The sequence below is a fragment of the Mauremys reevesii genome, linkage group 4 (assembly GCF_016161935.1).
Source record: "Mauremys reevesii isolate NIE-2019 linkage group 4, ASM1616193v1, whole genome shotgun sequence".
In the NCBI taxonomy this organism is placed as follows: Eukaryota; Metazoa; Chordata; order Testudines; family Geoemydidae; genus Mauremys; species Mauremys reevesii.
The window spans coordinates 93,426,171-93,994,912 of record NC_052626.1 but is presented as its reverse complement, the minus strand read 5'-3'; the positions used below and the strand labels follow the sequence as shown (position 1 = coordinate 93,994,912).

Here is a 568,742-nt window from a genome sequence, read left to right as displayed (position 1 = left end):
TATAGATCTACTAGACTATACTGCAACTGTTCAAATTCTGCATTAGCAAACAGGAATTATGTACAACAACTTACAAAGTATCCCAGAACTTACCCAAGTAGAAAGGAGCCAACAATTGTGAGGCATCAAAAACCTGAGAACAGTATCTAGCTTTTATGGCCAAATCTAGGGGTAAGAAGGCCCAACTCAGGTAAATAGCCTGAGCACTCAGAAGTAATGGGAATGAGGGGCAGCATATGATGTGAAGTTTGGGTCCATGGTAGCTAGTGTGTTCCATAGGCAGAGCTGTTGCTATATGGTGCTGAGAGAATAGCAGATGCAGCATGTTATGTTTCCCGCTTCCCTCCTGCAGTGCAGAGGTATGAATCAATGGAGCTGTGCTGTTCATTCACTCATTAGTCACACATGCTAACGCTCTCCTGGCCTTCTCACAATCCCCCGACTGGGGCTCAGAGTTTGGCTGTGTGCTGCACAGATGGGCTGAAACTCACTCCTGTACAGAGGGGCCAGCACAGGGCCTATGTACCACTTAGTTACTGCTAGTTGAAACTTTCTCTTCCTCCCCTCCCCGCTCCCCCATTTCAAAAGCTTTACCTGGAAACAGTGTTTATTAAAAATGGAAAAGAAAATTTTAGCCAAGCTTTTGTTCCCACTTTCTTGCTAACTCTATGCTTCAGTGCTAGTATGATGATGTGAGTGGTGCCTAGATCATGTGCAGGAGGTGAATTTCACCCAGGCAGCCATGGCTGTCCTCTAACTGATCACCCCACACACCATGCAGACATGTCCACTGCATTTTAGCCCTTAAGTTTCCCTATGTATAGGAGGGCAGATGGCATGTAGGTACCTCTTGGGAGATTTTCCCTTCTGTTCACAAGATCTATAGTTATTTCAGTCTCTTTTTTTTGCTTTTAACATCTATTTTTGCTGGTCCACTCTTTGCCACTTATATTTTTGTCTCCTGACCCTTTCCATTTACCGTAAGCTCTATTGAATATGGGTTTTTTTTCCTAATTAGAACTAAGGCAGTGCAACCCTGTTGGTTTTAGAAACCATGTTACTGTCGTGTTTTTCCCACCTGCTGTACTTCCTTGCTTTGTGTCAACACTTTAAGGGTGTTTTTCAGTAAGCCCACTATGTGAGATGTGGCTGCCATGGATACGAGGAACAGAAGCTGGGAAGAAAATTGAATAATTCTGGATTTAAGCAACAGAAATAATAGGTGAATGTCCTATTTAGCTGGAGCATGAACTGTAATGGTGAAGCTTATGTAGACCAGGCAGACATCAGCAATTAATTTTCAAGGTCCTCCAGCTGTAGTTTTAAGTATATGCCATTGAATAACCTGGTTTGTTATTCATGGGAAGTAGAAATGTTTCAAGTAATGATTCTCTTTGACACTAATTTGCTTCAGAAACTACCGAACTGGTAAGTCATTGAGAATAAAGACTTTGACTCAACAGTGGCGCCGGTTAGTTTATGAATAATGTACTTAATTGATGAACTGTGGAACATATAATATTAAGTTTCTAGGAAAGGAACAAATAAACAGGCAAATGCATTTTTAAGTGGAATAAAAAACTCAGTATTTTGGGCAACATTTTTAAAAGTACAAGTTGTACAATATAGCAGGGCTGTGCTAGGTGATGAAGGAGTCAACACAATTAATTGCTGAGTCCATGGCTGAAAACAACAGCAACAGGATTACTGTGGCAATATGCCACATGCCCACAGCAGCATGCCTGATTTCCTTTGCAAACACACATCAATAAGAGAGTAACTAGACTATATCCTAAGGTGATGGGAGGGAAAAGGACAATCTGTCAGGATAGTACATTCTGTAAGATAAATCAGAGTGAGATAAAAATAATCTGATTTACCTCAATCCATTCTCATAATAGAAGTAATATTCCAAGATCCAAAGTCTGCCAACTTTTCTCACTTGGAGTAGTCCCTTGCTCCGAATTGTCCATTGGTTTCAGTGTTGTTCTAAGGTATTACTCAGAATGCATAAAGGTTCTGGCTTTAAATGCTTCCCATGTTCTGCTATTTTTTTAAATAATGGTAGTTTCTGTAGTAAAATAGTCTTGACCTTCTCAGGCAATAGGTTTGTTAGCACTTGGGCATTTTGTTTTGTATTTGTTCCCTTTAGACGTGCTCTCATTACTATTTATTTTTAATGGTTATGGCTTGCCTGACAAATTTGTACTGAATGGGTCTGCAGCACTCTGCCAAGCATATCAGTATGACAGTGTGAAACTACTCATTTTGGCTTTGCAATTATTTGTAAGCCAAAACCCCCTGAAGTTTCAGTGGAGAATTCACATGAATTTGAACATTTGATCCAAGGAGAAATATAATTATTTCTGCCAGCACACAGAGCTCTTGAAAATTGCAAATTTTCCCAAGAGAAAAATTAAACTATTTTTTATAAAGAAATTTTGACATTTCACAGCAAAACAGGGTCTTTGCTTGGCAGGCTGAAGCTTTTCTTTTGTCAAAACTGTCTCTTACTTTTTCAGAAACCAAGGAAAATTCCAGGCAAGACCATAAATGTTCTGTGATTTTTCTCAGTGATGAAAGATTATTTTTTGACATAGCTCTTATATCTGGGACCAGCTAAAAAATCCTGTCCCATCTTCAATGAATTTCAAATAAACTGTCATATTGGTAATCTTCAGCAGCAGTGGTTCTGCTTCATGAAAATTTGGTTGTACTAAATCAGAGAGTCTTCTGCACTGAGGCCCTGATTCAGGAAAGCATCTCTATCCAGGACACTTAAAGTGAAGTATGTGTTTTTAAGTGTTTTCCTGAATTGAGGCCTCTTTGAGGCAGGGGTCCAGTGTGGGAAAAGTATGTGATCATAGAACCATAGGGTTAGATGGGACATCAAAGGTTATCTAGTATAACCCCCAATTCCCTCATAATGTGTATGTACAAGAGGGCAGAATTAAAGTCAGAGGCCATCAAATCCATCAATTCCTAATTTTTGAGTGCTTGACTTTAAGGTTGAAAAGTTCTTTTTATGTTTGTTGATTATTTATGGAATCTCCATATCTCACACCAATATACTGTGTTCTCATAATGCCATGAGAGATGGATATTCACAGGAAAACCTCACTGATAAACAGTAGCATGCTGTTACCCATACAATGCAAGCTAAATGTCAGAAAAAAATACTGAGTTCTATTAGACTGTGGAATACCCTGCCAAGGGGTGTAATGGAAGTCTCCTCATTTCTCATTTTATAAACAAATTAGCCAAAGTACTAAATTTTGCTGTAGGTAACATTGCAGAACTGACAGTGAGCTGGACAAGATGGATCTAACACTGCCTCTTTCATTTTTGGCTTCTGCCAGAGGCTTTGCTACTTTTTGAATAATGTTTTCTTGATATATGAAGAAAATATTTAGTTTAAATATCTGAAGGAATTCAAACATTTCAGTATTCAGATAAAATCTGTTGTGTGATGTAGTTGGTATAAATGGTAATGCCTTTTTTGGCACTAGTTGGCAATCTAGGTCCACAGAGATTAATGGGCATGTTTTTAATCTTCCTTGCCTTTGCTTATATTTGAATTCAGAATCACTTGTAAAGCAAGATTCCCAGCAGCATGAGCAGGGGGAGTTTGGAGGTTCAGATTCTGTGGTCTGCCCAAGAAATTCTGAGGGGAGAGGTCTGCGTTCCCTTGATCCTGGGTTCAGTCCTTTAGGCAACCAGATGCAATTTAGCTGCATATGCCCCCCCCTCCCCAGGGCCATTTTGTCAGCTGGAGATTGCATGGCATAGAGATGCCCTAATCACCCTCCCTTTCACCCAAGAATGCCCCTTATACTGTGAAGAATGCCCCTATGTGAGGGTGGGAATTCTGAGGATGCTGTTTAAGCTAGCTTTACAGTCCCTCTGTATTATTAGTTTTACAGAGCTATGTGGACCTAGCAGAGCCAAGAATCTGACTCCATAATGGCTTTGGTTCGTTATCCCTTGAAAATAATTTCCTTTTTACTTGTGCCAACACTGAAAACCTGGATTCCTTAAATTAGGCATCTAAATCTAAATTCAGATACCTAAATAAATAGATTTCCCATTAATCACCTATTTAAGTGCCCAAATGTGGATTTAGATGCCTAACATAAGACGCTCAAGTAGATGATCCTAAAGATCAGGATTTATTTAAATTGTTCCTGGATGCATAAGTTTTGTCCTTGTAAAGTCAAAAAGGGGTGTAACCCCCACTGCCTCAATGTGAAGCCATGGCTTTTGCATAATGTTTCTTATGCAAGACCATTTCTACAGTTCGTATAACTCCCCCTGAATTGTGAGATGAATCTTGACCACTCCAGCACTGAACCGAGACTCAGCAAACCTGAGTTCTACTCCTGTCTTTTCCACTGACCTGATATTATGATCTGGGGCAAGTCCATTTCAGAGCTCCATGCCTCAGTTTCCCGTCCTACCTTTCATCTGTGTTGTCAATTTATACTATAAACTCTCTGGGTCAGAGGCTGCCTCTTATGTGTTCATACAATATTTAGCACAACTGGAGCATGATCTCAATACCAGGATTGAAATGGCCTGAAAGATGAACCACCTTCTCACTCTGTTGTGTCCTTTCAAGTCTGAACTGAAGTGAACTGTGGAAAAGCTTGCTCTGCTGCCTGTGCTATTCAGGATGATATGACCACAATCTCTACGTTTTCAGAGCGATTGATGGAGTTTCAGCATGTGACTCCCCTTAAAGGGCTCCATTGTAATGTTACAGTCTGTCCCAAGTAAAGAGCAGCATGTAGTTGTACTACCCTGGGAGGACACTAGAGACTATATTGTGACTCAGAGCCTCAGTTCAGTCCCTTGTTTCCCTTTGCTCCAGAGGGCAAGTAATCTGTGCCAGCACTTTTTCAAGGTACAGATTATTTTCAACTGCTGTAACTGCTAAACTGTGCTTGCTAGTGCACTCCTGGGTGAGGGGAATTGGCACAGTAGAATCAAAACTACCCATTCCCCACCACTCACTTCCCATCCATTTGCACAGAAAGTCACTACTCTACTACTAGTATGACAAGTGAGCCTGTACAGGAGAGTAAGGGGGCATCTGACAAATGACAAAATCTTGCCATGTGTGAATAGAAACAGTATGGTTACCATCCAATCTGCCACTTTGAGAAATAGGGGAAATGTTTTCCGGGTAGATCAAAGTAAATATATCAAAGCCATAATCTGTTTTCTTAAACATTGTACTCAACAGCTTTAATGTTACTGGGTAAAACCCACAATAGCCTGTATATTGTGTAACTTGGTCCTTTACATGGCAGCCTCAGCATTTAGAGCAACGCAAATAGCAATAAACAAGTTATTTTATTGCATGTGTCCTTAGTCTGTGTAAAACGTATTGACCATATTATTTTAATACTATTTCCATACTTCTAAGTTTTATGTAGAGTAAAAGAGTTCCCAAGAATACACATGAATTTTTAATGGAAAAGAAGCATACAGGGAAGCTGCTGCAGAAATGGATCAGTATAATTTACTGGCCTATATAGATATGATTTTGACCATAGTAGTTTGCTTTTCATTTTCGGGCTCACTTTCCTATTTGCAAGAACTGTGCCATCTAAACATCTGTGCTTTAAAATACAAAGCCAGTACTTTGCTAATATGACACTGATAACAAGTGGTCTTTGCCATTGAAATGAAAGCCTCCTGTCAACTAGGATCTTTGGAAATTTAGTATGAAGAGAATTCATTTAATAAACTTGAAACATACTAGCTCACTGTGCTGTAGCCATGATATTAAACAGTCTGTAATGAACATTTTCATTTCCATACAGTTGAACATACTTCCCAGTTGCTTGTATTCTCTCTCTCTCCTCCATTGCTTACAGTTCCTCCAGTAGATCTGAAAGATGAATACTGAGAAGTGGCTCACAATTTACTGGTAAAACAAGATGCACAATAATCTGCTAGAGCAGGGGTCGGCAACCTTTCAGAAGTGGTGTGCCAAGTCTTCATTTCTTCACTCTAATTTAAGGTTTCGTGTGCCAGTAATACATTTTAATGTTTTTAGAAGGTCTGTTTCTATAAGTCTACAATATATAGCTAAACTGTTGTTGTTGTAAAATAAATAAGGTTTTTAAAATGTTTAAGAAGCTTCAATTAAAATTAAACTAAAATGGAGAGCCGCCAGGACCCGGGCAGTGTGAGTGCCACTGAAAATCAGCTTGCATGCTGCCTTCGGTTGCCTACTCCTGTGCTAGAGAACTGAAGAGGGCCAGAACCACTAACTGTGAGAAACTCTTGCTGTTCTGAACGGTGGCTGCAAGAGAACGGCCAAAAAATACTTAGTATCATGTAACAGTCAAGCTCATTATGCATTTCCATGTGTATTGTTAAATGGACAGGTAGAGAAGCTGCAGCTGGGTTTTGTGCAAGAACCTTGGGTGTGTGTGTGTGTGGTAAGTATGACACAATGAAATTGCTAAGAAGATGGAGCAGCGAATAATTTATTTTAAACAAATAGGGCTTGATTTTCACCTGGTGTGAGATTCAATGAAGCTATGCCAGTTTATACTAGTTGAGGGCTGAAACTGTTATGTAAAACTCTTTGATATGCAGACTAAATCAGCTGATGCACTGGTGGGCAAATTTGCCCAGAAGTGTGTTTTCCACAATTAACACATTTTCTTGGTTTGCATATAAATACTTTGTGTTCTATCAAGTGTGACATTGAAATAACTCTGAATTTTCTTATATGCAAAAACCATGTTGCATAAAGCTGAAATTAGAGAAGGAATGAATGTGTGATGGGTTGGACCCCTTGGGAAGCCACCTGATGTGCTGAGATATCACTGAGTCTGCCTGTTCTGCCAGCATGGGCCCCCTTTAACCTCTCTTGCTGAGCCAGGCTCTGAAAAACACACACACACACACACACACACACACACACACACACACACACACACACACACACACACACACACACACCTTCAGATCAACTCTGGGAAGACTCAGTTTAAGAGATTTGCTTTAGCAATCAGATATCCACCTCCCTTGCAGTGCAGACCCAAAGATATATTATGAAATTTGCCCCCTCCCTCAATGTGGAGAGAGGTGTGCACACTTTTTGCCCTACCCCCCAGTTAGAAATTACAGAAACTGGGTTTAATAATAAATAAAACAGATTTTATTAACTATTAAAAGGCAGATTTTTAAGTAGTAAAAGGGGTAACAAACAGACCAAAGCAGATTACTAAGCAAATGAAATCAAACATGCAAACTAAGCTAGTTTCACTAAAGAAATTGGTTACAAATAGTATTTCTCCCCCTAGATATTGTTGCAGGCAGTTTGCAAAGCTTCTGTGGTGCAGAGTTTCAGTTATATTCCTTTTCAGACTGGACCCCTGTCTCAATCTGGACTCCCCCCTTGTCTTCCCTTTTTCAGTCTTTCCTCTTGGGCAGACAGGCCATGGAGAGGAGTAGTCCTGTGTGCCTTCCTCTTCCTCCACACCCTTAAATAGGATTTACATAAGGCAGGAATCCTGTGTTTCCCAAACTCAACCCCCTGCTTCCATTACAGTGAAAAGTTACAAGAAGTCCCAGGTAATGTTTTAGTATTATGTGACAAGACCACCTGACTCTGTAGGATCCCAGCATCCATGAGTCAATGGCAGTATGGAGCATCCACAGGAAGACCAAGCTCTTCACAGTCTATTGTCCTCACTGATGGGCCATCACCTGTCTGGCTTTTCCATTGTTGTACCTGAAGTGTTAGCAGTCACCCAAAGTAGCACAGTTGAAATACAGATACAGAGTCAATATTCCTAACTTCAAATACAGAAATGATACAGGCATACAAATTGGATAATCGCATTCAGTAAATCATAACCTTTGCAATGATATCTTACATGTACCATCTTGCATAAAGTATGTCTGTCATGTCATATTCAAATAAGCATATTTTCATAAAGAATATGGAATGTCACAGAATGAAGCATAGGAGGGAAGTCGTGTGTCAGTGGGCATTATTGTGGTCAGACCCCACGGTGATGAGCTTAGCACAAGAACCTATATAGCATAAAACAAGTAACTATACAGTAGGCAATAGAAAAGTGTGGAACAGATCCTTAGCTGCTGTAAATCAGCATCGCTTGCTTGACTTGACTTCATTGGAGTTATGCTGATTTGTGCTAATGGAGGATCTGGCCCTAGGAACATAACTTATTTTCTTGCTTGTTTTGGCAGGCAAAGGTCAGCAAAGACACAGTGGGGGTCAGCGAGCTTAGAGCTGCAATTTGTTGTCGTGTTTCCCATTACCACCTGTGCTTAGGTCACAATGACAGATGGCTTATATTTACTTTGCTGAACATGCACTCTGCTTCTTAATGTACAAGAAGGGATCAGATAAACTCATCTGCTCATCCCTGCCTCCTCCCAGCTCAGATTCCCCTGATTCTGATGATCCTTTGTGTTTTGTGCAGCGTCCTAATAATCTCTTGAGCAATCAGCTGTGGTGTTTTGGATGCCGAGGACTGTAACCTAAAGTGAGCCGTTGGAGGCGAGGGCTTCACAGGAATGATACTTCGCACTTGAAGAGCCCCTGTCATCACAGGTTGGTTAAGCAGTTGTACCAGTGGGGAAACTGAGGCACAGAGAAGTTAGATTTGCACAGTTGCGTGGCAGCAAATAGAATCTGTCTCCTGAAACCCAGTTTGCTGCACTAAATGCTAGACTATACTGACTCCTAAATGCAACAAGGGGCCTGTCTTCCATTTCATGCAAATGCCTTTAATAGTTGTTTAAAGTAAGAAATAAAGTATACATTATCAAATTATGAATTAGGCTAGTGTTTTAAGGCTTTTGTGGGTCTTTGATGGGATGTCTGTACTGCAATTAAATATCTGCGGCTGGCTTGTGTCAACTGACATGGGCTCCGGGGCTGTTTAATTGTGTTGTAGACATTCGTACCTGGGCTCTGGGACCCCACCAGTGGGAAGGTTCCCAGAGCCCGAACGTCTACACTGCCCTTAAAGAGCCTCCTAGCCTGAGCCCTGCGAGCATGTGACAGCTGACATGGGCTAGCTGCAGGTTTTTAATTGAAGTTTAGACATACCCTGTATTAAATGAATATATTCCAGATAAATATCCCACTGTAACTGCAGTGAGAGAAGACCCTATTCCACATACTAAACATCAAAACAGAGAAAGTACTACAGAAGTCTCTTCGCAAAGAAAGGAGAACTCTGGATATAGTAGAGTGGCCACAAGCATAGAACAGCTTCAGTAAAACCTTTTAATACAATACAGTTAATTGCTGATGTTTATTCCGATGAGGAAACATTTTATGTACTGATGACAGGCTAGGTTAGTAACTTTGGATTCATTACAAATGTCTAAGCTCCATTGTCATCATGCAGCAATATATTTTTTTCTACAGAAAGATTTTGCTTCTAGAAAACCTAAAGCAAATTGTGCACCTTATGAGTGTGAGTTGCACAGAGGTAGGACAATGAGGCAGAAGCAGTTGAGCAGATGGTCCCTAATCCATTTTTACTATGTAGGCCATGATGCCTCAAGAGCTCATGATGCCCATTACTCTGCCTCATACTGCTGCTCCAGTAAGAATGTCACGTGTTTCCCAATATGGCTGCTGCTCAAGCACAAGGGCCTGGGAGCTTGGCCATTCTCAACCCCACTGACCAGTCTAATCAGCAACCACAGGCCTATCCACAGGGGCATGTTAACTAGTCATGTAACTGTCCCTGCCTTCCACTGGAAGGAGTACTCAGTTCATGTCCTGTCCTGCTCTTGGTATGGGGAAGGGGCAGGAAGAGGCTAACTCCATACTCTCTTCTCCCCCCGCCAACCTGTGTAAGGTAGGCCAAGATTTTACCGCCAACATGTATATCAAGATTTGAAATGTGAAAATAACTAAAAGAGAAAGCTGCTATAGTTGCCTTTAAAACTGTCATTCACTATGAAATCCTAGAGAGAAGTATGGTTCCATCACTTTGGGTGATGCAGATAGGAAATTACCTTTCCGGGTAACTTCTGTTGCTGTTCTCTGTCCTGAGACCATGGCTTCAGGAAGTGCTGCATAAACAGAATGCCGCCCTGTGGGGCTGCTTCTTTGTGCTGTGTGAGCCCTGGTGCAAAACTTGTGCTCTTCTGTTCACTCCTACACACTTTTTTAGGGGTTGTCACAAGCAGGTGAGGGCTGTTTCAACCAGGGGGAAGCTTCATTTCCATTCTTTATTCACACTCTATTTCCAAAAATAGGAAGCACCTCAAATGCAAGTAAATATCTGTCTAAATCATGTTTGATTGAGCCTAAAACTGTTCACAATTTAAATGAAACCCATAAGTTTGTTTCCTTCATAACAAAATCAGACAGATAACATTCAAGGAAGACTGTTATGCATCTTCCTGAAATATATATTTGTGATTTTTTTTATTAGAACTAATAGGAAAGTGAGTGGTAGTGATTTTTCTTTTTGATGCTTTACAATACTTGTCTAGTTTTTTGGGGAAAATATAGTACTGCTCTTACAGTTGCCATTCAGAAATAAATCCAGCTAAGACACTGAAACATTTTTTCTACTGGGGAAAACGATGGCTTTTTTGACTAAACAGAAACATTTTTGTTGGCAGTGGTGGGGTTTTCAGTTTTTCAACAACCCCCACACACCCAATTTTTTATTAGTTTTTTATTTGTCAATGAATAAAAAACTCAGGAATTTTTTTTTCTGATGAGCTCTACTATCTTAGAGTTGGCTAGGAAGTATTATATAATTCTGCAGATAACAAACTGCGTACCCAGACAAAAGGTTTCAATTTTCCATATGAGATTGCTTTGTGAATGCATCAGTCCTCTCACAGCCTAGCTAGGAGCTGAGCCCAGGGCAGGATACATTTGAAGGGGTGCCAAAAACTGATTGACAAAAGGCAGAACTAACCAACTCAGGAGTTTAAAAGATAAAGAAAAATAAAAATTCAATTAGATTATTTTCCAACCTAAAATGTGTATGACTTATTTCCATTCTGAGTGTATGTTCCTGCATGTATCATAGCTCTGGGGTAAGTAGCACCGTGGTCTAAAAAGAGCAGAAAACCTGGTGGAAATGCAAAGCCCTGTCAAAAGTAAACCCATTTGATTCATTGGTGAATAAATAGTTGTGTGAAATGATAGATTCCAAGGCCAGAAGGGACAATTATGATCACCTGTGTAACACAGGCCATAGATCTTCCCTAAAATAATTCCTAGAGCAGATCTTTTAGAAAAACATCCACTCTTGATTTTAAAACTGTCAGGGATTGGAGAATCCACCACAACGCTTGGTAAATTGTTCCAATGGCTAATTACTCTAACTGTTAAAAATGTATGCCTTATTTCCTGTCTGAATTTGTCTAGCTTCAACTTCTAGCCATTGGACTGTGTTATACTGTTGCATCGCAAGAGCAGGAACGAAGTCCAAGCAGAGAGCGAGAGTGTGTGTGTATGCATCTCCCTTTATTCATTCCCAGCATGCTCTTATATATAACATGATAAGCAATCACAATTGCTAATTACTTAATTAAACCCACACAGCCGCAGCTGTAACTCATAGGGTAATTATCATTCTACACACCTGTCTACCTATTCACAATTAGCTGGCCAATGAGAACAAGCCCAAGGCCAGCCCTTCACACACAATTCCCAATCCAGAAGCCTTCAGCATCTCACATTCAATCCCACATCTCCCCCCTTTATTTACAATCAAAAGAAAAGGGAAAAGGAAAACAAGATAAAAACATTCACCAAACATTTTCAATTTATAACAGCATAACACCACAATCTATCTTAATCAAATATTATGTTATTCATAAAACATTTGCAACTCATAACAGCATAACATTATAACCTATCATAAACAAAAAATTAAAACTTTATAAGATCAACCTATATGACCATTCAATCCTTAACATATAATTTCAAAAACATCAAACGAACAAAACAAAACACAATAAACAAATGATGTAACCTCTGCAGGACCCCCCCCCCTTTTTAATTTTTTTTTTTTTGAAACATCCCTCAGCTGTCAGGTGATCAAACTGACACTGAGGGTGGGGGAGGGTCTTAAGGAAAAAACATCAAACCACATGACAACACAACAACAATTCTGGCCAGAAAACAGACAACACAAAACATAACAAGGAACATAAAACATAAATCTTAATTCTAAATAATAATTGCATGGTACCACACAGATTTTCTTTCAAACACAAAAAATCATCTCAAGTGAGTAATTCATTCACGGAGGATCAGACAGAAAAAGTCCTGGCAGAGCTAACAAACAGCTCTCCTCCGGGGGCTCTGGTTCCGCGACATCTGAGTGCGTCTCGTGAAGCTCCTCCGCATCTGCCTGCCGTCACTCCGGAGGACGCAACCAAGGCCGGACCCACCTCGCTGGCATCCACCTGGGACCCGCATCAGTGGCAACACACACATAACCCCTGCCCCACGTTAGCAAGTCAACTGGTCCTTTCCATATTTGCTGCTGATAATCAAACCATTTGACCGAGGGTCGGGGGGCCGCACCCTGCTCTTCCCCAGTCATCCCGCTGACATGTTTAATCGCGGGGGGCACCTGGCTGTTTTTACCAAGATGTAACCAATTAAGCACGTAAAGAGCTTTCAGCAACCGAGCGGCAGGCGTCTTATCCAAGGCGTCTGCCCGCTCACTGCAAATCCCCCCTTTTTGTCTTAAAAGGAGCGCCTTAAAAGAGGCATGAGCACGTTCAATAATAGCTTGTAGTTTGTCTGCTTCAGCCTGAAGGGTTTGGACAAGCAGTTCTTTGGCTTGTAGCTCCTTCTTAATTTCACTCAGCTCAAGAACAGCAGCTCTATAATGACGATGGTTATGTGCTGCATCTACTTTGGCTGCCGCAACCTGCTTTTTAAGGTTATTAACTTTTGACTTTTCTCTTTCTAAGGCAGTCTGTAAAGCTTGAATATTTAGGACTGCTTGAACCCGGAGATTCAGCTGCACCAGGTCTGCCTCTCTCTCTGCTAGTACTGTTTCGGGGATGTTGCTGTGCTCTCGCAAAGCAATGTTTGACTGACCAAGACCAGTGAGCTTCCCCCGTTCATGTTCCAGTTCGAGGGCCAACTTCTTGTTTATTTCTTCCAAACGTTTTATCTTTCTCCTGAAACCTCTAGATTCTTGAAGCTCCTGGCTGGTGAGTGAAATTACTTCTTGCAGCTCTTTCTCCGACATCATCTTACTGTGGCTAACAGCCTGCAGCCCTATCTCCAAAGCTTGAATCCGTTCATGGGAAGCTTGGTTATTTCCTCCATCAGCGATTTGTGCATCCCGTTCTTTTTGCACTGACTGGAGGTGGCTTTCTAACTCCACTATCTGCTGGTGAACCTGGGATACTTCCTTCTGAAGTCTTGAGCATTCAACATCAATGGACTGCTTTTCACTTCGAAGTTTCAGTAACTCCCGTTTTAATTCTTTCACTTCCAAATCCAGCCGCTTCTTTATAGATTTTAATGCACTAATCAGCTGGTCCTGTGAACTTGCATCTCTTTGATAAGCTTCCACCATTACCTTTTGCTGTAAGAACTGCTCCTTTACTTTTGGGTCTGTTTCTTCAGGCTGGCACTTTCCTGTTGCAGATTTTCCACCTGGCTCAATTGTGCCAAGATTTCTGATACTGCCTCAGTACTTTCACCTAAGAAGTTTGCTCCTTCATCAAGTTCTTCTTTGCTTGCTTTTGCTGCCTGCAGAGCTACCTCTAGGACAATCTTCTCATTCTGCAAATATTGGATCGTGTCATCCTTAGAAATAACATCACCCTGGAATTCCTCTAACCTGGCCACCAGCTCATCATATTGAGTCTGTAGGTCATTTAGGGACTGCTCTTTGGTGTGCAATGATTCTTGGGTTAAGGTGAGCTGCTTCATGAGCACTAGATGCTCTTGCTGTAAAGATTCAAACTGTAGATCTCGCTGATGCAGAATCAATTTAACCTGTTCCAGTTCTCGCTCCAGTGTTACTGCAAAATCAGCCATTTTCTGCAGTTGTCTTCTCTCATCCTCAAACTCCTCCAATTGTCTCTGCGCGGTGAGCCATACTGGACTCAGGGAGAAAACCTCCTTATCGCCCTGAGCCACCGATTTCCAGAGCTCACAGCCCAACCGCTCCCAAACAGTTTTATTACTTGATTGAACGGAAAGTCCCCCTCTTCGTCCCCACCGCAACAGGCGGGATAATGCATCAGAGGGGAACTTTTCTCCCCACCGCTCCGTGATGCGTATCAAATCTGCTGACGCAGCAGTTCCCATATTAGCTGCTCACTTCTTGGTTCGAGTGTGCCTCCCTTGTCATATGCCCTGCGGCTCCCAGCCGCTCGCTCGAACACCCTGCGGCTCCCAGCCACTTGTCAGGTACGCCTCCTTTCTTCGGACGCCCCGCGGCTTCCCAGCCGCTCACTCGGACGCCCTGCAGCTTCCCAGCCGCTCACTCGGACACCCTGCGGCTCCCAGCCATTTGTCAGGTACGTCTCCCTGATTCGAACGTCCCGCAGCTTCCCAGCCGCTCGTTCGGATTCCCTGCGGCTCCCAGCTTTGATGCGTTCCCACTTGGCGCGGCGGTTCTGGAACCAGATCTTGACCTGTACCTCGCTGAGCTTGAGGGCGTGAGCGATCTGCGAGCGCTCCGTCAGGTTCAGGTACTTCTTGCAGTGGAATTCCTTCTCCAGCTCCAGCAGCTGCTCGCTCGTGAAAGCCGTGCACCTTTTTTTTTTTTTTTTTTCGGCCGCTCGACGCTGGGACTTCAGGCGCGTCCCTCTTTTTCTTTTTATCAATTCAGGCCACCGACACTATCTTCATTCATCACATCGGGGTCACCATTTGTTGCATCGCAAGAGCAGGAACGAAGTCCAAGCAGAGAGCGAGAGTGTGTGTGTATGCATCTCCCTTTATTCATTCCCAGCATGCTCTTATATATAACATGATAAGCAATCACAATTGCTAACTAGTTAATTAAACCCACACAGCCGCAGCTGTAACTCATAGGGTAATTATCATTCTACACACCTGTCTACCTATTCACAATTATCTGGCCAATGAGAACAAGCCCAAGGCCAGCCCTTCACACACAATTCCCAATCCAGAAGCCTTCAGCATCTCACATTCAATCCCACATTATACCTTTCTCTGCTGGATTAAGAGCCCATTAAGTATTTGTTCCCCTGGTAGATAATTATAAAATGTAATCAAGTCACCCCTTAACCTTCTCTTTGTTAAGCTTAATCAAAATGTCATTTGGTATCAAGTCAAAGTATATTATGTCAATACTATTACCTTTATCAACCAAATTTATAATCTTAAAAAACAAAAAAGATATCAAGTTAGTTTGACATATCTATTTTCCGTAAACCCCGTTTTTATTTGCATTAGTTACATTACACTTATTTAATTCTTTATTAATCGAGTCCTGTAACAGCTGCTCCATCATATTGCTTGGGCTTGATGTAAGTCTGAAAGGCCTATATTATGATCCAGGGCATCCTGTTTAACCTTTTAAAAACTGACACAGCATTAGTGCTTTCTTCCAGTCTTCTGAAACTTCCCCAGTGCTCCCAGATATATTGAAAAACAGCATTAATAGTTCAGTGACTCCTCGGTCAGCTCTTTTAAAACTCTTGGATGCAAGTTGTCTGGACCTGCTTAATTAAAAAATGTCTAACTTTTTAGTAACTTCTGTTTAACATCCTCCAAAGATTGTAACAAGTTGCTGATCATATCTTCACTATGGAGCCCATGTGTTCCTCTGCTATGTGGCACAGAAGTGAACAAAAGCATGCTTTTCCCTTGAAAATAGGCCCAGGATGCAGAGAGGAGATGAAAGGTTGGTAAACACCATGTTTGCCTCTCCATGTGTACAATCCACATCTGAGTCTATGTGGGGAAACACATCGGTCTTGGCTGGTGTGTTGGGCAGTAGTCATGATCCCTAGAGTCAGGGGTGAAAGTAATTTAAATTTCTTACTGGTACGGTCCAATTGCAAGCAACCTACCTCTCCTACATACTTTGTGGATCCCTCCCATTGCATACTTAGATATAGAAAATAAAGCTGCTGCTACTACTACCAATCTTGTCTGTAATAAAACTTTAATATTGGAATAAGCCTGAAAAAGTGAAAAGTCACGGTCACATTTTTTTCCTTGTCCTCCCTTCTCCTCCAACCAGGCTGCGGACACAGCTAGGCTCTGCGCTCCCCCCCCCCCCACACACACACATACACGCAGCAGGGGCTGCAGTGGCTCCAGGGCTGCCCAGAGGATTCCGGGGGCCTGGGGTTTTTGGCAGCGGGACCCGCCGCCGAAGTGCAGCCCGGTCTTCGGCGGTAATTTGGCGGTGGGGGCCCCCCCGCTGCAGGTCTTTGGGGCACTTTGGCGGTGGGTCCCGGAATGGAAGGGCCCCCCGCCGCCGAATTACCGCCGAAGACCGAGCTGAACTTCGGCGGCGGGTCCCGCTTCGGCGGTAATTCGCCAGTGGGGAGTCCTTCCGCCGGCAAAGACTGGGAGCGGAAGAAGCTCCTGGGCCCGGCCCCGCAAGAGTTTTCCGGGCCCCCCGGAGCGAGTGAAGGACCCCACTCCGGGGGCCCCGAAAAACTCTCGTGGGGGCCCCTGTGGGGCCCGGGACCTGGGGCGAATTGTCCCTCTTGCCCCCCACTCTGGGCGGCCCTGAGCAGCTCCCCTATAGCTTGCAGCAGGGAGCAGGGGGACTGGCTGAGGGAGAAGCCTGCCCAGGACGCCTGCCGCCTGCATAAGAACAGTTTAAACTCAACTGTTCCATCCGCGGTTCAGACCGCAGGATTAGGAGCCATTTCTGGCATCCTTGTTAATTTCACTCACAGTTGTTGGGTGTGTGTGTGTGTGAGACCAAGGCAGGGGCAGTTCTTTTCTGTCCCCTGGATGAGGAGATCCACAATAGTATAATACACAAAAAAATACAATCAAAATCGGGAACCATTTCCAAGTTCAAAACTATCCCATTCCGTCCCCAGCAGAGGATCATGGTTGTGATATCCAAACTGCTTGCGGATCCTCTTTGAATTTCTTTTTTTAAACATTGAAAACATGGTGGGAAGATGTGTCATGATGATTGGAGGGGGCGTTATTTTGGGCAAAGCAATTTTGCTAAAGCAACTAAAGATTTACAGGGAAAGCAAATAGCCTGCTAGACAAAACCACAAAGGGATTGGAGGAGGAAACTGGATATTCAGGGAAATTATTGTGCCCCCTTTGAAAGAAATAGTAGTTTTCATTCCATCGTCTTTATATATTGAATTAAACACCTGAAATGTCCTTAGGACAGGGCACAATCTCAGATCTCTTTTTGTTTTGTTGGTGTCCTGCAGAGTGGGGAGGCTGAAATTGACAAAACTTTCTCTAAGTATCTTGTATCAGAGGGGTAGCCATGTTAGTCTGGATCTGTGAAAAGCAACAGGAGTCCTGTGGCACCTTATAGACTAACAGATGTATTGGAGCATAAGCTTTCGTGGGGGAATACCCACTTTGTCAGAGACTATTCTAGTTGTCCTTCATTCACCCCTGCCTTCCCCTACTACTAACCACCCATTGGTGTGCCCCCTGCACTCTTTTATGTGCCTGGAAGGGAGATTAAACAATCCTCGATATCTGACTTACTAGGAAATAGGGAGGGTTCTAGGGAAAGAGGGGCATGGCACAGCTTTTATTAGCTCTGAGTTTAAGCTGTTTGTTATGCAGCTAAAAGAGGTAAAAGCAAGCCTGTGCTGAATGCTCCGCTTTCTTGCGGGTACGCTGCTGCACCTTTTTTTACTGGTACACCGTACTGGCCCTGTAGTGGGGTGGATTGCCCCACTCCCTGTGAGAGGGGGCTGCGGCAGGCCAGGGTGCCTGCGCAAACAGTGAGCCAATCAGAGAGGGGCTTACTGTGAGCCAATCAGGGCCCAGTTTGGAGACAGCCAATCAGGGCTAGGCTCAGGCATATATAAAGGCTGCCCAGGGCAGGAGCAGTCAGTCTGTCCCAAGCCTTCGACAGGGGAAGGTAGGTCTCTAGGAGAGGAGACTAGCACCGTGGACAGGGCAGTGCTGGCCAGGCTCGGGGAGGCTAGGGAGCTAGAACCCGTAGCCTGCCAGGCTGCAGGCCCTGAAGGGAAGGGCCTAGCGGGTGCAAGGGGCCGTAGGGGAAGCGGCCCAGGGAAACAGACAGTGGAAGGGGAGAGAAGGACAGCGAGGCAGACGCCAGAGGGTCCCAGAGTAGAGGGCGGGCCTGGGTCCCCCCCCTTCACCCCTTGCAGTGCACCCAGCCATTGGCCGTAGGGAGCGGCCATATTGCTATGCCAGATCCCTGACAAGAGGGATTAGACTCAGAGGGCGGTGGAATATAGTGACTGAGGTGTGGGACTGCTGAGCACTGACCCCCGGAAGGGGGTGCAGATGGACTAAAGGGCACTGCCAGAGGGCAGTGGCCTCGAAGAGGACGCCGCCGAGCACACAGCAACGCGGGTCCAGAGATAACAGAGGACAGAATGACGGACGGGACACCACCAGGAGGAGGCACTCCACTGGAATGAGCTAATTCCCAGAGGAACCAGTAGGAGGCGCTGCTGGGGTTAGTCCCAACCCGTTACACGGGGTGGAGAATGCAGGCACGAGCGGTCCGTCCCTGATACAAGGGACAGGAGCGAGGACTAGGCAGTTTGTGCCACATTGAGAGACTAAGGAGACTGAGAAATAGAAATGGTGGAGAAACGAGACTTGTACTGGAGGGCCTGGGTGGCTCGACTTGCCGAGCAGCAGAGTGAGGTGCTCTGGCTGCTGCGGGGGTGGGCACCCAGACCATATCAGAGACCATACAAGAGACCAGGCACCCAGGGCGAGAGGCCGGGGCCTGGGACTAAGAACTGTTACGCCTGTGGGTGAAAGGGCCACTTCAGGAGGGAGTGTCCCTACTGGGAGAAGGCAGAGAGGCCTCACCCAGACAAGGCTCCTCCTGTGAGAGGAACAGGGGGGGCCCCCAGCTTGTTGGGTCTGTGGGGAGTCAGGACACCTGAAAAGGGAGTGCCCCTGCAGGGCTCCCAAGGCCCGGGCCAGCCCAGAAGAAGGGGCTAAGGCCCAAACAAGCACGAGCAGGGCCGTGGCAGGGGGAAGGCGCTGAGGGTGCTTCCACTGCCACAAAAAGGGCCACATAAAGAGGCATTGCCCCCTGAGGCAAAGAGGGGGAGTGTCCGAAACTAAGGTTCGGTCTGGGACTAGCTGCCAGGAAGGGGTAGGCCAGACTGAAGCCTCCAGAGAGAAGGAGGCTGGGGTAGAGAGGCCCCACCTTAACCAGGGAACCCACTTAAGGGCCAAGAGGGCCGAGGTGGGGACCCAAACCGATGTGGGAACCCACGTAGGACCAGAGAGGTCTACGGTGGGGACCCAAACAATAGAAGAAGGAAGCAGGTGGCTCCAGTTAGTGGAGGACCTGCGCTTTGAAAGAGATTCCCTGAGGGCCCAGTTGCGAGGAGCACAGGGGCGATAGGGGATTTCTCCCCCCCCCCCGAGGGTTCTTAAGGGGGAGGGTGTGTAGTGGGGTGGATTGCCCCACTCCCTGTGAGAGGGGGCTGCGGCAGGCCAGGGCGCCTGCGCAAACAGTGAGCCAATCAGAGAGGGGCTTATTGTGAGCCAATCAGGGCCCAGTTTGGAGACAGCCAATCAGGGCCAGGCTCAGGCATATATAAAGGCTTCCCAGGACAGGAGCAGTCAGTCTGTCCCAGGCCTTCGACGGGGGAAGGTCAGTCTCTAGGAGAGGAGACTAGCACCGCGGACAGCGCAGTGCTGGCCAGGCTCGGGGAGGCTAGGGAGCTTGAACCCGTAGCCTGCCAGGCTGCAGGCCCTGAAGGGAAGGGCCTAGCGGGTGCAAGGGGCCGTAGGGGAAGCGGCCCAGGGAAACAGACAGTGGAAGGGGAGAGAAGGACAGCGAGGCAGACGCCAGAGGGTCCCTGGGCCGGGACCCAGAGTAGAGGGCAGGCCTGGGTCCCCCCCTTCACCCCTTGCAGTGCACCCAGCCATTGGCTGTAGGGAGCGGCCATATTGCTACGCCAGATCCCTGACGAGGGATTAGACTCAGAGGGCGGTGGAATATAGTGACTGAGGTGTGGGACTGCTGAGCACCGACCCCCGGAAGGGGGTGCAGATGGACTAAGGGGCACTGCCAGAGGGCAGTGGCCTCGAAGAGGACGCCGCCGAGCATGCAGCAATGCGGGTCCAGAGATAACAGAGGACAGAATGACGGACGGGACACCACCAGGAGGAGGCGCTCCACTGGAATGAGCTAATTCCCAGAGGAACCAGTAGGAGGCGCCGCTGGGGTGAGTCCCAACCCGTTACAGGCCCGTACCGGCTTACTTTCACCTCTGCCTAGAGTACCATTTAGAGAACACACTTTACTGTTACATTGGGCCAGACTCTCACAGGTATGAAACTGGGCACTTTTGAAAAGGGGCACAAAGGAAAGGAAGGGTGAAGGAGTGACACTTTACACTCAGTCTCAGGGCTTGTAAACTCTGGCTGAGGCTTTGATGCTTCTCTAGCAAATCCACATAGTTTTCAGTAGATTTCACCTATGATCGACCGTTGTTCTTTACAGCACTAATTTCCAGTCTGCTGCCTCTTGAGAGAAGGTAAAGGATGAATGTGTAGCCTATATCAGTGATTAATTGTGCAGTGTTGGTAGTCAGATTTCGTAGCTGAATAGCCATGGCCCAACTTTTTTCTGTACTGCCTCAAATCCTTCCTTCAGGAGAGAATAATGTCAGTTTCTCCATTAGCTGAAATTTATGCTGCTTTGCTATTAGTTTTTCTCCGTCCTTGCATTTGCTGCTGAAGGGGATGATAGGGCCCTATATTACTGAATCTCTCTATTATTTATGAAATCAACCACATCCTGGCCTAAAGTGAGGCTCACTGAGCCAAAGCCTAGCAGAAATATCCTGTGGGCAGGGTGAGGGCTACAAAGACTTTACATCATTGTATTACAGGAGTTACAGTGTACGCTAACATTTACACACACATTGATTCAAACCCATAAGCAGGCTAAATGCTATGCATTCAATGGCTAGGAAAGTTCCTCATTTGAAAATTGTCAGGAACTGTGAGATGTACAGCATGTGGCCACTGATCTAAGCACATGCCATTTAGATGGCCCTGCACTGAATAGCCATAGGTCAATGAAGAGGTGTCATAACATTAAGAGCCTGATGAACCCCTACAAAAGCTATTGTTAAGGCTGGAATTCCAGACAGGCCATTTATATTTTAAATCTCAGTAGTCTGGCTTCTTGGTACTCTGGATGGTTGCTAAATAAATATCAAACACTATTAATCCACATTATTGACTAATTACCTGAAGTATCTTTCTTTTAAAATTTGCTAGAGGAAAATACTAAAAATCCAAGCCGGTTGAACATGGTTTTTATAGTTCTGTGGTTCAGAAATTGCCCGACAGATAAATTTTAAACCTCTGTACATGAGCAGTTTGTAGTAGAAACATTGGGCAGAACTTTAACTATAGCAGTACCAGTAGGCACTGTATATGATTCATTTCTGCTATCTGATTATATAGAAATTACCTAGACTTCATGCTAAAATATTGATTGTATTTCTTTTGTGTCATTTTCATTAAGAGCTCAGAGTCGTGGCCTTTTCCCATACAGGAACTATGAAATAGTGTCATGAACATTTCCAGTTAGTTTTAAAAAGCTTTATAAAGATTTCAGGGCTGGCTCCGGACACCAGCGAAGGAAGTGGGTGCTTGGGGCGGCCAATGGAAAAGGGCGGCATGTCCGGGTCTTCGGCAGCAATTCGGCAGCGGGTCCCTCAGCCCCGCTCGGAGTGAAGGACCTGCCACTGAATTGCCACCGAAGAATGAAGTGGCATGGTAGAGACGCAGCTGAAGTGCCATCGATTGCGGCTTTATCTTTTTTTTCCTGCTTCGATGCTAGGGGCAGCAAAAAAGCTGGAGCTGGCCCTGAAAGATTCTCTTTGTGAGAAATATGGAGGCAATCAGAAATGGTAAAGTACTTCACTGCAGAACTATTCTATATAAAGCTCAATATCCATCTTGCCAAGTCAAGTAGGAAGTACAAATATATCCTTTACTTCAGTCAGAATTATGTCATTCATCCTTGCCAGGAAATGGAAGAAATGTCTTGTTTAATACAAAGGGAAATATTAATTTCTCTCAGCTAGTGCTGCTGATGTCCCTGCAAGAATCTTACCTATCTGAGAGCTTTCAGGTGTAAAATGTACAGCTGCGGAGGGACAAGGGGAAATCTAATTTCTGCACTGTTTGCTTCCTTGTGATGTATAAAGGTTCTTAAAGATGTCCCTGCCTCCCTTTTTCCCACAAAAAAAGTTTTTTCCCCCCCTCTCTCTTTTAATGTAAGAAATATCAGGCATGTCATATCTAATTGTCCTTGTTTTTGGTGGGGAACTTTTTGGATGACTAAGATATGAACCAGGAGTGTTCTCAGCTCTTGACTGAAGAGGCAGTGTGTGGTGAATTTTTAATAAACAGCACTTTTTCCTTTACCACTTTCTTAAGTGATCATGTTTCACGTGTATGGTTTCTCTGATGTCCTAAACCTACTTAATCTCCATTTTCTGTGATGTTTTCTAGGAAAAACAAAGCTTTCTAATGAATTTCTAATGTAAAAAGTGAAGGAAAAAATGTTTCAGGCCTTAGTTATACATAGAAAATGAACCGAAAGGGCATAACTTCTCATTTCCCCTTTAATTATGGATACGCAGTTGCATCTCCATAACGTCTCCAGGTAATTTGTTAATATTTCAATATGTAGCTGAGCTTAAATAAGCCTTTTCTCCACAAACCCAATAGACTCCAAACAAGGGATTAGATATAACAGATGCTGTATATTGGGGTTTGTAATACCATCCAGTCCAGGCAGAGAGACCGTGAAAACTATTAGTAGCATTATCAATACACTGACACACAGAGTACTCAGTACCCGAAGAATTAAAAGAATGCTTTTTTATGCAGCGTATGCGAATGATCTCTAACCGCTCCAGCACTGCGGTGCAATTAGTGTGCGATAGATCTGGTGCTATAATGCAATGTATTTTGGTAAACCCATGAGGTTTATCCAATACCAACCAATTAAACAAGCTGCAAAAGTTAGCAGGGAAAACATACCAGGACTTTCCAGGTCGAGGTAAACCTTGTACAAGAGTACAATCAGGTCCCTGTCTTTCACCAAAATGGGTTCCATTAAACTAGGCTTTACAATTGCTAACTCCTACAGGCACATTTCCTGAGCCCAGGAAGCACCACTCACCAGGTCGTGTCCACACCGTAAGGTATCTATTAATCTGCCCAGGTTAGGTTCTGCAAGCCTGAGGAGTCCTTCCATGAAGGAGTCCATGTCATATCCATAGGGCTAAGAGGTATGGGGATCATGGGAAGACCTCGGTGACTATCTACTGGCATCAAGGAGCATACCCAACACGAAATGTTATTCAGTGCTGGGATACGGGCTTTCATTTCATGAGCAAAGCGAATAAAGGCATTATTTTCATATCCCCTAGTTAATCCAACCACCAATGAAGAAAAATAACAAACAAGTCCACCGACTCCCCAAGCGACTATTCGTGGCCATCCCTTAGGGAATGGGCACAAATCTACTTCTTCTTGAGTTTTAGCCTCAGGTCGCCCAAAGGGGTAGCAGTCCATGTGTCCTGGGCATGGCAGTCGTCTGCTTCTGGCTCACCCGGTTCACGGTGGGGTGAACGTGCGTGGCTCCCTCGAAGTGCGAAGCCATCTGCTTCTGGGGAACCCTTTACCAGGTCGGGCTCCCTAGCGAGGCTCCATTTGACTCTGGTATGATGAATCTAAGTGGGAAGTTCCTTAACCCGAACAGCAGTAGGGCTCACTAGGATAGTCTCAAACGGTCCTAACCACTGGGGTTGAAGTGGAGTCTTTCGGTAAGCTTTGATCCGAAAATAGAGGTGACTCTATTTCACTGAGTCACCTGGTGAAATAGAATGAACAGCTTCCCACAATGGTAAAGATTGAGACTGTGCTGAGTACTGTTGTAATGTAGTTAAATGCTGCTGCAATGCTTTTACATAAGCTTCTGTTTCACAAGTCAGATCAGTGTCACTAGGTATTGAAACCAGAGAAGTAAAAAAAGGTGGTACATGTCCAAAAAGTATCTCAAAGGGTGCTAGCTTAGTCCTAGAATTCGGGGTAGTCCGGACAATATACAAAGCCAAAGGAAGAACTTTAGTCCATTTCATCTTGAGTTCCTTACACAGCTTAGTTAGGGTGGTCTTTAGAGTTCCATTCATACGTTCCACCTGGCCTGAGCTCTGAGGGTGCCAGGGAGCATGAAAAACCCATTTTGTCCCAACCGCCTCAGTCAGTTCCTTGCAAATTTTTGCTGTAAAATGCATTCCCTGATCAGAATCAATATTTTCAGGAGGGCCAAATCTTGGCATGATCTCATTAAGAAGCACCTTGCAAACTGCTTTGGCAGTGGGAAAGGCCTCTACCCATCCTGAAAGTTGATCTACAATTATCAACAAATACTTCTTTCCTTCTGAGGGGGGTAATTCAGTAAAATCTATTTGAATGTGTTGCATGGGCCTATGAGCCCATCTGCGCCCACCAGGTGGTGCCTGTTGGCGTGTTCCCTTAGGATTACATTGCTGACAAAGAATACAACTTTCCACTACTCTTCTAGCCATTTCACTTAATCCAGGGGATATAAACTGCCTAAGAACTATTTGAGCCATTTTATTCGCTCTTAGGGTATGGCTACACTTGAGAGTTGCAGCGCTGGTGGAGGCTTTCCAGCGCTGCAATTAGTAACTGTCCACACTTGCAGGGCACATCCAGCGCTGCAACTCCCTGGCTGCAGCGCTGGCTGTACACCTGGGTCTGCTTGGGGAATAAGCATTGCAGCGCTGGTTCTGCAGCGCTGGTCGTAAGTGTGGCCACACACCAGCGCTGTTATTGGCCTCCAGGGTATTAGCAGATATCCCAGAATGCTTTTAACTAAATTATTCCCTTTGTTTTGTTATGCAGCCTCTCTTTGTTTTGTTGTGAACGCGGCTCCGGGAGCTGCTTATCTAAAAAAATAAACACAGCTCTTGTTTGCTGTGATCAATCTGTGAACAATCAAATGAGATATCCCCCTCCCTGCGTGATTCACAGGGGTTGAGTGTTTGCTTTTTGCTTGACCAGCAGCGAGAAAGGGAGTTGGCAGCTGCTTATCTGGTCTGCAGGCTTTTGCAGTTAGAGTAAGGGGTTGGAAAAAGTTTCTGATTTTGCAAGTCAGGGAGCCAATACACAGTGTTGGCTCCAAAAATCCCCTCTCTCTCTCCCCCGCTCCCTGTCACACTCCACTCCACCCCACCCCCCTCTTTTGAAAAGCACGTTGCTGCCACTTGAACGCTGGGATAGCTGCCCATAATGCATCACTCCCAACAGCGCTGCAAATGCTGCAAATGTGGCCACACTGCAGCGCTGGTAGCTGTGAGTGTGGCCACACACCAGCACTGTCCCTGCACAGCTGGATGACCAGCGCTGCAACTCCCAGCGCTGCAACTCTCAAGTGTAGCCATACCCCTAGGTGGGTGTTACTGTGAACCTTTTGTAGTACCTTACGCTGATAGCTTCTGGGTAGGATAGGACGACCATCACATTGCCAAATTCCCACTGAATTAAGTTGTGAACCCCACTTTTCCCATGTTGCCTTTTCAGTATCTGAAGCTTGTAAGTGCCATTGAGCTAAGGGAGAGATCAGGTCCAATTGGGCCCCTTGTAGGGCTGCTGCCTTGGCCGCCCTGTCTGCCAAGCGATTTCCCATTGCGACTGGATCAGTCTGCCTGGTATGAGCTTTGCAGTGTATCACCGCAGTCTCCCTAGGAGCCTGAATGGCTTGAAGCAGTTCAGCAATTTCTTTTCCATGGGCACTCTGAGCTCCAGACGAGGTAATGAAACCTTGTTCCTTCCAAATTGCATCCGTGGCATGACACACCCCAAAAGCATATTTTGAGTCCGTATAAATATTAACCCTCTTTCCTTTAGCATGAAGGCAGGCTGCGGTTAGGGCTTTTAACTCCGCGGCTTGGGCACTCACCCCGGGAGAAAGAGCTTTCCCTATTAATACAGTCTTGCTATCGGTAACTGCGTGTCTGATTCCCTCTCGGACAAAGGCAGATCCATCCACAAACAACTCCATTTCGGGGTCTTGGAGGGGAACATCAGTAAGGTCAGGGCAAGGGGTAGAAATTAAGTCCAAAACCTGCAGACAATCATGCACATATCCACTACTTCCCTCCTGGGGCAACAAGGAAGCCGGATTTAACGTGGCACATCATTTGAGGGTTACCCCATGAGTCATTAAGAGAGCAATTTCATATTTTGACAATTGTTGATTAGTTAGATGCTTCTGCTGCTGCGAATTTAACAAGCTGGCCACAGCATGAGGCATATGCAACATGAGGGGGTGTCCTATAACTATTTTTTGAGCCTTTTCCACAATTAAAGCAGCTGCTGCAACATTTCTTAGGCAGCCTGGATGGCCTCGAGCTACAGGATCTAATTGTCCTGACAAATAAGCAACAGGTCGAGGAGAGCCTCCAAATGATTGTGTTAACACTCCAGATGCCCCTCCTTTAGATTCACATACATACAAGTCAAAGAGTTTGTTATAATTAGGGAGCCCTAGTGCGGGAGCCCGAACAAGAGACTCCTTGAGTGTTCTGAAGGCTCTTAACTGCTCAGCATTTGGATGTAAAGGCTCCTCTGCCCCTTCTTTAGTTAACTCATGTAACAGCTTCAATAATTCACCTGCAGCCACTATCCGTGAAGGACAAAATCCAGTCATTCCAATAAAGCCTCTCATTTCTCCTTTTGTTGTGGGAAAAGGAATATCTAAAATTGCTTTTACCTGCTGGGGATCTATGCAACGAATTCCAGGTCCTAAAGTACACCCCAAATACGTCACCTCTTGTCTTGCCCACTGCAGTTTTGTGGGGCTGACCTTGTGTCCCTTTGTTGCCAACTGATTAAGTAGATGGAATCAATTTCATTATCTTCCTGTGTTTTTGATGCCACTAAAATTTCATCAACATAAATTACCAAGGTAGAGCCTCGGGGTAACTGGACATCTTTTAAATCTTCTGCTAAAATTCTAGCAAACACCCCTGGTGCTTCCACATACCCTTGGGGCATTCTAGTCCATGTAAGTTGCCCTGGGGGTGGAATTTTCTGTTCCTCCCCCCCTTTGCCCGGCTGCACCTGGTATTCCCCAGGTGAATGCAAAAAGGTACTGTTTATCTGGGGCAACCGGTACAGAAAAGAAGGCATTTGCCAAATCCAGGCAAGTAAACCATTCTGCGTCTGGCGGCACCATTGCCATTATAGTGCTAGGGTTTGGCACTACAGGGTGTTCTGGGATCACATATTGATTAATTAGTCTCAGGTCCTGAACCATTCGATACACCGGTTTTCCATCTGGCCCAGGCTGAGGCTTCTTAATAGCCAGAATAGGGGTATTGCAAGGAGAGCCGCATGGCACCAGGATTCCCTTTTCCTTCAAATTCTGTATGAGAGGTCCTAGCCCCTGAACGGCTTCAGGTTTCGGAGGGTATTGTCTCTGGGCGGGCGGAGGCTGATCACTCTTTACTGTCGGAGTTAAAAAGGGAGCTGATTTTACTAGTCTCACTGCATGTTTTCCTCCCCACACTATAGGGTTAACTTCATTTTGCACTTGCGCAGGGAGATCTTTACTGAACTCTTGAACCTCCAGCCCAGCCAACAAATATGCCTTTTCTAATGGGAACCTTAGAATGATGCCATCAGGATTACAAAACAATTGAGCATGCAATTTATACAGCAAATCTTGTCCAAGCAAGTTTAATGGCCCATTCATAAGCAAAAAGGAATGCTGAATATTTAAAGGGCCCAAAGTGGCTATGCAATCGCTGGTCATAAAACATCGTTCTGTCTCTCCAGTAACTCGTATCACACATTTTTCAATATTTCCTTTTGGGGCCGCTCCTTTGGGTATGGCTGAATGAGTAGCACCGGTATCCACTAACAGTTCAAAAGTCTCGTTCCCCATTTTAAGGGGAATCACAGGGAACCGGGCATCATATTTAAACTGCACAAGTCCAGCCTCATAAATCTCAGGACTCCAGGGGAGCGGCGCCTCCTTCAGTCGCTGTCCTCTGCGAACTGCCTGGCTGCCTCTGGCTTATACTCCTTCTTAGGGCACACTGGGCACTCTCTCTTCCAGTGTCCTTCTGCACCACAATAATGACAACCACCACTTCTAATTCCTTCTCCACGTCCTCTGCCTCTCGCTACTTCTCCTCTTCCCCTTCCATTTCATCCACCTCGATTCCATCCACGACCTCTGCCTCTTTCTCCGGTCATTGCTGCTGCCAACAGTGACACTTGCTCCTTTATGTCCTTCTGCCTTTCCTTCCTTTTCTCTTTTTCTTTCTTCTCCTCTCTCCCATTAAACACTCTAGTAGCAATGCTAACTACCTCAGGCAAACTTTTCCCTTGCATACCGTCTGGATGGTCTCTAAATCTCTTAGCAATATCCTCCGCACATTGTGACATGAAAACCATTTTAACCATCTCCTTTCCATGATCAGTTTCAGGATTCAAATTCCCATGCTTTCTAACTTCACAAATCAGTCGGGCACAAAAGTCAGAGGGGTGTCCGTCTGGACGCTGAACACAAGCAGTCACCTTGCTCCAATTTGGAGTAGCCTCTCCTGCGTCTCTAATGCCACTCAAAACAGCTTTCAAAAATCAATCCAGCTGTACCTTGCCAGCCGGAGTGTTAGGATCCCAATTAGGGTCAGTAATTGGCCAAGGAACATCCAGATGACCTGCAGATTTTTATTTTATCTTTGTCTTTCATCTTCTGTCATGAGAGTATCTAATAACTGATTAACATCTGCCCAGTTGGGCACATGAGTGGAAAAGATTGTGCGGAACATTCTTCCCATTGCCTCAGGATTGTCCCGTAGGCGAGGCATAGTTCGCTGCCAATTAAGCAAATCTGAAGATGCAAATGGGGTATGGGTAAAAACCATCTGATGTCCCCCAGCAACCAGTGAATCGGATAAGTTCTTAACGGGGCTTGTATTGTCAGGTCTGTCTCAGAGGCATTCTCCCCCATGGATTCAGATTCCTTCTGAATTTGATGAAGACTGGCTGAAGACTGGGCAGGGAGGGTGAGACTGACTGATCTCTCTGAAGATGAGGGAACATTACTCTGAGCTCCCCCTTTATTCTCCTCTGTCCCTGAACTGTCCCTAGCCTACTCTTGAATCCTTGCACTCCGCCGGACAGGGGGAAGAACAGGAACAAAATCATCCTCCTCCCGGTGCGGTTCTGGGGCATATGAAGGGGGATTTTTACAGGAGTTCTCCATACAAACAGCTTCAATAGCCACTCGTCCCTCCGTGGGTTTATAATTATACCACACAAATAATCCATTTGTCCTGGTCTAAGATCGACCAAAATATCCCTTAAGGAGTTCATCCTATCTGTGGAAAAGGTTCCACACTCCGGCCAGTCTCTAGTGGGGGACAAATGAAAGGTAAATGACGGCCATTGGATCCGACACAAATCTCTCATCTTAGCCTTGGACAATCCGGCCGTCCCGGATATATCCTTCCAATCTCTCAGAATGAGAGATAACGAGGCATCCCCCGGGCATTTACTGCCACCTTGTCCCATTTTCCTGTACCGAGCGCTCACTTACCTAGTACCCGTGACTCCTCCTCAAAGTAAAGGTGGACATTGCTAGATTTAAGCGGGCACAGCCTGGTTCATGAGTCGACGCCTTATCGCCAGTGTGAGACCCAACTCCTAGGCAAGGCTCCTCTCAATTGAAGGATGCGCACTGCATTGCGTTTGGAGACGGACCCCCTTGCCGGAGAGTCAGACGGGTCCCAGTGGAGTCGCTAAATCTGTCGGGATTATCTTTATCTCAGACTTTTCAGGTTCGTTGTCTGACCGCAAGAGAGACAGGCAACCCAGCAAAGTCCGAAACCAAGTTCTTTATTGATGCACGCACACAAGCAACAAAGAACAAGCCCGTTCTCCACAGAGAACCAGAACCAGCCCCCCCCCCTTCTTCAATACAGCACAAATTTATATAAGCAAGTTTACATCACAGTTAAAGCATTTAATTGCCTGCGGTTAATTAACGGCACCTGGTGAAGCATTTGATTACAAAATTCATGGCCTTGAGCAGTTCCTGGTGCACAAGCATCTTCCTTATCAGTACTGAGAACTTTTTTATCGGCACTTCCCAAGCTTGAGTGCAAGGGGGGGTTTATCCACCCAGCTCCTGCTTGCTGACTTCATTAACCCACCTTCTGAGCCCCCCTTCTTCATGCATCAAGCGTGTGATCACCTGCTCAGCCTTTGGGCCCACTTTAAAGCATCCTATCTATCATTTATTAAACAAATGATTTTATCAAAAGATATTGTTATATGGTTTGGAGCACAAGAAAGTCTCAGGATGATGTGTCTGTATCTCTAATTGGAATTGAGGTCTCATTATCTGTACTTCTGTGTAGGATTATTTTCCTATAAGGAGGACAGTATGTATTGTTTTTGTTATGACTCTAAACTGGTAGATAGTAAATTATGTAAGCTGGCTGAGACCAGCCTGCTTCTGATCTCTGCCCTGCCTTCTGATGCTGTATCTTACTCATTAAAATAAAAATCTGTAAATGCATTTATATTTATAGCCTTTAGTTTAAATGGTGCCGAAGGAGGACAATTTCCTGCAGAAACAAGATTTGTAATGTAATGAAAAACCGGCTGCTTAAATTTCCCAAGCAAAACGCAGACAGGGTCTCATACTTTACCATTCCTCTCCTTTCTGGAAGAATGTTTGTAGCTCCCTTCTGATCTTGGCAAGCCCAGCTTCCAGCCAAGTCAAGATTTAGAACAACCCTGACCACTGAGATGGCTCATAAATGAGCCTGATTAGGTAGTTTCTACCAGCTCAGACCTGAAATGGACAACAAAGATTGCTGGACCCTTCACTGTGGCTGTGTCCTTGAAAGCCACAACTATATGGGAGGAAGGTTTGAAGTTGAACTAGACCAGTGATTGCAGGTACTAGCCAGGATCATTTAGAGAGACATACTTAAAAGCAGGTATTACACTTCAAAAATCAAAGTGAATCATGGTCTTCAGCCTCTATTTCCCAGCTAGTGAACAGGGGATTGGGGAGTTGGGCACTTTGATCCAGCCATGCCTTGTTGGGGTATAGAATGCATCTGGCCATGCTTGCTGTCTGCCCTTTCCTGGGGATTTTTCCACTAGCCCTCTTTGGTGAAGTTGAATTTTCTTTCCTTCAGTCTGCCTGATTTGTTACGTGTGGTAACGTACTCCAGTTTTGGAAGTGGTTAGCAAATAAACCAAAATAGCCTCTGTGCATCAGCTGTTTCCTTCCACTCTTCTTGCCAGACTGCCTGACAAGGAATTTAAATAAAGCAATCTGGCAGCTTGCATGATTTGTGAAACTTCAAACTCCATGTCATTTTTACTAATTATTTGAAATAAAAGATTAAAATGAATTTAGTGGAAGAAAGGGTCTGATCTCTGCGCACACTTGTACTGTGTGCAACTAATGTTGTACTGATGCTATATGTGCAGCTTTATGTGTGGACACTGTTCTGTTGGTATAACCCTGGTTTACCTTGCTCTTGTTCATTTACTAAACTCTGTGTGTAGGTAGGTGCTGAGACTCTTACACATCTGGCTCTCGAAACTAATCAGCTTGACGTTTTATCACAAGCACTGAGGTGTTGTCTCTAGTTGCTTTAAGAATATGACTGAGTCTTTGAGTCTTTTAACTATGAGCAGGGATAGTGGAATTAGGCCATTGGGGCAGAGGTTCTGGAAAAAGGGAATAAGCTTCCTCTATTCTCTCTGTCTCCTTGCCCTTGGTGTGAGCAGCATTTCAGGTAAAGGGAGATTGATTGTGACTCTCCCCTATTTCTGAGAGTGCCAGGATCTGTTCGAGGAGAGGTAGGCCACAGGGGTGGCCCAGAACATTTTGGCACCTGAGACGGGGAGTTCAAATGATACCCCCATGTCCCCTCACTTAGGCCAAAACTTCAAAATGTCTCAATTCTGCCTTCTTCCTGTTCTACTCCTCTCATGGTACTGCTCAGATACCTACCCCAATAAAGGAGAACTAACAACTTAAAATGCCTTGTTCAAAAGTTTTAAGTAACACTTAAGTTTCAGACGCCTGAACAGCAAATGTAACTTTTCTTGTCTGCATAATAAACACTGGCATTTTTATCTGTTTGAATAATCAAAGTGGTGCTTTCCGTGCCGCCTTGGTTGCAAAGATTTGAACTGCTCCCTGAAGGTTCACAGTCTGGGCCAGCTCATGCTCTATTGAGATGGTTTCAAGGCCAACCAGCCTCTCCTGTGTCATTGTGGAGCGTAGATGTGTTTTTATTAACTTCAGCTTGGAGAAGCTGCGTTCTCCACTGGCAACTGTTACAGGAAGTGTTAGAAGTATGCGCAGAGCAACAAAAGCATTTGGAAAGAGGGTGGTTATCTTATTTGTGCACATATATTCCAGAACAGCCTTTGGAGTTGATCCTGCTGAAATGTATCTTGAAAGGGCTTTCAGTTCATCACCTAAATCACTCACATCAATATTGTGCAGGTCATCATGTGTCAACACTGTCTCTAGTGCCCTGCATTGCTGGTGTAGGTCTTCTTCAGGTATAGTGAGGAGTTTTGGAATATCATACAACATCCCAAATATACTGCTGTGTTCCTTGAGCTGCATGAAATGTTCTTCAACTGACTGTATTGCACAATCTAGCACCTGGTTAAAGAATTCAACTTTGAATTGTTGTTTGGGGTCTCTTGCCTTGTAATCAAAATGTCGTCTTTGGTGACTCTTGTATTCTTGAATGGGTAGGAAAATAGCTTCAGTGTGAAGTTCCTCTAACAACTTCTATGCACACTTCAGAACATTTTGAAATCCCTCATCTGACCGGTAAGACTGTAGGTATGACTTTGCTTTGTCCAGTTGTTCCATTGCTCCAGATATATTGAGGCCAACACCTTGGAGTCTCTTGCTTACAACATTTATTTCAAACAGTATGTCATGCCACAACACTAAGCCACACAGAAATTTAAGTTATGTATGTTTCTTGTGATTCCATTTCCCTCTGCCACTGTTCTCCCATGAACAGTTCCTGTCATAGCATTATCCTCCATAATGGCAACTATGGCATCATCTGTCTTCCCAGTTTGGTGTTTGATAGGCTTTATTGCCTCCACTCGACTTTCCCATCATGTGGCACTCAGTGGTTTCAGTGTCAGAGAGGATGTTCCCAGATGTCGCTTCAAAATTTGCCATCAATGAGTTGATGCAGAGAAAAATACATAAATGCTTTGAATTACATTAAAAAAATCAGCAGCCTCACTAGAAGCTGATGCTGCATCACTGACCACCAAGTTCAATGAATGAGAACTGCATGGGACAAAAAAAGCTCGAGGGTTTAACTCTCGTATCCATGTCTGCACTCCTCTGTTCTTTCCTCTCATGTTGGCATCATTATCATAACCCTGACCTTTCATGTCAGCTATCGCAATTCCCGTATCTTCCAGCTTTTTAAGAAGCACATTTGTCATATCAGCTCCTGTAGTATCATCAATGTCAATAAATTCTAGAAAATGCTCTCTGACAGTCACCATTGCAGGGACATTTTCACTAGGTTCTGTTGTTGTTACAAAACGCACCATTAAAGTAATTTGTTCTGTACGGCTGATGTCAGGTGTGCAGTCCAGAATAATATCTTGATGACTTCAGATCTGCCACAATCTTCTGATTGACTTTTGTTGCTATTAACTATATGATCTCATTTTGAATTGTTTTTCCAAGGTATTGGTGTGTGTACATTTCTTGGGTGGTGACTCTTCGTAGATGCTCCTGGAGTACAGCATCAAACACAGCCATCAGCTCCACAATTTTAAGGAAGTTTTCACTGTTTGGCACATACAGCTGATCTGAAGTGCCACACAGTGCTAGGTTTTGGGTAGCAAGCATTCTCACAATGGCAATGAGCCTTTTCAGAACAGTAAAGGGACTCTGATGCAATCTTCTCTTGATGTTGATCATCTATGGTGGCCTTTAACCTTAGTATCATCTCAAGCTCTTTCCACCTATGGAATGCTTTCTGGTGATTTGCTGCCTTCTCATGGCATGCCAGATTTCTAGACAGATTTTTCTAGTCCTTTGTTCCTGTAGAACCCAATGTGACTGGAACATTAGACTGGAAGAGTTTGCAACAAAAACAATATGCAGCATTCTGGATTTTTGAGTACATAAGCCATCGCCTCTCCACTTTGTCGCCATTGGGGATTTCACACCAGTAATGTGTTGGATGGAAACTTCTATTTTCATTGTCTTTGGGGAACATGAAGTTTTTCACTTGCTGTGACCCACGCAGTACAAGGAAGTCCCTCAGGCTACTGCTCAAGTGGGTCTACAGCCCTGGATCATCTAGACTTAAGGAACTAAACTCAGCAGCAGCTGTTTCTTGTGCCTCCACCACACTCTTCTCTGATCTACACTTCAAGAATGTGCATGGTTACATCCATTTGCAATGGAGATATGGATGATGCAGTAGTTGCCAGGTCACCTGCACTCTGACTAACTGGAAGATCAGGCATCTCCTCACCACTCACATCCTCACTGGGGCCCAAAGGCTCACCGTGAACATTTGTGTCTATGTATCTCAGAAAAGCTTCCTTTGCTTGCTTTCTTTTTTCTGAATGCTGCCCCAGAGGGGCATTTTCTTCTTTCACTCATGACTGCTGTTCTGTGCCAGCTATAGTGGCTCTCAACACTCAATTGAAAGGGACAAATAAGCAGGTTGGTAGCAGGGCCTGAATGTCTTGAGGGCCTAACTGGCTCCTAATACTTCAGTTGACTGCCTGTTCTCCTCAAGTGGGTTCCGGGAAGCAGCAGGAAACAGGAAGCTCCCTGAGAAGCTGGTGTTAATCAGTCCAGGCTCCTGGGGGTGCTAGAGAGGTACATAAGAGGCTCCTCCTCCTCTCTCTCCCTGCAGCTCCTGCTGCTTTCTGTTATTCCCTCTCACCTTTTCTCCTGCCTGCCTGTTATGTCTCTTGTGCCCTCCTTTCTCCAGCACAGCACTCCACCATCTCTGTGCATCTAGAGCAGAGAGAATACATATGCACCAGCAGCAGACACAATTTTCTACACTCTGGATCCTAGTGGTGCCCCCCCCCCCCCAAAAAAAAACAGTCTGGCACCTGAGGTGGCCGCCTCAGTTTGCCTCATGGGAAGGCCAGTGGTGAGCCATGCATTCTCACTGCCTGGGAATCCACAAATCTATGCCATAGATGCAACCTGAAGCGGATATATATATATCAACTTCAGGTTGCATCTATGGCATAGATTTGTGGATTCCCAGGCAGTGAGAATGCATGGCTCACCACTGGCCTTCCCATGAGGCAAACTGAGGCGGCCACCTCAGGTGCCAGACTGTTTTGGGCCGGGGGGGGAGGGGGAGCACCACTAGGACCCAGAGTGTAGAAAATTGTGTCTATACACACTACCTCCAGGCCCATATACACTACCTCCAGGCCCATATATATATATATGGGCCTGGAGGTAGTGTAGCTCCATGGACCATTATGAATGTGTGGTTAGAATGATCATCATTTTTACCTATTCGTTCAGAGCTTCAGCATACAGAGATGTCTACCCAGACAAACACCTGATTCCCTACTGGCTGAGTGCTAATGTTCCTGACCCACTTAGTGCTTGTGAGTGTGCCCATGTTTCCTGCAGTGATTTATAATCTCTCCACTTCTTCCTGCTCCTATATAATGATCCAGACAAACAAACAAATGTTTGTATTCTGAAGCCATTATTTTTTATTTAACTATCCACTTGCACTTCACTTATTCCAATACAGTTGAGCAAATAGATTGTTAGCAGACAGGGCCCTAATCATACATATCAGATCTGGTTCAGGACTTAATTATTGTTTGTGTTTTAACGTAGATCAGATTCTGCACCATCTTAACTGGTAGAATGGTATCTTGAATATTAATCAGGGGAAAACAAGTTAGGTTCTGATATTTTATTCCTTACATATGCAAAACTTGTATTTTTCCTGAAGAGTGGCTACAGGATTAAATATATCTCAAAATATAATTGCAGACTTGCATATGGCCTTCTGCTCCTTAAAGTCTAGTGTAGTTTTAAGATCCAACATATTCTGGTTTTGTAGTCAATTTTCTCTGACAAGTAGATGTCTGCTGCACTAACAAAAGTATCATGAAACTCCACACAAAGTTAGAAACATCAGAGTGAACTACAATCTCCCTTTTCAACTACACTACTGTGAATTGCACCATCTTCACTACAGTTCATGGTGTGATGTGACATGTACAGCAGAGCACATAGGAGCCAGTATCTCTATATTCTTATTTCCTTCATATTTCCCCTTTTAAATAAGTACTTCATAAAACACTTTTTTAGGATGTAAAATAGATTTTAATTTTTAAATAGCATCCTTTTTCAGATCAGTTTTAGCCACATGGCTGAGAGCCTCCAAGCTTGGATTTACCCCGGTTCATCCAACCTCAGCTGTTCTAGTTGAATTATAATTATTTTGTAAAGGATGTCTCTTTTTGCTGTATGTCTGGAAGCAGGTTCATCACTATCTGGGATGTCTTGCATCAACTCTGGGATGTCTTGTTGGGTGGATAATGGTTTTGTGTCTGAGTACCTTCCATATAAATTAGACTGGCAGTAGCCAAGTCTTTAGCGAGCTTCATGGAATCTCCAGCTCTCCTCCCGTTTGAGGATCTAGAAACTCTGCTTGGGAGAGGGTGGTTTTGTTTGTTTTCAAGGTTATTTATTTACTTATTTTAAGAAAATAGGGCTGTTGTGTAGGAGCTGTTGGTTCTGTGAATGCCATTCGTGTTACAATGGGAAGGCCTTAACCGCTGAAGGCCTTGAGCTTTTATATCCATAAATATTTTCTGTGCCATGTGCCCAGAGACCTTTAGAGATCAATAAACACTGGACAAGGTTAATGCTAAAGGTGTCCTTTCCTCCTTGAGGCATAGTGCCGTGGTATAATGAAGGTCCTCATATCTTCATATACATTACAATATTTTGGCTGTTCTCTTCCCTCTGTGCATTTGTGGTATGCTCATAATTCAGCACTAATTAAACTTCCCCTTGGAGACCTAAACAGTTACCTCCACAATCCTCCTTGTTTTTTGTTTCTGTCTGTAGTTAAATCTTTGCATTGATCTCTAAATCTCTAAAGGAGAATAACTGCAGGATCCCTTCCAGGCAACCAGCTTTTATAATAATTGAGTCTTAATTTATATTTTTTAATATAAACATGTTAAATAGACTTTCAGCGGTCAGTCTGTTTGCAGTACGATTTCCGACTTATATTAAGGCTCCTGTTGCTAAACAGTCACTTGGTAAGGACAAACCTGTGTAGAGCACTAGGATAACATTCTTCTGCCTGCAGAAATAATCTGTCTTTATATCTACCAAAGTGGTGCTTGAAGAAGACTGAGAAACCTTACTTAAATATGTGTCAGACTTGCATCTCAAGAAATATAACTTCAACCACAAAGCATTGCATAAAGTATGCATGGGCATGAGATTTAAGCTTGCAAAAGGGAGTAGAACTCTGATTTAAAACTGAAAATCTGAGCTAAGGTCATGTTCTTAAATCCCCTGTTTCCTTCAGAGTTTGCAATCGACAGGGTAAAATAAGGGGACAATTTCAGCCCAGATTGCCAGTCTTACCTGTGAATTTCCTTGCCATGGTGAGTTTATCAGATCCTTAATTTATATTAAAAGACAGCTGATTATTTTTATTGAATTTATTGTTGTGTTTACAGTAGAATATAAATGTAAACAATATGCATCACTAGAGCAATTCTTAAATGCCTTTAGTTAAGTTCAGTCAGCTACTTACTTGGCTGGGTCCTGCATGTTTACCAGGCTTTTAAAACGGCAGTACCACAGTTGGCTGAGAAGGGCCAAACTTTGTTAATCTTTTTGTTTGAAGAAATTGTTGACATTGGCATGCAAGTTACAAGAGTTGTGCTATTTAATGTTCTCTTCACTTTACTATGAGAAGACCATACTTTTCTATTTCCTTTAGGGGTTAGTTTTCTCTTCACTCTGGCTTCCAGGAAAACTTATGTAACTGTCATTTTTCTCTCCTGAAAAATGCTGGATGTTCCAAGCTAAAGATTTAAAATTTGTAGAGTAATTCATTAAAAATGCTGAATTAATAAATATTTTCAGACAAATTGAAACTTTTCTCAAGCTGTGACTGAGAAACACTTCATCAACTCATGTTGACACCTCCCCCTCCTTAAAAAAAGCAGCTATTACTTTGAGGAAGACTGTGGTTTGCTTGTATTTGCTACTGAGAAACTGGAAGAAACTAAAATATATCTTGGCTGACTTTAGGGTTCCTGCACTATGTTTGCTAAGTAGCAATTAATCTTCCTTTTGCCTTTGCTAGAAAACTTTCCTTTATCTTTTCTTGTGCTACACAGTAGAGATCAGACTTTGTTTGAGGATGCTGTTTTAACAGTCTATCCCTTGGCCTAGTTCACTCTCCTCACCTCCAGTCTTCATGAATATATTCCTATTGGGCCAGATCCTCCACTGGTGTGAAGTTGCATAGTTCTGCTGAGGCCCATATATGTAGCTGAGGATCTGGCCCATTGTTTGAACAGAAGGTGGCCTTGCAGAGTCTTTGTGCTATAGGTCATGCTCTTTTGTATAAATGTTTTGAACAAAATTAACACCTTCTGTGGTGGGTTGAGAGACATTCGCGGCAGCATTGTTCCTGAGAGATCATTGCTGCTGGGGAATTGAACCCTTAGAACAGTGTAGAAGGACTGCACCTCTAAGCTAATGCTATGATATCTCTCTGATGGGGTTTGTCACAGGAGGATGAAAGATCTCCTTTAGTTCAACTGATTATCATCTGTTGTTTGGGAACCACTGGGCCAGTTTTCTAGACTTGGCTCCATAGTGATCTGTGTGATTCATCTAGCATGGCTGTCTCTGTTGCACATTGGTAACATGAGGATCCAAAGGTCTGGGAACGGTATTCTCCCTGAGTGCCCTGTTCCTTCTGTGTCCTCCCCTGACAATGCTGCTTCGTAGGAGATCATTATGAAGTGAACCTAGCAGAAATTACTGGGCCTGGTTTTTCCTTCCCATGCAAGAGAATGATGTAGCTCTGTACTGTTGTGAGTTATTGCTAGAAATCATAGCAATTCCAGCAAAAGAGTTAAGTATGTGCCTTCATTCTTAAAATCAAGTTGACTGCTCCTAATCAAGCTACATGTCGAATCCATTAATTTTCCAATTATCTTATCAGAGAAAGTGTCTAATAGGCCTTTATTAAAATAATGAAATTCTACCATACATCAGAGATGCAGCCTTAACATCAATGGTTCTCTTTAAACGTGTGCTGAAAGGACCATAATCCCCCATTTAGTGATGGAATAGATCTCCCAACTTCGAAAATTCAACTCACTAACTAATTCCATGCAATCACATTTTTTTGTTCCTGAGTGAGTAAAATAGCATTCTTTTTTCATTATCTTCAAGAGGGAGAAGGGAGAGTAGATTTTGTTCTCAGGCTAGTAAGTTTCATGACAGTTTTCCAAGGCTGAGATAACTCACTCTGAACCACACTAGGGAGACTCCTTCTACTTCACTTGGGAACCATGGCAAGATATCTTGAACCAATGCCAGTGGACACTCTTTGATTCCTCCTAAATAATGAACAGTCTCTCTCTTTGAAACTGAAATCCAAGTGAGTCTCCCACACTCAGACGTCCCTCTTCAGTTCCACACCAGTCCCTGTTCTCACCACAATTCTGCCCCTTGGTTCTCTTTATCCATCTATTCTCCTCTCTCTTTTTCTCTATTTCCCACCATTCCTTTTCAAAAAGTCCTGAGTCGTCATCTATATTTCAGATCATGAAAGAGAGAACCCAGTACAATGAAGGTTAAGTGTACATAACTGGTTTTTATTGTAAATGCCATTACTAGTACAATGCAGTAAGTCTGCCTGTATATAATCCATTGTCAATATTGCTGACTGTATCTGAAACCAACAAGTGAATCCCTCCTCCTTGTGCTTGAAAGTCATTGCAACTTTTTCCTTGTGGTAGTGATAAAAATGCAGCTACTGCGCCATTCTACAGCTACTATCATCCAAGGATCCTGAAGCACAATACAGATGTTAATGGCTGAAGTCTGCCCTCACATATGCAGGCAACTCACACTGAAGTTTAGGGGAGCTGCATGCGTCCATCAGAGAATAGAATTTGGTCTTCACTGAAACACTCCAGTGAAGTATTGTTATCTCCATTTTTGCAGATGGACTAGTTGAGGAACAGACCTGCACAAGTCTGAGTAGCAAAACCAAGAAGAGAATCCACATCTCCTCCCTTTCTCTGCCATCCACTTTAACCGCTAGCCCTTTATCGTTCTCCTTGTTGATAAAAAGAGAAGTTTTTTAAAAAAGGAAAAAATCTCAAGCTATTTTCTCCATATGCTAATATTTCCCCACTGATGTTTTAGTAGAATTTCTAAATCTCACTCCTGACCTGAAGTCAAATTGACTGGCCTAAAATATCAATGCTCATTATGTCCCTAGATTTAAATAGTGAAATTATGCAAACATTTCTCAGTACTTAAGGCACTACTTTAAATTAGTAAACATTGTGAAAATGCCAGCTAGTAAGTCCAGTTCTTGACCTGTTTTACTGATATAACCTTTGCCAAAACCTTATGGAGAATTGCAGGAGTCTTCTTGCTTCAGTTTACTCAGTGGTAGTCTAGGGTACCTCTGTTTATTCCAGTATGAGGAAACGACTGTTTACCAGTCTGAAGTTTCTGACTGGTAAAAGCTTCTTCCTTTTCTGAGTGCACATGTCAGAGTGCTAATCCACTCAATTTACATGCATTTATGCTGGTTTTATGCATGTACAAAAGTAATTCCTTTGGAAAAGTGGCCCTTATTTTACATCAAAGTTTCTAGAAAACTTGCTCAGGAACACCTCTGCTTTTTATACCGTATGTGCATAGTTTGATTACAAAGAACTTGAGGTCTAATCCTGGTTTCTTTGTGGCTTTGAGCAAGTCACTAGCCATCTCTGCCTCAAACTCCCCGTCTGTAAAATGGGGTTCATATTTACATACCTCACAAGAGTGTTGCAAACATTTGTTAAATCATATTCCCAATTACTTTTGTATGTGAAAAGTGCTATGTAAGGTTTGAAATGAGGTATTCTTCAAAATGGAAAATCAATAGCCGCTCCTATTTAAGTTTACAGCTTTAGTCTAATACTATTCAGTCAGAGTGTCTTGCTTCTTCACAACCCTAGACTTAGACTCAGACACATTGCATAATCTGTATTGTCCTAGGAGCTATCCCTGGAAAGTGATCCCTAAATATTAACATAGAAATAACTGGGATTATAGCCTTTATTTAACTACAATAATAAACGTACTTAATTTTGTTACACACATTTGTATGCTAAATCTAAGGCTTTAATCATCATCATAATGTAATTCACAGCTAGTTTTTTAACAAGGACAATTGTTGTCTGATCTGATGATGTCTCAGCTGGAAAATATTTTTTTATCACTTTAAATTTCCAGTAGGAAGCTCTTATTTCTCATTAAGCCCTCTCCTGTTGTTGCCTGGTAATGATGAAGCAGAATGACATGTTGCATTTAACTAATGATTTGCTGGCCTCACTGCCAAAAATTTAATGCTGTGTCCAAGTGAGAAAGTTTCTTATGGTTCATGTGACTACTTCTCTGCCTGAAATGATGATGAGGAGACAGTTCAAATGGAATGTCCCTGGCAGGTAAGTGCTCTCCCTCTCTCTCTCTTTACGAATCATACATGCAGTCTCTGCACATTCAGTTCCCTGTTTAATCCTCTGCCCGCCCCCACTCCCCAACATCCATTATCTGTAAAGGAAAATTAAAATCTATTGGTTTTAGATTTCTTGCCACATGTCTGTTGTTCTGGAGGCAACCATGTCAAAAACCACTGCCCTGGGTCAATAAACAAGGGGTTGAAATTAGTAGTACTAGAAGTATATTTTCTACAACTTCAGCACCCCCTCAAAGCTGCAGTTTATGGCAGGGGAAAAAGGGGATCTGTAATGAGGAAAAAAATCACAATTCTCTTTGAAACCCATAGATTGAGATGTTTTGGGTACTTTCAACGAGTTAGTTATCCTTTCAGATCTTATCCATCTAGGGTTTGCTATCACATTCATCTCTCTGAGCATCCGCATATCTCTACTGCCTTTAACTTGCACTTCAGACTATTCTAATACTCAGGGATTTTAAACATGCAACTTTTAACTTTCCATAATGAAGCTAAGAATACATTAACTAAATAAATTCTCCTATGATGAAAGGGGATGGTTGGAGTGATCCAACAGAGTTCCCTTCTAGTCCAAATGACTCTATGATGCTAATTCTGTAAATACTTTCCCAATATAGCTTTTTTAAAATTACAATTAATTTGCATAGCTGTGGAAAAGAACAAAACATTCTTCCATATTAAATGAAGGATGTGTACAGAATTCCTAGGCACAGAAGCTCTAGAAGCTACCTCAGCCTATAAAAAGCACAAGTTCTGAGCTGGAACTCCAGGCTTTGTGTTAGGAAGAAGAAACCCACCTCCCAGTAGCCACGAAGTAGTCTGCAGAAAGCACCTTTGCTTGGGCTTTATAAAGGGGAGAGGGTTTATGCCAAAATGTGAATGAGTAGATGCCGTTGTGATGGTAGCATTGAGTGTTGGTATCGTGGTGGTTTTGGGGCTGTGGATCTCCCTCTTTCGTGTGTTGTGGTTTAATATTTATATTTCAGTAGTGCCTAAAGGTTCCTGTCACCAGGGGCGGCTCTAGGGATTTTGCCACCCCAAGCACAGCAGGCAGGCTGCCTCTGGCGGTTTGCCTGCGGAGGGTCTGCTGGTCCCGCGGCTTCGGTGGACCTCCCGCAGGTGTGCCTGTGGAGGGTCCGCTGGTCCCGCGGCTTCAGTGGACCTCCCGCAGAGGCGTGCTGGGGCCTGGCCGTCAGGGATGTGGCTCCATTACACTTGGCACTCTATGCACACACAATCAAAAGACCATTTCTACTCCAAAAATGTTTCATTGTTTCATGTCTGATCCTTCAAAAACACCTGCACATGCTTCACTTTAACCACTTGGAATAATCTCTCTGAAGCCAATGGAATGACTCCTAGTGCTTAAAGTTAAATGCATGTACATATTTTTTTGGTAGGACTGGAGTCCATGTAGATGAGCATGCATGTGTCCTTTATAAGTGTCTTCTCTTCTGGATGGATAAGCTTGCCAGAGATAGCTTTAATGACAAAGATAGTGTAGTTCTAGTTTAACTTGGAAGCATGGTTTCCATGACGATAATTTTTTGTGGTAACTTTTTTCTTTTTAAAGTAATATATATTATTGCTGTTTCATACTCTAATATCCCCCCCTTTTTCTCTTATAGATGGTAGTAATATCAGTGTTGAAACAATGATACAGTGAATATAGATATAAAGGGGGAAAAGGCCATAAGAATTTGGCTCTACTGACATACTAAGCCTGTAGAAAAGTTTAACATTTACAAAATAATTAAACCAAGAGTACAAAAATCATATTCTGTCTCTCTAGTGCTAGGTTATCTGCCACCCCATTAGTATAGTTGTATGGTGATGGTGCTTATTACACCACAGTCATCTAATCGCTGAATTTTAGTGACATGGCTATGACTCACCATTAAGAAGTCAGATTGCTGAATTTATAATCTCATTTTATAAAATTACTATAATGAATGTTTGCTGTTTACTTGAAGTATAAGAGAACATAATCTGGGTTCAACTTTTGTCTTCTCTCAATCGTGATTAAAATGTACTCTGAAGTTAGCTGAAGTTAGTGTATCTTAGGTCGATTTATCTGGCCATGAGGATGGCGGCAAGTCGACCACTGCCACTTCCTTTCCACTCCACTTCCGCCTCTCGCCACAGTGGAGTTCTGGAGTCGACGGCAGAGCGATCGGGGATCGATTTTTATCACATCTACACTAGACACGATAAATTGATCCCTGATAGATCGATCACTACCCACTGATCCAGCCGGTAGTGTAGACATACCCTTTATGTATTGAATTGTCCCATTTAAAGTCAGTAGAACTACTCACAATACACATCTAAGGCCGTTATTTTTCTGATCTTCAAATTCCCCATCTGTAAAATGCGTCTAATAGAACTACTTATCTACCTCATGTGAGATGTGAAGTTTGATTAGCTAATGTTAATAAAGCACTTTGCACAAAGCAGTGTCCATCTGAGGATCTCAAAGTATTTCTGTTCATTATATATCATTTCATTTTTTGTTATCCTAAGCCCTGATTCAACAATGAGCTTTAATTTTGGCTAATGTTAACTATGCAAGTGATTTTTGTGAAGCTGATGGGACTACTCGGGTGCTTGAAGTTAACCAGATGCATTTGTGCTTTGCTGAATCAGGGCCATAAAGAAAAAAATCTGATTGGAATACTATTACATTCTATTTTTAAAATACATCAAATAACTTTAATTAAATCAAAAATTCTTCCCTACTTGGATGTTCTTCCATGAAATATTTTATGCCAGTCCATTAATGCTCACATTTTTCCTACTAAAAAATGCTAATGTTTTCAAAATTGTACTAAAACTGTGGAAGTGTATTAATCACAAACCTTTGTATTAAAAGCTTAAAAATCTGTATAAATTATTTTGTGCCTTACATTTGCATTAACCGATACATTTTGCTTTTTCCTTCTGACAAATACAAGCAAAATATCTTGATACAAATATTTGTTGTTAATATACTTCTGCAGCTTTAAAAAAATCTTCAAAATATTTTGACTTTTCAATGGAAGAATTTTAAATCTGAATGGACTAACCCAAATACTTCATGGAGGAATATCTAGACTGGAAAGAACCAATCTTTTAAAAATGGAATTTAATAAAATTCTAGTAGGATTCTTTTTCCTTTGTCAGTAAAACTAAATATATAATCTAAATAAAAATAATACTTGTCGGCTTGCATCCGAAGAAGTGGGTATTCACCCACGAAAGCTCATGCTGCAAAACGTCTGTTAGTCTATAAGGTGCCACAGGATTCTTTGTTACTTGTCACAGTGCATCTGAGGCGCTCAAAGCACTTTATGAACATTCAGCTACGTAAGCTCCAGTGCTAAGGGGGTGGAACAGGAGCTGAGACTTGGCTCTCTGTTCATAAATCAATGGCTAAACCATGCGGAAACATCTTCATGCTGCCCTGCCAATGTACATTGTAAGCATGAGCTGGAGCAAACGTGAGCTGTATCTTGAGCGTCTTACATACAAAGAGTATGGGTCCTTAGCAAGAAGGAAGCCTGTGTTTTTTAGCACCAAAAGAATTAGCTTAGAATCATAGAATATCAGGTTTGGAAGGAACCTCAGGAGGTTATCTAGTCCAACCCCCTGCTCAAAGCAGGACCAATCCCCAACTAAATAATCCCAGCCAGGGCTTTGTCAAGCCTGACCTTAAAAACCTCTAAGGAAGGAGATTCCACCACCTCCTTAGGTGACCCATTCCAGTGCTTCAACATGCTCCTAGTGAAAAAGTTTTTCCTAATATCCAACCTAAACCACCACCACTGCAACTTGAGACCATTACTCCTTGTTCTGTCATCTGCCACCACTGAGAACAGTCTAGATCCATCTTCTTTGGAACCCCCTTTCAGGTATCAAGCAGCTATCAAATCCCCCCTCATTCTTCTCTTCTGCAGACTAAATAATCCCAGTTCCCTCAGCCTCTCCTCATAAGTCACATGTTCCAGACCCCTAATAATTTTTGTTGCCCTCCACTGGACTCTTTCCAATTTTTCTGCATCTTTCTTGTAGTGTGAGGCCCAAAACTGGACACAGTACTCCAGATGAGACCTCACCAATGCCGAATATAGGGGAATGATCACATCCCTCGATCTGCTGGCAATGCTCCTACTTATACAGCCCAAAATGCCATTAACCTTCTTGGCAACAAGGGCGCACTGTTGACTCATATCCAGTTACCTAGCCACTCGGTCCCTAGTCTGTAGCAGTGCATGGGATTCTTCCATCCTAAGTGCAGGACTCTGCACTTGTCCTTGTTGAACCTCATCAGATTTCTTTTGGCCCGATCCTCTAATGTGTCTAGGTCCCTCTATATCCTGTCCCTACCCTCCAGCATATCTACCACTCCTCCCAATTTAGTGTCATCTGCAAACTTGCTGAGGGTGCAATCCACGCCATCCTCCAGATCATTAATGAAGATATTGAACAAAACCTGCCCCAGGACCAACCTTTGGGGCACTCTGCTTGATACCGGCTGCCAACTAGACATGGGGCTTTCGATCACTACCCATTGAACCTAATGATCTAGCCAGCTTTCTATCCACCTTATAGACCATTCATCCAGCCCATACTTCTTTAACTTGCTGGCAAGAATATTGTGGGAGACCATATCAAAACCTTTGCTAAAGTCAAGGAATAACACATCCACTGCTTTCCCCTCATCCACAGAGCCAGATATCTCATCATAGAAGGCAATTAGGTTAGTCAGGCATGACTTGCCCTTGGTGAATCCATGCTGACTGTTCCTCATCACTTTCCTCTCCTCTAAGTGCTTCAAAATTGATTATTTGAGGACCTGCTCCATGATTTTTCCAGGGACTGAGGTGAGGCTGACTGGCCTGTAGTTTCCCAGATCCTCCTCCTTCCGTTTTTTTAAAGATGGGCACTACATTAATCTTGTTCCAGTCATCCGGGACCTCCCCCAATCGCCATGAGTTTTCAAAGATAATGGCTAATGGCTCTGCAATCACATCCGCCAACTCCTTTAGCACCCTCGGATGCAGCGCATCCGGCCCTGTGGACTAGTGCTCATCCAGCTTTTCTAAATAGTCCTGAACCACTTCTTTCTCCACAGAGGGCTGGTCACCTCCTCCCCATACTGTGCTGCTCAGTGCAGTAGTCTGGGAGCTGACCTTGTTCGTGAAGACAGAGGCAAAAAAAGCATTGAGTACATTAGCTTTTTCCACATCCTTTGTCACTAGTTTGCCTCCCCCATTCAGTAAGGGGTCTACACTTTCACTGACCTTCTTCTTGTTGCTAATATACCTGTAGAAACCTTTCTTGTTACTTTTAACATCTCTTGCTAGCTGCAACTCCAAGTGTGATTTGGCCTTCCTGATTTCACTCCTGCATGCCAGAGCAATATTTTTATACTCCTCCATGGTCATTTGTCCAAGCTTCCACTTCTTGTCAGCTTCTTTTTCATGTTTAAGATCAGCAAGAATTTCACTGTTAATCCAAGCTGGTCACCTGCATATTTACTATTCTTTCTACACATCGGGATGGTTTGTTCCTGCAACCTCAATAAGGATTCTTTAAAATACAGCCAGCTCTCCTGCCATTTATATATAATAATCTTCTCTCATTTAGTTATAAAGGAGTGACTTGCTGTCAGTAACAGGCTCTTTTACTTGCTGGGGACAGACGTTAGAGAGAGTTCCAGGTTTACAATGTTACCAGTGGTGTCATGGGGCTGAGCCCATGATCAGAAGGGGCCCCGGCCTGCTCTGCTTGCACTGCACCCTGAGACCCTGCCAGCATGCTGGCTTTCCCCCTGCTCACCACTTGCTCCTTTCAGCCAGCTGCCAGCCGGCCGAGGGCTCGTCTCCAACCCCTGGGCCCACCCGCTGGCTTCTCTCTGCCTCCTGGCCGGACCCCAGTGCACCTCTGGCTCCGGGCAGTCTCTGCTTCTCACCACCTGTAGGGCCCTGCCTGTCTCCCCAGAGCTGAGCTGCCTGGGACTGGTGCAGAAGTCTGGCCAGTCTCGGCCAGTTGGGAGGGAACAGTGGGGTGGGTTTGGCTGGGCCCCTCCATGCAAGTGGGCTGATTGTGCCCCTCCCAAAAGGCCGGAGTGATTCCCCACCTGGGGAGCAGCCCTGGCTGCACTGCTGGCTCAGCCCAGCAAACACAGTCGCCTCCCAGCAGGGCCAGTGAATGTGGCCAGGAGGCAGGGCTTGGGGGAGTGGGTGTCTTGAGGGTCCGGGGGGGTGCTGGGCTGTGAGGGGGTGGGGAAGATCTCTGTGTGTTGGGGCACTAGGGAGTGGGGGATGCTGGGCAGTTGTGGTGGGGTTGTGGGTAGGGGGGCGCAGGGCAGGGGTGGTGTTGTGCAGGGCGCTGTGCATTGGTGGCAGGGTCTGGAAGGGCACTGGGCTTAGTGGGATTGGGGGCCCTCTGGCCAGACAGAATCAGGAGGGGGGTGTTCCAGTGTTGGGCGGAGGGCATGTGATGCAGCATAGACCACTGTGCATCTGGCAACTGCTGGTTTGTAAATAGTGCCCTTGCACTGGGCTGGGTGGACCATGTCATGCCCCTGGCCAGCCCCTCGCTTTGGGGGCTTGCCCCTCCAGGGACGGACCAGCCCCGCTGCACCATGCTTCATTGCCCCCATGGGGGCTCACAAATATGTTTGGCGCTGGGTCCACGAAAGGTTAATCCATATTTACTTTTTGATCCTCCTCAGTGGCACTGCACACAAATGGAACTGCTGATTTTTAAGATGTAATTCACCAATATAATCTCCTGTAAATTATTGAAAAGAATTTGCAGTTGGGTGCATAATTATTAGATGCATTTCCCCAAAGCAATCTGCACATTGACTCCAGAAGGCTTTCTACCAGCTTGGAAACATGCAATTTTGTTATAGACTCAAAGGTAAATATTGGTATTTGAAGAGTGCTCAGAGGGCATAATTAAGTGCAGTGTTTTAATGCCTCTGTGCTTCATTTATGCAAGTTCAACAATTGCTGTTGAATCCTGATTATGAATATGAAAGCAGACTTTTTTCATTGAGAACTAGTTTATCATTTGAAAGAGTCTGAAATGTCATGATCATATTACGTTATTCTTGATAAAGATTGATATCACAGGTTTCCATTTATATTGACATTCTACAAAAGAAATATTGAATCACAATGAAGCTTTAATTGGGCTAATTTCATCTCTCTCGAATATCTGTCAAGACATGGCAGGTAATATTAGATAGGCACTTGGTAATATATCTCCCAAAGCAAATTATTCACAGATAATATAATTTCCCTTCTTCCAACAAGTAATAGTGTATTAATGTGTTGCATAAAAGGTCTTAGGCCTGTGTAACATGTAATATAGGAGCAAAGGAGAGGAAAAGAGTGATGGGGGTAGGATTGCCAAACCTCCAGGATTGTCCTGGAGTCTTCAGGAATTAAAGTTTAATCTTTAATTAAAGATTATATCATGTGATGAAACCTCCAGGAATACATCCAACCAAAATTGGCAAGCTGAGATGTGGGGAACATTAATATGGGGGGGAGAGACTTTGTTGTTTTTGTTATTATTAATTATTGCATACTACAGTTATTGCATGATCTGGAATAGGAAGATGCGTGAGGCATCTTACAAAACAAATGGAAAGCCACGGGTGACTGCCCTGAAGAGTTTACAATCTAAGGCTCAATCTGTTCTGGCAGGCACTTATGCCTGTGCAGAATCCAGTTAAAGTCAGAATTGCCCAATGGAACAAGATGAAGAAGAGACCCATGGGAAGAGCAAATGGACTATAAGGTGAGAGAAGGGGAAGGGACAACAGGGAGCTGGGTGGAGAGGGGCAGGGAGGGAACTGAAGAGAGGCAAACAGAACAAGGAACTGAGGGAATGTTTATACTTCAAAAAAAACCCTGCATGACCAAGTCTTGAAGCCTGGGTCAATTGACTTGGGCTTGTGGGACTTCGATTGTAGGGCTAAAAATCGCAGTGTAGATGTTTGGGCTTTGGGCTGGATCCTGGACTCTGAGACTCACCCCACAAGAGCTGAATGATTGGGGATTGGTCTCAGAGCCTGGGCTCTAGCCCAAGCCTGGACATCTACACTGCAATTTAAGCCCCACAAAGTCAGCTGACCCAAGCCAGGCACAGCCATGCCATGGATCTCTTGTTGCAGTGTAGACATACTCTTAGTCACTCTATCACCTTGGATAGGTCACTTCTCCTCCCATTTTGTGCTTTATCCATCTGTAGAATGGGGATAATACCACTTCAGTTAAGTAATGTACTGTTAGTCTAAGGGCTAGTCTACACTGGCAACGCTACAGAGCTGCTGCGGCAGTGCTTAAAGGTGGCTTGTGTGGTTGCGGCAGAGCGCTGGGAGAGAGGCGTACCTCCCAGCGCTGATGCACTCTCTACACTAGTGCTTTACAGTACTGAAACTTGCTGCACTGGGGGGGGGGGGGTTCACACCCATGAGCAAGAACATTGCAGTGCTATAAAGTGCCAGTGTAGAGAAGCCCTTAGTGTTTTGTAAAGTGCTTTGAAGGTTAAAGGTGCTTTGGAAGTATTAAGTGATAGTAATAGTAGTTGCTTCCTACACAGGGCTGTTTCAGAGTACATGAGCCCTGAAGATAGTAGCCAGGAGAGCAGAGACTTCGAGGCCTGCTGAGACCGTGTCCTATGCTTGGCAGTATATCAGCAAAGGAGGGGTGTCTAAAGATGGAAAAAGCCCATTTAGCTTTGTGATAAGATACTGTCCCAGATGGAGGATCTGGTCCTTCCATCATGCACCTCCAGTGTCTTAGCTCAACCTCTGTGTTCTCAGATACTGTCTCTCTTTTTTTTGTGAGCTCTGTACTAATTTTGTTACTTTCTTTTTGCTTCCCTTCCCTTTATAAACCCCCTAACGTTCTACCTGCCTCTGAGAAAATTTCTGCTCACAAAAAATAGTATTAGAAAAATGTCTGATACATTACTACTAAATGCTGTGTAAAAAACCAACCATTGTTTCCCTTTAATGTGCAAGAGGTGTAGCTCTTGGGGCTGGAGCCTCGAAAGCCGAGGTATCTCAGGTAGTTCTCACCCTAGCTAGTTGGCTTCGTGATCAGCTAGGAGGTATGGTATATGTTGCCCTTTTTGACCCAAGCAGCTAGTCAAAGTTTGGGGCCTGTGGGTGTTCCAGTTATGAGTAGACGTTGGCAGTAGGTGTTCCTTAGCACTTGTTTTTTATTCACAAAGAATGTACAAAATCCTGTGTCGCTCAATACAGAGGGAATCGAACAGCAGGAAACAACCTCTTTTGGGCTCGGCACCATGAGCAGTCTTTTCAGCCTGGACCTCTGACCCCAAAACCCCATCTCCGCAGGCTTCTTCCAGGGTCAGCAGCTCCTTCAGCCTCTCTTTCGCTGTCTCTAACTGTCTGTTCTCAGCTTCTGTGTCTTCTCTCCCATACACCTCATCACAATATCCAGTCAAACCCTCCAACCACGTGGTGCTAGTTTCTGGGCAGGCTCTCTGAGACTTTGTTTGAGGTGTGTCCTTTAACTGTTTCTTACAGTTGACTTAAATGGGGACTCATTCACACATCGGTTTTAAAGAGATGCTAACTCAGCCCATAACAACGTTTCACCCAGCTCACAAGTACATTTTCCAAGCATATTCTTCTGACTCCATTTAAAGGCTCCATTAAAATCAGGATCGTGTGCAAGTGAATAGCATTTTCCTCACTGTTCTTGGTGAACTTCTTTCCTCAAATCCAGTGGTTTGACATCTTCTTCTATCTCTCTGCAGATGAGTAGCTCTTCTGGAACATTCTTATCTTGTCCTATTGTTGCAGGATAAAACAGATTTTTTTCGGCAGCTCCTTTCACCCACTTTGAGATGTCACAAGCCACCATTGCTAAGCTTTGTCAAACACATATTTTCATGTAGTCCTGTCAGAGGCACCTCAGTTGTCATTATTACTCTTTTGTACTTCCAGTGAGTTGACATTCAATGTAAATTTTTCTCCTAATGATGTCTAGAAATGGTTTAGCTTCATTGGAGAGCACATAAGGTCATGCATGCCTTACGTGAGACCAGCTGATCAATAGTGGAGTATGGCAAATACTGCAAAAAAAGTATGCATGAGCATTCATTGATCTAAAACCACACACTTGCTCTGCTGCTGCTGCTACTCAAAACTCTTGACAAAAATTCACTTGCTAAAAATTTGCAAGTTCCCAGAAAAGACATTGTGAATCCTCCTGTGAATATATTTTTATGCTAATACTCGAATTGATATAGTTTTGCATAAGTGTTCTCAATGGAAGCGTTCACATCTGAGGGCAGAAAAAATACTATTTGGTTTGCTTTAGGTGACAAATCACTCTGAAGCAATGATCTCAGTGCTGGATTCTCACAGCCCTTCTTCAGCCATGCAGGAATATAAGGAGGAATAATGTTTCCTTTACTCCCCTGATTGGTCCCACTCAGATTGTAACTCCATCCATGCAATAGGGAGTGTGGGAGGCTGCTTGCACAATAATCCTCACTGCAAACAAGTGGCAGGAGGTGAAAGGAGCCCTGCTGCTTCACTCCCTGCTTTGCCAGCCAGACTAGCTTACTGGTGTGCATTGGGGGAATAAGCTGCTCCACCAATAGATGAAGTTACTTACTTCACTCCCACAGCAAGGGGGCAGCAGAGGAGGAGCTCTAAGGGTCACCTAGCTATGTTGCTCCAAGCTATGGGAAATTTTCGTGCCTGTGTAATGTAGTTAGCTTGACCTAAGCCCCTCCATAGACACTGCTAAATTAGCCTGAAGCACTGCAGCGCTGTAATGCAATAATCTAGTCCTTGGTGAACAACCTATAGGCTGGAGTATATTTACATAACCCATTCATCAATACAGGGTAGGGAGGACTTCTGGCAAATATTTTGTCCAGCTCCAATCAGCACATGCTATTTTCTGTTGTTTCATGTGTTAAATGATGCAATATGTCAACCACGTTATGTGTTGTTTCTAACAAATAAACCCAGTATAACGTTATTTTAAATGCTGGGAAGCAGAATGATTTATTTCATTCAGTGCTCCCACAGCACTTCAGAAACACCAATATTTAGCCCTTTTTTCTCTTCAAAACTATCAACTCACTAATTTATTTATTTTTATTTGCATTATCATGGCACCTAGGAGTCCCAGTTATGCACCTGGAACTCATTTTGAAAGGTGATGCACAGACACAAAGTAGTGGACAGTTCCTGCCCCAAAGAGCTTACAATCTAATTTAGCCTTCTATTAGTACAAAGGATGACCTGCCCGTTCTTTGCAGAAAATATCGTGCTACCTACAAAATTTACCCCAATAAGTTTGCAAAGTCAAGCCCTCAAAAATTAGGAACATCCAGAATTAAGAGTGTCTGTGCCAAAAGCATAGGGAATGTTCCCGCTCCTCCTCCTTTTTTAGGGAGGAGGGATAGCTCAGTGGTTAGAGCATTGGCTTGCTAAACTCAGGGTTGTGAGTTCAATCCTTGAGGGGGCTACTTATGGATCTTGGGCAAAATTAGTACTTGGTCTTGCGAGTGGAGGCAGGGAGCTGGACTCCATGACCTTTTCAAGGTCCCTTCCAGTTCTAGGATATAGGTATAGCTCTATTTATTTATTTATTTATTTATTTTTATCTTCTCTCTGCCTGAGGAAGCTGCTTGCTTCTCCTTGGCTGAAAGCTCCATCTGTTTTCAAGCTACTTGAACTACTATGCAGAGTTTTTTCTCAGAGCAAAGCATGTGCTCCAGTATCTGGAATTCAGCTGTGCAAACCATATGGGCCCGATTCTTAAATATCACTTTGCAAATATAACTTTTCTTTTAACCTGGTGGCTCCTTTGTCTTTTGCTGAGGACCAATATGGCAACCAGCAACCCCAGAGACTGGGAAATGCAATGGCATCATAAAGTCAGCTACTGTTGTCTCCTGCCTGTGTTGTGCCCTGCTGCCCCATGCACAGCTAATTCAGACCGTTGGGAGATTTTTAACATGTGGATTATCATGTGTGTTAAACACTGATTTACATCATCTCAGAATTACTAAAAACAGCCAGGCCCTGTGATTGCCAACATTAAAGAATCTTGTTTGAAAATGAACCTCATTTTCTTCAGGGACATAGGTCCTAGAGTTTAATGTAACTGGTTAGCGCTAGAGATATACCTTTAAATAAAATGAGTAACTCTAACTAATGCTGTACTTCTGAAATAGAAGAGAACAAATATATTCAAAGGCAACATATTTAATCCCATCGTTTCTACGTATTAAAGGCTTTCATGATTTAGTAAGGGAATTTGTTTGAACTGGAAATGTATGCAATAACAGATGGGTTTTCAGCCAAGTGTGCTATTTAGTTCATAGAGGGCATCATTATATATGATCCTGACCAGCATGATTGATGCATGCAAGAATTAAGCTGTAACTATTAGAACATGAAGCGTGTTCACTTTTAAAACAAACAATCAAACAAAAATACCACAGTGGAGACATCTGAAATAAATATTATTGTATGCATCAAAATATGAAAGCTAATCTTATTATCAGCTTGCTATTCTAGGACATTAAAAAGGCCACAATTTTCTGTTAGGAAAGAAAATACCTGGAATGTGTTATCCTTAATGATATGTACTCAAAGATTATATAGATTTGATAGAGCCCTAGAAGCTGATGATTGAGAGAGCCTGAAAACAGAGAAACAGGAGTGGAAGCTAAGAATGATCAAGCCTGAGAATCAGAGAGTGGGTAAAGTCCTGGAAGCACATAAAAACATTTCTCAAAGCAGATAAAGACCCAGGAAAATGAAGCAAAAGTCTAAATGAAATTCCAGGAATCCAATCCAGGGAGATCTTTTAATGTCAGCCAATGTAAACAACAGCACCATCTCCTATTATGTAATAGTTCTTTCTGGAGACAAAAAATGGAACATAGCTATGGAAGTTTCCTATGCATTCTTAATGGAGAACATGCAGGTTCCCACTTGCACTTAGCAGGCTACCTGCTACATTTCTACTCTGGGTGAAAGAAATGTTTTTATAACCTCAAAGTAATCCCACTGAAAATATGTTCTCTGAAAGCATAGGCAGTAAAGCCTTATAGCTCACATTTAGAATCCATACCTAGGTTCATTAGGCTTTAAATGATTTCTTCTTGTACTATTTGTTTCCATGTTTCTTTTCATGAGCAACAATTCAGGCTCCGAGCCAGTTGCAAAAAATTACCCTTATAATTTCTTTGGAAAACACGAAGGAGACGATTCATCTCTGGTATGTTTTCCACTCAAGCTGGTCATATCAGGCATGAATTAAGTCCAATAAGAGCTTGTTGGGGTATTGAGAGTCTAGGGGCAGTGAAACACAAAGAAAGAAAGATAAAACAATGGAAAGAGAAGAGATTTTTAAAACACCAAACAAAAGCAATCTGCAAGCTTTACAACTCTCATATCCTGCAGATGGATGATACCCCATTTTCTCATATTACTATCTTTCCCTTGTGTTATCTTTTAATACAATAGACGACCCTTCTCCTCCAATTGGATACATGTTGATGGACCTTCAGACTTGCACAGCATCCCATTGAAGTCAGTGTGACTCCACATGGATACAGGGGCTCCTTCATGCAGAGTTTATTGCAGAAACAGGGCCATAGATTGTAAACTTCTTGGAATAAGGATTTTGTTTTATTTTGTGCCTGTAAACCATCATGCATGTTTATGGTGCCATGTAGTAGATAATAATATTACACCCAGTGCAGATTCCTTATTTAAAGCGCTGTTACAATTTGTATTGAATTTTATAGCATCTAAACGTCAGCACCATACTCAATTTCCACTCAGTCCTTGCTGTCTGTATTTTCCCAGACATAGAGCAATTGTGCTTTCAGTTAGAATGACTTCTATTATGAATGAAGGGAAACAAAAAAACATGAAGGAACAAAAGGAATTTCTCCATGACAGAGCAGTGTGGGGTGTGTGTGTGTGTGTGTGAGAGAGATGTCTACATGCACATATAGACCCATATTTTCAAAGTATGCTCTCAAAGTGTGTATGCATATTTACCTCTAATTTCTATGCAGGCAGCTTCCATCACACATGCACAATTTGGGGTTTCATGCATGCATTTGTGAAAGCATGCAGTTCAACGTGCATACATGTATTGGACACTGAACATGTACAAAGAGCCCATAACTAGAGCTGGTCAGAAATTTTCTGATGGAAATGCCGTCGGAAAATGCCGATTTGTCAAAAGCGAAATGTTTAGAGGAATATGTTGATTTTTAACAAAATTTTGTTCAGAAAGGTGGTTGTGGTTTTTTTTGTTTTTTGGGGGGGGGTTGGGTTTTTGTTTTTTTTTTTAAGCATTTTGAAAAGGTGAAAACACTGGCTGTGACCTTTCTGGAATGGAATGTTTCGATTTTCTGTTTCAAAATTATTTTTTGTTTCAGTGTTTTAAAACTGCATTTTATACAATGTAAAATTAAAAAAAAGATTTGATTTTATTGGAACAAAATGTTTTGATCAACCTGAAATTACTTTCCCCCCCAGAATTTCCTTTTGTGGGAAACTTAGAATTTTTGGAATGGAAAAAATTTCAAAATCACAGAATTTCCCATGAAATTAAAACAGTCCAGTTCCTGCCCATCTGTAGCCATAATATCAGCTAGTATGTGTCTGCGCTCTTTGTACTATCTAAAGGAGAAGTGTTGACTGGCTTTTGCAGGAGTTGTTTGCAGATCTTGGCCAAGGTGAAGGTTCTATTGCCAGGCCTGGCCTTTCATAGGGAGGGATAACAGAGAATCCCATCAGTCACTTCTGGAATGGAGGGAGTCAGGGGGACTTGAAAAGGGGATAGTAGAATATGGAGGAGAAATGTTCACAGAATAGGAATGAGACAGAAGAGAAACACAAAATCCTAAGCAAGAGAGAAAAAAAAAGAGGTAAAAGAAATAAAAAAGCGGAGATAGCACCTACATTTTTGATAAAAGATCACATAAGATTCTCTGACAGATACTGAATTAATTAAATTAATTGAATTATTATCCAAAAGTCACTTGAAAATAAAAACATCTTAATACAAACCTCTCTTCTTTCCTATTTCCTTTTTCCTCCTCTTCCTCTCCAGATTTTAGAGAGGAAGTTTAATTCCAGAAGAATTTTCTCTCCTGTACAAAGGAAAGTGAGGGGCTTAATAATAATGACTGAACAATGCTTTCTTGTCTGACATGATACCACCAACACCAGAGTATATTCTGAGTACGAACTGAGATGGTCAACTGAGGTTAAGAAAAGGAATTTTCAGAAATGCCTGCCACTGGAGGATTCCAAATTCCTAGCAGAGTAAATGGTCTATATTCATGCTTGTCATCCTGGATGTATTCTTCTGCCAAGATGGATAGCATTGAACTCTGTTCCGCAGTGCTGGCCTTTTCAGACTCTGATAGAAGCCCTGGCTGTCTTGGTGCTCCATCAGATTCTAGGTAAGGAAATTGGTACTGGGTATTGGTGCTGTTTTGTATTCCATATCCTCCAAAGTTTGTAGTCTTCCTATAGAAGCCTCTATGAAGAAGAATACAGGGGATGGAAAAGAACAACATATTGTAACAGAGTTGTAAATCGTCCTCTATTTGAGCAGATGGTGAGCTCTCATCCCTTGAAATATGAATCAGGCAGGGTTGGAAGCCTGTCTTTTCACAGCTGAACATTCTTTGATACAGAAATATGGAAAAAGCTTACAAGAGAGACAGACAACTTGCCTTTTCCTCCACACGCATGTACAGTGAAAACACTAAACAAGGGCAACGTTTAACCCATAGTGGTAACTAGAAGTGTGGAGGAGTTTGGGACTAGGAAATCTCACACAGTACAGGCAATGACATACTGAGGCAAATGCTAATTTGTTGATATTTATAGTGGAAACCACCGTGCATATGTGCGGTGTATTGTATATGTATCCAGAGAGAGGGAGGATATACAATAATATGTTTAGCATAAAGGTTTTATCAGTATGTGTTTAGGATGGCTGCATTAGTCATAAGTGAGTTATGTACGTGATCTAGAACAAGTATATGTCATCCACAACACGGGCAAATAGGTTGCAGTGCATTAGAAAGGTTCTATGTTCTAGCTGTGTATGTTAGATAAGCAGATGCATACCTGGCTGACCTACATGGAATATAAAAGCCTCCTTCTCCCTCCAACTAAAAAAGCTCAAATGGTGGATATCCATGCTTTTAACGGTGACAGTTCTGTGTTCTGTCCCAGCTGGTGCTCGCTCGAGGGAAGTCAGGGATTACACAGACACATTTTTTTCAAATGTGTTTGTATAGTGCTTAGCAACGGGGTCCCGGTTATGTTTAGGGCATTTGGACTCTAAAAGTATGAAATAATAATAGTGATTAAACTGCTTCACTATTTGAAGTGCAGCATGTGTATACTTATTAGACACTGTCCTCCCATGCCGGATGGCACCCGTATCAAAAATAGGAGGAGAAAAAGCCCTCGGCGGTTAGAGCTCTCGGTAAGATAGTCTGTTCCTTGGCACGTCAGTTCAAGATGTTACATGCCATGTTTTCTTGTTTTGAACTGAAAGCTGCATGTAAATAAACTGCCTTTGGTTTAGTCAACATAGAGTTGCAAAAATACTATGTTCAGAAATAATGATAAATGTGTTACCTTTGTATACCACCTTTCATTCCAAAGGACCCCAAAGCACACTATCAAGCATACTAAAGGAGCAAAGAGTCCTGTGGCACCTTATAGCCTAACAGATGTATTGGCGCATGAGCTTTCGTGGATGAATACCCACTTCCTCGGATGCAGCATACTAAAGGAATCACTCTATTAACCCTCCATTAAAATATAGCCTCTTCTGAGGTGGGAGGGCAGATAAGCCTGGAACTGCATGGTGTAGATTTCTGACAAAGGACACTTAATCTTATGTAAAATGCCATTGAGTCTTTAATGTTCATCCAGAGTAGATTGCATAATTCTTAAGGGCTTAATTCTGCAAACACTGACTACAGGGTATAGTGCTTACTACTATGAGTAGGTCCATTAACTTAAATGAGACTACTTGCAATAACGGGGCAGTGCGCCTAGTAGTTAGTGTTTGCAGGATAATGTTGTTAGTTTTTGAGACCTTGCTCAGAGTAAACCACATAATATGGGAGGGTTTCAATGTATGAACAAGATGGATAATATCTCCCACAGAAGGAAGATGGCTGAGCTAACCCTGCTCTAGCATTTGAACCTGAGATTCTAGGCATTTCATAGCTGAAGCTTAAACCACTTAGCCATCACTTCTTGAAGGAATTGCCAAGTGCCTTTCATGCTACTTAACAGCATCCAAAACCAGGAAGAAGTATCTGTTTAATAACTAGATTTTTTTTCTTTAGATCTGTGAATACTGCAGGTCATTTGGTTCAAGGTGGTTATATTTATATCCCCACCAGTAATGAAGACTTAAATGTACTTTATCATAAACCCAGAGCAGGGTGCTTAAAAGAAAAAAATGATTCAGCAACCTTGAATGGTAGCTTAGTTTATGAATACCTCTCCTTTTCAGTTTGCTACGTGCCAGTCCACTACAATGAGCAGCTTGAGGGAAGTTCCTTTGTTTTCTTTGCTGTTTTACGGCCTCCATAGGGTCAGCAAGTAGTGGTGAATTTGCTCTTCTCTTTGTGAGTTGTGAATGATCAGAATAAAACCATCGTTTTGTGTGTCAGCGCACAACCTTCTAAAAATACCAAGAAACAATGTATCTGTAGAAAAAAGAATCATCTATAATTTATGAATAGTAGCTTTGTCTTTTTTAAAAAAAAGAAAATCTTTTCTTTGTATGTCAAGCCACTGGCACATGGGCATACCAGGAACCCCATTTATTACGCATTTGTTTTTATATTCTTCAACTGCTTACATTTTAAATTATGTTTTTGTCATGTGTTTGGCTTCAGCTTTTAGTCACGGACATGAATACCTGGCATGTTAAGGTGAAGTAGGCAGTCACATACCATGTTGCTGAATGCATATGTGGTAAGGGCCAAGCATCTCATTCAAAGATGATGAGCTATACAGAGATTTCTGTGCAAGACCGTTCTGCTTTAGTGTTTTACCATGTGCCATTAGGATAGAGATATCATGATCCTTGAATGGAAACTCTTAGAATTAGGACTGGATTTGCTACCCAGAGTTTTCTTTCTTTTGTGAATTATCCACCATAATAGCTGACTTTCCTTCCTCTTGGTATTGTGAAGAGGGATATATGGTGTTTTTCCCCCCTGCACTCTTGCTTAATTTCTCACATTTGTAGATGCACTAACTCAAGTCACTTCTAAAATATGTTCCCTGCAAAAGCATTTTTTTAATGCATGTGAAAAATTGTGAATTTCCTTAGAAACTAAATGTTGTCATTTTTTGGTGCAAAATGGTAACGTTTGTTCTCTTAAAACTTCTTCTTTTTCCTGGTAGGTAACTGAAATGTCCTTTTGACTTTTTTGCAGCCATGAGTCAGCCCACTCAATTCTATTTCCCCAACCCAACCCTCCCTACCTGGCCCTCTCCGCCCTCCATGCCTGGCCGGGCCCCCCGGACAAACTCTTTTCCCCTGGTACCTGCTGCCACGTCTTCCCGAGGCAACACGTGGTAACGGGGCATGCAGGGTCACATGCCCTCCTCCCCAGATTTCTGCCAGAGTTCACACCAGCAACAGCCTTTCGGCACTGTGCAGGAGGGAAGGGATGGGAGCTGCTTCCAGCTGAGGGGGGAAGAGATGACCTGGCCAGTGTCTTTGCAGAGCTCATCTCTTCCCTCACTCTCCCCTGTGGCTTGAAGCAGCTTGTCCCTTCCTGCCCACACAGTGTCAACAGGCAGCTAACATCTCCAGGCTGCTGCTGGCCACCGACATAACCCAATCATCTACTATCCCCCAGTTACAGCACAGGCAGAAAGGGGTTAAGCCCCGAGGATGCATTGTGCACCAGGGCCCAGGGAACCTGACTGCCTGGCCAGAGAGGTGGCTCAGCAGAGGAGGGTACCGAGGGGACGGAGTAGCCTTGTGCTCCCTGGGGGCAGGGCCCAGGGTGAGGGTGGGGGGTGAAGAGGGTGTTATGCCCCTGCCCAGGGGGCTGCTGTGGAGAATGCAGGGTCAGGGTGCGAACAGGCTGGAAATTGCTTCCCCTCCCAACACACACACTCCAGAGTTTAGCTGAGGGGCGGAGAGGCTTCCCCATGCCAGCACTGTGCGGGGCTTTGGCGCAACCAGTGCCAGCCAGAAACAGGATGGGGGCAGGCCCTGCTTGGCGAGAGCTGGCACACACCGGGGGCTGCGCTGACTGACCAGCAGGGAGAGCGGCTGGCCTCGCACACTTAGCTTTGCCCCACCACCAGCCTTGCACACCCACCCCCATTGTTGGCCACTGGACCCCCACCCGCAACTCAGTGCTGGTGGGTGGGCAGCTGGGGAGCAGGGATCCAGCCAGCAGCAGGATTTCCCCGTACTGATGTGCGGGGGAGACAGAAACTACGGGACAACTTGTCCATTTTAAAGAAAAAGTTGGGACACCAGCAGGAGGGCTTAAATATGGTACTGTCCCTTTAAAAAGGGTGTCTGGTCACCCTAGAGTTGAGGAACCTCCAAAAGTGCAAAGATTTTTTTTTTCCTTTGAGGTGGATTGGTTGTAATTTTCGCCCCGTTGACATCAGTAGACATTTTGTCATGGATTTACAAATGAGTCCGCATTTCACCCATCATACTCACAATACTCGTGTATTACTACTTTTGGGTAGGGTAGGGAATTATGAGTGTAAAACCAGGTTTTGCCTAAGAGAACTGCTTTTATCCATTATGAAAAATTGCCTTAAAAGCACCAACTATTTCTTTGTAATACTGGTGGAAACAAACATATTTCTGTCAGTTTCTTAGCAGTACAGGTTTTGGTTTTCCCTGCCTAGCTGAGCTAATGGCAGGTTTTTAAAAGCCAATACATAGCACCATTCATTTGTCAGGAAGTGTTTGGAGCCATAATCATGAGAGCAATTAACAACAGCTACTGTTCTCAGGCAAGACGTAAAGCATAACACATCCTTCCTGTTGTGGCTGTGTATATCCAGAGTGGCTCAGGATTTAAAAAAGCAAATTGAATGCTTCTGAATAGCCACTGTTCAGAACATTACAGGAAGTTGTTATATAGATTCTAGAGTTACTATGTGCCATGTGGATGTATGTGTGTATATGAACATATCGGTTGTATGAGATGTATATTCACATAACTTCTCTTCTGTATGTTAAGTATTCTCCATCCTCCAATCAGAAGGAGATAACTGTATTTCTCTGTGATGAAATTCACCCTGCACAGGGCCATGCTCCATTTTCAATCCTATTTTGAGGGCTGAAGTGGGACAGAGTGGTACATAGGGCTTGTGCCAGCCCTTTGCACAGGATCAAATTTCACTCACTGATTGTAGCAGGGGACTGAAAAAAGTGTTATATGGAACAGTGACCAATTCAGTCAAGAATCTACTGAAAAAAATACTTGGTGCCAAATCCCGGGGTCAGTTTAAACATATGGGGTTGGACCAGTGAGAGTAAATCTGATCCGTTGACCACAAGGTCTACAGAAAATTTATCATGCAATAGTTCAAGAACTCCAACCTGGCTCAATCTGACTCAGGTCTAAGGAACTCTGTGCTTCTGGTGGGATGGACTCTTATTCTAAATGGGGAAAATCTACTGTAATGTGAAGTAATACACTTGGAAATACTATCTATGGACAAATCCCATTAAACCTTGAGCACTTCCCCCCCCTTGGTGACATTTAATGCTTGTGCACTTCCACTGCCGAAATCAACATGAAGGGATAGTCAAATGCAGCTTGGCAGGGGACAAATGGTCCATTAATCCAACAGCTGGAGCCCTGAGTTTGGAGTCCAAGCGCATCGTCTGCCCATCAGATTGGCACAGATTGCTTGATAATGATATTAAGACTGATCATACAGTACTGATCTTCTAGCTGACATGATCTGATCTTCTTTTAGAGAGGGTTAATTTGTAATTTAGCAGTGCCATATAGAGATGTTGATTTGCATCATACAGTCTAATAGTGGGATCCACAACATGCGTGTTTTACTTAAGAGGTGTCTTAGAACTTGTCCACACAGTGCATTAGTCTGTACTAGTAGGGTGTAAATTTTACTGTGCACTAATTGTCTGAGTGAATCCTGCTAGCATTCACTAAAAGTTCCCTAGTGCATGTTAATGTAGCCCTGTTTCAAACAGTTCTACCCCATCACAGCCAGTTCATAGCACAGGTACAAAAATGTTCCTAATTAGTTGTCTCAGACAGAGGGCTTGTACTGCTAGGCATCAGGTGATAACTTAATGGACAACTAGGCCTTGATAAAGGGCAGAGAGCTCAGTCTAGATGGTACCACAGGGAGCAGAACAATTCCTGTGAATGGGCCCGAGTTAGAGTCTGCAAAAAAAACCCAGAGACCTCAGAGAGACTCAGTCCAAGGGGCTAGTGCTCAGTGCTGGAGCTGGGGAGAAGACTCTGGAGTAGCTGAAGAAGGACTCAGACTCATAGACTTTGAGGCCAGAAGGGACCACTATGATCATCTGGTCTGGCCTCCTGCACATTGCAGGTCACGGAACCTTGCCCACCCACTCCTGTAATAGATCCTTAACCTCTGGCTGAGTCACTGAAGTCCTCAAATAATGATTTAAAGACTTAAAAGGAGATGGGAGGCAGAGCCCAGGAAAGGGTAGATTTGTTGACAGACTCTGATTACTAGTTTGAACATTTTGTTGCCCTGAAAAAGGTTGGACTGAGATGCTTCCTCAGATGGAGGGCGGAACTGTGCACAGAGACAGATGGCTTGTGTGTGGTGCTAGATTTGCAGGTTCCTGCAACATTGCGCCTGGATACAAGAAGGTGTTTTAATGGTGAGAGTTTATCAGAGCACCACAACAAGCAAATGATGGGAGAAAGGAAGTATTGTCTCCATTTTACAAATGAGGAACTGAGGCACAGAGAGATTAAATGACATGTCCAAGATCACACAGGACGTCTGTGGCAGAGCTGTGGAACAACTCCTCAATGCTTTGACCGCAAGACCCTCATTCCTTCTTAACAAAATACTTGGATTACCTATGATTCTGCAAATAAGTATGCAAGTAACTTTACACACAAGTGAGTAATCTCATTGGATGTATACTTGCAGGACAAGGTTTCTCTGTCATTTAATGCCTTTATAGATACTTGAGTACTCACCTAAGCATCTAAATCAAGTTTTAAATGCTCTGTTGTAGTAATGTCTTGCTCTTGTATAGTAATGCTCTTTTCATCAGACGAATGGATGTTTGAAAACTGATCTTGCCATCTCGTTATTAAGCTGATTTGATGAGTATATAGCTGCATACTCTGGATTAATCTGAATGTTTCTGACAGGGCACCATATTAAGTTTTATTTGAGTGTGCTCGACTTATGTGAATTTTATCTACATTATACGTAAGCGCTTTTAAAAAGCCTTGACATTTTACAAAATTAGTATTTCCGTTATCCTGTTACAGAATAGTCACAATATAGTAGGAGTTCAGTGTTATCAAGTACTTGTATTTAAGAGGTGAAATCTGTGGTTTATTTCTAACCTGACTGGTTCAGGTTTAATGGGATCTATGTCTTTTTGTCCGTACTCCCGAGGTTTTACTTATTAACTGCATTTGATGCTTTTTCCGAACATAAAACATGAATTGGATATCTAAACTGGGCAGGTGGTATTTGGACCACAATTTCCTTTGGGAGAAAGGATGGTGTTTTGGGTAAGATGCTGGTCTGAGACTCAGGAGTCCTGGGATCAATTCATGGCTCTGTCACACATTTCCTGTGTGACCTTGGGCAAGGCCCTTCATCTTCCCTTGTCTCCGTTTCCCATCTGTAAAATGGGAATAATTTCCAAATCCAGCTGTAGGCCAATAATTTCTAAATCCAGGTGTACCATCTGCCCAGTTTAGCAGGAGAAGGGGCAGGGGGATGGATGCCCCTCCTTTCCCTCCCCCACATACTTCTCCCACAGGAATAGACAAGGAATCTACTCAAGTGGTGATGCAATCTCAAGCCTTTTGCAAGCAGCATGCCTACAGTTTGAAATCCCCCACCACGGGGACTCTGAGGAGGGTGACCAGACGTCCTGTTTTTAAAGGGAAAGTCACGTATTTAAGCTCTCCTGCAGATGTCTCAACTTTTTCTTAAAAACAGGCAAATTTTCCCGTATTTTCTGTCTCTCCCTCTGTACTGGAGGGTCCTGTTGCTGGCCAGATTCCTGCTCGCCAGCCGCCCTCCCACCAGTGATGAATCGGGGGGGATCCAGTGGCCAACGATGCGGGTGGGTTTGCAAAGCTGGTGGCAGGGTGACGATGCAGCGCTTGGGGCCAACTGCTTCTCTGCTGGTCCATCAGCACAGCCCTTGCTGAGTGCTGGCCGGCGCTGGCTGCACACTGTGAGCTGCGGTGACTGGTGAGTGTGGGCAGGCACCAGACAGTGGCCAGTTCCGTGTTGCCTCTGCTGCCCCGCCCCATCCGCCCTTTACATGCTCCCCTTCTTGCTGTCTTCTTCCTGCTTTGCCCCTTTCCCCTCCCAGCCCCGCTGCTCCTCCATATCCCTGCCAGCGGGGTGCATCCTGCTCCCAGCGCTGTGCAGAGAGCCAGCCCCTGGTCAAAATGCTCAGCTCACCAGCAGCCTGGCCGGCAGGTGCCTTCCTTCCCCCACTGCCTCTGGCTGGGCCGGTGCCCCAGGAGAGCCCAAGACCCTCTGGCCTGGGGCGCTGGCCAGGAGGAGCCGAGCCCTGCGTGTCCCAAAGCCCCGCACAGCGCTGGCACGGGGCAGCCTCTCTGCGCCTCAGCTGAGCTTTGTAGTGGCGGAGGGAGGAGGGGAGAAGTGGGTTCCAGCCTGTCCACACCCTGACCCTGCATGCTCTACAGCAGCCCCCTGGGCAGGGGTTTACCACAATCTTCACCCCCCCAGCCACCCCTCCGCCCTGGGTCCTGCCCCCAGGGAGCGCAGGGCTGCTCCGTCCCTAGGCACCCTCCTCTACTGAGCCACCTCTCTGGCTGAAGCCCTTGCAGTCAGGTTCCCTGGGCCCTGGTGCACAATGCATTCTTAGGGCTTAACCCTTTCCTGCCTGTGCTGTAGCTGGGGGACAGGAGGTGGCTGGGTTATGTCAGTGGCCAGAAGCAGCCTAGAGGTGTTAGCTGCCTTTTGACACTGTGCAAATGGGTGGGCAGGAAGGGACAAGCTGCTTCCAGCCACCATGCGGGGGAGGGATGGGGACAGAAGAGATGAACTCTGCAAAGACACAGACCAGATCATCCCTTCTCCCCCCTGACCTCCCCTGTGGCTGAAAGCAGCCCCTGACCCTTTCCTTCTGCACAGTGCCGAAAGACTGCTGCTGGCCACATTCTGGTGTGAACCCTGGCAGAAATCTGGGGAGTGGGGGCATGTGACCCTGCATGCTCCCTGCCCCCAACGTGTTACCTTGGGTAGACGTGGTACCAGGTACCTGGGGCCCAGCCAGGCATGGAAGGCGTAGAGTGCTGGGCAGGGAGGGGAGGGCCAGTTGGTCGCCTCCCCTCCCTGTATGAGAGAGGTATACCGGGGGGGCAGGTGTTGCCTCTCCCCGTGTATGTCTGTGGGGGCAGGTCCGGTGCAACCATTTAGGTGACCTAGGCGGTCGCCTAGGGTGCTGGGATTTGGGGGGTGCCATTTTCTTCGGCAGCGACTGCGGCGGACGGATCTTTGGCTGCCCCGGTCGCTGCTGGCATTTAGGCGGAGGGAGTTGGGGCAGGGGAGCACGTGGAGGGCCGCCTGCAGCAAGTAAAGGGGGGGCGGCACGCAGGGGAACTCCTCGCCCCAGCTCACTCCTGCCCCGCCTCCTCCCCGAGCACGCCATGGCTGCTTCACTTCTCCCACCTCCCAGGCTTGCGGCGCCAATCAGCTTAGGCATCTCAAGCCTGGGAGGCGGCAGACGTGAAGCAGCAACGGCGTGCTCAGGGTGCTCGTGCGTGGAGCAGGGGTGAGCTGGGGCGGGGGGGGTGCCTCAGAGTGGAGGGTGGGGAGCTGCCGCAAGGGGGAAGCCTCAGGGCAGAGGGGGGGAGCTGCTGTGGGGGGGACGCGTCAGGGCGGAGGGGGAGCTGCCACGGGGATGCCTCAGGGCGGGGGTGCGGGGGGGGGGTGCAATGTGGAAGTTTTGCCTAGGGCCTGAAACATCCTTGCACCGGCCCTGTGTGGGGGTAAGGTATATGTGTGTGTGTCACCCCCTCCCTGTGTGAACCCTGAATCCTTAAAGATAAGAAGGTAAATAAAAATAATCCAACTGCGCATTATTTCTTTTTAACAGGGGCTCTGTCAACCTGATGTTAATTTGACCATTTGTACTTCATAGTTCTGATTGATTGCCATTGAACTCGCTTGAATATGAGTAATTTTACCTTTTGTCCTGTATTCAGCATAGGGAAATATGGTCACCCTAACTCTGAGGCATTTGTTAGTAGAAGCAGCAAAACTTCCTCAAAGACAAATTCAAATAGTGGGGAAGAACTGGAGGGGGCTCCAGCAGATCCCCTACGATCCACGGGTTCTGAAGGCTGAATTCCTTTCCCATGCAGGTGCAGGGAGGCAAACCTGACCCTCCTCCACCCCAGTGGCATGATCTGTTGTCTCTGGCCCCTTCTTGTAATTCTTATATGCAATGTTGTTGTAGCTGTGTCAGTCCCAAGATATCAGAGAGCAGATGATTGAGGTCATATCTTTTAATGGACCATCTTCTGTTGGTGAGAGAGACAAGTTTTCGAGCTGAGTTTGTCTCTCTCCCCAACAGAAGAAGGTCCAATGAAAGATATGACCTCACCCAGCTTCTGTCTCTCATGTAAGTCTTACACTCAGAAGCCCTAGGGCTGGGATGTTGTATGTATCAGGTGGTCAGCATAGGATCCCTGTTTGTGGAATCTGGTGTTTGTTTCGAAAAGGCTCTCTCAAAATATGTTTGAAAGAAGGCTGTCAGGAAGACTCTGTGGACATTGAGAGATTGCTTTCTGAAATCATTAGGAGACTGAGGTAACTTTCTTTAATATTAGAGTTTAATGAAACTGGATAAAGCAACACCCAGAAAGGAAACTTGAGTTTGCTGGTGTTGAGTTTCACTTTATTTTAAACTGTTTGCTTTCATACAAATCTGCTTTGCTGTCCTCTTTTCAACAGCGAAGCGGTAGCCTTGATTAGGACAATAGTTACTGAAGGCTTTTGTTGTTCTCCCCTTGTAATTTCCTTGATAATTTTAGGAACTTTACAAGCAGAGGATCCAAATAGCCATCTGATTTATACAAACTTAGTGAGAAATACATCAAACAAACTTACTGTACAGGATGGTTTTAGTTCTGCTTTCATATGACTGCTTCGTAACAACAGACACAGGCAAGTAACCCAGAAATAAAAACTAGAACTCAGTTGTATAGTGCACAACTGCCCCCAAGAGGACCCAGCATATATCTCTACCTCTCAGGCATAAGCCAGTCTGGAGCCCTATTCTCCAACACTAGATATAAGTAGCTTTTCTTGATGAATTTTTCTTTGTCATTTTCTCTGGAAAACGAACACTGCACCGCAACAACATTTAATGACATTAAAAGTGCTAGGGTTGCAAAGTGAAGCCTCTCATGTTTATGCATTATAGTTGTTTTTAACTACATGATCCTATGCAACTTTTTCCATTCAGTGAATGTATAGTTATTCAATACTGCTTTTTCTCCACCTGTGGCCCTGGGTTTTATTTATAGCACACCATCCGCACCCGGCATTGAATACAAAATCATTAATTTCCTCTTGGATGTTTCTATGGTGCTCTCACCACAGTACCTGGCATTAATTGATTTATTTTCACAATGCCTTGTGAGATGAGATTATTATCCCTATTTTACAACTGGAGAACTGAAACAGAAATTAAGGTCAAAAGTGTCGACTAATTTTGGATGCCCAACTTGAGATGACTAGGACCTGATTTTTTTTTCCAGTGTAAGTAGTAGCAGACAGCACTTTATATGTTCAAAGCAAAGCTCCAGTTGACTTCAGCTGCAGCTGTAAGTGCTCAGCACTTATGCAAATCAGGCCCCAAGTGTGTCCTGTTGAGCACCCAGTAAATGAGGACCACTCAGTTAGTAGCCACCTATGAGAAGTTTGATTTGTGACTTGCCCAGCAGCAGCACACAGGAAGTCTGTGGCAGAGGCAGGGATATAATCCAATTCTTCTGAACTATGAAATCATCCTTTCTTTCTGCAAATCCCTGCCTCATTCACCACACACCTTCCAACTGCTGCAACAAAGAAAGCAGGCATAATACAGACAACCACCTCCTTCACAAGCATGATTCCTTCCAGAGCGCCATCCATCCTGTGGGGGGAAAAAATATAGTCTTCAGTTATATGACCTCATGCTATCATCATGCAGTCAAGGGAGCCCGATTAAGGTTACAAAGGCAACCTTGACTCTGGCATTTCCTAATGCTGAGTGCTTAACTGTGCAACTTCAGTGTTTTTAATATAGTTTTAAAATGTGATATCTAGAGCTGTGCAAATAATGGACACTTTTCAGTTCACTGGCTGAATCAAAAAATAAATATTAATAAAAAATCATTTGGGTCAAACAAAACAGTTTGACCTGAAATGGAATGTTTTGTTTCTGCTCTTTTATGCTTTTTTAATTGTAATGAAATTGAAGTAAATTTTGAAACAAAAAGGAATTTCAAATAAAAAAAGTTTTTGTTTTGTTTTGAAAGTGGAACAATAAAACTTTTCAATTCTTTCAGAATTTCCCCCCCTGGCTGAAAGAATTTGGCAAACTTGATATGAACTAAGAAAATGTTTTGGTTGGCCTGAATCAGCATTTCTCAGTGGAAAAATTCCCTTTTTTGGGGATAGGGAGAAGGGGAGAGTGCCCAGCTCTAGTAATTTCCTAATAATAAAAAATCTTGTATTTTCAGTTTGCTTTTTAGCATGTGGACTGTTATTGAACCTTCATTTAAATCATCTGCAGTGTTCAGACCTTTCCATCCGCAGCACAGGCCTCTGCCCCTGACCTAACAGAGTAACTGCACTGGTAGCAATGGCAGGCTGTTATCTGCTATGTGAATGAGCCACTAGAAAGGGAGGAGAGAGACACTTTGCTAGTGCGTTTCACAGCTTCTGCCTCTGTCACCCCAACCTCTGCACCTATTGACCACTTCCCTGACCTCCAGCTGTTTCCTCATCCCTTCCCCATCAAGCCATCTTCCCCTGATCCTTGTTCCTGCTCTCTCGACTCTGATATGCTCCTCCTCCCATCCCAGCTCCTAATCACCCCATACTCCACAGCACCTATCCCTCTTCCTTTGGCTCCTGTCTTTCAGCCCTCCCATCCCCAGCTCCTGCCTCCCTTCCCTTCTGCTCCTATCCAACCTCTCCTGTCCCTCCCACTGTATTCCGCTCCCCCCTCTGTCCTTATAATCCTGTTGCTCCTCCCTGCCAGTTCTTCACCCATCTGCTTTTAGTCAAGGTGACTTCGCCTCCTTCTCCAGGCTGCCCAGGCCCAGTGTGGGACAAATCCTAAGCTGGTTAAATGGATGTAGCTCTCTTAAAGACAATAGAGCAATGCTTATTGACATGAGCTGAGGATCTGGTTCTCTCTGCTCTTGCCTAATGCTTCTGGCCACTGCTTTCTGGACAGTGCATCTCTTCCCACACTGTACCTCTTTTCGCACTGTGATGCAGCTCTGCCTCCGCGATGCTGAACTTGACTTTTACTGTTGAAGAAAAAGCTCAGTGGCTAGAAAACCAATAGATTTAGAACTAATCTTATACTGCCACCTGCAGGCACAAAGGGAGAATCTTAAAATTGCACTAAAACTCTTCTGCTTTCAGGATCCTTATGCTATGGAAGAATTTCTTCAAGGCTTCTTACTAAGCAGGCTCTGCATCAGTCTCTATTTCTCTGAGTCTCATTTCCTTATCTATAGAATGGGGATGAAAAATAAGTCTGGACCATGCAGGATTCATTGATTAATGTGTGTAAAACACTTTGGGTGAAATTAACCTGTTGGCTGGGGGCCCGCCGCACTGCAGAATTACTGTAGTACTCCAACCCATGTGTGGGGGCAAACAGAGGTGGAGTGGCTATTACCCTCTACTGCTTGTAGGACTCTACTTCCCCTGCATACTTACAGAAGAACAGCTATACTGAGTCAGATCAATGGTCTATCTAGCCCAGTAAGCTTTCTCTGACAGTGGCCAGTGCCAAACACGTCAGAGGGTATGAACAGAACAGGGCAACTTCGAGTGGTCCAGTTCTAGATTCTGGCAGTCAAAGTTTAGGGCCATCCAGAGCATGGGATTGAGTCTTGACTAATAGCCATTTCTGGACCTATCCTCCAGGAACTTATCTAATTCTTTGTAAAACTCAATTATACTTTTGGACTTCACTACATCTCCTGGCAACAAGTTCCACAGGTGGTGTGTGTGTGTGTGTGTGTGTGAAGTATTTCCTTTGGTTTGTTGTTAAACCTGCTGCCTATTAATTTCATCAGGTGACCCCAAGTTCTTGTGTTATGTGAGGGGGGTAAATGACACGTCCCTATTCACTTTATAAAATCATGAATGGTGTGGTAACACCTCTAGCATATCTCCAACCCCCCCTTAGTCATGTCCTTTCTAAATTAAACAGCCCCAGTCTTTTTAATGTCTCCTCCTATGTAAGCTGTACTTTACCCTAATCATTTTTGTTGCCTTTCTCTGTACCTTTTCCAATTCTTTATATATAAGATGACCAGTCCTCGTCCTTATATCCCGCCCCCCAGCCTGAGTGGGAGAAGGGATTTGAAGAGATATGTGTCCCCTCTTAGGTGAGTGCTTTAACCCCTCGGCTATAGGACAGTCTGATGTGGGGTGCTCTGATCTCTCCTGTTGAAGATCTTCCACTGAGGATATAGGATGGCAAGGTGTCTGTTTTTCGACCGGAAAGTCCAGTTGAAAAGGGGACCTGACGGTGTCCAGTCGGATCTACTGACCGGGCACCCAAAGTCCGGTTACTGCGGGCCAGGGGGGGCACCAAGTCATCACCAGCGCCAGCCCCTACTCAGTCAGGGCCACCTTCTGTCTGCATCGGGCAGCTGCAGCTCCCAGCCCCAGCTCGGCAGGTGAGTCCCTCCCAACCCAAACAGGGATGGGGGAGAGTGGAAAGAGGAGTGGCTGGAGGGCAGGGTCTCGGGGGAAAGGGCAGGGCAGAAGCAGGGTCTTGGGGAAGAGGCAGGGCAGGGGTGAGGCCTGGGAGAAGGGGCAGGGAAGGGGAGGTTCCGGCATGCCTGCTGGAGTGTCTGGTTTTTAAATATTACAAAGTTGGCAGCCCTATGAGGATAACTAATTTGAAGTTATTGGGGCAGAAAGAAAGAGAGCACAAGCATGAGTGACTCTTTAGCCTGGTGGTTAGAGCACTCACCTGGGAGACTCAGGATCCAGCATTCCCCGTGATAAAAACCAGTCAGCTAAAACTAGTACCTGAATTTGACCTGAATTCGAGAATTGTTTTGGATGATCTGAAACTTTATTTTTCAGCAAATAAACTATTGGATAAATTTCACCCTGCTCTAAGTAGGACACTGGTTACCATAGAAGTAGGGAATTCCAAAAGTGCATGTGAAAGCAAACTGAATCGCAAGGAAGGTAAACCATCAAATATTTACTTACTTGCTTAAGATTTATGAAATGGACAAAAAGAAGGCAGTCATTCCAAGCCCCAGGCACCCTTGACTATAATTTATAGGACACCTAAGCCTGGCGACACAACCAACTATTTACTGCAGTTAAACCTTACAGCAAAAGAAAAAAATGCAGTTGATATCCCACCTCCACACTATATATTGCCCCCCGAGCAACATTTCCTTCCTTCTCTGTGAAAAGATGTGGCTTTCAGGGTGCCCCAAAGATCAGCACATAGGGGATATTTCAGACCCAGTACCCAAGAGGATCTCATGGAGCTTGCTCTGCCATCTTCTCCTGCTCTAAAGGTAAAACTTTCAATGATCTTCAGCTACTCCATGGCAGTATAGTAAAGGGAGAGATATGATCTCTCAGGTCCTAAGTCACTGAGGTGCTGATTGAAAGCCCATTGAAGTTAATCGACTTTCGTTGCTTTCCATGCAATTTGAATTAGGCCCTTAGAGCTCGATAGGACAAATCAACCTCTTAACTTCAATTGGAAACCTATCAGTGGCTAGTGCAGATCACAGAGCACCGATGTAAAATTGTTCATGGCTTGATCCTCTGTTCAACAAGAGGGCTGTCACTGTCCATATCAAGGTTGGTTTCCAAATGGGTTTAATGTGCGTTACCCTTCAGGCTCCATTGCAGCAATCTAGTGTGAGATGACAAAGGCATCAATCACGTGGAGTGGTCCATAAGCAAGGAAAAATTGCAACATCCTAGCCAGACAGAAGTGAAAGCAGCTATCTTATCTACCCCAACAGATGATCATGCACCAATAAGTGGGAATCTAACCAGGCTCCAAGCTACAAATGTGTAACATACAGCAGAAAAGCACCTTAAATCACGGAGGAAATATAATCTTTGTGATGTAATCCAGGCGTTTTCTCCAAACTACCACTATCACTGCAGCTGATCAAAACTCCAGAATTTCCATTCCACAGGAAATTCGTAGGGAGGAAAAATAGTTCTAAATTGAAATAAAAAGTAAAAATTTTTATACTTCCCACAAAACTTCTGAAAAAAAGTTCTGGGTCAATCAAAAACATTTTGTTTCAATAAATCAAATTTATTTTATTTTGATTTTTTTAAATTAGGGCTAATTGTTTTTAAAGTATAATATAAAATTGGTGATTGGTATTCTAATAGTAATTACTTGGGATTCATTTTTAATTTGTAATTGTAGCTGGAAATGAATAGGAAGCCAATATGTTTTCTTGAGGATTGGTAACGTTATCTGAGACTGACACTCCCTAATAGGTGAACAGCTGCTTTCTGCATTAGCTATCACCTTTGAGGGGTCTTTGAACATATGTCCATATAAATGTAAGTCCCATGGTTAGAAAGGGCCTAGCACAGGGGTCTCAAATACACAGCCTGTGGGCCGCATGCGGCCCGTGAACTTATTTCCTGCAGTCTGCCATAGGTGCCAACTCTGTGGGTGCTCCGGGGCTGGAACACCCATGGGGAAAAATTAGAGGGTGCTCTCCACCCACCAGCAGCCAAGCTCCCCTCCCCCCTTCCCTTCCCCCGAGCATGCTGCATCCCTGCTTCTCCGCCTACCTCCCAGAACTTCCCGCTGCCAAACAGCTGTTTGGTGGTGCTTAGGACTTTCCAGGAGGAAGAGGGGAGGAACGGGGATGCGGCGTGCTCAGGGGAGGAGGTGGAGAAGAGGCAGGGCCGGGGTGGGAATTTGGGGAAGGGATTGGAATAGGGGTAGAGAGGGGGCAGAGTTGGGGCGGGGACTTTGGGGAAGGGATTGGAATGGGGGGCGGGTCAGGGGTGGGGCATCATGGAAGGGGTAGAGTGGGGGTGAGGCCAGGGGCAAAGGGAGGGGACATTATAACAGGAGAAGGCACTTGTTGGACAGCAGAGGTGGATGAACTATTCAGTCATTATAGTCTTCTTCCTGTTTGTGAATTGTTTGCAAACATACTAAGATTTTTACTAATTGAAGTTAAATGTATGCATTGGCTCAAATTCAGCGTCTTAAATAAGATACGTTCAAATTCAGGTACTCTATTGTACATACTTAAATAGAAATCCTATAGGCTATAAAGGTTTTCCAGTTGTTGTTTTATGATTTTTTTTTTAAATATTAACTATATATCAAATCCTGAGATTCGGAATTTTACTCAGGAAAAAATTCACTTGTGCAACATCCTGCAATCAGGACCGACTCTAGGCACCAGCAAACCAAGCACGTGCTTGGGATGGCACATATTCAGGGGCAGCATACCGGCCATCTTTTTTTTTTTTTGCTTGGGGCGGCAAAAGCCTAGAGCCGGCCCTGGCAGCAGCAGCACGTTGTGCGTAGGGGGCACCCTGGGGCTGCTGTGGTTCGTGTCGGGGAGCAGTGCCCGCACCTTGTGACTGGGCCGGGCGGGCTCCGAGTGGGGGACACTCAGGCTGGGGGCCGCTCCGCGGGGTGCACGGAGCCACCTGCAGGTGCCACAGGGCAGCTCTCTCCAGCTCCGCAGGCAGGGCTGGGTGAAGCGGCCCAAGCCACCCAGGGGCTGCGGCAGGACGGCCAGGAGCAACAGCAGCAGCGGGGACATAGAGGGGACCGGTGCCCGGGGTGCTGCCATGCGGGGCCCACGACCTGCTCTCCGGGGTTCTGCGCCCTCTGGGGCTGCCCTACCCCGGCTCCTCAGCCCCCTGCTGGGGCGGTTCCCCCAGCTCTGCCTTCCCGGGTCCTGGCTGGTCTTGGAGGCGGGAGCCCCGGCTGGAGCCTGGACGGACCCTGGGCTGAGGTGCGGCCCAGAAGCCCCTCTGCTTACTCCGACCCTGCCAGCGCCGGACCGGGTGGAGTCAGCACTGGTGGGGAGGAGCCCAGGGCTGGGGCGGCAGGGGGTGTGGGTGGGGGAGAGCACTGGTCGGGGGGCTGAGAGCTCAGGGCTGGGGCAGCAGAGGGGTGCGAGAGAGAGCCCAGGGCTGGGGTTGGGGGTGGGGGGGCAGCAAAATTTTTTTTTTTTGCTCGGGGCAGCAAAAAAATCCTAGAACCAGCCCTGCCTGCAATATACCAAGTACCAGCTGAACATCCTAAATTCCAGTTGGGCATGCTCAGCAACTCAAAGGATCCGTCTCAACAGGAGTTTGCCAGATTTGTCCCTAATTATTTAGAGTGAAATCCTGGCTCCACTGAAGTCAATTCTGGACAGCAAATATGGGGAATTTCTGTATCACACTGAAGTTAGATGTCTGAGTCGTGGAAATGTTTTGAAGCATTTTTTTTTGCACTTAGGGAGGAGATTGCTTCTTTCATGACAATGAAAAACAAGGAGGTTCCATAGCTTGCTGATTCCACTGTTATCTGCAACCTTGCTTTTCTAACACATGTAACTGATCACCTGAATGCACTGCACTTGAAGCTTCAGGGCTAGAAAACAGGTGATAACACAGATGTATGACAATGTTAAATAATTCAAAATCAAGCTTACTTTGTGGGGGAAAAAGACGGTTACTCACCGTAGTAACTGTTGTTCTTCGAGATGTGTTGCTCCTATCCATTCCAGTTAGGTGTGTGCGCCGCGCGTGCACGGCTCTTCGGAAGACTTTTACCCTAGCAACACTCGGTGGGTCGGCTGGGCGCCCCCTGGAGTGGCGCCGCTATAGCGCAGGATATATACCCCAGCCGACCCATCCGCTCCTCAGTTCCTTCTTGCCGGCTACTCCGACAGTGGGGAAGGAGGGCGGGTCTGGAATGGATAGGAGCAACACATCTTGAAGAACAACAGTTACTACGGTGAGTAACCGTCTTTTCTTCTTCGAGTGATTGCTCCTATGCATTCCAGTTAGGTGATTCCCAAGCCTTATGTAGGCGGTGGGGTCGGAGCTAGATGCTGCAGAATGCAAACTTCTGTGCCAAAGGCTGCATCATCTCTGGACACTTGGGCCAATGAGGCAAAGGTGTGTACTAGCTGCACGACACATCCCCTGAAAGGGTATGTGGGCCAAGAAGGCAGCAGGGAAGCCTGAGCCCTGGTGGAATGTGCAGTAAGGTGGCTCCATGGAACATGGGCTAAACACAGGAGGCGCAGATGCACCAGTCATCGAAGATGAAATCCTCTAGGAGGAGACAGGTATGTCCCTCGTCCGGTATGCCAGTACGATGAAGATTCGGGGGCGTTACGCAAGGGCTTTGTCCGCTCGATATAGATTGCGGACGCCCTACGGACGTCTAGGGAGGGCAATTGTTGCTCTCCTTGCGATGAGTGTGGCTTCGGAAAGAAGACCGGAAGGAAGCTATCCTGGATCATATGAGAGGCTGACACCACCTTTAGGGAGGAAGGCCGGACACGGTCACAACTGCACTTGTCCTTGAGAGACACAGTATACCGTGGGTCCATCGCGAGCGCCTGAAGCTCGGAGACTCGTCTGGCCGATGGAAAGGCTACAAAGAAGACTGTCTTCCAGGACAGGTATGCCAGCGAGCACGTCATCAGTGTCCCGAATGGGCAATCATAAAACTGGTGAGAACCAGGTTGAAGACCCAGGTTGTGGCGGGGGCCAACCGGGGGGGGGTATAACACTCCAAGTCCTTGAGGAATCTAGAAACCACAAGGCGTAAGAATACGGAGCGGCCACTCCCCGCTGGGTGGAAGGGAGAGATGGCTGCCAAGAGTGCCCTTAATGAGGGCCGCGCCATGTGCTGCTGTTTGAGACCAGAGGTAGTCCAAGACGGACTGGATCGGGACCTCGGCAGGAGAAACATTGTGCGTTTCGTAGCAGCAGGAGAAACGCTTCCACTCTGCCAGATACGTTAACCGAGTGGAGGATCTCCTATCACCCAGGAGAAACCTGCAGAGCCGAGGCAGAACAATGTAATTCGGATCGGTTTAGCCACACAGCAGCCCTGCTGTGAGGTGCAGGGATTACCAGTCTGGGTGGTGAAGCTTGCTGCGATCCCGCGAAATGGGGTCTGGGCCAAGAGGTAGGGAAATAGGGTTGGCTACCGACAGGGGTAGCGACCTGGTGTACCAGTGCTGCCTGGGATACGCTGGAGCGATCATGATCAGGTGCGCTCTGCCCCTGCGGAGTTTTAGCAGGGCCCTGCAAGCCAGCAGGAACAGTGGAAATTGGACAGCCGATGGCTCATCCACGGCATCAGAAACCTCTCCAAGACTGAGCCCGGGGAGAGGTCTTGGAATGAGGAGGACTTCTCTCTGTTTTCGCTCTCGAGGGAGCGAAGAGGGCTATGCGGGGAAAGACCCACTTCCGAAAAACGGAATGGATACCGTCCGGAGGGAACGACCATTTGTGAGACTGGAAGGATCTGCTGAGGCGATCCGCCAGCTGAAAAGCCTGGCATACAAGGCAGACTGCTCCCAGCTCTCGGACACTGATGCGCAAGGCCAGCCCTTGGGCCAACCAAAGGCCGTGAGTGCGAAGCTGACCCAGGTGAGCACGCAGCCGAGAGATGGGGTGTCCGTCATGAGGGACCCCGAGGGGTGAATGGAACAGCATCCCTGGATACACCAGGGAGGGCACTGACTCTCGGTCGAGGGAGCCTAGGATGCTCAGGGGGAACGAGACGACCACGGTGGTATCTCTGCCCGGGTGGTACACCAAGGTGAGCCACGATTGGAGTGGACAGAGGCGAAGCCTGGCATGTTTGGAAACAAACGCGCAGACAGCCATGTGACTCAGGAAACCTAGGCCTGGGCGAGCCAAAGTTGTCGGGAAGGTCCGTAGACCTTGTACAATTGTTACCACCGCATGAAACCAAGGCTGAGGTAAGCAGGCTCTGGTGAGATTGGAGTCCAGGGTGGCTCCAATGAATTCTATTCCCTGTGTGGGAACCAGAGTGGAATTTACCATTGATGATCAGGCCTAGACACCGGAATAGGTCCGTGTCGATGCCCACAGGACTGGTACTTGGGCTCGGAGGTCCCTCGAACAAGCCAATGTGGAAGAGAAATGGGGACATGAAAATATGCGCCTGTCATATCGAGGGCGGCATACAGTTTCCGGGATCCAAGGGTGGGACGACGGTCCCCCTGGGAACCATGCGGAACTTATCCGCAGCGTGAACTTGTTGAGGACCCGCAGGTCTAGGATATGTCTGAGACCTCCCTTCACCTAGGGGATTAGGTTTTGTCCCTAGGCACCTCCTGTATAGCTCCAATGAAGAGGAGCGTCCGCACCTGTTGCAAGAGGAATCGCTCATGAGAGGGGTCCCTAAGAGGGACGAGGATGGTTAAAAGGACCTTAACCTTGAGGGCCTGATTGACGCCCATGACCGCATAAGTGACGCCTGCTGGCAAAGTCTTGTCTTTGTCTAGGCGCAGGGTAAGAGCGGTGAGGCTGGGGACGAAAAGGTCGGCGCTAAGCACCGGCGTGTGCATGCTAATAGAGAGCGGAAAGTGACCCTGCTGTCCTTCAGGCTTTGCAGCCTAGGGCCAGCTTTCTCAGAGAACAGGCCTTTGCCAGTGCAGGGCAAGTCCTGTATAGTGGACAGCAGCTGCGAGGGAAGGCTCGATAACCGGAGCCAGAAAATGCGCCTCGTGGCCACACCCGAGGCCAGGGTCGTGGCAGCGAAGTCAGCTGCATCCGACTAGGCCTGGAGGGAAGCTCTATCCAGCTTCTTCCTTCGATCCAGGAGGGCATCGAACTCTTGACGTGAGTTCTGAAGAACCGACTCTGTAAAGTTGCCCACCGCCACCCGTAGTAGCGGCTAAGCAGGGCTTGCTAGTTTGCTACACAAAGTGGCAGGGCCCCCGCCAAGTACCTCGTACGGCCCCGTAAGACCAGTCGCCTAGCCCCCTAGGATTTAGGAGCTGGTGCCTGCTGGCCATGGTGGTCCATCCCATTGAGGGACTGGACGACAAGGGAGCGGGGAGGGGTTAGATGTACCTAGGTACTCGTACCCCCTGGATGATGCTATGCACTTGCATTCCGATCAGACGAGGGCCCGAGGAGTATGTTCCTGCCCCCGCCTCAGCTGGGGAGGAGGAAGAAAGGCCAGGGACAAGCGGGTCCTGTGTGGGCTCGCACTCCTGGATGACCTCCTGATCCGGTGGGATCTGGGAGCCCGGTGGCTGAACCGGGGCTTGCTCCGTACTGGTCGCAGGGGGACGGCTAATTGCCGCCTCTGGCACCCAGAGCTCCGACGGAACGGAGCGAGATGGGAGCACCGGTATGCCTCTGGCGTGGCAGTACGGCCATGGTGACTAGAAGGTCCTCTGATAGGTCTCCTGGAAGACTCTGGAGGGCACATCGGAAAAGAGAGTACTGTGCATATGAAGTGTCCGCACGTGGCAACACTGATGCGTGACTGGGAGGCCCTGAAGGAGCTGAAGAGCCTTTGGTAGAGTCTCCTTCTCTAACTGACGTCGCTCGACTCGGCACCGGGGATCAGCACCGGGAGACATACCGGTACCGAGAACGAGACCTGCCACCGGAGCTGTGCTGGGCGGTCGACCGAGAGCGCGAGGCTCGACGTTCAGGAGTGGGTACGGGAGTCTCGGTGCCTGGGGCGGTGCCGGGAGCGGGATCGGTGCCGAATGTACCGGGCCAGCGAACGTGACGCTGGCCGGTGCCGCGAGTACTAAAGGTACCGCAATGGAGAACGGTGCCAAGACCACGAGTGGCGTCGGGACCTCGATCGGCGACGGGACCGAGAACGTCTGCGGGACCGCGATCGGGGATGGTGCTGCTCTGCGGTGCCGACGCAGGGTGGCGTGAGCAAGACAGGCTCGCCAAAAGACCATATAACCCGCACCGGCGATGTCGGGGGTTAAGCAGCGCAGGCTCTGCCCTTGCCATCAACTCCCTCGCTGTGGAAATGTTCCCAGCGTAGAGGGAATAGTGAGCTCGACCACAGCTCGCGCCGGGGAGCATTCAGGTGTTGGACTCGACGGCTCTTGCGAGGCCGTAGTCTACGGTGCTGATACTGTCGGTGCCATAGCAGTCACCGGTGCTGGGCAGCCCGACGTAGTAGAGCGCTCGGGCTGCAGAGCGGGCCGCTCGGGCGCCGCTGAAAAGCGAGCTCGACCACGGTTCGTACTGGGGAGCTTTCCAGCACCGGACTCAACAGCTCTTGCCTGGCCAGAGGTAACGGTGTGGATACTGTTGGTGCCGCGGCAGACATCGGTGCCGGGCGATCCGACTGAGCATAGCGCTCGGCTGCGGAGCAGGCGGCTCGGACGCAGCGTCATAGCGAGCTCGACTACGGTCCGTACCGGGGAGCTTTCCGGCACCGGACTCGACGGCTCTTGCCTGGCCGGAGGTAATGGTGTGGATAGTGTCGGTGCCGCAGCAGACATCGGTGCCGGGCGATCCGACTGAGCATAGCGCTCGGCTGCGGAGCAGGCGGCTCGGACGCAGCAAGTATATTGTGCCTCTTCATCCTCCAGGAGAGGGAACCATGCCGAGTGGACGTCGGAGTCAGCGAGGGCCAGTGCCGGGAGGCCTTGGCGGCACCGGGGAACCGGTGCCGAGGGAGCGCTCCTTGAAGACTAACCAGCGCTCAGCACCGAGAGCAGAGGAGCAAGAGCTGCCTCCCTCAGGAGCTGTTTGAGACGAAAGTCCCGCTCCCCTTTGTTCTAGGATCAAAGGCCCCGCGAATGCGGCACTTATCTATCAGTTGAGAATCCTCGAGGCACTTAGGAGAGGATCTCTTGTCGGCAATGGCTTGTGGCCGGCCGAGCATTGTAAAACCCTGTGGACCGGGCAGGGCCGTCCTTAGGCATAGGCAGAATAGGCAGCCGCCTAGGGCACCACTAGGTCTGGGGGCACCGCTCTGCCGGGAGCCCGGACAGATGGGAAGCAGTGGAGCATGTAAGAGCAGGCTGCTGGGTCCTAGAGAGAGCAGAATGCAGCACAGTCTGAGGGAGGGGATTGACTGCTGGGGTCTCTGGGAAGGGGGGGGAGTAGGGGTTGGGGAAGGAGCTCACCTGTGAGTGTGACTCTTCCCCCCCCCCGCTCCCGCTGAGGTGAGGTGAGGCAGGCTCTGCGGCTCTGGAACCAGTATCCTTTGTTGTCCCCCATAACATTCATTCTTCTCCCCCCCTTCCCCATGGAGCACCCCCTCCTTTCTCCCTCCTCCCCAGGAGCATCCCTCTCTCTCTCCTCCCTCCCCTCCGTCAGGGCTGGGTTGGGTGAGGTGCTGGGGGGTAGGTGGGGGGAGGAGGCTGGCTGCCTGCCTGCTGAGGAATGAAAGTGAAAGTAACTCACTTCCTCGGCCAGGATTGGAATGTCACACAGGGCTGGGCTGGGGTTAGCCAGATGTGTGAAAAGTCAGGACATGGGGTTGGGGTAGGGTGAGCAGATATCCCTATTTTATAGGGCCAGTCCCAATTTTGGGGTCTTTTTCTTATATAGGCTCCTTTTACCCCCACCCTGTCCTGATTTTTCACACTTGCTGTCTGGTCACTCTAGGTGGGGGTAATTAGTGCCTATATAAGACAAAGCCCCAAATATCGGGACTGGCCCTACAAAATCAGGACATCTGGATCTGGGCACCCTAGCTGGGGAGCGCCTCTCCCCCGGGCTGGCAGCTGCCAGCGATCCACCTAATTCGGGGGGAGCTACACAGGGCAGGATGAGCTGCTGTGGCTCCATGGGTGACCTGTCCCTGAGATCAGATGCTGTGCTAACTTCACCATGGTCCGTAAGGCTGGTGGTGGTGCCCATTGGCGTGTGATTGGACCTGAGGGTTTGCTGCTGCTGTTGCCACTCTGCACCCCAAGAGGTGGATTTTGGGGTCTACTGCAGCTGTTGGACCAGCAGGCTGGGGGGTGAGCCAAGCATGAAAGCAGTACTGTGTTGCCATTTAGATTGCCATTTAACAGCTTTGTTTGCCAAAAATTCTTGCTAACAATCCTGAATCCAATTTCAAATTTTTTTTTTAAATCAATATCTTAGTCAAAAACAGAAAATTAAGTTGTTGACAATTATTAGTGACAGGTTTGGTTTGAGGCAGGGAGTGGGCCAGTTTTCATCAGAGAAACAAAAAATGTTGACTGACTTTCCTATAGCCTGTTACTCCTGATAAGAGCCCTCCAACAACTGTAATATGCTCATCTCCTTACTAGTGTATAAAGCAGGGGTCGGCAACCTATGGCACACGCGCCAAAGGTGGCAGGTGAGCTGATTTTTGATGGTACGCAGCGGCAGGCTGAGCGACTCAGCCCATCACTGCTCTGGGGTTCCGGCTGCTGCCCTATTGCCAGCTGGGATACCGGCCACCAGCCCCACTCAGCACCTGCTGCTGGCCTGGGGACCCCCAAGAAACCCCAGGCTGTCAGCGGGCTGAGCAGGCCGGCTGAACCACTCAACCTGCTGTCAGGTTGAGTTCCATTCACTCAGCCAGCAGCGGGCTGAGCAGGGCTGGTGGGGGGTTGAGTGGCTCAGTCTGCTGCCAGTCTGGGGTGCCGGCAGCACTCAGCCTACTGCTACTCTGGGGTTCCGGCTGCCAGCCCCTTGCCAGTCAGGAGCCCAGCCGCTGGCCCCACTCTGCCTCCTGCCAGCCTGGGTGAGCAGAATCCAAGCCTGGTAGCGGGCTGAGGGGGGTTGGCGGCCGGGATCCTGGCTAGCAGGAGTTGGTGGTCAGAACCCCAGACCAGCAGTGGGCTGAGCAGGGCCTGGGATCCTTGTCTAGGGTTCCAGCCACCAGCCCCGCTCAGCCCGCTGCCGGTCTGGGGTTTCATTTACTCAGCTGGCAGTGGCCTGAGCAGGACCGGTGGCCAGGACCTCAGATAATAACAATAGTTTATTTATATACTATAGACATAGAGAGATACCTTCTACAAATGTTAAAATGTATTACTGGCACGAGAAACCTTAAATTACAGTGAACTTGGCACACCACTTCTGAAAGGTTGCCAACCCCTGGTATAGACTGATCATATGTTGTACTAAGATTCTCCTGCATTTTTTTTTTCCTGTGAGTCAGTATAGCTTTTGCTAGCCCAGAAGTTGGGCAGCCACTGTTTTACGTTTTCACAACTTTCATAAAGTAAATACATAGTTAATATAAGTTAAAAAGGCCAGGGACACTTCCTTGTGAAGAATCTGTACAGCAGATCATGCTAGAGCTGTGAAAATGTCAGTTTTTGATGGAACTTTAGAGGCAGTGATTTATCATGTATTTTATCATGTGAATGTGCTGCTATTGCTAATGTCTTTCCAAACAAAAATAACGTACAATAGGACTTCTGTAACATTTCTGTGCTACCTTAATCTAGATGAGATGATTCTGTGCTGACTTCATTTTGGTCACTTTGTGCTTTACCTAGCAGTAAAACTAGGGTTATATTTTCCCACTGTTTGGAAACCCAGCTTGTTAAACTGATTTTGCAGCCAAAAAAGCCAGAAAGATTGCTTTTAATTAAAAACAAATCTTTGTTTCAATACCTCTTCATATAAATTTCCAATAAAATTTTGACAAATTAAAAAAATATTATTTGCATCATTCTGTCAAATCAGAATTTTTTCTATAGTGCTACTTCTTTAGTGCTAGTGCATCAGCATTACAGTGTGCTTAATTAAGTTAAACTGGTTTTAGTACCGTGAATGTGGCAAGTTTTCCAATACTGTATGCTTATATTTGTGTTGCTAAGAGCAGATCAGGCACAGGGGCACCAGTTTAATAATCTCGCCTAGGGCACCAGAAATCCTAAGGACGGCCCTGGGACCGGGCATCGGACCCGGCACCTGGTGAGGGGAAGGGGATAAACCCCGAACCCCTGAAAATAAATCCTATACTACAAACAAATAAAGTTAACTACAACTATAATCTATACACTAAACGAGAGAAACTACGAGTAGCTAGGGAGGTGGAGGTCAGCTAAGCTGCGCTCCACTGTTCTAACGGCCGTCACAGGCGGAAAGAAGGAACTGAGGAGCGGATGGGTCGGCTGGGGTATATATCCTGCGCTATAGCGGCGCCACTCCAGGGGGCGCCCAGCCGACCCACCGAGTGTTGCTAGGGTAAAAGTCTTCCGAAGAGCCATGCACGCGCGGCGCACACACCTAACTGGAATGCATAGGAGCAATCACTCGAAGAAGAACAGGTGACTGCTGATAATTTGGTCCGTTTCTCCACTCTGAATTTCTTAGGTTGAACCTAAATCATTGAAAGAATATACAGATATAATTTCTAACTTACACAAACAGTTTGATGTGTGGTTTAAAGATTTCAAGGCACTTGAACCACATTTTCAACTTTTTTCCATGCCATTTGCTGTGGAAATTGACAATGCTGCAGAGGAAATGCAGATGGAGTTAGTGGCGTTTCAGTGTGATATCATTTTGAAGCAGAACTATACAGATGTTGGAATTCCAGAATTCTACTGGTTTCTTTTACAAGAAAAATTTCCCATGTTATTCTCTGCTTCTGAAAGGGTAATGGCAATGTTTGCAAGTACATATATATGTGAACAGTTTTTCTCTTCCATGAAGATGAACAAATCTGTGTTAAGGTCAAGAGTCAGTGATGAACATTTGCAAGCAACACTGAGATTGGTTTCGTCTCAGGATATCAAACTTAATATTGATGCTCTGGTTGATGCAAAACACTGCCAGCTAAGTGGCCAAAAATGAAATGACTGTCAAAATTAGCACTGACTTTTCACATTACAGTTGTAAAAAAGTTAATACATTGACTTTTAATAGCAGACTATATTACTCTTCATTTTTTTCATTGTTGACTATACTTTTGTATCGTTGTATGAAAAGGTGTCAGTGATGCAGCCCTTGGGCCAAAGTACTAGTCCTCATGTGGCCCTCCTGGTGGTTTGAGTTTGAGGGTACGTCTACACTACAGGATTATTCCGATTTTACATAAACCGGTTTAGTAAAACAGATTGTATAAAATCGAGTGCGCGCAGCCACACTAAACACATTAAATCGGTGGTGTGCGTCCACGGTCCGAGGCTAGCATCGACTTCTGGAGCGTTGCACTGTGGGTAGCTGTTCCGTAGCTATCCCATAGTTCCCGCAGCCTCCCCCGCCCCTTGGAATTTCCGGGTTGAGATCCCAGTGCCTGATGGGGCAAAAATCATTGTCGCGGGTGGTTCTGGGTAAATGTCGTCAGTCACTCCTTCCTCTGGGAAAGCACTTCTGGGGGTGGGGGGGGGTGCGTAAATTGCCGAGCTATGCCCTGACCACCGCGGACACTGTGTTTGACCCTAGAAGCATTTGGAGCTCAGCCAAGAATGCAAATACTTTTCGGAGACTGCAGGAACTGTGGGATAGCTTGAGTCCTCCAGTCCATGAGCGTCCATTTGATTCTTTGGCTTTCCGTTACGCTTGTCACGCAGCAGTGCGCTGAGTCCCTGCTATGGCATCTGTCTGGAGATTTTTTAAAAATGATTTTGAATTTCGTCTTCTGTAACGGAGCGCTGATAGAACAGATTTGCCTGCCCTTACAGTGATCACGTCCGCATCGTCCATGCGGGAGCTCTTTCTTTATTTTGATTTTTAACTGCATCACCACACGTGCTGATCGGAGCTCCACGCTGGGCAAACAGGAAATATTCAAAAGTTCGTGGGGCTTTTCCTGTCTACCTGGCCACTGCATCCGAATTCAGATTGATGTCCAGAGCAGTCAGTGGTGCACTGTGGGATACCGCCCGGAGGCCAATACCGTCGATCTGCGGCCACACTAACCCCAATCCGATATGTTAATACCGATATTAGCGCTACTCCTCTCGTTAGGGAGGAGTACAGAAACCGGTTTAAAGAGCCCTTTATACCGATATAAAGGGCCTCTTAGTGTGGACGGGTGTGGCGTTAAATCGGTTTTACGCTCCTAAAACCGGTTTAAACGCTTAGTGTAGACCAGGCCTGAGATCCCTGGCCTGCCAGGATGGAGCCTTCTATTAGTGAAAAAGGGGAAAACAGCTTCATTGTTACCTCTAACTCCACCTTGTAGGTTATGTTGTCTTGGTTAAAATATGTTTGTTTTTATGTGCATTTGTGATAAGTAATTATCTTTATTGTTTAATGTGAGTGTGTAGGAACAGTGAGAAATATATCCTAGTTGAGAGGTCACCATGAGGGCACTGAATGAGAACTAGGTGTGGACCCAGTAAGGAGGTGGAGTAGGTGGGGAAGAGTTGTTTCCTGTGCCAGATGCTTGATTCTAAAAAGCCAAAACGCTAAAGGTCTGATGTGTTATTGGTGTGAGGACTCTAGAGTGACAGTATTAGAGTGATCTCCACAGCCAGGCTGGAAGAGGTGAGTTGAGCTGATTTAATGGGGCCCTGACCCACTCAGCATTAGGATGAGTGGACTTGCAGAACAATGGGACTGGAGCCAGTCAAACTTTGGAGTGCTATCTCTGGAGGCCCTGGACACCGTTTATAACTGGACTCAAACTGGAGTGTAGAGGTATTTAGGGGGCAGGAGCTTTGGTGGTCAGGGAGTTGGCCAAGGGAAGAACTACCTGCTAAAGGTGACCTGGGAAAGTTAGTTATTTTTTCAAGAGCTGAAATCAAGACTCTGGATGGAGGCTCTAGCCTTTTTTTAAAAGTTTATTATTCAAGAAGGACCCATTTTGAACCTTTGTTGCTGCCATCAATACCTGGCAGGAGAGTCACATAAAGCATATTGCAATAATTTGTTCTAGAAGTCATAAAGCATGAGTTACTGTGGCAGGGTCTGGAACTAAAAGAAAAGACTCCTTGATGCCATCATGTGTCTGTCCATCAATTCTGGCCTCCTGTCCATCTGGCTGATTCTGCTTAACAGCATAGAGTCTTTTCTGCCTAATTTCCTAGTAATGCTATTAATGCTGTGTTTGTGGGCAGGCTGAAATGCAATATGGTACTTCCATTCCATGCTGCATGCTTCTCATTATTCTGGCATGCAGTTCTCCATGTCACACACAGTGAGAGCAGGTTGATATTGTTAAGGGATGAGTGCTTCATAACTAATAACAGAAAACACATTAGGAAGCAATCTGTTCAGATTGAGCTATTAAGCATACAGAGATCATGAATCACAAGTTCCCAGAGAGAGATGCCTTCTCAGTGTCCTGACAGGTGGGACTCTGTACAAATAATATGCATCCTGGGCTGTTTTTAGTGATTTCTGCATCTTATGACAGCCATGTCTAGGGGTCATTTAAATTATCTTAAGAGGGAACAGAAGTTGCGATTTGGCAGCAACACATGTTAGAAATGTGGAACACTGCCTGGTGCCAGCTGGAACGTGTCTGTTGAGCATGTCATTTGGTGTACACTCCTGATTCTGTTTGAGATGATGATAGAGAATAGATTGGGATAAGAGAACAAGGAATGCTGTTGCTGATGTGGCTCCTGTTAGGCTGAAGCTGGACATTGACTGTCAAATGGAGACCAGCTAATCTGTTTGGCTGACAGGTTCAGGAATTTTGACTTTGATAACTAAAATATTGCATATTAGGCATGAACCACTGGTATTAATTCTTTAATTCAACCATTGGATAGGTGAGGCATGTTTGTTAGTTTGTTGATCATTGTTGTTTGCCTCTTAATGATGTACAGCAAATCCTATGTCACAATTTCTTTCACAAAAATTTTAGGAAGAGAAATTCCTTAAAATTATCCTAGGAATGATCATCCACAGCCCAGCCATAAAAGAAAACTCTAAGCAAGAGTCAGAAGCTGGTGAAAAGAAGCGAATTGCATCACCACTACTATAAAATCCGGCAATATCCTTTTGTTGCATTGAACTTATACAGTGTATAGACAATGTATATTTCTCCTGTGGAAATGCTACAGGGCAGAAAGGAACTAGTACAGAGCCCACCCATTTTTAAAACAATGCTCTCATCACTATTGCCCCAACAAGCAGAAAAGATGGTGTAAAATTGGGACAAAGAGTCCCGTGGCACCTTATAGACTAACAGATGTATTGGAGCATAAGCTTTCATGGGTGAGTACCCACGTCATCAGCCACATGGGCATTTCCTATTTTGCTTTAAAAATGTTTCATTCCTGAAATCCATCACATTCATTTCAGACCCAAGGCATTCAAGAGTTTAGTTTCCTCTGTAAGTGCACCAAGCTCTAAAAGGAATAATGGCTGCATTTCAAGTTTTTGTCTATGTGATTTTGTGTTGAGGCAGGAAGCCTGGGTCTTTCAGGGGATTCTGCATCCCTGTCAGCTAAACTCTGGATAGTTCTGTGTAGGGGTACAAAAGATAAAAGTAGGGGTGGGCTAGGAGAGTGGCATAGGTATAGCTGGCCCAGCACAACTCAGATGCACTAGAAGACTGAGGCTGCTACATTTATCCACGGGCTGTAGTAGCTTCCACAGTCCCAGATGCCCTGGTGTCCTATGATCTCCTTCCAGCTTGGTGAAGGATTCTGTCCCTGAGCTCCTGCATAGGTTACAATGGTTTTGCCTATAGGAACTAAGGTTCACTCATGGCAGGAGGATTTTTCCCCATTTGTACTACAACCAGTATTGTATTATCTCTCACTCTGCAAATGTTTCATCTTGTATTTTGGACTGGTGTATTATATCCCCCACTGCAAAAAACTGAACATCTTTGTTAAGCCGGAGGTAAAGTTGTGAGCAGGTATCTTAAACTTCAAGGGAAAGCGCTTCCAAGAACTAGTACTTAATGCTCCCCCCTCCCCGAACACAAAAAAAGTGCAAAAAAACCACCATTAGAGACCAAGGAAATTCCAAGTTAAGATTAAATTTAAAATAAACCCCAGCATGTGACAGTATGGAAATAGTTACAGTATGCAAACAACCTTACAAATGATACACCACCCTATACTAATGATACAAACTAATCCTATAGTGATTATCTAATAATATATTAGGAATTGTTTAAGACAGTGGTTCCCAAACTTTAACAACCTGTGAACCTCTTTCACTAAAATGTCAAGTCTCGCGAACCCCCTCCTAAAAATGACTATTTCCAGGGATTTTTCTCCTTTACCTGAGTATAAGTAATAAAAGTAGTGATCTTGGAAATATAAAATTTGTTTTTATGATATGCTTATTACACACTATTTATTATTAATTACCATTTATCATTACAGTATTTTTATTACATTATGAAAATGGCAACACTCTTCCAAGATCTCACTTTCGTAGCTTGTATCACTTTGAATAAGCCTGTTATAAGACAAGGCTCCTATGGTTCATCAAGGAGTATCAGATGTGACACAACATGAAGGTATTTAAGAAGCCAACTCAAAGAGTTCCTCCTACACAAGCATTCAGGTCTTGAGCAGTCCAGGCAAGCAACGCACGTTACAACAAAGCTTAAACTTGTTCTTCATAATTTAAAAACAACACTAGCTGCCTATTTAATTTTAAAAACAGCAAAAAATATCCACTTCCCTTTCCATTTCTTATAAGGAGTCTCGAAGTTTAAATCTCTTTAGTGTGATAGATCTGCTTGCTTTGATCTGCTTAGCTCTTGGAAGTCCAGGAGCTCCAGGCTTCTGGCCCCGAGCTGCCCAGGGTCCCTAGCGACACCCCTGACCGGCATTAGGGAATTTTTTCCCGAGAACCCCTTGTAACATTTTGTGAACCCCTAGGGGTTCACGAACCCCAGTTTGGGAACCTCTGGTTTAAGACTTAGTAAGAATTCTGGGTAACCCATTTGTTAGGGATGTTGTGCTTATTATTAATGTGTATTTTATACTACTGTGCATGGTAGGTGCTTTACTGAAACTGCAATGCAAAAGCAAACTTGGTTATTTTAATTTGTTGGACACAAAGGGCCAGAATTTTAAAGGTAATTAGACACCTGCTGATGCAGATAGTGGGGCTTTGAAAATCCCACTCTGCATCTAGGTGCCTAAATACCCTTCAACAGCTGGCCCAAAGTAACTGAAATACTTGTAATAGTTATATACTTTCTCACTGTCTGAATATTTTCTATTAAGTTTAATACGGGACTCAGGAACAACAACACAAACTCTGGCCCCTCTTGTTCCATATCTGTAGCACGGATGGCTCAAAATGACGTGCCATGGGAACACTGGAGCACAAGCACCACTTATGCCTTTCAGGAGGCTGATTTGTCTCGTGTACCCCTCAAGTTTCACCTCACTTAAAAACTACTTGCTTACAAAATCAGATATAAAAATACAAAAGTGTCACAGCCACACTATTACTGGGAAATTACTTACTCTCTCATTTTTACCATATAACTATAAAATAAATCAATTGGAATATAAATATTGTACTGATATTTCAGTGTATCGTATACAGAGCAGTATAAACAAGTCATTGTTCAAATGAAATTTTAGTTTGTACTGAATTCCCTAGTGCTTCTTATGTAGCCTGCTGTAAAACTAGGCAAATATCCAGATGAGTTGCTGTAGCCCCTAGAAGATCTCTGCATACCCCTGGTTGAGACCCACTGCTCTAGGGGAGGTGGGGGTGTCTTAGTGGGGAAGAAAAGGCCAGTGGGTCTGCAAACTGCATGGATCTATTACCCATTAAACCAGTGTGTGAGGCACGCAAGAGTCTGTTGCCACACCTTCTGCTGCAAGGCAGCCTACATCACCAGTTGCATAACTAACTACCAGAGGTTAGACCAGTGATTTTGGTTCCCGAGAGCTACCAGGCACATGTTAAGCACCTGGCTGTGTGCGTGTTACCATGATTTCAGTGTCAGTATGCATGCATTTATTTACATATACAGTGAGCGCAACATTCAGTACTGCTCTATACCCCATGCAAACCTAGCATTTTCAATGAGATCGCACAGTATAAGGCTGCATTGAGTTCAGGCCATTGTCTGTAGTTTTTACACACAAGCCTCATACACTTGCTTTCAGTGCCATCTAGTGGATTAAGTTCATGATTGTGATTCCTTTGTTGGACCAACATATATCTTGATGCACAGGCTTTTAATAGAATTGTACCTTCCCTGTTGCGTCTTTGGGGCCAAACCCTTCTACAGACAGTTTCTGCTCAATTCTTAAGGGCCAAGATTTGCAGTGCAGATGAAGATTAGAGTTTGACATGCTCAGAGGATAAAATAGAATTAACCAGATTTACAGTAGTATGAAAAACATTTGGTTCACTGAACACTTTCTTGGCTCCTAATGCATAAAGGTTTAATCCGACAATAAATGTGAGTTCACATTTGGAGATAAGTGGTCCCATACTGTCATTAGTTGTGTCATATGCTAGATTTTGTTCTGTCTAGATTTTTCTGTTTAACTTACAGAAAAATAGCTTCCTGCTCTTCTTAAAACCTTGTGTATCTTGGATGTATTTCCTTTACATGATGCGTCACATTTTTAGACTATAATCTAGACTCTTATGATTAGAATTGTCACCTGCACCAGACCAAGAATACAAATTTGATTATGTTCTCAGTAAAAATGCATGCTGATGTCAAGTTTAAAGAACGTATAAAGAAATAGTCTGAAGTACTTTCAGGTCTTGTCTCTGCCTCAAAGGCCCACTGCCATTTTTTTGGTGGGGTGGGGTGGTTGGGTGTTTTCAAACAACACTTTGTTTTTTAAAACATATTTGTTTCTCTCCATTGCTGTGCGAAAGATTCTTAAACAGCTCCACTGGCATTGGGGCCGTGACAGGGTGAGGCAGCTCCTCTGGCTACGTTGTGGGGAGAGCCAGCCCTATCATCCCTGGGGCTGCTGTGGGAGGGGGTGAGAGCCAGCTCCTCCAGGGCCACAGTGGGGAGAGCCAGCTCCTCCTGCAGCTGTAGGGGGCACAGAAAGTGCCCCTCCAAAAGCAGCTGAAGTTCTATTCCTGTGCATGCCGCTGCGTGTGAATGAGCAGTGGGAATGGGCTGAGAGGTGAACACTAGAATCCATGAGAGAGGAGCTTTGAGAAGGCCAGAGTACTGCTCTCAGCAACCAGTTTGGGGTGGATGAGAGCGAGGTTCAGGGAGATGGGCCAGGGCCAACCAGCAGAGTTGGTAGAATTTGGATCTTTTAATCTGTTCATCTAACATACAAAAATCAGGTGCCACATACCAGCTGAAGTTTAACTGCCAGCCGAACAGAGTCCTCTAAGGACTTCGATTCGCTGTGCATTGTGTTGAGCTTGCCTTAAACCCAGTCTTGGCAACACATTGCCAAATAGAGGTGAGAGGTAAATTTCCTTGATTTGCTAATACTTTTGGAAAATAATCCTATCTTGCGTTAAGGGCTAGATTCTTTGCTACAATCCACCTCCTTTGCACACCACTGTAAATAGCCAGCAAAGAATTCCCCTGATCTCCCAGTTGGTGTAAAGCCAGCAGAGCTGGCTTCTGTGGCAATTACCCTCACAGGTGCAGAGAATGGGAGCGTGTGTGCCAGGGAGCATAGCTCTGTTCCACTCATTCGCTGCTAGCTTATGCCATTACCCGTAACGTGTGGCAACAGTAAGAAATAGTTCTTGGGCAACTACTTTAAACCACTCAGCACAGACCCGCCCACAGAATGAAGGAGCCTTATCTGCCCCGTCTCTCTCTCCTTCTTTGGTGAGGCTATAACTTCAGATTATTTTGGAAGGACCCTGACTGTTCAATTATTTGGAAATTACAACTGGCTTGTGTTTTTAGTGGTTTTCCCCTCCCCTTTCTGGAGGCACTGATAGGTGCTCCATATTTAAGGTTATGCTTTAACTCTGGAGGTCCCTGATCCAATCCCCAGCATATTAACCACACTGGTGGCTATCGTAAGGGAGGAGCAAACGTCTTTGACTTGCAAAGACAATGGGCAATTTTGCCAAATGCACGTGTGTAACTACAGTAGATTCCATGTGAATCAACAATAACACTGCTACAGACACTGCGCTCTCCGGTGCCGCTACGTGTGTTGGAGCAATGAGAAGTGCTTCCATGGGGGGAGCATAAAAATGAAAAATACTGTTATCTTGCAACTAGAGTCCTTGGCTGAAACTTGCTAAATGAATTTTTACAGTCTTCTTTCTAAATGCTCTTGTGGCATTTGCTACTGAAACTGCAGGAAACAAATTAAAAGCCAAGAGCAGATCCATTTTTCTACTTGTGCAGCTGCTTTAAGTAAGCATAACAGAAGGCTCCTTCCCGCTTGATGTTTGCTATTTTGATGGTGGAGTAAACAATATTCTTCTGGGCTTTTATGAAGAACCTGAGGAGCCTGCAAAGCCCATAGCGCTAGCATTTTAGATGCACTGAACCATCGAGGGCTGAGTATGAGAAATGTCATTGCCTGCTGAGCAGTTAATGTGCCCATCAATTAGGGCACAAACTTCTCTGTCTTTTTGGACACTGGAGGAAAGGAAGCTTAATATCATTCAGGTGGACTGTAATTGCATTGTTTTGCACACCATCATGAAACGCTGCATGAAGATACTGAATTTTGATGTTAAAAACATAGTAATAAAGGCCTTTAAATGAGTTTGCATGCAGAGCAAAGAATAAATGACTGAAATATTATACCATAAAGGTCTTAAGCACATTTGATTTTACTGGTAAAATCTGTTCCTGGTAGTTAGGATGCTGCTTCTTAAGTGGAAAACTATAAAAAGTAGGGAGTTGTTTTTTTGTCTCTTTTGCATTTAGAGTTGAACTGTGACAGACTGTGTTATCCTGGTATTCATCAAAGAGCAAGGGAATGTAATCAGCATGAAGCTAACAATTCTTGAATGTCACAGCACTGTGGGTGACAGTAATGGGGTCTCCTGAAATGGCAATGCAACACTGCTGTAATGACAGGCACCAGGGTTAGCCAAGAACAGAACTTAACTTTACTGCTTTCAGAGACTGTCCACCCAAGGAGCCAGTAGCGAAGCTAGGCTGCAGGGAGCCAGTGATCATTACAGTTATGCCCTAAGCAATGGACCAGAACCTGACCTTAGCTACATCCTCTCTCCCAATCTGGCTATGTTTTAAATATAGCCATTCAGCAGGGTAGAGGGCAGTGCCCTAACATACTGCAGTACACTGCCAACTAGGCCTGCTGAGCTGAAAATAAATCACTTATATAAGAAGCAAGGAAGGCCAGAGAAAAAGGATGGTCCAGAGGTCAGGGTGCCGGCTGGAGACCTGAATGCAATTTCCAGCTTTTTCACAAACTTGCTATGTGACCTTGCTACCTAGTGGAATTTATAATGCAAAGTTAGGCACCCAGACTCCCTATACAATGCAAGGGAGGAGTTGGGTAAATCCTGTTATTAGACACCAAGGGGCTGCCTAAGCTAGCCAGGAGGAAATGTGAAAGGCAGGGGAGTAGCCTAAGCCCAAACGGCCATGTCACCTCTTTCTCAACCCCAGTGACATGGAGCTGTTTATAGCAAATGATCATGTTTGTTGCCATTCCCCATGATTCTTTCCACATTCGAGCCATACACTGCCGTACCTATGGTTTTATACCTTCCTTTTTTCCCCTATAAATGAACAATTCGCATTAGGCTGGTAAACAGAGTCTGCTTTGTCATGCTCCTGCATCTGTTTATCGCAAGTGGGCTGTGTTGGTGTGTCAGGATATGTTGGCCAGGGGCGGCTCTAGGCACCAGCGGGCCAAGCGCCCGCTTGGGGCGGCATCCTGGGGAGGGCGTCATTTGGCTCCGGTTGAGCTCCCGCCGGTATGCCTGCGGCAGGTCCACCGGAGCCCGGGACGAGCGGACCTGCCGCAGTCATGCCTGCGGCGGGTCCCGTCTTCCGTGGCTCGGTTGAGCTCCGCAGGCATGACTGCGCAGGTCCGCTGGTCCCGGGCTCCGGTGGACCTGCCGCAGGCATGCCGGCGGAGCTCAACCGAGCAAATGCCGCCTCCCAGGATGCCGGAGCCGCGGGAAGAGGGGACCCGCCGCGGGACTGGGGAAGGGCGGCGCAGCGCTCCGCGCTGCTTGGGGCAGCCTACTTTGTAGAGCCGCCCCTGATGTTGGCTCCCTGAGCTAATACTGTATACTCTAAAAGGGCCTTTAAAACCACAACATCAATGTTAAAAATATTGGCAACTTCTTGAAAACTGGCTTTCAAGTATTCTTGGGTCAAGTACCGTATTCATCATCCAGCTTGCTTCATAATAAACAGTTAATTTGTATGTAAAACTAGGTAACTCAGCAAGTAAGGTAGAGAAGTTCATAGTGGTATGAAGCTAGCCTTTGCTATCTAAACAGCTACTGAATGAAAACCTTAATTGAATGGCATGTGGTGACTATCATTAGCCAAATCTCACTCACCTGAGTCCTGCTAGTAGTTCCCCTCATTTAAACAAACCTACTTGTGTGACTAAGGAGGACAAGATTTGGCACCTGTTGTTGATTAGTCTATGACATTGCTTCTCAATGTTGGGGGACGTACACCGTGGTCTTCTAGGGAATATGTCAACTCATTTGCCTAGTTTTACAACAGGCTACATTAAAAAGCACAAGCAAGGTCAGTATAAACTAAAATTTCACACAGATGACTTGTTTATACTGCTTTATATACTATACACTGAAATGTAAGTACAATATTTATGTTCCAGTCAATTTATTTTATAATTATATGGTTAACATGAGAAAGGAAGCAATTTTTAGTAATGTGTGTGACATGTTTATATATTTGTCTGATTTTGTAAGCAAGTAGTTTTTCAGGTGAGGTGAAACTTTGGGGTACACAAGACAAATCAGACTCCTGAAAGGGGTCCAGTAGTCTGAAAGCCAGTGGTGTAGGACATATGGTAATGTATATGTAAAAAACCTATCAGTCAAATAGAAGCTCATACAAGCAATGGAATTTTCATAATAAAGATGTCTTTATTCCAAAATAATAATGTGTTAGCGAGACAACTACAAAACATCTACACAAGACTTTGGTAAGAAATATATTTGTGACTGCTTTCTCATAAATTCCACAGGAAACAAAAACTAAAAACAAATGAACTTTTTTTTTAAAAAAAATTGTGTTGCACCTATTAAAACCTATTGTACATTTAAGCCCCTACCTTTTCTTTCATTACATGTAAAGCTTCTATAGCTCATGTTAGAAAATATAACGTACACAAGATGCTACAATCTGATACATGGGGTGTACAAAACTCTGGAGTGATACCTGTGCTTTCAGTTGAAAACTGTATACTTCATGAGTTACAAGCAAGAACCATGTAAATTTTTTATTGATTTGATATGTAGTGAATATTATGCTACTGGAAAGTTTACAGTATCAATGCAATCATTCTACATACTATATATCAGAACTTTTTGTTTTCCTTAGAAAATCAACCTATTTTTTTGTTTGTTTATATATAGATTTTTTTTTTTACAAAAAGTAACAAGCTTAAATATTTTTTTTATATCAAGGTAGAAGAAAGTCAGCAAAGTGAACTGGGAAAAATGGATCAACAGAAAAATAATATGGTAAGCTGGATCTAGACAGAAACTGCCACATCTCTAACTGCAAGCTATTTTGTGATTGCTAGTATTAATAATGTGAAAACTCAAACATCCGTAACATTGGTGAGCCTAAGAGGAATAAGTGGAAATAACAGTGAGCTGTCCTGGGTAAGGAAAAATAAAGGAAGTTGGTTATTGAAACTGAACTAGAAACACAGCATAAGGATTGCCAGAAGTTTTTCCTTATAAGCATGTTCAAATAATATCACATGTCATACATACTCGAGGTATATATTTGGATTCAGCTATTATCAGAACATTGGCAAAGGGAATAAACCTAACATTTAAAACAATTTGATGACATGGAACATACAGCAAGAATGACAATGACTGGGAACAGAGCATCAACAATTAATGACATTTTGTTACAGAAATTGGAGTGCCTTCTACATAGGTTTTGCAGTAGCATGAACAAGCCAGAAGGGCTTGCGAGGTAGCAGGACCCCATCCAGGAGAAAACAAAGAACTCTCATAGCCTACAGGACCACAGGTTAAAGAGGCACAGATCTGAGCTTCTAATGACTACTGTGGACTGCTTGGCCCCTGTTGGTGCAGAAGCTGTTACCAACAGCAGGGCCTTGTAGAGAACAGGTGGCATGGTTCTCATGCCCATCTGTGTTTCTACTCAGGACAGCTCCTGGGAACCTCAGGGTTTAGTATGGTACCCACCCTTTCTCCTGAAGAGGCTGTCTGGTCACTTCTGCAGTATTTATGGTATTCCATGGAGTCATTTAGCTCAGATGGCTGCTTTGGATATAATAGGCCAGGCAGGTAGGGACCATACATCTATTTGTGAAAAAACTGTTAGCGATCATGATAAAATGACCTGAGCTCTGTAAAATGCAAAGTGTTTGGTTTTCAGAGGTTAGTGAAAAACCTCGTTTCCTGGTTTGGCTGAGCAAGGTTTGCACTCACTGGTCTTAACTTCATTCTGGGGGCAAGAGATGCAGCAAAATGGACTAAGGTATTAGGGAAGCCCCAGCAGGGGTTTTATAAAAAGACGATGAAGGGGCCACAGCCTCAGCCAGACACTCTAGAATAGTGTGGGGAGGGGGGGAGAAGGGAGGAGCTGATGCTGTTGGAGAGAGAATGACACAAAAGTGGCAACAGTTCACATGAATTATGAAATTCAAAACCAGGTGCTGGATTTTGGGGCTTGTTACCAAGTATAAATGATTTGAATAAATTATCTACAGCTGGTTTAAAAAGAAATATAAAGTTTCATTTTTCCCTTCATTTCTCTCAAACTTGTTTTTAAAAAGAGTTATCAACCAACAGTTTTTATCCTCAGTGCATCGTTATTGATAAATAGGTTTATAGTCCCTTTTTTGGACCAAAGTTAAAAATTTACCTTTATTTCCCAATTTTAAATGTTGAAACCTTAAGAAATGAAGACTGACCAGTGCCTTAGCAGGCCTGGGATCCAGCAGCTGGTCTCTGCCTGGGGATAGTACTGGATGCTTCAGAGGAAAGGTGTGAAAAATCTCAAGGAGCAATTAGGCAGTAACATACATTAGGTATGAAAAGTTACTTTCTAACCTTTGGCAGTTAATGGGTGGCTTAGGCTGTCAGGCATGACTTTTATCTTTGCTAGTGTAACTTCAGGCCCTCGCCCTCTAATTCACAAATGTCTACGCATTTCACAAATCCTTGTAAACTCTTTGTTGTATGAATCTATCCTGTGGCAGTGAATGTCACAGACTGATTATGCATCAAGTAACACACACAAATCCTATTAGTTTGCAGTTTGCTGCTCCCCGTGTCTGTGCATAAGGTATATATGAGCACCTTTTCAACACCATTCATTGTTTTATAGACCTCTTCACTAAATTATTCCTAATTTTTCAATCTCTGGCGTGGAAGGACTGCCATGCCATAATCCTTGCCTTTGTCTTTCTTTAGACCTTCTTCTATATCCTTTTTGAGACAGAGGTGGTGGGCAGAACTGAACATGGTGTTCAAGATAAGGGTTCACATTGTCCATATGTTTCCTGTGTGTGGGGTTTTTTTTTTTTATCACCACTGCTCATTGAGCGGACACTGTTACTGAGCTATCTAGACTGATGCCTATGTATTTGAGTTGTTTAAAGAAGTAAGGGGATCCTCATGAAGAAAAATATATAAGATAGTAATTATCCAATACCAGTTTAACCCTCATGGTGGGAAGAGCTAAATATGCACCTTTAATATTATTGAACCAGCATTACTGAAATTATTCCTTGGCACAGTTGTGTAATCACATAGGCACTGCTTTGGATAGTTTGAAATCAAATCAAATGAGACAATTCCTTCCACGCGTGAAACATGTCACTTTAACTTAGTTACGTTAATATGCATGCACCCCATGTCTGTACAGGGAATATTTCTATATGGCTACTGCATATCCACAGAGATGTTTTTATTTCAGAGTTAAATGACTCACAATGACTTACTAGTTTTATGCATTAAGGGCTAGCTGGAGTATCAAGGAACCACTCTCAGCATACATTTGTGAGGAAATATTTATAAAATATATTTCTTGCACTAGCAAGACTAATAAGCAACCCACACTGCAAAAATGAAGACTAATATACACCATTTATATATAGTATCAGAGGGGTAGCCGTGTTAGTCCGGATCTGTAAAAGCAGCAAAGAATCCTGTGGCACCTTATAGACTAACAGACGTTTTGGAGCATGAGCTTTTGTGGGTGAATACCCACTTCGTCGGATGCATTCACCCACGAAAGCTCATGCTCCAAAACGTCTGTTAGTCTATAAGGTGCCACAGGACTCTTTGCTGCATTTATATATATATATTTTTAAAAATCAAACCATGGTTGACTTTCCATTTAGCTCAGACTCCATCACTTTGCAGCCTCGGGTTTTGCTAACAAGGGTGAACATTACATGCTCTTATCTCCTTCTTGTCTTTGCAGCTGGTAAACTGAGTGCTTTTGAACCTCTTCTTTACTGTCATGAAGCGTTCCTGAATTCCACCGCCGCACAGTTTGGTACATTCTGACCAAGCAGTCCATGGTCTCATCTTACAACCTAAAAATAAAAACATTTATCAATGCTATTTTAGCTAGCTTTTCATCTCTCTCTCCCCTGGTGTATGGACACATACACACTCTTAATAATTTATTATTGTAGCACTAAAAGGCTCCAATCAGGTCCAGTCAAGGCCCCCTTGTGGTAGGCACTGTACAAAATACAATCCCTTCCCCCAAAAGGTTTCATCTACCTGTTATAACCTAGATTGTAGTGACCAGGGATGTTGGTATTTGAGTTTTGCTAAAGCCCAGCATAGAAAGAGGTGCTAACTAAGACATTTATAGCTGGATTTAGGAGGAAATTTTGCAACAGTTCAGATGCAATTGGAGCTGGAGGTTTTTAGTTCAGTCCCATGGAGTTTTTAGTCAGTATTAACTTTTTTGGTGGTCTGTTGTTTGTATGGAAGGACCTTACTGAGAAAAAACAAGATATTCTTAGAGCTGCACAGACATAACCTGTTTTCTTTTGGGAACGGGCTGAAAAAGCTCTCTAGTTGCAACTCGCTACTGAAGTTCAGATCTGACGTTCCATGCTGAAAGCCAAGAACACAAGCCCACAGTAACTTAGTTGAAGCTTTTTCTAGAATGTAGTGCTATTGCGGTGAAGTGCTGATACTCCCCGGCTTGTTCCTGTTATGAACAAAGGTCAAGCTGCCATGAGTAGCCTAAGCAATGTGGATAAAACATACCTGGATACAGTTCACCATCTACATCTTCCTTGGCATGTTCACTTCTCCTTTTCTCACGGGCTTCTTTCCACCGCCTTTTCTCTAGACCTGGACCTCTCAAACATTTTCTTATTCGACATTTTTTACGTTGGACAGTTTCTGGGCATGGAGCTCCTCCAAACTGTGGTTCCATTTTAATCATTCTTGTCCTGATCATATGACCTTTTCCACAGGATTTATTGCATTCAGACCACTTGGACCACTCAGTTAATTCACAGTCAATGGCTGTAAAGAAAGAAATACTGGCAATTATAACAACTCTTTGGAACCTAACCAGATGATGTAGAAGAAACATATGGCTTTGCCTAATGAGTCTTCATATCCAAACTACGTGAACATAGCAATGCATCCAGTCTTCAGAGTGAGTTTTGCAAGAAAACACATTAAAAATCTCTGCGCAGTCAGGAGGAAGCACTTTGCATTAGCTGCCACTGCCTCAACCATCCTCGGAAAGAATGGTGCTGAAAGGTCATAAACTTTAAAAAAAAGAATAGTATTGTTCCTCCTTAAATGCTCTGCTCTGGTGGCAGGAAGTAGGTTTTGACCATCTATTAGTCCATTTTCAATAGTTGTCTCTGGAGTTATGCACACCACCCCAACCATCCTATGAGTAAAGATGTTGAATAATGAATATGTTACACCCATATAGGACCTGCTCTCCAAGAATCTCATAATATTTATAGGTTTCAGAGTAGCAGCCATGTTAGTCTGTATCCGCAAAAAGAACAGGAGTACTTGTGGCACCTTAGCGAGTAACAAATTTATTTCATAGTAATGATAGTAATGAATATTAAGAATAGTCACATGATTTAAGCAAGTATTGTTATCCCCATTTTACAGCTGGGGAAACTGAGGCATAGAGCTTTTTAACTTGAGTTTTTTTACAGTCCCAGAACAAATCAGTGAAAGAGACCGGACTTGAACTTAGATTTCCTGAATCATAGTTCCACACTGTAGGCACAGAGCCATTCATACCCCAAAAGTCTGCATTCAGGACTTTCCAGCATTGCTTTAAAAATCAAACTCTCACTGACTGACTGACACACTCAAAACGGAGAAATAATCATATTTATTCCAAAAAAGTAATTTTTAAATTATGTAAGAAGCACTCAGTTACAAAATTGCATCATAAGCATGTGGGTGGGAGGTTATAACCAATGCTGGCTAAAAATGCAGGTAGTTTTATGCAGGACATTATAACACTTGGCTGGCAAAGAGTCCAGTAAGAATATTCTATCCATCAGCAAGGGCTTCCCCTCTGCCTTGCTTTTCTTAAGAAGTGCAAAACAGCAATAAGAGGGCAGCTGGGGATTCTGTCATGCAGGGGAATGCCCAAGTGGTGTGAGGCCACTGTATGTGGCTCTGCAGAACTTGGTCATAGTCCCCATTGGCCTAGAGATGTGGTTGGAGGAACAGGCGTTGGACATACGACTCTCTTGTGATGGTGGGCCGTGGAGCAGCCCCTAGGGGGCTATTCTAGGTGGCAATTTAGAGCAGCTCATGAGCTGCTCAGATTACACATACACACCCCAGATCAGGCAAGCAGGAGCATAGTTTTAAGCCACACTGACCCTGGGTGCTCCAATTGAGCCAAACCCAAGGCCCAACATTTTACTTGCTTGTTATTGGAGACTGGATGAAATTATGCATTTGGAAAAAGTCATGGTTTCACTAACTCTTTACCAGCCTGGCATGGAGTTGGGTAGGTTGAACTAATTTCCAAATCCACTATCATCTGAACTATTCGTGGACTAAACTGTGTTTTGCGAAAGTCCCCCCACCCACATCTTGTTATTGTCTCTCATGGCCTATGTCATGGTGTCAGTCGAGTTCCTAGTGCTCAGGAGACACCATCATAAAAAAATCACATCAACAATTGGCAAGACATGACACCCTTAGTGGTGGTCTCAGCAGAGGCCAAGAAAGCCTGGTCCTTCCATCCCTCTAGGTTTAAGATACTGTATAAAGAAGCTCAGGTTGCTGCTTCCCATACTGTCCTTGTTCCAATAAGAAGAAGATTGTGAATGGCTGAATTTTCAAAGAGGTCCATGGAGATGCTGTTATATTTCATAACAGCAAAGATAAGCAGGGAGAATCCAGTTATATTTCCTTAAAGGGAACAGTTAGTAAGGAGCTAAGATGTAGCATGAAAAGATGGCAAGGTGTTCATTTTTTAATAAATCTGGCGCTGTGGGAAATACGTATACTTTGAGTGAAAGGCACCGCACATGCTAAGTGCCCTCTCAATCTCACATATTAGGTGAGGGTAACTTTCCATGGTCTGGATTACCTGGGGAGATGAAGCACACTGGATATTTTAATAACGAGTTATTGCTCATTTAAGTAGTATATTCTCAAATATGCACATTGTATGCAGGGCACACAATATGTATTTGAGTGCCAGGATAGTCTGATGTAGCTCATGGAGTAGGAAACAAGAAATCCATAAAGCACACAGAACATCCCCTTAAATATTCAGAGTGCCATTTGGGGAGGCCCTAGGTTTTTTCCCTCTGCCATAGAGGATTACCCTGTGGGGCAGTTTATCTTCACCATGATGGGCCTGTTGTCTCTCCCAGCTGATTGTACCCTTTATAGGTTCTCTTAATCAACTGTGCAGATCTCTCAAAGTCCTTCACGCTGCACGTATTCAGCATCGTCCAGATTTCATTCCCCAAGGACTCTGAGGAGGAGGAGTTAGACTCTCTCCCCATTACCCAGATGAGGTTGGACAGCCGTATAGCTGTACAACCACCCCGAGGGGACAGGCACACTGTCAGGTTCTGAGCAGCACTCAGTGGGTCTGGCACACAACCACCACAGCTCTGTCCAGGCTCCACAGCACAGACTAAGCATGGCACCAGGGGTTGATGCTTAGGCTATGTCTACACTATGAGCTAGGTGTGCGATGCCCAGCTTGCACAGACATCCTAAAAATAGTACTGTTGTCATGGTAGCATGGGCAGCTAAGGCATGGATTAACCAGGCCGAAAGCAAACCTGCCTGAACCGCATGGGTGCGTATTCAATACAGCTAGCCACCGCTTGCTGCTGTCCATACGATCTTTACTGTCCTGGCTCAATGAGTGCTAGCATGAGCATATTTACACAGGCTGGGAATCACCCTCTCAGCTCGTAGTGTAGCTATAGGCTTAGTTTGCAGAACATGTGAAATTAGCCTTCCTGTTTCAGACCGGCTCCTACACTTACGGCACTCTGGAAGCATGCACTTCTCCACTTGCTCCAGCTCCTCATTACAGTCTCCAAGCTCAGCTGCAGATTTCAGCATCCTTTGCCGGGTCCTCATTCCCTTCCCACACGTGACACTGCAGTCACTCCATTCAGACCAAGGGGAGAGCATACAGGGAATGGTATCTAGTGCAGGAAAAGAATGATTAGCAAAGATAACGAATCCCCACGAAGAATTAAATGTGAACACTTGAAGAAGGGACGCAACCCCTATTTTTTGTATTTTGCTGTTAGCTTGCTTTTTGTTTTATTCAAGCTAACTTGCTGTTCCTACAAAAGCTCAGATGAAACCCAACTTTTTTTTCAGGTTAACTATTAAAAATGTTTCTCTGCAAACTTTTTTCCACTTTGTTTCTGCAGAGACTCAATGCATGAGAATCAAAATACTTCAAGAAGTACTCATGGGCCCATTTGAAACCAGGAACGTCCTGTGCGAGAGCCTGATCTTGTGAAATTTATAACAGTCTGATTCCAAATCAAAGAACTCACCACGGGCTGGAAACAGTATTTCATTCTAGACTTTTTGATTCTTTTACAATAGGGATGGGCAAACTTTTTGTCCTGAGAGCCACATCTGGGTATGGAAATTGTATGGCGGGCCATGAATGCTCACAAAATTGGGGGTTGGGGAGAGGAATTAGGGCTCCGGCTGGGGGTGTGGACTCTAGGGTGGGGCTGGGGATGAGGGGTTGGGGGTTCAGGCTCTGGGCAGTGCTTACCTCAAGCAGCTCCCAGACGCAGCGGCATGTCCCCCCCTTCTGGCTCCTACATGGAGGTGTGGCCAAGTGACTCTGCACGCTGCCCTGTCCGCAGTTGCTGCCCCTGCAGCTCGCATTGGCCGCAGTTCCCAGCCAATGGGAGCTGTGGGGACAGCACTTGGAGCGGGGGCGGCATGTGGAGCCCGCTGGCTGCCCCTATGTGTAGGAGCCAGAGCGGGGACATGCTGCTGCTTCCGGGAGCCGTGCAGAGTGGGGCAAGTCCCCAACCCCGCTCTCTGGCTGGACCGACGGAGTGGGGCAAGCCCTGGACCCTGCTGCCTGGCGGGAGCTTGAGGACTGGATTAAAACATCTGAAGGGCCGGATGTGGCCCCCAGATCATAGTTTGCCCATCCCTGCTTTACAGCAACAGTAATTACTTAAGGCAGTGGGTATTCCACTATGGAATACTTCAGGGTGCCCAAAGGTATTTTGCTAATATACATGTGTATAGCATCTAGCAATGATACTGTGATATTCTGAAAGCATTGCTTTGAAAAAGTAATATGGCCATAGCAGTGAATAATTTTTCTGGAACTGATATGTGATCCTTTGGGTGGAAGTGGTACCAATGCATGTTCTCTTGAGGCAGGGAATCTGGTGCAAGGAAAAGTTGGGAATGTTTTCTGTTAGACACATTCTTTGATGTGCTCAAACGAAGTGTCATAAGATTGTCATACTTCTGTCCATGGCTCGTGGACACTTACGGCATTCTGGCATCATGCATTTCTCCACCTCGGTAGTTTCCGTATTGCACATGGATCCATCAGCTGGAGTCATCTTAATCATTCTATGTCGCTTTTTCATTCCCATTCCACAGCTAGCGCTGCATTCATTCCACTCTGCCCATTCTGTCACAAGGCAACTACTAGGAGCTATTTATAATGTAAAGAGAAAAAAATCACTATCTAAGAAATGGTTCATTTAGTGCTTTTGTTACTGATTGGATTTTGCAAGGCTAAATGAAATACTTACAACACTCCTCATTTACAATACATTTCTCAGTTTCTTCAGTTGGTACTTTGCACATCGAGCCGTCGTCAGGAAATTGTTTCACATATCTCTCTCTAGATCGCATTCCCATTCCACAGGAAACAGTACAGGGGGACCATGTAATCCATTCAGACATCATGCAAGTGGAACCATCTAAAATACAGAGGAGAATTTCAATTATCTACACTGAGATTGCCATGCCTTTGCCCGATAAATCTCATCTACCAAGAGGTATCTACCCCACCCCCACTCTTTTTAGACTTCCATACTTCTGTTTATCCACTCTATCTTGTTTCTGTCTCCTGTCTCATTCTGCCTTTCCCTTCATTCCTCACTTCACTCCTTCCTTCTTGCTACTCCTCCTTAACCTTCAAACACACACTCAAACAGCCTACTGAATTGCAATAGTGAACACAGAGGACCACATTTTCTAAAGGGACTTCATAATTTTCCACATGGATGTTCGCAGTTTTGAACACACAAAGACTTATGCATGCACTTTTCTTCAACCATCATCACTTACACCCAGAGATGGGACCATGCAGCTATAATAGAAGGTTGGTCTTCCAAGTTAAAATGCCCTCTCCCCTTCCCCGCATTTTATCCCCTCCACTCTTTCCTGTTTTGTTACCTTCATCACTACAGCCTGGGCCCATACATGGCTGAAAATCCTGGGTATCAGGACAAGGCACACTGAGGTCCAGCTGGGCTTTAAGCATTCTCTGCCTCATCCTCTTGCCCTTATCACAAGTGGAGGAGCTGCAGGCTGACCATGGGGACCAGTTTGAGTAAATGCAAGTCTCAGGGGTGTCATCTAAAATCAATAAAAAACAGAACGTGTCAGCAATGGGTTAGTCTCCATTTATGCCTCTTCACTTGGTTGGTGATTGCGTGAGATGTTTAACATGATTGGTTCCTTGCTTGCTAATGAAGCATTTCACTGTTTTAAGTTTCACTCAGCTGGCACCTTTGTGTGATGCAGCTCGGAATTCTTCCTTGTGTTAGGATATTGAGAAGTTTGTTTTAATTCGTCCCAGATAGTCACCTGTAGTATACATTTCTAATGATGGGACAACTGTTGCCAAACTTCTCTGGGCACCACGGTGGTTCTATGCAGGCTGCCAGACCAAAGAGGTGCAACATAAAGAATGGAAAACTGCATCACTGTGACTTTCAGTGGGACTTGTGCTTTTAAGTCACTTAAGTGCTTTTGAAAACCCCAATATTGTCATCAGTTCTTTAGGCATTCAAGTAAGAAATGATGCGGAGTGAGTTGTTTTTGTATATTTAATAGTGTACTAATAATGACATAAAGACAGGAAAGATACAGAAGCAACACTGAAGGATGAAACAAAAAACTCACATAGCAGAATGTAATTAAAAAGTACCTTCTTCTTTCTCTTCTGGAACAAGATCTGCTACAATGTCATCTACGTTATCAGGGATGATATTGCATTGTTCTCCCTGCAGAGAAAGAGTGGTAAAGATTTAAATGAGGAAGGTAATGGGAATAAACCGATAGGTGCTGGCGGGATGTAAAACCAGTTGCTAGAAGCTACACAGTAACACAAGCAGGGTTTGTGCTCCAGTACCTCAACAGTTGCAAAGCTACAGATTTGCAGTTATTCACACTTGTATGCAGGGGGCCAGCACAAATCCTATAACTCACTCAATTCCAGTAGGGCTTAAATGCTGCATACACATTGTGCTGGCCTGTTTCATAGTGGGGAATTTCACCTCTAGAGAATTTAAAATATAGGCAAGAAATAGCAACAGGTTACATAGGTTGGGATTTCCAAAAGCGTATGTATACATCTAAGGAAAACCACCTGAAACACTGATATGAAAAGAGAATGGGAAACCTGGCTAGAAAAAACGCACAGAGAAACCTAGGTGTGAGAGTAGAGAGCAAACTAAAATGTCTGCAGTTTCATACTGTGGCAGAAACAATGTGGTTTGAGACCGCATATGCAGAGGCCTTACATCACAAAGAAGGATATTAATAGCACACTGATGGTGGTGGGTTACATACAGAATGCAGTGTACAGTGAGCTTAATAATTGGGGAGGAATTTGAAGCAACATCAGTGATTAAAGGTCTGCAGATACGCTTTTGAGGGAAAATAAAAAGGGTCTATGCCCAAACCATACTTAAGGACCTGCAGGTTTGAATCAGTGCTGATATGGTTGTAAATTACAATGAAGACAGGAATATATAACCATCTGCAAATATTTGTGGTCTAAAAAAGCAGAAAGAGCAGAGACTTGTTTAGGAGGATCCCCTATGGAATAACAGAGACAAATAGGATGAAACTAAACCAAAGGAAAAGTAGCTTGAGTATCAGGAAGCATTTCTTAACACAGGGATCCACAAGGCCATGGAATAAGCCCCCAAGGGAAGTATTGGAAAGTCCATCACTTGAATCATTTAAAAGTTGGCTGGGCAAAGAACTGGAGAACATACTGTAAGGTTCCATTCTGCATTGGCAAGGGACTAGATTATATGACTAACCACATTAGGTTTTTTTATCTCTAATCTCCATGCTTCTGTGAAAAAGTAGTACTATAATATGCAGCGCTGGACGTTTCTATCAGCAGGAGGAACAGTAGATTAAAAGGGCTTCAACAGTTTAAAAAATCCATAACATGTATTTAAATTTTATTATTTCATTTTTACTGCTGTCTTTTAGAATTTTATATTGCTACCTTTCGTGCAATTCTCTCAATGACAACTCTGGCCACCACTGCTATAGACCCTCCTTCTGGATCATAAAAGGGACTCTGAGGGTGATCAAGGCTCGTTAGTGGTCTTATCTTCTCTTGAGGAATTGTAGGCTTGTTGGGTGACTGCAATCAGAAAGAAACAGATACAAATACAGATTAAAAAGGAATAAAAACGCATGTATTTTGAATAATAGAAGTCAACACAATGTAATTCATATACAGAAATTAGAACTGCTTCTGAAATGTTCAGTAGGAAAATGCCCCTTTCAACAGAACGCATTCTCCCATAGCAACGAACATCCATTATGCAGTATTTCTGTAAATCTGTGGAACTGGAACTTAATAATTCTGTTCATGGTATGTGAGGTACAGTAGCATCCAGGTTACCCTACAGAGCTGTGTTGGCTCTGCTGCAGTAATAGGAGAAAAAGCAGTAAACACTTATTTTTGTCTTTGATGTAAGGCAGTTATTGCTATGAATATATATAGGGAGCAGATCTCAAATGAGACCATAATGTTTTTATTTGTAGTCACTTTTCCCTATGGAACTTCCCTTTACGTGTCACAAAGAGAGAGAAAGGAGGAGAGAATGCATCTGTGGATGGAGAGAGATGATACCAAAGTCATCCATAGTGAAACCTCCCTCATGTCAGTGGCTTTACACCACAGATGAATTTGTCACAGCATGTTTAAAATTACAAGTAAGAAACAAACAACTCAATAGTATTTCTTCAGCATATATCAAAGCTTTGACTTGTTTTTAAGTTTTGTGATCCATAAATGACCCTTAGTCATTATTTCTTTAAAATAGTAGTGGCCAGACTGAGAACCAGAATTTGTCTGGAAATCCCTGGGGAAAAAAGGGCACATTGTGGGAGAGGATTTTTTTAAAAAATTAATTATTTGTTGTTTCCTCTTTGTATAGAAAGCTGGACAAACACTAGGACACAAGCTAGACAACACATTGTTTAATTGTTTATCTTAGAGACATATTTAAGTTACTGCACTTAAGACGAGTTCAGGACAAATGGTGTGTTATGCTATTCAGGATGCTATTTCTTCTCTTGAAGATTAAGAACAAAATCCTACTCTTACTATTTGGAGCCATTGTGGGGAGAGAAAACATTCTTATGAACCCAATACATTTAGAACATAAGCATTTCCCCATCCCCTAAATTTTTAGGTTGCAGTTGAGAGAGACCAGGTAGGGTGAGACTATAGGTTTTGAAAGCAAATCCACCCTACTTCCTTGCCTCTGACATTTTAAATGCATAACTGTAATTACTGACATCCTATTTTATATTACAATACATTGTAGCCAACAACAGTTGAGGAGAACAAAAGCTTTCTGAGCTTAAGTTACATTTGAACAGCATGTTAGGAGACATCCTCAGCTGGTGTAAACAATAGCTTCATTGCGTTCTAGGTACTTTATCTTTTTCTTCCTAACAAATGTCTTTGTTTTTATTATGTCATATACCAGGAGAGGGGGGAGAGGCTTCGTGAGCCTAAAACCTCACTCGAAAAAGTTATGAGACTAAAAACTGGGCAAAAAGTTTCTCTTTTGGAAAACATGCTATATAAATGTGTGGGGGTCTGGGCAAAAGTATTCGGTGCACCAAGAGGCATGCCCCATTAAAACCTATTCTGAGTCTCTGCATGCACACTCTCATTAATTGCGGCCATATATATACACACTGAACGCAAACTCATAGTTAATATACAAATCAAACCACCATTGATGTCTTCTATTGATCCCTAGCTAGTGTCTGATACACTTTGAAGTTTACCTGACCCTCCTCAGAATGCTCTTCAAGGTCATAACTATTTCAGAAGAGTGGTGGTGTCTAATCTCAGAACAAACCAAATGCTTTGCTTTGCACATAATTGTGTTGCATATTTGTCCTGCAGTCTACCTCGAGACACACAAAAACATGGAATAGTTAAAATGGAATGGTGAACGCTTTTTTTTCCCCTTCCTTCTTGGAAGTTTGTTTTATTTTACATCTGAGATCAGTCAAGAGATCAGCAATAAAAAATTTGTATGTCTGCATATTGCGTAAAAACTCTTGTCACTGAAATGGATAGGAACTAGAACAATAGCTAGAGAAGTCGTGGAAAATTTAGTACTGACAACTGTCTTTTATATCAACTTTGTTTTCTGACAAAAACAGAAAAAGCTTGTTAAAAATGTCCACTAGATATAAAAAATGTCACAAGTCCAAAATCATTTTTATTAGCAAACATAGTTCTGTTTGGAGCTGGAGAGTAAACCAAGGCATTACTTTAACTTGTGAATTCTCAGGGAACATTCAGCAACCTAACCACTTTTGGGGAACTTACAATATTAAATATGAGCTTTATTAGTTACTTGTCTTATGGTAAAGTCCTAACTGAGATTAGGGACCCATTGTGTTAGGAACCATACAAACATTTAGTGAGAGACGTACCTAATAAAAGGCAAGATGAAAAGAACAAGATCTTTAGGTCTTCACCTGTATGCACTGCTTTAATTACAATTTGTTTTGATTATTTATATTAAATACCACTAGCTTTTATAAATGATCAGTCTATTTTTTGTAATGATGTCTTTTTATACCAGAAGCCCAGGGTTTTGGAGTTAGTTTATTTCATGAATGGTGTCATATTTTACTGTTGGAGGATGAGTTATAGTTAGCAGCCAGGTGGCAGGAGAGGCACATTTTATTTCAGCAACTGATGAGTGAAAGTAATCTGCTGATTGTTTTGCTTTACCACAGAAGACAGAAATCTTCCACTTGATGAATACATTATTTTTGCTTGTTTGTTTTTCAAGACAGATTTACTATATTGCAAACATAACCATACAGGGAACAGTGTAAGAACAGAAGAACTGCAGCTGAAAAATAATTCTGGTGATAAGTGGAAAGGCAGGCCGGTGGAGGCACAAACATAGGAATCAACCAAAAATCTCAACTACATTTTCTTTCTGTGCATTCACTCATGACCACTTAGGTAGCCGTAGTGTCATCACTCCACAACAGGATATACGAGTCAGCCAAAACTTTAATTTTTTTGGTCCTCTGCTATTCTATTCACATATTTCTCAGGAATCATATCTTGTCCACTCACAGAGGTGCATAAGTTCTTGTCCCCAATCATAATTTCTTTGCAAACCTTTGGGATGGTTCTTTATTCTGACCATGTGCCTTCCCCCATGCTGTTGTTTTCTTTATTTCCCCTTTTCCCAATATTTTTATCTGTTTTCATAGCTACCTGTCTTTGCTATGGTTGGCTTTTGCTCAGCTTTTGTTGTCTGAGTCTATATGTTAGCTCCATACCCCATCTCAAGGATCACACAGATGCTGCAGACCTTTCTCTTATACACTACAATTGGGCCCAATCTGCGCGCCCGGGCGCCAAGCGCAGCGCGAGCAGCGGAGCAGCGGGCATGACTGGCATGCAGGGCAGGGCACGCCGCTCAAATCACGCTGCCAGCGCTGCGCCGGCGCGCGCTGCGCCCTGCCCCGGTCTCCTCTTCCCGTCGTCTTCTGCTTCAGTCATGCTCTGCCATGCCGCCAGCGGGTCGCCCAGAGGGCCTCCGCGCGCCTCGCCCAGTCATGCCTGCTAGCAGTCGTCCACCCCCGCCCGGCTGACCTGCCGCAGCCATGCCGCGGCAGGGCGCGCCGGCCGCCCCCGACTCCCCGCGCCCCGCGGGAAGCCCCCTTTTTTTTGCCGCGCCTCTAGGCACCAGCTTTTTTGCCTGGTGCCTGCCCGCTGACTGCCGAGGGTCTGTCCGTGGCCGCTGCGGCCGCGCCGCGCTCGCCGCGGGCGCGGCGGCGGCGTCTCGGCTCGCGCGAGCCGGCCAGTCATGCATGCATGGAGGTCGGAGGCCAGCCCGAGCAGCAGGACCAACCCCCCCCGCAGGCATGACTGCAGGTCCACCGCCCAGCCTGCTGCCCCCCTGAAGAACGGCGCCCCCCAGCGTGCTTGCCCGCTGGGCTCTAGAGCCGCCCCTGCTCTTATATATCCACAGCTTGATATTTAGTAATTATTTCCTTGCTGGTATGGATTTTGTAACAGTTAAGAAAATAAAAACAACCATAGTGGTTCAGAACAATGGTCCATCTAGCCCAGTATCCTGTCTTTCAACAGTGGCCGGTGCCACATGCTTCAGAGGGAATGAACAGAACAGGACAATTATCAAGTGATCCATCCTCTGTTGTCCAGTCCCAGCTTCTGGCAGGCAAAGGTTTAAGAATACCCACAGCATGGGGTTGCATCCCTGACCATCTTGGCTATTAGCCATTGACGAGACTATTCTCCATGAACTGATATAATTCTTTTTGAACCAAGTTATACTTTTGACCTTCACAACATACCCTGGCAACCAGTTCCACAGATTGGCTGTGCGTTATATGAAGAAGTACTTCCTTATGTTTGTTTATACTTGCTGCCTATTAATTTCATTGCATGACCCCTAGTTCTTTTATTATGTGAAGGGGTAAATAACACTTCCTTAGTCACTTTCTCCAGACCATTCATGAGTTTTATAGTCGTCTATCATATCCTCCCTCAGTCTTTTTTCTAAACTGAACAGTTCCAGTCTTTTTAATCTCTCCTCATATGGAATATTACCCATAATCATTTTTGTTGCCCTTCTCTGTACTTTTTCCAATTCTCATTTTTTTTTAGATGGGGTGAACAGAACTGCAAGCAGTATTCAAGGTGTGGGTGTACTATGGATTTATATAGTGGTATTGTGATATTTTCTGTCTTCTTATCTATCCCTTTCCTAATGGCTCCTAATATTGTCTTAGCTTCTTGATTGCCACTTCACATGGAGCAGATGTTTTCAGAGATCTATCGATGATGACTCCAAGATCTCGTTTGAGTGATAGCAGCTAATTCAGACCTCATCATTTTGTATGTATAGTTGGAATTGTTTTCCAAAGTGCATTACTTTGAATTTATAAACACTGAGTTTCATCTGCCATTTTATTGCCCAGTCACCCAGTTTTGTGAGATCCCTTTGTAACTCTTCAGTCTGCTTTAGACTTAAATATATTGCGTAATTTTGTATTGTCTGTGAACTTTGCAGTGTTAAACCTCAATGTTTACCCCCTTTTCCAGATCATTCCCCAACATATTGTGTTAATCTATGTATCTGATAATACTGTTCTTTACTATAGTTTCAACCAATTTGCCTGGTACTGAAGTTAGGTTTACCAATCTGTAATTGCCAGGGTCGCCTCTGGAGCCTTTTTAAAAGTTAGGCGTTACATTAGCTATCCTCCAGTCATCTGGTACAGAGGCTGATTTAAGCAGTAAGTGACATAACACAGTTAACAGTTCTGCAGTTTCACATTTGAGTTCCTTCAGAACTCTTGGGTAAATACCATCTGGTCCTGGTGACTTATTGCTACTTAATTTATCAATTTGCTCCAAAATCTTTTGGTTCAGGTGTATGGATCTTCCTGGTGTCCTCTGCATTGAAGATCGATGCAAATAATTCATTTAGGTTCTCCACGACGACCTTGTCTTCCTTGAGTGCTCCTTTAGTACCTCAATCATCTCAATCAGCCCCGCTGATTGTTTGGTGGGCTTCCTCCAGCCAGGTAATTGCTTTGGTCACCCTATGTTTTACAGTGTCTCAATTTAATTGAGTTAAACTAGCACCCTGGGATTTTTGATGGCCCATGGGTTAGTATACACACTTCTTGTGACATTGTTGTGCACTGATGACCCTGCTCTCTGAAGAAAAATGAACTTAGGTTACTAAAAATTAGGGATAGATAAGTACTCAATTTCCCAACAAGTATCTAAGAGCTCAGATTTGGGAAATCAGGCACAATAAAAGACAGCAATTGCAACCAATGTCTGTTCCAACTGCCTTTTATTTTCCTATGAAAGGAATGGTTTGCCAAATACTAAGAGGTTTTCACATAGTTGTGGATTATTAGTCTTCATTCTTAACAGCTACATTAATTAAGGTAGAGCTTATGTTTTAAAGCCATTACAAGTATTACAAATACCTCATAGGTAACCCCACTGTCGGTACCAGCATCCCATGGTATCAGATCCTGAACGACTTTCTGAACCCAGCCACAATCCTTGGTACAAAGATCTTCAGCTGACAGGCCTACATTCCAGTCAGGACTGGGGCCTAGCATGGTAAGGAAAGACATCAGGTGACGAGTCCTGTCCACAGAAAATTCAGCAGAGGGAGCAGCTCTCCTGCAAATAAGAAACAGGAAGATAAAGTTACCCGCTTAAGTAAAGTTTGCTATTTGAGCAGCAATGAGATTTGTGCTTTAAATGGAGAAAAATTAGTCAGCTCAGACACAACATATATCTGAAATCTAGAGATAAACAGAGAGATGTGATAGGGTGAAGGCACAATACAACTCTCATACGTTGTATCCTTTTCAGCAGTGAGGCAGCCTTTGTGTATTATATAATGAAACGGCTCTTACTTCATTCAAGGATGTTTACGGTTTATTGTAGCTCAGTGGCTTGGAATGAAGAGTTGTGGCAAGTGTCCTTACTTCACTGTCATGTAACAAAAAAGCCTTGTCAATATGTTCTCATATACCATAACAAACTAAAAACTTCAAGCAACATAGTAGGAAGAACCATGAAGTAATATTCATTTTTGACTGTCAGGATATTTTTAATCAGCAATGCACTGTGGCTTCAATTTAAAAAGTGTCTAGAAGTGCAACTTAAAAAAACAATCATTAGTTAGATTTTCGTGCTCATGTAAGTGAGAGATTAACAGCACTGGCTAGACCCAGAGAATAATGCAGCCAGGCATTGTGCAAGTTTCTGCTAATATACGTCAATGATGATGTGCAAGCACCCCTACTTCTCCAATCCTTGCCAAAGATTCTCTCAAGGAGAGACTGTTAATCATGTGGTGCTTTGTGCTGTAGACCAATAACTATCAAATTCCTATTCAACTGGAAACTAAAACCAAATCTCAGCCAAAATCTCCATCCACATGTAAAACACTAGAATATTAACTCATTTTGTCATCTTTCCTATGAACAGCAACTGCTAGGTTACTTTACAGATCATTAGGGCTGTCAATCGCAATTAACTGATGCAATTAACTCAAAAAATTAACTGTGATTAAAAAAATTAATCGCAATTAATCACACTGTTAAACAATAGAACACTAATTGAAATTTATTAAATATTTTGGATGTTTTTCTACATTTTCAAATATATTGATTTATATTAGAACACAGAATACAAAGTGTACAGTGCTCACTTTATCTTATTTTTATTACCAATATTTGCACTGTAAAAATGAACAAAATAAATAATATTTTTCAATTCATCTCATACAAGTACTGTAGTGTAATCTCTTTATTGTGAAAGTGTAACTTACAAATGTAGATTTTTTATAACATAACTGCACTCAAAAACAAAACAGTGTAAAACTTTAGAGCCTACAAGTCCACTCAGTCCTACTTCTTGTTCAGCCAATTGCTAAGACAAACAAGTTTGTCTACATTTACCAGAGATACTGCTGACTGCTTCTTATTTACAATGTCACCTGAAAGTGAGAACAGGTGTTCTCATGGCATTTTGTAGCCAGCATTGCAAGATATTTATGTGCCAGATATGTTAAACATTCATATGTCCATTCATGCTTTGGCCACCATTCCAGGGGACATGCTTCCATGCTGATGATGCTCATTAAAAAAAAATGCATTAATTAAATTTGTGCCTGAACTCCTTGGGGGAGAATTGTATGTCTCCTGTTCTGTTTTACCTGCATTCTGCCATATATTTCATGTTATAGTAGTCTTGGATGATGACCCAGCACATGTTCGTTTTAAGAACACTTTCATAGCAGATTTGTCAAAACGCAAAGGGTACCAATGTGAGATTTCTAAGGATAGATACAGCACTCGACCCAAGATTTAAGAATCTGAAGTGCCTTCCAAAATCTGAGAGGGAGGAGGTGTGGAGAATGCTTTCAGATGTCTTAAAAGAGCAACACTCCAATGCGGAAACTACAGAACCCAAACCACCAAAAAAGAAAGTCAACCTGCTGCTAGTGACATCTGACTCAGATAATGAAAATGAACATGCATCGGTCTGCTCTGCTTTGGATCGTTATCGAGCAGAACCCGTCATCAGCATGGACGCATATCTTCTGGAATGATGGTTGAAGCATAAAGGGACATATGAATCTTTGGTACATCTGGCACGTAAATATGTTGCAATACCGGCTACAACAGTGCCATGCAAACGCCTGTTCTCACTTTCAGGTGACATTGTAAACAAGACATGGGCAGCATTATCTCCTGCAAATTGTAACCAAACGTGTTTGTCTGAGCTATTGGCTGCATTAGGACTAAGTGGACTTGTAGGTTCTAAAATTTTACATTTTTATTTTTGAATGCAGTTATTTTTTATACATAATTCTACATTTGTAAGTTCAACTTTCATTATAAAGTGATTGCACTACAGTACTTGTATTAGGTAAATTGAAATGTACTATTTCTCTTGTTTTTTACAGTGCAAATATTTGTAATAAAAATAAATATAAAGTGAGCACTGTACACTTTGTATTCTGTGTTGTAATTGAAATTAATATATTTGAAAATGTAGAAAACATCCAAAAATATTTAAATAAATGGTATTCTATTATTGTTTAACAGTGTGATTAATAGTACGATTAATTGCGCAATTTTTTCTTACTAGTTACTATGACTGAAATCTGGCAATTCTAGTAAGTGAAAACTCTTTCTGACATCAGTGGGGGGTTTCCTTTCATTACATGCTTGAGACCAATGCAGACTCTTAATTTTCTCTCACTCCTATACCAAAGCAATCTCTGTTTTATAGGCATTTGAAGATTATAAGGTATTTTTGCTCTAATTTTTGCTACTCTTCCTCAGCCTGCCTTTCTGTGTCATTGCATTTCTTCCCCAGCCAGTGGGAGTTTACTTTTTCCATTGGTTCCCCCATCACTGAAAAAATGTAGTAACTAATTTGTATATTTCTTCTAAATTTTACCATGGCTCCTAGAACTCCTAGTACATTAAGAATCATAACAGACCAAATACACCTTTCTCAATTACTTTTCTTTAAATATATAAGGTTCAGAACTCAAGTTTCAAACTTGCTTGCCCATGTTAGGGTGCCTACTTCCCCATTTGAGAACCCAATCACACGCATGGGTGGCCTAACATAAGAAGTGGGCTCCAAAGTTTCTGTACCTCAAGAAAATGAATAGTAATGTGTTTGATTTTGGTTGTTCTTAGTCCTGAGCCCATAGAGCTGTTCATATGCTGTTGTTTTACGGTATAAAGTGTTTATTGGATTTTCTTATACACCCCAAATAGAAAACTTTCCAACTGTTTGGTGAAATATCCAAGTGCTTTATTAAGGGGTGGATTCATATGACCTAACTCTTGTTAGGTAGCGCTCCAGATTGACTTGTCTTTTAAGGTACTATTCAATATGAGGGAATGTATCACAATCTGGTCTGAATCAAATATTTCTTATAAAACATACCTGTAAGTCATACGGGAGTGATCACACAACCTGCCAATTGCCATGGAAAACTAATGAATGTTACCTGCGTATCAGAAACACCTCAATTTTCCCTATCAGAATTACGGTGAATACTGAGATAATTGAGGTAATCCTATCTACTGCATTTATCTGGGGCAAAATTCAACAGTTTTAAAGGCAAGCACTATACAGTATAAATAATGAATATATGGCCATTTTGTGCACAGTTACAATATGAAACTTGTCATCTTGTCTTTGGCTTTCTTTCATTTCAGATCCTGATGGAGGCATTCACTCACATGCCCTTCAGACTCAGACAACAATGAGAAGTAGACTTTGTCTACTGATTGAAGACAGATGATTAGAAATCCACAACAAAGGATATTTTAGACACATTTTGATGGAAACCTTTTGTAAATTGCTGTTCCCTGTTATAAGTTCATAGCAGTAGAGTTGGATCTTTGTTTGAAACCACTGTTAGAAAAGTAAATATTAATCATGTTCTCAGAATAATATAAAATCAATCAACTGCACATGAGACTTACTAAATCAACATTGAACCTGTTTATAAGTCTTTGTGAACACTTTGCTAGGAAGATATTTGCTCTTTTTGTATAGATTTCTGTTATTTCATACTACTGTGTAATATTGTTTAATAATAATATTTAGCACTTCATCTTCAAAGCCCTTTACAAACATTAATTATGCCTCAGCTTCCCTGGGCAATGGTGTATACCTTGGAGGATTGGTATCAAAGAACAGGAATTGTGAAAATGACGTAAAATGAAGAATCTAGCTAGCTGCTACTGTATGTGGAAAACTCTGCAAGATCTGGAAGGCTAATGATATTTAGATAAAAAGCAAAAAAAAATCAATGGGGATGAGACAACTGTCATGCCTACACTTCTGAACAGGCTGGAATATGAGGAAATACAATGAACAGACGATTTCAACTGAAGACATGAACTAGCTGAGGAGAATACTGATTGTTTCAAGATAGCAGAAAATAAAAAATGAAGTGATAATGTAACACACACACCACCTGGGTGTGGTGCTCTGTCCCATCTAGTGGCACCGAGACCACTTAGAGATTAATGAGTCTGCTCTACAGCCTTAGCTAAGAGCCATATGGCTTTTAGCTCATTCACTAAGTTTCAGAGGCCCCAGGTTCGATTTGGCCGCTGATAACTGGGGTTTGTCAGTGTTACAATAAGAAAATGGCTTGGGCAAGAAATAATGCTAATACAGAAGATTCAAGAAAGATGACTATGATGGCTTGGACATGCAAGAATGGACTTGGAAAGGATGCCATACCTGGTGATAAGGATCTAGTAATGGAGGAAAACTGTAGAGGTGTTGGATAGACACGGTGAAAAATGACAGAACAAAAAGGTATAAAGTTTAAAAAACCAGGAAGCTGGTACAAGATAGAAAGTGGTGAACAGACTTCATTTGTCCCATTATCACTGTTGAGAGAATAGACAGGAATCGTAGTAGTAGGTAAGTAGCTATTGTGCCCATTTTACAGGCAAAGAGGTTGGTGCCTTTCACCACCATACTTTTCAGGAAACAGCTGATAAATTCCATTGTACAATATTATGTAAGGTTGGTTGATCATTTATTATTTGCTTTTATACGCACACTGTGGTGCTAAATCCTTCGCTGATATTCTTGTACTTCATTGCACAGGATGTAAGTCCTCCATATTAGAGCTAGGCATTTCTTTTTTTGACAAATAGCTTATTCACAAAAAATGCAATTTTGGGTTGACTGAAACTATTAGTGAGTTCAAGTCAAATTCAACAAATTGTTTTTGCTGGAAAAAAATGGAAAACAAAATTTCCAAAAAAGTCAACAAGTTTTGCCTTTTTGTTTTGAAACAAATCTTTTTGAAATTTAGCTAGAGTCAACTAAACAAACAAACAAACAAAGGGTAAAACCACTTCTCAAAGCAAAACAAACTTGTTTGGGGTCGAACAAAATGTTAGGCCTCAAATATTTTGTTTTCCTGTTTGGCCACTAAACTGAAAAATCACTTATTTGCCCAGCTCTACTGCATAGTCCAATGTCAATTACCACAATGTGTCTGCCCAGAACATAAACCAGTGCAGAATCTGGCCCACATTGTGTATGAGACTATGAGACATGACTAAGCAAACTACCATGATAGGTCATACTATAGCTGACAGTTATTTTCTGAACGGTCTGGTGGTGAGGGAAGTCCTAGGTTTTAATCCTGCCTGTACCACTGATTTGTTGCATTGCATTGGGTAAATCACTGTAAATGACTGTTATCCATAGAACAATTTAGCCCTATAACAAAGAGACACTTTTTCTGTCCCTTTGATTTAATTCTAGGCAGTATCACGTAATAACACATTGATATATTGCACTAATATGAATGTTGTACACAAAACCACACCCACAAATTATTGCAGTGACTACTCTATCCGAAGAGTACAGAACATGGCTCCCTACAGAGACCATGGGGTATGTCCAACCATTTGGCTGGAGGAACTTACTCAAGGAGATTCATACACTTTAAAGCCAGTGTCTCAATGAAAGACAATGCATCTAGTCTGAGCTCCTGTAGCATAAGGGTATGCACTGACAGAAGTACAGAAAATGCTCTTGAATACATATGACACATGGGAACTAGAAATGAGCCCAAATCAAAACACTTGCACTTTTGGAAAGTTTTGCTCCAGATCCAAATTTCATGACATGCCCCATTACACTGGTCTGCAATTTTTGAGAAGTCGTCTGCTTCAGAGATAAAGTGTGCTATTTATTATGTATTTTGATGTGCTGAATTCAAATATGACAATTAAAACTACTGATTGGCTACTGTTTCTAAGACATTTAAGTTTTTACATTTTATGTCTATGTATATTGTGTAGATAGTAGAGTTTTAATCATAAATTGTAAACCTAGGTCTTTTCATGTGTTTATGGTTGCTTTACATGATAATATTTCACCTGTCCTGTTTATGTAACACTTTAAAAATCAGCAAAAGGGTTATATAAATAAAATTTATTATGAAACAAAAGGCAAAAAACTTTTATGTACATAGTTTAGTCCTATTCAGTGTCTACTCGGCGCTTCTTGGCTTGTCTCTTGTATTCATTAAATGGAGCATCTCTTGTCACTGTCCAGCAATAGTCTGCAAGCATTGATGGGCTCCATTTGCCCTGATAGCGTTTCTCCGTTGTTGCAATGTCCTGGTGAAATTGCTCGCTGTGCTCGTCGCTCACTGCTCCGCAGTTCGGTGGAAAAAAATCTGATGAGAGTGCAAAAAATGTATCTTTAGTGACATGTTGCAACCAAGGCTTTTGTATGCCTTGAGGAGGTTTTCCACCAACAACCTGTAGTTTCCGAGAAAATTTATTGCCACTAACTGGAAGGCTTTCCATGCCATCTTTTCCTTGCCACGCAGTGCATGGTCAAATGCATCATCTTGAAGAAGTTCACGAATCTGAGGACCAACAAAGACACCTTCCCTTATCTTCGCTTCAGTTAACCTTGGAAATTTTCCACGGAGGTACTTGAAAGCTGCTTGTGTTTTGTCAATGGCCTTGACAAAGTTCTTCATCAGACCCAGCTTGATGTGTAAGGGTGGTAACAAAATCTTTCTTGATTCAACAAGTGGTGGATGCTGAACACTTTTCATCCCAGGCTCCAATGACTGTCGGAGTGGCCAATCTTTCTTGATGTAGTGGGAATCTCTTGCACGACTATCCCATTCGCAGAGAAAACAGCAGTACTTTGTGTATCCAGTCTGCAGACCAAGCAAGAGAGCAACAACCTTCAAATCACCACAAAGCTGCCACTGATGTTGGTCATAGTTTATGCACCTCAAAAGTTGTTTCATGTTGTCATAGGTTTCCTTCATATGGACTGCATGACCAACTGGAATTGATGGCAAAACATTGCCATTATGCAGTAAAACAGCTTTAAGACTCATCTTCGATGAATCAATGAACAGTCTCCACTCATCTGGATCGTGAACGATGTTGAGGGCTGCCATCACACCATCGATGTTGTTGCGGGCTACAAGATCACCTTCCATGAAGAAGACTGGGACAAGATCCTTTTGACGGTCACGGAACATGGAAACCCTAACATCACCTGCCAGGAGATTCCACTGCTGTAGTCTGGAGCCCAACAGCTCTGCCTTACTCTTGGGTAGTTCCAAATCCCTGACAAGGTCATTCAGTTCACCTTGTGTTATGAGGTGTGGTTCAGAGGAGGCGGATGGGAGAAAATGTGGGTCCTGTGACATTGATGGTTCAGGACCAGAAGTTTCATCCTCTTCCTCGTTTGACTCAAGTGAGAATGATTCTGGTGCATCAGGAACTGGCAGTCCTCCTCCGTGGGGTACTGGGCGTATAGCTGATGGAATGTTTGGATAATGCACAGTCCACTTTTTCTTCTTTGACACACCTTTCCCAACTGGAGGCACCATGCAGAAGTAACAATTGCTGGTATGATCTGTTGGCTCTCTCCAAATCATTGGCACTGCAAAAGGCATAGATTTCCTTTTCCTGTTCAACCACTGGTGAAGATTTGTTGCACAAGTGTTGCAGCATATGTGTGGGGCCCACCTCTTGTCCTGGTCTCCAATTTTGCAGCCAAAATAAAGGTGATAGGCTTTCTTAACCATAGTGGTTATACAGCGCTTTTGTGATGCAAAAGTCACTTCACCACAAACATAGCAGAAGTTATCTGCACTGTTCACACAAGTACGAGGCATCTCTGCTCACTTTGGCTAAACAGAAATGTGTCCCTTTGCGAAATCAAACACTGACAAATAAGAGAGCACGACATTGTATGATTTCTAGAGCTGATATAGGGCAATTTGTTCAGCAGAGTGATGTAAGCTTCGTTATGATTGCATCATCCATGACTTCTAGGAATAACATGATGCAATTCATATCATGTATGACGCAATACCAGCTTCAGATTGCATCATTCATTGTTTTGCCTAAAAAGCAAGTACTGTCCAAACCCAGTCATAGATTTATTCATAGATCCAGTCAAAGATGTATTTTAGTCATTTCTGGTTTAAATTGAGATCCCTTCCCTTTATAACTCACTTATCCTCTGCTATTCCCAAGTCAAGGGTCATATATAGTGACCCAATAGCATAACTTGAAAACTAGAGCCAATCAACAATTTTAAGCATCATTTTCGTTCTCAGTGACCCAGAATTAGTAAAGTTTGACTACATTTATTTCAGAAGCATTTTGGCTGTAGAGCAGTGTTATCAATGGATCAAGCCAAACCCCTAGATATGAACACCAGACACTGGGACACAACAGTTCCTGATCTGAACTTTAGGGCTAAAGGCCTCCCTTTGATAACACATTAGCTTGGACATTTTAAAAGTTTATCATCTGAGGTGCAGAATTAAAATTATTTGTGGAGCTTGTTCCTCCCTACCACTGCCTAATTTTGTCATGGATACTTATAACTGGTAGTAGAATATTCATTGCAAATTTGGACCATATTTTAATAATGTTGCCAAAGTATTCAACATTTGTACACTATTTCTAGAGAAACTGTCATTCAGAAGGTGAGGCGGGCTACTCCAAGACATGGGTCATGATCACTGCCTATATGTAAGTGGGGGTAATGTCTCATCTTTCTAAAGTGGAAAGTTTTAAATCTTCCTAGTGACCACAAAAATAAAGATTTTATAATACTGACTAGAAACCAAGTCCTTCCCATCCACAGCATTACCAAAACATCTGAAGCATTTTATTATAGTGCTAATTATTTACTGCACTAAAGCACACAAGCTGGAAAAACCAAATGTTAGCTGGAAAAGATCTACAAGAACCTAGTTCATATGGGAGCAAGGGTAGGACTGCTGTCTGCTTTCTAGTGCGTTGGTCCTTCTAGTTTTAATTTTTTATGCAATGAGAATTCCATTACTTCCCTTGGATGGTTGTCTCACCTTTAAAAAGATCTCATCATTTAGAAGATTTTCCTGATGGTTACCCTTAATTTACTTTATTTCACTTCACTTATGAATGTAGTCAGATGTGCCTCCATGTCTCCAGAAGTGAAAAGCTAACACAATAATTCACTTCACACATTTCTAAACTCTCATCCTTACACTTCATGGGTCTGGCATTGTTATTCTTCGACGGATGATGAAATCACTGAAAGAAGATCTTAGTACAGTAACTCCTCACTTAAAGTCATCTCGGTTAACGTTGTTTTGTTGTTACATTGCCGATCAACTAGGGAACATGCTCATTTGCAATGCTCCATTTTAACGTTGTTTGGGAACTGCTTGCTTTGTCCACTGCTGGCAGGAAGAGCAGCTCGATGCGGCTAGTGGTGAAGGCTTGTAACCAGGGTGGACCGGTAGCCCCCCCTATCAGCTACCTGCTCCCTGAAGTTCCCTGTGCTGCAGCTGCCCAGCACGTTCAGCTGTCCCTCCCCTCACTGCCATGTGCTGCTCCTGCCCTCTGCCTTGGAGCTGCTCCCAGAGACTGCGGCTTGCTCTGCAGGAGGGGAAAGGGGGGATGCTAATGTCAGGGTGTCCCCTTTCCCCCTGCTCCTGCACCGTGCTTACCCCTTCTCCATATAGACCCAGGAGGGGATGTGGAGGGAGAGAGACAGAGAGAGAGCACGCTTGGGGCAGCAGCTGCTGTCTCAACTTCCTGATCCACTTAAAAAGGCAATGCACTTAAGAGTGGGTCAGCTTACTTAAAGGGGTAATGTGCATTGCTCTCTCTCTCCCACACACAAGGTGTGTGTCTGTCTCTGTTGGCTATGCTGTCTCCCCTCCCTCGTGTTTGTGCTGCCTTGTGTGAGAGGCTACATTAACAATAATGTGTTAACCCTTGAGGGCTCAGCTGAGTGCTAGTTCATCATTTAGCAACAAGGCATTCCCTGGGAAATATCCCTCCCTTTTCCACCCTCTAACTTCACCACCTCAACCAAGCTTCACAATCATCATAGCTGTGAACAGTATTAAATTGCTTGTTTAAAACATATACTGTGTGTATATATCTACAGGTTTTTTTTGTCTGGTGAAAAAAAATTCTCTGGAACCTAACCCCCCCCATTTACAGTAATTCTTATGGGGAAATTGGAGTCACTTAACATCGTTTCGCTTAAAGTTGCATTTTTCAGGAACATAACTACAGCGTTAAGCGAGGAATTACTGTAATATAATGTAAATAAATCATTTCACAGTAAGACTCTACCATAGTTTTAACACTAAACAATCTGTTAATTATGTGTTCTGAATGAAGCAGATGGAACCAAAATGGTGTAAGCCAGGGTGTAAATGAGCTCTCCCCTGCCATCTATTGATGTGCTGAAGGAAAAGGATATGCTATATTTGCATAAACACATCTACTTTGCCTAGGTGACCAATTTTGGCTGTTTGGGATTAAAATTCACTTTACTCTTGAATGTAAGAGTAGTGAAATGTTATCCTCATTGTATGTCTTTAAGGGGGTCACCCTAAATGAAAACTTACTCGCTAAGCCAGGGGTAGTAATGCAACATCCAAGTGAAAGTCAGAGGGGGGTGGGGACAGGTGTTCTTACCTTGGATGCTGTTGAAAGAGTTCTATATACAATTTGACCCTCCTGCGCTGGTCAGACCCAGTTAAGTGTCCTTGGTTCTGCTCAGTGATTAGAGCTGAAACCACTGATGAGCAGGTCTAGGACATGGGGACGGTGTCACAGTGCAGAGAATGCAGCAGAAGTGAGGTTCCTTATTACCTAATGAAATCACTAAGAGGTGAAAACACTAAGAATTGGACTAAGTAGTGGAACCTCAGAACATGGCATCACAGTTAGAAGCAGAGGCGGCACAGAAGTTGGTGAACAGCAGCGAAGGTGACAGCAGCAAAAATAGCAGCAGCAAAGGCAGTAGCAAGTTACAAGTGATGGCAGAGAACCCCTGACAGCGGAAGCAGCAGAGTAATTGCTTGAGTTCCCCTTTGGGGTCATCTGTTGCTGTTTCACAATGCAAGGTGGGAAAGTGAGACAAAGGATTACTGTCCAAGATAACTGTTTATTTATGGTTTGTCTCCTTTGGAATCATTGTTGTGTTTTCCCAAATTAATGCAGAGTTCCTGCTCCCTTTTATTAAAAGTTTTCTTTTGTTATACTGACACTCCAATGGAAAATTGCACTTACTGCTATCAGGGGCAGCTCTAGACATTTCGCCGCCCCAAGCACGGCAGCATGCCGCGGGGGGCGCTCTGCTGGTCGCCAGTCCCGCGGCTCCAGTGGACCTCCCACAGGCATGCCTGTAGAGGGTCCACTGGTCCTGTGGCTCCACCAAAGCTGCGGGACCAGCAGACCCTCCGCAGGCATGCCTGCAGGAGGTCCACCGGAGCTGCGGGACCAGCGGACCCTCCGCAGGCATGCCGCCAAAGGCTGGCTGGCTGCTGCCCTCCCGGCGACCGGCAGAGCGCTCCCCGCAGCATGCCGCCCCAAGCACGCGTTTGGCGTGCTGGGGCCTGGAGCCGCCCCTGACTGCTATGTGTACTAGCATTTACAGGGACACTGAGAGCTTGGTGAGAGGAAATGATTTTGAGTGTGGAGGAATCATGAATACTGGACGGAAATATTGAAAAACAATATTATACAGGACAAAACCTGCTACACCAAAGGTATATTTTTGATAGTTGGTCTTGTTTTCTTACTCTATTAGAATATGAAGGAAACAAGAGGATGAGCAGGGAACTGACGTCTTTGGGACTGAGCGGGTATGACTTTGCTGACCGCAAACACAAGAAAAAGGCGGAGCTAATGTTAACAGCTTTCACTTACAGTCTTGTTATTTATTGAATGCTGACAGTGTGCTCGAAGATGTACCAAACACAGATGGTGATACACCCCGTGCCTCAGGGACTTGAGAATCTAAAATAATATTACCTTTCATCTAAGCATTATGAGCAAAGTCAAAAGTGTGTCAGTTGCTTTTGCTGCAGCACTGGAGAGAAACCTGACAATCTTAAGAAACTTTAGTGATGTTGAGGTGATTATGGTTCCTTGATAAATGTCACAGCCTCCATTTTGGTTGTGGCTAAAGAATGATGCCAGTGTGAGTAAGTGGGAGGGTAGAATGGGAAGGGGAGAACAAGTCGTGTAAGATTGTTATGACAGTTATTAAATTGGAAAGGACTTCCAGCTCAGGTGGCAGAGTCACCCAATACTATCTGGGGAAAACTGGTTGAGTCTATGGAATGTAATCAGCTAAAAGGGGTATTTGTCAGTTTTGTAATTTGTAATAGCTGGTGCCTCTACCTCTCTAGGGTTATTGACAGGGCTGGATTAAGGCATCAGCATTCAGACCTGTTCCTAGGGCCCAGCTCCTAGAGTCACATGACTACATCAGACTCAGAGATTTAATTTAAACAAAAGGTAAATTCCGAGCCCTGACAGGTATGAAGAAAAACTTAAAAACATGATTTGAGTGTAACTGATGCAGAGATATCTACCTGAGTGTGCAGAGAGCCTGAAATAATAGTTCTGAGATATGAACTGCACCATGCATTTCTATGGGGCATTAACTCCAAGACCCATTATTTTGGGATGCTCAATCAACACCACCTTAGCAGAGGTCTGTGGGTGTGTCAGGAGCAGAAGAGTACAGTGAGCCCAGCCCTTTCTCTCCACAGCTAGCTACACTAGCAGTCAGGCTGTAAGTACTGGGAGACAGCCCTGCTGCTCTCCCTGCTGAGCCGGAGGCAAAGGGGCCTCTGCTGCCACTCCTGAATGGTGAGTAAGGGGTCCTATTCCCCTGCCCCTCACCCTGTCACTGGCACTCCAAGTGGTGAACAGGGCTGCCTAGAGGATTCAGGGGGCCTGGGGCAAAGCAATTTTGGGGGCCGCTTCCATAAAAAAAGTTGCAATACTATAGAATCCTATATTCTCGTGGGGGCCCCTGTGGGGCCCGGGGCCTGAGGTAGATTGCCCCACTTCCCCCACCCCGGGCAGCCCTGGTGGTGAGGTGTAATCCTCATGGCATGCCTTCATTGGCAGAGGGAATTTTTTGCTACTCAGAAAAATTTCCCCACTTCCTCAGCGTGGATATTTGAGTGTATTTCTGTGGGTTTGGTGTGTTTTCTCCCTTCTCTGACACATTTTTGAAAAAGTTTTACAGTTTACAATATAACTTTTTAACATATGGTAGTTACAGGATGTAATGACAGTAGTGTCAAACCAATTCTAAGCATGAAGGGCTCATGGACTGTTCTGGTTTTACACAACTAGGAAACTATGTGCATCATGTCAGACAACTCACCAAAAAGAACTACCTCAGAAACACGGATAAGATACGTGAATGTGAGCGCCCAATGGCAACTTACAAGTCCCTATTACAGCACAGACTGAAACACAACACTGAAGAAACTGCTTAGATATCCCCTAGGAAAAGAACTTGAGCAGTGCTAAATAAATCAAAGTGTCAACTCTAGTAATGCAGTTACTAGGAGACTGCATATCTAGAAGTCCTAGGCTGATTGTGACTCTTCACACCATATGTAACAGCTTCTTGGGAATCAGTTAGCAATACATTAGCAGTCCTCAGTAGATACTTTCTTCTGTGTCTCTTGGCAGCACACCAGCAAGCTAAAGGTGAAAGGGTCCTCCTTACCCCATGACCTATCCATGGAGCTATCCAGTACTTGGACTAAACTATTTGTAAGAAGTTTGCCTCCAGTATCCCTTGGATTGGAATTTAGAGAGCGATTAAATCCGGTGAATCATGGTATCCAGAATAAAAGCATGGCAGTAGCTACAGAAACATCACTTTGTGCTAATACATCAATATAGACACTCTGCCATTCTTCTGTAGGTGGCATGTGGGGGGAATTAGCTGATCATGAGACAAGGAAAACTGGATGTCCACTGGACACTATAAAAGAATTACCCGTTATACTAGAGGCACAGTCAACAAAACAGGCATCTTTGTATTCAAATACTCTTGTTTCTTCAGGAGGACAGCCCCCAAGTGACTGGTTGAAAGAGGTGTTTATTCAGAGTGGTGGTTGATTTTTCACTAACACAAATGCCACTGTGTGAATGGAAGCACATTTCACATATTGCTGTTCTTGAACTGCTAGCTCTATGGTTCCCAGCAGCACCTACACTAAATCAGTTTTTATTGACTAAAACTTAAAGAGCATGACATCCTGGAATCACGTACCAGGAAAAAAAAACCTCTTCATGAGAAGAAAGGAAATGAAGCAAATGAACAAGGGCTGGAATTGAGTGTAAAACACTGATCCTAAAACCCAGAAGCAGACAGAACAAATAAGGCAGCATATTAGGACAAGAGTTCAGAAAACCATGTAGAAGAAAAGCATAAAAAGGAAAAACACAGCATTTTTATCAGCAGATACTGACACAACATCAAGATAGCATTTCATAGTCACAGCCTGCTTGGAGAATGCATTTAAGCAGAGCTTCAGAAGTTTCCAAAGCAGGTGAACCTTTAACCTGCTGAATAATTTGAACAGGGATGTGCCCCAGAAGACTCAGCAAAAGTAAACAATTCGAAAAAGGTGAACATGGAGTCAATGAAATATGACTGACACCCATATAAAGAGGAAGAAAAGTATTTAATGCTAAGCTGTTATCAACATTGTCTCCCACAGGCCCAACTCAAAGGAGGTAACAGTAAGGCTTTGGCAATTTTGTTTCATAGTAAAGGTTATAAAATAAGGCTGCACAAACTCTTGGTCGCTTACCTTTCAGGCTTCCAAAAGAGGTTGATAAAAACATTGACACTCAAAAACATTGGACTTCAACTAGCTGAGAGAATTGGCTATACAATTGAGTGTGTGACCCTCTCCTTAACATTACAAGGGGCAGCTCTAGGTATTTTGCCGCCCCAAGCATGGCAAGCAGGCTGCCTTCGTCGGCTTGCTTGTGGGAGGTCCCCGGTCCCGCGCGGCGACCGGCAGAGCGGTGCCTAGAGCCGCCCCTGCAGAAATCTGTTCTGAAATGAAGGCTTTGACTGTTTTTAACAACCTCACAAAACGAGGGACAGATTCTGCCACTACTACACTGAGTAACACCTCAGTCTGCAAATAGTCCCAAAGAAGTCAACTCAGTATAAGGAAGCACTGAATTGTGCCCAAACTTTTGGTTTCACATTTTGAAGTATAATAGTGCAGGGGTTCTCACCCTTTTTCCTTCTGAGGCCCCTCCAACATGCTATAAAACTCTATGGCCCAGCTGTGCCACAACAACTGTTTTTCTGCATCTAAAAGCCAGGGCTGGCATTAGGGGGTAGCAAGCAGGGCAATTGCCTTTGGCTCCAGTGGACAATGGGCACCGCAAAGCTAAGTTGCTCAAGCTTCAGCTCCCAGGCATGGGAGGTGCTGCCGCACCTACAGTGGCGCACCCATACGGACACTACTCGAAGAAGACTTGTGACTCACCTGTATATATATTTTACCTGCTTTAATCTCTCAATACTCTCATTTCCTTTTCTTAGTTAATAAACCTGTAGTTAATTTACTATAGAATTGGCTGCCAGCATTGTCTTTGGTGTAAGATCTAGAGTACCAACTGATCTGGGGTAAATGACTGCTATCTTGGGACTCGGAGCAACCTGATGTGGTGTGATTTTGATTGAAGTGACCTTTTAGCACAAAGTCCAGTTTGTCTGGGTGGCAAGATAGACTGGTGAGTCAATGGGGACTTGTCTGTGACGTTCTGGTAAGACTGGTACAGTGATCCAGGAGTTCACATTTGTTATTGGCTTGGAGAACTCTAATTATAGAACACAGCATCAGTTTGAGGTGTCTGCCCTGTTTTCTGACAGTCTGCCCTGAGGAGGGCACTCACAGCTGAGTCACTCCAGACAGTGTGACACCACTTGTTTATATTGGTGAGTGGATACTCACATGAGTATCCCACTGAAACCAATGTGACAATTTGTGTGACTATTTGGTCCCCGCCTCCCAGTGTAAGAAAGAGGCTCAGAATCTGGCACAATAATTTTGGGGGTTGTCGTTAGTCTTTATAATCACTATTAAATTTAACCTGATGGGTCAGCCTTGATTCTGCCAAAATGAATACTGCATGCTACATATTGAATGTAGAACCACACTTTCATTCCTCTTTACATTTCTCTAAAGGTCCAGATTCTCTAGTCTGTTAAGTTCACTTCGCACCATGAAGAAGTGGGGCTGAAAGCTTGTATACCCTTTCTAGTTAGGGCCAGACAAGCCTCCAACAATCATTCTGTTTAAATGCTAATATCCTGAGGAGAACATTCCTAATAAAGACCTGTATTGGAAGCACCTTAACTTTGCCTATTTTGCTTTCATTCTTTATCGACTTATTTTCCACAATATTGGGTATTTTAGGTTACAATAGCATCTCTCAAAACACAAGGAAAACATATTTATTGCTTAGCCAAAATATTTTTTGTCAATTTGATTTAACCTGAATATTCAAAATTGCTGAAGAGTGTTCCTTTAGCCAGGAATGTTGAAGGGACTGCTGCAATATCTACAATGCAGGATTTATTTGGAGCTACCACAAAAGTTCTCTCAGCATTTAGAACTCCTTCTCATCTGAGGAACAATCACTTTTATAAATAGCTAAAACCTTGCAATTATATTTTATATTCTCCTGTTCCCTGTGTAATCTCTGAGGATGTCAGGCATCTCACTACCTTTATTAAGGCTATAAACACTTCACCTCACTCCGCATCTAATATTTACAAAAGGCTCTTGCAGCATCTACCCTGCACAAGCTTTTTTTTTTTTTTAAACTGTCTGAGAATAGAGTCTAGAGACGAAACATAATTTAGGTGTTAAATTAAAAACCATTTAGCGAACGGTAGAATACCAAAATTTTGCACAAATAAATATTGTGTAAATGTTCCAGTTTGGTATTAAATTAAAAAAAGCAAGATCTGGAAGTGTTTTCTTGCTCCAGTTACCTAGTGATTATTTAAAAAAAGTGTCATGAGGTAGAATTATTAATAAGGTATATAAACATATGATAATATATACAGTATCATTCAGAAAACTGTAAATGGAAATTATTTTGGCCCAAGGAAAGACAACAGATGGTCAGGAAATAATCATACAATAGTAACTACTGATAGGAGGAATATACAAAGAAAAAGACAGAATTATATGATTAAAATTAGATTTTAATTGGATGGTCATTAATTTCCACAAAGAATTTGAATAAAGTTCTTTTATAGTGACTGTTCCTGGTTTGGTTAGGGCTTTTCTTTGTTTCTTTGCACTTCTGCCCACAATTAAATCTTGTTTTTAGTGTTCAAATGTGTCAATGTAAGTTTTGCATAGCTACTTTTGAATTTTAAATAAAAATTGAGTGATGGGATGTGGAACTGCCTTATGTGCTTGCTGTGACAAAAATGATTGATAGGATTGTTTTCTCTCCCAACAAACACACACACACATTCTTCCTCAATCTTCTGAGACTGAATAACGCCTTTGTTGCTGTGGGTGTTGGACCATCTGTCAAACAATTACACTTCATAACTCTCAGTAAATTGCACAACACTTACGACACAAATTCCCTGTATGACTATGATGAACGGTTTTGTGATTAAGGTCTAATCCAGTGGTTCTCAAACTTCTGGGGCTCATGATCCTTTTGTAAATGTTTATGGCCTGTCGTGACCTGGTAAATAGTCTGGTGGTACAGGCCCTGAGGTAGAACCGTAACTAGGTATTTTAGTATCCAGGGCGTGCAAGCATATTTGCTCCAACTTCCAGAGGCAACATTGCGGGGGGGTACACATAGCGTCATGTGCCCCCACATTTTTTGGTTGTGTCCCCCGCACTCAGACAGGATGAGTGGCCCGCTGAGGTCAGTCAGGGGAAGGAGGTGACACTCCCTCCTCAACCCCTGTCCTGCTGGGCTGGCCCGAGCTGCCTGGCATTGCGGGCCTGAGCCACCCCAGGAGCTCTGCACCCTGGGTGGCTGTCCTGCTTGCCTCCTCCTGGTTACAGCCCTGCCCTGGGTTGGTTTCAGTCAGATCATGCCCATCCCCCCAGGGGGGTTGGGTCATGCTGGGCACTCACCTCATAGTGGCATCTCCTTTAGCTCATGTGCTAGGGGGCTGGTTGGGCTAGGCTCTCCACTCTGAGCTTGGCAATCTCCAGAGTTGCAGCACCGCTCAGGTTTGGCCCTGCTCCCCTGACTAGACTAAATTTGTGTGAGTGGAGTTGTGACCTGGCTCATGGGGTTGCAGTGCCACTCACTCAAATTTTGCCTATCTGGACTCCTGTCATCATGATGGTGTTATGCTGTATGAAATATGTGGGACACTTTATGATATTATTATTGACACTAGTATTATAAAAGTGCAATAAATCGTGCCAGATATGCCATGTGAGGTATCTGTGAAAATGTTATAATTTTCCAAGTATGATAATCTTGTTTATATGTTTCTATCACATTTGTATTATGTGGTATATCTGTATTTCCAAACTTGTGCTGTGGCTCTGGGTGGCACTCCCCAGACAGACTGGCATCAGCAATGAACCTGCTTCGTAGCCCATCAAGGGACATCAACTGTACATTGAATTAATTGAAAGGTCCAGGGACTACACTTTATAACATTGAATAAATGTGCAGGAATATAAATATTAAGAATTGGGTAATTATAGTACTTCACAGTGCCATGTGAACAGTGAAACTGCTGGATCTACAGAAACACCACTGTAGAGATGCGCAGTGTACTATCTCAGCCTTCCAGTAACAATATGCAACCGAATATTATTAAATGTAAAAGAATTGGGAGCTAGACTCTCTCTTCATATGTACTATTAAATCAATGGAATGACCTGGGTGTGATGGCAGCATTTAGCCCTCTGTTAAATTAGTATAACACAATATACTTGTTAGGTCTACCATAAAACAAGAATAGAATTGAAATTCATGTAATTAAATCTCTCACTTTATCTTTATTTCACCCAGAGGTGCTTATGTATCACTAAAGTCTAACTGGTGTTATATAGTGTATCATACACTTGGAATTGAAACCTGATTTGAGTGTAAACTTCCTTGCTTATATCAATTTAAAACACAGACTGATGATTACAGCTGCTCAAAAAATGTCAATTGTTTTCTGTGGGAAATTAAAAAAAATAATTAAGAAAATTTCCTACAAACATTTATCAAATGGTTTGGTTTACAATAACAAATTTCCATTAAAAATACCTTCAAATTTGAAAAACCCCAAAATTTTCAAAAAAAGTTTTCAATGGGAGTTAGGCACTTAATATTTTTGGAGCATCTGGGCTTGTGTACCTTCAAAGCCCAATATATTTGTAAGAGCAACCACTAATGCAATAAGAAAGTTTTAGTGTCGAGAGCAGGGTATCACGGGCTGATTCTTCCACTTAGGGTTTTTAAAACTAGAGCTATACTGTATAATAGTCTCACAGTAAGGATTACTGAGATCGTGCTTTTGTTTTGCATTAGCCAAATGTAAAGCTGAAACCATCATAATTCTTTTACAGTCAGAAAAAAGGTTTATGTCTTTGCCTTTGTATTATCACAAGTCACAGTGCAGAACTCTTCCCCTATCTATTCTTTTGTACATCAGATAGCCCTTCCTTTATGCATCACTATATCTCAGTAGACTGAGGGTCGGGGAGAACTCTTCTATTTTTGACAACATTAAAGAAACGTTTCTGCACTGGCTTCATACCAGCTATCTCTAAAATGATAAAAGGAGAAAATAGCTGAGCTAAGCACATTACTGTTGCCATAGAAACAAGCAACTCTGTCTGGCCTTGTTTCTTACAGAGCATTCCCAAACTGTGAATTTATTTTTTCTTTAATACTATACCATACAATTTTGTGAAAGGTTTCTGCACTCATACTGGATTGACAGATATTGGTTCTTGCCAAATATTAGGTTACACTGCTCAATGTAACCGTAGAAGATAATAAGAGAGCAAAGATTTGGAAATAAGGAAAACCCAAAGATCTCTAGAAATACAAATAAAAATAGTTAAAGTAATGCATGCTCTAGCTCTCCAATAAAAGTGAAATCCAATCATGCAAGATCCAGAAATATTAGCAGAGGGGTACCGTATATACTCGTTCATTAGCCCATTCATTTATAGGCCGAACCCCCAACCCAAGATGGTTAGGTAAAAATAGCAAAAACTGTATGACCCTTTCATAAGCTGACTCTATATTTCAGGGGTTGGCAAACTTTGGCTCCCAGCCATCAGGGTAAGCCGCTGGCGGGTCGGGATGTTTTGCTTACTTGGAGCATCTGCAGGCATGGAGCCCCTCAGCTCCCCGTGGCTGAGGTTCGCTGTTCCCAGCCAATGGAACAGTTTGGTTCACAAGGGGGGACACAGGCACCTGACTGCCACTTTAGGCACCTAAGTCCAACATTTAGGCACTAATGTCATTCAACCCCCGGCCCTCCAAACTCAGCTGCTGCCTAAGGCTGTAGGCACTTAAGTCAACTGGTAAAGTACCCTAGATACCTACATTTCTGCCGCGGGGCACACACACAGCTGGCTGAGTCATGTCACCACATGGCACCTAAATCATGCCTAAAATCCATCAGGATTCACAAACTAGGCATTCCCTTCCAGGGTGCAATGTGGTAGGCAAGCTCTAAAGCCACCCAAGAGTACACCTACTGGCTTGGGCCTTGCACAAAATGAGGAGGAGAAAGATGAAGTGGAGTGCCCCCAGCCCCTTTATATGCTAAACTGCAGGGATTAGAACACTCACCCTGGGTGTGGGAGATCCAGTTTCAAATTCCCACTCTGCCTGATTCAGAGCAGGGACTTGAACCCAGGTCTCCCACATCCCATGTGAGTGCCCTACTCATCGGGTTCCATGGTACTCTGGGGTGGGTGTCTCAGTCATTCCTGTTGAAGCCTTTCTACTTTTTATGAAATACTTTAGTATGCACTGAAGCAGGGACTGGAACTGGGCCCTCACCCGAGTATGTTAACCACTGGGCTAAAGAGTATGGGGGGGGACATCTCCTCCTTGTTTTTTCTTGAGAAAGGGCTGATCTGGCTTAGGCACCTAATTCCAGGAGAGAGTACATGACTGAGAATCCTGAGCAGAGATAGGTGCCTAACTCCAGGCTGGAGAGGGCTTAAGCCTCACACCTCTCCTCGGCATTTCCTACTGGCTAGCTTACATGGCTCCCCCCCTCAGCATGCTGGTTCTGTGAATCCCCAAGTCTCTGTGTACCAGGGTGGGTTGCTCTTAATGGCTGGAGGGTTTTGGGCCAGGAAGTCTTAATTGCTGAAGGAGCTGCAGCAGAGAGGAATTGGGTGACTCAACAATAAGGGGCAGCAGGAAGAGGGAAGTTTAGGAAGTTGTGGCAGAGACTGAGGAAAGCCTTTGGCAGGGAAAACACTGAGACCAGGTGAGTTGCCCATGGCAGAGAGGCCTGGGAGAGACCCTGTCCAAGGAGGGGAGGGACCACAATGCTCTCAAGGCAGGAAGGCCTGCGAGGAAGAAGAGAAACCTTTGTTTTGGATTTTGGGTTTATTAACATAAAATAATAAGTCAAATTAAACTCCAATCTCCAAGGAGGGATATTTTTGACTAAGAAAAGACCAGATGAAAAGTTTTAATTAAACAGTCCAAGAGGGGAAACTGAGGCAGGTTGCGTGCTGTGTTACCCTAGGCCACAAAGGGGCACATGGGAGGCAGACAGCTCAGTTGCAACCCCATGCATTGTACAGGGAGCCTGGACACTAATTTGGTGTTGTGAATGCCTCTAAGTGGCAAGGGCCAGCCAATATCCTTATAAACTAATATCTGGTTCTAAATAGATTCACTGTTCAAAATGTAAAGCACTATGTTAACAGAATGTTAAGGTTGAAAAGTCAAGGACTCAAAAGTTAGAAATTCTAGGGCAACCGTATTCTCAGTGCACAGGATAGATGGTGCTATGGGGATGAATCAAGCCAACCCTAGTCTTCCTGCCCCCACCCGGGGCTCCCCATCCTACTTGTAGTCTTCCTCTTCTTCCTCCCCTGCTTCCACTCCCTCTCTCCTTGTCTGAGTCAATCATTGTTCCTCTGTGGGCATGTCCATTGCAGAGAGAATCTTCAGAGAATTTATCTACCAAATTCTAACAAGGCTTTACTGACCATATGCGAACTAAGATTTTTTCAAAGGCTTGTAACTTGTTCATATTTAGGTGTTTTTCACTGAAGGAGAAAAGGGCATATCCCTGACATTAGGGTGACCCTCCTGCAAATTTTCAAGCTCTTGCTCTGAAGTATGGAGATGCTAAAGCTGCTCAACAAAATGGTTTTAAAAATGTACATGCATACGTGATTGTATATTCAATATATATACACGTACATTCTAGAAGGATTGTACTATTTTAACCAGACTAGTATAGTAAAAGCTGTCCAACTCTTGTATGTAGACCAGGCCTAAATCAGTTGGGTGAGTCTGAAAAATTTGCCTAGAGTGCTTATCTGAATGCAAAATATGGTTCACAGAATGCAATATTTAGGAGTACAGGTACTCAGGCCTCTCTAGTTAACAGATATTCTATAACTGGATGAATGCAACCACTATGTTCCATAGCATTTACTGTGTAAAACCCATATTATTTTACATTATCTATTAGACCATACTATTCATCATAGCAGAACTTGCATGGTTGTCAACCCTCTTGAATTGTTCCTGAGTGTACTGCTATACATAATATATATTTAACTGTATATATGTGTATATGGATGTGGCATAAAATGCCATCTACTGGCATGTAAGAATAGGTAGCATTGTTCAAAAGCGTGTAGGTTTAATAAAGTTGTTATGCAATTAAAATGTCTTCCTGATACAAGAACTCTTCATATGGTGAGGACTGTCTCCAGACTGCATCCATTCTGGTGGCAGACAAATGCCTAAATATTACTTTAAGGAGGAACTACTCAGGAAAGAGTGGTTTACTTTAAAGATCTTTCAAATTAAAATGAATTTCAAAGCAACCCACCTCCCAAAAAACCAAGCCACCTTGTAATTGTCACAAAACAATCAAAACAAACCCTCCAAAACAAATAATTCTCCCGCCTGGATGGTGTAGACCAGATGAGATTCCAAATGACATCCCTTTCCACTCACCCCAGTTTGCTATATTGGCAAGTCAGTTAGAGAAAATACATAATTCAAGCAGTTTATCAGCATGAACCTGGTTTCCTCTTTTTCGTGCTTTAGCTACTAATGATTTTATGTTTTATATGCTTTTTGCTGCTTTCAGTTGCTTGTTATCAACAGGTTAGTCATGTTCGTACAGCTCTTTAATTTTTTTCCAGATGTTTTATTTTTTGTTGGATGCAGCTATTATTACAGTGAAAATAATGTATTGTTGGCTTTGATGCACTTCAGGTGAATAGCAGTTACTGTGTCAGTGAGTAGCTAGTTTGTTTATGACAGATTCCCTATTCCTGGGGTTCTCAAACTGGGGTTTGGGACCCCTCAGGGGGTCGCGAGGTTATTACATGGTGGGTCGCGAGCTGTCAGCCTCCACACCAAACCCTGCTTTGCCTCCAGCATTTATAATGGTGTTAAATATATAAAAAAGTGTTTTTAATATATAAGGGGTGGTCGCACTCAGACTTGCTGAGTGAAAGGGGTCACCAGTACAAAAGTTTGAGAAACACTGCCCTATTGTATATTGTGCAAGTAACAGTCTCAAAACTATGGTCAGCCGTCTGTTGATACCTTAATACTGGTAAGGTCTACTTATTCCTGGATGTGTTAGATGACAGTTTTCTTCATCAAATCATCACTGAACCAACAAGAGATGACGTTATTTCAGACTTGGTTTTAGTAAGTAGTGAGAACATCCTAGAACAGCTGGTAATACGAAATAACCTTGGATCAAGTGATCCTGAGTTTATTCCATTTAAATTAAATGGAAGGATAATCAGAACCAGGTTGTTAACTATGATTTTTTTTTCCAAAAGGGCAGACTTTGGGAAATTATGGGTTGAAGAAGTCAGCTGGACTCAAGAGCTCAAGGACTTAAATGTGGAGGAGGCTAGGAATTTCTTCAAATCAGCTGTGCACAAAACATCTGAAATTTGCATCCCAAGAAAGGGGAAAAAACTTCTAGGAAAAGGCTCCATACCCAGCTGGATGAATAATCACATCAAAAAAGTTATTAGGCATGAGCAGAGAGCCTATAGGGAATGGAAAAAGGGGCTGATCAGCAAGAAAGCTACAATGTGGAGGTTACAAAAGGTAGGGAAAAATGAGAATCATCAAAAGTCAAGCTGAATTAGCTCAAAGAAATTAAAATAAATAAAATTATAGCTATAAACAGAAAACAAGGAAGGATGAGGCTGGGTTGGTCTGCAGTGCGGACGGGAAGGAGATTAACGATAATCTAGGTACCAAGTGTGGCCCAAAACCTAAATGAATACTTTGCCTCAGTTTTCAATAGCAATGATAATATGGAACATGTGCATGGTGAAGGGTGTCTAAAAATGGAAATTACCACATTTGGGGGTGGAAGAAAAACTTAAGAAACCTAATGGACTCAAATCAGAGGTACTGGATAATTTTCATCACAGAATCCTGGAAGAACTGGCACATGAAATTGCTAGTCTAGTTGCAAGAATTTTTAATAAGTCTATCTATTTGGGAGTAGTACCGTATGACTGACTAACATCATACGTATATTTAAGAAAGGGAAAAATGTGAACCAGGCAATTACAGATCTGTTAGTTTGACCTCAGTAGTATACAAGGTTTTAGAACACATTGTGAAGGTAAATGATAAAGGGGATGTAATTCAACATGGGCTTACCAAAGGTAGATCATGCCAGACTAACTTGATTCCAATCTTTGAGAAAATAACTGACTTTTTAGATAAGGGAAGTGCAGTAAATCTAATATATGTGAGCTGCATTAACCATTTGACATGGAACCATATGGGAAATTATTAGTTAAATTAGGGAAGATGGGCAAGCATTGTACTGTGGACAAGGAATTGGCTAAAGGGCAGAAGGTAACGGGTTGTGCTAAAAGGTGACTTGTCAGACTGGATGGAGGCTACAAGTGCAGTTTCTCAAGCATCAGTCATGGGACCAATCTTATTCAATATTTTCATTAATGACCTTGGCACAAAAAGTAGGAATGTGCTAATGAAATTGGCTAATGATACAAAGTTGGGAGGCATCATCAATACAGAGGAGAATTGGAATTACATATAGAAAGATCAGGATGACCTTGAAGACTAGAGTGTTAGAAATGGAATTAAATTCAATAGAAGAAAGTGCAGGGTCAAAATAAGAATTTCTGCTACAAGCTGAGGGCTCATCAGTTGGAAGCAACAGAGGAGGAGAGTGACATGGGTCTATCACAGGATGACGTGGCGCCACCAATGTGATGCTGCTGCGAAAAAGGCAAATGTGATGTTAGGCAAGGCATTTCCAGTAGAGTTAGTGAAGTATGAAAGCCACTGTACAAGGCACTGCTAAGACCTCATTTGGAACACTGTGTACAGTTCTAATCACCCATGTTCAAGAACGATGAATTTAAACTGGAACAGGTGCAAAGAAGATATATTAGGGTGATCAGGGGAATGGAGGGCCTATCCTATGAGAGGAGACTGGACAAGCTTGGCTTGTTTAGTCTAACACAAGGAAAATTGAGAAGGGTTATGGTTGCTCACTATAAAAACATTAGGGAGGTAAATACCAGGGAAGGCAAAGAGCTATTTAAATGAAAGGACAATGTTGGCACAAGAACAAGTGGATATAAACTGGCCATGAAATAGTTATTCAGGATGAAAATTAGAAGCAGGTTTCTAACTATCAGGTTCTGGAACAGCCTCCCAGTGGGAGATGTGGGGGCAAACACCTTAATTAGCTTTAAAAGAGAGCTGGACAAATTTCAGAGTATAATTGTATGACAGGGTTGATTGTGACAGTAGGGGGCAGGTTCAACTGCCCTGGGGCTCACTTCTGGGTTATGTCTTAAACTCAGACATCAAGGTTTCAGCTGGCCATCGGCAGGGCTCAGGAAGGGATTCTCTCCCCCCATCCCATGTATTCTAGGAAGTTTTTAAAATCAGGGATAGCTACAACTGGAGATGGGACACTGGATGGGACACTGGATGGGGTGGGCCAGGGCTCAGAGGTGGCACTGAGCATTCCCTCTTTCAGGTGCTTGGCTGGCAGGTTCTCGTTCACAGGCTCAGGGTCTAACAGATTGCCATATGTGGGGTCAGGAAGGAATTTTCCCCTAGGTCAGATTGGCAGTGACTTTTGGGTTTCTTCACCTTCCTTCCTATTTTCTCTCTGTGGCACTGTCTTCTGTGGACTGTAGTACTTTGTTCTAAGTGTCAGCTGTTGGCTTCAGTGTGTAGATGCTGGTGGCATGTGATATACAGGAGGTCAGACTAGATGAGCTGGTGGCCTTAAACTCTGTGACACTGTGAGTCATTCTTTCCCCTTGAGGAGTCTCTACAATGGGGCTGTTAAAGTTTGCTCCAGGCAGAAATTTGACACTATCTCAGCTTGAGAGGCATTTAGGTTATTTTTTTAAAAAAAACTGTTTATGGTATAATTTACAGAACTGGTTCTTTTTTTTTTAAAGGGTTATTCAGTGTGATGTACAGAGACAGATTTTGCCGTCACTTGTGACAAATATTAATTGCATACATATAACTTTACTCACCTGAGTAAAGTTACACACATGCAGTTGTCTCACCCTTATTGTCATTAACTAAGTATTGCATATATGAGAGAGAAGTTTGCAGGACTCGATTCTAAATCTGGAGTAATTCCACTGAAGCCAAGGGAGCTGTATTTCAGACTGACACAGAAAGCAGAATTTAACAACAGTGTGTATGTCTAAAATGATCTTTTAGGTCGGAGGTAAACTAAAATGTCAGAGGTGTTAAGGTTTGAAATGTAACTTTCTTTGCTATGAAAAGCCATGTCTCTGTCACCTTACAGTGTGCCTCATGTCTCTCTTGCTGAATGCAAATAAAACTGTATTAAAGTAGGCACGTCTCAATGGACCAAAAGGTACCATTCTGTGGCCTGTTATAATTAATCAATTTAATATATATAGAATGTGTCTCTACTCATGGAGTGGATCCACCACAGTGCTTGACTTTGCAGTATAAATGTGTGGCCACGTGGTCTCCCTGAATAGGCCATTCACAATCCAGCCTCCTCAAACAACAGCACCATTACATAGAATCATAGAACCACAGGGTTAGAATGGACTACAAGAATCATCTAGTCTAACCTCTTGCCAAAATGCAGGATTTGTTGTGTCTAGACCATTCAAGACAGATGGCTAGCCAATCTCCATTTGAAAACCTCCAGTTAAGAAGCTTCCACAACCTCCCAAGGCAGCCTGTTCCATTGTCCTACAGCCACTCTGCATTTACTCATACGCTGTACAGAATACAGCACACCAAGTGAACAGGACAGATACAGTATGTTCTATCACTGTAATGAAAACAATGACCCTGCCTGAAACACATTTTTTAAGCCCTTTTGTATTGAATACAATATGCAATATGCAATTTGGTAACTGCTTGGCCTTCTGACAACCATCTAAGCATTCGAGAAAATTTTAGGTGGTGCAATATGCACACTGGGTATGGTGGTCAGTATATTAAGTGTGTTTCTAGGAGTACAAAGAGCTTAAAGGAAGTAAAAAGCTGGCCTTACCTTTTATCCAAAGTTACAGAAATAGTGGAGCATAAATGCAAACAATCAGGAAAAATGTCTAATACTGCAAGACTGCAAGAAAAATGGGTATTGTAAAATGTAACTATAAAACAATAACTTCCCCATTTCTGTGTAACCCCCAGTTGACACTCACTCTAGGTGAAATTATATATGCATGATTTCACTCACAAATTATTAGGTGGAACAGGGTTTATAAGCAATTTGTATAATCAAATGCTAATGATATACAGTGGATGGGTGATTAAAGGACTATATCATCAGCTTTCCTTTTTTACTTTAGAGGAAATAATAAATAAAAATTAAAATGTGCACATTACAGCCAGTTAATTAGCGTTCAGAATAAGTCTGCATTTTACCTTCATCAGCATGCCAGTTAGTCAAATCTATAATAAACCATTTGAAGTTGTGTGTGTGTTAAAAACACATCTTTTCCCTATTCTAATTGTAATTCTCAGCTGGATAGTCTAAGGACTTGATTAATTGAGCAAAACAACCATTCAGAAGCTAATTTGTTCATTTGTGATTTACACTTTTATAAATTAGTTCTCTGGATAAAAAATTTTGCTTACTGAAAACAAAGTAAGCTTTAATGGGCAGTGCTTTGTGTTACAGTACAGTAGGTCATTTTAGCACTATAATATAACAGAAAGATAAGAATTACATTAACTTAAACTGATCAAATGTCCTTAGTTTATTTACTGGAGTGTTTTGCAAAACACTACCTACTATTTAAAAAGACACCATGCTACTACTGGGTAAAAAGTGTAATTTTCTATGCAAATATTTTAGTAGGAAGAACAGAAACTAGACTGACAGCATGGAAAGTAAAATAAATACTTTTTCCCCTCATGAAGTTGTTGAAAGGAAATGTTTGGATACCCGACTGTGTGAATTTTAGTTTGTATGCTATGGGGAACTTGATGCGTTATAGTGAATAATTTTATTCATTGTTTAATAGAGTATTCTTAAAAGACTAATGGACAGTAGTGACTCAAAGATGTTGCCAGATCTCTGGGGTACAGGCTTTGGGAATTTCATTATTTTTTACCTAAATCCTTTTAGTTTTCAAAACTGAATCTTCCCCTCTCAATACCGATTGATATAGATTTATCAGAGAACAAGAGTTGGCAGACATAGTATAATTTTAAGTTAAATTTCCTGTAAAATGGTTATATGAGAAAACATGATGGAATGGTTTCTGCCAAGATTTGGTGAACAGGTTTATCCAGACTGAACCAGGTGGTGGCAGCAAGCTAATGAAATAAACCGCACATCCTCTTGCTGGTACCAGAATAGCATCACCAGAATAATGGCTACCTAAACAAGCGATTTAGTATCTTTATGCTATTGCCAGCAGGAACATAGTTCAGAGACATGGACTTCTTAAATATTTAAACAGAGCACTATCAACTCTGTTTCAGTAGTGTAGCTTCCTCCTTTAGGGACAATATATTTACATACCATCCCTGTAGAATGCCTTATTCAGTTTTGTTCTGCTCTCTCTCTCTCTCTCTCTCTCATTCACACACATTAATAAATAATTTCACCTCAGTATTAACAGTAGTTAAAGTGTTTCCTGTAGTAAGTATAGAGTAACACAAATACATCTATGGCAGATATTGAGGTAAACTTCTCTGTTCTTGTAAAGTGGGAGACAGCATGGTCTAGGAGGGAATAGGGCACTGGAAATCAGGAGAACTGGGTTTTATTCTTGGCTTGGCCACTGACCTCCCAGGTGACGTTTCTGTGCCTCTGTTTCCCTTCCCACCTTTGTTTATCTTGTCAATTTAGATTGCAAACTTTTCATGACAGGAACTGTCTCTCACTATGTGAACGTATGATGTTTTGCACAGCTGGCTCCCATGTTGGTAGGGGCTTCTAGGCACTACTGTATAATAAATCATAATATAGGTAAAATCATCAGTTTTAGTGAATGAGCATGTGAACGTACACACACATTTTATATAGGTACACACACGCCCTGATTAGATGGATAAGGAGAAATGAATTTATCAGTCTATCTATATAAATTCTCTCTCTCCATATGTATAGATTAGATAAATTATAAAGAGAGACAGAGACAGATGTCTAACTCAATGTTTCCTAAATTTCTGAAAGAAGAATCACTCTTCAAGGAAATGAAACCAATCAGGCTTGCTCTGCAACCTCCCAACGTGCACATCTTCCTTTATACATTTCTGTTCTGTACCCACACTCGTCCATTATCTCCTTTGGGAAACACTGGTAGTGCTTTTTATACGATACTTCCTCTCCTTTCTTACAAGTGGCGAAATAAGTAGTACCATAGATAACAATGGTGACATTTACAGCATCATCATTGGGCATCTGAGTTAGTAACCCCTGAACAAAAGGGGCAGTTCACACCTCAGAGCTATTGTTTCAGGCCACAGTAGTGTAAACGTTTCCTACATTGTCGGAAGGGGTTTCTTTACTGATGAAGGCAATCCGCCTCTCCGAAAGGCAGTATCTAGGTTGATGGAAGAATCCTTCCATTGACCTAGCCGTGACTATGCCCAGGGTTAAGTCAACCTAACTACGGTGATCGGGGTGTGAAATTTTTTCATAGCCCTGAGATACATACTATAGCTAGGTCAACCTAAGTTTTAGGTGTAGACCAGGACATTGTCAAGGTTTTCTTTCACAACCACAACACCTAGAGAGTCATTTTTTTAAACAAAGTTGAGACTCTGCAGAACAATTGACCCCCTAACCCTGGCTAATCCTACATGGCTCCCAAAGAGGGTGCTCCACACTTTGGGGAAGACGGATATAATGGACCATGATTAAACTAGACATTGTCTCTTGATCGTTAATATTCTTTCATATAGATGCTGAGAAGTAAGTGCTGGGACAGTGAACAAAAAGAATTGTAAATACCATCCTCAGGTCTGAATTGGTACTACTGAAAATTAGATCCTATTTTTTTATATGTACATAGGATTAACTTGCTTGGGTCTGTCTTATATTATGTTCATACAATGCTTTGCACAATGGGGCCCCAATTCTGACTCAGGACACTATATGCTGCTATAATAATCATTAATAAAAATAGTATCGAAAAGATGCACAACTGAGCCTAACAACGTTCGATCCAAGATTCACTTGTGCTTCAGCCATTGGTGCCGAATGGTGCCCACATAATTTGAGCTCAGGCGTTCAGATAGGACAATACATGTGTAATCAAAGTAAAGGCATTATTCAGTACTCTGTCCATTGTAATCCTCAATACACAAAGGGTAATGTGCAGTGGATGAAAAGGTAGAATCGGGTCTCTAGAACACAGAAAACTCACATATGCAATCATCTGAAGGAGACAGTGACTAAAGGTTAGATATTATCTAATACACTTCTACCCCGATATAACGCAACCCGATATAACACAAATTTGGATATAATGCGGTAAAGCAGGGGGCCTGCACGCTCCAGCGGATCAAAGCAAGTTTGATAAAACGCAGTTTCACCTATAAAATGGTAAGATTTTTTGGCTCCCGAGGACAGCGTTATATGAGGGTAGAGGTGTATTACAATTCGGGTATTTGAATTGAACTTGTGTTCACTTATGAAGATTTCATTTAAGAATACAAGTATGCATATATCTACCATTATCCTATATTCGACTGTGTATGTCTCACTGACTGAGCCTCTTTATGCTTGAATAGCTTTTGCTGTTTTGGGGACCACATGATACAAGCTTCTCATAGTAGTACAAAGGAAGACCCAGATATTAGTGAATGAAGATTAAATACTGGAAAATGGAGGTTTTAGAATTTACATTATTTATTAATTCATTTATTTTTATTGCAGAAATACCCAGAATATCAGAACAGGAGACTCCTAGGACCACACAGTCTCTGTACTTAGGGGTGCCAAATATACTTTTCTGTTACTTCTATTTTCCCCTAACCTTGCAAACACAGCTGGCAAACAGAAACTGCTTTCCCAGACAGACACGCTGTAGAGTGACACTGCAAACAAGAGGCACTAGTACTGGAGTGGACATTATGGTGCCTTCCTGATATTTCAGTTTGTTAAAAGTAATGCTATGCTGGCCCAAATAGGCTTTTCAGGTCATGTAGCAGAAGTCGCTGCTACCTCAGTGGGAACAGTTAGGCTCCATTGCCTGCCCCTCCCACCACAGAGGGGGGAAGCATCAGCAACAGGGATAACCAGAGGGAAGAAGCAACCAGCAGTTCAGAGAAAGCTGCCAATTCTCTGCCATCACTACAGGGAGCTCCTGCTGCTGTAAGGGAGCAGATAAAAGTAGCTGCCAGCTCCTTTGAAGCTCCCTGCCCATCTGGCTCTGTATGCTGCTTACCCATACCTCTGTAGCTCCTGGAACAGCCAGATGTGGAAATGAGAAGTGGGAAGGCAGCCAACAGCAGCCTCTTTTGCCAGCCACCATGTGGTAATCAGGAATAGATAGTGGGGGCATGTATAGAGCCAGGGACATCTGTGAGCGGGTGGAGGAGAGCGGCAATACCAGCAGAGGGTTGGGAGTAGAGCTGAGGAGTGGAGAGGCACACCAAGGACTTGTGGAAAAGGTGGTGGCGTAGGTTAGTATGGACATTTTGGGTGAATGGCAAAGGAGTGCATTCAGTTTGAGGAGAAGGGCCCCACTTTGTATTTTTGCTTGGGAGTCCATTCAGATATTTTTTGTCTGTCTCTTTGCCCCACCATGTGCATGGTATTGAGTTACTGGGGACCAATGAATGAGAAGTAAAGGGATGTGAAACTTCCAGAACAGCAGCAGAACCAGATTTCATCACTAAATCAAAACTCAGGCCAACTTTGCCAAATGGTTCAGCTGGGTTGCGTTTCCAAAGAGCTTGGACCAATTTTAAGTGAACCAGGACTGATTCATGGTTTAATTTCGGAACTGCTGGGCTTTTGGATGGTTACAACCTGAACCCAAGCAAAACCTGTCAGTTTCCACTGACTTTTGCAACCTATGTGATTTCCTGCAAAGTTTACCTGGAAATAAATCCATGCTGGGAATGTATTCAAGTGCTCTGTTTCTCACTCACCTAACTCTCAGTTTACCAGAATTATCTGACCTGCAGTATAGCAGTGTAGAAATGTAGGACATTTGCAGGGAGAGAGAGGTATTGTGAGTGCAGGCAGAAGCAAGGAAAGATGACAAAAAAGAAAATTTTCAAAAGCTAGGGAAAAATCACCTCATTATCTGGACTTTTTATGCTGAATTTAAGACTCACTGGGTATAGCAAAGTAGCTGTAAAAGTTATTTTTGGTTCAAAGTGTGTTAGAGTAGTTGGGGGTGGGAGAAAGTGGAGATATAAAGAAATATCACAAAGACAAAAAGGAAAAGATGCAGAAGAGCATCTGCATCTCTTTCTCCAGTTAATATGGGCCTGATGCAAAGCCCATTGACTTCAATAGACTTTGGATCAGGCCCTTTGTTAGCATCTCTCATGAGGTCCTGGGCCAACATTTTTTACTCTCTTTCTCTACTGTATAGTATCCTACTCTGGATGGTGACACAGAGCTGAGCGACAAGGCAGATTGTTCCAGAGATCATGCTCAGCCTGAGGAGAAAAGGGAATGCCCCACCTCATTTTCTAGTGGTAGGCAGAAAGGGTAGTATCCATCTCTCCTCATTCAGAAGGAGGATATCCAGGATACGTGGCATCTGAGGGGAAGTAAAGGGGTAAAATATTGAGTGAATTCCCAGGCGCACAGAAAAGTGCTTTAGAGTAAACATGCTTACTCCTGTGTTGAGAATGCCCTGTTTGAACTAGAAATTTCCAGAAGCTTTCAAAGACTCAGACTGAGCTAAGCACTCAGGTAATTAATAAAACTGCACTGTTCCTTCTCTCCTGGCAAACCTGACTCCTAAGTTTTTACCAAAAATTGCCCTTTCCTGAGGCAGAACCCCTTGAAAAAGGCAAAGGAAGATTAACCACAATGCTGCTGAAGGGGAATACACTGGTGTTACTTCAGAAAAGAAACTGGCCACACAATCAAGATATTGTAACATGCCATAGGCAGTCAAGTGTCCAGACAACAGCAAGATGTGGCTATTCACTCAAGCTACACAGAGAACTGTAGGAGCCAATATGATAGGCAAGAGGCAGGAGATGATGAAGTTTGTGATCCCAAGAAAAGGCAATAAGTCAAAATCATCATTAAACAAATATGACCATGGCCGTGACAGTGGGTTGCTGTAACAGAGTCTCAACAGGTGAGACTCAGGGGGCAGAGACATTAAATAAAACAGAGGGCTTTCATGTCAGTCAGAAAAAGAGAGTAACAAATGGAAGAGAATGACAAGCCTGCACCCCCATCCCCTGCATTCCTGGTTCTCCAACTAAGTAAGGCTCCTTAGGGCGGCAGACTGGAGTTCTCTGGGCAAAGTCACAACACCAGAGGTCCATGGCTGTGAAGGACGAAGCTCACCTGTTGCAGGTGCTCCAGATAGCAGTAGCAAAGGCTTTCCTTGTAAACAGCCCAGGGGACAGCAGTATCAGAGTAAGATGAAGTGGAGGTTATGGAAGGACATTGTGAGTGGCCTTAGCTGGACATCACCTAGTTCTGGAATATGTCCCTCAGTGTTACCAGATTGTTCATTTATGAAGGCTTGCTGCTGCTGTGTTAGACTGGGTCCCTTATGGAATGAGTATAGGTGCACTATACATTTCCAGGATAGTGGAAATAGCTCCCCAGCGTGGATGCTTCATCTAGGAGAGCTATTCTCTGTTAAATTAACAGTGGTGAGTAGAGCCAGGAGCTGGGATATTAATTTATTGTACTCTGCTTTTAACTTTCATGTTTCCCTGAGTGGCATACAAAGGGAAGAATACTGGGCGGAACACACTGACTCAGCTGCCTCGTGGCAGAGTCACCAACAACAACACGGAGGGAGGATTTCCACATAGACATCAGCTTATCATCAAAAGATTTTCAACTATTTCCATCATCTTTTTCTAAATATTCAAAGAGAAGCTGTTCTGAAATATTTACACATTCTCAACGTTGCTGTGTCGAGATCTGGAAAGTGAAATAGACAACTAATTTTATTGTAGGTGCTGAAGACAAATGCAGAGTAAACAGACAACTGAAAGGCTAAATCAGATTTTCTTTCAGTTTTTGTAATTTAATTTTTACAAATGTTACAAATGCAGGTAAAGATGTTTGCTCATTCAGCATCTAAAAACTTGATAATGGTTATGCTGCTGGTGTGCTAAAACCACGTGCTGACCAATATTGTCTCATTGTACTTTTGTGTTCCCCCATCTGTCTGTGTCTGTCTGTTGTCTTTTTTTCTTACACTTACATTGTTAGCTCTTTGGGGCAAGGACTGTCTTTTTTGTTCTGATTGTACAGTGCCGAGCACAGTTGGGTCCTGGTCCACAACTAGAACTCCTAGGTAGTATGATAACATAGATAATAATTAAGTTGACCAGTTCCCTTTAGTTTATTGTAAGCAGACTGGCTGCATATGTGATGATATTTGGAAAGATACTGTTTATCTGCTCCATGATTTGTAGGTTATAAAATATCCAGCACTATAGTATCTAGGTGCATAGCAGATGGGATAGAAGCAATTTGCCAATGTCCAATCTATGCTTTTCCCTATGATGCAGCCTAAAATCTTTAACTGAGATTCAAGGTGATACACAGTGGTGCAAGCTCCTTGGCTTGCAATAATCAAACAAAGTCTCTAGGCACTGGAGTTAAGATTCAAACATCTCCTGTTTGCCCCAGCTATTGATGAGCAAACCGGTCCACCTGTATTGGAAACATTCTGGTAACATGTTTCAAGAGGGAAAGTTAATGGGCTATGCCTGTCCAGCTGCTTGCTTTCAATGCCCAAAGCTTTTCAGAGAGCTAGGAACTGTGTGGTGAAAGGGTATCCCTTCCTCATACTTGGTGGCTTTGCCCAGAAATTTTGGAAAGCATCAGAGACCTAACTGAAGAAACTACTATCTCCTATTGCATGATTGTTGCCATTTTATATAAATTGATTTTATGTAAAAGATCGGGTGCCTGTATGATAACCTACTTTGCTGGTGAAGGCTCACAAAAGGTGGAGGATGGAATGACCTTGGAAAACTGCACAGTTGTAATAACAAATAAGCTGACAACATTGCTACGTGGCTTGGATTTCACAGCCACATCGAAGAAAACTCTGCTCGTGCCCAGCTATGGAGTTCACACTTCTTCCAGGCCTAGGGGTTTGCTCTCCTCCATGACTCGCCAAAACAGGCTGATTTCTCCCACTGTAACTATATCAAGTTACAGAATTAGAAAATGCTTGCTGATCTGGTCTTTTGTTTTGTTTTTGTCTAGTGATATGTTAGATTAACTGTGGGACAAATCCTGATGTCCTTTCTCAGGCAAAGCGCTCATTGAAGAAATGGGAGTTTTACCTGGGCAAGGACTTTTGGATTTGGATCCACAGATAGAACAGAAAAAATGTTTATTCTGGGGATGGAATTCTGTACCCCCAAGTTTTGCTATCATGGATTGATTATTTCACAATAATACAGCTAGCAACTTCTGAGACTGTCTCCCCTCCCATGTCAATTTGTTAGCCAATCAGCCCGCTCCCATTTTTCCAGCTCTGTTAGTCACAGGATCCCCACACTCTGTTGTGATTTTTTAATTAAAGTTGACCAGATAAATAGTCCTCTAGTGTAGCACTCTGATTCTAATAGCGTCCGATACCCGATTCTTCAGAATACTGAAATCTGTTAATACATTTACAGAAGTCACCACTTAAACATATTGGTGCCTGAAATACCAGAGGTTTTCCCCTGTACTGATTGTAACTGCTCACAAATACTGATATTATAAGGGCAATCACTGTAACTAAGTTTGTATTAAAACTTGGATAGGAAGTTACACACTGATCCCATCAAGTGATAACCTTGCACTTTGAAGCATAAGACTGATATCCCTTGCTAAAAATTGTAACTTTATTTCTAAGGCTCTAGAGTTATGCTTACTAGTGCTATGTATTTCATAATATTAGTGTTTTATACCTTACACTAGGATCTCTTGCTGGATGTATTATGATATATTGTGAAATGGCTTTCTATTAAGTGACATGATGCCTTGACAAATCAGCTTTATGCCATATCAGGAAAAGACATATAATTCATGATTACTCAAGAGAAAATTATCCATGCGCATTAGTCAGTAGAAAATTAGCAATGCATGCTTGCCATGACTAGTTAGCTATGTGATGCATACTAATTGACTAAGCATTTGTCTGGCATAAGTTTTAATCCTTGCACAATCATAATCTAAATTCCAACAGAGATAATCAATAAAGGCAAATGGAAATTCTAATAATACAAGTGTATTAATTGCAAAGGTTTACCTTCCTTTGGGAGCTGAAAGCAGATTTTAAAATGGAATTAAAAAAGGGGCACCACAACAATATACCAGGAACATAACAAAAATTATTAAAAAAAAAAAAACAACAACCAAAAAACAGTTGTTAGGAGAAGGTCACCTTTGTATGGAATTTTAAAGAACACATATGTGGATTTCTTCCCCAGGAAACTGTTGCAAGGTGAGAAAGATTAACATCTGGAGAAGGAAAGGTGACTACAAGAACACCTGGAGGATGTTTTAGAAGCTTTATCATACCTGGCCACGTGACAATATGCCTAAAAATGTCTAAAGTTGTGTTCTAATAAAAACAACTGTTAATTTTTATGATGTTTCTAAGTGTCGCCTTTTCCTGGTTAATATGGTCAGAGGCATTATAGTTTAATTAACTTTGATTTTTGTGTATTAATTTCATGCTTTTGAAAGATGATGGATTGACACCCCTAGAAAAGGAAATCTTCTCTTCATCCCCAACACAGGCAAAATAATGAGTTAAAAACCTACCCTACTTTGTCTATGCCAAAACCTCAAGAATTTTTTATTTTGAGCACCAAGGCAAAGCTTTGCAGCAATGAACACTTTGATGCAAAGCACCATCTGTATTGGGGAGAGAGTTGGAGGTAAAAAAAAAGAAGAAGAAGAAGAAGAAATAAAAAAAGGCTCCTCTGAGCCAAACAGGCTCTACTGCCACAGAGCTGGGTGGTGGAATGAAGCCTAAGCTTTAAAGGACAACCAGACAAAAAACTCTATTGAATCCTAATACAAGGTATCCAAAACTAAGAGCTGGTGAGCAGAGTAGAATTGGAGAGCTAGTAATGGTCAAAGCTGAGCTATGGGGTACTCACTGAATGACTAAGTTAAATAAGGAACACACTAGAAGACTCTAGGTACTGAGGGTGATAATTACTCGTGCAAGACCATAGATTTATAGATTTTAGTCTGACCTCTTGCAAAAGTTAGGTCACCAGACCTTACGCAATAATGTCTGAACAGAGCCCATAACTTCTGTTTGAGCTGTAGCATATATTCTAGAAAAATATCCAGTATTGAGTCAAAGACTTCAAGTGATAGAGACTCCACCACATCTCAAGATAAGTCATTCCAATGGTTAACTACCTTCATTGTTAAAATGTTGCCCCTTATTCCAGTCTGAATTTGTCTAGCTTTTTCTGATAGATTAATAAGCCATCTACTATCAGCAGTCTCTTCCCCATGTAGATACTTGTAGACTTTTATTGTCACCTGTTAACCTTCTCTTAGATACATGAAAATGCCTTTTTGTGAGAGACTTAAGAAGCTATGTTTTCCAGTACCTGAATCATTCTTGTAATTCTTTTCTGAACTCTCCAATTTTTCAACATCATTTAAAAAGTGCAGACATCAGAACTGGACACACTATTCCTGTAATGGTCTCACTAATGCTATATATAGAACTGCTGCCACTACCTGAATATCTAGTAGGAGAAGCCCTTGCTTATACATGCAAGGATCATATTAGCCCTGTGAGCTACAGCAATGCCCTGGGAGCACATGTTCAACTGGTTCTTGTCATGATCCCTACGTCCCCCATCTCGACAGAGTGACCTACACATTTTGTTCCCTGGTGGCTTTTACATTTTTCTGTGTTAAAATGGGTCAGTCTGTGTCAGGGACCTCTCCCCATCACCATTTACCACTCCATCAATTTCTGTCACTTGCTAATTTTACCAGTACTAATTTTATATTTCCAGACACATCATTAGTAAAAGATATTGACTAGCAATTGCATTGGCCCAGCACAGATCACATGTGGTGGAAGGTACAGAAAATCTGGGGTTCAGAAGCCTGGAGCTATTAGAATTCTACCCTGTCTTGAGCTGAGAGCACAAAACCCAAGAGCAAGAATCCTGTGAGGATGGTGGGTCAGATACTCAGCTAGTATAAATCAGATTATCCCTATTGAAGTCAATGTCACAATGCCAGTGTACAGTAGCTGAGAGTGTGATCCAGTGTCTTTAATCTTTGATTTTAGATCTCTTTTCTGAAATACAAATCCTCACGTTTTTGAGTCATTCGTTCTTTGGACACAGTGCACAAACTAGACGTGCCAGACCAAACGATACTGTGCACAAAATAGGAGAGCATGTGATGCTGGCACACCAGATGCCAGCTCATGCCAAGGTCCCTGGGCCTCACTGAACACTGAAAAATGCATAGCTGGGAACCTGACTGGCCTGTCTCTGTGTTAATATTGTTAAAATAGATATTAGAGTTATGAGAAAGTGTTTACTGTTTAGACTTAATGAAATGCTTGCAGGGCGCTGCATGTATTAATCTTACATACAATATCTGAATCCCATGTTTAAGGTAATATTGAAGCGTTTGCTCTGTAACTATGAACATGTTTGTTAAGACTGTAACCCTCCTGCCACCCTCCAGTCAGGAGAGAAACATTATCAAGTGTGAAATACTAGTTTACCACAAGAGATGTCATCTCCTCCCCAACATAAGGCGGCCAGAGAAACCACTGAGGAACATCAGTGGACAAAGGACTTTGTTGATTGATTCCCCCACACCCATGAAGAGAGATATGCAGGTGGACACATCCCATCACAGTTTGAACTCTGGGGGAAGGGAATCAAATACTTGTTAAGAAGGAACTGTATCACTATGCTGCTTGTAATTTGGACAGGGCAATATTTCTAAGCATAAGCAAGAGATCCCCAAACTATTTAGGTTGAGGTAGCCCATGAGACATATAGAGCTTGCATATCACAGCAGTGCCTATTAACTTTTGAAACCTAAGACTTTAACTTGTGTGTGTATGTTTACCTGCTTGAACCTTGTAAATCACTCTCGTTTCTTTTCTTAGTTAATCAATCTGTAGTTAGTTTATTATTAGATTGGCTACAAGTGTCTTTAGTGAGCGATCTAAGGTATAATTGACTTGGGTAAACCCTTTGGGACTGGGAGTAACCTGAATATTGTTTTGATTTTTGGTGTAAGGGACCATCTCTCACAAAAGCAGTCTTTCCTAGGGGACAAAATAGACTGGAGTGCCCAAGGAAACTGCCTGTGACTCCATGTTAAGGCTGTTATAGTGCTTGAGGAGTTCACACTTGATACTTGGTTGGTGAAATCTAATTATAAAAACACAACTAGTTTGGGGTTTGTGCCGTGAGGTTGGCACCCATGTTGGTGAGCCACTCCAGACAGCCTGATATTGACATCGTCTTAGCAAGATTCACATGCCACAGGTCAATTGGATAGATCATAACAAGGCTGTGAGTCTGTCATAGAAGTCAAGGGATTTCTGCATCAGCTAGCGCACCTGGCCTGGGGTACACCTGCACAGCTCGGGCAACCCCCTGGGCCAGCCACACCAGCTGCTGCTGGCACACTCTCAGGCCACCGCACCCTGGTCCCAGCAGCAGCAGGGGGTGAAGGCTCCGGGTGGCACTTACCTTGTGGGGGAGGGAGGAGCTCCCTGGAAGCGGTGACATGTCCCTCGGCTCCTAGGCGGAGGTGTGGCCAGGCGGCTTTGCATGCTCCCTCCACCCAAAGGCGTCACCCCCGCAGCTCCTATTGGCCATGGTTCCTGGTCAGTGGGAACTGCGGAGCTGGCTCTTCCGCCTAGGGTACGAGGGACATGTCGCTGCTTCCGGGGAGCTGCGTGGAGCCAGGTAGGGAGACTGCCAGCCCTGCCAACCCCCCACCCCACCTTCCAGCAGCAGTGGGGGTCCTGGGCTGCATGCAACTGCTTCTTCCCCCCCAACAAAGCACCCAAGATTTAGTCAGGGGTATATAGTACAAGTCATGGACAGGACACAGACCATGAATTTTTGTTTACTGCCAGTGATCTGTACATGACTTTTAATAAAAATACCCATGACTAAAACATAGCCTTAATCATAACCCAGTGCGGTTAGAAGTTTAAATTTGATATTAAGGGTTTTAAAGGTTAAAGATTAACCCCAATGGGTGAAACACGGTCACATGATGATCTTGACACAAAAAGACCTTGAACAGTTAGGCAAGGAGAGGGGAATATCCTCTAAAAGGAAAGCCCCAGGTCAGGAACAGAGAGCTTTGCTCATAAGTTTTGACCAGGCATCCAATTACAGCGATGGAACTGGCCTGACTTCTGCACCCGAGAGCCCTGGTTTGTAACAGTTTGCCCTGAGGTTGGCACTCACATGTGTGTGCCACTCCAGACAGCCTGACATCTATATCTAATATATTTGAGAAAACACATAATATAGGCACAAGCTCAATAAAACTATCTGCTTTTTCTCTTTCCCTGATATAGTTAGTAAGCCCCATACGTGCAAATAATAATAAAAAAAAGCCCCTTATTGGCAGAATACCAAAGCACAAGACAAACTCATCTATCAACAGTACTTTTATATTGTTTCTTTGCAAGAGCAAACCATTGTGTAAGGCAATAAGTTTAGAGCAGTCTGTTAGATGATATTGAACAGGAGTCTATTGGGAGTCTCCATTCTCTACCTACTTACACGTTTAGCGGTTGCCAGGCAGGCCACTGTGCTTTCGCCTTGATGACAGTTAAAACCTCATCGCTCTGTAAAAGAAGACAACACAATATAAAACAGTGATTGGGATAACTTTACTATGGGAGTAACATTCTGCAATGATTTATAGCAAATCGAGGCGGCACTTGGATTCTAGATGCACCTCAGAATTCTGATGAAGACAGAGATGCCTCGCTTTCCCTGCTGCTTGGGGGATGTGTTGCCCTGCTCAGTGTGGTGCAGAGAGGAGCTTACATGAACACTGAGAAGTAAGCATTCCCTTACCATCACTGCATTGCTGCCTCTCCCTCTTCTGCAGGAGCTGAACTCAACTAAGAGGGTGGGGAGCAGAATGCAGAACAGTTCAGTTCATCATAGTTCCCTTTAAGAGTGGTGGAGTTTATGATGCTGCTTTGGGTTACAGTTACTCTCCCCTCCATAGCTTGATGAAACTGAGGAGGGCAATGGGTGTCCAAATGGCACGGACAAGGCCAGTGGCAGCAGGGCACAGACAAAAGCTGTTCTGCTAAAAGTGTGGGAAACTTGGGAAGGGCACAGAGACCAAACTCCATACAACAGTGCTCTGTAGTTCCCACAGACCTCCTCATCATTCCAACATACAGCCACTCTGCCACCTTAAGGGGAAGACAGGAGACAGCCAGAATACTGACAAAACTGCACATCTCTGGTGGATTCTGTTATGGTTTTGTTCAGTCCTATGTGAGTACAGGCACACCTGAGCCTTGCTGAGGAACAATAACAGGAATGGTGCTATTTGTAGGGTTTAGCAATGGACACAACAGCACTTGGGGAAGGAGAATGGGATCACCAACTCCTGAGTTGAGGGGAATCTTTTCAAAATGGTGTTCACTGAGGAGGGCAGAAAGGAGATAAGGAGCCTTGCACTGGACATTTGCCCTAGTCAATCAGAAACACCACAAAGATGGTTGTTATTAATGGCAGAAACAGCATTAATAAAACTTCCTTATCTGGAAGGATTCAATATTATGCAAACAATCAATGGATGCACTGTGATCGCCTGTAAATATTTAAATACAACTACTGATAGTGGTTTTATCCCACTTCCTCACCCACACAAACTCATAAAAAAATGGTGAAGTATATAACACACCTGTGGAAACCCAGACCGTGGCTAAGCACTGTACAAAGATTTTTTTTTTCTAAAGCCTAGAAGAATTCCTGCATCAGCAGTTTTTAAATTTATATGTAGTGTAATAAACCCAGAACAAAAACAGGAGACTGTTTTAATGAGGCTCTGGTGCACAGAGGACATCTATCAAATGTTTCTTAGAGCCTTTCCCATCTCCCCCAGGATTCCTTTCCAGTAAATTGTTTAAGAAAATATGAAGTTCACAACTCATGCTCATGATTTCTGCAGCCTTTTAAAATACTTCCCAATTAAACTAAAAAAAACCACTCATACATTACTGGTAACTGGCAGTTCCAACAGAGCTGTCCTTTCATTTTAGTGATAATCTTGCCATTTCTGGCTTGAAAGCAATGGCGCTGATACCCCAGGCTACCTCTAATCCATATATGCCCCAGTTTAGGGAAATCAATTTTCACTGGTCATTTCTACTGCTGTCATTACTCTCAGTCTCCCTCTTTTTACCAAAGCAAAGCAATTACAGCACTGATGTGGCTTATCTGTAACATGGAAGTGGTTCAGCTCCAGGTGCTCATCCTCAACATGACCTCTTCCTCATCCTGAGAGAGCAGCTTGGACTAATCCATTTACTTTATGGAGGGATAATTTGCTGCTGTTGAACAGACACTGGCCAGACTCTGAGCTGGTGTCAATTGGGATAGCTGCATTAAACTCAGTGGAGCAATACTCATGTACACCAGCTGAAGATCTAGCATTATGTGTTTAAATAAATATCAAAAGATAATGACCATCAGATTATTAGTGGGGTTAGTATAAGGAATATTGTGCTGGAAAGCGGAACAATCATGCGCAGCACACCGCACGCATTGTGTAGCAGAGAAATCTGAGATCTGCCGAAGACCACATGGCTGCAGCAGCCTGATCCACCAGCCCTAGTCTTGCTCATTCCCTACTCCACCTTCCAAAACTACTGTCATACTGGGGTAGAATTGAGCTGTGCTCTGCTTCATGCAGGGCATACAGCCTGATCCCAAATGCACCCAGAATAACCACACTGCTTCCACTGCATCCTGGATGTCAAGTGAATAGCAGAAACTGATCAAACCAGGAGAGTTAAATACAGTGAAACCTGGCTATAACGCAATGTTTGGGGTCCAAAAACTTCCATTGCACTAAATGCGGGGTCGCGGTATAGCGGGGTTTCAAACCAGTCAGTTTGTCAGTGGTCCCCAACGCAGTGCATTGATGTGAACTGCCTAGTGCCCAGCAGGGGAGAGGAGCCGCAGCCCCACACCTGCCGGGGACAGAGAACTCCGAGGCTGCAGGTGCCAGTGCTCTCTGTCCCCGGCAAGCAGGGGGCCACGGCTCCTTTTGAAGCTGGAGAGAAGCTGCGGCCCTGCGCCTGCCAGGGACAGAGAGCACCAGTGCCCGCAGCCTTGGAGTTCTCTGTCCTTGGCAGGCACAGGGTTGCAGCTTCTCTCTGGCTTCTCCGGGGCTGTGGGCCTGCCATGGTGTTGGGGACCACTGGTACAGTACTGTATTATACCTTAAAGGGGAGCCAACCTATGATCATGTGATATGCGTTTTCACGTTATGGCGGGGCGTGTTATTGCAAGGTTTGACTGTATCTGGCAGATACTCACTGCCTCTCTCTGTGTACGTGTGTATATCTTGCGCTGAGGATGGAATCTCCCTTAATTCTAAATTTCCTTTGCTTTTGGCTGTTTGGCTCAACATCCTAGCACTTTTTAAATTTGTATGTTTTAATTTACATTCCTTTAGAACACATTTGCCTTTAAAATGCTTTAACTACATATTACACACACCAAAGGGAGTCTGATTGTTATTAGTTAAATATACATATTTGCACTTTCAAAACAGTGCACTGTTTACCCAACAGAAATCAAAGCTACTTCAAGTCACTTATATAAGCAAGCGCTTGTGGCACTTGCATTGTAAATGTACATAGTACAGCATACTAAGAATGAATAATGCTTCAAAATGTAATATCAATGGTAGTTCATTATTCAGAGCAGAGAGAGAGAGAGAGAGACACCCGACTCAGAAGGCTTGGATTCAAACACTGCTTTGCTTCTGGGCAGGGGCGGCTCTAGGCACCAGCGGGCCAAGCGCCCGCTTGGGGCGGCATCCTGGGGAGGGCGTCATTTGGCTCCGGGTCCCGTCTTCCCGCGGCTCCGGTTGAGCTCCCGCAGGCATGACTGCGGCAGGTCCGCTCGTCCCGGGCTCCGGTGGACCTGCCGCAGGCATGCCGGCGGGAGCTCAACCGGAGCCAAATGACGCCCTCCCCAGGATGCCGGAGCCGCGGGAAGAGGGGACCCGCCGCGGGACTGGGGAAGGGCGGCGCAGCGCTCCGCGCTGCTTGGGGCAGCCTACTTTGTAGAGCCGCCCCTGCTTCTGGGGTAGGCTGGAATCCAATCTGGGATTTGAATTTCATAGCCAGGACCCCTCTTTACAATGAATCAATACCCAGAGCCGAAGACCCCAGAATCCAACACTTTGAAGGGTTTTAAATCCAGATACAAATGAACCCACCTCCAATTAAATGGGATTAGACTAAAGGCATCCTACTGTTTCAGATTGAGACTGTAACAATTATTTGCTAGATTTAATTTTTAAATAATGACAGCAAACTATATCAAGGTTAAAGTAGTGCACATCAGAGATACTACTGACTTTTCAGAAGTTACACAATTTTTAAGTGACTAATTTTTTTTATTAAATGTTTCTGGTGATTTTTGTTGTTGTTTTTAAACCTCCCTTTGACAGAGATTCTATACACAAAGAGCTTGCCAGGAGCTAGTTTTTACTAGAGAATAAGATTAAAAAAAACCCACCTTTTGCAGAATGTTGTTACATTTTCTGTAATCTGAAATCATAACACAACCTTAAATGTACCATCTCCGGTATACAAATATAACCAGAGTGACAATCTTTAAAAAAGGGAGGGACTTCCTTAGTCCATGTGATTCAGCTATCTTGGTTAACACACCAGGGATTGAACCAAGGCCTTCCAGAACACAAGTCTCTAAAACATGAGCTGAAGAGCCATATTTTATCTCTCTTGCTAGGGGCTGTAATAGACTCACATCCTCTCTGGATTGGGCACAGAAGGCAACTCTAACACACGCTCACCAGTGGGTTGTGTGTGTACACATGTCCACAGTGTAGTATACATCTTTGCCTGTCTACTTCTCCTTCTGTGTAGGGTGGAAATTTAAGGGATACTTTTTAAATTCTCTTATGAGAATTTAAAATGTCTGAGATTAAACCCACAAATGAGTAATACAAAAAGAGTTGTCAGTCCAAAGCAGGATTTTTCCACTCCAAAGTCTAATAGATGGCTCTGTGTTATTGTAGAGGAGCAGACTCACCCCTGCGGCGCCTCCTGCTGGTCTCTCTGGGAATTAGCTTGATTTCCAGCTCTGGAGCACCCTCTGCAGGCTGGTGATCCATCTGTCCTCTGGCCCCCGTGTCCCTCCCTGGACCCAGTGCCCCGTAACCCCTCTCTCTTTGGGTCTCCCCTCCCCGGGGAACCCCCACCTCACCTCAGTAATGGCTACTGCCAGTCATTGTCTAGCCCCCACACCCGGGGGCAGACTGCAGTATCAGCCTACTCATCACTGGCAAGGTTGGGTTAGGACCTGCTGCCTTGGCCTACTCCTGGGCTGCCCTCTGCAACCCCCAGTACCTGTTAGCCTAATGCTAGGCCACAGCCTGAGGCTTTCCAGGAGCTCCTCAGCTCTTCTGCCTTTCCCCAGCCCTGCTCCACTCAGGTACCTTGTCTCTAGCTCCCTGCAGCCGGGCCCCTCTCCCTCTAAAGGCAGAGAGAGACTGACTGGGCTTCTGGCTCACAGCCTCTTATAGGGGCCAGCTGGGCCTGGTTGGAGCATGGCCACAGCTGAGCCTGCTTCCCCCCAATCTTGCCCCAGCCACAGCCCTCTCCTGGGCTCTTTTAAGCCCTTCCAGGCAGGCGCAGGGGACCACCTTGCTACCGTTATCCAAGTGCAAAGACTTCTGTAGAGTTGTAAAATACTTTAGATTTTTGATTTCAGTATGTTCTGGCAAACATTTCCCTTGGGTTCTTTTGCATCATTTGCCCACTTTTCTTCCTGCCCTTCCTACCCTCAAAGTTTTGCTTTGATTTTTACAGTCATGCAATACCCCAAATTCATGTCAAAATGTGGAGAAAACCAGTAAGTTTTATCATCTATGATGCTTTTTGCCTAGCGATAATGCAGAAGTTTGAATAGGAAGTAATGACTAACTCAGGCCTGCACAACATGCAGCCCGCGGAGCCCCACTGTGCGGCCCGCGGGGGGATTCTAAATCCCCCGCACACGGCGCTCTGCGGGCAGCCCAGAGCCCTTTGAATCCCAGCTGCGGCCGGGAGTCAGAGGGCTCTGGGCTGCCCACAGCCGCGGGGAGCCCAGAGCCCTTTAAATCTCAGCCGGGGCCGGGAGTCAGAGGACTCTGGGCTGCCAGCAGCCGTGGGGAGCCCAGAGCCCTTTAAATCCCAGCTGTGGCCAGGAGCCAGAGGGCTCTGGGCTGCCCGCAGAGATTCCCAGCCGTGGCTGGGATTTAAAGGGCTCAGGGCTCCCCGCGGCTGCCAGCAGCCCAGAGCCCTTTGAATCCCAGCCCGTGGCCACTGATTGCCCCCTCCCCAATCCCTGCCCCAACTGCCCCCCAAGACCCCCACCCCCTATCTAAGCACCGCTGGTCCTTGTCCCCTGATACCCCTCTCCCAGGATCCCTGCCCCTAACTGCCCCCCAGGACCCCACCCCCTATCTAAATGCCACTGCTCCTTGTCCCCCGATTGCCCCCTCCCGAGACCCCTGCCCCTAACTGCCCCTTGGGACCCCAGCCCCTATCTAAGCCTCTCTTCTCCTTGTCCCCAACTGCCCCCTCCTAAGACCCCCAGCTTCCCCAGGACCCCACCCTGTACCTGTCCCCTGTAAACCTCTGGGACTCCCATGCCTAGCCAATTGCTGCCTGTCCCTGACTGTCCCTCCAAACCTCTGTCCCATCCAACGCCCCCTGCTCCCTGTCCCTTGACTGCCCCCCGGAATCCCCTACCCCTTCTCCAACCCCCAGCCCACTTACCGTGCCACTCAGACCAGCATGTCTGGCTCCGTGCAGCTCCAGACAGTTGCTGCCATGCTCCCCCGTGGAGCCCACAGCCCCCTCCCCCCACAGCACCTGCCTTCCAGATTTGAACACCTCAAAATTCAGGAGTGCTCAAGCTCGGTTTGGGCAGCTTTTACTTCATTTCTCCCAAATCAAATATACTGATCCACTGTAACTTGCTGTAGAAAAAGTAGGATAAAATTGAGCAAGAAATGCTTATTAGGGCTGGAATTGCTATTTTCAACAGCCATTGCCTTTTTGTTTTTTTGAAAGGAAGACAGTGATATTGCATTGGCAAATTCCCCATAGAAAGAAAGTGTGGAACAAAAGAATAATAAAGGCACCTCAACTTTTCCTCATTTATGGAGGACAGTCTTATAATATGCATCCAGATATCCTCCAATCACACAAGCTGAAAATTGTTCCACTTTACTGCACCTCTGTAACCATATGGGAACCAATCCTTTCTGTGTTTTGTGCACATCCAAAATTCCGGCTGAATGACCCGCCCTGGGAGCGAGTTACCAGTGACCCAGGGCTGGGGTAGCAGGAGGTGGGGGGGCACTGGTGGGGGGGAGCCCAGGGCTGGGGTAGCAGCAGGGTGGAGGGAGGGCACTGGTGGGGAGGAAAGGGGGAAGCCCAGCGCTGGGGCAGCAGGGGGTGTGTGTGGGTGAGGGGAGAGCCCAGGACTGGGGCAGCAGGAGGGTACAGGGGGGAGCCCAGGGCTGGGAAGGGGGGGCAGCCAAATTTTTTTTTGCTTGGGGCAGCAAAAAACCTAGAGCTGGCCCTGCCGGGTTCCCCCAGCCGCCAGAGCCCCAGGCCCTTTAATTTGACCCTGAGGGCTCCCAGCCACCTCTTTAGCTGGGAGCCCCTGGTTGATTTAAAATAAAGTATCACCTCCCCACCCCCAACCTTCCTTTTTGGCCCACAGCTGTTTTGGTGGGGCGGCGCTGGGGAAGGAGGGTTTGTTTCCGCAGGGCTGGGCGGCCCTGGGGCAGGGTGTTTCCGTGGGGCCAGAAGGTTTCGGCCCTCAGCTGTTTTCTTTGGAGGAATGTGGCCCTTGCCGCTTTACGAGTTGTGCAGGCCTGGACTAACTGTTGAAACTGCTAGATTTTGACACTTACAGAAACCCAGATATTCTGTAAAATTGCAGACACACAAAATGCAACACCATCCACAAGTGAAAGAAAAGGAATGGGCACCAAAACTTTATGACGTTTCTGGAAATCCTTCAGTCTAAGGCTATAAAAGAAGATGAAGAAAACCTTATCTCACATTTCTAAGCATGTGGGAGATACAAGAATGTGAATCTGCATCTCTCTGTCAGTTGTTACAGACACCTTATTAACTTTTCCGCTATGTGTACTTGCTTTTAAGTCAGTTTCTTCCCCTTATATGAATCACACATTTTGTAATTGAATTTTCTGGTTCTTAGGCCTCAGTTCAGCAAGGTACTTAAGTATCTGCCTCATCTTAAGCATTGAAGTCAATGGAACTACTCATGTCCTTAAATTTAAGTCTTGTGTTTAAGTACTTTGTTGAATCAGGGCCAAAATAAAGAACCAGAGAGACTCACTTTCGATCAGATCTGTGGGCTTTGGATCAGGTCCTATGGCTCGGATTCAGGAAAGCCTTAAGCATGCACTTAATTCCATCCCTAGTCACATGTTTCAGGACTGTTCTGAATAGAGATGCTTTCTGGAATCAGGGCCTATGTCATTTATATTCATGACTAGAGGGCTCACAAAGGATGAGAGGATGACCACATTTTGCAAATTAGCAATGAAATGAACATAAACTATTATTGCATCACAAAATCTATATAGTTAATTTAATCTGACAAGTGTAGTTTAGATATAATCATTTATGATACTTTATACTGTAGCACATTTACAAATTATACTACAGTATGTTGACTAAAGTCATAATGAAGTTTTCAGAATTAATAGTGAACAATGCTTTTGCCAGATAAAGCCATTTTTTCTGTCTGTCAGTTCTCTACAATCAGCTAGTTTTTACAAAAATAACTGCTAATTAGCACCATTGTTAGTCTCAGTAGTAGGAAGTATTGGGAAACGAAACTGAAATATCCTTTCACCCCTAAAGACACAGTAATGGGGGAAGGAAATTTCCACTGCTGATGCTATGCCTGTTCTTTGTCTAAACAGGAGTTCAGTTTCTCGATCTGCCAAAATTATCTCTTTATCATACTCTTAGGGCCTGATCCAAAGCCCTCTGAAGTCAATAGGAGTCTTTATGCTGACTTCAGTTATTCTGGATTTTCACATGCAACAACTTTTTCCTACCAAAATAGCCTCCTAAAAGAAAGCTTTAAAGCAGAATTTTATAACATATGCTTCCACTCAGATATAGAAATCCATTATATATATCTTTTTATTTTTCAAGAATAGTCTCTAAGGTGCCACAAGTACTCCTTTTTTTTTTTGCGGATACAGACTAACACGGCTGCTACTCTGAAACCTTGTATTACATCTGTTTGTCCTTGCAATTAAATGGCACCATACATTAATCCTGTACTATGAATCAACCAGTGAACTAAATCACTAAATCATGTGCATTACAAAAGGATTCAGAAAATGTCCTGGATCATGAAGTGAGGCATATCTCACTAGAGTAGCATTCAGAATGTAGTTTGATTTAAAGTATTGCACAACCAATGGGACTTAAAGCAACTTGTTTAAAGAGTAATGTCAGTTGAAAATGTAGTGGAAGCTTATAGCAAAATTTTTAAGTCTTCCATTGGAATCCTACTGAATCAGAGGCGAGATTAGTGGGATCTGGCAAATTCTACAAACTTTCTCATATGCTCCTGCCGCTTTTTAATAGTTGCCATGACCTGTATCTGGTTCAGTATTGAAAAGTATTGCTTTTATGAAGCAATTTTTTACTACTGCTTTTATATTATGTAACATGTAATATACTGTAACATTTTATTGTACTATGCAGGATTCTTAGTACTTTATAATAAATAATACTACTGATTCAGTTCAACTAAACAAATGACAAAGCACTTTAGCAGACAGCCAAAATCTTCCAGTCAGATTGAATCAATTGGGAAAAATGAATAAATATGTTTTGAGCCAAGGTTTTGTTTTAATGGTTTCAGACAGCAGTTGGTTGGCATTTGTTTTGTTTTAAAAGACAGGATTTCTATCTATTGCTATGGTATATATCGCTATAGTATCTGAGCATCTCTCAAACATTAATGAACTTATCCTTGCAACACTGCTCTGAGGTAGATAAGCTATCACTCCATTTTACGATGGGGCACAGAGAAACTGAATGACTTGCCAAAGGTCACATAAGCAGTAAAGCTGGGTGAAATTTTTCAGCTGAAACTTTTTTGGTGAAAAATGCAGATTCAGCAACACCAAAATGTTTCATAGAACCATAGGGTTAGTAGGGACCACGAATGTCATCTAGTCTAACCCCTGCCAAGATGCAGGATTTGTTGGGTCTAAATCATCCAAGACAGATGGCTAGCCAGCCTCCTTTTGAAAACCTCCAGTGAAGAAGCTTCCACAACCTCCCAGGGCAGTCTGTTCAACTGGCTACTGTTCTTACAATTAGGAAGTTTTTCCTGAGATTCAATCTAAATCTGCTATCCTGTAGTTTGAACCCATTGCCTCTTTTCCTGCCCTCTGTGGCAAAAAGAGAACAACTTTTCTCCATCTTTTTGTGGGAACCTTACAAGCATCTGAAGATTAAGGGGAGAAATGACAGCAATCTCCTCTTTTCCAAACTAAACATACACAGTTCCTGCAGCCTTTGCTCATGTGGCTTGCATTCCATCCCTTCAGTCATCTTTGTCGCTCACCTCTGGATCCTTTCCAGTTTCTCTACAACCTTTCTATACATTGGTGACAAAAACTGGACACAGTACTCCAGCTAAGGCCTAACCAGTGCCGAGTACAGCGATACTATCATCTCACATGACTTACATGCTATGTCTGTGTTAATGCAATCTAAAATTGCATTTGCTTTTTTCACAACAGCATCATATTGCTGACTCATGTTGAGGTTGTCATCCACCACAACTCCCAGATCCTTCTCAGCAGTGCTGCTGCTACGCCAATTTCCCCCCATTCTGTACTTGTGTATTTGTTGAATTTCACGTTGTCTATAGCCCAGTTCTCCAATTCATCAAGTCCCTCTGAATTTCTATCCTCCAAAGTACTGGCAACCCCCCAGCTTTGTGTTATCTACAAACTTGACCAGTATGCTCTCTATACCTATGTCCAGGTCACTAATAAAGATGTTAAACAACACTGGACCCAGAACAGATTCCTCCCCACTTGAGACCTCCCCACTTGAGATCTCACTCCAATCTGACATCATTCCATTAATAGTTACTCTTTGCTTGTGGTTCTTTAACAATTATGTATCCACTTAATGGTAGTTCTGTCAAGCACACATTTCTCCAGCTTACTTATCAGAATGCCATGTGGGATTGTGTCAAAAGCCTTGTTGAAGTCCAGGTATATTATGTCCACTGCATTCCTCCAGGCATTTGGAAACAATGTTTTATACATTACTCTAGTAGCTTCCCATGTATTAAAGTCAGGCTGACTGGTTTATAGTTTCCCAGCTCCTCCTTTCCCCCGTTTTTAAAAATGGGTATTACATTAGCCCTTCTCCCGTCTTCCAGGACCTCTCCTGTCATCCAGGAGTTCGAAAATATTATTTCATGAACGTGTGTTGGTTTCATCGGATGGTTTTGGTCATCCCCACAAAACAATTTTTTTTTAAACAAACAACATAGCATTAATTTTTAGATTTTTCATATCAACAACTCTTCAGTTTGACATTTACTTCAATTTAATAATAATTTAAAAAATAAAAATAAAAATAAAAACATTTGTGGGGCGTGGGTTATTTGCCAAAGATTTTTTTAAAGAACTGCTTTTGGGTCGACCCAATTCTTATTCATTTATTCATTCATTCAGAATTGCCAGCAAACCAAAAAATCACCTAGATGCATAGCCCTAATTGACAGTCTGTGCCAAAGAGAGGAACTGAATCCAAATTTCTACATCCCAGGGCAGTGTCTTCACCACAAGACCATTCTTTCTCTCCAGAAGACTCTAAAGGAGGTGGAGGTGAGAGGGAAGGAAGCAAAGAAATCAACACTGTGCTGTTGTACTTGTAGAAGATTCAGATCAGGGCCGCCCAGAGGATTCAGGAGGCCTGGGGTCTTCGGAGGTGGGGAGCCCCCACCTCCGAATTGCTGCCGAAGACCCGGCACTTCAGCGGCGGGTCCTGGGGCGGAAGGACCCCCCGTCGCCGAAGTGCCGCCCCAGGACCCGCCACCGAAGTGCCGGAAGGACCCCCCGCTGCAGGTCTTCGGGGCACTTTGGCGGCAGGTCCCAGAGTGTAAGGACCTTCCACCGCCGAATTGCCAACGACGATCCAGAGCGGAAGAAGCTCCGGGGGCCCGGGCCCCGCGAGAGTTTTCTGGGGCCCCCAGAGCAAGTGAAGGACCCTGCTCCAGGGCCCCTGAAAAACTCTTGTGGGGGCCCCTGTGGGGCCCGGGGCAAATTGCCCCTCTAAGGCGACAAATTATAAATATCTGGATGGACGATGGACAGTAAGGCAGGCAGATGATGGTACACTAATCTAAGAAGAGACCAGGACACAAGGGTTTCACTATCATATGTATACACAAAATCACCTGTCCCCACACACAAACACAAATTACCATCTTGATCTGTGAAAAGCCAGTGTCCACTGTCCATAAACAATTTTCTTGAATTCATGAACATATTTTTTTGTTTGATAATATAACTTTGAATACAAGTTTAGATGCTTACAATGCATGTACAGAGAATGCAACTGTGACAGAAGCTATGCCAGGAAGCATTAATGTTTCATGGATTAGAAAAGAAAATGTGCATGTGCAAAGAGGCAGGAGAATAAAATGGTATGGTTTTTGTAAGTATCTAGAAAAAACGGAGACAGACACATTTCTCTGAACCATGAACTAATGCAAAATCAGTGGTTAGTTAATTGATCCACAAGGGTTTCTATTGCTCTTAATGGAAGTTCAACAAGGCCCTTTGGTTGAGAAAATCTATTTGTAGTGTGTGGAAATAAAAACATGTTTTCCCCAGTTCAGTTAGATGTACTTTTTTGAACAAATTGAGAACATCCACACCCAGATTTCAGATTAGAAGGAAGTTGTTTATTCAGATTTTTGAGACTGCATCCAGCAATAGGTTGCAGCTACTCATCACTTTTTATTCCTCAAAACTTCCCAATCTTTGTTTTTGCTTTCAAATTTATCTTGACATGCACATTAACTTATAATAACTGTGAATGTGAGATCTAGTAATGCGCTCTGTATTTTAGAGAGAAGGCAGGTTTCATTAATTGCGTAAGTAGCCAGCTTAGCCCGAGTCTGCTGAGATTTCTGAGACTTTTTGGTTCACAATGGGCACATCAGAAGATAATCACAGCCATTAACATAAATATTACATAGCCTTATTTGCAAAGTCCCCTGCACGATAGTAACATAATATTACCTCTTATGGTGCATAGTGCATACATTTCCCTGTGGGTGTTGCTAAAGGTGCTGCTTCAGTTACTTCAAGCCCCAATTCTAGGATGCAGTTTATTTTTGTGTGCCAACATTTTTCTTTATAAGAGCTTAGACTAACTTACAAGAAGCTGCTTTTATATGTTATACAGAGGAGAGCATTTATACCCTAGTGTTAAGTTATTTAGCATCACAAAAGATTTTTCTTTAAAAATGACAATAAAAATAGGAGACTATTGCTAATGGTTTACTATACATCATTGCTGAGATCCTTTTCTCTTTATGCATATTATTTTAAAATCCTCTAGGACAAATTCAGAGCTATTGTAAGTCGTTGAGAACTCATTTAAATCAGTGGACTTACGCCAGGACTGAATTTTACTTTGCTCTTATCTGAATTTATATGACAGTGATTTTTCTGAAGCAGGATGGAGATGCTCTTATGCCCTGACATTTTAAAAACTGTGGCACATAATAAAACCACACATCATGAATTAAGTGTGCATATATATTTGAACTGAATTCAGTATTTACAACGGTAATATATACAGAGATTGAATTACTCCCTGCACAACTCAATAATGTTTAATGTATATATTTTGCATTTCTTTTCTCCCAGAAATAAGAAATAAAATTGATCTTAGAAACTATATGATCTACTTTTTCAACTCAAAGACACCAAAACACTTAAGGTATTTGTTTAGTGGACTTTGGAATTCCATGGAATTGCAGAAGCAGAATGGCATGATGGACATATATAAGGGAGTAGAGATGGGGGTGGAACTGAAAACCCTGAAGAAAGGGATCAGAATCTAACCCAGCTCTGAATGTTTAGCATGCTAATAGGCCTTGATTCAAGAGAGCAGGTAGTAAGCATATGGTTTGGTTGGTCCCTATTCAAGAGAGCACTTAGACAGGTGCTTAAAGTTATACACCTGCTTATGTTCTATGCTGAACAAAGAAGCTTTCCTGAATTGGGTCAATAATGCTTAACATTTATATTACTATGTATGTATGTATACACACACCTTCAAATGAAGTAGGTATTATCCACATTTTAAAGAAAGGAAGCTAGACAGATCGATTAAGGTCAAAACTTTTCAGACCCATCAGCATGATGTCAGTTATCTAAGTTAGAAAATGTTGATCCAAGTGACTAGCCCCAGGCCGCGCAGTGAGCCAGGGGCAGAACCGAAGCTCAGATATATCTGGCTACCAATCCCAGGCCATTGTTTGGAAATGGAAATAGTGCTATAAAACTGCTAAAGCACTGGTTGAATGGATCTCCATTGACAGTACATTTAAAAATCAATTAAAAAAATCAGTTCTGGATAATTTCTGGAGTGATCATGGTTTTGTGTTGTATATTATCTGTGATGACATAAAAGGAAAAGCATTTTTATAATTACTGCTGTTACATATCCCCAAATCATACATTCACTTCCAGGTATATCTTTCTCCATGACCTGTCCCTTGGGGTTTTCTTTCCATGAAGAGGACGTTTTGGGAAAGCAATGTGGGCTGAAATTAATAACAGAATTGTTGCTATGGGCAACAGTGAAAATCTTGTGCCCTATTTTATTTCTTGTAAGCTGTTGTTATACAATATATGGGTACCCTGCATCTTCTGATAAAGTGATATTTTGTTCTTACACACTATAACCCTCCCGCCCCCACCCCAGGCAGCTTGTGTTACTGATTCCTAGGTACATTGTAAATATTTCTGTTCTCATTTTCAGTTAGTGAACCAATCGACATAATAGGAAAGTATTTATCCCCTGAGAGCTCTCCTTCATGTCTTGCTGATTACAGGCTGCTATTCTGTTGCATCTCTTGCTTCATTCTGTGTAGACTGTCTTGCTGGGGGTGAGTTGGCTTTTCTTTCCCATCTCTTTAAGAATACAGAACATAGGCAGTGTCTTAAAGTTCCATGTGCCTAAAATAGGGGCTGGGTCTTACAATGGGCACCATTGTAAAGGACAGTGTAAATTACATGTCAATAAGTTGATGTAAGTGAGTGTAATTTGCACCCTCCTGCTAGTAGTTCTATCTGCCACTTCCTCATTTTCTACCTTGGCCTGTACATTTAATCAAGTTTACCAATGTGTGCACCACCCGTGAATTATTTGGCCCAGATTGCTCTGGAGCAGGGTGGCAGTGCAATAGGAGTGTTGGTAACACATGAATGAACTATCACTGGAAACGACAGCGCAGTGAGTTGTTCCTCAGAGATTAGAAATACTGGCAAAATTGTCCTCATGGAATCACATGAAAAAAACTTACCTCACCCACCCCCGATAACCTATTAGGTTCACATCCAGCTAGCTATGCCTGCTTAACTGACTGCTTCAGTGAGATGCAGAACAGTTGTAGATTACATCATCAAAGACATCCCTGGCTATGCTATGAACCAGTCAGTTAAAACTGGATCGAAGGATCAGCAGTCATCTTAGGGAAAAGCCACAGGGGAGGCTGGATTGTTCTGTAAAATTATTTCCGTGAACTAGGGACTGAGGACACGGCTATTCTAGGATGGGGTGACAATGTGCAGAAGACTCTCTAAGTTTGGCATATATGTTTGCTGCTGCTGTTTCTGGTGCTTCTATTAGGCATTAGTGCACAAGCCAACCACAGCAGCTTGGATGTAGGAGACGGCATATTTTTCCATTAAGAGCAAGTGACTTTAATTAAGGCTGCCTTGGACTTGTAAGTTCAGTGAGCAGGTGGGTTTTTCCTAGCCTTAAAAGCTTTTGTGACAAATCAGCTTAATAGTGTTATTTTCAGTCAGCATGCACAACATAAATATTCAAATGTGCGTCAGCTGCTGCACAAAGGCAATCACAACTCTTTCATTCCCCTGAACTGTAAAAACTGTGCCAAAAAAAAAAATCCTTGACAGAACAATCTTTAACCAAAATTAAAGAACTAAATAGGGGTCCATTTATGAAATATGCTTTATTCAATCAGAAGAATGGGAATTTAAAACCCAACCTTCTCCAGTTATTGCAATGAATTTCAAGGCAAACTGGTTGTGTTTTCAGGCACCCAAGAGTGACATTTCTCCAGGGCTGTGTAGCATCATGGTCTCAACTTTCTTGCTGGGTCAGTGCTTAGCTGGCTTTTAGAATTTTGTGGGCAAGAGCATCCTAACCCACATTAAAACTTATGGGAGAGGTGACTTGGGGGAGGAAGCTTCCGGAGGATCCTCTCACAGCCCCCATTACAGGGGCTGGGTTTATCACCTTTCCCCCCCAAAAGACCACAGTTTTCACCCTAAACCTTCTGTGGATCCCAGTGATCCAGGGCCAGCCACATCGACATATCACTGCAACTGTCTCATTCTGACAGCACCTGCTTCTAGGATGCATGTGAAGGAGGCACAGCAGACAATGTAGTAGGGTACAGGACTTTATTACTTTTCCTGAAGATTCTTCAGGATCTCACTAGGGAGTGGATGATTTTTGGTCTCCCTTGGCCTGTCCAGTCTCCTTCATTCCCGATCACAGACACATAGAAAGGCCTCTGCCAGGTGCAAGAATGGGAGGACTAGTGCCACAGAGATCCTTGCCTGGAGGGGAGCATGATACAGCCTGTGTAAAGTGCCTAAATGACTAATCTAGAAAAGTTTGCTTCATTATCTGTTCCTTCATAAAAAGTTCCTTGAGGGCATTGATTTATGCATGTGATAGTGGATTACAGCTCTCAGGGCAAACCCAAGTTCTTTAGTAGCCACAGAGATGGAAATTATTATTATTTTATTTCTTGGCCTGTTTGGCACGCGAATTGTTCCCTTAGATAGGCTGGCCTGTTGTGGTTGGTTGGATAAGGTCATTTCTAACACTGCTGTTGGTATGGTTGGCATCCATATCTCCCATTGCTTGGAAGGCAGATACCTTTGCTAAGTCCTGTGGCAGTTCAGTTAAATCCATGATTAGCTCTTGCCATTCAGTAGAATTAATGTTAAGAATGAACTAAACAATTATAAAAGTGCTGCATCTTTAATAGCAGAAAGAGCTGGTAGTACACCCACAACAATGATAATTAATGTGGCAAGGCAGGGCTATCAAGGTCTCCATAATGGGTAGACAGCTTTGGGGAGGGGTATGCTTAGTTGGAGGGGTGAGATGCAAAGACAAAACAAGGAAAAGAAACTGAAACCCTTTAGCCACAACACTGAATACTGAGTTAATCTGGGGACAGACTCCAGGAAACACTCTTTTAGGAATAAGGTCTGGTATGTAATAAACCAGGCACACTGCAGAAACCCAAAAAGTGTGACAGGGTTGTGAGAGGTCAAGGAAAGGAAACCTAAGATCAATCCCCTTTGAGCAGGGGGTTGACTAGATGACCTCCTGAGGTCCCTTCCAACTTTGATATTCTATGATTCTATCTGACTGGCTGATGGGCCAAAAGAGACAGAGGGCAGAAAGGACTCCTTAGTATTCTTTTTATTCACCATAAATATATTGGCCTTAGGTGGGATTTTCAAAGAGGCCTGGGGCAGTTTTGAGGGAAGTTAGGGCTTTACACTCCTTTGAAAACCTATATGGGCTTCCCAGGGTTTCAGATTGGATCTGATATGATCACTTTTTTGTTTTAATCCAGTTTTCCTCTCTCAATTTTTAATAATCAATGGTTTAATTAGCCCACTGGAGTCTTTTGAGGTAAAGTCGCTGCGGTGGTGCATCCATAACGGGAAGAAAACTTTCGGTTCTGCTAGGAGAGGAAGCCATGAACAAAACAGTACCTTATCTTGGTGCACTCAATCAAAGTAAACCCATTAAGATGTGCCAGCTTGATACTGGCTGCAGTCAGTAGGAGCAGGGCAAAGTTGGTGGCAAAAATAGGGGTCCAATAGTATTCTTACCTTTGATACAAACATTTTTCATCTCCTGATTACTTTCAAGGAAAAAAATGACATTTCAAGCTGTTTGAGTAGCAGATACAGAAATATAGTATCAAATTCTGTCCTCTGTGAAGTGCCACTGGCAGTATTTTACCCACGGAATACAGAGATGGGAAAAAACCTACCATCTGGTTCATCACACAATAGTATTTTCAGGCAAACTTTTAAATTAAAGTCTTTCTTGCTCTTAGTGTCATTAAAGTAAACTCCTTGTGAGGTGAAGCTGCTGAGAGTTGCATTCATATAATCACTTTATGACCAGAACAGCTCTAAAATTAGAGAGACCCATACAGTGCATTACATTTCCAAAGGAAGCATTTACCTTACTGCACTGATATTAAATCACCACAATAGTCCATTGTTAGGGTAGGAAAATATTGTAAATTTTTTCAATGAAGTCAGGATCAAGGTCAGATAAATGCTTTCTTTTTAACTGTACAATTCTGTAGAACCGACTACTACTAATAATATACTTGAAAATTTTGTGTACCTAAATCTAGGGCGAAAGACATGCTCAGAATGGGTATAGCGACAGTGAATATCTTGCTAATTCTCAGTGGTTAGTTTGCATTGGCATGTACAATTGCATCTATAGCTCCATGGTTTACAGTTATTTTCTCAAATTAGGTGCACATCTTGTTTCAATTTTAGTTCCATAATCACGGTACAATAAAATGCATTGCCACGCCATGAAGGTCAGTACGTGCCCTCCAAACATTCCGTGATGCGAGCGATGGCAGGGGCAAACTAACAGTTTTGTCTGTGACTCACCAGGCAAAGGGTGTCAGTGTGGCTGCTATTGATTTGCCTGTCTCTTTTGCGCACCTATATGCTTCTAGAAGACAATCCCATTATTTTGGTATTGCCCAAAGATTCTAGAGCTCGAGGGCAGCACTGAAGGTTTGTATTTAGTTTTTAAACCAGGAAGACTGCATGCACTATTCTCTCTGCTTTGGTTACAAATTTATTTTGCATTTTTTCCCCATTAGCAAGAGGGTGAAATCTGTTTCTACACATGAGAACTGTGTAAAAAACAAACAACCCCCCCACTCAAAATATTTTACCATACATGCAATGTTGTCATCTATATAAAAATCATTTCAGTGTGACTGAAACCAGGACATTCAGCACTTAAAACACGTGTCTCCACCATTCTACCACTCCTTCAGCTGTGAGGAAGTAGCAGGCTGATACATTCTGCACTAGGGGGAGTCCTGATGCCATACACTAAACCAGTTTATTAAAAATGTGAGAATGTTTTTCAAAATAAAGTTTAGAGTTGTTTTCCAGTTTACTATGCAAAGCTACAGATAATTTGCCCCACACTTGGTGGGATAGTTTCAGAGTATTGAGTAATTAGAGCTGCAAAACCTCCCTCGTTTCATTACTAATAAACTCAGACACAGTTCAATGAAAGAATAATTAAGCTACATTATCCTTCTAGCAAACTCGAGGTGATTGATACACTGATATCATGTGAAATTCATGATTTTACATGGCTATGATGTGAAATCATATGAAATGCGCAGCTTGACACCCTTCTCCTGCCAAGTTGCGACAGCTTATTGAGTGAAAACAAGGAAAATATTTGCACAAAGCGGAACTGCTGAGTGATGCACTGCTGTGGGAGGAAAACATTTCACAAAAAGCTAGTAAATATGCAATTAAATGTGGAGTTGCCTGAAGTCTTCTGAACTAGTTAATAGCACTTTGCATTTTTATAGCACCTTCCATTAAGGAAGGGAACCTCCAATTACAGTAAGTAATTTCCTCTTCTTCTTTGAGTGATGATCCCTATATGGATTCCAGACATGGGAGAGTGGTGAGCAGTGCTCAGCGTGGAGGTGGGTGCGTGGACTTGCATGAAGTCACAGTCTGCCGGACGGCTTGGCCAACAATCGCACCTGCCACCGCCGCTGGGGTGATGGTGTAGTGAGTGATAAAGGTGTGGACAGAGTTCTAGGTGGCTGCCTTGCAAATGTCCTGCCAAGGCACGTCCATGAGGTAGGCCGATGTGCCAGCCTGGGCCTGCACTGAGTGAGGCGTGACATTGGGGGACGGGGAGGGAACGTTAGAAAGGGTGTGGCATTCCACAATGCAACGGGAGATAGCCTGGACCCTTCAGTGTTCCACAATGGCGATGAAGAGCCAGGGTGAAGCACGGAAGGCATGAGTGCATTGAAGGTAAAAGGCCAGCACCTGACAGATGTTGAGAGAATGCAGTGTTTTTGCCCTGGAGGAATGGGGCAGAAGATTGGAAGGTAGAATCTTTAGTTGCAGTGGAAAGAAGAGACCATCTTGGGGATAAACTTGGGGTGCAGGCAAAGGGAGATATGGAAGACAGTGTAGGGGAGGGTTCAGCCATCATAGTTGCCAACTCGCTAATGTGCCATACTGAGGTGATGGCCACCAAGATGATCACCTTCATGGAGAGATGGGCGAGGGAGCAGGTCATAAGGGGTTGAAAGGGTGGTTTAGTGAAGACAGAGAGGATGATGTTCAGGTCCCAAGAGAGGGTAGGTTTCTGTACCGGCGGAAAGACATTGAGCATGCCTTTAAGGAAGTGAGCAATGGCTGGGTGAGTGAAGATGGAGGAACTGTCCACAGGGGGGAGGAACGCACTAAGTGCCGCCAGATGGACCTGGATGGATGAGTGCATGAGGCCCAATAGCTTAAGCTGGAGAAGGTAATTCAGGTGGATGGGAATGGAGATGGAGTCCAGACAGTAATGATGACGGTGCACCCAAGCAGTGAAACGCTTCCATTTCACCTGATAGCAGGCCCTGGTAGATGGCCACTGCTGTGTGTGAGGACATTGCATATCATGGTGAAGCACACTCTATCTACGTGCAAGTCCTATCCAAATACCAAGCCATGAGGTGGAGTGGGCCCAGGCTGCACGTGAATGAGGAGGTCTGGGTGGGTGGGAAGGTGGATTGGAGGATGAGCGGAGGGGGGGAGGAGGATGGTGAACCAATATTGGTGAGGCCAAAAGGGGGGTAATCAGGATGATCGTTGCTCAATCCTGTCATACTTTGCACAGGACTTTTGGGAGCACTGGAATGGGTAGAAAGGCATAGCGGACTTTGGAGGTCCAGGGCAAGAGGAGGGTGTCACCCCGTAAGCCCACCTTGAGGACCCCACTGGAACAGGAGAGGGGGAGTTTGTGATTCTTCAATGTCATAAAGAGGTCCCAATGTGGGGTGCTTCACTGGTGGAAAATGGAATGAAGCGTGGGTTCGTGGAGCTCCCACTCTTTATTTCCGTAGAAGGACCTGTTGTGCATACTCTGGAGGAGGATATGGGGGAATATAACCTTCAGCTCTGATAATGGGGTGGGGGACACACACTTTATAGCACCCTTTTGGATGAGAGCATCCACTTCTTATAGGAGATGACGATGGGAGGGTCTCCTCAGGCATGCTGGGGTAGGCAACAAGGGGGGAACGAGAGGAACTCTATCGAGTATTCCTGGTGAATAATAACCAGTACCCAGCAATCAGTAGTGACCTCGCCCCAAGTGTGGGCAAATAGGGCAAGATGGCCCCTGAAGACCACTATGGGTGGTATGGGAGGTGGTTTTCAGGTCTCAATCAGAGACTCAAAATGGCTGTTTCAATTGACATTGTGGGAGAGTTGAGGGAGCAGAAGAGGCAGTGGTGGGATAATGGGCCCACTGAGTGTGTGAATGGCAGCAAGATGGCTCCTGCAGTTGTTGAAAGTAGGGTTAGTAGGAGACACGGGGCGGGCACAAAAAGACAATCTCTGCTGCCTGTTGGTCAGGGCCAGGGTGACCGAAGTGTGGCATGGGAATCCTTGAGGAAGTGGAGGGATTCATCCATCTTATCACCAAAGAGTTTCTGATTGTCAAAGTTTAGGGTCTCAAGGATGGTCTGGACATCCTTAGGAAATCTGGAGGAGTGGAGCCAGGAGTTACGGCAAAAGTACCACACTGTTCGCTCGGGAGCAGGACACAGTATTGGTGGCATTGGCTGGTGCCTGGAAGGTCACCTTGGTGACCGGCTTGACCTCATCCAGCAGCACCTGTAAATCCTGTTGTTTGTCCAACAAGAGAAAGGTCTGAAAATCTGCAAGTTTGGAGTATGTTAGGAAGTCATATTTTGCCAAGAGGGCCTGATAGTTGGCAATATGGAATTGAAGTCCTGCAGAGGAATAAACCTTTCATCCCAAAAGGTCTGACTTCTTTGCTGCCCTGTCTGGCAGTGTAGTGAGGCGGCCTGGCTCCTGGCCGCACCTGAGAGGGATGAGCCAGAGCAGCCGCCACAGTGGGTGGAGCCACCACCGCCTGTCCCCGCCCCCCGGAAGTCAAGGGCCGGGACAGGAAGTATAAAGGCCCGGCCCCAGCGCTCAGTTGCTGCCCGGCGGCCGGAGAGGACAGATGCTCCTGACCGAGCTCCTGCTGGACCGAGCCTTCCCCGAGCCCGGTACCCTGAGGAGGACTGGCCGAGCCTTCCCCGAGCCCAGTACCCTGAGGCGGATTGGCCGAGCCTGCCCCGAGCCTGGTACCCCGAGGAGCTGCTCGAGCGTCCCCCCGACCCGAGTTCTGAGGAGCAGCCCGAGCTAGCCAGCCCTCAGCACGTTGAGGAGCCCATGGTGTGGGACCCAGCGCCGGACACCAGAGATGAGCAGGTACCCATGGAGGGGGAGATGGAAAGTAGCCCGGGGGTAGCTGACCCCAGTCTGGCTACAGCAGACTTTGAGCCGATGTCGGTGTGTTGCAGTCAGGACCCCACCGACACAGCAGCAGACTAACTGCCGCTGTTAGGGCCCCGGGCTGGGACACAGTGGAGTGGGTGGGCCTGTGTCCCCCCTGCCACCCCACTCACGGGTGGCAGTCTCCCCCTCACACCAGCGCTCAGACATAGAAGTCTGGACTTACCTGCTGTTTGCTCAGCCCCTGCCTGAGGGTCTGAGCCTGTGAACTGCTGTTTGTTGCCCACCCTGACCAAGGGCTGGGCTTCACTAACTGTTGCTGTTGCTCAGCTCCTGCCCAAGGACCTGAGACCCGGAACTATTGTGGTTGCTCAGCTCCTGACTGAGGACCTGAGCCCCTGAACTGTCGCTGTTTGCTCAGCCCTTGCCTGAGGGTCTGAGCCTGTGAACTGCTGTTTGTTGCCCTGCCCTGACCTAGGGCTGGACTTCACTAACTGTTTGTTTTGCCCAGCTCCTGCCTGAGGACCTGAGCCCGGAACTACTGTGTGGTGGCTCAGCTCCTGCTTGAGGACCTGAGCCCTTAAACTACTGCTTGTTGCCCCGCCCTGACTAGGGCTAGGGCTTTACTGACTCTGTTTGCTCAGCCCCTGCCTGAGGGTCTGAGCCCCTTGAACTACTGTTTGTTGCCCCGCCCTGACTGAGGGCTTGGGCTTCACTGACTGTTTATTTTGCTCAGCCCCTGCCTGAGGATCTGAGCCCGTAGACTATTGTTTGTTGCCCGCCCTGACCTAGGGCTTGGACCTTCGGAGACTGAACTACTGATTTAGGCCGTGTAGTGAGGCGGCCTGGCTCCCGGCCGCACCTGAGAGGGCCGAGCCCCCACACCGGACCCTTACAGGCAGGGTGGCCTTCAGGTGTTGCCATCAGGCATGTTCATTCATTGTGTGCACCACAAGGGAGTTGGGGAGTGGGTGGGCAAAGAGGAAGCCTGTACCCTGAGATGGTGGCTCTGCATGCTTTGGAATGGGGGCACAGGAGGCAGGCATGTACCGGATTGACTGTGCCAATTGTAGGATGGCTGCATGGATAAGGTGGGTCATGCGTGAGGGCCCAGGCAACTGCAGGATGTCCAAGAGTTTGTTTTGTGTATCCTAGACTTCGTCCACTGTAAGGTCAAGAGCCTCTGCCATGTGCCACAGTAGATTGTGGTACTGGTTTTGGTCATCCGGAGGGAATAGTGAAGTCAGAATTAGTGCCTCATCTAGGGACGACGAGGCTTCTCTGGGAACTGGTGGCACTGGTTGTGCAATGACCTCTTCCTCTGGAGGGGGCGCAGTGTGGGCAGAGGACAGCTGGTAAGATGGCAGCTGTCCAGATAGGGGCCCCATGGAGGCCAGTAGGGCCAAGCATAGGGGTTGCCATGCATTGGCAGGCCCCGGTGATAACAGAATCAAGGCTCAGCAGATGGGTCATACGCGTGTGGATAGGGTGGGTGGTGGCAGGGATCCGGGCTGTGAGAGTGCATAGTTGAGAAGGAGGGTTCCGGCTTGGAGGACCACTCCAAATCCAAGGATGGATCCAGGAAGGGTTGAGGTGTCAATGCTGTTGGTGCACAGGTGGAAGAGGAGCAGCACTCTGGGAGGAGAAGAAGAGGTTCCTTCACCAGAAAGGGAAGCAGCAGGGGGTCTGCAGAGGGCAGCAGAAAACCAGTGTATGGGAGCATGAGCTTGGCCGTGGACATCAGCAGTTCCAGGTGGCATGGTGTGTGGGGGTACTGGTTTTGGTCATCCGGAGGGAATAGTGAAGTCAGAATTAGTGCCTCATCTAGGGACGACGAGGCTTCTCTGGGAACTGGTGGCACTGGTTGTGCAATGACCTCTTCCTCTGGAGGGGGCGCAGTGTGGGCAGAGGACAGCTGGTAAGATGGCAGCTGTCCAGATAGGGGCCCCATGGAGGCCAGTAGGGCCAAGCATAGGGGTTGCCATGCATTGGCAGGCCCCGGTGATAACAGAATCAAGGCTCAGCAGATGGGTCATACGCGTGTGGATAGGGTGGGTGGTGGCAGGGATCCGGGCTGTGAGAGTGCATAGTTGAGAAGGAGGGTTCCGGCTTGGAGGACCACTCCAAATCCAAGGATGGATCCAGGAAGGGTTGAGGTGTCAATGCTGTTGGTGCACAGGTGGAAGAGGAGCAGCACTCTGGGAGGAGAAGAAGAGGTTCCTTCACCAGAAAGGGAAGCAGCAGGGGGTCTGCAGAGGGCAGCAGAAAACCAGTGTATGGGAGCATGAGCTTGGCCGTGGACATCAGCAATTCCAGGTGGCATGGTGTGTGGGGAGTTGGGCGTGCCAGTCTGGAAGAGCCCAGCAGTGTTGAAGAGGACAGGTGGGAGCTGGGGCAGGAGGCAGCACATGCAGCTCACGTTGGTGTTTCAACTTATGCTCTGTCTGAGGCTTCTTGGGAACCAGAGCAGCCAGGTTGGCATGTAACTTCTCACCCGACTGGGCCTGGCTCAGGGATGCAACACTTTGTTTAGGAGAAATCCCTATTAGGGAGCCACCCTTATGCCCACATCCATGTTTCTTATACTCACAGTGGGGCTTTGGCAGATGCATCAGTACCGAAGGTTCCAGTGCATGGGAGAAGCTGGAGAAGTGCTCACCAGCAGTGATGGATGCCACAGCAGCAGATTCACTGGTCCCAGAACTGACGGTGCACATGGACGCATAGCTTCCTTCATGAGAAACTCAAGGAGATGAAGTTCCTTACTCTTCTGAATCCAAGACGGGAACAGACAGCAGATGGAACAGCAGGAAATGATGTGGGCTTTGCCAAGGCAGTAGAGATACCTCTGGTGCTTGTCGCTCATGGAGAAGGAGCGTGGGCATGAGGTACAGTTCTTGAAGTTGACTTGTCAGGACATAATCCCCGGAGGGAGGTGCGGGGGATGTCTCCATGATGGGAGAAGTCCAACAGGGGAGTCTGTCTAACCAAACTACAAGAACTATATACAATACTAACAACTATATACAGAAAGATGAGACACAATGGACAAGAGTTCTCTTAGCAGAACTAAGAGCACCAAGGAACAAGGATTCCACCTCTGGCCACGTGGCTGTAAGAGGGAACTGGAGCAGCACTGACCCACATGGCCTCTTATAGTTTTAGATGCAGACATATAGAAGACACTTGATGCATGTGTGGGTCAACAGACACTATTACTGAATAGTTCTGGCTTCTGGCACATAGGGCACATGTGCACTTGTCTGGAATCCGAATAGGGACCATCACTCGAAGAAGAATCTCAAAATGCTTTACAAATATTAATTAACACAACTCCCCATTTTATAGATGAAGAAACTAAGAGAAGGTGATTATGGTTACACAGATATTTGTGGCAACCTTGAGAACAGCTGAATATAAAATATTCAGAAGTGTTGAAATGGCTTGTTTTGGCATTTCATTCAATTTTTTTTTAAGGTTAAGCCTTCTGCTCCCCCCCAAAAAACAAACAAATACAAAACATGTCATTTTGGGTCAAACTAAATTTTTTGTTCGACCTATTTATTTATTTATTTATTTAAATGTGTGCATGTGTGTGTCAGTGGTTCCTAAACTTGGTTCACAGCTTGTTCAAGGTAAGCCCCTAATGGGCTGCGAGACGCTTTGTTTACCTGAGTGTCCGCAGGTACGACGGCTGGCAGCTCCCAGTGGCTGCGGTTCGCTGTTCCCGGCCAATGAGAGCTGCGGGAAGTGGTGGCCTGGCCTGCACTGCCTCCCGCAGCTCCCATTGGCCGGGAACGGTGAACGGCAGCCACTGGGAGCTGCCAGTGGTCGTACCTGTGGACACTCAGTTAAACAAAGTGTCTCACGGCCCATCAGGGGCTTACCCTGAACAAGCCATGAACCAAGTCTGGGAACCCTTGGTGTATGTGTATATATACATATGTGTATTCACACACTTTCATTTTGCAGGATTTTTTTTTTAAATCATGTTGGGTTGAACTATATTTTTGCATTCAGCCACAGAACAAAAAATCAGTTATTTGCCCAGCTCTAATCTTGGTAGAACACAACATTACTATTTGTCCTGTGTTAAGTATCCTCACACCTTCTATGGGTCATCTCAATTATCACTTCAAAAGTTTTTTTTCTCCTGCTGATAGCTTATCTCAATTGATTGGCCTCTTACAGTTGGTATGGCTACTTCCACCTTTTCATGTTCTCTGTATGTATAAATATCTTCTTGCTGCATGTTCCAGTCTATGCATCCCATGAAGTGGGCTGTAGCCCATGAAAGCTTATGCTCAAATAAATGTGTTCGTCTCTAAGGTGCCACAAGTACTCCTGTTCTTTTTGTGGACACAGACTAACACGGCTGCTACTCTGATATTTGTCCAATCTCTACTTTCTGAACTCACACTCTCATATATTATTAACCAGATCCAACCACTCTGACTCACAAACTAATCGACATAAGTAAGGATATCTGAAACTAATCTTACTTCTTCCAAACTGACCAATGCCTACTAGACTGTTATGCCTACTAGACATATTTTTATAGTTCAGTTCGGTGCTGGTCTTTGGATCATTGAATTAAATACTAAAAACTCCCATTGACTTAAATGAGCTTTGGGTCAGGTCCTTTGTGCTTTTCTGAGGGCTAGTCTACACTTACCAGCCGGGTCGACGCGGTGAGTTCGACTTCTCGGAGTTCGAACTATTGCGTCTAATCTGGACGCGATAGTTCGAACTCCGGAAGCGCCGCGGTCGACTCTGGTACTCCACCACTGCAAAAGGCGGTGGCGGAGTCGACCTTGGAGCCGCGGACTTCGATTCCGCGGCGTCTGGACGGGTGAGTAGTTCGAACTAGGGTACTTCGAATTCAGCTACGCTATTCATGTAGCTGAACTTGCGTACTCTAGTTCGACCCCCGCCCTTAGTGTAGACCTGCCCTGAGACATGAGGATTCCTGTAATGTTCTGTGCCCCTAACCCTGATCAAATGGAATCAGCATTTCTCAAAGAAGAGTTTTCCTAATCACCAGTTCTTGTGGATCAGCAGGAACTACAGGAAGCCTCAATAATTTCTACAAATTCTTTTTCCCCATTCAGCTCTTCCATGACCCAAATTTCTGCTGATTTGTTCTGCACATTTTCTCTACAATAAATCACCCAGCTTTATTGGTCTCACGTGGCTGCATGCCTTTTTATTTCATGCACTAAAATCCAACCTTCATATTGACTACAGCTGCTTTTAAATACACTTTATTGTCAGCAATGATTTTCTTTTTAATTATATTATATTTTAGATTAGAGGTCCTATTGTTTTGTTAATGAGCAATTTATTGGCAGTTTTCAAATTAATGAAATATCAGCATTTGAACAGAGAGAACAGTTCATTTTCATTAATTGACCATTCTAATCTCCTGCAAAACACTTCTTGATGAAAACAGCTCCATACTTCCCAAGTCTTTTACATTCTAGAGTGAATAATCAGGACATTTCTACTTGAAGTAAATTATACCACAGGAGTGCCTTATCTCATAGATGTCAGCAGGGTCAGTATAAGACTGAGATTATTTACCCTATTCCTGGCTCTGTCCCAACAGCCACAGAGAGACTGTTTCACAGGTCTTCCATTTCACCAATTGCAGAGATGTGTTCTGAACTCAATAGGAGTTTGGTACAATTAAGAATCACAGAATTGGGCCTTAATAGAGGTTCCAACTCTGCCCTTCCATATGGATGCACAATGCCTGCTGTCTTCGGAGGAATATTTCCTGGTGCAGCTGAGGGACGAATTAATCTTATAATCAGGCGGGTTTGTATTTTCCCCAGGGGAAATCTATACTCAGTAATTACATAGCATCGGAATTCATTTGCTGGAATTTGCTCTCTGTATTGGAAATGTGCAGCTAGAAAATAGCTGTGACTCTGCTTTTAGTCAATACTTGCTCTGCTAAAATATTTTGGGAATGCACTGTATATTGCTTTTCTGACATATCACATCATGTATGCAGTACCAGATATTGTTGCATTATACTGCCCCTTGTGATCTCAGCATGTGTCTTGAAGCACTATCATGGCACTAAGAGACATGATAAATACAAATGATAAAAATTATCTCCTGGTTTCAAATCTGGTAACTTTGTCTGTTTCTATGTGACTTTTCAAGATTAATCTGGCAGACTAAAGCATTGTAAACTATAGGCAGTGGAGGTTATTTTGCACAGCGGTGCACTATTATGTTTTATATGATATGAAGTACTGAAAAATAACAAATATATTGTAAGCAAGTATGTCAAAGAAGGTAGGATGCCACTCAACATCCAAAGAACAATCAGTGCCCATAGTTCCCCGTGATGCTCTGTTCACAAAATGCAGTTCACAAAAACACTAATCTGCTGTGTGATGTTCTTCTGCTTCTCACCCATCCCCTTATGAAAAAGTATTTTTTATTTCTTACAATGAACATCTTTCCAAGGAAAGAGAGGAGGAGAAAGGAAGGAAGCAGATGATATGGAGAATGACTTATTTATTAAGTGCTGGAACTGTGTTTGGCACTGCACAGCACACAAAATTATTCAAGTTCCTGACCCAAAAAGTTTGCAAATGCAAAATTATATTTCAAAGGAATCTACCTCCTAATCCTCTAGCACTTAATCACACAGGAGGACAAAGGGGTAAGGAGCAGTACCAGAAGCAGGCAAACCACAAGCAGGCATAATACCCACCAAGACAGGGCCGCCCAGAGGATTCAGAGGGCCTTGGGTCCTCGGCGGCGGGGGGCCCCCGCTTCGGCAGTAATCAGGCGGTGGGGGGTCCTTCTGCTCCAGGACCCGCCACCGAAGTGCCCCCAAGACCCGTGGCAGGGGGCCCCAGCCGCCGAATTACTGCCAAAGACCCAGCTCTTCAGCGGCGGGTCCTGGGGCAGAACTCCCCACCGCGGGTCTTCGGGGCACTTCGGCAGCAGGTCCCGGAGCGGAAGGACCCCCTGCCGCCGAATTACCACCAAAGACCCAGAGTGGAAGAAGCTCCGGGGGCCCGGGCCCCGTGAGAGTTTTCCGGGCCCCCTGGAGTGAGTAAAGGACCCCGCTCCAGGGCCCCTGAAAAACTCTTGTGGGGGCCCCTACGGGGCCCGGGGCAAATTGCCCCACTTGCCTCCCCCTCTGGGTGACCCTGCACCAAGAAGGAATTAGCAACATATAGTATATGCATAGTGCCAATGCCCACCCAATCCTGCTTCTCATCCAGCTAGTGTGAGCAGCATAACCTTGCCCAGATATGACCCTGCTGGGAATTAGATGATGTCCAAAATTGTGGGCAGGCCTTTCCATTTGCATTCCTGGAAGTACACAGATAAATTGTGGATGCTTTCTGCACAGGTACATGGGATTTGCTGCCTGCATTCTGCCACCCTACCCGCACCTCCACTGCTGTTGCTTCATTAAGTGGGCCATAATATGGCTCAAAATCTACTTAGTCTTAAAAGGTCATATATGCTGTTTAAATGTAAAGTAAAAATTGAAAGCAGCCACAAATAAATACTATTAAGTAGCCAGCTCACATTTTGGGCCAAATTCTGCTTTTAAATACATGTGTACAACTCCTGCTGAAGTCAATAGAAGCTGTCTAAGCATTTCTGAGGGAAGAAATTACCTTTACATTAATTAAAAATAGAGGAACAGGAATTGGTCCTATTTAAATCTGCTGGTGATATTAGAGCAGAGAGATCTCACATTATTCATTAGCTTTGCATACTCTTAGCTTTTTCCTACATGCGTTCCTACACAAAGGGGGAACAATCTATTTAGGAGCTCTGCATTCTGCAGCCCATGGTGGATTACATGACTGCACAATACTAGTACAGCAGAACTGACTCCCTAAGAACCTACCACTCTATTCTCTTTTCTTAATATTGGAATTGGCATGGACATATCACAGAATTCTCTGGAGTCCGGTCATGATTAATGAACTAATTATTTGAAGCATTTTCATAAAGTTTAAGAAAACAACTCTAAACATTGTGATTTCACACCCCTTTTTATCACCATTTAAAAAAAATCTGCAAATTCAGCCAAGTTTTCATGTCAAGTGCCACGTGCTTATGAAAACATATCCAGTTATGGTGAAAACAGAGGTTCTGCAAAGTACTGAGTGGCGTGACAAGGGGATAACTCTGATTCTGGAGAGGAAAAGAATGACTTTTCTAACCACATCCCCACTTGCTTTTAGATGTTTCAGGAAGGCAGTGGGTTGAGAGTTGATATTTTACTCTCACTGGTGCTGAATTTTGGAGAACAGAAATGTACTGTAGATATTTTTAGACTTCTAAGAAATGTGGGTTCCACGTAATACATAGAGAACCAATTTAAACACTCAGTAAACGGTGCATTGCCAGCAGTAATTATGGGGAATTTACTGTCCACTATCACATTCTCCCTGTTTCTTGTACTACATTACATACTGACTAGATTTATAAAGACCCGGTTAAGAAGTGTATCTTTTGTGTGTGTTCTGATGAAAAGCTGGAAGAATTTTCTATTGGTTTGCTTTGGACTTTGACTGTCGGAGACTGGGACTCTGAAATCTTCAGCACGGACCTGGTAGGAAGAATTCTTTGGAAAGGGCTGTTATATTTGTTTTGAAATTTATTGCAAGAACAAAATCTTTATTGTTCTGATTTTACTGTAAGCCTTCTCGGGAGAGGGTGGGTTGTCTGGGGAAGAAAGGGGCTGTGTTTTTAGTAGAACTCAATAGGCACAGACTTTGGCAAATATCAATTTGTATTTCTGTATAGCTGGAGCTTTCATGCCACGTTGTGAAAAGTGAAATGCTATAGAAGAAGACCCGGCCTTGCACAAACTTATTCTTAAATTGCTATATCAAAAATATAGGCCCTTGTGTTTTGGTCTGAATTATTGAATAAAGCCTAAGTATGTTGTCAACTTGCAACTGTAGAAGATTGCATTTTCCACTACAGGAGTGAGAGGTAACTTTTCCAAAACTATTTGAGAGAACAAAAAATCAACTGCACATGTATATGGAAAGTGCAGAGTCTTTAGGAAGACGTGATAACTTAAGCTCTTAATTTTAAATCAAATAGCCAAAGTAATGTGGCTAATTTCCCTACCCAGCTCACTATAATGATTTCCATTTATAAAATATCTCTATAGGGATGCACTAAGATGGTCTGCGTTTCCATGGAGCATTCTCTTCTCTATCCTGTCTATTGATCTATCAGCCAGAATTGAGTAGGACTTTCCCCAATATTATCTTCATCTACAGATTTCTCCCGTAGTGCCTGACTGACTGACGATCCACACTATCTCACAGCAGCAAAAAGCCACATCTCATAAATGTATACAGAGATTCACAAAGAAGACTCAACAGTAACATACCATCAGAGGTAATTATACCCCTAAAATTGATCTTTCCAGTCAATTTTTTCTAACTAAGGTGTGCCTATTAATGTAAAAACTTGTCAAAAGACAACAACCCTGTCATGAGGTTCTTACAGTCCAACTGTTGAAATATAAACAGAGAACCAAAACTTGAATCACAGTTAGTCTTGGGCAAGCTAATCTAAAAAGCAGCATTCTGACTTGTAAAGAATGTAACGAGAGCAATAGCCTGAGAAATGATTTTACAAGAATCAATTCTCTGTTTACTGAAATAACAGTGTTAGCTGGAATTAGTGGTTTTTAATAGGTTGAAATTATTAAGTACATCTACTCATTTTTTTATATAAAATATAAAGCAGGCTTTTCAATATAATTGGTTGCAATAGTTGAAATGCTATAATTTTGTCATAAGCATTTAATCTATACAATATATTGATTTGCATATGTCAGTTCTTGGCTGATTGTGTTTGGATAAACAGGATTCTAAAAAAATCCTTTGAGTGTAGATAAATGATGCTATTTTAACCAATGAAAGGAAAATTATTGGCCTCTATTCTATGGTAACTCACACAACTACTGTATAAATGACTTCATTCAAGTGTTTGTTGTTCTTATTTAAAATGGTAGGTTGCTGTGACAAACTTAAAGCTTATCCAAAGTGGGCTGCTATTTTCTCACAGAGGAAATGGAAAGAATGAAGGTTTGGGTACAGTACTTGTGAAAACAGGTACACTTAGTCAGTGACACATAGGTACATAGGGCAGGTGTGAATAGTCACATCACTCCATGCCTCTGATTATGATGTACAGCTTAGGGACAGTCCAGTCTCTGGAAGAAGCTAATTTATTTCAGGAATGTTGTCTCAGATCGAACTATATGGTGCCATTTCAGAATTACTACATGTCCACACCTAGAAACTACTCTTAAGAAGAGGAGGTTGCAATGGCTTGATCATGTTAGGAGAATGGAAGGAGACAGTATCCCCAAGAATATTATGTATGGCAAGATTCGGGATGGCTCTGGAAAGCAGAGTCGTCTTTCATGGCGGTACCATGATGTGTGCAAAAATGATATGAAGCTGTTCAGCATCAGTGTGAAAGGCTTGGAAGAGTGCACAGAATCCTATCCAATCTGGAGGAAATATCTGACACTCTGTGTAGCTCAATACAAAGAGGCTTTGATCCAGAGGATGGAAGCAAAGTGAGAAAGAAGAAAGCAGCGTGCTGCAATCTTGGACTCCAACTCAGACAACATATGGATCTGTGAAATTTGTAACTAGCTGTGTCACTCCTGAATGGGACTTATCAGCCATAAGTGGATTCATCAGGCACCTGACTAGACCTTTTATGCCTCCACCATGATCCAGTGGATCGATGGTTGCCTATGTAACATGTCCACCAAGGACATGTCTGGGAATTGTCATCGTATGGGATTATGAAATGCACAGGTAGTGTTGGTTCCCAGTGAACAGGTGACCCAAACTACCAAAGCTGGAACTAGCTTATAGTCTTGGAACAGAGGCCAAAAAATTAAGCATGGAGACTAAACAAGTCTTTTTCCTCTAAAGGATAAGGTTGAGGCATGCTGGCAGAGCCACTACATAAATTGGCATTACTATGCTTTCTGGAGCTGCTCTATGGAAAATTGAAGTGTTTCAGTCTCCAGAGCTGTTAATCCAGCACCTTTCAAGATCTCTAAGGGAAGTGTACCAAGCAGGGTCCAGAACACAATTCTCTATATTTTGCTTTCAGGAAAATGAATACAATTAAAAATTACTTTCACAAAATTGACTGCAAACTTGAGCTTGTATCAATTTCCTTCCTAGTCCTCAAGATAGTTTTGCTAATACTCAGTTATGGAAGCCTCCAAGATCTCTCTTTTAGACTTAGGAAATGGATATGATTAATCTACTATTGAAGATTTTTTTCTATTTCCTCAGTAATGGAGGATTGTTCACAGCTGCTGTTTAATCTAGTCTAGTTTTAAATGACTAAATTTCTGGGAATTCCTTAAATTTGTCTTCCTGGTAGGAGACTTCATAATCTAATAGATCTCACAGTTAGCACATTTCTCCAGACATTGAGAACATTTTCCTTGCTCTCTTGGCTGCCATGTAGGTACCTGATGGGCTAGTGTGAAATTTCTGGAGTCTTTCCAGACCATAATCCGATGTGTGTGTCTGTGATGAAGTTACATTACAGTACTTCTAAGACTCTTAGCCTTCATTGCTGTAGCTTCTGTGATTATATTCTACTATCACTTTTAAACATGCAGGTTAATGATTTTCTACACTGAACCACAACTCAAGTCAATATTTATTGAATACATTAATGTTTCAGTAAATGCTATCTCTGATTTGATAGGATCTATATCTAATGGAATAGGTGGCCTGCTTGTTTCTATGGGTGATTTACCCATTTCATCATACATAGTATCAAATTCACATTTTACCTTTACTATTCTATACAGGGCTATAGTAGGTGTATCCATTTCAGTGTGAGATACCCACATTTCTTGGATCAGCTCTATGCATCAGGATGAAACAGGACTCAATAAATAGAGATGAAATCTCACGGCAGTGCAGCACAGGCAAATATAACACGGGCTTTTCAGCAAATCTGGGCTGCAATGCCCCCTTCCATTCTCCGTAGGAGCTGGGGGCACTCTGAGGATACAAGCCTGGAGGTGCCGTCTGAAGCGGCTCTCAGGGTTTTTGTTTCTGATCAAAAAGAAAACTAGGAACAGGTCTCTATTTAACTCAAGAGTAAAGTGTATTTCTCTTGCAAATACACTGTTGATCAATTGTGGGAAGGAGAGGTGGGAGGGGACAGGAAAAATTGGTTGTCAGAGTTATGTAGTAGTTTTAGTTTATGTAATGGTCTGTCTCAAGGTTATGTTTGGCAGAGTCTAAGCTTTGTCACAGATGATTGCTTGGCTTCTCATTCCCATTTCCCACTGCTGTTGATTACTGTGTCATTCTTTGTCAGTTTTACACCACAGCTGGCCACACTGTTCTCAAGTACTAGTAACTATGCAGTAGCATATTGACTTGTAGTGGTGTGGAAATTATAAGAAGCCACAGTACACAACTAACACTTCTGCCTCCAACTGGGAGGTGGACAGCAAGCTTCTTTTGCAATTGTGAATTGATCCAGGGAGTTCTGTAACAGCCAACCTCTTTATCCAGTCTTCTGCTAAGATTAAATGTCACCTTCAGAAATACAAACTTATGCTATCACCAGGGCTGGCATATAGTACCCACACAAGATACTGCCACGGGGGTAGCTCCTGAGGTAGGACTATGAGGTTTGCTGTGGTCTGAGTGCTCTGCACTAGCTGTATCTAACTTTAGGCAAAGAGTTCTGCCTAAGACCTGGCAGAGCTAGAAAAAGAAAAGAGATTAGTTTATCCTTGGCAGACGGACTCTGGGTAAAACCAGCATAGCTTGGCTTTGCGTTCCATGGAATGGGGATTAGAAATGAGTGGAGGAAGGGGATGAGAAAAAAGAATGAAGAAGTGTGGATTCAGGAGATCCTGAGAGAAGTTGAGGTGTTGGAGTCTATTGAAGGATAACCTCAGCAAGGCTCCCAAAATCCTAAAATGAACCTTGGCTATACCAGAGTCTGGCAGATCATTCTCTACACTATGAGCTCGGTGCAGTTAGCTGAGGATTCAGCCTTTTGTATGTTGGATTTTAGCACTATAATTCTTCAAAACACCTATTTGTATTTTTATACCTAACATACACAATTGTAGATTCTCTTTATTTTAATCCTTTAAACTCAGTTAAGAGCATCTGCAATACCGTAGATTGGACATCATCAGAGTTCCATTAAAGTAATAACCTTCAATATATAAAAGCTGTTTTAATCTTAAAAGCCTAATTTAAACATTAACTTCTTATCAGACTCTAAAAGCAAAAATAGTCCATAAGTGATATAAATATGTAACTTTTTGTTGAAAGTGAGACGTACAAGATCTAGCTTTGACAGAGCCAGGGTGCTAAAAAGAGCAGTGTCACTGTGGAGGTGGCATGGGCTACCCACCCGAGTACAATCCCACCTGAGACCCTAGATAAGTACTCAGGAGGCTAGCATACCACCACCGTGTGGCCACCCTGCTTCTTGTAGCACACTAGCTTGAGCAAAAATAATGCTTGCACATCTACCCAAAACTAAAATTACATCTCCAACTGCAGCGTGGACACATCTTAGGAATGGAAGATAGAGAATGTCCTGTTTCAGTGGGACTAGTTATCACCAAAGTTTCAGCTCCTCAAATGCCTAAACCCCTATATGTATGTTACTGACCTCATTTGTCATAATGCACAGGCTAGAACATCTCTTTTCACTACCTTCCAGTTAAGTAATATGTTATATTGCTGGGGGCAGGGAATAGGAATATCACAAAAAGAAAAAACTAGGAAGATGTTCACATTTAACAAGACTTGTCCAATGAATGAGAATAGAAGGCAGATATCAATATACTAGTGTTCCAGGGCAAAGAAAGAACAGTAGTTTACTGTGTGGGGAATTCTTTTCCTTGCTGATCAAAGACAACTGAAACTCTGAATTCCAGTACAATTGGATATTACCTAGAAGGCTTGTATAACCAGGAGACCTGTAGTGGTTATCAAAACAGTAATTGTTTTTGAACTTCTGTGGTTGAAAAGTTACTCTCTAAATTACAGTACATTGATTCCCAGAGCCTCCTTTCTAGCAGTGATAGCAGCTTTGAACACATGCTGTGATCCAGAATAAAATCGGATTTCTTGCTTTCTGTTTTAGGGAGCCTTCCTACTTCAGTCATAAGCATGCCTGCAATGTTGCCTTGCTTATTGCTATAGATGAAAACATTCCAATGTTGGCATGCTAACAAAACAGAGTTTGGTGGTCCTGTCTCACTGTTCCCTTGTGATCCCTCCATCTGTTGTATCCACATCTTGTCTCTTAGCTTTTAAGCTCTTTGGGGCAGGGACCATCTATTTGTTATATGCCTAGAACAATGGGGCCCTGTTTCTTGATTGGGCCTTCTTGGCACTACTGCAGTATAACCACCCACCACCACTTGGTCAATATCCCTCCTTAGAAACCCACCTTTTCAAACAATTCTACATCTCCTCTTTCCTCTACCATTAACATCCTTCACTTTCCCTCTTCTGCACTGGTGTCCTGTGGCTTTGTAATGAGACATGGCTTCAGGCACACATACAAACCACAATTATCAGAGGAGATCAAACCTTCTGCAAGTTTCTACCACTTGATGTAAAGGCATAACTCCATTCATCAGCTAGTAGCAAATTCGTATCCTAGCTGGAGCCAGACAAAAGAGAGAGTTTTGGACATATGTACTGAGTCAGTGTGCTACATCTTGCTTTGTGTTTCTCTTATTTTAATTCTTCTCAGCAGAGAACGTCTTCACCTATATACGTAAAGTAGGGTGTAAACATAGGGCCACCTGCATGGGCAGGGGAGGAATGTGAGAGGTAGTGAACAGTCACAGAATACTGCTGGGCAAGCTCTAGTTTAGGCCATGGAGTATACTCTCCCAGTATAAATAGATCATGCATTATTTTTGTCCTATGTAACTATTCTGTGTCCCAAATCCTACAGTTTTACACAGCTTGTATTCAACCCTTAGTCAGAACACCCGCTGCAGTTCCATTGAGTAATGGCTTCAGGATTTGGCCTTTAGAAATCATATACCCTAGCTACTCACCCGCGACTAGAAATGCTTGACTGTTTTATTTACTATAAATTGAAATTTAGGAGGGACGTTTCTGAAGGGAGTGCCACTGGACATCTAACTCTCCATAGCCTGTTACGGGGGGAGGGAAATGGGAAAGGAGGAAAGGAGTCTAAAAAGACCCTTCCTGAAAAAAAATATGAATAGTTCAATCAGGAGTTTTAAGTAGCTCTTAATATGTGATAAGCTGTCAAATGGTTTTCTTTTCGGATGTACTTGAACTTCCCTCATTAGCTCCTATGTTGACCAGGCTGGTGTTTATTGGCCTGATGCTGAGTGTCCTTCATCACTTTCATTACACTCAGTGGGAGGTGAGGTTGCTTGGCTCTTGTAGGATCAACTCCTAAGAGTGATGGGCCCACCAAGTATTCTCATTGTCCCTCTGCAAATCATGAAGAGTCCTTCTGTCTTACATAGTCCTACAAGCTCCTGGCAGCACGAGACTACTGCCAAGCAACAAGTACTTGCCTGATGGCATATTACTCCAAGAAAGAAGTACTAACAATTACACTAAGGAATGCTGTGGGTGTTTTGCACATGTATGTGGTGAGGGGAAAGGGGAAATATTTTAAGATGCTGATAAAGGCAGAGGATGTTTGTGGGTCACCTTGATAATTTTATGATGCCATTGGCATGCCAGACACATTTATCGAACCCCCAAACCCTCAGCCTTCCATACAATCCTGAGCAAAATTCTGCCCCCCCCTCAGCAGTAATAGAATCAATGCTTGAGAAATAAACAGCGTACTATATTCAGAGAAGAGCGACAACACTTATTAAGGGGCTTCGCTTAAGAAAAAAAGATTAAAGGAACTAAATATGTATACCGTAGCTGGGCCAAACAACAAGCAAGAGGGAGATGGGGGACTCTATAAATATAAGTAGTTCAAGAGTGTAAGCTCTGAGTGGCAAAATCTATTCCCTTCACACAGCCTGAGGATCTAGGCTGTACACTGCAGAGATTCACTGTGTAAAAGGCAGTGGCAAGGAACCCGTAAGCAGTAGTTGCAGAGAAGTAACGGAGACACTCTGTAACCATTATGAAAGCTTTACAGATGCTGTACATCACTTAAATGTGGGGACTGGCAGGTGTAACTGTGTAGTCATGCTCGGGATCCCACACAGTGCTGTGTTCTCTGAAATGCATATGTATTTATCCCTGCTTAGGTTGCCTGCAACCTGTCAGCACACAGCCCTGCAGCAAAACAGCACTGGTTCAGGTGCTTTCAAGGCTTACTATGCTATTAAAAGGGGGAAGTGGAATAGGGTCAGTTTGGGAGGCAAGAAGATGATAAAGGCCCAGATCCTCTGTTGGTATAAACTGGAATAGCATTTGTGATGTTATCTGATTAAAATATGACCATATAGATCATTGTTGCAACCAGTGTTATATATTTGCAACAAATCTTGTACAAAATGTGGCATGTAAGATATCTATGAAAAGGTTATGATTTGCAGGTTATGATTATGCTATCTTTATGCATGTATCATTTTTGTATTTGAAGTTATAAATATTGGTTCTATACCTGGATTTCAAATGTTTGTTCCTGGGGTAATGCTCACAAGGTAGTTAGCCAGCACATCTTGAAGGGACTATTCAAATTGAGTGGCTGTAGTGGGGTGGCTGCCCCACTCCAAGGTAAAAAGGGTTAGAAGCAGCCATGGAGAGGGCTGCAGCTAGGAAAAAGAGTAGAAGCAGCAAAGGTAGGCTGACTGGGGAGGCAGCCACAGCTGTGACTGTGCCCAGTCAGGGCCCAGCTGGCCCTGATAAGAGGGCTGTGGGCCAGGAGACAGAGGCTTCTCACTCTAGCCCTGGCGTGGGAAGGGCTGGCTGCCTGGGAGCAAGGTACCTGAAGTGGAGCAGTGCTGGGGAAGGGCAAAAGGAGCTGGGGAGCTCCAGCCTGGTAACCCCCCAGGCTGCAGGCCTTGGTGAAGGCTTACAAAGGTACCGGGGCTATAGAGGTGCAGCCTGGGAATAGGCAGAGGCAGCTGGTCCTAACCCCGTTGCTGATGATGAGTGGCCATTACAGACTGCAGTCTGCCCCAGGGAAAGCTGCTTTCAGCTACCTGAAAGGGGGTTCCAAAGAGGATGGATCTAGACTGTTCTCAGTGGCACCAGATGACAGAACAAAGAGCAATGGTCTCAAGTTGCAGTGGGGGAGGTTTAGGTTGGATATTAGGAAAATCTTTTTCACTAGGAGGGTGGTGAAGAACTGGAATGGGTTAGCTAGGGAGGTGGTGGAATCTCCTTCCTTAGAGGTTTTTAAGGTCAGGCTTGACAAAGCCCTGGCTGGGATGATTTAGTTGGGGATTGGTCCTGCTTTGAGCAGGGGGTTGGACTAGATGACCTCCTGAGGTCCCTTCCAACCCTGATATTCTATGATTCTATGAAAGGGGGCTAGATGAAAACTGGCAGTATCCACTGAGGCAAGGTGGGCATAGAGGGTTGGGGGTTCCCCTGGGAGGGGAGACCCAGAGTGTGGGGGTACTGCTGGGGCAGAACCCCGAGGTAAGGGGCACTGGGGTCTGGGAGGGACACAGGGGCCTCAGGTAGGTGAGACACCGGCCAGTAGGAGACGCTCTGTACACTGGAAAAGAGCTAATTCCTGAGGCAACCAGCAGGAGGTGCCTCGCCAGTGAGTCGTCGCTTCGCTACAGTGGCCCATCAAAAGGACACTTAACTCACAATGGACCATGGAAGATGACCAGCTAAACTGAGTGGACTTTCCTGCAGACGTTCCACCTGACTAGTAATGGCTTTCTGTACTGACTAAGCAAAAGCGGGCATGCACAGGGACTTGCCCATGTGACTCCAAACTCCCATCTTGTCATCTGTAATTTTCCATGAGCTGTGCTGGGGGTTATGTTTGAAACAATGGGTTCCTCCCACATGGCAGAAGCTATAAAAGACCCTGGAAACCCCTCCATTTTTCCTCTTTTCTGCTCCAGCCTCTGGACTATGAATTTATACTAATGGGAGCGTTATAACCAATGGACTGAAGACCTTCCAATGATTTGGAAACAGTCAGAGACTTGACTTAAGCCAGCAGTTTATTCCATCACTGTTACAAGTCTGAACCAAGAACTTTGCAATTACTGTATGTACTTGATTCCTTTAACCAATTTTAACTCTCGCCTTTCTTTCTTTTTATGAATAAACCTTTAGATTTTAGCTACTAAAGGATTGGCATCAGTGTAATTTTGGGTAAGATCTAAGTTATATATTGACCTGGTGTGTGGCTGGTCCTTTGGGATCAGAAGAACCATTTATTTGAAGAGATTGATTTTAAAGAACCACTCATCTCTAAGTCTAGTGTTTTCGGTGGTCAAATAAGGACTGGAATGCCTAAGGAAACTGCTTTTATGACTTCTTGTTAGCCAGTGTGGTGAAGCAGAAGTTTACTTTTGTTGCTGGTTTGGTATATCCTATGGGGGATTAGCCACCAGTCTTGGGGGGGTGTATCTGCCCTGTTTCTCAGCGGTTTGTCCTGAATTTGGCACTCTCAGTTGTGGCCCACTGAGGCATGGTTACAGCACTATTTAAATTAATTGAGCCACACTGACTTACATCGACTGAGCAACTGGCCCACAGTTTTTAGGGACCCAAAGGAATCATAGTTTGGGATAAAATTGAAGAAAAAAATATTTAAGCTAAACATCAGAGGAAGTGTCATAACAGTGAAATGTATTAAACTGTAGGATGGTCTTTAATGGAAGCACTGGAGAATATACCATAGAGGACAGTCCTGCATTGGCAAATGATCGGCTAAGTGACCTAGCACTTGACTTTTCCATCTACTGTCTTAGATCCAACCAGGGTTTTCTTGATTTTCTTGAAAATCAGTTTTTGATTTTGTTGAAGTTTCTGCATGAACACTAAGGCCTAATTTCCAAAGGGGATTCAACCTACTCTCCACTTGCATTCAAGAAACACTGCTTGCATGAAGTATACGCACCCCTCAAAACCATTTGTACTTCATTTGCATGCACAGATGGGGATGTGTGTGTGTGTGTGTGTGTGTGTGTGTGTGTGTGTGTGTGTGTATAAATGCTGGGATTTGTGTACACAAGTTACATGTGCGTATGGAAGATTGAAAATGTGGCCCTGCATGTACTGTATGTATAATAATACATACATCCAGGAAATTAATTTTGGTTTGAGAAAAAAGAAAATAAAAAAGATGTACTTTATTCCTTGAAGGTTCAAAGCTTTCGTGTTGGAGTATCACAGTCTAGTAGGAGATCTAGTAGCAGATCTTTCCTGGGTATAAGCATCAGACTGTCAGAACCTGTGTGAACCTATACAGTTTAGTTTGCCAACTTTTCATTTAAAATGACTTTACAATTTCCACTGAAAAACAAGTTTCAAAATGGAATTCCTCTATGGAACAACAGGAAGTTCTTATACTTTTCCCTCAGCTATCAAAAACCGTGTACCGTAGCTGGGAGCCGTGTTGATCTCAGGATACAGCCAAAAGACTAAACTTTAATAAAAGGTGGTTTAAGAGCTGCATGCACATGCATCTGAATTTGTCCAGCCATTTGGGAGTGGGAACATGCATCTCTTGCTGATGTACATGTTACACACTGACCTTCATTACTTGACAGTACTTTAATTTTACTTCCTAACCACATAGCACATTACTCCCGAAAGAAATCATAGCCTGTCTCTCATTCTGAATAAAAATACCAACTCTCCAGCTCGAGGTTCCCAAAGTTCAACATTTTCTGAATCCATCACAGAACGGAAATTCAATTTCTCTCACTTTTAAAATGGATACAGAATGGACAGGATACAGAATGGAATAACACTATTTTCACTTCTTTCAGCTGACCTAAGACAACTCACTCATGGCTCCTTTTTGCTCTGCCACTCTATGAATTATCTGATTGTAGCCAACTCATGAAAATAAATAGCATTTTTTTTCTGCATAGTCTCTCACTGCCTGCATTTGGTACGGTGTGTGTGTGGGTATTAATGTGCATGTATATATAGACAGCTAATGTTGCAAAAACAGACAGCTAGGGCATATGCATATGTATACACATCTCATACACTCTGTGTCTATGTGGTGATGTTAACAAATAAGATGCATGTACTTGAACCAAACTGTCAGTTTAAACATCTTCGACAAAAATGTTTCTCTTGGCAAGAAACTGCACTCAGGCGCATATTTATAAACAGATTAATGATGTTTTTAATGCTCTGTTTTTTTCCCCAGATGACAGGATAAACATTGAAATCTATCACTGAAGAGCCAAAATAAACCTTGAAGGAAAAAAATAAACAGCTCCCAAATGGAAAACAAACAATTAAGAAACAGTGGAGGAGGAAAGAGAAACTATGGGCCAGATGCTGATATCTATTATAACAGCATAAATGGGGCGTAACTCCATAAACATCAGTGGCCACACTCATGGACAGACTACTGCTGCTCTACTTCAGTCCACTGCCATGAATCCAAAGGGATCTGAGCAGGGAAGAATCCTGCCATCTGCTCTAATTTATGCCAGGGGACCAGCCTGGTCTCCAGTGACCCCAGGATTGGAACGATACAGTCATAGCTTCAAGCTGCTTTTAGCCCCATTCACTCTGATACTGCACAGAGTCCAGTTTGGCTAGACCAGAGGATCCAGCCCAATGAATTTATTCTAGCTTTCCATCAGTATCACTGAGGGCTCGGCTACAGTTGAGAGTTACAGCCCAATAAAGGAGCCCTGTGTGCACTACTCACTACCCATCCATACCTGCAAGGCACATAGAGCGCTCTGACTCCGTGGCTACAGCGCTGCTGGTACTCCACCTTGGCGAGTGGAATAACGTTTGTTGCGCCCCTCCTGGAGCACCGTGGCGCCAGTGTGGATGACCTGGTCTGTTAATGCGCTCATCGGACTCCACAAGTGTCCCACAATGCCTGTGCTAGCCACTCTGGTCATCACTTTGAACTCTACTGCCCTGCCCTCAGGTGACCAATCATCAGACCCAACCTTTAAATTCTCGGGAAATTTTGAAAATCCCCTTCCTGTTTGCTCAGCCAGGCGTGGAGTGCTCTCAGCAAATATTTCCAGGTGACCATGCCTCCATACGCCAGAGGAGCCCCAGTATGGAGCAATGGCGAGTGGCTGGACCTCATCAGTGTTTGGGGGGAGGAAGCTGTCCAGTCCCAGCTGCACTCCAGCCGTAGGAATTACAATACCTTCGGGCAGATATCAAGGGACATGATGGAAAGGGGCCATGACCGGGATGCACTGAAGTGCAGGATTAAAGTGAAGGAGCTGCGGAATGCCTACAACAAAGCCCGCGAGCAAACCGCCGCTCCAGTGCTGCCCCTGCGACTTGCCGTATCGACAAAGAGCTGGACGCGATACTTGGGGGCGACCTCACCTCCACTCTGGGGACTACCATGGACACTTCTGAGCCCAGTGCAACAAGGCAGAAGGAGGAGCAAAGCGGGAGCGAGGGTTCTGAGGAGGAGGAAGACACCCCAGAATCCCTAGATGCATGTAGCCAGGAGCTATTCTCAAGCCAGGAAGAAGGTAGCCAGTCGCAGCGGCCAGTGCTTGGGGAAGGACAAACACCAGAGGAGGTTCCTGGTAAACGGCTTTTATTTTGGGAAGGAAGTTATTCGGTGCAGGCTCTTGGGGCGAGGAGGGTTAGGGCTACATGCATGCCTAGATGTGGAATAGAGCGTTGATGTGCTCTCTCACATCGCAGTAATTGGCCTCAGTGATCTCTTCAAAGGTCTCATGCAGAACTTGGGCAATGCGCTTGCGCAGGTTTCTCAGGAGAGCCACTGTGGTCCTTGTCCCAGTCAGGCTAACTTGTCTGCACCACTGTGCCATGAGGGGCGGGGGGACCATTGCCGCACACAGGCAAGCTGCATATAGGCCAGGGCGGAAGCCGCATTGCAGTAGAAGTCCCTCCCTTGCTTCCCAGGTTACCCTCAGCAGCGAGATATCTTCCAGGATAAACTCCTGCGGAAAATGTGGGGACAGTGTTCCGTATAGGGGCCCCCTACTGCTGTTGGCTCTCCCCAAGGCACAGAAACCCAAAAGACAGTACAGCCATGAAAGAATTAGTCCCCCTGGACTCTGTGCTTACTCACCATTTTGGGGCTCCCGTTCACTTTGGGATGGGCAAATTATGCTATTGTGTAGACTGTCCTTTCCCTTAAGTATGGGGGAATCATTGCTCTGTCTGGTGTGAACAATGCTGCCTCTGTTAAGTGTTCCATTTTGCCTTTACAGATGCAACCTTGAGATCTCAGATGTCCATGTTATCACTGGCTGAAAGACTAGAAAGAATCAGAAAGAGGCCACGCAGAAGCAGGGAAGACATATTGCATAAAGTAATGCAGCATTCAAGTAATTAAAATCAAAAAGTGCAGGAGTGGCGGGAGAGCGAAAGGAGGGTCTGCCAGCAGAATGCGGATCGCCAGCACCAAAGCACAGAGCAGCTGCTCAGCATCATGGAGCGCCAGGCGGACTCGATACAGGCGCTCATAGCAATGCAGGCAGAGCACTACCGTGCCTGCCCCCCTGCAGCCCTTGTCCCAAAACTCTTTCCCTTGTGTCCCCATGTCACTTCCAACTCCCTTTCCCCAACATCCGGGTTCTTACCACCACCAGCTACCTCCAACACCTGTAGCTTCACCACCCAGCCCTGAAAACTACGACCCTTACCCACTGCACTCAACCCCCATCACCATGCAGTATAGCCATCCTGAAGAGCAGCACTCATTGCACAGCCCTCCACACAGGACATACACAAATCTGTGATTGTACCGTCCCCCACCCCCTTGCCCTTTCTGTTTCCCAGGCAGTTGTGTCTCTTTTCAATAAATGAATTTTCTTTTCAATAAATGGATTGTTTGGCTTTGAAAACATTCTTTATTATTGCATAAAGTAAAAGAGACCTTAGCCCAAGAAAGAAACAGGCACTGCAAGTCAGCGTAGCAAACACAGATTCCTACTAACATTGGAACCACTGCACTTCACTCCTGTGCAGGACACCAGACATTACTGATGGCTTTCAGCCTCAAATTGCTCCCTCAAGGCATCCCTAATCCTTGCAGCCCTGTGCTGGGCCCCTCTAATAGCCCTGCTCTCTGGCTATTCAAATTCAGCCTCCAGGTGTTGAACCTCTGAGTTCCATGCCTGAATGAATCTTTCGCCCTTCCCTTCACAAATGTTATGGAGGGTACAGCACGCGGCTATAACTGTGGGGATGCTGTCATCGGCCAGTTCCAGCATCCCATACAGAGCGCGCCAGCAGCCCTTTAAACAGCCAAAAGCACACTCCACAGTCATTCTGCACTAGCTCAGCCTGTTGTTCAACTGCTCCTTGCTGCTGTCAAGGCTTCCTGTGTAGGGTTTCATAAGCCACGGCATTAAAGGGTAAGCAGGGTCTCCAAGGATCACAATGGGCATTTAGACTTCCCCTATGGTGAACTTCTGGTCTGGGAAAAAAGTCCCAGCTTGCAGCTTCCTGAACAGGGCAGCTTCTGAACAGGGCAGTGTTCTGAAAGATGCACCTTTCTGGGCCAGCCTGCAATAATGTCAATGAAACGCCCACGGTGATCCACAGGCGCCTGGAGAACCATCGAGAAATACCCCTTCCGATTAACATACTTGGAGGCTAAGTGGGCTGGTGCCATTATTGGAATATGCGTGCCATCTATCGCCCCTCCGCAGTTAGGGAAACCCATTTGTGCAAAGCCAGCCACAATGTCATGCACGTTACCCAGAGTCTCGGTTCTTCTGAGCAGGATGCGATTAATGGCCCTGCAAACTTGCATTAACACGATTCGAGCGGTCGACTTTCCCACTCCAAACTGGTTCCCGACCGATCGGTAGCTGTCTAGAGTTGCCAGCTTCCAGATTGCAATAGCCACCCGCTTCTCCACCGTCAGGGCAGCTCTCAATCTCGTGTCCTTGCGCCGCAGGGTGGGCGAGCTCCTCACACAGTCCCATGAAAGTGGCTTTTCTCATCCAAAAGTTCTGCGGCCACTGCTCGTCATCCCATACTTCCATGACGATGTGATCCCACCACTCAGTGTTTGTTTCCTGAGCCCAAAAGCAGCATTCCATGGTGGTGAGCATGTTTGTGAATGCCACAAGCAGACTCGAGTTATATGCGTTACTCGAGTCAATATCGTTGGGGCTCTCACTGTCACTTTGGATCATATGGAATAATTTGACTGCCAAACGTGATGTGCTGGAGAGACTCATCAGTATACTCCTCAGCAGTTTGGGATCCATTCCCGCAGACCGAAAGGGAAGACAGAGCGCACAATACAAAAAACGTTGAAAGACGGCACCAAATGTGGACGGAAGCAAAGGGATTGCTGAGATGTGAACCAATGCATCATTGGGCTTTAGGACAGGACCCAGAATGCCCTGCACTCCCCGCCCCCTTCCCACAAGCAACAGAATGGGAAGAGGTGCTCTATGGGATAGCTGCCCATAATGCACTGCTCCCAATGCCACTGCTAGTGCCGCAAATGTGGCCACACCAGTGCGCTAGCAGTTGTCAGTGTGGACAGACTGCAGTGCTTTCCCTACTGTGCTCTCCAAAAGGTAGGTTTAACTCACAGCGCGCTACGTCTGCAAGCGTAGCCATGCCCCAAGATTAGACGGAGGGCTGATTTTTCTTTTAGAGTAAGGCCATTTACACAATTCTGGCAGTGTAAAGAGGCCTTCAAAGGAGGCAAATGTAATTTAAATCCACTTTAAATCTCCTTACACCTTGTCTACACCTAATAGTTAACTAGGATTAAGGCAGGGTCTGAATTTAAAGCTATTCCTGAACAACTCCATTTGTAGACACACTTACTCCAAAATAAGAGTACCTTATTCCTGTTTATCTTAATCCACTTGCAAAGCAGATTAAGCTAAACAGGAACCAGGTTCTCTGGATTTATCTACACACTGCATTAGTCTGAGCTAGAGGAGCATAAATCCTAGTGTGCTCTAGTGTGTCACACACTAACTGGCTTGTGTGGACCAGAAGTTCCCTAGAGCATATAAATGTAGTTCCATTTCAAACAGCACTACATTAATGTACACAAGGGAACTTTTAGTGCACATGGGTCCACATGGGCCAGTTAGTGTGCAACATGCTAGTGTGCATTAGAATGTACACATCCTAGGGCATATTAACACACCATTTAAACAAGCCCTTTAATTCCAGAATAAAAGTGTCCACACACTGAGTTATTCAGGAATACTTATTCTTCAGTAGCTATTCCTGAGTAACTCCGTTTGTAGACAAATTCTTAGTGTAAATGAGAATCTGACCCTGAATGTTGTAACTCCTCATCGTTTCAAACTAGCTGTGCTCATTAAAGCCCACATTTTGAAATGTGCTCACAGCTCCCTTCTGTATGTGAGCTGTCCGCACACTACTGAAAGTTTGGATCCAGAACACATGGGATGAAATCCTGATCCCATGAAGTTTCCCTTTGACAACAAAGGGACCAGGATTTCCCCTTTGCTGTTTGCAGGGACACTGCTTTTATCTAAAACCACTAAACGGTGATTTATTTTTAAACTTCTATGTATTGTCTCCCACTTCAGACACTGCTGTATTCTGACATGAAAAGAATCTGAAAAAAAAGAAAAAAGCAAAGCCATTCTGTAGCACCCAGGAAGAGCTAGATGTCATATTGTTCAGACATCTGTTTTCCAGCCACTGAATAACGTGAGACAGTTGACTCACCCTTCTGTCTCCCACTTCCGATACTACTTTGACATTCATTGTGCTAAATGGCTCATTTATTCATTCCTCTCTTCTGACTTTGATTAGCTCCAACTCTGTCTCCTTTGTGTAAAATCACTCAGATCCAAAATGCAAATCATCCAGAACCCTGCAGTGCACCTTCTCACCCACAAGTACAAAAGTGATTGCATCACCTCCACCCAGAAAAAAAAATCCACTGCCTCTCCATCTACTTCTGTATTCATTACTCAAATCACTCTTCTCATCCAGAAGATCCTTCATGATTATGTTCCATTTACCTTTGTAATTGCATCTCTTCCTACTGCAGCTCCTCCTGCTGTGTGACTACTGTCCTCCTCTGACTTCCCAACTCACTCCTCTCACTGCAGCTAAGGGAAATCTTTAGAGTTTTCCACTGACACTAACACCAGTAACCAATGTTGGAAGCCTAATGTGAAGGCAGTTGACAATGGCCATTGACTTCAGTACGGCCTGAATTTCACCCAGCACTTTCAGCAATGTGTCAAGGAGATCCACATCAGTGGATTAATCTCAAATTGATACAGGTTCATCTTAGATCAGAAACTCATTGTCTATTGATTAAGATTAAATTGTTGTGCATTGCATACAACAAAGCACATTAGTCTCAGTCATTAAAACGTAGAGGGTTTTTTTCTATTATTTGTATTCTTTTGTTTCACAGAATCTCACTCTCTATCTTTTTTCATTTGGTGCCTCTAATATAATTCTGCTGATTATGCTGGCCACATACGTCACTGCTGGAAGTTAAAAAGGAAACCGATTGATTTCATGTCACAGGCTGTTTGATTTTCTGATAACCTAGATTGCACCTGCAGCCATTATAATGGTTCAGGTATAAAATATCTAATCAGAGGTCATTTATCCCCAATATTTGTGCTGTTATTATAATAGTTACTGTAGTGAACTCTAGCTTCCTTTTTCAATGACAAATATGAGATGGCTGTTACCGAGTGAGTAGTGTAATGTGCACTGACTCACAAGCTGAATCGTAATTAAAGAAAACCTTTATACATCTCATACAGTGTTTTTTGTTAAATATCTGCCTTACATGAATCTGACTGAATTGCAAGACAGGGAACATCACTTTTTGGTAATGAAACTGGCTTTCAAAGCTTCTCTGATGCACAGCACACTCTGCTGCGCTCTTCTACTCGCCCTGTTGTCTGTCTGTGTGAAATTGGCCACCAGGCGAGTTGCCTCAACCTCCCACCCCATCATAAACGTCTCCCCTTTACTCTCACAGAGATTGTGGAGCACACAACAAGCAGTAATTACAATTGGAATATTGGTTGTGCTGAGATCTAGCCAAGTCAGTGAACTGCACCAGCACGCTTTCCAACGTCCAAAAGCACATTCTACCACCATTCTGCACTTGCTCAGCCTGTAGTTGAACTGCTCCTTACTACTGTCCAGGGTGCCTGTGTACGGCTTCATGAGCCATGGCATTAAGGGGTAGGCTGGGTCCCCGAGGATAACTATAGGCCAGGGGTAGGAACCGATGAATAAATGAAGACTCGGCACACCGCTTCTGAAAGGTTGCCGACCCCTGCTATAGGCATTTCAACATCCCTAACAGTAATTTTCTGGTCTGGGAAGTAAGTCCCTTCATGCAGCTGTTCAAACAGACCAGAGTTCCTGAAGATGCGAGCGTCATGCACCTTTCCTGGCCATCCCACATTGATGTCAGTGAAACGCCCCTTGTGATCCACCAGTGCTTGCAGCACCATGAAAAATACCACTTGCGGTTTATGTACTGGCCGCTCCGGTGTGCCAGGGCCAAGATAGGGATATGCGTTCCAGCTATCGCCCCGCCACAGTTCGGGAACCCCAGTGCATTAAAGCACATTTCCCAGAGTCACTACCCTTGATAGCAGCTGGTCAATGATTGCATTGGCTACTTGCAGCACTGCAGCCCCCACAGTAGATTTGCCCACTCCAAACTGATTCCCGACTGGTAGCTGTCGGGCGTTGCAAGCTTCCACAGAGTTATGGCCACTCGCTTCTCAACTGTGAGGGCTGCTCTCATTTTGGTGTCTTTGCACTTCAGGGCAGGGGACAGCAAGTCACAAAATTCCATGAAAGTGGCCCTACGCATACGAAAGTTTCGCAGCCACTGAGAATCATTCCAGACCTGCAACACTATGCAGTCCCACCAGTCTCTGCTTGTTTCCCGGGCCCAGAATCGGTGTTCCCCGGCATGAACCAGGCCCTGTGTCACCATGATCTCCCAATCGCCACATGCTGTGCTTCTAGGAATGTCTGTGTCCATGTCCTCATCAGTATAGTAATTGCGTTGTTGTCGTTCCCTTGCCCGGTTTTGCAGGTACTGCACATACTGCTGTATAATGCGCGAGATATTTAGAATGGTCAAAACTGAAGCGGAGATCTGAGCAGGCTCCATGCTTGCCGCGCTATGGCGCCTGCATGGGTAATCCTGGAAAAAGGGCACGAAACGAGCTGTTCGCTTCTAGATGGCCGATAAAAGGCAGTAAATGGTTGTCTTCTGTAGCTTTCACGGAGTCAGGAAGCTCGTTAGAGCTGCAAGAGCAGGAGAGCAGAGTTTGTGGTGGAAGCTGTGCAACTTTGTTCACGATGGCCGAAAAACGGCGGGGAATTGTTGCCTTCTGTAGCTTCCATGGGAGCCGGAGCCCAGGACAGACAACATGGAAAAAGCGGCGGAAGCTGTGCGGCTCTGTTCATTGGAGCCGAAAAAAGGTGGGAAATGGTTAGATGAAAGAGTAGATAGAAAGACAAGAGGACATGTGAGGTGGATTCATAGTACCAAGAGACAGGTGGTGCACCCTGCTGCACCATCTGCTGGTAGTATGGTGTCTGCCGTAGCTTTCACGGAGGGAGGAGTGAGTGACGGCACACACCCAGAAACACCTGCAAAAATGTTTTTGCCCCATTGTGCACTGGGAGCTTAACCCACAATTCCAATGGGTGGCAGACTGCGGGAACTGTGGGATAGGTATCACAGTGCACCGCTCTGACATTTGATGCTCGGTACTGTGGATGCACTCCGCCGAATTCATACGCTTTAGTGGGGACACACAACACCGAATGTATAAAATCACTTCAAAAAAATTGAATAAAATAAGTGTGAATGAATTTCATACTGTAAATGTACCCTTATTTACATTAAGGTCTTTTTATATCTATCTGACAGTGTAAAAAGGTCTTAAAGTAGGTGTAAATTAGCCTTATTGGTTTAGAGGCCTTAGTGTAAATGAGAATCAGCTCTGAAGGGACAAATTCTCTGATGAGGTTAACACCTACTTATGCCAGCAGTGAACTTGGCCCCAATGGGTTCACCCAGTGAGATGGCCTGAGAACAGCTTATAAAGCAAATGCACTCACGGAATTCAACTTAGATCCACATTTATTTTTAATACAGATGTATGACCTGTAGGCTACAGGAACCAGCACACAGTGATCTATCTTGAGCCCAATGAAAGTTGAGGGTAGTAACAATCTGCTCTAGTCTACATGAATAAAGTTTGCCCCCACAATGATAGCTTACTGACCAGACTTTGGACAACACAGCTACTATTCTTTTCCTTTGACCGCGATTCACAACGCTTATAGTTCATAATACAAATTCATACATAAAGTTTAGGGTTGATTAAAAGGAAAAGGAAAAAAAACAATAATAATTCTTACTGGAGTCACTTCCAGTAGAGCCAGGAATGACTAATATAAGCTGGCCAGCATCTGATTTTACTCATATTGAGAGAATTAAAAGGTCACTTTGCATATTTTTCCAGATAACTATCAGGAACACAGTTTATAGCCTTTTGCGACTCTTTGGATGAAAGATTTATGAACTATAAATACCTCAGGAAATAATGAAAGACAAACATTTCCAATTCTTGGATCAACCCCATGAGATCAAGACAACGTTTGGTGTTTTTCTTCTTGCATCACTTAATTTCCTGGTTTTGCCATAAGTAACATCCAATATAAAAGGCTATGCGTGTGCTGGCCACCTTGACATGAAAACATACAATAAATCTCATGGAAGAATGGGTCAGAAATCCAGGATCATAAAGAGCTTTAGATAAAAATCAATAAAGCAAAATTCTCTGAGGCTGTAAATCAAACAGAGAGGCATAAAGGGCCAAGCTTTTAAATGTAAGTACTACTGGTGCACCAGCAAAACCACACATGTATGTGAAAGTGTCCATTTGTGCATTCAGCTATGGGTCTTCTACATGGAGTTGTGAGTCCAGTACAAGTGGACAGGGTAGTGGATAAGAACTCAGGAGACCTGGGTTCAACTCCTTGGTGAGCCATAGGAAGTCAGCGTGACTTAGGATGAGTAACTTAATCTATCTTTCACCTGAGCCCCTCATCTTTAAAATGGGGATAATACTTCCCTACCTCAGAGTTGTGTTGTGAGGATAAAATCCTTTAGCGATTGTGAAGCACTCAGAAGGTCTCATAAGTACCTAGACAGAAATGCATGTGTATGACATTGATAATGACTGAGAAAAAACTAGACAGAGGTAAGTTTCTGTGAGTGCATCAGCTGACCCAGAAAGTATATCCACTAGATATGACATCTCCTCTGAGAAAAAATAAATCTTTTAAGTCTCCCTATTAGTCCGTTAATGTTATTTCTCATTGCTGCTAGAATATGGATAATTTAAAGATACAGAAAATGAAAAGCTACTTTCAGCCATTCCACAACAGTGTCATTAATAATTTTGTAAGCATAGCTCTATCATTTATATTAATTATTCTTAATGCCATATGGGAGATTTTAGATTATTGCACAGCATAACTATTGCAGAGCTCCATTTATTAATAACAATTCTCAAACTGATTTTTTCTCAATTCAATATTCAGTTGTCTCCTTTAAAAACTTCGTTGCCTAGATAGTTTAAGTTTCCACATCATCTTCAATATTCTCCATACTTCTTTTACAGACTACCTGGGGAATAGTACATATACTTTTTAATTATCTAAGGTAATTGTCAAGTTAATGGGGCTCACTAAAATTCTGATTAGCTATTGTGTACACAGTCCACAGTTTAAAATGATGCATATTTAAATCTAGAAATTCACCTCTGATATAAGTGCCACTAAACTGACATAAATGGAGTTGTGTCAACTGTGAATTTAGCTCAGCAGTAGCACTGCAATCTTCCCCATACTTCACCAACCTTGAGCTGGCAATATTACCCAGGGTGATAGTGTAATTCATTTCCCATGCCAGCTCAGCAGCCTCAGAAGACAGACCAGAAAAAAGTGGTATTTCTATACTGTGCACACCTGCCCATTAGGAACTAGACAAACACTAACAACTCATTTCACGTCTCTGAACAGTAATAATTTTCAGTGATAGTCCGTTTGAACTGGTGACTTGGAGATGAAAGGCTCCAGAGCCCATTACCAATTCTCATAAGCCTGTACCCCAATACAGTAACTAATCATCATGAATATTTACAGCAAGAGTCGGACTCAGAGGAGGTAAGGAACAGTCTGGACAGTTGAGGAGTGAACTAGTGGAAACCTCCATCTGATCTCTAGTCATTCCCTATTCTCTTCTCCTTCTGAAAGTTTATTTCTTTGAACAAATATATGCAGTTCTGCCTGTTCTACACTGATGCCGTTTCATGCATCAGGCATAAAAGGGTAAGGTTCAGAGGCTTACAACTTAGACAGCTAACTAATAGGTTTCAACTATTCTACATTTGTGGGACAGGCGACTTCTTCTTGGTCAGGAGAAGAGGTAATTAATGGGGCCTTTTGACTTGATCCCGAGAGTACCGTACTGAACAGCTGCCACTCACTGAAGTCAAGAAGGGAGATTTTCTTTAAAAAATTAACAAGACAAGAAAGCAGGGATGCTTCATGAATGCCCTCTCTTGCTTTCTGAGAAGGTGTTTGTGTCTCAGTGATTCAACAGAAGAGATGACTTAGGGACCTAGAGGGCAGATGAGGACAAGGAGTGCTGGAGTGAAGAACTCTAGAGAAATCAGAAGAGGAGGGGAGGGAGAGAAACAGTACTTTGGAGGAGGGAAAAAGAGAGAGAGTATCCAGGAAGCCAATGGGGCAAATGGAATATATGTCTCATGCCAACCAAGTTGGCAGAAAGTCAAGACCTGTCAAAGCAATAACTGCTGTAAAACTGAAACTGTCAGGCATAGTTATTCACTCTGTGCATGAACTAGCACCAGTGGAAACATTTAAAGCAAATCCCTAGGATTGCTGTGTCAATTTTTAAATACTGGCTATCAAAACTCTCCCTCCAACAACATTTTTTTTTTAAATCAAGCTGAACTATTTGTATTTTTGTCATGTGGATGTCATTCACGGCTAAAAGGGAAACCACTCAGGCACTCTGGTGTGAAAGTGACATTGATGGAGTAAAACTTCCCTTGGAATTAAAAAAAAAAAGGAAATAATAAAGAACAGTGAGATCATTTAGAGGCTGCAAAGGAATATCTGCATGATTTTGTAAGAGAATACATGAAGCATTCTTCACATTGCCCTTATGTTCTGGCCCTACTGATATGAGGTAACTTGTTTCTAGATCCACACTATTCTTCCCAAACACTGTATGTCAGAACTGATGGGAAACTTTTGGAAGACGTGAAGGAAAACCAAGGGTTTTTGACAGTAAAAGCATTGACACATCATCCATGAGACAATGCCTGTAGCTATTACTGACTGAGGAACCGACCTTGCAAGCTCCTCCTTGAGTGCCAGGAAGACTTATTGTGTGAGCAAGTCATACAATATCTCCCCATCTACAAAATGGGGATATTAATACTTCCCTACTTTAAGAGGGCACAAGGATTAATTCATTAGGTATGTGAGGTGCTCAAATTCTGCAGCAAAGAGTGTAGTAGAAAATCCTATAAACAACAGACAGTGCCTCCAATTTCCTATTGCTCCAACCAAACACAATTTAGTCACTCATTCTCAAACTAAGTAGCACAGTGTGCCAGAAGATGGTGCAGCCTGCTCACCTTCCTCCCTATCTTACCCCAAATACAAGAACTGAGAGATTTCAAAAGGTAACTGTAAACGGGGAATCATCACTGACTGGGCTATTTCTAATGGGGTCCGACAGAGATCTGACCTTGGCCCAATGCTATTGAATATCTTAGCAAAGAGCTGATAGAAAATATACAACTATTGCTGAAAAAGTTTGCAGCGGACACAAAAACTGATGGAGTGGTATATAAGAATAAGCACAGGTCAGTTTTACAGAACAATCTGGATCACTTGCTAAGCTGGCTCTTTTGAGCAAAATGCTTTTTTAATATCCCCAAATTGAAAGCACTATATCTCAGAACAAAGAAGGTAGTACTGTTATGGGGTGTGCTCCTCATACTCACCCTCAAGGGGTTAGCGTAAGCCAGATGGGCCAATTAATCTATTAGGCTGAAAACCAGGGGACATTCAGGCTGACAGGAAAGCCCTAATCAAGGGAAGCTCACCTGTGCAGGAACAGGCAGGGCTTCTATCAAGCCAGGGAGCTGGTAGCAGAAAGGGGCCTGCAGTCAAACTCCCTGGGACAAGGGAGAGAAATGGATTTGGACCCAAGAGGAAGGATTTATCTAGCAAACCCAGGACATAAGGTTTTAGCTTGAAGGGTGGAGAATATGAACCTGGGATAGGCAAGGTAGGAAATAGTCTAGGAAGGTTTAAGCTTAGCTGATGGAGATAGGGCCCCTGCGCTGGAACCCAGAGTAGGGGACAGGCCTGAGTTCCCCTACCAGCCACTGAATGAGTGTCATAATCTGAGCAGTGAACCTGAAGACTGGGACCATTTGTTCTAGTCACTGAGGGAGTGGCACAGGAGATGTTGATAGTATCCCAGAAGTGGAGGACTATTGTGACTTAACTGGAAGGCTAAGCCATGAAGACGAGGTGTGGCAGCTCCTGAAGAGCAAGAGAGGGGCCACAGAGTGAGAGTGCAAGATTACAGGCTGAGGAACTGCAAGAAAAGGGAGTCAGGCTGGCAGAGCTAATCCCCAGACACAACCAGAAGGAAGCACTCCAGTGAGTGAAGGTCCCCATGACAAGTACACACTTACAATAAGAGGGACTGTATCCTGGATAGCACTGACTCTGAAAAGGACTTAGGAAAGGGGTCATTGTGGATAGATACCCAAACATAGATTCCCACTGTGATGCTGTGGCTCAGAGTCTAATGTTTATGCAGGGGAACACCCAAAAAGGCAGTTACATACCTCATACATATATGAACAGAATTAGTGAGTCCATTACTGAAATACTGTGCCCTGCTGCGGTGTCCACACTTCAAAAAAGGATGCTGGAAAATTGGATAGGTTCAGACATGAGTGGTGCAGGATCAAACCCATAGTTATTGCCCTGGAAGGGTGTGCTGAAGCGGTATGTAATGGAACTCTGCAAAATGATTCCCCGAGTTAGATATTTCTACAATATCCAAAACCCACTGTGCAACGTTTGCACTATAATTAAGGCAGCAAAAAATAACATGTAATTTTTAAGATAATTATTTAGTACATATAATCATAGAAATATAGGCTGGAAGGGACCTCAAGAGGTCATCTAGTCTATACTCCTTAGCGAAAGCAGGACGAAGTCAAGTTAGACCATCCCTGACAGGTGTTTCTCTAACCAGTTCTTTTAAAAACTTCCATTGATGGGGATTCCACAACGTCTCTTGGGAACCTATTTTAGTGTTTAAATATCCTTACAGTTAGAAAGTTCTTCTAGTATCTAGTGTGACAAAGTTCCTCCTCTACCTTGGTGGGTCCTGTGCTTATTGGCAGATTTGCACACCTCAGTGATCTTCCCCAGTCTGGATCAACTCCTCCTGTGTCTGATCAGGAGTTGGGAGGTTTGGGGGGAACCCAGGCCCGCCCTCTACTCCGGGTTCCAGCCCAGGGCCCTGTGGATTGCAAATGTCTATAGTGCCTCTTGTAACAGCGACATGACAGCTACAACTCCCTGGGCTACTTCCCCATGGCTTCCTCCAAACACCTTCTTTATCCTCACCACAGGACTTTCCTCCTGGGGTCTGATAACGCTTGTACTTCTCAGTCCTCCAGCAGCACACCCTCTCACTCTCAGTTCCTTGTGCCTCTTGCTCCCAGGTCCTCACACGCATTTCCTCTCCTCTAGCTTCCCCCCCACCCCACCTGACTGGAGAGAGCTCCTTTTTAAACCCAAGTGCCCTGATTAGCCTGCCTTGATTGGCTGCAGGTGATCTAATCAGCCTGTCTGTCTTAATTGGTTCTAGCAGGTTCCTGATTACTCTAGTGCAGCCCCTGCTCTGGTCACTCAGGTAACAGAAAACTACTCATCCAGTGACCAGTATATTTGCCCTCTACCAGACTCCTGTACCCCACCGGTCTGGGTCTGTCACATAAGCCTAAATCTCCCTTGCTGAAGATTAAGCCAGTTACTTCTTGTCCTATGTCCAGTGGACATAGAGAACAACTGATCACCGTCCTCTTTATAACAGCCCTTAACCTATTTGAAGACTTATCAGCTCCCGCTCAATCTTCTTTTCTCAAGACTAAACATACCCAGCTTTTTTAACCTTTCCTCATAGGTCAGGTTCTCTACAAATTTTATCATTTTTGTTGATCTCCTGAGGTCTCAGCTTGTTCAGGTCTTTCTTAAATGGTTTACCCCATGTTTGATATACTTGGCTTTTTTATGTTGCAGAAGTTGCTATGCAATTAATATAGTCATAGTTTTAACCTCAGTATTATCCTGTGTACCATCAAACAACTCTCTCCACCTCCATCTTCCATAGAATAAATTATAATAGCAGCTTTCTCATTTGCATTCTTTAAAATTATGAATAGATTTCAGAACCTAAACTAAAGGGTCTTCTTGGTTGAGTAATTGACATAAATTAAGAGGATAATTCCATGATATTCCAGAAATATTGACAAATGTAGGTAACCAATATTTTAATTAAGCTGTAAAACACAATAGGGTATGAATTAACACAGCACAAAACTACACCGGAGTATTGCAACTGCAAAGATAAAGCATTGTAACATATATTTGGAATCAGTTTATATTATGGAGGACAAATATATCGGCACATTGTTTACTTGCAACAGTAGGCATTAGGTAGAGGATGTGAAGCAGAATGGAGGTCCTAACCCACTTTGATACATTTCAGTAGATTTACTTTCTAAAGCCTGTACCCACTAAAAAAAACAATTGCTGACCATTGCAGAACTAAGTCTGATTATAAGCACAGCCAGGGACAGTCTGTTCAGTACTGTTGAGAAATGGCTTAATGATGTTGTAGGAACCAGAGATCCAAAACCCGGCTTTAGTTTCAAACAACAGATTGAGTTTGTAGAGCCAGTAAAAAAAAGTTTCTCAGGATTTGTAAACTCAGCAAATTTCTTTCGGGGTCAGGGAGAGACAATGTACTTTTCACAGAGTCACTTTTCCGAGCATGGCTCCACATTAAATATGTAAAACAACAGTTAACACTTTAGAAATTCTCCTCTCACTGACACCAGATGAGGGTCCCTGCCTCTCTAACTCTGTAAATTAGGAGTAACTCTATTGAAATCAGCAGAGGTCTGAGAAAAGAGACAGGCTATCTGACTGTTATGACATCTGAGCCCAATGGATTGTGCTGGTGTTATTGTCACTGCATTCAGAATTCTTATTAGCCAATCATATCACTCAATTCCCCCTGCCTAGTTTGTAAACTAATGAGACTTATGAATGCTGAGTCTCTATGAATTGTCCTTCATTGCCCTTACTAATTTCAGAATTTTCACTTAGAATAAGTGATGAGACTCATACATTTTAAACAGAAAATTGGGCTGCATTGCAGGCACAGCTCTGATAATCACATCACAGCACCTGCTGTCTCTTTTCTAATGAGAAACCCCACCCTATTCTAATGTGCACTTTTTAAAAAAAAGTGTAGATCTCAACTAAGCTTGTGATTTTTGACGGCAGCATTATGAAAACCCTAAATCACAAGGATCTTTGTAACAGAGAGGCTTATAATGAAGATACAGTGCCTTATTTATGTATCCCTGTAAAATATTTTATAAGGTGGGCTCTGAGAAAAAGATTTATGCTTGGCAGGAGGGCCACAGAAATGACTTACAGGTCAGGGACAAGCAAGACTCTCTCTGTCCCTCCTCATGATGCTTTCCCCCCCCCTCCATGCCTTGCGATTTCAGGAGTGAAGTTAGGCTACTGCCAAGTACCTTTGAAAAGCCTACCATGCCCTTAGTGCTCTGTTCATTTTCCCTGATGATCTGCAGGTGAAATTATTGAGGCAGGAGCAGCATTTCAGTCAGCTAAGGAATTCACAGCAGGTATGTGAGGTTAGCAGAAGTGCTCCCTCTGGGGCACAATGGTGCACAGTGCCTTTCCATACTCTCTCTCTCCTTTCCCACATCCACACATCCTCCTAGGCATAAATTTAACCTACATTTAAAAGGTCAGGCTTAGGCTTCAGTTACATGCATGCCATCATGTTAAAGGTAGTGAAGTGCAGAGGTATAAGGAAGAGCAAGATCTGGTCCCAAACACCTCGTGTACTGTGCAAGATTGGGCAGAATGGCACACAGAGAGGTAGGCAGGCTACACATAACTGGTGGCTTTTTTTTTATTGGAAACCTTACACCCACTTTTCTATGTTTCATACTGAAAAAGTGCATTATCCCTTGGAAAGACTGGAGTAAGCGCTGCTGTCAGTTACAGAATATCATTCCCTCAAAGTCAGTGGGCCATGCTAGTATGTTAAATGATGGTTATTGCCTATTATGTTTGCATGCATGCACTGAGATCAGAGCCTGGACCCATTTTGTTTAGTTCAGCAACCCTGTTGCTGCCCAGCATTCCAATCTGATTCTTACATGCAAACATGTCACTGGGTAATTCTATTGTAAGACATGTTTTAAAAGAAATGTGTTCTGAGTTGAACATCTGCCATGAACTATGTACAGGCATTTTTAATGGATAATTTACCAGATTGTGTGTCTTGTACAATACACGCGCTGAACACCAACATCTAGTCAAATGCTAACCATCTTTGTGGTGTCTGTACTGTACCATGCTCTTTCAGTGAGTGAAACATGAAGACTATCCTTTCCAACAAAACAGGTGTTTTCTTTGGTCTCAGAATACTCTACAATACAATGCCTATTCAAAAAAATAAAGTGACCAGGAAAGATGCAATTAAGTGAAAGCAGCTGGCTATGTTTCTATGCTCCATGTTTCTTGGCCAACTGCTAACTGTAAATTAATTACCTTGCTGAGTGTTAATTAGGTAATATTAGTATGTAAATATGCCCAATTAATTATCCTAAGTTAATATACAGACAACTGCCTTCAAATATATGTTTTACAAGACTGTATGTGTCAAATGTAAATGCTCCTATTTGCTCTTCCAAATCTTAGCTTAATTAAAACATTTTAAATATAAAATAAATCATTCTTAAAAATGAATTACAGTGTCACAAGCTAATCACTCAAGGAAAAAAAATCAAAGCTAATAATCCTATGCATAATTATACTGCCAATTAGGAACAATGACTGAAATAAATAGCTCATCAATTTCAGAATTTAAAAATAAAATGTTCATCATCTGAAAGAATAAACTTGAAATCTAATCACATGAAAATGAACCAAAAAAGTTATGGGAAAAATACATTTCTGCATCAGGTCTGTAATTTCCCAGCCAGGCAAGTCCTTTACTCTTTCACCAGGGCCCATTTTTATACAACACAGGGCTAACTGTTAAGAAGCCGAATTTTGATTGCTACCATTTCTCCTTGGCTCCCCCAGTGTTGGTCATTGTATTTGTTTTATTGTTTTCAAAGTGGAGACTCAGTTTTATTTGTATTAAGTTTCAGTACTTAATATTAGTGTGATTTATGGGGGGAAAACAGCAAATATAGTTTAATGCTTATGAAACAAAAATCACTGGAGTCAGTATTCAAAGGGTACTTCAACTAAAAGCTTATAAAATGGATAAAAGCTGATAACAAAATCTTGATAAAAGCTCATAAAATGGTTATTCAGACCTTGGCTTTTACCCATATCTGTTAAAAGCAGAAGAGATGTGTTCTGACAGTCATAAATTCTTAGCCCGGGGCACGGAGAACTCTATTTTCTTTTATGAAAATATTTTTTTTCAAAAATAGCAATATAATTTTTGTTTTATGAAGGCCACATGGCGATGGATATGCTGACCTCCTGCATCCTATGCAGCAGGTATGCTACATCTGTGTATTTATTCATATTTGTAGAATTCATACAAGAAACAGATGCAGGAGGATTAACAATAAGTACAACATAAGATTGGGAAAAGAGATACACATCACAGAATATACTCAAAACACCATTTTGCAGCTGCATACTATTTCTGTTAACACCATTCAGTTTTAAATTGAGAGCAAATATTTTTTTCACAAACATTTTAAGTGGGAGTTTTTCCTTTTAATTCCACTGTTGTTTTTACTCTAGCCTTTTGAGAGAACATGATCTACCACTTTCCTTATTTTACATACCTGTCCCCCTACAATTAGAACACACTCTTCTGATCTTAGACATCATGCTTTCATCCTTGCCTCCTTCCAACACTTTACATATGTGAAACAAGAAACTACCTAGAGTCCACTCAACATCACCTGAACCCTTCATACATTCCCTGGTGCCACTGACTTCAATAGAACCAGGATTTCACCATCTGCAACTATTGTTCTACTTATGTCCCAGTCTTGCATTTCTTGCACATTCAACACTTTGTATGGCTTTGAGTGTGCAAAGCCCTAACTCGTGGGCTCCTTGTCTCCGCTTTAGTTTGCTCAGCACTTCACCCTCATTTGCTGGTACGCAAACAACGAAGTAAGGTTACCTGCTTGAACATCTGCCCTGGTCAAAGACATGCTAGCTCTTGCACAGCTCTGCAATGAGGACAAATGGGGCAATGTAACTAACAATATTTATTCTAGGGACTGAACACATTAAAATGTTTTTCTCAAGGCACCTCCCATCTCATTTCCTAATTGATTAAGTAAAAGCATCCCTAAAGCCTCCACAAATACTTTTTGGTTGCATTTTGTAGAAAAATTATTCAGAAAACTTACACCAAATCTATTTTTATTATAAAACAAAATTATTGAAGTAATGAGTCATCTCCAGAAGAAGTGGGCCATTTCTTCTATCTATTTATTTATTTGGAGTTGATGCTGCTAAACAGACTGATACTATACAAACCAAAATTCATATCTCCCCATGCCCTACAATAAATACATCCCAAATCCCAGAAGTCTTGTCGAACAAGAAGACTCCCTTGTTAAAATTCCATATGGAGGTGCTCAGCCCTACTAATTGAAAATGTTTTTTAACATGATTTTTTTTCCTTTTTCCATCCATCCAGAGCTGAAGAATAACCTCCTGCTAAGTTTTCTTCTGAAATCTGTTCCCTTTTCCCCAGATGCTCCCAACCCTTTGAAGACATTTTGACAGATCAAACTTATAATAGGATTACCACTTCTTAGTGCTTCCTCGTGATCTGGGGTGGCTCTGTAGCATCCTGCCTCAGATCTGGGACTCAATATCTTACAAAAGGGTTTCTCTGTTTAATAATATCCCTCCTTAAGGTATGGTTTTATTGCCAAAAAGTTCAAAATCAACACAAAAAAGTCTTCCCCTAGCCTTAACTTGGGCACAGCCGCTCTCCCCGGGAGGTACTTCCTCAAAACTTCCGTGGTATCTCAGGGTCTTTCCTGCTTTAGCAGGTCACTCGTAGTCCTTGCTAGCTGAAACAACTCACCTGATCTCAGAGTCTTCCCTGCAGAAGTCCCTCTCACTCTCTACAGTCTCCTGATCTTCACCCTCCCTCGGTGACTTGCTGCTTCCTTTTATAGGGGACTCAGTTCTCCTTACCCAGCTGATTCTAATTAAACCCTACATCTCATCCCAAGTATGGCAGGCAGAGCTGGCCAGCTCTAGGACTTTGGATCTTAAAGGGTAGGTCATTACAAGCCCTTCCCTTAAATAAATAAATAAATAAATAAATAAAAAGGAAAAAGGGTGTACCTTCAAAAGAGGCAAGAGGTTATTTGTTCCTAGGCCTATTTCCCTACAGAAAGAAAGAAATGAAGCAGAGAATACAAATGCACATCGATTTTCAAAAGCCTCACTTATGCATGTATTTATGTTCCCTGCAAAAAGGAAATCTCTCTTTATAATATCACAAATGTCTTCTTTTCAGGCTTATTCAAAAAAGGATGACTCCTTTGCTGGTTTTCTCAACCTAAATGACTCGGATATGCCTTTACAGAAATGATCAGATTCACATCTTGGAAACCTGGACTCTGTCCTGAAATACCTCCCATGCTGATGTGCCCATACGAGGTGAAAGTGGCAAAAGATCTCAAGGAACCTCTAGTGAGTTAGTGGTTAAACATTATGGAAAGACAATGTATCACCATGTTCTGTTAATGAAATTTGTCTTGCGGCATTGACATTTTTCTTTATGAAATACTCATTGGGAAGATAGGGAAATGTGTGAAAGGCCTTTGTCATACTTACGGAGTCAATATGCCTCTGTTTTTACATTGGGTTTATAGCTTTTTTTAAAACAGGAGATAAAGATCCTCAGTGTGGTGCAGTATCAAACTTAATGATGTGTTACTACCACTCACTTTCACTGTGATTATCTCAAGCAGGCAAGGACAAGGAGCCAAACTGGACACCTGTTTCCATTGAGTAGATATTAGTACAATATCTATGCAGACTATCATGTATTTATGCAAACCTTTCTGCTGTTCCGTGAGCCCCTGGAGCATAAAAAGCTAAGTACTAATGAGTTAGAATTTCTGACACAACTGATATTATGGCAAGTCACTTTTATTGAAATTTAGTAAGGATTTTTCTAGTATAGCTAAAGTGATCAAAGTGCATAGAGATGTTTGTGCCTAATATACCTGCAAGATTCATAACACCACATCTAAGTAAGCTGAAAATACAATTTAAATACACGGTTTTATGGTCTCTGAACATACATAGTGGAGTGTATTTTTCTAAATCCTACACTTTCATTTAGATTCTTCACTGGCTAAATCAAGACACGGTGCTGTCTTATTGATTCAATAGCCATGAAGAATGAAAGAGCATGAACAAGAATTTCCTCCCCAACATCTATCTTAACTTGGTATTATACTTGAAGCCCATTTGCGACAGTTTAAATGTTACCAGTATTTACCAAATAGCCCACACGCAACACTCACTTTGAATTGAAGAAATGGAATTAGAAAGGACTGTAGGGTCTGCATTTAGTTTTAATTCTCAGCCTGATGCAAACAACTTACATACACTGAACATTAGAACAAGATTTAGCCTATTATGCCTGCTCAGCAATACTAAGTAGAAACATATATTTTCCAATTAGCATTTCTGCTTTCTCTGAGTGACTTTTACAGGATTTGGCCCCTTTCTTCTGGAACAAAGACAGAAATGTTTCTACTAACCATTTATTTTTTGAAGAAAGTGAAAATCTCTCCAAAGACGTTTTCCTAATTCTAGAACACAAGCTGAAGCAGCATGAACTGGTGGAGAGGGTAACTGGATGTGAGCCAGCCCTGGGTTCTATGCTTGCTGTCCTGTTGTGTGACCCTGAGCAAGTCACTTCATCCCCGAGTCTCTGTTTTCCCCTCCTATCCTTTTTCTGTCTTGTCTATTTAGCTTGCAAGCAATATGGGGCAGGGATTGTCTTACTATGTGTCTGTACAGTGCCTAGCACAATTCCACATTTGGGGATTTAACTGGGTGACTCCCATTAATTCAAGTCATGCACCTATAGACCATTGCCTCACATTAGAATGGTGAATTATGTCTATGTCTTCAACAATCAGGTACTGTCCTCACCAACATGAACTGGGCAAACGTAATGAGGTGTTAGTTAAGCAATTTAGCACAGTGGACAGGAGCTGCACTGAACTCTTAGTGGCTGTTGGATAATAAAATTATATTTAATCCATGTATTCAGAACTTACTAGCATCCAACCTTCTGTTGCCATCTCTGTGCCAAAAAGCTTGAAGCTTTTTAGCTCCACAAAGCACTGAATGAAGAACAGAATTTTGATGCCTGTAAATTACTACTTATATGGGTCCAACAAACTAGAATCTGTAGAACTACTTTGAGAACATACCAAATGTTCCACAGTATATATTTAAGTATGTGAGTTCAGTGCACATAATATACTGACTTGACATCCTTCCTCAGAACAAGTACAGCACAGACAGGAATTGCAAGTTTCTCCCACACAACCCAGCTTCTCTGTGCCTGAACCTTGAACTGCAGAGATCACCTTTAGAACTGAGAAAGCAGTTCACTAACAATGTCCATTTAACCATTGGCCTCTCTGCTGAGATTGTCATCACAAATACCAAATTAGCACCAGCTGTGGAAATTTGTCTGAGACAAGACTTATCACCAATGACTACCCATCAGATGGTATGCAATTTTACATCACTGCCATCTTGGCTGGATTCAAACTGAGCCTGAACACCTTTTAAAAAGGACAAAAAGTGTTTATATGTTCTTAGATTTTAAGGCCAGAAGGGACGGTTATGTAAGTCTGTAAGTAAGGTGATTTTAACTGTGCCTAGCAGCTACACAAATAGATTTTTGAAACATCTCCCATAAAGTGAACAAAGATTAGTGCTAAGTTTGAACTCTCCCTGCAAAAAAAAACATTACCAACCCACCAGAGATGGACACCAAATGATTTGTATTCACTGAGAATACATTGATTCCAAATTGCAAATTGTCTCTCTTTCACAGACAGACACACACAAACATATACACACAGAATGCTGCATAATTTTTCTATTAGTGCATGTTTTATGTAGCGAAGGAGTGAATACTTAAAAAGAATTAACTACCATGCTCTGCTACAGACATATGATCCATTACGTGACTGCTGTTCCATATATTAGATGAGATGATGCTACCCTTCTGCTCAAAAGACACTTAAAATTGTCTGACAAGTGATTATGTAAAAATGGCACTGTCTCATCCAACAGACCTGCTCCCTGTGAATACACAGAGTCTTATCCACTGACTATAGCAGGGGTCGGCAACCTTTCAGAAGTGGTGTGCCGAATCTTCATTTATTCACTCTAATTTACGGTTTTGCATGCCAGTAATACATTTTAATGTTTTTAGAAGGTCTCTTTCTATAAGTCTATAATATATAATGGAACTATTGTTGTATGTAAAGTAAATAAGGTTTTTAAAATGTTTAAGAAACTTCATTTAAAATTAAATTAAAATGCAGAGCCCCCTGGACCGATGGCCAGGACCGGGGCAATGCGAGTGCCACTGAAAATCAGCTCACGTGCCGCCTTCGGCACCCATGCCATAGGTTGCCTACCCCTGGACTATAGCATCAAAAATAAGTTTTTAATGTTGTTCGCTCATCTTGGTTCTCTAAAGCCAAAACCGAGCTGTGGATTCTATCCCATCCTGTGCCTCATCAACCAAATTATTTACTAAGTTCCCATCAGTTACAGTTATGCAGGCCTACCTAAGGCAATAGGTTGGCACAAATGAAATTGAGGGAATAGTTTGAAGACAATGGGTTGCACAGGTGACACTGAGGTCCTAATTTCCCCAGAGGAATCTTTACTATTGTTGATGATGCATGAGATAGAAAGAACCCAGCTTGACTCAGAGCTCAGATTGAGTTTGCAGCCATGACAGCTAGAAAGAAACACAAAACCTCATCCTTTTACTTGTAAACTAAGCACATTCTATACAGAAATCATTGGGGGAGAATGAACATGGATGTCGATCATACCATATATTTGAGCAGAATTACACTGTCCTGGAATGGAAAAGTCTTTCATAACATCTATCATTGTGGAGCTATGATGTATTGGAAGTTGACACTATCATCGGCCTGCCAGAGCTATTAAATTGCTAAATACATACAGTTATGTGAACATGGTAATAGCCTATGCCAACTCTGAGCTATTAAGTAAGCTGTGTTTATTAAACTTTTATGAACCAGCTATCTTTTTAAGAGGAACTTTTCAGTACAGATTTCCCCCCCCCCCATTTTAAGGATTTTCATGGAATCCTTAGCCTGTGAGTATTGTGCGCATCACCAAATTCTCACACCTCATCTTTTGGAGTGTTTCATAAACCATTCATAGATCCATTGAAACTCTCACATAACATACTCTACCAGCACAACTGCGATCATTGCTGGGATTTTATGAAGAGTTCTTTTAGAAAGAATGCAGAGAGGATTTAGTATCAAGGATAAGGGCAAGAGATATGATTAAGAGAAGACTTACTTGGCGCAAAAGAAAAAAACTCTTCAGTCAGCCTCCAATGATGGCTGAACCAGCCTCTCTAAGTGATAGATTAGCATTCATTAAAGGAGAGGATATATTTATCAAATGTAGGGAAAATACTGCATATACTATAATGGTCTGAAAAAACATGTCATGCACAATCCCTCCCTAATTTCCCCAAGGCAGTGTTGGCTCTGCACCTCCACAAACATTGGACCATATTGAAATCACACAGTTTAGGACTAAATAGGGCTCTGATTGGCCAAAAATTGGGGCCTTCTCCCCATTACCCCCAAAACAAACAAATAAACAAAGAAGACTTTGGGCCAATTCAACAGACTATTCCTTCTAGACAGAGTGCTTACTTCCTGTCTTTGAGAAAGTGTGATCTGAGCAATGGTCATTCAGCACAGAGGAAGACAAACAGACCGACCACTGGTACCTGCAACTTCTACTCTCACCATAAGTCTTGCAGCCTTATGTTCCCAAAATCAGGACCAGGATTCTGACATTACAGAGGTATAAGAACCAGTTTTTCCCCACAACTATGCTAATTCAGAAATGGAACTTGTCCAATTTACAAGAGACGCTACCTGTCTAAGATACTGCTATCATGCCCATTACTGTAGTATCTCAGTTCCACATATTCCTTTTAATGACTTTATCCTCACAACACCTACACAAAGCACTCATTACTATCCCTACTTTACAGATGGGGAACTGAGGCAGAGATAGACTAATTTCAAGGTCACACATGAAATCTGTGTCTGAACAGAGATTTGAACCAAGTCCTGTACTAATGCCCGAATTCTTGGACCACTCTTCTTCATTGCCCTCACAGGAAACACTTTAGATCTGATTTCTGACTAAGGAGATTTGTTAGAGGCATAATCACTGCCCAAGCTGGCTGGAGCACCGGAGGAGTCTGTGGTGGGCACACTGTTCTTAGACTACATGACTTCACCTTCTTCCCACCCACTTTGGGGGTGCTGTGCAATCCCAGTGATGCAAACAGGAAGCAGTCACCACCTTTCCTCAAGTGCATGGTGTGCAGGGCTATAAACTCCTTGTACCCCCCTCCCTCACACACCCATCTGACCTATATTCTCTAATCCACTTGTGGATGATAATGTGACATATTAAATGGGAATTGAGAGGATATAATCTGTCAGAACAAAAGCTTGTTTACAGCTCAATTGCAGTAAGCACTTACAGCATGCAATCAACAATGACTATTTGTAGAGACAAGGAACAATACACTTCGCTCTCATGATTCTCACACATGGGCTGTCAACAGATAAAATTACAGTAGGTATGCAAATTAAAAAGCCCCAGAAGTTTTCATGGGAAAATATTATTAGGAGGTCTTAGCTGGACATTTGCAAATGAACAGTTGTTTTTTGTTTTAACTGGATACCCACAAGTATTTAATCAAGGTTTACTATCTACATTTCATGGTGGATGGTGCCATGCTCTGTAGTCACCCCCTTCTACCACCCAGTACCTATATTTTTCTTGTTCCTCTGTTCTCCCAATGTTTTCAAACACCCTGCCCCTCTCCCAATTTTCAATATCCTCTGCGTGTCCCCCCAACCTCCTCACATTCTCTTTCTTCCTCTGGGGACAGTCTCCCTAACAGCAGTGTCTGTCCCGCTCCCAGTAGAACCTTCTTGCCTTGCTAAGAAAAGATTAGGACCACTGTTAAATGAACTAGGTTGCTTCGGGTCATGAATCAGAAGATTCTTTGTGACCTTTTGTGGGAAACAGAGCCGATGGTGATGACAGGAGAACGGCAGCCCACAGGAGTCTTAGCCCCTATATTATTCAAGATCTACGCAAATGACCAGCCATGCTACGCTGGTGCAAGGTGCTTTATTGACACGAATGATTTGTGCATCACCACACAGCAGAAGGAATTTGGCATATTAGAGAGTATTCTGCTGAATACACTTGTCCTAGCCAACCAACTGCATGCAAACCCAGCAAAGATGCAAGTCAATGCATTCCAGCTCAAAAACTGAAAGCCCAAACACAAACTCAACATCAGCTGGCTTGGGACAAAGCTTGCTCATTCCATAAATCCGGTATACCTTGGCATTACTGTTGATCACACATTCTTGTTTAGAGCCCACAATTTAGAAAACTAAAGCCAAGGGTAGCATACCAAACAACATCCTCAGCAAGCTGATAGCATCGAAGTGGGTGCAATCCTGTCCACATTGCAATCATCCGCACTGGTGGTTGCTACTCCTTCGCTGAATACATCAGTGCAGTGTGGGCATGATCCCTTCATGCAAAGAAGCTAGGCCCAGCTCTTAACACTGCCTACTGCTATACTACAAGATGTCTTAAAGCCTACCCATGTCAATAACTTCTACATCTTTTCAGGTATTGCTCTTTCTGACATACACCAGGAAGTTGCTAGTAGAATCGCACACACAAGGCAATGCTACAAGACATCTGCTACATAATATAACACCAATTCTGAATCAACTGAAGTCATGACAAATTTTTCTTGCCACTATTAAACACCTAACATTGTCACTCAGACAAGCGTTCAGTTATAGCACACGAGAGTAAATAAAATAAGAATGGCCATATTAGGTCAGACCAATGATCCATCAAGTGCAGTATCCTGTGTTCTGAAAGTGGCCAATGCCAATGCTTCAGAGAGAATGAACAAAACGGGCAATCACTGAGTGATCCATCCTCTGTCATCCACTCCCAGCTTCTGGCAGTCAGAGGCTCGGGACACCCAGATCATGGGGTTGCATCTCTGACCCTGTAGTTTGCGTGCTGTAGCTCCCACCAGTCGAGTACATACCATCTGGTGCAGATCAGCCCTGGACTATGTTGCTTTAATCAACTCTGCACTGGAGTTGGCCAGTCTAGAGATGTGATAATCAAGTGGGATTATATCACTAGCCCCAGTACCTGTGACTGCAGCAGAGAGCCTCAAAAACGAAGCATCTTCTGCAATGCCAGCTGCTTGAGGGTGAATGCTCTTCCAGTGATCTGGTGGAGTGCAATGATCAGGCAATCACATGTGCATGGATGTGGCAGGAAGCAGTATGAGGACACGTTAAGCAGAATCTATTAGTTTGCCTCTCACAGCACTACTTCTGGGATAGGGAATAGCCTCCCATATCTTCACTACCTCAGCTCCTAACAAGCTTGAAGTTGGAAGGAGAAGAACAAAATGTTCTGCTGTCCCCCATTCCACTGAAAGTTAAGAGGGAAATGTCCCTAGGACTGCCCCCACATAATTACATCCATGCATGCATATACCTTTCTCATCTTATTTTTCCATATAAACAATTGCTGTAGTTGCCCCAGGAAGTTACAGTCATGAAGGGGAGAGGAAGTGGTCCATGCATTCACAAACAAGGGGGGAGTCAATTCACAAAACTATCCTTCTACTAAGATAGGGTCCACATTATGCACAAGGTTATAACGCCTGTTGAGAGTACTGTGGTTGTTACCCTGCCAAGAGCAAGGAAGACATAGGAGATTAAAAAGGATGAGATCTCCCCTTGTTAAATCCAGTCACCTGGGTCAATGGATTATCACAGAGATTATTTTGTGACAAGGCAATTTCATGTTTGGCATGTGACTTCAGACCAAAGAACCTTTAGCACAAGGATATCTTGTAAGGTTTTTCACTATAAGGCCACTCACAATGCAGGCCTACTGAACTCTGGCCCTATCTCTGAAACAGTGCGTTACAAATCTTCTTCTTTACAACACGCACCTTACTGGAAAGCATTTAAAAATTATTTAAAAGCAGAACAATCACTTCAGAATGAGCAAAAGTCCACCACAAAAATGAACTAGTTAGTCTATTACTGTATAATCATGAAAATACATTGAGAAATGAGCATATGATGCTATTTTACATAAATTTTTTCATAGGCCAATACTTGGCGCTTTGAAAATTAACATGCTGTACAAGACTACTAATAGCACCCACCAGATTTGGATAAATGGATCCTATGAGCTTTTCTCCAAAAGGAAGAGAAGGGTTTTTAGTTCTTGGTCTTTTTTTTTTTTTGGCTATTGCAGAAGGATTGTCTTTGGATATATACAAATTACTAAAGACACATCAAAGAATGTTATGCTCAAAATTTTAAGCTACATTCTCAGTTATAATAAAAAAGCACACAGCAAAAGTTGGTGGAAGTGGGGGACTGGGCTGTAAAACTCAGCTTTTTATTCCTTCAATTCTAGGGCTGCTGCATACAGAACCAGCAGCCAAGAGTTGGCACAGACTAGAGGCCTCTTCGCCACACACTCTTTCTTCCAACAGCAATGCAATGATGCTCTCTGGGCAGATATACGGGCTATATGACCAGAATCTTCTATTAGTATCATGCTAAATGCACCAAGGGACTGGGGCCCCTTAGAGTTGTGGCTGTTCTTGCAAAATAACACAGTTAAGACACTCTTCATTACCCCATATCCAGCCCCTATACAACTGCCTTTGGCTTTGTAACTCAAGAGCAAGTATTTTAGTATCAATTTAGAGAGGGGAACGGAAAGCAGGAGATATTTAGGAAGGGTTGCAAAATATTCAGAACTTCGTGAGATGTTCCAATTATCTTCAGAACATTTTTGAATGTTTACAGTTACTGAGTCATAGTGATTGCTTAGAAAAATAAACAATTACTCCATTGAGGGTATTTCTTAATATTCTATGATACAAAAAATAAATCATAGAATTCCAGCCAGTTTGCCAGCAAATGAACTCCCCACTCCTACCCCTTCTCATGTCCTGCTCCACTCTCTTCCAGACACAGACCAAGGGGATTACTCCAGCTCTGGGGTAACATCTATGGTTACAGAATTTGGGGAGAATGGCAAGAATCAGGTTGCTGAACTGATGTTCCCCTCTCCAAGTGCTCCTGTATCCTGTTGTAGGAAGGATGGCTGAAGAAGGTGGGGGCTGGTTTTGACTCCTTTCTCCTTCATGACTGTCCTTGGCAAGAGTTCTTCACAGTGATTGGAAAAGTCCCGGTACTAGCAGAATAGGGTCAGCCCCAGGAATTATATAGACTCAGGGCAAAATCTACACTACCATGCTACATTGGCTCAGCTGTGCCACCATAGCACGTCTGGTGAAGATGCACTATGCTGACAGGAGAGCATCTCCCACTGACATAACATGGTGTGGACTCCGCTTTAAGTCGATGTAACTTACGTTGCTCAGGGGGTTGCTGTTTTCACTCCCATGAGCAACATAAGTTGCATAGGCTTAAGCAGTAGTGTAGACCAGCCCTCACTTTCCTGCTATTTATTTGACTAATGTATCTAATTATTGTATGGCAATTTAACTGCTATCATTTCTCTAATTAAAACTAAATGTAGTCAAGGCTTTAACTCTACCAGTCCCCTTACCACTATGAGCTCCAACTTCTCCATAGCTATTCAATAATTACCACCCTGAGGTGGCCTTTAAACCAGATTCTTCTCTCTCCGTAACAATATCAACAGCACCACAAAGGATTCTAGGCGATGTTACAATTAAATACAAAGACTGCAGTAAAAGAGAGAGATAGAGACGAGGATTCCTAGTTGTGCTATAGACTTTCCTTCTCATCTCTCTTCCTTTGCTTTATCAGGTCCTTTCCATCTCTCTTTTAATAAGAGTCTCTTCCCTCCCCCTTTATCTCTCCCTGCTTTGTATCTGTGTTTCTCTCATCCCCTCTAATTTTAGGACCCATCTGTTCCACTTTGACCTCAATTCTCTCTCTAGTCTATGGCTTCATTTTTCTCTCTCTCCCGACTGCCAGGTCTTCTCTCAGCTGTCAGATCCTTTCTCTCTAACAGCTTCATGATCTCCACCCTTTGCATTAAATGCTTGGACCTCCTCTCTCCATGCTTTTCCCTCCAAGTATGTAGAAATCAAAAGCCGCTTGGGACTCATTGCTGAGTTGTACAGCCTCTCTTGCTCAAATATGTACCTTATAATACTCTGAACACCACTGTTTTGCGGACATGTGACTTATACCAGTCCCAGAACCAATAATGTACAGTCACTTTCCCTCTCTTTTCCCCCCCTGCACTTGTTTCTCCTCTCACAAATCCCCTAAAATATATTCCTACCCATATCAAAGGAAACTTGTCATCCTATTATTCCAAACAGGAATCTCAACCGCCAGTACACCAACATACTGCAAATGTATGCATAATATACAATATACATTTATTCCCTTTAGGTCAATGGTTCCTAAATTTGCTTGGTTACATCTCATCTCTTCCCCCTTGTGCCATGTCCAAGCACAGTAAAACCATTAATCCTTTTCTCTGTCCTGTCTCTCCCTCTCTTGTTGCCTATGTTCTCCTTCTCGTGCATGCGTATGTGTGTGTTTTCTTTCTTTTTCTTTTCCCTGGTAGCTTGCTATGACCATCCCTATTGCCTAGGGCTCAGATTTTCCCCTTCCATCTACTAAGGAGACAAGTAACTCCCACTGGAGTAAATGAGAGTTACTTGTACTCTTCATGGGGATGGGGAACACTGGAGCCTAGAAGGCTACTTGCAGCTGAGATTGGTCATTCATTTGTGGCTCCGTGAGGCTGGGCTGCATGCATCTTATGGATGAGCTGAGATCCGTGAGGGAACAGGAGTTTGGACAGGTGTCTGCTGCCTGAGCCTGCAACAATGAAAATGCAAACTCCTTCTGGCCTGCAGAATTAGGCACCACAACAAGGACAAGGAAGGAAAGCAGGATGCTTTACCTTCTTTTTTTCTCATAGCCACAGAAGCATGATTTCAGAGCGGCTTGGGTCATGAGCTTCCCCTTCACCTCACTGTTCTTCTCTTGTATCCTCTCTCACCACTGGACAAGTCCATGGACCACTAATGTGCACCTACCGAAAAGTGCTGCTTTAGAAATCATAAGCTTCTCCAGGTAGACATCAGTACATGTTGACCAAGAAAACAGTTGCCGCGAGTGCCTGCAAATACCAAAATGAAATAACTCTACAAACGACAACTTACTAGCATAAATCTTTCCTATAAATAGCAGAAAATAAACACACTAAGCTTTTGTTCCGCTCAAGGGCCTGCTCAGTTCCAGAGTTACAAAAGAAAATGTTGTTGTGGCAGAATATATTAACATTTAAATTAGAATCTCAGAATAATTAAAATAATCTAGATTTTTAAAAATATTTCTACACTGGCTGTATATAAGCCAAAGGTCACACTCACCTTGAGCAAATTCAGACTGGCCAGTGATCGTTTTACTGCTATAAATACACTGAGCATTGCATAGAAGAGATTTGTACACTGCAAACACAGCAGAGCTGAAATGTTAAAAAATATCCGTTCTGCTTTTCCTTCCTTTTAGACTACAAAGAGCACAAAGAGAATCTAATTAATATGCCTAGTGTCTCTCCAAAATTGAATTCAAACGCAAAGTATGCTATCAAAAGCTTGAACATCAGACAGGAAAGTAATTTGGAATGACTGAGCTATCTCCACAAATACCTTAATTTTACTCTAATGGGGCCATAAGAAAAATGACACCAAATGCAGTTAAAAGGAGTTTAACTTTAATTGCTTCTAAGTGAGAATAATAAAGTTATTAGGAATTTTCTTTAACCTTAAAACTGTTTTACAATTGTTGAGAATGTGATTCTATAACTTGATAAATGCACTGTATCTTATAGTATTGTAGGACTAGATTTGTCTCTGACACTTTTTTCTTCAGTGAAACCATCAGCTCTTCTGTGGATCTTATAGGAATAATTGTAACCTTTCAGAGAGTCATAGAATCACAATACTGTTGTACATAGGTTTTGTATCCTTTTTTTTAATTGTTACAGAATTCTTCACATTGGATTCCAAACTACCATGGTAGCATTTCCTGTCAAAGCTGTTTCTTTTACTTAACCATAAAAGACAGCTGCAATATTCTGTATTTATACATTGTTAGACTCTAAAACAGGCGTTGACAGTGTTTGTCATGTGCCTAAAGCTGGTATGTCATTTCAGTAAATACTACACCGTAAACTGCTAATCACAAAGATGAAAGAAATGAACAAGTAAATTCTGTTCCTTTCAGTCTCCTCCTTACGTGAACGGAAGGAATCAAACCAGCCAGAACCAGCAGAGTAAATGAACACTTATCATCCATCAAGTTTTCGGTGTTATAAAGATGCACTTTCTGAGAACATTAAAGCAATACTGATAAGAGGGAAATATTTTTTTTTAGTCTAGATTTCAAAGAAATGTTTCCAAAAAGGAAGGTAAGTCTAAGGAACAGTGCCTTATCACACAGCTTTTCTATTAGCTTTTCTTCAAAGACACCTTCTATTTGGTCCCAGCTACAAAGACAAAATCTGCATGTGAATGCAGATATTCAAAATGAAGTTGGAAATTGTCAGAGCCTCATGAAGGAGGAAAGAAAAGAAGGACATAAGCCAGAAAACTGAAATGTAGCAAAAGGAAACAATAACAAATGTGCACAGAGAAGTGGGCCTTGCGCATTAACTACTGTAGCAGTAAGAGAGAAGAAAGGGGTATGAGTATGTACCTCAGTCATAGACAGTGCTTCAGCTTTACCATGATACTGTAAAAGATTTGCAAATTAAAATCATTCAAGATTATGGGTGGCCCAAACTCCCATTGACACTAAGGTCAGAATGGTCCCTCTATTTGCAAAAGCCTCAGTTCTTCCAATGTCTCTATAGAACCTCTCTCAGGAACTTTGGAATATAGGAACTGCCATATCAGTTCAGACTAATGGGCCATCTACTTTCATATCGTATCCTAACAGTAGCCAATATTATATCCCTCAGAGCAAGATGCAAGATACCCAGAAAGGACAATTATGCAGTAATACGTATTTAGGTGAAGTTTCTTCCTAGCCCCAGACAGTGCATGGCTGGCTTATGTCTTTCTAATACTAGGTAAAAGCATGAGGGTATATGACCATTCTTATTCAGCCTTGTGTAACTGAATAGTCTTAATATGAATGTCTAATCCTATTTTTAGAAACAATCATAAAGTATTTGCCACAATAATAGCTTGTGACAGTGAATTCCATAGGCTAATTTGAACTGTGTAAGTAGTTATTTTTAATCCAATTTAAATTAGCTGCCTTGTAATGTAATCCCTTGTTCTTCTACTACAAGAAAAGCTCCTGAATGATATTTTATATGACATTCATTATTTCATATTCACTGACAAAAAACTATGTTCAGATGGGGTTAAGGTTGAGAGTACCTATCAGTAATTTAAGGGCAAAAAACATTACAGGAATATACTAAAATTATCCCCCCCAACAGCATTGCAAAACAAGGACGTTTAGAGTTAAGGATTTAAAAGAAATCCAAACATATTAAGGTGTGGAAATACACAGGTAAGGCACTCAAATACTCTTCCATCTCTCCTCAAAAAACAAACAAAAACAAAATTTCAGTTTAAAATATTATATTGCACATATATTCTATGCCCTTTGATCTGGTCAGAATGACTGTGATTTTGCATGTTAATTTCCTGGTAAAAACTCTAGCCAAGAAATTTAGCTCAATCTGTTTTAAAGACACAGGATTTATATAATTCCTATAATTCATTCTTAAAATTCACTTTATGTTACATCACCTGACTCGTCAGAGTAATCCGTCACACTAAGCAAAATAATAAAGAGTTGTCAGGTTGGTGTTTCTCCATTGTCTTCTTTGGTGAAAATAAGTTAAGCTTCTTTGCACAGTCCTCATCCTCCAATTAATTGCTCCACTTACTTTCATAGGGATTCTGATGTTAATATATTTGAAGATTTTTTTGGTTTATGCACATACCTACTTGCTCTTAAAATTCCCTTTTAGCCCTTCTAATTTTAATTGTACATTTAACTTGCCTCTGTTTATGTTCCTTTGGGCTGGATTTCCATTTTTTTTGAAGGATTTGGTTTTGGTTTGAATAAACTCTTGTACAATAGCACCTTAGTATTTAGCCATAGTATGCTTTCTTGCCTTTCTACTCCCTTAGGGGAAAAGATACCTACTGCTGACAGAAGTTAGTTGACTTTCACACAAATTCCAACATAATACATATTTTTCTAGATAACTTCTGAAAAAAAAACTTTCAATTCATAATATGAAAAGAGAAATATCTTTCAAACCTATGTTTTCTATAGAAGCTATGAAACAGTTTAGGCCCCAGACCTAATCTACCTTAACATTGTTACAAATTTGGTGAGGAATGTGCTCTGGATTCTAAAGTGTCTTCAATACCATTGAAAAATTAAATTACTATTTATATGTGGCCCCTGTGGTATTTTGCTCTGTTGCTGCAGAGATCTCTATCTAGCCTACAGCATCAGCATGAGTTAACTAAACTAGTCCCATTTCTAGAACTATGCCAGTATCACTGATTGCCACATTAGGCCCAGGCTCTGCTCTTTCAGAAAAGAAGGCATATAGGCACAATAATTTTAACACTGAAGGTGATTAACCATTGGAACAAACTACCTAGGAAAGGGGGTAGATTCTCTGCCACTGGATGCCTTCAAATCAAGACAGGGTACCTTTAGGAAAGAAACATATGCTTTAGCCAAACATACAGGGGTAACTAGGTGAAATTTAATGGCCTGTGATATGCAGGAGGTCAGACTAGATAATCTAAAGGTCCCTTCTGGCCTTAAACTCTCAGAATTTATTAAAAGGGTTATGCATGGGGATTTTTTCTTCTCTGTTGGTCAGCTCCTGGGTGAGTGAATAAAACTGCAGACCTAGCCCCTCAAAGTTGCCATTGATCAGGTTAGCCTGAGTAAGGACTGCAGGATCTGGCCTTTAATGGGACACTTCTGTTCTAGAAATCAGATGTATCCAGAAAAAGGTATGACTAGATCCACCAAAGCTTTATAGATGGCTCTTTGCAGTAAGACAATGAGGAATATAGCATTGTCCTCTGGGCAGATGATAATTCTGTTTATCCAACAGATCAGGGCCAGTGCAACCATTTAGGCGACCTAGGTGGTCGTCTAGGGTCCTGGCATTTGGGGGGCACCATTTTCTTTGGCAGAGATCTTCGGCCACCCTGGTCGCCACCGGCATTTAGGTGGAGGGAGCTGGGGCAGGGGAGCGCGGGGAGGGCTGCCTGCAGCAAGTAAGACGGGGGGCCGCATGCAGGGGAACTCCCTGCCCTAGCTGCCGCAAGCCTGGGAGGTGGGAGAAGTGAAGCGGCCACAGCATACTCAGGGAGGAGGCGGGACAGGGGTGAACTGCTTCACTTCTCCCGCCTCCCAGGCTTGCTGCGCCAATCAGCTTAGGTGCCGCAAGCCTAAGAGGCAGGAGAAGTGAAGCAGCCACGGTGTGCTCGGGGAGGAGGCAGGGCAGGGGTGAGCGGGGGTGGGGGGGGGTTCCTCAGGGCGGAGGGTGGGGGTGGGGAGCTGCTGCAAGGGGAGTGCCTCAGGGCGGAGGGTGGGGGTGGGGAGCTGCTGCAAGGGGAGCGCCTCAGGGCGGAGGGGGGGAGCTGCCGTGGTGTGGGAGGGTGCCTCAGGGCGGGGCGGGCACAAGGTGGAAGTTTCGCCGAGGGCACGAAACATCCTTGCACCGGCCCTGCATCAGATGCTAGTTACTTGTTCATTCTCTAATCATGGTGCTGGTGGAAGTTTGTCTTTTACAGTTAAATTGCAAAGTTTAAACTGGGGGATTTACAAAAAAGGGTAACCCAAGCCAAAAACAAATTAAAAAAAATATTCCCACTGAAGCAGCAGAGAGTAGCACAATTGAACAAATTCAAACCATAGCAGAAGCAAGCTCTTTGAAGCTTCATTTGGAAGCATTCAGATAAAACATGGTTACACTAGTACTTGATTTAAAAAACACGCTGTCATAAAATTCAGCTCCACATCCATATCATAATCAGATGTGCCAAACCTGTGGAAAAAATGCAGCAATTGGGCTTGTTTTTGATTTAATTGGCTTGTGAGTTGCTTGTTGGCTAGTTTTTGGCTTGTAGCTTGTTGCTTCTTTTTTTTGATCGGCTTCTGGGAAAGCAGGGTCGGGGGCAAGCAGGGGCAAAGGGATGAGAGAGTCAGGGGTGCACAGTGGGCCCACCACAGTCCCAGACTGCACGCTGGGGGGATCTAGTCACAGAGTGTTGGGGTTCTTAGGGATTGCCTTGTTTGGGCCTTGTTTTGAAATGGCATTAGCTTGATTTTTGGCTTATTGTGAAAGTCGGGGTGCTTATTTACCGCATGAAAATTGGCAACTGTGATCATAATCAGTCTTCACCTGCAACAGCTAAATGTATGTGGATCAGTCGTACACTCATTAGAAGAGCACATCAGTTTAAAAAGTGCTCCCCCTACACACAAACTGTTCTGGACATAAGGAAATGGTAACTACACCCATCTGGATACAGAAATACCAATGACTGACAATATTATGTTGTGATTCATAACATTGTTTATAAAGATATGTTGTTAACAAAAGTGCCAGGAATGATCTGACATACGATAAAACCCAAGCAGTCTCTCTCTCTCTCTTTTTTTTTTAAAACAGATTGGATTTGATTTGGGTTGAGTTCATTCAGAACCTGCAAGCTTGAATATGCTCATGGGCAAAAGAACATTCACAGTAAATAACAGAAAAGGACTTTTATAGAGGGGAAGGGAATGAGGCGAACATGGGCAGGCATAAGAGAAGCAATATTGTTGATCAATGATGTTCCCAGACTGTGTTGAATGCAGTAAGTAAACAGTGGCCATCGTAAAAACCTTTGCAGTTGTTGATTGCAAGTAATTAACACTGTGTCAGAATTTGTGCAATTCTCTACACCAGAGGTTCTCAAACTGTGGTCCATGGACCACCAGTGGTCCGCAAGCTCCATTCAGGTGGTTTGCGGATAGTTCCCTCTAAGGTGCACGCCTAGGCAGTCACACACAAGAGAATGAAGGGCCACCCACCTAATTAGTGGATCCACGCAGGCGTGGATCCACTAATTAGATGTCTGGACCCTGGAGAAGACACATGTGTAATAGGGAATGGGAGTAGATGGGAGGGAGAAGTGGGGTGATAAGAGGGGGTGGGGGGAAATTTGGGACATGCAGGGCTGCGGCGGCCAAAAAGGTGCCTTTCCCCAGCTCCAGGGCTGCGGCTGCCAGGGAAAGATGGCCCTCCTTCCCAGCCTCAGCTCTGTGGCTGCTGTGGCAGGGGAGAGACCCCCCTTCTTCCCAGCCCCAGCTCGGGGGCTTCCGCGGCGGGGGAGAGAGGGTACATCCATCGCATTAGAAAGATAAGACTACTGATATCAAAATATGAGTTGTGCTTTTATTTGTAGAACAAAAAAAGTTTAGTATTAAGGGTTTTTTTTATATAGTGCTTTTATCCAAAGCACTTTACAATAGTTAGCTAATGGTGCAAACAACATTTGGAAAGATCATTAAGTGGTCCACCGAGACCCTCGGCAATTTTCAAGTGGTCCGCGAATAAAAAAGTTTGAGAACCGCTGCTCTACACTAACTACATGGAATATGGCAAAAACAGTGGTAAAGTCAGTGACTTGCAAAAAAAAAGAGGGTTTGTACAGTGACCACCATTTTAGGAACATATAAATTGGGAATAATTAACTTCATCATCCAGCGTTGTATAACGCTACATGTTCCTCAGAAAACTGGAACAAAAAGAATACAGAAATGTTGCAATTAATTTCATCACTTTTCTTTCTATTGCTTAATATAACTGTTACCGGGCTCCCTTGTCAAGCTGGAGATAAATGGAACCTAAACCTTCAACTCCAGCTGTGTTGACGCATTAAGTAAACGATAGGAAGCTGCTGCAGCTCAAGGAGAGTCAGGATTTTTGAGGAAGACCATTATTCCAGAAAAACACCACGTTCTCCAGTTCTTTTTTCTTTTTGAAAAGCTATCATCAATTGGCACCCTTCCTGTTCCCCATCTATGAACACATCAATGAAATGCTGCCTGAGGATGATAAAAAGATCAGGTTGAAATGGAAAGTTACTTAAAAGTTGCTACAGGATTTTATCTCATACAGGATTTTTAGCCAATTGTGCAAGTCTCTTCAGTTAAAATGTAATAAAGGGGGGAAAATAGTACAGACAAAAATTCGTAAATATTAAGGGCCAGATTTTGCTATCATTATTCATAATGAGTAGTACCTAGTCCACTGATTTTAATGGGATTATATGGAGTACGTACTATTCAACACAAGTAAAGTGGGGAGAATCTGGTCATACATACATAAGGGCATGTTTTATATGGGCGCTCATCTGTGAATAGGTTAGAAATTAAAAAATGTGGATTAACAGCTAAATTTTAATTTAATTAAAAATAAGAATATCATTTTATATACCAGAGTATGCAGGCATTAAAATGTATATAAAAAAGAGTGACTCCTGTGATGATGCTAACATCATTCACCTCTGGTGATCAACCTCATAATTAGAGATGTGCAAAACTATTTAATATGGCCCCAGTCCATGAATTTTCCACCATAGGTTATGGAACAGCTCTGCAGAGTCTACTTCAATTCAGCAGAGAAGATACTTCATCCCACTACCAAACCCCAAATCCAAGACCTATCTGGGCTCTGTGCCCTGCAGAGAATGCACGCCTTCAAAGTCCAGCCCCCTCTTTGCTGAGTGTAACCACACTGCATTACTGTCAGGGGGACCTCCACTGCCTCAGAGGTGGAGGCTGGATTTGTCCCACGAGACTCAACATTTGAGTGTTTTCATATTGTTGCAAATCTACAATTTGTCCCATATTCTTGATATTTATGGGAATGTGCTACAAGGTTTCAGTGAAAGTGGACCACTCCTTGAGGGAAATGTTCTCTTATCAAACCAAACAAAATTTTTGCGATTGCACATGTTCCTGCATGCACATATCACAAAAACCAAAACAAAAATAACCCCACAATATTTCAGCAAAAGGGAAGGGTGAGACTATTTGTTATTTTAGCTTACAGGGATGTGCAGATATTACAATATAGCCTATATTTTGCTATACCTTATATAGCCATTCTCACATTTATGATGCTTCTCATTGCTTTCCCATTCATTCCCTATTCCTCATTAGGGCACAGCTATGATATATTGCACTGCACTGACTTTACAGCTGAGAAGATGATTATGGTTTGTTTTTCATGACTACCAAAATGAATTGGAGCAAGTTCTGCATATAAAACCTTATGAACTGCTACTTTAAATTATCAACAGATGACAAATGGAACGAATACACAGAATACAACTCTGCTTATTGTATGGAAACTAGCTGTTTATCAGCTGATACATAATTTAGTAATCACTAGGAAGTCAAATGTATTCAAAAATATTTGTGTTACAGTAGCAGATGTCAGATTTTTCTTGTACATTTCAAATTTTTTTAAAAAAATTCTGGATATACATAAAACTTGCTGTGCCATGTTTCAAAATAGGGGACTACAAAATTGGTTTACTTCAAGCAAAAACTAAATGGGTGGTTTTCTGGCATCCATGACATTAAGTAATAAACTTAATTGAAATCACAGAGCTAGAATTTGTATAAACATGCTTTGTTCATAAGGAAGATCATGTTCCAAAAAATATGCAAAAAGAGTCACAAAATAACATGCAAATACCCAGCAAAAGAGTTAATGTCATAGAATTTTTCTTACCAGTTGAGACCACCTAGTTTGGCATCCTGAATCCACCACTGTACACCACTTTGTTCTTCAGAAGAGGGCAAAATCCCCTATAATTCTCCTAGCCCACTGTGTAGTTCTTTATAAATAGAAAAAATAATCCTTCCCTTCCCCCTCTTTCTCTCCCCCAACACTGCAGAAAGATAAAAATTAATTCCTCTTATTAGTAAAAATAATCATCATCATCATCACCACCACCACCACCACCACCACCACCACAGGTCTTTGGACAAATTTTATTAAGTGTGTACCTAAAATTGGACACCCTATTTTGAAAAGTTTGGCCTTTGTTTTCATACTATTCAACAGGGCAAAAAGACTGTTCAGTTTTCACTACATCCTTCATAATTTTGAAACCCTCAGTCAAGTCCCCCTCTAAAGAAATGGATGAAAAATAATAATTACAAAGATACAGTATCAAGCTGCAGTAAACACATTTCAAAATAATTTTTAAAGTAATGTGTAATAGCTCTGCTGTTCAGGTTTTTCTCCCCATTTCTCTCTGAAATACTTTTGTTTGAACGTAGTGTTCCTGAAACTGGGGGCTAATAATAAAACAGACCTGATACAGGCAGCTTCTATGCAATGTACCCACAACCTCCGCTGATGCACTTCAGCTATGGCTTGCAGCATCTGAGTCTCCCTTGAGCAGAGTCCATGAACTTAACCAAAAAGGCAGCCCTTTTAAGAAGTGCACAAAGATCAGACCATCAAGTTTATCTTTACTTCTGACCTGAGGCACAATTTGAATTCAGGCCTTAAGAGGTGAAAGGACAGTAAATCAGCCTACTACACAACTAGCTGTCTAGGTTAGATCTATTTTCATGTCCTATTAGTAGCACATCAGCTTTTCCTTAAAAGGTATAAAAAGGTACCGTTTCTATGCTGGAACTCTGGGCCTCAGTTTGATCTAGCTTATACAAATTTTACACTGAGTTCAATGAGATTACTTCTGGTTTGCACTTGTATAAGCAAAATGAGCATCAGGCTCAAAATGTTTATTATAAAAATGAATGTTGTCGTCACCCCAGTTTACTCTAAAATAATGTTTAAACTTTTCCCAGTTATGCTTGCACTCACACAGACACAATTGCTTGCTTGAGTGTGTATACATTCAAAGGACTGGAGCCAAGAACATGTTCCTAGTTCTCACACATATTAAATTAATAGAATAAAAAGAAACAAATGGGAATTTTTCAAAGAAAGATTGTATGAATTACGGCAGCCCTTGGGTACCTCTCACCACCAGTCACCAATCTGCATGGATTTTATGTAGCTATTTATTCTGCTGTTCAGTGAAAACATATTTACCATGGCAATTCTTGCATCAAATTACCACATATGCCACCTCTGAGATAAAAAGAACTACATTTTAAAGAAGTACAAGCACATACATATAAAAGTTTCCAAGAGACATTGGATTGTAAATTTTTTGTATTGTTGACAAGGGGAAATATGTATCACATTATGCATATTTTTCCTCATACTTTTATGAGCCCTTTGTTTTGATATTTTATTCCTCATTTTCTTAGTCTTACAAAGACTTCTTTAAAGGCAAATAGGCAGACAATTCTATATAGACAGAATGGAAGCTGTGGGAAAGATGCAAGGCCACTTTGATGCTGCTGGCAAGGGTAGGTAAGAAAGGGTGGGAAATACAGTAAAATAGTGATTTCTAACATTCCATTGTCATTCATAGTGGCAATTCACAGCCATTCAGAATGATAATGACTAGTCATTGGGCCAGAGAGAGAGAGAGAGAATGGCTGTTGCTTGGCTTTTAGGGCTCTCTCTTGAGCTATGGGCAAGCCAAGTTCAAGTCCTTGTTCCAATAATTATTCATAAAAAGTGGAACAGCTTCAACAGGAGACAGAGGGGCCCACACCAAAATAACCCATTACCCAGGGGCTAGGGTGATGTCCCATAGTGTGGAAGACCCAAGTTCAAATATCCCTTCTTCACATCAGACCGGGGGGGGCGGGGAGAGGAGGAAACTGGACCTGCATCTCACACATCCTGGCTGAGTGTCTAGACATTGGAATAAAAGTTATAAGGAGGCTTCAACCTCCTCCTGCTGTTTTGTGAATGTCATCTCAGTCCCTAAGGGAAAAACAATAGCAAAAACTATTTGGCAAATTTGCATCAAATTCAGTGAAAAAATTATTCATGCAATTTTTTTGCCTAGCTCTAATTATTAGTATTAGACATGGGCCCTAGCAATAGCCCAGAAGAGAACACCATCAAACGTTAGGAGTTTGCATATGGATCCAATCTTCACAGATGGTGCCTCGTGTAACGGTAATAGGCTGAATAAACCCCCAGATCTGGGAAAGGTCAGATCTGGCTCCAGAACCAATCTTTTTGAGTTGAATACTTCTCTAATTATTTCCGTGCATCATCGGACCAGTAGAATAATTTTACTGTGCTTTGGATTTGGATTTGTCTATCTGGCTGTGAGTGTGGTTTGCAGACTCATCTTTAATCGGCAGATAGTCAATGGCTAACTCCATTTTTGGAGTAATGATGTGTTTGTTCTTGGTTCAAAGGCTATCATCAGTGGCTAACACACACCAGATTTTTATTTTCTTACTATGTACTTGCTACACTCTTTTCATGAATAGACATGTTGATACAAGGGAACTTGATATTTTATGTGCATGAATAGAACCAAGATACGGTTACTTATTAAATTAGGTGAAAGTGCAACTTTACTTATATACAACATAGCTACGAAGGAATTATTTCCTCCTGGATTTGCCACTGCTACAATTCAACCAAATTATGTCAATACAGCAAAGCAAATTGTGATTTTGCATTCTATCTCCTTCACATCAAGTCCATGGCAAACCAGTGAATGCCGATTGTTAAGCCCAGTAGTACTCCAGTGGACAATTCAACTATCCCTTGGTGGGAGGGATAACTCAGTGGTTTGAGCATTAGCCTACTAAACCCAGGGTTGTGAGTTCAATCCTTAACAGGCCCACTTGGGGATCTGGGGCAAAAATTGGTCCTGACTAGTGAAGGCAGGGGGCTGGATTCAATGACCTTTCAAGGTCGCTTCCAGTTCTAGGAGATTGGTATATCTCCAATTATTATTTGTTTTTATTATCATTTCACTGAAGAGACTAACATGAAGACAATTCTCCACATCTTCCAGAAGATTGCAATACATATGGTAAAGTGGTTGATAACACACCACAATCCCAAACTGAGCCAATGTCAAAGAGTTATCCAAAATCAGAAAATTCAACGAATGCCTGATTTTAAAAGGCAGTTCACAAACGCAATCCTGCTTCATTAACACATACTGTTGGCTTATGATTCCAATATCCTATGAGTTCTTGAAGTACAAAACTGCAACACAACAAACTACTAGAACGGTCTGAAGCCAAACAGTTAGTGTTAATGGCAGATTTGGAAAAGGAATGTGTTATAGGTGGCTGCCTCACACATGGTGTTCAATACTGGTTGATGGACCACTTCTTCTAGTTAGCATGTACTTTATTTCTGTGTTTCTGGGTGCTTTCATGCTGAGTGGTGCTCAAATCTTTTGCCATTTCTGTGCATAGATTTGAGTACCATGGACAGCTTTTCTTGTAATTATGCAAGAGACATATGGCAGTTAGATTGTACCTGTCACAAAGTTGCCAAGCTGATTTTGTGAGGCTGTAGAGAGATGTATCCTTAGGGAATATTCACTTGATATTTCTGATGCTAGTGTTTACTTTGTGATCATTACACTATTGAATGTGTGTGCGCCAATATGTCACATTACATTAGCAGACAGAATGTTAATTTATTTCTCTGGTGACTCTGGGCCAGATCCTCAACTGGTAAAAATTGGCAGAGATCCACTGATGTCAATGGACCTATACCAATTTGCACCAGCTGAGGCTTTGGCCACCTGCCTTTGTGGCAGCTGTTGCACAGAAGTTATTCCACCTCCAAAATGAAATATGTCTGACATCTTATCTCCCACTTCATCTTCTGCATCAGACATGACCTTAAATTCAACTCATTACAGAATAGTAAGATTCAGAATGGAGATGTTTTAGTGTTTTAGGGCATGGCTATACTTTTAACATGGGGTATGTTTTGTGTATCTGTGTTACGTGATCCACAACTGTCACATGATGAATTTGAACACCATGCATAGTTATCCCACCATCAATTAATGTTAACTTGTAACCTTAGGGCCACACATCACAGAGTAGTTTTGCAACATTCTGCAATCTGGTCAGACACCCATCCCATGGTGCATTGCTCAGCCACTGTTCTGTATGTTCACAATAATGCCTCTTGTTTCATTCTTGTTTTGTGAGCCATTGCCATTTTCAAGGCAAGTGCTGTCAGGCAGCAATGGGGAAACTTTCGCTAATGCTGCGGTCCTCATGGTGAGGAATAGAAGTGGCTGCAGCAAGCATATCTACAACCATGCGATAAATACTGAATCAAGGCAATGAAGTCAAGGATCTCAACACAAGACCAAGATGATGCATGAGGCATGAATGCCATAGGAGTGAGTGGATGCACTTAAAGCAGTGGCTAGCTACTATACAAAGGATTAAGTGCTGTGCCCCAATGTGACCCTGGCCCATTAGATTCCTATATTCATTTCTCATCCACCATCTCATGCTGCTCCATTAAGGAATCAGGCCAATTGCTGAACCCTGCAAAGTCTGATCAGGACTAGGAAAGGCTGTGGTCTAACTGATGGCCTCAGAGAAGAGATGAAAGAGGCCTCTCATCCCAGGACAAGAGTCACATTCCTTCGGGTTTTGGCAGGCTTGGGAAGAGGGATGGCTTCAGGAGTGGAAGATGTAAATGATGCCTGGGAAAAGCTCAGAGAAGAGACTTACTCAGTGAGTTAGCCCAAACAGTGTGAATTGCATCAGTCCAAGTCTTCCAGCCTTGGCTGATGGCTGAGCCTGCAAAATAACACCAAACTCAACTTGATTTGGGGTGAGTTTGGGGTTCTATTAAAAAAATGTCATGTAGCCGTAGTTAGCACTTACACAATAATTTTCATATTGAAAGCACCATACTAACACTAATTAACCCTTCCTATATTGAACAGAAGGTATCTTCTCCATTGCTGCAGATGGGGAAACTGAGGCAGAGAAATTAGAGACACTTTCTCAAAGCCATAGTTGGAATCAGTGTCATAGCCATGTGTTTCTGATTTCTACTCCAGTATTCAGCCCACCATATCTCACCTCTCTCAAAGGATTGGATTTCATGGACCACACCCTCGTGAAGACCTGTCCAGTTTAGGTAGCACAAAGTAGCTAACAGGGACACTGACAATCCACCTGACATCATGGACGTCCCATTGACTTCACAGTGAAACTGAAATAGGCCCACAGTTTTTCATCCTTTTGTGAATTAGTTAAAGACTGCACAGAACTATGATTCTAAATACAATACAATGGTACAACAATAAAAACAATATAGTTTCTGTAATTATTCACTTCAGTGTGAAAGTGATCCATCAAAGACTAACACTGTCTTAACTAAAACCTAGAGAGGATTTTAAAAATCTATTTAAATGTGTTTCCTTAATGAACTCAAATAAAGTAATAAATGCAAGTCCTCCAAAAGTAATAGAACTATGACAGATCTACACTCATAGGCTACAGCCTCGGGCATGAGATTTGGAAGCTGAAAGAATTTAAAACCCTTGGGAAAATCATGGGTCATGTGACCTGAGAGTGAAGATAAAATATCAGTATGTAACTGCCAGTTGCTTCTCTCCCACAAGAAAGTGAGGAGTTTGTTGGACAGAAGTGATTTAGGAAGGAGTGTGGGGGAGGGAGGATAATTTTTCTCAGGGAATGGATTGGTAACTTACAGCCTATTTTCTTGTATGGTTGGTGTACTGATTTTCTTTCTGGAAGAGCACAGTTGGCTGAGAATTTCTATTTTACCAAAGTAAACAGGAAATTGTATTCAGAAAAAGGAGAAAAGTTTCAACAGCATGGAAAATCCAATTTGATCAGTCAGTGGTTGGAAACATTGTTTATTATTATTAATTAATATTTCTATGTAATGACATAGGTTTACATGGTGCTATACAGAGAAAAAGACAGGGGCCAGATATCTGGTCCACCCATTCTATGTCACCTAGTCCTAGCCTTTGCTCAGTGCAGAATCAGAGGAGAAAAGGAATTTGAAAGCCACATTTGTGTTCCTTCAATCCTGAGAGCAGCCAGAAGCGGTTCTAAAGCATTATAGTTGATAGTAGATCTCTTCCAGTAGCTAGCTCTTGAAGTACGAGGTTGGTTTATCTAGTGTTAGCTTGCATAACTACAAATGTTATAATGAGCAGCTAGCAAATGATGGCTCACAAAACATAACATGGGACCTTATCCAAACAGTGGGAATCTTTCAAATGACTTCATTGGATTTTGGATCAGGTCCTTGGTCCCTTAGGTCCTGATTTTGGATCACGTCCTTGCATCATACATCTATATTTGATATTATTTGTTGGTCTATATAATTAATTTGTATAGCCTCTGTGATATTTCTAGTGGCAAGAACCATTGGTTATGCCATAAGATTAGCCTAATGTATGCAGCCACTCTCTCCGATACATGTCATAAAATATATATTATAATGTATTTAGCTACTTTACTAAAAGATACCACTCTTGAAAAGCTGCATTTCTCAATCTGCATCTTCTGGAGAACCCTGCCTATAATGCTATGGCAATATATGTAAAACAGCTTATCAAACAAGTCCTGAGAGAACAAAGAATTTCACACAAAGAATCTCACACTGTATTCCTGTCTTTCTTATCATTCTTCATACTGTATTCTTGGCAAGATACAGTACTATATACAGGGCCGTCCCTAAGGGGGTGCGGGGCCCAGGACCTAGGTGCTGAGTTTCTAATCCGCCAGGAGGTGCTCCCCGCCCCGGCCCCACCCAAGTCCTGCCCCCACTCCATCCCTTCTCCCCCCAAGGCCACAACCTCACCCCGCTTCTTCCCACCACCACCACTCTGCTCCCTCCCTGCCTCTTCCCACCCTGCCTCTTCCCCACCCAGTTCCGCCCCCTGCCCTCCCATGAGCACACTGTGCCCTCGCTCTTCTCCCCTCCCACCAGTGCCTCCTGACACTGTGAAACATCTGATCCACAGCAGGCGGTAGGCGCTGAGAAGGAGAGGGAGGTGCTGATTGGCGGGGCCCACCAGTGGGTAGGAGGCTCTGTGGGGGGAGAGGGAGGTTCTGTAGAGGGGCTCCTCCTCACTCCCCCACCTGCCTGCCTGCCACTCACCTCCCCGTTCCCCGCCCGCCTCCTGCCTCACCTCCCCGCCTGATTCCTCATGATTTTACAGAAGCGCGGGGCCACCCAAAGCACAGGGCCCAGGGTGGTCACCCCAATTCACCATACCCAAGGAACAGCTCTGACTATATATCAGGGATGGCCAAATTTACTGACCCTTTGAGCTGAATTCAACAGTCTTCAGACATTCGAGAGCTGGGAGCACCTGGTGGGGTGGGGCTTTAGCCCTGCAGGTGGTGCCTACTGGGTCTTGGGGCTTCAAAGGTTCTGGAAACATTGCAACCATTGAAGCAAAGAGAGAGATGTTTGAAAGGTGCCAATCTTCTTCACCCCCAAATAAATCCTACAATTAGCATTGACTATGTTTAGCTGAAACAATATGTCAGGAAGAATTATGGCCTTTGATTCTTCCAAGTCTTTGTTTTGTTAATGCCTTTGCAAATATTATTTCAAAAGCTAGGCTGGTGATGGTGCAGCTTTGAGCAAGCATTGTCAATGTACCAAATCCAAGTTAGTATATCAGACAAAACAGGTGAAGAATAGCAGTCAGCTGTGGATAGCAGTGAGCCAGATATAACAACAGGTTCTGGGTGCAGAAAAGCAGAGGGAAAACACACTCACATGGCCATTTCCCAAAAACTTTATACTTTTTAGAGTCTCTGCTGAACTAACTATGAAAGATTTTTTACTGTCAATTTAACTGCTTGTCTCTGGCTGAGATGTTGTATGCTAAATTGCTAATACTCTAACAAGCCTCTTCCCCCATCCCCAACTCCTCTGGGGTCTGATTTACTGAAACAGCATTCCAGTCAAGTTAGTGTCGAATTGTTCTAATGTTAACTAGCAGCCAGCAGCAAACCCATTTTCAGAAACTGGCTGAATACTGGGCAATAGACTTTAAAACAAAACAAAACAAAACACACAGCCAGGGCCGTCCTTAGGCATATGCAGCATAGGCAGCTGTGTAGGGCACCATGAAATTTGGGGCACCAAATTGCCCCAAATTTCACGGTGCTGTAGGCAGCTGCATATGTGGCAGGACCAGCCCTATCTCTCAGCCGTCACCCCCTGCAAGGGGCTTGGCCGTCCCTAGGGGGGTGTGGGGCCCTGGACAACTCCCTTCACCCTGCCTCTTACCCTTCCCCCCTGCTTTGCCCCTGGCCCACCCCCATTCCACCTCTTCCCCCAGCGACCCTGAACTCACCAGCAGCAGCAGGAAGCAGAGAAACCTGGACCCAGCCCGCTCTACTCCGCCAGCTCCCAGCTGCAGCGCTCCGCTTCCCGCTGCCGGTGAGTGCGGGGAAAAGGATCGCCCCCCACACTCACCGGCGGCAGGAAGCGGAGAGAGACAGCCCCAGCCCACTCGGCTTCCCTTGCCCCAGCCCCAGCCATGTCACTCGGGTTGGGAAAAGGACCGCCCCGGCTCTCACCGGCAGTGGGAAGCGGAGAGCTGCAGCTGGGAGCTGGTGGAGTAGAGCTGGCTGGGGCTGGGCTGCTCCACTTTCTGCTGCTGCCGGTGAGTGGGGGACCCCTTCCGCCATCCCCCTCCCCGAGGGACGTGGCTGGGGCCGGGGCGAGGGAAGCGGAGCGGGCTGCTCCCAGCCCCCCACTAATCTCCCAGGCCACTCTTTGCCTGTGGGGCCCCCCAAAGTGCCCTCCCACAGCTGCTGCCTCCCAGAGCCTGGGGAAAGGGGGATAGGCCTGGAGGGCTGCATAGGGCACCCAAATGGCTAGGGCCGGCCCGGCACACAGCTTGAAAAAAATGTTCACGTCCAGAACTGGACATAATATTCCAGCAGCAGTTGCAGCTGTGCCAAATACAGAGGTAAAATAACCTCTGTAATCTTACTTAGGATTTCCCTGTTTATGCATTGGAGATTGCACTAATCCTTTTGGCCAGTGTCGCACTGGGAGCTCATGTTCAGTTGAGTACACACCATGACCTCCAAATCTTTTTCAGAGTCACTGTTTCCCAGGATAGAGACCCCATCATGTAAGTATGGCCTACAGTCTTTATTCCCAGATTTACATTTAGCCATATTAAAACTCATTGTTTGCTCACGCGCAGTTTACTAAGCAATCCAGACCATTCTGTATCAGTGATTTGTCTTCTTCATTATTTACCCCCAACTGTGTCTTCTGCAAACCTTATCAGTGATGATTTTGGGTTTTCTTCCAGGTTATTCATAAAAATATTAAATAGTGTAAGTCCAAGAATTGATCCCTGGGGGCCCCTCTAGAAACACACCCATTTGATGATGATTTCCCATTTGCAATTACATTTTCAGACCTATCAGTTAGCCAGCTGTTAATCCATTTAATGTGTGCCATCTTAATGATACATGTTCTAATTTTTTAATCCAAATGTCATGCGGTACCAAGTCAAATGCCTTCCAGAAGTCTGTGTGTCTTAGATCAGCACTATTAACTTTATCAACCACACTTGCACTTTCATCAAAAAAAGATATCAGGTTAGTTTGACAGGATCTATTTTCCATAAGCCCATACTGATAGGCATAAATAAAGAATTATATTACCCTGCTTTGATTAAGTCCTGTATCAGCCACACCATTACTTGCCCTGGATTTATGTCAGATTGACAGGCCTATGATTACCTGGGATATCCTGTTTTTCCTTGTTAAATATTGGCACATTAGCTTTATTCCAGTCTTCTGGAACTTCCCCAGGGTTCCAAGACTTACTACAAATCAACATTAATGGTGCAGTGTGCTCTTCAGATAGGTCTTTTAAAACTCTTAGATGCAAGTTATCCAGATCTGATGATTTTAAAATGTCTAACTTTAGCAGCTACTGTTTAAGTTTCTCCTGAGATAATAGAAAAAAGTATCATAATTGATATGACATCATCTATCATTTCCCAAATACAGAACATAAATATGAATTGAACATTTCTGCCTTTTCTGCATTATTGATAATCTATCATTTGCATCTAGTAATGGACCAATATAATTGTTAGGATTCATTTTGTTACTAATATCCCTTAAAATCTCCCTATCATCCTTAACTCCGTTGTCCTTGTGTTGTCCCTGTGACCCTTTGTTTCCCCTGTTAATTTTCTACAATTCCTAGCTTCTGATTTATATTCATTACTATCAACTTTTCCTTACTTCCATTTGTTATCTGTTATTTTTATAGTTCCCTTCATTTCCCCTCTAAACCAGGTTGTTTTTTTAACCAATACAGCCTTCTTTCTCAGTTGTGGGTTTTAGGATGTCTAGTAAAGTATTCTTAACCAATTCCCAATTATCATTCACATTTTTCTGTTTAAATTCTACCTTCCAGCTCATTTGTCTCAAATGTTTTCAGCTTTGTGAAACTGGCCCTTTTAAAGCACCACATATTTATATTACTTTTGGACTTTATTCTGTGTCCATGTTATTAATGTGAACAAGTCATGATCACTTGTACCTAGGCTACTGTTAATTTTTAGTTCTGTGATCAGTTCCTCTTTATCCATCCAGATGAAGTCTAAGATAGATTTACCCCAGGTTGGATGCAACACTTTTTGGGTTAGGAAATTTTGGAACAGGACCAGTAGGCAATTTGTTAGCATATAAACTGTAGGGTGAGGCCCTCTGACCTGGGGGACTCCCTGTAGCATCAGCTTTGCCAATATGGTCTTGACCAGCCCTCTACATGAGGCATTGTCTCCTAAAAGGGACTGAGTAGAGCAGAGTCAAGTATATTGTATTGTCCTGCTATTTATCCAAGGAGCAAGGTCCTTGATGTCCAGTACTACCTTTGGTAACATTCTGATGCCTTTACGTTCCAATAAGTTATTGAGATTGAAAAGTGAATTGAGAAGAGGCTCCTCTGACAGATATAAAGATTTTCATGAATGCTGTCTCCCCCCACCCCAGGAGGTATCACCCTATAAGCACCAGCTCTTCCTCAGTCAACTGGCACTTGCACTATTATACAGCTGGCTGTCACTGTGTGCTCAGGTTTCATTTATTTATAATGAAGATGTGCTACCTTCTTGAGACTGGCACAAGGAAATAGGACAAATCATGAGAGGTCAGCACGAAAAGCTTCATTAATCTCTTTGATAGTAAAACACCCTGCTGGTATACTTACAAGTAAAACCCACAGGGTGGTGCATTGAAATGAATCCAGATAGAACTACAGTAGCACAGGCTGCTTTCAAAAGGGTAATAAATCTGGGGAAGCAGGGGTTCATTCTTAGTACTTATATACCTAATGAATCAAGATGTCTTTGTCAGATTTTGTTCCCAAAGTGGGGAGTTCTCCTGCTGGAGCCATACTACTGTGCTTTAACATTTTGTACCTCTGCTGCTTACTTTCAAAGAAAGTTATAGGCAGGCTGTTCAGCTTAGCCTTGTACTGTTTACACAGAGCAAGCAAATGGATGCTTTTCAAAACTCACATAACTGGAACTGGAAACATCACTTCATAGTCTGCAGCACATCTGCCGTATTGTCATCTCTATTGCTGATTTAAAGTGAGCACCTGCATTAGCGGGAGCAGGGAATGTACACAGGGTAATGACCTTCAATCGGGTGTGGCGTGCACTCTCCATGTACCAGCCCTGCACTGTTGTATGTTGTAAAGGGATATGACTTTGAGTGCTAGACTTCACACTCCACTTTACACCCACAGACTGGAAGAGGCAGAATTGTGGTTGCCCCTGTGAAAATGTAGAGACTCACCGCCCTTGTCACACTCACATAGGGGTTGCCATGATCTGGTCCTACGTATAGAGAGGAGATGTGCAAATCACAGGGAGTGTCTCACAAGGAGGTTTTTGATCCTCTTTGTTTCATTTAGGTTTGTACCAGTTTGCATCTTTCAGTTTTGGATTTGACCCACAACTCAAAGTGGCTCTGAGCTGAAACCATTGCATGTTTTCTGCCTGAGAAGATAAGACAGGATTCCTTTCCCCCAACAGGGTCAGTTTTGCATATATCCACTCTTGGCATGCCAAGGGTACAGGTGGAGCAAGTGCAATCAGCAATATCATCTAGACCTGCTCTGAGCAGGGTTACATGACACTGAGATTCAAATGTCGGTGATAGACATGTGTGTCAACCCTATACTTTTCCCCTATAGATATAGAAAAAGGTTTGAGTGAACTCCTCCCACTTCCCTCCAATTGGTTGCCTTTCTCCATTCCTCTGCCTCCTGCAGAAGAGCAACCAATCAGAACTGCTGCATGTTGCAGGCAGAGCAGTCCCCCTCTCCTCAGGAACAAACCTAATGTACGGTGGGTAAGGAGAGGGAGAGGGGAAGTACCCAATACCACTCTCACGAGAGCAGATGGAGGGAGAAGACAGCACAGAGATCAGCAACTCAGGGCGACTCCACTCCCTCCCACCCTCCTTTTGTGAATATTGTGTTGACTTCTCTTTTCTCCTTTTCCTCCCTTCTGCTCACTTCTCCTCTCCCCTGCAGGCCCAGGCCTGGAAGGGGGAGGAGAGCCAAGATGCAGCTACCATGTCCCAGCCCTGGTCTACAGGTTGGGCGTGAGGGAAAAGGGAGAGAAAAGAAGAGATCCCTGCTGGATCTGCCCCATCCCACAAGACCTGAAGGTGAAGAACCAACCCCTGAGTTGGAAGGGGAGCAAGGGGAACCAACCTGTGTGTTGCAGGTATGATGGGGAACAAGGAGCAGACATGTGGCTTGAGTGGAATGCAGAATTAATTGACATGGGTCTAGGATCTTTGGAGTGCAGAATTGATTGAAGGCACAGAACTGACAGAATGTAGAAATGGGCAGATGTAGGTCAAGCAGGTGGTCACAGAACTACTTGGCATTTGTGGGTTTTCAGAGGAGGTAGAAGCTCCCCCCTAATCATCAGGACTTTATGCAAATGTTGCCATTTTAATGCAAATTTTAACCCTCCTCTTTTGTCATAAGATGTTGGCAGGTACGTGCTGTTCTACTACTGCTACCAACATTGCTAAAATGGAGAGGAACTTCACTCATGCTAACACAACAGTATGATATTTTAAGGAAAAAATCCAAGGTAGATTTAGCCCTGGTCATCAAACGAAACAGAATTTGAGGCCTTCTGCTCTTAAACAAAGAGCTTGGGCTAAAGAAGAATCTCCTTTGTTTGTTAAAGTATTAAGACAGGTCAGCTGTTAGAGAACAACAGTCATACACTCTTAAGAAGGTCCAAACTGTTCTTTTCATCATCTATAAATGTACATATTCAATAAGTATCCACAGAACTATTCATTTCTTAACTGGCTTTGAATTTCAAGAACTAGAAATGTCATCAATTCATTAAAATTCAAGGAACAAGAGATATCTAGCTTGTTATCTTATTGCTGAGCATATCCTTTCAATACATACAAAAAGTGTGCAAGTTCACTATCAACTTTTTTTGTATCATGTAATTTTCCAACTATTATTAGCCATAGCAAGATGAAGTGGATCAGAACACCAGACCTCCCACTGCAAGCATCTCCTCTCCATTATCCATACATCAAACTTTCATTTCATTATCCCTTTTCATTAAGCTCATTATACTTAACACTATTACATTCAATATGAAGAGAAATTAAATAGATTCTTCAGTAATTTCTGCTATCGTCCTAACATAATACCAGTGACATTAAATTACTTTAACATAATAAAACACCAACTTTATAACATATTACAGGTACAGTTCTGAGCAGCTTTCCTATTGGGATTTATCTGTTCATTATATTAAACACAAGGTTCATTTTACATGAGTAATTTTTTAATCAATATTTTGTTTATTATATATACAAAAATCAATGTCTAAGTTTCCTAGCATATCTTATGACATATCCTATAAACTTTCATTGATTCCTTCTTTATTACTTGATGATAACATCAGAGTTAGGTCACTGTATAGTAAAGAATGTAATTAATTTTATTAAATGTATCCAATCAGTTTTAAATTCTTGTGGTGCTACCAAGTTTATATAAAAATCACGGACATGTTGGAATTTATCCATCAACATATAACAACCCCTTCTATTGTAAATCCTGGCATGCAAATAGTCACCAACAATATTATTATATTATTTTCTCAGAATTTTCATTCTGTTAAGTATATTTACATGTTTAGTTGTTTGATACAATTACCAGTTCCTAGGTGAAAATTTCAAACAAACCAGCATTAGGGACCTCCTTGTAATTAAAGTTTTAAAATGGTATTTGGTTGGTGATGCTTTCTGAAATGTAATTTGCTTCAGCATTAATAGACTTTTGATTTTCTTTAGAAAATTATTGATTAACCAGAATGATAAATACCAGAAGACACATTAAGAATGGCTAAAGTTAGGTTTGATAGGAATGCAGAGTAGAAATGGGAATTCTAAAGCTACCTGTGTGGCAAAGAAGAAATTCTACACATCTGTGCCTCAGTACTTTGAAATATTTCTTGCTTTCTACTTAGGTACTTATATGGCCCTGGCATAGATTATGTCTAAAGGCTGACCCTTGGGGAGAAGGGAGGCACCTCACACTTACTTCATGTGTCATTCCCTGGGTGACACAGTCCTGGGGTCTGGTCTTAGGGCGGGGGGTATAGCTTTCCGGCAGTACCTGTTAATGAGTCTTCCCTCTTCTGTGTTCAGTGTATAAAACAGCCCAAATGGAAAAAAAAGGAAAATCATTCCAAGGACCACAGGCCCCTTCCCCCACACAAAAGGAGGGAAGCTGTCTATCAGACTCCACAGAAGTCTCAGCTCCTGCCCCTGCTGCATGGCTGTAGGCTAAGTCCTAATCATGGGATTTCAACAAAAGAAACAAACTGTCCCAATTTTCTTTCCTCAGAGGACTCAGACTGGCAGTGCTCTGAAGCTGTTCTGTAGCAAGTAATCTAGAGCCCTGCTCTGGGTAACTCTAGCGCTGCTTGTTTCAGTGCACTGCCTCAACTGTACTGAATTCCTCGCTTTTAAGACCTGCCCCGACCTGACAAGCAATATAAATGTAAGGGGATAGTGCTATTGTGACCGCAGGAGTTCTTAACTCTTTCTTGAGTGGTGGAGGAGTTATCTGCCCTACTGCTGCAGTAGCCAAGCATCTCAAAATCCTTAATGCATTACTTCTTTGTGTGTGTGTGTGAGTGAGAGTGTGTGTGTGAGTGTGAGTGAGAGAAACTAGTATCTCAATTTTAGAGGGGAACTGAAGCACAGAGACACTAATTTACTTGCCCAAGGTCACATAGGGTGTTTGTAGTAGAGCAGGAAATTGAATCCAAGTCTTCCAAATCCTTGGCTAGCACTCTTGCCACGGGGCAATCCTTCTTCCCTTTCCTTGCACATATAGAATGTGCCCTAATAACTTTCTCTATTGAACTATGTTAAGCATAAGAGCTACTGCTGACATCTGCTTAAAAAAAAAACATTCAATCTAGCTACAGATACATATTCCAGAAGCTATTTTTGCAGGCAACCTGAATAAAATTGTGTGTGATGGACAGTATGTTTGATGTGCTGAAAACGGGCCTTATATTCTACAAGGATGATGGGCAGTAACTGAAGAAATAGGCAAGAAATGTTCTTCCAGAATTATTTTAAAATCCTGGTAAGATTAATCTGACAATATTAGAGTGGGGTCATGAACATAAAGAGCACGAAGCCCAGAAGAACAGGCTGGAAACATATGAGCAGCAAGACAAAGAAAAAGTTTGTACTGGCATTTAAAAGCCTGTAAAATGGTGACAATGCTAGTATGGAGTATTGCATTACCCAGTCACAGACGGTATTCCATTAAAGTGAAGGAAATAAAGCTAGAGAGATGAGGATCTGATGCAAGTTTTTTTTTTATTATTGTGTTTGTTCATAAACCAAAGAAGAAAGAAACAACATTACACATATTACAATACTAGTATACAAAATACAAAAGAAAACATGAAGGAGAGAACATGAGAAACGGGAATCACAGGATCCTCAAGTTATGAAGGAAAATTAAAGCAATATGAAGGAAAAAAAGATGATAACGAATACAGCTAAAGAGAAAAAGATGAATGTATACACATTAGTAAGACACCGCTGTAGCCGTAAATTAAATAAAACCAAATAATAAAAATAACCAGGAAGAAATCTGAGGGAAGATCCTTGACTGGTGTAATTCCACATAGATCCGATGAAGTTACATTGATTTTATTAGCTGAAGATCTGGTCCTAAATGCAAAAGAATCAACCCCATGTATCATGTAAGTAGGCCACCCTTCCTCTTGCAGTCCTGCTTCCTGGTGATGTTCAGCCAGTAACAGAGGGCAAGAGTTTGAAGCAGACCCTGCCCTTATATAAAATGTCTGTCCCCTCTTTCAAGCGACTCACCAACCAGCTTCAAAGCCTCAGTCAAGTAATTAAAGTCCCAGTCCCTGGAGTCAAACCGGGAGAACTAGTTTCATGTAGCCTGGTCATTCTCTTTAGCAAATCCATTGATTGAATGAGACACACACTTAGGCACAAAGCACCCTAACACAAGAATGGGATTGCAATTCAACATGGCAACAACAGTATAGAAGGAAGGTCAGACTCATAGTTACACTCAAAATGAAGGTCACAATCTTCAAAATGGTAGTTACAATGTCAAGTGAAGGACACAATTTGGTATAGGTTTGTGCAGATGTAACACTGACAGACCCCAGTGGTCGGCAGGTGGGATTGAACCTCAGGCCTCTGGAGTTTAGTGCATGAGCCTCTACCGCATGAGCTAAAAGTCAACTGGCTGTTAGCTACAGTTGTACAGCAGACTCATTTCATCTCCTCCTTTAAATGGTCTCAGTGCCACTACCTGGGACAGAACACCACACCCAGAAGGTGTGAGGGTTACACAGACACATATCAACTCATCACAGCCTTATACAGAAGTTTGGTCTATAGCTTGCCAAGGAGGACTGGAGTAATGTAGTTCCCATATTTAAGCACCAAAGGAAGATCCAAGAGAGATATGTCAACTTGACTTCATTTGAACAAGACATTGAAAAGTGTCCAGATTATTCATGCTCTATTTAGAAATATGAAGGTGGAATAATTTATCTGGATTTCAGGAAAGCTTTCAACACTGTTCTAATTCAAAAGATTGATGTAAGAAGTGTCTATGCATATGGGTAGTAAGAGTTTAGAGTTTACAGCTCCACTTTCTCTCTCAGGGAAGGGCAGTCCCTCGCAGGTCCCCCTCCTCTTTGGCTGGTGCTGCAAGAGCCCCCCACTCCTTTTTCAATCTCTGGGTGATGATGGGGGAGGTAATCATGTGTTAGTTCACTGCACTCAGACTGGAAAGAGGCAATCAGGAAAAAGTAACAGTACAAAGGAAAGAAAAACAACTGTCATCAGATAATGATGCAAAATGCTTCCTTCCCCACTGCCCACAGACCTAGAACCTCATTCTGCATCTATTGAAGTCAATGATAAAGCACTCAGGGTTGGATCTCTGTGTATCAGCTGAACTCAGGGGAGATACTCTCATTGACTTCAGGGGGCTTTGGATCAAACCTGAAAGAATATTACTGCCTCCAAAATCCACCCAAGGCCTTCAGAGCCTAGAAGTGAGATATCGAACCTTAGTTCTGAACCCAGAGTTCCCACAGACCAGCATGTGGTGTTGTTCGTAGAATCATAGAATATCAGGGTTGGAAGGGATCTCAGGAGGTCATCTAGTCCAACCCCCTGCTCAAAGCAGGACCAATCCCCAACTAAATCGTCCCAGCCAGGGCTTTGTCGAGCCCAACCTTAAAAACCTCTAAGGTAGGAGATTCCACCACCTCCCTAGGTAACCAATTTCAGTGTTTCACCACACTCCTAGTGAAAAAGTTTTTCCTAACATCCAACCTAAACCTCCCCCACTGCAACTTGAGACCATTAATCCCTGTTCTGTCATCTGCTACCACTGAGAACAGTCTAGATCCATCCTCTTTGGAACCCCCTTTCAGGTAGTTGAAAGCAGCTATCAAATCCCCCTCATTCTTCTCTTCTGCAGACTAAATAAGCCCAGTTCCCTCAGCCTCTCCTCATAGGTCATGTGCTCCAGCCCTCTAATCATTTTTGTTGCCCTGAGCTGGACTCTTTCCAATTTTTCCACATCCTTCTTGTAGTGTGGGGCCCAAAACTGGACACAGTACTCTAGATGAGGCCTCACCAATGTTGAATAGAGGGGAATGATCATGTCCCTCAATCTGCTGGCAATGCCCCCTACTTATACAGCACAAAATGCCGTTAGCTTTCTTGGCAACAAGGGCACACTGTTGACTCATATCCAGCTTCTCATCCACTGTAACCCCTAGGCTCTTTTCTCCAGAACTGCTGCCTAGCCATTCGGTTCCTAGTCTGTAGCAGTGCATGGGATTCTTCTGTCCTAAGTGCACTTGTCCTAGTTGAACCTCATCAGATATCTTTTGGCCCAATCCTCTAATTTGTCTCAGTCTCTCTGTATCCTATCCCTACCCTCCAGCGTATCTACCACTTCTCCCAGTTTAGTGTCATCTGCAAACTTGCTGAGGGTGCAGTCCATACCATCCTCCAGGTCATCAATGAAGATATTGAACAGAACCAGCCCTTGGGGCACTCCGCTTGATACCAGCTGCCAACTAGACATGGAGACATTGATCACTAGTTCCTAGACTGGTGTATTGAAAAATGAATATATCATCAGTGAGAGTAATTTAATTCTATTGTTATATTTAGGGCTCGATATTAGGCAAGCTTAAGTATATATGCTTAAGTGTAAGCACATGCTTAAGTGCTTTGCTGAACTGGGGCCTGAGCCCCTCACAGGTGTTTCCAACCTCTACTTTCTATAACTTAAGTATTCAAATGAGTGATATTGGAATGAGCAGAAGAGAAATAGAATTAAAAGAGGAGCTACTCAGAGACATATTTTTGTTGAACACATAGCAATGAATACAAGGATTAGTCTTGGATTGAACAGCTCAGAAAGGTGGCAGATGGGATAGATTGCTAAAGATTTTGGTGAAGTGTTCTTAATATCATTTGTTTTGAATTATGAAAGATAAAAAACAGGAGTCTGAGTGGTTGAATACAGAAGGGATTGAGGAAAGAGATGCAATGGATGAGAGCAAATAAAGTTATTTTAATTTAATTTAATTTGAATTATGGAAACCCAAATCAAGTGGTTGGTTTAAGCAACTAAGAGGGAGCAGTGGTAAGGTGTTTGTGAATAGAAATAAACAGTCAGTGACTTGGTAGTAGATAGTTCCAAGAAAATGTTTGTACTTCAATATGTTAAGCAGGGTAGAGCACGACTCTCCACTAATTGGGTATAGATATGACTGCAGGGACAGACTGAGCTGTACATAGTATTGATAACTTTTGTAATTTTAATTGCAAGCCTCACAATATCTCAAGTTTTTGCAAAGCCCCACCTCTGAGTCCTGTGATTACATGAGAATCTCAGCTTTCATTTTTTTTTAAAAGGATGTTTCCCAGTTCTCATGGTTGCAGAGAAAAACTTGAAAACATGACCCAAGTGTACCCTTAAAAAAACTACTCAGAAACCAGAAGGAAAATACGTCAAACTTGATTTTTTAAAAAATCTAATTATTTTAAGCCTATTTTATATAGGGGGCCTAACTCATAAATTATGAACATTTGGGATTGGTAATAGTGAGCATACTTGGCGGGAAGTTGTATGGTGTTGAAAATCAACCCTTTGGTCCTAATTCTACACCCCTAAATTTGGGATTAAGGCCAGACCTGACCTAATGGGACAGTCGCCAAGATAAAGATGTCATGATAAAACGCTATTCAGGTGGGATGCAAAATGATTTACAGTCTGTGGCATTGGACTCTCATGTCACTAATGTCACTTTTCAGCAAGATAATGGCCATTGGCAGTAGACTCAAATGTGAAACGTTTGACATAATGAAAGCCTTCAATATCACGTCTCAACGAAAAGTGCTTCTCACAGTGTAAACTTCCAAATACCAATGCTGAAGCTTATAAAAGGTTCAGCAAGATCGTGTGTGTAAAACTATGAGAGCAGTTTCCACCTATACAGTACAATTTTAGCTTTAAAAAAGGAGACATTCCAGAGAAAACAACCAAGTGGTCCAGAACCAGCTTCACCAATGCACTCCAGCTGCTTTGCATCTCTCTACAGAGATTCAAACCAGCTGTAAATCTGCTTTAACTGGCCAATTAATCTGGGTTGTGGCTGCTTTCAGTCTCTGGACCCGTACAAAGCTTAGCAGTGAATCTAGCCCTCAGCATATCTGATACTACCTGGAAAAGAACCAACCAATGCCAAATAGCATTAGAGAGTTAGATCCTTGTTCAAACTGAGAAGTCACAGAACAAAAAGAGTCAGATGACACAAACACAGGAGCGCTTTGTAATACAAAGAACAAGAAGCCATAGGTAACATTTTTGCCATCGAATGCAGTGGAGTTCAGCCCCTCCATAATATTTGACTTGACTAATCAAAGTGATTCACCAACTTGACACAAGCCACATTTATTGAGTAAGATCGCCAATAGGTCTGGGAGATTCTAAAAAGTGTATTTGTTCCTTGAATGGCATAAGGAGAAAAATGGTCATATTATTCATTTACTGGGTTCATCATTATTACTTCAACTTTGTCGGAGGTGAAAAACATGCACATTATTTTCAACTTACTCAAAAAAAATATAGCTATATTAGACCTGCATACTTAAGAGATAATGTTCATTGTTTTGGTGTATACAAAGCAATAAACAGCTTTTAAAGTTGGTTAAATGCTGAAGCAGAGCTTAGGCATTTGACAACTGTAACAAAGAAGCTGTTTATTGCAAGCACTTATATTCTGAACCATGAACATTATTCTTGTTATGACCAGATTAAAAAAAGGAAACAATGAACCATGAAGAAAATTTAAAGAAAAAATGAAAATATGAAGTGTGTGTGTGTGTGTATACATTCTATGCATCTGGTTTCTCAGACTTTCCATTGTGCCACTTTGGATGCATAATTTCTTTGAAGAAGCGTCTGAAGCGAAGTTTAAAATGTAAAAAAGGGAGCACTGTTTTATGGCAAACAAGTGATGTGATTACATATACATATAAAGATGGATACATTTTTCAAATAGGCTACAAATAGCAACAGAAACAGGCATTTGTATTTGCAGACTGGATAACTGTACATCCATCATGCATGTCTCGCTACCTTACTTGTACTCCAACATTTCCATTTGCATGTAGAAATGTAGGACTTGTAGGCTCAATGTCTGTGGGTGCAGTTTTATAGGCCCATTAGAAAATCAGGCCTCAAGCAGCAATAAAACATCAGTGACATTTGCAAGGGGAAAATGTGTGGTCCCTCTAGGCTACAACTGGCTGAAATCCTTCCCCTGCCATATACAAGAAACCTTTGACAGCTAAAGATATTTTACATATATTATTGGTGGAATGTGAATTGTCTGCCTGCACATTAAATGTAATGCCTGATTCACACTTTGTTTCTATAAAATGATGATGTACACTGGGTCGTTTTTCTTTTTTTTTTAATGGATGGGAATATGTTACACTGTATGTTCCTTCTAGGGCGACAGCAGTGCGGTGCTAATAAAAATAAGTCTTTTTTAAGTATGTGTTGAAAGGCAGATTTGTATGCATGCTAACATCGCTGCTGCATAGAAATGCTTCTGTCCATAGAACTCCATACTGCATTTTCAAGCCAGCTGATACTGGGGAAAATGCGTACAGGTACTGAATACAGAGCAGAACAGAAAGAATGTGACTGTTGATGTTCTGTAGCTGTTAATCGAATAAATGTTATGACTCAAACCAACAAAGAGTGAAGAAATTTTAAAACTGAAACTCAAACCTTAAATTACTCCAAAATAGAAACATGATTAAACATATTTGATATTCTGTACAATAAATTGATTCTAGAATACAGTAATCTAATACGCAAACAACAGGATGGCTTAGAAACGATGCCAGTTTTCTTATTATAAGTTGTATAATCACTTTAATGTTACATAAATAAAATTTTTATGTGGTCATTTCCTTGTTGACTTCATTTCTTTCTATAAACTTTTTTTTTAAGTGCTTCATAAAAAGCATTTGAGAAGGGGAACAATAGACAGTAATGACTCTGCAGAAGTGTTGTGTAAATAGGTATTTTATGACTTATTAAAATGTGGATTATGTGAATGTGAACCCAGGGACTTTTTAAAAGGGTGGATTATAGTCTGAAAAGACTCCAGTTGGCTCTTTTGCGTTCCGTATGGCTCAGCAGACAAATACATGTAAAGACGGGTTTTAAAACATATTCCTGTGCATAATAAATAAATAATCGTGGAAGATACTGTGATTGCATAAGGGGCCACTAATCAGCTATTTTCCATTTTTACCACTGAACTGGTTTATGAGTTAAATAAGCGGAAATAAGGAAACCTTATAGCAGTAAACATACGCTTTATACATTTATAATATAAAAACAGACTAAGTGGTATTTTATTGTAAAATGATATGCTCCAGGGTTGAGACTTTATATGCCAGGTTTCAACCCACAGTAAATGTTAATGGCCATGTTTATAAGCTCTTGAAAAGTGGGGTTAATGATGGAAAATCTGACATAACCTTCATTCTAGCTGCACCAGGAAGGACTGTGATAATGATGTGAACAGTTGGAGAAATGTTTCTGAAATACTGAGTGCAGTTTCCAAGTCAGTCGCTGTGCTAAATGTTAGGCAATGGGCTATTCCTAGAACTGTGTTCTGATAATGGCTTCGCTCAAGCTATGGTACAAGCATCTCATAGAGCATTAACAACTGGCTCATGGGAGAAAAGTTGTTATCTAAGTGCCATATTTCTTTCTGCCCCTTGTGAATGGATTTAAATTTTTCTGGTAAACTACAGAAGAGCCTTCTCTGTTTTCCACAAGATTCATCCCATTGTGACTGCATTTTAGCTTGTAACAGACATTTTATTTTAACATTTCATTCCATGAATCTTCAAAACAGGTTTATCATATAAAAATATTTCTACAGCTTAAAGTCATACTAGCTAAAGCAAACATTACCTGGATACACACTAAATAGAATAGGATTTTTTGGTAGGATAAGAATGCCATTCCTAGTACCTATTCAATCTGGCTAATTTTTACAGCTGTCTGTGACTGGCAAAGAATGGAAAGCAGTCCTTTGGGCATTCATAAGTCCATGCATGAAATCAGCACAAAGGGTGAAATTCACCCCCCATGAAGAGGGCCTGTTTCATACCAGTCTCTACACATCGGTGAATTTCACCAACATTGAGTGTTCCCTCATACTGATATGCATTTTGCACATTAAGCCATGCATCGTCTTTTACATGCCACATTTAGCCCTTCAGCTGTTTTAGCCATGCCACATACCAATGAAAATAGTGTTAGATGTTAATTGTACAATACAGTAATTTTCAGGCAAGCTTCATGGGTATCATGATGTAACAACTCTCAAGCTATGGGTGGCCAAATTTCGCTCAATATTTTTTCATTCAAAAAGATGATTTCTGTCAAAAAGTAGGAGGGAAAAAAGCTTAGGGAAGAAGGAATAGAGACATAGGAGTTGGTTTTTAAGCACCAAATCCTTTTATATTAAATTTTGATTTCCCAGTTAACTCATGAAAAATACCTGAAAAGTACTCATTGGCATTTGGATTTACGCATAGCAATTAATATAGTTAGGAAACATCTCTGTGATGGCAGAAAATAGCTTTATATATACATACTACATAGCAGTACCTATAATCTGGTAGAGTGGAAATGAAAAATGGTTATGTTAATTTGCTGAAGCCTTTAAAAATAAATATTTGCTGGCCCAATACCACTAAATTCATAATGTTGTTAGTATGCATTCACAGCAAACACATTAATGACTCAGAAGGTTGCAACAAACTAATTTAACTCCAAAGGAGCTATTAAGCCTATTAAATGTTTCCCCTCTATTGACAAGATATTGGATTTGAAGGCAACTCTATTTAATAGTACTAAATCCAACGGAATTAAACCACTTAAATGACATTAAAATACCACCAAAGGTCTCATTTCACACAAAAGCAGAGATATTCAGGGCCAATTTCAAGCCCTGGTAGAAGCAGGCGTAACTATCAATTTACATCAGGCTGAAAGCTGAAACACCCTTTTAATTTTAACATCAGATTACACAGATCAACAAGCAAGGGTGACAGCTTACATGCAGAGGCACATGCTTACGTACTTACTTAACTGAGTCCACCCACACTCCAGGCACGCAGTAAGTCCTAGGTACAACTATGTGGCCTATAGAAGTTTATCTTTTGATATGAACAGTAAGGTGGTTTTACCCCAGCAAGTCTCTATCATAAACCTCTATCCAATTGTCAATAAAGGGCTACAAAAATGGCATGACTATGAGACGAATATGGAAACAGGGAAACAGGAGCACTGAAGAAAAAATGTACAGAAGATCTTGTGTGCCAACCTAGGTAGGTACAGTAATGCTATATCAGCACAGGGAAATTAAAAAATCTTTTGAATTTTATAAACCTTAGAAAAAGGAATTATTTTATTGGCTCAAAATTGGTGTGGGCAATTGGGCTACAAAACTATCACTGAAGACTCAAGCAGAAGGAGATATTGATGTTTTCAGGGGCTTTAACTTAAAATCAGGAATGGCACTGGGAAAGTTATCTGGCTTTATCTGAAACGGAAGAGAAGCATTTGGGTAACTCTGCTTCTCTGGTGTTCATGAGATTTGTTTCACTCTTTTCTACTGGGTTGGAAATTGTGATTTGGAATGAACGTGTGGCTTGGAAAAAGGAGTGCAGCCATGGAGAAAGAAGAATGATCTTCCCTAAACTTTGATTGGGGAGAGTCAAAGCCCTGACAGAGTATGATCTTCTGTAATTCATGAGCCTAGCTTGGGGGAATGCTGAATATCAAGTCTCATAATGAGTTCTCACTGCAAAGAGGAAAAATACATTGCTGGCCAATCCAATTGCTTTTCTTGAAAGGATCAGGATTCAGGTAGGGTATTTCTTCAGCAAGAGCAGACTTCTTTAAATCTCCTTTCTCAAGCATTAGAGCAGGCAACCTATATATAAATAGCTTTTGTAATGCATGTCAGTGCTTTGTTTATCAATTTCAGTCTTTACAGTCAGTTGTTTGGATCCTCAACACTGGTAGCATATTTAGCACTTCTACTTTGCAGAAACTAACTGGTGTTACATTTTCCTTTAATGTTTATCTGTTGCTGGTTGCTCCCATATTGGCAGCATATTTATCCAGTCCCATCCCCATAGGAAGTATGTCTGTTTGGTCAGCGTCAGTTTATTCTGGTTCTTCTGACATCAAATTTGTTTCATCATATGTCAATATATAGGCCCAGGACCAATTGCATTCTGGTTTGCAACAGTGATGGCAGAATGACTTTTAGCTCTAGTGCCAGTAGATTCAATACTGGCAAAAAAATTGAGAGAACTGAAATGGAGTACACACACAGCCACACACCAGGCCTTTTCCCTATATATTTAAACAACCAAAACGTCACTTTGTCTTTTCATGAAAATAACCTCATTTTCTCCGGCCACCATTCTTGAGTCATCTCCACGCTTTTGAATATTACTCTGCTGCTCCTTCAGCTCTTTACTGGTTGTTCTGCTTACCTCAGAATAGTCCCTTCCTATAGGGAGTTCATGCATCTCTTGGTGATAATTGTGCACGGTTCTCTGTCTCCTTACCCCTTTCAGACTTATAGGCTCTTTTATGCCTGCAAACAAAAGCTCTGAGCTTCAGAAGACACACAAGTAGAACTGGTCAAAGAAACTACAAAAAACCTATATTCCACCGGCATATGCAGTTCCATTCAAACTGAAACACTTCTGTTATAATGCAAATTTTTTTAAAAAGTTTAAATCAAAATAAAACATTTCAATTTTGTCAAAACTAAAGGTTTTGATTAACTCATTTTTTCCCCACAATTTTTCTTTGGAGAATATTATTTTTTTCATATTTTGCTCTAATTCAGAATGACAGGATTGGTGGAGAAAGAGAGGGAAGGGGCAGCAGAGAATGCAAGGGGGACATGGAAGATAGCAAGTGACAGACAGAAAAAGGAAACAGAAAGGGGAGCGTGAGACCTGTGAAAAGAGAAAAATAAGATGAGAAGAGAACTAAGGGAGAGAAGGGGAAGGTGAGAAGACAAGTAAAGATACTGAAGGGCGGAATGGCAGGGGAAATATAAGAATAGAAATTGAGACTGAAAAATGGAAACCCAAAAGGTTAACACACAGGAAAGGAAACATAATTCAACAACAGAGGTAGGAGAGAAGGAACAACAGAATAGACAAGCAAGCCAGGCGAGATGTAGCAATTGTACCAGGGCAGGTGTCAGGGGTCATGGGGGCCTATGCATTATTACAGAAGGTGGGTTCCAGCCAAGAAGCCTGCTGTTTACGCTGTATTCCATGAGACTCTCTCAGTAAATCTAGCTAGGGAGGAAGGCTGGTTCAGTGGTTAGGGTGCTAGCCTGCAATGGGTTCACTACCCTGCTCTGCCATAGGGTTGCCAACTTAGTAATATAAAAACTGGACACCCCCGCAGGCATGCCAGAACCTCCCCGACCCTGCTCTTGCCCCCCCCCCCCCGGAGGCCCAGCCCCTGGCCCCCAAGACCACACCACCCTGTTCACTCCTCCTTCCCCTCCCCACCCCAGTCAGAAGGGACTCGCCTGCAGAGCCAGGACCTGCAGCTGTCTGACAGATAGGAGGCAGCCCCAGCTGAATAGGGGCTTTGGGAGTGATGACCTGGTGACTCCCCACTTGCAGTAACTGGACTTTTTGTACCTTGTCAGTAGATCTGACCATACACTGTCAGGTCCCCTTTTCGGCCACCCTATATATGGCCCCATTACCATTCTAAGCACCATAAATAGTATTTTAATTATATTAAAAGCAATTGAACAATTAGGGCAGGCAGGTTTGATTTCTTCTCTCCTAGAGCCAACCTCCAATGGACTTCAAAGGCTGCAGGATCAGGCCCATATCATAAAGTGCTTATTATGCTACGATGCAGGCAAAGCAGTCAGGCATCAAAGAATTAATAAAGACTTCATTTGTGTCAGACCTGAAGTATCTAACCAATATAACTGGCTTTAATTTGCCAATTTCTTTCTAGAGCACATGACAGAAATTTAATTAAATCAATCCATCTCTCCTCAAAGTTAGCTCTTACATTTTTGTCACCTCTGTACTTGCTTCTTGACCATTATTAAACTCAGTAACTCAAATAAATGTCAAAACTTAAAGGCAGTGCCTATAGTAAATGAGGCGGTTATGTTCAAGGGTTGCAGTTTGTTTAGATTTTGATTTTTGTTTGGGCTTTAAACAAAAGATTTTGACTCCAATTGGACATTTTATGGAGACAGAATGCACCCACAGTTGACTGTTTCATAATAGATATTAAGGAGTAAGCATCTAGTGCACAAACTTGAAAAATGGGTGATATTAATTTAATAATACATAATCTAAATTTTCTTTGTAAATGTGCACACATATGACTTGTTTCAGGAAATGGTAAATTTCATTTGCAGCAGAATTTTCATTTTTGTGACTGCTGGACCCCTCCACACCCACCCCACATTTGGTCTCCTACTGCTTTGCAGTAGGGCAGCGCAGATAGAAATTGACTAATGGAGTATAAATCTTGAGATTATTACTTCAGCAAAAAATGATACGATGATAAGTGTTCCTCATGCCACCACATTGAAGCTGAATGCATCTCAAATGAAATACTCCAAACTAGGCTCAGCACAGTCTTGACAGGTGGGAATAGTCTAAAATCCTCTCGAGTCTGTCCCTGAAGAATCACCCTAATCATTGCTGTGCCCATTGAGAATGCAGGCATTCTGTTCTGAAACGCTAAGGTGACGATGAGCATGTTATGTTTTTATATGCTAGAAATTCCATCTCTGTCTTTTGGAGGAGCAATTTTATACTTATACTTCCGAAAGATTGTGTAAGTATTTTCTTTATGAATAAATTTCCCTTATTTCAGCTTCATCTCAAAACAAACATCTGAAGCTGGAGAATTTGGGTACAGGACCCATCCTCTTTAACTTTACTGGGAGCAGCATCAGACTAACACTTGTGTGCTGATTTTCTTTTCCACAGACCACATAGTACTCAGAAAGCAGATGCATGCATAAGCAAACCAAGAAGTCTGATTTTATCTGTCTTTTGTAAGTCAACACAGTGTTACTGCAATCCTCAACTGCAATTCTGCATGAGCTAAGCCCTGAGGTCCTCAGTCGTTACTCAGTCCTTACCTAGGCAGGATGCTCACTGGGCTAAAATTTGAAGTCATGATTTCAAGATCTGGTCCCTTTTTTTATTAATATTCTACAACTGATATTGTAGAGGTGAAAGGCAGTAGCAGAATGGGGAGATTTTGCTCCACACAGTCTGTAGCTTTGCTTTCACATAAAAACAGGGCTCTGTCTGTAACCAAGCAGAAGGAGAAGGAGCACTGATCAACGTACCCACCATCTCTCCTCCAAGCAGTGGGGAGCCCTCATTTGGTCACTCCTCACTATATTAAGCACTGCCATTAAGAAGTCCACAGGAGCAGGAAGCACTGAACAAAATAGAACTAATGGTACGAGAGCTGTCATGTTTCCTCCTCTCCTGAGAGAGATGACTGGAGCCCCCTTCTTCAGCAGGAGGGCAGGGCAAGAAAGGAAATATGAGTTCCCACTCCCACTAGGCACAGGAAGGAGAGAAAAAAAATTGGTGCTGGTGAGAAAGTATACAGCCCATTTCGAGGAAAGGCAAAGGAAGAAGTATTTTTTGCATATTCATCCTGAATAGCACGTGAATTGCACATAGACAGGAAAGAGTCTCTCCCTTCTAGTAGCGGGAAGGGAGAATATGCTCAACAACGAGGGCCAAAAGAAGAACTGCAATCAAACTTATAATTGTTATATGACAGATAAAATCTTACAAAAGACAGATAAAATCAGACTTCTTGGTTTGCTTATGCATGCATCTGCTTTCTGAGTACTATGTGGTCTGTGGAAAAGAAAATCAGCACACAAGTGTTAGTCTGATGCTGCTCCCAGTAAAGTTAAAGAGGATGGGTCCTGTACCCAAATTCTCCAGCTTCAGATGTTTGTTTTGAGATGAAGCTGAAATAAGGAAATTTATTCATAAAGAAAATACTTACACAATCATATAGGAGGTGCTGGGGTTGGGAGTCTTCTAAGATTTTCAAACCCAGGATTGGGAATATTGCAGTTCTACAGCCATTTCATCCGTAACTTGCTTTAGAGTCAGTCAGAATCTGATTCTGCTGGGATTTGTACTAGGTGTGATCCTAAAATTTAATTTAAAAAGGCTCGCTGTACTAAAATAATTACTTAGCCCAATTGCTTCCACCGGGCTAAAGAAGGAGCTCTACATCCAGCAGCAAAGCTGGCAGCAATTATTTGTACCATTCCTGATGTGACCATATTGTTAGCCCTATTATAATTTGCAATATGACATTTCTTCTTCTCTCTTTTTTTATGGACAATATTGCATATCCCAAACACAACATGGAGAGGAATATTTATGATGCAGATTAGTATCCAGATCTCTCAGATATTTTTAAAATATTGACAGAGACACGATTCAATGGTGAAAGCAGAAAAAGTCAGACAAGTTTTCTAGGGAGTATGTAACACATCATCAATTATTCTGTTCATCCCTTTAAATGTCAATAGAACCAAGCGCCCCTCAATGAGACAACTGAATTAAGAAAATACCCAGGCTCAATTATGCTTTTAACTTTAAAAGTGATCATTTCGTTTACCTCCAGAGTGCACTCAGAGATAAATGACTGTTATTAAAGTGCTGTTCTCATCAACACATGGCAGCCTTTATCTTCTCGTATACTGCATGGAAAATAGAATTATCTCATTGCTTGGAACCCATCTTATTTTCTCACGCCTCACAAACTCTGAGAAATAAAAGGCAGTATCATCGGGTCTCGAACATTTTACAAAGAGCAGACCAAAGTCCCTCCAGTCAGAGCCTGAGAAGGACAAATGACTGAAAAGAATTCTTATTAACTCTGAGTTCTCCTACTTGCTCAAAGAATACTAATAGCAGGCCTCACTCTCTTTTCGCCCCATCCTCTGAACAAATCCCTCCAGATGATTCTTAGTCCTCCTGCCTCTTCCTCCATTTGTTCTACAGGTAGCATGCAGGAATAACAACAGAGTAATTAAAGGTAACAATAAATCACACTTATATATAGCAACTTTTACTTGGGAACTCAAAATACTTTACAAACATTAACCCTCACCACCCATATACATGTGGTGGGTGACAATTATATCTATTTTACAGATGGGGAAATCAAAGCATCAAGAGGTAAAAGTGACTTGCCTGAGATCACACAGTCAACTGGGAGGCAGAGGCAAGATCAGAACCAAGGAATCTTGACTCCTAATCTTGTGCCTTAACCGCTGGACAAGCCGCCTTTACAAGAGCTAATAGAAAAAGGAAACAAAGATTTTCTACCACCACTCCATCCCACCTGACACCCGCCTAATCTTTCTACTTCTTATGCACTGAGTTTCTCTACAGATCAAGACAGGGCCCTTGCCCCCTTTTTTATATGACAATGTTTGTATCTCTCTCTCTCTCTCTCTCAGCTTCTGCAGGGAGTGAAAGGTAGTTTAGCTTGGGAGACATTTTGAGGGTTGTGTCTGCTGTATTGAAGTTCCATTAAAATTCTGTAGCCAAACAAAAGACCCTTTGATGTCAGGCTTTCCACAACACCCAGAACACAGAACTTTCACAGTTCAGGGGAGAGGTGAGGAAAGGAGCACTTCTTACACATACTTATTGGGGGAGATTTTGAAGAATGTCTATAACCTTACTATGACAATTTGTTATCATCTTTCCTAAAGGTAAGATATTAGTCTCTAAAAGGGTATAATACTAGGAGCTAGAATTCCCAAGCTCTTTCCTGGCTTTGCCACTGACTCATTCTGTGACATTAGGCAAGTCACATCACCATTCTGCACCAATGAAGACAGTGCGGACAGGGTGCTGTGAGGTTTATTTCATCAATGTTTGAAAAGCAGATTGCTAGCCTCGGCTGAATGGCACTCTATGAATGCAAAGTACCTCGCTGGGGCAACAGAGTCTGTGAAGAAATGGTGCCACCAGCTAAGTGCAGTGAGGGGAAAAGGTGTTTTTTTGGTCTTATTTCTATCTATTTTACTTACCCGCCCCCCAATTTTAATATATTTATCTCATAGCACCAGTGATGTAGGGCAGCAATATTCTCCCCATTTTACAGCTAGGGAACTGAGGCAGAGAGAGGCTATGTCAAAGGTCATGTAAGTGGAGCAATGACTTGACATCTCAAGTCCTGGGATAGTGCCCTGACTAATAGACAAACATTCTTCCCCCCTTTACTTCCCATTTGTTTTTGTTTATGTGGCAGATTGTCCTTTTCGACCTTTAAAAGTTACTTCTGGCCAGCCTGAATTTAAAGGATAATGAGAGGGCATGTTTGAGAGGAGGGACACTGGGTGTCAGTGAGGACTACAGTCTAACATTTATCAGGTGGAATTTTGCTCTTTTCTTACCAACAACAAAAGGATTTAAAAAAAAAAAAGGAGGGCCATAAATAATCAAACAAGGAGATTGTTGCTATTCTGAGCCACCCTCCTTGCCAACAGCTTTTTCTTCTAGATGAAAGGCTAGCTTGCCTCAAACATAAAAGCAGCACTCCATTAAGCCTACAAGGCCTACTCTCTTCTATTTTAAAATAAAGTTTTACAGCATCACAAAGCTAATTTTTTTTTTTAAACAAAAAGCATGGCTTTTTCTTCCTTCCCCGATCCCTTTTTTTTTTTTTTATTACTGAAGCAACAGGCACGGACCTTAGGGCACATAAATAAGAAAACCACTTCATTTAACTGATTGGTATTTACATTCATCATTTAAAAACATCAAGTGCTTGGGGCAGGAGAGATGATATGTAATTTAGTCAAAGTCTTCACAGCCAGGATGAATTAAGAGACATTTACATAAATATACACATAAATATACTTATCACATAAGTATAATGCTCTACAGTACTATTTCCTTCTTCAACAAACTTTGGAATCCTGGCCAAAAGTTACTGGAATTGAGACAAAAGGGTACTCTGCTCATAAATCAAATATTCAGAAAATAAAGGTGGAAATAAAAATACTTAAGATTTTCAATCCATTTTATTATAGTTCCTATGAAAAGATCAGAAAGTCCCGACTGGCTCCAATACGTGCTCTTTTTCTACATAGATTTATGGATGAATGGAGGGTCTCCAGTTGAGTTCTCCCTCTGAATGTTCTGAGTGATTTCTAGAAAAGGACTATAAAACCTATAAACTCTCAAGTCTCCTAAAACTAACTAGAAAGGGAGTTGACCAAATAGGTGCTATGCAAATTAGTGAATAACCTGAAAAATAAATGCTACTTAACAGAAGCTTGGAAATTTTTTTGGATAAAATGCTAATATTTGATTAACAAGTTTTTCAGCAAAATTCAGTGAAGATTAGAAGGAAAATTAAGACGCAAAGTATGGGCAAGAGATAGAATGTCTAGGGATAGAGGGCTTTCCACCATCATTATGCCCCTGTGCTGGGGACAACCACAGTATATGTGGGAAATGGCACAGTTGCTGAGCTACTCTGGCACCATATGTGAAATTGGCTACAGGAAGGGGGCATAGAGGAGCAGTGTGAGGGTAGAGCTATTGCTCTGACCTCACCTACTCCAGCCAGTAGAGTTTAATTGTCACAGGGAACATATTGGGTGCTGACACCTGTACTCCCCGAGAACCTCTGTGGTGAAAGAATTTTGGTTCGTTCAGCTACAACACACCTGAAGCCTCCTGCTGGTGGCCTAGTTGCCTAAATGAGACTGATGGCTGAAAGCCACAGCCTTGAGTACAGTGTTTAATTTCTTTAATAAAAATATACATAATTTATACAAGAGGAATTGATGGTAGATAAATGTAGAAATAAGCAAAGTACAACACTCAGCTCTGGATCCTAACTGCCCCAGAGTTTGGAGGGCTTACAGGCCCGAGATTTTAAATTCAACAGGTAAAGTTATCTAGTACCATCACTCTTTCAGGCAACAATGAAAACATTGCAGAATTATTGTTTTTGTAAATGAGCACCTTTCACAAGCATACGCCTCACTGTGCAAGAGAGGGAAGAAACTCTCCCCTCCCCCCCCCCAAATCTTACATTTGAAAGACCAAACACTACTATTCTTCATAGAACCATAGGGTTAGAAGGCACTGCAAAGGCCATCTGGTCTAACGCCTCCTACCAAGATGCAGGATTTGTTGTGTCTAAACCCTCCAAGACAGATGGTTCTTTTTGAAAACCTCCAATGAAGAAGTTTCCACAGCCTCCTGAGGCAGTTTGTTCCATTGTCCTACTCTCACCAATAGTTCACTGATGTCAATGGAACTTGTTATTTGATTAAGGCTAATTAGATTTGCCTCCGAATTATACAATAACTTTTAAAAACACAATGCCATTGTGATGCTGGCAGACCAGGTGCCAAAGCCCCAGGCCTCCCTCGACACTTACAAAAGCATAGCCAACCAAAGAAAGAGAGCACATGGGTAGTGACCCTGTCAGCTTGTTTTCTGTGAAAAGAGCCTATAAGTATGGACACAAGGGGAAAATTCTTCATCTCTGCCCTGTTTGGATTCTAATAGGGCAGAATAACTGGATGAGAAGATGGATATCCCCAGAGGTATTCTAGGTAGCCCTGAGAGACTTTTAGGAAACTGGCAGATTACTAACATCTCTGCTATCATTTGGAACTACTGACTGTGACTTATTTGTACATATATTGTACCTGCTTTAATCTCTCAATAGCTAATTTCTTTTTTGTAATAAACTAATTAAAGGGTTATTAGCTATCGAACTGGCTATCAGCATTGTCTTTGGTGTGAGAACCTTTCCCTGGGTGAGTGACTGGTCTCTTGAGACTAGGAGTAACCTAGAATATTTGTGATAAATGGTCACTTGCATCAAGAACCACATAGTCCGAGACACTCCAGTCTTTCTATGATTCTATTAGAAGACTATTGTAGTACTTTGGGAGGTCACATTTTGTACTGAGTTGGTGAAATCTAATTATAGAACATACCACTAGTTTGTGGTGTCTGCCCTGAGGTAAAAATAATGAGAAGTCCTTGTGGCACCTTAGAAACTAACAAATTTATTTGGGCATAAGCTTTTGTGGGCAAAAATCCACTTCATCAGATGCACGGAGTGAAAAATACAGTAAGCAGTATATTTTATTTTTATACACACACACACAGCTTACTGTATTTTTCAGCACATGAAAAGATGAGAGTTGCCTTACCAAGTGGGGGGGAGGGAGTTAGTGCTAACGAGGCCAATTCAATTGAGGTGGAAGTGGCCTGCTCCCTACATTCACAGTAGTGAGCCACTCCAGACAACACCATAGCCATGCATTTGGTTTTTGGTGGAATAACACTATTAGGCTTTGCAGGAGAATGGAAAGAGGGAGGAAAGATAAGAGGGAATGGAGCATAAGTGGAGGAGAGGGCATGGAAAAAGATAAGAGCTGGACAAGGACACAAAAGGGGTAATTAGCAAAATGACTTGAGAGGAGTGTCAACTGGATAAGGAGTGGGAAGAAATGAGAATTTAGATGCAAATCAGGAAAGCACGGTACACAGCTTAAAATGTGATAATGAGAAAAATTAATATGATGCAAGAGACAAAGGAAAGCTAGTGCATAGGTTGGAAGAGAGGTGTGATGTGTTCAAAGAGGAGGAGGATTTTAGCAGCAACATTTTGAATGTGCTGGAGTGGATAGGTGTGAGAAGTAATGGAGGCCAGAGAGGAGGTGGCAACAGCAACGAAGGAAAAAGATGGCCAAGGCCTGCACTAGGTTTTAGCAGAAAGGATGAAGAGGGGATATTTTATAGGAGATAGGAAATGACTGATAGGAACTAGTACCAGTCTAAGTGAAGTAGAAGGAAGTGAGAAAAGGGAGGTAAGGTTTCAAGCTTGGATGATGGGGAGTCTTACTGGAATTTTCTAGGATGAAGGGTGGAAAAATTTGATCTTCTCCCTTTAAATTTCAGCCCCTGGAATTAACTTAAACCCTCCCCAGACTTTTAGATGTCTAACTAAAGGTTACATCTCTTATAAATAATAAAATATCCATGTTGCTGAACACCGAGGAGAAACTTTATCTATGAGTTCCTTACACCAGGTTCCTTGGAATGGGAATATTTACCATCTGAAGACCTGAAATGTTACAGTTACCAGTACTAGACTTAGGAAAATAAAATGGGTAAGGAGGTCCAGGCAATAGTAAATCCTAAGTGGTGGTGGTACAATTCTGAAATAAGGAAAGCAAATGTACAAAAAACAGGTCCCAAATCTTGTACACTTGTAGCAATAGCTGAACACTAAGACACGCTAGCCTGCTACAAACCCAGATCCAGTTTTGAAGAATGTTCCCCAAAAGCTGCAGGCTTAACTGAAAACAGCTTAAGAAGTGTTCCTGTCACCAATACTCAGGTACCCAGCTCCTAATGGAGTCCAAACCCCAAATAAATCCATTTTACCCTGTATAAAGCTTATACATGGTAAACTCATAAATTGTTCGCTCTCTATTACACTGATAGACTTTTGCCTCCTCCCTCTCCGCAGGTATTAATACATACTCTGGGCTAATTAATAAGTACAAAGTGATTTTATTAAATACAAAACATTGGATTTAAGTGGTTCCAAGTAATAACAGACAGAACAAAGTGAATTACGAAGCAAAATAAAACAAAACACGCTAGTCTAAGCCTAATACAGTAAGACAACTGAATACAGATAAAACCTCACCCTCATATGTTTCAATAAGCTTCTATCACAGACTAGACGCCTTCCTAGTCTGGGCACAATTTTTTCCCCTGGTACAGTCCTTGTTTCAGCTTAGATGGTAGCTAGGGGATTTCTCATGATTGTAGCCCCCTTTGTTCTGTTCCACCCCGTTATACATCTTTTGCACCAGGAGAGAATCCTTTGTCCCTCTCTGTGTTCTCACCCCTCCTTCTAAATGGAAAAGCCTCAGGTTAAAGATGGATTCCAGTTCATGTGGCATGATCACATGTCACTGTAAGACTTCAAGCCCTCATTCCTCCCAGCAAGAAGAAGGAGTACTTGTGGCACCTCAGACACTAACAAATTTATTTGGGCATAAGCTTTCCTGGGCTAAAACCCACTTCATTATTCCTCCCAGCCTGACTCACAAGGCGGCCTGCAAGCAAACAGAGCCATTCACAGTCAATTGTCCTGGTTGATGGGAGCCATCAAGATTCCAAACCACCATTAATGGCCCACACTTTGCATAACTACAATAGGCCCTCAGAGTTATATTTCATATTTTTGGTTTCAGATACAAGAGTGATACTTTATACAAATAGGATGACCACACTCAGATTATAAGCTTTGTAATGATACCTTAACAAGAGATCTTTTGCATGAAGCATATTCCAGTTACATTATATATTCAGATTCATTAGCATATTTTCATAAAATCATATAGAGTGCAATGTCACAGTTTTACTTTCCAAAGTTTCAGAACATGAAGTTTTATTATGGCTGAATACTTCACGAACAAAAATTCATATCTGTGAATGGAAACTGCATACCTCGGTGTAAAGTCTTCAACTCCCCCTCTGCATGTGCAAATACAATTTACACTCACAAACTGCCTAATCTCACATTATTTCAGATCTATACAAACTCAAGCTCTTCACTCTTATTTGGACTGGGACTATATAAGGAATATGATCTTTAACATTTTAATTATAACCTATTAAAAAGTCTATAGTAAGTAATAAAGTACAGATTGCTTCCCCTAATTTTAACTTCCAGTATAACTGTTGTCATGAATGCACATAAGCAAAGAGAAAAATCTTTCATGGCTAAGAGCATGATTGGAACAAAAAAAATCTTGGGGCTGACATCTAATTAAAATATACTTTCCCCTAATGAAGAAACTTCTTCATCTATTACTGTATGTTATAGTGGTTCAGTGCTATATTTAAAGGGCCATTAAAATCTACCTGAAGGCAAAGTTAATCTGTACATTTGACAGATAATAGCTGCATTTTTGCGGTAAGTAGAGAAGTGAATATTTTATTTCTTTATGATATAATGACCATTCTGTTTAATCTTAATGGAGAAAAGATGAATGTGTTTAACAAGAAAATATGCTATGGGGAAATGGTAATACATCAATTACTGAGAGTGAGAAAAGTATTTAAAAATATCTGTAATATAGTGTAAATGAAGAGCTCAATAAGCACCCTTCCCCAGAGGGAAAGTTGAAGAGATGCATATTTGTGGGGAAAAAAAACTGTTCAGATTCAGCTCATTATAGATATTTTCTCTTCAGCTTTAAAGGAATGTAGCAATCACATAATTAACTTCTCAAAGGAAAGCATTTGAAACAGCTGCATGTCAATGAAACAGAATAGGGTTTTCTTGTTATTTTGCTGTGGGACACGGAGTTTTTCCATCTACCTATTTTTTATTTACAAGAGTGCTGAGGCAGAGCACTGTCTGCTCTAAGGGTGCTGCAAATGTAAATAGGACTCTGCAAACAGAATATCACTATTTTTTATCAAAGGCAAAAGAACAAGACAAGTGAAGAAAACAATACGTATACATAAATTCTGTCTTTGCTTAACTATAGCAATCAAATGTAATTTGTCTCATAGATATAGACACTGTTGTTCTTTAGTTTCAAGTGGAATTCAGTTCTGCAGCACATGAAGGAAAGCAAGGAGATTTGAACTTCAGATTAGTAAAATTTTCAAACACTTCCAGATCAGCTTTTAAAATAATTCCATCTGTTTTGATTTGGAGCTCAATCCAGCAAGATGCTAAATGCTTTTTGAAGGGTCCCAATTGCCCCCAAACTCCCAGATGGCTAAATCCTGGGAGGATCTGAACATCTGCAAGCACTTGCCACTAAAGTTACATGAAAAATTGATTTTTTGGTTTAGTAGTAAATGGAAAAATAGAATTTAAAAAATCATTTTAGATTAACCTAAATCTTTTTTTTTCAGGTTCTCTCATCAAAACAAAAAAAACCCAAATTTTCATTTCATGTCAAACCAAAACATCTTGTTTAATTTTGGAGTGGTTGTTTGCTTGCTTTTGGTTAAATACAACTAAAGCTTGAAATGAAATGTTATTTTGTAACAAATCAAAACATTTTGTTTCAAAAATATCGACCTGAAACATCTAGGGTTCCAGAATTTTTCTTCCCAATTTTGTTTTCTGCCAAAACTATTTGCTGGGAAAAAAGCTCCAGTTGACCCCAAACTGTGTTTTATGTTGAAAAAACTATTCAGTAGCTCTACTTGCCATTCCCAGAGAAATCAGATCGACTTGCAAGTGCTCAGCACCTCTTTACATTTGGGGTTGGATCCAATTCTTATTAAAGTCAGTGGGAGCCTTTCTATTGAGCTGAATTAGTTCTTGATCTATTAACATATGGAAGTTGGGGGCACACGGCACCTCTGAGGATTGGATCCTTTCTATTTACATCTTCACATCATGTTCCTGTGACTGATGTATACAAAAAACAAAAATAAAGTTGCTCTCACATATGCTGGCTACTGATTGAATTAAAGAAGCCTGAATTTCACCAAAATCAATTGAATAATCAGTGGCCCATGTACGGTCCAATACAAGATATTACTTCACCTACCTTGTATGTTTCATATCCCGGGTCGACAAGGCTATACAGGTGTTGTTTGCAACGTATCAGCTGATGAAAAGGGATTTAGTACATTGACTAAACTTGCTTTCAACCCACTTATATCTGACAGCATAAAAATAGCTCTGTAAAAACTGCAGGTATTGGATTTTACTGTAGCACTTTACATGCCTTCAGTGATTTTATTGTGCTACTTATCTTCCATCATAATCATTTTGAATCTGATATACTGTGTTGGTACAATACTGTTGATGTTGGTGGCAACTGTATTAGTATTTCACTTATTATGACTGACACGTCTAGTATCATGTAATAAACATGAGTAAGATATTCTATTACAATATGATGGAAAAATGCAAGTAATATTCTGCTGTAGTGTACTGCCTAACTGCATAACAATTTTGTATCAAAGGCTACTCATCAGATATTGAAGGAACGATTCACATAATCTAATGATTCCTTGATAAAAATTATGTAAGATGTTTATTCTTTCCTGAAAGGCAACTCAGAGAATAATCCTCTTTTTGATATAGCATTCCACCACTCTTTTTGTACAATATAAATGAAATGACCAAGATACACCCTGACTAGCAGCTGGCAGATAATTTGCCAACAGCATATGTGTTTTGCTGCTTATACAACTCTAGTAAACATTTTTATCAGGATAATAATGAACTAAAAATATAATTTTCAGAGACTATATATTAAAGGAAATCTATGTGAGATTTGGAAAAAGTTGTGTTCTCATCCACAGAATTTTTTAAAAAAGCATCTTTTGTTCTACTCCCATAAGGAAGGCTACGTATGGGATTCAAACACCTGTCTACTAAAATGAATTCATGGATTTCAATTTAACCTCCAACAAAAGCAATTTGATGGAGGACAGTAAAGCACCGAGTCTTTTATTATCTCTGTATGGCTGGAATAATTAATAATTTTAATTTGTCTATAGTACGGTGTTATTTCACTGATGTAGCAGGAGACAGAAGCCTACGACCTCTGTTGTGAGAAATTATTTTAAGAGCTAGGTCTTCTTTAGTACAAAGGTATGGGGTGGTGTTCTTGTTTCTTAGCATGCATCTTATTTACAAAAATTACTACTCTTGATTGCAGTGCAATAGTAAGTACTGATTTTGACTGTTAGCCTGATAAAATATCTCAGGAGCGAAGCATAGTGTCATTCAAGAAGGTGTTAGTCAGGGGGCATGTCTATTATCACATCTGTTTGATGAATTACAGATCTAGGAGTAGAGTTGTACAGTTTACAAGGGAAAAACACTGCAAATTAGCAGCTGTCTCACAAATCTAGACGATTACTGAGTTACGATATTTTTTATGCTGTTTTGTTCTAAAGGTAAAGTTCATGCATATATTTTGGGTTTTAGGCTTTTCATATATTCTGAACATAAAATTGTTGTGAATGACTGTGTAGGGTGGAACAGTCACAAATAGAGCAGAATATATGAATCTGAAAAAAGAAATACATTACAAGAAAATACTGAATTCTGATGGTTTGGAATATGAATCTAAGGAACAATCTAAAATTCATGGAAGTCAACTGATCTCAAAGAGTACTGGATTAGGCCCTTAGAGCATGTATAAGATGCCTGCTCAGCATGTAGTTAGACATAAAAATGGTTACTTACCTTTTGTAATGGTTGTTCTTTGAGATGTGTTGCTCATGTCCATTCCAATTAGGTGTGTGCACACAGCGTGCACGGAAGCCAGAAGATTTTTTCCCTAGCAGTACCTGTCGGGTTGGCTCACGTACCCCCCAGAATTGCACCTCCATGGTGCTGTATATAGGGCCCTGCCGATCCACTGCCACTTCAGTTCGTTTTTCCGGCTTTACTCCAACAGAGGGGTACGTAGGTGGGTCTTGGAATAGACATGAGCAACACATCTCGAAGAACAACAGTTACAAAAAGAAGGTAACCATTTTTTCTTCAAGTGCTTGCTCATGTCGATTCCAATTAGGTGACTCCCAAGCAGGTGCTCGGAGGCGGGATCAGAGCTCATGGGTTCGCTAAATGAAGCACTGCTCTGCCAAAGGCTGCATCATCTCTTGCCTGCTGAGTAATGGCATAATGCGAGGTAAAGGGGTGGATTGAGGGCCATGTCACGGCCCTGTACATTTCCTGGGTTGGAACCTGGGCTGGGAACACCTCTGAAGATGCCTGCGCCCTCATGCAGTGCACTGTCAGTGCGGGGGCAGGAACTTTTGCCAGATCATAGCACGCCCAAATGCATGATGTAATCCATGATGAAATTCTCTGAAGAGAGACTGGGAGCCCTTTCACTCTGTCTGCAACTGCGATGAATTGTTGAGTAGATTTTCGAAATGACTTTGCCCATTCGATATAGAAGGAGAATGCCTGGGGAACATCCAAAGAGTGGAGTTTTTGTTCCCAGCTGTTTGTGTGTGATCTAGGGTAGAAAACTGGGAGAAAAATATCCTGATTAACGACCTTTGGGAAGAAGGCTGGGTGCAGCTGAAGCTGACCCTTGTCCTTATAGAACACTGTGTAAGGAGGCTCAGAGGTTAGGGACTTAAGCTTGGATACCCTCTTGACAGAGGTTATTGCCACCAGGAATGCCACCTTCCATAAGAGAGAGAGAGAGAGAGAGAGAGAGAGAGAGAGAGCGCGCGTGCGCAAAAAGCATGTCACAAGTGGTTCAAAGGGGGGTCCCATTAGTTTAGAAAGAACCAGGTTAAGATCCTAGGCCAGGATCGTCTGCCTTACTTGAGGGTATAGCCCGGCAAGCCCTTTAAAAAAGTGTCCAACTATTGGGCTGGTGAAGACCGACCAGCCTGCCATGCCTGGGTGAAAGGCAGAAATAGCAGCCAAGTAATAAGTTTATTGATGACATTGAAAGCCCTTGTTGCTTTAAGGGTAGAAGGTAGTCCAAGATAAAAGGTATTGTCGAGTGCATAGGAGACGTATGTTTCTGCGATGACAAAACTGTGAATCTCTACCATTTGGCTAGGTTGGTGGCCCTAGTGCACAGTTTCCTACTGCCAAGGAGGACTTCTCTAACTTGTATCAGAGGGGTAGCCGTGTGATTACAGAAAGACACCTTTGTTGGGTTTAGCCATGGAGCTTCTAAGCCGTGAAATGGAGAGATTCGAGGTTGGGGTGCTGAAGGCGGCCGTGGTCCTGAGTTATGTCCGGGAGCAGATGTAGGGAGATAGGAGTTTCCATTGACAGCTTGAGGAGAGACATCTACCAGTGCTGACGTGGCCATACTGGAGCTATCAATATCAAGAGTCTTCATTTCTCCGAACCTTGAGTTGCACCTGGTGGATGAGTGGAATGGATGGAAATGTGTAAAGGAGGTGGTTCTTCCAGGGAATAAGGAACACGCCCACAATCAAGCCCGGGCTGTGATTCAGGAAGGAGCAGAACTGCAGACACTTCCTGTTGTGTCTTGTTGCAAACAAGTCTATCTGGGGAATTCCCCACTGCCAGAAGATGGTGTTCACGATGTCCAGGTTCATGGATCACTTGTGGTTGTGAAAGGACCTGCTGACTGCCAACTCATTCTGAACTCTGGGGAGATAAGATGCCTCCAGCTATATTGAGTGAGTTATGCAGAAGTCCCACAGTTTGAGGGCTTCCTGGCACACGGGAGAGGAGCGTGCTCCCTCTGTCTTATTATAAAACATCTCTGTTATATTGTCTGTCATGACTGATACATATGTCCCCTCCAAGTGAGCTTGGAAGGTCTGGCATGTGAAGTGAGATCTCCGATTGGGACCAGAGGCCCTGAGTCCTGTGCTCCCCCAAATGTGCTTCCTAACCCATTGCTGATGCATTCGTGACCAGTGAAAAGGATGGTTGACATTTGGAGAAGGGAATCCTCACACACTGCTTGTGGGTTGAGAGACTCGAGAACCAGCCAGGAAAGAGTGACTACCTTGTCTAAACTGTCTCAGTTTGGTTGATACACCAACGCTAGCTACGCCTGAAGGGGTCAGAGCTTCAGTCTGGCATGCTGCACTACGTAAGTACAGGCAGCTATGTGGCTGAAGAGTTTTAGGCAATTCCTTGTTGTGGTGGTAGGGAATTGTCTGAGACCCTGTATGATGTTGCAAAGGGTCTGAAAATGTGACTCTGGTAGAAATGCTCTTGCCTGTTTGAGTCCAACACTTGCATGTTCAGTAGAAGGCCAAGATCATGGAAAGTTGCTCTTATCAGGCTCACATGCACGTCCACTTGTGCTTTGGAGTGGCCCTTGATCAGCTAGTCGTTGAGGTATGGAAGTACCTGTCCCTGACGCTTCCACAAAAAAGTGGCCATGACTGCCATGCACATGGTGAACACAGGAGGTGTCACCAACGGGCTGAAGGGGAGGACCATGAAATGATAGTGATTATGGTTCACCATGAACCTGAGGTACCTTCTGTGAGATGGTGTTATTAAAATTTGAAAATAAGCATCCTTCAAGTTGAAAACGACATACCAGTCCCCCTCCCCGGATCCAGGGAAGGGATAATAGAGGCCAAAGAGACCATGCAGAACTTCAGCTTCTTCATTAACTTGTTGAGGTCTCACAGGTCTAGGATGGGCTGGAGGCTGCCTTTGGCTTTTGGGATTAGGAAATAAAGGGAATAGAAACCCTTGACCTTTAGCTCCTGAGGAACCTCTTCCACAGCCCCCACACTTAGAAGCGTGCATACCTCCTGCATTAGGAACTACTTGTGAGAGGGGTCCCTGAAAAGGGACAGAGAAGTGGGGTGGAAAGGAGAGAGGGAGCCGAACTAGAGAGAATAGCCCAGTTCTACTGTGCAGAGCACCCAGCGGTCTGATGTAATTTGGGCCCATGCAGGGTAGAAATGGGATAGTCGGCATGAAAGAGAAGGGATGGTTGGATATGGTGTTTGAACTGGTGCATTGCCCATGGGCGGACCTTCAAAAAGCCTGCTTTTTACTGGAAGACTGGTTTGCCTGCCCAGAGCCCTGAGCCAATGAGGGAGGAGGATGCTTCCTGTTGTTTCTCTTATGCCTCCTAGAGTAGTCTTGCCTGTTCTGTGGCTGGTAGAATCGAGGCAGAGGCTGGGGCTTAAAATGCCTCCACTACAGTAGATAAAGTATGGAGACCTAGACACTTGAGAGTGGCTCTTGAGTCCATAAGGCTATGAAGCTGTGAGTCAGTTTTCTCAGAGAAAAGGATAGAGCCCTTAAAGGGGAGGTCCTGGATGGTCTGTTGGACCTCATACAGGAGCCCTGATGCCTGCAGCCAGGAGTTCCTCCCCATGGCCCCTGCCAAAGCCATGGTGCGAGCAGCCAAATCATCAACGTCCTGGGCTGCCTGGAGCGACGCCCTTGCCACAAGCTTGCACTCCTCAACCAAGACCCTCAGGTCTTCTGGCAGAAGCTCAGTGAATATAGACATAGCCCCACAGGAACTGAAGCTATATCTACTAAGGACTGGCTGGTGGTTTGAAATCCGACCTCCTGGAATAGGACCCCTGGCTTTGATGGAATGCCCTTGGGATCCAAAATGGCCATGGGGCTGCAGCCTGCCATTGTGCAGGCCACGGCATCGGGGGAAATTGCTGTCTCTCCCTGTCCGACTGTCAGCATCTGCATTCCAATCTGTGCTGGCTCTGCCTGGACATGAAGGGCTCTGCCTCAGACTCTGATTGGGAGGATTTCACCGGTGCTGGGCTGTGGTGCTGGGAGATTCGGTAAGAAGGAACTAAAGTGGCAGCATGACTCCAGGGGGTGCCTGAGTCAACCCGATGGGTACTGCCCGAGGAAAAAACCTTCCAGCTACTGTGCTCGTGGCATGCACACACCTACTTGGAATCAACATGAGCAAGCACTCAAGGAAGAACTAGACTGTACCTGGCCCTTGTATGTATTATCCTCATCCAACCACTGCTCAGGGTGGTGTGGCTCGGCTATACTTAGGGCTTGGCTACTCTTGCGAGTTACAGTGCAATAAAGGAGCCCCGGGAGCACTAGCTCACTCTCCATCCACAGTGGCAAGGCACGTAGAGCACTCTGACTCCACGGCTACAGCACTACCGGTACTCCACCTTAGCGAGAGGAATAACGTTTGCTGCACCTTGGCTACAACGCCCAGGCACCAGTGTGAATGAAGTGTTGCGTTACTGCGCTCTGATCGGCCTCCAGAAACGTCCCATAATCCCCTTAAGTCAAGTGGCTACTCTTGTGTCATAAACAGATAGTTAAGGGTTAAGGTCTCTTTTACCTGTAAAGGGTTAACAAGCTCAGTAAACCTGGCTAACACCTGACCAGAGGACCAATCAGGGGACAAGATACTTTCAAATCTCTGTGGAGGGAAGTCTTTGTTTGTGTTCTTTGTTTTGGGGAGTGTTCTCTCTTTGGATCTAAGAGGGGCCAGACGTATATTCAGGCTCTCCAAGCTTCCTGAAATATTCTCTTCTATGCAGTATAGTGAGTATTAGAAAGGCGAATTAGTCTTTTGATTAATTTCTGTATTTGCAAATGTGTGTTTGCTGGAACAATATTTTATCTCTTTGCTGTACCTGTACTTATGCTAGAGTCCCTCTAGTTTTTATAAGCTGTACCCTGTAAACTTCCATCCGGTTTTTACAGAGCTAAATTTTACTTTTTCTTTCTTTAATTAAAAGCTTTTCTTTTTAAGAACCTGTTTGATTTTTCCCTTGTTTGAGACCCCAGGGGATTAGTCTGACTCACCAGGGATAGGTGGGGGGGAAGAGAGGAGGGGGGGAAGGTAAATCCCTCTTTGTTTTAGATTCAAGAAGTGAATCAGTGTGGAGCCTCTCAAGGCAACCCAGGAGGGGGAAAGGAGGGGGGGAATGGTTAAGTTTCCCTTGTGTTAAGATCCAAGGAGTTTGGATCTGTGTTCCCCAGGGAAAGTTTTGGGGGAACAGAAAGTGTGCCAGACACTAATCTCTGGCTGGTGGCAGCATTACCAGATCTAAACTAGGATTTAAGTTTAGAAGGATCCATGCAGGTCCCCATCTTTTGGACGCTAAAGTTCAAAGTGGGGAATAAACCTATGACATCTTGTCATTGTTTTGAACTCCTATAGGAATGCGGAAATGCCCTTTCAAAGCTCCGTTTCTGACAGCCGGCATGTAAGCCATTACTGTGGAATGCTGTGAGTGAGCATGGAGGGGATGAGGGGGATCTGCTGCTGTCTGAACTTACAAGACAGCATGCGGACATGCTCTCAGCCCCCAAAAACCCACTCTCTCTCCCCCCACATACACACAACATGCTCCCTGTCACACTCCAACCCTCCCATTTTAAAAGCACATTGCAGTCACTTGCATGCTGGGATAGCTGCCCATAAGGCACCGCTCCCAATGCCGCTGCAAGTGCCGCAAATGTGGCCACACCAGTGCGCTTGAAGCTGTCAGTGTGGACAGACTGCAGCGCTTTCCCTACTGCGCTCTACGAAGGCAGGTTTAACTCACAGCACTCTACATCTGCAAGTGTAGCCATGCTCTTTACTCAGGGCTGTGCCTCAAGGGCATTTGTAAACCCAAAACATACAACAGCACAGACAACAGCAAAGAAAACTCCCCCCTCTTCTTCCCACTGAAGCTTTAGCCTGCCAATAAATGTCTTGGTTGTGGAAGAAACTGTTATAAATGTGGACACCTGTCCACAGGATACAGGACTGAAATCAGCAACTAAATTAAGGCTGACTTATCTGGAGGAATGTGTTTATTGACTGTTGAACTGGAATTTAGAATAAAAAGACAGTGGCATCAGTTTGTTGTGTCAGGAGTATTTGATACATAATTGATTGTTTTTAGAGAAGTCAAAAAACAAAACAAGAATTTCAGAAGAATGTGACTTGGGCCCTGTTTGAGAAGTTATACGAATATGTCTCACCTTTACTGTATTCAGTGACAGAGTGTTGTTCATGTGATGGACAAAAACAGACTGCTAGCCCTTCTCCCCCTACTGCCCCCATCCACCCTTCATACAGAATGATTTTAAACTCTTAAGAGCTCAGGAATGATTAATAAACATATTTGAGAAAAAAGTGTAGTTATGATTTAGCTATGCCTATGAGTGCTTGGAACATGAAACTGATAATAAGGTGGTCTTCATGATATCACTCTCCCTCCTCCTTTTCCACAGCACTATAAGGTTAGCGTAAATGTAAGGATTGATATCAAGTTTGGGTCCAACACACCTGTGCTGGAAAAACATTTGTTAGAGAAGTAAAAAAATAAAGCCAGAAGCATATAATGGAATCGGCAGAATATGACATCAGGTTATTTATAGCTTGTTTTGTAACAGAAGTAAACCCCATTTCATACCATGCAATTTAAAATGTCATAAGACACAAATGCAGTCATATTTGGTTAATCCTTGCTTGGCCTGTCTGTGTCTGCTTATCAGAGATTTAAGAAATATCCAATGCCAACACCCACATGAAAAGTCAATAATTTATATGGTTTGAGTTTTACAAACTGTTTAGAATAACCAGGTCTGACTGTACTTTCAGTCTGTAATGAAGGAGCTGTTGGTGAATTTCTTGCTGTGTTCCTATGTTTTAAAAGGAATTTAAAAAGTAGAATGTTTTTAAAAATTCAGGAGTCAATTTTAAATGTTGCTATCCAATCTTAAATTACTTGACTTCTACCAAAAAGGAGGAAAATCAATGTATTCTGAACATCTAGCTTTGTATTATCATCTTATACGAAATATAGTACAACAAATAATTTAAAAATAAATCCAAATCAAATCCTTTAGCCAGCCCTTCAAGCTATCCTTTCCAGCAATTGTACTCTTATTCTCTTACAAGCCTGACACATACAGACAGTATACAGATAAATGTCACAAGCTGGTGATGTGCCCATTACATACCCTGATTTTTCAAAGCTAAATGTCAGTATTAAGGGATCTGATAATGGAAATTACATCGTGATTCCTATGCGGTGCTGAGCTTATTGAAAGTAACTGATGTTTAGGGCATAGAGCACATCACAGAAAGTGTTCAGCAACTTGAGCAATCTGGCTTTTTATTCTAGCAAGATACTACATTACTACCCAATTGTGCTAAATTTTAAAATTGTAATTCAAAACCAGCTTTCATTGGAGAGGGAGTTTTCAGTGTTTCAGGAAGTTTTCTAGATCTGTGAAAAATATTACTTGAACCCCTGAGTAGGTGTTTGCTGCTTCAGTCTAGTCAATACTGACACCTGGCTGGAGTGTGGTAATGCAGGATCTATTAACACACAGTTCAGGTTCCTGAACTATTGTACTACCATACCCTGGCTCCAGCATATAGGGAAGGATTCTACCCTCAATTCCTGAATAGTTTTTTTTCTACCCACACAATGTTGTTTCACTCCTACTTTGCATGGAAGAACAGGATTTGGTTCACAAGATAAACATTCAGACCAGTGGCTGAATCAAGACTGTCCTAAATGAAAACAACTGGTTTAAAAAGAGAAAGTCAACTAGTGATGCTTCCAATAATGCATTTTAAAAGAAATCTAATGAATTTATATTCAGAAATTAATGACAGTGCCTCCTTCATTTTCACCAGTGTGTGTATTCACTCCTATATTCACTCAGTGTGTATTCACTCTGTTTTTAATCCTCAAGGGAAATTACTATTCCTAAATTCATTCATGCCTCATTTTACTTCAGTGATTGACTGAAGCACAACACTCCGTTCAGAAATGTGTTTTTTTGCTCCTGTTGAATAACTATTTCAAATTAAATAATCCTGATTGTGTTTCTGATTGATGTCACCAATACCATATTACAGCTCTTCCTATTGATGACTGGAAAGGCAGCCTTAGAAAATTAAATTAAAAGTTAAATTAAAGGGTGACAAATACCTTGGTATTTTATGCAGTGGATTCGCCACACATAAATATACAATAAGCACAGTTTGGATTCAACATCCATAATAAAAAGTAATAACTAAAAAGTGATCTTAAGAAACAGGAAAGCCTAGATAGGAAATAACAGGAAACAATGTTGGTGAGGTAATATCTTCTGTTGGATCAATTTCTGTTGGTGAAAGCACTTTTCGGTGGTCCTGCGAAATATAAACATGCTGCTATATTCATGCAGGTGATTTATTTACTGATAGATGTACGATATTTTGCATAGAGTATTTTTCTGGATTTGTTTTATGAAATTCAGGTGAAAATAATCACAAGAAGTAACTACAAACAGCAATTTTCAGTTGTTTTTTCCAATTAAAATTTTGCAATTTTTTTAACCTTCAAAATTTTTTATTTCTCCAAGCAACTAAAACAGTTTACCATTTGCAAATCAAATGAGTTGTCATGACTCTTCAGTTGCATTTTTAAAGCATTTTCCCTCCTGCTATTCCTTTTAAGAATATTTACAATGCAATAAGAGGAAGGGAGGGGTTTCTCACAAGCACTGACCGAAAGAGTTCAGCTGTTATAGCACTTCCTCAATAGCTAGCTGGAGGCCATTGGACAGGTCTTCACTGCATACTCACCACCAGTGAAGCAAAAGTGGTGTAGTGGATTTAGGGGAGGACTATCCTCTGGGAAAACAAAGGGCCTGAGATCTTGCTCCCAGTGAAGTCAATAGAAGTTTTGCCACTGACATTCATGAGGAAGAGCAGGTCCACTGGCTAGGAATATATTGCATATGCCTATAAAACAATTTGACATGCTCAGGGTGTGATGAAGTGGGACTGTGGGGCTGTACAACGTATGAATTCTAGTTTTATACTGTGAAGTTGTATTGTGAAAAACTACGGTAGCATGAGTTTTTCTGTGTACTTTCTGTGTATGTACATAGCTCCACCATTGCTGACAGGTCTCTGGTAGGTACATGCCAGAGAGATACACAACGGGTGTGGAGGGGGGTGCTTAGGATTCGGCAACTCTGTTCAGGAGCAAACACCTGAAGACTTCTTTAAAAAAAGGCAAAGGGCCTAACTTCTTGGAAGTGGGCGGGGGGGGGGGGGGAGGCAGAAGCAGTGGAAAGTTACCCAAGAGACAGAACAAAGCAAGCTGGAGGAAGGCTGGGGATTAAATAGGAAGCCTCACAGCACTAGAGGAAATAGGAGATAGAAGAGAGCAAGACAAAAGAAGCTGGGCTAGGGGCTCCATGAAGGAGAGGTTACCAAGAATGTAGCAGCATGCATGAGACGGGGGAACAAGTCCTATGGGCCTGTGGTGCCTGGGCACCAGGAATATTCCTGGCTTGGGGCCCAGCTCCAACCATGTTTGGGGCCGGGTCTCTCCCTTGGCCCCGCCTTCTGTCCCTGGCCACCCACGGGTTCTCCAGGCGATTTAAAACAGTCGGAGGCCCCCACTCACCACTGGCAGCGCAACGGAGCTGAGTGGCTTCCTGCCTGCGCACCCCATGTGGCTGCCGGCCCCTCCCTGCAGCCCCTGGGCAGGGTGGGTCTGTGTCCTGCCCCAAGTGCCCCTGCAGCCAATAGGAAACTGCAGGGGCAATGCTTGGGGGTGGCAGCACATGGAGATTCTCGGCCTGCCCTGCCTAGGAGTAAGGTAAGCGCTGCACACACCCCCCATCTCAGAGCCTGGACCCCCCCACCCTTTTCCCATACCCCTCCTCTGGCTTCCAGAGCCTGCACCCCTCCCTCTGCCCCCTCTGGCCCCCAAACTCCTTCCCAGAGCCTGTATCCCCTCCCTCCACCCCACTCCCATCCCCAAACTCCCTCTCAGAGCCTGCACCCCTCACCTCCTCCTATGCCCCCACCCCTTGCCCAAGCCCAGAGCCTACACTCAAACTCTGTTCCAGAGCCTGCATCTCAGACCCCTCTCGCACCCCCAATCAAACTCCTTCCCAGAGCCTTAGGCAGGTGGGGGGCGGAGTTTTGGGCGGGGGACAGGTTATGGGCACCACCAAAAGTTCTACAAACCTGCCACGTGTACGTGTGTTTGTGTGTTGCATGCCCCTAAATGTTAAACTATAAACTGGAAGCTTCACACCTTTGGGGTGGAGTTCTGGGAGAAAAAGTGTGGTTAAGTAACTGGGGTACCCTGGGGGCCAGTGCTTGTCCTGGGGTCCTAGGGCAGGTTGGCTGAGGATCTCCATTTCCATGAAAGAATGAGAGAGTCTGCGCCCAAGAAATGTGCCAGAGAGGCTAAGGGATGAGCAAGTGCTACAGTCTGCTGAGGCTGCAGAAGCTTGAAATACCCAGGGATCCAGAGCAGCAGATGCTTGAGTTCCCCTCACAGCTATCCTGGTGGGTGGCAGGCCAGGGATGCTCACTAAGATCTGTGACTGAATTTACAGGCATTCATGACAGAGCAGTTTTTCACAATACAACTTCACAATATCAACCAGAATTCTTAAGTCATACAGACATACCAACTCATCTCACCAGGTTAAATTATCTTACTGCGTGTGTGCTGCCTAATGTAGTGCTTCTATAGTTCTAGGCCAGTTCCAAACTGTCTGGAGGGAATTTGTAAAATGCATGTACAGTAGCTGAACTACAGAACCCGTATTCCAAAAATAGAGGATTCAGGGGAATAGCAACATTGTTTCTGTAACCAGAGCTTCACATTCATATTGCCAAATGGCTGCTATGACACACAGAACTTGTGCCTCAATATTAGCAGCATTGAAGAGCCTCAAGAAAGTTCAAATTTTGTAAGTACTACCATGGTAGATTAAAATCAAGCAACTGAACAGTCATAAGCTCACATCTTTCCCACTGTATAATTCTGTTACAGAATAGTAATAATTATAACAGAATTCCATGATAGATTCTAACAGCAGGAAAGGATGAAGCAAGATATTTTAAAAGACTTTCAAATTAGCAAATAATGTCAAGTACTCCAATTGTATTGTCTTGATCAAAAGACTTTCCTTGGGTACTTTTATTTCTATGGCCTAGAGCAGAGGTTCTCAATCTTTCTTTCTGAGGCCTCCCACAACATGCTATAAAAAGTCCAGAGCCCAGCAGGAGAGGGAAGGAGTCAGGCTCTGGGCTGGTGGGGAGGGGCAGGCTCGGGCACAGGTGTAGTTAGACTTCTATTTTGGGTGGGCAGGGGCCAGCGGGGCTCAAGCCAGCTCCGTACAGCAGGGTCCATGGAGGCAGTGCCAGCTCCACCCCCTTACTGACCTCAGCAGGCCACTGACATGTCTGGGCCGTGGGGGGGGGCGCACTACCAAAAATTATGACTCAAAGGGAGGGAGGGGCTCAGCTCAAAAAGTTTGAAAACAGCTCTGGGTGCGAGGGGGGGGGTGGATAGCTAGGGGCTGTGTACAGGCAGGGAGGTAGCTCAGGGTGCAGGGAGGGAGTCACTCAGGGAGCAGGGAGGGCTGCTCTAGCACTGTAGGTTGGGGGGGGGCAACTCCTGGTGTCCCCCCAACTCTGCCCATGGGTTCAGAGCTTCTGCCCTATGGGGAGAACTGGGGCTCAAGGCTCTGGAATTCAGCCCTGCTGCTCCAGGCTTCAGCCGCATGGTGGGTGCTAGGGATCAGGGCTTCAACCTCATGGCTCTTGGCTTCAGCCCCATGGGTGGTGCTATGGCTTGGGGTCTGGATTTTAGCCATGGACCCCCTGTTGAGAACCGCTGGCCTACAGTACTAATTGACTAGCCTACTGCTCAAATGAGTATGTGACCCACACACCTCCTGGGTATGGAGTTCTGTCCCCTCTAGTGGCACTGAGACCACTTAGGCCTGGTCTACACTACAAGGTTAGGTCAAATTTAGCCGCATTTGGTCGATTTAAAAAATGACCACGTCCACACAACCAACCCCGTTCCGTCAACCAAAAGGGCTCTTAAAATCGACTTCTGTACTCCTCCCCAGCGAGGGGAGTAGTGCTAAAAATTGACCTTGCTGGGTCGAATTTGGGGTAGTACAGACACAAATCGAAGGTATTGGCCTCCGGGAGCTATCCCATAGTGCTCCATTGTGACCGCTCTGGACAGCGCTTTGAACTCTGATGCACTAGCCAGGTACACAGGAAAAGCCCCAAGAACTTTTGAATTTCATTTCCTGTTTGGTCAGTGTGGCAAGCCCAGCAGCACAGGTGACTATGCAGTCCCAGAATCGCAAATGAGCTCCAGCATGGACCGAAAGGGAGACACTGGATCTGATCGCCGTATGGGGAGAAGAATCTGTGCAGGCAGAACTCCGATCCAAAAGAAGAAATGCAAATATATTTGCCAAAATCGCACAGGGCATGGTGAAGAGAGGCTACCCCAGGAACACACAGCAGTGCTACAAGAAAGTTAAGGAGCTCAGGCAAGCCTACCAAAAGACAAAGGAGACAAATGGTCACTCTGGGTCAGAGCCTCATACATGCCACTTCTATGAACAGCTGCGTGGCATTCTGGGGGGGACTCTACCACTATCCCCCCACTGTCCGTGGACATCTGCAAGGTGGGGGGGACACTCACAGAACACAGAGGAGGATTTTGTGGATGAGGAAGAGGAGGAGAATGCACAGCAGGCAAGCGGTAAATCCATTCTCTCCGGCAGCCAGAAACTTTTCATCACCCTGGAGCCAATCCCCTCACCAGGCGGGATCCCCGACCCTGAAGCCAGAGAAGGCACTTCTGGTGAGTGCACAGTTGTAACTACAGGACAGGGTTTAAAAGCAATAGTGTTCATGGTCACCTGGTTGAAATAGGGGAATTTTTGTAAGGGAACAGTAAAAGGACTCCATTCATGCTGGGCTGTTTGCACTTGGCTAAAATGGATCATCCTGGAGAATAGCCACATGGCAGGGTGGGGGTAGGTGTGTGCTGCACATATACCCGAATACTGCCGCCCCTCCTTTTAAATGTGAAACCCACCCATTGTTTGCTATGGGAAAGGGGGGTGCTGCAGTTTGAAAACATTCCCACATGTTATGAAGGCATAGGAAGCCAACCCAACTTTACTTTCCCTTTTTATCTCCCCCCAGGTGCAAATATTTATATGCTCCCCCTATCATCTGTCTCTGCACTCGCAATGACATGTTTTTCGAGCTGATGCAGTCTTCCCACATGGATAGGGCACAGCTTAATTCATGGAGGCATTCAGTGGCAGTGGCCAGGAAAGAACTGAGTGAGCATGAAAAGCAGAGGCAGGATGTGATGCTGAGGCTAATGGGGGAGCAAACAGACATGCTGAAGCATGTGTTGGAGGTGCAGGAAAGCCAATAAGAGCACAGACCCCCACTGCATCCACTGTATAACCACCTACCCTCCTCCCCATGTTCCATAGACGCTTCACCCAGACGCCCAAGAATGCAGCAGGGGAGGCTCTGGGCGCCCAGCCACTCCACTCCAGAGGATGGCCCAAGCAACAGAAGGCTGTCATTCAAACAAACAGTTTGATTTGTAGTGTCACTACAATAAGCAATGTGGCCTTGTCTTTCCCTCCTCCCCCACCCCACACCTGGGCTACCTTGTCTGTTCTCATTTTTTTTTAATTATTAAAGAATGCATGGTTGCAAAACAATAGCTACTTTATTTCACAGGTGGGAGGGTGGTTGGCTTACAGGGAATTAAAAATCAAGAAAGGGGCGGTTTTGCATCATGGAGAAACACACACAACAGTCACACCGAAGCCTGGCCAATCATGAAACTGGTTTTCAAAGCCTCCCTGATGCGCAGTGCGCCTTGCTGTGATCTTCTAATTGCCCTGGTGTCTAGCTGTACATAATCGGATGCCAGGGGATTTGCTTCAACCTCCCACCCCACCATAAATGTCTCTCCCTTACTCTCACAGATATTAGGGAGCACACAGCAAGCAGCTGTAACAATGGGAATGTTGGTTGTGCTGAGGTCTGACATAGTCAGCAAACAGCACCAGCAAGCTTTTAAACATCCAAAGGCACATTCTACCACCATTCTGCACTTGCTCAGCCTATAGTTGAACTGCTCCTTATTACTGTCCAGACTGCCTGTTTAAGGCTTCATGAGCCATGGGAGCAAGGGGTAGGCTGGGTCCCCAAGGATATCCCCAATGGTAATTTTCTCATCTGGGAAGTAAGTCCCTTCTTGCAGCTGCTCGAACAGCCTGGAGTTCCTAAAGATGCAAGCGTCATGCCCCTTTCCTGGCCATCCCACATTGATGTCAGTGAAACATCCCTTGTGATCCACCAGTGCTTGCAGTACCATTGATAAGTACCCCTTGCAGTTTATGTACTGGCTGTCAAGGTGGTTCGGTGCCAAGATGGGGATATACTTTCCGTCTATCACCCCAACAGTTAGGGAACCCCATTGCAGCAAAGCCATCCACTATGACCTGCACATTTCCCAGAGTTGCTACCCTCAATAACAGAATGTCAACGATTGCATTGGCTACTTGGATCACAGCAGCCCCCCCCCAGTAGACTTGCCCGCTCCAAATTGATTCCTGACTGACTGGTAGCACTCAGGCATTGCAAGCTTCCACAGGGCTATCGCCACTCGCTTCTCAACTGTCAGGGCAGCTCTCATCTTGGTATTCCTGTGCTTCAGGGTGGGGGAAAGCAACTCACAGAGTTCCAGGAAAGTGGCCTTAAGCATGCGCAAGTTTCGCAGCCACTGTGAATCATTCCACACCTGCAACACTATGCGTTCCCACCAGTCTGTGCTTGTTTGCCTGGCCCAGAATCGGTATTCCACTCTATCAACCTGCCCCAGTGCCGCCATGATGTCCCAATTGCCATAGCCTGTGCTTTCAGGAACGTCTGCATCCATGTCCTCCTCACAATTGTCCTTGGGCTGGCATCTTCTCGCCCGGTTCTGCATATACTCAAGGATAATGTGCGAGGTGTTTACAGGGCTCACAACAGCAGCGGTGACAGTGAGCTGAGCGGGCTCCATGCTTGCCATGGTATGGCATCTGCAGGAGAGCAGAGTTGCAGCGGAAGCGATGGATGATGATAGTTAGCAACGCGCAGATTTCTGCAAACTTGGAGAAATTTGCAATTGAGACTGAACTCATTGTGAAAAGTTTAAAGTGAATATGCCAAATGCTTAGCTGTTATTCCAGACAAAACATGACCTGTAGCCAGTTGCACAGTGAGAATTTATTCATATGCCTCTAATTAGAAACTAAACTAACTACTGAACCAATTGCTAGTTTATTGATTGGAACATACAGCAGCAGTGTTGTTTATATAAGCCTGCAGCAATAAAACCAAGATAGAAAGGTTGAACTTCTTTTTCCCACTCTTTCCTTTAGAGGAGTAGGGCTTTGTAAAAACACCAGTTGGTTCTTCCAGTTACTGACATCAGACTGTCTGATAGAAGAGTGCACATTCTCTTCTGTTCCCCCCCACCCCAAAAAGAGAACGTGCCTTCAAACATCTGGATAAATCACGTGCACAGGACATTAGGAAAACTCTGCCATTGCTGCAAGAAATTATGTTTACAATGCTTTATTTAAAATCTCTCAGAAACATGTTGCTTTTTGGAGAGATGTCTCCTTTCAAAATTAATGCTGTAGTTTGGTCTACCTTGGCATGATGCCCCTCAGCAATTACTCATATCCCAGGAAGATAAAAAATGCATGGTGCTCAAACCAGCTGCGTATCCTTGTAAATAAGAGAAACAAAACCTTTATATTGATATCACATATTTAAAAGGTGCATACACCAAGATAGAGAGGAATTGTTTCAATTGGACCAAAGGGGTAGGACTGGCAGGAATTCCAATTACAACTTCCTACTGGAGAAGTGTATTAAGCAGTGGAATAGTCACCCTCAAGGATATTGTGAAGAGCCCATTACATGGAAAAGACAAATAACTCGACAATAAAGTGAAGCCAGCAATCCTGTACTGGACAACTGAATAACCATTAATTGTGAAAATCATCCTAAAAGCTATTAGATTGTGGAATATTCTCCCAAGGGAAGGGAAAGGAAAACCTATTGCTTGAGACTTTTTAAAGTGAGTCCAACTAAGAAACTACAATGGAAAATAGAGTATAAATGTATACTGGTGTGAGCATTCATTTATATTTTAATACATCTTGTCAATCTCCAATTTTTATGACATCACAAACCAAAACCTATGTGAAATATAAAACCAGCAGATTGATTTATATACAATTAGATGCTAGCCATCTGACACCCCTGGACTTCCACTCCAGCCAGAGATAGCCCTGGAAAACACTGCTAAAAAGTCTAATCCCAAACTCCAGGAAGTATTATGGGCTTTGGGTCAAGCCTTAAGGAGCAGTGTCTGTTCCCAGACTGCTTGTGCTGACTGCAGCTTGCACACGAGTCACTGAGGACTGGACATGCCTGCCCTAGTTGTTAGAACTTTGGGCCTTACACCTTTCCTAAGGCTTTCTTGAATATCAGGAAGAGGTTTTTCACCTATCCTACCATTCACACAAGCACAACACGGGTTAGGCCATAGCTTATGCATTTAAATTCATATAGGTACACAGAAAGGAACAGATGTCTGTCACGTAGCCACCGTGGTGCAATCCTGACTTCCAACACCACCTGCAACATTTGTGACTCAAGGATTGGACTCCTCAGTCACCAAACGATACATTTAAAAAAAAAAAAAACCTGTGAAAGAGCATCCTCAACCTCAAGGTATCGCTGATGATGTCGAATGAACAAAATAATTGAAAACTGAATTTTGAGCCACGTTTGTCAGCATAATAATTTGCCAGATTAATATAAGTGAACGGCAACAAACACCTTAGTAACCATATGCATTACTGCTAGAATAGGTCAGAAATATTTTGATGGAACCTTTTTCCCTTGGAGAAAGCAGTTCTGTTGAAAATTGAAATGCTTCATGAAATTGTGTCAATTTTGCCAAAATTCTGTTTGAGAAAAAAGGAGGGAAAACTCCAATGACTATATATATATATATAAATAAAAACACACACACATATATATATATATATATATATATATATATATATATATATATATAGTGTGTGTGTAAGTAATATATATATATATATATTAATTACACACAGTAAAATGTTCAAAATGTCAAAAGAAGAACATTTTGATCAATTTTCTTTCCAAGGATTTCAAAATTTGGGGGTTTCATTCCTAAGCAAAAACAAATTTTGAGATCTCAACATTCTCTGCAACATGGAATTTCCAGTCTCTACATGTCTCAAGTTAATACATACATGCCCACAAATAGGCATCTGAATTTAGGATACAGAATACAGGTATCTCTGAAAGACAGTACCTGACCTAGGACCCACTGAAGTCAGTGGAAAGAGTGCTCATACACAATGACATTTAAAGAGCATTGGACCACATCCATAATGAATAACCATTTAAACTTCTATAAAGCAAAAGGAAAGAACGCAAGTTGCATTTGCTGGCAATAGTGGGGAAGAGTTACAGAAAAAAAACCATTGCTGTTAAATTAGTATCTAATTATCATCTATCCTAAATTAATTAGGCAGCATAAACCAGGTCACTAAAGATCTGAGAAGTGTAAACCAACTGGGAATATAGATATGTTCTTGTCTTCAGAACCTGTTTTAACTGCCCATGCTATAAAAGCTAGAAATTTAAAAAAAAAATCCCCATTTTTCTTCCATTCTTTTATTAAAGTGATCATAAATTAGACACAAAATTCCATCTCAAATTCCACAGTTGTTTTCTGTCAGGTCTATTTTACATCTAATAAGGGTTGTCCATTAATAGCAGTTAATTCACATGATTAACAGTACAATAAAACTGATTAATAGCAATTAATTTTTTTGAGTTAAACAATAGAACACCAATTTAAATATTTTGGATGTTTTTCTACATTTTCATATATATAGTATTCTGTGTTGTACTTGAAATCAAAGTGTATATTTTTTTGATCATTTTTACAGTGCAAATATTTGTAAAGAAATAGTATTTTTCAATTCACCTCATACAAGTACTATAGTGCAATCTCTTTGTTGTGAAAATGCAATTTACAAACAGATTTTCTCTCTTACATAACTGCACTCAAAAACACCACAATGTAAAACTTCAGAGCCTACAAGTCCACTCAATCTACTTCTTGTTCAGCCAATCGCTAAGACAAACAAGTTTGTTTACAATTACAGGAGATAATGCAGCCTCTTCTTATTTACAATGTCACCTGAAAGTGAGAACAGGTATTTGCATGGCACTTCTGTAGCTGGCATTGCAAGGTATTTATGTGCCAGATATGCTAAACTTTCATATGCCTCTTCGTGCTTTGGCCACCATTCTGGAGGACATGTTTCTATGCTGATGATGCTCGTTAAAAAAATGTGTTAATTAAATTTGTGACTGAACTCCCCGAGGGAGAATTCTATGTCCCCTGCTCTGTTTTGCCCCCATTTGGCCACATATTTCAGGTTATAGCAGCCTCGGATGATGACCCAGCACACGTTCATTTTAAGAACACGTTCACTGCAGATTTGACAAAACGCAAAGAAGGTACCAATGTGAGATTTCTAAAGATAGCTACAGCACTTGACCCAAGGTTTAAGAATCTGAAGTGCCTTACAAAATCTGAGAGGGACGAGGTGTGGAGCATGCTTTCAGAAGTCTTAAAAGAGCAACACTCTGATGCAGAAACTACAGAACCCAAACCACCTAAAAAGAAAATCAACCTTCTGCTGGTGGCATCTGACTCAGATAATGAAAATGAATATGTGTCGGTCCGCACTGCTTTGGATTGTTATTGAGCAGCATTATCTCCTACAAATGTAAACAAACTTGTTTGTCTGAACGATTGGCTGAACAAGAAGTAGGACTGAGTGGATTTGCAGTCTCTAAAATTTTACATTTTATTTGAGTGCAGTTTTTTTGTACATAATTCTATGTTTGTACGTTTAGCTTTCATGATAAAGAGATTCACTTCATACAAGTATTGTAGTGCAATTGACAAATACTATTTCTTTTGCTTTTTTTACAGTGCAAATACTTGCAATCAAAAATATAAAGCGAGCACTGTAAACTTTGTATTTTGTGTTGTAAATAAAAGCAATATATGTAGAAAACATCCAAAAATATTTAAATAAATGGTATTAATATTTTAAATCACATGATTAGTTTTCTTTAAATCGCTTGACAGCTCTACTTCTAATTAATTTTAGATAAATCAGACTTTCTGAAAATGAAACACAGCAAGGTTTCCTAAGGTGAATGGAATGAAGATATTTTCGACATGAGATGTCAGCTAATGTTTTTCAAAGAATTCCTTTTGCATCCCTTCTTTGTTCAATTATTACCCCAGAGATTTAACACATGAATCATCATACTGTACATATGAAACGTCTGAGAGATTGTTTTACTAAAATTTGTATGTGCTGTGGCTTCTCTTCCAGACTGCCAGAAAAAGTTTAATAAAGAGTGGATCAGTTGCCCCCCGCCCCCCCGCTCTCCCAGATTATAGTACAAAGCGAGTTTATCTTACACAGAGCCATCTGTGCAAAAACATCACACAGTTTTCATAATAAAAACACGTATCAAAGTGTAAGGCATGATCAGTCAATAAGAAAAGTTGACAATTCAGCATTTTGCCCTCTGGCTTTTCAAATGTTGAACAATAAAAGTCCATGGTTCACAAGCATCCAGCTAATATTGTATTTTTATTGTATTGCACTTTTGCTATAACATATTTCATTTATAGAGCAAACCAGAGCTCTTTAGAAACTTTTTTAAAATCTTTCAGTAAAAAAGAACTTAAGTTGACTGTCTTGATGTGTGCATAAATGCAAACTTCCCATTTATATAAGAAATATATATCTGTGTGTGTAAGAAATAATCTACTGTTTAGCCCACGTAAAAATATTCTTAAGACCTTTTCATTGAGCAGCTTTAGAACTGCCATGCTTTGAAGCAGGGATTTGAAATTTGGCAAGGGATGGCCTCTATCAGGGATGCATCTTGAAAATCTGCCCAAATTTGGCTGAGTTATAGGCCTTTGAAAATTGCTGTTTATATGCTCAGTTCTGCCTAATAGATTTTAGCAGCTAAGTTCTCCAAAGACTCTGTCTGCACTGGACATGCTCCAGCCTAGGCCTGAACAGGACTTTCCCTGCAATTATAGCTCTCTGGTACCCTGGACAATCTAGGTCGGGGTCCAGGCACCAGAATTAACACAACAGGTAGACTGTCTCTGCTATCCTCTCAATAACACCCCAGGAGCCTGGAGGTGGAAGCTGCCTGATTCAAATGCAAAGGGGACAAGAGCCACAGCGTGGGGGGGGGGGGTTGGGGTGTCAGAAAGTGGGATGGCAGTGGAGGAGCATATTGGGAGACGATTATTGGGAACCTCACACAAATATTGTACATGCTTGTGCACACATGCTATAGGCAGGGCTTGTACTGCCTACATTTGTCACACATCCCGGTTTTCCCAGGATTACTCTTATTTTTGGAAGCTGTCCCAGGAAATCTCAGCCTTCCCAAGATATTAGAAGTCTTTGGTTTTGTCAGGAGCTGAGGGGTGACAGCACCTGTGCAGCGGGAACTCTGGCTCCAAAGTGTCTGGAAGCTGAGGCGCTAGGGCAGCTCGAAAATGAGAAGGACAGGGACAGCACCCAGTGATCACCACACAAGTACTGGCAGCAAGGGTCACTGCTGGGCAGGAGCAGGGTGGATCTAGCCAGGGCTGCATCCTGCTTGGCAAGCTGAGTGCCTGGGGAAGCCCTAGCAGAGGTGGGGTGGGGACACAGTGCTCATGTCCCCAGGTACCAGCACACTGTATGGGGCGGGCAGAGGTCCTGTTTTTGGTACCTGAGAGGTGGCAACCCTACTAGTGCCACTTCTAATTAATATGGTTTAACACGTTCCATTATAAAAAACACATTTTCAATTGCTCATAACTTTGTCAAACAAACCACTAGGGCTGAAATTTCTTACGTCAGGTGTTGGCCTCAGGCTGAATTTTTTTTTCCAGCAAGTTAAAGCTAAAATGCTTTAACTGTTTCTGAAAACAAGGTGTGTGTGTGGGGGGGGGGGGGGAAGAAACACTTTCCTCTATGTTAAAAAAATATCTTGCAAAAATGTAGCTCTAGCATTCTCTTGCTTTGTAGAAAGGGGGCTTGAAATTTAGCTGAGGGGGGTCACTCTGGCATGAGGAAAGTGCCTGTTGTCATCCCTGTGGAAAAACTGACCGAATTTAGCCAACCCTCAAAAAAAAAAAGGAACAGGAAACTGTCTCCCACTTTCTCAATGTTCCTACTGCTAAACCCATGCCAGGAGGAGTGGGGTGGGGGTGGGGACAAAAAATGAATCCACCTGACTGGCATGCAGAGGGTGAGAAATGGGCAGAGATGATGAAAGAATCACAGAACCAAGAGGAGCAAAGGGATGGAGGAGTGGTGTATAGGAGTAGAAGGGAAGGCTCCAGGGTGAGACAAATAAGAGCAGAGGAGCTAGGGTACAGGGTAAGAAGGGTCTATAGCCAGTAGACACAATCCCTTCCAGAACTGGGATTAGATTCCAGGAATCCTGAGCCTCTACACTCTGCTATCAACAAATAATTGTGAAACCTACCGGCAAAATGTCATTCATTTCCCTCTAGCAGCTGGTCCAGCCCTCTACTGCTACCAGTTATTCCAGTAGCTCAAGTGGTAGAGGATTGTGCTGTGGATGGAAAAGGTACAAACTTTGCTGATGACCCAAGTTGTTGGCTACTTTGATTCCACCTGATAGAAATCCTGGTGTTTTTTTCCCCCCAGTTTAAAAGAAAGTTACTTCAAAATAACAGTTAAAAGAATGTTAAAGTAAAAAGGTGAAGCACTCAAAAGTTTGGAAATGCCAGAGTTCATTGTGCCTGTGCAGCCTTCATTTGGCTCACTTGTTCATTAGTTTCATAATGACTCAGTGAATGTTGTGGAAGGTGCTCTAGGATGAATCAGGGCTGTGTAGTAAGTAAGTTAGGCTATTGTTCACAGGACCTCTGCATCATTTGTTGCAGAAGTTGGAACATCTGCAGTTTGTGAGGCGGGGAAGTGCAAAAGTGAAAGGATGGTCTCAGTGATCTGGAAGTTGAATGTCATGTTAGAGAACTGAATTCTATCCTTGCCTCTGCCACAGAGTTTCTCTATAATGCTAGGTAAGTCATATAAACTAACTTTTCATAAGGTGTTCCTCACAGTCTTGTAATGGATTTTCAGACACAGGGGGCCAGAGCTGCAGAATTTCTCAGTATCAAAACTGCCACTGAAGTCAATAGAAATGATGTTTTGAATATTTTTGTAGTACTTTAGGTAAGTGCTGTGAAAAGTCAAGTTTTAGGTGTCTCAAATTGGGCACCAAAAATTAGTAGAAATGTGACAATTTTGATTTTCCTCTGTGCCTCACTATCTCAGGTGTAAAATGGGGATATAATCATTAATCTCACCGAACTAAAACACTTGTACTATGGTGAGAGCAGCCATGAAGATAACCTCCATGAAGATAACTTTATTCAGTGCAGCGTATGGAGCAGTATCCCCCTCCCCGACTCTCTCACACACTTTTTTCCATTTGAAAATATTTTTTCAAAGTTGAGTCACGACAGAGTTTAGGCTCCCATAAGTTCCTTGACACAATGCTGAGAGTAATTTTGCAAAAATGGTGCAGTCAGTAACCACAAGGGTAATTTATGAAAGTTCTAAGTTCCCTGTGGCTGCTGCTTCTGTTCCCTTAGAAATGTGTGTCACGACCACAAGAGCGTAAGTGCTTTAAAATAATACTAATTATCATGGTGCCTGGGTAGTTTGAAGTGTTGCAATGTGCATTACCTTGCACTGTGTTGACAAGTTGGGCTCTTTAGTGCAAAGAATTTGACACTGGGCTTCTACAAAGCTACAGGAATAAGACACTAAATGAAATGCCCAGGAACTGGAGAAGTTAAGTCTACTTGTTTTAAAGCATATTGCACTTCTACCATTACTACAGAGGACTGACTTCAGTATTTTGAGGATTCAAGTCCAAAACAGATGCACTTTAGAAAAAAAAGTTCAAACAAAAAAAATTAGACTAGGCTGCAAGCACTGCTTACTGCATCATTAATTATACATAATGTATACCTAGCTATCTATATATAGTAATTACAAAATCATGCATTTTAATGGCTGGTTGAGTTCTGGGCAACTTCAGATATTCATTGCTATTATAGTGCCTGCATTCATTAGATATGCACAGACCCCATTGATTGCAAGGGACTGATGCATGCACTATAGCCCTGATCCAATCCGAGTGTTTTCATTGACTTCAATGGATTTCATATCAGCCCCTATTATTGTAGGTTTTGTCTACTGTAGTTATTCCTTCAAACCATAACCACCATTAATGGGAGGTACCCGTATATCTATATACTAGTTAGAATAGGCTCCAGGTTATGGGGCTGACACACAGTGACTAGAGAACTGAACATTCTGAAAGTTTAAAAAATAAATTAATTAAAAAAAAGCCAGCTAAGAATTCCTACTTCATTGTTCCCATTTCCACCTACTCTCCCCCCATTCCTCTGCCTTTACTGATTCCTCCTTTGTGTCTTCTACCATCTCTGGCCTTCACATCCATGCCTTCCTTTATCTACACGTGAAAGTCAGTAAGATTCAACATCGCACATGGTTTGTAAAGCAAAGGAGCGAATAACTGCTTGTTGGAGGGAAGGTACTGAGGCAGCCAGCAGCAGGCGCTAGGGCGGCTCTGGGGGGTTTGTTTGGGCTCCTGTGTGCTCGGCCGGCGGGCGCGTCCCGCCGGGCGGACCGGGATGACGCGGATGGCGGGCTGACGCGCCGGGCGCGTCTCCCCCGGGTCCCGCCGAGCTCCCGCGCTGCCGCGCGCTGCGGCGCTCGGCGTCCCGGCGTGGTGGGGCTGCCGCTGCCATGCCTGCTGCAGTCAACCGAACAGGCCGCGGGAGAAGACCGACCCGGGAGAGAAGCGGGCGGCGCGCTCCGCGCTGCTTGGGGCAGCCCGATTTATAGAGCCGCCCCTGGGTACTGCTGTTCTATGCCTAAAAATACTGCTAACCTGCATCAATACATTTAATCTCTCAATATACACATTATACATAGTATTTGCCAGTATATTCCTATTTCGCTGGATTTAATACAGTGTTCTTGGGAAGAATCAAGCATCCATGTATGACAATGGTGAAAAAAGCAACACATGTACGATCCAGGGCTTCTTTCCACTCTAATTCCCACAGAGCCCAAGTTAGGAAAAATATAGTGATAACATACTCACTAAAGGGATTGCTACATCCAATTCTTTTCCTTTTAAATGTCTCTATTAGATTTGTTGTGTCCCCTCTCCCCCCTCAATGTACTCAGTCTGTCTCATCCCCACTTTTCTCTGCTGCAGCTATACAACTTTAATGAGCTGTATTCCAGCCAGGGCTGGCTCCAGGCACCAGCCGACCAAGCATGCTTGGGGCGGCACCTTGGGGCGGGGCGGCGCTCGGGGGTTTTTTTTGGTTCGTCAGGGCAGCACTGGAGGGTTTTTTTTTTGTTTCGAGGCATGGCACTCGGGGGAGGCGGGGGCTTCGGGCGGCGCTCTTCTTTTTTGCTTGGGGCGGCAAAAAAGTTAGAGCCAGCCCTGATTCCAGCTTCTTTTTATTATTTCCTTATTATCCTTTGCTTTTAGGAAACATGCAAAATTCAGTAGTAGTTCTTGGGACTTAAATAGCCAGATCAAAATGTCAGACGAAATTTAACAGGCATTATTTGGAGCAATTTAAGTTCTGCTTGCAGATTGTGGTCTGAATTAGTTCTAAACTCAGGAAAAATGATCTGGGTATCATTTTGAAGAGCTGAAACAAATCTGTTCAGTGTGCAGTGGAGACTAAAAAGAGTACAATTTTAGGCTATATGAACAAGGGAAATATAATATATGGAAAGTGTGATTATGCCATTATAGTAATCAATGGTACATTTTCACCTTAAATTTTGTATTCAATTGTGTTCACTTCATCTTAACAAGTAGAAAAAATAGGAATCCCTTTGTTGCTGTTCTCCTAATGTGCTAAAATTGAGGACTAGGACAATTTTCTTTGGAAAGAAGACTTATTGTGATAGATAATGACTGAATAGGAGAAAGCAAAACTGACACCAATATTTACACTTTCCCACACTATAAGAACAAGAAAGTATGATTGCACTAAAGGCAAGCATTTTTCACATTTAAAAGAAAATGAATATTTATTCCATATATAATTTTAAATGTTCAATCATAGCAAAATTTATCTAGCCAAAAGGTATAATTCATCCACTTAACCAAGTACAAATTATTTTTGTTTAGTACTTAGCTTCCCATTCACAGAATACTTTTTCATCTTCAGATTTTGATAAAGCATAGACTTTGACAGAAGGACACTGAATAGTCGAAAAAGTAACATATGCTACAAGCCTCTTGCTATTTTAAAGGTCTGATTTTTAATAGGCTCAGCCAATGAAAAAAGCTTGCCATGTACATCATAGCACAAACACAGATTTATGCTCTAATCTAGACTGATAGGAGACACTGGGGATTGTTCCCTTGTTAAAAACAAATTTTGCAAGTCTCACATTTCTCATTAAAATCATGCTGTTCTTTTTCAAATCAAACAAATACAACAACCTATGAAACATGTGAAACTATGGTTTTGGCCACTTTTAAAAAAAGTTTCACTTGTTCAGTACTAAAAGCAAGAACCTAGGATTTGATTCCCCCTCACCCCCAACTTTTTAGCAAAGCCTACAGGAGAGACCTAGATGATACAGAATACAGTTTGACATATCACAGGTGGGATTTTTGTTTGATTTATGTACTACCTGATGTTCATCATAAAAAAAATAATTAAGCAAGCTCTTTGTTTCTATTTCAATCCTCTGTTCTTGTTTGTATGAAGTACTAATTGAAGAGTTTTGGCACATCTAGATAGCTGGATCAATTTGGACACCTAAAGAGTTCCTTCTGCTCTGCAAAGGATGGTATTCAGAAAAGGCTGCCATTTCTAAATATCACTGAAGAATGTCTACTTTCCATCATACTAGTGATGGTTGTGAATAGTGCACAATTTAGGATTTAGTGCCAGATGACTAATAAGGTCTAATTCTGCCATCCTCTCTCAGGCAACTGGACTCTTTATTAGGAGCTTCACACAGAACAACTATGTGATCCAACTCATTGTAATCTATGGAATGATAACCACTGATTTCATCTGAAGCAGATTGGGCCCTACATTCTCACCATTAGATCAACTAACTTTTAGGAATAATGGTAAACATAATTAATTACACCATTATTTGTCATTCCAGATTTAAGGTAAAAATTATACTGCATCACTTATTTTATTGTTGTTTAACAAGGTTTTGGGTACACAAAATTTATTCACAGTAATTAACCAACAGAAAATATGAACTGATCCATAGCACTAATCTAAATCATTGCATTCATTTGACTAAGACCAAGCAAAGCTAGCAGTCCCTTGCAATCAGCCATTGTAATCAAAGGCTGCATATAATGAAGTAATCAAGTCACTTAAAGGTTAATGCCCTTTAAAATTAATTAACCAACAGCATGTGATTTTAATCATCCCAGAAAGGTAAAGTTATAGCAAATACAATTTCTCATTTACAGACAATGAGGTAACTATATTCATAGTTTTAATTCTGAGTACACAAAATTGACTTTTCAGTGCAGTTCTACAGAATGTAGATACCTTGATATAGCAGTAGAGAATTTTCTAATTACTGTATTTGATATGTGCACCACACATGGACTTGGTACTGTAAACCACAGCAGCAATTTGTTGTTTTCAAGTACTGAAAACATTGCTATAAATTTTGCAAGGTCCCATGCAAGAACACTATGCACCAGAGCTGCGCGTAGTCAATATTTTTCAAGCCTAACAGCATGAAAAAGGGCTATTTCCCAACTCTAACAATACACTCAGAAGTATTAAAAAACCCTAATTAGAGCTGGTCTGAAGATGTCCAACATTCCTCTGTGCCATCTACCCACACACAGAAAACGCACCATTGTCTCCCCTCCTGCTGAACTGCCATGGTACATCATGACAGACATAGGGCTTGTCTACGCTACCCGCCGGATCAGCAGGCATCGATCCAGCCAGCGGGGGTTGATTTATCATGTCTCATATAGATGTGATAAATTGACTGCTGAGCACTCTCCCATAGACTCCGGTACTCCACCAGCATGAGGAGCGCAAGTGGAGTCGATGGGAGAGCGTCAGCTGTCAACTTACTGCAGTGAAGACACTGCGTTAAGTAGATCTAAGTACGTAGACTTCAGCTATGCTATTCACGTAGCTGAAGTGGCGTACCTTAGATCGACCCCATGCGGTAGGGTAGACAGCTTGGCCTATAGAGGCATAAGGCATCCAAACTAAGACTCCTATAAGGAACAGCAGTGGCATTTCCAAATTGAAATCTTTGGTTTTCAGCTCAAAGTTTTTGGTTTATGGGAGTTTGTTTTTTCAACAAGCTGAAATTTTCTGCCAAAAAGCAGGCACTTCTCAAAAGATTCTTTTAGTTGAAATCCTAGTTTTCCATTGAGGAAAAAAAAAAAAAAGTGTTTCACTGGAGAATTTTTAAGCCAGCCCTATCCCTAATCTCTATGTACTATATTTTGGAGTTTAGAGTTATCTACTCTTTTTCTTGTCCCGTGAAAACTTCCCCTGATAATGGCCTTCAACTGCTCATCCAACTCATATTTAAACCTGATATTAAAAAAATCACTATGTATTGTCATTACCCTTCTTTAAAATACAGTCACATATTTAAGCATTCATGTCACAGACACACAGAGTATGAGGGACTCAAAGTCAAATGTCTATTCCCACAAACCTGTCACTTTCAGATGGTACCATATGGGTCCAGCCCTCTCTATACCAACATAATCACCGAGGGCCAATGCACACTAAAAAGTGTGTAGCACTTTCCAGAGAGCGTTTGTGGCCAGAGTGTAACCTGTATGGATTTTATATCTCCCTACACTAGCTGGGGTGAATCTAGCCCTATGGTTGTAAGTGGCACTATTCTCACACTAGTTCTGAACTAATCAACATTAGAGAAAGCCTATTTTGTTCGCACTCTGAGCATCTGAAAGCAGCAGTTTCTAAAAAAAATTCAGACCAATAATTTCCCACCCCAGTTTTCATCTGTACAGATTGGTGCAGTGAAGTCAGCTAGTCTAATCAGCTTCTGCTGAAGATGCATGTTTGTAGGATACCTTAGACTGTAAACTTTTCAGGGCAGGGACCATCTCTGTGCTGTATGTTTGGATAGTGCCTTGCACAGGGGGCCTGGGCACTCTAGTCACTACTGTAATTCAGATAAATAGTACTAGAGATACTTTAGTTACTTGGCTTTTAAATCTCATCAATAAAGGCACCTGAAAGTCTTCAGGAAACACATCAGAAATACTGTATCTCATCCTAATGATGAAATTGTGCCTGTTTACATAACTATTTCTAGGTTAACTAAAGTGATGCATGAGACCAAGGGAGTTCAATTACTCACTAGTCACCCATTTGATACCGGAAGATGTAGCCACATTTAAATCGATATCAGAAGGGATTCACTCAGGACACATTTTATACAAAATATAAACCCAACCATAGGGTCTACTCCTGGAGACAAAATTCTGCTGCTGAAACCACAAAACTCTCAGTGAAGATAATGAGAACCATATGTATATATCAAATGATAGAATTCTGCCCTTGGTCAGATATTGCCCTCAGTCTCCACACATGCCTCACTGTCCTAGATGAAACTTCTACAGGTGGACTGGTGGTCTGTTTTTCTCTTCCTGCCAAAATGCAGTCTTTCCCACAGGCTAAGAGGAACCAGCTAGTAACTATAGCCAGTAGGAGCAGCTACCAAAGCAGGTACCTTTGGACATGGAGGACTTTCTACAGGACTTTCCCTTCCAAGTGCTGATTGGCTGTTTGCTCCAGCACAGTCCCCCCTCCCTCAGTCCCACTCTGCCCTGTCCTCCTCACTCCCTGGTCTTTTCTTTCCATTTAGCTGATGCTCTCATAACTATGCCCATTCCCAAAATAAGTAATGACATTTGCTGCCATCATATGTTCTCTCTGATTGTGTGTTCTATCCCTCCCCCCCACACTATACATGTCTTGTCTAGCTAGACTGTAAACTCATCAAGGCAGGAACCATCTGCTACTCTGTGTTTGGACAGTTTCTAGCAACAGGGCCCTGATCTACGTTTCTCCTTACACAATTCCCTAATAAACACAATAAATAATCCAAGGGAATGTTTTACTTGGTTGCTTATTCTAGACCATGTAATAAAATATAAATGGTTTAAAAGCCATTTCAAGAAGTAGACTTCATTACAGATGAAGAAAACTAATATTGATATACAGCTAAAAACTCTTCTACCTTTAATGATGCTAGTGGACTGCCTGATCTATCAAGTTTTATTAGTGCAAACTTGCAAAAATGCTACTATTTACAAGTGCTCTTCTGATTTGCTGAAACAGCATTTTTAACTTGAACAGCTTTGAGAAGTTACAAATATTGCATATGCTTTGCCCACCAGAATAAGTTACAAATGGTCATTGTGACAAAGTTCCTCCTCTACCTTGGTGGGTCCTGCGCTTATCGACAGATTTGCACACCTCAGTGATCTTCCCCTCTGGTGGAACCCAGTCTAGGTCAACTCCTCCTGTGTATGATCAGGAGTTGGGAGGTTTAGGGGGAACATGGGCCCACCCTCTACTCCGGGTTCCAGCCCAGGGCCCTGTGGATTGCAGCTGTCCATAGTGCCTCCTATTACAGCTGCATGACAGCTACAACTCCCTGGGCTACTTCCCCATGGCTTCCTCCAAACACCTTCTTTAGCCTCACCACAGGACCTTCCCTCCTGGGGTCTGATAACGCTTGTACTCCTTAGTCCTCCAACAGCTACACCCTCTCACTCTCAGCTCCTTGCACATCTTGCTCCCAGCTCCTCACACACCCACCACAAACTGAAGTGAGCTCCCATTTAAACCCAGGTGCCCTGATTAGCCTGCCTTGATTGGCTGCAGGTGTTCTAATCAGCCTGTCTGCCTTAATTGGTTCTAGCAGGTTCCTGATTACTCTAGTGCAGCCCCTGCTCTGGTCACTCAGGGAACAGAAAACTACTCATCCAGTGACCAGTATATTTGCCCTCTACCAGACTCCTGTACCCCACTGGTCTGGGTCTGTCACATCATGAAATACAAAGTGAAAATCAGAAGGAAAAACAGGCACATGGCATACTGATTGTCTAACTAGAAAAGCCATCTTCAACATGTTCCTTTTAACATATTACAAGTGTCTTCATTGACTAACCCAGTGAAAATTAATTTTATTTTTGTACATCACATTTCCACTTTATAGGAGCCTTGCCTATGTCAATAACTTTATCATAGAATCTCAGGGTTGGAAGGGACCTCAGGAGGTCATCTAGTCCAACCCCCTGCTCAAACAATGTAACTTGTCCTTACTCAGGCAGACCTTCTGGTTAGCTTCATTAATATTTGCCTGTGTAAGAACTGAGGGTTGTTGTGTTTTTTTTAAAGTACCAGTAGAAGGCCTTCCTAATTTGTCCAGTTCAAAACTAGCCAGTGCAACGACATTGCTGTACATGTCAAATGCCAAGCAATTCAAAGTGAAAGCTAAACTACTCTTAAAGATATTCATAATTATTTTCATTACACTCACCTGTTGTCGAATTTCTTCTTCCATTTTTACTGGAGACCCCAACTCTGCAACTTGTTTAACACCTTCACTAGCATATCCTCCATATTCCCAAAGGACATAGTTCTTGGAGTGAGAACCACCAATGATTGCCGACCAATGATTAGCTCGTCCTTTAAATAACAATAAAAAGAGAATTGGTTAAAAGGGAATAGGCACACTGGCTTTCAGATTGCCAACAGCCCCAGTACTGAAGAAGGTGAAGACAGGCCCAGCTACCACTCCCTGGGCCAGGGCATATTATGCACTCCCCTATTATAGTGACATTCTGCTTAAATTGTCCAATTCTGCCAAGTGCTGAGAATCTCTTATGAGGCTTACTGAATGTTTTCGATCTCTGTGAAACCCACAGTCCACATCTCCTTAGGGAGAAAAAAAGAACTATTTCACTGTAACAGGATACTTGAAAACTCCTAAATATTTAATTTAACAATAAAATATAGAAGTGGAGAAGCGGTCAATGTTTCAGCTGGATAGGCACAGTCACACCCATGCTGACCAATTGGTATGAGCCTTTAACTTTTTCACTTGGTAACTGTAGATGCACTGGTAAGCAAATTAAGCAAAACAAAACCAAATATATTCTCCTTGATTTGAGCTTCTTTATGCAGCATAACAGGAGCCATCTCAAGCAGCCCTCTTGTGGCCCAACACAGCCCTGAGGTGTGCTTCCCTCCACTCCCTCTTCTGGCTCTTGTAAGAACTATCTCCCAGGCCAGAATATTTTAAATTAAGATTCCCCACTTTGTGGGGTTTTGCTTATTAAGTCTCTCATGACAAGAGAAACTTTCCCTTCACTCCTCAAGTCTAGTGCTTGTTCCCTTTGATTCAGGGATCCCTCAGCCCTCCTTCTGGGACCGAGCGATACTTTGAACAGATTTCTTCTCCTTGGGTCAGGAGCTCCATGGCCTTATGTCTGGGCTGCTAACTCACACAGGCTCTCTCTCCTTGAGTCAGGAGTCCCATGGGCACCATTCTGGGGCCTAGACTGCTAATTAAGGCCAGCTTCAGCACTCACTCAGCTTTCAACCCTGGGCTTCTGCTTTCCCTTCACCAAGCCTGAAAGTAGCCAGCAAACAGTGTTAGTCCTTCTCCCTCTTTATCTCTCAGGAAGCTTCTCTTATCTCCAGGCCTCCAGTGGCTACATTCATTTTCCCCACCTGGGTAGGAAGGCCAAATGAATCACAGGTGGGGCTGGACCCCTTACTCCTTAAAGGGCCAGTCACCCTGAAAGATTAGATGATACTCGGAGAAGTTGTGTCTTAAATGACCACACAAGGGATTTAACAAGAATTGTTTGCTTAACAGAGATGGTTTGCTAATAAAGATAGATCAGCTTTGTACTCAGGTTAGTGCTTTAAGATAGGAGGTTGCCTAATGTATGTTTCATTGCATTATTGCTATTTGCACAGCCCCTATTTTGATCTCTAATGTGAAAACTGCTTAAGGAGCCCCAGTTCCCCCAGATACACAATGTCAACCATCCTGCCCAGGCACAAGATCTGTTATCTCTTCCTCCAACCATCTCTGCTGTCTTCCTACAGAAAATACTTGCCTTTCTCATCCTTCCTCTTACTCCTGTCCTCCCTCTTCCTTCCATTCTACCGGTTTTCAGTACTCAACAATAGCCCATGCCCCCTAATGAACTTTTCTTCTGCTGTGTGTGGGGTCAGGCTGAAGAATATCCCAGACAGGGGTCAGTGGTAGAGCTTGAGGTGCCCTCCTGCTGAGATAAGGCTCACTCCTTTGAGCCCAACCACCTTCAGTTGAGCAGCTCTAAGGAAAGTGCTCACTGGCAGAAAAGGGAGCAGTTACCCCTTACAGAGACAGAGGGGGCAGTACTGCTTTATCCTTTCATCCTTATACAGGAAAACACTGAATCAACACAAAAATCAAATTTTCACTGTCAGGAACCTAGGACCATTTGCAAATATGTGCATTGCAGCTGCACACCTAATTTACACATGTAGTTACTAGAACCTGCAAGCACAAATACTATATTAGCAAGTGCACATTGCCATTTCATTATCTAATTGGCTTTTGGTTCACATAATTAAAGTAATTGCATATTCAGATTAAGAAAGTGCCACAGGCATTTTTGCATATGGTCCCAGCTTCCAAACTGTTTGAAAATTCTGCCTGAAAGCTATTTCTGTTGAGCTTCACAGGCCTTGAGTTCAACACATCTACTTCCCACACACGTATCACTTGTGAAACACAGACAGACCCTGGTCATCAGCAAGCGGGATTGAACCTGGGGCCTCTGGGCCTTAGTGCATGAGCCTCTACTGCATGAGCTAAAAGCTTAGCTAAGGCTGCAGAGCAGACTCATTTTACCTCTCTCTCTCAGTGGTTTCAGTGCCACTAGATGGGCCAGAACACCACACCCAAGAGGTGTGTGGTTTACACTTGCATGTATATACACACACACACACACACACATATATATGGTTATGAAGCATCTGTGTGTATAACAAGACTGCTGCTTACTGAGCCCCCCTGGCAAAATGGTGCCTCTGCTCATTCCCCATCCATTTTTCCTCTCTTCAGGGCCCTTTGAGAACCCACAGAGACTTTCTCTGGTTAACAGTATCCCTGACTAGGGCTAGTTCAATACCAGAACTAGTTTACAACAGCCCAGAGTCCCAAACTAGAGTCCATTAAACAACAACACAAAGAAAAAGTCCATACTTATCTCTGGCATTTTCTCTCACCCCCAAAGCTCTTCTTCTATCACTTATTTGGGACACATATCCAATCCAAAACACAGTCAGGGTTTCTTCTTCACAGAGCTCACTGGGCTTTACCCTCCAAGCTTACCAGTGCCATAGTCCTGCAAGGGCTTTTTTAGTTTTCTTTTGTTGCTTCAATATCTCCCTCCCCCAATTACCACAACTCCCTATGCATCCTCCATTTGTTGCAGCCACCATCTGTTCTGAGTGATTCCCCTCAAGTGGGGCTCATTCTATAATCAGGCTTGGCTGAGTCCCAGACTCAGGGCAAGCCACTTTGTTATAGAGAGATACAAGTATAATACAATTTAGAGAGAGAGAGAGACCTATCTCATAGAACTGGAAGGGACCCTGAAAAGTCATTGAGTCCAACCCTCTGCTTTCACTAGCAGGACCAAGTACTGATTTTGCCCCAGATCCCTAAGTGGCCCCCTCAAGGGCTGAGCTCACAACCCTAGGTTTAGCAGGCTAATGCTCAAACCACTGAGCTATCCCTCCCCCAGATTAAATCTAGAGGCTGCACCGTCCAAATGTAGATTCTTGGTCATGTTTCTTCTGAAATCTCAGTGAAAATGTGGATAAATATGTAAGAGAATGGCAAAATTAGAGTGGGAGTTAGACACCCAGGTGTAGAGTAAAGAGACAAATAGAATTTGCCCCTGAAAACTGAAGCTAAAGAAGAATATCTTGTTAAAGATATCCAGTTGAGGGAAGCAGAGGGAAAAAGGAACAATCCTTTGAAAGTTTCATAGGAAGTAATTCCACTAGATAACAACTTGGAAGCATTTACTTCTGCTCACTAGGGCCATCTTATAAGTGGGCTACAAATTTTTTCATGTGAAATCATGATAAAGAGGAGCACTTTTATGGCACTCTGAGACTTGTTCTTTCTGTGCTTCTGCACATTTTCATTGTTCAGATAGCACCAGTGTTTCAAACCAGTTTCATCAAAGGGTTCTCTATGTTTACAGAGTCATAAGAATGGAACAAAGAAGCAAATTTCAATGCACCTGCATTTATCCAGCTTGTTTGTTTTAATTTCTTATAGGTCTAGAGGACCATGGAAGTCCTCCAGAGTCAGGAATGAAGAACAAGGTGATTTCAGGGGTTCTGTCCCAATTTGTTATCTTTGTGAGGAGAGAGAGAGGAAAAATGTAAGACTTGGGACAAAAAATGATAGTGAAGAAGAGGTAAAGGGACTAGATTAATGGGTCAAGAGTTCCAAGACGCTAGAGATGGGGGGAGGAGGGAAGAGAATGGGCTGGAGGCTGGGAAGTCAGTCAGGAAGGCTGGCTGGAGCAGACAAGGCTCTGGGGCTAAGGCAGGCTGACTGGCTGAGCTACACTCTAGAGCGGGGAGATGGAAAATACAATGGTAGCAGAGGGAATGACTGGCCAGAAGTTAGGAAAAAGTAAAACGTGGACTTGGTTGAGCTAGAAGAAGAAACAGCAGCCAGAAGGAGTAAAATCTAAAATTGTTATAATAATAATAAAATCACTAGTCAAGGATGTGAAGATAGGGGATATAAGCCCTTTGAACTGGCGGAGTAAATTTTAAAAAGTTCTGGAGTCAGAAAGAGGTAGAAAGCTGTAAGGAGGAGATCTATTAATTGAATGCAAAAGCAAGGATCAAGTGGAGAAACTATCAGAGAGGTTAAAATGCTAGGAAAACTGAAAGTAAGCTGCCAACTGCTTAAGTCTCTGAAGGAGACAAGAGGAGTTTATAAATGGGGTGCCAATCGAAATGACAGAAGATGAAGTAAAGCACAGAGGATGATAAGCTGCTCATTAGCAAGAAAGAGGAGGGGAAAGAAAGCCATGAACAGCTGTGCTTGTTGCATTTAAAAGAGAAGCTTTTAGGGTAACAATAGGATACCACATTTTTTAAACCAAACCATATATTCCACCCTTGGTGAGGTGCTACAGATTTTCAAATGTTTGGACATGTGGCAAATATATGTAAAGGGAAAATCAGATGCAGTAAATCTGGAGGGGAGCACTCCTACAATTTTGTGGAAGGGACAAAATAAAGCATAGCAACTGCGGTTCAAGAAAGTATAGTGCAGCATACGGTGGTTCTATAGCAGCAAAGCAATCAAGAGAGATACAGAAAACCAAAAATTACAAATAGCATAGTATGTGTGCAAGCTAACAAGATGCATCTAAGACCAAAAGGGGAAGAGGAAAGGAAACTCAGTAAGGAGAAAGAGATAAACGCACAATAGAATAAATCAAAGGATATGAGTGATACAGGGGAAAATAGGAGAAGACATATTATATGTAGACAAAGAAAGGTTTATAGCTTTTATGACTGAGGTAATAAACTGCACATCACAGACAGGGAAAAAGAGAAAATGAAAATTATAGTTAAAGCAGCAGAAAAATACCTACGTGTCAGCAATTTATCAGTAGAGTGACTCCATGCTTTTTAAGAGAAGGAAATAGTAAAGGATAAATAAAATGGTACTATTTATTCTTGTAATGCACATAGCCTAATCACACATGGACAGGAACTAAATAAAAATATCCTCAATAAGGCTACTAAATCTGATAATATTTGCATACAAGAAACAGGTTTAATAGAAAAACTAGATTTCAGAATCCCAGGATATGGCATCTATAGGCAAGATGGAGAAATATGAACTGGGAGTGAGTAAAACCTTTCCTTATAATTAAGAAAAAAATTATCTTGAAATTGAGATGAAGAAACTAAACCAAGTAAAACACTATTGAGATTCCAACACAAAATAAATTTTCATTTTTGAGAACATATAATATATACAACCCCTGTGGAAAACTACAGATTAAGGATTTGACAGATAATTGAAGATGCAGCAGGCCTATATATTTATTATATGTGGACACTTAAACAACCATAACAGAATGTGGGAAAGTGGAAAATATGGTAAGAATGGTAAATGTCTAGACAATTTATTGATGAAAATAATTTAGTAATACTGAATGATGGTACACCTTCTTGGTTTAATGCAGCCAATGGAAATCTCTCCTGTCAAGACCTGGGAATAGTGTTCAGTAGTATAGCAAGCAAATACAGCTGCCAAGTCGATAAAGAAGATAATCGCTTCCCTATCCTGATAGAATAACAAGGTAAAGGCAATGTTGCAGATGGAGGAAGGCCCCTACTTGGAATATTAAAAAAAGCAAACTGGGAACATTTTGTAACTTAGTAGTAATATAACTAAGGGAATCATGATGGCAGAAAAGTTGTCTTAGGTAGAGCTATCTGGTCATCCTAAAGGTAGAAAACAAGTACCATGGTGAAATGAGGAGTGTAACAAAAGCAATTAAGGAAAGGACCAAAACATATATGAATAGTGAGGACTTAATGAAATACACCGCTACCTCGATATAACGTCACCCGATATAACACGAATTTGGATATAACGCGGTAAAGCAGTGCTCCGTGGGAGTGGGGGCTGCGCACTCTGGTGGATCAAAGCAAGTTCAATATAACATGGTTTCACCTATAACACTAAGATTTTTTGGCTCCTGAGGACAGCGTTATATCGAGATAGAGGTGTATAAGATAAACAAGGCAATTGCACAAAGGGCTATTAAAAAGGCAAAAAAAGGAAGTTGGAGAAAGTACTATGGGAAAATAAATGAAGATGCTAAAACATCACAGGTATATAAGCAGATTAGGACAATGAATGGAATACAAGGTAAGAGCAATTCTACACCACCGTAACAGGCTGAGGGATAAAAAGCTCTTATGAAGAAAAACACAGAACCCCTAGTAGAAATATTCCACAACGTTAATAATGGTGAAAATCAGAGAATAGAAATCCACATGAGGAAAAAAAATTAGAAGAATCATGAGAACTGAAAGAGGTGGGATGAAGATAAGGATATGATATTAGTTATTAAAATGAACACTTCTATATGCGGGAACTTTAAAAAGCTATAGCTAAGAGCAAAAACTCTGCACCAGGTAAGGATGGCATATGTAACAAAATGCTAAAACATTTGGATGAGGGGAATCTGAAAACACTGCTAATGCTGTACAACAGTATATGGGGAAAAAGTGAGCTACCAATGCAGTGGAAACATGTGGTTGTAGTTTCAGTGTAGAAACCAGGTTAGCCACGAGCAAGACCTGATGCATACAGGCCAATTGCCCTTACGTCATGTATGAGTAAAGCCATGCAAAGAATGAGTGAAAGATTAACAACATATCTAGAGAAACGGCTTTATGACAATGTGCAAAGTGGGCTCAGGAGGGGAAGGAGTATGGTTGATCATATAGTAAGAGTGAAGATGGAAGTACAAAAATGTAGGAGAAATAAAGAATATATAGGTTTCCTAGATATTGAAAAATCGTAAGATATGTTGTAGAGAGAGGGCTTATTGCATAAAATAGCATCCATGGGCATGAAAGGAAGAATATGGAGGTGGATAAAGGATTTCTTAAGTAAAAGAACTATGCAGGTCAGAACAGGGAAAGCCTACCCTAGCATATATGTAATCGCAAATGGCACTCGACAGGAGAGTGTCAACAGTCCTATCTTATTAAACATAATGATAAATGAGCTCCTAAAAAGGATGAGTGCAGGAATAGGCATATCCAAGTTTGCAGATGATTGTGGCATATGGGCTCAAAACAAAAACCAGGGAATAGCTGAGAAGCAAATCAATGAAGCATTTAGGAAAAGCATGGACTGGGGAAACCTGGGGCTTTAAATTTTCAATTCTAAAAACTAAAGGAATGATATTCACTAAAAGGAAAATTAAAAAATACTGTAAACTATATAGGGACAGCAAATAGGTATAGTTAAAAGCTACACATTCCTCATTAGATAGCAAGCTAACATGGAAGAATCACATGGAAAATATTGTAAATAAATGTAAAGGTAAATTCAATATACTTAAAAGGATTTCCAGAGTCACCTAGGGCACTGATATGAAAGCAGTGGTAATGCTTTATAGAACATTAATAACACCAGTCACTGAGTACTGATGCCAAATGTTTACTTGAGCATCAAAAAAGAACCTACGGATGCTAGACACAACCAAGCCCAGGCATTACGCATTGCACATGGTGCCTCCATTACAACCTCTTTCTGAATAATGCAGAGAGCTGCTGGTGACATGCCTGTAGCATTAAGAACAAAATTACTAGCCTTAACCTTTTGGGCAAAAGTCAACAGGGAGGATAGAAACATTAAACAAATATATGAAGAATACTGGGAATTCAGTGGAAAACATGGGGTGAAAAATACCCAAATACCTATGTTAACAGGATTAAAGTATGTAGAAAGGAATGAAGACAAAAGAAATACCTATAAGAAATGAACATATATAGCCATGGGAACACACATCATAGGTGGAAAATCATGCCCTCCACCACGATACAAATGTGGAACTATATAATGAAATTAAAAGGGGGAAAGGAGAGTGAAATGTGTTAAATACAGCAAATCAATATCTATGTGATAAAATGGGGAAACATTACCAAATATTTATGGATGGGTCTAAAGATAAGAAAACCAGGAGCGTGGGGACAGCATTCTATGTCCCAACACATGGAATAAAGAAATCCATTAGATTATCAAATTTTGTAGCCGTTTGATGGCCGAGCTTGCAGTGATAATGTTGACATTATACTGGATGTGCAACCTACCTTCACTGTCATCTTGTCATATCCCCTACTGGCAATCAAAAATGGGAATTCAGATAGCAGAAATGATATGATTAATGAAATATTGTTACTAACAACAAAATTGGCGCAGATGGGAGTAAACATTGAAGTAGTATGGATCCCAATGCATGCTGGGATAGCAGGAAATGAGGTGACAAAGTAGAGAAAAACACTGTAAAAGTGAAAAAAAATTGACAGAGATCCTCCTAAGTAAACAGGGATTTAAAAATCTTATTAAAATGAACTGAGAAAGGAGTAACAGGAAGTATGCATAAAAGAAACCAGGAGGAAAAGATTTCATGAAGTCTGCCCTATAATAAAAAATGGTGATGTACTGCAAGAACCTAAGAGAAAGAGTGAGGTAGCTCTACTTCAAATACTTTCCTGACACTGTGGTTTAAACAGTAATTTGGCCTTAATTAATAAACTCAAAGATGGGCTGTGTGAGACATGTAAGGCCAAATAAATGGTTAATCATATCCTCTCGCAGTGTGAAGAGTGTAATGTTAATAGGGGGATTTTTGTATGACAAACTCAGGCACCCAAAAGTGGCAAAGTTTACACTAAAATACCTAGTTAGAGCACCCAGGAAATGGGGCACCATTAAGAAAGCAATATTACAATTTTTTTAAAATTCTGGGGGAAAAGAGAGACTAACTATATGTCATGAAATCCAGCACCTGGAAGTTATAAACTCAGAATGTGAGTCTGTTATGCCATAATATACAAGAAGAAGAAGAGCAAGAGAGCATTTGGGGGGGGGAGGGGGAGAGAGAGGGAAACAATGGTAAGGGAGAAATGGGATGCTGTAGGGGAAATGGGTAACAAATGGGGTACTCAGGAAGATGGACAGAGAATGTGGTGAGGAGGCAGAGAGATTAATGGAAGGAAAGATTATAGTGTATACTGGAAGGGTGTGTGGGAAAGAGAGTGAGGGAATAAGAAATAGAATCTCCCAGCATATTTATTTTGGTCTGCAGGAAGGAAGAGAGTTACAAACAGAGTGAAAGCAGAGGGAAGAGTAGAAAGTTAGAGTAAACAAATCAAAGTATGTAATGAAGTAAACAAAAAGAAATGCAAATTAAAAGAGTTAAAGGTGAAACACTGAAATCGAAAAAGAAAGTGGGGGACGAAAAGGAGTAGAAATAAACAAACACAAGGGAAAATAATCAGAAGAGACTAGAAAAAGAGATTAGAAATAATAGAAAGATAAACAGCAGTTCAAAATAAGGTGTTAGAAAAAATACAGAGGAAAATACAATCAACAGAGGAAGCAATTATAACAAAGATCCCCTGAAATCTCAGAAAGCAAGCTATGGAGCCTCTCAAGATGGACTTCAGTGACCTTTGCTAGAAACTGTAAATGAGTAAACACAGGCAACATTACTGAAGGCAATTGACACATCTGAGATTCAGCATGGCCACATGATCTTTAGCCATTGCCAGGAGGTGATCTAACAATACTACCAGCATAGTCTCCATACTTTGGCCATACTGGAATCAGGGAGGTCTAAGGACTTCAGAGGCTTCTAGAGCTGTTTCCACCACAACTTTCTCAATAATTTACTCTACACTGGAAAATTAATGACAGGGTGATAGCTGGAGAGCCTTCAGGGTCTAGAGATGGTTTCTTGACCCAGGATCTAATAATCACTTCTTTATCAGACTGGTACTTTGTAACTCCAAACGGACACATGGTCAATCTGCTCCAATGATGGTCTCTGAATCCCTCATTTTCCTTTACTAGGGACACAGATCTAATTCACAGGTCATAGCCTGCAGTTCTCCCTGCATCTCCAGTAGCTTAGTGAGTGACACATACTGAAACGCAAGTAGAGCTGATTCCACACCTGTTCCCATTAGGCACAAATTTGCTACCATAGAGAAGAATCTCTTAACTCAAGCAAGACCTCTGTTGAGCAGACCGTGCAATCTGGACAGCAATTAATCCCCACCCTTTGATTCATATGCGAGGGCAACATACTCTGTCAGATTCAGATTTAGGGTGGGAGACTTCCTGCATTTAAAATCAGATTCATACAAAACAGCCACATCACCTCTGTGACATTTATTTGGTTTATGTTGAACTGAATGCCCAACTGGGCCATTACTGAACCTATAGTGTTATCCAACTGTGTTTCTGTCATGCATGAGAACTCAGAGTCCTCATCCTTAATTACACATGAATGGTGATGATGACATTACAGACGTTGACTTTGTATTCAACACTTTCAGTATGAGCAAGGTCATTGACACCCTGCATTCCTGAGAAAATGATCTGGCATGGCCAGTAAGGTTAATATAATAAATTTCACATTAGTGTCTGTGATAAATGAAGGTGGCGGGGAGGAGGTAGCTCCCTTTTATGGACACCCAGCCAGCCAGTAGCTATAAAATCTCTCTTAGTAGCTGTTCTCTGATTGATCTACTTGTAAAGGGTTAAACAGTCTCACTGCTATGCATAGGTAAAAGGAAGTGGCTGGCTGGGTGTCCATAAAATGGAGCTACTCCACCCTTCATTTATCACTGTGGCCCATGTCGTCCAAGGAGTCTCCTCCCTAAATGCCATGACCTGGTCCAAAAGACATTAAGACCCCACAACTCAAGCCCACCCTAAGTCTACTGAGCCATAATATCATTCAAGCATCTTACCTACTGAAAGGTATCTATTGAAGGGAAGCAGCTGCTCCAGCTACATACTTAAATGAAGATCTTCAGAGCAGACTGAAAAACACTACCTACCCTAAGCTTCTTGAAAACCCACACAATTTTCCGCACTCTCCAACTCACCCTCATGGATCTCTCACACCCATGCAAATGGATACCTTATTTCACTCCCCCAATCTGCTCTTATCCTGCTAGTGATTCTCTAAAAAACCCAAGGAAACTCACCTTCTCTGGAATAAACCCCACATTCACAGAGGCCAGAGGTGAAAAGACAAATTCCCCATTTCTCACTAGAGTGGCCTCAAAACTTTCAAGAAGGCCAGTGGAATATAGGCAATCATCTACTGATACACCTCACTTTTTATTTGTGTGTTCAGTTCCCCCATTTACAAGCTGAAATGCAGATTTTTGCACAGACCAATGTGTCTTAGAAATGCACTGACAATTTAGTGCCTACCATGTACTTGCTAGGTGGAGCAGGTAAAATTATTATTCTTGAATGTTCTCTGTTTTCAATGATATATGGGCACTAGCCAAAAAAACACAAATGATGCTAATTGTCTATAAGCCACTGGATTGCTCTACGCGCTAATCATTTTAGCCAGCAAAATGTAAGAAGAAATCTAATACTTCCATTTCAATGAGACAAATGTAATAAATACAGCATTTGGGTTCCAAAAGTATTTTTATCAAGAGCTGTGATAGCTCGTGAAAATGTGTCTGTTAAGTGTACTTGCTATTTCTCTTGTCTTATATCTATCCAAGTTCACAAGTCTAACAAGACCTTAATTAAAATCTCTCAGTCTCTCTGATAGTGAAGAAAGCAAAAGCACTTAAAAAGTGATCATTTGGGATACTGTTCACTCTTCTAAAAAAACCCAACCCCCCTCTTTCTAAATTTGCTCATAAAAGGGGAGATCCCCCCCACAACAAATATTGAAACCATACACAGAGAGAAAGATAATATTATCATTCTTTAGCTCTGCTCTTCTTCTGCTTTAGAGTCAGCTGGTGCCATCAGAACAACACACTCCGAACAAGAGTATAATGCAGTGATTTCATCCCGAGCATTGTTGTGTGGATTCATCAGCTCTGTTGGTTCCTACACATAACAATACAATTTGAAATTTAATGGAACACAAGTTCTTCAGCTTCATGGTGTAACTTCAGCTAAATCATTCCTTATTGTGTACCTAACATAGCGAAGTACTTGTGGACTTGGAAAATGATGTTTGCTTGAGTTCAAGGCTTTGTCAAATAGCTTGCTGAAGCTTTTTTTTTTTTATCATAAAAACAATGTTTCTTTGGCATAAACAGTTCTTTGGAGTAAATTAAAGCACATAAAATGGAGCTTTGTATGGAAATTCCTGTGTATTCAGGAAAGAATAGATACAACTTTTAGATAATGTTTTCACCTCTTCGCTCATAGAGCCAAGAAGTGTTATATTAGTGTCTGGGATTTGGCTAGGTTTTATTTTATTTTTTTAAAGTCACAATTGTACAATGTATCTCTGTAGTTCTTCTTTGCTAGTCATAAAGAATACAAATGTAAAGAAAGGTCAAGGTTAAAGACTTGGAATCTGTTAAGATAAGAGTTGGCAAATAAATTAGAGGGAAACATGAATGAGAAATATAAGCGTTTGTATCTTGTTTATATATTAGCTATATTGCTGTTGTCAGGGCAAAGGGGAATTTTAGCTTTTTCAGTTTTTAGTTGTCATAGAAAACCAAAAAGAAACTCCAGAACACTCAATTTTCTAAATTTGCTCTTGATGAGGGAGATTTTTTCCTACCAACACTGGATCCATACAGCATGAGAAACAGAATATTCTCCTTCTTTAGCTCCTACTGTAAATGAATAAATGGGAGGTAGTATGGATTTTAAAATAATATTCCCCTTGGGAGATCAATATGAGAAATCTTCTCCAATTAAAATGGTAGGTGATATGTAATATGATGGACAGCCATAATATATTTATAGAAACCACTGGACTGGAAATATATTTGTGAACATTTCTGAAGTGGTATGTCAAATTGTCAGTGATTCAACACAGTCAATAGTGAACAGGATTTTATTTTAATTTAATAGTTGCATAGCGTCAACATTTTAAACAGGAATTTTGACAACTACTTTTCATTTTTAATACCTCTACGTGTGGACACATGACAAATTTCTCTGGCCTTCCAGAAATTTTAGCTCTAAATTTGTTAGTGACTCTTCTGCCTGGGTCCAATCCTGCTGCCACTGAGGTCCAATGTCAAAAGTCCCACCAATTCCAATGTGAACAAAAATTTGGTGAAAAGAGAATAGATTTGTTGTACTTTCATAATGAGACTTTTCTAATTATATGTTAATAATGGGAGAGTCTATAGATGTAGAAACAAATAATAACTGTAGCTTTATTTATTTTGTTTTATAATCATTAAGTGCAACAACATTTAATCCTCTTATTATGTGATTCCTTCCCAATAATTAGTTTGATCCTCGCATGGTTGCGTACACTCCTGACTGACATGGGATCAAATCCTGAACTTCTAAAATAGTAAACAGTCTACACGGATCCACAGTTAGAATTAAAAGAAGAATAAAGGGACAATGGGAGTAATTACATGAAAGCGACCCTCTTTTACCAAATCATTCTAAACACTGATTTTTTTTTTAATATTACTGTGTGGGCTGGAGTGGCTCTCAAACTTTTTTACTGGTGACCCCTTTCACATAGCAAGCCTCTGAGTGCGACCCTCCCCCCCTTATAAATTAAAAACACTTTTTAATATATTTAACACCATTATAAATGTTGGAGGCAAAGCGAGGTTTGGGGTGGAGGTTGACAGCTCGCGACCCCCCATGTAATAAACTCGTGACCCCCTGAGGGGTCCCGACTCCCAATTTGAGACCCCCTGCCCTAGCTGGAGACTTTCAGCAAATGCTTTCATTTTAACTTGAAGTCCTGCCCTGCTGTATTGAAAACCACTCTGCCACATCCATTGTAATAAAAAATAACCCTCCTTTTCTTCTCATAGAATATCACTGAGCAGATAGCTCATATTTATTTGTTATTGAAACCATTAAACAAATATTTTCTATGTGAGTATTCAGCTTCTGAGCTATCCAGTTACTTGTAGTGGGTTGTACTGTTATAAGTCACATGATTGAAGGAGACTGAATTTCAGCTTAAAATTGGGTTTCTGTTAATTTTCATTTATGCATCATTGAAATTTCCTTTCCATGGACATATGTGCCAAAACATTAGATTGCACAAATATATGAGTAAAATGATGCATGAATATAGACAAAATTAATTCATTTTACAATTCTAACATATGTTTATAGATTTGATTTATTTATTTATTAGCATTCATCTAGGTCTACCCATAGCATATGCTTAATGATTCATGAAGGATAGACTGAAGCATAGTGAGAACATTTTAAAGTGGTTAATGGACGTTTTTCTGTCTGAGAATCATGGAGGAAGAATAATACACATCAATCTCTCTACAGAAAGGAAGAAGAAAAGAAATAGCAAAGATGTAGAGAAGCAAGTAAAAAATGGAATGAGGATATTGATATAGTAGGTATCACAGAAATGTCATGGAATGATGATAATCAGTGGGACATGGAATACCAGAGTACAAAATATACAGAAATGACAGAGTAGGTCACACAGATGGGGGAGTGGCTCTATAGGTGAAAGAAAGCATAGAGTCAAATATAGTAAAAATCTTAAATGGATCAAACAGTACCATAGAATCTCTACAGCTAGAAATTCCATGGTGAATAATAAGACTACAGCAGTAGAAATATACCACCAAACACCTTATCAGAATGTTGATGGTGATTGTGAAATGCTCAAGAAGATTAGAGAGCTTCAAAAACAGAAAACCCAATAATAATCGGGGATTTCAATTATCCCCATATTGACTGGGAACATGTCACCTCAGGATGGGGACGCAGAGATAAAATCTGTAGACACCATTAATGACTGCTTCTTGGAGAAGCTAGTTCTGGAACCCACAAGGGAAGAGGCAATTCTTTATTTAGACCTAAGTGCTGCACAGGATTTGGTCCAAGAAGTGAACAGAGCTGAACCTTTCGGGGTAACAGCAACTATAATGTAATTAAATGTAACATCCTTTTGACGGGGGTGGATACCAAAGAAACCCACCACAGTAGGATTTATCTTCAAAAAGGGGGGAAACACAAAAATGAGGAGACCAGTTTAGCAGAAATTAAAAGGAAGTCACAAGAGTGAAATGCCTGCAAACAACACAGAAACTTTTTAAAAACAACATAATAGAGGCTCAAACTAAACATATCCCTCAAATAAAAAACAAAACAAAACAGTAAGACCAAAAAATGTCACCATGGCTAAACAACAGAGTAAAAGAGGCAGTTAGAGATAAAAAGACATCCTTTAAAAAATAAAAAGGAACAAACTCTGGGAAGTCAAGCATAAAAGTATAATTAGGGAGGCCAAAAAAGAATTTGAATACAACTAGCAAGACACAAAAACTAACTGCATTTTTTTAAATGCATCAGAATGAAGACTACAAAACAAGTAATAGGCCCACTGGGGGGGGATAGCTCAGTGGTTTGAGCATTGGCCTGCTAAACCCATAGTTGTGAGTTCAATCCTTAAGGGGGCCATTTAGAGATCTGGGGCAAAAATCTGTCTGGTAATTAGTCCTGCTTTGAGCAGGGGGTTGGACTAGATCTCCCAAAGTCCCTTCCAACCCTGATATTCTATGATTGAGGTACTAAAGGAGCATTCAAGGAAAACAAGGCCATTGCAGAGAAGCTAAGTTAATTCTTTGCATCAGTCTTCACTGCAGACAATGTGGGGGAGATCCCAACACCAGACCCATTCTTTTTAGGTGACCAATCTAAGGAACTGTCCCAGATTGAGGTGTCAGTACAGGAGATTTTGCAACAAATTGTTAAATAAAACAGTAATAGGTCACCAGGATCAGATAATATTCACCCAAGATATCTCAAGGAATTCAAATATGAAATCACAGAACTACTAATCTATCACTTTAAATCATCCTCTGTACCAAATGATGGGAAGACAGCTAATGTGATGCTGATTTTTTTTTTTAAATCCAGAGGTGATTCTGGCAATTACAGGATGGTAGGCCTAACTTCAGTAGCAGGCAAATTGGTTGAAACTATAGTAATGATTAGAATTATCAGACATAATAGATGAACATAATATGTTGGGGAAGAGCCAACATGGCTTTTGTAGAGAGCAATCACTCCTTACCAATCTATTAGAATTCTTTGAGAGTGTCAACAAACAAGGGTGATCTAGTGAAGTGGCTCTCAACCTTTCCAGACTTCTGCACCCCTTCAGGAGTTTGATATGTCTTGTGTACCCCCAAGTTTCACCTCACTTAAAAACTACTTGCTTACAAAATCAGACATAAAAATACAAGTGTCACAGCACACTAGTACTGAAAAATTGCTTATTTTCTCATTTGTACAATATAATTATAAAATAAATCAATTGGAATATAAATATTATACTTACATTTCAGCATATAGTATACAGAGCAGTATAAACAAGTCATTGTTTGTATGAAATTTTAGTTTGTACTGACTTCCCTAGTGCTTTTTATGTAGCCTGTTGTAAAACTAGGCAAATATCTAGGTGAGTTGATGTACTCTGTGGTAAACCTCTGTGTACCCCCAGGGGTACGTATACCCCTGGTTGAGAATTACTGATCTAGTGAATATAATATACTTGGTCCCACATCAAAGGCTCAGAAGCAAAGTAAGCAGTCATGGGATCAGAGGGAAGGTCCTCTTATGGATAAGTAACTGGTTAAAAGTTAGGAAACAGGGTAGGAATAAATAGTCAATTTTAAATGTGAAGACAGTTAAATAGTGGGGTTCCTCAAAGATCTGTACTAGGAGCAGTGCTGTTCAACATAGTAATAAATTATCTGGAAAAAGAGGTAAACAGTGAGGTGGCAAAGTTTGCAGATGATAGAAAATTACTAAAGATAAACGTTAAGTCCAAAGCAGACCACAAAGAGTTGCAAAGGGATCTCAAAAAACTGGGTGACTGAGCAACAAAATGGCAGATGAAATTCAAAGTTGATGAATGCAAAGTAATGCACATTGGAAAGCATAATCCCAACTATACATACAAAATAATCTAATCTAAATTAGCTATTACCACTCACAACAAAGAGATTTTGGAATCACTGTGGATAATTCTCTGAAAACATGAACTCAATGGGCAGCAGCAGTCAAAAAAGCAACAGAATGTTCAGAACCATTAGGAAAGGGATAGATAAAAAGACAGAAAAATCTCAATGCCACTATATAAATCTCTGGTACACCCACACTTGAATACTGAGTGCAGTTCTGGTCACCTCATCTAAAAAAAAAACATATATTAGAATTGGAAAAAGTACAGAAAAGGTCAACAAAAATGATCAGAGGTATGGAATAGCTTCCATACAAGGAGGGTTTAAAAAGACAGACTGTTCAGCTTGGAAAAGAGACAACTGGGGTGGGGTGGGGTGGAGGGGAGAGGGGCGCGATACAATAGAGGTCTATAAACTAATGACTGGGATGGAGAAAGTGAATAAGGGAGTGTTATTTTCCCCCTTCACATAACACAAGGAATTAAATTAATAGGCAGCAGGCTTAAAAGAAACATAAGGAATTATTTCTTCACACAAAGCACAGTCAACATGTGGAACTCATTGCCAGGGTTGTGAAGACCAAAACTATAATGGGGTTCAAAAAAGAACTAGATAAGCTCATGGAGGATAGGTCCATCAATGGCTATTAGTCAAGATGGTCAGGGATGCAACCCCATGCATTGGGTGTATCTAAACTTCCAACTGCCAGAAGCTGGGACTGGACAACGGGGGATGGATCACTCACTAATTGCCCTACTCTTTTTTCCCGCTGACGCATCTGGCATCGGCAGGGGTGAAAGTAACTTAAAGGACTTACCAGTACTCCGGAGTCCTGGGGGAGGGGAGGCTCAACCGGAAGAGGCGGGGCCTTTAAATCCCTGGGTGCTTTAAATCAGGATTTAAAGGGCCCGGGGCTGGGGCTGTGGTAGCAGCAGCTGGGCACCTCGGGCCCTTTAAATCACCCCCGGAGCTACCAGCTGCAGAGGCAGCTGGGAGCTCCAGGGGTGATTTAAAGGGCCTGGGGCTCCAGCTGCTGCTACTGCAGTGGATCTCCAGGCCCTTTAAATCACCATCGGAGGGGGCCTCGGCCTCTGGCGGAGCTTTACGGACCCAGGGCTCCGCTGCAGTAGTGGCATCTGGGAGCCCCTGGCCCTTTAAATTACCACCAGAGCCCCGCCGCCGCTACCCCAGGGCTCCAGCAGCGGGGCTCAGGTGGCAATTTAAAGGGCCACAGAGGCTAGTGGCAGTGGGAGTCCTGAGCTTTTTAAATCACCACCCGAGCAGCGCTGCCAGAGCCCTGAGGTAGCAGCAGCAGCTGGGGGCTTGGGCGGTGATTTAAAGGGCCCGCGGCTCCGGCTGCCACTACCACCCCGGGCCCTTTATATCGTCCCCAGAGCCCTACTGCTGGAGCCCTGGGGTAGCGGCAGCAGTGCTCCGGCAGCAAGTTAAAGGGCCCGGGGGTGTAGCAGCGGCCGAGCCCCTGGCCCTTTAAATCGTCGCCTGAGTCCTGCCGCCACTACCCCAGGGCTCCGGCAGGCTCCGGGGATGATTTAAAGGGCCCAGGGCATTAGCGGCTACTGGAGCCCTGGACTGTTTAAATTGTCCCCAGAGCCCTGCTGCTGGAGCCCTGGGAGGCGGCTGCGGGGCTCTGGCTGCTATTTGAAGGGCCGGGGCGGTAGTGGCTGCTGCAGCCTCAGACCCTTTAAATAGCCGCCCGACCCTGCCACCACTACCCCAGGGCTCCAGCACGCTCCGGGGATGATTTGAAGGGCTCGAGTGGTAGCGGCTACCGGAGCCCTGGACCCTTTAAATTGTCCCCGAGCCCTGCTGCCAGATCCCTGGGGAGGCGGCGGCAGGGCTCTAGCGGGTATTTTAAGGGCTGGGGCAGTAGCGGTTGCCGCCACCCCAGATCCTTTAAATAGCCACTGGAGTCCCACAGCTGCTACTCCGGGGCTCCGGGGATGATTTAAAGGGCCCAGGGCGGTAGCTGCAGCAGGCACCCCAGACCCTTTAAATCACCACCCAAGCCCCCGCTTCCCCAAGGCTCTGGTAGCAGGGCTCTGGCAGCAGTTTAAAGGGGCCAGGGCTCCAGGTGCTGCTGAGAGCCCAGGTCCTTTAAATTGCCACCAGGTGAAGCCAATCCAGTGCACCGGCTCTTGCTGGTATGCCGTACCGGGGCGTACCGGCTTACTTTCACCTCTGGGCATCGGCCACTGCTGGAAAACAGGATACCGGGCTAGATGTACCATTGGTCTGACTCTCTATGGCCATTCTAATGTTCTAATAAGCAGGAAAGTATGATTGATTATAAAATACATTCCACAGAAGTGAAAAGAAATAAATTGACTCATATATTCCAAATGTTTCTATAATACCAGTGAAATCTATGCACACAATGAATTTGAATGGGTACCATTTAGCAAGTACACAGATCTTCTAATATCTCAAAAGAGTATCACTGTGAATACTGGGACTATGGCTTGTTTTATCCTCCATGTGTTTGTTTTTTTGCCCAACCAGCAAGTCAAACAAGTTTCAGTGCATCATCGCAGACTTGTACTAACTGCACGATGCTGTATCTGAACTATTCTATGTTCAACTTAATAAAGCAAAACTTGAGACAGAATCAGTGTAATCAGTATCAAGGAACAATTCATATGCAGACAAATCTTTGACTGCATGATGAAAATTCACCACACTGGGTGACAGTGATATTAAAAAGAAAAGCTACACACAAAAGCTTTAATAAAGATCATGCAGCAGATAACGTATTATCAAAGCTTAAAGACCAAATAAATATATGACTTTCATGCCTAAGCCTCTTACCTGCCTTTATTGTCAATGATAATGAAGACCATATTTAAAGAACAAATGTAAGATGGAAAAGACAAAGGAGGGAACTAAAGAAGAACAATAAAAACAAACAAAAATCCCCATTTTCTATGCATGTTTTTGTAGATTTAATCTTCTACACCTATTTGCGTTTTATTGCCATAAATCCACTGATTCTGTAGATTAGAAACTTTGTAATACTTGATTTAAGTTAGGAAAAAAAGTTTGTATTTTAATATTTGTACATGTATCTAGCTAGCATGGTGAAAGAAAGAGGAATGCATAAATGATGCTTTACACATGCAGCCAACCGCACTAACAGCCTGATTTGGTGCCCACTGAAGTCACTGGGAGTCTTTCCATATGGTCATTGGATTGGGCATATGTGCTGCTGCAAACTCAAGATTTTATATTGAATCTCGACATTTCCTGTGTTTCTAAAAAACTCAGCACCAAGACTTACGTAATTATGTGAGATTCTTTAAAAAAAGAGAGAAAATAAGTTTCTAACCCTCATGGTTGCAAAGAGAAGCTTGAAAATGTGACCCTACAACAACACATTTCAAATATCAAATGCCAGAAGGCAAATCAACCGCATTTTTATTTTTAAAATCTCATGATTTTTAAACCAACTTCTTGATTTTGGGGGGCTTGACTCAAGAGTTTCGAACACAGGGTTGGCAGTACTACATATATTCATCATAATGAAGACTATCCTTCTGTAGGTTTGTTTTATCACCTCTCACCAAGAATCCTCATGCTCCTTATTTTAACCTTGAGATTCTATTGTAATAATAAAATAATAATACTCACGTGGATAATCTTTTGGATGCATCTTCTCTGACCAGTTTCCATAAAAAGTTAGCCTGTATTTAGCAGTTCCACAGGCACAACAGTCTAAGATTGGTTTATCAGTCACCCCCTCAAAGGTTGAGTCTAAAAAAACAGCAGTTATTGAAAATGTTCAATTGCAATTCAACAGATGACAGCAAAACTCCAATTATAAATATGAGTATTGCAGCATAACTCATAGTATTTTATTATTTTGAGTTATAATTAGCTATTGGCCAAAACTGAAACATTGATATTTCAAAGTGGGGTTAGTGATTTGGCTTCATATCTCTGAATCTGAACCTGCCACTATGGTTTTGGTTCCACTTCAGGTCCAAAACTGGACAGGTTTTCTGTTTTCTGGTTTTTATTTCGATTTGGATCAAAATTTTATAAGAACAGCTGCTCTCTGATTTAGACTTAATACTGAACCTCAGGCCCAACCCTAAATATAATCCAGATCTGAAGCCAAACACCATGTCATCATCTTAACTCTAGTTAAAATACAACTCTGAATTAATATGAAGCCAACAGTAACAAATGGTCCTATCTGTCAGCCTTTAAAAAAGATTAAGGAGGATCAGACTGTATTTGGCCCTTGTGTGAGTGAACACGGGAAGGGAGAGTACTGGATGCCTTGTACAGGAAGCGGAGTATAAAAGCAGACCTTTCAATCTCTCTGAAAGCATGGCTAGTGACCACATACCGCCCCCCAGGAGTATTAGGAGGCATTGTGTCTGCTTGTGATATAATGCCTTCTCTGCTGGACCGTGCAGCTCCACTCTTTTCCCTAGCACCCAGTGCAGCCCTGTGCCTTCAGGTCACAACTGAATATTATCAAAGCACAAAACTCACAGGCCCAATATGCCTTTTCCTATCTAAGGCTATAACTAGATTAGGAAGATAGGTTGTGTTTAAAAATGTGTTAGCTGAAATCTTTTAACTAACACATTTTGAACACTTTTGTAGACAAGGTTTAACATCTTTAAAAATGTGTTAGCTGGTCATGATCAACCCTAGATTCCCATCCACATGGTTGACCATGACCAGCTAACATGTTTTAAATATGACTTGTCTTGTCTACACTAGTGTTTAAAAACATGTTAGTTAAAATGTTTAGCTAATACATTTTAAACACAACCTATTTTCCTAGTATACACATGATGCAAATTTACGTCCTATTCCCAATTTCATGTCCTTGCTTTTCTACTGTCCTCTCTCTTCTCAGGAACATGAACAGCTGTCTCAGCTTCATTTATTTTGCTTGCTTGCAATGGTCTTATTCAACATACTCACCACTCCTAATGTTATAGGTTATTTTTAATGAGTGTAATGTGCATTTTTGAATGTATAAAACAGAACAACATAATGGCATGTGAGAATCCTGGCTAGCATCAAGGATGCTACATTTATTAATTTCAGTTAAGCATCTTAGCACACAATCAGTTTCTTAAAAATAAAGGACATTATAGTTAGGGCCGGATTAAACTAATCCAGGGCCTTAACTTCGAGTTCAAAAATCAAATGGTCATCTCCTTAACTTCTCCTAATCTAGACACAGCCAAAATGGTTTCCAAACTGGTGGGGAGAAGGGGATAGAGGTGGTATCATCTTACAACAATTATCTCTGCATTTCTGCACAAAGAAATTATCATTCCTTTCCAGGAGGTCTGAGTAATGAGCCCCCTCTTCAACTTTGAATCACCTCAAATTAAACCTCTGTTTAAAGGCAGCTTGACAGAACCACTCTCATAACATTTATAATTGAATCCTACATCCTACTACTTGCCAAGCAAACTGAATTTAGGAGCTACTTGCCCGATTTCTTTCCCCTAGTTCTATGTATTTATTAAGCACTGATCCTGGGATTTTCAAAAGCACCTGATGGATTTAGGCACACAAATCCCCTTGACTTTCAAGTTTCTTAGCTGCTTTTGAAAATCTTCCCCCAAGAGAGTCTGCACTGTCATGAAGACAGTCCTTTCCTTGAAGAGTTAACACCAAGACAAACATAAGACAAGACAATAGGATAACTAAAGGAATGGAGTTATCTAAGACATTGTCTCTTTATAAATCAGACCACGTTAGAGAGGAATAATCACTTCATGTAGAAACATAGAGATAATAATTGTAAGACAACTCCAACTCTATCTCCACCTCCCTATCATCTTGGAAACACCTGCAGTATGCAGAGTTCAGGGAACGATGAGGGCTTGACTCTTATTTATAAACACAGAGACTTGCATAAATGAGTGCAATTTAATGTGAAGTGTGGAAGTCATTGCCTGGTGATTGGGAGGGTGTGCCCTACCTATAGGTCCACATGGAAGAAATGCAAGGGTGGAAGTGGGGAAAGGATATGAAAGTAGTATGAAGGTGCTGAGATGGTGAGAAAACCTCATCAGACTGCAGATACCAAATCTATACCAGGACAGAGTTATGCAGAACATCAAAATTGAGGCATAGCAGTTTAAACTTGATACAAGAAGCAGCCGATGGAATATTTCAAAGAGAGCCAAGAGAGGACCTGGTTCATCTTACCTTGTTCACATAGTTTCTTGGTAAGAGAGCCCTCATCTTGAAAATAAATAATTCGCTTCTGCACAATACTGGCCCTGTTGAAGAGAGAAATACAGCTACAATGAAACATATCTGTTCCTTAAAAGCAAGAAGCGGATGAACGTTGAAGCAGTGAATGGACAGTATAGGTCATTCGTAGAATGTTTTGTAAAAACTGCTATATTAGAAGGTATCCCTCTCTAAAAGTCTGTCTACAGTCAGGTATACCTCAAAGTCTGTATACACTCTTTTTTTCCCCCCATGACAGCCACATTTTAAGAACTGTATTACATTAAAATTGTTTCCTCTGTGATGAGTAATATTTGCTATCTAAACTAGTACTGCCCCCCCATATATACACACCTACAGTGCTATAGACAGAGATACAGATGGAGAGATGTATATTTTTATTTCAAGTTGCATTTGATTATGATTACATATGGCAGAAACTTGAAATAATGTTGATGCCTTAAGAAAAGGTGATCAGTCATATTGTATGGAATCTGCTCTTTTGAAGTGTATGATATTCAACTGTCACAAATTCAGAAAAATAACACCTCTAAAAACAAGCAGCTGTTTATAAGAAATCACTTGGCGTTCTGAGGAGATAAATGTTTCTGATACACAGCAGCAATTTAATGCAGATATAATGTGCTATTATCACACAGAACTACCATCATACTAAACTCCTCCAAAGGGCAACTCAACCTTAAAAAAAAACAATTTTAAAACTCATAAAACACGAAATATTTCATTAATTCTCATAGTCAAAACAAAATGTGGGTTTGCAAGCCCCAATTTGTCTTGAGATTTTGAGCCTGAATGAGATAGAGAGAAACTACTTGGAGAAAGACCATAATTCTATCTTTTATTGTGCTGCTTCTATATAGTTGTACCATAAGTCCCTCCCTCCCTCGGGGTCCAATCTGAAACACCTCATTTTTAATTTGACCTTTTAAAATGTTCATTCGTATGTACAACTTTTGGTTTTAAAACACCCTAATCATTCTGCTTCTAAGGACTCCAAGGAGACAGCACCAGCTCTTTGTCTTTTGTGAGTTTGCTGCATTAGCAGGGCTCACGTGGTCAGAGGGCAAAGCTGGCCCTGACCCTCACAACTCTGGCCACTGGGGAGCTATGTATGTTTTTAGATGACAGCATACAAGTTTAGAGGGTTTTCTCTCATTTATTTTCTTTCTATTCATATGGTTTTATCTTGACTTCCTCTCTGTTACATAAATCTTCAAATAAATATACAATAAATCAGGCAGAAGGTGCAAATATTTTAAGCATTATTAGTAATAATTTTTATTTCCAGATCGTTCTAAATCCTATTGTTGAGCAGCTCTGAAAAAGTATATTGAAATATGGGCAACTCCCTCTCTTTAAAAACAGAATGCTGAACAGTTGCCATCTGACTGTGACATGTTGCTAAAGTGCTCTGTACAAGTTATAATTGGATTTCTTTTCTTTTTAGCCCACATAATTATGTGAATTTAAATTCACACAAGCCCTGTGTCCTTTCCAAATTAAAAACTTACAGGTTTCAGTCAAATTAAAAGAAATGTGAGAAACCATTCTTCAGTTTGGAATTACTTTGTATTTCCTTTGTTTACACATAAGAGAACATCACCCACTTCCAGACTTCTTATTACCAGCATGTTGGTATAATTTATTTAACACTTCCGCTCTTACCAAAGTATAATGCAAAGAAAAACGGTTAACAAGAATTAATTTTCATGGCAAATGAAGGCCATATTAGTTAAAACTGCATGGGCCTGAGCCTACTCTCACCTCAATTTTACATTTACTCCACTGACTTCCATGGATTTATTCTTGATTTACCAAATGAGAGGTGAATCTGGCTGCATATGGTTAAAGCTGCTGTTAATGTAAAAGATGTGAACTTGTGCTGACTAACATCCTATTCCAGACACATCACTAGAATAAAATGTAACTGATTGTGCTTCCTTTGCCAGAATGCAAGACGTGAGCTGGGTGGAGAGTGGCAGTATATAAAGGAAATACTTCATTTCACACTAAAATGCTCAAGAGAATGGCTGATGTTCATAGACCAGGAGAGGCTTCAGAAAGCTAGAGCTTGCCCTAAATGTTAACATGGTTGTCAACATGTACAAGCACCTGTGGGAAGGGACAATCCAGGAAAACCAACCAAGAAAGGTTAAAAAAAAGCAGTGTGAAGCAAGGACCGGCACAAGATCCCCTCCTGCATAGAATCAGAGGATGCATGTCCAGCATTTAGGAGAGCAGCTTGTGGACATCACCTATAGGAAGGGAGACTATCCACAAGAGGGGCAGATATAAGTGTAAGCACGGGAATGGTCCCGCTATCGTGGGGAACTTTCCTGGCTTCTGCACTACCCTGGTGAAATGGGCTAGCAAGAGGCTCTGAGTCCTCACTCCCACTTCCTTTACCCAGAGGCCTCCCTGCCCTCGAGGACTCCCCTTCCACTCTCCTGTCTGGCAGAGTCCTTGTAACCCCAACAAGGCTGAGCCCAGGATTCTTGGGGGGCTCAACCCCCAATCCTGCTGTGGTAACCTAGGACAAGGGCTAGGGTGTCCCCACTCTGGTGTGCTCTCTCTGCACTGGGCGCCTCCTTGACCCATTGATCATTTCATACAATTTAAAGCAAATACAAGTTGTTTAATTAACAATTAATTTTAAAAAAGAATAAGGAAAAATGGAAAAAGTTAAAGGAAAACACATCACCCTGCTCTGTGGCAGGGAACATTACAAACAATGTCTCTGGACCTCAGGGAACTTCACAGCATGTTCCTTGTAGGTCCCAGGTCTCCTTCTCAGGCCCTGGCTGTGCTGCAGGTATGCTGCGGGTTGGACACTTGCAATGGCAGTGGCCACACATCTCCAGGCTTTGGGTGGTGGGACCCTTCTTCCCAACATCAGCCCCCCGCCAGGTTAAGATCCCCCTCCCAGTCTGGCCTACAAGGACCCTTGGCTGGGGATGTCTTTCTGTGCTGGGCCCTTTGCCCAAAGTCCCCCCTTGGCTGGCCCCAGTTGCTCACCACACCTGGCTCTGTGGCTGCAGCTCTGCTCCCAGCACAGGATCTTCTCTCCCCCTGGGCTGCTTCTGTGATTCTGCTCCCAACTCTGACCTGCTTCCTGAGCTGCTTTTCTGGCCCCGCTGGATCTGGCACAGCTCTGTTCCCCAGCTCGGCTTGGGCCCCTGCTTTCTCCTTAGCTCGGCCCCACTCTGTCTGACCCAGGCAACTCCAGCTCACACAGAGGACAGAATCCCCCTGGTCTCCTGACTTCCTGATTAGCCTGCCCACCCCGTCAATCAGGCTCAGAGGCTGAGGCTGACCTGGAGCATTGGCCTCTCCCCATTCTTTTAGTGGTGGGAGCTAGCCAACCAAAACACCCCCACTGAATGTTAGTAAGAGGGCAACAGTCCCCTTACATAAGCAGAGAGTAAATCATAAGAATTGGTTTCAGGTTAAATAAACCTAGGACATATTAATGACAGGACTGTCTTGGGCTGAATCAGATGGAGTTAGCAGGCACTGGCCAAATATATCCATGGCAGAGAACAAAAATTTGCTGCAACATCACACTATGGTGACAGTACTTCAACCGATCAAGAAAAAAAACAAAGGGAGAAAAAAATATTTCTAGTAATAGCAAATGCCCAGCAGCCAATGGCATGCTTAAGAAAAGGGTAGATTATCCCTGCTTGAATTTCTCCTAAATGACCAAAAGGACTTTTTGGAGCAAGATGCTACAATGCAGAAGAGGCTCTCTTCTCCCCGAGAGAGACTCAGTGAAACATTAAATGTCCTTAAAGAACCATCCATCAATAGAATAAAACTAGCTAATAGCCACTTAGGATGATTAGTAAAATTCAGAATAACCATTCTCTAAGCTACAATCATGGGCATAATTAGGGCCTCATGTGTTTACAAGATATTTTTATTCCTTGTACTCAGTAGAGTGGCAAAGAACATGTTAATGACTAGGTTTCTCTTTTCAAAGTGTGTGTGTGTGAGAGAGAGAGAGAGTGAAAGAGAGAGAGAGAGAATGAAAGGTTCTTCTAGCATTTAAAAAAAAATACAACACAACATCACCTAAGTGTGGGGGAAGGATTCACCAAACCTGCAGCCGAGGCAAATACTTAAGAATATCACATTTTGGAAAAGTTATCAGACTGGTTTTTTTCTTTTTGAACACTCTTAAAGTTTAAATTTTTTGTTTTGCCTCAGTGTTGGCTTTGATGAGCATGAAATACCAGAGAAACAGTTCACTTCCTTTTCCTCACAGCTTTGTGAGTCATTATGTCTTCAGCTGTGTTTAAAATTATATACGGAGCTGATCATCTTCTCATTGAAGTCAATGGGAGTTTTGCCATTGTCATCAACTGGAACAGGATCTGCAGATTATACACAGTGGTACATGCATACCGTAGATATGCATACATTGATATGAATCCACACAGACAGGAGATGCTATTTTATTCAGTGAATTTAATAATGGTTTTATTTACTGTCTGGTTTAATAATCAGCATTCCAGGTCACAAACTGATTTGCTAACCAAACAGGAGCTGGTCCTTGTGTTTGTCTGCTTCAAAGTGTTTGAAATTATGCTGACTCAGCTCTAAGACCTCTGCCTCTGACCAAAGAAAGGTTTTTGCTCAGGGTTTTGATGCTGCTATATCAGGGGAGCCGTAAGCCCAAAATTCAAAGGCTAGGTTTCTCAGAGAAGTAAGAGTGAGACACACAGGGCCTTAAGCACCTATATGGGATATCTGCACTCTGAGCCCAAGCACATAAGAATAAGAGGCATTGTACACTTTATTCACCCCTTTTCTGCCCTAGAACAGGTGGGTGGGGAGAGCTGAATACTGAGCAGAGCCTTCACTCTGCCCTTCCAATGTGCCAGCTAGCAAAGCTGACCCAGCTATGGGGGTTATTGTAATTTGGAACAGAAACAGATTACTCTGCCCCTGAACTGAGGAGGAAGCAGCAATGGATTTTGCTTCAGAAAGTTGTCTGAGTTGCATTCACTCCCAGGACTACCCCAGATTGATGTAAAAGCTTTTGCACTAATTTTAAAGGCGTAATCTAGCCCAATGGCTCTCAACCTTTCCAGACTATTGTACCCCTTTCAGAAGTCTGATTTGTCGTGTGTACACACCCCCAAGTTTCACCTCACTTGGGAACGACTTGCTTACAAAATCGAACATAAAAACAGAAAAGTGTCACAGCACACTACTACTGAAAAATTGCTTATTTTCTCATTTTTACCTTGCAATTATAAAATAAATCAATTGGAATATAAATATTGTACTGACCAGGGCTGGCTCTACCATTTTTGCTGCCCCAAGCAAAAAAAAATGCTGCCCGAACTGCAGAAGCAAAAAAAAAAAAAAAAAAAACCACTCGGACTGTGCCGCCCCAAGAATGGACGGAATGCCGTCCCTTAGCATGTGCCGCCCCAGGCACGTGCTTCCTCCTCTGGTGCCTGGAGCCGGCCCGGGTACTGACATTTCAGTGTATAGTATACAGCAGTATAAACAAGTCATTGTCTGTATGAAATTTTGGTTTGTATGACTTCCCTAGTGCTTTTTATGTAGCCTTTTATAAAACTAGGTAGACATCTAGATGAGTTGATGTACCCCCTGGAAGACCTCTGCATACCCTAGGGTGATCAGATGTCCTGATTTTATAGGGACAGTCCCAATTTTGGGCTCTTTTTCTTATATACCCCCCCACCCCTTCCCGATTTTTCACATTTGCTGTCTGGTTACCCTAGCATAGCCCCCGGGGTACACATACCACTGGTTGAGAACCACTGATCTAACCCATATATATTTTTAAACAAACACATTTCCTTACCTTATTAAAATGAAAAATGTTTTTATGATGTTTGCGTTTTGCAGTTCTTTCATCTCACCAATGAAAACTAGTAAAGATCAGGTACATAGAGCTGAAGTTTCTGGGTTAGGAAATATTGCACAGGGATGCCTATTTACTTAAAAACAACTATGTCATAGTCAGTGTTCTGTCCAGCTGTATGCCACACTTGCAGCATGTAGGGGCTGGAACCTGCCCCAAAAGAATACCCCTGACATAAGAAATTTCCTAACCAGCACAGAGTTGCTGCAATGGCTTTATGCTGTCCTTCCTCACAGCACCCAGTGCAGAGGCATGCTGGGGACGACAGACGGCATGTGGCTTGAATGCTCTTGTTATTATTGGCTAACGCAAAAAGCCCTCACATGCTGTTACAAGCTAATACAACTCAGAGCAACCCTGAAGATGCTCTAAATTGCAAAAGGAGTGTTAATATGGCAGGTGCAACTGTTTCCACTAAAGATGTTTTAAAAGAAAACTCTAAAAGATCGTCTTGTTCTTTTTGTCAGACCACACCCCAACCAATTTATGCTTTTGTTCCTAAATCACTAGTCACTTCTGGAAACTTAGGCCAAAGCCCACAATTCAATAAACAGCTTGACATTTTAATAAAACATATGGAATACATTTTCAAAGCATTACTCAGTGTCATGGACAAAAATGACATTTAACCAAAATAAAACTATTTTGCATAATTCCCTATTCATTACCTGAACCATACTCAAGTGCTGTACGTTTCCTTCTCTGAGTAACAAATCAGTTTGCCTCCTGATTCCTGGTAGGTGGAAATGAGGACAATAAACGTTTCACATTTGAATGGAATATATGGAAAATAAACTTCCAGACTTTTTCTTTATGTGAAATGGCCTGACTTGGCCGTCTAAGAGCTATAACTGAAACAATTTCCAGTTTGGGATAACCTTTTTGATTCAAGTATGTGGCAGCAGAACTATTAGTGCCACTCAGTAGTACTGTAAGAGCTTGGGAAACCTGCCTAGTAAGCAAAATCAGCATTTGAAAGCTTGTGAGATTTGAAAGGACTTAGATAGCTTAAATGAATATTTAAAATTGGTTAAATAAGAGAGACCAACCCCAACCAGATATCAAGAAATCATGATATATTACGGGATTATGGATGAGAGGCTTTTTTTGCTTTTTGTTATTTACAGGTTAAACTTTTTTTTACTACATCACAATTTGTTCCTTCAACTGTTTCCTTTTCATGTTTTTTTTTATTTTATTGCATTTTTGGAATTCCTTTGCCAGCTTTCAATGTACCCACAGAAAATATATTTAACTGGGCTGTTGATGAGAAGATAGTAGCTCCCTGCCCTTCCCCTTTTATATATAGTTTCTGAATGTTCCATTTTTAGTGCAAAAGTCCCATTTATACCAGTTTAGAAACTGAATTGGAGAACCATATATTTGCCAACTGTTCTATTTTTGCTGGGAAAGTCCTGATTTTTGTTGGTAGTGATGGTCAGGTTTTTTTTTTAAATGTAGTATGTAATTTAGGGTAACTACAGTGCTGGCTATGCAGTGCTATATATAAATATTACATTGAAATTATGTTAAAAGAAGATTACAATAGCAAAGCCAAGCACTTAGAAGTTAGGAAGTGACATAATATCCTGGAGGTTTACCAAAGATCTATTTATATCTTGAGGCCCCGAATTAGAGATTTTTATTTCAAATAAGCTAAAATTCACCAGTATGCACACAAAGCCACCTGTTTCAGATGCTGGCACCTGTGGAGTTGTGTTCAAACTCACTATAGACACAATTCCATCTTCATCAGAGTCTACCAGAGTTTGATCATCCAGCATTGACAGAGACTCACTGCTATTAGAAACATGCTTAAAACCATTTTTCTTCTGATGTCTAGCCTAGATTAAGACATAGATTTTAAACATGGTGCTGGCACAGGTTGTGCCAACCAAGCATACTTTTACTTACTTTACATAGAATCTTGTTTAAGTCGAGTTTCACTGTTTCCCTAGCTCCGTTTTTAGGCTAGTGCAAACAAAACACTGTCATCTCTTTAGTAGCCTACTGTCAGACACAAAATAACAAAAGTCTCCGCAACAACAATATTAATAAAGTTTTTTTTTCTTCTGTTTCATTCTGATAAAAGTGTTAAGCACTCCAGACCAATGTCAGGAGATACAACCAAGCAAAATTCTGCATCAAGATCAAAGAATTGTAAGTAACTTTCATGGATTTTGCTGGACTTTCACCAGTCTTTTGTTGTCTGATTTTGTGCTTAGCCATGCCATCATATGCATGAGCATGATTCCCACTGACTTCAAGATAGGATCTGGCCTATCATATATAATACAACAAGAAACATCTCAGGAAAAATGTTATTAAATATGCTGCAATGTTATATTTGTCCTGTGCTCAGAAAATCTCTCTGTTCTTTGCCTGAATTGTCACAGATATAAATATTAAATCTAAAACCTTCAGGATAAAAACCCATGATGAAGAGATTTTTTCTGACACTCCATGCTTTTCTTCTCAAGAAAAAAAAGGATAAAAGTAAGAAAGATTGGCTAGACCGCTTGAGTAAGCTTCCAGCCCTTTCACACCTGACTCTTTTGAGCACTGCATCCAGCTGAATTATTTTCCCTGTCCAGTATTCCACACAGTAGGCACTAGGCTGTAACCCATACTCTGGCGAAGAGGCATAAAGTGTTGGATAGTGTTGGCTGGAGGACAGTGTAGTGTCATTGCTTAAAATACTGTCTCCCTACATGAGACAGGAACAGCCAGACTTACAGGCAACTGGGCAGTAAGGACTTTGCCATATTAATGATGCCAGAGCTGCAGAGGTTTTTCTCATGATACTACCCTGGGACTAAACTGTGACAAGCGCTTAACCAGGTTCACAGAGAGGAGAACACTAGTGCCTGGATCCACAAAGTGATTTAGATGGTATGACTGCTAGCACCACAATGTCTACCTTTTAGGCACCTTGAAAATAACTGGAATCCACAAAGCCTGGGTTAGATGCCTAGGTTCCCCATACAATCCATCGGGAGAGAGAGATGCCGCACAATGAGATCCACATAGTGGCAAGCCATATAAGCTAGCCAAAGGGAGAGACCAATGAGGGGGTGCATCCTAAGCCCCATCCCTCTCACTGACATTGGTGCCTATTTCTACTTGTGGTCCACAACTGGGAACCCCTCTTCTGGAGTCAGGTGCCTTAGGCACCTAAGCTGTTTCTTGCCAGAACAGCTGAGGCATCGGTGTACCAGATTGGGCCCAACAGGCAAATCAGGTGGGAATATACCAAGTCAAGGATTGTCCTGGCATTTGTGCAAGAGATAGGCTTCAGGGCGCCTACCCGGGCAGCAGTGCACATGCCCAGAGTCAGAAATTTAGGGATCTAGGGGACTTTTACAGCAAAATGTAGGTGCCATGTGAGTTTAGGCACCTACAGGGTTAGGTGGTAGTTGAGTGGGGGTTTTGTGGAGCACAATAGGGCCTAAAGCTGTGATTTAGGTGCCTAAGTCCCTTTGTGGGTCTGGATCTAGGAGCTTTAATGCCAATTACATGATTCATACAATAACCTGGCACAGTTGAAATCCCTGTGTATGAGGCCACAAGGGTTGTTTCCCTCAGTGTGGTTCTAGGGGATGGCAATGATGCAGAGTCAGGGCCAGGGCCCCATCCTCATCCTCAGATGAGCATGGGAACACCAGGCTGCTCAGGGAGAAGAAATACCTTAAAGAGCCCAACCTCTTCCAATGCCTCATACCGGCTGCTCCTCACTGCCCTTATTCAGGTCAATTATTAATTGCCACAGTTGGGCCCCTGCTGATTAGCCCACCACACTGCAGCATTGCTAATTACCCTTCTCTCCAGCAATGAACTCAGTTCTCTTCACTGCATTCCCAGGGCTCAGCAGTGGCACCATTTTCTCCCTTCATAAGATTATTTCAGACCAGTGGTTCCCAAACTGGGGTTTGTGAACCTCTGGTGGTTCACCAAATGTTACAGGGGGTTCTTGGGAAAAAATTCCCTAATGGTGGACAGAGCTCTCCATAGGGACCCCGGGCAGCACGGGGCCAGCAGCCCAGAGCCTTGGGGACTTCCAAGAGCTAAGCAGATCAAAGCATGCAGATCTATCACACTGAGGAGATTTAAACGTCAAGACTCCTTATAAGAAATGGAAAGGGAGGTGGATATTTTTTGCTGTTTTTAAAATTAAATAGGCTGCTAGTGTTGTTTTTAAATTATGATGAAGAACAAGTTTAAGCTTTGTTGTAATGTGCGTTGTTGCTCAAGACCTGAATGCTTGTGTAGGAGGAACTCTTTGAGTTGGCTTCTTAAATACCTTCATGCTGTGTCACATTTGATACTCTGAAACATAGAAGTCAGAGGTGCCAGTATGGGGGGGGAGAGGGCGACGAGGGTCATGTGCTGCCCCCGCATCGGCACACCCCTCCACGGGTCCCTCCCCTTTTTTTCCATGGCCCCCACAGGCCCCCCCCACTTTCCTGGCGGGGCTCCCCCAGGCCCTAGGGTACGCAGGGGCTTTGCCCACACACCTTTTTTTTTTTCTACAGGCGCCTCTGATACGAGCCTTGTCTTATAACAAGCTTAATTAAGAGTGATATAAGCCACAAAAGTGAGATCTTGGAAGAGTTGCCATTTTCATAATGTAATAAAAATACTGTAATGATAACTAATAATTAATAAATAGTGTGTAATAAGCATGTCATAAAAACAAATTTTATATTTCCAAGATCACTGCTTTTATAATTTATGTTGAGGTGAGGGCGAAAATCCCTGGAAATATTCATTTTTAGACTTGACATTTTAGTGAAAGGGGTTTGCAGGTTGTTAAAGTTTGGGAACCACTGTTGTAGGCTAATGGAAATAGGACTCTTCATACATTCCCTTGCCTCCCATTCTAGGCTATGAAAAGGAAATTCATTTCATTTGCTATGGCAGTTATGTTGTACCAACAAGGAAAAGGCTGTAAAATTGAGCTCACCAGAGCCAGTGTCCAGTTAATGGAGCATATAAACAAAAATCTAAGCAAACATTCTAATCTTTAGTGTATTTACTGGACTTTGGAAAGAGTGGAATGAGCAGAAATAATTATAAAAATACTAGAACGGCTGTGTCATTTTCCAGCTATCTTTTGTGGAGGAGAGCATTCTGTAGAAATAGAGTGGAACTTTGTTTCACAGTAGGGATTGCTGGCTCCACAGATAAAAAAAAATTACACAAGAGCCATGTGTTATTGATGTTCATGCCCCTCACTGATACTGATTAGTTAGAATGTAGTTGCAAAGCTCTGATCGGAAGTAATTTCTCTGATATTTTCAAAGGTCAGAAAGATTTTCAAACCTTTATAGTACCACTTGCCTTCAGGTAAACCATATTACACTGTGTGATAAAGCCAAATTAGGACCCACTGATTTGAATTGGCATTAAAATGCTTCATAGTACTTACTGTTCCTGCTTGACGGAGATTTTGCTTTTAAGGAAGGGCTTGACTACACTCCTGTTATGGATATGATGTAGTTATCTAGATAGATCCCTTGTTATGCTTGAGGTGAGGGAGAGCCCTGAATCCACTGCAACAGAATGTGGAGCCACCGCCACAAAGAGGAATGCTATTTCCAAAGTGTAGCTGAGCAACACCGCAGCAGCTTTGAAGAGCTACCACCATAGGGAGATGAACCTCCTGCATGTTTGCTATTTCAAGAGCTGCCACCAGCAGTGGAGATTACAGGCTGCTGCACATTTGAAGAGCTGCTTCCAGCCTGGCAGAAGAGAGAATTGGTACTGAGGGACAATGTACAGAGAGAGGCAAGAATTGGTGTTGGCAAAGGGGAAAGGGATCAAGATCTGTAATACTCTTTTCCTCCTCCTCAAAATTGTCTTTCTGGATGGTCCATATGTGGGAAGGAGGTTTATTCAAACTGCGCTTGGGGGCTAATCAACAGATCACTATGACTATGGGTCACGTATAATGATCAAACGTTGCCGAAATTAATCCACATAACAAGATTCCATTTCATTAGAGAGAGTTCCTTTTCTACTGAGCCATTAGTACTATATCATATAGCAGGTCCTTAGAAAAAACTTTATTGCCAAGTATAAAATAAATAAATAGCTGGTATATTTTCACAAGCCCCTCCTCTTACAGTTTGCTATATATTTCTTATAAAAGGTTTGTAGAAGAGGACAAAATAGTGAAAGGCATTTTTAGTTCACATGGTATTTTGGCTGGAGTTGAGAGTTCAGTTGACAAAGATGAACATGAATATTTTCCGTAAAGATTTTCTTGCCTTTTAAATCAGTATTTATACAGCTATTCAGGTTTAAAAACCAGAAAAGAACAAGAGGGTAGAAAAGTGGGCTTTCCCTACAAGATTCTGCTACATCATATATTAATTAAATGTTATCATAGTGCATGTAACAAAGGCTATACAATACATTTATATTACTTTAAAACTGTGACTGAAAATCCTCTTTTATATGGCCAGGAACTGGATTTTAGGGGATATAAGGCTGGTGATTCTACAGAAAATAGAAAAGTAGGAATGAATAGAACCATATTTCTCAAACACACTATTTTTATGGATTTTATGTGAATGAGTGGTGGGAATAAAGGTCTGAGAACTGAGACCATCTTCCACTACACTATCACCCACGACAGTTATGCTCCGTTGGAACAATACAACTAACAGCCATAAGGGCCAGACAGAATAGGGGCACAACACCTTCTCGGTAGCTGGCTCACATTGTGAAACTCATTCCTAGAGCACATCACAATGACTATGAATCTCACTGTTTTCAGAACAAATTACAGGACTCATCTATTCGACAGTTAGTACTGTCCCCTCCCAAAACAACTATATGGAAGAAAGGGAGAGAGAAAAAACATACTTTTAAAAATGAAAGTTGAGAAACAAACATGCCAGGCCCTCCATTATCATGGTGATGAGAATGGTATGAAAATTTAGGTCTATCTGGCTTTTCATACTGACTAAGCTACTGACTTAGAACATAAGAATGGCCATACTAGGTCAGACCAATGGTCCAGCTAGACCAGTATCCTGTCTTCTGACAATGGCAGGTGAAATATGCTTCAGCGGGAGTGAACAGACAATTCGTAATGAGTAATCCACCCCTGTTGTCCAGTCCCAACTTCTGGAGTCCCTCACCATCTCAGCTAATAGCCATTGAAGGACCTATTCTCCATGAACTTATCTTATTCTTTTTTGAGCCCAGTTATACTGATGGCCTTCACAACATCCCATTAGTGAGTTCTACATACTGGCTTTGTGTTGTGTGAAGAAGTACTTCCTTACATTTCTTTAAAGCCTGCTGCCTATTAATTTCATTGGGTGACCTCTGGTTCTTGTGTTTTATGAAGAGGTAAATAACACTTCCTTACTCAATTTCTCTACACCATTCATTATTTTATAGATCTCTGTCATATGACCCCTTAGTTGTCTCTTTTCTAAGCTGAACAATCTGAGTCTTTTAAAACTCTTCTCATATAGAAGCTGTTCCATATCCCTAACCATTTTTGTTGCCCTTCTTTACACTTTTTCCAGTTCTAATATATGTTTTGAGATGGGGCAACAAGAACTGCATGCAGTATTCTAGGTGTGGGCATACCATGGATTTATATAGTGGCATTATAATATTTTTGTCTTATTATCTATCCCTTTCCTAAAGGTTTTTATCACTCTGTTTTGACTGCTGCTGCACATTGAGTGGGTATTTTCAGAGAACTATCCACAATGACCCCAAGATCTTTTTCTTGAGTGGTAACAGCTAATTTAGACCCCATCATTTTATATGTATAGTTGGGATTATGTTTTCCAATGTGCATTATTTTGCATTTATCAACACTGAATTTCATCTGCCATTTTTTTGCCCAGTCACCCAGTTTTGTGAGACCCCTTTGTAACTCTTCTCAATCAGCTCTGGACATAACTATCTTAAATAATTTTGTATCCTCTGCAAACTTTGCCACCTCACTATTAACAGATAATAGATTTTGATAGCTCATTTATGAATATGTTGAACAGCACTGGTCCTAGTGCCAATCCTGGGGGACCCCACTATTTCTTTCTCTCCACTGTGAAAACTGACCATTTATTCCTACCCTTTATTTCCTATCTTTTAACCAGTTGCTGATTGTGACAGGACCTTCCATCTTATCCCATGACTGCTTACTTTGCTTCAGAGCCTTTGGTGTGGGACATTGGTGTGGTACCTTTGGTGTGGGACCTTGTCAAAGGCTTTCTAAAAGTTCAAGTACATTATATCCACCGGATCACCCTTGTCTATATGTTTGTTGACACTCTCAAAGAATTCTAAAAAACTGGTGAGGCATGATTTCCCTTTACAGATGCTGTGTTCACTCTTCCCCAACATATCTTATTCATCTATGTGTCTGATAATTCTCTTCTTTAATAGAGTTTTAATCAATGTGCCTGGTACTGAAGTTAGGCTTACCAACTGATAATTGTAATGATCGCCTCTTGAGCCTTTAAAAAAAATTCAGCGTTACATTAGGTATCCTCCAATCATCTAGTACAGAAGCCAATTTAAGTGATAGGTTACATACTACAGCTAGTAGTTCTGCAATTTCATATTTGCATTCCTTGAGAACACTTGGGTGAATACCATCTGGTCCTGGTGATTTATTACTGTTAAATTTATCATTTTGTTCCAAAACCTCTTCTGTGCAGGGCCGGCTCCAGGCACCAGCCGACCAAGCACATGCTTGGGGTGGGGCGGCGCTCGGGGTTTTTTTTTGTTTGTTAGGGCGGCGCGGCGCTGGAGGGGCGGGGGGCTGAGTGGTGCTCGGAGGGGGGGTGGAGGCTTGGCATGATGCTTGGAGGAGGAGCGGGGGTGCAGCATGGCACTTGGGGGGCGGGGCCTTGGGGCGGCGCTCTGAGGGGGCGGGGCTTCAGGCAGCGTGGCGCTCAGGGGCGGGGCTTTGGGCAGCATGGTGCTCGGGGCAGGGGCTGGCGCGGCGCTCGGAGGGGGCGGGGTTTCAGCAGCACGGCGCTCGCGGGGGGGTATGGCGGGGCAGCGCTCTTCTTTTTTTGCTTGGGCGGCAAAAAAGTTAGAGCCGGCCCTGCTTCTATGGACCATCTCAAACTGTTCCTCATATTCATCACCAATAAAGGATGGCTCAAGTGTGAGAATCTCCCTCACATCCCCTGCAAATAATTCATTTAGCTCTTCCTCAATGGCCTTGTCTTCCTTGAGTGCTCCTTTAGTACTTCTCTCATCCACTGGCACCACTGATTGTTTGGCAGGCTTTATACTTCTGATGTACGTAACAAAATTGCTGTTAGTTTTTCTGTCTTTTGCTAGTTGCTCTTCAAATTCTTTTTTGGCCTGCTTAATTATAATTTTACACTTGACTTGCCAGAATTTATGTTTCTTTCTATTTTCTTCTGTAGGATTTAACTTCCAATTTTTAAAGGATGTCTTTTTGTCTCTAACCACCTCTTTTATTCTGTTGTTTAGCCCTGGTGGCATTTTTTGGTTCTCTCACTTTTTTTTTTAAATTTGGGGGTATACATTTAATTTGAGCATCTACTAGGGTGTTTTTAAATACTTTCCATGCAGCTTGCAGGCATTTCACTCTTGTAAATGCTCATTTTAATTTCCATTTAATTAGCTTCTTCATTTTTGTGAAGTTCCCCTTTCCAAAGTTAAATGCTACTCTGGTGGGTACCTTTAGTATTTCCCCAGCCACAAGGCTGTTAAATTTAATTACACTGTGGTGTACACTATTACATAGCAGTTCAGTTATATTCATCTCGTGAACCAGATCCTGTGCGTCACTTAGGACTAAATCAACAATTGCCTCTCCCGTTGTGGGTTCCAGGACTAGCTGCTCCAAGAAGCAATCATTAATAGTATCTAGAAATGTTGTATTATTGTATGACAATGGGCAAGCCTCTTGAGGCCTGACCCTATTTCTAATGAAATCAATGACCGAGCTGAAGTTGACTGAACAGGGGAAAGCAGCAGAGGCCTTCATATATTTTGACATTTAAATCAGGAAAGTAGAAAGGCCTCATTAAAAACTACAAGATGCTGCTGAGCCAACCTTTTCTGTTTACAAACATTCCATAAAACACATCTTCAAATGAATTCAACTTTGCCTGCTAAAGTACCAGATTTCATTTATTAGACTTGTCCTACATTGTACTGTGTGTAGTGAACTGCAGGTGACAGAACTGAATGCTTCAGAGGCTGACTGGTATGAGGAGACTAGCAGGAATGAACAATTGTCTGTCCCTTCATTACATTAAAGACAACTGTGAGTCTTCCTATGCTTTGTTCAGACAGACCAGTTCAATGCCCACTTGTTAACAGCTTCTGCTAAGGTGACTCTGGTGTACTAGAGGATTACTTTAAAGCACTGTGGGAGCCGTGTCACAATGGCACATCTGTTATGAGTGGCAGTTACTCTGGAGTGCAGAGCCTTTTGTTATTTGTAATACATATCCTACTTCTCTCTCATCATATGAATTTACTTTTCAGACAACACCTGTAAGCCTGCAGCAACATGAGAAGAGGTTCTCTTTCCAGTGCATGCCTTCATTTCAACTTCACTGAGTTCATACAGTCTTTAGAGAAGTGCATGAAGAGACACATCCTGATAAGCAAGCTGTAGGACTTAAAAAAGAATTGTTGATACATGTTGTGCATACTAACAGGCTTACTACCTCCCTGTCTGTACAGGATGTCAGTGAAGATCCCATTATCCTCACTCTAAACACAGCTGATTCCTCCCGCATCTACCCATCCCAGTGTCTACAAATCCATCGTTTTTTGTGGCAACGGAAACCTTGAAGTTTATTTTAAGGTAATTGTGTGTGAGAAACTATTCATAAAAGCAACTGCACTTTCTGATGCATTGCAAGACTTTAAACTACATTCAGCTGCAGCAGTGATTTGACTGAGCAAGCAAATCCATTTCTCCAAGATAGCAGGGCAGAAAGCATTCGGAATGACACTGTTGAGATAGAATATATCTCTGATGAAGCAGAAAATGTGCTACCTGAAGAGATAGGTACCTGTACATCTCAGAAAGGCAGTTGCCCACCCAAGCCCAATTGAATTTATCTCTGTTATTAGAACTGTGCAAAAGTGATCTTTTCAAAAAATGATAGGTTTCATTTAAAAGTTTCTCCTTTTTTGTTTCAGGGTACTGTGATCTAGGCAAGAGAATCCTGTGTAGGCTGGAATTTTTAAAGGAGCATACAGGAGTGAAGCACCTAGCTCTGATTGAATTTCACTGTAATTTTGAGTGTTTAAACTCTGAGACTCTGTTATGTTGCGGGGGTTGGTGGAAACCTGATTGAAGATGATGGGATTAACTGCCATCCTTCATTCAGGATAAATGTAAGAAATAATCCACAAATAATCCTGTCTGTAATGCGATAGCTAAAGAATAGGAGCCACAAAGCAAAACACAGATGCATGGCAAGGCTTGAGTAGAAGATAAACCACGTGGTGAAAGGGGTTTCCTTGGAAACTTATATAGCAAACACAGGGGCCAGGACATTGACTGGTGGAGCTGTGATGTCTGTGTGTGAGGCCTTGTCTATACTATGGGGGGATTGGCGGGGGATCGATCTAAGTTACGCAACTTCAACTACATGAATAATGTAGATGAAGTTGACGTACTTAGATCTACTTACCACAGGGTCCACACTACGTGATGTCGATGGGAGATGTTCTCCTGTTGACTCCCCTTGTGCTTCTTGTTCAGGTTGAGTACAGGAGTTGCCAGGAGAGCAATCAGTGGTGGGTCTTCACTAGATCGGCTAAATCAACTGCCGATGCATCAATCGCCATGCGCTGAACGCCCAGTAAGTGTAGACAAGGCCTGAGAGAGAAGCAGCAGCACCATATAGAGGGACTCAGAGAAGGAATAAAGATGCTCCAGACTCAGCCAGAGAAGCACAGATGGCATGACCCTTAGAAAAAAAAAGCTGAGAGAGCTTTTGGGAAAGTGCTGGCTGCAAGAGGCTGGGGACTGTTAAAACCTGTCTCCTGTTGTTTGATTCCTATTGCATTCAGGGAAACAAGGCTTTCTACATTTTATGCAAACAAACACGTTTGAACCAAGGAAATTTGTGACTAAATCAATTTCTCCTCCTAAAAGAAACAATCTGTTAGCTCTTGAAAACGGGCTATCCAATAGCGTTAAAATTGGGTAACAACTCCTTCGAAAATCACAGCTGGATATGGTTCATACCAAGAAAAACAACTAAAAGTTACACCAAGGATAATTTGCCCTCAATTTTTAAACACATCCAAAAAACGCAGCTACTCCCTTTAAGAATATTAATGGATTTTTTGGGCCTCTTGAGCACACAGAATTAGGAATAAATACCTTGGGTCAGATTCTGATGTCCTTACTTATGTTCAGTAATACCTCACTCCTTGAATGGTCCCAGAGATTACATTTAAACTCCACTTAAGGAGTAAGGCACTATATTCAAGACAAGTAAGGATGGCAGAATCTGGCACTATGTAATGTCAGTGATTTGATTTCCATCATGAAATCAATCCCTGTTTGAAACTCTAACTATAAAATACACTATGAAAAGCTGCTCAGAATATTCATGGCCAGCCAAACTGCCATGGGCACTGCAAAGCTGAAAATTTTGCCAATGCAAATTTCATCTGAAATTGTGCACACCTTTAAAAGTTCCAGAAATTGAAAAATAGAAAATAGTGGGTATATTTACATTTTGCATAAAATGTTTCACCCACCTACACTTGCAATGGCAGCAATCAGAAAATGCAATGCTAATTTCTCTATACAGTATCTTCTAATGACATTGACCACTACAAATATTAAGATCATATTTCATTCTTAATTGTAGATATGACACTAAAACAGGGGTGGGCAAACTTTTTGGCCTGAGGGCCACATTGGGGTTCTGAAACTATATGGAGAGCCAGGAAGGGAAGGCTGTGCCTCCCCAAACAGCCTGGCTCCCACCCCCTATCTTCCGCTTCCCACTTTCTGCCCCCTGACTGCCCCCCTCAAAACCTCCAACCCATCCAACCCCTCTGCTCCTTGTCCTCTGACTGCCCCCTCCTGGGACCCTCCATCCCTAACCACCCCCCGGGACCCCACCCCATATCCAACCCTCCCTGCTCCCTGTCCCCTGACTGCCCCAACCCCTATCCACACCCCTGCCCCCTGACAGGCCCCTCAGGACTCCCATGCCTATCCAACCCCCCAATTTCCTGTCCCCTGACTGCCTCTGCCCTATCCAACAGCCCCTGATCCCTGTCCCCTGACTGCTCCCCAGGGCCTCCTACCCCTTATCCAACCCCCCACTCCCTGCCCCCTTACCATGCCACTCAGAGCACCAGGACTGGCAGCCACGCTGCCTGGCTGGAGCCAGCCGTGCCACCGCACAGTCTAGCACCGGGGCAGGCCAGCAGCTCTTGCAGCCGCACTGCCTGACAGGAGCTCACAGCCCCGCCTCCGAGAGCGCTGGCAGCATGGCAAGCTGAGGCTGCAGGGGAGGGGTGGCAGCAGGGGAGGGGCTGGGGGCTAGCCTCCCTGGCCGGGAGCTCAAGGGCCAAGTGGGACGGTCCCACGAGCCGAATGTGGCCCGCGCAGGGCCGCCCAGAGGATTCAGGGGGCCTGGGACAAAGCAATTTCGGGGGCCCCTTCCATAAAAAAAATTGCAATACTATAGTCTCGTGGGGGCCCCTGCGGGGCCCGGGGCAAATTGACCCACTTGCTCCCCCCCATGGGTGGCCCTGGGAAAAATAAACCTTCCGCATCTCGGCACAAACCGAGTTTTGAGAAAACTTCTTTACAAGGTATCACTGGTTCTCAGCATCAGCTAGTGATAAAAGGCACTAAAGCTCATTAAAAGGGTTGGACAAATATTTTCCGTCAAAACTTATTTTGGATCGAAAACTAGGGGTTTTTAAAAAGCAGAAAAAAAATCATGGACAATGTCTGCTTTCCTTCAAAATTTGTTGTGGTTTTTTTAATTGAAAAGCTGAAATTAGTCTGCCAAAACCTGAACATGGTTTGAGGTTTCAAAAGTGTGTGGCCAAATATTTGCTGCTTGCTGTGTTTGATTGTTTAAAGAAACAATAAAAAATTCTGCTTAAAAAAAAATCCAAAACTTTTGAACCACCTCAGCTTGTGACCAAACGCCTGACCCCATCCAGTCAGATATTTTTCCAGGTTTCTGATACTCTGCTGGCTTCCTTGACTCATATCTGTCTCCATAACTTTGGGTTAATTTAGCTTAGAACATAAGAATGGCCATATGGGTCAAACCAAAGGTCCATCCAGCCCAGTATCCTGTCTACTGACAATGGCCAATGCCAAGTGCCCCAGAGGGAGTGAACCTAACAGGTAATGATCAAGTGATCTCTCTCTCCTGACAAACAGAGGCTAGGGACACCATTCCTTACCCATCCTGGATAATAGCTATTAATGGACTTCACCACCATGCATTTATCTGTTTCCTAGAGGCTGGCTCCATGGGGTCCCTCACAAACTGGAGACAGTTACTGTGGGTTTGTCTTTAGTATAGCTTATGTACATACTCCACGAACTGAGCATTTGAGCTTGTCCCAGAATCTGGGATGAGCCTATGTTGTGAAAACTGAAATGCTCAAAATAGCACATGCATGTGAATGGACACGGGGTGCTAAAATTAAATTAACCTAGGGGTTCTCAAACTGGGGGTCGGGACCCCTCAGGGGGTCACGAGGTTATTACGGGGAGTCCTGAGCTGTCAGCCTCCACCTCAAACCCCGCTTTGCCTCCAGCATTTATAATAGTGTTAAATATATAAAAAAGTGTTTTCAATTTATAAGGGGTGGGGGTCACACTCAGAGGTTTGCTATGTGAAAGAGTCACCAGGACAAAAGTTTGAGAACTACTGAATTAACCCCTTTGAAGCCTCAGGGAATGCAGGGGAGGGGGGTCTCCCTTAGTAGGGTTGGGAAGGAGCTAGGTATTGCTCTTCTCATGTGATCCCTCCCTCAGTGGATAATTTTAAATGAAGCTACCCTCCCCTGACATGAATCTCCCTATGGCACTGAAATTACATATAGACTATAATTTGGCATTTGAGAAGTGAAAGGGATGGTAGCCCTAATGGAAAAGCTAACAGCTTGGCTCTTCTGCAAGCCTCAAACTGCTGAATGAGCTTTAGGGTAGGGAAGGCTCTGCCTCCCAAACAGCCTGGCCCTGCCCCCTATCCAACCTCCACCCACTTCCTGCCCCCGACTGCCCCCCTCAGAATCCCCGACCCATCCTGCTCCTTGCCCCCTCACCGTCCCCCAGAGACACCACCCCCCCCCCAGGACACCACCCCTGCTCCATGTCCCCTGACTGCCCCGACCCCTATTCACCCCCACACTGAATCCTGACAGACCCCCGGAACGCCCACACTCCAACCCCCACATTCCCTGTCCCCTGACCGCCCCCCCCAACCTCTTCCCCCTCCCTGTCCCCGGGACTCCCTGCCCCTTATCCAACCAGCCCCAGCCCTGGCCCCTCACCCCCGACTCCCCCCTCACCCGGAGCCTCAGCACATCCAGGAGTGTCCCTCGACAGCTGCGGCGTGGCTTCAGCGGGGCCCCTGAGCTCCTCCCCGCTCAGAGCTGCGTGGTAAGGGGGCAGGGCTGGGAGCTCCATGCCAAGCAGAGGGAACTCAGGCCCCGCTGGAGCTCGCAGCCCCGCTCCCTTACCACGCGGCACTGAGTGGGATGGAGCTCAGGGGCCCTGCCAAAGCCATGCTGCAGTACTGTCCAGGGTCGCTGCTGGATGGGCTGAGGCTCCGGGAGAGGGGCGGAGGCGGGGTCGGGCCGGGGCCAAGGAGGGAGCCTTGGCCATTCTCGTGGGGCCCCTGCGGAGCCTGGGGCAAATTGCCCCACTTGCTCCCCCACTCTGGGTGGCCCTGGGCCCGCGGGCTGTAGTTTGCCCACCTCTGCACTAAAACAATACATTGCCATTGTGCTATTTCCAAGTGTGAATTAACTGTAGAAGCATGCAAACCTCCCTCACAAACGGTTATTCCTTCCCATAACAACCAATCTGTTGAGATGGATTCATTTATATTTTTAACTGAAATGCCATTGGAGTATCCCCCAATCTGGTTAAGCACTCACAGAGAAAGTGGATTATTGCTCCATTGGATGGTCCAAGTCTCATCCAAATGCTGAGCCTTTATTCCATTCAATTTCTATTTGGACTGAGCTTGTTTAGGCTCCTTTGTTACAATGGTGGGGTTTTGTTTGTTGGTTTGCTTGTTTATTTGAACTCTGCTGTTGAAAAGTGATATTCACCAACACAAACACACAACATCTTCTACATGCCCCTCCATTCTTTGGGAAAGACGGTGAGGAACATTCTCCTGACCCCGCAGAAGAGGGAATGGAGTCAGTGACAGATCTTCTCCCTAACCCCAGGGGCCTGAAGCATCCCCTTCACAGGATAGTAGCAGGTCTGGAAATATGCAAGCCAGAGACAGTGCAGGGCAGAGCAGGGGGAAGCTATGAAACCTGCTTCCCTAAACACTGGAGGCTTTTTATGGAGATATCAGCATGATAGTTAATTCTGTAGCTTCTAACACCAATTAAAATGCTGCCTTGGGGTGGGAAAGGGAATCCCAAGCAACACAGGGAAGTAGTAGGCAAGCTTTCTCATGGCTGACCTGAAATCTGAGGAAATTAAGCTTGGTTTCACCATAGGGTTACCCCCTATGTGTCCATGTACCCCTCCTCATGGAAGAGACAGTGTTTTATGTAGGTTCTTCCTGGTGTAAAAGCCAGAGTTCACAGATTACTTTTCCCCTCCAGAGACTTCTACTGCAGGAAGTGAGCCCAGTGGCCAATATTATTTTAGAGTTGCTGTCATCATTCTATTACTACTCATGAGGGACCATATTCTATCACCTTACTAATGTTGAAGCTATAAGTGCTATTCAACATTATGACAAAATCTGACCTTAAATTAGAAAATTTACTTTTTCCAGATAATTTTTTCACCCATCTGCAGATGTTGAAATATAAAATATAAAGCCATGCTTTATATTAAGGTTTAGTTTATAAAAGATTCATACATGAGTAATAGATGTTTTAATAAATGGTGAATCAATTGTTATAGATTGTTGAAGAGATCAATTTGCCAATAGGGCAATAAACATGTAACAGTGAATTATGATCTACAAAATGTCTTACTGATGTATTTATAACCATGGTACTCATTTTTATAACATATTTACAATAGTATAAATCATTTATTAGTCCTTTATCAATGTCACTTTAATACAAATTGTGACCAATTATGATGTTTTTTTCCCTTTTAATTTATTAGTCTGTTTAGTACTATCACTAGCTGCAGGATAACTTATGGTATGAGTTGATTATATACATTATATAGCTAAATCTCTCTCTCTCTCTCTATACATATCACTCTCTTGCACACAAAAAATAAATACATAAATAAATGAATAGAACAGAACATATCAAGAAAAGTAACAAATTACAGATAGACTCTGCAGCCTTGCCCATTAAGTTCAGTGAAATTTCTGCAACTATAAGGACTGTAGGACTGAGCCCATAAGCTGTATCTTTGAACTGGAAGCATTGTAGTCTATGAAGCTATTCTTATTTAAACCAGCTGAGGATCTGGCCTAGATTTTTTAATTTAATACTTCATTAAATCCTATTAAGTCACTGGGCATCTTGCATGAGCAATACAGGACAAAACCCTTAGTGAAAAGCAAGGTATGAACTTGTATAGTATATAGTATTATTACTACTGCTGTACAAGAGTTTGCACAATATCATTTTTCTAGTCAATGAAACTATTCTCCTCTCATTTCCCCTGGTTAATACTAGGCATTTTATTCCATTGAAGTCAATAATCACTGAGATCAGAATCAGGCTCACTGGCTGTAATATATAAACAGAGAATACTTTTCTGCAATTTGGAGAGCAAGAAAATTTTATCCACCAAAGAGTAAATTAATTTTTTTAATCAATGTTATGTTTTCCAAAGCAAAATATTGTCTTCAAGCACTGGCATAATAAAAGACACAACATATTCTAAACATGCATTTTTGTGCAATGAGAGAGGTTTATTTCAATCCACGTGGTTAACAAAAATAAATATTGAGTTAAACCATTCTAGAGCTAAAGATATATCAAAACACTTCTGGTGTCTTCATTTATCACCCTGATTTATGTTTCGAAAAGAAACAAAATGATGAATATCATGATTATTTCTATTTCTGTTTCCTCTCTTTGTTTCCTCTCAAAAACTGACAATGGCACTGAAGTCAAATTAAACATCTGTTTATAAAATAAACCGTAGTGCTGCTGACAGCTGCTGTGGAATGGCAAATGTTTTACAGCTGTCAGGGTCCTAAATTAACAATGATTTTCATTTACAAACAGAAAGTAACTAGGAAATGATAGCATCTCTCCCTCTTTGTCTTATTACTGGTTACAATACAGAAAAATGAAGACTTCATAAAAGACACCATCAGAAAGAGGAGGGTGGGGGGAGTAGGGGAGGAAGAGACTAACAATTTGAGCCTGTTACTGTAGAACTACCTTTGATGTAAGCAGAATACAGCCTGAACCAAATTTTAGCACCTGATAATTTGGGGAACTTTCCACTCTTCTTATACATGACATTGTACTTTTAAATATCCATGAGGAAAACAATGAAAAAAAATCAAATATGTTTTTCTTGGGATATTGTTCATTTGTTAATTTAAAATGATTTAAATTTTAAATTAAAAGAATAAAAGAAATAGGTCCTTAACTCTCTTTACACTATTTAGTCTTTTAAGAACTGTAAACACCGTGAACAATGGTGTATCCTAGTCATAACTGCCAATCCTTCAAAGCTGGGTTCAAAACAAGCCAACAAATTGTTTACTTCAGAACTATTCTACACGAATTTTCAGGTACTAAAATTAAAATATAAAATAAAATAATTAACCTGGAACAAACCTGGTTTTCATATGATTGGAATTCACTGTGAAATCTATAGATGAGTTTTTAAGTTCAGTGACCTCACGAATGTTCACATAGGTTTTCTGGAAGTGGAACTACTGACCATAATGGGAAAAAAACATGCATCTTACTGCTTCATGTAACTTTTCCCAGTGAACATATTTTGAACTTGAATGCAGCACCAAAAAGTAGCCTCAAAATGTTACTGGATATCCACAGGCAGCAAAAAAGTTTGTATCAATATTAGACAAAAAGTTAATGACCAAGAACAAATTTCACTCAGCTCGATAGCAAACACAGATCTAATAGATTCATGATTGATTTCAATTGCATTTGGGTTTCCAATCAAATGTTAGGCACACCTTTAATCTTCTTTTTGCAAGACACTAGAAAATGCAAAGACATTCAAAAGAGGAAATGATAGCAACATGTCTTCTCATGAAGACAATAAAAATTATATTTGCCTAATACCTTCAGTCCCTATGCACTTTACAAACAATTGATCACATTTTAAGGAATGGCTCCTTATTTTGCAATGATGCAAATATTTGTCTTAACTAATCAGCACAAGAATCTATGCAAGGAAATATTTGTATGTGTGTATGCGTGCATGTATTTACATATGTATCAGGTAGTAGGAATCCCAACTACCTATAGTAATCAGTTTTGCACTAAAATACCTCCACATTCATATTTCCAGATGTAAAATGAGAGGTCAATTTGAGGCCAGCTGAAAATGTAATCCTATATATTACGTATGCTGTCACTATCAATTCCAGTAACACTGGAGTGGAACATAACTTGTTCACTAGTGTACAACGTTAGAGTTGCAGTACACCAGTACATTCCCCTAATTTGCTTGAAAATTCTCCAGTGGAACATTTTTCCATAAGAAAATGCAGATGAATCAAAATGTTCCCTGAGAAAGTCAATTTTGAAAAAAATATGTTTAATGTAAATTAGGGCTGTCGATTATTGCTGTTAAGTCATGCGATGCACTCAAAAAATTAATCATGATTAAAAAAATTAATTGCTATTAATCACAGTTTTAATCATATTGTTAAACAATAGAATAGCATTTGCAATTTATTAAACATTTTTGGATATTTGTCTACATTTTAAAATATATTGATTTCAATTACAACCCAGAATACAAAGTTGACAGTGCTTATTTTATATTATTTGTATTACAAATATTTGCACTGTAAAAATGGCAAACAAAAGAAATTGTATTTTTCAATTCACCTCATATAAGTACTGTAGGGCAATCTCTTTATTGTGTAAGTGCAACTTACAAATGTAGATTTTTTTGTTACATAACTGCACTAAAAAACAAAACAGTGTAAAACTTTAGAGCCTACAAATCCACTCAGCCCTACTTCTTGTTCAGCCAATTGCTAAGACAAACAAGTTTGTTTACATTTATGGGAGATAATGTTGCCCTCTTCTTATTTACAATGCCACCTGAAAGTGAGAACAGGTGTTCGCATGGCACTTTTGTAGCCAGCATTGCAAGATATTTACATGCCAGTTATGCTAAACATTCATATGCTCCTTCAAGCTTCGGCCACCATTCCAGAGGACATGCTTCCATGCTGATGACGCTTGTTAAAAAAAATAGTGCATTAATTAAATGTGTAACTGAACTCCTTGGGGGAGAATTTTATGTCCCCTGCTGTTTTACCCTCATTCTGCCATATATTTCATGTTATAGCAGTCTCGGATGATGACTCAGCACATATTGTTCATTTTAAGAACACTTTCACTGCAGATCTGACAAAACACAAAGAAGGTACCAATGTGAGATTTCTAAAGATAGCTACAGCACTTGACCCAAGGTTTAAGAATGTGAAGTTCCTTCCAAAATCTGAGAGGGATGAGGCATGCAGCATGCTTCAGAAGTCTTAAAAGAGTAACACTCCGATGTGGCAAATACAGAACCCAAAACGCTAAAAAAAGAAAATCAACCTTCTGCTGGTGGCATCTGACTCAGATGATGAAAATGAACATGTGTCGGTCTGCGCTGCTTTGGATGGTTATTGAGCAGAACCCGTTATCAGCATGGACGCATGTCCTCTGAAATGGTGGTTGAAGCATGAAGAGACGTATGAATCTTTAGTGCATCTGGCACATAAATATCTTGCAATGCCTGCTACAACAGTGCCATGCGAACACCTGTTCTCACTTTCAGGTGATACTGTAAACAAGAAGCGGGCAGCATTATCTCCTGCAAAGGTAATCAAAATCAATATATTTGAAAATGTAGAAAATATCTTCAACTATTTAAATAAATGGTATTCTATTATTATTTAACAGTGCAATTAATAGTGATTTTTTTAAATCACTTGACAGCTCTAATATAAATTGAAACAAAGCATTTCAGTAAGGTCAAATGTTCCATTTCAACCTCATTGGAATGGAATGTTTCAATGTTTCATTTTTAAGTTACTTTTTGTTTTGAAATTCATATGTAATGTTATAAATAAATATACAGATTAAATTAATATAAAATAAAAATACATAAAGTAAAATTTAAGAAGTCAAAGTCAAAATTAAACATTACAATTTTATCTAAATGAAACATTTCAATTGACCCAAAATTATTTTCTTCAATTTCATTTTCCAGGACATTTTAAAATCCAAGATTTTGTTCTAATTCGGAACAGAAACAAATTTTGAAATTGTGGAATTTCCCTTGAAAGAGAAATTCCAGTTCCCGACTGGCTCTAGTCATTCCTACTTTCTTTCCAGGAGTGCAAGTTTAGAGGCCCAGTGTGAATGACCATAGCTGAATTTGGTATGGTTTGTTTTTTTGATTAAACACCTAAATTCAGATTCACTAGTATGCTACAGCTGCTCTGCATCTCTGCAAGTATGAACCTAGTTTACAGTAGCTAGCCAGTTAAGCCAGATTTGTAGCTGTTTAGTTTCACTATAGCAGCACAAAGCAACCAGAGCATACATTAATATTTGATGATTAATATATTCATCCTGACTCAGACATCAGATTAGTGCGTGTCACTATAAGAAAGTATATTTATTAGACATGTACTCCAACTGTCCTGGGCTCCATTAAATTTAAGAAATTATATTAAGGGCTTGTCTACACAGTGCGTTAGTCCACACCAGAGGGGTGTAAATTTTAGTCCACATGAGCTGGCCCCATGTGGACCTGATGGAGCACATTAAAGGTTTCTTAGTGTGCAATAACGTAGCACTATTTGAAATGGGACTACATTAAGGTTCTCTAGTGAGTATTAATGTTGACACAGGACTACATTAATGCGCAGTAGGGAACTTTTAGTGCATGCCAGCAGGGTCCAGGTGGGCCCGTTAGTGCACAACATGCTAATGCAGACTCAAATTTATAGCCATCTGGTGTGAACTAAAGCATCATGTAGATAAGACCTGAGTCTAGTGAGAAAGTGGAACTTTTCAGATTTTGTTTTAAATGTAAGTGGTCTACAAGGGCATGGGGAAAGAGACTGTACATATTTCACTGGAAATAAACATTTTATATAATTTAATGTTAAACATGTTATTAATACAGCAGCTCTATAAGTAAAAATATATGGTCTCAATCCCTCATTGCTTATTCAGGTAAAATACTTTTTGGCAGTTTTGCATCAGGAATAAGAAATAGGGCCATAAGTTGCAATCACAAAACAAATTCTGTATTTGATGATTCCCTTGTTGTGATATAATAAATAAAAAATATGAAAAAGAACATGTTAAAGTATTCTAGTCATTAGGCTAATCAAATAATATGAGTTAATATAGCCCCTTTCATCTGTAGACTCACAGCACTTTAGAAAGAAAGATAAATCTCACAGTTCCTATTTTACCACTGGGGAAACTGAGGCACTCAGAGGTGAAATGACTTGCCCAAGGTTACACAGAATGTCAATGGCAGATATGGGAATAGGCCTGAAGTCTCCTGACTTCCAGTCCAGATCATAGAATCATAGATTATTAGGGTTGGAAGGGACCTCAGGAGATCATCTAGTCCAACCCCCAAGCAAGATGAAGCCCCAACTAAATCCCCAAATGGCCCTCTCAAGGATTGAACTCATAACCCTGGGTTTAGCAGGCCAATGCTCAAACCACTGAGCTATCCCTCCCCCAGATCCCTAGCCAGTGGGCCACACTGACTCCTTAAAAGCCCTATTTAAGGGAAAGAAAGGTGATGATTTGTGCTCATTTGTGGTAAGGGTTTAGGTCCTTTCAACCGCAGGGTGAAGGGTGGGTTGGTAGGGGAGGCCGGGCCCTCCCACTCCACCAGCCCATGGCCTGTGAGGAATATCAAAGGTCTAACATCCAGTAGTGCCTTAAGTCTGCCCTCCCTGGCCACTTCCTACCACCCCATTATTGTCCAAAGTTCGCAGTCTGTGGCAAGGAGGTGTGAAGGGGGGTCAGCTCATGGCTAGGTACCTTTTCATGGCTATGCTTGGTGTGGCAGCTCTCTCTCTCTCAGGGCAGTGGCAGCCTCCTCCTGTGACTTGGCTCTTTGGCCAGATCAGTTCCAAGTCTCTCCCCAGCTGGGGTAGTCCATAACACCACAAGGGGAATTAACATAAACAAACTGAGCTCGTAGGGGAGGGGGAATGCCTCCCTCTCCGAGTGTATCTGAAGCAGGTCCTCCCTTCCCCCAGGGAGGGAGCTTCAGGTAGTTATTGGTGGAAGAGATCCTGCCTTCCCTCAGGAGCTGTGAATTGCTGGTGTGCCCTCTTCCCTGGACTGCCACCAAGGGAGCTATTCTGCTCCTTTTTAATTTCTCCTCCAGTCTGTGCATCTCTTGCAATCCCTTGTTGGCCAGTGTGGGGTTTGCATACCTCATCACAACTACATCATGAGTACGGGATGCTGGGAAAAGATTTGATTGGACAGATATCAAGAGAATTTCATTGTGTGCCCATGGATATGACCCCAACCAGTCAGAAATGGATAGTTTCATTGAGATTTTCAGGTTCCTTTGAACTCTATCTTAGATTTTCCAACAGCATTGGAATAGCAGAACGGGATGCAAACCCAAACAAAATAAAATTGCGTATGAAACTCATGGTAATCAACCCCCCTGGGATTCACACACTTCTAGTTTAATATCATTCACTTCCAGAGATATGGGAGCTGGGAGAAAGAGGGATGGCACACAGAAAAGGAAGCCACATGTTCCATGGAGACTGAATATTGTATCTCAAGTGCAGATACATGTTTTGAATCCTGAAATTGTTCCTGAAATCTGCAGTATGTTTTGCTACCAGCTCAGCCAGCACATCAGACACACCATTTTCCAATGAAGAAATTTTTTTAAAATGCATACAGTGAAGCGCTAAATCTGCCAGAGTTCTTATTTGGGAAGAGTCCTTTCAAGTTGCTCAGCCCTCTGGTGGCCACTTACATCCAGAAAAGGGGAAGTTAATAAATCATGAGGTAGATTATTTATGCAGAAAAACAACAAATTCCACACTTCTTCTGAAAAAGATTAAAACATTCCCCTAGACATGGTTCAAAAATTTTCCCCATGAACAATCCATGAAGAGGCCTTGATAAAGATATTTGATATGTTACAGGAAATAAGAGAAGGAATAACTATCTTGGATTTTCATTTGTTGGTTGGTTAACTATCGTCTGGATGGCAGAAGGTGAGCAGCTAGTAAATAAAATCTTGTAAATGTTTAGTTTATCATACAAAGCACATATCATAATTGCCTGAAATCCCAGTTATGTGATCCCATCAGAGCACTGCTTAAGATTTCCTTTCTAAATGGTAAATTAAATACATAATATATCTGTACCTGGCCAATATTTATTAAATGATCTGTTGCATTCAGACTCAGTCAAACTCAAATGCAAAAAGAGGAAAATATAATTAGCATCTTGCAACATTCCAAAGCATATCTTGCATTTGCTTCTTCATGAGATTTACATGACTTGATAAACATGACTGACTTAGATATTAACAACATTTTGCATAATTCCTGCACTATTTGCAAACACATTTATACAACAGTTTCCCCAATATTAAATGTTAATGCATACCAAGCTAAAATATGCAGGCTTTACTCCATTATTTTATATTATACCGCTACCATGATCTAACGCGGTCCTCGTGAGCCAAAAAATCTCACCGCCTTATAGGTGAGACCACATTATATCGGGTTTGGTCCGGTATGCCATGCCAGACTGGACCGGGTTTTCTGGCGGTGATTTAAAGGGCCTGGTGCTCCAGCTGCTGCGGGGAGCCCCGGTCCCTTTAAATCACCACTGGAGCTCTGGCAGTGGGCTCGGGTGGGGATTTAAAGGGCCCAGGGCTCCCTGCAGCGGCCAGAGCCCCGGGCCCTTTAAATCACAGCCAGAGCTCTGGCAGTGGGGCTCGGGCGATTATTTAAAGGGCCTGGGGCTCCATACGAATTTGGATATAACTGCTCAGGCACATGTACATTTAGCTGCTTGTGTCAATGCTGCGCATACACACCACAAGTGCTTGCATCAATGGAAAATGCAGTGCATCACAGGTAGGCATCCCAGTGCATCCTGTGCAGCCAACCAGCACAATGCTTTGTGGGGCATTTTCTCAGTGCTTTCTGGGATACCAGCAATTTTCCCAGGGATTTCTGAGAACTAGGGGTCAAGTTCCCATAATGCCACATTCTCCATCCCATAATGATCATTCCATCCCACAATTTTAAAATGCCCACACTCCCGTGTGTCACTTTTTGGTTTCCACCATCTCTCTGGCAGAACGCAGAGTTCAGCACAATTCTAATGACCAAAGCTAATATAGGATGCACAATTTGTCTGTATCTGCAGAACTTCAGCGACTACCACTTCAGCTGTTGGTTCAATGAGGAAGAAGAGATGTTTGACAACAATGAATAGAGGCTGATGGACACAGTGAATAAAAATGTCAGATTGCTGTTGGCATTCACAGAGCAATTCTCAACGGTGGATCAGAGCTTCTGGGCCCAGGAAACAAGCACTGATTAGTGGGATTACATCATACGGCAAGTTTGGGAGGATGAACAGTCACTGAAGAACTTTTAGATGTGAGAGGCCATATTTCTGGATCTGTGTGCTGAATTCACCCAAGCTCTCTTGCACTGGGACACCACGATGAGAGCTACATTGATAGTGGAGAATTTTTGTTCTTATTGTATGGCAAGAGAGGTGATTAGCAATGTTTAAATAACCCAGTCCAAGTAGGGGAGCTTCTCTGCTTCTGTGTAAAGATACACATTTCCCCAAGACTTTCCTATCATCCATTTTTAAGATGTTCCACTTGCTGTAGGGACAGATCATTGCCACTCACATGCTCTTGCTCACCCCCATTCCAGAAAAGGTTTCAATGAGTCCGTGTGCACAAACATGTTTGTGAGAGTATAGGCCAGGAACCAGCAAAGCACTTAAGTAGATGTTTAAACTTTAAACATGCACTTAAGTCTGCTTTCAATGGGACTTAAGCATGTGCTTAAGTACTTTGCTGCATTAGTTAGTATTGTATAAGTATCCAGGCAGTGTAGACATGCTCAATAGACTCATGGTTACGTATTTCAGTGCAGAGTCTGGGAGAATTCAAGGCACTTATTGTAAACTAGGGCAAAATAGAGACCAAACCTTCAGGCTTCTCTGATGCAACAACCTGTGGGAGTGAGGAATCTGGCTGCCTTGTTCTGTACCAATTATGGTTATGAAATATCAGATGTAAAATAACCTGATAATGTTAACCTTTTATGCAAAAAATGGATTGATAGTTGTGTGACAAAGCAAGGTAGTATGGGGTGGGAGTGGGAAGGCAAAATGTAAGCTAATGCTACCTACAAGCTGCCCTTGAAGTTATGCATCAAACTAACTAGTACTCCTGCCAAAGCATTTCTACTTCCCAGGCTGCACTTGGAACCTTCACTTTCCCATACCGAACATGTAATAGGTACAGCACCTGAAAAATGTTAAGGGGACTGCTGGTCAATTATGGGCCTCAGGTAACAGATTTTACTAACCAGGAAAATGAAACTCAGTGTTAAGAACATCAGATCAAATTCTATTCCAGTTACACGGGTGCAATTCCAAATCAACTTCATTAAGCCTGTAGAGTTACTCTGGATTTAGGCTGGCATAATGAGAGCAGAACTTGGCCCATAGTAAGGTAAAAATGTATTTGTAGATTAGCTTCATATAACAAACTGGTAACTACCTTTTCTCCTTCAGGCATGATTCTCTTTACACTTGTACTGGTGTAAGTTGAAGCCAATGGATCACTATATGGTGTAAGATAAGAATCAGGCCCTCTCTGTTCAAAACTGGCTCAAAACCACCAGCACCAGTTCATGCAAATCTTACCAGCAAATTATCAGGATAGAGTCCTAGCTCCAGCTATACACTGAGTTGCACTCCTGCTTATATAGAAAAAGGTGAGTAGGAGGAGGGATGATTTGCCTCCTTCAGAGTTCAAGGTAGCAGAATTTCCCCTGGCTGGTTTTGGCCATCCCTAATTATAATAGCTATTTTTAAACTATGTAATTTTTATGGTCTCACTGAAGCGCTCAAGATTGCCAAAATAGTTGAGAAAATGGTGCCCAGCATTTGTATGGAAGCATGGGGAGGTGATTGTAAAGAAGGCTTAATGTAAACCCTATAATTTAGATGAGTTCCAAATGGAAAAATGTAAATGGTGTTAAGTTGATGCCAAAAAGCACAACAGTAATTGCTATGTATCGTACTACTGAGCACTGAATTTCAGTGCAAATGAAAGCCACATTATAATGTCAATCACTGGCTCTAACAAATCACAATAATAGGTAGCTGTTTTTTTCTGAGGTGTTTCATTCTTCTTTTGAACTGAACTCAGAAGTTCAACAGTCGATTTATCTTTTCATCTCTAAGAAACTAGTTCAGGGAAAATGGTATTTTCTACAGAAGTTTTATTGAAAGACAGCTAATAATCAAATAGTGTTTTATTCACATTCACCAAAACATGTATATCTAACAGTGGCCCTTCCACCTGACCTTCAGTTATTCCACCCTGGCTTTGATCTGGTCAGATACTGCAAGCTTAACAGTTTGGAAATGGTTCAGTATTTGGATGAGTAGCCTATATACTGTAGAAATTAGAGACCTACCTACTAAATCACCCACACTTTTCCCCTAGTCATTACTGAATTAATATATCAGAATTCTAATCAGAGACACTCTGTTTGTTGTTGGTGGGCTGACTTTTAGAAGCTATGTAAAACCAAGTTCCTGCTTACAACCTGTGGTCGTGAAAGATCCCACCATAATTCTTGAAAGAGCAGGGTCTTAAATTATGAGGTTCTGGATAAATTCCAACTCAATTAATACTAATAATTATTATGTTATATGGTAGTATCGAGTTGCCCTATTGTGGTAGGCACTATGCACACATATAATGGAATGATCCTTGCTTACAATCAAAGAATAAAACAGACAAACCTCAGGTGGATGCAGCAAAGATGCAGGTAACACAGAGACACTTATGATTAGTATAATAAGGAGCAATCACAATACTCCAACTGCCCAACTCTTGTTAAAAGTTTTGTAGGAATCATGATATTTATGGGTATTAAGAATTTAATTTGGCCTAGCTAAATGTTTCCTGTAGCTTTTACTGCATTACACATTTTTCACTTCCTGTTTCAACCACCAAGAGACAATGGATGATGCTTCAGGGTCAAATGCCTACAGTGTGCTGATAATACAGAGTAATATAACTCATTCTCATCAGAATGAAACACCACTATCAGCTAGTTACCCCAATGTCTGGAAGAAATACACACCTTGAGGAATATAAAGGGCTCAAATATAATCAAAGTCAGATGAGGGTGATGCTCGTGGGCAAGGGGAATTCTCTCGCTATTAAACAGTGCATTGACTCTGAATGAATCTTCTTGGATTGCTGATGGGACTCTTATAATACCATTACATTCTACACAGTTCTTACATTAGCTTGCAACACAGTTGACAGCATGCTGCAACGGTTTGTTGTAACTTTAAATCAGGAAGCAAAACAAATTTCTGTCAAAAACATCCAGTTGCTGATCTAACACAGTGCTTTTCTGAGTGATATTGATTAATTTAAAAAAATGCAGGTACCATAGTGCAGCCCAATTGACATGCTTGGCTAAAATGTAAGGATTTACCAGCATTTCAATCATGCCTCCAATATTATGCGCATAATTTCCTCCAAAAAATGTTTAGAAGACTAACTGCCTGATTTGTGGGTGAAGTCTTCTAAAAGCTATGCTTCTAAATCGGTGCAACTGGGGACACAGAGCTGTGCCCGGAATATTGAGTCTGGGTTTTTTAAAAATGTAGGCCAAATAGTTGCAAGGGAATGATGTGCAGGTTAAACTACTGCTGACTCATGTGTATAAAAACAGGCATCAATGTATTGTAAATCATATTAGACTTATTATAAACTGAACCTGGTTTTACTGTAACTTGGATCCATGTAAAAGTACTTACTTCAGAATTACACAGCCTGTACCAACAGGAGGCGCTGTCCAGAAAACATGAATGCGTGTCCGTCTTCTTGGTGTACTCTCGGTAACAGCAACAGGACAATTACTCATGAATTGTGTTTCTTCTTCATCTATAATCTAAAGAAATATAAAGATACTTTATAATAATAAATGTGCTTAGAAAGTGTTTTATGTCAGTTTGTGTCTCCTTTAAATGGAATTACCTGTAACTATATTTTTCTAGATCACCAGTCTTTCGCAGACAGAGTTGTAAAAGTCAATTAATCTATTAAAATAAACAAAATGAAACCAGCACTAACAAAGAAATGTTCTCAAGTTATGGGAAGTTGCTCCTTTCTGAATATGGCTGCAAATCAACCATGTAGGGATGGAGTTCCCAAACTTTTTGCCAGCTTGACCCTATTTTAATGAATTATTTCCTCCCAGGATGCCAGACAGCAAGGAAGATGACATTCTGAAGAGCAAAATGGCATCCCCCACACAGTATGACCTCACACACACCATACATGTGAGTTCACACTGTATGGAGGACACGGTTTTGCTCTACAAAATGGCATCCTTTATGCCTTATGCCTCACACACACACTGTCCATATACCCTTGAGCCAGTTGTGAGAGTAAGCTGATGCTCTGCAGGAACAGGGGCTGTGAAACAGAGTTTGAATTACAATCTGCAAGACTCTGGTTTTGATACATTTGCAAATATTTTCTACAATGTCCTCCAGTATTTGTATTCCACGGGTTTCACTTGGAGTCTGGTGTTTGAACAAGCAAAAACTATCAAAGACAATTCAGTTAAAGCTGCCAAGTTTTGTTTGGAACCACACAATGCTGTGATTTTGAGAGGCTGCACTTCAAAATCAGAAAATGGCTTGCATTGACTTGGCCTGGCCAAGGGTGACTTCAAACTGGGTCCAGTTTACATCAGAGAGTTACAAATCTTAGCCAAACCATTCAGCAAATCTTTTCTGAATTTCAAGATTGTAACTGGGCACATTTTTTGTGGCTGCAGGTTTTAATTGCTAACTTTTTGCCCAACTCTATTCACCATTGAATACATTCTGCAATTAATGTTGCTTTAACAGATGTTCTGGTACAACTGAAAGCATTTCACGTAGTGTAGAAAAGGGAATATCTGTAGTTTGAACAGATTTTCATTTAGAGGGTAGGTGGGGTCTACACTAAAACAATTGGCACCTTGTTGGCAATCGCAAAAGAGAGGCATAGAGCTAGAACTCCTTTCCTTTTAGGTCAGGGTGGAGGTGCATTGACACAATCCAATGTGGACAACCCTCTGTTCTACTTAGTCTATAGATAAACAGATGACTTTGGATTCTAGGGCCATTACTCTGGCCTCTTTTATGAAATCTAAGAAAATAAACAAAAATAAAAAACAATGAATATATACATTCAAGGAATGTACGTGGATACAATTGTTTTTTTAAAAATATATCTAATACCCATATATTTTGTCCATCACATTTATTGATTTGTATCACATCCCTTATGAGACACATGTCACTGCCAAACTATCCCACTAGATTTGAATTTTGTAAATTATTTGCATGAAATGTTGAGAATATGGACAGCTGTGAACAGGGCTGGCTCCAGGGTTTTTGCCGCCCACGCGGCAGAAAATAAATAAATAAATAAAAGCCGTGATTGTGATCGGTGGCAGCTCCACCAGTCGGCTTTCTTCTTTGGTGGCATTTAGGCGGCAGGTCCTTCCCTACAAAAGGAACTGAGGGACCCGCCGCGAATTGCTGCCAAAGAGCCCGACGTGCCGCCCCTGCCCCTTGGCCGCCCCAAGCACCCGCTTGCTGAGCTGGTGCCTGGAGCTGGCCTTGGCTGTGAACAAATATAGTTCAGGCGCTATACTGATTTTTTCCCCACTTCTATTTGACATGATCTAATGGTCTAAGCACCAAATGGCACTCACTCAAAGTCCTAAACTGGAATCTTGGCTTTGACACTGAGCTGTACTTATCCTATCTGCTTCAAATTCCCCAACTGCAAAATGGGGAAAATAATATTTATCAGCCTTCCTCTGAGATATTCTGAGGGTTAACTGCTCAGTGACTGATTGGGATTCCCTTGCTTATGTTGCATAGTACAGGCATGGCCACTCATAATCCTCTTCTGCCTCACTCTCCTCCTTCAAGATGAGTCATCTCAGCCTTCCCCACATGGGTCAGTGTTGGTAATGTGGTTTGGCCCTTTGGCCAACTAACTAACCAAAATAACACCTTCCAGAGTAACAAAAGTCCAAAGAAACCCAAATCCCAACAAACAAAAGATTCTTCCTCTTTGGCTACTCTTCAACCCTCCTTCAGGGCTACCTTTAAGTCTCTCTCTCCTCTGAGATAAAGGGCTGACTCCTAAGCTGCTTCCCTGGAGTCCTTCTTACCATCCACCACTCACTGGAGTTCCCTGCTTCCTGCAGATCCTACCTCAGAGCTTCCCGCTCTATGAGTTCTCTTAGCCCTTTTTATGAGGCTCAGGTGTTCACCAGACTGTCACCTGACCCATATGCTGGGAAGCAGCTAATTATGGCATAGGCAAGGCTTGCTCCATTTTCCATTAAACGGGTAAGTCGCTCTATGATGGTACCTTACTCCGTAAACAGTCCCATTTATTTCAATGGGAATTTTGATTGAGTGAAGAGTGTGAAATTTTGCCCAGGCTGCATAACTGGGGACAGAACAGGACCAGAATTATTAAGTTTTTCATAGTACATGCATTTTCTACACACCACTGTAAGCTATTAATGTCATTATTTTCTCTAATGTTAGCCCACGGTGGCATTTCAAAGCAAATGGACTTCATTTTCAACTTATTTCATTATATTTTACATTTTAGCTTGTCTCCCATTACATTGTGTTTTAAAACCCAGAGAGTATGGGAGAATAAAGACAGGGAAAGAAGAGGAATTGGATTAGTTTTGCCTAAGGGTTATGTCTCAAGTTATAGCTCTGAGAAGATGAAGTAATACAGTGCCTGCTTGGCTAAATAGGTCTGATCGTCTAGAACATGTCATTCTACACCCCATGTTGATTTATATACCTAGCAACATTATTATGTTTCAGAGGGAAAAAATATCAATCACAGATACTTGAAACAACAACACTTGTTTAAATTTACTTCCTTGCAGTCAAACTGTGAAATATATTCTATTTTTGTTTTGGATTTTGCTGGTGTCTGCTTTTCATTTTATATACCGATAAAATTATGAAAAATTAACTATCATTTCCAGCATTTTAGCATAAACCCAGACTATGTTGAATTATGAATGTTAAGTAATAACTAGTAAGTAAATACTATTGCATGATTTAAATAACATCTACTCAGTTGAAATAACATTTATACAGCAAAAATGTTATGATTAAGTTGTTATAGATGAATGATTGAAAATCCCACAAACCTATGTGAGAGACATGGTGAGGGAAGTAACATCTTTTATTGGACTAATTTATGTTGGTGAGAGAGACAAGCTTTCAAGCTTACACAGAGCTCTTCATCTGAAGCGGAGCTCTTTGTAATCTCTAAAGCTTTTCTTGCTCACCAACATAAGTTGGCCCAATAAAAGATATTACTTCGCCTATTACCCTGGGTTATCTGAACCCAAAGCTATGGTAACCAATCTCTGTTTTTCAGGCAGTGTCAGGAAATAAATCAGTGAGGGGACACAGCACCTCCATCTGATAAATGATTGATACACACAAATGTGCTTTTACTCAAAAATCCATATTCTGATTGAGTACAAAGCACATATTAAAACTATCAATAACCTAGAAGCACCCCAAATAGTTATCCAAAATCTGAGGTGATAGCGAGTGGCAGCATCAGGGTTCCAGTCGCCAGCCTTTCTCCTAGCTGCTGGAGAAATTAATATTATTGCCTTTTTGTTCTTTTGCTGTGAGTTATGTCAAGTCCAGTTTTCTCGTAACACACCCACCTTGTCTATACTATCCTGGGACCAACATGGCTATGACACTGCATAAACCTCATGGGGAATAATTTGAATGAGTTAATTTTAAATACTTTGCAGAATCCAAGTTAATTCAAATTGGTGACATATACCTGACTAGCCCACAAAATTTATAGGTAATTCAAATAGCCATGCGTCAGTGTGGGAGCAACTTTTACAGAAAAAAAAAAGAATATCTAATTCATAAAGATATTAACAGTTCTTTCCTGTTTGGTTCAATCTCTTCACATTGTTTCTAGAAAGGAATAAGCTAGAAACTAATTTAAACCTTAATCCAAAACTCGGATTTACACAAGACCTTTCTGCGAATTCAAGAAAATTCGGTTAACTCCCTTCCCAAAATTATGTTTTCTATATATCAGTGGTTCTCAACCTTCTTTTTTTTTCATTTGCAGATCCCTTTGGAAGTCCTAGACATAGTCACCACAGGTTGAAAACCACAGTTCTATGTTAACGATAACCTTTCACGGACCCCTTAGACATAGTCTGTGGATCCCCAGGGGTCTGCAGACCACAGGCTGAGAACCACTGCTATATATCATAGAATGACCAGATCTGATCTTTCAGATCTTACTCAAGTCAATGGAGTTGAGAGGACTCAACACTTGGCAGGATTGGACCCATGGAAGTTCAGAGATGGAAAAAAACTCATATAATCTAGTCTAGAGAAATCTCATGCTAGTATAGGCTAGTTCAGGGATCGACAACCTTTGGCATGTGGCCTGCCAGGGTAAGACCCCCCTGGTGGGCCAGGTCAGTTTGCAGGTTTGGCCAATTGCAGCTCCAACTGGCCATGGTTCACCGCTCCAGGCCAATGGGGGCTGCGTGAAGCGGTGGCCAGCACATCCCTCAGCCCGCACCGCTTCCTGCAGCCCCCATTGGCCTGGAGCGGTGAACTGCGGCCAGTGGGAGCTGTGATCGGCCGAACGTGTGGATGTGGCAGGTAAACAAACTATCCTGTCCCATCCCATCAGAGGGCTTACCCTGGTGGACCGCATGCCAAAGGTTGCCGATCCCTGGGCTAGTTCTTACAATGTATTTTCTAGAGCTTTAGCCAGACTAACTTTAAGTGTCCCAAGTGATGTGGCTTTTACCATTTCCTTTGAGAGACTGTTCCATATCATACTAGAGCTAACTGTCAGAAAGTTTTCCCTGATGTTCAGTGATGATGGTGGTGATTGCAACTTGTCCCAAGTCCGTTCTTTCATCCCCGCTAATTCTCCCTTTAAAAATAAAAATAGCACTGAAAAAAATGGGATCATTCTCCTTTCCAGCTGAAGCCAAAGGAGATCAAGTAGCAGTACAGTGAGACACAAGCTAATTCTGAGCTATTCATTTCTCTCTTCCCCAAGATATATATGCATATCCCCTTTCCTCCTTTAGCACTCCTCTTAGTGAATATGAAGCTGGGTGTCTGTGATATACATTAACCCGTGAAAATATTTGCATTTGCACAGAAACTTCTATCAAAGGGCATCAAAGCATTTTGCAAATGTGAGTATTACTGTTTTTTCTCACTTGACAGATGGGGAAACTAAGGCAGGAGCAGTCCAGTGAATTGACTAAAGGTAATGCACACAGTCAGTGGCAGAATCAAGACTAGAATCCTGGTCTCCCTAACAACTAAACCACATTTCTGATTAGGGATAGGTACACCTTGATCTGATTTTAACAAAATCAGAATACTTTCCCCATCCTCCCCTCTTCCCAGAAGCCACACCCATTTCTTGAAACAAACTGGAATATTTTTGAGGTTTAGGAAAATGTGGTTAAGAACCTCTCCCCTTCCTTCCATAAATATAGCCACTAAGCCCTCCCACCATCATTGCCTTTCCCCTGCTCCCTCTTACCTCTCTGCCTGCTACCCACTCTCCCAACAAGGGAAGAGAGAATGAGGAGAAAGGTGGGGAAGGTGGGAGAGAGGGAAAGGAGAATAGTTTGAGGGAGATATTTGTGGGAGAGATGAGTGGGGATTACGGTCTCTTGGAAGGAGCAGAGATGTGGGTGTTTGGGAATAAGGTATCTGTGGCCAAAGGAAGGAGAAACTCAAGACATTTGGATGGAGGATACAAGAAAGGAGCCCCAGGGAAGAGGTGTGTGTAAGGGTATGTCTTCACTGCACAGTCAACCTGAGCTCTTACCTGGGTTTTAACACAAATCTCCCTACCATCCATGCAGAGAAATCTGTGACCTGGGTTTGGAGGTGTTTTAGCCCCAACTAGCTTACCCAGGTGGAGGTACAGGTTGGAGGCCGGGCTTTGGTTTAATTATTGGTGGAACCTGACCAGTTTGCAGTGAGGATGCAGGCAAAATCATCTGAGTGCTGATATTCCTTCAATGCCTTCCCACAATTCCGCTGGAAAGACAGACACTTTATCTCACAACTGACAAGGAAAAACCCAGGAGTGCAAAGAACCCAGGGACCCACATGGGTAGGTGCAGACACAGTGAGGACAGTAACACGAGTAGGGCTTTGCAGTGGAGATGCTTGCACCTGGGTGCTCAGAGACAGGTGCCATTCAAGCACATTATGGTTTGTCTTCACTGCATGGGTAAAGAGTTTGCGATGGGAGTGGGGCGGTTAGTGAGAGGTAGGTATGACTAGGGTACTTCGGGATGGGGAAGAAAGAAGCAGGTTTGGGAGAGAGGAGAATGAAGAGATACTGGGGGAAGGAGGGAAATAGAGCTCCCTGCAGGCTGAAAGTTGGGAGGAAGTATCCCCCATCCTTTCCTGAGAACTCCTCTAAGGTCTGGATAATTCCAGTATGGATTTGTGAACACTTAGCCAATGGAGGCCTTAGAAACTTCTTAGATTTCCCCATCACTTACAAACATGTCACAGAAACCAGAATATGACCTTTATCTCTGCCATCTTATGCCCCACTGATCTGCCCCTACTTTGCTTCACACTCCTCACAACATGTGCTGGCAAAACTGACTTTTGGCTTGTGGGAGAATCAAGCAAGCAAAAGAAGAAAGCACATTTCTACACTTTTCAGGGATACTGCCAAATCAAAATGAGCAAGGTTCATCATTCAGCTGTCATGCTTTCTGCTGAGATCATTCACCTCCACTTAAGAATCTGGAAGTGGAAGCTGCATTATTTTTCACAATGGAACAGCAATCAATGCTGGAAAGTATACCTCTAATGGAAGCTACAGCTTTGAACCTAGTTAAATTAAACAAACAGTTGTTCGATCTGTTCTCCAAAAATACAGAGCTATTCAAGAACTGTATTAAAATGCAAAACAGCTGGTTGGGCCATTCTTAAAAGGGATGGTTTCCTGGGAAAGCTGTAAATACTGTCTAAATTACTGCATTAGTTATAGCAACACTAGCCCCATAGTCTATGGGCATGATGCAGGTAATCATCCTCTCAGAATAGTTATTGTAGCATAAGGATTATGCATGCTTGGAAAAATCTTTAAAGACCATGCTCAACTCAGACTGAGCAAGGTGAATAACTATAGTTAAGCGAAAACAAATTAAGGCAAACCAGATAGCGGCCAGTAAAGGATGAACCTTTCCTCTATATGGTCCTGGGTCCAAATCCAGTTTAGTGTGTGTTTAAAATTCATTTTTACCACTTAGTGTTTTTGGTGGCCCATATGAAATGAACAGGTGTTCAATCCAGTTCTGACTGGACAAATGGAATGCACAGAAACCAACACTACTACAGATGTCACTTCCAGGAAGGACTGAGTAAGATAGGCACTTAGCTACTTTCTTATCCTTAGAAATTGTTTTTCCAGATCAAAGGGCAGGCATGCTGGTAGGGGAGTCTGTGCTGTACCTGTGCTACACACAAATTTTAGTCCTCAGTGCAGTCTATCCAGCACTTTTCACCAGCAACGAATTTCAGAATAATTTTTTTAAAAAAGTAAGGATAGCTAATGCTAAAGGAAGGAGATAAGGTTATAACCATGAGCCAGTGTGACTAACCTGGTGATTATAATTGGTTGATAATGCAAGAACAGTGCTCATAAACATTTCTTCAATTTCCAAATGCTTGTTTGGTTAGAGCGTGTTCAGGTGTCTTTCCATTAGCTACCAATGAACATTCACACACACAAGTGGATATATACACTAATCCTATATAACCTACAAAAGAACTGCTAATTAGTGAGCTGTGAAGAATAGAAAATTCCATAATTAAATACAGAAGCAGTTATATTCTGGAATGTAGACACTGGGACAACAGAAAGTAGCCGGATTTTGAGCCTTGAACCCAATTTCCTGCAACAATCTCCATCAAAGCAAGAGGGAGTATTACACAAATGTTTGTCTGAGAAAAAACCTGCAAAGCCTGAGGGCCTCCATAAAATAATGGCTTTGAGGGAAAGTTAAAAAGAAACTTTGTCAACAAGGATTACTAATGTAAAATGCCAATGGATCTGAAAGCATCGAAAATCCTGCTTATTTTACAATGCCATTATAAAACTCAGAACCTTGAACAACAAGCTGAGGTGCTGGGGAATCAAAGAAGAAGAAGAAATATCCAGATTCTAGGCGTTCCTTCAAGTAAATATAAACCTGACTCAAATACATTTGTTGAAAAGACGGTTCCCTGGAGGTTAAACATCAATCGATGTAGAAAATAGCTCTAGGACCCCTATCAGACACGATGTATCACTACAGCAATGGGGCATTTCTACTAGTGATCCCCTTTCTTACACAGGAGAAAGTGATAGATTCCTGGTAAAATTCAGGAAAAAGAGAAAATTTCTGAGGATAATAAAATCCTGATTTTTTTCTGGAATTGACCCAGATGACGCATGCAAAGGAAAGAGTTGGCAGGAATAAGACACACGGAATAAAATGTAGAATTTGCAAAATAAATTATAGTTTGCTAAACTTCAGGTTATCTCTAATGAGGAACCTTACATTTTCTGGAATGGGCCAGCAGTTAGCTATTTACTGGATAAGATCCTAAGAAAAAGTAGAACCTTTGACCAAGAATCAGGGGCCTCTAAGGGAGAATCTGCATGTGGTAAATGCTGTCTAACACATTAAAGCCAAAGAAATAATTAGTTTTAGCATTCTCTTGTGTCTTACCTTTTTTTTCTATTAAGATTTTAATATCATTGGATACAATTGTGCCCTTAGGGAGACTGCTGTAAATCTAGAACAACATCCTTGAAGTTACTGTGGATTTAAACCATAATGTGAATTTAAACTGTAAAGGAGAGTAGAATTTGGCTCAACATGTGTATAAGGAAAATATTAAAAGGCAGTGACTATTGGCTTCAGGCTTGATCTTGCATTCTTTTTATACCCCACTGACTTCAGGGGGAGTGTAGGGTGTTCAAGGACACTCCTTAGCTGTAATGGGAATGATTAAATATCTTCTCCCACAACCAAGGCAAACCAGAGCAAAGCGTTGAGTGATGGACTATTGTATCTGCATGCAATTCCGTGCAGATGGTTAGTTCAAGAAGTTAAACTAGCAATTAGTTTTCCATACAGTGAAATTTGTTTTACAGTGGTTTGATATAGTATCTGAAGCTGTACAGGAAAATGCCATGATGCTGACAAAACAGTTGAAAAGCACCAAGTTGAAAGAGGGGTTAGTATAAAAAAAATCTGTACTGAGGATGAAGGAAGAAAAAGCTCTGTAAAGAATAATGTTCCAATCCCTCCACTGTCACAGCATCTACTTCCATTGCAAGGTCATGGGTCTGGTCCTGATCTTCAGAGCCATCAATCGGTCAGTGATCACATCTTCAAAACACTAAAACAGCTGTGCTCCTTTGGAACAATTTAGTAGTTCATAAAACCCAAACAAAGTACATGAGAGCAAGAGATCAGCATTTTTGCTGAGTCTTTGGCTTTGAAACTAGATCCCACAGGAGGTCAGACTAATTGAGTCTGTGCAAGGGTATGTTGCAAGACCGGCACTTAATTTGTGCCAAGGCATGCCAGGGCTGAGCCCCACCTCTAGGCTTGGCAGTTCATAGCCCTGGCACCGCTGGGCTTGCTGCATCAGTTATGAAAGTAAAAAAATTGCTTGAGCCCCAGCAACTCTTTCACTACAAATTAAGCCTTATGCGAGACCCTTCTCTTTGAGGAAGCTTTCCCACCATAACACGAAAGGTTGGTATACCCAGGAAAGCAGAGGGACAGAATATGCACAAAGTCCATTCGGGACATCGCCATGCAAATCTAATTTACTTGTGATGCACTTAGATACTATGGTGATGGATGCTATAAAATCCCTAACATAAAAAGATAGAAATTGTATTTTAATCCCCCACTAGCACCCTAAAGACAAGTCTTCTAAGTCAGTACAAGAGATGGGCAGAAGATGAGGGCAAGGCTTGGAAAGTTAAGAACTCCTCTTCAAACATTTAATAGAACTATGATCCAAAGAAGACCAATGGGTATGATATCCATTAGCACAAGGACAGGAAAACAAAGTACACGCTCTCTACTCCAGGACACAAGAAATGAATTAAGAATCTGTCTGCGAGAGACTCTCTAAAGAAGGGTTTGAATTCTGTCCAACTGTCTTTTTCTTCCCTAGAATAAGCACTTTCAGTTGTGTACCTGGCAGAAAAGGCTGTGCTACATGATCAAAAAGAGAGAAACAACTGTAGTCTGAGAATCAAATGCATTCAAGTGTCCCTAATTTACCTAGCTATTATGAACCCTATATATGCTATACTATAGCATATGTTGTTCTTCAGTTCATCAGATTAAATGAGCACCAGAGCCACATTATGCCTACAATGGCCCTTTTCAATGTGCATTTCCAACAACGAGAGGAAGAAATATGTTTAATGTGCCCAAAATATTAACTATAACAAAGATAAGGCACTTAGCTGCCAGCTTTTCATTCTGAGCACCTTTTCCATCTCTGAGAAATGATTCAGGAAAAGCCCTATAAAACAGCATATAACTCATTACTTAAGTCAATATATTAAGAAGATAGTGCAAGTATATTGATATGGATAGACAAAAATAACTTGAAAACACTTAGTTGATGTAAAATAGCCATTATCACAGTGTATAATATTTCTGTTTTATGAGCCAGACTCAGTAAATTTAATCAATATTTGTAGTATGCTGAATTAATCTTTATAAGGTTGATGCTGAAGGAATTAGCACCAAGTGAACTGTGTGTGGCCAATTCTTGTGAACACTATGCAGAAAACTCAGATCACATGACTCTAAAGCAGGTGTCAACCAACATAAATTACTGTCTTGCTGTCGCTCACACACACAATTCCAAAAGAGAATTAAGCTTAAGAAGGGAGCTTGTTTTCTATGAAACGCTCAATAACTATAAAATTGAGAATAATATGGGAACAACTAGATAATCTGATTAAAGCCACTTTACTTTCTCATATGTCCCATATTGTGGGATGGATAATCCAAAAATTCACAGATCATAACACATTATAAGGAAATCTTTAAAGCAGTAGTCATTCTTATATTGTTTCATAAATATATTAGGCACAAAGAGCTGTCATCAGACCTAAATCTATTTTTTTTTCTTTAAGAAACACCTATTAGGTATGTCTACCACAACTGGACACCCACACCGAGCCTGTGCCAGCTGACACGGGCTTGCAGGACTATGGCTAATGGGCTTTTTAATTGTGCTGTAGGCTTGGGCTGCAGCCCAAGCTCTGGGACCCTGTCACCTTGCAGGGTCATAGGGCCAGAGCTGTAGCCTCAGCCCGAATGTCTACACCACAATTAAACAGCTCCTTAGCATTTGAACAGGACATTGTTCAGAATGATTTTGCCCTGCTATATCATCATGGCGGCCAGGCTCTGGGACTCTGAGGAGGAAGGGTCCCAGAACTCTGGCTGCAGCCCAAGCAAGTTAGCAACAAGAAGGTCAAGGAAAGTGTGGGCCCCTTACTGAATGAGGGAGGCAACCTAGTGACAGAGGATGTGGAAAAAGCTAATGTACTCCATGCTTTTTTTGCCTCTGTCTTCACGAACAAGGTCTGCTCCCAGACTGCTATGCTGGGCAGCAAAACATGGGGAGGAGCTGACCAACTCTCTGTGGAGAAAGAAGTCGTTCGGGACTATTTAGAAAAGCTGGACGAGCACAAGTCCATGAGGCCAGATGGTAGATGTGACTGAAGAGCCATTGGCCATTATCTTTGAAAACTCATGGCGATTGGGGGAGGTCCCGGATGACTGGAAAAAGGCTATTGTAGTGCCCATCTTTAAAAAAGGGAAGGAAGAGGATCCAGGGAACTACAAGCCAGTCAGCCTCACCTCAGTCCCTGGAAAAAATCATGGAGCGGGTCCTCAAGGAATTAATTCTGAAGCACTTAGAGGAGAGGAAAGTGATCAGGAACAGTCAGCATGGATTCACCAAGGGCAAGTCATGCCTGACTAACCTAATTGCCTTCTATGACGAGATAACTGGCTCTGTGGATGAGGGGAAAGCAGTGGACGTGTTATTCCTTGACTTTAGCAAAGCTTTTGATTCAGTCTCCCACAGTATTCTTGCTGGCAACTTAAACAAGTATGGGCTGGATGAATGGACTACAAGGTGGCTAGATCATCGGGCTCAACAGGTAGTGATCAATGGCTCCATGTCTAGTTGGCAGCTGGTATCAAGCGGAGAGCTCCAAGAGTAAGTCCTGGGGCTGGTTTTGTAAAATATTTTCATTAATGATCTGGAGGACGGCATGGACTGCAGATGACACTAAACTGGGAGGAGTGGTAGATATGCTGGAGGGTAGGGATAGGATACAGAGGGACCTAGACAAATTAGAGGATTGGGCCAAAAGAAATATGATGAGGTTCAACAAGGACAAGTGCAGAGTCCTGCACTTAGAATGGAAGAATCCCATGCACTGCTACAGACTAGGGACCGAATGGCTAGGCAGCAGTTCTGCAGAAAAGGACCTAGAGGTTACAGTGAACGAGAAGCTGGATATGCGTTGACATTGTGCCTTCATTGCCAAGAAGGCTAATGGTATTTTGGGCTGTATAAGTAGGGGCATTGCCAGCAGATCATTCCCCTCTATTCGACATTAGATGAGGCCTCATCTAGAGTACTGTGTCCAGTTTTGGGCCCACACTACAAGAAGGATGTGGGGAAATTGGAAAGAGTCCAGCAGAGGGCAACAAAAATTATTAGGGGGCTGGAGCACATGACTCATGAGGAGGGCTGAGGGAACTGGGATTGTTTACTCTGTAGAAGAGAAGAATGAGGGGGGATTTGATAGCTGCTTTCAACTACCTGAAAGAGGGTTCCAAAGAGGATGGATCTAGACTGTTCTCAGTGGTAGCAGAAGACAGAACAAGGAGCAATGGTCTCAAGTTGCAGTGGGGGAGGTTTAGGTTGGATATTAGGAAAAACGTTTTCACAAGGAGGATGGTGAAACGCTGGAATGGGTTTCCTAGGGAGGTGGTGGAATCTCCTCCCTTAGAGGTTTAAGGTCAGGCTTGATGAAGCCCTGGCTGGGATGATTTAGTTGGGGATTGGTCCTGCTTTGAGCAGGCAGTTGGACTAGATGACCTCCTGAGGTCCCTTCCAACCCTAATATTCTATGATTCTATGATCCACACAGCAATTAAACAGCCCCTTAGTCCAAGCCCTGTGAGCCCCAAGTCAGCCGGCACAGGCCATCCACAGGTCACTAACTGCAGTGTAGACATACCCATTGTGACCAACCATAAAGAAAATCCTCCTCTTCTTGTTTCATGTTTGAGTTCCTAAAAGCCCTTATTACACAATAAAGTGGTGGTGAAAAAGGGCAAAATTATTCTGAACAATGTCCTGTTGAAATGCTATCTGCTGATCCTCAGAATACATGGTAAATTATTTTGAGGACTGAACTTGATTTTCTTGTCTTGGCATCTGAAGAATCAGAGTGTTCCAGTTGACTGTGGCCCAAGAGAATGCCCTGGCATCAGCAACAGAGCATAAAAATTAGTAGTAGCATAAGAGACATCAGCATGAATAAATTGTGAGAGAAGTTTTCCTGCTGGTTTCTGCAAAACCAACCAGACCCTTTGTGCTCTGCATGATATGTGGGAAGGCTCTATCCTGAATGCTCCAAATCCAGTTCAGGCTCCATGTTCAGGCTCTTGTTAGGGCAGAGTTGCATTTCAAACAACTAATTAGAATCCTGTGTAAAACTGGCAATTACAGATTTGGATAAACAAACATTCATAAATTCCCCAAAATATTTGCTCATCTAGCTGTATAATGGATTTATTTTTGCTACTGTTAATCTGGACTAAATCCATTGAAGATCACAATCTGGTCCATATAGTCCAAATGCATTCAATATTATTATTATTCATTCCTTGTATTCTAGTAGTGTCCTAAAGTTCCCAACTGAGATGAGGGCCCAGTTGTGCTAGTGAGATATTTACAGTCAGATATAATTTACATTTGAGCAAGTCAAATTTGAATAAGCATGAAACAAGCAGAGGGAAAAAATTGTACATTTTAAGAAATTGTATCCAAACTGAAATCATCTTCGTTTCTTGTCTCTAATGTGTTTCTCAAAACAATAGCAATCACTGCAGCAGGGCAAAGTAGTGGAAAAGTGACTAGCTCTCCCCAGTCTGAGGAGAGTCTCTGCATACTGGAATCCCTAGCAGGTATAGAGCCAGCCTAGTCAGTTGGTACATCATCCCCCATCATCTTCCTGCATCAAAGTAGGAGTGTTGAGAATGGCAAGGAGACAACGCTGGGGCACTCTGCACTCTGATAATCCCTGGCTGTCAGATGGCCATGGCCCCTCAGGACCATAGTCAGCATATAGTCCCATTGCTGCTGTAATCTCACCTAAGCAGGGCCTATGTGGGACCAGCCCCCATCTACTGCACCCAACCAAAACTAGGGGAAGCAGAGAATCTAATCCAAGATCAAAAGTCAAAGCTGGAGTATTAGTTATCACTTAGCCTTCCTTGGCTCTTATAGGTTTCTGTCTTAAACCTAAAGGCATTTCAATATAATTTTTTAGCCTGTGAATTTTGAATTTCTCCCCTCCCTCTTCCTCCCTCAAATAGGAGGTAGGAAAATCATAAAAGAAATCCTGCATGGCAATGTTATAAATGAGTATGGCCATCTCAGAAACGTTCTTAACTATAAACTTCAACTTTCACACAAATGTATGTAGGATTGGTCATTTAGTATTTTCAGAATTAAAGTTTTTAACTTGTTTAAATATTTGGAGTAAAAAAAACCTATTTTGGTATAAGGAATATTTATCTGATTGACAATAATGGCTTGTCTCTCAAGCTAGTAAGTACTTTGGTATGCATGCAGAATTTACTGTAGGGACAGAGCCATTATAGTGTCTCTAGTCATTTTGATGTGTAAATTTTAAGATACATTTAGTTACTAAATAATGTGTAATGGAAAAATCATCATCATGAATATCCAAGGATTTTTAGGAAAAGTCACTATGGGAAAAGTATAAGTTTAAGGATTTTAAATGCTTTCTTCACAATCAGAAGAGACACTCTCATATTTTAAAAAAATCATGAAAGCTTATTGTGACATTACGCCCAATATTCTTCATAGAAATATTGTCATGATATGAATATGGCATAACTAAAATATGTTTTATGCAAGATGGGTCATGTGAGGTATCATTGGAAAGGTTATGATTTACTGAAGTTAGGAATATTGACTATGTATCTATTAGAACTGTGCATGTATTTGGGGAATGCCCACCAGACAGAATGCAATCAGCCTGGATGGGCCATTAGGAAGGACATACAAACTAACACGGCTGCTACTCTGAAATAGGACTTTGAAGTTACTAATCTCCCTCCTGCCTGAGAAGTTTCCTGGGATGCTGCTTTGACACTGCAGGGTCATGTGATCATGTCATCTGGTACAGGATACCATCTTAAAATGCTGGTATTTTTCCACGGAATGGGAAACAAAGGATTCCTCCCATATGCAAATTCTATTTAAGGCTGGGGGGTGATTTAATCTGGGCTCGTTTCCACTGCCTCCCAACCCAAGAAGGAAGACTGCTGAAAACACCTAAAGAAACAAAGGAACTAAACTGGGGGAGGTAGGGGGCTGAGCCTAGGCAAGAAAGGTCAGCCTGTAAAAGGAATCCCTGGAGATTTAAACTGCAAGCAGTGCAATTTACCTTCAAGAAACTCTGCAACCTTCTTGAAAAAATATTTAGGGTGAGAAATGATTATTTGTATCCAGTATTCCTGAGTGTATTAAGTTTAGTTTGCATGTTTTGTTTTAATTGCTCAGTAATCTGCTTTGTTCTGTTTGCTATCCCTTATAATCACTTAAAATTACCTTTTGTAGTTAATAAACTTGTTTTTTGTTTATTCCAAAACCCAGTTTGTGCAGTTAATGACTTAGGGGCGGGGTGGGGCGGGGAGAAGCTGTGCATATCTTCCTCCACATTGAGGGAGATCTCTTTACAGCACAAGAAAATATACTTTTGGGTTTACACTCCAGAGGGTGCATGCTCCAGAGTGCTGGGCAATTCCCTGAGCTGAGTCTTCCCACACAGAACTGATTGCAGACTGTGTGATTCCACAGCTGGGTGCATCCTTACTTCTGCGTATGCGTGTGTGTGTTCGCAGCAGGACAGGGTGAGGGAGCCCAGGCTGGTGGAACGGGCAAGCTCAGTGGAACCCCAACACATCAGGACCCTGGATGGGGGGGTCCAACCCATCACACTTATGACATTCACAAACCTTTTTACAGAGATAAGCGTGCTCCAACTTGGTAAAAATTGTCTTAGTCTCTCTTTCGAGTTTACCATTTTCACAACAAGCCATTTTGTAGCTATGATTTTCCTAATTACTAAAAATAGCATTAGAACAATGCTCATAAAGTCCTCATCTGGTTGAGCATGTTTCTGTTTCTGTCAGTGAACATAATTATTTTGCTGATCTACTGGAGCTGAAACAGCTTTTACAGATTTTGCAGAATATGGTCCGTAGCCAGAGGTGATAGGCATTTCATCTGAGTCCAGTTAACACTAAATTTAGGATTCAGTGGTCCAGAACTTTCATAAGCAATAAAACAATCCAGTTACTCCCCCACAACCAAATAAAAAAGAGAGAGAGAGAGAAAAGTAAATAACTGAGAAACTTAAATTCACTCATCCGGTTTAACTGTAAAGTAATGAAACTATATTCTAGTGAGGAAATGTCAATTCCATTTCTAAATTCTTCATTTCATTCTTTTGACTCTGGCACATTCAACTAACAAAAGTCTATGGCCAAGAAAAATCTGACTGTTGCATGAAGTGTGTGACGAACGTGCCACGGGTGACAGTTGCAACATCCTAATGACAGTATTCACCAATTCTGGTATGGTGAAATTAAATGCTACAGTTGAGAGTTTAATCCTCATCTCTAAAAAAGGTTTGTAGGATTAATCTTTTGCTAAGGGTAATCATTCTTTATGCTCTGTGGTCACATTTATACATAATCACTATCCTTAGAGCAGTAGCAAGGTGTCCACAGGAATGTGAACTCTGGTGAATTAGTCCCCGTAGTCTCACACAAAAGACTGGGACTTAATCCCTCATTCACACAGTAGGCTTCCCATATGGTTTGCCTTATTCACTTAGATGGAGTTTATTTGATTATTTCCACAGTGTGCACATAAGATGGTCGAGATCTCATAGCTCTCAATATATTCTTTTGATTAATTTTCTTACTAATTTCTGATCCCAACAAGTAAAAATCTCAAAGAAGTGCTGTCAAGTTTACTTACTTTGACAACATGTGGGGGGGGGAGTTAGCAGGAAGAGCCAGAATTTCTTGCACTATTCCTGAAGTAGTCACTGACTTGCTATTGGACCATGGTAAGTCACTTTTCACATCTGTCCATTTTCCCACTTTGTAAAATGTCTGTGTGTTGTGCAGTTCAAGTAAGGCTTATAAAGTACTTGGATTGCCTCAAAAGCGAAACACTATTTTAATGCAAAGAATTTTTATATTGCATCATAAAAAACTACATTAAAGGCTCAATCCTGCATGGCTCTGAGCAATTGCATTTTCAACCCCTATTGAAGTCAACAGTAGTTAAAGAAACTCAGTTCCTCCAGGAGTTGATCTGCACCCGGTAAGAGGAAGCGCTAAGAGCACAATAGATTTGCAGGACTAAACAACCACAGGTCATTAAATGCCAAATTTAAGGTGACACAGGTGACTTCAGGTAAGGACACTTCTGTCCTAGTGGCCTAATCACACCCTACACAAAGCAATGTCTCTTTCCCTGAAGTCACCCTGGGAATATAAGGACACAATCTGAAAACAAGTTTATTCAAAATAATATTCAGAAGCCATATCAAAAAAATCAGATTTACACTGTGTAGTACTCTTGCCATATAAATACATTTTCTTGTGATACTCCCATTCATCTAATGAGATACCAGGAAACAACTGAGATGGACAAACCTCCAAAAAAGATTGTGCCCACAACTGTATACAACCCATTCTCACTTTCTCTGCAGTGAAAAGGCATCTATCTGAGCTTTATACCTCTGATACTTTAAGACCTTAAAGGGACACTAAAAGCTTTCAGTTGTAGGTTCCCCAAATCACTAGTGGTTTGTTCCCGCTGAATATCACTAGGGTGGCTAATCACTTCCCAAATACAGAGCCCCTGCCTGATTTTCCAACACCCAAAGTGTATGCTTGGGTTTGCTGGGGGTTAGGGGAGAAAGCTTTCTGACTCCTCCACAAACTCAGAATTACTAGCCTCTGAGTAGGTTTGATCAAACCTGCTCTTCTGCAGCCTTGCCCGAATACACTCCAGGCTGCATCATGTAAGTGAATCACCTGCTGGACCTCCCAGTGTTCTTAAGAAGTATGCTTAGAGTCTCAGCAGGCCCCAGCAATCTCTCTCAGCTGACCTCACTCCAGCACTGGCAGCCTAAAAGGTTTAAAAATTATGAATCAGGACCCCAAATTCATGATCAAGGAGCAATCAGTTGCACATACAAAAATTGGGAAATGACTGCCTAGGAAGGAGTACTGCAGAGAGGGATATGGGAGTCATAGCGGATCATAAGCTAAATGTGCAAAAAAGGAAAACTTCATTTTGGGATGTATTAGCAGGCGTGTTATAAGCAAGACTGAAGTAATTCTTCTGCTCTACTCCATGCTGATTAGGCCTCAACTGAAGTATTGTGTCCAGTTCTTGGTTCAGGAAAGGTGTGGACAAATTGGAGAAAGTCCAGAGAAGACCTACAAAAATTATTAAAGATCTAGAAAATATGACCTATTACGGAAGATTGAAAAAATTGGGTTTGTTTACTCTGGAGAAGAGAAGACTGAGGGCCACATAATAACTGTTTCAAGTACATAAAAGGTTAGAAGGAGGAAAAAGAAAAAATGTTCTTATTAACCTCTGAGGATAGGACAAGAAGCAAAAGGGCTTAAACTGCAGCAAAGGCAGTTTAGGTTGCACATTAGGAAAAAATTCCTAACTGTCAGGGTAGTTAAATGGTGGAATAAATTGCCTAGGGAGGTTGTAGAATCTCTGTCATTGGAGATTTTTCAGAGCAGGTTAGACAAACACCTGTCAGGGATGGTCTGCTTTGAGTGCAGAGAACTGGACTAGAAAACCTCTTGAGATCCCTTCCAGTCCTACGATTCTATGATAATGCCTTAGAAATTATGAGATTTACAAATCAATAAATGTAGATTATTATATTTGCTTTTTGGGGTTAGAGAGTTTAGGGTTGACATTTTCATGGTCCATAGTCATGAAAGCTATAAACTCTTTCTTTTAAAATGAAAACTGAGATTAAAGAACCTGATTCTAGCAACTAGGGCTTTAAGAAAGATACCAAATATCACGAGACAAAGATAACAACACTGTCACTTTCTCAGCCCTCTCATTAGCTGCTATAGCAACAGGGATCCCACCACTCCTCTAGTCCCTGATCTGACCCTGGGCTGTCTTTAGGGGCAGCTGCTCCTCTGTGTGGAAAGCAGATGGTTCACTTGCTAGTTCTTGCGGCACTACATCTCCTCTCCCAGCCCAGCAAGAAAACTGACTATTCAGTTCTGCTCCAGCTCTTTGTGTCTCTGCACTGAGATGAAGTTCAGAATCTATCAAGCCTGTTTACTGCTAGGCGGGGCAGAAACCTGGACCTTCTTACAGAAAAACTTGGAGTGGCTAGAGGCATTCTACATGTGCTGTCAGTGCCAAATCCTGAGCATAAAGTGGTTCCACTTTTTGCAAAATGCCCTAATCTCACAGAGATCTGACCTTTCTTCAATTGCTCACTACATCCAAAAGCAGCATTGCAAGCTCTTTGCCCATGTCATTAGGATGGACAAAAACATCCCAGCATACTGTGCTCTTACATGCTCCATCAACATGTGAAGGGGTGCACATCTTTACTCTACTTGGCATTACCCAGAGTCCTAGATTTGCATGGTTCAGTCAGATCTGTGAAGTTCACTCTACAATGTCTGGTATGATCCCATCTGCCTGGCGCAACAGTCCTCAGTAGACTATGCACATTTGGTGATGATGAGTAAGGGGCCTCTCACTTTGCCTCGGCCATATATACATGATAACATTTACTTATTGATTAAAGAGAACAGTCTTGTGATTGAGACTTTTTACAAGGACTCAGGAGATCTCTTTATGCCTCAGTTTCCCACCAGCTAAATGATAATCATTTTCTCTCAAACGTTTTCTGTTTTGTCTATTTTAGATTGTAAGCTCTTAGAAGGAGCGACTGTCACTTACTGTGAGTTTTTACAGCATGGGCTCAATCTTTGGGGCTTCTAGGCCCTACCATCTTACAAATAATAATGATAATTATATAGATGACATTTTCCTACAATATAATATAAAATCATACCAAATTTTCCTATAAACTAAGTATACATAAGTAGTCACTTTTGCAGTCATGTACATCAGAGAGAGGCCATGAAAGTCACTAGAAAGCAGAAGGGGAGTTTTTAGCTGATAAGCATTTCTCAATTGCTTATCTTGCTTCAGACTTTTTTCCCTCCCTCCTTTTAGACACAAATTTAGTATAAAGAGAACTGTGCCAAGTGAACATGTCAGACTTGGAATTCCTCTAAATTAAGGAGAAAGGGATTTGGGGATTATAGCGAGTACACATTTTTAATGACATTAGCATCCTGCTTGGTGGCAAAGCTTTGAAGCAGTAGCAGCATTGGCACATGTGCCACTTTTGTTCTTTATCAAAGCCTCAATGCCAAAAAGTACACCAACTGGCACAAATAGACCACAAACTAATTCCCCTCATTTTCAGATGACTGATTACAGAAATATAATCTATTTCAGAAAGAATTAATCTACTGGTAAAAATCACACTTAAAAACAGAAATACTGTTGATCTTGAATTACAGACTTCATTTAGTTTAATTTAAGGCTTTGATCTCCTTAAAGGGCTTCACCACTCTTTTGCATAACAGCTTGCATCAGCATCAGCTGCCAAATCTGCAATGCAGTTTGCGAAGCAGAGCCATGGCAGATAAATAATTACAAGGGCTTGTGGCAGCAGAGCACGATAAGATTTGTAAGTAATGGTAATGTGAACCCAGTCTTTACATTTGTCCTCAGCTAGATGGAATCCTAGGCCTGATGACGTCCAGATTAAAGATGAGCAAATAATTTGCAATGAATAGTTTCTCCACTGAATTTAGCTCTCCCTTTATTTATTTATGCTCATGCAATAATCAGGCATCAGATCATGATTTCCTCAAATTCATTGCTAATTTTGAAAGTATTCAGAAATGTTGCAACTCTGAACACTGATTATGTATAAGTTCCCTACCTGCCTGACTCAGGGTTTTCTATAGTGCCTAACACCATAGGATGTACATGCTTCTCACATAAATTAAATCTGCACACTGAGGTCCCTCCTGGACTTCAAGAGATCTCTGCTCTTATACCCCTCCTGAATAAGGAGGGCTTTGCTTGGGAACTATATATGTGTGTAGTAATAAACCTGCTAACGGAGACGATAGAAATGCTTTGTCAAAGAGGGAGGTCTTGCAGCCACCCGTAAGAGTTCTCTCAGAGTATTTGATAGTCACTCCTATTTAAACTGTGTTGGTTAAACTGTGATTGCATAACCTACCTAGACAAGCGCTGTGACTGGATGGAAACCCCCATGTCAAAATTTAAAACTGAGATTCAATGAATACTTGAACATGTGGGTTTGACACACTGTTTTTTAAACTCTCTTTTGCCAGAGGTCTGCACAAAGGGAACACAACAGAGGCATGAGCATTGCCAAAGCAAATTCATTTAAACACCAGGCTGATATTTGCGAAAAGATACTCTTTCAGCTCCAGCTAAGAGTGCTGATATTTCAGCACAATTTAGGGCAGTGGTCCCCAACCTTTTTGTGGCCAGTAGCACATTCATGTTTTCAGACGAGTGTGGCGGGCGCCAGCAATTTTTCAAGGCTTATTTTGTATTTGTACATTAAATAATATGAAAAACATCATATTTAATATAACATAATATATGCATCCAGAGAGGAGAGAGAAGCCGCGAGGACAGAGAACACCGGTGCCCACAGCCTGCAGCCCCGGAGTTCTCTGTCCCTGTCAGGCGCAGGGCAGCGGCTTGTCTCCCCTGCTGGGCACTAGGCGGGTGCACATAAATGCCCCGGCAGGCACCACGTTGGGGACCACTGATTTAGGGTCTTGATTGGAGGTATACACCATTCTTTTAAAGAAACTGGAGAATGAGAAAGAGTCTGGAAAAAAAAGCCATAATAAATGGAGATTTAGGAAGGCATTACGGTAAAAATATTTGATATCTTTTGAACCAAGTCTGTTACATTATAACAGAAAACATTCTGTACAGCAAACTCAATTGTAGCAAATTAGAAATCACCTTTCTTTCTTCAAGTAACTCCCTAAACTGCCATATTCAGAAAGTTCTTGCTCCTATGGTTACTTGTAATAAATTAAGACAACAGTATTTTAAACATCTTGGAAAGCTAAATTTTTCCAGATTCTATGGGGAAAACTATATATGTGTGTGTGTGTGTGTGTATAATTTCATCATTCATAAAGTTATCAAACATATGTAATTCCCAAAAAGCTTTTTAGACACTGCAGTCCTATTTATTTCATCCTGTCCATTTACACTGAATGACTTCTAGTAATAATTTGAAAAAAATGTATTGTTTACATTTGAACTTGTTCTATATACTTTGAGTTATGGCAAATGTCAGGTAGGCAAAGAATGACTTTCACCTGAGACAGGTTCAACATAGCTCTTATTGAGTCAGCTAGAAGGGTCATTTGATAGTGCTGCTGCTGTCTATGAAAGAGCACAGCTTCCATTCTGATTCTACTAATGCACAAAACAAGTTCAACTGCTGCATAGGAGACTCAGTTAAAATCGTTTCTATCTTCTCTAGTGTCTGTGGCCACCAACTGCCATTCACCACAGTGAATCCTCTAGTAAAGTGGATGCTTTCAAAAGTAACATATGTTTCCAATTAAATGAAGCACAAAACTATGCTAAATGGTAGTGAATGAACACCCTCTTATAGTGTAGTCACTTTTTGGCGGCATAAGTTATTTTAACACACATATGACTTTAAACTAAACTTTGACCATCTGTTGTGTCCTCTTATTGTAAAATTCAAAGAACTTAATCCATACTGATATAATAAAATACATATAAATGATTCAAATTTAACAGGTTTTTTTGGTTTTTTTTTTATTCAGCACTGCAGAGATTATTTGGGAGAGGGGTTTCCCTTATGATTTTAGTTACACATAAGGCTGGGGAAAACTACATTTCATGAATACTGTGAATTTTCTAATCAGGTGGCTTTTTTCCAGGAATTCACTGAAAGAGGTTGAATTTTGTTAATAAAATCAGAATATCATAAGGAAGGATATATCTCCAGTAACATTTATAGGAGATAAGTGAGTGAGTGAATGAATAGTATTTTCATGTCATTATGTTATAATAACCTTCAGCTTTAACTAATGATAATGTAAATCTAGTGCTGGTTTTAACCACCTAATTTATTAGCTACTAAATGTATTCGGTAGCAATTTGCTGCAGTGCCAAAAACACAATCAAACATTCCTAGCAACATTTTCTAACACTGAATGGGTTGGGTTGTATTCATGAACAATATATTCTCATTAGTATGAGATTTGATTTGAAATTTTATAAATGACAAATATTTACATAAAATATATAAAGTCTCTTGAATTTACCACCATGAATTCCACAGAGGAAAGTGAAACGTAACACGTGCAGTCATGAGATTTTATGGCTTTCCTTGTGCCCACACTGGCCCATGATAGCTTCCCCACAGCAGTTTTGAAGATGGGCCTTGGAGCATTTGCAGGAGTGGGGCATAAGATATAAACTTTTCAGGTCAAAGATTATCTTCAAACTGTTTTTGTATAGCACCTAGCCCTGTCGGATCCTAATCCAGATCAGAGCCTTAAGGCAAATAAAAAAAATATAAATGATCTCAGTCCAGTCCCTAGGGGTACATATATACTGCAGTGAAAGACTAAGGGCTGGCCTGAGTCAGCTGACTCTGCCCTCACAGGGTCTCAGAGCCCAGACTCCAGCCTGAACCCAAACATCTACACTTCAATTGCATAGCCTCCTTAGCCCAAGCCTCACGAGCCAGAGTCAGCTGACCCAATCTGAATGTAGACATATACTCGGTATCCACATCACAAAGCCCACCATTAATTGACTAAGGACTGAATAGGCATGGAGATCTTACAGGTGGTCTTCCAGGTCTGAATATGGGTATGTTGGTAAGGGAGCTTGCACTGCTAATACTCGTGGAGTCACTATTTTTATATTAATAGATGGCTTCAGTCCCCAGGGCTGCAGATCCAACAGAGTTCATGAGCACTAAGGGTACGTCCACACTGCAAAGAAAAGCTTGTGGCACAGAGTGTCAGAGCTGGGTCAACTGACTCAGGCTTGTGGAGCTCAGGCTGCAGTGCTAAATATAGCAGCATAGATGTCTGGAGCCTGGGTTCTGAAGGTATTTCTACACTGTAATTAGAAACTGTGGTTGGCCCATTCCAGCTGACTCAGGCTTGCGGGGCTCAGGCTAAGGGAGCTGTTTAATTGTGGTGTAGACATTCAGGTTTGGGCTGCAGCCTGAGCTCTGGGACCCTCCCACCTTGAAGAGTCCTAGAGCCCGAAATCCAGCCCAAGCCCGAATGTCTACACCACAATTAAACAGCCCCTTAGCCCGAACCCTAAGGGTCAGCTGTGGGTTTTTAATTGCAGTGTAGATGTACCCTCAGACCCTCCTCCTTCACAGAGTTGCAGAGCCTGGGCTACAGCCCAAGGTTGAAAATCTACACCACTATTTTTAGCCCCATAGCCTGAGTCCTGCAAGCGCAAGTCATTTGACCCAGGCTCTGAGACTCAGCGGCACTGGTCTTTTACTGCAGTGTAGACTAAGGGGCCATTTTTAAAAGGTATTTACGCAATGAACTCCTAATGAAATTAGGAAATTGTCAGGTACCTAAAAACCTTTAAAAATCTGGCCCTAATTTTTATTATCTATTTCCAAATGTAATTACAGAATTTCTATGTAAAATGGTCATAGCAGAATCTGGTGTGTTTAAAGTGGTGGTTTACCCTAAATAGAGAAATTTTATAATTATTTCTGTAGTTATTAAAATTCATAAATAATTAACATGAATACTATGTATTCATTAAAAATCAACTTTAAAATATCTTTCTATCCATTATTAACTTGATGACTCCAACTCATTTCTGCTTCTTATTGATTCAGTGGCAACAAGTTTGAACCAAAACGTTTGACTAATGCTATTGGAAGTAACAATCTTTGGCAGATTTAACTAGAATAGTAAGAGCCTCAGTTAATGGTGTCTGAATAGAAACACAGCTCATTTTGCTCACATGATTAGCCCTACTGCACAAGAATATAGCTATTAGAATTTGACCAGTTGATGTCAACGTCAGTAGCCTAAATGTGGCAAGATTCTTGCACTGCTTTTCAGCATGACAACAATGGACATTAACAAAGAAGTTGTTCTCAAGGTAGCAGGCTGAAGTTATTATGATTAGGTAGATAAAGTAGATAATACAAACTATATCTGTCCATGTAGTAGATTTCAATCGTATTTTGTTTTATTTTTAGTTAGAAAACTATAATAGACTGTCATTTTACTGCATGAGGTGTCAATAACTGGACTAAAAATAGTCTTTTTTAAATTTCAGGTTTTTACGTTCCCTGTCTGTACAATACCTATGCTATGGCTAAACTGACTCAATTTTGCTTCAAGTAAAAGTTGTGGCAGAGCTCTGACCTTGCTCCCGTGGGTCCTGCGCTTCTAGGCGGTTTATGCTAGCCTCAGTGGCTCACTGTGACCCTCCACATAGCCCTTCTCTCTCTAGGGCCAGGGTTACAGTCTACTGAGCCCTTTTCATCATAGGCCTGCAAGGAGGTTGGTGAGAGAACTCCCACAGGCTCTGTTCAGCCTCCTGTCCTGACAGGGGCCTGACTTCCCCTTCCAGGAGATGTTCCTGTAGTGGTGGGTTGGGGGGAACCCGGGCCCACCCTCTACTCCAGGTTCCAGCCCAGGGACCCTAATGGTAGCAGTTGTTGGCAGCCAACCTTTCACTGCCAGAGTTGCTACATTTCCCTGGGCCACTTCCCCACAGCTCTCCTGCTTCTCCCTTCTTCACCCTTACCTTAGGGCTCCTTTAACGATGGTTTGAGGGTGTCTTCAGTAACCAGCCCTTCAGCCGCACTTCCTCTTCTCTGGCTCCCTGACTTCCCTGCCTGACTGGAGTGAGCCCTTTTTATAGTATCAGCAGGGCCTTAATTAGAGTCAGGTGGTCACATTAACTGAATGGCCTCACCTGACTCTTTACAGGTTAATTAGAGTCAGGTGTTCTCATTAGCCTGGAGCAGCCCCTGCTCTGGTCAGTCAGGGAACAGAAAACTGTTAATCCAGTGGCCAGTATATCTGCCTTCTGCTATTCTGCTGTACCCAACTGGCCTGGGTCTATCACAAAGGTTAATCAAGTGTTCTGCTTAATCAGTTTTGTACTTTTATACTATATACATGGGTCATGACCAGTGTCAAATACTTTATGTAAGCTGGAGCACAATTTCTGATTTGAACTTTTAAAGGCAAAGAGAGAGCAGATGACTTCAGTGAATTTGTTCTTACAATACAGCTATTCATTTGAAATTGATTTCCAACAAAAATGGGTACAAACAACTGAAATCCTTAGATGATACTTAACAATAAAAGCTGAAGATCAACTATATTTAGTCAGATGAGAGCTAATGCACCAGACTGGACTTAGATTGAGCTGGTACATATTTTAGACTGTGGGTATGTCTTCACTACTGGCTGGATCGGCGGGCAGCGATTGAGCCAGTGGGGATCGATTTATCATGTCCAGTCTAGATGGGATAAATCTATCCCCGAGCACTCTCCTGTCAACTCCTGTACTCCAGCTCGGTGAGAGGCACAGTCAGAGTCAATGGGGGAGAGGCAGCAGTTGACTGAAGTTGCGTAATTTAGCTCAATTTCCCCCCCACCCCCAGTATAGACCAGGCCTGTGTCTGCAGTCTTTATATATTTCATTTTAATATTTCAACTTTTATTCAGAAAGATCAGCCTTTATGGTTGCATAGAAAACTTTCTAAATGTGAACTTATAGTGCTGTCTCACAGAGTCTGTCCACAGAACACCACAGTACAGTACAATATGGAAAGATAATAGCCTTTAGGATGCTTCATAAGATTGAAATAGTTCTGAGGATCAGGTCACAAACAGTATTAGCAAGTGTTCACCTTTTTTGCCAAATGGTCGATTAAATCTGGAATGAAATAGAAGATTACATCACTAAGTACCATAGAGCTACAGTACTGAGGGCCTGGATGCATAAATTGTATGTTGACTTCACCCATAAGTGCTGTCACTCAGTCTCTTCAAAGAGATAATGACTCAGATAATTTAATGGAAAAGTGGAAATAAGCTGAATAAATTCTGCAGATGAAGTTTTAATGACAGCAAACAGAAATTAGAAATGGATAAGTAGAAAAATACTACAAATCACAGTGCTTGGGTGAACATCTGGTACTTGTTATACCCTGCTGCATTATGTAAACAATCTGTGATCATACTAAAGGGCTCAATTCACATGGCAATTCTGGTTATAACTAATGTTGGGAATTAGCATATGGGCTTGTAACTACTGTATTTATTAATAACTGTTAAACTGTGCTTCAGTAATTATTATCAATGCAGATGGCTTTTAATTAGATGGAGAAACTGAACTCAGGTCCCTTCTACTCATCTCCGGAGACTGTCGTAAAGGCTCATATTGTTTTCTTTTTACCACCAAAACCTAACAAGCAGTTGAAAAGAGAATATGTGGAGAGGACTTTGGAAGTTCCTGACATTTTTATAAATGCATACAAAATTTTTATATCTTTATATGACTCATGACCTATTTTTCAATGACACAAGGAATTAAATCCAAGAGTCCCATCATCTGGAATATATAAATATGTGACAAATGTATAATCCAACTAGCCAGTGAATGGGTTGGCTTCAACTCATTTTTCAGATCAGAAAAAATAATTTGTTCTTGTTTACATATTCCTATCTGCTAGAGATATTCCAAGCCTTAAGTGAAACCTGTTTTGTTCAGATGTCACTAAACAAAGACTTTGATTTTGTTATTTTCATCTGGAATTAAAATAAACTGCATGAGAACATATATAAATAAGGGGGAAAATAGTGCAATAAAAATATTGTGAGCACAGGAAATATTGTCTGTCACTATACTAATGAAGCGTTGGTGTGCAGCAATAAAACCAGCTGTTTCCTTATTGTAATCTAGATTCCCATGTGAGAATCCAAGGCACATAACTGTGAAAGTTACATCTGAGAACAAAATGTACCTAGAATCAATTAATTTCAACATATATATCACAAGTGTGTACTAGTCATTTATAGAGAACAAAACACTATGGTATCACTAATGGTATGTAGCACTAATAAGGGCATAAACCACCACTGGCAGAAACTAGTCATGGGTCCAGTAGGCGGTGCCCAGATCAGGATAAGTTTGATGCCTAGGTCAGTTTTGAGGCTGAACACAGCTATCTGCTACATCTATCTTAGGTATTTATAGAGCAGCAGTCACTGTAGTATTTACACTAGGCTTTGGAGTTGATGGTACCAAAAATCCTGTGAGTTGTACTCATAAGATTTCAGCTCAAAACTGATCTCTTGAGAGCAACACTTTCTTTAAAAATAAATAAATAAATAAATGCCATCATAGGTAGAACAATCTTGCAGAATCAACAAAAATACAATTTTTGTTAAAAATTAACTCTAAAATGTACACAGATATAAAACAAGTTTTAGAAAACAAAAAAGGGCTGAAAGTAGTTTGTTAGTGCAACAAATAAATTAAAAACATCTTTGTCTGATTTTTTTTCAGTTTCAACTATCAGCAGGGGACAAATAATTTTGCAGCAGATGTGGACAGCAATTTAAATCTGGAATATGACAGTTTAATTAGGGAAGTGTGCTCAAAGTTAAAGGAGCAGAATCATGCTAAATGGATTAAGGGAGTATTTTTGGCAGGTTTTTAAAAAATCCATAATCCCGCATTTTATGCATGGCTCAGTAGGCAATGTGCCATCTTTTTTGTTAATCAAGAGTACACCTAAATCCTGATGTTTACTGATACACAACGAGAAAGATAGATAGAATGAAATACTTAGAATTGATCCAAATCCATGTTTTATTTTGGGTGGGTCAGGATTTAGTGTGATTAGTAACAGCAGTATTTAGTAGTTTTATGCTATTTTAATCTTTTAATGGAGGCCATGCCTGGCTTTCTGATATAGACTGCTGCCATTTTTAATTATGTTAGAATTAATGTTTTGTATGTAGTCCTCAAGAAATGGGCAATACTGTTATATGATGTGCCTGCATTTTAGAACTGGTGTTAGATTTTGTTCTCTTGAAATGAATTTTATCCATTTTACAAATGTTGAGTGTTTAAGGCATAGCCACACTGTACATGCAAAGAAAGATTAATGTTCAAACATGCTTAATTTAGGAGATATTGTGTTGACAGCAGAACCCTAGGAGACAGAGCTCCTGAGTTCTGTTCACAGCTACACTCGAAATGTTATCTGTGACCTTGAATAAATTGCTTAACAACTTACTTGTCTGTAAAATGGGTTTATAATGCTCATCTCCATAGAGATGTGTTATGACACTTAATTCAGGCAAGCTCATTAAAATCCTCCAATGGAAGTTCTATGTAAGTACAAACAAATGCCTATTTGAGCAACTCAAAAGCTATTTTATTATCCATAAAGGGTAGCCACAAGTCTGTTACATTTGATGAAAATAAGATTAGGGACAGATTCAAAGAACTTGACTCATGATTAATAGAACCTTATTACACATTTGATCCCATTGACTTCAGTGGAACTACAGATGGAGCGAGACAGTATTTGATGTCAGAAAGAAAATCACAATCTGGCCCTTAGAGTTCCGCCCCAGAGTCCTCCACTAATATTACACTGGTTTTCTACAAACAAATCTGAAAAATAAATTATTCCTGTTGTGGCTCCTTTTCTGACCTGTGATAGGAAGGCAACGCAATAGTATTCTGATCGTTGATGATTTTTTCTATGCTAGCTAGGTTCATTGGCTGTTGCCATGGAATTTCAGTGTTTTATCCTGAAATTCCCAGTTTGCTACCTTCATTTCTCCCTTGCATATTCCCACCTATGGGAACGTTATTTCTGGCCTACTTGCATAAGTTCTATAATCAAACTCCTTTGGACATTGAGTATAAAGAATGGAAAAAACACACACACTAGCGTAGAAAGTGGTTGTGTGCGTCTTATAGCCAAGTCTATTATCCCAGAAAGGAAATCCCACATCTCTTTCATATTCTATAATAAACTCTTAGACCAATTTGGTTTATTTTGCAATAGTCACTGAAATCTTTACAGCTAATCTGGAACATGATGTTTCAAAACCAGCTTAATATCCAGCCAACTTTGTGCAGACAGTTTACAGATCTTTCATATTATCAGTCAGGTTCAGAAAACAATCTCCAGAGATCACCCTTTGGGATACCAGATATTTGGAAAAAAGGGCACTTTATAATTCCACTGTCTTCACATTACATATCCTAATACTAAGTCAGATATTCAAATCATTGTAAGTAAGTGTGGATAACCTTAAAGAATAATACTACTAGGTTATTTAAAAACACACACACACACACACACACACACCCCTCAGAAAAGCCAAGAAACTTCACGTAGCCAAATGGCTCACTGCTCTGTTACAGAGAGCTAATGATCACCTTAATGATAATACTGGGACTTATCAAAACGTGTGGTCAGGTTTTCTTCCCATGCAGGATTGACATTTGGGGTAATTTACTGACTGCAATTTCCTGCTATATACATACACCTGGGGTTCCCACAATACTGAATCCACTACCCTAGCAACCACTCTAAAATATCTCCATGAAGCTCCCAGTAAAATGTTCTTCAATCTTTAGATAATGACAACATACAATAGGTAACTAATTTTTGTAGGAACCTTGGACTGTTGCTTAAGATGGGTCATGGTATATAACTTTTCTCCATTTCCAGGCTTTGTTTGCTATTTTATCTACCTCCTCTGTCCCCTTTTCCCTAGCCTTCTCCTCTCTGAAAAGCAAAACATTAACTTTAAATAAAGTAGGTCTGAGATAAACAGTCTAAACCAAGTACAATCAAGTGTAATTAAATTTTCCAGTACAAGCAGAATAAGATTACTCCTACTCTTGCAATATCAGAAAAGATCAAATAGGTCATAAGAACAAAATCTGATATGTGCCTTATAAGTCATTGGAAATCATGAATAAATATTGCCCATTCCCTAAGGATTATATATCATGAGATATTACATCTGCACAACAGTTTCAATAGTAACTCTATTTTTACATATTCTGGGCCAAGCTTAATTACTAAAGCCACTTTTCACCCTTTTCTTTATAGGGCTAAAAAAAAGTAGGGAAATTGAATGCAAACAATTGTTCTTGATGCAATGTTCAATTTGCAGAGTTCAAATAAGCAAAAGTCAGGAAATTCAAAATCAAGATTCAATCAGTAACATTAACTGGGCCATGTTGCATATATGTAGAATTTTATATTCCTATTTCTCTTGGTAAATTTCTACCTCTTAATACTTCAAATATGAAGTATAGTCAAGTTAAATATTGACATAGTGTCCTTAAGACTCATGTTTTCTAACATTTTCTTATTTTAGCTGTGCAATCTTCCTATTTAATTAATGAATATAAGAAAAAAGAACATATAATAGATATTGAGCTCATTCCTTGGCATACCAGAATATCACTTAGCTCATGCAGGGAATGGAAGACACAGGTGATTTTATGCCACCTTTATATTCCACTCACAAGCCAAGACAAATTGTTCCCAGCATATGTTAGAGAAGCTTCAAGGTTGCTTAATTTTCATTGACAGATAAAAGCTCCCTTCACTGCTGAGGATCACTGGGAGTTTGTAATGCTCCAACTCCACACCTCCCCTAAATGCCCCAAATGGACTTCCATTCAGCAACACCTCCCTTTCCCATCAGTCCCTCATCTCCTTCCTTTTCATTCAGTTATTACTATCTTACCTCCTCTGGTTCACGACTATCTGTCCCAAGCAAGAGTCAATTTCCTATTGAGCCTACATCAACCAATGCTTGCTGGTGAGAAAAGCAGGTCAACATTTTTCCAAACGTTATGTAAAACTTATGAAAATTGTTCATCATATTCCAACCTGCTCTATCAGGGAATAGGTTTTAATTTTTAACCACTGAATAGTGTATAACAGAAGTCAAGGGGCTTTGATTCATCTAGGTTGGACTGGGTTTGGCACAGTCTGCAAAGTACACATCCTCAACACTAAACATAACCCAATCTTCATAAAGGACTGCCAATTCCACTGCTAATCAAAGATTAACACAGAACCATGGTATTGTCATCGAGCTGCTTTCTTCTTCCTAGAATGACACTTCTAATAGCATAAAATGCAGTGTAAGGAGGGACAGCAATTCAGCAAAAACATCCAGATGTGGCATACCATTGGACACAGAGAAAGTCTTTGAAGATTAAAATGCAGTCTTATAACTTATGGGCTTACTTAGAGGTTTCCCCACCTCCCAAACCCCTCAAAATATATACCTGACATTTTCCATCCCTTTTGTCTTTAACACACTTCTTTAATTAGTGTGTTGGATCATGGATTTAATGACTGAATAGTCATTTCAGACTGATTTCTCTACTGCTTCTGAATTTACCTTTGATTGGGTCAAGCTGCACATGTATCTTAGTTTAATTCACTAGTGTGGGGTGAGGGTGTCATTAAAAAACCCACAACTCCATGGAACTTATCTGGCTTTATAATAAACTGGAAATTAAGTCCATGCTTATTGAAAGATTCACTACAGTTCGCAAACCTTTTGCAAGAATTTGGCATGATTTAAAATCTTGCATCAAAACCAAGTGATAATGCATTGTTTCATATGCTTATGTGAAACCAGATAACTGACTGAGTTTCAGTCTGAGATTCAAGAAAGAGAAATGTATGGAATACAAACCCCTGTGAAGTGAATCCCATAATTTCACATACCTCTGGGCAAGATATTTTTTCCTAGTGTCCTCATACTGGGATACAGAATAACAACATCTCAATACAACTATGTGATGACATGACACAGCTTCGTTATAGTACTTTCTTTATAATAGGAATTCTCCTCATTCACACAATCAACTGCCCACCACTCTCATGTGCTACATTTTGGTTCTTTAAACACACACAGTGGAATTCCTAGCTCCAAGACTTCATAAATCATGAGCCATATACAGAAACATTATGAGACTCACTACCTCTGAAATTAAATGTCAACTATTTGACCACACAAACAACCCAACACAGCACTGTAGCTCTGCTATTGAAAAATAACCATGTCTGTAAGGTCCTGTACAGTGTGATGTAGTTTTCCAGTTTGGAACAGTGCCATGGGAACTTTAATGACCACAAATGGTCAGCACCTCATTTTTATGCTCCGTCAAATGACTGAAGCATCAGCAGCACTTAAGCCCTCAGCAACATTCTGGACCATTGGTTCAATACAAACTCAGAGGAAAAAATCAACCTACTAAATCACCAATGCCTCATCTCACAGTATCCAGTGTTTACCTCTCTGGTTATCTGTACGAATACTGACCTAGTCCAACCCTACTTAGCTTGTGAGATATGAGAGGCTCACAACAAAAGATAACTGCACATTTTCAAAACCATCTCTTGTGTTATAAATTTAACTTCTATACATGAAGCACTTTTAATGACTCATTTAATTCACTGAAATGTAGAGCCTGATTCTATTCTTATACTGGCTTTACACTCCTTTGACTTCTGCTGAGTTCCTCCCAATTTACACTAGTGCAAAGGAGAAGACAATCAAACCCATATAGTTGTAGAGGGAGGACCACTCCTAGAATAGTACTGTGGTTGTTGCATTTAGAAGCAGTTTACCAAAAGGGGTTGGATACACAGGGCCGGCCCACAACATGATGATGCCCCCATGTCCCCTCACTTGGGCCAAAACTTTGAAAGGTCTCAATTCTGCCTTCTTCCTGTTCTACTCCTCTCATGGTACTGCTCGGATACCTACCCCAATAAAGGAGAACTAACAACTTAAAATGCCTTCTTCAAAAATTTTAACTAACACTTAACTTTCAAATGCCTGAACAGCAAATGTAACTGTTCTTGTCTGCAAAGTAAACACTGACATTTTTATCTGTTTGAATAATCAAAGTGGTGCTTTCTGTGCCTTCTTGGTTGCAAAGATTTGAACTCCTTCCTGAAGGTCCACAGTCTGTGCCAGCTCATGCTCAGTTGAGATGATTGCAAGGCCAACCATTCTCTCCTGTGTCATTGTGGAGTGTAGATGTGTTTTTATTAACTTCAGCTTGGAGAAGCTGCATTCTCCACTGGCAACTGTTGTAGGAAGCGTTAGAAGTATGCACAGAGCAACAAAAGCATTTAGAAAGAGAGTGGTCATCTTATTTGTGCACATATATTCCAAGAACAGCCTTTGGAGTTGATCCTGCTGAAATGTATCTTGAAAGGGCTTTCAGTTCATCACCTAAATCACTTGCATCAATATCGCGCTTGTCATCATGTGTCAACACTGTCTCTAGTGCCCTGCATTGCTGGTGTAGGTCTTCTTCAGGTATAGTGAGGAGTTTTGGAATATCATACAACATCCCAAATATACTGCTGTGTTCCTTGAGCTGCATGAAATGTTTTTCAACTGACTGTATTTACAATCTAGCTCCTGGTTAAAGAATTCAACTTTGAATTGTTGTTTGGGGTCTCTTATGGGATTATCCCGTGCCTCGTAATCAAAGTGTCTTCTTCTTCGGTGACTCTTGTATTATTGAATGGGTGGGAAAATAGCTTCAGTGTGAAGTTCCTCTGCCAACTTCTGTGCATTCTTCAGAATGTTTGAAATCGCTCATCTGACTGGTAAGACTGTAGGTATGACTTTGCTTTGTCCAGTTGTGCCATTGTTCCAGATATATCAAGGTCAACACCTTGGAGTCTCTTACTTATAACATTTATTTCAAACAGTATGTCATGCCACAACACTAAGCCACACAGAAATTTGAAGTTATGTATGTTTCTGGTGATTCCATTTCCCTCTGCCACTGTTTTCCCACGAACAGTTCCTGTCATAGCCTTATCCTCCATAATGGCAACTATGGCATCATCTATCTTCCCAATTTGGTGTTTGATAGGTGAGGGATAGCTCAGTGGTTTGAGCACTGGCCTGCTAATGAGTTCAATCCTTGAGGGGGTCATTTGGGGATTTAGTTGGGGATTGGTCCTGCTTTGATACCCTGATACTCTATGATTCACTCGACTTTCCCGTCGTGTGGCACTCAGTGGTTTCAGTGCCAGAGAGGATGTTCCCAGATGTTGCTTCAAAAAATACATAGATGCTTTGAATTACATTAAAAAATTCAGCAGCCTCACTAGAAGCTGGCGCTGCATCACTGACCACCAAGTTCAATGAATGAGAACTGCATGGGACAAAAAAAGTTCGAGGGTTTAACTCTTGGATCCGTGTCTGCACTCCTCTGTTCTTTCCTGTCATTTTGGCACCATTATCATAGCCTTGACCTCTCATGTCAGCTATCGCAATTCCCGTATCTTCCAGCTTTTTAAGAAGCATATTTGTCATATCAGCTCCTGTAGTATCATCAATGTCAATAAATTCTAGAAAATGCTCTCTGACAGTCACCACTGCAGGGATATTTTTGCTAGGTTCTGTTGTTGTTACAAAACGCACCATTAAAGCCATTTGTTCCATATGGCTGATGTCAGGTGTGCAGTCCAGAATAACAGAGTACTATCTTGCTGACTTCAGATCTGCCACAGTCTTCTGTTTGACTTTTGTTGTCGGTAACTGTATGATCTCATTTTGAATTGTTTTTCCAAGGTAGTGGTGTATGTACATTTCTTGGGTGGTGACGCTTCTTAGATGCTCCTGGAGTACAGCATCAAACACAGCCATCAGCTCCACAATTTTAAGGAAGTTTCCATTGTTTGGCACATACAGCTGATTGAAGTGTCATGCAGTGCTAGGTTTTGGGTAGCAAGCATTCTCAGAATGGCAATGAGCCTTTTCAGAACATGTGGCCAGTAAAGAGACTCTGATGCAATCTTCTCCTGATGCTGATTATCTATGGTGGCCTTTAACCTTAGTCTCATCTCAAGCTCTTTCTACCTATGGAATGCTTTCTGATGATTTGCTGCCTTCTCATGGCATGCTAAATTTCTAGCCAGATTTTTCCAGTCCTTTGTTCCTGTAGAACCCAATGTGACTGGAACATTAGACTGGAAGAGTTTGCAACAAAAACCGTATGCAGCATTCTGGGTTTTTGAGTACATAAGCCATGGCCTCTCCACTTTGTCACCATTGGGGATTTCATGCCAGTAATGTGTTGGATTTAAACTTCTATTTTAATTGTCTTTGGGGAACATGAAGTTTTTTACTTCCTGTGACCCATGCAGTACAAGGAAGTCCCTCAGGCTACTGCTCAAGTTGGTCCACAGTCCTGGATCATCTAGACTTAAGGAACTAAACTCAGCAGCCGCTGTTTCTTGCGCCTCCACCACACTCTTTTCTGATCTACTTTTCTTCAGGAATGTGCATGGTTACATCCATTTGTGATGGAGATATGGATGCTGCAGTAGCTGCCAGGTCACCTGCACTCTGACTAACTGGAAGATCAGGCATCTTCTCACCACTCACATCCTCACTGGGGCCCGAAGGCTCACCATGAACATTTGTGTCTATGTATCTCAGAAAAGCTTCCTTTGCTTGCTTGCTTTTTCTGAATGCTGCCCCAGAGGGGCGTTTTCTTCTTTCACTCATGACTGCTGTTCTGTGCCAGCTATAGTGGATATCAACACTCAATTGAAGGGGACAAATAAGCAGTCTGGTAGCAGGGCCTGAGTGAGGGAAGATATCAGCATCTTAAAGGCCTAACTGGCTCCTACTACTTCAGGTGACTGCCTGTTCTCAAGTGGGTTCAGGGAAGCAGTAGGAAATAGGAAGCTCCCTTAGAAGCTGCTGTTAATCAGTCCAGGCTCCTAGGGGTGCTAGAGAGGTACATAAGAGGCTCCTCCTCCTCTCTCTCCCTGCAGCTGCTGCTGCTTTCTGTTATTCCCTTTCACCTTTTCTCCTGCCTGCCTGTTACATCTCTTGTGCCCTCCTTCCTCCAGCACAGCACTCCACGATCTCTGTGCATCTAGAGCAGAGAGAATACATATGCACCAGCAGCAGACACAATTTTCTACATTCTGGGTCCTAGTGGCACCTCCTCCCCGCCCCAACAGTCTGGCACCTGAGGCAGCCACCTCAGTTCGCCTCATGGTAAAGGCCAGCCCTGAGATTCTTGTTTAAAGTGCCTCATCTTGCTCACTTATTATAAAGTAGATTTAGATTAGTGTGGCCTAAACTATAAACTTGGATCACTTTCAGCAATGCATCTTTATTCATGTGATTAACATCAGAGCAGGATTAGGGTAAGGCGACTGCCTAGGATGCTGGGGTTGGTGCTTGCCAGGTTCAGGGTGCTGTTTCTGTTTTTAGTGACAAAAGGGAAAATAGAAAGTTTGAAATAAAATGTTTCAGGTATTCAGTATGTGGATAAATTTTTCACTAACCTCCTAGAATGTTCTGGACCTTTGTAGAATCTCACAGAACCTTCCAGACTTTCTGAGAACTACATTTTCCTTGAACCTCCTAGAATATTGTCAGCCATGCCCTCGCAGGTATATAAGGGGCAGGGCATTGCCAGTCAATCAGTGAGATATAAGAATGAAGTGAAGTGAAAGCCCAGCTGCGATATTGTGAACCTTGTTTTATTGTGTAATTGTGAAAGTGTACTTGTGCTTTAAGACTTGAAAAGTTCAAGCAATGACTAATAAAGGACATATTTAATGAGATGTGAGAGGTATGTATTGAACCCCTATGTATGTAACGATATAAATGAAATACTGTTACTTCCTTTGCCAAGTCGCGAGTGGTGAATGCAGCTTTTCGAAACTCAGGCTCATTAAAACATATCTTCAGTTGATGTTGGCTAACAAGAGACTGCCATCGCTTGCTATTTTATCGCTTGAAAATGCCATTGGCCAGACCTCTCTAGCGCTGTCCTTCAGTTTGCTTGGGCAAAGGCGAGAAATAAAAAGCTTTTGCACTAAAGGACTAGGGTTAGCATTCTAAAGCTGTCACCTACTATAACACTATTTAATACTGGACCAGACAATGTTGGTGCACAGTTCAATTTCTTCATGTTAGTACATTTCAGTTATTCTTAAAAGTTTCTATAAGCTTAGAGGAAACAATATTTTTATTTGCTTATATATGGCATGAATAAATACAGATTTACAGATCCTAGCATGCAAATTTATCATCTTGTATAACAGGGATAAATCATGCATGCAAATTGTGCATCAGTATTGTGAAATGGGCTACAAATGCAGTAAAAATCAGATATTCAAAAGTTTAACAAATAAAGATGCTTCTCGTGTGGGGCCCCATTTGGTATAGGGCTAGCCCTGATTAATGTAAAGATAACCAAAAAAAGTGAAGAAAATACCCATCCACCTCCTGCATTGTCCAAGTAACAGCTGTACCATTTATGAGATCAAGACCCTGTTGATTAATGATTAATGAAGTTTGACCATATCTGCTGAGTTACTTAACCTACAAAAGTAAATGAGCCAGAAGAGGATTTCAAAAGGGGACCCCTGCAGACTTGACCCAAGGTAGCCATTTACTGCAGCAGAGGAAATGCTTGTGATTTTCAAAGTGCTGGAACATCAGCCAGATTCAAGCATGATTGCAACCACTGAAAACAGTGGTGGTGCCTTTATTAATAAATATTTCACTAGAAAATAATCATCATAATTCTGACTTATTCACTCAATGAAAATACAATTAATTAGAATGCCTGACTTTTTATAAAGTTACACAGCACTGTAGTTTGTATCCCAAACGGAATAATATTGACATCCTAATTTAACTTCTTGTGTGCTCTGTGACATTTTTCAGGATCTGCTCTCCACCTCCCTGCTGACAATGATAAATAACACAGAATCCTTATGCAGATTTGTTTATTTTAAGCAGCTTACAAAGGATAAGATTTTGCTGCCATTTTAATGTTTTCAAAAGACTGGTCTTAAAAATAAAAATTATGGCAACTCAATTTTTGAGGATTAATATATTATTTTATTTTTAAAAGTTTCATTTATTTTAGCTGGCATTGTTGTTATTTTTTCTTTCATTCTTTGCTTATTTTCTGAGTGCAATAAAATATTCCCCGTTTAGTTCTCCCCTCAGTTTTGTATCATTCATTGAGATTATCCACCGTTTTGTTACTCCAGTTTTATGTCAGCATAACTCCACTGAAACCATGCAACATTGCAGTGGTGAAGCAGGCCTCATTTAATTCTTAACTCTCCATGGATATGTATTTTCATACAATAATCCATGGCTGCAGTGGAATCTTCACCGGATTATACAATGTAGATACAATTTTCCCTCATGTACAGTATGCATTTCAATGCAGTCCTTCAGGTACTGTATGGCAATGGCTTTCACAATATTAGCAATGACGTGTACATATTTGTGAGGGGAAAAAAAAAAGCATAAGATTTGTCCCATTATGGATATACTACAGGCTCATATTTACATGAATGAATATCTTGTTTCACGACTTCATTACATTTTGCACAATATATACAAATGCATCATGTTTCATAAATTTGGTAATGATCCTGTACTGGAGTCTACTAGCATGGGCTCCGTGAAGTAAGTGGGACGCTTCATGGATGCAGGGAGCCACGCTCATGGTCCAGAAGCAGGATCAAATCCTTTTGTCTGATTTTGTTCCCTTTTTTTTTTTTTTTTTGAGAAATATCCCATTTTCTCCCATTTTCAAACAGAAAACATGTGTTGTAGCTATCCTTCACACAAACTGTCTTGCGCATAGTTTTTATTTCCTTTGCAAAACTTTTGCTCACCTCTGGTGACTTTACATCATAAGTCAAGACACGGTGCAAACCTGATACAGCGTTTAAAAAGTCTCTCTCTCTGACTGGTAGTATCTAGCCATGCCACAGGAATATACGTCAGTCAAATCTATATTTAAATCTTTTATGAATGCAGATATCATAGTCAGCTGCTAACCTGAAGAACAGCAGTTAATAGTATCTATGCAGGGGGAAGGAGACAATGAGTACTGTTTGTGCCACAGAAATATTAATTTAGTATGCACCACTTCTGAAATATTCATCTGCCAATTAAAACACTGATTTCAGCTTGCCAGCAGTATAATACAACTAATTAAACATCTTAATAATCATCCCTCCACTGAGATCCATTAGGTGATTTTGTGCTGTTTAGAAATTTCTATTTGCTACCTACTCTTTACTGGCTTCAAAATTGTTCTCCATTTCTGCAAAACTAAGTGAGTTTCTGACTCTATTATGCTGCAGAAATGCACTTTGCATTGAAATTTATGCTCAGGCATAACTTCCCACACTGGCCAGTGACGGAGAAATTAATTAGATTTTAGCTTCAATGCAATATTAGAAGTGGGAATATAACTAACTAGAAAGAGGAAAGGAACCTTTTTTTAAAAAAAATGGTAATTATTAAATGAACCACAATAATTTGTACTTCCTAACTAGTGGATTATGCTTTATTTGAATCCCCTTCCACTGTCCAAACTGAGCCAAATATCCCTTTCCATTAGATGTCTTCATAATTGAAATCTATTCCAGGTCAGCAGTGTGCCTAGGAAGAGGCTTAACTCTGGGGGCCAAATTCTAGGATCAAATCAACATAATGTATGTCTAGGTTTTTCTTGTGAACTTCACAAACAGAAGTCTGAAATCCACTGCCAAATATTCCAGATATGAGGAAATAGGACAAATATTCAATATATTGAATATGCTGGTGACATTTACTGTCTGACAGCACCAAAACAAATTGTAAGAGGGAACAGTGGGATGATATTAACATCTCTTTCCTTGTTACTTACCAAAAATAAAGTCTTTTGCATTTTTCTCTTTAAAATATGTGTTTGTTCTTGAATGCTAGTTGCCAATCTTTTATTGAATGCTAGTTGCCAGTCTTATTAATTTATTATTATACCTAGCTATCCTTGTTGTCCATTCTATTAATTGTGCACAATATCATCCATAATGATATTTGTATACTGAAAATTCAGTACGAACAGCTCAACAAGGAATCTTGGACAAGACTTGCATGATTTCTGTCTAATTTAAAAATGTAATACTTATTCTTACTTTTGTGCAGAATTATCTGTCATGTAATGTGGTTATGAAATAACTGAAAGAATGCCAAGTTTCAAAAGAACCCTAACTATTCTCTGATAACACCCAAAGGGCCAGATTGTGGTATTTTTAATCATGTTAAATAGCACTTTCCCCCATTGACTTAATTGGGACTATTAACAGAGCAAGTTACTATTCAACATATCTTTATCACACTCTAATATGTAACTAGTAAGATGGTTACAACCAAAGAAATGACCAGGAAACATTAGCTGTATTTGAAAGAGATATATTATATGACAAAAACATGTAAGAAAAGAAATATAAAAGATGAAATGTATGGATTAAACCACCACCGTATTTGAATACACCTCTACCTTGATATAACGCTGTCCTTGGGAGCCAAAAAAACCTTACCACATTATAGGTGAAACCATGTTATATCGAACTTGCTTAGATCCACTGGCGTGCGCAGCCCCACCCCCTCGGAGCACTGCTTTACCGCGTTATATCTGAATTTGTGTTATATCGGGTCACGTTATACTAAGGTGGAGGTGTAGCAGGATATCCAGCCCAAACTCTGATCTATTATGCCCTGATTCAGCAAAGCACTTAAGCACAAGCTTAACTTTAAGATGTGATGAAGTTCCATTGAAGTCAAGGTTTAAGTGCCTTGCAGATCTCCTGAAGAGCAGAATGCAAAGTAAATTATGCTGCCTTTGCATCATGCCAAGGACCACAGAAATCTTCATGCTTTACAACATCTTGCCTTCTTTAATGTTAGTAATGGCTCCTCTTTGAGCCAACCACACAGTGGTGTGGATCACTGAAGCCATAGGTCAGCAAGGAACAGGGGCGGCTCTAGACATTTCGCCTCCCCAAGCACGGCGTCATGCCGCAGGGGGCGCTCTGCCGGTCGTGGTCCCGCAGCTCCGGTGGACCGTGGGACCAGTGGACCCTCTGCAGGCATGCTGCCGAAGGCTGCCTGCCTGCCGCCTCCTGGCAACTGGCAGAGCGCCCCCAGCGGCATGCCGCCCCAAGCACGCGCTTGGCGTGCTGGGGCCTGGAGCTGCCCCTGGCAAGGAAGTGTCTCTCACCTGAAAGGTTCCTGCATGATCATCTTCTTTGTCTCCCTCTTTGCCCTCCTTCAGAGCAATCAGTGTGAATCCACGGAAGTAGGCTGGAGTGGCAGCAGAAAGGGTTACTGAAGCAAAAAAGAAAAAAAATAGTTGATTGTGAAATCAAGAATCTATGTAACAGTTTATTCTTCAGCTTTGTCTAAATATTTGTGTTAATTTGGTGCTAATGAAAGCTAAAGATTAATAGAGTACAGTCAGGCAGAGTGCAGGAAGGTTCAGTCCAAGCTTCCATATGCAATTCTGCCAATGAGTCTCAGCCTTAATATGAAACATTGCTGTTATTTACAACCCATGGATTTTCTTAAAAATAGACTGTCAATATGCTAAACTCTTGAGGGAATTTTGCTGCAGAGACATATCTACTGGTGCCTTTCCCCCAGTAGCTCTGGCTCTTTCCTGAGCAGGGATGTGGCCCTGACGTATACCATGTTTCCTTAATTTTAAATGCAAAATAAGAAAAATTTTAGCCAAATCTCTGAGTCCAACAGAGCAGAGCCAGCTCCAGCTTTTTTTGTGAGAAATCTCACACAAAAAAAAAGATAAAGCCGCGATCAGCGGCACTTCAGCGGCAGCTCTACCACGCCGCTTCTTTCTTCGGTGGCAATTCAGTGGCTGGTCCTTCCATCCGAGAGGGACTAAGGGACCCGCTGCTGAATTGCCGCTGAAGACTCAGACGTGTCACCCCTTTCCATTGGCCGCCCCAAGCACCTGCTTCCTTCGCTGGTGCCTGGAGCCGGCCCTGCAACTGAGCTACAAATGCCTTATCCACCAGTCAAGATTAACTACTTTCCATTGCCCTCATCCTGGGGCTGAACATGCCACAAGCATAATTTACCACTAGAATTGACCCCAGGAGACTGTACTGCTAGCTATGAATTAACAGAGCACAATGGACTTTAGTAAAAAAATAAATAAATAAATAAAGAGAAACCTCAAAAGCACCCTTACCAATGCCCTAGCCTGCCCAGGAATGCCCCATGCTTCAAGTGTCTGTGGAGGTGATTGTGTGCTTCAGAGCTGGCTTCTCTGATTTCACAATTGCTGGAGACTTCCCCTACTTTGGGAGATTCCCAAACTCTCCTGTTAGTCCATCTTTCTATTGTATTCTCTCCCATTCTACCTAAGTTCTTATGCTGCCCTCTTCACCCTTGTATCTGACAACCTTCCAGCAGTGCCTTATGCAAAGTGACAAACATCTGTCTCTCCATATCTTTTATGCTCCCAGACTGGTGCAAAGGGAACAGAGTTGTGGCTCGATAACTCTAACTTTCTCCAAACTTCCAAGAAAAATTCTACCCTGGGATGAGAATGGCCATGTGAAATTGGTTTCTTTTGGGGGAAAAAATAGATGTTTGAAAATTGGGCTTACACTGTGAGAGTAGCTTCAACTTCAACTATGAAGCAGATACTGACATTTCATAATCTACTTTCACACCCTTAAACTCTGGTTGGCACCATAAAGACTGAGAAAAACCCCTGATTCCTTGTGAACAATTCCCACCATCAATGCCACTACAAGGGAGAAAATCCATGGTAGAATCCCTTTGACGCAGATAGGCCATCGGTGGTTGAAATGAAATGTCTGAGAGTGATAGGTAAAATTTAAAGGGTTTGTATATTAGAATTTGTTCAATGTCCAAAAGTGTAGCTGCTTATCTGGAACATAGGTAGCTCTCCTTGATCTGGAAATTAGTCTAGAACAGTGGGTTTCAACCTATTTACCATTGTGGGACACATATTAAACTCTCTATGTTTTATGTGGGTTGCATCCACATAATATATACTAGCTATATGGCCCTGAGGATGTCACATGGGCTGCAGCAGTGTGTTGACTGGGCCATAAGCAGCGATGGGCTGAGAACCACTGGTCTAGAAATATCACAAGGACAGAATTTATCAGATGATTTCCAGCACTATCTAGTATAGTTAGGTCAGAAAAAAGAAAAGAATAGGTTTTCTGGGAGGATTTCTACCTATCTCCTTCTGGTCAGGCATGAAGAAAGGCAGATCAGAGAGATGAACAAACCCCCCCCCAAAATTAAGTTAAATGAGCTAGTCCAGGGGTCGGCAACCTTTCAGCAGTGGTGTGCCGAGTCTTCATTTATACACTCTAATTTAAGGCTTCGCGTGCCGGTAATACATTTTAACGTTTTTTAGAAGGTCTCTCTATAAGTCTATAATATATAACCAAACTACTGTTATATGTAAAGTAAACAAGATTTTCAAAATGTTTCAGAAGCTTTATTTAAAATTAAATTAAAATGCAGATCTTATCAGTTTAGTGTGATCCTTGCCCTTGCTTTTCCTTGGTGAGTTTTCCAATGTCTGGCACGTATTTGGATACTTTAAGCTGCACACAGGCTTCTGAGTGATCACTTGTTAACCGGCTCCGAGAGGGACAGAGGACAGATTTCATGTGTGAAAATACCTGTTCACACAGGTATGTGGATCCAAATGCTGAAAGCATTGCAAATGCAATTTTCAAACAGTTAAATTTCACTGGCAGGGCTGTCCAGCAGGTCAGAATAGAGGACCCATGATCTCTCTCGGTAGCTTCCAGTGCGCTCCGCAGATCCACAAACTTTGATGTCCACAATTCTGAGCTTTTTTAACTGAATGAGTTGCATTTCGAAATCTTCAACACCCATCCACTGAAATACAGACAAATCCAAGTCACTTTCGTTGAACTTTTCAGGTTTAATTAGAAAAGAAAGCATTGGGCCAAATCACTGGAAATCTTGAAATCTGTCAGAAAATTCTGATTCCAGTTCTTGCATGTACTTTCCAATCTCATCGACATTGACAGTGCAACATGTCGATAGCTCTTTTATGAGTTGGAAGTAGTGGAAAGTAGCAGTTTGAATATCCCTGGAAAAAACTGCTAGTTTCACAACAAATGCTTTCCGGGCTTCATAAAGATCCAGAACTGTTTGCCCTGCACCCTGGAGACAGAGGTTGAGTTCGTTTAGGTGAGCAGTGATATCAGTTAGAAACATGAGCTTTCTGGACAGCCATTTGTCATCATCCAGTTCGGGGTAGTTTTGTTCTTTTTCTGACAAAAAGGCCTTGATTGCATCAAAACAGTTTACAAAGCACACCAAAACCTTGCCGCGACTTAGCCACCGAATGTTGCTGTGAAGTGGGATGTCATTATAAGCACTGTCCATCTCTTCTAGCAGTGCTTGACATTGTCTCTGAGTCAAAGCAGATTGAGCAACAAGGAAATTCATAATTCGCACCACTGTATTCATCACATTATTAAGCTCTGAATTAAAAATTTTAGCGCACAGGTTTTCTTGATGGATGATACAGTGAAATTTGACTGTCGGATGGCCAATTTGATCTTCAAGTAACTTTACAAATTCCTTCTGTTTTCCGACCATGGCAGGAGCACCATCTGTTGTCACACAAAATATTTTTCTGATGTCAACTTCTCATTCTTCAAAATGGTTTACAAAACTTTCCACTATATCTTCCCCCTTTGTTGTGCCATGCAGGGGTTTTAGGCAACAAAGTTCCTCTTGAATTTCATCAGAAGCACAGTATCTTGCAACAACTGCCAAACGTGGAACGTCGTTTATATCCACACTCTCATCAACTGCAACACTAAACACTGCTGTGTCTTTCAATGCAGTCAGCTGCTTTTTCTTAATGTTTTCTGCCATTTCACTTATGCGTCTCTCAACTGTTCTGGCAGAGATAGGCATTTCTTTTATTCTAGGTATGATTGTATCTTTATTTGGCAAATCATTGAACAAAATCTCTGAACTGCTGAGAAAAACTTCTTTTATATATTCCCCATCTGTAAACGGCTTTCTGTTTTTTGCAATGCACTGTGCAATCTTGTAACTTCCTTCTGTAGCTTGATTTTTTACTTACACTTAAGCTTTTAAAAACACTGCTTTGCTTCTCATCGGCTGCTACTGCCTTTTTGATTGATTCAGTCTTGTCTGCTTCATCAAGAAAAGTTTTCTCGTGCTTCGTTTCAAAATGTCGTCCAACACTTGACGTGCGACAAACATCACTTTCATAACAGAAAGCACAAATAGCACGGTCCTTCTTTTCAATAAATCCAAATGTGTCTGTCCAAGCAGGCTGAAATGATCGGACATCTAGCTTCACTTTCTTAGGAGCTGCCATTTTGTCAAATGTTCCCTTCAACTCTCAGTGGGGAAAAAAATGGCGATAGAAGGCAGGCACAAGGTCAAATGCAGTGTGGTCTGAGATAAGCAATTTTAAGATGGGGGTGCTGAGCTGCACCCCCTCTTGCCTCGTGTGCAACCCTCACTGTCCCAGGCTGGAAACAGTGGGCCACAGCGGGAAGGCTGCAGAACAGTGATCCAAGGCCAGGAGCAGAGCCCAGGTGGCCTGCAGGGACTCCAGGCCAGAAAGCGGCTGAGCAAGGCTGGAGATCCAGACCCCCGCTGGCAGGAGGTCAGCAACTGGAACCCCAGAGCAGCAACTGAGCAGCTCAGCCTGCCCCGCTTTGGGGTTTCGGCCTGGCTCCTCCCAGCTGGAGTCTCAGCCCCCTGCCAGCCTGGGGTTCCTTCCCCCAGGCCAGCAGCGGGTGCTGAGTGGGGCTGTGGCAGGGAGGACCCCGGCTGACAAGGGGCCAGCAGCAGGAACCCCAGAGCGGCGGCGGGCTGAGCGGCTTAGCCCGCCCCGCATGCCATTAAAAATCAGCTCGCATGCCACCTTTGGCACGTGTGCCGTAGGTTGCTGACCCCTGAGCTAGTCTGATCTCTGGAAAGAGCTAGTCAATTAGAGCAATAGTTCTCAACCTGGAGGTAGGGGGTACATCAACTTATTCAGTTATTTTACAACAGGCTACATGAAAAGAATAGCCAAGTCAGTACAAACTAAATTTCATACAGACACTGATTTATTTATAGTGCTCTATATACTGTATCAGTGTTTGTCAACCTGGGGGGGGGGGGAATCGCAATTTATTTTATAGTTATATGGTTAAAAATGAGAAATTAAGCAGTTTTTCAGTAAGTGTGCTGTGACACTTTTGTATTTTTATATCTGATTTTGTAAGTTAGTAGGTTTTAAGTGAGGTGAATCTTGAAGTACGCAAGACAAATCAGACACTTGAAAGAGGCACAGTAGTCTGGAAAGACTGAGAATCACTGAAACAGAGGAATTAATTTGAAAATACCTTTGTGAATATATGTGCAGCATTTGGCTCACAATGATCTAGAAGTTGTTGTTGGTGTTTTTTCCAGAGAAGAGCAGAATATTGATCAACAAGTTAGCTATTCCTGAAAATGTCATGACTTTTAGCATAAGTTTGTATTCATTCAATGGAACTTAATTATCAGACTGCAAACTCTTTGGGGCAGGGACTGTATTTTCATTACATGCTCGTAAAGTGCCTAGCACAATATGGTCTCAATCTCTAACTGGGCCTTCAGGCACTATGGCAATAATAATAAATAATAATCATAATTGTTATTTTCTTGTCAGTGCAGAAGGCCAATGAGGGTGGGGAGTTGATAAATGTAAATGAAACTCTAGGACCAGATTCTCAGCTGGAGTAAACAGATGCAGCACTACTGAAGTCAATGAAGTGCACCCATTCACTCTTGCTGAGGAGCCGACAGAGTCTAATTCCCACAAAAATTATTGATATGTAGCAAACTTTCCCATGGATTAGTCACAGTTCAAGAGAAAAAATATGACTATATCAAATACATAGTTATTTCAGCAACATCTAAGTGACCATGAATTTGAGTAGAAAAAGCCAATTGTGGGCTGACCTTGGACATAGGTAATATACACAAAATCCATTTATATCCTTGAACAGGAACGTTTTCCACATTTAAAGTCCTATTCTGCAATTTTTGACTTACATATAGCTATGGTCTATTATCCTGTGGATCTCTCACACAACTTTTATTTCTCTTTGGATAGTGGAAATGAGAATTTGAGTATGGGGCAAGATTTGCGTGACAAGGGTTATGACATAAACTGTGAGTGTAAATTACTACTTCTGGAATGATTGTCTCTATCTTTTCAATGGGATTCACTACAGATGCTGGATTTACACTGTAACACGTATGTGGAATGGTTGGTTGGCATAAAGACCATTCATCACATAAGCTTATAACTTGTTACATTAGAGAGAAAGAGATTTCTTACAAACCAGAGAAAATGGAATCAAGACCAAACTGACTGGTGATTCTTTGTTTCTGATTGGTGATACTTTTTAGTTACATTAATCCTTCTAATAAAGCCCATTTGCTATTTCTGTCTCAGATTTTTCAGGCACCAAAAAGGAAGGAACAGTGATGGTTGTTGTGGAAACGGTTTTGCCTCCCAAGGAATAAGAAAAATACACTAGTATGTACATAATGACTATGGCCCCGATTCAAGCAAGGTGTCAAATCTATCCCCATTCAAGACAACACTTAAATACATATTGAAGTGTTGTCCTGAATAGGGATGCTTTCCTGAATCAGTACCTATATGTTTTACAGTTGCATTTATTGCATAAACAGGCATAGTATAGTTAATATCCAGAGCAACAATAAAGAATCTATTATATTTTCGATTCTACATAAATAAGAAGAATCAATTAGCATTTCTTTTTTATTTTCCCCCCTCTGTGAAATTAGGACTTGTCACAGTTTTCAGGCTGCTGATGGGGCCTCCTACTGTATGGACACTGAACAATCCTTCAGGTGCCCCCATTTGCTTACAGTACACAATGGATCCTGTGATACAAACTGAGTTACATAGTCCACTTGTGCTTGGATGAGATGGGGCTCTTGGCTCCCACTCCCCTAGTCCCTTTTTGTATGTCCTCAGATTCCATAACTCAAAAAGGGGCAGAGGGTAATGGTATCAACCACCTAATCAGCTTGCCTTGGGACCTACCTGGCTGGTCTACCAGTGTTGTTGTCTCCTTGTAAGCATGGATGGGGGGAGGGTGCTTGTAAATGGCCTTTGTGAGGGCAGTTCTCCTGAAGGCGTCCCAGGAATTTCCCTTAGGAGCTGTAGAGCTACCATCTGCTCTCTTCCAGAACTGCTAAGCAACTGCTGGAAAATTCCTGCTTTTAAGTCCTTATTCTACCCTTGATATGATTGACAGAGCCCAAGGAATGGGGTCAGCATTGCCCATGGCAGCTGTTTAACCCCTTCATCATTGGTGTGGGGTTTATACCAGGAGTTCTCAAGCTTTTTCTTTCTGAGGCCCCCCTCAACATGCTAGAAAAACTCCAGGGTCCAGCATGGGGAGGGGAGGACTCGGGGCTCCAGGCCAGGGATGGGACCCCTTGGGCATAGGCATAGTTTGACTTCTATTGGTGGGGTGGAGGGGTGGGCAAGGAGCGGCAGGCCTCTGGCCAGCTCTGTACAGCAGGGTCCAGGGAGGCAGCACCACCTCCACCCCCTGACTCACCTCAGCAGGCCACCTGCCTGTCTGGGGCTGTGCACCGGTGACTACTCCCTGAGGGCTAAGCTGGCCTAGGGCTGCCTGGGTAGGTCTGACCATCTACATGAGCAGTCAAAGGGGGCTGGGAGCTGAGGAGCAGCCACAACCTCAGGCACCAGCAGCAGCTGGGTGAATGCCATGACTGCCCATTGGCTAGCGGAGCAGCTGCCCCACACTGCTTGGCTCCAGCTTCCCACCTAGGACCTGGCCAGAGGGCAGGGACTAAGAGGGGTTGGGAAACAGGAGGAGAAGGAGGTGGGGGAGCTGTCCCCAGGACTACCCCACTCTGGTTAATGCACAGCAGTTTTGGGGGGCAACACCCTTGTGCCCCCTCAACACTGCCCATGGGCCCAAGGTTTCTGCCTGTGTTGGGGTTTCAGCCTTCGCCCCCGGCTTCAGCAGGGGGAGCGGGAGCGGAACTCAAGGTTTCTATTCTCTACCGCTCCTGACTTCTGCAGGGGTGGGAGGGAGCTCGGGGTTTCAATTCCACACCACTCCTGACTGCAAATAGGGGGACCTTGGGGGGTTCAGCCCCACACCACTCCCCACTTCAGCACCACTCGGGGCACCGGGTTTCAGCAGCAGGCTCTGCAGAGCCCCTACAAGGGCGGGGCGGGGGGGAGCACAACCCCCCAGTTGAGAACTGCTGGTTTATACAACCTGTCATAGGGTTAGCTCCAAAGTCTACTAAAGTCAATATAAAGGCTTTGCATCTGTCCCTAAAGATGTGTTTTGCCATTGACATGAATGAGGCCAGGATGTCACCCTTAGTGTTCCTGAAAGATGCTGAACAGGTAGGTCTGATGACTGAATTTATGGGTCTGTATTGTAGATACAGTGCAAACTTCCACCTGCTTGTCAGTGTCACCAAATTCTAACCCAGGGGTCCAGATCGAAGCAAGAGAGTAGCTCAGCCTTTATGGACCTCTCTGTCCTTGGTTGGTGTGTTGAGATTGGCAATGTGTCCCATTTGTGGTGGCTCACTGATGAGGACACCAAGGCACTGAAAAAATGAACTAAGATATCTAAATTAATTTCAGATAGGACACTGTGTTGCCAAAAATCACAATATTTGGTGCTTTTTTTAAAGCCCCAGCTCCTGGAGGCACCTGGTTACTTCAGAAACAGGGGCGGCTCTACAAATTTGGCCGCCCCAAGCAATCATGCCCGGGAGGCGCCCCCGAGCCGCGGGAGCAGCGGACCTGCCGCGGGCATGACTGCGGAGGGTCCGCTGGTCGCGCAGCTCAGCTGGACCTCCCGCAGCTGCGGACGGTTCGCTGGTGTGGCGGCTCCGGTTGAGCTGCCGCAGTCATAGCTGCGGGAGGTCCAGCCGAGCCGCGGGACCAGTCATGCCTGCGGCAGGTCCGGTTGTCCCGGGGCTCCGGTGGACCTCCCGCAGGCATGACTGCGGCAGGTCCACCGGCCCAGCCTGCCGCCCCCCTGGGAAAGGGCCGCCCCAGGCGGGTGCTTGCCCCGCTGGGCTCTGGAGCCGCCCCTGTTCAGAAAGCAAATAAAATGAGTCCAAAATTTACTACTGTTTAAAAATGTCATGATTTTTAAGCTACTCATGATATATTGAGACCTGAATCATGATTTTTGAATGCTTGAAGTAGGTAATACTGCTTGGTAGCTTTTTGGACACTACTGAGTTGGGCTACATTGAACACAGAGATGTAGGAGTGAAGGTATTTATATCCTATTATTAGTTCTCTGACCTATCCAGTCTGCTAAGGTAACACTGCTTTACAAGATTTGATTTGAAGAATTGTTAAATAAAAAGGCTTGTTATAGTAACTTGCATGCACATTGTATCATTATTGGTCCTACAATATTTGTTTCTTTATATAACTGTATGACTGTGATTCTATGTCAGAGCTCAGTCTCATTTCATACAAGAGGTGGGGGGTGTCATTACTTGATAGAGACTCAAAAGATAAAGGCCCTTTCTTGAGCTAAATTATAACACAGGTTCTATGTATATTATTTTGTAGGTCATTTAGGATGATTGTTGATTTACATGTAGATCAAACTGTTTATTGAAAATAACAGACCAAAGTAAAGACTATGTAACTCTAAGGGTGATATTCAACCTAAAGCAAAAGGATTTTGTATATTTTACTTTCTTGGGGGAGATTAAATGCCAGAGGATCATTTCTATACCTCTTGGCCAAACCCTAACCCCTTTATAAGGATATACACTCTCTCTCTACCCTCCTCCACCCCCTACTAAATGTGGGATGCAGTCAGAATTGCATGGTAGGATTCTAAACACACACAGCTTTAGGCAAAGAAGCCACATTGTGTAACTTTCTCATTTAAATTAAGCAAAAACCTCTGTTGTATGTTGCATAAGTGAAGACAGAATAAGGCATTTTAGTTGTAAGAGGTGCTTTCTACCCTAATTACGATGCCTATTAAACTCCTGAGGTAGATAAATCAGAAGCACCCAGATAGGTGCAGAACAGAAGTTGTTAATAAATTCCTAAAAAGTGCGTCTTTGTGTGTGTGGTGGAGAGAGAGAGAATGAGATTCAACACTACTCAAGAGGGAAGCACTTGGAAAACCAATGCAAATGGAGCACACAATGTTTATCTGAGCTGGTCCTTGAACACTGTTTATTCTTCAGAGAAGGTGAACAGACCTGCAAATGAAAATTCCATTAGCAACAGAAACAGCATCCAAATGGAAGGAGCATTTAAATGGATTATAATCGTCTCCCCCTTGTTCTCTTCAATAGCATAACAATTTGAGGAGGGAACAATTTGTATGCTCATGTGAAACATCCATCTTGCAGACTTTTTTAGGCTTTTTTTTTTTAAGTACATATTTATGGGAATAGAACCCACTCTGTCTTGTCATGTAAAATAACGTTATGCAGTTTTCTAACTGAGCTAAAGCCTCTACAGGATTAATAAAGTATCCAGGCTGGGACTGATTACTGTCAGTTACTGCTTCTGAGACTTTATTACCAAGAATAATTTTTAAAGTTTGAGTCCCTGTTTGATTGCTTACAAGGAGGCCCAATCATGCTCTCTTTGAGAGCAATGGAAATTGTGCCCTTGACTTCAGTGAGAGCAACAGCAGGCCTATTATGGCCTGGATTTTCTAACAGGCACAATAGTTCTATGCATATGGGCCTAAACCAAGGGTAGTCAATTATTCTTTGTCTAGGTCCAAATTTCTTGGTCAAGGTATATAGTCAAGGGGCAGACTCCAGAGAAACATTTTTCCACACCACAATGACAATATTGATGATAAGAAGTAAATAAAAAGATTTTGCAGTCTGTTCAAAAGTGTCTGGCGGTCTGGATTTGGCCTGCAGTCTGCCTATTGACTACCCCAGCCTAAACTCCAGGGCCATGCAGTAATGTGAACAATGTTGTCACATGATCCTGGGAGCCAGAGGAGCAGATTGTGTGCCACTGGGCGAGGGAAAGGGAATGCCCTGCCATCCGATTGCTAGAGCACTAGAGCCTTCAAATAAGTATATTGGGAGACGCCGTCAGCCAAACAACTTCAGCTGGGGGAAAGCCAATGAGCCCTTGGACGTGGCTGCTTTCTTGGCAGCCAGGGAAAGGAAGAGAGCAGGAGAAAAAAAGAGTCCCCAGCCACCCTTACTCCCTCTCCTCTGGGCAGCTGGTGGAGAAGGGACACATTTACTGCTGCTGCCTCTTCTTTGGGAGGCAGAGCCATCCAGATGCTGACCTCAGGTTTTTTATGTGGCCCTTGGAGGAGGGAGTAACCCCATGACCACAGCCCTCAGCTGCTCCTATCACGATTAGCATGATTCCTGAGGCCACCCTTGGATTATAGGCCCTTTGATGAGATGCTCCCCTCTGGTTCCAGACCTATGAGCTACCACCATCCCAACATCTCCCTGAGCAGTAAAGCCCTGTGAGGGGGACACCACCTGTCTCTATCACTGCCACTCAGAACACTCTACAGGGCTAGCAAGCAAGACTTCTCCACCTAGAGAGCCCTCTTAGTGCCTGCTTCTGGGCAAATGGATCCTATCCCACCCAAAGACAAGCAGCAGCAGTAGGCTAGAGAATAGGAAGGCCCTAGGCCTTCTGAAAGGTGAATGACAGTTGTGATCTGGAGTCCTCTGCTCCCTGCTGCACTGGAACAGCAGCAGTGGTTCCCACTACTACAGCTTCAGACTCATGCGAGTGCCCCCTCCATCACCAACCAAAACAGAGGCACAGATCTGAAAGGATCAGGGTTACTGGAGCCCCTAGGGGGCATGCCTTGTGCCCCAGGTCACCCTAAATCAGCCCTGGGCCCATGGTAACAGCCTTTGATTAATTTTGGCTCTGCCTCAGCTCAAGTTCCCAGAGTCTTCTACAACACTGTTTCTTGTTCTTTGGTAATTTACGAAACCAGCTTGTCCTTAATGTCCCAGCTTCTCTCATCACATACAGTTTCTTCACTTTGTATAACACAGAAGGATATTTCTAATTTCCCAGTGGAGACTCTTTTGAAAATGAACTCAATAGCCCTGTGTTAAAACTTTGCATGATGTCACCACATTGTACATGAAACGAGTTGCATTAACTCTTGCTGGAGCTGATAAATATACTTACAGGAACATTTAGCGATCTTCCACCCACACTCTAGTAAAGCATTCTTGAAAGACCGTTTGCTAAGGTTTAGGTGTCATCTGAATAATTTAATCTTAAATGTCATAAGCATGTGTGCTTAGTTGAACATTTAGTGCCACAAATTAGATACAATTAACTCAGGCTTAAACAGAGACTGGGAATGGTTGGGTCATCACACTAATTGAATCTATTTCCCTATGTTAAGTTCTCCTCACACCTTCTATGGGTCATCTTAATTATCACTTCAACAGTTTTTTTTCTCCTGCTGATGATAGCTCATCTCAATTGATTAGACTCTTCCTGTTGGTATGCATACTTCCAGCTTTTCATGTTCTCTGTATGTATAAATATCTCCTGTCTGTGTGTTCCATTCTATGCATCCGAAGAAGTGAGCTGTAGCTCACGAAAGCTCATGCTGAAATAAATTTGTTAGTCTCTAAGGTGCCACAAGTACTCCTGTTCTTTTTGCAGATACAGACTAACACGGCTGCTACTCTGAAACAGTATAACTTGTTAGGGACAAGAACCTGAGAGCTAATAATGAAAAAAGAATGTAAATACATTAAACTGATTATTTTGTTAATTGACCTCTGTGTAATAAGACTTAATATACCCACCAAATGTGTTTCAGAAATCTATTTCCCCATCTCAAAAATAAAATAAAATAAAATATTCTGAGCAGATGAATCAAACACCTAATGACATTTTCACTGGAAATAATTTGCAAAACTTTATAAGAATATTTATGTGTAAGTCACTGCCCAAGAACCTGAGGCTTCTCTGTAGTGCCACTAGAACAGATAATAAGCTGACATGCAATATAAAGTCTTGCAAACTCAAGCTAAGAAGTCAAATGTCAGTTAATCTGTTAGTGGATGTTCCCCTCTAAGAATTTAAGTCTAATGATTATATTCCATGAGACAGTGCACATGATTTTTCTTCAACTTGAACTCAGATTGCTGTGTTCATCCAGTGGAAGAGCACTGCTCTTAATACTGAATCTAACTAAGTGGGGGAAGGATGGAGAACCACCACTTGGAAGCAGCTCTGAAAAAATTATTTGCTCTCCACAAAAGATGGTTTCACTGATACACTACTTATTAGTCTGTAATGAGAGATCAGATGTCTAACTGCACGTTCAGTTTCTTTTCAAAGTGGTATTTTCAATACGACATCAACAATGTTTATGAAGGATGTTTATTTCCAAATAAATATTATCAGGCAGAAAAAATGACTTGAAACTGCTTTCACCTGTTAATTATGCAAAAATGCTGAGATGAGTTTAGGAAGTTCATTTCCAGCATTATATGTGCAGTGTTCAGCACAGAATGCATCCCTAGCACTCTTATCTACAGTGGTCATTAGCACCATCTCTCTTTCACTCTCTCCTTCCTGCTTGAACCATCTGTTCATGTCCCCAGCAAAAACGCGTGGGGGTGGGGGGAGATAAACGTAAGTGGGAAATTGGGAAGTTAGCAGCCTCCTGCATCAGTTTGCCCTTATGCTAACTCATTAAATTAATACTCATATTTGAGGGCAAGAACAATTAGCACCGAGTTTATCTGCCTTTCCACTGCATGCTAAATCTTGTACATTTTGCTGTGCTCCATTGCTGGGGGTGGGGGAAATCAGAGTAACAGAGGGGGAGTCCGTGTTGCACCATAGAACAAGCGGTCTGTAGACTCTGGCTGCCACTCGTAAAGCTGCTAGCACACACGAAAGAAGCAGGAAATCCCCCTTAGTGCCGAATGAAATATTTGGGGTGAAGTGTTACTCTGAAATACAACTCACACTCACTTGCTGTGAAAGCATCCCCACTGCAAGCGGTGTGCGGAAGTACCCCCCAGTGTCTCGATTTTACACTTACACACACACACACACACACACACACACACACACACACACACACAGAGGTCTTTTAGTTTCAGTGACACTTGTTCTAGTCACCATCATCATCATTATTAATTACTGTTATTATTATATTGTGTAATTACAGAACTGCAAAGACTTACCCCTGTAATTGTTTCCAGGCTTGTAAAATTCAGGATCGCCTTCTACTCTCAGGCTAAATTCATTATATCCCTCTCTTCTGGTGCCTTGGGCTCGCAGAATCCGGCTGCAATAGCCTTCTGATTTCGTGGCTTTCTCTAAGGTTTCATCAGAGAAACCCAGCGCCACTAAGGGAAAAGTCAAAGCCAGAAAGTGCAAAGCGAAGGGTTGTAAATGAAGTCCCATCCTCGGTGCTCCCAACAACTTTTTGTGGTGCTGCTGCTGCGGATCACAACATGAACAGGTTGGAAAGGATGGCTAGGAAATACCCCCCTTGTCTCTGGAGAAAACAAGCAAGCCAGCCAAGCCTCTGACAAAGCCACAGCCTCTGTCAGTTTTACCCTGCGAGTTCTCTCCAGCATGGGAAGAAAGAGAGAGAGTCTGAAAGCTGCGAGATCCGAGGGAGAGAGGGAGGGAGAGAGAGGGAGCGAGCAGCCAGCTCTGATCTTGCCCAGATCCCGAAGTGAAGTGCTGTTTTGTTTCAGAGCTTGTGATTAGCAGCTCGGCAATGTTTACTTAGCAGAGCTGCATTCACAGGGTTTGGTGAAATAGCAGAGCACGCTGCTGTCTCCAAGACATCCAAAGTGGGGGGAGCTTCAACTGGATGGACTGAGCTAACAGACTCGAAATTAATCACCCACATTCCTGCCAAAGTCTATAGTTACTGAAGGGATAAAAAGGTTCAAAGAATTTCCTGATTCCCCCCAACACCACTTTTCTTCAAACCACCAGACACTGCAAACATTTATCGAGTTCAGCGCAGCAATAGCCACATACTCCCTGAAGACTTGAAAAGCAAAGGGAGGCGAGGCTGCAGTTTCTTAAGTGCAAACTTTATCAGGGTCATGTATGTGAGCGATATGGGGAGAGGGATATGCCAGAAGCAATTGATTCATTTCTACACCAAATCGTCATCCAGCAACTGTATATTTTATACACATGCACTCACTGGCAAATTCTGATTTCAATTTCCATTTGGTGAATAGAGGGGCTCTTAAATAGATGGACTATCCACACAAGAGTGCCCCCCCCCCTCTCCACACACGTTTCAGCATTTACTGCAGGCTGAAATTAGCTTTATAGTAGTGGTGTGGTAGGGCAAAGAGGGTCCTGCCAAGATCTGGCCCCATTGTGCCAAGTACTGCACCTACCTATAGGAAGGGACACAGTCTATGCCCAAGAATAACATACAGACTGAATAAAGGTTTCGCACATACAGAACTGAGGTACAGAGAGGTACAGTGTACAAAGGCACATTTTACAAATGGTGACTTACCCAAGGTCACACTACAAGTCTGCACCAGAGATGGGAGGTGAACTCCTTCTCCTGAGTCATGGGCCAGTGCCTCAACTACATGACTATCCTTCCTCAGGAAAAGGCAAAAAAAAACCCCACCAGAGTCATGTCATGTGTCTGAATCCTTCTCATGTCACCATATGTTGCGTAAGGCACAAACAAGACTCTGCCATCCCTCTCTCTCCTGGGCCAATTTCTTTGGCATGCACTGGGTGAGCAAGGTTATAGCAAGCTCAGCGAATGATATGTTAGGCATGGTCTTGTCTAAAGACAACTTCCAATGGGGCCAAGGATCCATAATATTGACTTTCCAATATATCAAAGTTGATGTAGTTGGCACCAGATCTCAAATAGTTCCCAGTGAATGAAACAACAGGGGTGTCCTGTAAAGAGCATTTCTTGATTGCCGTCTCTTCCTTCTTCTCTCCTCCATGCAGACATCCTTGCAGGATTCTTTGTTTACCTCAGAATGTGGGGTAACTCTTCATCCAATTTCAGTTCACAATACTGTTAAAAAGGGGATTCCATTTTGGGGGTTGATCCCAGATAACTAGTCTGCATAGAATAGAGGACAGTTACCTCAGTAACCCCGTTGGGACGTTAGCCTAGTAGATTCAGGAAGTAGGAACCCTGGAAAAGTGAAGCCTCAGCTGGAGAGTAGTGTTTTCCAGTTCTGGGCACCACAGTTGGCAACAGATGTGGACAAATTGGAGAAAGTCCAGGGGAAAACAACAAAAATGATTAAAAGTCTAGAAATCATGACCTTCAAGGAAAGATTGAAATAAGTGGGATTAGTCTGGAAAAGAGAAGACTGGGAGGGGACATGATAACAGTTGTCAAGTATGTTATAAAGAGGAGGGTGATAAACTGTTCTCCTTAAATTGTCTGTTGATAGGACAGGACGAGAAGTAATGGGCTTTAATTGCAGCAAGAGAGATTTAGGTCTGATACTAGGAAATACTTTCTAACCCTAAGGATAGTTAAGCACTGGAACAAATTACTTAAGGAAGTTGTGGAATCTCTGTCATTGGAGGTGTTTAAGAACAAGTTAGATGAACATCTGTCAGGGATAGCCTCTAGATAATATTTAGTCCTGCCTCAGTAGAGGGGACAGGACTAGGTGATCTATCGAGGGCCCTTCCAGTGCTACATGCCTATGATTAGGTGCCCAAATCCCACTGGATTCCAGAAATTGGGGAAAGGTTCATAAAGAGCTACAAGAATAATTCAAAATCTGGAAATGCTGCCTTCTAGTGAGAGACTATTTGATTTATTCAAGAAAGTTAAGAGTTGACTTGATCATGCTCTACATGGGGATCTAATAGAAAAAAAGCATAAGAGGATCTAGCAGTTGCAAGCTCCCTAATAGACAAATACAGACTAGAAATACGAAGCAGCAAAGAATCCTGTGGCACCTTATAGACTAACAGACGTTTTGCAGTCTGTTAGTCTATAAGGTGCCACAGGATTCTTTGCTGCTTCTACAGAACCAGACTAACACGGCTACCCCTCTGATACTAGAAATAAGAAGTAAATATTTTTTAAAGTGAGAATGATTACAACTTACACAGGAGTGTGTTAGTCTCCATCTCTTGCAGACTTTACATAAATAAAAGCCTGATGTCTTTCTAAAAGATATGCTATAGCTCAAACAGAAGTTATTGTCTTGATGCAGAGCTTATTGGGTGAGGATCTTTAGTATTTAGAGTTAAATTTTTCCTGTTTTTATTTAAATGTCCTGATCAACCACTATAATATTAACCATTCCTCCCTTAATTTATTCAGGGATGATGGAGTGCACCTGATGAGGTAGCAAATTTACATTTTCCAAATTTAATGGGCTATTGGGTCAGTTTCTTAATAACTGGCAGAAGGAAGTGGTGTGTGTGAGAGTGAGAGAGATTAATCACAGGTGCCCCCCCCATGGTAAGTGTCCTTTGTGGACCTGTTTCTGGATCCCCAACCCAAGTTCAGAGTTGGGAGTCCTTTGGCTGGGACTTGCTGTTGAGGGCCAGCTGATAGTATAGTCTTATCAGGGTTGCATCCAGAAAGATTTGTTAGATTCTAAGCTCATTTGTGCAGTGTGTTTTATGATATTGTTTACAGTGACTAGCACAGAGTGACCATGGTGTAGGACTAGGGACCTGCTGTGATACAGCAAATATAAATAATAATAAATAGACCTGTGAGAATAATGGATTTTTGGTTTGCTGGCTGAACCAAAAAAATGGAAAAAAAACCGTTTGGAGTAGAATGAAATGTGTCATTTGATCTGAATAAAAATGTTTTGTCTAGAAAATGTCCAAACAAAATGTTTCAATATTTTTGCAATGTTGGATTTTCTTTCCTCTCCAACCAAGAAAATTTGGTGAATTTGCATGAATTCGCACAATGTTTTGGACAACCCATTTTTTAGTGTAAAAAGCTTTGTCTTAAAAATTTGATTTAGCTCTAACAACAGGTGGATTCTGGCAGTTTGAGTTGGGTTGGGTTGGATTAGAAGTAGCAGGCACTGGGTAGTCTCCATTCATAAATTTCTGGGGCATTGGCTGCAAAAGCTTTTGGAATTGCATTGAACCACTTATGGCAAGCTAGTTCAGTTGAGGGGAAGTTTCCTACCCCCAATGTTCGTGTTTGTTTATGCAGTGTTGTAGCCATGTCAGAAGAAAAGCTCTATCTAAGCTCAAAAGCTTGTTTCCTCTCACCAATAGAAGTTGTTCCAATAAAAGATATGACCTCACCCACCTGGTCTCTCATGTTTGTTTAGAGAGAGGTGGGCAAACTACGGCCCACGGGCCACATCCGGCCCTCAGCTCCTGCCAGGGTTGTGGGGTTGCCCCGCTCTGGTGCTCCAGCTGGCTCCCAGGAAGCAGCTGGCATGACCCCTCTCAGCTGGAAGGGGGACATGCTTCTGGGAGCTGCTTGCAGTAAGCACCACCTAGAACCTGCACCCCTGAGCCTCCCCCCGCACCCCAACCCCCTGCCACAACCTTGATTCCCCCTCCCACCCTCTGAACCCATTGGTCCCAGCCCCAAGCACCCTCCTGCACCCCAAACCCCTCATCCCCGGCCCCATCCCAGAGCCCGCACCCCCAGCTGGAGCCATCACCCCTTCCCGCACCTCTACCCCCAATCTGGTGAGTATTCATGGCCCATCATACAATTTCCATACTCCAATGTGGCCCTCAGGCCAAAAAGTTTTCCCACCCCTGGTTTAGATTGTAGGTCATGTTAACTCTTAACTTTACAAGAGGATGTTGTATTCATTTGACTTGTGTGTTCAGGTCAGTAATTTTTGAGTGTCCCAGGACAGTAATAGGGTTAACGAAAACATCCATATTTCCTCTTTAGACCAGCACAACTCACAGGTACTTCATACAGGTCTGTGTGTCAGCTTTATCAGTTGATGAAAACAAGCTAATACACAACTGACAATGTGAGAAGATAAAGTCCCCACTGCCAAAAAAGGTTTGGGAATTTGCTGCCTTCTCATATTTGATTTTCCCTTTCTTTTGTTCAGCTTGGCTTCAAAAGCAATTATCTGGCTTGAAATCATTACAGGCAACAACCAGATACATTTCTGTTCAATTCGTCTTTGTTCTGAAGCCAGGTTTTTGCTTCTAACTTGATGCTCCTGTGAGGATTTCAGCTTGAACATTTAGTCCTCTTCAGCAATAATTTGGTTCTAATACAGTACCAAAGTAGAACTAATTAAAAGTTAATTAATTCATCACCATCCATTAGATCATTAACCTTACAATACATTATATATTGTTACTTTCTTCTCCCTGAACTGGCCTGGCCTGTTTCTCTCACTCTCTCTTTCATTTAAAATCTGAGCGGTTGGAAACTTTCCTAGCTAGGTACTGTACAGTATGTCTTGTTAGAAGTTCATGCTTTAATTTAGCAACCGATACTGATAAATTAACTTGCATTGCCGATAGCTATGTAATGAGTAATTTGTGGTAGAGACATTTTAGAATATGGGCAGTGTCATTAAGCATGAGCATCCTTAGGGTTTTCTATTTGTTCTTCCAATTAGTATATGTTTGCCTACAGCATCCAGCGTGATGTATCAGTCAAAGACACATGCAGACTAATAAATCCAATCATCCCTGGTAAATTTAACAGAGAAATCTCAGTATCTTCATGATTGCTGTGCTGCTTTTCTTTGTGCACTTCCTGGGACGAATAATGTTGCTGTCCATGACTTAGACATGACAATTTATGAGGTAATATCATATATTCAGTGGAGCTGCAATTGCTGGAGAAAACCTGCTTGCCAGGTGGGTTATCTTAACAAAACAAAGCAAAAACTTCACAAGATCTGCAGTCTGTCATACTGTTTCTCATGGGGAAAAGAGCTCCAAAATCTTTAAAACCAGACTGCATAAACCACTGGAGAATATATTGCAGAAGCAACCCTGCATTGGCTGGGAAAACAGCTAGATGGTCCACTAAGTCTTTTCCACCTCTAACTTCCATGCTTTCAAAGATATGGTTGGACACTGGGTCCCTGATCCACAGAAGTACTTAGGCTCCAAAGTCCCAGTTTTAGGTGCCACTGCAATCCACAAAACTCCCATTCGCCTGCCTCCGAACCCACTCAAACTCACTCAGCAGCTAAGTTTTCTGGGTAAAAGTTCCCTAGGTGCCTATGTTTCTGTCTCTGAGCACAGACACTGCTGCCTCCCTTTAAGTGTGAGATAATCATCTGGGTGCCTAATCCCCAGAGCAATCCACAAACCAAGGGAAGATAGGTTTTTCTTTTACCTATCTCACCCATGGGGCCCAATCCAGTAGATTTACTCAGATTGACACAGATCAGGTCATTTTCAAAATCAGACCAGAAAAGGAAGTGGTGGTGCCCCCCACCTTATAATTTTCAGCCCAGTGGTTAGAGCACTCATGTGGGATGTGAGAGAGACGGGTTCAATTCCTTTCTCTGCCTGAGCAAGGGTCTCACACCCATCAGGAGAGAATTCTAATCACAGGGCTAAAGGATATTGCAATGTGGCGCTCCCTCTGTATCTCCTTTTGAAGCTGTTCAACTATGTATAAATAGCTGAATAGTCATTGCAGCAGGGGGATTGGAGTCAGGATCTTCTATCTCCTAGGTGGGTGCCCTGATCACTGGATGATGGAATCATTCTCATACCCTGTTACTCTCTCTCTCTCTGACCCAATGACTCTTCAAGCAGTTACCCAAAGTGCAACAGCTTCTACAGGACAGCCTGAGCGAGTGCCACATGAGAATATCCCATATCTCCGTGGTTAGAGCACTCTCCTAATGGGTGGGTGACCCCAGTCCAATCCTTTCCCCCCCTCTAGCAGAAGGGGGCATTAAACCTGGGTGTCTTACATCTGAGGTGAGTGCTCTAATCACTTGGATAAAAGCTATAAATTGGGCAGCACCACCTCCTCCTCCCACTGTTTTGTGTGAGAATGAGGCAGGCACCTAACTCGTTCCCACGTTAAAGCCACTGAACTCCAGGGGAGGGGTTCCTGGCTCCAGCCTGCAAGCAGAGACAGGCACCTCCCCACTGCCCATGCAGCTAACTCCATGGGAGAGTTGTTGGAATCTACCATTGGCTAGCTTAGGTGGCTCCCAACCTAATGTGCTGGGTTTCATGGATCCCATTCGTAGGTGCCTCTCCCCTCCCTGATTCATTTGCGCCTAACTCAGGCTTTGTAGATTGCAGTGGTGTACTTATGATTTTTCTAGGGGCCGAAAAGTTAGGTGCTGCAATGCTTAAATCTCTTTGTGAATTGGCTTTAGTTAATCCCACACCTCCATTTCTTTCTGCCTTTCCTCTCTTAGGGCAAAATTTATGGACGCCAGTGAGAGTTTTCCCGATGACTTCAATGGGGTTTGCACCAAACCCAGGGTGCCTCGTCCTACTCCCACTAAAGTCATTAGCAAAAGCCCAATTATCTACAACAAGAACTGGTTTGTGTCCTCATTTGGCATAATGCAGACCTCAAGATCACAAGCTCTCCAAAAATGCTGTTCAGAATGAAATCTGGAGACTGATGTCTTTTAAATGTTTGCTGCCTTAGTGTGCAATGGATACAGCTTGGGTGCCTCTAATACTTGGGACATTTTCTGAAGGCTCAGTAGCACTGTTTTCAATTTGCTTTCTATTAGGAGCCTTGAGGGCAAAGGGCAATGAGAGTAAGAGTTTGCAGAGATTTGTTCAGCAGAGTTCATATCACTGTCAGTCAGTGCAGTGCATCCCTAATATTAAACTCCCAATAGTTTAATTATAGTTGCCTGTTTAATTGTGCATGTGAACAGCTTGTTTGATGCTGACAGTGAAGTTTTAGTTTATAATATACATTATAAGAATATTTGGTTCCTGACACATTGAGAATTGCAGCCTGCATATTATTAGAGGCACTCTGCAAAGCAGGACCTAAAGGTCAAAGAGAGGGAGACAGAAAGATTGTTAAGATCCCTCCAGGTGTAGTTTAGGGGAAAACAGATTGAAAGTTGGCAAATTGTGGTGCTAACTAGATGTCTGAAACTGCACAGAGGAAAAAGGGCTGGGAAATCTGTTCTATGCCCTAGGTGCCACATAAGCACAGAAGGATTTAAACTAAGGCTGTTTTTGAATGGTTCTTTAGAGATTAAGCTGTGGCAGAAACTTGCCTTCTAGGCTCATTTTGTTTTGGAGAGCTTTTCAGTCTAAAGAAGTCTGAGTTTCTTGGAATATTTAATCTAAACATCCCTTCCAATGCTCTGAAGTAAAAGAGTTTCTTAAATGTTCCACACCTCACTCCCCCACTAAACGTTTCAATAGTACATGAAAATACAGTGAAATTCATGCTGACGTACTCCCAAAGAACAACATTACGTTTGAGGAGGGAATTAAAGTGAGGTTCTACTCTGCAAAGTAACTCTGTAAAAATAAGACTATGAAGTTCTAGGTTTATTTTGTCTCAGCAATTTCTGGATTAAATGTCCTCATCTTACAAATATAAAGTTGTTTTTTACCCCCTACCTACCACTCCTCCAATCTTCCCATAGGCTTAAATATTCCAATAGTTTTTTTTTCTCTTGCACATTGCCACCAGGAATAAAATTTCTACAAGCTAAATTGAGCCCTCCACTATACCTGTGCAATACCACTGTCTTCCAATTTTGCCCTTAGTAACACCTGTGCAACCTCACTGTTTTGAACGGGTTTTCACAGATGAAAATGATAGAAATTCAGTCAACAATTCTGTGGCTGATGTGCAAGATGGAATAGAATCAGCTGTGCTCACATTCTTAGCTGTGTTGTTCTCTAGGGCTAAAAGGAGTAAATATTCATTTTTTGTTGTTGAAGTACAAAGATATTTATCTGGATATATAAAAGGAACAGATTTATTGAGAAAGGAGGTGCCTTTTTATATAGTTAATTTTCAAAATAAACCACACTTTAATAGAACTGCAAAGATTACAGTTGTTGTTGAATCTTAGTGTGGGAGGCCAGGGGCTCCCTCGAGTCCAGTCATTTATAATGTCCTTCCGCCCCCAGTTCATAGCACGAGGGGTTCTCCAAGTAAAACAAAGAGCCAAAAGTAAGGTCCTCTCCCTCTCTTTCCCTTATTGGAGAGGGGAATCTGTATGACAACCAGGACCGGCTCTAACTTTTTTGCTACCCCAAGCAAAAAAAAAAAGAGCGCTACCCTGCTGCAATCCCTACCCCCCCCCAAGCGCCGCCCCACCGCTGAAACACCCCCCCCCGAACGCGGCGCCGCCGAAACAAACAAACAAAAAACCTCAAGCGCTGCCCTGCTGAACCAAAAACAAACAAACACCCCCCCGCCACCCCAAGATTGGCTGCCCCTTACAAGGTGCTGCCCCAAGCATGTGCTTGGTCGGCTGGTGCCTGGAGCTGGCCCTGAAGACAACAAAGAAAGGCAGGGGCGGCTCTAGACATTTCACCACCCCAAGGAGGGCGGCATGCCGCGGGAGGTGCTCTGTTGGTCGCCGGTCCCGCGGCTCCGGTGAAGCTCCCTCAGGCGTGCCTGCGGAGGGTCCGCTGCTCCAGCGGCAGAGCACCCCCCCGCGGCATGCAGCCCCAAGCACGCGCTTGGCGTGCTGGGGTCTGGAACCAGGGCCGGCTCCAGACCCCAGCGTGGCAAGCACGCGCGTGGGACGGCCCTTTCCGGGGGGGCGGCAGGCTGGGCTGGTGGACCTGCCGCAGTCATGCCTGCGGGAGGTCCACCGGAGCCCCGGGACGACCGGACCTGCCGCAGGCGTGACTGCAGAGGGGGCGCTTGTCCCGCGGCTCGGCTGGACCTCCCGCAGGCATGACTGCGGCAGCTCAAGCGGAGCCGCCGGACCTGCGAACCGTCCGCAGCCGCGGGAGGGGTCCAGCCGAGCCGCGCGACCAGCGGACCCTCTGCAGTCATGCCCGCGGGTGGTCCGCTGCTCCCATGGCTCCGGGGCGCCTCCCGCGCATGACTGCTTGGGGCGGCCAAAAAGGTAGAGCCGCCCCTGTCTGGAACCACCCCTGAAGAAAGGCAAAGGTGGCCTGGCTATCAGCCCTTTGATCTTATGCCCCTCCTCTTTGGGCACACTGCTTTGTAGCTGGGCTGTGCAACTTCAGGAGTAGTGCAGCCTGCCACTGACTCCCTCTCGGTTGGCCTGTCTCTATTGACAGCACTCTTTGAAGCAGAGCAGCTGTTCATCACTCCCACCTCTAGCAGGTTTTCCCTTTTAAGCTCACCCCCATCCTGGGGGTGAATAAGCCTTGCAGGTGCACCTAATTGGGGCTGAACAAGTCCAGAAGAGCTGGTTAAGTCTCCTCTCCCCCCACCCCTGAGCCCCTTCCCCAGAAGAGTGAATACTTAGCAAAACAAAACCACTAAGAGTCTATTCTATATTCAATTATCTCTTACTAATCTTTACTATTTACTTATGATTTCACTTCATTCCTAACCTCACTGCCTTTAACTTGCTCACAGCTGGTTAAAACATACGCAGTGAACAATTAAAACTTCATTTTTTTCAAATTTGATCACCATTCAAAATTATCCATTGAATGGTTTTACATGGACATATTTCAGCTAGGGATTGCTCACCATCTCTCTTTGCAATGGAACATTCCTTTGAACTATTCACCTTGTGTTATGGGTCACCTGAGTCACGTAACATAATTTCCATTCCCATATTACTTGGGCTCCCAAAACTCAAAAGAGCCTTCAACAATTCCGGTGCAAACAATCATGTAAATACATTTTGCCTGGGAATTTGTGTCACATTCTCTTTCTGAAAAAACTGAAGACAATTTTACCATTCAATTTTTTTCAGAAAACAGGTCAGAGATAGTCAATGAAACTTCCTGGGTTTTATCTGACTAAACTTTTCATAAATACATTCCTTGCAGTATTCACCCAGCTCTAAATATGTCTATAACATTTCCTAACCCTCTTTTCTGAATATGTTTTTGATTTTAATATAAAAATTAGTGATCAAGGCTTCAGACAACCATTACATAAATAGGAGTAATATTACATAAATACCTGCCCAGAAGACAACTGCACAGTTAAACCCAAATGTCCAAATCCTATATTCCTTATGTAATCAAAACCCCTACAGATGCCCAAAACAATTATGCCTCCTGCTATTCCGACAGTCAGATTACATGATCCAGCGGTCCCGTCTGGTCTTAAATTCGGTGGCTCTACAACCTCATTCAAACACCACCACATGTTAAATAGTCAAAAATGAGAGGGGAGAGGGAAAGGATTTTTAGGGAAAGAAGAGACTGATGAAATAAAACAGAAAAATAAAATGACATCATTGGCAGACTTATTGATACTTGCAGACCAGTAATGTCCCCTGAACCAACCTTTTTATAACAAGCTCCTAACATACCTTAATAGTTTACTCAGAAGTTTTTATACATTATATAGCTATATTCAGCAGTTTTTCCTCCTTTTAAAGAAAAGTGGACTTTTTGCTTTGTGGAATGGGCCTCTGCTTATTGTACCTTGCCGGAGTGAGTTTCATATATCATTAGAGGAATGGCTCTTTGAGCCTCAGACTGCCAGTGAGGCTCTAGGTTTTTTGCTGCCCCAAGCAAAAACATTTTTGATGCTCCCCCACCCCAGCCCTGGGCTCCCCCCGCCCGCACCCCTCTGCTGCCCCAGCCCTGGGCTCTTACCCCCCCACACCAGTGCCCTCCCCCACCTGCACCCCCTGCCGCCCCAGCGCTGGGCTCTCCCCCCCCACCCCACCCCCACTGCCTGCCACCCCAGCCCTGGGCTCCCCTCAACCAGTGCTGACTCCGCCCACTCCCCCTCACCTCTAGCTGGTCTGGCGTTGGCAGGGTCGGAGTAAGCAGCAGGGCTCCCGGGCCGCACCTCAGCCCAGGGTCCGTCCAGGCTCCAGCCAGGGCTCCTGCCTCCAGGACCAGCCAGGACCCGGGAGGGCAGAGCTGGGGGACCACCCCGGCAGGGGGCTGAGGAGCCAGGGCAGGGCAGAGACCCAGAGAGCAGGATGCGGGCCCCGCATGGCAGGGCCCCAGGCACTGGTCCCCTCTATGGCCCCGCTGCTGCTGCTGCTCCTGGCCGCCCTGCCATAGCTCCTATTCAGCTCTGGCTGTGGTGCTGGGGGGTGGCCGCCCTGTGGCACCTGCAGGCAGCTCTGTGCACCCTGCGGAGCAGCCCACAGCCTGAGTGGTGCGGGTGCTGCTCCCCGACATGAACAACAGTGGCCCCAGGGTGCCCACCATGCACAACATGCTGCTGCTGCTGCCGCCGGGGCCGGCTCTAGGCTTTTGCCGCCCCAAGCAAAAAAATAAAAATAAAAAGGATGGCCGGTATGTTGCCCCTGAAAATGTGCCGCCCCAAGCATGTGCTTGGTTTGCTGGTGCCTAGAACCAGTCCTGGCACTCAGCGGCAGCATTGCTATAGTTTAGTGACCACTGGCATTTCCAATATAAACTCCATTTTTCAAGGGTTTATAAAAGTCAGCCATTTTAATTTGCATTGAGCTGAAACTGGGCATACACATGGTGAAGTAGGATAATATTTGTTTTGTTGTTCACATGACATGATAAAATATAGCAGAGGCGGGAGTGTAGCCTAGTGGATAGCGCACTGCACTGTGAGAAATGGGTTCAATTCCTGGTGCTGCCAGTGGCCTGCTGGGTGACCTTAGTCAAGTCACTTCACCTCCCTGAGCCTCCGTCTCTCCATCTGTAAAATTGGGATAATGATATTTACACCTTTGTAAAACGATTTGAGATCTACTCATGAAAAGCTCTATTTAAGAGCTAGATATTATTTATTAATTAATATTAAAGCATTGGAAAATGGTTTCAAAGGCTTTCTTGGGGAGAGGGTCACTAACAAAATATGAAAGTTTATTTTTCTTTCCATGTGCAACTCACATTCATTCCAAATGGTGTTAAAATAGAACACCAACGTTACCAATACAAAAGTTACGTACTGACCAGTCAACCACACACCTCATTTGGAACTGAAAGTACACAGACAGTAGAGACAAAAAAAAAAAAAAAGGCAAATACAGTACAATACAGTGTTAAATGTAAACTACTAAAAATAACAAAGGGAATGTTTAAAAAGATTTGACAAGTTAAGAAAACTTTTTCTGTGCTTGTTTCATTTAAATTAAGATGGTTAAAAGCAGCATTTTTCTTCTGCATAGTAAAGTTTCAAAGTTATATTAAGTCAATGTTTAGTCATGAACTTTTGAAAGAACAACCCTAACGTTTTGTTCAGAGTTACGAACATTTCAGAGTTAACAACCTCCAGTCCCAAGATATTTATAACTCTGAGGTTCTACTGTAGCTATGCAGATAGGCGATGGAGATAGGACACTGGAAGGTGGGAAGAAAAGTGGACATCACTGCCTATAAAAATCCCTCTGTACCAACTACGTTGGGGGATTGTGCAGTTGGAGATGGTGCTTGTTTTGGCCAGGAGACATGGCAGCACTTCTTCAAGGCATATTCCCCCTAAAACTCACCACACTTCTGGTCCAAGTTTTAAAAGATCTTTGAGGTGGAATAAGTAAAAGTCAAAAGTACTCTGTAAAGGTGACAGGCAATATTGATGGTTTAGAAGTCTTTCAGAGATTTACAGGTCTATTTCTCTCTCATACCAATGGGAGGTTTGCATCTCTTATTCAGAAAGCAAGCTAAGCTATTGTATTTGAAGTGGTAATTAGACAAAAAGGGGGTAGGAAAACACATGGAGGCGATGCCAGAAGATACATGTGCCCAAAATATTCCAAAGGGTAATTCAGTTAATAATTAGAGCTGAGCAGATAGAGTGAATGGTCTAGAATGGACCAGAATATTTGTCGCTACATGGAAAGCTCTCCAAACCCCCTGTAGCACATATGCTATGCAAATCTTTTCTCATTGTATTTGTCATTTGCACATCAGGGCAAAACTGCAACCTCGTAAGGCACATTTCATAGAACAGTTAACAAGAGTTTACATTTACCACTGAAAATGTGTCAGTTTGCTTCCCACTCTCCCCTCCTTCCATCCATCAATCCTGTTCTGCTCCTAGTTACCCATTTCTGCTTGCCCAGGAGGTAGATAGTTCAGAAATTCACATAATCAAGTTTTTGTGAAGGATTTCATTTCACGTATTCCTGAGGAAAAGACCAATTACAAAACCATGTCCAGTTCAGAACTTATAAGAACATATGGCTACTATAAAATCTCAAAAGATAAGCAACACCACTCAGCATGAATAAGATCCAATATGTGAAAAATGGTTTGCTATAATTTTTTAGAGATGAGAAAAAATAGGTGTAGTTTTCTTCATACAGTATAAGACTCATCTCATGTGGAAGAACAAAAATAAAGGGCTAATGCAAAAATGTGAGAGGCATTTTGTGGCATGTTGAAAAATGGGGCACGTACAGCACTAAAACATGTAGCATATTGCATACCCACTTTCAAGCTTTGGCATGTCATCAGGTGGCAGGAGCATGGCCCAGCCTGTTGATGTCCTATAAATGAAAAGCAGGCATGTGGCACACTTTCACTACAAAGACATGCATAACACAAGCACCGCAACAGCTATAGCTAGAATATAACCATTGGTTACCAAGGCCTGGTCTACACTAGGACTTTAATTCGAATTTAGCAACGTTAATTCGAATTAACCGCGCACCCGTCCACACCATGAAGCCATTTAATTCGACATAGAGGGCTCTTTAGTTCGAATTCTGTACTCCTCCCCGATGAGGGGAGTAGCGCTAAATTCGACATGGCTATGTCAAATTAGGCTAGGTGTGGATGCAAATCGAACTTAGTAGCTCCGGGAGCTATCCCACAGTGCACCACTCTGTTGACGCTCTGGACAGCAGTCCGAGCTTGGATGCTCTGACCAGCCACACAGGAAATGACCTGGGAAAATTTGAATTCCTTTTCCTGTCTGGGCACTTTGAATCTCATGTCCTGGTTGGACATCGGGGCGAGCTCAGCAGCACCGGCAACGATGCAGAGCTCTCCGGCAGAGGAGTCCAGGCAATCCCAGAATAGAAAGAGGTCCCCAGCATGGACTGACCGGGAAGTCTTGGATCTGATTGGTGTGTGGGGCGATGAGTCTGTGCTTTCGGAGCTGCGCTCCAACAAACGGAATGCGAAGACCTACGAGAAGGTCTCCAAAGCCATGACAGACAGAGGATACAGCCGGGATGCAATGCAGTGCCGCGTGAAAGTCAAGGAGCTGAGATAAGGCTACCATAAAATCAAAGCGGCAAACGGATGCTCCGGAGCCCAGCCCCAGACATGCCGCTTCTACGAGGCACTGCATGCCATTCTCGGTGGGTCTGCCACCACTGCCCCACCAGTGTGCGTGGATTCTGATGAAGGGATAGTGTCGACGGCCAGTTCCTCGTTGATGTTCGCAGATAGGGAAGATGAGGAAGGAGATGAGGAGGGGGAGGCAGTCGACAGCGCTTCCAACGCTGATTTCCCCAACAGCCAGGATCTCTTCATCACCCTCACTGAGATCCCCTACCAACCCTCTGCAGCCGTTACCACGGACCCTGAATCAGGAGAAGGATCAGTGGGTAAGTGCTTTAAACATGTTAACATTTATTTCTTAAAAGAACAGGAAAATAGACTAGGCGAACAGAAGGTCTATATACAGGGGAATGGAACAGGCATCTTCCGCGGAGATCTCCAGGAAGCTCTCCTGGAGGTAGTCGAAAAGCCTATGAAGGAAGTTCCTGGGGAGAGCTGGCTTATTGGGTGCTCCGAGGTAGCACACTTTTCCATGCCACGCTCTCAGCTGGTACTCCGGGACCAGTGCCTTGACGAGCATCGCAGCATAGGGCCCTGGCTTGTGCTGGCTTTCATTCAGCATGCGCTCTCTCTCTCTCTGTGACACCCTCCTCAGGGTGATCTCGCGCGCAGACTCCTGCATGTAAGTAGAGTAATTTGTGTACTATTAGTATTGGTAGTGCTTCACTGCTCCTTAGAACAACAAGAAGCATCACTTTAGAGCCACGTGCTGGAGGCTACAGAGTGGCAGCATACAGGGATCTTTTCCAAGGGAAAACCGCGAGGGGGTGGAACAGGGGCAGAGTTTATGCTTTCAGGATTGCCTGCAGCAAGAGGACAGAGCTGGACATTGACTTTTAAGCAGCCAAAAGCCTTTGGCTTACCATGCCTGGCTGCTCCACGGATTCAGCTTTCCTGCCCCACTTGTCTGGTCTGCAGTGCAATACCCCAGGCAATGAAAGCGAATGCAGAGAAATCGAACTTTCCCTGAGTGAGTGCGCATGAAATAGGTGCCGTCCATGGTCTGGTTCACAGACAATGAGTAGACTATGTTTCATTTTTGAGAAAATGTATCTTTGTAAGCAATTCACTCCCGACCTGCTCCACCATGCCCCTCACAGAGGCTGGCGCAGATTAGGCGGCGTAAGAAAAGGACACGGGACGAGATGTTTGCTGAACTTATGGGCTGCTCCAGAGCAGAGGCGGACCAGCAGAGCCAGTGGAAGGAGAACCTCACACAGCAGCAGCGCTCACACAGCGAACGGGAGGACAGATGGCGGCAGGAGGACCAGCAGGCGACTCAAACGCTGCTTGGACTACTGAGGGAGCAAACGGACACGCTCAGGCGCCTTGTCGATGTTCTGCAGGACCGCAGGCAGGAGGACAGAGCCCACCTGCACTGTGTCTGCAACCGCCCTCCCCCGCCACACACTCCAATACCCACCTCACCCAGAATAACAAGAAGGAGGGGCACCAAGGGCCGTGAAAACTGTCACTGAACCACAACGGACTGCTAAATTACCCAAAAGTTCACAGTCTCTAGATTTTGAAAAGTTCTTACCTGTACTGTGTTGTCGAGTATTAAAAGTAGTTTGCTGTTAATTACTGTTTCTGTCATGTTTGTTTGCTGAAGACTTTCTGTGAAGGGGGGAGAGGGCTTTGGTAATTGCATAGGACATTCACCATGAACAGGGTACAGACATGGGGGCAGGATCAACAGCAGGTTACTCACTGAGTGCAGTCACTAGGCACCCTGGTCAGTCTGTGAGGTGTTTTTAATGTTCTGTTCATAGGCGGCAGGTGCCCTGCTCCAGGTATACTTGGAGGTGGGTCTCTCCCCCGGCCCTGCCTGGATCGGGCCCTGGCCCACGCGAGTCTCCAACCACCCCGTCAATTCCCTGCCTGGAGCAGGTCCCAGCGCCCACCTTCCACCCCGACCCCGGCGTGTCGTCTCTCCCCCCCCCCCTGCACTGCGTCCCTACCTGACAGTAGAGCGGCTACCAGCAGAAATGCTGTCTGCTGCCCCAGGGTCCTAGCGCCTGCCATCCACAAATGGCAAGGCAGGTTGCCCTCACCCTCCCCTTCTACCGTAGCCCTGAGCCTCTACAATGCCCCAAACCCTCAGCCCCAGCCACAGCACACAACCCCCTACGCCTCCTCCCCCTTCCCACACACCCCTCACCCCTTCCTACGCCCCCACCCCCAGCCCAGAGGCTGCACCCAAACTTCGTCCCAAAGCCTACACCCCTCACCCCTTCCTGCACACCCACCTGTAACCGTCCTCCCCCCAGAGACCGCTGTAGGAGCAGTAGCCTATCATTCCTAGAGTCTAGAAGCGGTCTCTACATCACTGCACACCCTACCCACCACAGTCCGCGTCCCTGTTTCAACCCTTTAACGCGAAATCATTATTAAAGAAAAGGTTTTTAAATAACAATGCTCCATTAACTTTATTTTTACATGTGTGTTGGAAGGGGGAAAACGGGGTGAATGGGGTATGAAACTGCAGAGGAGAGTCAACAGTAACTGGGTAAAGAAACAGGGGCAGGTTCAGCTTCTCTGTAAAGCAACTGGACAGTCATAGGTTACCCTGCTCTCTGAGGAACCTAGCTTTCAAAGCCTCCCGGATGCACAGCGCTTCCCGCTGGGATCTTCTAATGGCACGGGTGTCTGGCTGAGCGTAATCAGCAGCCAGGCGATTTGCCTCAACCTCCCATCCCACCATAAAGGTCTCCCCCTTGCTCTCACAGAGATTGTGGAGCACACAGCAAGCTGCAATAACAATGGGGATATTGTTTTCGCTGAGATCCGAGCGAGTCAGTAAGCTCCGCCATCTCCCCTTGAGACGTCCGAAAGCACACTCCACCACCATTCTGCACTTGCTCAGCCGGTAGTTGAAGAGCTCCTTCTCACTGTCCAAGGCGCCTGTATAGGGCTTCACGAGCCAGGGCATTAGCGGGTAGGCTGGGTCCCCGAGGATCACTGTAGGCATCTGCACATCCCCAACAGTTATTTTGTGGTCCGGGAAGAAACTACCTGCCTGGAGGTGTTTAAACAGACCAGAGTTCCTGAACACGCGCGTCATGAACCTTGCCCGGCCACCCGACGTTGATGTTGGTAAAGCGTCCCCTATGATCCACCAGTGCTTACAGCACCATTGAAAAGTAGCCCTTTCGGTTAATGTACTGGTTGGCCTGGTGGTCCGGTCCCAGGATAGGGATGTGAGTCCCATCTATAGCCCCACCGCAGTTTGGGAATCCCATCGCGGCGAAGCCAGCTATGACAACCTGGACGTTTCCCAGGGTCACTACCTTCGAGAGCAGGAGTTCAATGATTGCGTTGGCTACTTGCATCACAGCAACCCCCACGGTAGATTTGCCCACGCCAAAGTGGTTCGCTACTGACCGGTAGCTGTCTGGCGTTGAAAGTTTCCAGAGGGCTATGGCCACTCGCTTCTGCACAGTCAGGGCTGCTCGCATCCGGGTGTCCTTGCGCTTCAGGGCAGGGGACAGCAAGTCACACAGTTCAAGGAAAGTGCCCTTACGCATCCGGAAGTTTTGCAGCCACTGTGATTCATCCCAGACCTGCAGCACTATGCGGTCCCACCAGTCCGTGCTTGTTTCCCGGGCCCAGAATCGCCGTCCCATAGCATGAACATGACCCAGTGCCACCATGATCTCCACCGCGCGGCGTACCGTGCTTTCTGAGAGGTCTGTGCCAGTCTGAGACTTCATGTCCTCACCGCGCTGCCATTGCCTCCTCGCCCGATTTCTCAGCATCTGACTGTTGAAGAGGTGTACGATAAGGTGCGAGGAGTTGACAACGGCCATAAGTGCAGCGATGATCGCAGCGGGCTCCATGATTGCAGTGGAATGCTGTGGCATCCGCGCTGTCACTTATAACAGGAAAAGTGTGCGAACTGATTTCCCGCCGGCGGGAGTGACGGTTGAATGCTGACAGTTACCAAGGACCACCCTCGACACAGTTTTCCCCCCAGCAGGCATTGGGGGCTATACCCAGAATTCCAATGGGCAGCAGGGAGTGCGGGGACTGTGGGATAGCTTCCCACAGTGCACCCCTTCCAAAGTCTACGCTTGCCCCATTAATGTGGACTCACAAAGTCGAATTAGTGTCCTTAGTGTGGATACACAAATTCGACTTCGTAAGGTCGATTCCACAAATTCGACTTAAGTTGATTCGAAATAGTCTTGTAGTGTAGACATACCCCAAGAATCATGACTGTGAATGAAGTAACAAGAACAAAGTGTCCAGCAAAAGAGCAACCTGATATCTGAACTGCAAGGCTTAGGTGACCTTTTGCAAAAACACTGTTCAAAATAATGAAACACCACCTGATCTTTTTGTACTATTGTGCTGTGCTCAGTAAACATGCTGGGCCTGATTCTGATATCATGCTGGTTTCACACTAGTGTAACTCCACTGTCTTCAGTAGCATACATGAGATCAGAATCATAAACATTATATGGAATCATTAAATCACTTAATATCATGCATATTCAGCAATGTTGCATGCTGTAGTGGCTAGGAAGCCATTTTACTGTAGTATATACTGGAAATAACCACATCTGTGTATATTCTGCTTATTTACACAATACTGAGGTGCTCTGTGTAAGTATAGTTGAAAATTAAGTGCCTAAATTTGGGCACCTATGTCTGAAAATGTTGATCGTATACAGTAGTCTGTGAAGTATACACAATGAAGCAGCATTTGTATGTCTCTTTATAAGTCTCTTACTGAAAAAATTAATATAATGGGATTTTCCTTAAAGGCATGACCTGATGTTGATCATGTTGGTACAGGAAGCACACACAACAAATGTTATTTTGATTCTAGAGGTATCCCCCATTATATGCATAGCGAATATTGCTAGAATGAATATTTTAACTGAGTCCACATTATACGCTGTCAAAGATGTTAAATACAGAGTACGGTTCAATTTAGTGGTCTGGGCTGCATGGTCCTGATCGTTAGCAAGAGCTAATGGATAATTTTTGTTAATATAAGCTAAATTCAGCAGAAGAAGCAGAAGCTGAAGCAATTATTTTGAGCCAAGGTTTTTCTTGCTCCTTTTGGCTTGGGACCTAGATAAATGATTATCATGAGGTTTAGCTTTTGCTACAGAAATGCTCTCTTCCATCCCCAAAATATCCTGGGAACATTCTGCTGTAACCTGAGAAAAAGACTCAGCTAACCACACCTAAGGTAATTTGCACTCAAGGCTTAATTGACTTGTAGGCAGCAAAAGGGAGTTTCTTGTAGTCTAATGAGTTCCATCAACCCCATGTTAAGTGTTCCTATGCAGCCACATAACCATTAAGTAGGAAAATGGCACCTATTATACAATGACAGCATCCTTTTCATTCACAGAAAACAAGGGTGTTACATGCACTTCAAATCACCTTTTTGTTCACTTTGAAACTAATGAGGACAGATTCACAACTTGTGTAAATTGACATGGTGTCATTGAAGTCATTGGAGCTATGCTGATTTGCTGTTGCATCCTAGCCCAGAGTTTTTAATAACTAAAAAACAGAATGTTTAGCTATGCTTCCAACACCACTACAATATTTTAGTACCATTTACATTTGTTTTACCTTTCTGCCAAATGCTCTGTACGGTTAGATTTTTTTCCAATTACTACTTTATATATTGACAGACATCCATTTAAAACATTGCTGTATAAAACTGAGCAATTGTCTAAAGCAATTAATTGCACTGATTTTTTTTAACTATTACTGACCCAAACACATCAATGTAATCAGTTCCTTTGCTTTTCCATTTCAGTCATTACATTTGCTAATATAGGAGCAAAAAGTATACAGCAGTCATTACAAAATTAATAGTTTTTAATTTCAAACTTGAAATTGGTAGTAAAAATGATCTGACTGGTAATATAATATAGATTCATTAAAAAACGGAGAGACTCATTTTGGGGAATTAACATAAAATCATTATTGCATGAGATTAATCAATATTCCCTGGTTTAATAGCCTATGAAAGTACATTTAAATATTTGTATTGATAGCTATGTAGGAAAATGTGTATTTGATTAAAGCTCTTGAAACAACCACAGTCGATCATATTTCCAGATATCAAATGTGATGAGAAAGTCTTCCGTGCTCCATCAGTAGTACACAGGAAAAGAACAAATGCAAATCATAAAGTTAATGCCATGTTTAGATCACTGTAGATATTAGGATGGTCTATAAAGTCATCTTCCTTCTTGAAAGGCTAGAACCCTGGACACAAATGATATTTTCTGATAAATTGCCCAGTGAGGTCATTTCAGTGATATAAAAAAAAGTGTAAATATGGCATTATTGAATTTTTGGGGAACTGTTGACACACAGCCTTTGGCTTGACACCTTTCATGACACCAGAAGAATACAGTAATTTTCCCAAAATATATTGCCTGTAATTCCATAACTTTTAGTCCCAATTCTGCCCTTTAATCTCATGTGGCACTCCTACTCATGTCTATGGAAATACTTGCTTCAGTCCAGGAGAATAGCATGCACACATTTTATATATTTATAATTCTCTACAGTAGCTATCATACAAATTCACTACTGTAACCCAGGGGTTAGTGATACTTCAGCTTCTTAAGAAAAAGGTAACCGAAATACAAATGGAATTGTTTGCACAGTATGTCTTGTTAGAAGTGCATGCTCCATCTTAGCAACTGATACTGATAAATTAACTTGCATTGCCGATAGCCATGCCATGAGTAATTTGTGATAGAGACATTTTAGAATATGGGCAGTGTCAGTGAATCAAAAAGAACCTTAACAAAATCCATCATGCCCTTCTGGTTATTTCCATCCAGTTCAACCCTATGTAAATCCTTGGGTTACATCATATCTTGGGAATACTGATTACATACATATCATGCTGTCGCTCTACAAGTTAAAATAAACAGTTGATTATGCTCTCTATTTTTTAATGTATTATTTTTGTTTGACGATCAACCACCTGCTTTAATACAAAAAGCCTGTAATTTCCTTGTAATTACAGTAAACACAGTATACAGGCATATTCACATGTTTATACTATGGCTAATCTTTTTTAAAGGATGGATAATTTTATGACCAATAAACATTTGCTGTTGTACACATTAAAATGAGGTAATCAAGACTAATGCATCAGGAAATCAGCTAATCTCTGCAGGGGCAAGGGGATTTTCCTATCAAAAACATGTGGCATTTCTCAACTATATGTGAATCATGGGACTTTCTGTTCACCTTTCTCTGAAACAACAGGCACAGGGTTCAGATGTTCAGGGACCATTCTTAAAGGTAGGAAATTCTAATAATTTGAAATATGTTTTAGTCCCAAATTGGGACAAAAACTTGAAATATCAGAATATTTCATGAAATGTAAAGTTTAGTACGTTTTCGATTCAGAAATGTCAAAATATTTAATTTTGGATTGTTGAACGGAATCAAAAATTTTGTTTCAGCTTGATTCAACATTAATTCATTATGCCACCCCTCAAATCGCCATGGTGTCTCATGGGAATTGTAGTTTGGGTGTGTCATACCCCTATTCGCCTCTTTTGGCCAGGATCTCTGGCTGGACTACATCTCCTATGATCCATTGTGGCCATGATGCCCCACAGCAGTTTAAAATCTAGCATAACCACAGAGCAGCATAGAACATGTAGTCAAGCCAAAGAACCCATCCCATAAAAGAAGATGGGGACAAGAGGTACTCAGACTACAACTCCCATGAGGTGGTATTGGCAGTGAGCTGATCAGAAACAAAATATTTCAATTCAACTAAACTGAAATGTTTTGATTCTGGTTGACCCGATCCAAAATGAAATATTTCCTTTCTTTTTTTCCAAATGAAAAATTTAAATTTTTTTGCAAAATCTCCATGGAAAATGTCTATTTTATGGAAATTGTGTTTTCTGTTAAAAATGTTGATGCAAAATAGTGGTTCGGCTCTCACTGTTACAATACAAAATGGCAGAGTACACATGTATATATCGTTTACCTAATTCTCTTATGCATATATCGTTCCTGCAAACTAGTCTTGAAAATACAGTGACTACATCCATGTGAGTTTCATAAACATTTCCTTCATTACAGTCTTCAAAGCCTCATTTTCCATTTCTCTTCCATTCAGTGTTAACGCTTTTACTTTCCTTAAGACAGCAAGTACATCAGTTTGAATACTGGAGGAAATGATTCATTGAATAAATTATTCTTTGAAGAGAGCTAGTCAAAGACTTCACAGAATTATTCTTTATGAATTCGGTTGACAAATAATGGCACAATTCACTGAATAATGTGTTCACTGAAGAATGTTTACTATCTCTGTCAGAGTTTATAGCTTATTAATTGTATAATTTATATATTAATAGTAATTTACATATCTGTAAACTATTATTTCAACAAAAATGACATGAAATTATTAATCCATTGTAATATTCTCATTCCAAAGAGAAAACATTTCACTATAGGGCATAGTAATGCTTTTAAAATATAATGGATCAGATCAGATCTTCAGCTGGTATACATACACATAGCTCTATTGTCTTCAACATAACTGCACTACTGGCAGAAATTTTAGCTTATAATATCATTTTTGGATTCTGTTCAGAATTCATTGTTTGTCTATACCAGAAGGAGGACAGGAGACACTGGATATGATTTAATCAGGCTACAACTTTATTATTAGCTGTCTGGGACTACCTGGCAGATAAAAAGTCGACAGTGCAGGTAACTCCATGATTATTCCAATGTCTACATGGAGTAGGGTGACCAGATAGTAAGCATGAAAAATCAGGATGGGTGGGGGGGGGTGTAATAGGTGCCCGTATAAGACAAAGCCTCAAATATCAGGACTGTCCCTATAAAATGGGGACATCTGGTCACCCTAACTTGGGGGACTCTTCCAGACTCACCTTTTTCCATCCTGGTCCCGCAGCCAACCCATTGCTGGGACCTTACCATCCCCCCCCCCCTTCACATGAGGGTTAAGGGGAGGAGGTTAAAAAAGAAAGGGGGTTGGCTTCCTGCCCTGAACCCTCCCTCTCCCCTCCACCATTCCACTCCTTTAACCAACACCTTCTTTTTAAGTCCTTTACCAAGCAATTTTCCAGTCACATATCCCTTCCCTATGGAGTACCTGGCCTGGGCACCTGCCCCGTAATTACATAATGAGTTGTGACATCATAGCTTGACATACTTCCCTACTCATCATAACAAAGCCCTCCCTGAACCCCCTTTGGGGAAGGTGAAAAATACCCTCTCCAGCTTGTCAATCTGGTGATGAGGGAAAAATTCCTTCCCAGCCCGACTAGAAAGGAGCAGCTAGCATTATGCCCACAGTAGGTCCTGACCAAATCTGGTATTTTGGCACTTCCAAGGGGTGGGAGGGTTTGTGCTGCTCTGCCTAGTCTGGGGAAAAGGGCCTTCTCCCACCAGGCTTACTCTTTATCAAGTCCCTGCCATTCCAGTCTCTAGGGGGTGAGTCAGCATTACCATGCTGACTCAGGCGTTAAAATTTTATTTTAGGAAAAAAATTTTTAGCGCCAGCAATTTCACATCGATCAGGGCTCCTCTTATAATTTTTTTGGCTCTTTTAAAATACTCCTCCCTAACGAGAGAAAGATTAGTAACGCGGTATCGTATTAACGTATTAGGATTAGGGGAGTGTATCGGGTGAGGGTTATATCCGGCTATCGAGCTATCCCACAGTGCACACCGATCTGGTGGCGGCAACTGGGAGCGCAGCAGCAGAAAGGTAAAAAAACTTGTGACGCCCGCTTTTTTTTATTTAATTTGTGCAGCCCAGCACGGATCGAAATCAAAATAAAAATATGGCAAAAAATCAAAGAAAATCTCATGCGGCTTGGCGCGGATGACATCGCGGATGTGATCGCAGTCCCGGCAAGGATCCGCAGGATCAGATGAAATTCATCAAGAGAAAAAAGAAATCTCAGCGAAAAACAGCAGACACAGCAGACACCAGCGGGACTCAGCCAACTGCAAAAAGGCAAGACTCAGAAAACAAAGGAGCGCTCATGGACTGGCCATGGACAGGATCCACAGTTCTATCTGCTGCAAAGTATCCCCTATCCAACCAAAGCTCCAGAGCAAACACAGCTTCAGCGGTCAAACCGTCAAACACAGGGTCCTTCCCCACCCCCCCCCCCACCCCACCCACCCCCACAATCCCAGGAAAAAAAGGTGTATTTTTATCTTTTTTTATGCCCACTATAATCTTAATGCTGCTTGCAGCTGAGACGATGCTGCGGCCCCAACACCAACATCCTGCTGCCCCCGCATGGGCGGGTGGGCGGTCCAAATCTGGGCAATCCATCCTCATCATCACATCATATCATCCTCATCAAATCATCAAAATCATCTCAATCAGCCTCTCAAATGATGGTACAAAAGGGTAGTAACCGTCCTTGTCATCAGCCTATTGGCCCTAATTTTTTCTGGTGGATGGATGGTGCAATATCATCAAACCTCATCCCATCCATCTCAGCAAGGCCAGCCATCAGCCCCCAGGCCCCCCCAGTCAGAAGAAAGATTCAGTTGCCCCTGGACTAGTGGCATGGGACACACTGCTTAATCTCCACTCTTAATGTCACTGTCTGACTATCTCCTCTATCTGGCTGGAGGCTGCTTCTTTCTCTCATCTTTCACTAGTCAGTGTGTCTTTATTATTGCATTCTTTATTATTAACACATCACACAAGGTGGGGGAGTGGGGAAGAAGTAGCCAAGGGGATGAAAGGAATCAAATCAATGGGGTTGTGAGAACAGCCCCCCCTAAATAGAATAGCATACATCTAATACAGACACAGAGCTCTCTGACACAGAGCATACTCTGGTTCTGGTTCACACTCGCTGTGGTTCTGCAGCACACTTCTACTTTTAGATATTTATATTATTTGATTTGAAGAAGGCAAAAAGGAGGTCAGGAGGATTTCCTCATTTTTCTTTTTGGCTGGCTTACTTTGGGCCATGGGGGGGCACTTTAATGATAACAGGTAATGGTACAATACGATGGAAGGTCTTGGCTTGGGGGCTTCAAATTTTGCAGGGCGCTGGCTGGCTGCTGGCAGGGGGAAGCAGCAAATGGTACAACAAAAATCATCCCCTTCCAATCATTTTTTGGATGGGTGGAATGTGGTGGTGGGATGGGCTGGCATCTGCTCATCTCAAGCATGCTTCTGCAAAAAAGCAGCATGCTGCTGTGTAGCGCTGCTGTCATCTACTCTGCAACATCTAGTACACACACACAGAAAACAAACTCGCAAATTGCATGCAATGGGCATCTGCATCTGCCATCCAGGGCAAGGGAAAAAAAAAAAAAAAAAATGCGCTCTGTTTTTCTTGAAGTTGACGTGACTGTGACCCAGAACCTTTACCCAGATGATTTTTGATTTTGATTTTTTCCAGCTCTGGCTCTGGAAATCAACACCCGGGAGGGGGAGGGGGGGGGAACTATGGGCTAGCTAGGAATAGCTACCCTACCACACCCACAGTGCGCTCAGACGACTAGCCACGGACACCACCACACACCACCACGATTTATGTGTTGTGTGTGGTGTGGACGATTTTTTTTTTAAAATCTGTTTTACAAAACCGGTTTATGCAAATTCGGAATAGTCCCGTAGTGTAGACGTACCTACACTCTGCATTTACAGCAGCATCTGTGCCTCTCCCCTACGCCTCTCAAAGCAAAATACCCCTCCTCCTCCCCCCACCCCATCTCCACCCCACCAGACAATGACCTGTAAGGTGTGGTGCAGTCAGACTTAATGGATATGGGCATGAAATGGTTCCTGCAAGCTGAACTTCTGATAAAACCTCCAGAGTTGTCTGGATCTGAACTTCACAAGTCAAGTCTCTGTCCTAAACTAGACTTTTTGAAGAGAACACTGCCAAATTACACAAGAGTATGGCTTGAAATCTTGATCAGACTTTTATAACTTGGGCCAGATTCTGATCCCACTGAAGTCAACAGAAAAATATCCACTCTATGGTGTGCTAAATTGTGTCTTCCTTTTTCTTTTAGACTTCCTCAACACTGGAGCAGTTCATCAAAGGGACAAGAGTCACTCTGATGGGGTTGTGTCCCTAACCCATCCTCAACAGAACACAAAGACCCAGAGTTAATGTCCAAATCCACCCTCTTCCCAGGATTTGGCTTTGTAAGTAACTCAGTAAACACAAAATTAACTTCAGACTAAGCTTCCTCCATGAAATTGGCTTCCCTTCTGCATTTTCCTTCAATACCATTGGCTCAACTCTCTAGTCCCTACTCTTTGGGGAGTCACTCCTAATTTCCATAAATCTCAGGTGAAGATAATGAGGTACATCTTCCACTGCGAGGGTTCAATGGCTTTATGAAAATTTCTGACATCTTGACAGAAGAATTCTGCAATTAGAGCGGGGCAACATTTACTAGCTGAAACTTTTTTTTTTATGAAAGCGGTTAACTGAATATTTTGCAACTTCATGTCAAATTGTTTTGACTGCATTTTTTTTAAAATCTGAAATCAAGTATTTCAGTTAAGTGTTTTTGAAATAAAGTACTTGGATGTTTTGTTTCAAAATTTACTTCACTTTTATTTTTTTTAAACCCCCTCAAAACTGACACAACCAAAATGATTTTTGTTTTTTTACTTCCTGGTTCACTGAAAACTTTTTAAAAATTCATTTTGGGTCAACCCAAATAATAATTATTATTTTCAATTTTTTAGTACAGCCAGCAAACCAAGAAATCAGATATTCTCATGTCACTACCTGCAACCCTGTTGCAAGTCTAATGTGTATGCTTCTATTCCCCCTGTTGAGAATAACACTTAGGCTTCCTTTGAAGAGCAGAGGAATGTTGCAAATTTTGGGAAGATAGATAGAACCAAGACTCTTTAAAAAAATCCTTATTTAAAAACATGGAAATCTGTTGTGCGCTGCATCAGGTTGCAGAATATGGAATGCCACAATTTTGGATGGCGATTGTGAATTATTTAAAAATCTTCTTGCAAACATATGACACATGAGGCACTTGACAAAGCTATATATATTGTATCACAGGGTACACAGAAGGGGTCACTTAGTGTACACAGCTCTGTACAAAACTTAGTCTTGAAATTGCAGCCTAGAGTGCAAACTCCTTAACATTCTTTTGCTGAACTGACTGCAAGAATTTATGATCCTACATTGAGTCGCCTTGCAATTTAGCTAATTTTTATGCAAGGTATCAGTGTCCATAGGAAACCATTAGAAAATAGGCCACTGAATAAGAATTACTCAAATATGCTGTGGAAAGCAGAAATACAAATAAGACTTTTCCAACACAAGAATCAGAAATTAGCTCAGAAGTTTCTAGAGGAATAACTGATCAAAAATGTGTGAACTGCTAATATCTAGGTACCCTGGGTTCATAACCCTTAGGGAATTAGAATGTGAAAAATGTGTTAGAAATTCCCATTTTAAAAGGTTAAACCCATTCAAAATTTACCACAAATGTTACGGAGTAAGAAGGATGAAACAAGGAAGCCAAAGAGATGCAAGCCTTTTGCAATTTATCCTGGACACCAGGGTTATGCTAGGCATGTAGGGCCAGATTGTTAAAGGTGCGGTCATGCACCTAGTGGGATCTCCCATGGGAGTAAGGCACCGTTTGTAAATCCCTCTAGATGCCTATCTGCCTCCTTAGGTGTCTAAATACATGTAAAAATCCGGCCCACAGGTCTTAATTCTCCACTGTTTTGCACCTGTGTAGTCATTTACATCTGTGCCATGTGGGTATATGGTAGTACAGTATTTTATACTCACTTTGCAGAGGGATAAATAACTATACAAACTGCAAGGCTGTGGAGAATCAGGTCCCCACTATATAAGGGGTTCTTCTAATTTCAATAAATCAATACGTTTAATTCACTCGTCAGAGAATTTGCAAAATGGTTAAAAGTTCCTGAGAGCCTGCATCTACTCCCACTATTATTTTCAAGATGCTCCTGGAGCCAGAAAAGAAATGACAAACGGTCCATGAATTTAACAATGCAATGAAGAAATAATTGACCTATCCACAAGTAATGAACATTGTATTCATTGATCATTACACCACCAGTCATTTAACCATGTGTAAGACTGCCCTGTTCAGTAGAGTATCAACAATTGCACTTACCAGTATGAAAAATTATGTGTGTTTAATAATACATATAATGATCTGTACCAAACATCTACATACTCACTTCTACACTTACCTCACTTGGCACCACAAAAACATGAGCTTAAAAACAATCCACAAAGCATGCAAACAGAAATATTTATTTGGATCTTTGAATCAGTGCTTTCGAAAGAGTGAATGCTTAGGCCAGTGGTTTTTCACCTTTTTTCATTTGTGGACCCCTAAACATTTTCAAATGGAGGTGCAGACCACTTTGGAAATCTTAGACACACTCTGTGCACCCCTTGGGGCCTGTGGACCACTGGTTGAAAACCACTGGTTTAGGCTAAGATCATTTAAGTAATTTGGGAAGCCTGCAGCATGTCACTATAAGTACATGAAATATTTACTTACATAGATGATGCTGAACTGAGTTCATCATCTAGCTGACTGCCAAGGTAATTTTCATCACCGCACATGTCAAAGAACACTGGGGGGGTGGAGGGGGAGGAGGGGTAGTGCAGAAAATGGAGAGGCAGACAGTGGCAATGGACCAGTTAGGTACACCTCTACCCCGATATAACTGTGTCCTCGGGAGCCAAAAAATCTTACCGTGTTATAAGTGAAACCACGTTATGTCAAACTTGCTTTGATCCACCGGAGTGCACAGCCCCACTCCCCTGGAGCGCTGCTTTACCGCATTATATCCGAATTCGGGTTATATTGGGTCGTGTTATATCAGGGTAGAGGTGTATTAAGTAGGTATTAACCAGTATGAGAGAGAGAGAGAGAGAGAGAGAGAGACTCTGCTGAACATTGTCAAAGCCTACAGACAAATTCTGAAGATGGCAGACAACTATATATTCAGGTACCTAAAGCAGAGTCTTTATATTTCATGATTACTTTAGAGATATGCAAGGATATTGTAACAGTGAAATTACAGCTAAATATTATACCAAACATTCAAAGGTTAGTAGTTGTAAACTTTTGGCTGAAAAATCTTTTACATTTTTTGGAAAGAGGAGAGGGGAACAATATTTGTAGGCACTGCCAAATACATGAACATTGGCCTTTTATTAACAGTCTCAAAATAATTATGCAATATTTCTAAGGGAAACAGTTATACCTTGAAGGAACCTAGCTATGTGCCAAATCCTGCCATCCAGCTGATTGGAATTGGCTAAAGTAAAATTGAATAAGGACCTCTGGATTTGACCCCATATGAATTTGTAAGGCAAAGTATAATGGCTATCACTAAAAACAAGTAAATTAACATTTACTTCCCACACTAACAACAGAACTTGCAGGGTTTCCTTTTCTGAGTGTAAAAAATATAGTGCTAAGGGCATTTCCTCTAATTTACACCCATTTAACACCCTGCTCTAACTCTATTGACTTCATCTGAGTTATTCCTGATTTTTACTGACAAGTGAGTGACGAATCAGGTCCATAGTCTAAAATACAATTAATGCTGATATTTTTCAAAGTGCCCACTGTATGCAGCAGGAAAGGATGTGAAAGGAGCAATGGCAGTGATCACTTGAAGGAATGGACAAATGTTATGCATTTTATAGAACATTCAACAAAGCAGACATACTTGTGTCACCTACAAGCTAACTTATTTTATTTTATTAAAGAAAATTATAAAGGCCATATATCCTCAGCCGGTATAATGGGCAGAGCTGTATTTAAATCAATGGTGCTATGCCCATTTACACGAGCTGAGGATCTGTGCAGATACTGTTATGTCTGGAGTCACCACATGGCACTACCACACATTGTGAAATGAGTGAAATTTTAAAGACTTTGTTTTGATGAAAAATGCAATGTTCTGGTCTACCAAAACATTGCGTGAATTTGCAAAGAAAGAAGAAAAAATTTCTCAAAAGCTGAAATATTTGGTTTCAACATTTTCAAAAGGAAACATTTACATTTTTCGACTCAAAATGACTTTTCATTTGAAATGTTCCTTCTCTTATTTTTTAAGAAGGTAAAACACACAAAACTTAAACAAGATGTTTTGTTGTGGGTCAAATGAAAAGTTTTATTCAACCTGAAACATTTTTTTTCCTGTAGTTGAGAAATATATATTTGGGTCCTGAACTTCCCACACTCAAAATTTTTAGTACAGCCACCAAACAAAAAAAAACAAAAAAAAAACAAACAAAAAAATCAGCTATTTGCACAGCACCGCACATAACCTTACAAATTCTTTTTCTTGGCATGCGAACACTGTTCAGTCTGTGAAGAAAATCCACAGCCCTGCAAGCAAGAGCCTCATTCACAACACAACTCTGATTCATCCTCAGAGCAGGTCCATCCTGCACACTAATGAGACAGGGTCCTGTGGAAAAAAGTAGTATGCAATCATGTAATTACAGACTGCATCACAATGCATACTTGCAAGGGGGCTGAATTAGGATTGCACATGCTCCCTTAATTCTGGCATGCCCTATCTTTTGAGGGCCTGACTTTGCATCTTTAATATTTTAATGTAGTTTTTAAAATCTATAATTAAATTTGTTCTCAACCCTAGTATACTTGAGTTACTATATCAGTAGTTTCCACTGTAGCTCTGGCTCACATACTGATAAATATGTAGCCAGTGATATTTATGAAGTAGTCCCATAAATATATTGCATGTAATGAAAATTAATCCTCAACAGTGAAATACTGATGCAAGTTTAATACTAGATAGATTTTTCCAATGTACAGCATATAGGGGGGATGTATTTCAGTGTTATTCTGGGATAAAGTGATATTGCCATCATGGATTAAATTGAACTAATACTCCCAAACGTCAATGGTCCTGTCTGCCAGACAACTTGCTCCCAGCCCTGTTGTTCATTTTGTTCCTTTGTGATGTGTGAGATCACATTCCACCTTGCAGTAGCTGTGAAAATGCTTCAAGTAACTTGGTAAAGAGATGGACCATTTAAAACATAATATGAATATGTTTTCCTCTCATGCATTTTGTTTTAAGGTCATTCCAATAATTAATCACAGTTCTCTTCCATTTCACAAGTGTCTCATAGAAGGATTTCATCGTTAGTGTCTTGAGGCCAAAATGAAGACAGCACGGGGAGGCTATGCATCGATTTTATTGTACTATTTGCACCACCAGGTATAATTGTCTAAACTCTGAGAGGAGTCTAGTCTTTAATGTGTACTCTTACTGATGAAGCAATAGATGTGCTGTGAGTACAAATTGCTTTTCCACATGAAACTTAACAGCAGGGTGCTGGCAGATGGAAGTGGAAGCAAAAGATAAGCTAAAACTGCTTTTATGACTGCAATTATTAATGTCAAGAGATATCATTGGTTAAAAAAAGAAACAGCCCTAATGGCTTGTTTCAGTCACTCTGTTATGCCTTTTCCTTATCTGTAGAGATGGTATAATATTTTGCAGCACTTCTAAAACATCACAAAAAGGACATAATTTGTTTTCAATATACTGAAAGAGCATGTGCTAGGGTTAAAACCAATTCAGCATTGCTTCTCAAACTCATGAAGTACACAGGACGTGTGAGGCCTGCAAAGATCTCTCTGCTCTCCAATTAAGAGAATTCAGCAATGTATTTTTGTTGTTTGTTTCTAACAGACCTTGGGGGTCCTATTTATCAATATTTCATTACTTTGAGTCTATTTACTAGTATCAGAGAGAGAGTAAAATCTTTTACACTGCCTAATAGTTTCTGGCGGATTTAGGCTTGAGTGGATTCAAAAATGGCCAAAGAAAATCGCCTTTTCTGATCCCCTAATGTAACTGCACACCTAACAGCCCTTTAATTAACAAAGCTGTGTATCAGCCTGTAGTAACTGAAGATCAGGTATTTCATCTTTTGCTGTAAGAACTACCTAAAAATAGACTAATGCTTCTTGGCACTACTTCTGCCTTCACATCCTCTACAGCTGCATATTCTTGAGCTATGGAGAAAAAGGACACTATGGATTGTTTCCAAAGATGAGAAAAAACATCCCTTTTTGTAAAACTGAGAAGTAAAGGTGTAGAAAGTAGTTACGTTTCTATGGGGCTGATGCCGCAAAAGGACAGTCTCCAAAAACCCATGTGATTTAGAACAATTGCCAATACTTTATCAGTGTCCTGGCTGAAAGAAACAAAATTGAGCATTCAAACATAAGCAGAAAAGAAGAATTTCCTATAACTTATCATAATAAACACCTTTACATAATACAATGGAGGGGGGAAAAGACACTGGTTAGGCTTGATGTGAAAGCAATCCCAATTAGAGTCTAACCTATTTGAGAAATTATTCAAGAACACTTCATCCTAATGAAAATGTGACCTTGGCCCCTGAAATGCAGGAAAGGAAAGTTCTACTTGGATTATGATTTTTAAAGCATAAGGAACTAGCTTAACTGATGCCCCTGGTGCTTTTTATAAATAAATTACAATTTGTTGCTTGTTGTGTTAGTTCTAACCTTTGTCTTGTGTTCCCTCAACCATACATCCTGCTGTACAAGAGAAAACCCTATTTCTGGGTGTAATGGAGAGAAAGTGTTGCACAATTGTAAATTGCACACAATTGGGCTGAAAGTTGTACAAGAGGTGGACTTCAGGTGTACCATACACAAGATGTTATTGACACAAAGAATTTAGTAAAATTTTAAAAGGATTAGACACCAATTAATAAAAATAGCATCTGCAAATACACTCACTAGGCCAAAATGTTAAAGGGTAAGCGATCGTAAAGTTTCAATACATAAAATAGTAATTAGCTGGGTTCCTCAGCACACCAACGCCCTAATGTAACAAACTGATGTGTTACACCCAACAGTAATAGGTATTTCTCACATATGTCCAGAGCCAAAACTAGAAGCTCCAAAATAAGAAAACTTTCTACCACCTGAGCTAAAGGAATTAGGCATCCCTAAGCTTGTGTAAGTAGTAGGTCCTTTATCTTGCCTTTGTGCCAAACTGCAATATAATCAAATACATCAGTAAACCACAAATACAAACAGCCAGTAAATTGCCTCAGGGTATAGTATTTTGTAGTTACTAAAAACATTACAGAGGCATATTATTTGCAGTACTGCACATGATGGGAATTATTTAAGACTACAGTGACGATCAGCTTGTACTGTAGATTCTGAGGTTGCTTAGCCTTAATCTGAGTCTATCTTACTGAAAGCCTAAATTAATCAGTATTGAAGTGTTAACTACAGTGCAGTGGCTATCTACAGAACAAGCCTGTTCCAGTGCAGTCTTCATGCATATTACATTAAACAAAAATCAAAAAGCCTAAATTAAAAGAAAATTAAAGTTACAAAGTCAAGCATTCCACGATCTGGAAAACACGAAAGAAAAACCCTCCCAAACCCAGAGGAAAACAACTAAATTGTGAAGCAAGTTAAGAATTTTTTTTTTTTTTAAAAAGTTGTTAAATGATATCGACTTTAGAATTTTGCATATGTAAGCAAGTTATGATATTCATGTTTTATTTTGCTATAACAAACAAATGTGACAAAAGGGATCTTACAATAAATAATGCCCCAATAGGGGATGGATATAGTAATTTAGAGAAGTAGAAAATTCTTCATGAGAGAGGACAGTAGAGGTAGAGGAAGGAAAAAAGAATAAATGTTGCATTATCTTGCCTACCTGTCTCTCTTTAGAACACAGAACAATAATTACCAAAAACACCTGCACTGCCTGTTAGTACAGTGAGTGCAGGTGGAGACAGATTTTAAAAAAGCAGTTTCTAAACATCTAACAAACTTTAATGAGCAATCTGATAAAAATATAAAAGGGATATTAAAATATAACGGAAGTTGCTGCTCTCAGTTGTGCTGAGCAACAGCTTTCTGTAGACAGAACACAATTGTTAAAATATTATCAAAATTGTTATCAAGATTTTTTGTTTTCTTAAATAACATGTTTTTGGTAAGTCTCCGATGTTGGATATCCATTTCCATAATGCTTACGAGAATGTTTTCAATACAATTTTTGAAAAAATTCAGAAATTTCTAAAAACATAAAATGGGTCAATTTCAAACACTTGAAAATAATTTCAAAATTTCAGTAAAATAGGGGGGGAGGGGTTGGCCAGCTCTATACAGTATCTTGACCTCCTTGCGCTGACGTCATACTATAATCAATAAAAACAAAAGCAAACACATACAAGCTCGGGAGAGAAGGTTGCACGCCATACCAGATAGCTTAGGCACCGCAGGGAAGGTTTGCTCACTTCCTACATTCACGGCTGCTGTGAAAGTACAATAACAAACAATCAACAAGGATTCTGAGACAGCTTAAGCCCCACCTTGACACTTCTGGCTTAGAAGGCATATTGGTGCTAAAGGCACTGAATGGATGGACCAGGACATTGAAAGTCAATTACAACTGCAAATAAAACCCAAAGCAATAGATGTGGCTTATATTAGGTACTCTGTGCTATTGTGTGTTTGCAAGTTCATACTTCTGTTCTTTATTTTAATTAAAAAATCTTTAATAGTTTATTTGTACTAATAAGCACAGAAGTTAAGAAAGCAATAAGCAGAAACTCCAAGTTTTCTGCCCCCTATCCTGGTTATGGGAGCATATCCACTGCATTTAAAAAATTATATAATACAAGACTCACATATAGGCCGCATATTTATACTAAAGATTTTTTTTCTATTCCTGTACATTTTTTTTTAATTATATACAGGTTTCATAAAAGAGTCCATGTGTGTAGTTAAAAGGACACCATCAAGAAGTTTGACACAATTTAGGTTTTGTTTAAAACAAACTATTGAAGTGTAGAGGATTTTTTTTCTCCAAAACAGAATATGAAGAGAAATGTTTACCTCACTTAAAAAGACAATTCAATGAACATCTTCTATTGTGTTGTTTCCTTACATTTTTTTGCAAACATTCCCCTGGAGTGTCAAAAACCCAGCCACAATAGTGTTATCAGAAACAGAAAATGAAATTTCTTGAAAACATGCATGAAATCTCACTCTTAAATCCCACTGACTTTCACTGAGTCTTAGGAACTTAGAAGCCTAAATGCCTCAGTCACTTAGGTGCTTTTGAAAATTGTATCCATGGGTGCAATGTTAGACGGTCAATAACTCAGTTTGAACTCATTTAAGCCTCTCTGTGCCTTGATTACTTTAAAAGTAAAGCAGTGTAATACATTATCCACTATAAAGGGCTATTGTAAGTAATAATTAGTTTATATCTGAAAATTTAAGCTGCTATATAAGTGCAAACTATTATTACATTTGATTATATATTATGAGTTGAAATTAACCACTTTCATGAAACATTATGGAAATGTCTGGCCAGCACACTTTAAAATAAATCTAGATGTTATAACTATTTACCATTAACTAAGGGCTCAATTCTGCACCATTGAAGTCAATTGCATGTTTGTCACTGATGTAAAAGGATGCAGATGCAGACTGCAATTCCAGTCATCCTTCCCCCATCTGTTAAATTAATATCTTCTTGCAGGTTTATATTTTGTGTTATATTTTCACCTCACTGAGTTTGTTCTATTTATATTCATGATTTCTTATGTCATCCTCATAATATCACACTTTGCACTTCATCTGAGCACCTGAACACACTTTTCAAAAATTGATTATTATAATTTGCCATTGAAAAATCAACAAACTATCATATGAAAATGGGGCAGGAAAAACAACTAAAATCAATGACAAATGGATATATTAACTATTCAAGTTTTTGACAAGCAAATATTAGTGTATAAAATTAATTATTCTGTACACAAAAAAAGGCTGCTACAGAAATAGAAATGTATTAGTATATACCTTAGTGGACACTTTTTGAATTGAAAATTCTTGATCAATTACACACACAAATATGACTATGCAAAATGGTGTGCGCACACGTGTATAGGTATACAAATCCACAGATATATTTTTTAAAAAGAAACTTTGGGTGCCTACCCCAAGATACCTTAAAGAACCCTGATTTTCAGAGGGTAGATTCTCAGCACTTTTGAAAATCAGGACCCTCGTGTCTCAGATTGAGCATTCAAAAACAGAGGCAACCAAAATCACTAGTCATTTTTGAAAATACAGGCTGTGCAAGCACATGCACGTGTACATACCCATGGATTGGGCCCACAGAGCTCTGTCTTATGCTGGGGTGTGGGGCTTCTCAAAGCACACTTGCTGCTTCTGTTTTGCAGTCCCCTTCTGGAATGTGCATAGATGTTTTAACACAGACTAGAGCACTGGAGCAGCTACTGCGTTGGACTCTTCATCTGGAAGAGGTGTTACATTATGTTAACATCTGTGAATCACACACAGAATGGAGATGAAGGAAAACATTTTTACTTGTATGCCTCTGAGTTGAACACTGCCCCAGGTAGCCCAGTATCAGGACTGCCATTGGCTAAGAGGTATCTGTGCTTTAGATCAATGTTGTCTCTCTCATAACCCATTTTCTCAACTTCCCTTCATTTATACAGAATAACAATGCTACTGCCTTCACAATATAGTAATTCGTTTATTTTCTGTGGCGGCCAATTTATGAGGAAGGAAGCAGTTTTGTTAATCACACATACACACACCTTAAAGAGAAGAAATGGGAATTCAAATGGGGGCATGCACAGGAATAAAAATGTGGTGGGCTTTTGGAGGGGCACTTTCTGTGCCTCCTGAGGCCAGAGAAGTGGTCTCTCCATGCTCCCTGCCCTGTGGCTGGAGGAGCTTCCTCTCCCCATTGTGGTCTGGCGCCGGTGGGGCTGGCTCATTCTCCCTCCCTCCTCCTGTGGCGAGTGGAGCATCCCTACCTTTTTCTAATTTGATCTTTACCCATACAATGTCTGAGTAAATAGACAATATTTGGACATCCCAAAAGAATTAGGGAGGGAAGGAATCCTCCCCATCCGTCCAACGCAACAGCTTGGCACAAAGTGGCTATACAGACATTCCTCTGTCATCATTATAGCCCAAGAGCTGCACCTGAGATTTAGGCTTGCAAATATATAATGGGTGCATGCACAGACAATGCTTCCACTCTCTACTAAGCCCTCATACTACTAGCTAAGCTAAATTATGGTACTCCAGCACCCTAAGCACCCACGTGGCTCTGCCCCCCTGCCATGGTCCTATCCCTCCTTGGGTTGACTGGGGCAGTTAACAGATTGTCTGGCTATACCAAAAGAAAGAAGGACAGGAGACACCTGATATGGTTTTAATCAGGCCTCAGCTTTATTATTAGATGTCTGGGACTACCTGGCAGATAAAAATGGACAGGGCAGGTAATACCATGATCATTCATTAACTACTTGAGGGGCTTCCACCAGCTCCACCCTTTTTCCATCCTGATCTCCAGCCAGGACATTACCATCCTCCCAAATGAGGATGTGGGGACTATAAGAAAGGCAAAGTTGGCCCCCAGCCATACTAGTCATAGGAGCCCCGACCCCTCCCTGCCTCATTCCACTCCGTTAACCAACACTTCCTTTTTAAGACCTTTACCAAGCCATTTATCTGGTCACTGTAGCCCTTTCCTATGGAGTACCTGTGCTGGACATCCACCCCCACACTTATATAATGAGTTGTGACACCATAGCCTAACTCCCTTCCCTACTCACCATAACAAAGCCCTCCCTGAACCCACTGTGGGGAAGGCAAAAAAAATCCCCATTCCACCTTGGCCAATCTGGTGGTGAGGGAAAAATTCCTTCCCAGCCCCACTAGAAAGGAGCGGCTAGCACAACACCCAGAGCAGGTCCTCAGCAAATCCTGGTATTTTACCATCTCAAGGAGAGGGAAGGTGCCTGCTGCTCTGCCTGGCAACAGCCCCACTCCCCTGCTTAAAGGTGTGGTGCAGTCATTTTCTCAGGCTGTCCTGCAGAGTCCCATACACATCCCTGCATATACTTAGGTAATGTTTCCAAGCTTTGTTTTGCATCCTTTGCCTTAATCTGACTTTGGCTGTCAAACAATGAGCCACTGGAGAGTTCCCTTGCAATGGCTTCTCACTGCCCAGAAACCTGTGCAATGGAATAGTAGTGGTTCTACTGTGTGTAACATTTCAGTGCTCTGAGGGAGGTGGCAGTAAAGAGTGACATTTGGCTCCCTGGAATTATTCATATAAGCAAGTACTGAAGAATCAAGCCATAACTCAGTCAGATAACATGATGAAGAGAGAACTAAGAGATGGAATGACATACACCAAGGAGAAAAGCACCCAGAAGTTTGGATGCTCATCTGAACTGGTTATCTGAAGAATTAGCTGGACAATTTCAGGGCCAGAACACCTGCAAGATCAGCTTCTTTCCCAGCACAGCATCTTAGCATTTCGGATCTCAACCAGAACTAGGAGATTCAGAAAGAAATAATTGAGAATAGGTTATCCAAACTTCTGGGTGTAGCTCAAGTTTTAGATTAGGATTCCACAGTCCAGTTCTGCTCCTGTTGGAATCAATGAGTTTTCCCAATGACTCCAGTGGGAGTCAATTTGTTCTTTGGCATCATCATCGTTCTCCCTCAAGCATCACTCTATGTGAAAAGACTCTGGATGGTATCAGCCTCAAGAAAGGCTGCAGTACTGTTGTGGCTTTCAGCTGACAAATTTTACATCTTTGAAATGCTTTGCTTTACATGGAGAATCATGTAAATGTTTGCTCTTTGGCAACTATAAACACCTGACATTATTTTAAGAATTGATTGTTACAAGAAAATGCTCTTGCAAAATAAATATGGGGAACTGTTTAAAAAATAAAAAGCCTGGATGGAAAATAGACTATTTGAGTGAAAATAAGACTCAGACCAATAGAATAATATAAGCTGTAATGTTGTGTAATGCTGCAATGTATCGATTTCCAATTTTTGTTCACAGTACACTATTGTAAGTGACAAGTGCTTTATACATAGGTGCATTGAATAGAAACTAGGCTCTTGGTTCTGAAGATTTTAATTATTAGCCAAATATCACAAACAAGAAAAAGGCAAGAGTAGCTGCAGTATTCCTATATATTTCAAACAGACATAGCACCATGATAATTACTGACCTGTGCTGTAGAGTGCCAATGTATTTTGTTTATGAAAAATAATGACAAGCTACTTTACTAGGAATGAGGATTTGTCCCAGTATGTCATGTTTTGTCAAATCCCCTGTCATCTTCATTTGCTTTTGGCTTTGTTTCCCCATTAATGCAAATTATCTCAAGTTATTTGGGAACAAAGACACATGCTGCTTCCTTTTAAAGTGATTCCACTGTCCAAATGCTATGATATAAGGGGGCCTTGTCTACCACAGATTTCAAGAGAAGTAGGCTCAGGCCCATGGAGCACAGGGCTTGAGCTGGAAAAATAAAACAGCTGGTATTGTTCAAGAGAGGAGACTTGGTTGGGGGTAGAAGATAATTCCTAGAGTTAGTTCTGAGTTGTACTCCCTGCGTCAGCACCATGGAGCAAAACATTGTTATGGCATACTGGCACATGCTGATGTGAGTCAAGCCTGGTCAGACACTGGATTGCAACACCACTGAATTAATCAGGCAGAAAGAAATTAGTTTTAAAGGAGACAAGTATCGTGGGGCCAAATTCTTTAGTCTTTTTGCAGGTAAATCTCCTACCAGACTAAGGACTCCAGAATTTGGCCCATTGTTAGGACAGGAATACAGAAAAATGCATATCATGGAATTTTAGTGAAATATTTACTTGTTTATTTGCCAGAGCATGGCACATTTGATAAACTTAAAGAGTTTTGGAATCTGCTATGGGCTGATCTAATTAGTTTCTGACAGCAGGGAAGTTAGTGCATTGTAAAATGATAAGCTGCCTCTGCTGTCAAAGGCTCCATATATATCTCTACAACATGTTCACTCAATTAGCGTGAGGGACAAACTTCTGTGATGCCACAAAATATCTTTATTGTTGTATTGACATTATGTCTAACCATTCATGCAATAACATAGGCAATGTTATTTCTTGGGGCTAGCAGCTTTCCTATGGAATGAATGGCTTTCAGCTGTTGGGAATATTTGCTCAAGCATCTGCTAATTCAGGTGTCACGCAAACCAGAGAGGAACAGAATGTATGGATTAGCTCTTTCTAACTAATTCTAGTTCCCTCTCTTTCTCTAATGTGTGCATTTCTCACGATCCCATCACTGTAGCTTACAAGTACCATGTACACAAATTAATAGTTGCAATATAGCCACCTGAGAGGACCAACATCTCCCAGTGTGTTGCTTACATCACTTTCTGGAGCAGTTATTCTCAGCAGAAATATTGCTATGCTAGCCATTCTGCAGCAATTGTTCCTGAGGGAAAGTTATTTCCTCACACTATCTATCCAAGTACTTATATAGCCTTCATCACAATACTATTTGAGTACCTGATGAGTCTTACGAAAGGCCTAACCCTAACTTATCCACTGTAGGTCAGAATAAGTATGCAGAAAAACACTTTTAATGGTAAATACATATATAAGTTTACTTATTGGATGGGTAACGAAGAGGCAAATATTAAACTACATTTATTCTATGTATCTGTTTTCTTCTTTATTTAGTGATGCGGGCAGCTTACCAGGCCAAACTTCCTAATCTGCTTTTAGTTAATTCTTTAACATAATTTTTCTATTAGTTTAGCAGATTGTCTCTCTCAACAACCAGGCTAGCAAAAGTATTCCACTCACAAAGTAATAATGGCAGCTTGCATAATCATATCAAAAACAACCAAAGACAAAACTAAGCAACAATTTAGCTTCATACCTGAAACTGGATGAAAGTCTGGTGAAAGGTTTGTCAAGGCTCTCAAAATTTTCTGCAGTGACTGGGTAAAACCTAAGAGAAGTTTGAGTCAGTTTAGGGATTTGAGTGCAAAGCATATGGAACCCAGAAACTAAACAAATTTGATGGTTTCAACTGAGTTCTACTTATGTTTTGGGGGTTTGCCAATAACTGACAATAGAGACAAAGTTCAGCTCTAGATCACAAAGGTCTACAAAATCCAGTGTTGTTCTGAGGCAGGGTTTTGTTTCGGGCCCATCTCTTTTATGAAACAAAAAGCAAAACTCAAGTGCTGCAACCACACACAAAATGAACAACATGAAGGGCTTCAAATTCCCCGAGTTTCATCCAGCATTAGAGCAACATTCTGATACCTTTACTGAAGCCGAGTGGAACCTTACTCGACTAGTAGAGTCACTGAAAAAAAAATCAGAGGGGAGCCATGTTAGTCTGGATCGGTAAAAAGCAACAACGAGTCCTGTGGCGCCTTAAAGACTAACAGATGTATTGGAGCATGAGCTTTCATGGGTGAATACTCACTTCGTCAGCTTATGCTCCAATATATCTGTTAGTCTTTAAGGTGCCACAGGACTCATTGTTGCTGAAAAAAATGGGACTTTCTGCAGAGTAAGATAGTACTCAGTTTGTGTGAAGGTATCAGAATCTGGCCCTTAATAAATGTGCAGACCAAATGCATGTAATCTGTGTTTCATCTCTTTGTAGAAGGGCATAACAGGTATTCTTGATCTGGCATAGCTGTATTTGTTGGCAGCTGTCACACTGGGAACGTTATGAGCAATGAGTGCTAGTGCCTGTAGCTTCTAAGTGGTTTCTGGACATAAAACAATTTCTCTTTTTTTTCCCCTCAAGGTAATCCCAGTCATTAAGGTTTCTTCAGGGATAATTAAGGTTGCTCCCCAGCCAGTAATGAAATTCAGAAATTCTACATTGGCCATTCAGGCCCAGGATGAATTTACTAAGCAGTCAGTAAGACTGCTTTAACAGGATTGTCAGTGGGAATTCAGGAACTGGGTTAGGAAATATTAATGATGCATGAAAACAGCAGCTTTTAAGCAATTGGCACCATCACTGAAATGCATTTGACTACGGCAGGTTAAATAAAGAGACAATTATGGCGAGAAGATTGGCATATTTTCGTTTTCTAGCACAGAACGCAGCTTAGATAGCTGAGTATGTTTCTGATGTGTATCTGTTGTAATATTTCCTCTCTGTCCAGTCATCAGATCTTTACCAGTTATCTGAACAAACAGATATAGGTTAGACCTGGTTTCTCAACATATTTATTTTTTTCCTTTTTCAAATTAATACCCAATGGACTCGATCCTCAGCTGACACAAATCCACAGCTCAATGAAGTTATATCAATTTACACCAGCAGAGAATCTACCCTAGTGTATATAAAAGATTCTGAAATATTCCCCATCTGAGGCAACTTTTAGAAGTCAGGAGACTTCATACAACATGCATAAAAGGAAGCCTATTTCTGCTGCCCTCATATATGTACAGAAAGGCATGGCTCATTGAGACAACAGGTTCTAACAGTCAATGCTCCAGAAGAGGCAGCTCACTTCAAGCTGAAGAATCACATGATAGAACTCCTAGTCTTGGCAGGCTCCGCCTCGCTATTTAAATAAGCAATTAACATAACGTGACCCCTTGGAACCCAGTGCAGAAGACTCTGCTATCTATATAAATAGATCTATGTTTTCAAAAATGGCCTGTAACTGGAAATCATTACCAATTATTTCAATTATTTTTACGTGGCATTGTATCCATTTAGATGGTTCCATACTTGACTGTACCCACAAATCAGGTAACTAAACATCTAAATGGGTAAAGCTGCAAACAAATAAATGCTCCCACAATTTTGCCCCTACAATGTTGGAAGCTGGGTTGAAGTTCACCTAATAATCAGAGCTATGATATTTGAAGACACTAATGTTCTTACATTTTCTTGGATAGACATATTTTAGTTCTCCTCCTAACCTGCATGGAATCACAAGGAAAGAGAACATTGAGGTTTTAAAGAATTCAGCACATCTTTATCACATAGCCCTCCCCCCCATCCTCAACTTTTCTGCTCCTCTGTCATTCCTGCTTTGGTCTGAGAACTGAAGGCTGTGCACTAACATTTTGAAATAAAGATTCTTCTGAGTGGTTCTGACGTACCCCAAACTAGGAAACAACGATAGTCTCAAAAATTGAGTTTGATAGACTGACCAGCCCAGGTTTAGAAAGGATACAGTTCCACCAAAAAATTAGGGACAAAATTCTTCAGACCCTTTGTGAGGCAACACTTCCATTAAAATAAATTACAGTTTTACCTAATTACGGACTATGTGCTTTGGACCTCCAACTTTTAACTGTGCATGCAGAATCACCCTCTCTACCAAATTATGTTTTCACATCACTACTACACAAGCCCCTACTTTTTATAAGAAAATTATGTTTCTCCATCATTCCATACCCCAAATAAAGATTCAGAGCAAAAGGGCTGACCCTGAGGCTAGGATTAACATTCATGATCAGATATTTAAAAGTCCTCATAGTCAACTGAGCTGATAGGGAATTGGCAAGGTCGGGATATAAATCTGCACTGAATCAAAAGGCGAGGCAGCAGCTTTTTTTTAAACAATAAGAAACCATAACTAAATCTTTAATTAGTTGGCTAATAAACCAGGGAGGTCTTGTAATTACATTCACATGGTTAGAACATGAAGGATTACAATGCGACTCTAGTTATGTTTGTGAGTTAGTCTGGTAATAACGTGATTTAGTCAGTAGATGGTGCTGCTACTTTCTAGCCCTCTCCACTGATGTAACAGCCCTCTGTATTTATCATTCAGTTCATAAACTGTGCATTTGCACTTATCCAGCTTTGCAGGAAAAGTGTCTCCAGCCAAACAAGCAGCAACTCTTCTCCATTTACCTCAGTTAATTTAGGTGCTAATTTCAAAGTCTACTTCACAAAAGCTAAAAAAAGTAAAAGATGTTCTAGGTCGGTGGTTCTCAACCAGGAGTCTGGGGCCCCCTGTGGGGCTGCAAGCAGGTTTCAGGGGGTCCATCAACCAGGGTTGGCATTAGACTTGTTGGGACCAAGGCAGAAAGCCAAAGCCCCACCACAAGGAGCTGAAGTCCAGTGACCCAAGGCCCACCATCCGGGGCTGAAGTTGAAGCCTGAGAAACTTAGCTTCGCAGAGTCCCCTGTGGCATGGAGCCCCGGGCAACTGCCCTGCCGGATTCCCCCGAATGCTGGCCCTAGCTCTTACATTCAGAAAAATGGTAGTTGTGAGCCATGGAGTTTTTATAGCATGTTGGCGGGGGCCTCAGAAGGAAAAAGATTGAGAACCCCTGTTCTAGGTTATTGAGGCCTTCCCTCTGAGTGTGCAGGGTACAATCCTCTTTCACAGAACATAAGGCACATTAAACAGGATTCTATGTTGCTTCTAAGCCAGAAGGCAAAGGCGGCAATATTCAACTACCACTGGTTCTGCACACTGTAGTCAGACACACAATTGACATAAGCACCCTGTTTGGAAAATTCTCTCTCACTTCAACTCTCACACATTTTCTTTTTTCAGGCTAGCTTCTCTGTCCTTTTATCCACAACAGGATATTCTTGTCCAGGTTACAATAGAAGAATCAGGAATAAAAAGCCTGAGTAGATCCAATAATCTCCCTTTCATTATTAGTAATATTGCAGTGCAGTAATTTACCCCCAGTCAAGATGACAGGCAAGTGGTTCCTTCATTTAACTAAGAGTTTTGCATGCACAAAACCTAGCACTATTATTTCATCAGCTCTTGTAATCTAAAGCATGGAGATCTCCACGAAACACTTAGTTGCTGCAGGAAGTGGTGTTAATGAGTCAGAGTAGGGGGCATTCTTCTTTTGAATCAATGCAGAGTCAGTGCACCAGCACAGTGTCACAGTGTTAGAGGACACTGTGCTACTGGAGGTGCTGTCTTTCACATGAGAGGTAAAACCAGAGGTCTGCCCAGCTGGGATCATTAAACATCTCAAGGAACTATTCATAACATAGAGATTGGTGGTATCTAACACATCCTCGCCAAATTCTAATCCGCCTACCTATATTTCCTTTGCAATTTCAAATGTAAACAATATTCTTCTTACTGTCGTATCCTAATTATTTCATACTGTTGCTGTGCGTTGTTAAGGAGTTGCAGTGTCCACCCTAAAGGTGGCTGAATTTCAGTGTGGAGTGAAGTTAGACCTATACATTGTGGGCCAGATTTTCAAAAGGATTTTAAGTGCCTAAAGATACAGGTAGGAACCTAGTAGGATTTTCTGACTTTCAATGTGAGTTAGGCATCTAGTGGGATTTACAAAAGCAACTAAACCTATCCACATCTTTAGGTGCCTAAATCCCTTGCACATCCGGACCATTGCACCTTACTTACCTCACAATAGTGTTGAGAGCTTAAAGCACTACATGAATGTTATGGAGTGACAAAGCCTGCAACCTTGTCCTGAAAACTCAGCACTTGATTTGTAAATCCCATTTTCTTTTAAATATAATGTTAGATTTCTGATCTGCAGAATCTCAAAGGATTTACCAAAAACTTTTACATGTGTCTCTTGATTCTGAAATCATACAGTAAGAAACAAAAAAAGTGTCTGACAGCTTAATGTTGTTTGCCAGGTGATTAGTGCTGAAGACCTGAAGTTTCCATTCATATAAATACCTCAATTTTTTGGTTGCTTATTCATGTTTCTTGATTTCCTACAAAGCTTGCCTGGAATAACAATAGGTCTTCTCATGAGATTTTTAGGTCTTCCTTCTTCTGACTGAAGTGGAAATACCACCAGAACAGCCTCTCACATTATGTTGGCCCTGCTGTTTCCAGTCACAGCTGATACCTGAAAGCAGAAATTTATAGTAAAATGAAAAATAATGGAAATAAAAGTTAACTAAAATGTTTTTGAAATTCTAAAAATCAGCCAGTTCAGTTTCAGCTCAAGTTTAGGTGACGGTTACTTTGATTCTTATTTTATCCAAACCTGTTTACCCATGTAATTTCTTCAGTGCAACCCATGTGTGTCCTCTAAGACACATTGTGGAACATTCTAAGGAAGCCTTACAAAATCATCTTTAAATGCACTCAGCCAGGCTCAAAATCTGCTCACACACTTTTATTACCACAATGAGAATGATGGAAAACTAAATTATATGGATATTTTACTTATCCATTCTCTCCCGACCCCCCTAAAAACTCCTCTAGTTAAGCAAGCAAGTAAAATTTTTCAAAGTTGTGCTAAGGTACATAAAGTAATATCACTTTGTTCCACTTCATCCATGCTGTAAAGAGGTAAGATTGGATCTCAGCAGTAAGTTAAGGAATACTTATGACATTTTCAACATCAAAGTCTGGTATATAAACCACAAAGGGTTAAGAGGTCATGCTGATGGCCAAAAAGATTACAATAGGACTTAGATCACGTAAACCAATAGATTCCATAATGGTAATGTACCCTTTAAATAGCATCCTAGCAACAAACATGAATAAGAAAGCAGATTTATCCCCTGGGATTAAAATAGGGTTTTGAATAATGCGTTTTTTAGGATATGGTGGACACATCTGGAAGAAAAAAAAAACTCACCTTGTGACTAAGAATGTTGGCATTTCCTAAAATTTGTATTGAACAAAGCACGTGAAAGATTATCTTTCAAGGAAGAAAATATCTTTTCACATCTTTGGTTTTGTGAAAGCTGAAAAAATAATCCCTTTTTGTAAAGGGAAAAATTAAAGGTGCAAGTACTTACTGAACTGGAAAAGAAAGAAGGGTTCTGAGCTACTATATTTCACAATGATGATGTGGATGGATTGAAAAGATAATTCTTGAGGGGAAAAAAACCGAAAATAATTCTCCACTTTTGATAACGTTTTTCCAAGTTCTTTCCTGTTAAGCTTCTATTTGAAGCTGTTCCACAAAAAGCTAACGTGCATCATTGTTACCATAATACGAGAGAGAGAGAGCACAATTCTCAAAGTGATTGCTTTACTGCCATAGCAACGTGCAATCAATCCCCCACCTTTCATCATTATGTACACAGTAGCTCTACTAATAGTTCATTGTTCTGTTCAAATATTGGCACGGACATATAGAAAATGCCAGCAACGACACAGTCTAAATACCCAAGAGCAAAAAGGTTGATATTTTAACCAAAATATACATGAGAGGAATATCATTTTGTATTTAAAAACAAACCAAAACCTGTTCACATATCAAACACACAAACCATAATCCCACCAATTACATGATTGTTGTGTTTTATGGCACAGGTTAAAAGAATTTGACGTCATGCCTGCCAATTTGAGTTTAAAGAAGTTTAAATTATACCCTCTCCCTGTGCCTTTTTGTGGGTACCTGCTTTATCTACCTGCCTGTTAACACACCAGGTAGTGTTCAAATGCCATTGCCAGCAGTGCCCAAAGCACACTGCAGTGAACCATGGGTATGCAATGACATTTTTAGGAACTGCTATACTGAACGTTAAACAAATGCATACCAGAAGTTCAGCATTGCTGCCAGAGCTAGTGCCTCAGTGGGATTATACTCATGGAGAAAGCCACATATCTTTTACATTGGTTTTTAAAAGGCTTTCCTCTCTTTAAGGAGTGGCTTAATAATAGCTGGGAAAAGGCCATAACAGGTTAGAAGATGGCTAAAAGGCTGAGGCTAGAAATGGAAACCACAAGATCTGCTGACTCCCTTATAAAATGTTTCATGGTTATTCAAGGCCTTTTCATTTGCCTTTTTGCAGTAGTGATGTTTCAGGAGAAGAGCTTGCAATGCAGTCTGGTGTCAAAGGAGTCAATGCAATCTGAGGCTAATTCACAGAGGCTTCATGTTACTGAGCAAGGAGAACATAGTCACACTCTCTCTGCAACTCTTATGAGGTTGTGTCTAGAAATGTCATTCCGTTCTGGGCACCTGAACACCAGAAAGATGTTGGCAAACTGCCAGGAAAATATCAGAGAACAAAACCAAAATGATCAAGGGAGCTGGAAGAATTGGTTTATGGGGAAAAGATTTAAAAAGATGAATATGTAGATGAAGACTATGAGAGAACTGCAAGGTGGTAGTCAGGGGCATTAAACACTTCTCAGGAGGCACACACGAAGAGCCTGAAGAATAGCTTCAAGGCATTACAAGGAGGTACTAATTAGGAGTAAGGGAATGACATTATCCAAAGATACACGTAGGCTGAATATCAGGAAAAAATTCCTAGTAGTGAAATGTATTTGACCATGGAATAGTCTTTGCTAAGGAAAGTAGTGGCCACTCCATCATTAGAGAACTTTAAACTGAGACTAGACAAAGAACTGAATGGTGATGTTATAACAGTAATGATAGTTAGGCACATAGAGTGTTTTTCATGTGTAGATCTCAAAGTTGTTTATTACTACTGCTGCTGCTGCTACTACTAATAGATGGGTATGTTTTACTACCCCAATTTCTATACTGATGGGAGAAATCCACCATGGACAGGAGGATGGACTAGTTTCTGCCTCTCATTTTATTATTCTGTTGTGGTTCCTTTATAATGTAGAGATTGTACATTGTCAAAAGTGACTCTAGATCAGGGATTGGCAACCTTTGTCATGCTCCCACCAGGGTAAGCCCCCTGGTGGGCTGGGCCACTTTGTTTACCTGCTGCGTCCACAGGTTGAGCCAATTGTGGCTCCCACTGGCCGCAGTTTGCTGTTCCAGGCCAATGGGGGCTGCGGGAAGTGGCGCTGGCCAAGGGATGTGCTGGCTGCAGCTTCTCACAGCCCCCATTGGCCTGAATGGTGAACCGCAACCAGTGGGAGCCGCGATCGGCCGAACCTGCAGACATGGCAGGTAAACAAACCAGCCCGCCAGGGGGCATACCCTGGTGGGCCACGTGACAAAGGTTGCTGATCCCTGCTCTAGATAAAGGAATGTTATAATTGTTCTAATGTTACTCAACACACCAAAGCAGTAAGGAAACACAAATAAACTTGTAGCAGAAGTTCACTGTGGTAGGAGAACTTTGATTGTTCTACTTCCTCCTCTGCTCATCTAACTCCAGCTTCTTGTATTTTCTGGATGTTTCGAGCACAGTATGAAAAGCAAAAGTGAAAAATGTCAGCATTAGGACCTGGATGTGAAAGACCATAAATTGGATTAAACTTCAATAAAGCTTAATGAAAAGTGGTGTTCACAGAGAGAAAATGCATTATTATTCTGATTTTCATTATGTAGTTCAACAATGCAAATAAGTAAAGAATCTAAAGAGAGACAAGCAGTTGCAATCCTTAAATATAGGTCAAGTACTATGGTTCCCATTATCAAATAAGGGCCACTCAGGACCGTACAAATCCCAGAGTCATAATACAAATATACTTATAGTCTCATTCTACTGACTTCCTGATCAGGAAAGAGCTTTTGACTGCACAATGGTGAGGGAGCTCAAATAGGCAACAGTAATAAGATGTGACTTCAACTGCCAGCATATAAACTGGGGAAATGTAATACTGGAGCAATCATTCAAGAAACAATTTCTTTGCACATTAACCAATTGCTTCCTAGACCAATTAGTTTCAGAGCACACAGAAACAGAGGCTATTCTTGACATAGTCTTAAGGAATACACAGGTTGAAGAAGAAACTATAGCTAAGCTACAACAGTGACCATGGTATAATTCAATTCACTATCTTTGAAGAAGGGAGAATACAAAAAACTAACACTACAACATGCAGCTTTAGAAAAGGGATTTATAAAATAATGAGGAAGTTAGTCAAACAGACCCGAAAATGGAAAGTGAGGAAGTTAAAATGTGTTGACTCAGCATAGAAGCTATTTAAGCAAACTGTACCATAATTGAACTTCGGAAGGTATGTATCCCCTTAAACAAATACAGACAAAGAAATGTAAGAAGAAACGGTATGGCAATATTGCATAGCAAGATTATAATGGTTATTTGAGTCAAACAAGTATTGTTAATGTTTACAGTATAATAATGGCTAGGAGCCCCAGCAGAGACTGAGAACGCAGTGTGTTTGATGCTGTATCTACACATGGTAAGAGCTAATACAAACAAAGGGTGGGACAAAGACTATGGTATGACCTCCATTTTACAGGATGGGCAACTGAGGCATGGAGAGATTAAGTGACTTACTGAAGGTCACAAAGGAAATCTGTGGCATAGCTGAAGTTGAACCCAAATTGTTTGAGCCTCAAAGCTCATGCCTAAACCAAAGTCAGAATCCAGCCCCAGTGAGCCAGTAGTAAGGAACATAAATGATGGCAGGCAAAACGTAAAGTGGAAATTAAGAGGGCTAAAAGGGAATGAAGAGCAATCATTCTTTAAATATATCAGAAGTGGGAATAGTAAGAGTCATGGAGTTAAGAGAGGAATTCAGGAGGCTACGGGGAAAATACTCATATGAGCAAATATAACATTCAATGTTTGTGAATAGAAACAGCTTTGAAATTAATTTTCTGTAAATATACAAGCCAGTTGAACTTTGTCATTTAATTGTTCACCAAAGGCAAAAGCAATCTAGACATAGCTGAAACAAACTTGAAAAAAATTTCAAAATAAATATCCACACTATTATTTTGCACTATTCACCCCTCTCTATAGAAATGTTCTTGAAACTTAACCAAGACACAAAGTAATCCACTGTCTTTCAATCGAGGCAGTACTAACATCCTCCAGATCTGCAGCTGAATCACTCAGCTCAGGTCAGGACAATCATCAACTAAAACTGCTCTGTACACTAGCCAACGCAGAGTTCGGTATGCACATTGGGCTTGTGTCACCTTAAATCCCAGACACTGTTTGTATCCAACACAAATAACTGTTTGGCAAATGCTCAGAATCCTCATCTCTCTCTTGAACTTGAGTTTCCCAGTTGGCTAATCTGTGTGCAAAAAATTAATCAGCAGAGATGAAAAAATTGCCAGTGGAATAGTAAAGTAAATACCCATAAATTAAATAATACTTTAAAGAGGACATAAATACTCATTACAATTTCTTAATTTTATGGTAATGCAAAATTACTACGTAGCCTATAAGAGATAAATAGCATGTATTTCCACATAATTAGTATACAAACAGAGTAATACTTATTTCTACCCTGTAAACAAAGCCATAAACTTGATAGTTTCCCTCCTGCCTGATTGCAAGGGTAATTTTGTAGTAGAAAATAATCTTTACTATAGGTCTCAGAAAATCAGATTGTCTATAGCTAAGGGAGCTTTATTCTTTATAAGTATTTCATTGAGTGGGGTGGGCAAATATATTTTTAATATGTTGAACTATGCAAAATCTAAGTTGCTGGAGATGTATATTCCTTTAGCTTTCATGCTTCCTCCATCTCACAGTTTAACAGTCTAACCACAAAGCTTTTGTGATCTGAATAAAATAGAATTTCACGCCTTTAACGCTGCAGGATTTCTTCTCATAGAACGATTCAATCTAGTTTTGCTCTGCACACATAATAGTGTGTACTGATGATGTTTATGGGGGAAGGGCTTGTTTGTTTTTAAGAAAACCTACAGCCTTTTAGAAAAGTACAATGGTGACACTCATCTTCCTGACCTCTGCAACATTGACACTGTGTTGTGTTCGCCCTTGGCAACTGGAAGTGACAATCTGTACTTGCTTGACGCAGTACAATACAGACTTTTCACCACTGCTTATAAACGTTTGCCTTAGAAAACATGTTGCATTGCATTTCAAAACAGTATATACATTCTTGTCTGGAAAGTGTATTTGAAATGCTTCGCAAGTGGAAATAGCCTTAGCTCTTGCAGAGAAGTTCCTTTTGGGTGAAATTCACTCCATCCCCATACAGTCCCAATATTCAGGTTCTATTCAGGTGGTGTATGCAGCAAAGGAGAGGAGAAATCCGCCCTGCCCCCAAAAATCAAGGGCCAGTGTGCAGAGCTGCTGCCTTTGGGCTAGAATATAGGCTATTGCTTCATAGCCACTATGCACTGCTCTCACAGGTTTCCTGAGACCATTGGATTTGGATACATTTCAATCCAGGGTCTTTTTCCTGGCCTATTTCTATCATGTCCCTCCATGTGCTTCTTCTAGGACCATATAACCGTTGAATCACAACAAAGATTTTACAAAAATACTCACTCGCCAAGAGCAGTTCATGCTCTCATCTTATATAAATCCAGATTAAACTGGATTAATTAAGGATAGACAAATGTCAGACAATATTCAGAGGATACTTGGAATCATCCACAATCATTTTCTTATCGGACGTAGAGCTGGTTTAGAGACCTTTTCCCCGGCATTTGGGGGGGTTGGAAGCACTCCCATGTGGCCTTTGAGCCAGCAGAACCCTATATGGCCATTGTAGTGTTCAGGAATCACTCTGGGCTCAAGTGGCTTGAAAGAGATCCTCTTTATTCAGTGACACAGTTCCCCGTCTGCCCCTGCATAACCAAAAATGGGCTTCTGCAGTGCCCTTCCCACAAATTTCCTGTCTGGGAAGCTAAACCACTTAAAGATACAGTTCCCAATACAACATCTTCCTGTCCCAGCCAAAACTTGCCACCATCATCACTTAATAAACAACATTGATACAACAGACAATTCAAATGCTAACAATCAACCTACTAATTAAATGTAATAACAGTGTTCAATTAACCTCTGAGATGTCTTGTACTATCACTTGGATTTCTGGGTTTCCCTTGAAATATCAGTACTATGATTATTAAGAGGTGGCAAGTCCCTTTGTTCTAAGTCTTATATCTTGGGGCTTGGTTGTCTTGTTCCCTTGTGGTTGTTGCCTGAGAGCTTCTCTGGCAAAAAAGCAAACTCATTGCCCCTTATCTCCCTCCCTTCTGGGAGTGTTTCTAATTCCTCTTCAGTGTAAGCCTGTCTGGAATAACAACCTCATAAGACTGCACACAGGACAACCCCATATGACACCACTGCTGTTTGCGATCACTGATTCCCATTACAGATATGCTCTGTGTCATGTTCACTAAATGGTGGCAGCTCCTGGGAACCCAAATCATATTGCTTTTTTTGTTTAGCTTTATCTGTCTCTTTATACATTTGCAAATTCCCAGTGACACTTACATCAGCTTCTCTCATTTCAGACATTCTTGTCCTCTGTTTTCAGTTAAATAAAATGTCTGCAGGTGACATTTCATTGATGCCATCCTGTAATTTAACAATACTAAGTATGGATCAAGTCTGACTTCACAGCTTTTTTTCAGTATCCCCTTATATTTTAACACCATTTTCTACCAACCCACTGAATTGCAGATAATGGGGATTAATGGTTATATATCTAAACCTGGGCTTCATTGCAAACTTCTTAAACCCATGCCCACTAAACTATAGCCAATTGTCAGATGACTATGTCAGGTATATGTCTAGCAAAAAGCAGATTTGACATGCACAGTCACTTGTTTAGCTGAGGTAGCTTCTAGTAAGGTTCTCTAAAGGAAGCAAGAATAATAGTCTTCAATGAGTATATAGTTTTTTCCACTCAACATAAACAAATCTATTCCTATTTTGCTCCAGGAGGCCAATTTTTCCTGTTCCACCAGCATAGGCTCTTTTGCTTGACTTGGTGTGTATTTTTGGTGGACGTGACAAGCCTTAACAACTTCCTCAGTGTTGCTGCTCATTTGAAGCCAGTATAAAACCTCTCCAGTCCTTTTCTTTGATATTCCAGTTCCTAAATGGCCTTAATGTATCCTTTTAATATATATTTTTCCTGTAGTATTTTAGGGATCACCACCCTGGAATCTTTAAATAAAATTCCATTTGGAACGGAGCGCTTCCCCCCCTGAATTGGTGATAGGGGTTGAGAACATGCTGCAGGGTTTCATCCTGAGTTGTTGCTCTGGACTGTGCTCCATTGCACTTTTGTCAAATACTCTAGAATGCATGTCTGCAACCACCAAGTCCCTCTCACATTTGCATTAAATTTACAAATTATACATTTGTAAGTGAAAAAATAATCATTCTATTCTTGGGGGGCTACTTGCCAGGCCCCTTTTGGCAATGGCAATAGGTAGTTTGTGGTCAGTTTCAGCTATCACGGGCCTCCTATAAATGAAGAGATTAAATGATTTTTACCCCTGGACTAAGGCCAAAGCCTCCTTCTCTCTTTGAACATACTGATACTCTGTTTTATTAGTGCCCATGACACACAAGTCACTGGTCTCCACGTTGGACCATACGATTGTAAGAGGACTGTGACACTATCCTCCTTTGAAGCATCCATGGACAACTTAGTTTTGCACTTGCTGTCATAGTATCTCAGGACTGGTGCTTCTTTAATTAACTCCTTCTCTAGGTCCATTGGACAGCGTTGCACAGTAATATGCTCAGGTTACTGCTTGGAGTAGATGGATCAGACATTGTTTTTGTTGTGTATTTGGTTGTCATGTTTTTTGTTGCTATGGCAACTGAGTTAGATTATTATGGGTTAGCTCAACCGGTTTCGACCGGCTGAGTGAGCTCTCTGTGTCTGTAAATAAAATGGAGGTTTTGGTTAGCTGCCTGCTCTCTGGCTTCAAGTGATTGCTTCCTACGCCGGCTGCCCCAAGGATTTAACACTGGCGACGAGGGTGGGATCCTGGTGCTGCTCCAGTAACAGAAGGAAGTAGAAGTCAAGGTAAAGAACAAACAAACAAAAAAAGCTGCTTGTTTGCACTGACTGTGAAAGTGAAACTAAAAATCATGGCTACTCTGACCAGGCCCCTGGAGCCTTTTGATGAGAATACAGAGCAGTGGCATGTGTATACTGAGCGTTTTGAGCTTTTTGGATTGCAAATGACATTACAGAAGCGAAGAAGGTGCCAATATTCTTAACTGTTGTAGGGGCTAAAACCTACTCTCTGCTACGCAGCTTACTGCACCCTGTTAAGCCTGAGACTAAATCTTACAGTGACATTGTGGAAATCCTGGGGTCTCATTTCTCCCCAAAACCACTGGTAATTGCTGAAAGATATAGGTTCCACAAAAGAGACCAAAAGGAAGATGAAACAGTTGTACAATTTGTAGCCATTTTAAAAAAGCTAGCAGAACACTGTGAATTTAAAGAGATGTTAAATGATGCCCTGCGTGACAGGTTAGTGTGTGGCCTCTGCAGTGAAGCTATACGGAAGCGCCTACTGACAGAGGCTCAGCTTACATTACAGAAGGCTGTTGATATTGCTGTCTCCATGGAACTGGCTACAAGGGAGGCACAATACATCGGTGCATCCCCTAGGGTGCAAAAAGTGTCACAAGAACTGACCCACAAAACGGTGCAGAGTCAAGAATGTTACCGCTGTGGTAAGCTGGGTCACCAGGCATCAGAATGCTGGTGTAAGGACCTGGTGTGTCGACACTGTGGCAAAAAGGGACACATTGAGTATGCCTGTAAACAAAAGAAAGAGGCCTGTGGTCTGGCCGACAAAAAGAGGAACCTTGCATACCCTAGAGCAGACCCAGGATGATCAAGGTGACACCTCCTCACAAGAGGAAGTGCCACTGCATGTTTTGTCTTTGGCAGCGGGCTCACATGAATACTGGGTAACCCCTTTATTGGAGGGCAAACCTATACGCATGGAACTAGACACCAGTGCAGCTGTCTCGCTGGTTCCTGAGACTGTGTATAAGGAAAAGCTACAGCATCTTCCGCTTAAGGCAACAAAAACTGTTCTGAAGACGTATACAGGTGAAGCTGTGCCCATGTTGGGCACTATTGATGTTAAGGTGGAGCTCAATGGACAGGCAGCTAAATTGCCACTGTTTGTGGTGAGAGGTGACTACCCAGCCTTAATGGGTAGGTCTTGGCTTGGGAAGATGCAACTGAACTGGGCAGAAGTGCACCGGATGACTAAAGAAGAAACCAGTCTAACCCCTATTCTAAGGAAACATGCTGCTGTTTTTGGAGATGATTTGGGAAGTATGAAGGGAATCACTGTGACATTGAACATTAAACCTGACAGTCCACCAAAATATCTGAAAGCCCGAACTGTGCCATATGCCATCAGGCAAAAGTTGAAGCAGACCTGGAGCGCCTGGTCACCAATGGAGTCCTAATACCAGTTACCCATAGCTCATGGGCCACTCCTATCGTTCCAATCGTGAAGAAAGATGGCTCTCTCCGGATTTGCGGTGATTTTAAAGTCACTGTCAACCCAGTGTTGTGTGCAGAGCAATACCCGCTTCCCCGCATCGATGACCTCTTCGCAGGCCTGGCTGGGGGACAAAAGTTCAGTAAGATTGATCTGAGTCAAGCATATTTACAGATGCATGTCGATGAAAAGTCCCAAGAGCTGTTGACTATTGTGACTCATAAGGGGCTTTATCAATACTGTCGCCTACCCTTCGGAATAACATCTGCTCCCGCCCTGTTCCAGAGGGCTATGGACCAGATCTTGTGTGGCTTGTCAGGAGTTCAGTGCTATCTGGATGATATCCTGGTCACTAGAAGAAATGAAGAAGATCACTTAAAGAATTTAGAGGCTACCCTACAAAGACTGGAAGAGTATGGCCTACGAGTTCGCAAAGACAAGTGTGAATTCTTCAAGCCCTCTGTTGAATATTTGGGACACATCATTGATTCTGCAGGTCTTCATAAGGCCCCTGCAAAAGTTAAAGCTATTGTGGAGGCTCCCCCACCTCGAAATGTAAGCCAGCTGCGCTCGTTTCTAGGACTCCTGAACTATTATGGAAAGTTCATCTCACAGTTAGCCACACTGCTAAAACCACTTCATGAGCTCCTTGGGCAGAACAAGGCCTGGAAGTAGACTGAAGCCTGTGATGTTGCGTTTAACAAAGCTAAGGATGCACTGCTAAATTCTGAAGTTCTAACGCACTTTGATCCATCCTTACCACTGCAATTGGCCTGCGATGCCTCCCCTTATGGAGTCATGTCACATATTATGCCTTCAGGAGAAGAGAGACCTGTTGCTTTTGCTTCACGCACTCTAAGCAAAGCAGAAACTAACTACGCCCAAATCGAACGTGAGGCATTAGGAATTGTTTTTGGAATTCGAAAGTTTCATCAGTACCTGTTTGGGTGAAAATTTACTCTTCTCACAGACCATCGACCTCTGACATCAATTTTTGGACCCTACACAGGCATTCCCCCATTAGCTGCTAGTCGTATGCAACGTTGGGCATTGTTACTTTCAGCACACACATATGAAATCAAATATTGGAAATCCACTCTGCACGGCAATGCAGATGGCCTCTCAAGGTTGCCTTTGCCGGTCAAACACCGAGATAGTGCCCAAAAGGAAATCTTCTACTTTGAACAGGTAGAGAATACACCCATCACTGCTACTCAGATAAAGAAGGCAACTCGCGTTGACCCAGTATTGTCCCACGTTATGGACCTGGTGATGCATGGAAAATCTCGACAAACCTCTCCGGTCTCATCCGACCTTGTTCCCTACATGTCCAAGCGGACGGAGTTATCGGTCCAATCTGGTTGTTTGTTGTGGGGGAGACGTGTCATTATTCCACCACCACTGAGATCACAGATGTTAGAACAGTTACATTCCGGTCACTGTGGAATAGTGCGCATGAAGGAAATTGCACGAAGCTATTTTTGGTGGCCTGGACTGGACAGCGCTATTGAAGAGAAGGCAAAAGCTTGTATGTCATGTCAGGGTGTGAGGAATGCACCCCAGTGGGCACCCCTACACCCATGGGACTGGCCTGAAAACCCGTGGCAACGTATTCACGTTGACTTTGCTGGCCCTTGAAGGAAGCATGTTCTTGGTGGCAATAGATGCCCATTCTAAATGGCCAGAAGTCTCTATAATGCAGTCCACTTCGGCAGAGAGTACTATCCAAAAACTACGAGGACTCTTTAGTCGTTTTGGTCTGCCAGAACAACTTGTGAGCGACAACGGACCGCAGTTCGTTTCTCAGGAGTTTCAAAATTTTATGAAGGCAAATGGGATACACCACATCACGTCAGCACCATATCATCCGTCCACCAACGGATTAGCTGAAAGATTTGTGCAGACAATGAAAAACGCTTTGAAATCAGCAAGGGGACAACACTCCATTCAAAAGCGTCTGGATACCTTTTTACTTTCCTACAGAAACACACCTCATGCTACGACCCACGCATCTCCGGCCTTTCTAATGATGGGACGACAGCTGCGCACTTGCTTTGATCTGCTGAAACCTTCTGAACCCCGACAAATTGTGCAACATCAGCAGCAATATCAAGTCATCAGACGGGCACCCAGAGCAAAAGACCGAACCTTTAGCCCAGGACAGCCAGTTTTGGCTCGGAATTATACTTCCAGAGCTAAATGGGTTCCGGCCACAGTCATCACTCAAACAGGACCTGTTTCCTACACAGTCCGGACTGCAGAGAATCTTACCTGGCGGCGACATGTAGATCAGCTGTTGCCAGGTCATGCCAGTCCTCAGGACCCATCTGCAGGTGAGGGGTCTGACTTCACCTCTTCTGGTGAGGGACCGAATCACGAGTCACCTGTTTCTGACTGTTCTCCTCCATTACTGCCGGTGGCTGAGATACCCCTTTGCCCAGCACGAGCTGATACCACCTCCTCACCTGTTCGTGCTGCGGACCCTGAGCCCCTAGTGCTTTCAGGTGCAATAACACCAGAAGTTCACCGTAATCCACCTAGAGACAGAAGGCCTCCTCATCGGCTGGATCTTTAGCTAGGGTGAACCCACGGTTATGGGGCAAAATAATCCCCAGGGTTTAGCCGGGAATGGAGGCAGTCTACCCTCCTTCTCTAGTCTAGTGTGTGTTTTATTTAGGGGATGTTCTTATTAGGGGGGGAGGAATATGTTGTGTATTTGGTTGTCATGGTTTTTGTTGCTATGGCAACTGAGTTAGATTATTATGGGTTAGCTCAACCGGTTTCGACCGGCTGAGTGAGCTCTCTGTGTCTGTAAATAAAATGGAGGTTTTGGTTAGCTGCCTGCTCTCTGGCTTCAAGTGATTGCTTCCTACGCCGGCTGCCCCAAGGATTTAACAGTTTTCCCTACAAAGTTCACCATTCCAAGGAATCTTTGTACCCCTTCTCTGTCTGTTGGAGCAGGCATGTTGTAGATGGCTTCAACCTGGCTGTGATCTATCTGTATACTTTGCTGTGTTAACTCTCCCCACCCCAGAAGTGTTATTTCTGTTACATAGAATTTACATTTTTGTTTACTAATTAGCCCAGCAGCTCTGATGCTTTCTAAAGCTGCTTGGAGTCTCTGGTCATGCTCTTTTATTGTTCTTCCCCAGATCAAAACATCATCTGTGTAAACCTTAGTGCTCTTTATATCATGAACAATTAAATCTCTTCCAGTTGTCTTGCATATTTTCAAGTCTGGTAGAGCTTTTAGCTGCTCCATTCTTCCACTTAGGTTATTTTCTATTTACTTCTGGCACCTTGTTGTATTCAATATTCATTCAGGGCCCAAGGTGCTTGGAGTAGATCCTCATTTGGTGATGCAGTTCCCCAGTTATCTCTGCATAGCAGAACATGGATTTCTGTAGCTTCCCTTCCTGCAGACTTCCTGTCTTGGAAGCTAAACCTCTAAGGCTACACTACAAGCTGGGGGTGTGATTCCCCTGCTCCTGTACTCATACTCATGCTAGCTCTCATTGAACTAGCATTAACACAAACAATAGTGTAGGTACAGTAGCATGGGTAGTGCATCAGAGGCACTGCTAAACCATGCTGGGTATGTGCACACTGGTTTCAAGCAAGTTTGTAGTCAGCACAGCTCAGCCATGCCTCTACTGCTGCTACCATGGGTACATTTGTACTCATGCTAGCTTGATGAGAGCTAGCACAAGCAGGAGAATCACACCCCTAGCTCCTAGTGTTGATGTAGCCCAAAGGTACAGGTCCTCAGGCTTAACTGATGTAGAGGGCTTTGTGGGCTTTCAGCCCATTGGTGTGAATTTTTACCTCTACGGTGGTAACCTACAGACTATAATAGAGTTGAAACCAGTAGGGGTGTATAGAAAGTATTTCTAAATGCCTATAGAATTTAAGAGCACAGGACATTTCTGAAGAATTCTTACTCCAAACTATAAGATTTAAGGAGACTTAGATTCCTGCTACACAACCCCACAGAACATCTAGATTTCCTCCCGCAGAAGTGTTCCATGAGGGTTCTCAGAACCAGACTCTTATTTCAGTTATACCAAAGTAACTCCACTGACTTCAATACAATTTTTTGAGATTTAGGCCTTCAGAGTAATCTGATCAGAATCTGACCCAGACAAGAGTCTCTTCTGGAGCTCTTGCCATCTGGAAAGGACTCCCTCTACTTCTCCATCTAACTCCAAATCTCTTCTCAACAGCTATGTTTCCTCGCTTAGCTTATCCCCTTGCATATAAATTATTCCTCATTATACTGCAAGAGTGGTATAGCCCCCCTTGAATTACACTGCAGCATAGGCTAATTCCCAGTCTCAGACTTACCCCCAGAAATGTGCATCTTGTACTGCCCAGCTTGTCCTGGGCTATACAAGATCATATAAAGTGTGATTTTTTTAATAGAAAATGATATGCACAAACCCTGTTATCCCAAATGGAGGTTCCCCAAACACTTCAACCCAAGCACACTGGTTTAGAGAAAATAATAAAACTACAGGAAGATAGATTTTAAGTGATTGCAAGTCATGAGGCTTAAAAGTCAGAGTTGGTTACAAGAAAATGAAAGTAAAACGTGACTAATAACTAACTTAACAAGCTAAGTGAATTCAAAGCAAAGATCTCTCTCACCACATGTTCTAGAAGTTTTACTGGCAGAATCTTTCAGTCAGGATTCCTCCTCAGTCCAAACCTGTTTCCTTTATTCTTCAGATGTTGTGGATGCCATGGAGGGAGAGAGAGAGAGAAAGGAGGAATAACTTGGGGCCTCTATTCCCCATTCATATACTTTTTCCTCTTCTTTGAGAATCATCTCTAGCTGGGGTTCAGGAGACAAAGTCTGTGGAGATAGGAACCTCCAGATGCTTCTTTGCCAAGGTGTGAGCAAGAAATGTACACTCTTTTTCCTGTCAAAGAATGGCCACTTAACCAGGTGATCATCCATTTGATTTAGTTGACTGAGGCATCAATTTGCCTTTTGTCTTTGAGGTAATAGGTAATAAGGTAATAATTGGAGATATATGAATCTCTTAGAACTGGAAGGGACCTCAAAAACTCATGGAGTCCAGCCCCCTGTCTTCACTAGCAGGACCAATTTTTGCCCCAGATCCCTAAGTGGCCCCCTGAAGGATTGAACTCACAACCCTGGGTTTAGCAGGCCAATGCTCAAACCACTGAGCTATGCCTCCCCCCTGGTTTATACTGCTTTTCTAAATTTGGAATACATCTCAGTAATGTCATACAGTAGAATTTTATAAATTTACATACAATGTTGCTACACATATTTTACCAGGACAATAATGATCAGCAAATAATCAGTTTTCGGTGATACCTCACAAGGCACACTTTGTACAAAAAGTTATCATAGTCTTGAAAAAGGGTTGTACATAAAGATACAGACTGTCACAGTAGTTTTGTTGGTTTCAGTGGGACTTCTCACATACTTAAAATTATACAGTAGGACAGCCATATTAAAGTTCTGCAGTGCCAAGTGCTTTTTGTGTGCTCAGGCTCTAACCCATTGTCTTTCTGAGTGGTATGTCATGAAGTAACACTATTTCTCTGAAAACTCAGGAACCCACTGGAGCTATAAAGTATCCATAGTGTGTCATGTGGATTGGATGGGTACTTCTGTCTCCTGTCTATCTCTAATTGCAAGTTTGCTGATTTTTCTGAGTCAATTTTGAACAGATTTTTGATGGTATTTACTTACAACACTGTCCCAGCCACATTCAGAGCTGAAAATGACAAGATTTTATATTATTTAGAAACACATTAAGAGGGAAAATTGTCACTTGGGGAATGCTCATTTTGAAAACAGGTTTGCTATTGTTTTGTGGATGAATAATTACTAAAATGTACAGGCCCAAACACTGGACCCAGTAAAATCAATAGCAAAACTCACACTGACTGTAATGGGACCAGGTTTTGGTGCCTGAAAAAACCTGGCTGCTTCTTCCGTAAGAAAAATGCCATTCATTACATGAAATTAAACTTGTGTGGGTAGTACAATGCCTACTCTCTGCAACACCCTATTACACATACACTTTAACTTACCAGCGAGCTGGAACATCATTCTCACTTAGTAAAATTTCCTGAAAAGAAGCCACAGTATCAGAAAATTAGCTTAAAAAACAAAAACAAACCCCACACTGCCAGGTAATTATTTCCATGTGACAATGGTAAATAACCACAGAAAGAGTTGCCTTCATTCTATTACCAAACACAGAATTTTGTGCGACTACAGAAACCCCTAACACCACTCAATCTCTCCCTCAGCTTCCCTGCACAGCTTTTGCCAAGTCTCCTCATGCTTAGCTTTCTGCTACTGATTGGAAGTGTCTGTACATATACCCTCATATGCTATTGACCCTTCCAGACAATCTGTACTTCATATGTGAGGAGGTACTCTCTCACTTCTGGAAGAATGGTACAGGCAGTTAATTGCTAGTTTTACCTTCAGGTCACTGGGTAAAGCAGTGGGCTAGGTAAGGGACAGTTGTATTTTACTGCTTCTCACATTGCGGAAGTAATTTTATCTCTTTGTGCCTCAGGAACCCAATCTGTACATTATAAAGCATAGTCACCTTTGTAAAGTGCTTTGAGATCTTACTCTGAAAAATGCCATAAAAGTACAAGGAATAATAGTATTTTTATTACTTCTCATGTCCCTAGGTCACACCTAAAATCTATCTACTTATAGCACACAGTAGCCTTGGATTTACATTCACTGAGTGGGGGGGGGGGGGAAGATTAACTAGGATAGTAGAGATTAATAGATATCAGAGAATACACACAGTATATCTGCAATGTATATGAGAAAAAAACCTCTATTTTCTGAGGGATTCTCAAAATACACCCAACACCAGAAAATTATTTACATGCATTGGATAAGGGAAGAGCTTTGTGGAATAGGAATATCTCCAAGAAAACCACAGAATCCACACAGTAGATAAACCATCCACACACACTGAATGTGGGGGAAGTTTTACTATTACAGGAGATTTCCAAACACACCAGAAAATTCACACCGTAGAGAGACCATGTACAGGCCCTGACTTTACAGCTGAAGGAGCAGTTCAGTTACACCAAGGAATCAAACACAGGAGGGGATACCATTCAAAAGGGATGCACTGAGTGCAAGAAAAGTTTTACTCAAAAGGAAATTCCCAGTCCACACAACAGGGAGAGCATTTCCCTGCACTGAGTATGAGAAGAGCTGTACACAAGGAGATCTATACAGACCAGAGAAACCATAGCAAACAGTAGCTATCTCCAGAGCTCCATTTCTTCATTCTCCTTTAATAAAATGTATAAAACCAACATTAATGCAATATGAAGAGAGAGACAAAGAAAGCAGAGTTCAGGAAGGTTCAAGGGTAGAGGACACTGCAAAAACATTGACTCAGCCACCTTGCACAGCACATCCTGTATATTTTATTACATGCTTTTAGCAGTATAAACATTTGCAGTTCTTATATAACAAGAAAAGCAAGTAGGCAGTGTTGTAGCCATGTTTGTCCCAGGATATTAGAGAGAGACAAAGTGGGTGAGGTAATGTCTTTTATTGGACCAGCTTCTGTTTGTGAGAGAGACAAGCTTTCAAGCTTACACAGAGCTCTTCTTTGGGTCAAAAGAAGACCTGAAGAAGAGCTCTATGTAACCTCAAAAGCTTGTCTAGCTCACAAACAGAAGTTGGTCCAATAAAAGATATCTCACCACCTCATCTCTCTAAGAAAAGCAAGAGCAGGAAAAAAAAGTGCCAGGATAACACTACTACAAGAACTTTGGCTGATAGATTTCCTGACTTTAGCCTTCTTAATCTTAATATTACAACTAAGCAGTGGATGTAGCGAGCCTATGGAACCAGGTTTTCTTCTCACTGTTACCCTCCTTCTTCCCTGCTTTTCTCGTACTGTTTGAGACACTAAATTGATGAGGTCTTAAATTAGATTGTTAGCTATTTGTAACAGGGACTGCATCTTCTTTTTTGCTTGTACAGCAACTTCGTGCAGCAGGGCACTGAATACGAGTGACAACAGATTGTGCAACGGATCCTAAATAACTTTAAAATTTAAAGTATTGGCAGTTTTGAAGAGTCTTAATACATCCATTTCCCCCCAGCCAACACTACCTTGTCCAGTGAGATATTTTATGTTAGCTATCTCATTAAACTGGGGTAAAGAAAAAGCATCCTATAACCATCCTAATTGGCTCTGTTTTTAAGGTAGTTATTTTTGAAGACAAATATAGAAGCACTCTGCTATAATCAATAGATCTCTGGGAGTGTAGAAGTTAACAACAAAATGGACTAAAACCATTATCATTGTTGGGTACATTGAGCTTTGGTTACCATTCATCCACCCAAGAGGCTAGGTCTGCAAGATATCCAAGATGCATACTGACCATACTCCTGTCATTAGTTCCTATTTTAAGATTAATGGAATGCTCTGAAATTAACTCAATCAGTGTAACTGGCTGAGATATAGGGAATTAATTCTCTAGAAACGTCCTGTACATACTTATTTAAACTACAGTTCCCAATAAAAAAAAATCCAAATACCAATATGCTAAAAGTATGTTTTTTTGTTTATTTTCATCTTCCTATTGCAATAGCAGCAGCCACCTTGAAACAGAACATATTCTAGGGTTTGATGACTGGCTAAGATTAATGGCCTAAGGTATAGCCTGTGGCCATCAGGTCCTCCCAGATTGTTTTCACTTCCCTCGCTTCCCAGAAAATGCCTTGTGCCCTTATGGCTGTTTAATTAGATCAGAAATTTATATTGGGAAATGCAGTACCTATCTAGAGCTGGTTGAGATGTAGCAGAGAAACAAACAAGCAATTCACAGTGCCTGTTTTTATGGTTTGGTAGTGCACATAATTAAAAATATCTTCCCAAATATCATTTTTGTAATGGATTTGTAGAAAACATTTCTAAAATGGTGACGGTGTTAACAATAAGATCTGCTCCAAGACACTGCATCTGGGCACATGGCCATATTCCTTATAGTAATGCTCACTATGCAAATATGAGGGAATGCAATAGCTGATTTCCCAAGGTACACAATGTGGGGAAGCGTGCTCTCGTACCAAAGAGCAGGATCAAGTCCTAAAAATAAGTTATGAATAAGTAATACATGCTGGGTCAGATTTTGTGTACAAATCTATAGCTTCCAGCAGTTTTTTGTTATACTTAACAGCAGTGGCCATCTGGAAAGCTTTATTTCCCTTCCTAGTCAGTTTGGGTAAGCTATCTAAGCCATATTCAGACACTAAAGCTACCTCTGTAGTCTATTTGCACTTTTTAGACTTCCATTGTCCTTTTAGTGAATAGGAATTCTTGTGCATAAATTCAGACAGTAATAATGGGAGATTGTTGCATGCTGATCTTTATGCAGGAGGAGGGGAAAATACACCTTCAGCATGCAAATCTGGCATTACACTGAAGTGATATGATACTGATAATATGCCCATGCTGGATGACATTGGAGTAATATTGTTAAAAAAAGGTCTGATGGATTCATTGGGACACTATGTAATATCACAGTCCTTAATGAGTTCATTTGACATTTCCAGGCATATCATATTGATTTGTATGACAGCTTAGTATTGTTAAGTATAAGTGTGTGCAAATTTTTATGACAATGTAACTGATCTCTGAAAATTGCAAAAGTGTCTTCCTAAATTAGCAATACAGTATCCTCTAAAAGTGAGAGTGCACATCCAGAGATGAAAGAACTATTGCATTAAAAAACATTGACAGGGATAGACAAATGCAAACCATGAAGGGTTATAGTCTCTCAGATCGGACACTCCCCCTTCCCCTGGCCACAGAAGGCACAGAACAGCGTGCAGGTGAGTGGGTCATGAACAATTTCCTCCCTTCAAAGAATAAGCAGCCATAGGGTTTACAGCAGTACCAGCCACAGAAAAGCTCCATTACAGTCAGGGGCGGCTCTAGACCCCAGCGCGCCAAGCAGGCGCGTGGGGCGGCCGTTTCCCGGGGGGGCGGCATTTGGCTCCGGTGGAGCTCCCGCCGGCATGCCTGCGGCAAGTCCACCGGAGCCCGGGACGAGCGGACCTGCTGCAGGCAACACTGCGGCGGGTCCCCTCTTCCCGCGGCTCCGGTTGAGCTCCCGCAGGCATGACTGCGGCAGGTTCGCTCGTCCCGGGCTCCGGTGGACCTGCCGCAGGCATACCGGCAGGAGCTCAACCGGAGCCGCGGGAAGAGGGGACCCGCCGCGGGACCGGGGAAGGGCGGCGCAGCACTCCGCGCTGCTTGGGGCAGCCTACTTTCTAGAGCTGCCCCTGATTACAGTTATGCAAGCTGAGAATGGAGAATTCCTTCATCCTGGAAACTTGTGAAGCCTCGCTGTATGCAGCCTGCATACTGAGGAAGTGCTCAAGGAAAAAGATTCGCATCCCACCATTATGTGGCAGGACCTCTGTGTAGTACTTGCTCTGAAGTACAGTGAAACACGACCTTTCAGTAGTGTGATTAAACCACTGGAATTCACTTGATGTCAAAGTAAATGGTTCCTGAGTGTCAGGATATCTTTCAGACACCCAAGTTATCTTGTATTAAACCAATTCATGTGTATCCCTAATGCAAAAAGAGCATTAGATATGATGGAAGAAAAATGCATGCATGTCCATCAAACTATATGATACGAGAAATTCAGACAATGTTGGTCCAAAAATATCAAATAACTGACACTGACATTCATTGATGCTGTGTGCCAAGTTTCAAATCTGCCTCTGAAACTGCACTCTCAAACCATCTCACTCATTCATTTCCTTCCTGCTCAGTTATTAATCCTAACGCTGCTTATGATGTTATGAAATTAGAAAGCAAGAGAAAACAGTCTTCCTGGGGGAGAAAAGTATTTATTTTGCTTGATAAGGAATTATTGTATGTTGTGGGTCATTTTCTTTTTCATGAATTATTTTGTAAAAAAAGGAATCATGTCTTTGGCAATCATTTACACACACTACACATGGTTTGTGTGCCATTAGCTATGGCTTCAACTTCACTATGGTCTTAATCATCCATACAAGCCATTTACAGTTTCATAAAGGTCACTACCAGGAACTTTAATCTTTAATTATCTGCAGACAAACACTGGGGAAAAAAAATCCTGTTAAAATATTTGCATTTTATACATATCAGTTATTGAATAATTTATAGTTATAGAAGGTGTGACATTCATCCCCACACTACACACACAGACCATCTTTGGATGGCACTATCAAGGGAGGCATTTCACTTCATCACCTTTGGTTTCCTCCGTCTGTCTGCCTAGGTTTGTAAAGTCATTCCACCATCATCTTACCTAAGCACCTTACAAGGTCATATTTACCCTAATAAACAGGCAAACAATATACACATGTTTTCTCTTCTTACCTTCTTCCAATGGCAGAATGAATTTTCTCACCTTTTCTCACGGAGGGGCACGTTGTGTTTGTCCATTGCATAGTCATGTTGAGAGTAGAAATTCTAATAATGCTGCAGCAGGAACGGGCACGACATACCCTTTAAGTCAAAGGTCAGTCTAAATACCAAACTAGAGATGTTCTTGAGTGTGCTCCCTCCCCATATATGAGGCCAGGGCCCTCATATTGCATTGACATCTCTACCAAATACTGGATGTACCAATAGTCCAGACTGCCAGAGCTGTCGGTCATGTTCTGTGCAATAGCTTAAAAACTGTTGTATGCTATTCAAATTTTAACTCTCCCAACTCTGTATTAGATATTTCCAAGTCCAGGCTGCCCCTATTGTTCTTAAGTAGTCTGCGTTTCCCCCCACTATGTAAGAATTAAACCTCTTTTTTTCTTTTTTAGGATAATCAAGGCCTCTAGTGCATTTGTTATTTCTAGTATTTTAACAGGAAAATATCATAAACTAAAGAGCCCAATCTAGACACTGGATCACTCGAGAGATTGCTAAAGAAATATAAACAATGATCTGGCATCATTTACATCAATAAGAATTCTTCACCGACATCTGTAATTTAATAGTTCTAGACAACGATGCTGGTGTCCAAAAGTTGTTACCATCAGGTAATTCCTCAGAGGCTTGTGTATAATGAGTTCGAGGACAAATATCAACATTAGACATTAAAAATCACTTTCCCTCATTGACATTTTTGTTAGCAAACTCAGAAGGAAAAGCTAAGAATTGAATGTCTGAATGGATCTGACCTAGAGTCTCAGTCCTTTTAGATTCTAAGTGATAGTTTTCAGGGCTGCCATTTTTAGCAACTTTTCGCAAACACTTAAGTCTCTAATATATATTTAACAAAGACCAGTTGTACTGGCAGCACTCAAGTCACCAAATTCTGCTCCTCGGGTGCATTTATGATCAAGTACAGTACACATGGTTATTGCCATTTTCTATAAATGTTCACAAATATGCACAGAATTTAAAATTAAAGGAGGTTTTACTGTTATGAGAATTAAGGAACTAATGAGAAGAAACTGATTACAGATTTCAAAATAAAAGTTTCATTGCTACTCTACAAGGGGAAAAATATCTTTCTTTCTGCATGTAAGTGGAAATCCTCTCTGTTAAACACTCAAATGTTGTTGACTCTCTGAACACAAGCAGATAAATTCTTGGTGCCCTAGCAAGGTCACCAAACTGTAACTACTCTACAGCTAATGGTCTGTTTTAATAGTCTGTTTTATGACCTGGATGTATCAGACAACAAATTGTGTTTTTCAGAAATGTTTGGTAGGGGGTAATGACAACAGGAACAAAGTTTAGAGCATGAAAAAGATTGCCCAGCAAGCCTGGTTCAATAATATACATTGAAGTTAATTATACATAACCATATCTCTAGAATGGCCAAGACATAGTACTGGTTTCATGGAGTATAATGCCTTCCCACCTGCCTCTTTTTCTCAAACTCAAGCATAGTTGGTGTACTTGAAAAATACTCATATATTGCTTGCCCTCTATTCTTTTTTTCTAATAGTACAATTCTGTTTTCCCCCAATGCCATGTATAGCGCCTGTTGTACTGAAGTCGAGAATTATAGTGTCCTTACAATGTTGTTCAAAATATATCTTTTGACTTGAGCAGCTGGATTCTATTGTGGTTTGTTAAAGGGTCAGATTCTGATACCCATCAGTTAAGACCGATTTAAATCCTATTAAATTAGTGGGATTTGGATCAGACCCACTGAACAGTACCTTACTCTGTGATTACTCCCACTGCAGTCAGTGTGAATATTAATGTCAGAAAGGGTAACAGAATCTGGACATCAATCATATGAAATATTTCTGACTGCTTGGTGGCATGATTTGGTCACTCATTCTCCACTGGCCACATGCTAATGTCCTTAGTTTTTGCTAGAGGAGATCAAGAGGGGATAATTTCATTTAGGACAATCTACAAGTTTGTCATGTTGCCTGTGTTTTTCCATCTATTCAAACTTCAGATATTCTAAAACTCTATTTTTTCTGGGATACACTAATATTAGCTACACTGGTAAATTAATGCATTTCTTCCTTGATAAGTGCTTGTCCAAATCTGAAATTGCCAAATTTGGTCTGGCAGTCTGAGTTTTTAATCTGAATTTTGGCTCAGCTCTAGTATCTACGCAGTCTTTACATTGGCAAATTCCCTCTGAAGTCAACAGGAGTATGCTGCAGTAAGGACCTCAGGATTAGACCCAAAAAACCCGACAGAGTGGAGAGTCAACCAGTTATGCCTCTTGAAAGGATTTACAACCCAGAATTAAACTGGTGAACAACTCATTTCAGTTCTGTTGGTAATCATGGACTGTTTATAGCAACATATTAAATATGCTATTCATTTTCTAATTATGAACATATGTAGTATGTTTGCATCTATTTCTTTCAAGTGTGGTACTATTCTGAAAAGCAACTCTGACAGATTAGTGTAAATTGGAATAAGTCTATATCAGTCTGCAAGCTCCATTTTGTTTTCTGAATGCCATTTTGATTGTAATTTGGACTGCAACTTAACTTTTGCCTTTTAACATTCATATTATACTGTGATACTAGCAGTGTGCTAACAACGGAGAGCAAACAAGAGTCATTAACCTGGATGGTCTACCATTCAAATGAAAGCGCCTTAGGAGAATGAGGTGGCTGCAGCCCAGGGGAATCAGTTTTCCTACTCTGCACTCTAGGTGGGTTGTAACCAAGCAATGAATCACCTGACAGGGCATTTGAGGTCAGCTGACAGAGGGGGCTGGAACTTTGTAAATGGGAGGTTCTCTTACCAGCCTTTTTTAGAAGAGATGAAAACCAGAAGACAAGACTAGGAAAAGAAGAGGGACCTGAGACTGAAAAGATTGACTAAAACCCAAAGCTCTCAGAGTAGGGAGCACTCTGGATGGATGGTTTTTCCACAGCTCTATATGGCCCTTTTGTTTTGTCTGAGTAAAATGTGATTGGTTTAGAAAGACCTTTGCAAAGTCTGCGTGTCCTTTGAAGTAACTGTCACATAGTCTCTGAAGGGTGAAACAAGAATCCAGAGGGTCCAAAGATTTGGTGGAACTCTAGAGAGCATGCAGTTGCTAATGAGGAGCCTTGGGAGGGCCAGCACTAGTTTCAGGGCCTAACCAGTTGGACTGCAGAGTCCCATATCTCATGAAGGGATGCTAGTTAGAGGATCTGAACTTCAAGAGTATGCCTAGAAGTACAGAGCTGGAGACACTGTCCAGACCCAGCTAGCCAAGCACATGGTATCAAACACCAGGACAGCAGCCTGGTGAGTGGCCTCACATGACAACTTCTTACTCAATAGATTTCCTCTCTATATGTATTCAGAGTCCTATCTTCTGACTTTTATAATGAAAAATAAGTTTAAATTGCTTGTTACTCATGTTACCGCTGCAGAGCCAACACAACTAAGGGAGAGGGAACGGAATTATATTCCTTCTTGGGCAACATCAACAGAATTGTTTACTAAGGTCTGGTCTACACTACGACTTTAGGTTGAATTTAGCAGCGTTACCTCTATTTAACCCTGGACCCGTCCACACGACGAAGCCCTTTTTTTCGACTTAAAGGGCTCTTTAAATCAATTTCTTTACTCCACCTCTGACGAGGGGATTAGCACTGAAATCGGCCTTGCCGGGTCAAATTTGGAACAGTGTGGAAACAATTTGATGGTATTGGCCTCCGGGAGCTATCCCAGGGTACGTCTACACTACGGGACTATTCCAAATTTGCATAAACCGGTTTTGTAAAACAGATTTTATAAAATCGAGTGTGCGTGGCCACACTAAACACATTAAATCGGTGGTGTGCATCCACGGTCCGAGGCTAGCGTCGATTTCTGGAGCATTGCACTGTGGGTAGCTACTCCGTAGCTATCCCATAGTTCCCGCAGCCTCCCCCGCCCCTTGGCATTTCCGGGTTGAGATCCCAGTGCCTGATGGGGCAAAAATCATTTTCGCGGGTGGTTCTGGGTACAGCCTCACCCCTCCCTCCCTCCCTGACAGCGGCAGACAACCGTTTCGCGCCCTTTTTGCTTGGTGAACCGTGCAGACGCCATAGCACAGCAAGCATGGACCCTGCTCAGCTCCATACCGCAATCGTGGATGTTTTAAACACCTCGCGCACTCTCGTGCAGTATATGCTGAACCAGGACCTTCGAACCGAGGCGAGTAAGAGGCGGATACGGCAGCGCGGCGATGACAGTGATGAGGACGTGGACACAGAATTATCTCAAACCGCGGGCCCCGGCGCTTTGGAGATCCTGATGGTAATGGGGCAGATTCTATCCATTGAACGCCGATTTTGGGCCCGGGAAACAAGCACTGACTGGTGGGACCGCATTGTGTTGCAGGTGTGGACGATTCCCAGTGGCTGCGAAACTTTCGCATGCGTAAGGGCACTTTCATGGAACTTTGTGACTTGCTTGCCCCTGCCCTGAAACGCCATAATACCAAGATGAGAGCAGCCCTCACAGTAGAGAAGCGAGTGGCGATAGCCCTGTGGAAGCTTGCAACGCCAGACAGCTACCGGTCAGTCGGGAATCAATTTGGAGTTGGAAAATCGACCGTGGGGCTGCTGTGATGCAAGTAGCCAAAGCAATCACTAAGCTGCTGCTACGAAGGTTGTGACTCTGGGAAACGTGCAGGCCATAGTGGATGGCTTTGCTGCAATGGGATTCCCTAACTGTGGGGGCGATAGATGGAACCCATATCCCTATCTTGGCACCGCAGCACCAGGGCACCCAGTACGTAAACCGGAAGGGTACTTTTCAATGGTGCTGCAAGCACTGGTGGATCACAAGGGACGTTTCACAAACATCCACGCGGGATGGCCAGGGAGGGTTCATGGCCTCGCGTATTCAGAAGCACTACTCTGTTTAAACGGCTGCAGCAAGGGACTTACTTCCCAGACCAGAAAATAACAGTTGAGGATGTTGAAATGCCTGTCGTTATCCTGGGGGACCCAGCCTACCCCTTGATGCCATGGCTCATGAAGCCATACACAGGCAGCCTGGACAGTGGTCAGGATCTGTTCAATTACAGGCTGAGCAAGTGCAGAATGGTGGTGGAATGTGCATTTGGCCGTTTAAAGGCTCGCTGGTGCACATTACTGACTCGCTCAGACCTCAGCCAAACCAATGTCCCCTATGTTATTGCTGCTTGCTGTATTCTCCACAATCTCTGTGAGAGTAAGGGGGAGACCTTTATGGCGGGGTGGGAGGCTGAGGCAAATCACCTGGCCGCTGATTACGCGCAGCCAGACACCAGGGAGATTAGAAGAGCACACCAGGAAGCAGTGCGCATCAGAGAAGCTTTGAAAACGAGCTTCATCAATGGCCAGGGTACAGTGTGACTGCTGTGTTTGTTGATGAACACCCAACCCCCTTGATTGACTCAGTCCCTGTAAGCAACTCCCCCTCCCCCTTCGAGTACAGCTTACTTATGCAAATAAAGTCACTCTCATTTAAAAAGCATGAATTCTTTATTTTTTCATTATAAAAAGAGGGAGAGAAGTAAGGGTGTGCTTTGGGAGGAGGAAAGGAGGGATGGAGAAGGCCATTAAAAAAAAATTCAGAGTAACGGCATCCTTCTGGTTGGGCTGTCCACGGGGGTGGAGTGGGCGGGTGCACAGAGCCTCCCCCCACGCGTTCTTACACGTCTGGGTGAGGAGGCTAAGGAACATGGTGAGGGGGGAGGGTGGTTATACAGGGGCTGCAGCGGCACTCTGTGATCCTGCTGCCGTTCCTGAAGCTCCACAAGACGCCGGAGCAGGTCAGTTTGATCACGCAACAGCCCCAGAGTTGCATCCCGCCACCGCTGATCTTCCTGCCGCCACCGCTGATTTTCCTGCCGGTCTTCCTGCCGCCACCTCTCATCTCGGTTGTCCCTCCTGTCCTCACGTTCATCCCTCCTGTCCTCACGTTCACTGGCCTCTTTCCTGTAATTTGAAACCACGTCCTTCCACTCATTCAGATGAGCTCTTTCATTGCGTGTAACTTCCATAATATCCGAGAACATCTCATCTCGCGTCTTCTTTTTCCTCCGCCTTATCTGTGCTAGCCTTTGGGATGGAGGAGGGACGCTTGAAAAATTTGCAGCTGCATGAGGGAGATAAATATTTAGAAAGATACATTTTACAGAACAATGGTTATACTCTTTCACAGTGAAAAGCACTATTCACCTTACATAGCACATGTGATTTCCCTACAAGGTCGCATTTTTCATCTTAATAGTGACTGCTTGCATCTCTGGGGTTACAGATCTCACAGACTCAGGTCCAGTCATCAGGATTCAGCTTGCATGCGGCCATGGTAAGCCACTGTCTCAGTGATTTACCCCTCCCCCCCCAACGCATGGCTAATACCACGCTAGCTCCTGCTAATCAACAACCTTCCCCTCCCCACCCACTGCTTGTCCGGTAGCTTGGGAAGATCGCCTCGCCGGTGACCAAACAGAAAAGATCATCGGCATTTCACCCCTCCTCCCCGCTTCGCTATGTGCAGGAAAGTGGTTTTTTTAAGCTGCTGCATTCCACGAACCCAGTAGAAAAATGGCCACCCCCCTTACTTAAATTCCTGATTTTTAACCAGGTTATCCTGAACGATATCACTTTGCTGAGGATAACAGAACAAGATAAAGAGCGGATGCTTCTTGAATGCCAGCAGTCCCCGGGACCATACGCTGCGATGCTTTGCCACGCAATGATACCTGATTACTTGCTACATGCATGGCATGGTAAAGTGTCCTACCATGGTGGGCGGAACAAGGATGCCTTGCCCAGAAACCTTCTGCAAAGGCTTCTGGAGTACCTACAGGAGCGCTTCATCGAGATGTCCCTGGAGGATTTCCTCTCAATCCCCGGACATGTTAACAAACTTTTCTAAGTAACTATACTGTCTGCGAATGCATCCCAAGTCCTCAGGGCAAATCAATCATTAAAAAAGGCTTGCTTAAAAAACACTGTTTGCTATTTGCAAAGGTACACTCACCAGAGCTCCCTTCCAGGGCGTCATTCTCTGCAATAGTTGCTTGTGAGGGCTGGGAGCAGGGTAATTCCATCAGGGTGATAAAAAGCTCCTGGCTGCTGGGGGTCACGAAGTGCTGTGTGCTCTCTGCGAGGTCTTCCTCTTCTTCTTCCTCTTCATCTTCCCCGTCTGCATAATCCTCAGACATGGCAGAGATTACAACCCCCACCTCGGAATCCACGGTCAGGGGTGGGGTACTTGTGGCGCAGCCCCCTAAAATTCCATGCAGCTCAGCATAGAAGCGGCATGTTTTTCGACCTGCCCCGGACCTTCCGTTTGCTTCTTTGGTTTTCTGGTAGGCTTGTCTGAGCTCCTTAACTTTCACTCTGCACTGCACGGAGTCCCTGCTGTGGCCTTTAGCAGTCATAGCCTTAGAAATTCTTTCAAATACTTTTTCATTTAGTCTTTTGGAACGCAGTTCTGTTAGCACTGAATCCTCTCCCCATATAGCGATCAGATCCAGTACCTCCCGAGCGGTCCATGCTGGGGCTCTTTTTCGATTCTCAGGAGACTGCATTGTTAACTGTGCTGATGAGCTGTGCGTGGTCACCTGTGATGATGAGCTCTCCACGCTGTCGAAGCAGGAAATGAATTTCAAAAGTTCGCGGGGCTTTTCCTGTCTACCTGGCCAGTGCATCCGAGTTGAGAATGCTGTCCAGAGCGGTCAGTGGTGCACTGTGGGATAGCTCCCGGAGGCCAATACCGTCGATTGCGGCCACACTAACCCTATTCCGATATGTTAATACCGATATTAGCGCTACTCCTCTCGTCGGGCAGGAGTACAGAAACCGATTTAAAGAGCCATTAAAATCGATATAAGGTGCCTCCTAGTGTGGACGGTTGTGGCGTTAAATCGGTTTTACGCTCGTAAAACCGATTTAAACGCCTAGTGTAGACCAGGCCCCAGAGTGCTCTATAGTGACCGCTCTGGACAGCGCTCTCAACTCAGATGCACTGGCCAGGTAGACAGGAAAAGGCCCGCCAACTTTTGAATTTCAGTTCCTGTTTGGCCAGCGTGGCAAGCTGATCAGAACAGGTGACCATGCAGAGCTCATCAGCATGATGTGCACATTGCAGGGGCATATTGCCTGACACGTACTTTGTGAGAAGTCTATGACCACATCTATGTCCTCATCACTCTCGTCACCGCGCTGCCATTGCCTCCTTGCCTGGTTTTGCGCAAAACAATTGTCTGCCGTTGCTCTGACGGAGGGAGGGGCAACTGACAACATGGCTTACAGGGAATTAAAATCAACAAAAGGGGTGGCTTTGCATCAAGGAGAAACACAAACAACTGTCACACAGAATAGCCCCCTCAAGGATTGAACTCAAAACCCTGGGTTTAGCAGGCCGTTGATTTCACAAAACAAATTGGGTCAATTTCTTGTTTTGATCCACTCCATCTATCTTTTACATCTTAGGCTGGCAGCAGACAGTGCAGTACGACTGCTAGCCATCGTCATCTCCTGGGTGCTCAGCAGAAGATGCTGCATTACGATTGCTAGCCATAATCATCTCCTGGCTGCTTGTAAGAAGACAGTGCAGTACGAGTGCTAGCCATCATCATCTCCTGGGTGCTCGGCAGAAGATGGGAATGACCTGGCTGAGTCACTCTCATGTCTGCCCAGGCGCCCCTGACCGACCTCTCCGAGGTCGGCTAAAAGAGCACCCAGGAATATGACGATGATTGCTACCAATCGTAATGCACTGTCTGCTGCCAAAAGGCAATGAGCTGCTGCTGTGTAGCAATGCAGTCCCACGTCTGCCAGCACCCAGGAGACGTACGGTGACGGTGAGCTGAGCAGGCTCCATGCTTGTCATGGTATGGAGTCTGCTCAGGTAACCCAGGAAAAAAGGCACGAAACAATTGTCTGCCGTTGCTTTCACGGAGGGAGGGAAGGAGGGAGCGGGGGGGGGGGCTGACGACATGTACCCAGAACCACCAGCGACACTATTTTTGTCCCATCAGGCATTGGGATCTCAACCCAGAATTCCAATGGGCAGCGGAGACTGTGGGAACTGTGGGATAGCTACCCACAGTGCAACGCTCTGGAAGTCGACGCTAGCCTCGGTACTGTGGACGCAGTCCGCCAACTTAATGCACTTATAGCATTTTGTGTGGGGACACACACAATCGACTATAAAAACGATTTCTAAAAAACGACTTCTATAAATTCAACCTAATTTCGTAGTGTAGACATACCCTAAATTCCAATCAGATACAGCTGTATAACCCCACTGGAGATAAATTTAGCCTGGAGAACCTTTTGTACTGATGACGATGCCCAAAAGGAAAGAACCCAGCTTAACTCTCATAGCCCAAGCTGAATTTTCAAGCTTAGTATTTAGAAAAAAATACTTGTTAAACACTGAGCACATTTGATATGTAGTAACTGAGAAACAATAAATGTGGGATCCAATGACAACATTTCTAATGTGTCAGTTTACAGAGTGGAACCACACTTTAAAGTATTATCAAAAGTGAAATTCACTTGATTAAGCAGAATAAAGTAGTATGCATAAGTCCTAGAGGTGACAGAGTATGAACAGAAAGCCTGACAACACATTTCACAGATTACACCGTAAATACCCCTGATCACTAGACACTATTAGACCAACAACTAGCCTTATCATTCCACCTAGAAAGACTCTTTGCATAAGATACCAGAGTTGCAGTCTAAAAATTTCACCATCCATTGGAATCATTGATATTCCTATGTCATTCCCTCTGATATTATACACTTCATACTGTACTCACTCAAGATTGTCTTGCTCATTATGTCCCAATACTTGTTTACCAAAAATGTCAAGCTAACAACAAAATTAGAATTCAAATTTAGACAATGCATATGATCAGGAAAAAGCCCTTACTGAATTCTCTCTCCTGGTAAGAACTCATTACTGTGTATTTACATAATGTTGTTTTGAAAGTCAGTGAAATGACAGTTAGTTATTAGTTGAACCTCAATGGTTTTCCTACTTGGGATCCAGCGATCACTTTAACCAGGTAAATCAAATAACCAACATATGGCCATAATATTATACTTTCTGTACTTCCATGACAGCCTTTTAAGGATGCATTCCAATGTTTTATTAATGTTTGTTGTGATAGTTCTTTTGTGTGCTGCAAGGCTCACATGCCAAATCCATTTAAGATTTTTTTAAAATATGCAAGAAAAGGAGTTTTCACTATGATTTCAAAGCTATGAAGCTTCCAGTTATTCAGACACCATGCCTCAGTTTATTGCCCCTCTAGAACCCATGGCATTGTGCAGATGCATTTTGTTTTCTTTATGTAATGTCCTCCCCTGGAAATAAATAAAATGCATTGTTATTTTTAATCTATATTCCAATGGCTTCCAGTGCCCAGTACACTCTTCCCCCCCTCCATGTTCCATTCATGTGGATGGCGAGCAAAGTGGCAAGGATAGTAATGATGACCCTATATTCAAATGATACCTAGAGAAGACATCACCAGAAGCACATAAAGCAATCATGAATATATTCACAGATCAGGCCATCCCCTAGTGTCCCTCATCAAGTTAGCATGCAGCATTTTATAATGCAGGAAGGCACACTACTTCAAATTGGTCAACTATCTTCTGTGATGCAATCACTCCAGGGGAAATATGTCAGATAAAAATATACTCAATCAAAGCTCAATATTTATTTTTCTCAGACCCCAGTGCATAGAGGTTATACTCCAATCACAATTCTCAAGAGTCAAGAGATTTGAAAGAGATTTCATTCTTGCATTTTTGAACAATGCTGGAAATAGAACCTGTAGTCTCATGGATTCACAACCCACATGCCATATGAACTAGACTACCAGTCTAAGTGAAATAATTTTTAAAAAGAGCATGTATAGTTATTTTAAAATTGATTTCACTGTTATATTATCCTTAGCTTCACATCACAGACTCATATACATGATGAAATTGTTTGGAAATACTGTACATATATCTCTGGTCCCATTCAGATTAGAAAAAAATTTCTAATTATACAACAAAGGTCGCTCTTTCGGTAAGAGAAAAGGAATCTATTTTCCAGTTCTTTGTCTACATAGAATATCAAACACTAATTTGGAACATACCGGTAATACCTATATATTATAACTAGACTAAGTCTGAGACCAAGCTTCCTAGAAATCAAAATTAATTCTCCCACTTCAGTTTTTTCTTTTTCTTCTTCGATAAAGTATATATTTAAGACTAAGAAGCTAAATCAAAGTCTTAGGAAAATAAAATTGTTTTATTGTTAGCTTGGTATTGCTTGTGATGTGTGTATTTGGATGCCAGAGAGGGTTTTCAGAAGAGGGAAGGGATGAGACTCTATCCAGGCAAGAGTGCTGAATGCCCCTATCTTCCAAAGGCTGGAAACCCCTCCTTATCCCAGTGTTAGCACCCACGCTCTTAGTCACCCCTCTAAAAGCAGCCAATTACAAGTTGCAATAAACCTGGAAAATGGTTTTATTTTAAGCATAGTAACAATTACCACTGATTTCCTTTTTATTGCTTTAAAACCACACACACAAACAATAATTAACAAGATTTAAAACACAATATATTTAGTTTCTTGGTCCATAGAAAAAAATGGGTACTTGTTTCTGTACATCACAAGGTGACTGTTAAAGAAAGAAAATGTAATATGCTTACCCCAAATAGCATAGGGGAGCCAGTAGGGGTTGGGGAGGAGACAGAGAGAGAGACAGAGACAGACAGATTCAGTAATTGAAATGTTTCTTTGGGCACACCATTTGTGGACATATTTCATTTAAATGAATAATAAAATTATATTGTCATTTCAATTTCTCACCTTTTCACTTGTATCTTAAGCATTTTATGTCTGAGAGTCAAGACAAATTTTTCCAGTCCACTTGCATACATTAAAACAGGACCGCCGGGGGGGGGCAGCAAGAGGGGCAATTTGCCCCAGGCCCCGCAGGGGCCCCCACGAGAGTTTTTTGGGGCCCCTGGAGCAGGGTCCTTCACTCGCTCCGGGGCCCCCGGAAAACTCTCGCGGGGCCCAGGCCCCCCGAGCTTCTTCCACTTCGGGTTGTCGTCGGCAATTTGGCAGTGGGGGGTCCTTCCTCTCCGGGACCCACCGCCGAAGTGACCCAAAGACCTGCGGTGGGGAGTCCTTCCGGCACTTCAGCGGCGGGTCCCGGGGCAGGTCTTCGGCGGCAATTCAGCAGCAGGGAGTCCTTCTGCCCCTGGACCCGCCGCCGAAGTGCTGGGTCTTCGGCGGCGGGAAGACCCTAGGCCCTCTGAATCCTCTGGGCGGCCCTGCATTAAGACTGTGACAAAGTTCTCAAAACATAAAACAGAATAAGTTAAAATGTAAAATCAGATAAGGAAAGTGTGCCATCGCCAGTGGGGTATCATTATGAGAGCTGGTGTCCAGAATGTCATTTTATTGACTTCACTGGTCATTGGATCAGGTCCTTGTTGAATGGCATTGAGTTACTATAACAATGGTGGCCATATATATAGACCAAACAGCTTAAACTGGATGAGTGGAAAAACCCAAACCACAAAAATTCAGTGGTTTCACTCAGTGGTATCCTTCTAGAGGGGAAGAGTGGTTTTGTGGTTAAGGCGCTAGCCATTAAGTCTGGGTTCAATTCATCACTCTGAAGCCCACAGACTTCCTGCGTGAATTGGACAAGTCATTATCTCTCTGTGCCTCATTTCCACATTTGCAAAGTGGGGGTGGTAATGCTTCTTTTATCTATCTTGTCCATTTAGATTGTAAATTATTCAAGGCGGAGACTGTTTTACTCTTGTACATACAATGAAGCCCCAATGTTGGTTGTGGCCTTTAGAAACTCTTGTAATAAAATAATAAATGAAAGTCAATGTAAGCTTTGGGTACACAAACAAATACAAGATCAGGCTCTCTCACATACTTAAGCCCTATTGACTTAATGCAGATGCTTAAAGTTAATCATATGCTTAAGTGATTGGCTGAGCTGTGGCCTCAATTAACCTTGCTTCCCCACTCTCATCTCTGTTTCTCTTTCAGATATTTTAATCATTCCCAAACTGGGACTTTCCTCACAAATATATACTAAACCTCTCATTCATATTACACAAATGAGAGAGATACAAGCCTGCTAGTGCATGCACATGCACACAATTATATATTGATACACACACAACTATTGTCTTTCAGCACCTGGCTCCTGCTTCCACACTTGGAAATATTCTGAATATTCTATTTACTTAATCTGATGCTTTCAAGCACTCTTCTTCATGTGATGCTTATCAGACTTACTCACCAAACTTCACAAGTGCTGATTAATTTTGCTGTACAATTAAATTAATTATTACCACTGTAGTTCATGCAAAGGGGGTAAGAAAATAACATTTTAAATGTAAAAAAAGTCATTTAATTTGCAAGGTGAAAATTAATCTTTAAACAACAATACAGCCTCCTCTCACCCAGTGGAATGTATAGTGATAAACAACAGCTACTATAACATGTACAGACTGTTGAGAAAGTTATTAACGTTTAAATATTCTCGCAGCAGCAGCATGGTAAGCGATCAGAATTGAATTATATTTAATATAATATTTAACTGCAGGAAAATAATTAGTCTTGTATTTAACATGATTACAGGGAACTTGAATTACTTTGCTGATGAGGCCAAGTTTTTGAAAGCTTTTTCAATCAGTTTTCTAACTAAAAAAAATATACACACCTGTGCATCTGAGATAATTATAATGTTTCTAAATAATTCAATTTATTCAGCGCTGTCCATTTCAGAACAGATCTATTTTTTTAAATCAGTTCTAAAATAATCTCATTATGGAGTTCAGTAATTGACTCACATAATATCTCATTTGAATGATTGCTTATTGACTCATTGCTACTGATTTTACTGAGTCCCATTTATTGATCCAGTGATAAATTTGTTTGTAATCATGTCCATCTGCCACTCTCACATGGTTCTCCCCACATCCTTTTCTGCACTGTAGTTTCTGCCCTCTCTCCCCCCCATTTCCCTTTCTTTGTCACCCATCCACAATTCCCAACAGCTCAACCTACTCTTCTTCCCCTCTTCATTGCAATCCTCACCCGCTTCTCACCAGCACATATCCAGGTCCTATATCCACACCCTCTTCACCTCTGGTAGCATACGCCTCACCTGGCCCTTCCCTCCACCCCCCACCCTGTCCACCTTCCTCACTGATTTTCGCCAACATCTCCATCCCTGTGGTGCCACCATTTCTAAGCTCATTACATCCCTTTCCTTCCCGCCTACCTTTCTCCTGCTGTCTCTGGAATGCCCATTCTATCAAAAGATCCACAGCCTCTTTATATCTTGCTTCCTCCAGGTCCTGGCTCTCAAAGAGACCTGGGTCTCTTCATCTCACATTGCCTCTGCAACTGCTCTTTGTTATTAGGGGTCTCCACCTTCTTGAACAGTGCCCACCCTGGATCAGGCCATGCTTCTCTTCTCCCATTCCTACCATTTTCAGCCCCTTTCTCCTCCCTCTTTCCATTCATCTTGCTCTTTTCAGCAGCACTGTGTCCAGCCCTACACTCCTCCCCACTTCCATGCTGCTGCCATCTACCCAACTCCTCCCCATCGGTCTTCTCTAGCTGACTTCTGGCCTGCTCTCTGCCTCACCTCACAATCTCACAGACTTATCCTCAGTGACTTCAACTTCTGTGTTGATGAGCCATCCATCCCCATAGCCATATGCCTCCTGGCTCTCACCTCTTCATTCAACCTGCAACCCTGCTTCAACTCTTTCACTTACCAAATGGGCCATTCACTTCACCAAGCACTGCTCTCTTGCTGATTTCTCCATTGCTGAGTTCCCCTCTCTGCTCATCATCTGGTCTCTTGCAACATTACTCATCTGCCACCTATCCTCTTGCCCTGTCATTCAACCAATCTGTGACTTACAGTCCATGACTTCTGATAGCTTCTCTTCTGCTCTCAGTCCTCTCCTCCTTTTCTTCCATAGACTTTGCTGTTGATTCTAACCAGGCTTCCTTCTCCTCCCACTTGACTTTTTTGTCCCCACTCCTGGCACAAAGGACAACCTGTCAACCACAGTTCTGAGTCATCCCTCACATCCACTTCCTCCACTACTGCTATCACACTATGGAACATCTCTAGTGAAACTCTTGTGACCAGGCTGACCTCATCCACCACAAATTTCTTCTCTCCTCCTTCAGTTCTGACATCTTCCTATCTAAACACTTATTTCTCCATCCTATATGAATCCCATGTCTACAATCCCAGTCACCTTTTCACCATCTTTGACTCCTCCTAATACCTTCCCCCACCATCCTGCCTCTAGTATTTTCTCTCTTCACAGGATCCTGATCTTTCCTTCAAAGAATAAACTGTAAAGTTAATCTTTTCCCTTCCCCTCCTATAACAATCTCCTCCTTCTCCTATGTCTTGGACTCTGAAGTTTTTTAATTTGCTCCCCTCCTTCAAGTTCTCCCCTTGCCCTAGTAATCCTATCCCATTCCTGGTCTCCCTCTCACCCACTCTCATCCCCTCCCTCACTCTTCTCCACCTTTTGCTCCCTCCTGGTTCTTTCCCCTCTCAATACAAGCATACTTTAGATTTTCCCTGCTACTTTTCAGCAGTAGTGGGAGATGCAAGTGGGGTTATCTCCCCCCCACTTCATCTCTAAGAGCACTGATTTCGCTGTTTGCAGTTGCTGTCTGGAGTTCCTGTCCTCCAGTTCCACCCTAGAGCCTCTCCAATGCAACTTCTACCCCTTTGTAATCCAATGAAACGTGTCTCTCTTGACTTCCTGGCCATAGTTGAGAACCAGTACTCAATCTTCCTCTACCAGCTTGACAGGCTCAACCAGGCTCTTGTTCTTGATACTTGTCATTCTTTGACTTCTGTGATTCCATTATCTCCTGGTTGTCCTCCTCCCTCTCTAATTGTTCCTCCAGCTTGTTGTTTAAAGAATCCTTCTCACTCGCTCTCCAGCTTTCTGTGGGGGTTCCACAGGCTCTGCCCTTGGTTTTCTCTCTTCTCCCTCTATACCCTGTCTCTAGGTAATCTTATCTGCAAACTAATTCCACTATCATTTCTGTGCTGATGATACTCAGATCACGTCATCCTTTCTCATCTGTGATTCCATTCTCTCCTAGTTGCCTCTATTCTAGCCGTCTCTTGTGCAAACTAAAATCTTGGTCTGTCACTCTGACATCTTCTCAAGGATACCTAGCTATCATCTTAAGATCATCATAGCCAAAACAGAGCTCCTAATCTCTCCCTGCCCTTCCTGTGCACAACATCATCACCCTTCCTGTCACACAAGCCTATCACCTGAATGTTATCTGACTCAGAATTCTTTCTAGGTCCTCACATCCAGGCTGTGTCTAAATCTTGCTGATTTTTTCCTGCATAATATCTCCAGGATACAACCTTTCCTATCTATCCACACAGCCAAACCTCTTGTTCAGTCTGTAATCATCTTGTGTCTTGATTGCTGGAAAATCCCTTCTCTGGCCTTGACAAACGATGTCTTGCCCTGCACATATTCATTCAAAATATTGCTGCAAAGGTCACTTTCCAAGCTTGTTCCTTTGACTACATCAGCCCCCTTGTAGCAGGGTGGACCCTGCTCCGGGGTTTTAAGAGGTTTAAAATGTGGCCTGACAGAGCTGAGCTGATTGGGGAAGGGGCTGCAGCTGGGGGCCACGCCCCAAACTGAGGAGCAGGGCCTTATAAAAGGCCAGATCAGCCAGGAAGCCAGAGAGTCTCTCTCTGTGGTTAGAGAGAGATGGGCCTGGCTGCTTAGACGTTAAGATAAGTACCTAGGGTGAAGCAGGAGGGGGAAAAGGCTGAGGGGCTGGGGAAAGCTCCAGCCTAGGAAAGCCCCAGGCCTGCGGCCTAGTACGGGGCTAAGAGGTACTGGGGTTTGCAGGGGGCAACCTAAGGATAGGTAAAGCAGCAGGTCCGAACCCCGTTGCCGGTGATGAGAAGGCTGACACTGCAGTCTGTCCCAGGATATGGGGCTCGATAGTGACTGAGCAGTAGCCATTCTGAGGCAAGTGGGGATAGCGTGGTGGCGGGGGTTCCCCTGAGAGGGAGAGACCCAGTTAGAGTAAAAGGGGCACCGGGTCCAGGGAGGGACACGGGGCTGAGAGTAAAGCAGGTGGCTCACCAGCCTGCAGAGGGTGCTCCGGACTGGAAAAAGAGCTAAGTTGCGGAGTAACCAGTAGGAGGCGCCGCAGGGGTGAGTCTGACCATTTACACCCCTCTTTGTATCCCTCCTCTGGCTCCCCTTTCTCCATCCTGTCAGACAAACTACTTGCCTTCTCTTTCACGACCCTTCAAAACCCATCTTCACCCTGCCTATCATCATTCATTCACTAACAAGATGCTGGCTCTCACCTCTACTTGTCCAAGGATGCCAGTCTTCATCACCCACTTTTTACATTTTTAAACAAGCACCTTTGTGCTTTCTCCCATGCAGCCTCTCACTCGCACAAGGAGCTCCCAGTAAACATCCATATAGCTACCTCATCATCATCCGTCACATAATATTAAATCTCTTCTTTTCTGCAATAACTACAAAAAACTTGGCACTGATTTAGGAAGATGGAGTGCTGTGACCCCTGCCTATTACACTGACCAAAACTGTCCTATTGTTTCCCTGTGGTTCCCCATCTGCCTTTCTGTATCCAATGGTTGTCTCTTGTCATACACATAGATTTGTAAGCTCCTGTGTTTGTACAATGTAAAGTGTTTGTACAGCACCAAGTACAATGGGGCTCTTAGGTATTAACACAATGCAAATATTATAAACAAAAATAAATTTCTCTTAAAATTATTTTGTTTGGAAAATCTTCATTTTTTTCTTTTCAGGAGAAAAAAAGAGTCTGATGACTCTGACTGCTGCAAAAGACAAATTTGGGTAGTTCATTGTTAGAATTGGTTGGAAATATTTAACAAATTCTTGCAATTAAAACTCCCACATGGTAATACAAAAGACATAATTAATAGCAACTTTTTATTTTAAGAGACAACGTTACATAAAACTGTGGCTTTTGGGGACTTTCAAAGGGCTTTGTTCTTTTCCAAGTCTTGGTAGCAAAATCTGCTTTTTTTGTGAAGGTCCCTATCAATTTGTGACTAACATGGAAAGTTACCACCTATAACAATGTGACATCAGTAACTCTCAAAATCTGCTTTTGAAAATATTTTCCATGAAAAAACTGAATGCACTTGATAGGAAAACCATTGGGACTACTGGCTGAGCTTTAATGGCCAGGGCCATTTAAAGATCGTCAATAAACTACAAGCTTCATCAGCAACTCATCTATGACAAGCCAGAGTTACCATACCGCAAGGCAGCCAGCATTATTCTGTGTTCCAGACTCACCCGCAGTCACTTTAATGCTCTTCTGAGTCTCAGCTGGGTCTCATTGATATGCAAGTAACAAGTCCTAACAAACATGTCAGCTGAAGCACTCCTCTCATCATTATAAATTTGTTTCAGAAACATCTGAGATGCACAGCTGGATGTCAGGGGTGATCCATCTATTCTGATCTTTAAAAGTTGCACAGCCCATATATCAATTAGAGGGCACTTTCCCCATTGAAAGTAGCATTATTTAAAGTCTAGTATTAAGTCTAATAACAACAAGTTACCAACATAAACAATAAATGTTTTATTAAAGGAATAGGTTCTTCAGAGTATGTAAAGGTAAAGGTATACTTTTTTTTTTAAGTAAGAGAATTGACATGAAATGTGATATGAAAGCTTGCCCGGTTTTCTCACCTCACAAAATGCAGCTCACACAAAAGCATACCTAAGAAAACAATTTTAGATTTGCTCTACCCAACATTAGACATAACAATGTAACATCATCTTTGCTGATATGAATTAAGATTAACTTCTTAAAGTGATACATGGGTTTTGAAAAGTGGAAGGTGACAAAAAAATAACAGAACATGATGGGACTAAAGCTTCATCTACTCAAGTTCACATGAATGGGGGGAGGGATAGCTCAGTGGTTTGAGCATTGGCCTGCTAAAACCACAGTTGTGAGCTCAATCCTTGAGGGAGCCACTTGAGGATCTGGGGCAAAAATCAGTACTTGGTCCTGCTAGCAAAGGCAGGGGGCTGGACTCAATGACTTTTCAGGGTCCCTTCCAGTTCTATGAGATAGGTATATCTCTCTTTTTTTATTTAGTCCAATTCAATATTCCATCACAAATTGCCTCTCTCTAATTCACAGTTTTGACACATAATTAGAGTGGTTTCCATACAATTACAAATGTGCTCTGCCTAGTGGGTAAGGTACTGGACTGGAAGTCAGAAACTTCAGTTCTACTCCTACCTCTACCACTGGTGTGTGACCTTGAGGAAGTTGCTTTACTTCTTTGTGCTTCTCTTCTCCATCCCCATTTATCAGTCTTATCCTTTAGAATGTAAGCTCTGCAGGGCAGAGACTATTTCTCACAATTTGTACATACAGCATCTAGCACAACAGGACCTAATCTTGGTTAAGGAATCCAGGTGCTACTGTAATATTAAAAATAATGACCCTTGGTATAATGTCTATAGCAAAAGATTCCACAATGACCTTGTCTACATTTAGACAATTATTAGATAAGGATGCACCAGAACATGATGTAATCGCAAGCATAGCCAAAGAAAAAAAATTGTCAGCACTGTTTCAGAAATGATGATTAAAGCCCTCTTTGACAACAAAAATTTTTGGAGTGTAGATAAGGCTAATCTGTTCAACAATTTTTCGGTCAGGCTATTGTATGGTAGAGATGTTAATTCTTTCACCACTTACTTCGATATCTCTGGTTTACCTTGAGCTCAGATTTTAATTAGCATCTCAACCTGGATGACACATCCTCTTCCAGGCAGCACTATCAGAATGTTCTGTCAGCTCTATATTGTAGAGGATGTTACAGATGTCAACATTCTATTATTTTGTTTTACCACAAAAGATCATTCTGCATAGAAAATTGGAACACTCTATACCCTGTTTGTCCTGTTAGATAAAAAAAATTGTCATTTTACATCTGATTTACATTTCCCTTCTTAGTTTAAGACATTATCTTTTGGAATTAAAGGCGTGTCTGATGATAACCCTCCCTCCCTCTCTCTCTCCCTCTCCCTCTCTCTCTCTCCTTTTGTATTGTGCTTGGATATTCTGGAGCTTAAGAATGCTTTCTTTCTAAACCTTCATATGTCAGTGTCTTCATGTATTATACAGATCATCTTTTTTTTTTTAAATCAAAGACACAGAACAAGAAATTTCTTAATTTAAGAGCTTCACAGCCACTGGACCATAACACTAGTTCCATTAAATCCATTTAACTTGGCATAATACATACCCCCACAGTGGATCAGTGTTAGAGCCACAATTTAACTCTCTCTTTCAGTTGATCTCTACAAGATTTCACATTGGGTCATGATATGCAGTCCACTGTTTATACACAACATAATATCAGGTAGATTCGTTAGCTTGCACAGTGTTTAGTAAGCTGGTTTTAGGTTTGGCCTAAATCACCAATTTGGGTGGATGACAGTGTTTCAGGCCCCTACTATGGGGTATGTATGATTTGTAACTAACTCATATTTTGGTACAGTGTTTTACATTTAGGGAATGGGTCATGTAATCTCATGCTTATAACAAAAAAATGGGAAACTGGGGAATTCCAGTTCCTCTCACAGCTAAACCTCTGACTCGTTGTGTGTGACATGGACCAAGCTGATTCGGTTGCAAACAGGAAAATTCCGCTGATTTTATGGTCTAAGTTACAAAAACCTGAAACCAACCAACCAACCAATGATTGTCATCTGAGGAGAGAGAGATTTAGGGCTGGAATAGTATGGGCAACATGGAGCAGAGGCTGAAGTCCAATGCAGAGATGTGTGAGATATTTTATACAGCTCTTGCCTAGACAAGGTCAAGCACTAACCAGGGCTACTGATTTCTCAGTTCCATCTCTATCTTCCTATGGCTTTCACTCTGTCCACAATTTTTAAAATCCCCAAGAGAAACTAATAAGATGCATGTGTATAGCACATCTCAGGATTTCTCCCTGTTGTTACTCTATCCCCATTACCCTCTTAGCCCCTCCTTATATCCCCCCTCCCCCCACACACATTTTGTTTTTGTCTTTTCTAACTGTGCTAACTCAAATTTAGGGCCAGCTTCTGACAATCATTTTTGCAGATGCATGGCGGGGAGGTGGAAGAACTAGGACCACATAAAGAACCTTCTTCCCCTTGTGAACCTTATGGTCAGAGCTCAGGGATTACTTCTGCCAAGCGCCTCCAAGGGACATACATTGTCCCAAAGTTGGATGGAAAGAGAATGACCCTGACTGCTCTCTTGCACTGACATGACACCAGCACACCAGGGAAGTACAATGCATCCCCTATAAGGAGCTGTAGGAATGAGCATGCTCTCCCTGAAGGCAGGGAATTCTGGGTGCCATTTTGCTTCCCTGAGACAAAATAGTTCCCAGAGCTCAGCTTGATATGGCTCACAAGGGCCTTTAGCCTCTAAGCACTTCATAGCAGAGACTTGTCATTTTTATTGCTCATATGTGCACACACATCCTATGGCCCTGTAAAATAAAAAAAAAAGTCCATAAAGTACTGCCTTATCCCAACATCTCAGAGATACCTAACATGAATGCCCTGATACAACTCACTGTAATGATTGGGTCTGCTTTCCCATATCTCACTAAGTATTATTCAGTAAATTAACTTGACTTCCCTATGTCTTTCAAGGGAAAGTCAAGAAAAGTCCTTCATCTCAAGGAAAATGTGATTGATTGTCTTTGTATGACTGCAGTATTTCAATGATGCGCTGTTTTGACCTTGTTTGTATGACATATTAAACTAAGACTTTCAAAAAGTGGGAAAATGTTCAAATGTATTAGACACATGTGAATCCATTTTGATGGGCTTCTTACATATTTTTTCCCCTTGCTATTAGCCCAATCGTTAAGTCCTTACTCAGGTCCTAGTTTAGTCACCCGTATCACATTAGGCAGTACCTGATAGACTTGGGGGAAAATTTTCAGCTGCAACTTTTCAGCAAAAAATGTAGTCAGTGTCACCGAAACATTTTGCAGATTCATGTTGTTTTCCCCCAAAATTATTCATCTTGGGGAAATAAAATAAAAAATACACTTTAGAAAATGTCAAAAAACATTTTACATTTTCAGAATGAAACCTTTTGATTCAAAATGACTTTTTGTTTCAATATTTCCTTCAATTTTATTGATTTTTTTAAAAACAAAAATGATAAAAATCTTTTTAAAAATTCATTATATGGCCAGTAAAACTAACTCCATGAATAGTCATAACAAGATCAATGGTCAATATAGAGCCCCAGTTAGAAGGCTGAAGTGGGATTTAAATCACAGATGGGCTTTCTGGGTGACAGAATCTGGCTCTCTGAATCTAATCAGTTTTTACTCTATCCAATTAGGTCAAAACTTCCATGTCAGTTAAGTCAGAACTGAGTAAAGAATTCAGGATCTAGATTAAGCTCTGCTAATTGCCCAAGCTATTTCTAGTCAGTCAAGTGCTTTCTAAATCACAACCCAACTTCTCCATTTTGAGACATATATAAAAGCCATAAAATTGCTGACTTTCACCATCACAGGCTTTGCCATGACAACAGATTGTGCTTAGCACCGAATAATGACTTCACTGCTAGATCAACCAGGGGAAGTAGATGGGGTCGAAAGGCACGGGGGCGGGGGGAGGGGGAGAATACTATTCACCTCTTGCGCAAACAAACTATTAGAAATAATAGCAAAGAGAGAAGAGAAATGAACAACCAAGACAATTTCCTTTGGTCTGATTGCAATGTTGTTGTTGTCATGTTTACTCCGATGTTTTTAGAAGTATACTGTCCAAATTGGGGTTTGTGAACATTTTCACCAACAGTTGTAAGCTCTTTGCGAGATGCCTTTCTTGAGATAGCAGTCGCACTAATAAGTAAGCCAGTATTCACTTGCTGATTGCTTTAATGAAAAGCTACGAAGGTACAAACTGAGGATAAAGGCCCATATGCTCCCACAACTTGCACAAGAGGATCAAATTAATGGAACAACATTATTGTTCCATCAGAGCCATGAAGTCTGCAAACTGTCTGCCATGCACTGTGGATGAATAGAGTGGGAAGTGCACTAGGCTGAGAAAGGAAGCAGAGGATCTGCGGAAATCCCAGTCACTAACACTGCAGCACAACTGGATGGTTGCGGGTAGAGGGTCATGAATGTGAATCAGAAGTTAATGCTGCTTCAGGCAGCACTGCCTCCCCACTTCTCCTGCAGATCAGTCATAGTCTTGAGGCAGGTGTGACAGTCAAGCTCTTCACCCCTATTTCAACCTTGCCCAGTTCTTGTGCACAACCCATGGGCCACATGGCTATTTTTCAGAGGGCCAGGTGGCAGATCAGAGGTGACATGGTAGCATCTCACCTAGTCACTTTTTCTCTCTGCAGAATCCCGAAGTGGCTTTCTGCATTGATATTCTCTCCTCTGGCCCATACAGTGGTGTGAACATTGCTGATAAAGTCCGAGAACATGCATCCAATAATAATATTAACCCCAGCTTCTACACTTCTTTAGATGTAATCCATTATCTTAAATAAGCACATAACTTTCATGTGACCTCTTTCCTTTCCCTTCTGGTTCAATGTCTTTCACATGTGTATTTGAATGAAAGTGGTGTATAATTATATAGATAGATACATTTTATATAATAATTTATAAGGGCAATGAAAAGATGCAGGAGAGAATAAGTTTGCAAAACTGTATCTAAATGTGCAAGTTGTAAAAACAACATGCACAAATATCCTTAGCTGTGAGGTTTCTATATCAAGAATGTTTTCAGGCTACACTACCAATGCCGACATTTTATATTTTCCCTTCAGCAGCGGTCACAGTTCAAGCTGGAAATATTGTACTCCGGAAGGTTTTTGATGTTTAGGTTTGAAATGGTCTAAAAATACATACATATTCTCCCAATTTCAGCAAGTCAGAATAATAATATTCCATATGAAACTAAAATGCCTATTCAGGTTCAAACACTGGTGTGTTTCATGTCTCTGAACAGCTTAAATCATTGTTTCAATTACTGGAGCCTCTGAACATCATTAAATAGATGACTTACCTTTACTCATAAAAAACATTCCTTTCTACATATATATGTTATTATTACAGGTTAAAGAAAGAATGTTCAGTACAATCATATAAATAGTCTCAGTTATTTAAAATAATTCTTTAGACTCTCTACAGGATATAATCTGATATTTGAGGACACATCAAGGGACCAGGAAAGAGGTGATCACGGAGAATTCAAATATGGTAAAAAGGGTACAATTTTTAGAAAGATTCTTTCTAACTGTACAAGGTCCTGAAAGGAAGTGATAATACTCATCTGTCAACCTTGCAGCTAAATGCCTTCTCTATTTCAAATACGCAGTCCTAGTTGTGACCTCTCTGTTTAAAAAACATAGATGCTCCACATTGGGATGTTTGGTTTTCTGAAATCTGGTTGGTCCATCTCTTGCTTTCCAGAAGCAAACTTGGGAGCCATTCAGGTCTTGGTCCCCTTTTATCTGATGTCACAAGATGTGAGGGTGGTTCACATAAATGGTTGTGATCTCAGCCACAGAAAAAGAACTGGTTCTAACTCTATCACTTATATCCCTGTAGAATACAGAGAGCTGGACTCATATGCAGGCTGAACCTGCCATTTGTATTTTTCACCATCAATTTTTCATCCAATTTGATGGCTGGAGTTAAGATACTTTATTATGCTGCTGCTTAAACATTGTTCTGCAGAAAGGTTGCTCTTTGGCTTCATGACCTCAGAGAAGCTGAGGGTCATCGTGCTCCCAGTTTCAATGGATTTTTCTATTTCTGTGGCATAAATGTTGTCAGGCTGTTAAATTACCTAAAATATATAAGTTGACAGCTTTCTGTGACATTCTGAACCCATTATGCTGTAAATAGATCAGAATATGGTTGGCAACAAAAAAAATAGTTATTCCCATACTATGGTCAGTGATCAGTATCATGCAATTATATTATGACTTAAGTTACAGATTCTGAATATAAAGCAATTCCAACTTGCTTTCAGCTGGGTAACTTTACTCTCACACATCATGCTTCTCTAAGTCTTGTCATTACTGGAGGCAACCCTCGCAATCTGGGTATCAGCATGCAATGGCAGCCATACCTCCAGCACAAGGGCATCCTTCTGTAGCTAGGTGGGACAGCTGGCAGTAGGTTCCTATAGCATTCAGTGAAGTTCTGGTCACTGCTCTCCTGTACTTGCTCCTCCTTGCTCAATAGCAATCAGCATACACACATGTTCTGTGACAGGTAGCAATTTATTCTCACTCATTTGGAAACTAGTTGCTTGAACAGGGAAGGTAGGAATTTGCCTGGCATAGGGGAATTAAAGAGTGGTAAAGCCAGCTTTATGGTACCTACCTTCAACGGCAAAGGAGAATGCTGGTTGGGCCAGGAGTCTGGACTGGAGCAAGAGGGTGCAGAGCCAGATCACATTATACCAGTTGGAGATGGAGTCCTTAGGGGACCACTCTAGCTAGCATAATTTAGAGCAGCACTTAGGCTTCTCTAAGCTTTGCTGAGGGCTTGGTCAGTCCTCAAACAGACAGAGGATCAGGGGGAACATAAATGTAGCTTAGAGCAACCTTCATTCATGCTTCTCCCTCAAGGCCACTCTGAGTGCAACTCGACCAGACTGGGAATCTGTCCCATTGCATAAAGTGACATTCTCACGTGTCATTTCTCAAGCTTGCACACTAGCACAAAGAAGAGCAGGATATTTCCCTTAGAGGTTTAGAATATTGTTCAGCTGTGTTAATGTATATGTGCAAGAGCTGACATTTAGAAGAATACTGGAGTGAAATTAGAAACTGATATTCACTTAGCATTTTTGTTTAAACCATGACCTAAGTGGTGAAAATTCACATTCTTGCTTCTGTAAGCAGGGGCGGCTCTAGGCACCAGCAAACCAAGCTGGTGCCTAGGGCGGCCAAATGTAGGGGGCGGCAGGCTGGGCCGGTGGACCTGCCGCAGTCATGCCTGCGGGAGGTCCACCAGAGCCGCGGACGACCGGACCTGCCGCAGGCGTGACTGCGGAGGGGGCGCTCGTCCCGCGGCTCGGCTGGACCTCCCGCAGTCATGCCTGCGGCAGGTCCGCTCGTCCCGGGGCTCCGGTGGACCTGCCGCGGGAGCTCAACCGGAGCCGCGGGAAGAGGGGACCCGCCGCGGGACCGAGGAAGGGCGGCGCAGCACACCGCGCTGCCTGGGGCAGCGTACTTTCTAGAGCCGCCCCTGTCTGTAAGAGTAAGAATACAGGCAAAAACTAAACTGGAAGGTAGAGATTGGTGAGCACATGCCATCTCAAGGTTGTGTTGACTTTTGTGTTTTTATGAATTTATGTTGTTAACTTAAAGCACAATTATAATTATACATACAGTAGTTTAAAGAAGTTTTATCAGCAGTACAACCAATTGGGTGCCCGGGGATTCAGGCAGCCACCCAGGGAGTTGGGAAACCTGAGGAGAAGGAAGGACACTAGGCAGGCAGGGTTTTGAAACTGGGATTGACAAATTCCCACTGAACATTTTGATTCTGTCGAATAAAATTTGGAAAAACTGTTTGTCTGGAAAATTTTCAACCAGCTTTATCAGGCACTGAAACAAGGCCAGTGGGCAAACGCTGTTTGACATTTAAAATGATAGAAATAAACAGTGATACGGAACGTAACATGACAGAAGCAAACAGTTGTGGGAGAAGTGAATAGGTGTAGAGGACAAATCCAAGCCATTCAGTACTTGATTGTGTGTGTGTGAACGCGCTTCCTACTGAAGCAGTTCAACTAGCCCTAGATGTAATAAGAACAACTCTTCTTCCTTCCTCACCAGGACCAAGCTTTTATTTTTCCTTTTGAGGCTGAGAAAAGTTCTGTTCACTTTCTCTTCCAGTATTATCCTTCTTGTGTGTGCTGTGTCTGCATTTGCAGGTTACAGCCAGCACTGGAAGTCGAAGTGCACCACATTTTTGTTATGAGATTCCCATGCCAGCCAGGAGGATGCCTGATACTATGAGATTACTACCCTCTTTTCACTAATCAAAGACATTCAGAGAATTTGGCTAAACTTCAGTTTATGCAACCAAAGAAAGTTCCAACACTTTTGGAGAGGCAGCATTATATACTCATTAAAGCACCACCTGAGAACTGGTTAGGCACTTCTGAGGACAAATCCTCAAAGTTGGTGCAAATTGTTACAGCTCCATTTGGAGTGGATTTCTAATCCTGGCTCAGCCACTAACTCTGCTCTATAGCATGGGTGCCCTTGGACAGCACGCTTTGCCTCTCAGTGTCTTAGTTCCTCCATCCGTATGTTTACTTATGGACTTGGAGTAAGGATTAATTAATATTTGTTCAGCACCTTAAAGTTGTTAAGTACCATTACCAGGTTTGCCATCATGACTTTCTATCTTGACCCCACACAGATAATTACTTGACTCAAGCGTCCATAAAGTTAGCCTTGATTAGGGGTCTTGTACTAGACTAGACTCTACAAAACAGAGTGCTATCCACAGACCTGGTCTATCAGCACTATAACCAGGAAAGATGTTGGAAAATGTTAATGCATGTATGGATGATCTGAGGAATATTTCATTCCAGCATTGTCTCCAATACAGTCCTAGGTAACTTTAAAAATCAATTAAACACAGGTAGTGAAGATTATATGGCACCAAAATAAATAATAAGAAGAATAATTATTATAAATAATAATAGGAGATATACCAATCTCCTAGAACTGGAAGGGACCTTGAAAGGTCATTGAGTCCAGCCCCTGCCTTCACTAGCAGGACCAATTTTTGCCCCAGATCCCTAAGTAGCCCCCTCAAGGATTGAACTCACAACCCTGGGTTTAGCAGGCCAATGTTCAAACCACTGAGCTATCCCTCCCCACATAGCACATCACCTAGGAGCCCTAGTCATGGACAAGAACCCCATTGTGATAGGCACCGTACAAGCAGAACAAAAACATAGCCCCTGCCCCAAGCAACTTACAATCTAAGAATAAGACAAGAAACAACAGATAGATACAGACAGAGGAGGGAGTACAGGAACCAACATGATAAGCAGTGGTCTCTGCATACCAGCAGCCTAACCACTGTCAAGTTTTTTGTAGACATCAAGGCAAAGAAGAGTTTTTTGGAGGGATTTTAAGGTGGATCATGAGGTATTTTGAGGATGTTTGCAGGAGGGGCAGCATGAGAGACAGTACACAGGTGCTGTTTGAAAATTTAACAAGGGGACGATGGAGGCTGGCATCATGAGCCAATTGGAGACAAGCTTTGACAGCTCAATAGCCAATGAAAGATGATAGATAGGGTGGGAATAGGTTGTGAAGGGCTTTGAAAGTGAATTGAAGCAGCTTATGTTAGAGAAGGGGGAGCCAGTGGAGGAATGCAAATGATGACAGAGCCAAAGCAACAAGCTAAAAAAATATTTGCAGCAGCATTTTGAATGGACATGAGCAAGGCAATAGAGAGGGATGCGTCAGTAATCAAGAAGTGAGATGAGAGATTGGAGAAGAGATTTAGCTGTGTTGATGGATAAGAAAGGCTGTATTAAGGTTGGAAGGGACCTCATCTAGTCCAACCCCCTGCTCAAAGCAGGACCAAATCCCCAGATTTTTACCCCAGTTCCCCAAACAGCCCCCTGAAGGATTGAACTCACAACCCTGGGTTTAGCAGGCCAATGCTCAAACCACTGAGCTACCTGTATCAGCAACATTTAGATATACTCTGGATGTGAGAACAGAGAAAGATCCATGTCAAAGATGAAGCCCAGATTATAGACCTGAGTGAAAAGCAGGCTGGTGGTGTTACCCACAGTAATTGAGGAAGAAGGGTCATGAGCTTTGTTTTAACCATACTGAGCTTGGGCTAACAGCTAGAAATTCACAAGGAGATGTCAGAGTGACAGGCTAAGATTTTAGTTTGCAAAGAAGAATACAGATCTGGAGTAGAGAGGTATATCTGTGAATCGTCACCATAGAAATGGTAGTTGAACTTGCATTTCCAGATGAGATTACTCAGAGATAAGACGTAGTGGGAGAAGACAAGGGAACCAAGGACAGATTCCTGTGGAACCCCTCCCCTCCACCCCCAACAGATAGAAAGTGGATGATGAGGATCCTCTGAAGGAGCAATTAGAGACCCAAGAGGAAAACCAGGAGAGGAGAGAGTCACAAAGGCCAAGACAAGATTTCAAGAGGAGGAGCACGGCTGACTTTGTTGAAGGGGGCTAAAGATCAAAGAGGATGGGAATGGAGTATTGGTTCTGAGCTTTAGCTAGGAAGAGGTCATTTGAGATTTTAGTGAGAGTGTATTCAGTGGAGTGCAAGAGGTGTAAGCCAGATTGGAGAGGGTCTAGGATGGAATTGAAGGATTGTAGAGCATATTTTCAGTGATCTTAGAGATTAAAGGGAGAAGGACGAGCAGTCAAAGAGGCAGGTGGACTCGAGCAATAGGTTGGGTTTGGTTGGGTTGGGTTTTTGTTTGTTTGTTTGTTTTCAAGATAGGAGAAACTAAAGAAAGCTTGCTGTGCAAGGGGAAAGAGCTAGAGGAGACAGAAAGGAGGGGATGAAAGTGGGCTGCATGCTGGATATCCAGTTGCATGTGAACTAATATGGGCCCCTAAGGGATTAGAAGACAGATAGTAAATAGATAGGGAAAGTATTTCATTTTGCGTGTACATCACTGAAAAAACTGTGCACCAACCTTGAGATTGGAGACTATGGATGAAGAAAGGGCCAGAGTTGGGGGAAAATGTCAGAGTAGAGGAGGCAGCAGCAGTGGAGGGCATGCATGTTAAAATCCAGATTTGTGCTGGTGGAAGCAGTGAGTTGATTGGGGGAGAGGAGCAGGTACAGCTGGTGGGAACTGTAGATGGGTGAAGGTAGCAGGGATGGGGAAATGGAGTCAGTGGAGGAAAGGAGAGAAGAGGAAGATGGATGTTCTGAAGTAGAAGAGGCATTTGGTGAGAGCCATGAGTGAGTGGCAGATGGACAGCAGGAAAAGAACCTGGAAAATGTTGTGACGGTAACTCACAGCTCCCCTCGGGTAGTGAGGGCTCTCTGAGCTGGAAAGGAAAGAGTGATATTCTATAAAGAGTAAGTGCCAAGTTGTGAAGGATCAATAGCCTCTTAAATTTGTGGGCATGAATGCAAGTGTACTGACTTTTGAAGTGTTCAGCACTAATGAAGGAAGAGGAAGGAAGAAAGGAAATAGAAAAAGGGTTACTGAAGGTCAGACTTGAGACAAAAAGCTTATTCAATTATGTTACACAATCAGTATGTGATAGAAATGATAATGCAACCAGTTATTTTAATTCTATTGGACTGTGTTCATCAGCTGGTTGCTTGTTAGCCCCCCGCCGCCCCTTTACTCACAGTCTCACACCCACTATCTCTTTCTGCTCATTCATAGTCTTTTTGATGAACATACAGTGGTGTGTCAAATGTCCCCAAATTAATGAAAGGTAATCTTTGAGTTTAGGTCTGGACAAGTGCCCCAAAGTTAGATATCTATCTGAAGGTTTTAGCTGAACTATCTGAGTCTCTTGCCTGCAAAGCTGGCCTACAAATCTCAGGTTTTATCACAGTTGCTAGCAATTTGCCACCTGGTCACACTTGGAAATATTGCAAGGACTCAAAGCAGTGTCAAATAAAAGTGTCAAGCCAAACCAATCTGCAGAAATTCAGCTACATCTAAATGCAAAGGACCAAAGTCTTATCTGCAGAACTCCAGGAATATGACCAGCGATGAACTTTGCCCAAAATATTTTACTAATCGCCCTCCTTTCAAGCAGTGGCATTGCTAAAGTTCACCCAAGAACACTGTTCCCTTCTATAAAAATCATGGCAGCATGTCTCAAAAATGCTGATTTAAACTTTTTGCAGAATGATAAAACAGTGTGGCTGTATGTTGTGTATCCAGTTACATGTGAGTTGATGTGAGGCCCCAAGCGATTAGAAGACAGTAAGTAGATAGATAGCAAAAGATAAAAATATTTCATTTTGGGTCTACACCACTGAAAAAAACCCTCACAACCTTCAGATTGTTCTCTAGCAATGCAACAAGGAAGTTCTTCCCTACTCATTTAAAATGTTTGCCTTCAGGGAGAAGGGAGAAATATGTTCCAATATACAGTAGTAGAGTGTATATGCCAATATGACACATACGTCTTCAGTATTTTATTCTACTGCTGACAGCATGCAAAAATCATAGCTTCTGGTGCTGCCAAATCCCTTTTCTGTGCTAAATATGACCTCCATGTCTGCTTCATAGTGTTACATAATATAGGGCCAATTACATGCAAACTCCTTCAATAAATTGTAAGAACAGTAAACTTTTATGAGTCTCTTCATTAGAGATAGAGCCAAGGTACAAAGAGTCCTAACTCAGAGTCAAATCCAAGTGCCCCAAGGTCTGGATCCAGGTCCATTACTACTCCAGATGAAGTAGCCCTATCTGGCTATACAGGAGTTTCATAGAGAACTAAGGACAGGTAAAAACACTGCGAGGAGAAAACCAGAGGAAATGACGTACAAAATGGTTTCAGTAGCCATATCACCTTCTCACCATACACCAGAAGAATATCTTTATACTGCACTTCCAACCCTAACCATTTAGTTTCAAGGAGATGAAGTAATCATCACCTATCTCTGTATACTTTGGCTTTCCCCTAATTTCCCTGGCCTATCAGGAATTAAGATCCAGCCTGTCTGCATTTCAGCTTTTTCTCACAAGAGGCACTGCATTACAATATTTAGGAAACTCTTCTTCAAGTTCATCACCTGAATGTTTCTATTATTGAAATCATCAGCGAAGAGGTATAAGGCTTCTAGTAGTTAGTTATATTGCATATACACCATTTCCTGAGCTAGTTACTTTAAAGAGTACTTATTTATGCTCCAGGTGTGAAAACTTGAATGAAGTTAAATTTATAACCAATCAGCAAACACAATGTTATCAAATCCTCCTTACAGTAAGGAATACACACAAAAGTGTCAGATTTTGTTTTCCAATTTACTGTCTTCAACTCTCAGGGAAGAGACCAACAGCCCTCCAGTTGCCTATCTAAAATTAATGTTAGTTTAAGGAGGATCAATAATTCCTTAGCCACTAGCTAAAGAAAAAAAAAAAAACCTTTTCATTTTTGTATCCTACTTGCCAGTTTGTGTGTCATAGGTAAGAGTGAGTGTGCATTTGGATCTGCTAGGCTCATAAATAAAGCACAATAGTGACTCTAGCAATACAGTGGGAATTGCTAAAAAGTGATGGATTTTTATGCTAGCTATATGGGAATAATTATTATAGGGAACAACATACAGTTCTTATGCCCAAAATACCTTTATATGCCCCCAATTAACTTCAAATAGGAGCTGGTAAAGGCCTCATGTCAGACTATGAGTTTCAGTTGTCTCTCCTGGACATAGACTAAGTTAAACCATGCAACTTCACCATTTGATACATTTCAGTAGGGCTAATTAGTTTGTTTACTATTTTGAATAGGGATGTGTTCAAATAAGATAGTGTACTAAGTTTGGTCAAGTGGTCATTCCTGAAGCAGATTTATTATCAGTGCTCTGCTGAAATCAGGGGCGGCTCTAGGCATTTTGCCACGCCTGCGGAAGGTCCGCCGAAGCCGCGGGACCAGCAGACCCTCCGCAGGCAAGCCGCCAAAGGCAGCCTGCCTGCCGACCTCGTGGCGCCGGTAGAGCGCCCCCCGCGGCTTGCCACCCCAAGCACGTGCTTGGCGTGCTGGGGCCTGGAGCCACCCCTGGCTGAAATTAAGCAGCTGCGTCATCTTCCATAGGTACCCATATGGGTGATTACAGCTTTATATTTATAACATCTTTCATATTAATTCTGCACAGCAATTGTATATATAAAAATCTTTAAAGTGATACAGACAGTGGTCAGGAAACTGTATACATAACCAGAGACAAACAAGGTGGATGAGGTAATATCTTTTACTGGACCAATTTCTGTTGGAAAGCTTTTCTCTCTCACCAATATGGTGCAATAAAAGATATTACCTCATCCACCATGTCTCTCTAGTATCCTGGGACTAACACGGCTACAACACCACTGCAGTTATTTGAAAGGAAAGGTAAAAACAAATAGAAGCATTTGGTTATAAAACAAGTGACCAGGGTAAGAAAAAAAAACCCAAGAGAAACAGTCAAAAGAGAAAAGAAATTTGTGCATTTGAAGAAGAAATCTGAAAAGAGATTGAGAGTGGACGAAGCTTAGAGATACTGGAAACATTAGGGGTTGCAGAGCAGAAGGTTCTTGCATGAAAAGAAATTGAAGTTAGGGAGGAGACAGCTGTCAGAGGGAGAAGGAAGGAGAATAGACACAGGCCAGGGCCTGATCCAGTCAATAAGATTAATCACCTGCTTAAGCACTTCCCTGAACTAGGACTTAAACCCTGAAGGAAGCTTGAATTTTAAAAATAGGGCAATTCTGAAATGGGATGAAATGCCTGAAGATACACTCAGCTATGTTGCTGCTACAGTAATTTCTCTCTCTAGTACCTTTTTGTAATGGAGAAAGCCTGGTATAAATTTATTTTTAAAGAACTGAGAACTGATTGCAAAATGAAATTTCCATCAGATGGGTAATTCCAATATTTATTTGGATACCAAATCTGTACAAAAAAGTCAAAATATCAAAACTTGTGAGGAAAAGGAAATGTTCCAAAAATGTTCATTTTGGAAATGTTGGAACAAGAGTTTCAACATTTTAGATCAAACTGAAACATTTTGACATTTCCAAACTAATGATCAAAATGAAATGTCAATTCAAACCAAAACATTTAATTTCAAAGTGATATTGCAAAACTTAAAATGTCATTTGAACTGAAATGTTTTGAAACAAAAAATTTGATTTTAAACTAAAAAAACTCTTCATTTAATTATCAAATGCCAGTCCAGAAGTATAAAAAATTTCAGTATCAGAGGGGTAGCCGTGTTAGTCTGGATCTGTAAAAAGCAACAAAGGGTCCTGTGGCACCTAAAAAACTAACAGATGTGTTAGAGCATAAGCTTTTGTGGGTGAATACCCACTTCATCAGAGGCAGAGATGCTCCAATACATCGGTTAGTCTTTAAGGTGGCACAGGACTCTTTGTTGCTTTAAAAAAATTCAGTGAAATCAACATTTTCTCCATGGAAAATGTTGATTTAGATAAAAGTCACATTTCCAATAAAAACAAAACAAACTTTTAGTCTGCAAAGTTTTGGCCATTTCTATAGACATTGCAGAGAACAAGAAATTTGCATGTGCAAATCTTCCACATCTGCATGCTACAGCAGTATCTTTTGCTTTTGCTTAAGTCCCTTAGTTGTCCTTTCAACTAACCAATTCTTAACATTTCAAACAATTTGATTTTATAAAATGTCATCCTCAGTGGCATGTATCTGAGGGTACCGCTACACAAGGACAAAAGACCCCCAGCTGTCCACAAAACCCAAAGCTCTGCAAGATAATTTTTCAACCTGGGAACCCAAGCCTCACGAGCCCGAGGGGTCAGCTGATCTGTGCCAGCTGTGGGCTTTTTAATCCCTGTGTAGACATACTCTGAGTGACTTTATCCAAAATTGTAAAGCATCCATAAAACCTTGTATAATAAATGAGTTGTTTTAACACAGTATAAATAGCCAATATGGTATAATTTAGAATATCAAATGTTCAGGTAACTTTGTTCTTCAAGGTTTTGAGGCTATTTGTGTGCCACACTTTCCCTGAAATAACTAAGCTATGGCTGAAGTCTTTAAACAAGACTTCATAATTAAATGTTCTAATTGAATATAACTGCAATGCATCTGAATCATTATGCTAACAGAGTAGAGAAATGACTGCTGATAGAAAACTGAGGTGACTTCCATTTTGTGCTTTGGAGTGGAGAGAAACATCAAGAAAACACCAGACAACAACGTCTAAAACATACACCTCTTAAGGATTCTAGTTAAGAAATATATTAAGATGATCTACTCTACATTACATATCTTGGGTTCTGTTAGGGGGCTTATTCCTTCACCCTCTTACTTTCCTGGTCCTTCTGGCATGAACAGAAAGCAACAATAGCTGAAGTCTGAAGGTGCAAACAATTGGATGTTTATTGGGGTGAACTTCCAGCAAGCATGATTCCAGTTTCCTTCCTCAGTGTCCCCCTTCCCAGCTCTGACACCACAGAGCCTTGCCTGTGTCCCTGTTCCCATTCCCACCCTTTAGCGAAATATGATTCAAATTCCCCCATCCCCAGTTCCCATTCTCCCCCGCCCCCACTTACTTCCTGATTGACTGCAGACTATACAGTAAAACTTGAGTTCTGCTTAGCTATACCTTAACCAATTATTTTACTGAAATTTAACTAACCAGTCCTAACATATTGTAACATGATTATTTAACCAATTCTATCTCACCACCTTAATTGGTTTATACCCAACAAAATTAATTATACAGCAGACAGAAACAATCACAGAACCAGAGATTATACAGACAAACAATAGGGAAGTGGAGACTACAGTGACAGAACAATATAGAAATGAGGATTTCACATCTCAGCTATTGATAAGTGAGTTCTTGCCAGACAGGATGCTATCAAACTAAGTTTCCTTTTACATCTTCTAGGCTCTTCCCTTTCTCTGGAGGTGATAAGACAGGATTGTATTTCTATTTGTATTTCTAACAGCCCAATAGCACCTTATTTCAATGTGACTAGTTTGGAATGTAAGGATGTGACCATACCCTTCCCAGCTTATGGCTGTCTCTGCTACTTAGCCGAAGGCCTTAGCCTAAGAACAGGGCCTCAGACTGTCACAGTATAAAAAGGCCCTTACACAGACAGACAGCAATTTTTATTCTTTCCTTTATACCTCTATAACTAGCTTAGTAATAAAAATACACCTAAATTCTTAAAGTATAGGCCTTTGCAAACAGGCCTAAATATCTATATCCTAACGGGTTCAATCCAGCTAAATAGATCAGCCGCCTTCTGAGTCGCACAGCCCCTGAGAATTGTTGATTCTGGTTCTGTGGGTGATAGATCTGTCTTGGATGTTTCCTCAACACACCCTCAAATCCCCGGGTCTGTTATACAGTTGCAATTTGTGAAGCCACCAAGGAAAAAGGTCTCTTCAGATGAGCTCAGCTATTCCCATGCGTCACAGTTTCTAATCTTAGCTTTTGTTAAGACCCCACTCGCTACAACAGGAGTTACTGTAAACATGAGCAATTCTCATAAACATGGACAATTTTGACTAGAGAGACTGGATGATCCATTTTCCCAGGGGTTATTATATGAAGGAAAAATAATGATTCTGCCCATCACTGGTGGATATTGTGTTCTGCTTGTTAGAAAGCATAAGGAATAGAGTGGAGAATAATACAGAAAATATTAGGATGCCATTGTATCCATTCACCTGGAATACGTCCCATCTAAAAAAGATATAGGAGAAATACAAGGGCTTCAGAAAGAGATGACAAAAATGATCAGAGTGGGAGACTGAAAAGACAGACTGTTAAGGGATAAGTAAGAGGAGGGCAAAGGTAGGCTGACTATTGCTATTCACCTTTTCCTATAAAACAAGAAAAAGATTATTAAATTTAATTGAAAAGGAGCAAATTTAAAACTGATAAAAGGAAATACTTTCCCCACACAATTAAGCTGTGGAACTCATTGCCACATAATATCACAGAGGCCAAGAACTTAGCAGGATTCAAAAAAGATTCAACATTTATATGGATAAGAATATTCAGTGTTGTGACAGTAAATATATTTTAAAAACCAGAAATTCGGGAAGGGATATAAACTCTCATGCTACAGGACATAATGCAACCTCCAAATATTGAGGGGTAAGAAGAAACTGCTTTTTGGAGCAGGGTCTCCCATAATTTCCCCTTGCAGGGCGATGTGCCTTCCTCTGAAGCAACAGGTACTGGCAACTGTCAGACACAGGTTAGCAGATTTGAAGGACTAATGCTCTGATCCAGAATAGGAATTCCTACTGTGTTTCTAGGCAGGAGAGCGAGCAGCTTGGCTCCCCATGTCATCAAGGGACATCTTAAATACTTAAAGACTATACAGCTTATCATAAATAAAGGTTCTGCTGAGGTGGGACCGGTACCACATGTGTGTATTCTGTGATGGACTCAGGCATAGGAGCATCATTTTCATGACATTTCAATGGGCAGTTTTATAACAGTGGTGCCTGTCTGGTCTCTGGAACCCGCATTTTACAGATGGAGAACTAAGGGACAGAAAAACTAAGTGATCACATAGGAAGCCTGTGGAGGAGCAGAGAATTGAACCTGAGTGCCCCATGTCCTAGGCCCCCGCAGTGTCCCAACCACTGGATCATCCTTCCAACCTCCCCCAGTACTGCATGAGACAATATCAGAAGCAGTCTACTTGGAAAATTGAAATCATCATAATGGAAGCATAATATGATTTTAAAATGAGAATGCTCACTTTATGTATGTGCATGTATTAGACCATTAAAATCCCACCCCATTCCCAGGTCCCATCCTCCCCCACCCCTCCTCATGCTGCAGGTAGAGAATGGCATTTTTTAAAGAACAAAATCCTCTTTGGGGCAGGGATAGTCTTTTTGTTCTGTGTTTGTACAGCACCTAGCACAATGGGATTTGGCCTGTGACAGGGGCTCCTAGGTGCTACAGTGATACAAACAAATACACTCTGCAGAGCAAGTAAAATATTAAGACTCCAAGACTGTCTGCACTTCTGAATAGATCTGATATTTTCATTACTAAACCAATAGTTGTGGGGCTGACCACAAAATAATTGTATAATAATACATGAGAAAGATTCTACCTTATATTCTCGGGGGTTAACTCAATTATTTTCTTCCAAATGAGGTTCTACTTCTGTTGTTTTTCCATGTATCACTCTACACTACAAAGTTTTAAATTGGGGGGAGGAGAGAGGGAAAAAAACAACCTTTAATCATGTTAGGATGTTCCTGACAGCCTGCCTGTAAAAATTATAATTGAGTATATTCAATTAATCTTACAAACACTTTGATATTATCAGGCTTCTCACAGTGTCATAAACAGAAGTTTGTGTCTTTATCATGCACAGCAGAGCAAGAGAATGAGGTGATTAAACACCATGTGCTTGTAACACGGCTTCTCCAAATACATACTCTACTGATGCTCCTCGTGTTAGTGACCCTCTCTTCTCTCCTGCATCCTACTTCTTTAAATGTGTTCTCTAATCTTTCACATTCCAAAACAACTTGCTCTCTCTCTCACACACACTTCTACAGTATCCAGTAGCCATTCCATCTCTTCCTTCCCCCCGTTGTATGCATTTCATAATTTTGCACACTCCAGATCACATGCCGATTTGTTGCTGAATTCTGTGTTTGCTGGAAAGCTTTTGTGCAGCAAAACTGCACAAAATTGTGTTGTAATAGCAATACAATTAATATGCTATATTTTTTGCTTCTTGCCTGCCTCCAAAGGGCCTGATACTGATCTCAGATGATCTGGTTTTATGTAAATGCTCTTCTTTTAGAGTTCAATAGAATGACTCTTGATTTATAACGTTAACAGTAGATTAGAATTATGCAGGAGGTCAGACTAGATGACTACAATAGTCCCTCAGTCCTTTGTACCTATGAATCAGGACCCCAGTATTTAATGGTCTTGATATACAAGCACTTTCAGTATGGAACAAAGACACCACAAATTTAGACCAGCCTTATTTAGGAATTACAGAGCAGAGCTTTATAACCCATCTGGTTTCAAATCTGGCTTAGGTCAGCAGGTCAAATTAAGCAGTGGTTCCTGGGGGCAGCACATTGCACCTGTGCTCCATGAGCTGTAGTCACTCCCTGTTGTTTTCCAGACTGTATTTACAGCATTTGTTTTTTACCCTATAAATCCCTAGGATGGCTGTAATCTTCTTGTTGGGGAGAGAATGCCTCACTTCTTGTGACATACTGTTTCAGCTGCAAACAGCGGAGTTGGATCTCCCATGGTTTAATGAGAGAAGGCTAAGAGTAAAGCATTATCCAAGAGCAGCCTTCAGCTCTAGAACAAGCTCCGCAGTTTGGTCTCTTTGCCTTCAGGACACACTGCAAGGAGCATCAGTTTGTGTGGACGGTGGGTTACAACTCTGGGAAGTAGGGGATGTTTATGTTCTGCTGACCACTTAATTTGGGTTGGTAATTTTAGCAGGGATACCCTCACCCAGAGCCTTGGATAGGTGCCCCTCTCTACTGCTGTGCAAATCTACATAAATAAATGTCACAAGTGGTTATGATCTAATTAAGGCTACCACTTGAAACCATTACACAATTCACTATTTCTGGGGGTTAGAATTGCTATCTCTGGGGTGATTCCCATTTGGTTAGATCTAAGAGCACATTGTGTCAAGGCCGCATGGGGAAGTGAGCACATCTGCCTAGTCATATCAATTACTCAATCCTCACTCTTCGTAGCACTAACATTCAACTCACATTTGAAGGAAATCAGAGACTGCACAGGGCCTGAAGCAATGAAACGTGAACTCCATATCTGTATGTCATCCTTTTTATAAAGAAAAAAGCAAGGCCTTTTACTGGTAGGAAATTAGCAAGCGGATCACTTCACTACAGCTGGAGATCACAGAGACATAAGATAACAGAAGACATGTACGTATATTGCACTACATAATACCATCTCCTGTGCACTCAATGGACTTAGTAGCTCCCAAAGTTCTATTGATATCAATTGTCCGTCCATTTAAAACACTCTCCAGAGGAGGGTGCAGCAGCAGTAAAGGGGTTAAAGACTATGTCTTCCACACTACGCAGCAGAGGCACAGGCTGACACATTTATCCCAGTGTGAGAGTAATTTAAAGGTGATCTTCAAAGGAATAGGAGTTTCTCTCTATCTTTTTTTAACCTTAGAAATATGAGGAATATCTAGTCTGGTCCCTTGTTTTTTTCTGGAAGGCACCTGATGGAGAAGAGACTTTCACTTTGTTATATTTCATACACACTCTAAATGGAGGAAAAAGGATACAAGTTTTGGAGAAAGAACCAATATTTGTCACTGATGCTAACTGGAAGTTAACAAAACACAACGATTTTTAAACAGACTGTAAAAATTCCCTTCTTTCTCTGATGCTCAAATCTCACCATCTTGACTAATTAAATCACCATTCCATTAGTTCGCCATATCACAAAGTCTTTCAGAGTAAGCAAGAACTGAGTCTTTAATGTGAAAGAACTAGAAATAAAAATAAAAATCCTGAAAACCCTCCAACCTTTTCAGACCTTCCTAAAGAATCACAAAGCAGCAAAAATTAGCACAAATCTGTTTTTCTCCATTGTTAGACAACTTTGAGTGCATAATTCCCCACCCACCAAAATTAAACCATCTCTCATTAACAACAAAGAGTTTTAAGAAGGAGAACAAAGATTTCATATACCTTATTTGAAAGCAGCTGCAGACTACTCTAAGGGCTCGACTACACTTACTAGGGGATCAACAAGCAGCGATCGATGCATTGGCAGTCAATTTAGCGGGTCTAGTGAAGACTCATTAAATCAACTGCAGATTGCTTTCCTGTTGACTCCTGTACTCCACTGGGTCGAGAAGAGTAGGGGGAGTCAACGGGAGAACATCTGCCGTCGACATTGCATAATGTGGACCCCACGGTAAACAGATCGAAGCTACGTCGATTTGAGTTACGCTATTCACGTAACTCAAATTGCGTAGCTTAGATCGAATTTCCCTGTAGTGTAGACAAGGCCTAAGTGTGATCTCAGCAACAGCCACATAGTAAGGGATTTATTCTACATGAGTGAGTCCACTTAATTTTTTAGCCTTTTTCTGTGATTTATGGAGGAAAATGCACCCCCGGTGAAAATATCTTTCTAGTATCATCACCTCTTTTATAACTTGAAATAAAAGAGATTTTATCTGTTTCACTCGTGTAACTCATATATTCAGTTATAGGATTTCTCATAACTGGTTTTTGCAAACAAGAAAGCTTAAGGGAATTATCTGAGAAATAGCCACCTGCAAATGCATAAAAAAAAATCAAAGGAGATCATGTGAGCTATGGGACAGGGACTCTTAACATAACCAAATGGTCATAAAAGAAAGCCACAAAGAATTGTTTCAGATGAGGATGAACTACAGGTGAAAATGATTGTTTGAGAAACAAGGGAATTGTGAAACTGAAACAAAACACAGATAAGTCAATGAGAGAATGCAGATTCCAACTCAAATGGGGTTCTAAAAATTCAGGAGATTTTTTGGCTTTTGAGTAGGGTCAAACAAAGTATAATTTTATTTACCCAAAAGTCAGTTGAGTATTTCTGACCCACAGCCTTTGGTTGACTATTATATGAGACAACACCTTCTGTCTACATCACCTTTAACCATTTGAATGGTGGTAACATCTCAGAGCATTCAGAGCTTCCCACATACATCCAGGAACTTACCCTATAATGAAGTGATTAAACTTAAAGACCAATGAAGCCAAATAGAAATCTCTATACAAGTTGTTTAATGCCTTCTCTGGCAGTAGCTCTTAAATGGGATTAGCAAATGGGCAATCCAACTCCTGAGACTTAGTATTAAGACCTTAACCTACCTATAGAATCTGTATTCTACTGTGAACCTTTTAAATAACAACTATACCACCACTTTCATACATGACGATGGAGTGGTAGGTAGAACTGTCTCCAGTACCATTATGATACCATGTATTCGTAGGTGAAAGCAGAAAGGGAGAATTAAGCCTTATCTTTCTGATAATCCTTCCTTTTAGATTGATTTTTCAAAACTGTTGTCTCAGTAATATTACGTAACTGCTACTCTAATGCTGCTTCAAAAAGCTGCAGACACGAATACCACTATGTTACTGGAATGGCTAATACCCGGTTAGAAAAAACTGCTGCTGTTGTCTCTCATTTGGCAACCCAGTGATTAGAAGCCAAAAGCCTACAATGCAATGCAATGTATCATGTACTTGTCTTTAACAAAGAATGTATCCCCATGTGACAGGGTGCACAAACCCTGCACCAGAAAGGAAGAGGTTGAACAGCTACTTTGGGCCCAGGCAGCCCTATCCTTCCATACCAGCAAAGCATATACGGGCTGGAGGAGGAACTTAAAAGGAGAACAGAACAGCTCAGTAGCAGGCAGCCAATAGAGACAAATACACCTGCGTTTTTAGCACTGCGGGAGGTCCAGCTGCTTCGGGCCTCTGGCTATTGGGACTCTACCAGACCACTGTGGAGAAGAGGCGTCTAGACACTAGAAAGGTCTCAGACACAGAGGCGGCTCTAGCAATCTGGCCACCCCAAGCACGGCGGCATGCTGCAGGGCGCGCGCTGCCGGTCGCCAGTCCCGTGGCTCCGGGGGACCTCTTGCAGTCATGCCTGCGGGAGGTCCACGAGAGCCGCAGGACCAGCGGACCTCCCTCAGGCATGACTGCGGAAAGTCCGCCAGAGCCACCTGCCGCCCTCCCGGCAAAAGGCCGCCCCAAGCGCGCGCTTGGTGCGCTGGGGTCTGGAGCCGGCCCTGCTCAGACATACCTCTGATTTATTTTGTTTAATGTATGCACTTTGCCCTTTGGTAGAAGGGAACAGGGAGGAAGCAATCCAGGGAAGCAGCAGAACAGCATCTTTGAGGTGCAGATTTTGTTGCCTACCACAGGGCTCTGCATTGGAACCCGCTGGAGAGGGTGCACCAGGGTTCCCCTACCAGCCCCAAGGGGACTGCATGCACAAAAACTGTTAGAAGAGCATTAGTCAAAGCACTCATAAGTTGGAAAATGTTAGTATTAAGGTTCTCTGTACAACCTTAATTTGGCTCCCTTATGCAGATGCATTATGGTGCGGTCTTTAATTACGTGATCACACACTATTTTTTTTCCACAGGATCCTTGCCTTATTTAGTGCACAGGATGGATCTGCTCTGGGGATAAATCAAGGTTGTGTAGTGAAAAACATTGTTCTGTAGGACCCCTGTTTTTGTTGCAAAAGTCGTACGGTGCACAGTGAATGAGGAAGGGGACTGCAGGAAGAGAAAGAATGGTCTCATGATCAAGGCAATTGAATGATGCTCTGGAAAACTGGATTCTATCCCTTCATCTACCACAGATTTCCTACGTGACACTGGGCAAATCACTGAAACCAAACTTTTCACAGATGGTCACAAAAATTGTGTGTGTTCCTCATTTTCTCAGTGCTCAACTTGATATGCTTGGCTCTGATTTGCAGAAGTGCTGAGCACTCACAGCTGCAACTGAAGAAACTGGTAGCTGTGCTTTGAACACAAAGTGCTATATAATGGTAAATCCTCTGAAAAAGAAGGTCCTAGGAGTCTCAGATTGGGTTTCCAACATTAACAGATACTTTTGACCTTAATCTCTGTGCCTCAGCTCTCCATCTATAGAAGGGGGATAATAATACCCACTTATCTCACCAGGGTGTTTGGAAAATTCGTTAATATTTGGGAAGTGTTCTGATATAGTGATGAGCATCATAGAAAAGCCCGTGAGGAAATTAATAATTATGGATTCAGAGCAAGGATTAAATAGTGTGCAGAAAATAAGGTCTACAGACACACGCTGAACAACAAGGAGAAAACAAAACACCGAATAGCTATGGTTAACTGAGTACTGCCCATCCTGTGCGCTTAGGAAGGCAGGAGTCATGTGAAAAAAACAGTACGTAATCATGTAATGAAAGACCATATCATAATGCATATGCCAAGTGGGCAGAATTAACGTTGCACAGGTCAATTTTCTAACTTGAGTGTTTAATTTTGCAAACAAAGTCTTTTACCATGTGTTTGTGTGTTATTTATATGAGCTAAATATGTGCTCAACTGTTGAGACAAGCAGTTAGGACTGTTTTGCATTTCAAATTAAAATGAAATGCCTAATTTAAATGTTTCAAAGATTTTATTGCCTTTACTAAAACACATTATCACACCAATACTGAAAAAAAGTTATCCTAAAGATACGAAACAGTTCATGAAAAATAGTTCATTTACACAAGTTTGTTGCACCTTCCATGAATCATTCAAAGCTATTATATTAACAAAATAAACAGTCACAATTCCAAATGGCATGCAAATAGCCAAATTATACCATTAACTGACATGCAATTAACCAGAGATGACACACATACAGGGGAAGCTCAAGCTTGTGTGTGTCATATGGCCTTAGTGGAATTATATGCACTTAAATAGAGTTGTCTGAACTTGTCTTTCATTTCCATCAAGCCAAAAGATCACAGTGAAATAGAAAGGAATAATGATTGATCTGAAAATAAATATAATGTGTTTCAGCTGCATTGGTCTCATCCATCATATACATTAAGCCCACAATTTTAAAAGATTTGACAAGTCCAGGTATAAAGTAAAATAGGGGTATTATTCAATTATGTTTCAATCTACTTTATTGTATAATTCTGTAATAGAGTTGAATCTGAAAAAGCCATAAACATAAAAGCGGCCCCAGAGAAAAAGGAGAATACCCAGCTGCCTAAGATTCATTGCCAGGGAGTTCATTTACCTGAGAGAATCCAACTTGAAAGTAGATATGTGGGTAGTGTTTTATGGCTTGATTGACATCTTGGATTAATCACAAGAAGATTGGTGCTATTACCTCTCAAATTACTCCTTCCTACTAACAAAAATGTTGAGTATTAGTACATTCAAGATGTCTCATTCGATATTTCACCACATATACATGACGTTGCCATTACAAAAAGAACAATCTAGGGAAAGTTAAAGCTAAAATAGACAGGAAGTGAAAACATTTGGGCAGAGTAAAATATTTATATGTATGTATGTTTACAACTCTGACTCTCTTTGTTTTACATTGCTACTGTTACATGCTGATCTTGATATGATGCATTATTGCTGTTGGTTAAACTGGAGACATAATTGAATAGTGCTGTACAAATAGAAAACTTAGTCTTTAAAACTTTTTCTCTGTCTATATTTAAGTAAGATTTCTTTACCTCATTTCTGAGGGAGAAAACGTTCTGCTTAGAAAAAGAGAATGAAAGAAAGGGGGGGAGAGGCTACAGCCACTGTTTACTTGAATGTGGGGGGAAATGATCTTAGAATATGCTGGTCTTAGCAGTAAAAAATAATAAAATTACTCTGCTGCAAAGGAAGTCTAACACTGTTATTCAATGCTGGTAAGAACAGTATGGAAAATATGCTGACAACAAGGTTTTAAAATGTTTTGATGCGGTAAGGTGGACTACCATGAACAGGACCAATCATTCCTAAATCAGAACTTAACATGCAATCTTAATGAGACAGAGTGAATGAGATACAGTGAATTCCTGCTCCCAGTGAAGTCAGTGTGAGTTTTCCCATGAACTCCTTGGAGACAGGATTTCACCTGTAGGGTGTACCAATAATCCACGGATGTTTGATATTCTGTGACATGCTTTGAACCTTCCAGGCTTGGAATGGCATGCAATTTGCAATACCTTGGGTGGAAGCATAATGAAATACTCTGCAGATCTCAAACAGTTTGTGCATCTATGAAGCCGTACACATTTGTTGATTCTATTTCTCTATTCCATTTCATACAGGTATCATAGACATGCATATGGAACAGAAGTTTCATTTGAAAAACAACCACCACCACATTTGACAGGAGTTCTACTTAAATAAGGACTATAACATTGGGACTAATTATCAAGATTTTCAAAAACTGCTGCCCTAGTTTAGCCCTTTTCAATCTATATTTAGGCACCTAAATAAATGGCCCTGTTTTTTTAAACTGCTGAGCTCCCAGCAGCTCCCTGTGACTTCTGAAGAGGACAGATCTATTGGGTTTAAGGAACTGGACTAGGAGTCACGAGATTTTGGGTTCTATCCTCCTACTCATCTCACAGACTTCCTGTGGAACCTTGGACAAGCTTGTGGTGTTTCAATTCCCCAGCTATAAAAAGGGGATAATACTTCTGTTCTCCCACCCTCTGCCCTGCCAGACTGTGATCAGGGTCCATCTCTTATTATGTGTATGCAGAGCACCTAACCCAAGGCTTGGACCTTTGAAGGTTTCTGTAACACAAATAATAACAATAAACAAGAAATTAACAAATTTTCACCATACACAAATTGTGAATTGCTTTTACAAATAAAGGGTCATATTGCACCATCACAATTTGCTATTGATTTCATTATGAAACTCGGCTTTAATAAATAAATACAAAAAAATCAATGGTACAATTTGGTCCAATTTTTTTCAACTGAACATGCCAATTCTGAACCATGTGACTATAAATGGTATTTTGATGGAACAATTGCAATTGGATGTTTCGTGGGCTTTCGGATACTAAACAGGATACTTGAGGCATGAGACACCATATGTGACAACAGCGTTACCCAAGTGATAAAAATCTGGTTCGCAGTCTACAGATTGGATAGGAGCCAACACCCACTGAAATCAATGGAGATACTTGCAATGGCTTCAGCGTGTATTGGATCCATCCCATAATATGTTATGCATTACTCTATACATTGTACAAAGAAAATAGATTTGCTCAGAGAAAGGAACCAAAAATCAAAAATACCCACATAAGGATTAAAAAAGAAAAACACACCCATAAAGTGACATAATGACAATCCATTAGTCTACAGATCATGATCAATATATTTAAGAAATGAGACAGCATGAATTAAATAGGGGAGGGAAAATAGTTTCCACTAAATATCTCGGAAAGTATCGTTCAGTTAACAACAGTGAGTAATAAAGTTGCACTCTTCAAATCTTGCAATTCTTCTCCTATTTCTATTGCACAAAGAGGGACATGAAAGATAATTGACAAAGCAGAGGACATTCTCATTAGTAAATTGATGTCTCAGCAGCATCCCCAGCTAATCAATACTGGAGTTGCTTTATGAGTTCTTAAAGGACATAGCATCAACATTATGGTACATTTATTTTATCCTCTTATATATTGTTTCACAATTAGTATTAGGTAAATAAAAGACACATGTAAAAACTAGTTTATCTTCCAGGGGCTAAGTACCCAGCACTTTGATCTGGGGGAAATCAAGTCACTTGGAGTTGTAAATATGGAGAAAAGACATAGGAGTGTTTAATTTGACGTATAGTTACTGTTTGGGTTGGGCAAATTTGAGCTTTGAGAACCTCTCTATCTTTGGAGTTTGTAAAACTACTGTAGTTTGAGCTCACCTTCCACTTTTTCTTCTTGTAATTTAAAGCCATGAGTTTTTTCCAAAACCCAACTTTTTTTCCCCCCCTTAGCTGCAGCAAAGGTTATCCTATCTGTTAAAAACAGAATAATTCCTGAAAATTAGGCTGGCATAAGACAGGATGACCAGACAGCAAATGTGAAAAATTGGAACGGAGGTGAGGGGGGTAATAGGAGCCTATATAAGAAAAAGACCCAAAAATCAGGACTGTCCCTATAAAATCGGGACATCTGGTCACCCTAGCACAAGAGGATGGTATACATGCAAATTCAGTGCATAAACTCAAGGAGGTCTTCATTTCCTATACAGAGGTGTTTCCAAAAAGGAAATGCAGTTTAAAAACAAACAGAAGCCTTTAGAAGTGAATCTTAATTGTTGGATAAGTAGGAAATGTCAGAGAAACAGTTCAAACTGTATTTGAACTTGTTTTATTAAAATTTCCTCTCCTTGAGATAGTTTAGAAACAGATTTAGAAGACACTAAGCCCCATTTTCACTAATGGAATGCTAACTTTAAAAAGATGATAATTGATGACATTCAATCAAGAGAGCAGATTGACAGGGATAGATGAGATAACAGGCACTGCAATGATTGTGTCATTTACATTGACAAAGCTAACTGTCAAACTTCTGAACGCTACCTCACCTCTTTCTTTTGTCAAAGCCACAGAGCTGGGTGTTGAGTGACAAATCTTATCAGGCATAATATAGAACATATAAATATACTTAGTCTTGGAAGGATTAGATTTTTATCTGCAAATGTTAATTTAACTGCACACACACAAACCGATGAAAAATATTTGAAACGATAATCAAAATGTACAGCTAGGCAAAGTAAGAAAAATGCTACTTATGAACTTCTTGGAGTTTGATTTAAGGATATTTACATTATATCTTTTGACATATAGTATAACCTCATTTACAAACACCAGAGTTACAAACTGACCAGTCAACTACACACCTCATCTGGAACCGGAAGTACAGAGTCAGGCAGCAACAGAGACAAAAATAAAAAAGCAAATACTATACAGTACTATGTTAAACATAAACTACTTAAAAAATTAAGGGAAAACAGCATTTTTCTTCTGTATAGTAAAGTTTCAAAGCTGTATTAAGTCAATGTTCAACTGTAAACTTTTGAAAGAACTAGAATATTTTGTTCAGAGTTATGAACAACCACCATTCCCGAGGTGTTCATAACTCTGAGGTTCTACTGAATGATGTTGACAATTTGTGTTTTAACACTTATAAAGCTTTACATTTTTGGAATTTCAGCATCTACCATACCAATTATTGTCTGTCCTGCCTCAATTTCCCACAACTCTGAAAATTTAAATAAAAAGAATGCTTTAAAAAACATTATGTCAAAACTATAAAAAAATAAAATGGAATTCTGTTAATACTAAATATACTCTAATAAGGCACAACAGACCATTCAAAAGGCAGATTCTGGTACAAGTGTGGGAGTCCATTATCCTTTGCACAGTTCTGCATAAACATCCATTGTCATTATTAGGAATGCATGCCACGTGAACTCAATAGGCAGTCATGTAAAAACCTGGACACCAGTAAACAGAATCAAATAGTTCTAAATATAAACAATTCTAGAGACAGATTCCTAACAGCTTTCACAAACATTTCAGATGTTGAGTAAATGTCTAAAAAAATAAATTGTAATGTCCCCAAATCAGACAGATCACTAGACAATAAACACAGCCAGTGCCACAATACAGCAATTGATGTGAAGTGCCTTGAAATATTCCCCAATACTGAGCCAATCATGCTGCTGTCGCCAGCAAATTCATCCAAGCGTTTCAGCATGGAGCACCGAAGACCAGATGTGCAACCATTCCTGCTACACACTCAAGCAGTAACAGCAGATGCCACAGTTCTAGAGCCACCAGCAAGGACAGGCTAACTGCAGTCAGGAGTGCTGGGAGTAGGGGTACTGGGGGTGCGACAGCACCTCCTGGCTTGAAGTGGTTTCCATCATAAACAAGGTTTACAGGTTTGTTCAAAGGTTTTCAGCATCCCTGTTGGAAAAATCATAAAATGCCCGTAGGCCTGAAGCCTGAAAAGCAAAGTTATGTTATGAAAAACTGTGTTGCTTTGCTTAACTGTGTTTGAAACTGTAGAGATCTCATATCTACTACCTAAGTTAATATCAGCTTATTTTTTTTTTTATTTGTTTTGTTGTTCCCTTGGTATATGTTGGCTCATGTGCATTGCATGCAGTGCATGTATGTATCCAAAGTCAAAGTCAAGTACACAAAGTGTGTGTCCCCTGTCTTGTGTCCCTATCATCAAACATGTAATGTATGTCTTGTAGTCCCCCAGCCCTTGTATATATAATAAATGATATTAATTATCCATTATCCACAGGGTCAGTAGGTCAAAAATACAAATGACAAGACGGACAAGTTGTTTGTTTGTTGTTTTGTAAAAGTAAGGTAGGTGGCCGTTTGTGGTGTGTGTCTCTTTCTTCTCACTAGCCGAGAGGAACACCCCTCAGCTGATCCGATCAATAAAGTGGGGGTGTGGTCCTGTCTCTCGTCCTCCCCTCCTTGGTTAGGGGTAAGCCCTCCGGGAGAACGAGCCCTTTTGGCTAACATCCCCACTATAAAAACTGGTTAAGCACCGCTGACTGGAGCTGTAAGCCTCATGCCACATGAGCTGACACTGCAGGTCTACCAATGTTCTCAAGCAATCTGATCGTCAAATATCTCTAGCTTTCAGTTCAACAGTTGAGCCTCAATCTCCACAACATCTCCATTTCTTCCACTAGCCACTGATCTATTTACAGATGCTCCTGGAAGCTATCCTATTTCATAAAAGCTATGTCCTAGAGGAGGTAGTCAAGGAAAATGATACGTCTCAGACTTAAAATTCCACCACACACAAAACTGAATTTTAAAATTTTATTTATATATTTGTGTTTCCTTCCATAGCTTTGCAGCACTTCCATTCAGGCCAACTGGAAAGCTTTCTACAATAGTTTTAACAACCACCATAATTTTGAACATTTTTGAACTTTCTTGATTCTTTTTCTCCTCAGCAACACAATGACAATGCAGCCTGTCCTAGATAAACTGAAACTGCTGCCAGTAATGCTAGAAAGTAATGAAATTTCCAAAAGTAGTATCTATGCAATGGCAATCTGATCAGTTACAATATATAACGTGCATTGTAAAATAAATACCCTATCAATTGAACAGATACTTCTGTGTTCGCAAATCTACAGACTCTCCCAAATTAAGTAGATCAGTCTGTCTCTTGTATACTCTAGTATTTTTCTGGAAATCTTGGACCATTGCAATACTACCAATGCAGTTCCACAACTGGTTGCACTTAATAACTGTATAATCTACACTCGCAGTGTAGAGTAACATCTTGGCTGTTCTATGCAGTGTTGCTGTAGCTGTGTTGGTCCAAGGATATTAAAGAGACAAAGGGACTGAGGTAATATCCTTTACTGGACCAACTTCTGTTGGTGAAACAGACAGAGGTCTTCTTCAGTTCAGCCTCAGCCACCTTGTCTCTTCACTGGTCCTACAAATGTATCAACAATGTCACATCTCCTTACGTGCTAGTAGATGGAACTTTTTATATTAACTGTCTACATATACTCCAAAATATACAGCCATATCTTTTGAGAACCCTAAGGTAGACAGGCACTGGTATGTTTATGACTGAATTGTCTAATCTTGCTTAATGTTTACACTGTGGTAAAAGTGTGACTGATCTAATGTAGGCTAGGGTTAAGGTTAACCTCAACTTTTTCAGCATTCAGAAGCCTGTAAAGACTGAAAACTATTTCCAAACCATTGTATCCTTTCCAGGTTTACAAGTCAGCTTGACTACATCCCAAATGCAGGAAAAGCAAAGGCAAATGTCTAAAACCTTTTCTAAACTGGGGTTCTAGCCACTAAATACAGTCTGTGCTGGCATTGCCTGATTTGCATTGGCACAAATCATGTCTACAATGGGTATTTGTACAAGCATAGCTCCACTGGTGGCTAGAACCCCAGCAGAGTCAAGTCTTCTCTCATCCAAAGAAAATGATTAGGCTAAAAATAAAAAAGCACTAAATGTTTCAGCAAAATAGACAAGAGTCTCATTAAAATAATAATAAAAAAAAAGACATCTGACCCTATAACATATTAGCCTCTATCCTAGATTTCCACAGACACCATCTTATGTCATTCTTTAATGACTGCAATGCCAAAGAATTATTGATGGGAAGATGAAACACCCATATTCCATAATTAATATACTATGCATTGCAATATGTAATTGTAAAAAAAGAGAGCCACTGGTATTTATGTGATGTTTCTTCTAGGCTGTACGTTTAAGACAGTCGATGTCTCTCTCCGAGTAGGATTTCATTTGACATAGCCAGATCCTTTTTAGTCAGCAGCCATTAAAATGTATGGCCATAAAGGCAGGATGTCAGAAAGTTTTCCTAATAATCAAAGTCAATAACCATAAAAACAGAGGGAGGCTGTTTCAGGCCCTGATTCATTGTTCATCACAGCACCTAAGAATGTGCTTAATTAAAGCAGTATTGTGACCCACCAAGCATTCAAAAATCACTAGTCAGGCCCCCCAAAATGATGAGTGGCTTAAAAATGACATATGAAAAATAATGTATGATGAGTTGTTTTTCTTTGGCTTTGTAATCTTTAGCATGCACTTGGGTCACATTTTCCAGCTTTTCTCTGAAACCAAGGAGGCTAGAAATTCACTGTTTTTAAACTAAAAGTGAGTTTTTCATCTAATCACGAGTCCAAGAGCCAACCCTTTAAGAAGAACAGTGCTTGCAATAAAACTCGCAATAAAAATCTCAAGAATTGGCAACAGTGTAAATGCATATGCTGAAGTCCTGCTGAAATCAATTGGACGTGTTGCCATCAACAGGACATTAATCCAGACCTAAAGTTATGTATGTCCTTAAGTGCTTTGAGGAACATGGATGGACTTAAGCACATGCTTTGCTGAATTGGGGCTTCAGATAAGAGGAAGAAAAGAAGCATCCCTTTACTAGGGGATGGGATTTTAGCCCTCTTTCAGAATTTTACTTTTGTCAGTGTAGAACTAGGGGACTACAGAGGGGGGGAATATTTGGAACAAAAAGCAGAAATCTAAGGCCTGAGTCCTGCACTGAGACAACTGCAGGGGTGCAGGGGAAGGGGGACTGTGACCAGGCCAGGGGGTGTCATTCTACTCACCGCTGGGATGGCACCTTCATCTGGCTGCCCTGGGGAATAGCTTGGGAGGCCAATGCCCCTTCCTGCAGTTGCATGCCATCCCTTCCCCTCTGTCTCTGTCTTCAGCCCCTCTCTCACTCCAGGAGCTGCTGTAGCCTCTTTGTGACTCAGTACTCCTGCCAGGTCACTACGTGGGTTCCTCTTCTAGTGTAGTCTTTCAAAGTCTCTTCTATCCACATGGCATCAAGCAGTCCTCATGCCCACTGTCCTGACCCTGTTGCTCCCACAGTGACTCAGGTTGTCTTCCTGTTCACTACCACAAAACAATACCACTCTCTACAGTGGTTACTAGGGGAATCGAGCCCTGCCCTCTAACCTGGGTTCCAGTCCAGGACCCTGTAGTGAACAGTTAAGGTGTGCAGCTCCACCATCTTACCCTTCTCATCCCTGGACTCCCTCCTACTGGGCTCCTTCTCCCTTATCTCCTGGAGGGGGAACCACAGGCTTCCCCCCTGCTGTCTTCCCAACTGTTACCAGCCACCTGGGCTTTGTAGAAGCCCTGCCTGTTCCCTCACTGGTGAGCCTTCATCTAATTAGCTTCCTCCAGTTTAAGTCTGGGGTTTGCAGCCTAATTGGCTAATTGCACCCACTTGGCCTATTTCAGTCCTCTCAGGGCCAGCATGGGGAATATGCCCTATCGCAGGGACATAAATAGATTATAATTAAAACCAGAACCACTAAAAGGCACAGCAACAGCAATGATAAACTAGGGAAGAACTGTGGTACCATACCAGGTGGATTTTGAAATCCAGCTGAAGTTATTCTCTTTCTTTATACAAGGGAAAATATAAACAAGGGAGTCTTCTATCTGATATTAGCACAGATGTATCAGCTAGCACATTTCACCTCTGCATGCCTCACACATCCCAGATCATATTTCAACGTTGCTTTCAAGTGTATCTGTTTAAGGTTTGATTTTTTTATTAGTATTATTTTGCATTTTAAAAACAGACCAAAATTTAGTGGGTTATATCTCAAAGTATTTTTAAACAATGCATTTTAATCATTTTATTTTATAGCAAAGATGTTCTAAGGGTTAATACATTAATTACTTTTAACTTGTATGGCAAAAATGCTGAAATATGATGTGTAGCAATGTCTGCTGCAGATATTAATTAATACCATTTCTGATGGGCTGTAGATACTGTCTTTTAACCAAAAATATCAGTGACATCAGCTCTTTGTTTAAAACTGGAGAAGGTGACAGAATGGGGACATAAAAACAAACCTAAGGAGAACAGATACAATAATGGCATAAACGTCTCCATATTTCTCTATGTTTAAAACAGATCATTGAAATTAGTTTTTAAATCTGTATTTTTCATTTTTATTTTTTTTTGCAAAGTGCTTTTCAGAATTCAGAAGAATGATAATTGGATTTATCCTTAATACAAGAAATAAATCACCAAATGTTTCCAGCTGCTACGGAGATATTTTCTCTTGCAAGTTATGAAGCTATTTGTCATCTATCAGAAGGACTGTTGTAGTCAATTACTACTACCCTTAAAGAAAGTCTGTAAGGTGTTATAAATCCAACATATTAGCAGGAAGGAAGTCTCCATTTTAAGTGACTGTTACTTTTCCAAATTCATCCAGTATGTACACAGTTGAATGCCCTGCATATTATAGCACTATGAAAAAAGATGATCAAAGAAAAGAAAATCAGAGCCCATCACTTGCCTGTTATCTCCACAAACTCAGCACAGCTGCAATTTAAAGTGCACGATGCTGCTGAGAGGGGTTAGATCTGATCATCATACCTTTCCTATGACAATCTAAGGGCCAACACCAATGGAAGGTTCCATCTCAATTTTCACAGCATACATGAAACATTAACAATGGGGAAGCTACATTTCGCATTGACTGCTATTATTTAACATTTGTTGAACTTTGTTGCTGTGTCTGCCACTGTACAAACAGAGGAAGATGTAGTCTGTCCTCTGAGTAGACTTTACAGAGAACATTTTAACAGGTGGCACCAGTAATGTCATAATCAAGTTGATCAAGGTGATCAAGTTGAACATCTGCCTAACAACTAGGAAATGGAAAGACATGTACAATGATAACTACCAGAGATGGCCTTAAACCAAGAGCCTAGATCTAACCACCACCCAACTTTATTTATGTTTTTATTTTAAACAAAGGCATGGTTTATTATTTCACATCTACAGAGTGAGTCTGTCTCTGTCTCTCTCTAGTATTGTCCCTTTATTCCTATCCAATGCATTTTAATAAGACATGGACTTATCTTTTTAAAAAGATCTTTGCTCTTTTTCTGATTTTCAGTCCCCTTTTCTGCAGTAAGGCAGGAATTTAAGCCATGAAAGATTAGTCTTTGGGTTCACAGTATAATTAATGAAAGCAATTTACTAGGGGACATGTCAGTCACTAATTATAGAGGAGTTTTACAAAAGTTAACTCTGATAATTTAAGAAAAGCATTCTGCGTTATATGTGAGTGCTTCAACATTCATCAAAGCACTTCCATATACACTCTAGCTTTCAACATGTAATTACTCTTAGTATTATTATACCTTCATGGCCATTTTTCAGTTCTAAATACTACGAATAGAAATGAGCCCAAACCCAAACCCCCAGAAAAAAAAATCCTTGAACTCTGAGGGCTATTGAAAATCTAACCTGGATCCAGGGCCGGCTCCAGGTACCAGCATTCCAAGCAGGTGCTTGGAGCAGCAGTCTGCAAGAGGTGGCAGTCCGTGTGGATTTGCCCCCAAACAGCGCATTTCCATGGTGGTGGCAATTCAGCGGCAGCTTCTATGTTCAGCTGTCCACGGCGGTGCAGCTTCTGTCTTCAGGCTGAAGACAGAAGCTGCTGCCGAATTACAGCCGCTGCAGAAACGCGCATGACGCCCTAACGGCACACGGACTGCACCCGCCATCTGCGGCGGCAATTTGGCATGCTGCTTGGGGCGGCGAAAATAGTAGAGCCGGCCTGCCTGGATCCATATCTAAACTTTGCAGACAGCCCCCAGTATTACAAGGGGACGAATTTCAATTACAAATCCAAATACCCCCAAACTCAAATGTGTGTCTGAATTTTGTGGTTTCAGACAATCTCTTTCTACTCAGTTATCCATACCTGTTCACATTTGTTTTGTCATGCTTTTAAGTGAAACCATTAGCATGCACAAGAAAGAGAAACTAACTTTATTTATTTCTACAACATTGTATATCAAGCAAAGTCCCAAGAAGTGTCTTCTCTAAATGTAAGTCTACACCAAAGTACTGTAGTGAAAAATGTATCGCATTATACAGGAAAAAAGCCATATCAGTATCATGTAAAATTTCCATCTGCCTGGTCAATCAGATGAACAGTAGTATGTAATTCAACTTACAGAGAAATCTCTAGAGTGAAATCATACCATCTGTGCAATGTGCTTATTGTTTTACTTTGCTTTTCCTGCTTAAATACTTTTGTTACAGGTAGGGTGACCAGACAGCAAGTGTGAAAAATTGGGACAGGGGTGGGGTGTAATAAGGGGCCTATATAAGACAAAATATCGGGACTGTCCCTATAAAATCAGGACATCTGGTCACCCTCGTTACAGGCCTGTGTGACTCTTACAGTCAAAGATGCTTGTGAAGTTAAGGGGCAATGGAAAAAACACATGCCATGCCCAATGTCGGCATGTCTACACATACAGTGCTGCAGCTGTACCAATGCAGCATGTGTGATGAAGACGCGCTATGCCAATGGGAAGAGCACTGTGCGCATGAGCGATTATGCCAGCAAAACATGTGTCACTCATGGGGGTGGTTTATTCACCCCTCTGAGCGACATAAGTTATGCCAACACAGCCTGTAGTGTAGGCATGGCTTAAGTCACCAACTCCCTAAAAAGGATGCATCCTAACCAGGTGGAATGGCTGCAGCAAGCTATGAATGTTGATATATAAAATGAGAAATGTCTGCTTAGTGAATAGAAGGCCTAGAGAGATCAGCGATATCATTACTGTGCTCAGCTATTCACTGTGCAATACACAAAAAAGTAATGTGACTTTTCAGCAGTGGTTTACATCAGTAGTTCCCATTTTAAATAATGCTGTCTATTTCTATCAGAGCTAGTATTTTTCCTTTTTCCCCAGGCAGCTCTTAAAGCAGATTCAATCCTGAAGACCCTACTCTGGCAAAATGGGAGTTCTGTTTCAATAAGGACTTTAGAATTCAGCCTTCAGAACGAAAGATGCCTCTGTAGCCCCAATGCACACGGAACACGTACTTCCGCATTCTAAACTGTTACGGATCTACCATCTGAACAGAGCTATAGGATTGGGCCCTAAGTGCTTGTTTGTATTCATTTATCCATTTCTACACATTCCTATGGTAGCTAGTATATGGCCTTCCAATAAAAATATTTTAAAATGCCCAAAGCAGTCTAAAACAAATTTGGCACCAAAAAATTGTTCTCAGATTGAATTCTTGTTTAACTAGTTTTAGCCTACAGCAATTTTTTACAGCCAAGCTATAAACCCCTTTATAATGGGGTTCCTAATGGAAATACTGACAGACCCTTAACTATATAGCAGTTTTAGTGGTGCTTATTATAACATATTGAGAGAGTATGTTCTTAAAGATCCTACATTCTCAGTTTCTAAGAACAGCTGACATCTTAAGCTACCAGTGACATATGAATTGATCAACTTCCATATTACCTTTTCCTCTCTGGCGCAATTTAATTAATTACATTACTTTCTGCACAAAGAATGACTCTCACACTGAGTGTTCATGAATTGTTCATTAGTACACATAAAACCAAACTGGATATTAAAAGCAGTAGATGTCCTTTCTACTTGGTAAAAGTCTTAAAGTTCACCAACTTTATATTAAGAATTCACTTTGGAGGGCATATTTTACTGAAGTCTGCTAGAGTGGATGTAATTTTCACTGGATGTACTTAATCATTTTAATTTTGATACACAAATTAGGGCCCAATATTGCAACCCTTATTCCCATGACCTGCTCTTAGTCAATGAAATGATATGAATGATTTCAGGACTTCTTGCACTAGTAAATGTTGCAGGGCCCTGATCCTGCAATATACAGTGCACAAGCAGACTGCTATGCCCTCCACTGGGTTCCTCAGGGGGCATAGCAATCCATCCACACACATTGCAAATTTCAGGATTCTGGCCTTACATAGCATGAAAGCGAGGACTGATCCAAAGCCAACTGAAGTAAAGTCCTACAGAAGGGAGAACTGTTTAAATTCAAACATCAAATGGAAGAGGAAACAAGATATGAACAATTGTATGACCTCTTGCAAAATCACAGAACATAAACTGAGTTTACAACTCTGATTAATACAATTATATTAATATTCATTTAAAGGTATATATTTTAATTAAAATTAATATATTTTATTGATATTTATTATAAGATCGCCACTGATTCCTGAAGGCTGTCGGGGGAGAAAAATGGATTCCGCTGTCATGCCTCCTATTGACTTGTACTGGACCCATAATGGGACTGGCAGTTGGAAAGAGGGTATTGTTCACTGCATGCTTAATGCAGAAGCAGCAAAAAAATCCTGCTCTGATAAAAGACCTTAGGCTAAGTAACTGGTTCTTAGAATGTCATTTCTTAATGGAACACTATTAAAATATTACTAGACCTACTGTTGTCACCAACTGATAAGCCAGTCCCAAATATGTCTTCTCCAGCCACTGACTTAACTGCCTAGCCAGTTTTTAATTAAAAACAGAGACCACATTTCTGCTGCTGTGTGTGCAACAAGTGATTCTGGCTCCCTGATTCTCCCAGAAACCTTTGCATCTCAGCTTGGCAGCACCGCTGTAAGGAATTCTCAGATATTGTGACCCAGGGACCTCTTGATGCCAATTTGCATCAGTTATAAAGAGTTCATAAGGGTTATGGGGTCTGGTATTTACATTCTAGTTCACTAAAGAGTGTCACATTTCTCCAATGAAAGCCTGTGTTACACTTTTCCTCATAATCATTGAGAGATGTATGTACGAGTGATATTTAAAGACTTATGATGTTTCTGTATAAAAATTCTTAAAGCATGTAAGGTGACATGCCCTAGAATGGTTTCACCAGAAGCCAGGTAAAAAAGTCTCTCTCTTTGGCTACATGTCAATGAAGTAGTGTAACACTTATAATGGAAGCCTATCTACATATGGAGTCAAATGCTAATGGCCGGATGTGAAATCAACATGAAAGAAGCACACACAGGAAAAATCCATCCCTGTATTTGGGGTAGGGGAGTTATCCTGTTTGCAAACTAAAACAATGGTCTGAGAGACTCTTTGTATGGGGCAGATGGGCCTCAAGTTATTCCTTCAATTTGTAAGGACAAGCTGCCAGTAGGCTAGATCTTATCAAAAGGCATCTCAATCAAATTGGTTGAAAATGCAAATTTGGAGTAAGCTATCTTGTAGGAGACAGGGGAATGCCTGTCTCTAGAAACTGTTTTCTGACTTTGTTTTATATGTAACCATGTGTTTCCAGTATTCTTTCTTACTTTCATTTGAATCTCTGTTCTTTGATGATAAACTCATTCTTGTTTTCACTATATGGATACCTCAGTGCTGTGTGGTAAGCAAAATTGTCCTCCTGAGGGGACTTTGCAAGCTGGGGTCCCAGTTAAATCCACTTTCAGGAATAGTGGATTTAAGAGTTCCGTGAGAGTTCAGTGGAACAGAGGCTGAGTACTCTAGAGAGAAGGTCAAGGATTGGGAGTTGGTGCCTATCGCTAACCTGTACAGAGACACCGAGGCCTGAGGGGGCCAAGAAGGCAGTGCTTGTATTGCCAGAGACTAGTGGTTTCAGGGAGTTGATCCACAGCAGGCACAGATAAGACTTCCTCACACTAAGGGCAGGTGGTGGTGAGGTGCCCCACAATCCTGGGAACCCCTGAGAAGCATCACTGTGTGAAAGAAACAACTGTGGCCTGCTCCACACAAATAAGCTGAAACTGATACATCCTTTTGTAACAACAAATTACACTGATAGGAGAACAGATAGGTTGATGGAAGAAATGGAGGACTGAATGAGCAATTTGGGGCTCTGCTAGAACTCCATCTTTGCCCAAGCCATTCATATAAAGGCACAGCTCTACCTGTAGCTAGCATTTTAAAAAACAAACAAAATATGTATTTCATTATATTTGCCATATCAGCTGGTCAAGTTATTTTGTTTCTATGTAACTTATTTTTATATTAATACATTTTTCACCTATGATGGAAAATGTATTATCTACAATTTGGGTTTTAAAAAAAAGACAAAATTGAACAAACCATGGTCAGTCTTTAAAATGCAACCAAGCCAATCACAGAAAGATGGCTGATGTTTTGCAATGGCAGAATACATCAATCAGATGGATCATTCAATAGGGTCAAAAATTAAGAGCAATTGCTCAGTTTTGCTTTTTAATTCATCAAACGACTCTCAGATCAGCAAAAGAGAATGCTGCAGCGATTCCATTTCCCATTAATGCAGTGCTGATTTATCTGACCTAGTGTTTCAAAGCACCAGGCAATAAACATAGTAATAGTACAAAATCCCTTTGTTGGTCTAGTAAAAAAAGGGAGTTGTGAATTAGTATTGCCTTAGGGATGGATGGCACTACAGTGTAGCAAATAAAAGACACTTTGGAATAATTAGCTGAACAAGTTTTCAAGTATCCTTAGAGACTCCCTGGGTTGGACCTTCCCCACACCAGTGCAGAAATTTGATTGAGGTTTTGAGAAAAACATACAACAGAAATTTGCAGATAAAACTTTAAAATCCAGACATCAAAGAATATATTTACAATGTGGAAAATGAAGAAAACAAGAGGCTACAGTCGTTTAGTACAGGAATCTGTGGCACAGAATTTAAGGCCAGAAGGGACCACCAGATCATCTAGTCTGACCTCCTGTATATCACAAGCCACCAACACCACCCAACAACTGCATACTAAACTTGTCAAGGTTCCTCCCCCACTCTGAACTTTAGGGTACAGATGTGGGGACCTGCATGGACACTTCTAAGCTTAATTACTAGCTTAGATCTGGTAACACTGCCACCATCCAGAAATTTCAGTGTCTGGATCACTTTCTGTCCCCCCAAAACCTTCCCCTCCCTGGGCAGCCTTGAGAGGCTTTTTCACCAAGTTCCTGGTGAACACCGATCCAACCCCTTGGATCTTAACACAAGGAGAATTTAACCATCCGCCCTTCCTTCCCCCACCAATTCCTGGTGAGTCCAGATCCAATCCCCTTGGATCTTAACACAAGGAAAAAATCAATCAGGTCTGGCAAAGCGCCCCCTGCAGTGTGCCGCTGTCCTTGGGGCGGCGGAATGGCTAGAGCTGCCCCTGTCTACATCCCACTTTGCCTACCTCAATCCTTGAAAATAACCTTTGCTCCGGCGGACCTCCCGCAGGCATTCCTGCGGAGGGTCCGCTGGTCCCGTGGGTTCGGTGGAGCATCTGCAGGCGTGCCTGCGGGAGGTCCACCGGAACCGCGGGACCAGCTGACCCTCCGCAGGCACGTCTGCAGGAGGTCCACTGGAGCCGCGGGACTGGCGACCGGCAAAGCGCCCCCTGCGGTGTGCCGCTGTCCTTGGGGCGGCGGAATGGCTAGAGCTGCCCCTGTCTACATCCCACTTTGCCTACCTCATGCCACTCCTTCAGGAGCATAAATGTAAGACTACCATATGGCCCATGGGCCAGCCCCAGCCCACAAGATGTATATATAAATGACCCACATGACATATTCAGATTTTGCAGAATGTAAGCTTCCTTTTTTTTTTTTTTTCAAAAATAAATTTCTAGTCCTCATAGTTGCAGAGAATCTTCCAAACATGAATGAAGAGTAATAGAAGCAATGACATCTGCTTGAATCTGCAGAGAGACTGAAACAATAACCAAGAAGTGTTAACTCACTACACATTGTGAAGAAAGTGTCTAGTCCAGGTTTGAAACCTAGCCCAAGGACCACAAATAATCACAGAATTTGGCCCTCTCTTCTGCAATTTCCTGGCTATTATGTCCTCATAGCATAACATGATTTGTATAAAAGAACTCTCACAAGAAGAGAGATTTTACTGGTTTTAGGGCTGATAACCGTGGTAAGGAGGTTACTATTAGCTCTAACAGGTATTTTCTGTATCTCTGTTCCTGTGTTCTTACTTCTAAGCAGTATTTCATGAAAATGTTGTTTCTATTCCTGCTACTTATGTCCCCAATTGAAGTCACAGGGAATCCAAAACTGCAGCTTGGAGCAAGTTTCTACAGCTGCTCTGGAAGATTTCAAAGATTTATTTCCTGGAAATCTCTCTGCTTTAGAATCATTTCAGAATTAAAATGAAACTTTTGGATGTTCAAAACATTCCCCTAAGGGTCTTGCTCCTCAGTAGAATGACTCCAAAAATTTGCCACAAGAAATCTATTTGGAAACTCGTGAGCCCCAAGATGCCAGAACTCACAGGATTGACTAGTCCACTGTAATTTTAAAGTGATGGCACTTTAAGATCTGTTTGTAAATACAGTAGAATGTTTTGAAAAGCATCAGCTGTTTTTGTTTAGGATGTCTTTAATCAATGCCCCTATATCCTTTCTATGTTTTTCAAATGAGACTCTTTCCCTTGTGAAAATCTAGATGTCAGCTATACCTCATTTCAAAACAGATGGGAGATATCATTTGAACTGTCTAAAAATCCAAAATAATGCTTGTTTTCAGCCCTCTACACTGGAATCTTCTTAACAGTATTGCTGTATTTTAGTTTATGTCCCAATTTGCTTTATGAGATGTACCTATATGAATAATACATGAGCATACAGCTTCTTTGCAAATCTAAGTTCAGATGTAGACACCCTCAATGACAGAGTTTGGATTGCTTATTATATATAATGTTTACCCAATCCCATCTTTGTGAAAATATGTCTCCAGTCTTAAGAAATAAGTAGTAATTTAGTTCTTCGTTCTATAGCCATGTTTCTATTCTAAAAGAAGCAATCACTCAGTTATACTACTATGCTAGCTTGCCTGTGTTACTGAATGAAAGCTTCTTGAAGGCAAGACACAAGAAGCTTTTATGTGGTATTAAAGAAGACAAAATGACTTAAGAAATAAGGAGGAATTATTTTAAAGTGAGAATAGTTATTTCAGAGTATTCACATTTTAAATTATTACTACTTTGTAGATTCTTGCTTATAGAAAAAATGCTATCTATTTATTAATTCAGGAAGTACAGAGATGCTTAGTCTTAAGTGTCCAAGGAGCTTATTTGCATAAATTTTGCTCTCTTTGTACAAACCAATTTTCTTGTACAGTCTTGTTGCCAGAGGACCATATCCTGCAGTTCTTATTCAAGCAAAATTCCAAATGAGATTTTTGCTTGAGTAAGGGCTGCTTAAAGATTGCAGGCTTAATACCTAAAGGTTGAGATTTTCAAAGCAGTGCAGGGAATTTAGCTACTAATCTTCCATTAATTTGAATCAATGCATTGCTTTAAAAGGCTCAGTCAACTGTCTATTAGAAGATTAAGAAAGGCCCAGTAATTTCACCATTCCATTTGTGGAACTCCAGACGTCAACAGTGTCAAATGGCTACAGAACTGGTCCAAAGGATGGGACTTTTGAAAGTGCTTAGCATTGGTCTAACTGCTCCCCGTTGAAGTTAAAGTCCCATTGATGTCAGTGGAGCAGAGTTAGACAAAAACTCATCACTTCTAAAAATCCACCCAAGCTCTCACGGGAATCCCTGGGATCATGCATTCTTTAACATACTGTTTAACTTTATTTCGTTTCTGATCTAATGTCAGTTCATAGATTCATAGAACATATGGAATAATATATCTAATACTTATAGATTACATTGACTTTACTAATAACAAAACAGAAAAAGTAGAGTCCATACTTAATTATCCTCTTGAACAGAGTTTTCTGGTATGCTTAAAAGGTATGGATTAAATCTTAGTCTTGGACTATGAGGAGCAGTGTACGTTGCTAAAGTTAGGCATTACCAATCTGCTACTGAGTTTGATAGGAGCTATTTCTATGGTTCCACGTTCTCAGCTAGATCTCTAACTCTTAGCTATCTTAGGTACTTGGAACATCCTCAAAGTGTCATATTCTTGACTCAAATCTATTTAATTTATTCCCTCACCAGTCTACGAAATAATAAAACCACTACACTCAGTGGAGAACAAAAACATTTTCCATTTCATTCTGTCAGAGCTGTTACAAATGGCTAAATCTTTTACCATATTGCTTTACAAGAAAAAATGGTTACCCACCTTTTAGTAACTGTTGTTCTTCAAGATGTGTTGTTCATGTCCATTCAAAGTAGGTGTGTGCGCGTCGCGTGCACGCCAGCCAGAAGATTTTCCCCTAGCAGCGTCCGTACGGTTGGCCCTGGCGCCCCCTGGAGTGGCGCCACAACAGCGCCCTATAAAGGGGCCCGCCGACCCTCCACCCCCTCAGTTCCTTCTTGCTGGCACTTCGACAGAGGGGTGGGAGGGTGGGTATTGGAATGGACATGAACAACACATCTCGAAGAACAACAGTTACCAAAAGGTGGGTAACCGTTTTTTCTTCTTCGAGTGGTTGTTCATGTCCATTCAAAGTAGGTGACTCACAAGCCTAATCTTAGGTGGCGGGGTTGGAGATCACTGCTGACTGGAGTACTGCATGACCGAAGGCTGCATCATCCCTAGCCTGGTGCGTGATGGCATAGTGTGACGAGAATGTGTGGATGGAGGACCACGTGGCCGCTCTACAAATCTCCTGAGTCGGGATCTGAGCCAGGAACGCTGCAGAGGAGGCCTGCGCCCTAGTGGAGTGGGCCGTGACTGGAGGGACAGGGGTCTTAGCTATACGGTAGCATTCCCGGATGCAGGTTGCGATCCACGAAGAGATTTGCTGAGAGGAGACCAGGAGCCCTTTCATCCTATCTGCCACTGCGATGAAGAGCTGAGTCGAGCATCTCAACGGCTTGGTACGCTCGATGTAAAAAGCCAAGGCCCTGCGGACATCCAGGGAATGTAGCCTCCGCTCTTCGCTGGAGGAGTGAGGTTTCGGATAAAACACCGGGAGAAAAATATCTTGACCCATGTGGAACTGTGAGACTACCTTGGATAGGAAAGCCGGGTGAGGTCTAAGATGGACCTTGTCCTTATAGAAGACAGTGTACGAGGGCTCGGATGTTAACGCCCTGAGCTCCGACACCCTCCTGGCCGAGGTGATCACCACCAGGAAGGCGGTCTTGTATGACAAGTACAACAGGGAGCACGAAGCCAGAGGCTCAAAGGGAGGTCCCGAGAGGGCAGAGAGGACCAGATTCAGGTCCCAAGCAGGGGCCGGCTGACGAACATGCGGAAATAGCCTGTCCATACCTTTGAGGAAACGCCCAACCAGCGGGTTCGCAAACACCGAGGTACCCCCCTTTCCCGGATGGAAAGCCGAGATGGCCGCCAAGTGAACACGAATGGAGGAGAGGGAGAGGCCCAGTTGTCTGAGGTGTAGCAAATAGTCTAGGACAATGGGGATTGGGAACCCCAGCGGGTTGTGACCTCGCTGACCCGACCATATGGAGAAGCGCTTCCATTTGGCCAGGTAGGTGGCCCTAGTTGACGGTTTCCTACTACCGAGCAGCACTTGTCTGACCTGCTCGGAGCACTGCATCTCCACCGGGTTCAGCCATGGAGCATCCATGCTGTGAGGTGAAGGGACTCCAGGTTCGGGTGGTTGAGGGAGCCCCGGTTACCTGCGTGATCAGGTCCGGGAGCAGGGGCAGCGTCAGGGACTCCTGAACGGACATGTGCAGGAGGGACGTGTACCAGTGTTGTCGCGGCCACGCCGGAGCTATCAGGATTACCTGTGCGTAGTCCCTGCGAATCTTCAAAATCACCCTGTGTATCAGGGGGATCGGAGGAAAAGCATAGAGCAGACCGACCCCTCAAGACTGTAGGAAGGCGTCCGACAGAGACCCCTGACTGCGGCCCAGGAGGGAGCAGAACCGTCAGCACTTTCTGTTTTCCCTCGAGGCGAACAGGTCTAACCGGGGAAAGCCCCAGAGCTGGAAAATTGAGCGTACCACATCCCATCGGAGGGACCACTCGTGACCCTGGAATGAGCGGCTGAGGGTGTCCGCCAAACCGTTCTGCTCTCCTGGAAGGTAGAATGCTGTCAGGTGGGTAGCATTGTGGACGCAGAAATCCCACAGCACGAGGGCTTCCCTGCACAGGGGAGAGGAGCGTGCACCCCCCTGTTTGTTGATATAAAAGACTGCCGACGTGTTGTCCGAGAGGATTGAAACACATCTGCCGGCCAGGTGGGACCGGAAGGTCAAACAAGCCAGGCGAACTGCTCTCAGCTCCCTGACATTGATATGCAACTCGAGGTCCTCCAGCAACCACAAGCCCTGCGTCCTGAGGTGTCTCAGGTGCGCTCCCCAACCCCGATCCAAGGCATCCGTTACCAGGGAGAGGGAGGGTTGAGGGGCAGCGAAGGGGACACCCATGCACACTTTCTGCGGTTTGAGCCATCACCACAGCGAGCTTAGCACCAAGTGGGGAATGGACACCACTGAGTCCAAGGGGTCCCTGGCCGGGCGATATACTGTCGCTAACCAGGACTGTAGCAGGCGAAGCCGGAGTCTGGCATGGCTTACCACATAGGTGCACGCCATCATGTGACCCAACAGCCGGAAGCAAACTCGCGCCGTGGTAATCAGGGTGCAGTGCAGTCCGAGGATGAGCTCGGAAATCACACGGAACCTGGTTTCCGGCAGGTACGCTCTGGCGTGGGTGGAGTTCAGAACTGCTCCTATGGACTCTATTCATTGCATTGGAGACAGGGTGGACTTGGCTTCGTTCAAGAGGAGGCCGAGATTGAGAAAGGTCCACCTGGTGAACGACACCTGGGTCTCCACCTGCTCCTTGGAGCGGCCCTTTATAATCCAGTCATCCAGGTAGGGGAATATCTGGATGCCCCGCCTGCGCAGGAAGGCCGCCACGACTGCCATGCACTTCGTGAAGACCCTTGGAGCAGCTGACAAGCCGAATGGGAGCACCGTGAACTGCAGATGGGCATCGGTCACGACAAACCTGAGGTACCAACGGTGTCGGGGAATTATGGCAATGTGGAAATAAGCGTCCTTTAAGTCAAGGGCAGCATACCAATCTCCTGGATCCAGGGAGGGAATAATCGAGGACAGGGAGACCATGCGGAACTTGAGCTTTCTTACAAACTTGTTCAGCCGCAGCAAGTCTAGGATGGGTCTCAGACCCCCTTTCGCCTTCGGTATTAGGAAATACCGGGAGTAGAAGCCTTTGCCCCTGAGCTCTCGAGGGACTTCCTCCACCGCCCCTGCCTCCATGAGAGACTTCACTTCTTGACTTAGAAGTTGCTCATGAGATGGGTCCCTGAAGAGGGACGGGGATGGGGGCTGGTGGGGTGGAAGGGAGGAGAACTGGATAGAATATCCCCTCTCTACCGTGCAGAGCACCCAGCTGTCCGACGTGATTCGGGACCAGGCACGGTAGAAGGGGGACAGACGTGACCCAAAGGTAGGGGTGGAAGGATCCAGAGTCTCGATAGGTAGGTCGCCCTCAACCGTACCATCAAATAGGGGGCCTAGGCCCCGATGGTGGTCTCGATTGACCGGACGCCTGGCCGGAGGGCTGGTGTTGGTGACATCTCCTGCCATTTCTGCCCTGCCTGCGCCCCAGCTCCTGGCGAGTCTGAGGCTGGTAGAGGCATGGGGCCGTCTGCGGCCTAAACTGCCTGCGCTGGGTCGCAGGGGTATGCAAGCCCAGCGAGTGGAGCGTGGCCCGTGAGTCCTTTAGGCTATGCAGACGCTTGTCCGTCTTTTCTGAAAACAACATCTGCCCCTCGAAGGGGAGGTCTTGAATGGTCTGCTGGACCTCATAGGGCAGGCCCGAGACCTGGAGCCAGGCTCCCTGCTGCATGACCAGGCCCGTGGCCAGGGTGCGTGAGGCTGAGTCCGCCACATCTAGGGCAGCCTGGAGAGAGGCTCAGGAGATCAGCTTCCCCTCCTCGACCAGGGCCAAAACCTCTGACCTCGAGTCCTGGGGAAGGAGCTCCGTAAACTTCGACATGGCTGAACACGTGTTATGACCATATCGGCTTACAATTGCCTGTTGGTTGGCAATGCGGAGTTGTAGGCCTGCCGTGGAGTACACTTTTCTGCCAAAGAGGTTGAGTCTTTTCGCGTCCCTGCTCTTTGGTGTTGACCCCTGAAACTCTTGACGCTCCCGTTGGTTGGCCGCATCCACCACCAGGGAGTCGGGGGTGGTGGTGTACAAGTGTTTGTGCCCTTTAGAGGGGACGAAATAGCGCCGCTCCGTTCTCTTGGCAGTAGGGGCCAGTGAGGCTGGCGTTTGCCATAAGGTGCGGGACGTATCCGCTATGGTCTTTATCAACGGGAGAGCCACCCTGGATGGCCCTGAGGGAGCCAGGATGTCTACTACAGGGTCCGCGTCCACCTCGATTTCCTCAGCTTGGATTGCGAGGCTCTGAGCTGCTTGCCAGAGCAGTTGTTGGAGGATTCGAGTGTCCTCCGGGGCCGGTGCCGCAGCTGTGCTTGAGACCGCTTCGTCCGGTGAGGAAGACGAGGAAATTACACGGATCGGCCCTTCCTCTGGTGCGTGCAGTCCTTCAGGGTCCTGCGGCACACGGTACTGTGGTTGCGGGGCCGGTTCCGATTCTAAATTTGGCACCGCGACCGGTACCAGGGTCGCCAGTGAATGGCTTGGCGTATCGGGCGGTGCCTGCTGAGCCCGAACTGTAGCCGCTGCCCGGCTAAGGGGTGCTGAACTTGGATATGGCACACCCCTGCCTGGCGACGGTGCCGGTGGAGGAGGCAGCTGCGCCGGGGCCACCGATGCTGAGGAGACCGAGGCCGACCTTGATCGAGGACCAAATGCCTGGCCTACCGACTGGTGGTAGGCCCAGGGGGTCCAAAACAGCCACTGCGAGGGTGGATGCCATTGCTGTGCCACTGTGGGTGACGCTGGTGGCTTGCCCCCGAGATCGATCTCCTGCTTCGCGACCGGCTGGAGTGGTAGGAGTCTGCCTCTGAGTCTGAAGTCTCTGAGTATGAGGACCTGAGGGGAGCAGCACCCGGTGCCATTGGAGAGCGGTGCTGAGGCGGCGGGGAGCCTATCATCTGGTCCGGTGCCGCCTTAGCGGCGCGGTGTGGGGAGGGAGGCAAGAGCATGGCCGGCTTGCCCCTTGATTGTACTGTGGGACGGGCTGCGGTAGGCAACTCCCTATGATGCGGGGAAGCCGGCGCCGGGAGTCCCATCAAGTCTGAGGCCGCCTCGAATGCCTCCGGTGTTGAAGGGAGGCGCAAGTCTCCACTGAGGTCCGGGGATCTAGGCCAGTCCGGACTCGACTGCCCTCTCTGCGGTGCAGGAGTCAACGGAGCAGCCGAGGGCTGTAGCCCAGCCTGTCCGCTTGCACCCGCGGACGGCGTCGGCCTCGGGTCCTGGTGGGGTGACCGTTCCCTCACCGGCTTTCTCTTCTTAGCGGTACCAGCGACGGTGAGCGGTGCCGCACTGAGGCCGACTTCTTATGACCCGACTCCATCCGGTGCCGGGTTTTAGATGACTAAGTCCTGATGCCGGTGCTGGGGCACTCGCACCGAGGAAGACGTGCTGGGCACCTCTTTGGCCGGTTCCGGGTCCAAGGGAGGCCGCAGGGCAGCCTCCATCAGGAGGACTCTAAGTCTTTGAGCTCTGTCTTTGACAGTTCTTGGGCGGAAGCCTCTGCAGATAGAGCACCGGTCCTTTTGGTGGCTCTCTTCGAGGCACCTCAAACAAGCAGAGTGCGGGTCACTCTTGGGCATGAATTTCCCGCAGTCCTTGCAGAGTTTAAACCTGGGGGACCCGGGCATGCCCCAGTGGGCGACGAAAACTTGGGGGGGACCCCCCAACTACCAAAAACTATATACAATGACTTAAGTAAACTAACTATAACGTAACTATATACACGGACTATACACAAGGATAGGACACTGCTAACTTGCTATGTGCAAGAGAAGTTCCAGCTAGCTGTCATCGGTGGTAAGAAAGAACTGAGGGGGTGGAGGGTCGGCGGGACCCTTTATAGGGCGCCGTAGTGGCGCCACTCCAGGGGGTGCCAGGGCTGACCCTACGGACGCTGCCAGGGGAAAATCTTCCGGCTGGCATGCACGCGGTGCGCACACATCTACTTTGAATGGACATGAACAACCACTCGAAGAAGAATTTTACTTCCCCATTCTTCAGATTCACCCAGGTTAATTAAAAACAAACTCTCAGTCACTTTTTAATAATTGAAGAAAATTCCTTAGCCGAATCCTCTCTCAGAAAAAAATCCTGTTGCGTTTCAACACTTTTCTGCTACAGGAATCTCCTTAATTTCAAGCCCAAGCCCTCACCATTTAGCTTGAAACTTTGCAAAACATTGACTCTGGGCAGAAACAAAATACACTCAACTGTGCCTTCCTGACTCCAATTCTGCCCTTACTGAGAGGAAAAACATCCCTTCATCCCAAGTTCAAATGTAGGGAATTACCTGATAACAGTCTTCAAATACATTAAGGTCTATTATAAAGAGGACGATGATCAATTGTTCTCCATGCCAGTTTTTTGAATCAGTGTCTAACCTGCTCTTAGAAATCTCCAAACATCCTATAAGAGAGAGTCTTAGTCCTGCCAGGAGTGCAAGGGGCTGGACTAAATGACTTCTCAAGATCCCTTCCAGTCCTATGATTCTATGTCCACTGAAGGTAGGACAAGTACTAATGGGCTTAATCTGCAGCAAGGCAGTGTTGTATCAACCAGGCAAGGTACTAACAAACTTCAACAGGACTTTATTTTTAAAGTGGAAACCTCTTTACCAAGCTGTTGCTGCACCCTCTGTAACTCTCACTCTGCCTCCTCAACTCCTCCCCCCTCCTTCCTGTTTCCTGTCCTTTCAGACTCCCAACAGCCAGTCGCCCAGTTCTAATAATCACAAGCAACATCTAAACACCACAGGCAGATTGAGGTTAGATATTAGGAAAAGCTTTCTAACTAATAGGGAAATTAAGTATTTGAATGGGCTTCCAAGAGACGTTGTGGAATCCCCATCATTGGAGGTTTCTAAGAACATATTGGACAAATACTTGTCAAGGATGATCTGAGTTTATTTGGACCTCTGTCAATGCAGGGGGCTGGAGCTGAAGACCTCTCCAGATCTCTTCCAGCCCTACATTTCTATGATTTTATTATTCTGCAATTTCAAATGGATACAACAGTCCTCTTGACAACCAGCACTCAACCAACTTCCTGTGTTGTCTACTTCTGCTGTGTGTTATAAAAGGGCTGTGTGAAGTGATCCTTGTGTTTTCTTTATGTACCCCACAGTGGTGCTATTGTGATTAATATTTGTAAAGCAGTTTGAGATCTTCAGATGAAAAGGCACTACAGAAGTGCAGATATCATTTTTATGAAACTCATTTGTTTTGCATGCTTCACATTTCATTTTGCAATTTGTACGTGACATTTAAAACTTATACATCACTTTCATTGTTGCAGCAAAATTATTGAAAATGTGTCTTTTCAGTAATCTTCCCTTAAGAAAGAGCATCTTCACTCTCCTTCTCTGCATTAGTAGGATTTTCCAAATACGTTTTAAGAGCATTTCAGTTATAGGTCATTGATCACTGTCTTTGTTGCAATCAATGTACTAAACATTCAAAGAATAATTTGTGGGGAAAAGGGGAGTGGATTTTGAAAATGAAGTTGTTTGAAAGTAAAAAAGTAGCCAGTGATTAGAGTGAGAATTGTTTGCTAGTCACAAACTGCACTGACGACAACTGTCTGAAATGCAAATCACTTTTAAGTGTATCTGTGATATTAAAGAATAAAATCTAATTAAACAATAAAGGAATCTGTTCCAGATAATAATTAAATTACAGCTCTGAGCGGGATTAGTTCAGACGATAACCAAAATGTATTACTTACGTATTATTTATGTAATTGGTAACATACTGGGCTCAGACAGAAAAATAGAGGAGACTGGGTCCCGCTCTGAGGAATTTGTACTCAAAAACCCATGATCCTATCTTCACAACGTGGAGCCGTCATGGCACATCTCACAAAAATAGGGGTTTGCACTGGTGAGCTTGTCCGATGATTCCTCTCTTCTCAACAGTGTGTGCAGTGCCTAGGTTTTCTTGATATTTGTCTGTGATGAAAGGATCCATGTAAGCTGTCTCCTCCCATCCCTGCCTCCATATATTCTACAACGCTGCTTCCTATGTGAGACATACTCTCTCCTTCCAATTTACAAACCACCAGTCTCTCTTCATTTAAGTATCTCTTTTAAAAAAAAGAACACTTCTTCTGAGAGACTTATGTGAAGTGAATTTGTAATTAAAAAGCCAACAACAAATAAACAAATACTAAGTCCTTCTTACCTCTGGACTGCTAACATCCCAAATCAATGAAGTCAAAGCACAGCAACTGCCTGCAAAGAGTACTGTGATTTTGATCTCAACAACCCCGCTGATGGCAGTGATTTTCTAATTTCATACAGTGATGAACTCAAAATGCCTTAGTTTACATTCTATTGAAGCCAAACCTGTAAGTGATGAGCAAATCTTCAGCAACGACTTTTATCCTTAAAGAACGCAATAGCTCATAAGAAAGGCCATGCTGTGTCCAACCAAAGGTCCATCTAGCCCAGTATCCCATCTTCTGACAGTGGCCAATGCCAGGGGCCCCAGAGGGAATGAACAAAACAGCTCATCATCAAGTGATCCATCCCCAGTTGTCCATTCCCAGTTTCCGGCAAACAGAGGTTGGGACACCATCCCTGCCCACCCTGGCTAATAACCATTGATGGACCTATCCTCCATGAACTTATCTAGTT

At 42.4% G+C, this 568,742-nt stretch overlaps 2 protein-coding genes and 1 long non-coding RNA gene across 12 annotated transcripts; 1 reads left to right on the top strand and 2 right to left on the bottom strand.

Annotated features, from left to right (window-relative positions):
* Positions 1–12,188: 12,188 nt before the first annotated feature.
* LOC120403961 (golgin subfamily A member 3-like) lies at positions 12,189–26,279 on the bottom strand. Its single transcript, XM_039535985.1, is given in 4 exon segments — positions 12,189–13,612; positions 13,615–14,112; positions 14,472–14,748; positions 25,698–26,279. Coding segments are annotated over 4 exon segments (2,568 nt in total). The 3' UTR covers positions 12,189–12,401.
* Positions 26,280–99,880: 73,601 nt separating this feature from the next.
* Positions 99,881–516,130, bottom strand: SPON1 (spondin 1). 10 transcript variants are annotated; one of them, XM_039539044.1, is made up of 23 exons: positions 516,068–516,096; positions 496,181–496,278; positions 490,799–490,836; positions 489,374–489,448; positions 474,331–474,505; positions 469,587–469,658; positions 464,965–465,120; positions 463,054–463,107; positions 413,522–413,628; positions 370,508–370,641; positions 335,083–335,156; positions 332,524–332,646; positions 311,630–311,778; positions 156,719–156,783; positions 114,635–114,836; positions 108,603–108,743; positions 107,286–107,361; positions 106,529–106,711; positions 105,880–106,050; positions 105,612–105,779; positions 104,110–104,274; positions 100,862–101,125; positions 99,881–100,170 (listed from the first exon to the last, which is right to left on the bottom strand). In XM_039539044.1, the coding sequence occupies exons 7-23, from the start codon at positions 464,966–464,968 to the stop codon at positions 100,007–100,009; spliced, it is 2,244 nt and encodes a 747-aa protein (XP_039394978.1). In that variant the 5' UTR covers positions 464,969–465,120; positions 469,587–469,658; positions 474,331–474,505; positions 489,374–489,448; positions 490,799–490,836; positions 496,181–496,278; positions 516,068–516,096; the 3' UTR covers positions 99,881–100,006. The 10 variants fall into 10 exon arrangements, with proteins under 10 accessions (XP_039394978.1, XP_039394977.1, XP_039394982.1 ...); XM_039539043.1 differs by lacking the exons at positions 490,799–490,836; positions 496,181–496,278 and having other exon boundaries at positions 516,049–516,130; XM_039539048.1 differs by lacking the exons at positions 490,799–490,836; positions 496,181–496,278 and having other exon boundaries at positions 463,054–463,104; positions 516,049–516,130.
* LOC120405417 lies at positions 109,156–118,727 on the top strand. The gene is made up of 5 exons (XR_005598560.1): positions 109,156–109,321; positions 113,420–113,525; positions 114,063–114,217; positions 114,642–114,773; positions 118,412–118,727. It is a non-coding gene; the product is annotated as an uncharacterized LOC120405417 (long non-coding RNA).
* Positions 516,131–568,742: the final 52,612 nt, after the last annotated feature.

Excerpts from the sequence above, each read along its gene's own strand:
- SPON1 (XM_039539042.1), bottom strand. The coding sequence starts at position 427,837 with ATGGGACTTCATTTACAACCCTTCGCTTTGCACTTTCTGGCTTTGACT. Across the intron at positions 311,779-332,523 it reads GCATCCAAAAGATTATCCAC|GACGAGCTAATCATTGGTCG; the intron begins GTGAGTATTATT and ends TGTTATTTAAAG. Across the intron at positions 114,837-156,718 it reads GCCTGGCAACCGCTAAACGT|GAGAGCTGCTCCCTCTGCTG; the intron begins GTAAGTAGGTAG and ends TCTTATTTGCAG.